This window comes from Caloenas nicobarica, chromosome 11 (assembly GCF_036013445.1).
Source record: "Caloenas nicobarica isolate bCalNic1 chromosome 11, bCalNic1.hap1, whole genome shotgun sequence".
Taxonomy (NCBI): Eukaryota; Metazoa; Chordata; class Aves; order Columbiformes; family Columbidae; genus Caloenas; species Caloenas nicobarica.
The window spans coordinates 1,116,494-1,640,306 of NC_088255.1; the positions used below are offsets into that span (position 1 = coordinate 1,116,494).

Here is a 523,813-nt window from a genome sequence, read left to right on the forward strand (position 1 = left end):
ATTATTAGGTAGCATTACTGCTAAATAGCTGCCCATTTTACCTTAACCATGGGTGAATAATCTGTCCTGTTATCCCTCCCGTCCACAGAACCACTGCCAGGTTGTTGGGGACCCCCCGCGCTGCTGCCTCGGGGCTCTGCTGCACCCGGCTTCTCCACTTGCGCTTCTCTCCACTTGCCGACAACCTATTGAATTGTTTAAAGGTCACTCTGCTGGAATCGCTCTTCGCCACAGCATACAGTGCATTGATTTCCACATTTCTAAGACTCCCCGTGCCTGCTGTGCGCTCTCAATTTCCATAGTGATGTGCTTAGCAATCGTTACCATGTGCAGGACTAATTTCACATTCTAGGTAGGCCACACTCACTTGCCAGGCTGGATTTTTTATATTGTCAGGTCTATTGAAATGACTACATTATTTTCTCCTCTATTGTCTGGTAACTTTGCTTTTTTCCCTCATTTTGTTTTGTTGGAACTTTCTGAACAGAAATCAATTTTTCCTCTCCCTGTTATTCAAGCGTGAATTTTTTTTTAAACTGCAAACAAATGGTATCCTTTTCACTCAAGCTGAGACTTCTCTTAGGCTGCCCTAACTCCTACGGCCCCCGAGGTTGGATGCCCCAGAGCCCCCGCCCCATGGACACACATGGACACACATGGATACTCAGTCTTGCTGCTCTTTGGGGTCGTTGGGATGAACCCCTGTGCACTGAGGGTGCCCGTTAGATCAGGTGGGAACTGGTGACCCTCGAGTTCTTTCCTGTTTTCCCCTCAGACATTTAGAAGGATGAACAAGCTCTCTGGCACCTCAGCCAAAAGATGGATTACTGTGGCCTAAAAAAGCTCCCTGCGGGGGCCCCCCAGGCATTTTTGACTCGTTCTGTGCACACCTTTAATGTGGGTCGGACTTTTCAGGGCATCCAGCAGTGCTCGGAGCAGGCCAAATCAGAAGTTTTGATCAATGCATAGTAAAAACATGCTCTGGATGAGTAGCGTAAAGAATAGTTCTTCATTTCCACAAGGCTTTTCAGGCTGTGCATAGCATCGATGCACTTGGTACCTCTCACCAGTATTCTTAAAACTCCAAGACAATTGGCATAATGTGACTGACCTAATTTTGAATGTATGTGCCAGTGCCACCAGTTTACCAAGCATGGTAATGCTTTAGCAAGCATGTACTTGCTGTCTTTATCTTGCATTGACTTTTCAAATACAAATATCTTTGCTGTTATGCTTATCACATACTGTTCCTGCACATGGTATGGAAAGAAATGCTCTCTTGTTCTTGCGTATCAAGTGTTTGCTTCAGTCAGAGAAATAAGTGAATATGGACTGGTAAAACACAATTAGACAGGGAGATTTTGCTCATGAGGAGCCAATATCCCATGTAATTTACTGTGAAGATGGTGGGAGTTTTATGGGTGGGTTCATAATAAATACTGTATGCGCTTTGGAGCACAAAGATAAATGGGAGTTATTAGGACCAAGCAGGGACTGTAAAGCACTGACACAGGTAGGTGCCCTCGGTCAGGCAATGTAGAAACTGCTTATTGGGAAACATCCCTTATCTGCCTTCTGCCAGGCAGAGAACCATTAATTCTCCCAACGCAAAAGCTGAGGTCAAAGGGAATCGTGAATGCTGGGGGACCCAGAACTGCGAAAGGGCAGAGACGAGTGAATGACTAAGTGCTCTAGAGGTAACTGAATAGGATTTTATCATTACATTGGTACTGATGGTTAAACAGAGCACGTGTGAACACGCAGTGCTCTAATTGTTTAAATAGCAAAATTACCTCGTGTTTAATTATGGTGGGGCTGTGTGTAAACACAGCACACCAGTCGCTAAGGGTGTTTTCTGAATCATTCTTGGCCATTGATAACTATGAAAAATTAAACTTGAATCTGAATGACTTGACTATGACGGTTCATTTTTCTTCCCATAATTGTGTAAAATGCTTCCAAAGACCTTTTTAGGGGTCTATTTAGCACTCTTGCGCTGTAATATAGTTGTAGTAGGGCCATTAAGTGACTTGTCAGCATTCCTCTGTCCATACCTGCTATAATTTGTATGGAAATTTTTATATGGTATTGGCTGGACAAGGAGTGATAGGGAAGAAATAAAGGAAAATGGGACTTACATTTGCTATTTGCTGGTGTGACAATTTATGAGCCAGTCAAAGGCTAAACTACAACTCCACCATCCTTCAAAGATCTCCAGCTGTTTATTTTCAGCAGAAGTTATGACCAGGTCTCCAGAATGTTATCATTCAACAGCAGATGCAGCTTTAAAACTAGTTAGAGTTTATTCACCTATGCAGCAATGAAGTGAATCTGGAGTCTGTAACACAGAATTTCTGAAGATTCCATACAAATTGCCTGAGTTAGGTCTTTCCATTTTTAGTAGCGGTAGTGTATGGGCCTCTATGCTGATATTTGTTATTAAGCCTGTTTCTGTTTATAAGGCAGTGTCAAATGTCTTGTAAGATTTGAAATGTATTTTAAAAGTCTTGCTACTTTTTAGTTCTAAGCTCCCTTTTCCTTAAAAAAATATAAACAGAGTATAAGCTGGGAGTGGCTGTTTTCTTTCATGAACAAAAGATAAAGAAACCCAAGGTTTTTGTATTGTGAAATCCTTTAGTTTTAAAGGTCTCTCAACTCTAAAACAGGTTAAGATTCCTCATGAGATTCCTCACCAAATGAGAGTCAGTTGAAGTGGAATAGTTCACGTGAACATAAGCAGGTGTTTTTCCAAGGGTGGACTTTCTGGTAAGTGAGAGACACAGATTTCTCATGTTTGATAGTCAAGGGCTATTCTGTTGTCACTTTGTTTTCTTGCTGTATATTTTCTGTCGTACTGTCCTTGTTCAGAATGTTACTAATGAAAAACACAAACACAGACCTTTGTCTCTATAGGTAAGAGACTCTGAGAATCACAGAATAGCTGAGGCTGGAGGGGAGGTCTGGAGATCGTCTTCCATGTCCAGTTGTGCTTTCAGTATTTCCAAGGCTGGAGAACCAAAATTATTCTATGATTCTGTGGTTCTTTGGCTCTACAACCTCCCTGGGTAACCTGTTGCAGTGTTTGACCACCCTCACAGTAAGAAAAAAAATCTTATGTTTAAACAGAATTTCTTGTTGTCTATTTGTGCCTGTGGCCTCTTGCATGCCAATAGGTACTGGAGAAGAGTCTGGTTCTGTCTTCATTAGTCCCGCCATCAAGTATTTATACACATTGATCACTTATATTTAATTATACTGAGGTATATTCTCCTTAATGAATTTTCAGAGCTTTTCTCCAAAACTAATCCAAGTTCTAGTAAAGTACCTTCAGAAACATTCCTCAGGAGAGGAGCAAGCAGTTTTTTGTCCTAACTTATTATCAAATCCTCTATATTCTAGACTCTTAAAATAATTGCAAAAATAATATAATGTTGCATTTGTATGCAGTATTTAAGTTCCTTGGACTTTACAGTTGTTTGAAACATTGTCATTCAGCTTTTCTCAGTTCCACCTTGTCGACATGATCTCAGTTCCACATTTGCTGACATTGTTGTCCCTACAGGAGATAAAATAATACTGAGGAAATTTCACCCTCTCCTTCTACATATTCAAGAGAGCTTTTTCTTGCACAATCCTTGTCAGCATAGTCTCAGCATTGTCAAATATGTTTTATTTCAGAGTCTCAGTCATATTTTTCTCTCCTCTCTTCCTGTACTTTTTAATTTCTTGTGATCTCTGTCGTGCTATAGCTCTCAGGAGTTTGGGAATGACTTGCGAAATCAATTCAATAATAGTATAACTTGTGGTCAGTCTATCATGACTTGCATCATTTTCCTTTTATGAAATAGTGGGTGCTAGAGATACTATTCTGCTTCTCCATTAGCTGAAAAAAACTAACCAACAAACCCAACAGTGGCAAAAAAGAAATGACAGCTGTAAATATTAACGTATTTCTTGAGGATTGGTGGCTGTTGGGCTGGAGGACTGTGCCCTGCACATAAGAGAGAAGTCCTGCAGTACAACTTCAAATTTAAGTTCTTGAGAGCAACTCGTTGTTAAAATTACACAGAAAAAAATTTTAGAGATTTATCAATGTAATGTGAAAACTTTGTTTTTCTTTTTTCCTAGGTTCCCTTCCCAAATTTTATCTTGCTAAAGATGCTTCCTTCACAGATCTGAACATCTTGATTCCATACTTAAAATAATTAGGCTAAAGTGTTTACTAACAGGTGCTGTAAAAAATTCCATTTCTTCCCCGCATTGGAAAGTTTTTGGTGTTCCTTGAATAGTCAAGAATCTGCTTTGTAATTATTTCTTACTTCTTTTGTCCTGAAATATTTCTGTATTTCAGGATCTGAAATGCTTCCTGGCACTTTTCTGTCTCTGCTCAATATATTGTTGTTCAGTTCAATGGCTCCTTAAATCTGATTTTGTGACTTGAATTATTGGTTCTGTCAGTTTTATTTATCCGTAGCTACAGCCAGATATATAAAAGCAGCTCCAGCTGTGGTTTCGCTCTTGGTAGGGTCTCTCCAGCGTTAATGATGTTCTCTCCAGAATTAGTTTAACCCAAGCTGTTACACAGCGTGAGTTACAAAATGGATGGACAGGATCATTTTGCTTTCCTTGCTAGAAGACTAGAAATATAACAGCAGAGTCCGAGCTGAGCCCTCCTGCATGGTACATACAGAATCACAGAATGTGAGACCTTCCCATCTTTATGCTGGAGAGAGCATGTCTTTTTATTTGTGGCATATTACGTGCAATTACAGTAAATGTTAAGCTGGTTACTGCAATCTCCATTGAAAAGGGGTGTGCTCTAATGGTGGAGCTGGTGAGAAGATGTTTTCTCTGCACTGTTCTGTAAAGGTGACCTAGAAATGGTTTCCATGGCAGTGGGATGTGCGACATCGCTGGCAGGGCTGGGAGCAGCCCCCAGGGAGCCCGTTCGGTTTAAAACGGGAGCACATTCCAGAGCGACTTTCAAACGACTCTCCAAGCCTGGTGACATTTTGGGGTGACTATCAATCCTTTGGTAGATGAGTCAGTGGCGTGTCTCAGCCCTGGGCACGACAGATGTTTGTTCAGAAGCAATTAGCAGCTGTGCCGACTTCTCCTGCCGTCTCCAGAGCTGATCTCAGCCAGCGGGAGCTGCCGCACTCGACTGGACAGCAGGCGGTTCTGCAGCGTGTGCAGGGCTGAGCCTGGGCAGGATTGCACTGCCCACATCAGTTCAAAGGCAAGAAGTACCCTCCCATGGGTATCGCGTATTCTTCATTTTTAAATAACATTTTTTAGTCTAAATGGCACGTTTAGCTAGAGTTGCCTCACCCTCCATGTGTTTTCTCCTTTTTTCTGTTTTATTGGCAACTTTCAGAGGTAGAAAATCCCTCATAAAATACTGGAGCTTGCCTTTATTAGAGAACTTTTTTCCCACTTGTAGTTGGGAAAAAATCAATGAGAAATAATCAGCAAAACCAGAACTATCAAACAACAAAACCTTCTTCAAGTACAGAAATTATCCCTAGCTATAATAGCACACTCGGCTCCTATGACCTTTTTGCTTTGCAGTGAGGATGTGGGTGAAACCACTTGAATACTGATAATTTTTCAGTGTCATCCTACACTCCTTGTTTACTCCTTGACAAAGATAAGTTGTCTCATAGTTCTTTGAGGCAGGATCATAAACCAGTCATTTATAATGTAATTCGTGTTGTGCTCGCAAAAGTACTATTCATACAAAACACCCAGGGAACAGAGGTTTTAAAGCTGCCCCCATCTCACCTCAATAAAGCTGCCTGACATGTAGAGATCCTCCTGCTGATCACCTGAAATTGGTCTGCAGTGAAGATACATCCTGACCAGGAGCAGTGCTCGTGGGCCTCATCTCATCAGTATGTAACGGTGTGTTACTACATGGTGTGTTAGGTATTTATAAGCCTGACATGCCGAGCTCACAGAGCGAGGTGTGAAAATGATGGTCACCAGCTTCAGGTTACTTGACACCAAGTGTCTTGTGTCAGGACCAGCCCCGTCCTGCTCTCAGCCTGGTTATATTAATATACCCCGGGCTGCTTCAGCTCTGCTGTGGCCTCAGAAACGTCTCTGGATTTGCAGTCCCCACACAGCAGGACTTGTATGAATATATCCCCCAACACAGACGGAGGAATCAGCAGCTCCCTATTGCAGCCGGGACGGTGCTTGGTGTGAGCTCAGCTTTGGGACAAATCTTGTCATCCTGCTGCATTTCCCAAGTGGAGCAGACGGAAAGAATGGACTGGCAGGATCGTGAATTTCCGTTTCATGGCATCCACGGCACTCAGTCAGTCCCAGAAGAGCTAACACAAGCATAGCTACCCCTCAGGATGCTGGGGGCCCTGTGGATGCCGGGGTTCATCTGTGCTGCCTTTATGTTGGCGGCCTTGTGAAAACCAAGGGTTGAGTTTGTCTAAGGAAGACGTGCTCCCCAGCTCCTGCACCAGGCTCTTGTCAGCTCCCAAACAGCTGATGTGTGGAAGCAGTTAAACTTCCATTACCAAAACTTTCTAGTGAAGCCTAAACTAAGTAGGGGCTATTTCCTTCACAAATCCAAATGGCGAAGGTACAAAGTCTGCATTCTCTGAAGCATGCATTAGTATTATGCTGAATTAATTATTTTTTATTGCCCAGGCTATTATTTTACTTAAACAGCTGTCCGTATTCTGTGCTTAAAGTTTTGGTAAATGTAGAAGTTTAAGCAGACCTTTGTCTACTGATTCTGACACTGCTATCATTTTGTTTCATTAGACAAAAATATAGTTGTATTGGCAGGAGGAATACTGGCCATGAATTGAATTTGATGTCTAGCTGACAACTGATCTAAAATGCCAGCTGGGGCTTCCAGAAAAGGCTCCGAGCCTTTTCATTCTTTTCTTTTGTTCTGCTGTTCATACACTCTGGGAATGGGTAAGGGGTTAAGTCTAGGAGGAGACAGTTCTTCAGCCAGGGACTCTGAAATGGTTACAGCTCAGAAAAATATAAGCATTTTAGGAAATATTCTCATTTAAGACATGAGTCTTGGTTCAGGATTGGTCTAATGCAGACACCTCTCCTAAGTGAACAAGTGAGCTGCATTAGACAAAGACATTTGCTATGGGGGGCTCTTCTAAGGACCTGAGCACATCAGCCTGGGTGTTTTGTCCAATACTTTCAGCCTGAAGGACAAATAATAATTTGAAAAAAGTAAAGGGGACAGACCGAAGTTGAGCTGTTTTGGCATGCTGAGGCAATGCCGGCAAAGTGCCTCGGGCTCCCCAGGATTTCCAGATCTGTCGAGCAGTGGGGTTCTGCCTATGGACACTCCACTGAGGATACAACCACGTGGAGCTGCAACGGGCAGTGGTGGCATCTGCTGCCTTGAGGTGAAGATGGGGAAATCTGCCTTCTTTTCAGGGAGGAAGCTGGGCTCAGGAAGCCCTGGTAGCATCCCCCCAGAAATGCATATTCCATCTGACTCCTCGCCTGCAAAAGCCACATTTCAGGGCCACCAAACTACTGTAACAGAGAGGACCATGGGGAATGGGTAAGGAGGTTTCTGCTGGTGTATCGCGGAAAAGCCAGAAAAGTAGAATACAAACCAAGTGGAACTCAGAAAATCCTGGTCTCTTGAAAATAAAGTGTAATTTGGAAGGAAGGATGGTTCAATTTTCAATTGACTTTCACACTAAGAAAGACATTCTATAGCTTTTGTATTATGTGGACTTATATGGAAAACTATTAAGCAAATAAGATAATGTAAATATTAAAGGATTCCATCTCTTAAACTCCATGAAATTATAAATCTAAGAGAAACCATTTGGCTAGTAATGTGATGTGTCACACACATGCTGAGAATGTTTATTGTCATTCTCTCACACCAAGAAATTCTATTTTATGCAACACTGTTTGAAAGTTTTCCCTTCTTCTTAACAGTAAGATGCAAACAAAGAATGAAATCTAAACAGCCTTTCATCATTGAAATGGACCACGTAGTAGATTAACGGACAGTGTCATGAAAAGGGATGAGATTTAATTCCAACAAATTCAGCAAATTTAAACGTACCGGTACCAAGGCTATTTTTTTTCCAAAAGTGTACAAATTCCTTCAGTAGCTCTGGCTGGAGATGACCACAATGATTTGGTGCAAAAGTTTTGTTAATCAGTGTAACATCTGTGACAAGCGGTCACTGCCAGATACTTCAGAGGAGCTTCAATGGAAATAAATTGGACAAGTATTGAATAGCTTCATGTATCAGGTAGACTTTAATTTAGTAATGGTTAACACCTCATATAAAGTAGAAACTAATAGGAGGAGAAAAATGCAACTTGTGCTTGAAAAATGTAACTTGTGCTAAAGTGTGCAAACCTTTCGGTTATCTCGGCGAGAAATATGCCAAATGATGAGTGAGGGGGGCATTGGGAGGAGAAAGGAGCTGGAGAATGAAGTTTTGTGGAATCATGGTGGAGACCAGTGGAGATCTGATGTCGAACCGCTAAGGCTGAGGAAATGCGAACACACGTGAGCAAAGTCTGTGAGCTGAACTGCCAGGTTCAGGGGACGTGAGCAGGAGCAAGGGCACGTTCCTTGGGACTCGTAGGAGTGAGGGCCAGGGGTGCTGAGAATACTCCAGGCGGCTCATTCGAGGAAAGTACGAAATCTGGGAGCCTGAGGGATTTGTTGCTCGGCAGTTAGTGATGAAGGAGGAAAGGACATATAGAAGAGGTGAAGCTAAGTAACTTTTTTGCAGGGGTGAATTACATTAGGGAGACCTCAGCAGATATAACTGGAAATGAGCTGTGCTTTTTGTAAGAATGAAATTATTCTCAAGAAAAAACCCAATAATCTACTGGAATGAAGAATGAGCATGCTGGGGAGGGGATGAAATCTCAGGCACAGTACAGGGCCGGAGTTCAATCAGAGTGCCTCAAGCCCGGCATTATTAGGTTGCTTTAGCCCTTTTATAGGTGCCCGTTGGCTTTCTAACAGAAAATCAAAGTATAATAGTACAGGTCCCTTCTACAGACAAGACCTAAGTAACCCTTACCAGTTGGAAACTGTACAGCTCTGGTCTTGCCTGGTAACACGGCACGTGTTCTCCTTCAGAAGGGGGTTCAGGTTTGGGCACAGAGGGAAATTTTTTTTACGAAGTCAGTTTAAACTTGGTATGTGTTCCCTGTAGAAAAAAGGTAGCTGAATTCTGCAGTAATCCCTTGGCTTACAGAGCTAGGTCTTTAAGAAACCTTGAGATTTGGGCTTTCTCCTCAGGATTACTGTGCAGACTCTTTTAAACATGTTCCACACAGTAAATCAAACTGTGGAAGTGTCCTTGCTTCTGAGGCAGAGCTAGAAATTTCTCAATCACGGTGATTAAAAATCACAGATTTATACAGGTTCATATGAAATATTTATCAGCCTCAGCAACTCTGCCAACAGGCTCAGTGTAAAACATCAAGGTAAAAATATTTAATAAAAAAAATCAATGTTAAGGTCACCAAAGAAGGCCACTCAAAGTACGGTGCTTTGCTTTGCCTCTGATTCCCAGCAGGAATTTGACTTAGAGCTGGTTTTTGATCCATCCTGAAGAACAGATTCTTCTAATGGAAATATTGCAAGTCTGACTTGCTCCGTATTAATTGCTTTTTGGAGTTAAAATAATCATCTTTTATTATTAAAAGGTTAATCAGCATATGCTGATGTATCAAACTCAATTCTGATATAGGCATTTCTTGAAGAAATAAAAATATTACAGTATTTGAAGCTAATTTAGCAAGCTAGAATTCTGCTGCTTCTTACATCAGTTAAATGCTGCTTATTTATTCACAAAAGCTTGCTTTTATCTCAACTCTTTGCATCTTCCTCAACACCAGTTTAGGTTTCCAGTGACATTTTCTAAATTCTAATTACGGTTCAGTTGCTGCTTGGATAAGGTGTGCAGTTCTCAGATTATATTGCTCCTCCCCAGTTTTGGCATTAGGATATCAGTTTACTTAATAGTCTAGATTTCTAGAATTATATTAGAAAGTGAAGTAGAAACTTAGTGGTGAAAAGATACTAAAAGTTTACAATTAGCATAGCAATCTTAGGCTATATACAAGTATATATAATACAAATACACATATATATGTGTACATAGAATGGATGCGGTGAGTAATATTAATTCAAATCATAAAAGAATCCTGGAGTGCAAGGGGTATCTATGATCAGATATGTACCTGCATTATAATCCTATTCCTGAAGTGTCTCTTCTACTAACTATACACACATCATTTATCTTTATGAAAAATCTACATTAAAAATATATATCTGTTCTTAAAATCTTCCTCTGTTAAACCAGAAGTTTGTTCCATTGTTTGCAAAACGCTTTTTTTTTCTCCTCTAAAATGAAATGAAAACATTTATGACAAATTCTTTTTACCAACGTGGCTCTAAATGCTACGTAATGTATCACAATTTTGGATAGAGGTGTGTGTCAGCTACACAGTGTATTATGAATAGAAAGGAGTAGAAATCTTACTCCCCAGACTGCATTGTATTACAGACCTTATTCCTGTATGAAAACCATTTTCCTGGGTAAAAATCATATATGCACAGTTCAGAACGGAATGGTCTTATTGCTGGCATTATCTCAGAAAAATAATTTCACATTCTGAAAAGATCTACAGTGCATTTTTCAATGACATAAATTCACTTGGATCATTTAAGAACTCTGCTTCTTTAGTTTCTGTGTTTGATAGTTGAGTCAAACAGCAGAAGCATCTTGGAAGCAGCCTATTTTTTTCGCTTTTGCCCCCAGAAAGTGTTTTACTGCTGATTAAAATGCTACATGGCACCATGATTAGGCCCAGTGTTTTAGATTAACTTGTCTGCAAGTGGTGTCTAGTTTTGTGTCCCCACAGTTGCAATGAGGGAAATGGAATGAGAGGACAAAGTCGTGTTCTGCATGTGTTGTTTGCTGAAACGACAACAGCAGCTGTTGCAAAGTTTTTCAGCTCTTCCTTTCCCCAAGAGCCTGGGATTGCTTTGTGCCTTTTTCAAGCAGGTAAATGTAACTTTCAATGTAAAATCTAAGACTATCGTCAGGAAAGACTAGTGTAGATTTCTAAGGCATCTCTATAATTGCAAATATAAAATTCAGCAGAGCACAAACAATTCTAGCTTCAGAGTTGAATTAGGTGAACAATTGAATCCCAGACACACACACACATTTTGTACACGAGCTTTAAAAACCTGCACTACTGGTGTGCACTGGTGTGTGTGTTTATAATACAGTTTGTCACTTGTATGTTAAGGAAGCGATTTACTTGTCAGTGATAACATCGGCTGCCTTTTGCTTTTGAATTGAGCCATCACAAAAACGAGAAACCCTGCCCAGCCAGTGTGCAACCAGAGCAGTAAATCTAAATAGGTCAGGTCAGTGTATTTGGAATAATTTTTATTTGGTTAACCCCTACATGACAAGGCCATCATACATGGGCTTTAAGCTTCCATCAGAGACCGGTGTTGCTACGTAATCCTCACACCGTGTGGGTGTTCATTCCCATATGGGAGGGTTTGACATTTGCCGAGGAGCGTCCGCTCTGCCCAGCGGCAGCACGCCTTGCAGTTCATGACTGTTCTTCTACTCATCTCCTCCACCACCCATCTGCCTTGAATTGGACAAATCTTCCTCATTCCTCATGTGTTTGAAGGACAGAGGGCTGTTGTTGGGCTGGTCCTGTGGGCTGGACTTGGCACGGCTGCTCAGCAGGAGATGAGCAGGGGGTTAGCCAAGGACTGGCGACTCTGCGTCTTCTCCAGAGCCTGGCTCTGTAAGAGTTCACAGGCTGTCAGCTCATGGTGAAGAGTATCTAGGACTTCAAACAGGCGGGCTTTTCCTTTTAAAAGAAAGTAGCAAACATTATAATTTTCATAAACAAAGGCAGAAAGTTGCAGTTTAACAATTGTAACACAAGCTTTCTTCTTCAAAGGTGCCATTTCAGGTAATTAACATGAAATGTCTAAATTTTGAGACCAAACAATGAATTCCCGTCCCTGTAAAAATGAGGGTGGAACTGGGTTCAAGGACTATTTTCTCTACTGGTTCTCTCACTTCATTCACTGCCTGTTCACTAAGTTCTTGCATACTTTTGTGAACAACGACTATTTCATATCACAATAAAGACTCACCGTCCACTTAGTCTTGTCAAACAGGAAGAAGATGTTTGATTATAAAGACTTAGGAAAGAGGCTAAAGTCATTTCAAGTGAACAGCTAGAAAGCCAAAAGCAGAGAAGATAAGCTGTTTATTGAAGTGGTGATGCAGAATGGACAGAGAGCTTCATGAGGTTACTCTTGGTATCATTTTAGGAAGCTGAGCTGTGCTGCCGTTGCAGGGCAGGTATTTGGTTTCAGCAGCATCACTCGGAGTTGGTTTTCCCTCTGTGTTGGTGTCCTGGAGCCAACAAAGGCCATTCTCTGCCTTCTTTCCTCTGCAGCCATGCTGGAACAGCCCAGCTTAGCTCTGGACATGAGTAGCAACAAGGTTTTGAAACTGCAAAACCCAGAGCGGTTTGTAACTTATTCTCCCTAAATCACTGTTAAGAATATTCTCCAAAATTAAACCCTCAGGCCACATGTAGTATTTTATAATTTTGTCTTTGACTACTGTCTGCCTATTAAAAGCACCTCCAAGTCATTTTCTTAGGCTTGGTACAGGATGCTCATTTCTGGAAGGTAAGTACAAATGCTCTGCTAATAGGAACAGAGTAATCAAACCTAATCCTCCAGGCTGGGATCCCTGTGTGCTTCCTACAAAGACAGCTCTGGCACACCAGACCATGGTCAAAGGAGAGGAGTTTGCAAGTTTAATTTCATATGAGGAACACAAAAGACTATTATCAGAGGAGTGCAGGTTTGATTCGGTTTCCTTACAGAAATATTCTGGTTTGTGTATTTGTTTGTGTTGTAGCAGAGGAATAGAACACACAGCAGGATAGCAAACCTGATAAATAGGTGCCTTGCATACTTGGTCATGTTTTCCACTTTCTCATATCAATGAAGCCCAACAGACATTAGTGGGATACTGAATTGTTCCCCTAAGGCAAAATTCTAATTAAAGTTTTGCTAAAATAACCCTGGATACGTTCCTGTTTCTGATGTGTCACGGACTAGAAAGGATTGCTTTCTATAGGTAATCTTCTTGCATAGTGCTGCTTTCTCCCTAGCCTGTCTCCCAGTATTTGAAATCTTTTTCCTGCGCATCTCTTCATTATCTCGAGTTTTTCCCAAAAGGTCACTTTTTGTAATTCTTGGTCTTTATATGTGATTTATTTTCTTACCAGGTTGGGGGTCACGGCAGGATTCCAAAGTGCTCAGCAAGATTTTCCCCAAGGCTCGCTTAGATATATTCTTTAAAAAACAAAATAATATTATGGCACAAATATGTCCTTCACCAGTTTAAATGTATGCAACAAAATCTGTGTAAGTGCATTTGCATTTGAAAGTTAAAACAAACCAAAATTGAATCCTGATAACATAAGATCTGATATTTGCTTTATTTTCGAACTTTTTATCTCAGATACTGCTCAAATAATCGCAGTTTGTGGAGGGCTCCACTTCTTTAATATGGCTGTAGAAAGACAAACAGCAGTTTTTCAGTGGGAAAAAAAAAAAAAAGAATTTTCCAGAGTGTGTGGCTAAAGCGATGTAGATGACAAGGAATGGGAGCAGGGGGTGTACAAGAAAAGCTCGTTCAGTGCTCAGCCAGGCCGGCGTGGGACGGGCAGAGCAGTTTGGTGGGATCTCAGAGACTTCATACACACGGCTGCTCTGGGAATCACTGGGAACCGCTTCAGGTATGAACAACTGAGCAGAGATCGTACGTGTCACGTGGCAGGCCCACTGCTAGATATACTTTGAGATGTGATAAACATTGGCCAAAGTGAGAGAGAATTGTAAAAACTTAGGATTTGAGGGTCTTTTTCAGTGGTAGTTTTATGTTGGGTATCTGGAGAGATGTTACATAACGTGCCTGGAAAAACAAACTCTTAATTTGCTGTCGAGACACTAATGCGTGCTTTCTGAGAGATGGTCTTGCAATCAGTTTAATTAACACTTAGGGTGCCTGTGTCTGCAGGGACAGGTTGTTCTTGTTAAACAAGAGAAACCAGATAGAAGCTGTTCTGGCAGAGAGACCGTGAACCTGCCAGCAGCCCCGGCAGTACCAGCTTTGCTTACTGGTGCTGCCCATCTACCGTCTGCCCAGTGGGGACCGGGACGCAGTGGAAAGCAGTTTGCAGTGGGCCGGGATTACACCTGAGCTCTGCAACACCGCCTGAGGTTTAGATAGTCCTAACAGCATTTGCACTTGGGTGGTCATTGCCTTGTAGTAGATTCTGCTGCAAATGAGATGCTTGGGGTATTAAAAACATGAATGTGAGTACGCTGGGAAAGTGACACCTACAACCACAGTTTCTGATGAGTAAGCTTGCTTTTATCTGAAGTATATCCCATCAAGGATTTAAGGGATTCTTGTTAAACTCCACTGGGAATGCTGTAAATTATCTTGTTTGTCGGCAGTACCGTTCCTGTGTTGGTGCTACGGGAGTTGGCAGCACGCAGTGGCATGTTTCCAACAATAATTAGCATTAAGTGCTATTATCGCTGAGATATGGCACACTGTGTGATGGATTGTCTCCTAAGCACAAATGCTGGGGAAGGGGCTGGAGCACAAGTGTGATGGGAGCGGCTGAGGGAGCTGGGGGTTCAGCCTGGAGAACAGGAGCTGGGGAGAGACCTTCTGATCTCTGACCTGCCTGAAAGGAGCTTGGAGCCAGGGGGGGTCGGGCTCTGCTCCCCAGGAACCAGCGCCAGGACCAGAGGAAACGGCCTCAAGTTGCGCCAGGGGAGGTTGAGGTTGGATCTGGGGAACAATTTCTTCCCCAAAGGGCTGTGGGGCATTGGAACAGGCTGCCCAGGGCAGTGCTGGAGTCACCATCCCTGGAGGGGTTGGACAGAGGGAGATGAGGTTCTCAGGGACATGGGTCAGTGCCAGGGGTGGGGTAATGGTTGGACTCTGTGATCTTGAGGGACTTTTCCAACCAAAATGTTTCTGTGATTCTAATACAACTGCCAAGTGATTGACACGTTGAAGTCCTGACACAAAAGGTTATTAAGCTTGTTCCCAGTCATGGTCTTTACTAGTTTAATCCTTCACTAGATTGTTATTGATGCGTGTGTCAGACTTGCAATATGAAAGCAGAACTTCCATGTCAAGTGCTAAAATAAGTTACCAAATGATGAGATATTACACTTGTTCCCCAGATCATCAGTGGAACACGAATGTACTTCAAATGAAGTGGTCATCTGAGGGAGCATTCTCATCTCACACAAATTAGGCAGAACTTTGCTGAAAACTGAGGAGAACCCTTGATCATTCCCAAAGAAATTAGCTCCTCGCAGTCCCCTGCGGCTCCCAACATACTCCGTGTTCTGCAGACTATCCAATTCACCCGTCTTTTGGCCAGCCCTTACTACTATCATTCCCAAGCAGGAGATTTAAACTTGTTTTCTAAAGGACTGAGCTGCTGTACTGGCCACATATTTCTAGGATGTTATTATGTTAGCTTTTCTAAGTCTACGTTTAGATTTTTAATAGGGTAAAAAAATTATCACAAAAAATACCTCTTGGTATATAGGAAGGAGTTTTATCCCTTTAATACTGACTCGGTGTCACTGTAGGATGCAGTTAAACAAAGGTCCTTTTTTGGAAGTAGAAATAATCTTCTAGAACCTTTCTGATTACTAGCATTTTTGGTTTCCTTGTTTCCTCTAAAATTTTGTGTAGAGGATAACGAGAACTTGGAGATCTAGATCCAAGGAGATCTCTAGGCCCCTTTTAAAGAGTCAGCCATAGAGGTCTAAAAGTTTTCTGCAATTGTCAGGCAGTTCCCATGTTTTCCTGGTTTAAAGAACTTTGCACTGAATAGAAGGTATGAAAATACTTTTTAGTGTGGAAGGGGCACTATGAAAAACAGGTTTAAGCCTTCGGACTGCTTTCTTGCCATACCAAGTCTCGAAGTTGTTGAAGAAGCTGCAAAACATCCATGAGCTTTTCCTCCACCAGTGACAGCCTGACTCTCTCAGTCTCCAGCATCTGCAGCTCCATCTTCAGCAGGTCGGTCTCCTCCAGCTTTTGCTGCAGCTCACCTGGCAATGGGACTTTCATCTGGACAATGACACAGGGAATTAAAAGCACTGGAGCTTTGCGCTCTCTCGCTGAATAATTGCAAAGCTAATTTCCCCCCCTTATCTGGTAAACGTCAGTTCATTCCAGAAGACTATTTTGAAAGGAAGTACATTTCTCTAACATAGTACATGGCGTGAAGAATCAATAGTTGCTAGGAAATGTGTGCTCTGCTCTTGTGTGTAATGGCAGTTCATTCAACACTGGATGCAAGCAGATCACTCAGAAATTTTAAGTACTAGCATTTCTATTTCAGTTTTCTAATCTTTTGCATTCCCGTCATCCTCCATAAAGCATAACAGATTTGTGTGCCCTCATCGACGAGGTCAGATTTTTGTCTTGGAACTCCTGCAGAGCAATAATCTGTACACTCCGTGAAACAAGAAGGTAATGAGTTAACTTCTTCCAGGTTGTGGTGGTTTGGGTTTTTGTTTGTTGTTTGTATGAGTGCGTGTGTTGTTTGTATTTTTTGGATTTTTTTCTTCATCTGATTGGTTTTGATTTTTTTTTTTTTTTAAGTGCCTTAAGGAAAAAAAAATCAAGGTTCTGATTCTGCAAAGCACTGTCATGTTTGCTTGGTGAAGCACTGGTTTGCAGCTAAGCACAAAAAAGTCCAGATTTAGCAGGACTTTTGAACACTAGAGAAATGCTGGGCAGGAGAGGTCTCCTCAGACCGAGACCTCCCAACGCTGAGCTGACCTGTCAGTTGTCTCAGGCCCCCCTGTTGAAAAAACGTTTAGGATTTGAAATGTTGCTTTTGTTTCGATGCAAAATGTGACATATTTTGAACTACGAAGCTGCCGCACCATTTGCAAAAGAAAAGATCTTTGCTTGTCACAGCCCCAGGCCCATTGCAGATACATGGCCAAGTTGCTAATAAGAGCCTGAAAAGCATCTCCTGCAAAATGCATCACTTAAACATCAGAGACCACTGACAGATTTCAGGTTTATTAGTAAAACTAAGCTGGTTTCTCAATGATTACTGTGCCCAGCATTCTGAAATTTGCAATTTCTAGCAGGAATTTGCAATTTCTAACAGGAATTTGCAACTTCTAACAGGAATTTGCAACAGCAAACACAATCTAAATATATTTATTAATATTACGCTGTGAAACAAAACCATGTGGGGTAAATGACAAGTTTGCTGGCTCTGTTAGTCCCTTTTTGTTGTCGTCTTTTACCTTTATTGCCGTTTTAGAAATAACTAAGCAGTTGAACTAGAAAAGCGGAAGGCCTTAATATGCACACTATTTAATAGATTTTTTTTTTCTGTGGAGATTTATATCCTAATGAGGTTTAATAGATGGGAAGGAGCTTAAGTTCCCAAAACAGAAGTGTCATCAGAGTGAACAAAGAAAGCAATCCCTGATCCACACTGAACCTTCTAGAACGTCACCTCGTTTCCGACAGCGCTGTAGTCCAAGTGTGGATCAGCTGGAAATCAGCCTGTGCCTCTCGCTCTCCGTGAGCTCTGCCCTGCGAGGGGCTCCAGCTCCCCGGGGCTGTTCAATAGCTACACAAGTTTGGGTCGATTCATCTGCTCCACCTGCCAAACGATGATTTCAGCATCCCTGTCTGAACACCCCTTTCAGATGAAGATACCGGCATTTTCCTGTATGAAGAGCCAACTGCGTTACCCACCGAAACATAACAAATACTCGAGAGGTTGCGGGACCTTAACAGTCACTTGGCCATGTAGCAGGATGCTAGTTTCCCAGTACTTTTGTTTCACTTACACGTAAGGGTACTCAGGTTTTCTGTTAAACTATGCTTGAAGAAAGTGGCTCAGCCCTGGTGAGGCCTCATCTGGAGCACTGTGTCCAGCTCTGGGCTCCCCAGTTTAGCGACAAGGAATTACTGGAGAGAGTTCAGCAGATAGACACAAAGATGATTTGGGATCTGGAGCATCTTATGAGGAGAGACTGAGAGAGCTGGGGCTGTTCAGCTGGACAAGAGAAGCTGAGAGGGATCTGATCAATGGGATCAATATCTCATTGTCAAGAGGATGGAGCAGACTCTGCTCAGTGGTGCCCAACGCCAGGGTGAGGGGCAAAGGGCACAGACCGAAACACAGGAGGGTCCATCTGAACATGAGCAGAAACTTCTTTGCTGGGAGGTGCCAGAGCCTGGACCAGGCTGCCCAGAGCGGGTGTGGAGTCTCCTTCTCTGAGACATTCAAACCCGCCTGGGCCGACCTGTGTGATCTGCTCTGGTGACCCTGCGTGAGCAGGGGTTGGGCTGGGGGATCTACAGAGGGCCCTGCAACCCCAACCAGCCTGGGGTTCTGTGTACCATTAAAACATTCTCCCAGATTGTTTCGTTGAGCTTGGGTACATCTAGCTTCTGTTCTTACCTTAACATTTGCAATAAGATAATGACTGTAGTTAATCATAACCTATTTTTAAAACTTAGATGCTGAAGAGGGATGGTCAGTACTTAAGTCACAGGGCTCAGAGGAGTGGGTTTTGTTTTTAGCTCTGCCAAAGTCCCTCAGCAGAGCCTGATTTTGGCTCTGTGCCTTGTTTGAGAAATGAAAATACTACCTCGCCAAATACCAGGTTTGAGAAGTCGTCAGATACTGATATCCAGCCCTCTTATAAAAGCGGGTGAATGCCACAGGGAAAATGTGGACTCTTGAGTAGTGTGTACAAATACATCTAGGACAATGGATAATTAATATGCAAAAATCTCTTAAAGAATATACGAGGAAATCATTCTATTGTGTTTTCTACAAAAGTTAAGTAGGCTCTCATATCAGAGCCATTTTTACAGGCAATGAACCAGAGAAATGATTTTTAAAACAGGGACAAAACAGTAACAGAATGGCAGAATGAAGTACTGAACAGTGCTGTGCAATTCATCTTTTAAATCATTTCGCCCGCAAAGGACTGGAAGGTGGCAAATGTAGCACCAGTTTTTAGGAGAGGCTGCAGAGATGATCTGAGGAACAGCAAATCACCTCAAGTATATGGTACTTCTTTCAGGCAAATTGCTGGAACTGTAATGGAGAAGAGGCTTGGTGAATACACAGATGAACACAGCAAAAAATCTATTAGATTTCTTTGAAAGGGTCTATGAATATATATTAATAATGCTGATTCAGTTGATAGAGTGTATTTTCAATCTGCAAAAAGCTTTTGATAAGATTCATCACCAAAGACTCAAAAAAAAAGTAACTGCTGCAGGGTAGTTGCGCAGATCCTGCCATGGACTCGGAGCTGGTTGAAATATGGGGTAGAGCACAGAGTGACGGACCAGGACGGGAGGTTTCACAACACAGAGAGAATCCCGAAGGTCTCACAAGGAGCTGGGTTAAGACCTGAGCTCTTCAGCATATTTATAAATGATTTTTAAAACAGGTGAATGTCAAAGTGTTTAAGTTTGCTCTCAGCACAACTTGTTGCGGGTAATCAAGACTAAAGCTGCCTGGGAAGAATTACAACAGGATTTCATGATGCTGAATAACTGGGCAAGGAAAGATCAGATGAAATTCAGTGTCAGTACTGCCCGGTAAGGCATGTGGGACAGGTACACGATGTCACACGTGTGCAGGGATGGGGACCGCCGCTCGAGAAGGAGATCTGGAGGAGCTGGGGTGTCCTGAACAGAGCTCAGCGGTCAGCAGAGACCCCAAGGACACATGCCAGGGACTGTTAGGAGAGGAACCAGAGACAAACCAGAAGCCATGGTTATGGCATGAAGGGCCTGCATTTGAATACTAAGCACATTTTCAGTTCTTCTCATCCAAAAAGAGCTTGAAAAGTACATGGAAGAATAAAATAGAATAACAAGTAATGGTTTCTATACCAAGAGGGCTGAGGCACACTAGGAATGGTGATAACTGAGATGGTATTTCTGGTGGTAAAAGTCTGTAAAATTATGAGGGAAAGTTCATTTGCTCTTTCCCAAGCACAAGAATGAGGTGACAGTGGATGATCAGACAGTAGATTTAAAGCAAACAAACTCAAATCCTCAAACCTTCTTCCTTTCTAACTAACATGTGGGAGTCTTTGTCGTGAGACAGCAAGAGCATCGCTAGCTTTAAAGAAAGGTAAATTCAGGGTAAATAGCTCCATTAGTGGCTATTAAGAACGATACTTTCCGCGACATCCAGTTCAAGGTGTGTCTGTCCCCGTGTGCTGGGAGCCAGGTGAGTCCTGCCAAGAGAAGAATCCTCTGTACTGTGTCCTTGCTTATCCGTGAGCAAATGCTGCTTGCCAGCACGTGCGGGATGGCAGGATGAACTATTCATTTGACCCTGTATGACAGGTGATAAACTAATTGTCTTTTTAATTAAGCTGACAGATTTCATGTGAGCTTTTATAGAAAATCCTTGGCATCTCTTTGCAACGCTGGGCAGCGTATCACTTTATTTTTAGAATTCACTCGTGCTTTCTCCATCTATTTTGTGCAGGTCCTGACACCTTCATCACTCTGTCTGCAGGAGAAATTATTTTTAACTGTTCGGTTGTTGGAAAGCAGAACTTTCTAGACATGACAAATTTCAGAACTGTTTCATCCTCTGGCTTTACAGTCTTAGACTGAGCAATTATTAATGGTTGTTTTAGAGTGTTGCTCTTCCTTTGCCTGCTGAGTTTGCTACTTGTTAGCTTTGTTGTTCTTTGTCTAATTTTCAGCATTGAGCAGGTCCAAACAGACGTATATAGAGCAATGTGTAAGGTCGTTTTGCCAGGTCGTCAGAGGAAGTGTTCTTGATGGTTTATGTAGTAAGCCAATACATTTATTTGCAAGTTCATTGAGAAAGCATTACCCAGTCTTCCAATTTGGTTTGCATTGTACAGGAATAGTCACCTTTTTGAAAGGAATGAGTTATTACTCGTCTGTCTGTATTGTAGCGTCAAAAAACCCAGCCCTATAACTGCACACAAGATACAAATACTGGCTAAATAAAAGTAAGAGAATTTAAAAGTAAATTTCTGACAGGCTCAAAATGATTAATCCTCAAGATTTTAAATTCCTGTTGCAATGAATTGACGCTATGTCTTATTCACCTCCCTGCTTGTTTTTAAATCGAGAGCAACAGATTCCCTTTTTGTCCTGGAATTTTGTATTCATCTATCAATAATGGTACTTTTCTGAACAAGACGCACAGAACTAATATCCAGCAGCAGAGATTAAAAAGAAGGCAATATGATACTGCAGAAGGACATGAGTACCTCTGAATGGAAAAAAAGATGACAACTGGCACTACCTAAGGGAAGGTGGTTCCTTCCTGTACTTAAAAGAATAAATGTAGATTTTATGTAGGCTGATGTTAAGCAGTATAGAAGGAAGCTTTGTGTTGCTCTAAGGAGTATTATAGGAATAAATTGTCACTGAATACTGCAAATTGTGTAAGACACAAGTTTGATTTTATTCTGTTTTTAATTTTTTTTCCTCACAAGTAAACTCCTTCATTTAATTTAGTCAAGGGGGAAAATGGTATGAAATACTGATAAAAATCAAAGGATGGCAACATGTAAAGAAGTTGAATACTCTTTAAATAATTTACTGATAAATACAATCCTTCCAGAACTACTGAAATCTTTACCCTCCTTTTAAAGAAGGGATATAAAATACTGAACAAGCACTAACTGAACCTTAGAAAAAAGCAATGCGTATGACGCACTGTTGTTGTTTCACACTAAGATTGCTGGTATTTAAATTTATGCCCATCAATGGCTGAAGTTTGCAGTATTTAAATAGTAAGATCACGTGGCTCTGCCAGGATACTGCACGAGGGCTTTTCAGGACTGGGGTTTTAACCTCTGCTCAAGGGAAGCTGAACACGCTGCTAAGCTTGAGAACTGATTTTTTTTTTTAAAATTTAGAAATCTATTTGTCTACGCCTGAGAAACAGCCGGAGTAAACTGGATTATTTTCTTGGAAGGATTCCAAATTGGTGACCCTCTGCATCTCAGTCAACTGGAGGGATTTCTTGAAAAGCTCTTGTGCTCCCAGAGGAGCTGGATGTCTCAGGAGATGTGGAGTGTTTCATCCACACCTGTGAAACCACCGAAAGCTGCCGATAGTAACCCTATGGTTAATGTGCAGCTCTTTGCTCTGCAGTGGTATCAGTCCCAGACAGAGCATCAGAGAACATCTCAAACTGTTTGAGTAAAGGAGAGCGTTTGAGGAGCTCATGTACATTTGATCCTCCAAATAAACGGAGGTTCAGGTAGGAACCAGACTTGAAGTGCAGGTGTCACAGGAAAGCATGAGATGTCTGAGCTGACAAACTGACAGCACAGCAGGAAACATCATCAGCAGAGAGCAGAATGCCCAGAATAAAATACAAATGCATATGCATGCAGCTACTTAAGGATATACAACTAACTCTTTCACACTGTACTTGGCACCTGTTACCTCTTCCATATTTGTTTCCAGTTTCTTCTCTTCGTGCCTTTTAAGCTCCAGCTGTTCCGTGAGCTGTGTGACCTGCTCTGCGAGCTCTGCAGGGGCTGTGGTGTGGCCATCAGGGTTGGTGGGCTCCAAGTATGACATTAGCTTTCTCCACATTTTTTCATCACATCTATATACACATAAAAAAAAAGATAATTAGTGAAACCTCACAATGAAGGTCCATGCTTCTAAAAGCCAGTTTTCCTGAAAAACTCTTGGCAGCACAGATCACAAATGAGTGTCATAGAACCATAGAACAGAATTGTGGAATAGTTTGTGTTGAAGGGCCCTTCCCATCTCCCCCAGTGCCCCCCCTGCCCTGAGCAGGGACATCTGCACCAGCTCAGGTTGCTCAGAGCCCCGTCCAGCCTGGCCTGGGATGTCTCCAGGGCTCGTTCATCCACCACCTCTCTGGCCAACCTGGGCCAGGCTCTCACCACCCTCAGGGGCAACAATTTCTTCTTCATGTCTGGCCTGAATCTCCCTCCTTTAGTTTAAAACCATCATCCCTTGTCCTATCACAACAGGCCCTGCTCCGAAGTCTGTCTCCATCTTTCTTATCAGGTCCTTTTAAGTCCGGAAAGGCCACGCTAAGGTCTCCCTGGAGCTTCTCTTCTCCAGCTGAACACCCCAACTCTCCCAGCCTGTCGTCCCAGCAGGGCTGTTCCAGCCTCGGATCATTTCTGGGGCTCTTCTGGCCCCTCTCCAGCAGGTCCATGTCTGATTAGGTGGGCATATCCAACATGTTGTTCCACATGAGCTGCAAAGGACGGGCAAAGGGACCTGCTGGTTTTGCTGTAAAGCGTTACTGTTTCTTATGGAAGCCATAGTGCCTTCAGGCCATGAAACAATCTTTGCAAATGCCTCAAACTGCGTTAATCTCAGAAACTTACTCGCTGCCACAGCAAGGGAGCTTGGCTGCTATTTTCTTCATTGGGTACACCTGGGCTGGCTGGTCTCCTGCCCACTTCTCCTCCTCCTCCTCCTCCTCGTCAGAGGCCGCCTGGCCCTCCACGGAGCGGAACAGCTGATCCTCTGCTGAGAAACCAACACCATCACCACCCTGATGGGCTGCAGCTGCGGCCCCTGAAACTCCTGAGGCTGGGACAGAGAGACGTGAGGTTTTAAAAACCCCAGGGAAGCACAACACGGGGTCCTTCAGTGGCCATGAAAAGGGGAGCTTCTGCAAAGATCATTATTTTAAGAGTCTTAAATACTTCAGCAGGTAACTTGTAGCTATTTCACTTTGCCTTCTTTCCTCTAAGTAGCTATAATGTAAGGATAAGTCTGGCAGATCAGTGTGTTCTTGGGGGATGCAATTGCTGTTCATGTACACAATTGAATATACACTTTTCAAGAGAAATGAGAAATCATTGTATTGCGTAAGACTTTTTTGCATAGTTGTTGCACCAGTTGAATATACTCAGAGTCCAGGAGTTGGATGTAAATGTTCTCTAATTCATTCCCTTACTGTGTTTTGTAGGGACAGCGATTTTAATATATAAATGTACTATTGGACCCATGGCTATCTGATGTTTAGTTACACTTTTCTATCTAAACCTAATGTTTCCTCATGCGCCAAATAAATTACAAGTGTACTATTTACAATATATGTAAATATTCATGTACTATTACAGTAATATTTCAATACTTCTTTAGCTATATCTTATAAAAACTATTACATTTAACTGCTTTTTATCACAAGAAGATATTTACTGGGACTTAAAGCATTGTCATGCTTGTATAATAACATACAGGGAGTCTTTTGAAAGAGTGAATGCATGAAAAGCACTGGTTACATCTTTATTTTGAGTATTTATTTTGAGTTCACATCAGGTTAAGCTAATATCAACAGGATTTTAAATTTTATGATTATTTACCTTAATTGCTGTCAGTTAATTACACGGGTTTAATGAACTTTAACAGAGTGATCAAGTCAAATACTGTCATTTCTTGAAATCCTGAACCATGTTTATCTCGGGTAGCATTACAAGTGCTGTGCATGTTTAGTTTGTTCAGCACAGGAAAGGGGGTTCAAGGGGATAAGTCACCCCACAGAGACCCCCTGCTCAATGATTTCCTCTCGTGTTTCAAGGCCACGGGCTGTTCAAGCTAAAATGCTGTCTCGGTTGTCGCCCTGAGGAGGATTTGTGTGTAGCCCCCTGGCTGTGGGTCGAGTCCCGATGGGAGGGTGGGCACCCCATGACACCCCTGCAGGACCCCTGCCCTGCCACCTCCAGCACCTTCCTCCTCCCTCGGCTCCATTTGCAGCAACATATTGATGCTCACTTTGTGTTTGTTAATGCAATTTTTGTTCCAGTAGCATTCCATGTGCCCAGTTCATAGGTTATCGTGTTCAATAATTTATTGCCTAAGCAGGACCAAAGCTTAGTTGCATGCAGTGTTGTTCTCTAATTACAGTGAATGTCTGCATTTTTATGGCCATCCTTACACTGTACAAACTAATTTATTAGCAGTGCTTTCTTTCTGTGAGGCTGTGCGCTGCCAAATCAAAGAAAAGAGACTTTCTGTTTTCAATCTGTGATACATTAGGAGCGAACTTTTCCTGTCTTCATTTCTTTCCTTGCCACAGGAGTTCAAAAGGATAACGATCCGGCTTTACAACTGTTGTGGCAGCAGTGAGAACTGGAATCACCCAAACCATGGATTCCTTGAAGAGCTTCAAACTGGTATGTTTAATCTAGTAAATTGTTGCTGCATCTGGCATCTTAGCTTAGGTTTTTACAAGTGGAGGACAAGGCACGTGAACCTCAAGCTGTATTCATGCTAAGATATCTAAGACACCTGTAATCTGCTTTTTTTCCCCACACACATGGGAATGTTCTCTACTCTGACTGAATGCGCGTGTAAAATAGATTATCTTTACATGCCCCTTGTAGGTTATGGTTAGTAGTGCTGGAAACCAGAGAGGAAAAGCAGAGCTTCTTATGTATCTCTCAACATAAAGCAAATATTTTATTAAAATTCTTCTGCTAAGCTAATATTAAAAAAAGAAATCTGCCAGTAGAATCATAGAACACTCTATTATTGTGATATTTAGGTATTTGCAGCCTAGATAATGTAGAATACCTTGCCTAATTCCTTTGATGTGAGTGTTCTTCTGATCTAAGAAATTACATTTATTAAGTTATATCTAAAAAAATTATCCATAAATCTGTTTCTATACTTATCTAGTATATCTAGGTTTATCCCGGATGTTCACACAATTTGCTATTTGTTCAACTGAGTTATTTTTATTTTCTGCCTAAATAATCCTTTTTATTGGTGGAAATGTTTTTCACCTTTTTAAAGAAACAAACCCACAACTTCTTTGTTTGAAAAACCTTTGCCAAAAAGCTGATTGCACTTGAAATATGGGTGGTTCAGGTTAGACATGGAAAGTGGTTTTGAGCTGGCAAAGTGTCCCATTTGATAAAAATATTTGTAAAATAAAGTTTGTTTCAGAAGTGTAACCACATGAGGGACATGTTACAATGTTAATTGTATTTACATATCATTGTTTTTCACATTCCTGAGCAGCTGCTTGCCAGCTCCATTCAATACATACCTAAAAATCTAATTTTCTGTCTGCAGTAAAGATGCCTTGTTAATTACAGTTAATGTCAGGTAAATACCTTTTGTCTTCTTTGATCTAGATGTGTCCAAAAAAAAAAAATCATTGAAGGTAAGTCAAATGTACCAAACTTTGCATTTCCTATTATTTGGCATGTAAAACACTACAGAGAGAGGAGAAAAAAAGTTTGCCTTCCAGGATGGCTATCAGAAATGTGTTTCATCACTGCAGCAGCTAAATGACACCCCCAATTTCTGTCTTTTTAAAGTCAGTTTTAAATCGTAACTATGTGACACATGTGGGGAGTGGGGAGCAGAAAGGCGGGATATTGTTTTTTAATTACGCCTAAGGTTTCAAGATTCATTAGGATTTGTTTGTGGCTTTGGTGGTTTAATATTGATATTAGTTTTTCTCCTGAGGATCTTGCAAATAGGTGAGGAAATAAATTAGTTGGGTACAGGGTTCGATACCGTTCTCGGCAATGCCGGCTCCGCCGGTGGGAGAGCGTCGGTGTGGCTGCACCGTGGCCGGGCCGTGTCCTGCGTCTGGCGAGGCTGCTCCCTCCTGCGCCGCTTCTGACCTGGAAAAGAAGGGCAAAGGAAAGGGGACTTGTAGGAAATTTGGAAAGCCAAGGTGAACGTGCACAGTGTAGCACGTGGACGACTTTGAATGAAGTTGTTCGGACTTGCTATAGAAGAAGAGGTGCCAAATGATAGGGTGGGGGGCAACGGGCACAGACCGAAACACAGGAGGGTCCATCTGAACATGAGGAGAAACTTCTTTGCTGGGAGGTGCCAGAGCCTGGACCAGGCTGCCCAGAGCGGGTGTGGAGTCTCCTTCTCTGAGACATTCAAACCCGCCTGGACCGACCTGTGTGATCTGCTCTGGTGACCCTGCGTGAGCAGCGCTGGGCTGGGGGATCTACAGAGGTCCCTTCAACCCAACCGGCCTGGGGTTCTGTTTCTACTTTCAGTGCCTGTAAAATTGAACCCCCTAGGGCTGCATTTAGTTGCTTCACCAAGAATCAAAGGAAGGTGGATGTCAGCTGTTTTTTAGGTAATAAGAACTAAATGCTGCTTATAGCTTTTAGATCAGGTCAAAGACATCTAGAAACTGCATGTGGAATCAGTCTGCTCTGACCATAAACTCTCTCTTCTCCACTGACAGTGACAGGGCAGCACATGCTTCCTTTTTACCACGGGCACCCTATAACCATTGCTGGGTGGAAAGTCGAGCATGTGGTCACTCAGACTGGTGCTCGGACTCAGAAATGTCAGGCAGTTTGATCTAAGTCTGCCGAGCACTGGAAATAAAGCAGCGTCACACCGAAAAGTCAGAAAGAACGATACACAAACAGAGTGGTGCAGCTGAACACCGGTGAGTTGTGGGTAAGAAGCGTCTCGGCAATGGGCTTCTGAATTGCTGACAATCTCATTTGAAATTGTGTATTTTTCTGAGTGGAACACAGAGGATATTACATCCATGTGTTTTAGCAGATGAAGCTTCCAAGGGATGGAATACAGATCAAATACTGTAACTCAATGTCCTTACACTTGCCAAAGTGAATATGTTTTGAAAAAAGTGATTTAATTCAATGAAGGACAATGATTGCGCAGACTGAGGAGCTTATAGTTGGTTAAGTGACAGCTTTGAGGGAGTACCTTCAAGAAAATTCAGGGTAGCACCTGTCAGAGGAAAAATGCGGAATATATTTACATGTCATTGAGTTGAAAACATTCTAACCCCATCAGGAAAAGACCCAGGCATTTAAGATAGTACACGTCATTCTTTGTAGCAAAATGAAAACTTCTTGTATATAAACCAAAATCTAACAAATCTAATAACATATATTTATTTTCTAGTAATCTAATAATATTACATTTTGGGAAGAATGGGAATGGAATGGGAAATGACAGTCATGATGAGTCCATTGGAGCTACTACTCTTTTTGTTGTAATGCATTTGGTTTTGTTCGCTTTGGCCTCCTGCGGTTTCAGAGGGGTGTACTGAAAGATGGCATTGCTGTTTTAGAGGAGATACACTGGAAGTATGCGATATAGTTGACAAAGAAAATCAGTTCAGACACTCCTATTTACATGCAAATTGTTAAATAGCATCCATGAAATTGAAAACCAACACATAAACAAGACTGCTAAAATAAATTCAGTATTTTTTTCCACACAATATACATAATATGTAACTTAATTCCACAAAATGCTACTGAAATGAGAGCTATGAAGAATTTAAGAAATAAGTCTTATAATGTAGCAAGAAACTCATAGTTATATTGGATAAATAGAAATTGGGCATATCAGTCCACACAGGTAAGGTTTGCATCAGATGTTCTCCAAGCTGCCTCTCAGGTATGGAACTAAAAGAACACCAAGTGCGGTCCATTATAAGCTTGCATATGTTATGTCATATAATATTATAAATTTCCATTGCTTCCTTTTTTTGCTATTTAGAAAAGTTTGCTTTTAATAGTTACATTAGGATATTTTCCTATTTAGACCGTATATAATGTGGTTATACTTTTCCCAGTATGAGCTGTCACGTAGTTCGCAAAGAATCTACATGCAAGAGAAAGCAAACTGAATTCAGGAGTTCTATAGTAAATTAAGTTCCCTTCAAATTCTTCCTAAGATGAGTTTTGGTCTGGTGAATTTTGAATATTCCTTGTACTTAACACATTAAATATCTATCAGGAAAAGTGAGAGCTGGAACACTTGGTCCTACTGAAACCAGTTGTATAACACAATCTTTTTGTATAAATCTCTTAAATACTCCTGCCTGTAAATTCAACTGCTGCTAGAAAGAGGAATTTAGATGTAGTAAGAGAGATGCTGATGCCAAGTTAGAGAAGTATCGCAGAGAGCTTTTGTTTAATCTAACACAGCTGTGTCGGTTCCTGAAGAACCACACCAATGGTAGTTCCCCTGTTGCTTGGGAAAGTATACTAAGTAAATAAGGCTGTGAATTTAACATCAACAACAACAAAAGTCAATATTTCCAATTATCTGTGGGGACAGAAGCTGAGGTAAACCGTGCTTAGGAACCAGCAATTCTTTTTACCCCCTCAAGTGCATAAAAACTAATGATGGATTTTGTTTACAATTTCTGGTATTGTTTTGCTTAGCAACAATTGGATTTCCTGTAAAGCCAAGGGAAATAGCAGCCTCCAGAATGGAGCCTGGCCAGTCATTTAGCTTCATTAATTCTGGAAAAAATAATGATGTGGTAGCGCACAAATAGCAAGTGCTATTAAACATGTGCATTCCAAATGGGGGCTCCTGGGAGCATCGCAGAGCTTCAGGGTTCTGGACATTTGTTGTGGAATATAGTAGTACTTCCTCTCACAAGAATGTTACATTTTGTTTTTCTGAAATGTGCTAATTTCCTTCATTTTAAGACAAATATATTTGAGGTCTGGTCCTCAATAAGAATACTTAACAATCTCTTCAGGACTGTAGCTGGTATTGTGCAGACTGTTGCAATATAATTTAGATCTGTTTGGATTTCAGAGACTTCTAGAGTCAGTTCACATAATACAGAGATGTTGACATTTCAGTGAATATTCATTGTAGTCTCAAAGTTGGTTAAGATTTGAATCCATAAAATATTGAGAATATTCAAGTATCATGAAAATATTTTCTAGCAAAAGTGAGTAAATGCTGTGATGTTTAACGAGAGATCTGCTGGTGGTATGAACTTCTTATAATACATCTGGCAGCCTATTTTCAATTTAACTTGCAATCCAAGGAACATTAAGAAGTTTGAAGAAAAAAACCAATCCTTCCTGTAAAATTCAGGATTTAGACTCCCTTCATAATAGCTTTCACTTCTCTCTAGTTCTTGTAAAGAAACTTATAATTAGTGGATGAAATACAAAGCATAAACTGATTATTCTGCAGCAATTTTCTTGAGAGGACTTCATCAGCTCTCTCTTAATGCTGAGAAATTCAGGGAGCCATACAGATGGCATGCTTTATTAGGTCTTTCTGCTCAATATATCTATTAAAGACAGCCATGTCTGTCTCGTCTGAAGATGTTCATCTGGGAAACCAGAAAGCAATGTAAGTTTTGAGCAAGGGTTTGCAGACCCAGGTGCTCCAGAAGTTCAGTCTTGGTTGTGGCACAGGCTCTACCAGCTGCATCAAATCACATTGTGCCTTAGTTTCTCCAACAGAAGAAATATAGCACAGTTAGTGCACTTTGCACCCTAAATAGAAAGGCAGCACAGATTAAGATATAGCTTTGTTTTCTAGAACCGTGCATGGAAATAATTTCAAGGCATTTAGGAATGGAGCGAATTTTAAATGTTTGTGAAGGAACGTGTGGCCAGACAAGCTGGGATTTCAGAGCTTATCTATGCCAGATAAAAATGATGAAAAAAAACCAAACAAGCAGTAGCATGAGTAGATGCACAAGTTAAAAAAAAAAAGGTATTTGATTAGCTAATATATAATGTCAAGGATCCATTGGCAATAACAAAACTGGAAATCAGTTGTTTTAGTACATCTTGCCAGGAGTGCAGTGCAATGGGATATCCGCTGTAGTGACCAGGGAAGGTGACAGGCAAGGACAGCCTAGTGACACAGGTACGGAGAGGGGAACAGCCTGTGCAATACGGTTCCAGAGGAGAAATGTACAAACACAGCTGGCTTTAATTCATGTCATCCATAAACGGTTTAAGGCAATAATCTGCTGAGTTTGGTGCCAAAGGTCAGGAGGCAGATTGGGGAGGGGAGCAGGGGGCTGCTAAGACTGTTCACGTACCATTCCGAATGTCCCATTCCCTTAAACTCTGGCTAGAAACCAAGCTTGAAATGCTTTGAAGGAGGTTCTAATCAGAAATATTGCACAGAAGTGGAAGGACAGCATTATGGATACCAGCGGAGCTTTGCCGTCTACTGGAAGAAAGGGGCCGTTTCCTGCTTTTAATTTTGCTATCGATAAAGGGTCCTACACTCACTTTGGAGGGTGTTTCAAATTTCTGACTGAATTTTCTGTTATTTGGACTTTAAAGTAGATGCAACCAGAAGATTTAATTTCTTAGGGTTGCTTCATGCTCCTCAGGTAGTTGTTGAAGTACACGTCGTTTTGTCATCGTTCTCAAGTGCAGCGACAGAGGCGCGAATGCAGTCACGGTGGCGCTTCTTGGTAGGAGAACAAGGAAACCCTGTGATCTCCTGATTTTCTCATCATGTGATTTAACCACTAGGTCATTTTTTTATCTGTGAGCTTTTTATTTTCTTTAATGCCAAATCTGCACTCTAATTTTCAGTTGGCAGGTGTTTCAGGATTTAAAGAAGAGCCTAAGGAAAGAGGCCAACCAGCTTTTGCTGTCATGGTAAACGCTGAAAGGAGGAATCTTCACTCATTCTTAAACATGGGTTTAATTCTTTTCTCATTAGTATTCACACAGCATCGAATGCGTCTTCATAAATGAGGAGTGAATAAACAGCACGTTTGTTTAGGGCAGAGATCAGAAGGGACAGTGGTGCAGAAGGTGCCTGGGAAGCGTTTGTGGCCGTTTTTCCATGGAGACGGGCAGAGGGGCCACGGCATCCCCGAGCCTTTGTCCCGAGGAGAATGGGCAGCACCAGAGCAGGAAAACTGAAGAGGAGAGAGTTTGCAAAGTACTGGACCTTAAAGTAATGTCCATGACTAATTGGCTTTTAATTGGCTTTCCTGGGATTGTTATGGAAACTTCTAACTGTGGCAAAAACCACCTGCTTCTGGCACTAAACAAATCTTTAATTCCTGATTAATCGTGAAATAACTCTGAGGAATTATTTAACTTCATGTTCATAGACCTTTAGCCAGTCTCTTTTGGAGACGTATTTGGAGCAGATCAAACAGCTGCATGAATGTGTACATTGCTCTAAGCACAGTTCTACAAACTAAGCTATCCTTTATTTTAAAAGTGTATGACTTGTGTTTTTTAACTGAGATGTGATTTTAATTTTTATACTCTTTTGCCCAAAGTGTCAGAATTCAGGGAGCTCAGAATGGTTTCAGTTTTGGCTTATCCCCTACAGGGAATTACAGAGTTTAGAAGGTGTGCATGGTTTTGATGTATTTATGACTTTTCATTTAACATTCAGATCAAATATGTTTTCACACTGGAGCTAAATGTCTGCATAGGTTTTCTGGAAATACCTGTCTTCGGTTGGTGCTCTAAGCTGTGAACCCATCTTGGGCAGAAATCCTATTAATGAACTTTCTGTGATCAATTCAGGTTTTAAATTGCTTAATCTCAGGGTTTAAATTGCTTGATCTGTAAAGTATTAAATATAATTTTTTTTCAATTATGGATTTTAGTGGCTATAATAAAGACGACTAAATATCGTGGATTTATACTGAAAGAAGGCGATGTTTGTAGCTAAAGAGCCTCTATAATACTGGTTACAGTTCTGGGAGTTTTTCTGTTATTGGCTGACTATTTTTATTTTCTTGCCAAAATCACCATCCTCTACAAAAAAAACCTGCTGATGACAGCATGGTTTTTTTGCAGAATCTTTCCATCTTTCTGCACATTATATGTAACCAGTCAGATCTTGCACTGGTATTGTCACACAGCACTCATCCTATGATGATTTCAAGCATTTTTAAGACAACACAAACCTTTGTGCAGACAATGAAATTACAGAATAGAAACGTGCCCCTTATTTGTTCATATGTGCCGTTCCAATGAGCAACTTCTGTAAGCTCAGACTGTTTGAGGGAAACGGCTTTTCAGCAATTAGCTACTGTTAGTACAGGTCTTCATTGTTCATTTGCGAGCCGCTTTCTTGTTACTACACTTCTTAGAATCTGAGATCAGGTTAGAAAAACGTATTTGCTGGGTGGTACATTTGTGTTCCTGACACTTTTGATGCTCAAAGATTTAGATGCTAAGATCTTTCATTGCATATTGCTTTCCCATGCCATTTGGGTCAAATTTGTCACAATCCATATGTTTCCTAGGCTGATCTTTTAGGTTGCATGTAAGCAAGGATAACAGAAGTAAATGCATTTCTGAAAGGCCTTGGATCTCCTTTGTCTGGAGCACGGACTGTAAAAGCTCTGAAGCACTAAACATGCTCTGGTCCATACAGGAAAGACCAGAGGAGCTTTTTAGGCCTGAAGGAGTAGTCCCAAATAAATTTGAAAGAAAATCTCCCTCTTTCTGATCATCTCTCTCCTTAAAATGCCTTGCTCCTGTTCTGTATCTTCTTACACCTGATCCCGCGTGCTCCAAGTTGTGCAAGTGCTTGTGCTGCTCTGAGCTGGATTTATGAAATTAGATGTCTTTAAAATATCTCTCTTATTTTTGGAGAGAAGTTTAAAATTTGGATCGGCGCATAGCCCTAAGAGTTGCGTCTTACAGGGGATGCAACAGGAGGGAGCAGGTGGAGAGATCTTTCACTGGGCTTTACTGCTGATGGAAATGTGATTGAATTACACCCTGAACAGGTACAGTGGTTAAAGTGAGAATGAGAATTACTGCAACAGCAGACTTGAACATGGAGAAAAGAGACAGGATGCAACGTGCCCTCTTTGTTAGCTCAGCTTACTTTGCGTCTGTTTTCTCATGTTTGGTGTGTTTTCTACCTTGTTATAATGGTAGTGGATAAGGTTGAACAAGAATGTAGACCCTGCACCTTCAGAAAGACACTTTTCTCAGGACTGTATGTTCAAGAGACTTTAGAGAAGAGGCACCAGAAATAAATAAAGCTTTGTACGTTGTGCCTGGTAGTGCAGAGGTTTGGGAGCTCAAACTGCTCAAGCTTATTTTTGGCTGAAGGTTAAAGTGAAAGAAGAGGTGACAGTGGAAAAGCAGACACAAACAAAAGGGCGGAGGACGCATTTTTAAAGTGTCACCATTTGTTTTGCTCCAGTTAATGCTGTTATAGTTCAGTCAAGTTCGAACCTGGAGGCTTGATGTCAGTGTTGCTGAGTACAGTCTTACAGGTCATGCTGGAGGGAATGGTGATCCCTAGTTTGAGCAATCAAGCATGTTAATCTGCAAATGACAAGAGTTGGACTTGGTGATCCTTGTGGGCCCCTTCCAACTTGTGATATTCTATGATTGGGGTAAAGTGCCAGATGATGAAATATGCAGAGAAATGTGCTTAAGTGTCAAACACACTTCCTGATAAAATTTGGGAAAACCATCTACAAATGAGTTTCTCCTCCCTCCGCCGCTGCAGGTCCACGCGGAGGATGATAATTGACTGCGCTGTCAGTGGCTCGGTTAACTCGGAGCAGAAATCTATGCAGGGAATGTAGAGAATCTGACCCTGGTGGTGGGAAACACAGATGTCGTGATGATGCTACCTGATACAAATTCTTGAGTTTTAAGCGTATTTGCTTTTAAGGTTCTCAACTTACAAGGTATCAGGAGGTCACCTTAACCCCCAGAGCGCATGCATGACAATGTAGTTATTATTTGTAAAATCACGGTCTATTTTTCCTATGTGACCTTTGCCTCATTCGAGGCAGGGGGTGAATGATTTCTGTGGATGAAGGACAACTTGAGAGAGAAGGAAACTGCTGCCAGTTGTAAGTAGCAAGGCAGACAAGACCCAAGAAGGGAACGGATAGTGTCCTTGTTAAAGCAACTAAATGCTCCTTTGAGGAGGTAGATTCTACTTTCTCTGCCAGACACACCCTGCATAATCCCAGGCAAATTACTTTAGTTAGGCTTTCTGCACATAATTACAATTTGTACATGTATTTATAAAGCAAACTCTTCACCAATACTTCTCAAAAAGAACTACAAAAATACAGCCTCCAGTATAAGACTCACAGTTACACCAGCAGTTTCTAGAACATAAAATCTGACAGGAGCTGCTGTGTGAAGTGGTAAGAAAGTGAGGTAGCGTACACATAATTACCATGTATTATATGTACACATAATGTGTACAAACAATGACTGGGTCCTGATTTTTTTTCCGGCATGGAATTTGAGACTGTGGGGTATGAGAACTACCACTGAAGCATGGGATCGTGAAGTTATGATTTGTGTGGTTTGCTCTGAAACGCTTGGTACTGTGAACACACAGATAAGTCAGAGTGGGCACCTAAAATTAGCAGAAAATTTTGATGGTAATCTTTCTAGTCTGGTATATTACACTGTGGTGAAGAGTATACTGAAAACCTAGTAATTTATTTTCAATGTAATTGTTAGGGTCACACTTACAGTTAAAATAAATCAGTGCATTAAGCAAGACCCACCTAAGTTCAAAAAAGGTGCTCTTATGCATGAAGACACACACTTGCACATACATAAATTTACTACAAATAAATGACTGAGGAAGCGGAATTACCTGCATGGGCAGGTTTCATTCTGTGACCTATGGAATACGCTCCTTTTGCTCCGAAATGCAGCTCAAGATCTGAGTCTCACTGGTGCTTTCCTTCACCTTTTTTGGCCTCGAAACTTTAGTTTACTGTTATTAACGAAGTACCAGTCATTTGGGCTGCTCCACAGAAGAGAACATTTGACAATTGGGCTAAGAAGATGAGGTAATTATCGTGCTTTTAAAAATCCTGTACCTAGCAAAGGGTTATATCGCATGGCAGTAGTTCTTGAGTACGTCCTTGATGAACTGGGCTGCTTTTTGCTTTGTATGGGGTATTTTATGGTTAATAGTCACTGCACTATCCAGGAGAAACATACATCACTTTGGAATTATGTCATTCAGATATTCCTGCCCCTTAATGACTTCTTTTGTGACAAAATAAAGGAAATGATTTCCAGATGTTGTTCCCCTGGATTAAAGAACTCCATTGCCACACCCTGCTAGCTGAAAATTCAGATATTTGCACTGGAAGCCTGGAGTTTGGGTGCATATGATGCGGACCTAAATGAAGTTAGAAAAGTTTAAGTATCCCTTGTTCTTGAGTGACCTATTAGTACCAAACCTATCTGCTAAAGCTTGCGCAGGATTTCTTGAGTTAAAAACCCGCATTCAACTTTCCTCCCAGTTGTGGAAATGGAAACTAGAGATTCATTACTCCTCCTTCTTATCTGTTACACAGCTCTGCTCTTGAGTTTCCTTTCCTTCCATATTGGAACAACTATTTTAATTTAGTATAACTGAAGTTTGTGTTGAACTGGTAGTGCCAGGATTATTCCAAAAGCCCACAAGACTGAACCCAGAGCATTTGTGGGTTTATTTCCACCCTCTCTGCTCTAGGCAGGCAGACAGTCCCATTGGCAAAACCTCTCTCTAGATGTTTTTTGACATCTCCTTTTAGCCCAGCCCATAAGGAACAGCAACACCCGCATGTGAAAGCAAACATCCCCCATAACTCCCTGTGTGTGAGTTGTGGGTGTATATTCTCCTAAGTCTATTTATTCATCCTGATCTCCAAACTTTTACTTTTGGAATTTTCTCTCTCCTGGTATGGTGACTCGTATCATACAGAAAGATGCTTCAAAGCCTGCAACCAAAAACTAGTAACAAACTAAATACCATGACATTCTAAAACACTGATAGCTATAACCAAAATACTTGATATAAGGCATATACGCCAGATGAAGAACAGCAGAGCTGTGGTCCTGGAGATAATTCCCTTCTGCCATTGCTTGTGTAACAGACAAAGCCCTCACGTATTCCTTCACGTAGATGTGTGCTCTTTAATCCCAGGGAATCCTTCTAACTCCTGCGTGCTGGAGTGTATGTTGGTAAAGATCAAATGTCCAGTGATCCTTTTACTGTCTCCCAGATAAAGTGTTCTCCTAGGCAGAGTCAGGCTGGACTTATCAGCAGGGTGGAGATCCTACTGAATTCAACTCTCAGAGCTTGAAATGTCTCACAAAACATTGTCAGTTCTCTGGTGTATGCAAAACCGCAGATATCACTGGATGTGTTATAAATGCCAAAAGTACCTGTTTACTGGCATGTAAATTCCTTCAGGGCTTATTTCAGAACTTCATAGATTTAGAGCCTGGTGGATTTGGACTGCCAGAAAAGGAAGAGTCTCACTTCACAGCAACATTGTGCCTTAAGCTGCCTACGGGTTATTTCTGACCGGCTCTTGCTAGGCATTTGGCAAAATATGACATTCATGTATGTTGACAAAAGGGACTGCAACCATTGGTTTTTTGCATCTAGGTCAGGTATTGCTTAATCTTTTGATGATGCCATTGCATTAATACCTGTCTGGTGGTTTGGTCCCTGCAAGCCCCCGAGCGCCCTGTGCACAGAGCTCCATGCAGACACCTGGGCGTCAGTGCCAGCAGCTCTCCGCTGCGAACGTGGGGAAACTGCAACCTCCGTGCTCCCCAGATCCTGTATCAGGAAACAACGATAACAATGACCTCATACGGTTGTGTTTTCTGTTTCACTGATGTTTGTAAAAAAACATCCTTAGATCTTCAGAGAGTGCTGTTTCTCTGCTAGACACTGTATAATTCTGCACACTCCTTCAGAGCTAAGCTTGTGCCCGCTATTCTGATACATTTTGCAATAGTTTTAAATTTCCTGAAAGCAGCCTGTCCTTTGCTTTCTTGAAGCCTTTATTGTTCTGGTAGGTGACTTGCAAAAAACAGCACTGCCTTTCCAGTAATCTCAAATTAATTACTTTCCTTCCCAAATGTTCATAAGTTATTTGCCAGTTCATAGAGATCAGAAAAGATTGCCTAGTATTCCTGTATTTATGAGGCTCCTAGGTATATTTTGACAGCAAATAGAGCAGCTTTTTTTGTCTTTTATTGGCTATATGGTTGAATAAGAGTAATTATTTGGAGATTGAAGAGCCAATGACAGAAATGTAACATAATCATATGTAGCTGCTCCCTGCGTGTAGGAGCTGGTATTGTCTGTTTAGCACTCTGCCTCAGCCGCTTTCTCCATGCAGGGACCTCTGCTTGTCTCAGCAGTTTCTCCAATTTCTTTATCTGATGAACCTCAGTCCAAGCAGGTTTGCATTGTATTTATCACCAAATTTACTTAAACCTTATCTAAGTTTAAACTTTAATATCTTTCCTACTGCAGCATGATACTTAAGCAGGTGCATAATTTTAACCAAATATGTAGTCTCATTGATATAAAACCAGTTTAATTATATCTTAGTCTTGTATCAGGTGCAATCTTTATATAAATAAAGTTACATACCTCCTTCAATCCTTACTAAGTAAGGATTTCAGTATTACCATTTTTTAATAACTGACTTCATCCAAGTTCAGGTTACGGTTTAGACAAGCGCATTTAACAGCTTTCCTCAAGCTTTTGCTTTACAAGCCATTTTTCAGTTCCTGTAATATGATCATACTGTATTCATTCCCATGATGTTCAGTAGCATAAAACGGTGGTTCCCATGGAGCGTAGGCAATCTTTAGCCCTCCCTGGGAAGTGCTGCCCCTCTCTCTTAGCAGCTAAAATCACCTGGAATTTGCAGGGTGGCCATATGCAGCATCACCGAACATTTGTAGAAAGTCAACATAAATGAATATACATATTAAGTGGAAGGAAAAAAGGTCTGACTAACTTGTTTCTGTCTCCTGAAAAACTAGGTGCCATGAACGTAGGTTAATGTATGGATGTATATAAAACCTGCAGGTTTTACAGATGACTTCCAGTAGACCAAATATGGTATTTCAAGGTTCTGTAAGCTAAAATAGTTAATCCACTAGACCAAGGGAATAAGCACACTTTGAAAGACATTTAAGAAGTGTAACCTGGGCACACAGCAGCTGAGCAAAGACGGACTAAAAATGTAGTCCCACTCATATCAGTGTTAGCTGAGTCCCTGGCAGTGGACAATGTTGCTTGATACTAATGGATTATTGGCCAGACCTTGATGGTTTTTCATATCTTGAGATGTTATTGCACTGTTAAGGCCAGTTGTCTGATACCCTCTTCATATGCATGTATTTTTATAACAAGTGGCTGTGTAAGAATGTAAATGATGTAACTTCCCGTAAGCGCCTGTTACGTCAGTGTAAGGCAATCGTGACCTAACCTGTTTGCCATTAGTAGGTATTGCTGGGACAAAACCAAGATCGATAATGGTCTCTATTAGGAAGACTAAAACTGAGTGGTGTTGTACTTTATCCAGCACTGATATTGTACGGCTGGGATAATGTTCTAAAACTGCATGTATGTAGACCCTCAGAGCCTCCCTGGGTGAGGTGTGTTCGCTATTAATTAGGACAATGGTACAATGGAAGCCTGACAGGAGCCCTTGAAAAGATCTATAATGTAAGCAATTGATAGTAGGACTTATTTTTTTCAGGATGAAGAGATGAGTAGGTTTTATTTGTAACTAAAAATAGCTCTCATTCCTCCTCCCACCCCACCACTATTTTTTTCAACTACATTTGAACTGAACAAGCAGAAAACTTGATTGAGCGGCTAGTTACTGCCCTGGAACTTGCGTATAGATTATTTAACAAGGGTATGAAAAATTGAAACAAAACCACCTTCCATCCTTCAACACCACCTGCGGCTCAGTTTCCCTTTGAAACACTCAGCCGTGCAGCAGAACCACGGTGCTTTGGGAGTACATTTCATCCAGACTCTGTAGAGCTGAGCAGGCTGTCAGAAACCAGGAACAGACACTAAGTTATGTTGAAATACATTAAGTACATTTTCTCCTTTTTGTTTTGGATTTTTTAGCTCCACAGTCTAGAAATTCGGGTGTTTAAAGCCAATCAGAGCTGCCTTAAAGGTCATTGAAGTGATGCAAAAAACCAATTCTGAGAGTGATTCTGTTTCAGCTGCTATATATTTAAGGTATTACAGAACTTACTAAGGTTGGGTTATTTTAAAAGGTACATTACATAGGTTAAGATCTTTGATTGTACGTGGCTCTGTGCTGCTGTGTCTTGTTCCCTGAACAACGGCTGGTCACACGTGGATGTCACAGGCTGGTGCAGCCTGATGGATCCTCTCAATAGGAGAGCTAATAAATGAGGTGAAGGACGGGGGGCAGGTGGAAGTTGTTAGTAGGAAAATTCTGCATAGGAAGGTTGGGTAACAGGGTTTCATGTTTTCCCCAATCGACATTACTCTACATTATTCTACCCAAGGCCTCCCCTGCAGCCCTGCTCTGAGGACACCGCCCTGTTCACGTCACACCACGTCACACGCAGCCCCCCAACCCTCAACAGGAGCCCTGTGGTGGGTAAGGACGAGACTTCTGGACAGTCTTACAGGTATTTAGAAACGGATCCTTCCTCTTGTTTTCATAGGGTTTCCTCAATAGATTTCCACAGGAAAAGAGGGAAATCTGTATGAAAAACAGGAAGCAGTTCTCAGAAGTTCTCTGCAATGTAGCACTAGGAGGAAGACTTAAAATAAATGCAGTTGTTTGAAATGGTAGGTGATGCCAGTAGTATTATCTTACTGTAAAAACAATGATGAAATTTAACATCATAAGGCCATAGCAGAATTTAAAACCTCAGGTATTTATTGATGAAAAGTATTTAGCTTTTCATTTTAGTTCACAGTAGGTGACAAAACTTCTGGATCCAGGTTTTTACACCATATTTTCTATTTCCACTTTGTTGCCCTTGGCAATTACTTTTGAAAACTTCTCATCTGCCTCAGCCTTGGACTAGATCCCATATTTTCTAATGCTGATCCATTCCTCATGCATCCAATATGAGACTTAATCTTTTCCCTTGACTTTTTGGCATTCTACAATAGTTTCAAATCCTGAGATTTACGTGTTAGAAGAAGGAAGACAGGTTAGGATAAAATTTGACACACAGAAATACTCGTTAATGAAAACATTCTAGAAGTGTCACATTGAAGTTCCTTTCTCATCCATCTTCAGACTCCCATAAAATTCCACATGACATGGAGAAATTGTTGTAACTCTAACTGCGAGTGCTGAAAAGTGGTGGGGAGGTTTGTAACTCTCCACCTGAACAGCAAGTACAGTCAGAGCAGGAGAACGTTCCAGACGAACGCTGGCTCCGTTTGGAAGCTCATGAGCCTGTGTGGGCTTCGGGCAGTGGAGACAGCCCCCTAGAAAATGGGAATATAGCACATGGGATGACAATTTTTGAGGAAGAAATCCCTACATTTCTGAATCCTTAAGAAGAAATTTGAGCCTAATTTTACTTTCTATATCTAATAAAGCCAAACTTCAGGAAGAAGATGGTTTTGGCCTTTGCAGTATGTTGTTTGTTTGAGAACATTAGGGATAATGTAGTCTGTGCTCATTTCTAACACAGAAATAGGTAAAAAATGAAAGCAGAATATGTTCCTGAGTTTTACTGCCAGGTTTTTAGTAATTAGCAACCTGATGTTTCAAGAGAGATATGAACTAAAAATTCAAAATCCTCACAATCCAAAAGCATCTAAACCAACCCCCCTTGTATCTGTACTACTTTTCTGACAACGCCGCTGTTGTTAAAGCTCTAGTAGCTACACAGCAGAATTTCACAGAAACTTTTCAGGCATGGCATATTATACTATTTAAAGTTTCCATCAGAGTGAGTGAAAAAGGCTTTGTAGATCTGAAATAGTCTCGTTGAAGTCAGAATAGAAACAGGACCGATATGCTGCAGTGTTTCTGGGTTTCTTTCAGCTTAGACCCGCAATAAAGCCCAATGGTTTGGTTTTGTTGCTTGAGTAAAAACTATTGAACAGACTGGAGTTTGTCTATAAATCTCACACAGCATCTAAAGATACCGTTTCATCTGAGATGATAAACTAAAAAACCAAAAGTAGCAGGTCTTTGTAGCGAATGTAGTTTTTTTTCTTGGTTTTGCTTTCTATAGATACCTTAAACAACTAAATGGTGGGGCAGGGGGATGATCAATATAGTTTTTGCAAAGTGCAACACTGTGTCGTTAAGCCAGAAATCTGTCAGTAGAGACGTGTTCTCCCTCCAAACCAGCAGTTACGGTTCTTCAAATGATCTTGGTGGTTGTTATCACTTGAAGGGCCTCACCACAACCTTTCGTTCCGTGATCATTTGCGCTCTGTAATGTGCCATATTGTTCGGTAACTGAGACTCTAATTATCCTCTAGGAGTGGGTTTCTATACCCTGTAATGATTAGCCTGGCAACAACAGCTACAGGTAGGATTTAACACACTGCGCCTGCATTTTTGATTGTAAATTCCTTTAAACAGGGCATGAGTACATTAAATAGAATATATCTTGTGCATCATTTGAAAAAAAATATGCTGGCAGTAAACTAAGCCAGCTGTACATTTACATCCTCAAAGGATTAACGACAGCATCCCATGAGCGTGCAGAAGTCTGGCTTGCATTAGCAAAGGCCCATTGAATTGCATTCATCCTGGCCAGAACGGGGATATTTAGGATAAATAATGCTTATTTTTCAGGTCCCCATCTGACTAGGAATAGAAATGACCTTAGTTTCAGGCGCAGAGGCCGCTATTAATGCTTGTTTGAGAAGTCACAGGCTCCAGGTTTGACGAAGGGTCTAAGCTGCTAAAAAAAAAAAAAAATTCTGGTGCATAAATTTCATTTTCTAGCAGAAGCATTTGTTTAAAATGCCAGATCACTTCCAGATCTTTAGTTAAAACCCAGACACATCATTAGTAACAGAAAGAAAGGATATATCCCATGCAGTTCTATTTCGGATGACTTTAAACCCATGTCATGCACAACTGCCTCAAGCAGCCCCCAGGTGTCTGTGCTGGTGATGACAGAGAATATCTTGTGGTGAGATTTCCGGCAGCGGCTTTAAGAATTATTTAAACACACTTCTCAGAATAATGAGGATGTTGGCTCCTGGGTCCATGGCAGTGTAGGGGAGAGATGATGGCACGTGTTCCAGCCCCCAGTGTCCCTTAAGACCACTGTTTAGTTCAGTTCTCTGTGCAGGATCAGTGGTTCCTTCCGAGTGTATCATTACTGTTTAGGAAAGGGCTTAGCAAAGTCTTGGCCCATGGCAGCACTTCAGTGCCTTCCTTTATTTGCAGCCTTTTAATCAGTTCCAGGCGTTTTGATCCTGTGGAAATGTTTCAATTGCTGTATTTTCCAGCCCAGACTGTGCGGGATTCTAGGAAGTATTTTTTCTGGCCATGTGCAGTGTGATAATGACAGTCTGCTTTCATTTGGTTGAATGTACAAAATAACTTTCCTGTTGCAAATGATAGGTAGAGGTAGGACTCCGATAGCTGGGCCGTTAAAACAAGAGCTGCTTGTTTAATGTGTCTGCTTTGTGCATGTCATGCTGTCCATTGGGACTAACAGTGTGTATAGATGGACACCGCTGGAATTTTGTTCCCTGTATCTTACCCTCAGTAACCAGCACACATCTGGGAGCTCTGCAGAGCCATACCCATCACATTTGAAATTCTGGGCTCTGCTACTTCTGCAACTAACCGTAGTAGTTTTCAAAAGCAGGGAAGAGAGTCCACGGTGACACTGTTGCTCGTGAAATAATGAGGTTTTTCCAGCACATCCCAGTCTGAGGGATGTGTGCTACTGGTGTGGACGGGATTTCTGTGACTCACTCGTGCTAACATCAGTGTGACTGCCTTGATAACCCACAAGGGGAACTGCTGGCTCTGTGCTTAGGAAATGGTAATTTAATTCTACTGCTGTCATATTCTTTCGGCTCAAAACCTGGCAGATCAAATGGGGTTTTATCGCTATTCTGCTAGTGCTACTACTTTAAAGAAATGTATTGTTTTCCTGTATTTTTTTTTTTTTTAAAAATAGCTTAAGTCGCAGAAGGACCGAGAATTTGCCTTTACAATTCTAAGCCCGGAGACATGACTGTAATGGGACGTAACCACTCCCTAAACTTGCACATTTAGAGTATTTGTGAACACATTTGTAGCAAACGTGTCCTTGTTTGTCTGCCCACTGTCCTATCCATTAAGCAGATACAGGCTTGTGGGAGTATTTAATTGAGAAATCAAATGTTTACAGAGAAGCCCAGAACAATGCGACGTTCACCTTGGTCTGGTTTTTTTATTGCATTCTAGGAGGATTTCTAAAGGCTTGATTTGAATTTTAGAAGTTACTTGAAGCAGAGGTTGTTTAGAAAGTTGAACAAGGATTTTGCGTTGCTCCTGTAATAAAAATGGTGTTCACATTTCCATACCTCCTTAAACAGAGGTAAGCCCACAAGTTAGATCTTCGTCATGTAGAACCCCAGTTTGATATATGAAAATGATTATCAGTGGCTTGATTTAAGCCATGCAGAGCCTGATTTGAGTATGATCCATGATGCTACATCACCCTTCCATATACGAAGAAAGGATATATCCAAACAAAATGTACGGCTTATGAGAATGTATTGATCTTTAAATGGATGCAAGAAGATAAGAACGTAGGAACAACCACACTATGCTTAGAGTTTTGTCTCGTGCACTGTCCTGTCTCTGACAGGGAGCTATAGTGGATGCTTCCAAACAGAAATCCAGGCCCAGAGGAAGTCCAGAGCAATCTTTTCCCACGTTCCAATAATCAGCATTTTGAAATTTCCACACACAGCGTGCACTTGGACTTCTGTGGTATTTAATGGACGTATAAAAGCTTATCCTTATAGACACGTAAAAGCTTATCTGAGTATTTTAAGTTTCACAGTTCCAAAGCACTGTGGTGTTAATTTTGACAGTTATTCCTCCCCACTGAGAATTATATTGCTGTGTTAAATAGTATGGAGTGCCCACTTTCTCTCGCTGTTGTCTCACCTCCACTTTTTGCTTAATAAAACCAGACTATGCTCATGTACAGTGCATTGCAAGGTCCCAAAGGTCTTGTAGAGGATTTAAAGAGATCACGTTTACTATTTCTAAGCTCAGTCTACTGCTATGGTCCCACGGAATTGGAAAGGCTGCATCCAAGTAGACCAAGTTTTGCTTGCAAAATAGGTTTGTTTTTTTTTTTTTCTTTTCCAAGGGTGGGATTAGTTGACAGGTTTTTTCAGTTTCTGTGAGGAAAAACTGGATTTTGAACTATAGTTACGGTGCTGCCCTGTTCAGTGCTGCTCTTTGTCACTGCCTTCTCATGTTACTATGTTAATACAGAAGAACATGTAAGCTGAAAAAACTGAACGCATTCATGAGACGCCAGCTTGAAAGATAATCAGTTTCTAGTCCTTAAAAACTTCCCGAAGATGCAGTGCCTGTAATTCTTTACAGTGTTTAGGGTTTGTTTGTTTCTTTTTAAATAATAAGCATAATGATCCTAGTGTTTCAAGCACTTTTGGATTGCCTCGCTCCGTATGGCTGACGTGGCAGACACAAAGAGCTGAGATTTACTCGTCCTTTCTACCACCAGAGCACTGCAAGTACCAGCAGGACCTGGGGGTGATTAACACCTCTCCAAAATATACCCCATGTTCTCTAAGGGATCCTCTAACCCTATATAAGAAATGCTGAAATCAAAGTAATGTCATATTGAGGCAACATATTTGACTTTTCCTCTGCAAGACATATAAAACCAAAATAAAACCTTATAAACTTGGAGTGCAATGCTGGTCCAGATCTCCAACGGCCACCACGCCAATCTCATCTAGTGCAGAGGTTTGTTTCCCAACCAATGACTGTGGTATCCAAATTTATTTTATTATAATTAAATGCCTTTTTGTTCCCTGTGGGTCTGTGACCAATTGAAAAGCACTCTAGAGATTGACTTTAGCATCATATATAAAACCTACCAAAAACATAGATAAGTTCCAGCAGAGCAACACATGCTGTTATGTATTTATATTTGTTTGCCAGCATAGCACCTGTAACAATGGAAAAATGTTCCCTAAGTTAAAAGCACAAAACTATCCATGAAGGAAAACTTTTTGGGGATTTGACCTGGAACTTTGCAATCTGATAAAACATGGTTTATTTTTAAATATTTCCCGAAGAGGAAAACTACAATGCAGTGTTTACAAAACCGATGAATTCTCCTTATAGAATCGAGTAGTTCAGTTGGAAGGGACCTGCAGTGATCATCTACTCCCAGTGTAACTCTTCTAAATTCTTGTTCACTTTTAATATTGTCTGTAGAATTTATAGCGTGCAGTCTTCTCCAAGACATGTTCATGTGAACAGGTTTTAAATGAGATTTTTCTTAATAATCTAAACAGATAACTTTGTCATGCTACTTTATCACATATACATTTATCTAGGACTAAATTATTCAGAATACGGCCTGTATTTTATATCTTTGGTTCTGGCAAGCACACAATAACCTCTATAACAATAGATGTTTGAAATAACAAACATCAATGTCAGAGGTCAAATTATACATAAATCCTCGGCCAGATTTGCACAGAACAAAGTAATCTATTATGCAAAGTTACTTTCTCATCATTTAAAACAGAATAGTTATTATTCTGGTGCCATAAATTATTACAATGGTTGAAATAAGTCTAATAGTACAGTTCAAGTGTTCGTAGTATATTTATAAATGAAAGCGTCCTGCCCTGGGAGCAGCAGTGCTATTTCAATGAAACCCATTGTATTCCTAAGCAACGCTGTTGGTCTGAGTTTGGAATGACTGCTTCGCTCATGAATATTAAGTGAAGAATGCAAGAGGTCTGACTGTGCGCCATATATTTAATTATTTGCCTCATAATCTACTTAAGCTTTCTGTTTCACAGGGCAGCTGTCTCAGTCTGATTCTCTTCCATTTGGATAGTCAGGCTATTCTTGTACCATTGTAGGAGGCTGAAAGGAAAAGAGGATTCCCCCTTAATATATTTTAGAACACATTCATTTTTTCAATGAGATACAATGTTATTTATCTATCTCAGGACTACCTTTCCATGGTTATAGAATACCATTTTCTCTCCCTGACAGCCTTGACAGAGTGTCAGAAGCCAAGTTAGACATGCATTTATTGGCAGATATAGATGAGACACTTGCATATGCATGGTGAATGTAAGGTATCGCACAGCGCTCTGAATTATTGAACAGAATCTTTAATATTGCATATATATGCACATACCAAGCAATGAAGTGAGAAAATACGAACAGAGAAATAGCAGCACACGTCCATGAAAGACAGCTGCAAACAACATGAAGAGCAAATAAATGTAAATGTTATTTCTAATAAACATATTTCGAAAATTCTCTGCTTACCCCTAGATCTCAGCCTGTGCTGACAGCCACTGGGCCAACGCTCTTACAAATGATCTTTTTCAATTCTATAGGAAAACATTTGCTGTGCCAGCATGTCAGAAGCTCTAAGCCTAGCTCTTCGGATTGAGTTTTGCTGTGGGCAGTGAGGGATGGAAAGGAACTTTGCAACGTTGGTACGGCTGTGACACAAACCCGTGTCTCCTTGGAATGGTGCGAGCTGGTTTCCAGCTTAGCGGGGAGTTCTGTCCTTCGAATGGGAACAAATTAAGTGATGGGAGACCGGACAATGGGCGTCCGTCCAGCCGAGTCTAGAATGTGAAAGCATGAGCTGAAGGCAGGGACTTGGGCGGGGTTTTGTCACGCTAGATTTTGGTTGGACCCTTCATCTGCCTGCTCCTGTCTCCTACTCACTGTGTCCCACAAGGAGATGCTTATGAGGAGTGTGCACAATGTACTGTCATAAGTTGTTAATGGGGGAAACTTTCATCTAAAGTCAAGAGTCAGAGATTGGCGCTCACACTGAAATAGAGGGTTCTGTGATTTTTCCAAAATTCTAGCTAATGTTTATCACTATAACTCAGAAGTTCATCCATTTTAAATCCCGGTAATATATAGATATCAATGACATTTCGTAGCAACAGCACTTCACCACCTCTCATGTAGATGTACACAGAATTAAACAGCATTTGTAAGCTGGTAGTTCATACTTTCCTATTTTAAGGGACCTTTCCTATCTTAAAGAACCATTAGCTAACGTGGGTAATGGCTGCCTACTTATGTGGTCATGATAATCTTGACTTTTTAAATGGGGAAACTGATGTGAAGGAAAAAATGTCAATGATTCTTCCAAAGCTATGGTCTGAAGTCTAAGTCTGGGCTCAGCTTAGAGCACAGCCCCTCTTAAACTGCAGGTGTGTGAGGGAGGCTTGATTCTCAGAGCAATGACCTAGGACTCTTGCAGATGAAGACAAGGCAATGCTACAGACATTCCGAAAATCAAGCGGTAGTTTGTCATTTTATGTATATCCCAAGTTCGAAGAGCATCCTGACACACACCTTTCCCTGATAGGCTCTCAGCCCCTCGCTGGCCTTTTGCTGCAGCACGTGTGCAGAGTTCCTTGGTGACCTGGGTAGAAATGTCATCTTTCTATTTAATGCTTGCTTAGGGCTTTTTTTTAAAATTATTTTTTAAACTCGGTATTTTAGTTGCTTTCTTAATCCATGTAACGTTTCATCAAGCTCAGCCTCTTGCAGGAGGGCACTCCACAGCTGGCTTTACCTGCTGGGTAAGAACCGCTTCCATGGGTCTGCTTCAAGCCTGCCACCTCAATCAAAATTTTATAGACCCATTTCACCTCTTTCCAGCTCTCCCAGTTCACACTCATCTTGCCTATGGTGAGCAGTCACACCATTCTCCTCCAGCCAGAACTTCATTGAAATGAGCCGTTTGTGTTGCCAGTGTTCAAACTGTATTTTGAACCAGTCCTCTGCCCCTTGCTGGAGTTGAAATCTGCATTCCCTTGGTTGTGTTCCAGGTTCATCCTCTGTTTGGGGTGCCCGAGGGGGCGGCTGTGCCTCCCCCCACGGCTGCTCGAGCACCAGCCTCTGGTACCGAAACGAAGAGAAACCCAGAGCTGGGTGGTGGCTCCTGGGCCCCTTTGTCCCACTCGCCACAGCCCCTGGTTTTATTTTGTACCGACTGCGCAGTCTCATCATTCATTCTGACTGTTTGATTTCAGCTTCCATTCCCCGGGTCAGAAAAAGGCTGGCGAGGGAGGGAGGATGAAAGAAGGTGACACTTTGACAGCTCCTTTTTCACAGTAATGAGCAGAACTGCTCTTTCTTCCCCCGCTCCTGTTCACCGTGGCCTTTCCTTTCCTTAGAGAGCCCCACGAAGGGAAGGGATTGCAGGTTCAGCTCTGCCTGCCAGGGGCTGACCAGATAAACTGGAGGGCTCTGGGTGTCCCTTGTGGGCTCTGCCCACGTCACTTTCTTTGGGGGTTATTTTCCATTTCTTTCCTGTGTATAATGACAGGTAAATGCAGATTAGTAGAATTAAAGTTTTGGCTTGAGTACATGAGGCAGCAAAGCATCAATTAATTGCTGGTGATTTCTGTGCTATGCATCATGCTCGTTCACAAAACGGAGCTCTGTTAATTTAGCCAGTCCATGGGAGTCTGCCACAGAAAAGTTCTCTTTGCTTGGAAGAGGAGGAAATAATTGCTACCTTTCCAGCGTTAATAATCTTCAGTTCTTAGAACAACATCATTTTGTAAAGAGGCAATCTAGATTCTAAGTAACCTGTACCCCAACTAGAAGAAAAGACTTCTCTGATGCAAGACAGTGCTGTTCACAGAAGCAGAGCCTTAGCTGATAAAGTTCAGGAACTGCGATTTAAGTATAAATAACTTTTTAATAGTTCACAACCAGTGCCAAACCCTAGGGATTCACAGTTTCTCTGATTTATAAAAAGTACAGATTTAAACAGCTCAAAACTCTCAGGATCTTTAGATCCTTAATCATGTTTATTTGATGTGAATTCAGCGCTTAGATCATTTATGTACTGCATAGTATTTACCTAAAAAGCTTTAAATTTATTTACTTTGTAAAATTTCCTATTTTAAAATGCATTTGGAGCATCACTCAGAAACTAAATCATCATGAACAAAAAAAACCCAAATCAAAGAGAGTAAAGCAGGTAGGTAACAACAGGAGAGAGCGAACAGAAGGAAGCACCACACAACCAGTGGGAAGGACGTCGTGCTACAAAGAATGTTTGATTTAACAAGGGACAAAAGTAGCAAGTGTTAGATTGACAGCCCAAGAATAGACCTACTATATAATTCTTCTGTATAGGGATTAATCATAACTTTTCTGAAAGATACCAAGCCCCTGGCTCCACCGGAAGGTCTTTCATTCAAAGTCAGTGCATTCACCCAGGAATATTCTGCCCATGCTGTTCATATTTCACAGCCAGAAAACTCCTGCAAACCAGCCCCTTCCCAGCAGGGCTTGGGCAGCGCAGGGACACGCGCTCCGACAGCAGCAGCAAACAGCATTCCTGGTTTTCTTATTCTTTTCCCTCTGCTAAAGGAATTGTCCCTGCGGACTGTGGTTAGTATTGGAAATTAAGCAGAGCTGTACACATTCATTAATGGAAACATGGATGTTTCAGACCAGAGACCAGCTTGTCATGTAACTTTTGCTTATGCTGTTCCAATATTGTCTTTTTTTTTTCAGTTGATTGAATTAGCAATCTGAGTAAAAAAAAAAAAAAAAAAAGTTTTGCATCTAAGGAAACCACCTCTTCAATATGAAATGAAATATATTTCATTTTGGTTTGATTTCTTTTTTTATGCCTTAAAATGGTATTTTGAAATTCGATTTAGCTGCACTGATTTAATGTGATTCCGATACGAAAAATCTAAACACTCCAGCAAGAAAATGTCCAAATAAAAGACCATAATTTTTCTGCTTTTTAATTTTGTCTGTGTGAAATCTTCCCTGAGGCAACCTAAATATACAACTAGTTTAAACTGTTTCCAAACTGTATTTCCAGAGGATGATCTGTTCACCCCCAGTATTTTGCCTGAACTTGGAGCAGTCGGTGTAGGTGAGAGAGTCCATCTGTTCACCTCATTCATGCCTGTGTTGTGCAGTGTAAAACCAGCTGAATTAAATGCAGAGCTGGTGTTGCGCAGTGTAAAAGCGGTTGAATTAAACGCAGAGCTGGTGTTGCGCTGTGTAAAAGCGGTTGATTTAAACGCAGAGCTGGTGTTGCGCAGTGTAATAGCGGTTGAATTAAACGCAGAGCTGGTGATGTGCAGTGTAAACCCGGTTGAATCGATCCCCAGAGCTGGCGTTTGCGCTGTGCAGCTCTGCGGAACGCGGAGATGAGGGGTGCTCGGATGTGACGCTGGTGCAGCGACGCTGCCCTCAGCACATCAATGCGTAACAAAATACAGGTGTATTCCCAGTTTGATATATACTGTTGGAAATCCCACGTTTGGGTACATGCTGAGACAGAAATGGGTAGCATAACCTACTTTTTGACAATTTTCATGAGCATTGGCTTGGCTTTGCTCGTATTTCTGTCTTGTGTAATTTCCTGCTAAGCAGGGCGCTGCTGAGGCCTACCTGGCTCCAGGAGGGAGAAAAAACTATAGTCAGAGCTCAGCTTAAACCTGACAATGTTCTGCTCTAAACTTGGCTGACCTCACCATACGCAGTTCCAGCAACTTTGATGTGATGTGAACTAATGCCAAGGACATGTGATGGGGTCAAGTACAGAGAATAAAGGCAGAGCAGATGTGCTGTGAACGTCACGTTTTTCAGTGTTATGATTAATGTGACATCATGAACCTTCCCTGAAACTTTCTGCTGTGAAAAGAGACTCTTCACAAAACAAAGCACAGGGCTCGGTTTTATTCCGTAGGTTTATTGAAAGGTTTGAGGTCTTTCCACTGTAATTTGACTCATAACGCTTGGCACCTCTTTTCTGGAAAGGGCGGCTGTGTGATGGGATGGCAATTAGCACCTGGAGCTCAGGCTGTGTGATGTGGTGGCAATGAGCACTTGGAGCTCAGGCACAAACAAGAAGGGACTGCAACACAGTCAATCACAGCCTCCACACCTTGTTTTTCAAGTGGTTTTAAGACCGATGCTGTGAAGGCTGAACTTACTTGTTGTACAGAAGCAAATTTCTGAAGATACGTCGTGCTCAAAGCTTATACTTGGCATTTATTTTCCGACTGTTTTTTTCGTAAAGTACATTTCTATGTGAAATGGCATTGGCGAATAGACTGCAGTCAGCATCCTGTGATACAGATATCTGCAATAATGATCAAGCTTCAGTCCATGCTTTACGTTTTTAGTCTTTGCAGTAGAGCTGCGACTTTGTGATTCTTTAAGGACATGTGTATCTATTAATTTTTATCAGAATTCATCAAATTGTCAGATGAGCATTATGAAAATTTATTAAAATGTACTTTTTTTTAATAGATAAAGAATTATCTCTGTAAATAATAACTAAAGCCAGCCTTTGATGTATCTTGCAACTTCCAGGTTGCTTGACTTGAGCACACAGGTTCTACATTAGAAACCATAGAAATATCTTTTCTCTGTAATGGACTGAAACAACTACTATGACCAGCTGATCCTCCTGCTCTTCTCCTCCCCTTCTACCCCCCCAAAATCTCAGTCTGTGTTTGAGTTTCCCATTTGGGATTATCTCAGCCCGTGAAGCTTTAAGATGAGATGCAGAGACCATTTAATCAAGGTTTTACTTATAGTGCAGGGCGTTCTTTTCTAGTTTGAGGGCAGCATTTTTCTTAAGTTGTGACTGCAGTTTTTCTTAGGTTGTTTCAGTGGCTGCAGTTCTGAACAGTCGAGGTTCAGATTGCCAGGCAAATCTGGCAAATAGAGGAAAATATGTGGAGTATCACGAAGAGAATACCCTAAGCCAAGCTAGGGAGGCAAGTATCAGTCTGGATTTTCATCATTCTGTTAAGCAGGTAGCCAAGATGCTGATAAAGGTGAAAAAATGTACTGGGGAGTGAAGAGAACAGTACAGCAAACATGGCCAGTGATTCAACGGGAATTCTGACAATGGTGAGAAGATGGGTCAACAGAACAAACTCCAGCAAATATTTGCTGTACTGCTAGATAACTGTCTTCTGTCATTGAAAATGTCGAAATTGCCTATATTGTATTTCCTAATATCAGTGAGATATATGAGCTCATCCCCCCATCTAGGCAGATGTAAATACAGATTGACTATCTGCCTCTACATGAGTATTCCTGGCAGCATCCCCAGGAACGTGAGGGGATTGAAAATCTCGGGCTCTTGCCCGTGTTACCCCAAGAATGGGGCTTAAGAGCTTCGTTTGGCTGTGGGTTTGCGTTACAGCAAGTTTCCAGTGAAGTCACGGAGTCAACTAATTTGACTTGCTAGATATTTCCCCAGGTCTCCAGATAGTTTAGCATTTATCTTTTTGAGAATTTAAGTAAATAACGAAATAGAGTAGTTCCTGTGCATCTATTGAAAGGCCAGACTGATTTCTTTCTCGGGACAGCTAACTCTAATAGACAACTGGTTGAAGGAAGCTGCTGAAACAGAACATATGTCTGGCAAATCAAAGGACACAGCTCTGAGTCCTGCTAGCATTTCCCCATTTCAGCATTCCATGCTTTTTTCTGGTGCATAAATTAAAAAGGCTTTTTGTCGAGTTTTGGTTTTTAAGCATAATATACAAAAATTTCTAGGGTGACTTCACTCATCATATCATTGTCGGCTTGGGGATGTATTCAAGAGGTGAGGAGTCCTCCCCTGCAGGTCATTAATCCTTCTATATTCTGAGAGCAGACTATTTTAGCATAACAAATTAGTTTAACGTTTGAAAACTTGGGTTGTCAGCATCTGTCTTACAAACTACCTCGTCTATTTTATATCCTGGAGGAAAGTAAGATGAGGAGCAAAGAGTAAATAATCACTTCTTGTGCTTTAGTAGAACTCCTCTCCTCATTTTCATGAAGTAATTTTCAAGTTCTATGAAGAAAAAATAAAATGTCTTCCCTTTTTATTCACCCAGCAGAATAAAAAGCTTAAAAGAACACAGAATTCTCTGCTTGTGCCTGAGTGTAGATGATAAGCAGTGTTTGATTTTCAATGTAACTTGTGTGAATTGACAGCAAAAATTACTCACGCTAAACCCACTTGAGATAGGGTTGGTTGATTTGTTTTGATTTTCTCTCTGGAGTGACTCAGTGGAGTTGTTGAGTACTTTATACTAAATACGTGTTGAAGTGCCTGACTGAAGCACTTGTCAATGCTCTGGTCTGCTCAGGATCTCAGCCCTGGTGTTTTTACTTCATTTTTTGGTCAATACCTTTGACATCCAGGGAGATCAACGTAGAAGCCCCAGGTTTAAGCTCCGGGTTACATGTTGAGGTTATGTATTAGTACTTTGTCTCACAAAACTGACCTGAAGGAAAAGTAAATTTTTAAAATACTTCTGGTTCTTTGAAGCATCTCTTGGGGACGTTTGGCAGGCTTCCATTCAGTAAAAGATTTCTTGCCAGTTACGGTCTCATTACTCCTATAAGCAAAGGGGCACTGGTGAGGAATTCAGCAGGTCGGATCTCAGGAGTGTACGAGCAGGGGGCAGAACAGGGGGACCTGTCGGTGAGCTGGGGAAAAACCCGAGCGCTCCGGCCAGCGTCCTATTCTACAAGCGCTCTTTTGTGTAGAAGCGGCTACAAACTGGTCAGGTTTGCTTAGGAAACACAGCGAAGCCAAGTGCGTGACTGTGTAGGCAACACATAAGGGTCCTCCTGGCCCCCAGTTTGGTAATGAGCTGTAATGTTTTGTGACAGGAGGCTACAAATGCTTGGCTTACAGATGTATTTTTCTTGGTAATAAACAATGGTTCTTTTTATGCAGCTCTCCTACAGTGCCATTAGTTGGGTTTTAGGTCAAGAGAGATGCACAGATCCCAGTCTCGTCAAGCTAACAACTCCATTCCCAGAACAGCCCCAGTGCATCCAGGTTGCTGTGCTTGTATCTGCATGCAGCGGGATCTGAAGTGTCAGGATCTGCCGGATGGATGGTATTGAGGTTAACGCAATTCTAAGGCCCATAAATTGGGCAGAACGGCAGCACACGGCGGCGATGTCCTGTCAGCGGCGAGCTGGGCCCACCAGGCAGGAGGTACCGAGGGGGCTTTTGCGGCAGAAAGTCACCTACCGCTGATCCGTGATGCAGAGAGGTCTGTGCAGGAGCTTGCCCCACTGCTCTGGAGCGTTGCAGCTGGGGGCTGCTTATGACCCAGGACATTTCTGTTTGATTTTGGTTCTTGCAATGACAGCAAGACTTTGTTCTGGGAGATGTGGTGTAGTTGATAGGGAGTCCAGTCTTATGAAACCACTTGAAAAGGTCGGGGGGGGAGTAGGATTTTTCTTTAATTTAAAGTTATCTTTGCGTATGAAATTAATCTTTGATTTTTGCTGGCTTAAGATGCATAACATGTTGCATCACCTAGGAAGTTTGGCTAGTATAAGGTGTCTAATTTCTTGGGGAAAGACTATAAAACCAGAGAGGTGTGATGCAGGCTTGTCAGGGCAGCCAGAAGGTTGGGGGGGTCCCCCAGGCCGCTGCCTGAATTTCCAGGCACCAAATGAAGGGAGAGGAGCCACAGAAACTGGCTGCACACCTTCTGGGCAAAAAATAACCTCTCTGGTGTGGGAGGGGTTAGCATGATTCAAAGGAATCTCACCATCCCCAGGAAGGTACGTGCGAGGGGGCTGCCGAGGGGCAGCTATGGGGGTTCTGCAACCGGAGCTGGGGAGGGAGCCCGGGACACGGCGACGGCGCGTCCGCCCCGGTGACCGGGCAGCGTCCCCGTGTGTGGCATCGCCATTGTGCTCGCGGTGATTTACTCCCCACACATTAAATCAGGCAAGCCAGATGAAAAGGAGGATTTAGTGAGAAACCAGGGAAAGTCTCCCAGGAATAAACGCTGTGTAACTGAGAGCCCGGCACTGAGAAAGGCCAGAGAACTGGCTGCATTTCCAGAGTCAGAATTAGCACACGAGTACAAGCTTCCTTGAGGATAAACTTGCATTAATTTGAATGGATTTGAAGTAAAGGTTTTGCCATTATTATGGGAAGCAAGTAGTATTAATATTAAAAAGAACTGAAAGACTCTTCCTGCATTTGAAATAAAACCAGCCCTTCCATAGAAAGAGATGCTACACATTTTCTTCAATGTCAAGCCAGTGTATTTCAATTGCTCTGTATTCTCTCTACCATATATAACAATACCTTCCATTATCCCTTTGTGTGAAATCAAAATATTCCTTTAAAGTGTTTCAAATGAGTAGTAATCTGACTTGCTTGCTTAGCTCATGATTCTTCTGTGACTAGAGACATGCAAGTAGTCTAAGCTTCGTAGGATGGGAACATATTCACCTGTTACTGCTAACTTCTTGAAAAACCTAAAGTTCTGGGGTTTTGTAAAGATTTATACACAACATCTTACAGTCTTACGTAGAAGAAAATATCAGGCACAAGCAGAATAACAAAATAAGATATCAGTTCATCCAGACCAATCTGCTTGGGCACTCTTGCAGATGAGGTCCTGTGAGGCACCACTTTGGTTTAACCCGTCAGTTCGGTTCCCTGCCCCTGCCGTTGCCCCTGCCGTTGCCCCTGCCGTTGCCCCTGCCGTTGCCCCTGCCGTTGCCCCTGCCGTTGCCCCTGCCGTTGCCCCTGCCGTTGCCCCTGCCGTTGCCCCATCCCTGCCAGCCGGTGCCTGTCCCAGGACGTACTAACCGTCTGTGGTTCTGTCTGCTCTGGTGTGCAGTCCTGCACCCACAGTCTCCATTCACATCTTGTGCCACCTGAAATAAATTGCCAGGATGCACTTCACCTTACAACCAGCAAGTAGTTGATACTGATGACACTCATCAAGCAGAAAGTGGTCCAGATTTTCTTTATGTAATGTCTATTTCTTTGAATAGAAGAACAGTTCTAGAATGCCTAAATATAAAATGTGCTTTAGCAGGTGGGTTGGACTAGATCTCCTTCCAACCCCAATCATTCTGTCGTTCTGTGATGCAGTTTGGAAATACACATTATACACCTGCTTTTGTGGATTAGTGTTTCTTTCCTATGGCTTTTGTTTCTTCACTGAATGGAGCTGATTGTATCAGCTGGGAACATTTCCATATTCCCCTCCTGTTTCTGCATTATCGATTTGGATCTGTTTGGTCTGTCTTGTTATATTCTACAGAATAAATGATAACCTGAGAAATTATTGAAAAGATCAAGGCCCTGCCTCCTAAAAGAAAATAACTACTTTTAATGCAGGATAAGCTATAGCATAGCTTTTTAGAAAAATTAAAACTGGTGACTTCATGAAAGAAATAAATGGATGAAATTATGCCTCCATCTTCATATTTCTAAGAGAATATGAGGGGATGAAACAAGCCTCTCTGCATTCCATGTAAAAAGGATTTCTACACATTAACACATATAAATGCTGATGGATAATTAAGTAATTTGGGAGACAGACCATGCATGTGGGAAGCATTTTTGGTATTTTATGACCCCTTCCACTGACCTATGTAATTACTGTGCTAGTGGCTAACACAGCAACGTAAAACCTCTGTGAACATCTCCATTATGAAGTCTATTTTGATTCTAAATGACCTTTCTTTTTATTTGTTACACTGGGATCAAAAAAAAAGGTTGTTAAATTCTGTTATTCTCTCCAATGCTATTAAAGAGGAAAAAAAATCTGTAAACTTTATTAAGTAATCAATTTCTAAGCCACCTACAATGTAGTATAGAAAAATAGAGCCAACTTATATTTGGCAAGAACAATTCATGTCAAATGAATCAAATTTCCTTTTCTGTCAGGGAAAATGGCTGAGTGGATAAAGAGAAGCAGTAGGTGTGACATTTTTATTGCAGTAACATTTTTGTATGTGGCAGTCTTATAAATAATACTTATAAATCATAGGACTGTATTAGAATACATGGATGGTGTCAGCTTGAGCTGAAGCAAAACTTACTGAAAAAAATGAGCACTTAGGGAATAGCTGTTAATGGTTTGCTCTCAGATAAAGACAGAATATCAAGTGGGGGTCACCAAAATCTGTCCTGGGACCCAGCCAGGATGGTCATTTAGGCTTCCGGCTTTTGAAAGAGAAATTACAAATGTGCAATTGAGCCCAAGCTGGGAAAGAATGAAGCAATGTGGAGGTTAGTCCCAATATCATCTTGAGAAACTGGAACAGTTGTCCGAAAATCCAAAGTTGAACTTCAGTAATAACAAACGAAAAGTCCCTTTCCTGGGAAAATGAGACCAAGTGCACCAGTGCGAAATGAGAATAACTGTCTGGGCAGCACTGCAGAAAAAATGGGACCTGCATGACTTCCTAAACTCTTCTATATACCGGCATTGTGAATTATGTGGTTTTTTATATGATACCAATGATAAACATACCATTTCTTGTGACATCTGTTTTCTCTGAAATGAATTTAACTCATACTTTTCAGTAAGGAATTTCTTGAAATCTACCTTTAAAAAAGTATCGGAGCTAACTCATTAAATTGAGAGGGATTAAAAAATAAAAGACAGTGCAAATATCTAACGGTGGAAAAAGGGACAAAAACCAGGGTAGGAAGAATGGGGTGTGCACTTCAGCACGAGAAGTATCGATAAACTATTTGGTCAACTAGGTTGGCTTAGGAACCTCATAACGTGATAGAGACTTTTGAAACCTTGATACAGGAACCTGTCCTCAGAAAAAGTTTAAGTCATACAAACTTCAGTCAGCAAACATTTACCAGGGATATTGATAGCAACATTTTGCATTAAATTTGCAGGAATAAGAATCCATGGGCAGAAAAGGCAATTGTAATTAGGTGTGGCAATTTAGGAAAATGTGTAATTACTTGCAGGTACTTAAACAATTTCCTGAATAGATGGAAACGATGTTGTTTCCTGAGTTAGAGGTTATAATTTAAAGTTGTGATTCCAGGTCTACATGATAGCAAGTTGGTATAAGACGAAGGTCTAGAAGTGGCAGTTAGATGCTTAAAGAGCTTTGAAAATCTGAGCCTAAAAGAATAAATAATTGACTTTATAAATATGGAAGTATAAACAGGAACAGCATGTAAAGCTCACAGAGTGGTCTAAATCTTGAATATGATCCTCTCTGGAAGAAGTCAGACTTTGGCTGGAGTGAAATAGTGGCCTACCACACCAGTGAGGGTGAATTCTCAGGAGACACATCTGCAATCTTTAATACTTTCTGCAGAATACTCAAATCCACACCCGTTTCTCCCCACCACCACCTGGCAGCATTAGTTCTTGCTGAACCGAGATCCTGCTTACACGGTCAGCAGCTCTTTGTGGTACATGGAAATGGAGAAAACTATTCGCTGGAGTATTAAATACATGCTGAGAAATGTGCTAAACTCTCATCACAGAGCTCTGTCCTGCTTAACTAAACCATTTTCTGCCAGTTTGGGCACCTCTGTGCTACACTGTGGCACACGTGGAACTATGGGATTCCATCTACCGTGGAATATGACCATAGATCATTAAGCAGCTCTGTTGTTAAGCTGTTTAAGCCCAGAGCTGTGTTACGTGGACAGTGCTTTGTGGCTCATATAGGATCAAGACCCATTACAGGCTCTTGCCCTGGTCCTGTGCTCAATGTGCCGTGTGGCTAAAAATGGGGCGTAGTTTCCAAATGGTGAGTCTAACACCATTCCTGAGCTTCACACTCGCTTTAAACTAGCATGCAATTTAAAAATATATATTACAGGCTAAGATTATTTTACAAAGAAAACATAATTTACATTTTTTTAAACTTACACTTTTTAATGCAACCCATAAAAGTTCCTGCTCTGCAAGACCCAGTTGACATGTCTTATTGTCTTTAACTAGTCCATCTCTACCCGCTTAAAGGCAACTTTTTATGCTTCATCATACTTTGGAAAAGCAATTCTGCAGGACAAGAACTCCTCTTAAGACTTAAGTCCTCATGCCAGGGAGAACTTGATAGACTGGACAAGTAGTGGGATCTCTCAGCACTGAGAGTTGGATCCTTCATCCCGATATACCCATAAATGACAGTGATCTTGGACTTTATGTGCCCTCACGCTATTTTTAAAATCCTATAGATGTTTAAATAAATGCTTTTATCTTCTGCAGCCATGCAGGTATTAACATACACAATGCTTACAGAAAGACACCGGATAAAATGAGTATTTTTAGAATTTCCTCACTTCATAAAAGAGTACAATGGCTATGATGCTACAAATAACTCCCTATGATTCTTCTTATAAGCAAACAGAGGAAGTATAAGTTTAGGAAGAGACAAGAAGTTCAGAATAGACAATATATTAAAATACTAGTTTTAGTACAGTTAGGAAAAAATATTAAATATTAGCTTTACTTTGGATCAGTAAAAATACAAGCAACAACTCATTCGCTCGGTCAGTTTGAAACTTGGGTAGAATTACCTGGCACTTAGCAACCACCAATGAGTCCAAATTTTGTCTGAGATAAAAAGCAACAAAGCAGCGAGCTACTAAATTTGTGACCAACTTTCTGAGTTTTGCAAACATTTCTTTATCCTACTACAGAAGTGGGGTTTGGGTGGATCATGTATTTTCTGCTTGAGCATCCCCCTATATTAATGTGTGAGTTTAGAGAAGTGTTTTAGCTTTTCTGGAGTATTACATATTCTGCCAGTGAAGAAGTGATATAAAGTCCCAGCAGAGTTTTAAACCGCTGGTCAGAACCTGCCTGGTGTGTTTTTCTCCAATTGGCACGACAAGTTGAACAGCTTCCATGGGACATGGAGTGTCAGCCATACATCACAGCTGGCTTTGCATGGCTGAGTTCATTAGCAGGAAATGTCTGAACTGATATTAGTTAGTTAAGGTGAAAAAATAAGTGTGCTAGAAATGGATTCTGAAGGGACTGTCAGCAATTTCTTTTGAGGCTTTCCTGAAGTATTACTGTGTTGAGTCCTATTGCTGTGTGTTTGAGGAGCAACTCCAGCTCCCTGGAGCTCAGCATCCTGATTTTGGCCAACCTTCCACTGAGCAGGCCCACTTCTGTTATGGATTGCTACCAAGAAAATCGATAAGCAGCTCCTAATTTCCCTCAGGCTGTATTTTAGAAGATTTATTTGGAGACATTTAATACCTACAACCAGTGATTTTCAAGCTACCTTGTGCTCCATTACTGTGATTTCATAGGCATTTTTTTAACGGACTCAAACTTACCTGTAGCGCCGCAGTTCCGATTCCAGCTGCTGAATGTATATTTGCAGATGTGGCACTTCATTAGCTTTCATTTCCAGCTCCTTCACCTTGCCCAGACTGTTGAGGACGGCGTGTCTTGCCTCTTCAACCTTCCTCCTCATTTCTGCCTGTTCCCTCTTCAGGTTCCGGTTACAATCTTCCAGGCTGACCAGGGCTTCCTGCGAGCTCTTCAGCTCCCTCTCCAGCTCCTGGTTGAACCTCATCGCTTCTTCAATTTGCCCGTCCCTGGAGCTCCGGATGAGTTCCACCTCCTCCAGCACACTTTGAAGGCACCTGCTCTGGGAGTTGTTCTGCGCTGATTGTCTCTTGCTCCCCATAAAACAGGTCCCCTCTTCCTTATGTATAGCGTGGCTTTTCTGCAGTCCTACCTGTAACGGAGCAGAAAGCAGGGAGAAATTAATGCATTTTAAAGTAACTGACATTTTAATCAAGACTGAACGTGGCTGGATTGTTGTTTGGTTTGGGTTTTGTGTGTGGTGTTATGACACATAGTTGATCAGCAATGAATAAGCTACTTAAATTTGTGAAATACAGACAAGGAAACAATCCCTGGAAAGTGGTTTTTAAATGTGTCTATAAATTTAATTTTAAAACTACTCATCAAAGTGGAAAATCAGGTTATTGCACAAGTTTCTGTACAGTTTTAATTAATTACTTTAGTCTGTCCTCAAAAAGCAAGTAAGTATTCTGAAAAAAATACTTCCAGTTCTATTTTTTAGGTCGTGTTCAGCAGAAGTGAACAGAGAGCAGCTGGTGGTGTTCTGGACCTCTGGTCTTTGCCCTTCTGATTCTTTCTGGGACCTTTGACTGGAACGTCACATTGGCTTCCGACTTCCTTTCACTTTTCAAATGAAAGCATCAAAAGTGGCTTTCACCTGCCACGCTGGATGTTGCAAAGATGCACAGCCAGCGGATGCCTCGTGGAAGTGTCGGGCATGGGGCAGAGTTGCGTGAGTGCTGCGTTAGTGTCAAATCCAACCCGGTCGGACCCGCCAGAACAAACGGTGAACTTGGCCCTACAGTGCTTTGCCTGCTCTGTGCTGTTTCACGCCAGGGTCATTTAACTGCTGTTAGGAATGTGTTTCGCTTGAGCCAGTACAGCAGAACAGAACCCAGCCCGAGTTAACGGGGCTCTGCGCAGGAGCCAGAGCCGGTTCACCAGCCCCGCTGCAGAACTGGCAGCAGCTCTGAGTCAAACAGTTCTGCTGTTTCAGAGGCAAAGCTCTCAGGTGTTTATGACTGAATCAAGGTATGTGCTTGTGCAGATAAGAATCCAAAAGTTCTTTCTTACTTTGGAAAAAAAAAACACAGCAGTGCATAACTGGTATATAACTGACTGCAGAAAAAGCAGCATTTTATACACTTAGGTTTGATAAATTGCTGTCTTTTACAATTTCAGCAGGGTGGTTTTCAGGGCAACCCTTATATGTAATGTTACAACCATTATGTAGAATGTTACAACCATTATGTATAATGTTACACCTTTTCTCCTATGTAAGGAAACTTTGTTAAAAAGTTACTGCCCAGGACGAAGGAGCAGCCTAGGTCTCTGCCGTACTCCTTGTGTGAATCGGTCTGGGCGGCGAGGTTATTGAGCTGGTTTTCCGAGAGCAGCCTGTTTCCTAAGCCACGCTTTAGCCAGGGATGCCTTAGGGGCCCGGGCCCGGCGCGCACCCACCTGCAGGGCCAGGCAGCGGGCGTCGCTGCTCTGCAGGGCGGCCCGCATGTCCTCCACCAGCTCCCGCAGGCTGCCGTTCTCCTCCTCCAGCTTGGCGATGCGGTCCTCGGCCCGCTCCAGCGCCACGATCTCCTCGTAGCACTCCGGCGAGCAGGGCCCCGCCGCCCGCCGCTCCGCCGCCTCCTCTGCGGGCCGGCCCGCAGCGCTGGGCCCGGCCGGGTGGCGGCGGCGGCGGGGGCTGCGCAGGCGGATCTGGGTCTCGATGTGCTCGCTCTCCCGGCCCAGCGGCAGGCGCGGCACGGCCCGGCGCGGAGCGCTGCCCGCCTTGGTGCTGAAGTAGCCGCAGAGCCGGGCGTGGAACTGGCGGAAGGTGAGCTCGGCCGAGAGCCCGTCGCACAGCCCCGCGCACTCCTCGGGGTCCGCCGCCGCCTCCGCCGCCTCCTCCAGCCCCAGCACCTGGCACAGCGTCCGGAAGTCCTCGCCGGGGATCCTGCCCGCCCCGGCGCAGTCCAGGTGGTGGAAGATCTCCTGCAGGTACTGGTCCAGCCCGGTGGCCAGGACGACGATCTCGTTCTCCACGCCGCGGTCCAGCCCGTAGTGGTAGGCCAGGGCGCTCACCAGCCACTGCGTCCGCCGGGCCGGCCGCCCGTACGGGTCCCAGCCCTCAGGCGGCTCCATCGCGCCCGCCTGTCCCGCCGCGCTCCCCGAGCATCCTCCTGCCCCCGCCGCGCCCGCCCCGCCCCGCAGCCCGGCCCGCCCGCCCTCCGCGGGGCGGTGACCCGGGGACGGCGGCGACCCGGGGACTGCGGCTCCCGCCGCGCCCGGGGGCTCCGGTGTCCGCGGTGGCGGGGTCTCTCCTCCCAGCGGCCGCTTCCCCGCGCGGAGTTTTAGGCCTCCCTCTCAACGGGGGCTGCTTTTGGCGGTGGCCAAGCGCCCTCCGCTGCCTGCGGTCCCCTGCCATGCGGGGTTCACTGGGCAGGTGCCACCCTGCTCCGTTTGTCCGTCAGGAAAAGGGTGTCAGCCAAGCCCGGCCTCGAAGTTTGCTTCTCACTTCTTAACTGATTTCTTTCTGATTCGTTTGTAGCACGAGCAAAACGATAGCATTGCAGAATCCAGTTTGATGAGTAACACTTGTGAATGAGTGGTTCCACTAAATTAATGAAACTAACGTGCTTAAAAGAGGTGATCACACTTCTGTTCGCTCAGGCTTTTTCAGCTCTGTAGATGTGTCTTTAAGGTGTTGTAATGTATTTTTTAAGCTGTTGTCTGTGACAGAGATGCATAAATGTTAAACTGGTTCAAGTGACAGCTTTCCAAAGCAGTGCTTTTCGTCACTTTTTGGCTGTGGAGCAGGACCTGTGTCGTTGAACACAGCTGCAGTCAGGGAGCAGCGCGAGCAGGGCTGCTCCACCGGCGGGGACGTGCCACGAGCCAGAGGGCATCAGTCGTGCCCAAGGTCTGAAGAGGCTGGCAAAGTTGGGGTGGTGATAACAGGCTCTGTTAACAGCCCCAGACGAGGCAAGGGCGTGAACCAGGTCTGGGGTCCGTGCAAGAAGTCTTGCTGAGAGCAGCAGCAGCATACAGGGCTGGCGGAAAGGCTACAGCGCAGGTCCAAGGTCCACCCAGTAGACTGGGCAAGGAGCAGAAGTAGGTGCACCTACAGCATCCCTCAGGGAGGACGGGGCGCTCAGCGCTGGGTGCAAATGCTGCCCTTGGGCAGAGGGCGTGAGTGCAGGACCCCCGGAGGTTGTTCAGGGCAGGTAAGGTCTGCTGGTGTGCTCAGGGCCCAGACGCTGCTTTTGCTTCCCACAGTTGCGTGGGAACATCGACTGACTTCTGCATACTATGCACGATTAAGAAAAAGCATCCTTTGGAAGGCTGCTGACCTTCCTCTTTGTTAAAAATCAAATTTCTAGTTATTTCTATGGTAGGCTGGCAACATACAAAGCTGTCTGGCTGAAGATCTCCTTTTGGTTTTTATGTTACAAGATGTGGGTTCTCCAGGGAAACCCAAGGCATTAGCCTTCCTGTTCTCAAGGGCTGAGTTTTATCTACTAGTGATCTATTTATTTATTATCAAAAATGGTAGTGTGTTTCGTAACTGTGCGGTTGTTAGGAATCTCCTGTCCAGCTTATGGATTTACTTATTCTTTTTTTTTTTTTAATGTATTCTTGTACCTTTAAAGAGTGTTTCTCCCATTTTCCTCTTGTTTGAAGTGATATATAATGTGTAACTTATATCTGTGATTTACTTGAGGAGTGACTGGATGAACTGGATGCATAGATATTCCTTATGCACTCTCATAGCCACGTATACCTATAAAACTTCAGCTTTTCTTAGTCTGATAACATTATTAATGCAAGATATTGCCTTGGAGTCAAAATGAATGTCCCCCTAAGGCAGCACCAGAAAGGGACAGGAAGGACAAAAACATAAACCTTGACTGTTTTTAGCAGATACTGTGTAGATCCATATCTGTTATCCACATGCATCAAACCAACTGACCCCAAACACCAGCTAAAGCATCAAGGCCCTGGAGTCAGACAATGCAATGATCTACACTTGTTTTGGTGTAGCTAGTTTCAGTTGTAAAAATATTTATCAAGTGGAAATAATTGATTTAAAGGCTGCCAGGATCTTTCCCAGGCAATAAACCTGTCAGTGTAAGCTGTACTTTAGCACCTGCGGTTTCCAGTTGGGTTTCTTGGTGGTGTCTCTGGCTAGAAGAGAGACAAGCATCATCAACAGCACCGTGGAGCATTTGGGCCTCTGATGAGTTCCTCGTTGCCCATCTGCTGGGCTTCTGGGTTGGAAGAGCGGAGGACGTAAATGCCGTGACAAATCTTTGCCTTTCTGTGTTATCACTATAACAGGGAAATGAGAATGTCAGAATGATGTAAATTCACCTCACCAAAGTTTCATCTCTGAAGGAAAGCAGATACTTGATACCAGCAAAATACCCTAAAACTTTGGCCATAGAGTTTTGTTTGATTTTTCAGGAAAAGCTCCGACTGCCAAGCAGTTGTGTTTTGCATCATGTTTTCCTAAAAACCAACCACCAATACTTTTAAACACTAGACAACTGTGAAAACAGTTGGACCAGAGAAATCTTAAAAGTCACTGTAGCCTCCCTCTGATTAGGGGCTTGGGCTTGGTAGTGAAATTAAGAAATAAATTTAACAGCAGAGTCAATTATACTGTTAAGTGGCATTCTTTATTTTATCAGCACTGGGGATCATCCTCCATAAGTGCTCCAAAGACTGGATGCTCCTGTGTTGCTTATATTCACATAATTATTACATACGCATTACAATTTTTAAAAATTTTGACATACAATACATCTATAATAATTGATGATGTTAGTTAAAATTGTTTAGTTTCTTACTTACAATGCATCTCTTAATTATTAGTTAAATATAAACTAAGCACTCGGCTTCTAAACAATGTATCACTTAATCTTCTGTCTCCCTCTTGTCATGCAGAAGGATCTAAAACTTGAAAAAAATCCCTTCATTTTTCAGGTGGTCAGAAAGCATTTATCGTGTCAATTGGTTAATGATGGGTACGTCTTTTGTAACTTAATCACAGTATACATTAATTTAGCAGCTTCTCTTCAGTAGAAGTAAACTTTCCTTTTGCAGCCTGCTTTTCTTTAGAACTAAACCATGAATTGCTCCACACTTAACCTTTTTTCTTTTTTCCAGTGCAGTGCTTCTGATATCAGAAGTACAGAAAAGCCTGTCGCAGTGTAATCGCAATGACTATTGTATTTACTCCCAACTATAGCAACACTGAGATTTTACTCCTGACCCAGACAAGGTTTGCCTGTTCTTCGACTTATTCTCTAAACCTGCCCAGAGATATATCAGAGTTTTATTAAGCATTCAAGGACTTTGTTTTACTAAGTTGTTTTCGGTTCTGTTAGTGCATTCCAGCATGAAAGTGTCTCAAAGTTGTCCCAGCTGTAGAAATAGCTGATGGGACAGCAGGATCTGAATGGAATAGCTCTTTCTACAGTGTTGTGGTGATAGTTGGAAATTAGAAGTGTGTTAAAATACTGCTTTTGAAATCACTGAACTGCATGGTTTTATTTTAAGAGGTTAAAAGGTGCCACAGACTTAAGCCTGTTTGCCAACATCATTGATGGAATAAGGTTTTAAATTGTATTAGGTAGCCGTGGGATCAGTTAAGACATGTAAACTAGGTTTATAGGAAAAAAAATGGCTTGAGCTTAAGTCAACCATACTTATATTTTATTCCGTGGTTCATACATGTTGCAGGATGAAGGATCAGCACAGTTTGCGTCTCTGTCTGACATTGCAGGATATCAGCAGTCTGGTCTTCTGCGTGTGGTGGGTTGTGATTCAGTACACGGAGCTGGCCAGAGCCTGTGGAGGATACTCATCTTGCCAGAAAGTTCACTTCATTACAGTAAAAAAATATATATTGCTGCTAGACTTTCTTTCTGCCAAGGAGAAAAGTGAAAATGTAGTGCTAAGTACCTAAAATTTGTTTTCCAAATCTTTTCCAACAAAGCCATACTGCGATGTTATTTCAAAACTGCTTTTTTTCTGAAACAGTTGCTTTCGGAAGGAACTTCAGAGATGAGTTAAAATAATATTAGTGGTGCAGTGTTGTTCTTGGCACATTCTTGAGGTTACTTGCAACTAAAAAAATGTTGGGTGTTTTCTTTTTGTTTGTTAGGTCCGGCATACTGGGACAACTCTGTGTGTACAGTAACACAAAGAAGGAAAAACGTAATTGAAGGTCCCTGTCTGTCATGTAGTTCTGCTCCTGCCTGCAGTATGTTTTCCTTAATACTTACACAGAGAAGATTTTAGATGTACACATCCAGGGAGTGTGTAGGTAATTCTGATACAGCGCAAAAGGCTGTAAAGCTGTTCTATATGTTTAGTGACGTGAAGAGCATGTCGGGTGGACACAGGAAAGAGTTTCAGTAACTAATATAGGGAACCTTAGTAAGGAGAATATCTTTGTTAAAAATGGACAAGAACTGGTGTCCAGAGCCTGTCTTGCTGTGGAGCTGATGGGAAACCACTGGGGTTAACACAAGACATTCCCTGACTGCAACTCTGTTTTTATCTGGAGTGATGTTACTAATTAGATTGTGATATTTCTCCCGGCGTAAAGTATTTAATGGGAAGAAATGACGTGTTATGGAGTCTGCAAGGGAAACAGCTGCTGCTCTCTGAGTAACCAGGTGTTGTATCTGACATTTCTTAGCTATTCAGCATCTGGAACAATTTTAAGACTCTTCTACAGTAATTAGAAAAGAGAAATCTACTGCTTTCAGCTTTTATTTAGTGGTGCTCATAGCATAAATGTTTCTTTTTTTTATGAACAAATTTTGAAGTAAGTAGAGGGGGAAAATGGGAAATTCACAATAGGATGAGACCAGAATTTGGTTTGTAGTGCTTCAGTCAGTGTTACTCCTGGCTTTCTCTAGCTAGTAGGTTTGCCAGTGGTTCCTGTGCAGGCTGTGGGGAGCAGATGTGGTCTGCTACAAGGCTTTGACTTCTCTTAAGAGTCTGTATCTAAATTACTTCAGAAAAGGATTTTCTTTCTGAAACTTTGATGCTGTCTTAATTTCTGCTGTAAGTTAGACTGTAGATTCTCAGGATAAACATGTATTATTTAGATTTAGCCTTTTTAGAGCACTTTTTCTCCTGGATATTCCTAAATACCAGAAATTATGAAGTCTGTGTGTACAGGTAAGGGAATGGACTGTAAGGAGCAGATGCAAAGAGAGTGATGGAAGCTTCAGCCTTGCTGTTGAGACCCATTTTGTGTCTGTCTGGCCATTCCCATGACATCTAGAACCTGAAATCCTTGGAAAATCAGCATCAGCTCTGTACGGGTAACCTGGACATCTTAGCGTCCAGTCCCCCAAAACAGCACACTGGATAGAGCGCTGCACAGACAACACAAAGAATGTGGGTGTCCCCTGCTCCTTGTTATCCTGAGGTTTTATGCACTTTGCTGAGGATTCGCAGCCACGAGGCTCTCCCTGAGAGTCATGAGCATGAGTTTCTGGCCTGACGGTTTGGACTCCGCCAGCAAGCGGGGAGCGTGTGTCCTGTTTGCTGCTTGCTGAGACTCTTCATGCACTTTCAATAAATCACAGTAGATCTTAAGACTCTCTTTTCCTGTTGGGCTCAGCAGACCTTGAACTCCTTTCCCAGTGGTATAGCTTCAGCAGAAAGAGCGGAAAATGCTCCTGAGCTCTGCCTCACGTACAGCTCTGCTGGTCGCCCAGGTCCCAATCCTGCTCAGGAGATGCAGCGAGGCCTCAAGGAAGGGAAGAACTGGGGAACTGCTGGTCCTAAGGATGGTATGACACACTGTCCACGGCCTTTTATTTCCTCACAGCTGTCTTTAAAATAAAAGTGTTGCAGTTTGGATGCAGCCCAGTGTGATAGGAACCCAGCACTTTGGTGTCAGGGCTGAAGTGGAAGGCTGGCATCTAGGATTTGTGTCTTCATCTAGCAAAAGTGTGAAAGGAGCACAAAACTAGTGAATCATTTTAACATTTGGATCCTTCTGGGCTTTCATGTGCTTTTCAGTTTCATGTGAAAAATTCAAGTGCTCTCGTTGTGTTTGAAATAGATTTACCAAACCCCATGCATGAAGTCAGCGGCAGTTACGGGAATGGCACACAGGAATTTGTGTTCATCATCCATAGAATACACCCTGAAATGTTGAAGCTTTTATCTGTCAGGAAGGTGTTTCACGACAATGTTTTATTCCATCGGCATTTTCATTTCCAGTCAGCTGTTTTTTTCACAGACAATTGAGATGTCAGCCTGAGTTCCTAATGATGGGCTGTGAGACACAATCATGTGGGAAAACAAAGAGAACCAAAATCTGTGAAATGAATTGCTCCGCCCTTTTTCACCCACCTTGTGTGAAATATTGTCAAACTAAATGGATTCAAACAGGCTTAAATACTGAGCTGTTCATACAAAAAATAGGATGTATAGTTTGTACAAGGCGACAAAATAATTATTATTGGGTGTATAAATGTTGAACTAATCCTGTAATGGTTTTGCTGCTAAGGAAGGGGGAAGTTGAAAGGTAAGGTGTGCGTATATACAATGTTAGTTACAGTTTAGGCAATCGGAGTCTCTGAAAAGGGAGTTAGAGGAGAATAACGAACGTGCCCAAATTCTCACTAGTGCTCGCTGCTCGGGGGTTTGCTGTGTAGATAAGCCCGTGTCACCGTCTCCGAAAAACGTATCTCCATCTATTTCAGCCTGGTTTATTCCTATTTCTGCTGAGCCATTTGGATGGTCGTGCTCTTCAAATTTAGTGAAAAGTGAACAAGCTTAGGCATTTTCCTGGTTTGTCAGCTGCATGCATAGTTAATTACTACTGGCTGTAGACAATCCTTGTCTCATTGCTTTGCCTGCTGTACCATGTTGAAGACAAGAAAGACAAATTTATCCAGTGGGGGGAAAAATGCAAATGTTCGAAAGGGAATATGATTGCGTTTGGGGGGGGCTTAATTCTAGGCTTCTGTGGTGGCGTTTCCTAAATTTTCTGATTCGTGTAAATTTGTTATGATACGCAGGCTATTCAGGAGTGAAGGAGGGAAACATTTCAAAATGCAAGTCAGGTGTGTGTCGGCAGGTGCGTGTCGGCAGGTGCGTGTCGACTGCGGAGCCGGCGCCCCGGTGCGGTGTTCTCACCCGAGGTCCCGGCCTAACCCAGCCCCGTGCGGGGCCGCTGCAGCTCCGCGACACCCGCTGGGCCGCGGCGCGGCTGCACGAAGCACCGCTGAGAGGGGCTGAGAGGGAACGGCCAGGGCTGAGAGGGGCTGTGAGGGGAGCGGCTGGGGCTGAGAGGGGAACGGCCGGGGCTGAGAGGGGAACGGCCGGGGCTGAGAGGGGCTGTGAGGGAGCGGCCGGGGCTGTGAGGGGAACGGCCGGGGCTGTGAGGGGAACGGCCGGGGCTGTGAGGGGCTGAGAGGGGAACGGCCGGGGCTGTGGGGGGAACGGCCGGGGCTGTGGGGGGAGCGGCCGGGGCTGAGAGGGACCGTGAGGGGAACGGCCGGGGCTGTGAGGGAGCGGGGCCGGGGCTGTGAGGGAGCGGGGCCGGGGCTGAGAGGGGCTGTGAGGGGAGCGGCCGGGGCTGTGAGGGAACGGCCGGGGCTGTGAAGGGAGGGCGCTCGGGCTGCGGAGCGCCCCTCGGGCCGCTGAGGTGAGGCGCCCCCGGCGTCGGAGCGGGGTGTTAAGGTGGCTCGGGGAGCGGCCGGCGTGCGGTACCGAGAGTGCGCGGCCGTTGTGGCCGTTATGAGCGCGGGGCCGGCGCCAGGCGCGTGCGCAGGGCCCGCCCGTGCGGCCGCGGCCTCAGCGCTGGGCTGGCGGGTTTCTCCCTTTGCTGAACATCAACTCCATCCGAACTCAGGTTTCCTCCGCCGTTAGGCAAGAAACTGGTACTTTAGAGCCTCAGCTGTCGTCCTCCCTTTTAACTTTTTTGAGCGTTTTGTCGCCCTTTGTCGAACGCGCTGATGCACTCTTGCCCCGCCTTGTCGCTTGGAGCCTTTTGTGTGGGTTGTCCCTGGGTCCAAAAATTGATGCCTTGGGCGTGTGTGTCACATGCTTTGAAAGCGTTTTTGAAATGGGAATTTTGGACCCTGCTCGTGTTGTCCTTCCCTGCTCCTGCTTTGGTTCTAGTAGGGGCTTTTATTTCAGTGCTAAAATGAAGCTGTTTGTTTTGTTCCGTAGCCTTTGAACCTGCTGCCTGACCCCACCTCAGGATGGCAAAGCAAGAATGTAAGAATTCAAAAGCAGTGGAAGAAGAGGACGTGCAGGAAGATGGTAAAGACCAGATGACAGGCCTCAACATAATTTGCTCTGAAAGCGCTTTTGAAACTGAAACCCTAGAAGCTGTAGTGGGTGGTGGGCCTCTGAGCCCAGAGGGGGAAGGCAGCAACCTCCTCCTGTCTGAAGAAGCTTGTGTGGGACCAGATGGCTCCCATACCGTGACCTGCACGTTCACAGTGTCACTCGCTGTCCCTGCCCTGCCTACAGGTAAGTACCCAACGCAGGTTTTCCTAAGAACCCTTTTCATCTTACTTCATGAGTTTGTGTAGCAGAGTCCTGAGTGGTTTAAGGAGATAAAGTTAGAAAAAGTGTTCGTGATTTGCATTTTCCTGGGTAGATTGCTCAAGAAAGTGGCAGTGGTTGTGGCAGCCTTTTATCTTTGGGTGATTGTCACCAGTCAGTGAAAGCCTTTCCTGACTGCAGACTCCTGGGTAGTCACAGTTATTTAAGTTGCTGATCTTAGCTGGTGCTTTTTAATCAGTTACTGCCTAATAGGGAAAATTTGGCGTATATACTCAGCTAGCTAATTATGATTTTGGGTACTTTAAAGGTGATTGTGTCATTTTAGGGGAAGGTAGCAGCTCCTTGACAGATGAGGGATGGTTCTCTTGTGGTGTAGGAGTGTTTGAGAATAGCAGGAGTAAGTACATTCAGACTTCCCCTGTGCAGTGCGGAGTTCTGCTTCTTGACAGTTCCTTGGGCAACAGGACACATATGCCTTGGGAATTGCGATTGCTGGACGTCTTGCTGCAGGAAGAGAGGATGAAGGGGGGAGATCCAGGAACTTTCTGGACCATTACAGTAGTTAAACCTGGTTAAGAATTGCAGGGCTGGGCACTGGGATGAGAGTTTCATGTTCACCAGTCAGCTGTGTCCAGCTAACACTGGAACGCTTCTTAGCATTTGGTTGTTGCAGAGAGCACTTATTCCCCCTGAAAGTACCATCTTTGATAACGTTTAATGCTTCCAGATAATTCTAATATTCTCTCTAGGACAAATGCGGAAGAAATCCAATCCCCCTGATATGCAAGGAGAGAGAATTCAAGCTGATGAATCGGGAGCTGTTCCAAGCACGCAGCGTTTCTATCACATTGAATACTTCCTTCTACCAGATGACCTTGTGCCCAGACAAGTGAATTTGGTGGTGTTTGGGGTGGCCGCACAGCTATTTACAGAGTCTGGGTCCAAGGTAAAATATAGAATAAAACTAAGTAATCCAAAATGTTGTATACAGAAGGTGGGAGAACATTTTCAGATAGGGAGCAACGCGGTTGCATATTGTTTTAACAGCTGTTTAGGTCTTATCTGCACACACGGTGGATATAGGACAAATATCAAGGATAGAACTTGACTTTGCTAGTCCAGATCAGCAGTAACTTCTGACATTTGTCATAGGAAGTTGGTGGATTTCAGAGTATTTTGTTTTCCTCTAGATTATCAGTTTACTTGGGATTATAGCTTTTATCTTTCAAGTACCAAGATAATGATATAATAATTTGAAGGCAATTACCAGTTTTATTAACAATGAAGAAAAAAATGAAATTTATGCCTTAGTCTTCATTGAGGAGAGAAAGATTTTTAAGGTACTTAAAGAATTTTGCAAATTTTGTTTTATTTAGACACGTCTCTGAATTCTGTGTATTCAAATTCAGAAACCTAAAAATTGGATATACTGTTTTAAATACATCTTGTTAAGAAATTACTTCTAAAACATTGATGCTAAAATAGGGTGGGCTTTTTTTGAAAGAGAGAAACTGGAGATTCTCAGGTTTTATCCTTGCATGACACTCTTTGATTGCTTTGCACTTCTTCTGAGTATCAGTTTGATGTTTTTGTTAAACAAAATGGACTTGCAAAGTTGTTGTTTGACATGTGTTATGCTGGCAGCTCTGACAAGTGCTTTGTTCTTACAGTTTACTAGCATGTATGTGTGAAGTTTAGTGCTGGTGCTTTAATTTTGTAAATACCAATTCAGCATTTTCAAGTTTGTATATTTGCTTTTACAGTATTCTGCTAAGTTTTTAGTCCACAATCTCATGCTGAGCAACAACTTAATTGCTGTTTGTTCTTACCTCAGGTCTTTGTATCAGACCTTAACTTGATAAGACCACTTTGTGTGAATCCAACAAAATATGCTGCTCTGACACAGCAAGAGGGAGGTTGTGTAAGACCCAGCACAAGCTGGAGAAATAAAAAATGTAGTTTGAGAGCAGTGGTGATGGTGGTCGGTGTGTGAATACAAGTTCTTCAGTCCTGGTCAGCTCCTGTAAAGATTTTCATTTTTTGTTTTAATAGGCTATTACACCATGGTTTGAAGATGACAAGATGTGGATATCATGGAACCATAGTGTTGATATCAGTGTCACTAGTGAATATCTAATAAAACTAAAAGATCACAAAATAATTTTAAAAATCTGCAATACCAAGGACAAAGTTTCCTCAAAAATGAAGCTTAGTAAACCAAAAGTTATTTCTTCACTAGAAGATGACACAGAGGCTCTTGGTAAGTCTAATGTGAACAGGCACATTGTATAACATATCTTGAAATTGTGACTGCATCTATTGATAAGTTATTGTTGAGATTATTTGGCATTCATATGTGAATCCCACTAAAATAGTTCCTACTTGTTGATGTTTTAATGAATGCATGAGTCATTTTCTGAAAATTTTGATGGCAGGAAAATGTAATTAGGCCTGTAATCTGAACCTTTGAAAACTAGTGAGTTATTTGAGGTTGTTGGGTAGTAATGATAGGAATGAATGTATTCATTTTTCAAAGATGGATTTTTTTTTTTTTGTTACTGTCCTGAGAAGTAGTAAATCCTGTACAGCCAAATTTTTATGCTGTGCATCTTTCCCTTTCATCTTCCCTTATTTCATCTTTCCCTTGTGTTCTCCCACAACCCTGTAACTTGAATCTATCCATAAATTTTGGCCACACTGGCATGAAAGTCAATGGTTTCAAAGACAGTTATTTTGTAATTTATACGTAATTTTTACTAGTTGAGTTAATTTAATTAGAGGGAGAGACCTTGTTAAGGCTCTTATAGGCATGTATGAAATGAAATCGCAGTCTTTAATAAATACCATAGAACTAAGCATGAGATGAAGCGTGTAGGAAATGGGGTATCCTTTGTTCTGATGGCCTGAAACTACTGTTTAAATTAATTTTACTATTAAAATATGTCTAATTTGTTAGTAAAAATATTGTAATTGTTCTCTCTTTCCCATGTGTATCAGTGGATAGAGATTTGGTGAGGTTAGAAGACTTCAAATGCTAGTTAATACAGGGCTGGGTTTCTTTTGATTGAACAAATACTAATAAATGAAATGTCTGCTCAGATATTGTGGGGTTTGTTGCAATTAGTGGGAATTTCTGACAGCATTTGGTTTTACTCTTCATCACAGGTTGAGCACCCGAGTGGGTGTTGTTGAGGAATGGAGACTTGTTGGTAGTTCAGTATTTTCTCAAGGGCTGCCTCACCTTCCAGGCAGAGGAGGGAGGCAGGAGGAAGCGTTCCAAGCCCACAAGCCTCAGCTGCCCTCTTATTTTCTTCTCAGTATTTATTGTTGTGCAGTACACAGGGAGAACACTCTATGCTAGATTCTTCTGCAGGCTTTGAGGTATTTTTCAGTGGCTTTGGGGTATATCTCAGTAGCTTTGAGGTATTATATATCCCAGATTCCTGGGAAAAAGCTTTTGAAGGTGGTGGGGTCCATCAGTGCTGGTCACTTTTTAAGTACCACCTCCTAAAAGCACAGGAGCAGGCTATTCCAAAATGTCGAAAGTCAAGTAGGTGAGGTGGAGCAGCGATCTTCTTGTAGAATGATGTCAAAAAAAGAAAGTATCTGGTCAGTGGAAGCAAGGTCAGGCGTCATGGGAGGACTGCAGAGGTGCTGCTCGCCACTGCAGGGAGGAAAGTGGTGCGGCCAAAGCTCAATTGGAGTTGAAGCTGGTCAGCACTGTGAGGGACAATAACAAGCACTGGAACAGGCTCCCCAGGGAGGTGTCATGGCCCCAACCTGACAGTGTTCAAGAAGAGACTGGACAACGTCCTCAGACACACTGTGTGACCTGTGGGGTTGTCCTGTGCAGGGACAGGAGTTGGACTCTGATCCTTGTGGGTCCCTCCCAACTCAGGACATTCTATGATTCTATGAACTCTCGTGATGTTTATCTCCAGATGAACAGACTTGAAGTCCAAGAGTGGCTTCTTACAAATAGGAGGAAAAGAGGAAGAGGTGCCATGGGAAAACCATTGCTCAGGGTATGAGTGGCCCAACCAGACTAAGCCATGAAGTCTAAACCAGGGAATTTTTTTTTATTTTCCTGACAGATGAGGTAAAACATGCAGTGCTGTTGCAAAGAAAACTCTTTGAAGAGGGTCAGCCAGCACCCAGCCATACAAAAATCAAAGCAGCAAAGCAATCCAAGGCACAGGAATATTCTTCAGCCCTTCCTGTTGAAGGTATAACAGTATGGAAACTGGAACTGGCTTACATGAGTGAAAAGAGAGGGAGAGTGCAACGACACCTTGAGTAATGGGTGAGCAGGAGGAGGACTGAGGAATCTGCTGAGGGAACAAGGGGTTGCAGGAAGACTGAGGGTAGTATAGTTAGAACAAGGTTTTAATAGCTTTGGTATAGAATTGAGACACAAAAGAAATGTAGCTGGCTCACAGCAGGTTTTTGAGTGATGCTAGAAAAAAGCATTGGGTTTTTTTGCTGCTTCATGTTTATAAGTGATTGCATCAACATCTAGAGCCATGACTAGAACAGAAGTTCCCAGATTCTTGCTGTTTCTCTGCTCTTGGCAAGTATCTGTAATCCAGTAGCAAAATGTCACGTTTCCTTTGTATTGCTAGTTCTTGGAGATATCAAAGTTTATTCCTAACACTGGTGGGATCCTAGTTGTATGCAGTTTTGCAATCTGGCCTTGCCTCGTGCTTCTTGAGAACCTGCTGCAATGATACTGCAAATAATAACAAAATCTGGCCTGGTGTACAGTTCTCCATCCAGATGCAGTGTGTTCGTAGCTGCATCTTGTTAAACCCTGCTGCTTGCTTTCCTTGTCCCATCTGGAGCCCTGTTTGAATCTATTTGCTGGAAAGCGTGGATTTCTCTGCACCCGAGCACTGTGGTGCTGAGCAGCCGTGCCGAGCGCTCCGCTGTGAGCTGGGGAGGCACAGGGCACCACGTTACAGTGCCTGACTGGAGATCACGGGGATGGAGAGCTCACTACAGCAACCAAATGAAAACTTAATTCATTAAAATAAAAATAACGCTCAGAATTCTGAAAATATAAGGTCCTTGGCTTTCTGGCTGGACCACCAAGGTTAGTGGAAACCTTTTGCCTTATCTTTTTGTACTTCAATTTTCAGTCTCCACGATGAGATAATATTTGACATGTTACAGGAAGTGTTGAAGTTGAGAAAGCAAAATGATGCTTTAGTAGTGAGTGTTATGGAACTCTCCAGGAGGACTTCAGTAATTTTTTTGCCACACCAGGATTACTGCTTGGATACTTTGTAAGATATGACCCAAGACCTGCATTGTGCAGTAGGAAAAAAGCAAACTTTTGAAATACCCTTTCCTTGAGCAACACAATGAACAAACATGTGCTGCCTGGGGCAGAGAACCATGACAAAATGTGTTTAATGATCTTCTTGAGTCTTGGATACTTATATGTATCAAAGGGCTGAATTCAGGTAACACAGAACTTTTATTTTTAACATTTCTGCTTTGGGTGGTTGGCCTTGCAGTTCAATAGTTGATTTTATGAATAAAATTGTCCAAAAAGTACCAGAAAGTACTTATTACGAACCACTATATTTTGACTTAGGTAATCTTGTGAAAATGCAAACAAAACGTTTGCTTCTTTGTTTTTTTTTTTTTCCCTTAATTTTAGATTTTTATGGTGAAAACAAAACTAAGAGCCAGGTCTTCACTCTGTGTTATGTCTATGTTTTTGTTAGATCTACAAACAAAAATGGACTTGCCAAATATTTAGATAGAATTACCCAAAAAGAAACCTTGTTACTGCAGTAAGGTACTGGGGATTCAGCAGATAACAGGATTTCCTCCTATTAGGGTCTGACGCAGGGCTGCTTACATTATGTTGGGAAGCTCTGTGTCACCAGCTTTGGTTGGTTATCTTTTTTATTATTTTTTTTTCTGTAATGATTAATGATGTGCACCACTGAAGCAGGAGTACATGAATTCCTGGTGTAATTAGGCTGGCAGAACGCATCTGGATTTTGGTGGTAGTGCCATATAGTGATGGCCCCACAGAAGACTGATGATATTGACATTTGCAAAGGTAGAAGGTGTGTTGAAGGAGATAAAGGATAGGAGCACGGCTTCCCATGAATGGGAAAGTCCCAGCGTTTGGCCTACATGCCCGGCCTGTCTGCGTAAAGGAAGAAATGAACGTCCTGAAGGTCTCTTTATGTTTCTTTTAATTGACTTTGAAAAACTACAGGTGCTATTGGCGGTACCAGTGCTTGTGCTCTGTAAAACAGGTGAATTATTGCAGTTTCTCAGTATCCTGTTATAGCCAGATAAAAACCTAACATTGCATTGGTGCATCTTTGCTTACTTCCAGATAATGACAAATTTTGTTCTTTACCGTGTGGAACATATTCAGCTATTCAAGTGCAAATGCTCCCTGCCATTCATACAATGTTGTTTTGTTCTAATCTCACTGTAATTAAGGCTGATAAATTGTGAGTTTGAGTGATGAGTCATTAACTGTGACTGTCGAGTAGTTTTTTGTAACTGACATTTGCAGACAGGTGTAGTGTACCATATTTATGGCATATAGAAAACATTGCATAAATATCTGGATATTTCTACACATTGTGTAAGAGATCTGGACGCTATTATTATTTTTTTAGTAAGTGTTCACTAGAATAGCAATGGGAACAGCTTATTAAAATAAATAAGCAAAAGTAACACAATTTTTATGCATTAAGGTATGTTATTGGGCAGCAGTACCTACTTAAGTACAGACAGGACATTCAGTATTAACGAAAATTATTTGGGCATTCTTACCTCACTTTAATTGCTTGTTAATTCCTAGTTTTATTTTTAATTGCAGCATGATAATTACCATAGAAATTAGTTTTCTCAGAAATAAAGTATGACTTAATAATACTTTAGTTTCTCTGTATGTTCTCTAGAAGTCCCTCAAAAATAATTTATTTTATCTATTTTAGGCTTATTCAAACTTATCCCTGACACAGAGACAAAAATTAAATGGATTATGATTTTGAGTTACAAATACAGGTTGCATAAGATGTTTTCACCACGTTTTCCTAGAGCTTTACAGATACATTTTGTTAGTCTTATGGGAGTTATCAAAACATAGAAATACTTAATAACAAATATAAACCCTGTTTTATTTCAGCAGAAGAAACTGAGCTGAAGGGACTAGTGACATCTAGTTGTGATTTACCACCTGCATCATGGACAGATGACTTATGTATAATGAGGTAAGAGTGTTGCACTTGCAGTGGGAAATGTTCATGTGTTAAATATATAGTTGAAGATACGTAATTGTTTTTTTCGTATCTATGTTTTTTTGAATGTTTTGTAGTTATACTGTGCTTGCAGAAGTGGTTGCCTACTGCTTTTTGCACCCATGCCTTCTGATTGCAGGAGAGGAACAAAAGCATTAAGATCTCCTTTGATACATCAAGCTTGTTATAGTATATTTGGGGTGAAGAAGCTACCTGTGAAAAATTATGTAAAATAACAAACCTTGCTCAGCTTACTTGTTTGCGTGTTTTTTCTTCTGTTCACTTGTATCCTGTGACTTCAGATTTGTGGGATAAGACCACGTAATTGAGAGTAGATGGAGGAGGAACGAGGAGTTTCTCTTACTGGGAGCTACTGAGCTGCAAGTGTTAGGAAGTGGCCAAGTGAGGAGCAGTGTTGGTCGGTTGTACCTCGTTATTTTTGAAGGGTTGGAGGTTGTGTCAACAGTAACGGCTGCTGGCAGAGCAATGGATCAACTCTGTAATTACAAATTTGCATTGGGTCAGATTACTACGAGCTCATATTCTGAAGCAATGAAGGTAATTCTGAGTTCATGCCGCTGTAGTAGCATAGTTCCTTATTTGTTCTCTCGTGGTTTTAGGAACAGTGACTCACTCTTTTGGTTTATTAACTCATTTGTTCTAATAGTTTGCAGTGGTAAATTTCTTACAATCAGCATGTAAGTCTCTAAAATGGTAGAAAAGGTTAGAGGGTTCAAGACTCGAGGAAGTATAACATTTAAAATATTCATATTTCCTTGGATGTTATTCATAATGGAAGACTTTGTACTTGAAATAGAAATAAACCATGAATAGGGTGTATCTCACATATGTCATCCAGAATGTCATATAAAAAAGTATAAACTCTTAAATTACTTTCTCAACGTTCCATTTTTGTTTCTTAAAAAAATCAGTGATAGCACAAGGTAACAAATCCACTACTGTATTTTAAGGTGTGCTTTCTCATTTCAAGCTGTTATGCAAGTTTAATAATTGCTCCTGAACAAGATTCAGTCAGATTGTTATTCTGCTCAAGAGGTAATGAAGTAAATGAAAGGACTCTTAATGCCTTCACAAAGTTGAGAAATCAGTGTTACAGATAGATGTTCCTGAGTATTTTGTACGTAATGAGAACACTACCATTTCTGATGAGTGCATCTGTAAGTGATCTTACCGTTCAAATGGTGTGGGTTTTGTGTGGCAAAAAGAAAACATGCGTTTGTAGAGATGAAGAAAATCAGCAGGAATGTTGAATTGCGCATGGAAACAACATCTTCAGTTTATTTCAGACAGCTTTCATTTAAGTGCAAAACCCTCTTTGAAAAAACCTGTTCTCCCAACATTCAGAAAATCCAGCGACCTTGCTTTAGGTTCCCAGCCTGTGCTCTTTTGAGCTGCTAGAGATTGGATGCTGCTTTAGCAGAGGTGATGTTCTGTTGTAAGATTTGAGAGAATCGTGATTTTTAATCTGTGTTTTGTTACATCACCTTGCTTAATTCTTGTTTTGCTGCCTATTCTGTTTTTAACAGGTCTCAGTTTCTGGTTTGTAGATTAAATAGACCCTTCATTTCATGTCCACCATATTATAGCCTTTGCTAATTGAGCTATTTCCTTCTGCATTGTATTTTTTAATATGAAAGTAAATACTATGTGATTGCTTTATAAAATAAAATAGGGCACTCTGAAGCTTCATAAGTGCTAGAATCAATTGGGCTAGTGTGTTTACATCTTACATATCTGTTTGTGATAACAGAAATGGAAAAAACCTCAACCTTTGGAATGGAATTTTATTTGTTAATGACTTATCGGAGGAAATACTTGGTGCAAATGTGAGTTGGTGGTATTGAAACTAAGCAGGGCTTTTACTCCAAAAACAGCACTGGTGAAATCTTGCTCTGTAACTCAGAATGTGAGTTGTTGCTACACTGTGTCCCATGAGCATGTCCTTTCTGCTCAAAGGTGGGTGTCCATGTTGTGCAAGATTGAACGCAGAACTCCAGGCCATTACTTTTCTTTGGATTTGCTCTGCATTCCATAAACAGCTTTGTTGCTGAAGCGTAAGGATGTTTGTTCAGTTCAAGTCTGAAAGTGTAGTTCCTTATGCAGTTGCTGTTCCCTTGCCTGCATTTATACTATCTGTCATGCCAGGAACAAAATCCTGGTGAAACATGAACAAATGAGATCAGTATTTTGCAAAATTAGGAGAATGTGTTTAGTCTTCATGCAAACAAAACTTTCAGCACAAATTAATTGGAATAAAAATCCTTTTTAGGTAGAAATATTGTAATAGTTTTCTAAAACCCTTCAAAATCATTACTGAAATTGTATTTAGAGGCATTACAGACTCATGACACAAGAGCCATGTAAGAATATTTCTCAGGATATTGGTGGTTCTGGAAAAATGTACCTCTTCAATATGAAGCTCAAACAGGAAAAAATGAATTAATATTATATCCATACGTACATCACTTGGGCTTTCATATATCTGAACATTCTCATTCCACCTGCATTGTGACCCTGGTGATGTGTTTTTCTAGCTTCATGTTCAAAGAACTATTATGATGGAAATGCGCATTCCTTGTGGAGGACTAGTGAGTTACCTGATAAGCAGCCTACTACTCTAACAGCAAAGCTGAGGTTCAGGAAGTTATATTTTACCAATTTTATTATTGGCAAAGTTCTGCTGTTCCTTTGTGCACATGGAAAATAATCTTCTTTTCTAAAGAATCAGCTTCTTTCTTGCGTAATTTTATGTCTAAAGTCTACAGCCAGGAAGTATGATAGTCACAATAATTGAATGCCGCATTTCTTCTCTCAAATTGGTTCCAGAAGACATCTTAATACTGCTGTAAATGCCCACATATGGTATGATATTCCCTACGTCTTTTCAGTCTGCAGTGGGGAGGTTTCCAACAAATCCACCCATCAATTCCATGTTACCTCTGTGAACTCCACAGGACGGTTTCCTTCATTTATCCGCAACACCTGGAGGTTCTTGTAAATAGTGATGGTCTCTAGGACTTCTGACTCATTTGCCTCAATTTAAAAAAAAAAAAACAGAAGAAAAATTGCTGCAAAGAAACAGCCTTGTTGTTTTCAATTTTAGCAGGTCTGGTTTTTGTTTTTCCTTAGGATGTTAGTTTGCTTATAAAACCACGTGTAAACTGGTTTTTATTTAGATTTTTTGTTCCCCAAGCAATTATTTTGACAGTCTGTCATTCACTACTTACTTAACCAGATAGTAACAATTTTGACTGTAATTTTTATAGGAATACAAAGATCTCAGCTGTATTTTTAATGTTTATCACCTTTAGTGCTGCAAAACCACGCAACCAACCTCCCCCTCCACTCCCAGCTATTACTACAATCCTTTTGAAACATCTCTGAGGATGGGTAGAGTTATTTGGGAAATGTTTGGCTTAATCCGTGTAGCAAATTATTATGTTTAGTGCTGTAAACATACATTGCTTCCAGCTTCACAGCCCCAGTCTTGATTCATTGCTCACTGCATGGATATGTGTCTGAATTAAAAAAATGTTTGTGAAACAGCTGAAGAACTAAGACCTCCTAGATTAAAATTCCAGGGAGGAGGAGGAAGGAGGATGTTTGAAAGATGTAGTGCCAAGGATAAAGGGAAGATGTCGCACATGGTAATAGATCAGAGAGAAAACGCTGTAGATGGAATATCATAGTCTGGAGATGCTATTCATCACTTCAAATCCTTACAGAAATCATAGTGAGAGGCTTGGGGGCAGTGGGCAGGGAGAGCTGGACTTTGTGTCCCCAGCACAGAATACCAGTTGCACTCAGAGGTGACTGGATGACATGGAGCTCTTGTAGTCTATGCTATTAGCAACACAATGTTTGTTAGATTAAAGGCTTAAAAAGTAATGCATGTCATAATATGTGCGTAAAACGGTAGACTGCATGCATCTGTCTACATGTAACATACTATAGTTATTTCATTATTAAACATTGTGCCTCTCAAAGCATCATCAATTGCCTTTATTTTCAAACTGCTATTATCATGCCTATAAAGCTAAAGAAAACAGTGACCAGGTTTTGTGACTACTGATGTAAAAAAATTCTTGGACGGACACTGTATTTCCTTGAACTGCATGTAAAATTCTACCACCAATTCTGTCACCCCATTGCGAGGAATCCATAGGGCTGAGTGCGATCTTCACTGCTCACACAATTTTGCTGCGGGGTGTCTGTACTGCTGCCCTCCGGGTACAATGTAGAACAGGGGTCTGAAGACAGGGACAACCAAATCATTTACTCAGGAGATTTAAAATGCAGTGAGATTTGTCTCTGCTAAGCAGCCTTTTCTATTGCTTCTGTTTAATATTCACTTTTCAGCAGCAATAATATATCAAATTTGTAAGGAATGCGTGTACTTTAGGGAGTAAAATGTATGATGTCTGGTGAAGAGCCATTTACAGCAGTGGCTGATGTGATGAAGTTTGGGAAGCTTGTTAATGCTGAAACAAAGTGCATTTCCCCCCTAACAAGGCAGTTGCTCCTATAATAGAGCAAAAATCTATTAATTCTAGATTTCTGGTCCATCTGTAATTGTTTTGTGGTATATACACCAAATGCAAACAGGAATAGAACAGATGCATTTTTCTTTCCTCAAAAAGCAAAGCAGATGTACAGAAAAATCTTCAAGTAGGGTATTGTTGTATGTGCCACAAGACGTTTTACTTTATGCATCTCTTCAGGTACTTGGTCTCTGACTCAGAAGAGAAGGACCATGTATCCTGTTAATAGCCTTTTTAAATCTCCTTTACATTTACATTCTGGCAGTTGAGCTCTTTTAGACTTGATTTTTTTAAAATACATTGTTTTGGTATAATCATTGGGATGGCAGGGATTTTTTTTTTTAATATTCCACATTTCGTAAATAACTTCAGGTATTTTTAATGTTTTCAGAAGTGAGATATTTGAAAGAAACAGATTTCTGGATGAGGCCCTCCTGCCAGAGCAGAACAAAACGACCACCACGAAAGGTAAGTTCTAGATGGAACTATGGACTGAATTTTTAAAAGTAGATATGAATTTCTGTTTATCTTCTCTCTATTTCTGTTTTAACCTTGAATTATTGAAAATGAAAAAAAAGAAAAAAAGAGTTATGGGACCTGCACTTTACTCCCGGCTCTGCTGTGAGTTTTCTGTGTTTCTTCAGCAGTTAATAGAAGTTTCTTTTCCCGTTTCCTCAGCTGGTAGTGTGAGGCAGGAATGACGATCATCCCTTCCTACCACTTGGAGTGTTCCAGGGGTGAAGCGATAGATGTTTTCAAGAGACTTGGGTGAACAGTGGTGGAATTTGTGAAACAGTTAAAGAATAATGTTAGAGCTAAGCCAACTATTCCAACTGTGACATTCGCAAGCTGTTGTTTCATAGGACTTGCCGTGCTTTTTCCACTAGAGGCCAGGTTTTGATCTGTGGTTGTTCTTTATGTTAAACAAAAAAACACAGCTCCACTGAGTAATATTTTGCTCTCTTATCTGTCGCTTTCAACTCAGGCCCTACAGTTTGGTCTTTCCCATGACTCTGGATACTGGTGACTTAATGTGATCGGTTTTACACAGTTCTCTCTCAAACTTCCACACACTATTTCTTTCAAAACTAAGGCAGTCGGAAGTTTTAATTTATGAGCTTTCAATAAACAGTTACACACTTTGTAGGGAGCTCTCTATCTCAGTTTACTTAAGTTCAGAGTGGGCTGTTTTTTCCCCAGTGTCATTTCGGTACTGCTAATATTTCTTGTCGCATTACTATTGTTATTAAAAGATAAAACTTTGTATGCCTCTCCTTCCATTTGACTGTTAAATGTGTCCTTGAAATATCTTGCCATTCCTTTTATTATAGGAATAATAATAAACTGGGACGAGCAGGAGTAACTTCTCTACAGTTCTTTTAAGTTGCTGTGTTCACTTGCTACATTTTTTTGTCAAACTTAAACTACTTGTGCTGGAATTCTCCACTCGGTTAATGAACTGATTGGACAAAAAAATCTGAAAATAGGATTTAAATACTTGAGGCTGGGACTGACTCTGCTTTTACTGGTTGGGTAGAGACTGGATCTGGGCAAAAGAAATTTTGGGAATAAGTAGCCTGTAAGAAAATGACAAATATTAATGAGTTTATCTTCATGGTATCCTTGTGAGGTAAATGAATGACAATATTCCCGTTTTGTAGATGTGAAGTTATAAAATACAGATTTCTGGAAATACATATCACAAAGACTACCATATTTGTGTTGTAACACATATATGCGAGGAAAGAATAGTAAGGTGGTAAAATATTTTGGTAATTCCATGAACTTCTGATGCTTGCTGTTGCAAATTTAACTTTCTTGTAAAGTAGAGATTCTATATATAGTATAGTAGACTGTGCAATGGAAGTTTGAACATATTGAAGTACTGGCCTCAGTTGGTGTTAAAGCATATAGTAAAAATATTTTTCTAAGGACAATACTGAATTACTGCAGTAAATTTTAAGTAATTTATTTGATTAATTGCAACAAAATGTTTCCTCCTCCCTACTCAGTCCAACTCTGCCTTCCATCAACAGGTAAAGGAGGTTCTGGTCCTAAAGGAGGTTCTGGTCCTAAAGGAGGTTCTGGTCCTAAAGGAGGTTCTGGTCCTAAAAGAGGTGATGCTACCATGGCACGTGACATTGCTTCACTGCAGTTGGATCTCCTGCCCCTCCTCGCAGGTATTATTCTGGTTGGAAGGGGCAGGGAGGGAGTAGGGAGTAGCATGCTGAGTGTTCTCATGTTTCTGAAACATTGGTACTGCTGGCTCTGCCTGGGGGAAACTGTCTTGAACATGAAATTCCCTAGGGATGAAAGCTGGCTGGTTAAGAAAGCTTGGGGATATGGTTTTGATCTGGGGGAGACTGACATGTGTTCAGAGGTCTGTGTGCTCTGAAGGGCAGGATGTCAAAAATACCTGCATTGTAGTTCTCCATCAGCATGTACGTCTAAATTCTTTGATTCAGAATGTGTTGAAAGTGGGATATCGGTCAGTGTAGACTGGGTTGTTTCTGTGGTCTTCTGACTGTAACTAGGTTAACATTCATATATATGTTACGTACACAGGGTGTTTCAAAAAGATGGACCCAATTTCAAAGCAGTATATTTCACAGTGGCAACATGTTATAGTTACACAAAAATAGGCATCTAGTGGTAATCATATGAAACTATGGCCTGACCTTTCAAGTGATGGGTGGCTCGTGGTTGCAGAAATATAGCGATTTCAAACTGGGTCCATCATTTTGAAACACCCTGTGTATGAAAGATACATACATACACACATATATATATATATATATAAAATGTGTATATATATGTATTCTTTGCTGGGTAAAAATTGGCTGGATGGCTGGGCCCAAAGAGTTGTGGCGAATCCAGTTGGTGGCCGGTCATGAGTGGTGTTCTCCAGGGCTCAGTAGCATTTATCAAACATCTGGACGAGGGGATCGAGAGCACCCTCCGTAAGTTTGCAGATGACACCAAGTTGGGTGGGAGTGTTGATCTGCTGCAGGGTAGGAAGGCCGTACAGAGGGATCTGGACCGACTGGATCAATGGGCTGAGGCCAATTGTCTGAGGGTCAACAAGGGCAAGTGCCGGGTCCTGCACTTGGGTCACAACAACCCCATGAACACTACAGGCTGGAGAAGAGAGGCTGGAAAGTGGCTGGAGGAAAAAGACCTAGGAGTGTTTGTGACAGCGGCTGAACATGAGCCAGCGTGTGCCCAGGTGGCCAAAAAGGCCACCAGCATCCTGGCTGGTACCAGCACTGGTGTGGCCAGCAGGCCCAGGGCAGTGACCGTCCTGTGCTGGGCACTGGGGAGGCCAAATGTCGAATCCTGGGGGCAGTTTTGGACCCCTCACACCAAGAAAGGCCTTGAGGTGCTGGAGCGAGTTGAGAGAAGGGAACGGAGCTGGGGAAGGGGCTGGAGCACAAGTGTGATGGGAGCGGCTGAGGGAGCTTGGGGTTCAGCTGGAGAACAGGAGCTGAGGGGAGACCTTCTGATCTCTGACCTGCCTGAAAGGAGCTTGGAGCCAGGGGGGGTCGGGCTCTGCTCCCCAGGAACAAGCGCCAGGACCAGAGGAAACGGCCTCAAGTTGCGCCAGGGGAGGCTGAGGTTGGATCTGGGGAACAATTTCTTCCCCAAAGTGCTGTGGGGCATTGGAACAGGCTGCCCAGGGCGGTGGTGGAGTCACCATCCCTGGAGGGGTTGAACAGACCAGAGATGAGGTTCTCAGGACATGGGTCAGTGCCAGTGTTGGGTTATGGTTGAACTTGATGATCTTGATGGTCTCTTCTAACCAAAATGATTCTCTGATTCTATGTGTTGTCCTGTTTTTGTGTGCAGTTGCTTCTGCACACGCGGGCAGAAATAGCACTGAGTCACGCAGCAGGGAACTCAGCTGCTGAGTCTGGATGTGTAAAAGCTGCTTGCAGAGAGGCCAGTTTGTTTAAAAGCACTTCTTTACATTTAATGATGAGCTTAACTATGATTAAAAGCTTCTGGACTGCTTTAATTTTTGTTGTTATGCGAACTGTATATTTGCAGCTTCAAAAAGAAACGTCTGTGTGCTTTCAGCAGTTAGCCTGAGTTGGGGTTTTGACACTGCTTTGGGGACTATTTTCTTCCTTAATGTAAAAGAGAAATAATATTTGAAGCAGTGAATACTTTTGTTTTATTTTAATGCGAATTCAGTGGACTTTTGTAACTAATTGCATCAAATAAGGGTGCCTTGATGGGATTGCTGCTATAACAGTATTTTATCTTGTATGTTTAAAAAGGAGAAAAATCTGTGATTGGTCGCCTGGCAGAAAACAATCCTAAAGTTTTAGATGCTTATTTGACTTTCACTGTGGAAACGCCTCTTCTGTCTGAAAGACAAAAACATGAATTGAATCCCCTGGTTATAAGGATTAAATCAGCTACCTGCCTCCCAAACACACCTGTACCAATAGAAGTGCTACAGGTAACACATACAGCTACCTCTTTCTGAAAGAATTTTCTTGTTACCCTCAAGTAACTTTGCTTAAAATATGGGCATGGTTTTAAAGTCAACTTTCCTTATTAGTTGCAAAATCAGACAATATGACTAACATATTGCCTGAAAAACATGTGGCCAGATTAGCGCCTGTGTTATCATAGGCACTAGGAGAGAAACAGCAGTCCTTGTGTTTTCTAAGGGCAATAATTTGTATATATATTCTTCCCATTTTGATTTCTGAGCGACGGATCTAGAGTAAGTTCAGTCACGGCGCTATATCGTTTGCAACAATTTGCTGACAAGTCAGTACCTGGTGACTCGCTTATTAGAAAAACTTCTATTCCCATGTTAAAAATATTCTTTAACTTTAAAAAAATAGTGAATGTTTCACATCTTAAAAAATGCTGTGCGCAAAAAAGTTCTATATTGGTGAGCATATAGTTTAAAGTTTTTGGGTTTATATTTGTAAATTTTGAGAAATTAGTTAGAAAATACGTTCTCTTGTCAAATTGTTACATTTTTAGGCTTAAAGAAATGTTATTTTTAAAAAGCTGTTTTCTGGATATTATGTACGTTTGATGTGAAAATGAAATTGAGGTCAAAGACCTTTGATTTCAAGAGCTGTTTTCTTGTTCCTCAATGGAGGTGGCACTATAAGGGAATAGCACATGAAAGATCTGGTCCAAGTGACATCAGCCTGATCCTTAACATTAGTAGGATGTTTTGTTGTTGTTTTTGTGAAAATAGTGTAATAATATGTCAGGAACTTTATCGCGGCACATGTGGTTCTGTGGTGGAGTTTTACACTGCAGGGCTTATGACAGACTAGGCGAATGGCTTAGCATTTATGAAAAGAAAAAGGGGAAAAATGTTAGTAACTGTGCAACATAAGAAATAATGGAGACAAATCACTTTGTAGTTTCTAATGCAATCTGCAGAGTGACCACAGAAGTTTTGACTTTGTTTCCCTTGCCAAGTGGGATACTGTATGAAATAATGAACTGCTTCAAACGTGGAATTGTTGGGATAGCCCGTGGCAAGACTCCGTGCAGGCTGCCGTGGTGCTGATGTACGCTTACTGCAACAAGTATGGTGGAATGAACCCCCCGTTTGCTTCCCAGATTTGTAAGCAAATGGTGAATAATAAGAATAATAAGAGATCATACAGTCCATTCCATACAGTACCTCTGGACACTTGTTGAATTTCCTAACTTCTAGCTATAGGTATTTATTTTAGGCCTTGAATACATAGGGATGAATGCATAGGGAGAAACAGAAAAAGTCTAGGAGCCGTTCCCATCCCCAGCATGCTCCTTTAATCATATAGAAATAAGGGGAGTTTTTCTGACGCATTTGGAAATTCAACATATATAAGGACAGGCAAGCCAAGGGGACAGCATATTCTCCAAACGCAGAATCCATGCATGTAGAATGGCCTCTGCTCCTTTGGAAAACCATAATTAGTGCCATGAGGTACATCCCCCAGCTAGAAGAGGTGAGTGTCCTGTGAGGTTAAAAATAAAAAGGAAAAACGTTAATGCTACAGATATCCATTTCTCCCCATTTTTTGTTCTTTAGAGACTGTGTATTCCCACCTACTGCAAATACAAATTTCACAACTTCCCACCTCATCAAACTCATGGGCAGGTCCATGGAACTCACGTCTACTTTAAGGATGTTAATGTACTTCTAACGGGGACAATGGCACCTGGGGAATTACAGCGGTATCTTAGAGGTCCACCTTTGGAGATTGAAGTCCATGACCGGGATAGAAAGATGAAAACAAACACCAAAAAGCCGTGTTTGTTTCGGGAGGATGAGGCAGATGAAGAAGTGGGCAAGGTGAGCTTCCTTGCTTGCACATCCACAATGTGTAATTCTTCCATGGAGAATGAACTGTGGCATCCACATGGGGTAGCTAAAGTCAGTCTCACAGATTTATTGTTGGGTAGAAAGTACTTAGCTATCCGTGCTTCCATCTGTAATTGTTCAGTTCCAGATACAGCTGTTTTCAGTGTGGGGGAGGAAAATGGGGCAATAACAGAGTCAGTGAGTAGTTGTTCCCCACTACCTATGGGACATTATCTAGAATCAGACTCGCTTTTGAAAGTAAGAGTGGAAATAGCTGTGCCATTGGGAATGGATGCAGAAAGCGATGATGCTCAAGTCACAAATTGCCCGTATGGTTATATAATCTACGTTTTTGACTACGGTAATTCATCGTTATTGTATGATCTGGTGAAAGAGATTACAGAAATCAATGCTGAAGCCCTCCAGCTGGACTGCTATCCTTTACACTCATTTGGAATGTCTCTTGCTGCTTTAAAACTGCAAACCCCACTTGAGGAAGTTTCTGAGCTGGATATTGTTACTGGTTTTCACTTAGTAGATGGAGCAACTCATCTCTTTGTCTTGGAGGGATTAAAAGACAAAGCAATCAAGAAACTATGGGATAAACACTTTGAAAGGTAAGAAGAGTTTCAGATTTTTTCATCAGTTATTTCCTTAGATTCAGGGATTTTAATTTGATTTATACCTTGCCCTTCCCTTTCTATTCAAATATACACGGGCAAGTATGTAGCTGGTACTTTCTATGTGGTTTTAGTGGATGTGAGTCCCAGTGGCTGTTTCACTTGAGGCATAATCTTCTCGTCTTTATCACGTTACACCACAGATCACCCGTGGAGAGTTAAAATGACAAGGATGGGGACATATGCTCTTTTTTGTTAAGCTGCTACTTGGTCTGTGGAAGTGGCACTCAAATCTGCCAATTCTAAATAACAACAAAAATTCCTAGTGGGATCTAAACCAAAAATAGTCACTATGAGGAAGCTGGACTTCAGGATCTTTCTCCTTTTGAATTTAGAGGAAAATGTGACCAATTCAAAGTGAATGTCTCCCCTCAAATTTCATGCTTAAAAAAAAAAGAATTGATATTTTTTCTAGCACTGTGGCATGTTGTTAAAGCTTTCCTGTGGTGGGGGTGTGTTGTGGATTGGGTTTTTGGGGTGTTTTTTTTTTTGGTCTCTTGTCAGTGCTCACCTGTAACCTAAGTTGAAGCTTTGTTTTGTTGCTGCGGTATGAATGTTGGTATTTGTAGCAGAAATATTTCTATAATGCATTTGTAACTACAATAAGGCTGGTAAGGGGCACAACACTGCTGAAACTGAGGTGAGCCTCCCTTTCAAATGTTTGCCGTGCAGCTTGAAAAGAAAACATGTACAACTCAGTTATGCCATGAGAGTTTTGGTGTTTTCTTGGTAATTTTGTCCAAAATAAGTTTTTTTAGAACAGTTCATGTGAAGTGAAGGCTGTAAAGTATAGGTTCCCTCTGAAGGACAAGAGCAAAGCAGTTTCATTAGAGAGAGTAATTGTGCTGCAGAACTGAGGAAACCTGAGATCTGGGCTGATTGTTTTAACCTTGTCTTTGGGGTGCTTTGTTACAGGACTCACAGACATGGACAACTGAAAATACTGTATAACTCGGGCCTATCCTTCCCTCAGCGTCTGTACACGGAGCTGGAAGCTATTTTCTACCATTGCCGCCTCTGTCAGCCCCTGTTCACCATCGCTAAACAGCCTCTGCTCTATGTCAGAGGAATCATTTCTCGGGCGTGTTTCCAAGCCTTGTCCAGGTATGAGTTGGTCAGATTCAGAGTCAAGGAATTGTGAAATGAAATGTTAGCAAAGTAGAGTGGATATTAGATACCAAAAAAATAATACTCTTGGATATCTTTTCTGTGATGAAAGCCACCTGTGGGCCGGATGGATAATTCAGGTTTTAGATCAGGTGTGGTAAGACAGAACATGGTTTTCTAACGGCTGCTGTAGTGTTAACTGGGTATTGGTTGGTATTGGTCCTGCCCAAACTAAAAGTTTGGGCAGGAATTTCGACTTTGTAAGGGAGAGGAGAGAGGTGTAGGATAGTATGTCAGAAAATATCTGAATGTAATACAAATTGAAGAGAAAATTCTGATGTCAAGCCCCAGTTGGGAAGGATTTACTTCTCTGCTCCGTTGTCATAGAGATGGAGTGAAGAAAGAGGCCAGATAGAACTTGATAGATCCAGAAAGTCACTTGAAGTAAGTGGGGAACTCTAGAAACAGTTTTCCTAAGCTAACTAGAGAAAGGAGAAGTTTTGTGAGAGTTGAGAATGTGTTTTGTGTTCCTGGCTTTGTGTTTGGGGGTTTTGTTGCATGATTTATTGCTGGATCATTGCCAGGCTGCTCACTTTGTCAGCACGCAGGTATTCACAGCTCTTTGCCTTAAAGCATCCCTGACGTTTCATCTCATGAGATGGACTAAAGAAAAAGAAAGCGAGTGAGGTCTTATGTGCATACATCTCTATTTTTATATATATCACTTACCTATTAAAAATGTCTATGTGTGTTTTGTTTGTTTATTTGTAAATTACGACCCATCTATTGAGAGGTGGGAAAAGGTACCATCCATCTTTTGATATGAGCAACTCAAATTTAGAGAGCAGAGATGACCCGTGGTTGTTTTCTTTCTTGCTAGAAACAGACTGACTTGTTTAGATTAACTTCTGAACCGGAATCATGCAAAGCTTCTTTGAAATGAATGGGGACATTTAGTCCTGAGACAAGAAAGAGTGAATGTCTCCTAAACATCAATCTGATTTAATAAAAAAATTGTGCTAATGCGCAATAATATATGTGCAATCTCGTAGCAGCCTTCCCCCTCGCCCTCCCACATGCTTGCTTGTTGGTGAAACATACTCAATAATGCGTATTACGTATGGATTACCCATCTACTACAAGTTTTATTCTGCATAGCAGACCTCTGTTCTAGCAGTCTGGTGTAGGATACTTGTCTGTTTCCCCTTGTTGGCTGACCCAGCCAAGTTCAAGAACTGTTCATTTGCTGATGACTAACGAAACTCCATTGAGCTAATGAAGAGCCAGGCCTTTACACTTACTTACACTTATCTTCATTCTAATGGTCTGCATCTGACTTGGTTACCTCTTCACACGTCTGTAATTAGTTTCACATTTGTTCTGTGAGATGGTGAGGAAAAGAATACAACATGAAAGTGACTGCTCGCTAGCACTGTGGTGTCCTTAAAAGTCCTTTTTTTCTTTTTATTTTTTTCTTCAACAATGGTTGGTAAATACTTTTCTTCCTTTAGCTATGTGCTGGCAATATTTGAGGTAGAAAATAACATAATACAGCATATTTTAGATAGTTGGTAGGCACGCATGGCTGAGTCATGTCTGCCAGCGTTGGGTCTCAGTCCTTTTTGTCGCAACCTCATTCCGCTGGGCCTGCACTTATGCAGGGAAATAGAAATATGTTCTTCACTGGAGGGTCCAGACTCTGAACTGTGTTCAAGAGCAGTCGCTAACTTGTAGAACTCCTGTTTCATTGGTTTTCAGTTTGCTGTAGTCAGGCACTGATTTAATGTGCGCACAACAGAAACCGCTGTTTCCTGATGTATTTCCTCCTGCTGGAATTAGCCAGAAAATTAATTTGAACTATAAAAAAACTAATGCACATGATCCATATGCACAATGGCCAGTTTAATTTTTAACGTACCGATATAAACTCAGTTCGTCTCATTAAAGCTGGTGCGACTTTGAAATTAATGTTATTCAGTTTTATGTGTTGTTCAGAAATAACGGTAAGAAGAGATAGTTGTTGCAGTAATTTTACAGTTGAATTCTTTTACAGTACTTTGTAAAGTTACTCTCTCCAAATAAAGAACAGTTATGTGATAAATGAGTTAAACTTCCAGTTTTAGCAAGGAATTGTAATAGTGTTTGACTATTAGGTAAGTCACTATTTTGTGGCCTCTGTTGTGGCCTGAGCCAGAGAGGCTGAGAACTGAATTTCAATGCGTGGATACAAACTGTGTGTATGGTGTTCAATTGCCGTCAAATATTTAGAACTGCTTTCGTGTGAACACCAGGCTTTGCAGGCCAGATTTAGTGGATGAAATCAGATGTGAGTTAAGCGTTGTCATGAACAGCGTATAGAACGACATCTGATCACAAGAAGAAGTAAAATAGAGGTAAGGCAAGTTGGATTTTAGGGGGTGTTCAACATAACTATGGGTCATACACTAGAACGAGGTGCATGAAGGGAGTTTGCTTTACTGCCTTTGCAGCCAGAGGCGAGAGAAACACAGCAACTAATCATTAACTCGCAGCTAAATCTGGTGCCAGAAGCATTCCCAGAATATTCCTAGTAGGTTTATTAAACTGCTAACCTTCTTTATTGCCGCTAAATTCCAGCATACGTGAACTGACCTGAACTTCTTAATGAATAGACGTTTCAAGAAGGTTGTATAGTTTTTCCACAGTAACACGAACTGTAATGATCTGATGGCAGTGAAGTTTTTGTAATCTGATAAAATGTCGATGTCTATTTGTAGGCTCAGTTACCTCCGTCAGAGTAAGAGGTTGAGGGATGTAATTCGCGGGGATCTGCTGCCCTCAGTAGAGATGATCACAGCCTTGAGTGACGAGTACGGAGTTCCCCTCACTGATGAGGATCTCTTCCCTCAGAAACCTCCTTCGCTCTCGCTTTCCTCTGATGATTATGCAGTACCAGGAAAAGTTAGAGGAGTGAAACAGGCAGTACGTTCTTCATTAGATAACTGCACTGAAATGCATGTGCAGCGAAAGGAAGAAATAGCAAAGAAAATGTCTTTTGAGAGAAGCCGTAGGGTGAGTAGATTACGATATGCAAGAGGCAAGCCTGATAGCTGCAATACTTCATGTCCTAAGTCAACACCTCCTCCTTCTCCTGAAACAATGACTCATTAGACTTAAAAACTTATGATAAGGTGTTTGTAGGTATTGTGGAAACATAAAAAAGTGCAGGGTAATTTTATTTTGCGGAAGTGAAACTGCAAGTGGAATTGCAAATGTAATTACTTCTCAAAGGGGAAAACAATTCTAGGGCTTACAGATGAGACACTCTATAAGTGGTAAGGAAACCGGTTATTCGAAGGACTTGTAAATTCTTTTTGAGTTTGGTTCCCATTTTTCTTTATCTCTTTCTTCTCCAGAGCTGCTCCATTGTGCCTTAGCATGTCATCCAGGCTTCAGATGCTCGCAGGGGACTGAGCCAATGAAGCTCATGCGAAAATTGCGCTTTCTTCTCTTGCCGTGTGAAAGACCTGCCTGCCTTTAGGCAACCAGAATGGCATTTATTCTTGGCCAAATAAAACCAGCAGTTGCAGACAGAGCTGAGCTGAGCTTTAAGGAAATGGTGAAGAATTTTAGATCCCCTTCTGGCTTGTTACCAGCATCGATCTACCCTGTCTGTTGCCTCAGGGAAAACGCATTGAAACTAAACCCTTTCCTGTTAACACAGACATCAAAGAAGGGGTATCCTGCCATGTTTCCTGGGAGTCAGGGTTGATTTTTGGAGTATATTGCTTAGTTGAGGACTCCAGCCATCCCATGGTTTGTGAAGAATAGTTCTGAATGTTTTTTCCTGTTTATATTGTAATACAAAGAGGTTTTGGCTGATACGTGCAAGTCTGTGTTCCTGTCCTGCATAAGGAGTACTGTCTTGGAAATACTGGAAGAAATTTAACTCCTGCGTGTTTCCTTTCCAGTTGGTCTGTTGATAAAGAAGTATTACATGAGGGAAAGACGACTATCTTTAGTAATTGTTCCTGATGCTTGTGTTTATAACACCATAGGAGGAGGAGAGCAGCAGAGCTCTTAGGCCTAATCATTCTGTATAGATTATTATAGAGTTATTTTGTTATTTGTATAAAGTTAGTAGTCTTCCCAGTGTACAGGTTTTAACCGGTTGTCATTTTATACATGTTTAATCAAGAGAATAATAGAGGAACTGGGGAGTCCTCTGCAGGAAAGAGCATTTGAAATTCTTTTTTAATGGCAGGTAAAGTAAGCTTTCAGGCTATTTGATTAAGAAAAAAAAAAAAAAAGAAATGTGACATCCAAAATGCAATTTTACTCTCTTACTGTAATTACCTATTATGTCAGAGTCTGAATTCAAAGCCATTGTTACCATGAACACAGCAGAATGAGGTTCTTAAGTCGGTGAAAAGGTACGAGGGTTTAATTATACTGTGTCAGTAGAGAAATTGGAAGAGTCTTAATGAACGGTGTTTCCCATATCACTGTATTTGCTGGGGTGTTAATGGAATCATAGAAATGAAAGAACTCATTTGGTTTGAAGACAATCGGCATCAGCTCTCCAGAACAGCTGTTTAGATGGGGCAGGAGGTGTCAGTCCCGGGGAGTGCTGCCTCTGCTCTGCTGCCTTCAGGCTTGCCCAATGGCATCTGTGGAGTGGTTTATTAACAATGAACTGTTATGTAATGAATCTATATATACTTTTAAAGGGATTTTTTTTTTTTGTTCAAGGTTGTGGTTGTTTTTTTTTTTTTTTAATATTTACAAAATAATTTCCTTGTTTGTATTTTTTTTCATAACACTCTGAATTCCCGATTGAGGTACAACTCAGATGTCATCTCTTTGCAGGCTGACACGGGTGCTGTATGCCAACTCAAAGGAAAGATGAAAAAGCCAAAGTTTGAAACTTTCAGGATTTCTCCCGTCGATGGGAAATCTGTCTTTAACTACAGCTGTCAGAGCCTGAATTCTGCAGAACTCGCAAAGAAGCATCTTCGCCAGGAAATGGCAAAGGTGAGTTGAGCCACAGAACTGGAAGATCCAGTAGTAGCGCTGAAAAGAGAGAGATGAATTAAATAGATTTGCACTAGTAACTCCCATGGTAGTGTGCAGGAAAACATTTAAGAGCACATTTGAAGAATTGCACTAATCTGCTTTTGACTGGATGGCTGGCTTGAATCTTAATAAAAAATACTATCTTCCTATCAGCTAGTGGAAATTACTATAGCTCTGAAATGGTTCATGATAGGAACTACAGTTCTCTTTTTGCACATTTCTTTCTGTAATTATTTTACAAAGATTCCATTATACCACTTGCCATTAAATCCATAGAATTAAATTTTAAAACATTAAAAAATATTTATCAGTATATGTTTTGTGTAATTTTATCTATGATTACTTGCAGTCGTAAGGAAGGAAATTATACTGGTTCTATACCTTATGCGCTTTTCTCCCAGCAAAATGGAATTCACATTAACAAAAAAAAAAAAAATTTTTGTAGGAACCAAAGAAGAGATTCACTTATTGTCCTGAGTATCTGTCAGCCACATTTGACCCAGTGGATGTGGTTGCTGCTTCTAAGGAATCCTCTGCAAAATCCAAGAGTATGTGGCTGTCACCAGAGGGATTTGTCATTCCTGGGTTTAAGAGCAGCAGTAGGAGTACCCTGCAGCCTCTGATGCCTGGTGGAGCACTTCGAGAGGAGTTAAGAAAGGTAACAGAAAACTGAAATGAGCAGCCCAAAGTGAACTTGGGCATTTTGGGAGACTTGAAAGAGGCAGAGTGCTTTAGCGTTTGGAAATCTATTTTGAGGGGCACAGCCTCTTTTGAGGGGGACACATCTATTTGTGATCAGAGTACATCAGCATCTAGCTCACCCAGGCGATACTTTGTTTGGATGCACAAATTCTATCCTGAACACACACAGAAAACCTATTTGCCAGTATTAGTAAGTAGGAGTGGATTAGAGCTTTATTTCACAAGTGGGGTCTAATGTCAGAAAAATCAATATTGTGTTCCATGATGAGTGGGTTGCAGGCTGTTTAGTGAGTTGCCAATCCAATCGTAGCCTTCCTTCCTGTTTCCAAATTCCCTCACTGCTTATTTTTTCCTCCATCTTTTATTTGTCGTTTTTAGCTACAGTTTTATGGGTCTTTGTCCTCCACAACGGTGTTCTCTACCAGTTTCTTCCTGCCCTGTGTCCTCTCTCTTCTGTTCTTTACTATTTAACTTCTAGTTTTCTGCTGTTTTACTGGATCATCAACTTGACTAGTTTACAATTACCTCTTTTGAACGTACTTAGGGTTGTGCACACTCAAGCACGTGTGATCTGCCATTAGGAAGAAAATTTGGATGTCATTAGAAGTGACAAGATGAGGAAATAAAGGGAATAGAACAGGAGGTTTTTGTGCAGGATCAGTAAATTCTACCAAATTAATTGAACACAGTCACAGCTCAGAGTGGTGCAAGCTGAATGATTGGAGGCTTGGTATCTTATCTTGCAAGAATGTATACATGTTCATTTAATTTTCAGGCTTTATCTTACATTTTTTTTCATACAAATTAAAGTAGTTTCTCAGAAAGGTTAGAGGATAGCTGAAGTGAAATGGTGAGTGAAAATAAAGTGCTTTTTTCTGACCCGTGATGCTGGAGAAGGTATCTTCTCATGAAGGAGCAGAGAAGATTCACTGTCTGAGAATAACAGAAGCCAACCAGTACCATGTAATAGCTGCTGCCTTTGCCATGGACATAAAAAAGAGTTGGAAACGGAGGTTGATTCCGAACTTACCATTCGTGTGACCTGAAGGGTAGAACAAAAGCAGAAAACTATTAGTGTCCCATTCTGAAGGAGTCTGGTTTTGATATGCTGCTGATTTAACCATTTCTGCTTTTCTTCTCAAACACAGAATTTGACCATCTTTTGTAACACCATCCTTTGGGAGGCGAAAAAGTTGCTGGGGTTTTTCTGGTTTCCTAAAACAGTTTCTGCGCTGACTCAGCTCTCCTTTACTCTCACTGTTTTGCCTAAAACTGTGTAGTTACAGGGCTAACAACAAAGAGTGGGAGTTAATTTGTAGCTTAGGAAGGATAGTTTTCTCTGAAAAAGTTTTAACTGGTATTTCAGCAGTGGATAGTCAGAGGGCCACAAGAAGCTGAATTCTATTTCGCGACTGGGACAATGAATATTCCTGCCCCCATTCCAGCGCACGTGCTGCTTCTCTCAGCTGCCTCCTCGGGACACCTGGGCTCTTGAGTTTAATCCTGGTGCTCGTGTTTGTAGAAGCACGAGGACAGCTGCTGCTTTCTGAAAGCAGCGTTTCAGATCACCCTCGAGATGATCTACAGCTCGCACAGTTCTGTCCAGCCTGTCCACTTGTTGCTGCTGGGATCAGATAAATAGCGAGTTAGGTTTGGGACTGGGTCTGTCCTCTCGCAGTCTTGCGGTGCGAGTTTAGCAGCTGTGTACGAAATACAGGAAAGTGCATCAGCCCCCTTATATCACTGCAGAGAAACATGGTATAAATATGAAACTGGATCCCCTGCTGGGTATTCCTCAAGTACACTGGAAGTGCCTGTATATTAGAGAATCAGCAGCTTGGTCATGAAATGGATTTTTGTATCAAATGTAACAAATTGAAAGACTTCTTACAGAGAGAAATAGTCCTGTGCAGTGAAGTTTGGACTTTGAGATCCTATTATGGTAATTGTTAGATTGCTACCCAGTAATGTGGTTAGGTTGGTTTTTGTGACTCCTCCCTGGTGATTTTGGCCTGGGTTCTCAAAGGGATTCAATTTTCATTTAGAAATGGCAGGATGCTAACGTGGAGCCAGTGCTGTCACGAGACAGATGGAGCTGGGACAAACGGCACATTGATTTTGAGCTTTATAAGAAGCCACCTGAGCTCTTCATGACAACGGCCCTGCTGACGGGTAATGGATCTGTTAACTAATCACAAAGATTTAACTGGAAACTCTGACATAGGGTCCCGAAGCTTGTTGAGTTCTGCCATCAAGGAAGGGAGTTTGAATGTGAAGAGTTTTAGCAAGGAGCAGGAAAACTGTTCGTACTCTACCAAACGATGTAGGCTGTAGGACCTTGGCCATGCTCTGGTTTTCCCCCCTCCATTTACCCACAGTCTTGGTTCCTTTGGCTATGGTAAAATGCGACAGGGAGGTGTAGATCCTTCCTGGCTGGTTCTTCTGTAAACCCGCCTCTGTTGGCTGCCTGATCTTCCTTTAAACAGGCTGGTGACAATGAGTGTTGTGACCAAGGTCAGACAAGCCACCGCACAGCCCATGAGCCACAGCAGGTGCTTGGTGCAGGGGGCTGAGCTGAGCGGTTGCACCTTTGCGCTGTCACGGCCGCCTGCAGCCCCACTGGCTGAGGGCACAGCCTGCAACCTCACGTGCTCACACAAACGGTAGAAGACAAAGTTGTATTTCATTATGAAACAGTATTTTGAAAAGTTTGCCATGCGTTTCTGAGATGCGCCTGAGATTCACTGGAATGTTTATAAGCAGAAAATAATAGATTTATTGTGGTTGCTAGAATCTTTCGTCTTCATCTTTTCTGCTGCACATTACGCTGCAACTTGCAAAGCACTTGTGTAGTGCAGTTCTGCAGTGCTCCATACACAGAACTGCCTTTGGAAGCTGTCAGGATCAGTCCTGCGTTATGTGCATTTTATGGAGCCTACAATGGCTTGTCTCTGTGGGCACTAGCAATTGCTCTAAAACTGTTTAATTTGTTCTAGTCGAATCCTTGTGTGAATGGTCAGTTGGTTGCAATAGAGGCTTTTAGCTTATTTTTTTTTTCAGTTCAAACAGCCAAAATTTATCTTTTCCATCTAACTGTTTTCTGTTGCCTGGTTTTTCTGTTGCTGGCCTTGTGAAGCCACGAAGGAGACTGTGCAGACTGGGCTGGACGGTACCGAGGTGAAAGCTCCGCGCTGCCCCGCAGCAGCTGAGTTACCCGCACGGGGGCCAAGAAACAGGTTGCAGCTGCAGAAGCTCCAAGGGCTTGCGAAAGGTGAACCTCTGAAATCCTCGGTCAGGAAGGCAGGACCAGTTCTGAAGGTAAAGTGGAACTGTCTCTGGGCACCGACCCTGGCACCTGCCTTTGCGCCCTGGGGGAGGCAGATCATGTGTGACGCTCTTAATTTAGCGCAATACTAACTATTTGTTAAAATTGATGTTGATAGCACTGGTCGACTCAATCTTACAAACCTCTTAGAAAAATGTAGCAGCCAGGGCATAATTTATTTTTTTTTTAAATTGATCTTTTAAATTTTTCATTGTAGTTCTTTGCTTTGATGCTCAGAGATAACAGGGAGAATTTCTGTTCAATTAACTAACTTGCCTGGCAGTGTGCAGTGGATGAGAAAAGAAGAACTTCTGGCCAGCTGGCTCAACAACTCTAAAAGAAATTGTCATGTCCCTTAATGAAATGTAGGGATTGAGGTGCTTCTATAGACTGGATGCCACGTCTCCCCGTGTGTTCTCTTGGTCACCATAGTGCTGTAAAGGCTTCCTGAGCGCTGCGCTTCAGCCCGTGCTGCAGAAATCCCACCCAGGCACCCCCCTTTGCAAGACTAAAGGATTTGTGCTCATTAATTTGAAAAGCTGTACGGGTGGCCTGCACCTAACCGTTCTTTTGTTGGCTGAATCCTCGTCAGTGCTTGCATATAAATGACTGACCCAAACCCTGAGCGTGCTTTTAAAGCTGGTTTTGATCAAAGGGACTGGAGCTCTCTGTGAGCTACAAATGGTCTAGAAAAACAAACACAGGATCTACGAGAATGTTGGTAACAAAAGCAGAGTTAAACCTTTGAGGCCTACCCAGCCCTTTTTTAAACTTTTTTAAAATTTTATTTTAATTTTTTAAAATATTCTGAGTGCCAGCCCTTGTATGACGTGGCCGCTCAGCTGGGAGCTGCCTGGGTGTCAGTGTCAGGCTGTGAACTGCGTGTCCCTTTGTGCTCTCGGTGCTTGGCCGCCTGCTTTGCTTTGGCTGTTCAGACCGTGACGCTTTTCCATCTTGGACTCTTTGCCTGGATTCTGTAATTCCAATAGCCATCCTTTTTTTGCTAGATGGCATATAAATACTCTTGTTGGTTTATTAGCTAATGTACAGCTTGCACTTTGTTACAGGCTGCTCGTGGCAACTGGAAATGAGTCTCTCATATCCGAAGTTTCTTGAACACATTTTTCGAGGCTTCGAACTGTAGCCTGTAGGAAGACATTTCTGTCTTGCCTCACAAAATCGGCTACTCCATTGTGAAGACATCCCTTTAAAAAGGAGAGGTTACAGGCATTAACTTCCAAGGGTCTGCTTTGGAAGAAAGATAAAAATAATATTTTTTTTCTTGTTGTTTTTAGTAATTTCCAAACTAGCCTCCTTTCCAATACAGTGTTTTTTCCTTTCACAGAAAAAGAAAGAAAACACCCTTGCCGGAGGACATGCTAGGCTGAAGGAACATAGAATTTAAACAAGATGGATATATTAAAGCTAAACATGCAGTTACGTTAACACAGCATCGTTTATTTTCTGCTTATTTGTATGTAAGAGAATGGTGAACACAGTGGCTCAGCCCCATGAGCCTGTTTAGTGCCATTGCCGCCTATTAGCTGCTCATTCTTGCGCCATTGTGTTTTCTCCTGATTTCTCTATGATCGCCACCTCCTTTTGTTTTGTTTTTTTAAAATCTTTGCCGTCGCTGCTCAGAGCTGGTTGCCAAGTGCTGCAGATTTTCCTTCAGAGTACATAAGGTGGGAAACAGGCTGTGCCCAGGTAAGGCTTTGGATCTCTATCAGGACTTTTTGCTACAAAAGCAAATATGGACTCTTTTTTTTTTTTTTTTTTTAAATTTTATTTTAATCCCTGCGGGCTTCCTGTACCTGCTTCAAATGCTAGGCTGTCGCTCAAACCAGGTGCTTTTTTTATACTTCTGTGAGTGTCACCTCACCCAGTGTGTTACTTCTCACCTTCAAATAGTGTGTCTGAGTATCCTTAGTCTCTTGGCCCTTGTCTGGTTGCAGCTCTTTGATTACTGTGCCATTTTTGGCTGAAGATTTCTGTTCAATAGGCAAGCAAACCACCCGAGGGCTGTGCGACAGCTCTGCGGACACCTCTGAGCTGGCGTGTCACCTTTGCAGACTAACTTGGCACTGGTGGTTGGTTTGGTTTTCACTTAACACAAGGAATCAGCTTGTGATTTGTATGTTCAAGGTTTTTGAAGCAAAAAGTGCGCACATAATGGCTTTTTTTTTTTTTTTAAATGTAGTCATCTCAGATAGAGGCTTTTAAGAGTATCTGAGTTTGAGTAATGCGTGCTTTAGCTGGGTACATTGCTAACCTGTAGTTTACTCCAGGGCTCATATGAGGGTGCACCAGCTTTCATTTCCTTGTCCGTGTTTTGGGGAATCATCTCTGCATTTAAAAATTGCCTCATCTCCAAGCTCAACGGCACCTACGAGTTTCATGTTATTTGAATTTTCAATATTAAACTGTATCAAATAGCAGATTTTGCATTAACAGGAAACCTGTAGTTACTGTCTCAGTTACCTATGGTGCAATGTAAAGTGGTTTAATTAGTATTTTTTTTTCTTTATTGATGGAGATGAGTTCTGGCCTTTATTTTGCTGTCATGCCATTAAATGGTCTCAGATAATGTTTTTTGCTTTATTTAATTATGAAGTAACGTAGTCATAGTCTTTAATAACAATGGTGAGCTTGTTGGTTAGTACAGTTAATTATTTTACAGGTTCAGTGGTGTTGAGTAAACATCTGTAGTTGAAAAACTGCAACTCTATTAGGAATACATAGCTAAAGAGATAAGAGTTTAATCTCAGTCCTTTCCCAGTCAGGTTACTTTGCTATAGACATTGTTTTGTTTTCAAGAAAGAACCATCAGCAGGAGCAGGAGGAGGCACCCCCGCCCCCCTCAGGCAGCAGAAGAGCCTCCCCAGAGTGATCCACTAGAGCCAAGTTACTGGGGATACTGGTAAGCGGGGAAATCTCCATGATTGGTGATGTATAAATGTTAGTAAAAATACCTGTGACCCAAAATAACCACCTTCCCCATGTGATCTGGCCAGCAAGTAACTCCCCAGGGCAAGAGTGGGGACAGTTAGTTGACTGTTGAATGTGTCACTGGATAAAAGTGACCTTGCAGGCATAGATAGAGGAAGTGAAATTACGGTTGGGGGGTTAGCAAAAGGGTAGGGGAAAAGTGTGTGCTGCTCATCAAAAAACCTATTGTCTTATGTTTGGTTTTTTTTAACAGAGTTGTCAGCTCGTATTTAAATAAAACCCCCATTTACTGTTTAAAAGGGGCCAGTGTTAGACTTAAGACCAAGGCCAAGAACAGAACATGGAGAATTTCTGATTAAACACAAGGAAAATCATTTAAATGGGAGCTCGGAGACAGTGAACCCCCCTCCTTAGAGATGCTCAGAGCTTGCCCGGACAAGGCCCGGAGTGGCTGCAGGGCGCTGGACGAGGTGCCCTCCCTCCTCTCCTGGTCCAAACCCCACTCCCTCTCTTTAGTTCCAAGGGAAACTCATCACTTGAGATTTAAATAATAAACTTCTTTATTTGTTCTCGTTATGTGAAGTTGTCTTTAGAAGTTTTATTCTACACAGAGCTAATTACATTTTGTAAACTCATTAAATAGTTTTTTTTTTTTTAAGTTGTCAAATACTTGAATCGGTGTTTGACACTGGTCAGTGTGCGCTGCCAGGAAGGGCTCAGAAGGTCCTGTCCAGCGGGTGAGAGCAGATGTAGGCTCTCTTCTCCAGCACCTGCTTGGCCGCTTTCTTAACAAAGTCATCCAGATTTTCATCTGCATCTGTGGAGAAACAGACAGAAAATTAGAAAAGCTATTTACAGCACTTCAGTTAAATATATTTCAAAAAGGGTTTTAGACTACAAAGGTAAGTATCTTGGCACTTCAGTGCCAGGAAATAACATCTTCTGAAGAAGACACTGATTACTGCAGACTGTTTCACTGAGCAAATGCCTAATTGGTCAGTCAGTACTTAACCAAACAGGTCAAATTCCTAATTGTTATCTTAGATTTTCTTTACAGGAGTATTTACTACTGCCAGATTTTATGTTCCTCCTCCCCACCATCTGGGGGGGAAAAAAAGTATCAAGGCAGTTTGTTTTTTCTATTAAATGAGGAGACTTTATATTGAATTGGTACCAGTTCTGTTCCTCATCCTAACTAAAGGCAGGTCATATAAAAAATCCCTCCTTTTGTGGGGAGTCTGTGAAAGCCGTAAGAGTATTAAAATGATTTGAGTTTACTTTATGGAACTTACATTTTTGTAATTGAGCCATGGCATAATTATTCTTGAAATACGCTTCTGTGCAGAAGATATTTGTAAGAAGCACCTGAGAAACAGTAAAACTCAGTTGAAAGGTAATGAATGAAATTCATACACAAAACAATGTAGTACAAAATCAGTCAAATTTCTGAAAGTCTAGTTTTGTCTCTTGATAACGTCACCATGCAAGCTCCTCTCATCTGTTGCAAACTTAGTTGTTATTTCTTCCCCACAGCTCCTGAGCCTCAGAGTTGGGATGACCCCACACCCACAACTGACTAGGAGATGTTTTTGGTAATAAATCCAGAAGGGGCTCACACACAAATAAACTAGAGTCTCAAGGCCAGTGAAGACAAAAAGTTAATCAGTTTGCATTTGTCTAACACTTAATTATAGCAAATTTACTTGTCCTGTAGTGTAACTGTTACCATGAAACTTTAAATGAACTACTATCCAACCACCTGTGTGCCAAACTTTTACTTCACCCTCAATAAATCGACAAAATGTTGTTGTTATATGTTACTATTTATAAATGATTATATGGAAAGAGTTTGGGAAGAACTGCATGGTATTGGCTGGTTCAAGAAAACATGCACATTTGTCATTCTTTCATAAATGTGTGTGTACGTGTTAAAGTATTTTAAACTCCGGGATAGCTCAGCACCTGAGAAGCAACTTCTGTGGTTACTGCCCTCCTGCACCCATCGGTTTGGAAACGTTCTGCTGCGCTGTACTTTTATGGGAGAGTTTCCTGGGATAGATACAAGTTCTTAACCACTGTAGAGTGTTCGTCGGGGTGTAAGCTCTTTGTCATCGAGGTTTTGCAAAGCTCTCAGGGCCGCATCACCCTCATGCACGTTCCAGAGCCGAGGGGATGGTTGGCTCATTGAGACACGAGCAGCTGCTAAGAGCCTTGTAAAACATGCAGAGGCTGTGACGTTGTGAGGAAGGGCTGAGGCTGGATTGTGCCTCTTCATTACAGAACACGGAGTGAGGCAGAATGGTCTTAACTACTGAGTGTTACACTACGTGATCCAGGCAGCACAGGCATTAAATGGGTACGGCTGATAGTAAAGCACTTACTTCATGGTCGTGGTTTCTTAGGCCGATACTGATAGAGCGGCTGGCTCTGGAAATAGCTGCTGTCATTGCGTATAAATTAATGACAATATCTGCCACCCTCTTCAGAACCAGCTGCTCATCCACTATTGTCTAGAAGAGTAAAAATGATTATTAGCTTGTAGTTTGTCAATTCAAGACTTTAAACAAACATTTAGATTGGATCTTGGGAACAATTTCTTCCCCAGTGGTGAAGTCACCGTCCCTGGAGGGGTTGGACAGATGCGGAGTTGAGGTTCTCAGGGACATGGGGCAGTGCCAGGGCTGGGTTAATGGCTGGAACTCGGTGATCTTGAGGGGCTTTTCCAACCAAAATGATTGTGATTTTTTTTTCATAGTTTTATTTAGGTTCATACTTACTTAGCATAGACAGGTAAGTTGTTATATTGAATTCTACCCCAAGTAAAAAAGTTTTGGATTAACTCTCCTTCGCCTTCTAACAGTTTTGGATTAACTGCATTTAAACTACGTTTTGGATTAATTATGTTCCACCTTGTAACAGCCTGTCTGCAGCCAACAGTAAAATTGCTGTGTCTTAAAACCACTTTGGTAAATGCCAAAAATCACAGAAATTAAAGACCAAATATATTTAGGCTGTTCAAAAGATGTATTAGCTGAGGTGGGATGTGGTGGGGGCCCAGTCTGATGGGCATTCCCAGAACAATCAGACTGTCAGAGAATTGAAAAGCTGGGGGATTCTAAGTTCAGTCTCTCCTCTTTTAACTACAGCACTTTGCAGGGCAGAATTCTAGATTTGTTTGCTGTACAGTATGGAGGAATAGCATAAATTGATTAAGGATAAACTATTCGATAATGAAGATAACACAAAAAATAAGTTACCTTGCCAAACCTACTTAGCAGGCCTCTCACTGTAGTTCCAAAATAATAAATGTTTTCTTCAAGTTTCTTGCCACTTTCCTAAGAAACAAAACAGAAAATACAACGTGAGTAGCCCATCTTCTAAGGGGAAGGATAAGCACCCCCCCCCCACCACAAAAGAATGTCCCTAAAAGGAATGGGACTATAAAATGCTGATTCTTTTCCATGGGGAAAAATAAATAAAAATAATAAAAAAATCACTGTTTAGATGCAGCCCTGGGGTCCTGAACTCCAACCAATACTGGATTTTCTCTTGGCAAGAACTCTTTTTTTTTAACATTCATCCAGTTTGCTGCTGAAAGTCAGATAGGCACTGCTCTTTCTCTATAAAATATATACGAAAATGCTCGTTATGTTACTTTTGATAACTTTTTAATATAGTCTTTATGCTTACGCAAGCAATAGCTTGAAAAAATTCCTATGCAACATTTAGTTCTGCACAGCAAACCTAATTCTTGTTCCAAGTGCTGCAGGTTATGAAAACCCTGAAAACAAAGATTGACTGGTACTACTGTGTGAATTCAGCAACAGTCTCAAATTCTGATTTTAAGTAGGAAGAACATTTCCAGTGTCACATTTGCCTCCCTGCAATGGGAGAAACATCTGCTGCAATGTGTCAGTGTCCGGGTGTCACCCTGGCTCTGTTCGCCCCTTACCTGCAGGCTGGGATGGGCGACGCCGCGATCACCAACCAGCCCATAATCCACCTTCCTGCCCATCGTGTCCCGTAACTTGGTCAAGAATTCCACCAGCGCCACTCCCACGTTTCCTCTCTTGATTTCTCTGCAACAGGGGGTGAATAACAGCTGGGAAAGGCCAGTTCCTGGTTTGCAGGGGAAGTTTCAGGAAGTTCCGAAAACTGGTTGAAATTCTAAGTGCTTTACCAAAACCCCTGCAGTTCCGCTAGGAATCATCAAGTCTTTTGATCCATTTTACTATGAAGTCTGGAGAACAATTACATGGCCTTAAAAGTATATGACATGGTTCAGGTTCAGTTCCTCTCAAAAATACAATAAATTCCAGAGACTGGTATTTGTACTCAGTATGTGCAATACAGCTGCCTTACCAATAAAACTTTGATATAAAATCTTAATAAAATTTTAATCTATAAAATAATATAAAAACTTTATAAAATTTTAATTACTGGTCTTGTAAGAAAGAATTTTACACAAGCTGGAATTATAAGATAAAATACAGTAAGGCCAAGACTCTTAAATCTATAAAACATTCAATTAAAATGAAAAAAAAAACCCATCCCTATAACATTGAACTGCCTTTTAGACAGGGAACACATTGAAAAATACTGCGGGTTTTTTCTTACAGTGTCCCTTCTTATCTATAGTTAAACAGTTATCAGTGTGTGTTGAGTTTATTGAAAACTATTAGCAATAAATAAGAACATACTTTATTTTGTCAGTTAAGATTTTGCCTGCATATTGCATACCCGTCAAAGCAATATACATTCGCAGAATTTCATTTGTTCCCTGGAAAAAAAAAACCAAAACAGAATACAAAGTGAAGTCGGTATCAAGTATAAAGTATTTCCAGTATTTAAAAAAAAAAAAATCTAGATAATGCTGTGCTAACATTGTCTATACATTTTTTTCTAAAAATGTATTTAATGTATTAAATGTATTAAAAGATTACTCTTCTTCCATCCAGAAATATTTACTGTCATTTATCTCTGTTGGAAGTTCTGATTTCACTTAGCTGTGCAGAAGTTGAGCCTCGCATTATCACACATGCGTTTGTAGCACAGTGAGAATTTCTAAATGGTCCCTCAAGAACAAGCGAGTCTGGAACTCTGACTCGGCCGTGCAGATGCAGGGTCACTGACAATCCCGCTTGGAAACACAATACATTTCACAGCCGACTTTTCTTTTTTTTTTTTTTTTTTTTTAAATAAATGCACATCAGTAAGTTAATTAAACTTCTAAATGAATCTTTTGTGAATTTCCTCTTCCCACAAGAGGAAAGGTTATTCAAGTCTAGGCACTAACAGAACAGCCCAGCCACAAAAACCACAAAATCCTATTAGAGAAATTGGTTTAAAAATGAAAATTTTGCCCACAACTTAGCAAAGCCTATCATGTGTATTAGTACAGATACATGACAATAAAAGCAGCAAAAAGGTTTCAAACTATGCTGGATACAAAGCAAGATGGCCAGCTTCATTCTCATAAAGCTCTTGCTTAGGCAGACGTAGTACTTGGATTTCATCCTGAGTCAGCATGCGCAATTACAGCTATTTATTTACTGAACATAAACCGATGAGTGACTTTTGTCAGCTGAAATAGTTGGAGGCTTTTATGCTAATTTATAATTTTTTAGTCTACTCAGAACAACGACAAACCCAATTCATGAACTGGGACTGTTTCTTCTCATGACAGTGTAGTTAAAACGAAGTTTCTAAATACTTAAGAAGAAACTATATACACCACCAGTATATAAATATAAACCACTATATGACCACGTATATATGTTACCAGTCTGTTCTTTCCAGAGGTAAAGCTGGTGCCAGTTCCTACTGTAACTCACTTTCTGGTTACAAAAGCCAGCAGACCTGGTGTTATTATAGGAAGGTACTACCTGTATCTCCAGAGTAAGCAAGTTTAGTTCTTCAGTCTATTCTATTATAGACTAGTCAACGAAAGGACTGAAGGTCTGTTCAACTGAATACTGGGGTTTCAGCTCCGGTTTATAAAATCTGAGTGTGAATGTCAGTTAACAGTAAAAAGCGTATTCACACTTGCCTCAAAAATCAGGAGGATCCTGGTGTCTCGGAGGTAGCGTTCATAGGGGTAATCTTTCATATAGCCAAGGCCGCCCAGGATCTGCAGCGCTTCACTGACACAAGCCCATGCGCCCTCAGAGCTGAACACCTGCCACAAACCAGCATTTTAATCACCGTGCTGCAAATTACACGCAGAATACACCGCCCGTTATTGTACCCGCCCCACAGTGCTGACGTATTCTGCGCTGCTGTTGCAACAGTCCTGTTTAAAGCTCGCCTGAAATCATACCCCTGTGGCTCAGGGTGTGTACGCTTCGGTCAAACCTCGCAATCCACAAACCCATCTCTATGAGGAAACGTTTCTGGAGAGCAGGAGCCCCAGCGCGGCCGTGGCGGGTGGGTGGGAGCACGTCCCGCCTGCCCGGATCCACCGCAACCCGAGCTCTTGTGCACCGGGCAGCCCGGCAGGGCCATCGCCGGGACCAGAACCGGGAGCCCTCCCGGCCCCACACTGCCGCACCCCGGAGAGGGACGGACTCGTTCTCCAGATGTATTTTGCAACCAATTCTGAGTTAAAGCCAGTGCAGAAGCACCTCAGCCAGGCCTGCAATCAACTGAGTGTCTTTTTGCCACATAGAAAGATTTTAAGAGGACCATGATATTCCGAACCTGTTGTACAGAGTTTTTATTTTGCATGGTGACAAAAAGCCTGAATCTGAGGTAATCAATAGTACACGGGATACAGAGAAAACGGTAATGTCTACTTTTTCATCTAGCTGAGGCTGTTGTATCATACGTCTAAATGGACCACCTGAGCCTGTCATCCATCTGGAGCGTGAACTGAAAACCAGAGAGGTATCTGTATTAGCGTAAAGCCGCAGGCAAGTCTCCCCGCAGCATTAATTACCTTGACCATGGCCGCCTCCACGGAGCAGTCTGGGAAGCCCGGCCTGTCCATCATGCCCGCAGTGAGGTACGCCATGCTCTCCATCACGTACGCTTTCACCGCCATCACACAGAACTTCTCCTGCCGAACAGGAAAGCCAGTCACACAGTAATTCAGGGCAATCACACATTAACTCGCGGGCACAATCCCACAGTCAAGCCTGAAACTTAGGAGCGCGAGAGCAGTTTTTGCATGTTTAACATATTATCAAATACTAACTAATAAAAAGTACTACTGCAAAACAACCATGAAAAAAAAAAAAAAACCAAACAAACATAAAAAAAATTGTTCATTACATTTATCATTCTAGACATTTAAAAGATCAGGGTACGGAACTCTCTGCTAAGTTTACACAGATTCAGCACCTCCAGCAATTTCTTTAAACTAGTACAGCCAAAAGACACCCAGCATGATCTATGTCCTTGCCCTTAGTCAATACAAAGCACGGAGATTTTGCTTTTTCATTTTTTTTATTACCTGAATTAATCCAAAATCGCTCAGTTTCTTATTGAATTGTTTTCTGGTACAAGCATACTCTGCTGTCATTTCTTTAAAAAAAAAAAAAAAAAAAAAAGTCCGTTTCAAACCAGCAGCACTGGACCCGTGCCAGACCATTCCTGCCAACAGCGTCTACCGGCCGGGTCTGACACGCGGCTGCCAACAGGTGTAAACGTGTCGATGCGTAACCGTGTAAACCCCTCGCTGCTGCACGAGCACCAGCCTGTGAAAAACCCCCTCCAAACGAGGCCGTTGGTCCCGCCTGGGAACGCCGTGCCAGCGGCTTTTAAACAGGAACCATAGGTGTGAAGCTGTGCTCTTAGACAAGGCATCTTTTAGTGCTAATTCATTACTTCAGAGGGATTGCTGTTACTATTTTTATTGGTAGAAACCAATTTTCTTACTTGTTACTGCATCTAAGCCTTGAGCAAGTTATTCAAGTTGGAAGTTTTAAGGGAGATTGCACCTTCTAAATACAACAGTATATACGTTATCCTCTCAGTAAGAATATTCTGCCTCAGAAAAAAATCCAACAGCTGCAGTAACTTCCCACTACAAGCACTGAAAAAACTTCAGTTTTACAGGCTTTTAATAAAAATTATTTTAGTGTTCTAAAGAAGTCAAAGCATGTTATGACCGACAATACAGCGATGTGTTATGATCAAGGCTCACGTTACTATTTTGCATTAAGTGCATTATATACCTTATGCAGATCAGGGGGTTTTGCACGACATCCAGCAACACAGAATACCTAACTCACCCACCTATCAATTTTTTAATCATTCCAGCAGACGCGCTGCCCATGCTAAATCTTCCACTGTTTAGGATATTCATGGCAACCTGTGAAGAAAATGAAGGTATTTTTAGGTGGTTCAAAACTGGGCTTTGAGGTGAGCATGACAGCCAATTTCATATTCGAGATAGTTTTCAGATCCTGATGATCCAGTGACCAGGAAATAATCCTTCATTCAAACTACTTTACGGTAAAATGTAGATAAAAATGTATTTATCTGCAACTAGACAAATGACATTCAAACTAGACAGCGCTGCGGAAGTTTATCAAACAGATGAAGAACAGGATATTTAAGTTTAATGTGTGTACACGAGCCCCATATAAAAGTCCTCTCTCAGCTGACCTACAATGGAAACTTTCCTCCTTCAGAGACCTTTCAGCAACACGCAAGAAAAGGGAATAAGAATGAAAGGTGTAGAAATAAAATAGAGATCAATAATGTATAAAAATAGATTTTGAAATCTAGTATTATTGTTTCTTAACAAGAGAAACATGAATGACTCAGTTCAAAGACTGTTAAGAAATTTAGCAAGAAGTCACTGTTCCTACGTTCTCATTTGTGATAATTATCTGAAGAGGAAACCACAAAAGTCATCTTTTGATGTGTTTATTACATTAAAGTAAATGGTTTCATTTAGCATTTAGGTCTGGATTTGTCTGCTACAGAAGGAGTAAGAAACCTGAGAAGGATACATTAAGAACAGTTTTGCAAATTCCACACGTCAGACTCTTGGAGGATGGCTAGAACAGCAAAGTGATCGGTGTTATCTGTACTGGTGTCAGACTTTCCTGATGCCAAGAGAAGGAACTGATGCTGGAGGCAGCTGTGCAGCCTGCTCCTCCTGCTTTTCTCCTGCTTCTCCTGCTCCTTCCCTGCTCTTCTCCTGCTCCTTCCCTGCTCTTCTCCTGCTCCTTCCCTGCTCCTCCTGCTCCTTCCCTGCCCTTCTCCTGCTCCTTCCCTGCTCTTCTCCTGCTCCTTCCCTGCCCTTCTCCTGCTCCTTCCCTGCTCTTCTCCTGCTCCTTCCCTGCCCTTCTCCTGCTCCTTCCCTGCCCTTCTCCTGCTCCTTCCCTGCTCTTCTCCTGCTCCTTCCCTGCTCTTCTCCTGCTCCTTCCCTGCTCCTCCTGCTCCTTCCCTGCCCTTCTCCTGCTCCTTCCCTGCTCTTCTCCTGCTCCTTCCCTGCTCTTCTCCTGCTCCTTCCCTGCCCTTCTCCTGCTCCTTCCCTGCCCTTCTCCTGCTCCTTCCCTGCCCTTCTCCTGCTCCTTCCCTGCCCTTCTCCTGCTCCTTCCCTGCTCTTCTCCTGCTCCTTCCCTGCTCCTCCTGCTCCTTCCCTGCTCTTCTCCTGCTCCTTCCCTGCCCTTCTCCTGCTCCTTCCCTGCTCTTCTCCTGCTCCTCCTACACCATCCACAGCTCTGGCTGTAGAAAACAGCAGAAGACATTGCCCTGATTCAATTCAGAAGTTCTGCTGAAGAAATTGCTCCCTCTTCTGGAAAGAACAGTATGTTCTATTATTTTAATGAAAAACAATAAAAAACCCCAAACAAATCGCAGAACCAGCTCTGTAACTGTACTGAGAAGAACCAGACAGAAATCCGAGATTACGGCAGGCTTGTGCACTGTGCCAGCGAAACCAGCTAACACAAAGAACATCAACGGAGAACTCTGTCCTCTGGTACTCTCCAGTTTGGCCATGTTCATACTACCAGTAAAGACACGTCAGTACAGGGGGGAGGGAGGAATAGAAGTCTTCAGGCTTTTAAAAATCATCAGTAGTTATTCTTGACTGCTTACCTTAAATCCCCCTCCTACTTCTCCAATTACATTCTCTATAGGCACTTTTGTGTTTTCAAAATGTACTTCACAGGCTGAAACACAGAATTAATAGCTGCTGAATTATGTAGAAATATTTAAAAGGCATTCAGGAACATAAACGACTCTTTTCGTAACGAGAAGTAAAGTTTTCCTAATGCACTCTTTATGACAGAATTACGCATGCTTTGCCAAAGAAGTTGGAATCTGGGAAAATACTGTAGTTGACAACAATGTAATATATTTGAAATATAATTAATGTGCATTGCATAAACAGAGACGTATAGGTTCGTCTCTATTTTAAGGAATTGATACAGCAATCAAGTCCAAAGGATAGACAGTGAGAAACTATAATTATCAGCAAGCTTAAGAAGAGCCGATGAAAACTCCCCTCTAGGTTAAAGCTACTTGTTACTGACTGTCCTGGGCAACTTCTCTCACTGCATAGTGAGGAAAGCTTGACATGCAGCAAAGACTTATGTAATATTGATTTCTTATTTCAGACTCCGCATTAGGAAGGACTCCCAGGACAAGTTAAGTAAAGAAACTTTAAACTTATACTGCTATATGGAATAGATATTGATTTGCCTCTGAATTCAGATGATCTAAACAAATCAAAACATTAAAATATTAAAACAATTTCTATTAACCGTTTTAAGTGATTCTTACTATTGGATCCTCGAATGCCTAACTTATCCTCAGGTTTCCCATGGGTGACGCCACCAAAATCCCGCTCCACGATGAAAGCAGTAATTTTGTCTTTCAGTTGTCCATCCTTATCAACAACCTCTGTCCTGGCAAATACTGTGAAAACATCAGCAATGCCACCGTTTGATATCCAAACCTGTTTTGAGAGAGGAAAGACATACAATAAATATATTTGCCCTGATTTTGTGAGCACTGTTCTCAAGTGTTTCATAACAGACCAACAAAGAACAGAGTGGTGAAAAATTGCTGCTTCCTCCCTTAAAATTCTAATGGATGTTCTGCTACTAGTTTTGCCTCTTGTGAACACACTTCCAAGGGAAGTTGACCACCGAATGCTAAGCTTAGAGCAACTATAAAAATAGGTCGTAATATAATTTGAATTCCATTAAAATCCATGGCGTGTTTTCACAGAAGCTTGTATATCCTGCTACTTACAACACATGAGGGATATAAGGGTAATACAGACTGTAGATGCACTTTGCCCACAATAATCTCAACTCTGATGAGAAATTCTCTGAATCAGGCCACATACATATGGCCTTTCCCACAGGCTGGGTCTCTTCACAGACAAATATTTCAACAACTACAGATCAAGTCTGCAACAAACCAAACATTGCTGAATCCAGTACCTCTCTACATTTCTTCAAGATTGCATTCTGCCTTTGTTTCTTGCAGCAGAAATGTTCCAAGCAGCCCTATTTCCAGTTCGCTTTCAAGTTTTCTTTCAAAAATATCTACAAAATCTGGCATGAAAAGAGGGGAAAACATGGATTTAGGTTTCTTTTTGCCTGTGCTGTCACAGCAGAGGCTAACTAACTAACTAACTAGCTAACTAACTAACGCACGCTCCCTGGAAGCTGAAGAACATGAGCTGGCAATACAGAGAAGGAACTTCTGAGTGGCTGTTCCCACCTTCCTTACCAAGAGCTTAGTGCAGGTTGTTCCCTGAACCTGTCTGTGCTTTTCTATTCTCTGTGGCCCTAAAACAACACGGGTTCTCTGTTTGACGTCATCTGTCTTCACTAGCTTGGAAACCTCAAAATCGTGATGCAGCTGGCAAGCTAGCTTCTTACTTCACAAAACCGACTGATTGCAACGCTGCAAAAGACAGAGGCGCTTTCTATAAACTTGTAACAAAACCTGCCGTGTTTCCAGCCCGTGAGTGGATACCTTGGAGCCGTTCAGTACGAAGTATTTCCCATCGTCACTGAGGGTTGCTCTTGTCTTGATGGACGCAGCATCACTTCCACTAAGAGCCAAACAAATGAAGGAAATAAACATGCTTCCCATAGTTTAAAAAGAAATGTTTACAGTTGTATTAAATAGTAGCATATAAACTTTAGTTCTTAACTGCCAAGGAAACTTAACTAGATTCAAGCAATTGCTTCTGTGCACTGGAACTAAGGTCTCTAAGAAAACTGATGTTAAGTCACTAAGACTAGCCATCTTTTTCAATAATACTGAGCTAAATAAAGACATTCGAAGGATTTCAGAACACAGCCCTTGTTTTTTTCCTGTGTGTTACTTTCAAGTCCCTTCCATGGATCGCACTGTTAACATCTGTGCTAGTTTAAGTTTTACCTGCAAGTGGGATAGTTTTCTGAGAGTCAAAATCCAGCTTAGGGCTCCTGAATAAAAACCATCACTGATGCTGGGACGCATCTACGTCACAGCAACGTGAAAATTAGCAAGGAAATCAAATGCTCCCTGCAAGTCATTCTAGCAGACAAGAATTCAGAAAAGACCGTTTCAAACTATAGCTTTGTACAGGCAAGCAAGATTCAACTTCAAACTTTCAACCGGTCTCAGTCCTTCAATCCCTTTCCTTTACAAAGGATCACGTAGTAAACCATCTGCCTCGATGTTTTTAAGAAAACTGTACCTCTTCTGCATTAACAGAATTTGCAACAGTCAATGAATAAGCGTAATAAACGTAACTTTTATCTTTGAAATGAAGTTGCTGCTAGAAAGATGACTTTTCTAAACTCTAAGGAAAGACCAACATTTCTTCCTATTATTTTTAGTAGCTCCTTCAAGACAGTCTTTTATAATTTTACAATACAACTGCAAGCATCCTCGAACAGGCATCACAGCACATTATTTCTAACGTAGCACAGAGTATCCTTTCAACTAATATTCAATAATGCCAGAAATTAAGCAGATTAATTCCTGGGATGGGAACAACAACAGTTAGTGATTTCACAGAAACTGCCGTAAGCAGCACACTGGGTGAAGGATAAAAGATCAACCTATATAGTGATGCCATAGGCACCAAATAATAAGGATTTAATATATTAACTAAACAACCACTGTAATGACGACGAAAATAATAAAAAATCATTTAGGTGTTTCGATGCTTTCTGAAGCTTTTACAATTACAAACCCAGTACCTTCCAGGTTCGGTGAGACAAAAAGCTGCAATGTGCTCCCCAGATGCCAGTCTAGGCAGGTACTTTGCTTTCTGCTCATCAGTGCCAGCAATGAGGATCCCCTAAATAATTAATACAAAACTTTTCAGCATCAACCTGTGTAAAAAGAAATAAAGCTGACGAGCTTCAACAAGTTCAGGAAGCTTAATTTGTAAATTTTATGGTGTATCAAGAGACAGTTTAATAAACAATGGCCGTTATTATTTATCAGACATTAAAATACATCAGTTCTCAGCACACAGTTGTTCAAATGACTAGTGGAAATGGCTTATTGTTAAGATTGCCTTATAGGGTAGGTTTCACTTTATTTACGCTTAAGTGAAGACATAATTGTTGCTCTGAGAGGCACTTTATAATCTGCCGTACCTTCAGTACTATAATTTTATTTTAATAACCCAAAAAGCAGCCATTTTCAAAGCTCCTAATCAGAGAACAGAACACAAAATTTACTTAGATTCCAAATTATTTCATCACACAGGCACAACATGTTGCGAGAGTGCACTTATTTTAATTATCTCTGTTTAGTTTTTTACAGCAGGGTTCTTATGAAGGACAAACTAAATACAAAAATACACGATAAAGCTAAATTAACAATGGTGATACAGCTAAGATACAGTTACTCAACAAAATCAGGATTGACCCAAACTTACACCGCGCTTCTCATCAAACCGCTTTACAAATCAGCTTTGCTCACCATCCCTGCTCCACAGATGGCGAAATTTTAAGTAAGGTGAGGAATAAATACGTATTTTTAATTAGCATTGTTTGCTCTATCTCATGAAGGTTTTTTTCTTATTATAATGAACTTACTGCTATCTCAAGCTTCAGACTACTACTATCCATCCACCACAGAATGTACTAAAAGGTAGATACGTAAGGCTACAATAAACAGAAAATGACTTTAAAATTCACACGCTTGCTAGATTGATCTTGGCTAAGTTTTTTTCACTAAGCTCCCCAATACACAGCCTCATTTAGCTAGAACGAGTTGCACTCTTCTGAATTCCCTGCATGGCTGAACCATCTCCCCATAAATTTAGCCCCCCTGATATTTTATTTATTTCGGTTTGCGCAATTTAAAAAACTTCAGATCATTTAAGGTATTTTTTTCTAAAAATTATTATTCTCAGTGTTTCCTGGACTAATACTTTCCTGGTGTACTTCATATCAGTGCTTATGCCGCAAGAAAGTCGTACACTGAGCCACTGTCAGAGGGTGCTGAGAACACAAACCACCAACCTGACGCCAGAATGTTCCACCTGATTTATGTTTCACCAGTAATTCTGATTTGTCGCGCTCACACTCCACATTTAAACAAGCTCCACCTCCCCTTTGCTTTGCAAGCTGTGTAGAAGAACTACTTGACGTAAACGAAGAGCGTTACCTTCAGCCCAATAGCTTGATGAGCTGCCAGAGTAACCGCGATAGATCCGTCTAAAGAAATGATTTCTCCCAGACGTGCATACATGGTATTTGATAGACCAAGACCACCTGGAACAAATACCACATTTTATTCTAAGTAGATACTTTACAATTTAATTTCCTCTCCCCCCCCCCCGCAAAAAATCCCTTTTAAGTACAGAAACGTCAAGAATATATGACTGTTAAATGGGGAGCGGCTTGGTATGGACTGGATATAATATGTCCTCAAATAAGCAGCACATTGCTGTGGTTGTGCTAGAAGAATGCATTCTGAAAACAGTAACTTTTTAATAAGCATGAGCTGTGCTGACTTTAATTCTACTCAGAAAGCAGACTTGTTTGTGTTCAAGCATGCATGCACAGGCAGCAGATACAGCGTAATCCATCAAATAGTGGAAAACGAGCTTGTTTAAAACACTCTGTATGTGAAAACGGTAAAAGATTCGGTATAAAAATTGCTCTGGTCTGAATTTCTGTGCTTACAGGATAAAACCAATTTTTCGGAGACATTTCCAGGCTATGTGCCAACCTCAGACAATTAACCCCCACACAGCAGCTGCAGACCAACCAGCAGAGAACGACCCAGGCAACAAAACTGCTCCCAAACAGTTCCCAAGAAGAATGCCAGGCTGGTGCTAGAGGAAGACAAAATATAACACTTCAAAAATGTCTTTAATCAAAAAATGTGAATGTATCAAGAAACAAACTTGACACCAGCACATCCTTTTGGGAGGAATTTTGTGATCTCCTGATGCAAATACAGAGACTATTTGTGAGGAAAAGAACATAAGGACAAATCAAAGCTGCATCTATATGAGTCCTCCCGCTCTACTCTGCCCTGGTGAGACCACATCTGGAATGTTGTGTCCAGTTCTGGGCCCCTCAGTTCCAGCAGGACAGGGAACTGCTGGAGAGAGTCCAGCGCAGCCACAAAGATGCTGAAGGGAGTGGAGCATCTCCTGTGTGAGGAAAGGCTGAGGAGCTGGGGCTCTGGAGCTGGAGAAGAGGAGACTGAGGGGTGACCTCATTCATGGGGATCAATATGGAAAGGGGGAGTGTCAGGAGGATGGAGCCAGGCTCTTCTGGGTGACAACCAGTGATAGGACAAGGGGCAATGGGTGCAAACTGGAACACAGGAGGTTCCGCTTAAAGATGAGAAGAAACTTCTTCATGGTGAGGGTGCCAGAGCCTGGCCCAGGCTGCCCAGGGAGGTTGTGGAGTCTCCTTCTCTGCAGACATTCCAACCCGCCTGGACACCTTCCTGTGTAACCTCACCTGGGTGTTCCTGCTCCGGCGGGGGGATTGCACTGGATGAGCTTTCGAGGTCCCTTCCAGCCCCTGATATTCTGGGATTCTGTGAGTCTAATGTTCAAGAATTTTATGTAGTCAGGACTAGAAGTGCTGCTCCCTGTAATCTAGGAGTATTTGATATATTACTGCTGAATAAACAACTTTATCTAATCAAGATAATCTTTCATCCAGGTTAATAATTTTCTACTTGGGACAGTGGTGTAAGTCAGCATAATGAACACCGTAATTCGGCAGATGTCTCAATAGTCCTACTCTTTTATGTAGACTGAATAAATGCAAGAACACGTCCCCCGATACCATTAACTGACATCACTGCCTCCTACACCCTTCTCCTTCAGAGCATGCTTAAATGAATTAAAACTCACACTCCTATTTATAGGCTCTTACTCCTTTTCCCCTTTCTAAGCAGTGCTGGGTTCGGGATTCAGCTTGGAGACTCCTGACGATGTGCGCAGTAATTCCAGTGACACCCATGTGAACAAGAGCCACTGTTCCATCATTTACATGAGCTTCATTGTTCCCATGAATGGTCTGCATTTTAATGCTTCTGGCAAATATGCCAATATTACAAACCATTATGAACAACACCGTGCAATACACAAAGCACTGAATACGTGTGACTGAAGAGTTTTAAAATATGACAGGCACCACCACCAAAAATACAGAGGTTTAAACTACAGAAAACGTGAAATAACCTCGTTAGAAGCATGTTATTTATGGTGCAGAAAAAAGCAGCTTGCTTATAGTAAGGTGATTGCTTTCCATCCTCTGGTTTTTATCCAGCATACATGTTTACAAGACAAGTATGACGAATGGATTGTGACCTTGCACCAACTGGAAGGTGAGAGAGTGTTATTTCATAAGCTTCGAAACTATAGAAGATCAAAACAACATTTTCTTGAACTAAAGTACGATTTTTAAGGCAAATATATTGCCTTTCAGACTCTTTAAAATAATTCACAGAGTAGGAAACTTGTTTCTAGTTAATCAATAATAAGTTACACTTCCAACGTCATGATGCTTCCTAACACTCTGCTCTGAGTTCCGTCCTTCTCTGCTTCCAACACCTCCTTTCAGCAGACACTAATCTCCCGCCTTCTCCCAAGATATTTCTTAATTCCTAAATACCTCCCTCTCCCCACCTGGGTTAAGGTGCTCTGTCCAGGTTTTTCTCCTCCCCAGACACTATCCTGAAGAGAAAAACTTGAAAGAGGTTGCAAACCTCTTTTCTGTCTTACTCTCATATCATCCTGCCTAGTTCTGAATACCCACGAAAAACATTTAATACCATTTCTAATGCACTAATTAACAATTAACCAACGATCACATCATGTTACAGTACATGCAAGTTGTCCAATATACTTTAATGAGCTTGTATATAAACACTTTACTTAAACAGACAAAGCACAGTTGCCTAATGAAATAAACGAAAAAGCTGTAACAAAAATGCTCTGATCTCAACTAGCACTATAATGTCCTTCAAGACAGAAACTTTTTGTTCAGTACTGCATAGGGAAGATTTTATACAGCAGCCATGCTTTTAATAACTAGACATTGTACTTTTACACTTCTACGTGGTCAAACGCATTCCTGTCTGCAAGTGACAGCTTTGATAGATCAGTTCCACGAGACACTGTCGTTCGGACCCGGTGTAATTTCAGGAACCATCAGCAAGAATGGCCAAGTCTCACAGAACATCAAGCTACTCTACTGTATTCAAAAAAGGAAAAGGACAACACTACGCCAAGAGGAATTTACACCATCTAAAATTAGTTATCTGACTTAGGCGCCCAAGGTAAGAGTACGCAGAGCCCCCTGCATGGCCAACAGACATTCCTGGGGCCCGCACCTCTTCATTAACCAGGGAGCCTCAGCTCCTAATTTAGACATCAGAGTCAAAGGACTATGCACAGGACAGTACAGACACATTTTGCAAGACCCCAAAAATGCATTGCTTAATATAGACTACTGGGTTATCCTTTTGTGATCATTTACTCACCATATTCCTCTGGAATCTGCATGCCAAAGAGACCCAGGTCCTTCAGTCCTTTTAAAGTTTCAGGTGGGATTTTTGCATCTCGATCAATCTTCTTAGAGTCCACTGCAAATACAGGAAGTTTTATAATTTAAAACTCTGTTTCTTAGTGCAGAAAAAAAATCTCTGAGACTGCAGTGTTCTTAAATCAGAGACAAGGTCACTGCATGCTACGAGTTAGCAGCAGTACGATCTCTAACTGAACTATCAGTCTGAGAGTCCAGACCTGAAATAACTTACAGAAAAAGGGGCTGCTGTACTTTTCCTCCGGTCTTGTGAAGCATCTTCAGAAAATACACAGTGTGCCTGCTGCTCCTCATTCCTAACTTCACAAGAATTCCTCTTTCTAGCCTCGGTCTGATCCTACTGACTGTCCTGTTTGCCCCACACCCCTTGGGGCTGGTGAATTCTCAAACTGGCTTCTGGAAAGTCCCAGTTCTGTTTCTGGGGAACAATGCTGCACTTAAGTAGCCCACCTTACTACACCATCTAAGTCAAAATACAGAACCAACTGGAAGGTCCCAAGAATATCGATCATGGCTGTAAAATCACAACATACGCAAAAAGAGGACTTGGAAGTGGCAAAAATCTGGTTTTTATTTCATTTTCTCAAACATTTCCATGTGTACAGGTTATACATGTGCATGTTAGCAGATTCCATGACTGTAGTAAGTGAAGTATTTCCAGAATTTTCTACGTGAACTATGTCTAGGTCATGATTAGGAAAAAGAAAAAAAGTACATAAAGGACTTAATTACAAAACTCTAGCTCTGAGTTATTCAGATTCTTGGGAGATTACAAGAGCTATTCTGTACTGTGACAGAGAAAATAAGCAAGAGTCGCATTAAGCAGCTCAGGAAGGCTGTAAGCTGCAAGCAAAGAACACAAACCACCTTTCCAAAAAGTACACAAAAAGAAGGAACACGGCAAAAGGAATAGAGCTTTCCTAAAGAAACCTCACGTTCACCCCTGTTAAATGACACTGTAACATCTGTATGAAATTTAACAGGAGGAGGCAGCTAAACATTCTGATGCTCTTCTAAGAGAAGTTACTCAGAAAGAAAACTCATTTTAAAAAACGTTTTTTGGTCCCCATGCTAATTTTTTAGCTACATAGTGTCAGATACATATTGGTGGCATGTCATCAGCTGTTCCGGGGAGAGAAAGGTGGTTTTTTACCCCTTCCTGCCTTATGCCCATACAGACCTATCCGTAGTGTCTGGACACTGTCACGCTTCATACACACTCTGCCGAGATGAATTTCCTTACCCAGTACCAATAAAACAGAAATAGTTGTGAATTCAAACAAAGACAAGCAATTTCCACCTTCAGTTTGGAAGCCTCTATAATTTGACATTTGTATTCCTCCCTTAAATATCAGGTTTTTTACTCAATAAATTACGTTCCCCAACAGAGCAAAGAATTAAAAAAACATAATCTGCATAAATTCTTAATTTACTGTCAGTGAGCAACATTACAATTTTACAGTTAAAATTACCTGGATCTCATAAACTGTGATCTGTGACAATCACAGGCTTCTTCAAACTCTTGCAGTGTTTGACAATGAAAATCTAGTATCTTTGTCAGCGGGAAATCTGAGATGATACTGTTTAACTGTCTCAGAAATTGCTGTCTGTAAAAATCAATTTTCTACAATTGTTCTAAAATTGGCCTATCGCACCAGTAATAGGAGAAACACCCTGCAGCCCTATCTGGAATGCATATGGCTAATCCCAAGTAGAATCACTAATGCTGTAAAAACATAAAACCTTTTGATTTTTCATAGTTTCTCAGTGAGTCATCACTTATTAATATGTCTGCTGAATTTTGCTAAAACCAGTTTTAGGACAGTTTAAAAAGTTTCAGAAAAAAAATCACAACATATGAAGCTGTAAATAGCATTATTCAACCGAGTTAAAAACAGTTTTACATCCTAACTCTACCACAGAATTCTATTACTTTCTGCTTTTTTCTATTATTCTTTTCTCTCTTGAAGATTTACGTCTTCTCATTAGCATCCAAATGCTCCATATAAAAAAGCCACAAATGAACATGCCTATAGAACCAGCAGCACTGTATGACTAGCAACAAATGCATAAAAACCAACTTAAATATTTAAAGTATAATGATCTTATTCAACGGCTATATTTAAATCATTCCATAATCGCTAAATAATGTGCATGAATAATAAACTCATAACTATACCTTCTTCATTGAAGAATTTTTCTATAGGTCCTACAAACTGGTTGATCTCCTCTAGTTCTTCATTGCTGATTTCTGGATAAGGGAAAACTTCTTCCTAAAATAAGAAGAGATTTTTATTTTTTTTAGAAGCATGAACTGTGCAATTGAAATAAAAATTCAAGAACATACGCCTTTCAAATACTGGACTATAAAAATCTGTGAAAACTAAGAATTGTGGAAAATGTTCAGAAAGAGCCTTATCTGATGAAATCCACAGGACTCAACTTTACTACAAACCAAAAACAAATCAGAAGGTATTACCTGAAAAACAAAACGTTAGGGAGAAATAAAGAGATTTTAACAACTATGAGCATGCAAAAATTCTTCATCAACCGTGAACTGTCACTGTAATCCCATTTGGGGATTTAAAAAAATTGGCTAATTCTAACTCGTACCAGAATCAATTTAGTGTTATAATGTTTTCGAAGCTCAGGCCATAAACATTGTCCCTTGGAAACACACAGCACATTCCACCTGTTTAATGGCACAAGTACAAAGTTTGGGAGGTTCCATACTGCTCCTTATCATCACCGTGGTGCTGTGGTCATAAACTCAAAGCAACATAACCTGCCAGGCTTGAATAAATCAAAAAATTCGAGCAACTAACACGTGCAGTGAATGATTATATGAGAAGCATGTGCCTAATTTTTATCAAAAAAAATGGAAGAGTTTACCTCTGCCCAAACAAAACTGTTCATGATAGTCTGAAGAATCACATCAGCTCCAAAAATTCAGGATGCAGTAAGTGCTATAGTTTTTTCAGGAAACTGGTGTATTGAAATTTGAGAAGTGGAAAAAAAAAAAAAGGCATAAATAAACAGGGGTTTAAGCGATGGAGTCTGACTGCGACCTCTCATAATAGTTTACTTGACAAGATCTGCTTTGGGAGACTTTATTGTTCAAGTCACTTCAGTGGATTTGAGTTATTCCTTCTTGCAATTTATTTAACCGTGTAATCTCCGATAAATGCATACTCCAAACGCTGGATTAACAAGTGCCCTTTCAACGCAGTGTCATAACTCAAATTTTTTTTGTCCAGTAGCATCTCAACACCCAACAAGAGCTTTGACCTTTCCTACAAGAAAGCCGTAAGCAGAAGCCTGCATCAAGTCTCGTTCCTTGAAGTGACCAGGGAACGAAGCGCCACGAGCTCCGCGGAGCGCGGGCGGCCACCGCGCAGCGCGCAGCGCGGGGACCGCGCCCGGCCTGCGAGCGCCGCCGGCCGCTGCTCCGGGCCGGGCGCAGCCCCCCCCCCCCGTCCCCCCCGCGCGGCCCCTGAGGCGCCGCCGGCCCCTCCTCACCTTCCGCAGCGACCCCAGGAACAGCTCCTTGGCGAAGGCGGGCCGCGGCGCGGCGGTGCGCAGGCGGCGGACGGCGGGGCGGCCGAGCGGGGCCCGCAGCGCGGCGGGGAGGCCGAAGGGGGCCGGCGGCGCGGCGGGGAGGCCGAGCGGGGCCCGCAGCGCGGCGCGCAGGGCGCGCAGCGCCGCTCCGCTCATGGCCGCCATCGCGCTGCCGCCCGCGCCGGGACACGTGACCGCGGGCCGCCGCGCGCCCGTTCCCGCCGTCCCCCGGCGCCGCGCGCCCGCGGCGGCGGCGCGCCCGGCGCACGTGTGGTTCGGCGGCGCGAACGGCGCCCTGCGGTCCCTCCGCGGGAGCACGGCAGGGCCACGCACGGGCCCCTGCAGCCGGCAGGGACCCCGCCGGTCGCAGGCGTAAGAATGGCCCCAGGAATGGCGCCGCCGTGGGGCAAAGCCGCTCACAGCGGTTTTTTTTGCACCGCTCGCAGTGCTGGGGTCCCTGCAGCCCCCAGCAAGTCCGGGCCTAGCGACCACCCAGCAGTAGCTACAGAAAATGAGCTAGAGAACTGCCTGACCAAAACAAGTATTTTTTGGAGCACATGGGACGTCCACGAATGACGTTCCTGAACCGACTCCCAGGCAGCAGAACCAGGCAGGAGAGGGAACACACCCCCTGCCAGGGACGGGGGCCACCTCACCCCCCTTCGAGATCTGGTCCATGTGCTGAACTGTACCAGATGACAGAAATCGCTGCAAAATCTCCGCAGACCCCAACTCCTAGGAGGAGCCTCCGGCAGGGGGAGGAGGATTATGTGAGAAGCTGACAGCCCTCACTTGAACAGCCCTGCGCTCGTGTAGACAATTCATGCATAACCAAGTGCCAAAGACAAAAACACTGCCGTGACCAGAGGTGAACACTGTGCTGCACCAAGGATGTTCAGATCTGTATTTCTCCTTCGCTTTCAGCTGCCACGTCCTTGACAGCAGTTCTTGTATTCAAAAACCAAGTGTCAAGCCCATCCCAGCTTCCTGAGTTGGTCACCTAAATACCGACTTCTGGTTAGGAAATACACACCGCCCCAGTTCTGTACCCCAGGTCACCCGTCAGGGTTGTTGCTTCACCACCCAGTACCTGCTGTTCCCATCTGCAGGTAAGTGCTCACTGACACATACACACTTTATGAATACTAAACCTCATTTACACAAGGGTAGAATTAATTTGTTTGAACTATTTCTTTCAAGTCCTTCAAAGGTTGTCTTTCTCGTTTCAAGAATCGCCATGTCCTGCTGCCTTTCATTCTTCAGCTGCCCTCGTTATGTTTTGGTCTTTGAAGAGACTTTCAGAATGCTGGGGATTTAACAAAATGGCTTTTAGCAAAAGAACAAGTACTAAAAGTAAACACAGGCCTAATGAACTGATTTACTTTGCTTACTTATTTGCTTACTTCTGACTTGTAAAATGTAAATCCTTTAATCCTGTAGTGCAAATAAATTGCCATTTTGGTTGCCTCTCAGGCGCTGTATTGCAACTCTGAGGGTGCAAGGAAGGGAAAAGCTAAGAAAATGTGTCTGATATCCAACTCAAGCAGCTTTGCTGTTTTGTTCTGGGGTTTTTTTTTGTGCGTGTGTGTGTATGTATTCACATTGCTGGAATCCTCAAATCCTCAGCACTGGCAAGCAGACGGTATCCGTCAGAGCGCTGCGCACACCAAGCAGGCTGACTGAAGCCAAAGCTACCAAGTGTGTCATGCTGTACGTCTGGGAGGAGGTGAGGAAGATTTCACACATTGGTTGGTGAGTCAGCCACGGTATCAAGCCCAAATGTGTGGAAGTCTGAGGAAACAAACCCGTCTCGGCCACAAAGGTTTTCCTTTTCACGGGCTCCTTGATCCCATAAATTATAACTATTAACTGGGGATAAGATGCAACTGCCAAGTGCTCATTTTGTGACAGTCTCTTGAAGGGTGAGTTTTTGATGATCTGTACCAACTACTTGTCTTTGTAGGAAACATGGGCACCTTATTTATGAGATAAAAGGCAGCCCCTTTGCTAGCCCTTTGAGAAGGGCAACAGATAGGAAAGGCTACCTGCAGGACCCTGCTTCTCCGTAAGATTACAATAATTTCACAGTTTCGTCGTTACAGGAATACAGGAGTACCAACCACCAGGACTGATCCTGAGCTTCTCATCTCCAGTGTTCATTTCTGGTTAAGTTGTCCAACTTCTTTTAGTTTTTGAAAGGTGGAAAAGCAAGAGTTGATACCTAGTCCTATCAGAAAAATTAAAAGTTTTTTAAAAAAGGGTGGGGCTCACAGAGATGGCTCCAGCACTTGACAGGCTTTGGGGTGGAGTGATACCGTGTTCCTGCCTGTATAGGGTGGTTATATCTATAGCTGGCTGATGGTATGGATGGTAAGAGTAAGAGGCCTGCTCTGCTGCTCAGCCCCATGCTACATGGGGGTGACAGAGCAGGAGGCACTGAGAGGGAACCCGTGTGGCACTGCGGTGGAATGGTGGAGTGTAGGAGAGGGCGCTGCCCCACCAGGGCCACGTCCCAGCGCTGGGAGAGCTGTGGTAGCTGGGACTTCCCCAGGGAGGGGTCAGCAGAAGAGGTGTGGGTCCCTGACATCTTCCCCACACTAAATATGCAGGGGTGCAAGTGCTAAAGCTGAGGCCACGCTCTACTGAGACAGGTCAGACTGGTTCAGGTCAGTACAAAGCGGGGGTGATCAGGCAGCTTTAAAGAAAGGATAAACAAAGAGTGCAGTAAAAGACTTCTTGAAGAAAATGATCCAAACAGTGCAAACAAGGCTGGGCGGCTGGGAAACAGCAGGAAAAAGATGCCTCATCAGGAAGTTCAAAAGCCCTGAAAGAGCAGCCAGCACACTCCACCCTGTGTGTTCATTCCCTATGCGTGAGAACGGTATTGTGAGCATATCCTAAAGAAATCCCTCATTTTTTTCCCCATTGCAGAACGAGTCATAGTGGATGACAGCATATTCACAGCATGAAAATACAAGCAGGCTATCACTTGCACATAGAGAATCCACTTTGTTTCTGCACTGATGCAAATGGTATCACACCATTTATTCTGTTCCCCCCACACAACCGCAGTTGAAAGCACACTCCTGGCAGCTGCAGTTCTCTGCAACTTAATTCTACCATCCTGACCTATAAACAACTTCAAACTTCATTGCACAAAACTGCACAATATGCTGCTAAAAAAAAAAGGAAAAAAAAATCTGCCTTCTGCGTCAGCAACATGCCCAACCTTTTTCTTTCCCCTCTTTTATTTACAACTCATCTCTGCTTTCTCTGCCACTCCACATTTGCTCACATGTTCATATAATTTCAGCTTGCTTTGGAATTGTTAGACCACTCTTCCCTACATTCCTGGACCAGCTAATTCCTCAGCTGTCAGACAGCTTTTCATAACTCACATCCTGTGATCAACCATGACTGCCACAGTCATGTCGACTGCAGTCTATTCCATATGGATTTGCTTTCTTGAGAAGGAATTAATACAAGAGATATAGATCAGTAAATTAGTATAATGAAATTATGCTACAGTTTTCCTTTCTACTCTACCATATTTTTCAGTAGCTGCTTAAAAAATAGTATTCGATAACATAAACATCTGATAATATTTAGCTCCTTGAGATACCGATATTTTACTTACTGAAAAAGTGCCACTGTAGGTCTAAATTACTTTTTAAAACTCTTCACCAGTCTTTGCAGCACTTCCAGGAAAATACATACAATTCCTTTAGTAGCCTCTCCTCCCTTTATGCAATTGCTGTTTTCTCCTTTTCAATCAGACAGTGGGTAAGAAAGTTTTGCACTTGAAATTCATAACTGTCTTCCCTGTGGGCATGTGATGATGTCCTCATTGCATCACCTCTCCAGTCTCTCAATATTAAAAATAAAAAAAGTTGGCTTACAAGCGAGATCTTCGGAAAGGTGAAAGCAGGAACTGGTATTTCCACTTTTGCTCCTGGTTACATGCTGGGGAAGTAATGTGATGTGTTTGAAACACAGATGTTAACACGTGACTGTATAAATACATTTGTCCAAGCTGGTCTGCATCCAGAATTATTGTACTGTGGCTATCTTAAGTACCTGAGGCTATCTTAAGTACCTGAAAAAGAAACGGATACATGTAGTGAGTGAAAGGGATTCATCACAACTTACGGTGACACTTATAGGCAAATTGTCAATTAGCTCTGTCATGTTAGATAAAAAGGAAGCACTAAATTATGCGTATTTTATTTTCTAAACTGTATCGTTTCAAATAATAAAGGGTTACAATTTTTTCTTTACAGTCGAATACGCTTCAGTTTCTCAAGAGAGAGAAAACAGGCCAAGCATCGTATTGAAATAAAGTATAATTCTGTGAAGGAGATAAACCTAAGCTCTCAATCTAGGAAACCAGCTGTTCCGGTGGAATTGTGTACGAGCACATTTGTGGATGGAGAGCAGGAAGCCAGCCTGGATAGCGTAGGGTTTCTATCACACAAAAATGACAGTGATAAGTGAGAGAACAAGGGCGCCTATAAAAAGATCCTGCAGTAACTGCATAAAGCACATCCTGGCACTATTAATGAATACAGAAGGGAGATGGGTCAAGAGCCTCTTTGCCAAAATAAATTTGGTAGTCTGCTGTTAGAGAGCAAGGAAGGAGCTCCAGGATCTCAAGAACATTTTATTAATAATTTTTGAGTCCAATAATTTGCTTCATCCCAGATGAGGCATCTGTTTCTCTCCTCTCATATATGGCAAGAGAAACAGATGATCCAAAATGCAAGTGCTTTTTTTCACCAGCTTTTTCTTCCAGTTATTTCAAATTCACAGTCAAGAGGAGCTGTTCAGGCTGCCTCCCTGTCATTCACTGCTCATACAGACACCTGTTTTGCATGAAGCTGTGCTGGCAGTTTTTGCAAGTATGCGAGCAGGGTCATGAAATAGTCCAGCAATCCAGAAATCTGAATGCTGCAGTAGCAGAAAAAAATTCGAAAGAGTAGAAACAAAGTTTCTTCAACCCTTATGTATAAAATATACATGCAAGCTGCTTTGAAAAGTTACAAATTGCTATAGCACATAATCAAAGACTTTTTAAAAATTGCTGAAATGCTGTGAAAATTTAGGGCTATAAACACCTAGGATGCCTAAAGCCCTACTTAGAATACTCAGTACACGTTTCTCATTGAGCTAGAAATGTTACTTCTTGTCACTGCTCTTAAAAATTCAAGTTTTCAAGCACAACAGAAGTTTTGGAGCCTGGGGCAAGGGCCAAGACAGAAGCAGAGACACAGGATTACCAGAAAGATAGAAAAGACAAGATATAGGATGAATCATTAAATAAAAATGTCCTTCTCTGTTGTTGGAGACGGATGTAAAGGAATATTAGCCAGTAAAATGAAAACAATAATCAATCAAGAGCATATGGTGAGCTCATGGAAGAGGAAAATGCTCAGCTGCTTTAATTTCCAGCTGTGACACCACTGCTGAATAACAGCCTCCTAACCCAGAACACCTGCGTAGTCCTTCGCTTTTTCCATTTCCCTACACAAAAAACTAAAGCCCATTTCTTTGTCAAACACTTGCTAATGTATTATCTTGTAGCAGAAATAGGAAGCTGTAGAGAGAAAGCATTTGTCACGATGCATGCATAACATTTCATTTGCGTTAGAAGGAACTTACCTTATTCAGCTTATTAAAGACACATTATCTTTTCCATGCCCATAATATATACCTGTTTAAATCACTATGCCTAAATAGGGAGAAATAAAAGCTGAAGTTGTGTATGTCATTTTACAACGGAGCTGACAAATCGTATGCTTGTGTGATTTGTTTGAGCTGGCTGTGTCTTGTGAACCATGATGCTAATTTCACATCTCAGTTATTGCAAAAATGCTAAATAAAGGGGATTTTAAAGATAACATTTTATCCTTAAAAATATTCATTTATACATATGGTAAAAATAGTAAATCTAACCAGCTGAAAAAAGTGGTGGTTTCAAGTCAGCATCACTCACACAACTTCCATTTAAATCTTAATGAGCTTAGGAAGTCCTTCAAGCAGAGATCTTAATTGAAGTATTTTATAGCATTCATGGTCGGCCTCATCCTGCAGTCGATTTAATTTTGCCAAGTAATACAGGATTTGGCTTTAATTTTTGAAAGAATAGGAAACAAAAAGAATACCTACTAAAAATACACCTAAAATGAAGCATTTTCCCATCATTTGTCTATTTTAGATAGTTCATTCAAGTCAGCTGTGCTATATTCCCCTCTAGGAATTTTATATCAACAAAACAGAGCAGCAGAAATCACTAAGAGGCTAGTAAATAGGCTAAAAATCCTGTTGAAAAAGGCATATATAATGCAGTTATCATACCCGTGAAGATTTATTATGGCATGTTTCTGTAAGTACCTTGTTCATCTTATGCAAATACGTTTGTCAGTACATACGCCTGCTGAAATATGATATATTCCACAATCCTAACAGCATCCTAATTCTGATACCTTGTGACCGTTTGACTGTAAAGAAGAACCTAGAAGTCCTCTTAATGTTTCAAGCTCAATCTGAAAAGCTGAGGGATAAGCCATAGTGTGTGGAAGATATTCTGGACTCTGTGTGACCAGGGCCTGTGATACTGTGCGAGAAATTAAAAAAAATACTTGGGGCTCAGGTTGTAGCTGATGAGGAAAACATCACACAACTATTAGGTATACTCCAAATAAATACATGGCCAAATGATACTACACCTGTTTTTATGAAACTCCTGAATGAAAAGCAATCATTAAGGCCAACTGGGAAAAAAAAAAGTTAAACAGAATTCATGAGATTTTTAAGTCAACAAAAACCTGAAGAGAGATACAGATAAAACATATTTCTGAAGTAAAACCTATGAGGTTCTTTAGTTCATTTCCCTGTCATTTCAATACTGCACTTCCTTATTACAACTAAAATAATACGGAAAATACCTGGAAAGTAACCCCCTCTTAAAGTACGCTGTCTGGAGGAGCTGGAAGGGTCTTGTTGTCGTATGGCAGTTCATTCCTGCGATTATTGTGTGTACCGATACACGCACACAAACAGCTAAAATGCACAAACAGGACAGAGTTTAGGAAAAGTTTTCCAACATCAGAGTTCTGACTTGCAAAATATGTGGTTTTCAGTAGCAATTTACGACAGAAAACCTTGACCTTTTTCTTAATGCTAGGGCAAGATTGCTCATCCTCAGCAAGAAGGCAATATGCAACTCCATTAAGATGAGCATCTCAAACAAATAAGGATATTAAAAAGTAAAAACCCCCATCAACAACTGTGAGCTATTAGACTATCACACAATTAAGCTACATTTAATTTTTTTTAAATTCAGTTACTTGCATTACTGCCACTGGTGCAAATCTATCACACAAACCACAATTGCTGCTGAGGTTCCTTTGGCTATTTATTTTTCTTCAGTAGTGCCAGATCATAAATGATTTCAACCTAGTTTTAGTTTAGGTAGGAAGCAGCAGCATTTAGACCTGTTATTTAGGTCCTACTTTTAAAATGGAACAGGAAAAAAGCCCGGCAAAACAAAAAAACAAAAACCAGATTTATAACGAAATTTACAGCCTCTTCAGAGTTAAAGACAGACCCTCAGCCTTCTCAAAATGAAGGTGCATCAAAGTTCTTAAAATCGTAAGTTCTAAAACAGGGATAGAAGTACCAGTAAAGAACTTCACTGCCAATTCTTCTATTTCCAGTAGCAGCACGTTTCTGTGAGGCATCGGTTACCTTCCGATGGGTTGCACGGCTCCCAGGAAGCATCTAGCGATAAATGGATACTTACCCATCAAAAAAATCATTGCTCAAGATGTACATCCTGAAATTGCAGCCAGTCAGAAATAGGTCATAGTTGCCTACTCCCACAAAACCATTCAAGAATCTCCTAAAATTCATAGAAAAAACAAGCAAACACAGGATTTAGTTTGAATTGAGCTAAGTGTTAGTTTTAGCAGGCTTTACAGACACACTGTAATCCCCTGGGAATGCACAAACCCAACACAACTGAGTATGCCACAGGTTATTATCAAAAATAACGGCAGGAGCGTAACATCAAATATTGTGAAGGCCCCATGCGACAAATGTGCCCGTGTAGCGATCCTTCTGTGGCATGAATTAAGACGCACAACAAAGCAATAGAGGTACAAGGGCCAGTCCTTGTGCGGTGGCGTCACTTACTGCGGTGTCGGTGGTTCCGCGGCACAGCAGCTCCTCTCCACGCTCCATCCAACGCCGACGAGCCACCCGAGCTCCTGCGGCGCCGGCACAGCCGGAGGATGAACAGCAGCAGCTGAATGTGCCGGATAGCTCATGTTTAAGAAGATTCAAAATCTAGTTACTGTTGGTTTTCGTGGTGGGTTTTTTTTGGTTTTTTTTTTCAGTATTAGAATGTTCTGACAAACAGTACACCAAAAAGCCTCTTCAGTGTTACCTCTCATTGTTTGCAGATCTAGGTTTTGTATTCATTGCTCTTTATCGTACCACCAATCAAAAGCTACTGAGAAGGGATCCCAGCCTCCACAGCACTGACCACCATTTCCACCAACTTATCTTTAATTTAAGACGAAGACTGAACTCTTGGCCCCTTTGGAGCAGCAGAAATCCCATTGCCTGAGCAGGGCCGGGATACCGTTGGAAGGAATTTCTTCCAAGTCTGAAGAGTTGAAGTTCTTGGATTACACAAAATGAGAAACAAAGAGTTTTAAATGATTTATTTGATTTCTCCACATGATCACAGTTATAGTTTTACATCAATAGGGTCTGTTACTACTTACAAACAGAATGCATATTAAAATGAAAGCACTCCTTTCTTCCCCATAGTTACAAAAGGGGTCTCAAGCCTCCCCAGAACAGAAGCTTCTTGTAAGCATAATGTTTTTTGAAGTCTTTAAGAGTCTGCATTCAAGACCTAATTCTAACAGTTTAATACAACTCAAAGCTGATTTAAGTTCCTAGCAGGAGATAGGCAACCTCAAAGTGACTGCAGACTTATAGTAATACTAATTTACACACTATGTACAATTTAGAGAATTATCTATTCCCCCTACTGGTCCCATTTTCACCACCCCCTTTTCTCTTTTCCAAATTTAATCTTGTTATTGGTTCCACTTTTCTTTTAAATATATACACAAGAATCCATTTTGCAGGCAAGAAGTGCGATGGTATTTTACAACGGAACAGCAAAATGCATGCTTAACTGCAGAAAACACACAGCTTCATATGGAACAGCAAGTCAACACCTAGAGATTGTTTAAATATCTGCTGACTGTCTTTCAGCTCATTTTAGCAAGAAACAAGAGGCTTCTGCTGCATGCAGTACATGATGGGAAAATCATTCTACACTGTATGTTAGACTTGGGGTGTTTTTCTTTAGCAATACAAGACGCACATTATATTAGGATGAACGGTATTTTGTTTTTACATTGTTTTACATTTCATTCTTAACTTAAAAAAATAAAAATCCCAAATATATATAACTGATTGTTGTCCCAGAAAAGATTTTTGTTGCCACACCTTCATTCTTTACGTTTCCCTTTCATTTTTTTCAGATCAGCATTACTAGTTTGCCACATCATTTATGGGAAAAGAGAAACATGGTCACCCTATGCAGTTCTGTACCAGTTTTTAATTGGCAAATGCATTTGAGAAAAAACCCTCTCCATTGTACTCCTGCCGGCAGGCTGAAAAAATTAATTTTCTTAAGCACCCGCAGTGTTAAAGTACTATCAATTTCCTATTCTAGGCATGACCCACACTGCTCAAAGCAATCGTTAATCAAGGACGGAGTCAGAGAGGTTACACTACAACCCAAAACAAGCAGCAAAGTTTTAAAGAGTTATGCTGACACAAAGACACATTTGTTTGTTTAAAGTACATACAAACACAGAGTCTAAAAAAAATAGAAAAAAAATCAAGTCCACTGTTTCTCCTCATTGACTTGAACTAACACGAGTTTACAAATACTGTGCTCTTATAGGACCAGTTTTGTTTTTTGAACTAGCCTCAAAATGACCTGTGATTTTACACATGCAACTTAACGCACCTGGAGGGCAGGCACAACGGCTTTCCCCGCGTGCACACAAAATCACGTATAAATGGGGTTTTTTGCATGCACATTTGTGACGTCTCCTGGATATGTCACTGATTGCACATGGAAAATCAGTGGTCAAGCATGAAAATGTGGCTTACTGTGTAAGTTTAGAATAGTTACGCGTAATTCTAGTTTAAATGAATGAAAGGGGTTTTTAAACATAAGGCAAACGCAGATCTGGGAGATTAACATCTTCGTTGGTAATTAATGCAGCTAGAGTCAGATTTTCCCCTCCACTGCTACCGCATATTCTGTATTCCATACACGGGCAATGTTACTTACATTATAACTCTGCATCTGAAACAAGTACAGGCTCTGTCGCTCAGGGCAGAGGAGCATTCTTACCTCCGTTTTAATTAAAAGATGCGGTTTCTGAAAGATGTTTATACCTGAATGGTTCTTTATCTTTTCTGGAACAACCTATAAATTACAGTTAGACTCTACTATTGGTACAGATGTATGAAGAAAAGTCTACATATTGAAATATGTTATCACTTTACTTCAACTAATATCAACAGTAACACTGATATATTTTGCAAATATACAATATGTAGAGTGTAGCCTCACACTAATAACATTAGATGACATGCAGACAGTTCTACTTTCCCTTATAAGAACAGTATATATTTTTTTAAACTGCAAGGAACAGAGCCTCAGGGGACCCCTAGGAGCCCTCTCAAGGTAAGCCGCAGAATTTAGAATAGTATGAGTGATACTTAAAAAATAATAACGTCATTACTAATTTTATTTTCTTTTCATGACGATAATTTAGAGGAGAAGGAGCAGAAGGGGAAAACGTATTGCACATGTGTGAAACAAACGTGGACAGCTCTAAACAAAAGGCTAAACTCTAGATTGCTGTATTTGCTCTCTGTGGAGGTTAACAAAGTGCTCAGTTCGCAGTTTTGCTGGTCTTGTGGTATCAATGGTATGAAAGGGAAAAAATGGCTCAACCTCTTCTCCCTCCCCCCCAGTATTAGAGATGCCATGAGCAAGCCAATACGAAAAGTCACCCTCTTGTCCTCAGGTCATTATTCCTGACAATGGTATTACTGCTAAATAGAAAATCGACTGCTTGTTATTATTTATTACTTTTACCCATCTCACACTGGAACTTTTTGCTCATCCTCTTCAAGGTTTGCTTTTAGGCTGGTACAGTTTTGCAGTTGTGATTCCTTTGTCTCTACTGTTTAGGTGTAAAGTCCTTGCAGTGGCTCAAAATGCTGAAACTACAAAGTAGGCGCCATGTATAACTTTGTACAGGACTTGGGGATAAAAATTGTATATAAATTTGCAAATGGTTTGATTACAACACATAAGCAACAACAGCACAGCCTGTTTTTATGTGATGTCTTGCAACTAACTGGACTATGAAAGTGAGGGTTTGAGCATAAACTCAGCCTGCTGAGTGCTGGGTACTTTCAAACTAACAAATGTGATGAGTAAAAATGGTGAAGCCACTTTGTTGCTAGCACATGGCTACATGGAATTACATTTTTTTAAAATATATATTTATATAAAAACCCTATACTAAATTCTAAAACAAACCTTCAAGTTTTAGAGCACTTCCACCTGGAAACACTCTGACTAGAATTCAGCTTCATTGGGGGTAAAAATGAGAAATTATGGTGAACAGGAAACAAAGTAGCTGAGAAAGATGGAAGTTTGCCATTTTCATGTTTGAGATGAATGTTTTTGCAGTGTATACATGCACCTGTTGGAACTCTTCATGTGTGTCCGTTAAATCGTATGCATACAAAAGAAATGTGGATCATGTAAGTTCACAGTTATCACAGCCTTTAAAGTGTCTAAGAATTCATGTGACCAACTGCTGGTAAATGGCCATCCTACATTGCTACGGTATAATTACTGCATCTTAACGAGTTTGCTTACCTGAAATAGCAGAGCAGTTATAATACTGATTACGTATGATACTATCGTGTTAATAAAATAAGGATTTATACAAAGCAGTATTTGACTACAACATTTAAATGCTATGTTACTTGGCACATTTAGTAATGATTGCTTAGAAATCTTTAGCAAGTCCAGAGGACTCTCAATGAAAATACTGAAACGTCTGAAATTTGTTTCTAACGTTTAATATTTTTGGTCTACTCTTTCATATACTATTCATCTATTATACTGTCCTATCAAGTAAGTGGAATTCCTTGTAAGGTCTATATTGCTAGTTTTGAGGACTGAAAAAATTTCTTTCCAAGCACAAATGTTAACTATACAGTATATATATATATATTTATATGTATATATTTATATTATATAAAGTTTACTTATGTACTTTCATCAACCATATCAGGTCTACTTTTTTTTTTTTTGCCCATTGACAACAAAAGAGCAAGAATGCAACACTTGGTTCTGTATCACTTTTTTTCCTTTTTTCATAGACTAAGGTTTTATGATGCATGTAAAACTGTCAAGGGATTTGGTGTAAAAGGTAGCTTTACTCATATTCAGCAAGCAGCATGTTTACAAGGCAGTTTGGAAATAAGAACTAACCAGATGGTGTCTGTCGAGTGGATAAGTAAAACCAGTATTGAGTGTGCTAACTTGAATTATTTTATTCGGTGACAGCAAGCCTGTAAGCTCACGCAACTCCATTAAATTGTCTGTCTAGGTAAAAACTGACGCTCTGATTTGTTGCTGCCTGTAAGTGCCTTTGTAACTTGGTTGAAAACTACAGCTCTGAGGAGGGCCGGGCCGCTCTAGACTATTGTGCTGATGCCGCTGTGTTTGGGCTTAGTGCTGGCGGAGGTGGCGGGGGGCGGCGGGGGCCCGTGGTGGTGCTGGGCGTGCGGGGGGTGAGCCGCGTGGCCGGGGGGCGGGTGGGGAGCGTGGCCGTGCTGCGCGTGGCCGTGCTGCCCGTACGGCGCGTGCTGGGCGTGGGGCATGTGCTGGTGGTACTGGTGCGGGTGCTGGAGGTGCTGGGGCGGGTGGTAGTGGTGGTGGTGGTGGTAGGGCGGTGGGTTCTGCAGGTGGCAGTACTGCGCGTGGTGGGCGTGCGGCGCCTGCCCCTCGGCTGGCCCTGCGTGGTGCATGGCGGGGGGGTGCTGGGGGTGCTGCGGGTGGGGGATTGCTGGAGGGTGCGGAGCCTGCTGGGATGAGCCGGATGGTGGATGGCCTTGGGAAGGTGGCTTTCCCCTTTTACTACCAAATAAGGAACCTAGGAGTGAGGAGGAGTTAGGCATAGTCTGGTGAGGGCGAGATGGACACTCTCGGGTTGATGTAGCTCTTCGGCGCATGTGAGGACTGCTAATGATGGACCCCTAAAAAGAAATTAATAGAAATAAAAATTAAAAAAATCTTAAAAGGTTTAAAAGGAAAAGTTCACACTGACCCACAACTCCTCCTTCAGTGTTCACATGGGTGGACTACGTTAAGAGTTCTAGGAAAAAATTTATTTCCACCTTCCCTAAGTTGCCAATGAGGCATTCATGCCCTTCCTGGGATATTTTAAGCATCAGGTGTTTTTTCTCTCAGTACTTTAATATCAGATGCTATGACTTTAATTAAGAAAAATGTCACGGAAGAGTAACATAAGACTTAGGAGTGTGTTTTTAAAGGAAAAAAAACATTTTAAAGTACTGTAAAAAATACCATACTTGACTTTTTACAACAAAAAATAAAACTACATTAAATTCAACCTAAATAGTTAAACACACAGCAGCAAATATTACAGTTACAATTCAGATTTCAAAACAGTACTTTAAACTTTTTTTTAATAGTAGTTTTTCCACTACTATATGCCACAGTGCTGCTTCTCGAACCTACCTCTGGATTATGTGTTAAATGGAACCACACCATTTTTGCCACTAACATTTCTATGTGACTGTGTTCTTCTGACCTGCGGTCCAACCTTATTTGGCCTGGAATGGTGTATTTAATTTCTGGAAGTTTGGGGTTTGTATTTTTTAAAAAGACTTATGGGACACGACAGTACTTAGGCAAAGTGTGCTAGATTTAAACTGCAATCTACCTAAGCAAACACAAAAGAAAAAAAAAAGGAGGGGAAAAAAAAAGAGAAAAAATCTGCAAGCTGAATTCAGAGACATGAACAGTATATATATAAATGGTTTGAAGATGAATGAAATCTCATGAAATCCACATTGAATTCACCTATCTTAGGAATTTTTTCCTCCCATGCCCCATCTGTGCAATTCCATGGTGTCATGACTGCATACATTTAGCAATTTAACTTGAAAATAAGCAATGGGAATGGTTGAGCATGAAAGTCAATAGTTGTAGCTAAATATCAAACAGCAAGAACAGTGTACTTGGTAACAAAGAGCAAGTGGGCTTTTAAGCTGGGACCAGACTGAAATGGTGGCAAAAGGACACATCATATTCATTGAACCATGCTTGCAGGAACAAAGGGAACAAGGTTAGCTCAAACCAAAAATGGCATTGGTCTAGAACAAGCTGTCAGTGCTTTTTAAGCTGGAAGAATACGGAGTGAGTAGCCTAGGCATGCATTTTATTTGAGGCAGGCAGGTTATATGTTAGAAGAAAAAAGAGCAAAAAAATATGTATATAAAAGAAAGGTTTGAAATGCACATCATCACATCCAGCTAGACATCAGGAACTTCCTACTTACTTCCATATTGCTGTCTAGCGATCCTGCACTGCTGCGTCGCCCACGCTTGCCTGCCCAGGACATGCAACACCAGAGATTAGAGACTGAGACAAGACCCGGGTGAAAAACAGCTGCTGGCCCTGCGTCGCTAGCGGGGGCTCTACACACAACTAGAGGGGCTGCGGGGGACGTGGCACCGCACCAGGACAGCAGCTACTACGGCAGAAACCGCGACTTTTAAGGCCATTCGTTAATATATATTAAGTTTCTGTACCTGACTAATGTTTAAGAGGTGTTGTTGTTGTGAATCCAAGTAGCATTAGCGGGGTGTGATTTTTTTAATTTGTACAACTCTTAAAGTACATGTCTTGTAGTATCTATATCTAGTTGTATGGTTATGGTGTTGACCAGCAACAATTTAAAATTGTCCAATTTCCTGGAATCTAATTGTCTGTGAAGTTTCTTTCTTTAAAGACTGGTAACATATCTATATATTTGTGGGGTGCTATTAATTTAAATACAAAATATTGGCGTATTCTGAACTTCAGTGTGGGGGATTGGTGAGGGGCATCAGTTTCATCATTTCATCTTCAGTTTTGAACCTCAGTGGATTTCATATTATCTTCTTTCATGAGGTTTTAAAAAACTAAACTTAATTTTTTATCAATAAATCTGGAATCTGTCTTGACATTATGGCTAGGTTTTGTTTGTTTAGCTGTGCAGTGCTTTAAGTATGATGGAATTGTTCTCCCATATTCTCAAATTGCCAGACATTTGCCTAGAACTACACACAAAACACCCGACGGTCCGCCTGAAGAGCCAGAATATGTCAGTAGCTATATATAGAACACAGGATCCCAGATTTTCTCTCTCATTTCACAGGAAGGAAAATAGCGTATGGCTGCAGTGGAAATAGATGTTTCTGCAAGGATAGCTTCTTGAAAATTGCCGTGCAATGTTTCCAAATACTTTAGCAGCAGGGTGTATAAACAAAGCTAACCTTTGAAGAGCACTCAGGTTCTCAAAGCTTCTCTAAAATCTGCGTGTTTTCAGAAACCTAAATTTTCTCCATGCTTCCTCCTTGCTTTCCTCCAAGGCCAAATATCAAAGACGATCTCCACCCTGCGCTGGTACGTTGCTGCCTTCAGAATCCAACACTGTCACAGGTGAACTGGAGAGGAATGTGAAGGTTTCAGCATCACTGAACCTTCAGAAGCCCAAAAGGCAACTGGTATCAGAGCTAAAGAGAAGCACTTTGGGACCGGTTGGTAAGTGGGACACAACAGTGATTGCTGGGAGCTTCACCCTTTCTTCTTGACATATCCTCTCATACACCAATTTAGACTATCCCTAAATCTTATGAGATCAGTGTCATCTAAAAATACCACCTATGGGATCCATAAGCAGAACTGTGACCTGGTTGGCCATGGGATGCTGCCCTGCAACCCAAGTTTCTCTTAAGAGCTACAGTTCTGGTTAGATTACTAGAACATTTCTCTCTTCATCACCGAGAGTTACTGTCCAGTACAAACCCCTCTATGTTGACATTAAATTGAGGGGAAGGCGTTTGTGGTCAAGGTGTTTTGTTCAGCTTGTTAAATTGGTTGCAATTTTGAACAATTCCCCTAGAGAGGCTCTTTATCAAAAGCTTGGCGGTTCATCTCCTGCTGCAGTTTTGGCCTCATCAAAACCATGACTGTACTATCTTACGAAGCCCCCAAGAAAAACTGGGTTTGGTAATCTCTTATTTTTACTGCTAGTCAGGCTTTGATATTTTTCTGCTTTGCTAACAGGATTAGTACTGATTAACACACAACACTTGCTTGCCAATACAAGAACACAGAGGAGGATTGCCATCTCTTAACTTAGCAGTCAATATCGCAAATAAGGCTGACAGTTGCCACAAGCCATTACACATGGCCAAAAATGAAGGAAAACAGGAAAATCTAATGCCTTTTGCATATGGCAAAGTCTCTAATAAAGTAACTATGAACACGGTATTTACACAGGATTTACGGACAGAGACAGATTTTTGCTTAGAGTAACTTCAGGGCAAAGTAGTACTAGCAAAGCCAAGACCAAACAGACAGTCCTACTTAAAATGCCTTTAATTTCCCTGAGACAGGCGCTATCACAATGAAGACCACTTTGTTTAGTTTCTTAAAAACAAATGGAACCCAATTCTGTATGGGCCTACAGCGCGATATGAAAGCTGCTGAGGAAGCCTGCCAAGGTGTGTTTATGCGAGACTGTTCTCTGCTCTCCCCTCTCAAAAATGTTTCCCTAGAGCATCCAAATGCATTTCAAGAAAACGGTGACTCTCGACCAGAACTGTATGTAAGCACGGCTCTGTACTCACCTAATAATTAACAGCTGCGATATAAAGCACGGTGGTATTTATCAAATCTGAAGATCAGTTTTGCTCAATCTACTCTGATCTGCTTGAAATTTGTAATGATGTAAGAGTGGTTTTTTATTTAATTTTATAAAATTATATTTCAGTTATCTTTTCTGATTAATTCCAACAATTCATTGATGTTAGATATGAATATTCCTTGTCAGAAATTATCTTTAACTTACATAACTGTAATACGTCCCATAGATGTACATGCATTATATAGGACTAAGAATATTCCAAATTTATAGCAGAAACAGTAAATGGCCAAAATATTTTTACAAACTTAAATATTCCAAAAGAAAATATAGAGTTTCATTCATAAAAATCCATTCTACCTTGCAGAAACCGATCTCACAGCTGTGCAGATCATTACACTAAGTGTAAATACTTCTCACTGCTGCCCTCTGTTTCTTGGAACCCTGTTCTACGCCAGTGAGTTACATGGATATCTAAACACTGTATTATGAGCTGGCTTTGTATGTCTGGGGGAAAAAGTTTGGAAAAAAGTTCTAAATAAAGGTCAGTAAAGCAAACTAATGTAGCAGCTCTTACAGGTTACATTTGCCTCCAAAGGCTGCAAAACGGATACTCCCCGCAGCAGCAGAATCTGTAACCATCTGGTTACTGAGCTTACAGCTCTTACCCAACCTGACTTGCTCAAAATTATCTAAACGATATGCTCTAATTGTTACTTTAGAGAGACCACTTTCCAGGGTAAAAAGACTCTGTGTAACCTTCCTATTTTCACGTTGGTTTTGGGGGCAAAACTGGAAAACCCTGTCTCTTCCATAAGACAGAAAAGTTGCTGATACAATGGCGTTTATTTACAGTGTGGGGCATCTTGGTACAACATACTCGTAAAACGGTTTGATATTAACATACGCCTGCCACAAAAGACTTGATTCATACAAATCTGGTTGATTTTTAAAAAGCAGGAAATTCTATCATACCCATTACTGTTGCTATTCCATTGAAGAATGGGAAATATAACAACAGTGACAAGGGAAGAGACGGGAAAAATCTCTCCCTACTTGGAAAGCTCTTGCAAAAAGGGAGAAAAAACCTGTGAGTACCCTATACAGTGCTGCAAAATCCACGGGAGAGAAAGGAGAAAATAACCGAGTAACCCTGCCTGCATCAGAGAGAGCCCAGGGACTGCCCCAGCCCATCCTAGATGGATTCGACAGATTAAGGGAGGCTGTAATTGCATGAACTCAGGGTCTTTTTAAGGGGATTACAATGCCGAGAAGTTCCACAGCCTTTTCCATTACATTTTGGCATATAGAAAATTAAAAAAAAATACATGATGAAATTGTGAAGAAAAAAAAAAAAGGCAGCTTTTTTTGGAAGGTAGAAACATTTAAAAAGTTAAAGGTTGACGACTGAGATTATATGCAATATACAAATAGCATTATTTTAATTCTGGAACTACTATATGGTTTTGTTTCAGCCTTTTTTTTCCAGTAGTCTCTACTGGTCTGTGATTGTTTAGAGATAGCCTAGAGGATTATGAGACAAGCACAACTTAAATAGTAACCATTACACCATCCTGCACTTCTGTGCAGATTCCAATATTACACAGGTGTGCCAGTTGTATATTACTGGGGAAACCCAAAAAAACACAATTTTTAAACCAGCGCAGTGTGTACATATTATTTCCACTTTACAGGCTAAAGATGAGGGAGAATAAAGTGGGAGCTCCACAGGTGCTCACCCCGTAAACTCAGTGTGAAAGCACTGGGTCCCCCAGCAACTCCAGGTCACTGGAATGCAGACTAAGCCTAAAATCCGTCAAGAAACCTGAGAGATCCAGAATCAGAAACGCAACCAGTCTGATCCTCCATGCTCTGCTTCGGCCACCAAATCATTCTTCCCACCCACTAATGGCCACGACAGACTTCACACCCTTCACACCTTTCTGTAAACCTACTTATCATGTAATTGTATATGGAGTAAGTGGTGAAATGTCCAGAATTCTATCGGACCCCGCAAAACTCAGCCTAACTACATTAAAATTTGTCTGTCTTCTAATAATTTTATGTATCTGTCAATCCACAATGAACAATGCTATCTTTAAAACCACGAGAGCCTCATGCACATCCTTTTTGCAATTATGATTTAAGCTATTGTGGTAAATGCATGGAAGAACAACCATCAGAAAGCGATTCCTGACTTTGTTTCCTGACAGAGAAATCTTCCCTTTCCTTACAGTTTACAGCTTAGGAGTCAGAATCATTCAGAGTATCAACATTCACTAGATCTAAGAAGCTTATGAGTCGTCACACTTTTCCAAGAGAGAAGTTTAAAGTCACTTTCCACAGCCACCATTTACTACTGTGATATCTGGTAGAGAGTAGTAGACTGTTTTCTTAAATAGTTTTGACATACACCTATGCAACCAAAATGCTGTTCAATCAGATTTCCCCCTCACTGAATAAATATTTTAAAATTTTCAATTTGTTTTTGCAATGTTCATTGGACAACTATCTGCCTTACTCCATAAATAGGCAACCTGGGAATTTTCTCATGTTTATTTCATTTATTTTTGTTCAAACGTAGAAAGGAACTCTTTGAGCATCCACTTTTATCATGCCTTTTCCTACAGAAAGACACACAGCCACACACAGTCCTGCTGCTCTTGTTCCTCCTCATTTTGATCCTGTGTTTCAACCGCAAACAGAAGAATTGAGGCAACCTAACTCCATACTCTTGGAGAGCTGCAGTGTCTCGCTAACGGAAAGAGATTTCTTTGTTTTCCTATGAATCATCTGTCCTATATTAAAACAAAAGCAGCCTCACATGCAAGCTATTCACTGAGAAGAGGCAGAAAAAGACATGTATAATCTGATTAAAATGACACCAAATAACAAAGTAAATAACAGGCATGTAATTTCTCAGGTCAGTTGCACTGCACAAGAGCAAACAGAAACTCTCCATAATTCTCAACTTGTTAAAGTTACAATTAAGTTTAGTTGGGTTTAACAAACTCATTGATAAACCCTGCAGTCCGTGAGTGATTTCTACTTTTTATTATGGAAAAAGGTTATTTTTAGTAATAAGCACGCCAATTGTAGGCATGCGCTGTTGAAATGTGAAATGTTTTCATGATTAGAAATACTTGTTTATTGCATAAAATTCAAAACATGAATTTAAATATATGGCAATGTTTGAAAGACAGGGATGAAAAATTCCCATGGGATGAAAAAAAGTAATGAGAAATCACATTTCTGGGGACAGATACCCACTGAACTCACATATTCAACAATATGCTAGTTCTCATTGTAATGAAATAAAACCAAAACAACAAAGGAGGATGATGGAAGTATCCTCAATTCAGAGATATGATAGTGGGGAAGACTAGTGCCTTGATCTAAAGTCCATTGAAGCCAAACAAGCACCAATATTCAACTTCAGCCTGATTTTGGATCAAGGTGCTAGGTCTTTTTAATGAAGCAAATGGACCTATGAGTATGAAAGCCTAAACAGAGAATAAAATAATTGAAAGAGCTCACTTTTACATATTTGTATGCACATACATATACCCACAAAACACAGGTTATAATTCCAGTTTGCAACAGTTTTATTATTGCAGCATAGCAAAAAGCTCTTCTTTAGTTAAAAAAGGAAAGAGACATGTAGTGTCTACTACCAAAGATATACATAGTATTGAAATTATGACTATACTGTAAATCGTCACTGCAATTAAAAGAACAAATCAGAGCATGTAACACAGACTATGAACTAAAAAAATAATTAAAAAAAATATAGTTTCTGCTATCCCCAAAAGTTCTTTCTGAATAGTGGCCATGGTGTTTAGATATGACTTCTTGCAAATGACCGGAATCCCATTTAACACTGAATGACAAGGTTACTACCCGTGGTAGCCTGTACTATATGGGTGTGCCAGTTGTGTATTACCAAGGCAAACCATAAATAAAAACGTACCAAACGTCCCCTGGCTTTTCTTTGGCTAAAAAATCACACCACCACTCCTTTCCAGTCTTTAGCAATATTATTCAGTTAATAAATCTCTAAGGCGCATCTGTGTTTTTGTGGGATATCAGTATTCTTTTCTACTAGGGCTTCCTTATAATTGGCAATAGTATTTCACAACAACCTCTTTTGCAAGAACTGGGAACTATATCTTGAGTTACAAAACAATAAAAGAGCATCAGGGACACACCGTATCTGCATGACATAGCTCTAGGCAGAATTTAGCAGGGCTTCACTCAATTTCATTCATCAATGTGGTAACACAGGTACACTTGAGCACAAAATACACAGAAAGCGGTCATTACACAGAGACCAGTTTCTTTTCTTTTCTTTCTAAGCTAATTTTATGAAGGGGAAGAAGCAAAGGGGACGAAAAAAAGAAAGGAACACTAAGTGGGTTACTCCTAGCACAAGCCAACCTTTTTTTTATAGAACACTTACGATTTCTCCTCTGACTTCACTGTCCTTTAAAAGTATATATAGCAATCTACAACGGTTTAAAAGCTTTCAAATAGTGGTTGCTTCATAGAACAAGGGTAAAAAACAAACAGAAATTAAATACGATCTACCAAAGAGGAGTATGTTTAGAACAGCTGAAGTTTCAGCATGCCTCGTTGTGCCAGCCCAGGGCGAGCGGGGCTGTGTCTGCGCTTACCTGCTTCCGAAAGGTCCCGCAGGGAGCTGCTCAGCGCGCTCCGCTTCAGCCCCTCGCCGCTGGCGTAGCTGTCGTCCAGGCACGCGCGGTTCAGCGTCCCGTTGCCAGAATCTTTTTTCAAACTGGAGCACTGAGACATGCTGGGACGCACCACTCCCTTCTGCTTCTCTAGCTCAGCTGAAATAAAGAGAAGCAATTTGCAACTCGTATCTCTTGAGATGGTAACATCACAATTTCTGTATGTGGTCCCCTGTTGTTGTGAATAATAGATAAGAGTTCGTTTTGACACTGTTAAATGCCAGAAAGGAACTTCAGCCCTGTACTAACAGCTTTATACTACAATATACAGGATGAAAGGCTATTCCTCTTTTGCAAAAACAGAAGATAAAATTCCATGTTTAGACACTCACGTAACTTCCAGCAAAATACATCAATTTGTACTATGGTGACCTAATTGAGAGAATACAGGAATATGAACACAGAAATGAAGAAGAAACTTATTTGAACAGCCATCAGCAAGAATTTCGGAGTAAATTATCCCTAAAATTCTTACTGGAATTTATACTAGGAATTACAAACCCATCTCTCCTTTGGCCATTGCTATTTGCGGTTTGTCCAGGCTAAATCGCCACTGCAGCTATACTGCAGTAAATAATAGTCAATGAACTTGGCTGGGCCTTAAGAGATCACTGTTTTTTTCCTCTTTCTAGAATCGAAGCCATGAAAAAACCTCACATTATTTTGAACTTTTAAAAAGTTCTAATAGGTTATACACATACTCAAGATTTTCTTTCTTTGATTAGCTTGAAAATGCTCTATTATATGTACCTTTGTACTTACACTCTATTCTGTGCTTTTCCATTTCTTGAACCTCTGCAATTGATTCCCTCAAGTCATCTGTAAACTTCTTCCTGTCCTGAGGATTTGGTGCATTGAAATTTATTAGTACTTTGATATCTGCTCCTGGAACAGCTGACGTGAGCCGGATACCATTGGGATAATCTAGAAGAAAGAGTCAAGAAAAACTAAGCTCCGGTTATTCCAAATACTTTTATTTTTATAAAACAAAAAACCCCACCCGCAACTGAAGACCTTTTACTAATATTACCATATTCCCCGTATAGGAAACAAACTCAGAGAAATAAGTCTGCAGGCACAGAATTAGAATGAAAATCCCTAAGATACATTGGAACTGCTTAATTGTCAAGATACCAAAGAAATATTGAAAGATAGTCTTTGTGCAGCTGTTACCCTTAAGGTACAATGTACAATATAAAAGAAAAATCCCAGAAAAAAAAAAAAAAGAGGCTTTTTTTTTCTCATGGAGCAGATCCCCCTGCCCCTTACTCAATTGTGATCAAAGTTCTGCTGAGTGAAGATTACTTGAATATACCTGAAGTACTAGAAACTGCCATTTAATTTAATGTTTGCAGGAAGACAAACACACTAGCATGTACAGCTTCTAGTACTTCCTATTAGCTTGTGTTCCCTAGACATGCTACTTTCATTTTTTCTTTGTAGAAAAAAAAGGTAAAACTATTTGTTAAATTATATACTGAGGAATTAAAATGGGTGCGTTTGTCTTTTTTTTATCTCTATGGCCCCTATCATGGGCATCTGCACAACAAAAGCAGATCTTTCAGCAGAATGTCTTGGCCTGTTTTCTAGCTGCACATCTGAGAATGGAAATTTTAACAGCTGCTCAAAAACATCTCCTGGTTGAGAAAAAAGGTTCATTTACAGAAAGATAGCTTATAATGAAGATACGTTCTGCTGTAGAAAACAGAATCAGCCTTCGCTTGAAGCACGGACCTGTAGAACTGGGGTGTCAAAAGCCCTCAAAATATGCACTCTAATTCACCATGTTTTCTTTTACTCAACTGCCTGACCTTATTGGTTTGCTAAAGCTCTCAAATATTTACTTAAGTATGCAACCTGAAGTTCCAGTGCTCCCATGTTCTAAAACTCTGTTCCCTCAAGAACGAGCAGACGATGTAACGCAGTCTTCTCCTCAAAGTCATTAGGTTTCAACACCATACAGACTTAAAACAGTGAGAAATAAATACCAATGCTATGTTTTTTTCAAAGGCTACCTTCACTTCCAAACCAGATTTGCAACTAAAAAGTGAAGCAAGTCCATTTACCTATCTCAGGTGGAAAAAGGTGCCAACTACTGCAAGATTTTGACTGAAAATGTAAAATATACTTCCCTTATGGTCTATTTATTTACTAGAGATACGTGGTGTTACTTTCCCTTTTGGAGCTCATCCATCCCTCAGTGTAATTTACTTCTGTCGTTAGAAGTCAATTCTTCTATCACCAATTCGACAGTTTTGTTCGACCTCACCAACAGTCAGACCAATATTTTTGTTGCTTCTGCTTTAGTGACACTCCATGTTATTCACTGGAAAGCAGCTGATTGTGACAGCTGCTACACACAGATGTACTGAATGGCATGATGGCTCTGCCCAAAATCCCCCAGAGCTTGCTGGGGACAGGGGAAACCAAGAATAGGAATTTTACAAACCAGAGGGGAAGAATATTTCTCTTTCCCAATTGGAAAATGCTGCGTTCCACCCAACAGGCACCAATATTAGAAATACAACCAGCTCACCCCAGTGAATTCACCTCAGGAGCCCAACTAGGTCTGCTCAAGTGTCTCTGTTAAAATGCCTCCAGTTCACTGGGAGAAATCCAACCTTTTACTCCTAGTTCCTCTATAGATAATTTTATGTTTACTTGAATAGTGTTTCTACTTAGCATGCTTATGCAATTTTTATTATTTAAACATTTATTTAACTTGACATCAGAGGAATTATATATTCTTCTATTTTTAGTAGAATCCAGAATAGAAATGTTTGGCTTTCATCTCTAAAAATGAATTTTATATACTGCGCGCAGAGAGAGAGAGAATGAATGTGTATGCATATAAATAATCTGTAGGATACACCGCACCACAAAATGCTCCCTTTTGAAATCTCCAGATGCTTTGACTCGGTAACAGCGACTGCTTGTGAGTGAGCTGAGCGTTGGAGCACATTCTCAAGGACAAGCAAACACTGAGAACTTTCCACGACAGGAAAGCACAGAAACTACTGAATGTCACACTGACCTGTAACCAATTTATCCTGAAGGTCAAGGTTTTGTTCACAAACTATTAAGTCAGGTCAAACAGACTGTCTCCCGCTGTGCCACACAAGCAGCTGTGCTCACCTACGTTATTTCTGATGCAGTCTCTGGGCTTAAAATCTACACGAGCATTAGCAAACTATTTTATTTTGCTGGGTTGTTGTCCGCTAAGACTGAGCTTGACAAGCATTAAAGGTAAAAAGAATATTGGATTGATGTAGACTACAACTGACATAAACAAAAGGTGTGAGAAAAGACGAACTTTAACCCAGACTCTCTGCTTTGTATTTATATTTGAAAGAGTATACATTACCTAGGCACAAAGTTATATATAAATCCAAAAAATAAATTAAATAGGGGTTTGAATTACACGCATCATTATAAGAGTCATTATTTATTATCATACATTCAGCTCCAGCTGAGAAATAGCTATAACACGTTTGTTTCTTTACAAGCATTCTATTCTTTGAGAGCATTCACAAACAACACATTTGGCTCAATTTGGCTTCTAACTACAACCAAAAAAAATCTAACAGCAGTCTTGCTGTTTCAACCATCTTGTTTCAAACTTTAGGGCTAAGTTATTCCTCAATTCGGAAAGAAGTCCTGTCCATCTCTTTCACTCACACAAGTTCTTATTTCATTTTATTTATAAATAAAATGGCCACCAAGACAGAGAGGAAAGACTTACACTGGTTCTCAAAAAGAAGAACTTGCATTCCATAGAGGGAGAAGGACTGTCGAAAACTGTACGTGACTGAGTTCTTCTTCTTTTGAAAAATCTTGGTCACCTGAAAGTTATCAAATAAATAAAGTTAAATATCCCTTCTACTACATGTGTTTGTGGAAAATTATTGTTCTTAAGAATTAGCATACGAGGAAACATTTCATGCCAAAGAAAGCTGCACTCTGCCAGAAAAGATGAACTTGTAATTTTTTTTTAAGCAACCGATATATTTAATCTACTACTACTGAAGAAACAAAGCTGGCTTTGAAACACTGGTATCTCTTAACCAGAAGGTTCAATATTTTATCTAGCTACAAAGCCTTTATGTTCTCCATTCTCCAGAACTCTACTTCTTGACATTCCATAAAGAAAAAAAATCTGCATCTATCTAAAATACAATTACTGTACAGATGGAGAAATCTTATTCAATGACCTTGTTATTACTCTTGTTCCTTTGTGTACATGCTACCAAAATGTAAGTATGTTTAAACTGTCCTTTTCTAACAAACTTAGCTGCTCCCACACTTTCTTTCCCCTGTTTTCCCTGCGCTCTGACTGCAGGCAGGACGTGCCCATGGAGGCCTCCCCACAATGTTCATTCTCAGCCCTCGCTCTTCTGTGCTGCGGGACCTGCCAAGCTGAGGCACCGCTCTCCATCAAAAGCTCTGCAGCTGTGCAAACCTTTCCTTTTTGCCACGATTGAAGTAACATCCTGCTGCTTCCCATCACTTTGGAGGTTCTCCTCAACTGTGAACACAACCGTTCTCTGGTTTTACTAGAACTGACAAATTTGGTCTGTATTACTCCCCAAACAGTTTGATGAAACCACTGAGATCTGAGTAAGTAATAAAAACCAACAGAACACTTGTATCCTGAAGACGACAATGTCCCGTCATTTTATACCTGAGTTCACGTTTACAACTAGGAGCTTATACTCACAATCAAAAAGATGAATTTTTTCATTTACTTCCTGGTTTTAAGGTCTGAAGATACATAAAAATTACGTACAATAAAACTGTGCATCTAAAGCGTGCCTTCTTTGTCAAAAAGCATGAAATATGTAGTTAGTTCTTAGTTCTCAAGTAATGGCCAAAAAAATTCCAAATAGCGTGCAATGAATTTTCCTATTTTTAAAAGTAAATCAACCAAGTAATTGCAACAGTTTTGTATGTCTGTTTTTCAAAAGACTGGATCAAGTCAAATGCACACCAAATTAAAGTCAACTGTAAAATGTATTTCAACATATCTTATTCCTACTTCAATTAATAAACATGTCTGGTTCATATAACATGTGGAGAATACAAAGTGGCACGTATTTTTCTTTTTCCGCAAGGAACTTGAACTCATTATTCACAGAATAAAGAACGTCTCCATTTATCCATTATGAAAATGGGTAAACTGGAGGTATTTTTTGCTCTTTACAGTAAAAGTTATTGCATCAAATTACTTTCTTACACTAGAATGTAGAAATCAATAAAGGGTTTCAGTTTAAAAGCAAATTATATATAATAAAGAAAATTAAGAAAATTCAAATCTGAATCATCCCAAGATTGTTGAAGTACAGAGTAACAGGTAATAGGTATTTATTTTTAGGAATGCTCATGCACTCGATTGCCACTGATTTAAACAGAGATAGGCAGTTCATCCACCTGAAAGTACCTACCACAAGAAGATCATTAAATAAAAATATTTCTCGCTGGTGCAATCCGAGCTTCTGAGGTTTATTTGGATCTGGAACTTCAAACAGCCTACAGTAGCAAACAAGCCTCCGGTGGGGTAGAGAGAGGACCTATAATCATACGAAAGTTCTTGGTGAATATAACAATATTTAGCCATGAAAGAGCATCTTTCATATCCAGAGTCTTTTTTTGAATACTTCAAATATTTTTACCTCTAAGCCCATTAGAATTTTTCATCAAAGGACCAACAATAGGAAAATATGTATATGTATGGCACGAACCTGCATGTCATTCAAACTTCATCAAAATTCTGCTATAAAATATTCTCTAACAGCTTGCCTTCCTGTATATGGATGCCAATGAAAGTTTTACTGGGGATAGAGTTTTACTTTGTGAAACAATAAAACCTTCAAAGAACTTAACATAAAGCAAGTGGGAGCTCAAAGCAAAAGATATTTGCTTTCCTGAGCATTTTTACATATCTTTACTAGAAGAAAGGATGCAAAGCAACTTCAGCTTTTGTGAGATGAATACACTGATGTTGTAGATTATGTTTTGTCAGCCACTGAGTTAATGCAATCTGATCATTCTCCGACACCAAGGAAATGGTGGCATTGGAAAAAGTAAACGCATTTTCGGGCTGGCTGATTTTCTCATGCCAGCAAGAAAACCAAGAATAACTTTCCATTTTCTTATTTGAAATGTCTGCTGAAGCTGCTGTTTCCAACCCAGTGAGACTTCCTTTCTTTCAAATACAAATGATGAGATCTTGTCAACAGTATTAAAAGAAAACCTTTCAACTTAAAGATTGGAAGCAGAGAATATTATTTGTTAACTAGCTATATTTCATTTATGTATTACATTTATTTATGATTCCTGATTCTGCATGAGAATTGTAAGATTCACTAGGCAGAGTAAAACAGTCAAAGACTCTCAATACTGCTTCTTCCTCTGCAGGAGACAGGGTGGGCGAAGAAAAAAAAAAGAAAAAAGAGGGGAAAAAGAGCTTTGGATTCACCATCTGCCCTTGTTTCTGGTTGGTTATCAAGTCATTTGGTGAGATTCCAGCTCTTCCCCAAAATCCAATGATGACTATACTAATAACAGATAAAACGCTAATAGCATTTATCGATGGCATTAGCTTAATTACCTTCCCTCAGCTTGCAAGTAGAAGGTATTTAAGACAAAATCTGAGATATTCTAAAGGAGCCAGTGTGTTGAAGAATGCTGGAGAAATCACTGGTTTCCATTTTCAGGCTATGTGGGTAACTGAACCGCCGCTCCCATGGGCTCTCAGTGGACAGTGGCAGGAATAAGTGGTGTGTGTTCTCATTCTCTCCTACCTCCAGTTTCCCCAGCATGGGGCAGCCTGAGATTTGCTCCAGTGAGACCACGAACCCCACAGGCAGTCACTCTGAACTCGCAGACAAGCCCAGTGAGCTCTGGTGGTGGAACTGAACTCCAGCCCTTGCTTTGGCTCAGAGCAACACGTGAGCTGCTACAATTGCCTTCCACCGTATTTCAGAAAGGTCACATCTTTCAGTTTGTTTTTGCAGTAGAGTGGCACTGCTAGACATGCAGCCAGGAAACAACGACACGTACTTCACTTTGCAACATGAAGCCAGTTTTGCATGATTTTAATTGTTTACACAGGAAAAAGCAAGAAATAGAAGACTGAGAAAACAAACGAAAGTTTCGAGTTCCTTCTCTGGTTTGTCACAAGTAAGATACTAATGCACAGTGCAGTTAGAATTAAGAAAAAAATAATTAGGGTCAAATCTGCATAAGGTAATCAGATCTCAGCGAAATATGGGCACTCCTTTGCTATGAGGTCGTTTCTTCGTTCAAAACTACTAGCAATAATATTATCATGAAATTAAAGTGGAATACTGCATTAGAAGAATAGCTTTAGGATTATTTTTGAATACACCAATAGCTTAAATCTGGAATCAGTATTTCCTATGTTCATCCACCTTTCAGAAGAGAACTGTTAAATTAACTGGCAATATCTTTCTAGATTCAATACTGAATAGACCAGAAAGAACAAACACACCAGGGCCCAGCTGGAAGGGTGAGGTGCAACTGTAATTTTACTTATTTGTTTAGTCTTCACTGGCTAATTTCTACAGCGATAGTAACATTTGAAATGCATAAAAAGTGTACTTTAAAAAGTTCTACAAAACTCTTGGCAATAAATTAAGCAGTCTTTGGGAAATATATTTTTAAGAAAATCTTTATACTTCAGAGAGTGATTACTAAAACAATAGGAAAATTTTCCTTGAAAGAAGCCAAATATTTTTCAAAATTAAAATGTAACAGAATACATTATTGCCAGTTTAAGAAAATGCTGCCAGTTAAAATGACTATAAATTTTGAAGGAGTATGAGAGAAATACCTACACAACCAAGTCCATGATGCAGAGATCCAATCTACAGTAGAAAGACATATACAAGTTCGTTAAACTTCAGAGAAACACAGTACTGTATCATAGCAAGTAAATACGGCACGGTCTTACTATGGCTAAATGCCTATAAAGTAAAAACAAATATTTCTATCAATAAAGACTGTTGGCTGTTTCCTATATTTTCTTTCACACAGTTAAAAAGCCTCTCAGCAGAAGAATCCTTGAGCCTAGGACTCCATTGAGGGCATTGTTTTCTTAATCCCATTTAATTTCCAAGGTCGGTATTAGTTTTAGGATTTGAATTGCCACATGCCTGAATAAAAAAAGAACCATGAAAAAAAAATTGGCTCGCACAGAAGCCTATATATAAACCTAAATCCTCAAACAATTACAGAAAATAAGTTTCATATGAAAGCCTAAGTGACTATCAGATACTGATTTTAGAATATTTATTTCCCTTCTCCTCAAAAATACGTAAAAGCTTTTATTAAGGAAATTTTACTTTGTGGTCCCTCATTCTCCTCCCCTCTGCTCACCACGTTGAGGCTTGTCTGAGTCGACATTAGAATTCAAAGCTCTTTAAAAGTAATAGGGAGAATCCTGACATCTAGGCTCTTTTTCTTAATAAAAGATCCCCCAACCCACCAGTCCCTGCTGCAGTAAAGTTCCCCAGAGCTGATAAAAAAGTGATGCAGAACTTCAAAACCATGCAAGTCTAGGGTTTTTTTGGCTCTGTTCTAGGCTGCCTTGGGGATTATTAACATGAAGATTTTCAGAATGTGACTCTAGGACTTGAATTCAAGAAGGCTGACGATCTACTGTCCCTCTCTACATCAGACACCACCGTTACCAGGTAAAATATTGGTCTTAATATCTGTGTGTTCACTCAGCTCTAAAATGCCATGGCCTTGCTTTTCTCTCTCCTTTTCCAACAGATGCTTTGAAGTATAATTTATACTGCAAAGTATTTCAGGATTTTTCCCATAACAAAGCAAGAGGTATCTCTGCATGCTGAAACCCAGCACTGGAAGCCCTGGGATCTGATTTCCAGGTGAGTTCTGAGCCAACGCAACACAATCCCCTCTTCCAAACACCAGTTCCCAGAGCCAGCTGCCACGCTGAGAACGATGCTGACGTGAGCAGAAATTCTCTATTACTCCTGGAAATCATGGAGCCATAACCGATACCACAAATGTTGAAATACAATTCTCTACAACATCATCTTAATAAAACACTTCAATTCTTTTGAAACAAGCACAAGAACTGCCAACAATGCAGATATTCCGGTGTAATTTCAGAATTGTAAAGCTTCACATACAGAAAAGAGTTTAAGACTCGTATCATCACCGCACTGTGAATACTCCAAAACTAAAACCAACTTTATAGCAAATTATTATCTTGACAGTTTCTGCCTTTTGCCATTTATCAACCCATTTATACTTGTGAGCAACACACTTCTATATTGTTCTACATTGCACATTGTGCTCCATCTCCTTAGTAACTGACAGGCAGTGCAAAGTGAACTTACCGGTTTCTTTCCTACTATGAGTTTTTCCACCTTCTGGACTTGGGATACATGATCCTCATTTGTCTTCAGTTCCCGTTTGCGGATTCGCTCATAAATCCCAATCAGCATTTCTCGTGGGATATCCTCGCCATCGTCCACACCTGCAGAAGCCAACAGTTTCTGTTCTCAGCCTGGCTCTCAATGATCTAACACACACTGTCATTGCTCAGCAAGGAGAGGAGGAAAACCTGGGCAATCTCTGTTTCCTCTGCTCACAGTAACGCCAACGTTGCCTACGGCTGCTCATGTACTGGCTGATGTCGTGCTGTTTCACAGCTTACTGCTCCCGAGACATTGATGGAAACTACGCAGGTTTGGCTAATCTAAAACTTAGGCATAAAAAGGCTAATTTGCTATTTAATTTTTTTTAAAGTTTCCTCTGTTTGGCATCAAAGCTCAAACGAGTTAAATAACCCTTTAAACACTAAAATCTCCAGTATGACCTCCTCCTAGCAGTATTGCCACTGAGAGCAAGCAGAACAACAATTCCATTTTGCCTCTGTCCCAATACTACTCAACACTGTTCATAAAATAATTTCCTACAAGAGAACCTTATGAACATTCAATAAAATTAATTTCACCAATATTTCCTGTATGACTTCAAAACCAATTAATTGACTCTGGAAAAACAAATCAACAAAATAGTCTAGTTACAGTATTATTGTTTAGCTCTCTGTGATCATTGTTGGCAGGTCACTATTCTAACAAATGTCACAGTGTCGTGAATGCTTGATCCTGAATTTTGAATAGCAGTGGAAGGAGTCCAATTTCAATAAGTGGCTTAAGCTGGATTTCCTGGGGACAGGGAGATGCATGTCTATTTTTTAACCAGGTTTTAAAGCAATAAGCTCTTATCTCCCATTCTGAAGCCAAAGTCGAGTATTTTGTCACACAGTGGAAAAACTTCTCACATTAAAAATACTGTGATAAAATATAGTTTCTTTGCAACTCGAACCAAGCAAGTGCCTCTATGCTGTTCCACACCAGCAAGCCTTCCACAGCGCACCCTTCATTTGAAGTTACAGGCAAGGCAGCCTGTTGGAAAAATGCCTACAGTAAGAACAACTGCTGGTATTTGGGCTGGAGCTCAGAGAGGATGTACTGTATTTAACACAACAAATATAACTCTAGTATTACGCTAAGAGAGGAATATCAGGCTTTTTGTAACCATTGCGGACTTTATGATAAAATCTCAACACTACCTTAAATTTTGCTAAGCTAAAACACCCGCTAAGCATAGATCATTCATTGAGGTCTTACATAAATCTAAAGGAATAAAATCACCGAAGAGGACTTTCATTTTCGAGATCTGAAATTCCAGGACACTGCAAGCATTTTATTTTCACTAGTCCTAAAATCAAAGCACTACATGCACACATGAATACAAACTGTCATGCACCTGAGATGCGCCAATATATTTTCACATATTAAGGAACTTGATTCTGTCTTCCTGCCATCAGCCCACTTTTAAGTATTGCTGAGCCCACGGCTGTTCCTGAGTCCACCAGCACGTGCTGGTGCCTGCAGCAGTGGGCCTGTTCTGCTACCATGCTGCTACAGCTATTGTTGGGAAAGGAGGAGAGACTGTGCACTAAGTTGTGCTTATTTTGTGCTTAAAAGCAGGGGGAGGAGGAGGAGAGGGCTGCAACACTGAGCAGGCAATTTTCATGCCCTTTGCACAAACACACAGTAATGGAACTATAGTAGAAGCTGCTTTTTCCCTATGGGCACAAACTATCTTAAAGGAGAAAAAGGGACGGGGACTTCAGCCTCATTTTCTTTCTCTACCATCTGAGTACCCTTCTGTGATGAAAGGTAAATGCTGCCTGATCCATTCTTCCCTGAGTGCCCAGGAACAACGGGAGGTATCGTCTCCTTGTGCGGTATCTTCCTTCTCAGCTCCGCAGTGACTGCTCTTGTTAGGCAGAGCTGATTCTTGATAGAAATCTGCTCTTTTTCAGCAGAAAGAACCAGCATAGAAAACTCTTGAGACACAGATTTGAAACAATAGCCATATTTTTTTGGCAGGCAGTCTAACTGCAAGCTTAGGTGTGGATAGCCTGGCAAATAGTTTCTTGATCAGAAAATACTCCAATGAAGAAATCAAAATTAAATTTCTGTGCTATTTACTGTTTACCTTTCAGAAAGGTTTTGGAGTTGGGGTTTTTTTTTTCCACACTGAGAATTTAAATCTTTAGTTTATTTCCAAAAGTTCTCACCATGACATAGTGATTTCAGTTCCTCAACATATATACATACATGTGGATAAAAAGACCTGACGATACATCCATTCAAGAAAGACAGGATAAAAACAACAAAATACTATATGCTTAATTCCATTTTAACTATTCCAGAAATAACTAAAGCCTGTAAAAATGTCAGTAGTTTTAAGCCAGGTGAAATCAGGATCAAGTCCTCTGATATTTTCTGTTTTTCCCAGAAGAAACACAGTATCACTCCAGTGACAGTTACAGGGAAAAGCTTGCATCTTTAGAGTTTGCTTACCCCTTAGATTCTTGACAAAATCTTCTAGCTTCATTTTGCGTTCTGGTTTCACATTTGGGCTGTACATATCTGTGTTTAACAGTATGATGGCGAAAGCGAGAATGAAGATGGTATCAGGATTTCTGAATTGTCTTACAACACCTGGATTGCAGATACAGTATCGTTGGCTGTAAAAAAGCAAAGAGGGGAAGCTGTCAGAGCTATGAATTACTGTTCTAATTCCATCACATAAACCAACTGCTACATTCCAGGGGCTGAGCAAGTTGTTATTTGTGTTCCATAACACATACTTAGCTTTCCGTTCACGTATTTTCATAAAACAGTCCTAGAATGTGGAAGGCTTTTGTTTTCTACTACCACATAACTTCACTTCTTAGTACAGATTCTGAGTTACGATAACTTCAGTATTTCATTTTTTTCAGTGAATAATACCCATTGACACCAGGTAAGAATACAGCATTGATTTTATTATTAATTATTAATAGCTGAGTGCCACATGATGATTTACATCTCATCCTGCCCTGGATAAAGTACACTTGTGTTAGTATTAATAAGTTAGTGCTTTTTATTCCACTATTTTTGAAATGTTTAATGAAAGACTGAGATCATATATACTCTAAAATGTAAATAGTCTTGTAATTCCACTCATATAAACTATTATATCCAAATACATTGAAAGAGACATTCAAAAATCCTTAAACAGCTTTGCAACTGATGCCACAAAGAAATTTTAATTGAGAAACCTCGCTATATTAACACGAGATACATGAACAGCACCAGCAAATAAAACCTCCTGTTTCAAACTTGGCAAAACCACCACAACCGACACGCTGCATTCGAAACTGTACGGAGCTCACGAGGACACTGCCAACAAGCAGGGGAGTAACTGGGACACACTGAACTCGCCCAGTCCTCTGGTTGGACTGTCAGACAACAGCAGGTTGCTGGTGACCAGAGCAATTCACTTCAGCATCATACCTGAAAGCTTCAATGAGCCGTTCGACTTTCTGGGCTTCTCCTTGAACACGGATATGAGCCTGAAATTTCCTGAGTGCTTCATCCAGTTCCATTGTTGAGAAGTCCATCTCATCCACAACACAGCTAGGAGAAAAACACATTGCCGTTGTGGCTTTTAATTCCTAACAACACAGTACCAAAGGCAAAACTTTGAGACCAAAAGAACGTTTCTATTTTCCATCTCTTGTAAAGATCAATGGAGGTTTTTTGGAACTTTCAGCAGCAATCGCAATAATTGTAGGTAAGGTGCAAAGGAAGGATTCCAAATAATATATCAATGAGAATGCGTACACGTAAGCAGGGCCTGTTTGATAACAGAATAGCTGCTGGAAGGACAAATGTTTGACCAATGTAAGTGACATACCATTGTCAAGAATAATTATTGGGTTTGTGCTTCCGGGCTGATCAATTATTACAATGACTACAAGAATAATAAAAAGCTTATACTGTTCAAAATATTACACCTAAAACAGCCAGCAGCAAGCACAATAATCTGTACCAAGCGGTTGTGTTTAGGAATGTTCTTACATACTGTGAAAAAAAAAATGATCTTGTTTGGATACTCTCTTATAATTACTGTAATTCTCATTTCCCCATCATTTGCCATGTCTTTCAGTTAACATTTATGGAGAAATAATTACTTTCTTCCTCTGAAAACACAGTGCTGATAAAAAATAAAAAAAGGAACTACTTGAATATAATCAACAACATGAACTATGTCATTCTAATACTTGGCTTAAAGACTACTTTAAAATCAGAAGCTTTTAAGTTTCCTTTCTTTAAATTTGCCTTTAGTTTTTAAATGACCAGACATGAATCACGGCAAGTAACAGCACTGTAATGCAGAAACCACAGAAAGCAAGCACAATCCAGTTTTAAAAACCCTTCTTAAATGTATAGCCATGCCATGATAAATCAGCTCACATTTTTCTTCTAGTAACGTTGTGGCTAACATAGATTAATACCAAAGCAATTTATTCACTTCCCCTTGAATATTTTTCCTGTTACACAGAAGCACAAGAAGCAGACAAGCTGTGCCTTTCTCACACCCTTTCCAATCCACACCTAAAAGCCTATTATCAGTTCTGCAACAATGCTCACAGTCTTCCCACCTATTGCGAGTTCTGTAACACTTTCAAAAGCTCTTTTCTCCTTCGAAGGTGTAAAGCACATGTGCAGACAGGCTGGATTCAAAATGAAGGAATTAGAGCAATTAAGAACCTCCAGAAACACACTGGCCAACAGCATCATGGGGAGGGGTCTTAATCTTTTCTATGAGCTATGGAGACAGCAGATACACCACCATGGTCAATATTCTTAACTGGAACCAGTAATTTCCTGCAATATTTCAAAATAGTGAACAAAACTTTTCTAGTGGCTACGTAATGAAAAAACTAGTCACTTTGGCTAGGTCTATACAGCAAAAGGAATCATGAAAGTAAGACCAGACATACTTGTTTAGCTTTTTTTAAAACAATGGCTAATAAAATTATAACCGTTGATAATATCATGATCATAATGATAAAGAGAACATGACTAAATGGGCTGTAGTCAGTGCAGGAGAGCTGAGTCCACACACACTGTGGGTGAGAAAGCCTGCGCACATCTTCACTGCACTGGCCCATCTCCCAGGCAGGTCAGAGCAAGAAGCTGCCAGGCTTCACCAGATTACCTGAAACTTCTTCCTGGGAATCAGCCCCTGCTCACCACCTCTCGACAAAACACAGGCAAGAAGAGTGGAATTTGCTGGGTCACCGCAGCCAAACTGCTGAGATTCTCTACGGTACCATTTGCCTGTGCTCTTGCGCATAACTGTGCAATGAACTGAAATGATGGAGTCCCGTACAGAGCAACGCAACGTCATACTCTCCCTCTCGCATTTAACGGTGTTCTTTATGATGGTTTTATTTTATTCTTTCTTTGAGTGACTGCACTTTTGTTTCCTAATGCAAAGTCAAGCCACTGTTGGTGGTCAGATCCTCAGCTACATCCCTATGACATCAAGCACTCCTTGGTCAGGCAGAGAGAGAAATCTGAGGCTCACTGCAGAACAGCAGCGTTTTGGGAAGCATGTCTGATGTCCACAACACCAGCTACGCCAGCCCCACGCCACCCAAACGGTGCCTTTACAGTTCAGCTGCCACCAGGTAGCAACTGCAGTAGGCTCAGAATGCAGCTCTTGGTCAAAGATTTAGGCTACTCTCTTGAGTGCTTTCTAAGCTCCAGTGAAAAGAAGATTTCAAGTAGTTGAAATACTGTAATTTACAGGATCTGGGAAACCTGAACACAAACCAAAGTAAGTCACTTGAAATTAAACTGTGTAACAGAAAAAGGATCATCTGCTAAAATAGCTTTTCTATGTGACAGCCTGGAGTTATTATCAGTTCAACAAAACCTACCTCCAATCTGTAAATGTGATATTTAAGGTGAAATGCTATTCTGTTGTCTCTTTTTAAGAAAAAATACGCTGTTCCTATTTGCAGACAAGGTTCAGAACACTGTCATAAGAACTGCACTGCTTACAGGGTGTTCCTCACCCCAAAGCATAGGTGAAACGGCTTATTTAAGAACAGATTAGTTTCAATACAAGGATTGTTGTGGGGTTGTAGGTAGGTGATTATGACCTCTTCTTAACAATTGACCTCATCACGGATACAGCATCTGGCTTAGCAGAGACACACTTCTTCTTACCCATATGGAATAGTTTGTTTGAGATGGTGAGGGGAAACGATTTGTTCAAGATCAAAAATTGAATCATCTAAGATAATAAATGATCTCGTCCTGGACTTGTACTGTTTTCTTTTAAAGAATTAGAAAACATGCACTCTTTGGAAAGTCTTCACCTTAGTCTGACTCATAATTGCAAAATCCAGACGACCATTACAAGCAGCTACTGACGACTCATGCTTAACAGGGGTTGCATCAAACCCAAGCCCTAATCTGTTACTGTGTACTGTAAGGCTGGCTGCTACCCATTCCCACGTGCTCTGCTATAGAGCCTCTTCTGCTGCTTTCTGCTGCATATCGGACCGCAGAAGGCACAGGAAAGAAAGAGAAGACCTCTAACAAAAGGTCTATGGCATATGTACACATGCCATTAGCTGTATTAATACCGTGCTCAGGCTTGCAATTTGAGGCACATAAGTCCTGACAGCATAACAGAAAGGCCAGGAACGTGACCAACATCTTTGCAGTATGAAGCCAGTGAGAGCAGTCTATAAGAAATATGCACAGAAAATATAACGTGTTGGCAGACACTTTCTATCAGGATACCATAACCTTAAAATTTTTGCGATGTATCAGTATTACGGTATCAACATTCAGTCCTCAACTAAGCCCGCATCTATAGACCAATGCACATTGCAGCACAGCTTTTCTTATTCTCTGGTTAAAACCTGTGGTCAGAATTTTTCCTAGTTCTCCTTAATGGGCAAGATGTGGGGTTTTTTTGCTTTCATTCTCATCAGTTTTGTTAAATATCTAACTAAATTTTTCATACAATTCCTTAAAAAAACTGAACTAAGATGTATTCATGTTTACAGGTCATTATATCAGATACAAAAAAAAGAGCACACCCCTAAGGAATAAGTTTTAAATGAACACTCTCTTAAAACAATTTATTGTTTTGGTCTACTCTGTATATAAGGTTTAGAACTTTATGGCCAAGCTGCTAAAAGTCTAATTTTCTGCTTTGAATTTGTTTTTTAAAACAGTTTTGGTTTGGTGTTTTTTTTTTTTCTTTTGGAAAAGAACGGTTTGTATAGATCTTGTCAGCATATGCCTGCACACGCTGAAATCCCTGTTTATCTAACATCTGAGCCATTTGGCTGCACTAATTATTTTCATGTTCTGTTACTGATGAAGCCTTATGTTGCATATAATATTATTTTGTTTCATTCCGTAAATTATTAGAGAGCCCGAGGAAGGAAAAAGACTTTGAAATAACATCCTTGAAATAACACCAATAAAATTAAAACATAAATTTAGCGTAAATGTACATGAGTACAGGGAATATAAATCCTTTTAAGTATCTTGCTGGATCAAAACAAAAACAGTAACTTAGCTGGAAAGCAAAGAAATAAATATTTGCTCATGTGCATGTTTTCTTTCTTAACCCTTAGTCTGGTTTCGCCCTCCTTCAGAAGAAGAGGCAGAGACAGGCACAAAACATTCAGAGACCATTACGACCTCTAGCTCGATGAAACGGCTTACCGGAACATTCAAATACGCTTACCTCCTCGCCACACACAATACTCACTCTAATACATCCCGGTTGAACTGTTTTTGCCGATTTCCCAAAAATTCTCCAATCATCTGTCTGCTGAGACCTTTCCTCTGCAGGAGAAAGTGGGCGACGCCGACTGGAGTGTCTGGCACAAAACCTCGCTCAATCAGGTACTGGACTCCTTTCTCAGGTTTTCTAAGGAGAAATGAAAATGCAAAACTATTAATTTTCTTCCATTGGACCTGAAGGCATCTGATTAAAATTCTACGACAATTTTCCCAAACGCTTTTGACTTATGTACTACTAGTATGGGCTAGTGTAGTTTCAGGAGAAATGCAACCCTCCCGTAGAACATACCATTAATAGCTTACTAGCTTTGAAACACATCTTTGCGTGTTATTACACATTTCCCTGCTCCATAACCCTTCCCAGAGAAGCTTTATATGCAAACAGCTTCAGGCATGAAAGTCAAAACACTTGTCCATGCAAAAGACAAGCCCAACATCAGCTACTAAATGCTCCTGTTGCTGGGAGAAATAGACCTTCCAGAAATTGAGCTAAAAACCTGCTGCTGACAAACAAGAAACAAAGAACAGCCCTGACCTCCCCCTCCCCTGCTGGCAAAAGTTAACCTTAAAGTTAACCTTATAGAACAAAAATATCCAAAGAGGTAGGACTTGCAAGCTGAGAATCCAAAAAATAAGGGGAAAGAAAAAAGCCTGTCATGCAGAAAGAAGCAATTAATAATAGTGGAGCTCCCATCTAATTTAGATTTTTTTTTCTTGTCCTTTAACACACCTATTGCCCCAGGTTTCCCGCTTTCATAGTTTTCTTGAGTATTTTACATCTCTTTATACATCACCACCAGATTTAGCTGTAACCATTTTCCAATCTCAAAACAAAGTAAGCTGAAGCTACGAATTTTAATGTATTAAGAAGCATATGTTGGGGAGGAGGCTTGGGGATGGAATTGATTTCTGGCAACAAAATGCACTTCTTATAAAGGCAAATGCTGCTTATGTTTTGAAGTAAAATTCCTCTCACAGCACATATTGTGCATTGTGTCTTCCAGCGGTGTGATACAACAAACACTCGTTATTTCTTTTAAAGATATTAAAGGGTTATCTTCACAGAACCAGTAATTCATCATCATCTTCATTTTGTAAGGAATGACAATACAATGTCCACCTGTCCAAGTGACTGGTGTGCAGCATGCTGGATGACCTGAAAGATACGTCGTTTAAGGGGAGCAAATCACTTTCATAGGACAAGGTGACCATACTATTTTTGTATAAGGTTCATCATACAACCATAACCCCTCCTCAGGGTTTTTAATTGCAAATAACATCACTAAATACATCACCATTCAGTTGTCCTGTTCTTTTACATTACACTTAATACCCTATTAAGAATTAGATAGATCAAAGGAATATATTATGTAATTTAATCAAAAGGGAGTTATCAAATTTCAGTTTCTTGCATCAGGCTTTGCGGCTCTTTTCATCTTAAATAAGATTACACATATGGTCATCTTCTAAATACAATCTTGTAAAATGAATCTCCTTCAACACTCAAAAAGTACCCTTTTTCTTGTAAGTAATGTAACTGCTACGTTCATAGGCTTTTGAGTTGTATTTCAGAAGCCTTAATATTTCTGAATTTAAATTCAAAGCATCCAACAAAACGGGAATAGTTTTCTCAACCTCGTTTTTTAGTGAGCTACATTTGTCTGTAAGGTTTGGAGTGATCCAAACCCAGGAGAGTTCCTGCCCAGCAATTGTTGAAACAGAAAACGAAGAACATGGTCACAAAGTACAACTTGATCCAAAGATCACCTTTACTTGACATATAGAAAATGCTGGATTGTTGCTTATTATACTAAACCACAACTTGAATTCTTATCACTCCCACAAGCCTGAACATTTAAAATCATCACAAAGGAGACACATAATTTATTTTGCATCAGTTCCGAAGCAGTTGTACAATTTTAAGTAAGCCAGGGTCTGTTTCTTCACATAAGAAGCTCTGCTTCTGGTTTGGCAATATGAAATCATGTTATTCAGATAACTTTACGAAAGGCTCCAAAAGGTACTCAAAAACCCATTTGGCAACGCACATTGGAAGCCAAAAGCTCTTTTCCCATTGATTCCTTCTTCATGCTGCAGAGAAGCAACAGGAAGTTTTGCAGTCTCTGTTTATTTGACAGTAGTCTAACTTGTAACTAAAGTTGTAACGTGGAAGCAATGTAAACTCTGAACTGTAATAACATAAAAATATTACCTGAAAACTCCGAACTGTAAGAATGAAGACTACTCTTTATTTGATAAATCAAACTGTGGTAGCAGTGGCATAACCTTCAGAGTAACAACCGTAAGAGTCATTTCCACAGGGAAGAAACTTTCTTTCTAACTCTGACCCACTGAATTTGCCAACTAGAGATCAATACAATCGTGTCATACTATTTTGAAATCTCTCCTTTATAAACCATTAACTTTGTTGTTCTGTTCTAGAAAAACACCTCAGGTGAAGAGCTCCGTGTGGGCTGAGCTCAGCCGCCAGGCAAGCCCAGCCTAAGCCGGTACAGAGATACCGCTACTAATAAAGAACTCACCAATTAGGAGGCTTCTCTAGAGAATTTCTAACGGGCGTTGAGAGGAGAACTGTAACTTTCTGTAATGTTAATTTGATCTTTCATTGAAGGTTCCAACAGTCTTCACTACAACAGGGATACAGGATTTCTTAGGCAAGCATTAGGAGGACAACTGTTCTTCCAGACAGGACCTATAGCTTCAGGTCATCTTTGGGTAGCTTGCCCTGAGCAATGCCAGTCTGTAGTGGAGTATCTGCTAAAGGGTGGTGTAAAGGATGAGCAGCCAGGGGCAGCTGGTACCGCTCTGGAGTTGTCAGGTACCACTCGCTGAGCAATGCAGCACACAATGTTTTCAGTTTTCCTATTAGCAAAGCAAATTATCTGCTCACAGGAGAACTCCAAAGGTTAAGTGTTATATGGGGCAGTGCACAAATACAGTTCTAAATAAAATTAGTTTCTGTGGCTAAACGTATTAAATATCAGAGGAAGAAAAAGTTCCTTATGCAATGGGTATCTCCCTAGTTTCCCATTCAGCTCATAAACGCTAATTTCGGTTTCTGTTCTGGAAGTCTAGCTTGCCAACAAAATCTCTTCATATTTCTATTTTTGATGACCTGAAACCTTGAATTCGTTCAACATTCTTGACCAAGAAATTGAATTGAATTTTATCAAACATCTTTTTGGAAGAACAACCTCCCTTCTGCTTTTTTAATCACCTTGCAAGCTGGGGAGGTTGCGGGGTTTATTGCTGTGGTAGGTTTCCTCCCACCCCACACCAGCTGGGACACTAACTTATTCAACAGGAAAAGTACTTAATAGAAAACTGTCACTTTGTCAGAGCATTCTGAAGTGCTGTGAAATTTAACCTAAAAAGTGAAGCTAACAATAGGTTAAGAGAAAAATGTACACAAGGGTGCCTTTCCTCTCTGTCTTTAAACGGAAGAAATATTTTCCCTATTTTCAAATTTTGAGAAATTGAAGTACTAAACGGGTTCATGACAATATAAGTCATCCCCAATAACACAAATTTCAAATATTACTAAGTATGAAGGATTTTCCTCTTAAATGCACCAAGAGGACATGCAGGTTGTGGTGCTGACTATCAGCAAACTCCCAGAAATGCATTTGCTCCTTCCCAATGAAAGGCAAAAACCACCAGGCAGCTGACAGGGCTCTGGGAGGGCAGGTTTTAAAAGGCAACAGGGATTCTACTGCTGGTAAAAGCAGCTATTTTATATTGGACAAACTTTCTTTTTCACCAAACCCTACTGTTCCTGAAGTGTACGACTGGGTGCAGAAGGGAGTGGGTCATGGACATCTGACACAAGTTATCCTCGTTATCCTCACAATGGAGCGCAGGCCGTTTTGTACTCACAACTGCGAGTCTTTTGTGATTAGGAAAATTCCCAGTGATGATTTGTTAATTACTCCTACCAATAACAGGGAAGATGAGAAGTCTATAAATAGCAATCGTTGAAGCTGCATAAGCAGAGCATTTATTTTCAGATTTGAATGCATTAACTAATAGCAAAACACACCCTCTAAAGATAGCACCTTACATAGCTGATAATATACACAGTTAGAAAACTTTTCATATTTCCAGATTGCTTCCAAACTAAAGCTTAGAAATGTCTTCTATTTCAAAAAATAAGCAAAACAAAGAAATACAAAAAAACCCCACACACCAATCAGCAAACAAATCAAATTAATCTATTGAGAGGAAGAAAAAAAAATCAAGTAACACAAAAAGGTGTGCAAAAACATATTTACATAAGATTCTCAGATGCTGCATGAAGGGTTAAGGAATTTTCCAGAAACCAATTAATAATGAGATCTCTAGGATGGTTTAAAGAGACTTTTAGGGAAAAAACAGCTATGGAGAAAGTAATGGAAACTTGAAAATAACAGATCAAACCCATTTATTTTAATCAGCACACTTCTGAGAGAGTACTGGGCTTCTCCAGCAAAAATGTTGTCTGTGTGTTTCTGAAGACAGGCTGGATCCTGCAGCAATTTCTGCAAAGTGGCATCTTTAAGAGGAAGCAAATTGCAGGAATGAACAGGGCAAAAATCAGGCATGGACAACAGTTAAAACAAACAAACACCACCAAAAAAAAAAAAAAAAAAAAAAAGAGAAAAAAAACCCCAAGCTCCCTGAAAACAAAACCCATTCCCCCAAGAGCCAAGACACCAGTAAATCCCTGCACATCACTGCTGTTTCCCCTCCTGCCTGGGCATAATACTAACTAGAAGGAGATGGCTTATTTATTTAGCAAGTTCTACATGCAGTACTGAAAGCATAAATTTAGCGGAGGTTCATATAACTTGCTGACATTTGTGTGGATTTCATTAGAGTGGTGGTTTGTTGGGAGTTTATAGCTTGTGAAGCCAAGGAGGAGTAGTGGGTTTTTTTTTCCTTTAACAGCTATGCACGTTGAATCTGAACAAGTCACAAAAGGTCAGTATGTTCAGGAGGTTTGCTAATGTAAGTGATTTACAAGGCTCTCCTAAAAATGAGTTCTCCTTTGGAGGATGGGGTAGAAAAGATGATCAAGGGTAATAATATTGAAGTGGGTACATTCCTGAGAGAAGTGCCCCTTATTCAAGTTAGAAGTATACAGATGAAAAAAAAAAAAGGAATGGTAGTTGTTTTTCCTTAAACTAAAACCTACATGTATATAAGCAGCATAGTATCTTTAGAAAAATACTGCATTCCTAATATTTTTATTGTCATGAACAAATCAGTAAGTAGAGTAGTCATCCAGATACGTGTAATTCTGAACGTAGCATTACTTGTCTCAATTAACTTTCACCTGGTCGGAGGAACCACTGACAGACAACTTTAGGATACATGTTGTTACAATCATTTATACCATGTGAGAGTATTATCAACCTGCAAAGATAATCACCAAACTAGCTGTTGCAGAAAATCCCAATTGCCAGTGATAATAAACCAGCCCTAAAGCTCCCTGAATTATTAATATGGACTGTCAATATTACATAACTCTAGTCCCTGGTTTGACATTTCCTCTGCTTGGATTGTTTTCAGAGGTGCCCAACACCTGCTGGAGTTTGACAGCAGGAAAGGGATGGACACCCAGATTGCCCATTGAGCCACTAGAGGAAACACGGTTAGAAATAGACCACCTTATGCTGTTGTTGGATGTAAAGTAGCACCAGATTGCAAAGGTTAGCGGTACTTGGGAAGTGCAGCATTGCATTACCTGGATATTCAGAATGTTACCTTTCAAACTGTAGGAAGCACTACTTTTGCAAAAATACTGCAGTGAATTTAGAAAGTGAAATTGGTAGAGGAAAAGCTTTTAGTTGGATTCTAGATGGTACAAAAGAGATCAGCACAAATTTAGCATTTACTGTTATCTACTGGTCTTACTGGTACAGCCAGTCTTAGTGCAAAACAAACCCATTAAACCTGAGCACTGCAGCCGGTGAGCGCTTCAGCGGCAGCAGCAGCACTGGCAGCGGCAGCACTGGCAGCGGCAGCACTGGCAGCACTGGCAGCAGCCGCACTGGCGGCACTGGCAGCAGTGCTGGCAGCAGCACTGGCGGCAGCCACACTGGGAGCAGCACTGGCAGCAGCACTGGCAGCACTGGCAGCAGCCGCACTGGCAGCAGCACTGGCAGCCGCACTGGCAGCCGCACTGGCAGCAGCACTGGCAGCAGCAGCACTGGCAGCAGCACTGGCAGCAGCACTGGCAGCACTGGCAGCAGCCGCACTGGCAGCAGCACTGGCAGCCGCACTGGCAGCCGCACTGGCAGCAGCACTGGCAGCAGCAGCACTGGCAGCAGCACTGGCAGCAGCCGCACTGGCAGCAGCCGCACTGGCGGCACTGGCGGCAGCTGCACTGGCGGCACTGGCGGCAGCACCGGCAGCAGCACTGGCAGCCGCACTGGCAGCCGCACTGGTGGCAGCCGCACTGGCGGCACTGGCAGCAGCCGCACTGGCGGCGCTGGCGGCAGCCGCACTGGCAGCGCTGGCGGCAGCACTGGCAGCAGCCGCACTGGCGGCAGCCGTTGCTCTCGCTGCTGTTGCTGACAAACCAAGCTCCACCCTGCCAGTCTCCCCCGCGCTGCACAGCCAGCTGCACGAACCAAGCCCCAGCGCAGAGAAAGCGCCCATGCCCACCCCGGCCAACAGGACTACCTTGAAAAGAAACATTCAACAAAACCACAGTGCAATAGTGTCTAAAGGCTTCCCTATTTTTGACTTGCTAAACATGTAAAGCTTACACGCATCCAAAATGACGTTAAATTTTTTTATTTCCTTTTAGGTGCGCAGACAATAACAGAGCTGTAAAATGGAAGCATTACTAAACAAACAAGGATGGAAAGCAGCTTGTCCAAGCCTAATTTCCAACACCGAGCAATGCCAAAAGTATCTTTTGAGGTAAACTAAAGGTTTACACACACAATGTAAATAACCACAAACACACTGTTCTTACAGCCTTCTGAGACAAGCGGGATAAAGCCAGCCTGACTGAACATGAGAAGCTTGGTGAAGCAACTAGAAAGAACATCAGTATTTCTGAAGGCACATTTGTGCTTTGTAGATTCTCGTCTGTGTTCGGGCACACACACACAAGTGCTACACCGAAAGGAACATGACCTGAGAGAATCCAGAAAACAAGCAAACCAGAACTAGAAACATTTCCTAGAGGTTGTCAACACCGCAAACAGAAACAGGTCACAAACCTGCTGCTGCCAAAGAAATCTTTTCAGGTTGGGGGTGGAGAATTTAATGCAAATATGACGCCAGCCCTCTGTTTAAAAAAAAAATCTTCCTTGCTTTTGATACTAGAGATCCCTTTTTGAAAACCTTTACAGTTGTCTCAAAACTAAGCACTGGTTTAACATTAAAATTCAGGGATGGCTTTTTTAATAGGGAGAATCTAAGACTTTTCTTAGAATCATTTAAGTTAAATATTTTTTAAATAGCCAACTGGCAATAACAAGCTAGTTGAACATTCTCCTTAGTTTGGCAAGCAGCTAAATTTTGTTTCTATGGTTGTACTTCTTCCTTCCCTTTTGCTGAATACCCTACTGCTGCCGCAACAAAGCTAAGAGAATCACTATGGCTGTTTGAAACATCCTGGGAAATAACAAAAACCCTCAATATCCTTAAAATACTACCAAAACTAGTGCCAGCTTGTCGGAGTTCACTCAACTCTGCAGCAGCACAAGAAATAGACTGAAAGGAAAAAAAAAAAACAGGAGAAACTGACTGGGAAGCCTGATCTGTGCCTTCCTCACACTACACAACTGTGTCATGAAGAGAAAGAAGAACCAGGTGTAAACTGCATCTTCTGGTAACTACAAGAAAGACTCTCTGGCTTAGGAAAATAAACCAAGGAACAACATATTTCTCACAGCTTCTCTGCATCTCATGGAAACGGGGAGATAGTTATTCACATTATTTGGGCAGGAGCTCTATGGTTTCCCCCCTAGTGGGGAAGACTTCTCCCCACTACATTATGGTACATTAATCTTCTCAGTCTTGAATTGAGTGAGCCTCCCAAGTTCATTCAGGACTAAATCAAAAAACTACCACCACCCATGTAAAGGTCACAGCTTACTTGCAATTACGCCAAATTACTCAGTGTAATCTCCATTCAGTGAAAGTTCATTTATATTCATGCCACCCACAAAAGAATTTACTAGGAAGTAATCTCGGTGCCCAGTTCTGTTCAGTGGGGGAGCAAAATAAAGAGAGGAAACCCTGTGGACAACCTTTTGCACAAAATCAGGTAAGTGACCTGAACAGTTCTATCTGATCAATCAGTTTCCTTATGCCACCATTTCCTAGTGAAGTGCTAGGAAATTATACATTAAACATTAGTGCTGCTTACTGAGTGTTTCGGTTTGTCTGAGCTGATTACAAAACTGTAAAAAGTGTATGAAAGGCAGCTAAAGTGTCCAAGCAGAAAGTCTGGGTTATTCTAATAAAGGAGGAAAAACAGAGTTTAAAGCTATTTTGGAAACAGGGTTTTTTAGGTATGAGAAGCGGCAGCCTTGAGGAACAAAGCACTTAGCACGGTGAGGAGGATCCTAAGGCACACCCCAAGCAGTTGCACTGCAGTAGCCGGGCAAGCCCTGGCCAGTGAACCCAACCCTGAGTCACGGTGCTGGAGCAGATTCTGTAGCTCCTCATTACTCCCTCTCTTGGCAGTAGACAGCCTTTGGGTTTTTTTGGTTTTTTTTGTTTTTTTCCCTGCTGCTTCCTTCCTTGCAAGAAAGGAAATATTTTAGTTAAATAAATCGACTAAAACAGTCTCTGAGGATTTCTCACCTCCTCTGACCCCTTTGCATCTCTGCATTTCTCAAGGAGTAGGGAAAAGAGTTTGGAGCTGCCAGCAGAGTAAAATATACTCCACTTTGAGACAAGATACATGAAAAACCTACTGGCTCTCTCAGAACTATTTGCCAGGGCTGGTTGTTGCTTTCATGTTTATGCAGCTGCAGCCAGGAGTGACACATGAAGATGACTATGTCCTTGAAACTGAGGAACAGCCCCTGTCTTAATATTTCCTAGTGTCCCTGCCCTAAATTCTCTTTCCACACCCTCACCCCAATCACACATAACAGAAGCACTTTGGCTTCAATTTCTGCAACTCTGCTGAGTGTAAATGGGAAACACTGACAATCACCTTTACCTGAAAAGGGATTCCTTTTAAATTTGCAATGCAAAAGTACTGTTTAAACATCTCCAGATTTTCCATTTACAGATCCACTAAAGCCCAATTCAGTAGATAGATGTGAATTGTTAAACAGGAGGAAAGAGTTGGTGCTGCCTTCTCTTTTCCTTAACTCTTCTTCCAAGGGTTCCTTACACAGCTTTCCCAGCTTCCTATTCATACTGGCCTCTGTATGCCTGCAAAGGCAGCTGGTCACATTTTTCACCCTCAAAACTTGGTCATTTGAGATTTGGGGGCAGGGATAGTTCTGGCCTCCAGAGTCATATCAGATGGCTGTCTGGGAGCTGCTCACCCAGTCAAATTCCTCTATTCACAGGGTGATTTTCTAAAAACCAACCGTATCCTGAGCACGCACCCTGGCATTGTTAGAGCAAAGCGGTTGCCGATTCCTGGCACGTAGCAGCAGGAACCGTGTGCCCAGAACGCGCGAGGGTAGGCGGAGCTGGCGGTGGGGATGAGGTAATGGCTCGATCCCGCTTCCAGGGACGCTCGCACACAGTTACTGCAGCTCGCAGAGCAGCCTTTCGACAGCTGCATTTGCTCGCAACATTTGGTACAGTTTATACTCCCTTTTAACAGCGAGAAAGGGAATCCTTATGCGCGTATTTGAAGCCAGCGCTTAAATACACGATTGGTTGAATTCTCACAGTTATACATTTCAGCTGTTTCTTATAGGCAGGACATAACGTATGCTAATTAAAGCACCCATTTTGGAAAAAAAGGAGGAAAAATGGGTCCTCGGGCGGAAAAGAGAAAACATGCACAGAACAAAGCAAAACACACAGAGCTGCTTTTTTTTTTTTTTTTTTCCCCTTTGGGTGTTCTCACTTAGGGCTAAACGTTTTTAGAAATAATAAGAGTCATACTAAGAACATTCTTCTCTTCTTACTAACTCCTCTGCATGTTAGAGGACAAGCTACATGGAGTGCTTTGATTTTAGTTTTTGTTGGAACTCTCTGTGGCTGAATAATCTGCAGTCCAGATGTTGCAACAACAGTAAAGTCCCTCTCTGCTCAGTAAAATAAAGAAATACTTAAATTAACATTCCAAGGAATCTAGACATGTTTTAAAGAGTCTGCTCCTGGAATTAGTAAACAATTCACATCAATAGTGATGTTTAAATTTTGAATAAAATCATCTCCATCATGCAATAAATGAAGCCGATAGGGCATTCAGGGCTTACAGGTCGAAAGATGATACATCACTGCATAATGCAAACAGATACTCACACCTTCTTAGCTCTGTTCGTAAATCCTTTGAGAGAACTCAGGAATAGTGGGAACCTTAACAACAGCCCCTCATAAAAGAAGCTACAGAAAACTCTTCAAAACAGTGTGCTGTAATGGACTGAGGACACACAGGGAACGGTTTTCCATCTGTCACTACCCCTTCCGGAAAGCAAATGAGGACAAATAAGGGGGGTGAGGGATGAAAGTCATCTGGGAAAACTTATTGTAAAAATATTTATAGCCTAGCCTCTGTTCTAGCAATGTGAAATGGCCTTACGTTCATTTACCTCCAAGATGTATGCACAAGATTAGGCCATAAAACCTTCAACAAAACACCACACCAAAAAAGCCTTTACCAAAGTGATGCCACAGCAGAAAAAGCAGAGCAGCGCGGTGGCAACGGCCCATGAGCTGGACTGCACGGGCCCTCTTCACCAGCAATGGCAACAACTGGCACCAGCACAAGCAAGACTGGTTCCCATGGCAAGAAATCCCAGTGCCGCAGGAACGCTGCCAGATGAGAGGACCTTTAACTGTGCCTTCCGCTACCTGATACCAAAGGAGATACTAAATATGATTCTAGTCTCTGCTAGATTAACAAATGAGTCTGAGAAATGCAAACTTTTATCTCCCGTATTTTATACTATTAGGCACAGTCACATCAACTTTTCAAACCACCCTAAAGCTGTCCAAGTTTTGTCGGAAATGCTTTATTAATACAGAAAGTGTTCGTGTCCGCTGCCCAAGAAAAAGCTGAATAATCGCCACACTGTCTTGCATTCCACATGGCCCAGCTCGGTGTGTCACCGCAGGCTGGGAGACAGGAACTGAGGACAGTGTTATCAAGGGACATACCTGGTGGCCACAAATATTTGGCGAGGAGCCAGACTTAGTGCCACGGCCATGGTGGCACACGAGAAGGGAATACGGCAATGTCCTTCTTCCTACACACAGCTCTGCACAGAATTACAGTCTGCTACTGCCGACCGCAAAGCTGACTCAAGGGCAGGACGTGTCTCCTCAGACTACTAAGGTTAAAAACCATTTGGTCCTATTTAATCTGTCAGACCCATCAGCGCACGGATAGCAGAATGGAACCTGAAAATCCTACCAGATCGGGCCGCAATAACTGGCAAACCTGGTATTTCCAGTCTGCGGTCAAAACAAACATGAGAATCAAGTCACAGCCCTTTTTACTTTTTTTTTTTTTTAAGCAGCAGTCAAAAGCCCTCTTGAAGCCTTGTTTATAAGCAAACCAGTCTCAAAGGCTGGATTTGCATTGGCAGGGTTTGGAGCCTGCAAAATAAACCTTTCTAGGTAGTGTTTTCCTTCTGCCTAGGAGGAAGGAATGGTTTCCAGTGTAATTTCTCCCAGACTACAACCCTTTCAAACTGCACTGAAGAAAATGCCTAATTCAACACAGTTGGGCTCAGCAAGCTGCCCTGGGAGCCCCTGTGCTCCGGGCCTGCACCTGCAACCCTTCCTTTTGGAAGGCGATGAATGGTAACACACCATCTGACAGCCCATTGACAGGGTGAAGTCACTGCTGCCATTCAAAACCAGGAGAACGTACAGAAGCTCTTACTTTGTTGCAATTTCTTTGGCAGAAATCATTCCGTTTGGGCGACACTTTACGTTTCAGTATAGCAGATGCCACAAACCTTCTTTAAAAAAATGTACTTCTTTAATCAACACTAAGGTTCCAGATCGAGTTATAGTTATAGTTTGAAAAAGATGCTATGATCAAGTGATATAACTACTAGAAAAATGGTTTTCAATTACCTACAGGTTTTTTTTTTTCTGTACTCTCCTGTGTTCTCCATTCTCTAAGGACATTTGTGCTACTAATGTTTTGCTTTACGATGGTGACGAAGTGAACTAGCCCACCAGTTGCGCTCAACTTTTACTTCATCCATAACTGGCTACTCTAATAAACAGTCTCTGGTAGGAAAACTGCACTTTGGCTTCTGAAAATTCTTATTGTAATAGGAAAGCCAGAATAATTATAAGCACCTGTTGAAATTTCAACTGTGAGAATAGTGACCTTCCATGCTGCTTAAAACTTCATCCTTCCAACACTCCCAGTGAACAAAGCAAAAATATTTTCTCTAATACAATTCATGCACCTCTTTAAGGTTCTAAACTCCCTGCATTTCAGCCAAGCTCCATGAATGAGAAAGGAATAACGTAATTATTTGTTAATTAAGGTTTGGGATTTTAATTTCCAAGAAAGATTTCAAAGATGCAATGAAATTAACTGGACTTCTTGTAAAAGACATCTTTAAAATTTCTTCTGGTAGATGCTAACACTTGGAAAAAACTTGACTTCTTGTCATAGGTAACTTCAAAGCCACTTGTTTGAGTTCTGCACGCAGCCCTTCCGCACGGGTGGAGCACACATCCTCTCAGGAGCTCGCTGCCAAGACTTGTGCTACTCCCTCATTTTGTGGTCATAAATGTGTCATGAAAGAACACGCGGTGAAAAAACGTCTAAGTGATTCTGCTGCATTGACTTGAACACAGGAGAGCAGAGTGAAAAAACGTATCCCATCACATCACGGGTGTACATCTGGCCACACGCTAGGAAGCCAGGACTGAATGTGCACGCAGAGCCTGCTCATACGAGATGCTGCACAGTTGCATTTTTGCCATGTCATGAGAGCGAAGCTGCAAAGACGGGACTGATTTGCAGAAAGTCCACCTGACCTGCAGACGCCCCTCCCGGCCCGTGTCTAACCAGGCCGGGCAATCCTCCTTCACGCTGTGCCGCATGGCAATAGCAGCATTCGGCAAGCGAACTGACACCTAGGGCATGGCTTTCTTTTCAAAAACATTTGGATGCACAAGATGCTATGACATACCTCATGTGCCGAGAACAATGAGCATAATGCTCAGAAGTTAATTGAAACTAATGCACCTGTACAGCACATATCTAAATGGAGAAAGAAATCATCACTGGTAAATCCTAGCAAGTGCCTGAACACAATCTCTATCCCTTCACTTACCTGACAAAATGCAACTTGCAATCCCACCTGATACACTCTTAGGAGTCTCCTTCTGAACTTCTTTAAAAAATAAAGATTTGGAAGTTTTCCAGCTCCCTTTTCAAAGGGTTTACAGATTCAAGCGCCATCACATTCTATGATGGTTCAATACCTGACATTGCATAGAAAGGAAATAAGGCTATTAATGAAAATGTCACCATCTGCGGACTTGAAGCACCATAATCAAAACCAAGATACATGGGATACTTGGGGACTATCTGAGCTATAAATAGAATCAGAGTGACTCAGCAGAAGGTAACAAGAATCTTCATGTCTCTATCAATACTGGAGATAAAACGGGGTGGGGGAAGGAAACAATCGCACGCAGCAAAAGATCAGGCACAGAGGAGCTGCCGGGAGTTCTGTGCAGTGCTGTCTCTAGAACTCACTGCTAAGAAACTGCAGGTCACCTTGCAACCAGCCAGTTGAGAAAAAAGGTTTCTCTTTGTTCAAGTCCATGCAGCAAGATCACTTAGATGTGTTTCAAACAATGGTCTCTATTCCTCTCTATTCCTGATGTTTATTTTTCACTTTCAGCTTCCTATGATATGGCACATGACTAGAAGCATCTGACAATTTCCAGTGCTCTCCCTCATCTCTGCTTGCTGCTTGAGAACTTCTTCAATTCACCTTTTTTCTTACACCCTCCTGCAATTGACTCAAAAGACTGTATTATCAAGCCTGAAGTTCACTGATCATTGACTGCTTAAGGCTTAATTACTGTGCAAAAAAAGAGCAAACACTGAGACTTTTAAATGTCAGCCAAACAGCACCAGCACCTTCCTCCTCACCCCCCACACCAAGGATGTTAATGTTTTCAAACCTTCTAAAAAAAGCAAATCGATGTATTCTTCTACCCAGTCTACTTCACGAGCAGCAAATCCTGCAGACATCCTATGACTTACATACTTCCAATTGGCTAAAAGCTTCTGTAAAAGCCTATTAATTCTTTACAAAGATGAAAAAAACCAACCAAACAAAGTTTTTACAGCCAAACTTGCCCAATCCATACTTACTATTGGAACACACGGCCTCATGTGATGGCATCAAAAAGCTTTAATTATCTGCAATGTTACAACATCTCATTATACGATGAACCACTGACCTATTAATCAAACGAAACAAATCACAGCACCGCAAGCTGAAAAGAAGGGCTGAACTCACTCAAGCCGCAGGAGCCAGCGCAGCAAGGTCTACGGCAGCACGCCCAAATAGCTATTAGCTCTTCAGAAGCCACACAATTTTCACAGAGAAACTCTGAAGTACTCTGTAGAGAATTTCAAATGCTTATACAAACACTGTGAGCTGCTAACAATATTTTAAAGAAAAATAGGAAAAAATCCTGGTGCTTTGCATCTTTCATCTAAGTGTTCTGAGGAGCTTTCTAAGCACTAGTACCAGAAAAAGTTTAAGTAAATTATACCCATTCTAGGGCAGGGAAATTGCCATATAAGGCATCAACTAAGCAGTGAAGAAAAACCAGGAATTCTAATGCCAACCACCTAGCTGTTCTTATGTTCAGAATGTGACAGTTTTAAGGAGATCTGTGTAACCCCAGTAATGTGAATAGAGTTTAGAGTCATATATTATTTGTTATCCTCTAATATTCATGGTTTTCTACAGCCACACAGGAGTGTCCAACAAAGAAACTTTAAAAGTCATTTTACAGAAATTTTAAACAACTCCATACATGGGAAAACTAAGTCATAGGCAGAAATAAAAATTTTATGATAATTTTATGATAAATAATATTCATTTAGCATAAAAATATTTAGCGCATTGTTTTTTAGTATCAAAGCATTGATGAAATCCACTGAACAAATTCCAGGTCCTGCCTGCATTAAACAGGAAACTCATCTTACGCTGCTTGTTCTAATTCCCATATGACAAGTTTTACAATACCTACATGATTAGGGCAGGAAGAGATCTGAATTTGTTATAACACCAAAAATGGATCAGGATGAAGCCACCACATTTTTCAATAAGAAAGGAATCTGATCCAACTTCTTCACTAGTTTACTACTATATATATACACACATAATTATATTTGTTCTTTTCCCCTGAAGCTGTTGAACTATGAAGACATCAACTTGTAAGTACTCTAACATGAACAGCAGCTTATTTTTTCACTGAAAAGTCAATATCAGACACCAGTCTCACTTACCTGATACAAGAGAAAATACTCCTGGTGCAGTGGCTACGTTTCTACTGAACACAGAGAAAAGGATGAAATACTGTAACTTACTTGTTAAAAAGATTCAGTCCAATCCTATAATGGCGTTTCCTGATAACATCGTTACTGAAGGCAGGGGAATCCCAGCTGTTGCGAGTTTCTTTGTGGTATGTTTGTTTGCTCAAGGTTTGCTCCCTTAGGCTGTCTCTAGAAGAAGATTCGGAGCTGCAATTTATTGTATCATTTGAGTTGGAAGTGCTGTTGATGCTGTCATTGTCTCCGTCAGAATAATCGGACTCGGATTTGCTTTGCCTGTTCGCTGTGCCATTGATAGCTAAATGACTGTCTATAGGCCTGGCCCTATGTCTCGCCTCCGGTTCCTCTCGGGATATAATCTTGGCAGGAATACTGTGCGGGATGTGTTTCGGGCTTCCTTGTTGACTAGTGATCCCTCGGTCATAGGCATTTTGTCTCTTTAACGAGCCTCTCTCGGAACGATCACTTAAGTCCACTGAACTGTCACTGGGTGGCTCTATAGTTAGCAAGGGGAGATGATCCATTCTCATCCTCTGCTCCTGGCACTCCAGTGACGGGGTACTCCTGCAGCTTGTATCAGTGTCAATCTTATCATCTTTGTGGGTCATGGACCAGTACTCTTGAGAAGAGTTTACAGACCGGAGCCTCAAATCGGATTCTGTGCTGGATGGTCTCTCTACTGACTGGGAAAGTGGAAGGGGGGGAGATAACTCTTCCTCATCAATATATAACGTAACATCACTGTACGACGCTGTCATCTCATCAAGCTTCCTGTGATCCACATTGTGAATTGCTGGTTTAGTTTGAGCACAACTATCCCTTTCCATCTCACGACTTCTGACTTGATCCGGAGTCTGGACTTCATCAGAATGTAGGCTGCGGCAATTCAGTGCGTCGTCGATGGACTCCGCAAGGGATTTCACTTGCCTGGAAAAAGCATCCTCCAGTTCTGTTATAGCATCACTAAAATCAGTAGATGCTGCTGGAGACTTCATCGTAGCTGATTCTCCAAGGTCACCACATTCAGACTGTACCAGGGATCCCAGCTTTGACCCGTCATTTGTAACAGAAACTTGTTTTCCTTCAAAGTAAGAGCTGTGGACTTTCTCAGGTCCTTCAAAGGAAAACTGCATTCTCATATTGGACAGTACAATGCGTCTTGACATACGATTTTCAGACATAGAACTTCTAAGACGCTCAAAATTTTTGTTCATCTGATACTGGCGAAAAGCTGTTTGTATAGTACGAGCAGCATGTCTAGTTATGAGACGGCCTCCATATTTCCGTTCTAGCATTTCCACCTGTGAAAGGGTGAACACAATTACTTTGTAACTTGATGCAGGTTAGAACAAGGTTAAAGTATAACAAAAAAATTTCTTCTTACAACTTTAATTTTCAGAAATTTTTCCAAGCGTATACTCTTTCAGAAAGTAAAAACTGAAAGCTCCAGACTAAAAACTGCATGAATGCTGAACCGAATAGTCATTTGCAAGTTCCACCACAAAAATACAGACAAAAATATGACTACGTGAATACTGTCACATAAAATTAAGGTGTTAGCAATTTGTCTGTGTGTGTTTACGTTTTGGTTTTCACACATTAGCAGTGGTGTGCCCATGTCAAAGCAGACAAGGTAGCGCTCCAATGCAGCATAATGCAGTCATTCTGTCTCTGTAGGGACAACTGCAGAGAAGTGAAATCCAAGTACAAGGCAAACTGCTATCTTTTGGGAGTAAATTCTAAAAGTGGCTATCGCCTTTCCAGGACTGCATCACTTTCTACATGAATAAAAACCAGGTAACATGGTTTCACCTACCCAGGCCTGATATCAAGGGAAAACTGAGCCTCCCAGGCCATGCGCTCTCAGAGAGGTTGCTCTGAGAGAATACCCACATACACAGTCTGCCTCAAAGCAAGAACAGATTTCAGACTTTCTAAACACAAATTCAAATCTATTTTCATTCTTGTAATTAAAGTCGACATTGCCAGTGTTTCCAATTAACAGAATGAATATGCAAAATAAATACATTATAAATGCTAGCAATTTAACCTAGTGAAAATGACACGAAAATACTTTCGGTATACTCATTAGATATTTTCAAACCTTTCCTTCCAAAACATGAAAAGCATCGCTTATTTAAAAAACAGTGAACAAGACTAATAACTAAGTTTTCTCCCCCGTGCCCCCAATATTTAATTTCTGATCAGTCTGCACTGTGTATCCACATTATTCACAAACACAAAGCATCTATCACAAACCAGTTTGTTTAGTACTACAATTAAACCCACCATTCTTCTGACAGCAGTTTTGTGTAAGTCCACACAGTTTTCATTATACCGCAAGGATTCAAAAGTCATTTCTCCTTGCTTGCAAATCTAGGTCCCCTTTTTCATTATACACCATGCTTAATTACTTAGGTTACATACACGTCTCCCCCTCATACTTTGGAGATCTCTCCGAGTAATTGTTAAGTTCAGATATTCGTGTGTAGTGTGGGCGTCATCCACTTTCTATGGGAGGAACTAAATAAAAAATATTTTGTAGTCCATTATGTATATTATTCAGGAGTTGTTGACATTTTTGTTTCACTGCTATTGCGAGGTCCAGCAGCTCCCATTCTCCTCCCACATTAAAGATGATCTCCTTTCTGGCTGTTTTTAATTGTGAACCTTTTTCGTTTTTAAAAATATTGCAAAAAATATTATGCACAGTTAATAAACTGAGGAGGCAAATTTCTCAGATGGGCTTAGATCCAGATTACTGCTAAGGAATTGTTCTTTTGACTGTATCTTGAAACTTCTTGTAACTACATAAGAGATTATTTTGCTGGGCTAATCTCAAAACGAATTACGAATTGTCAATTTAGTTCTCCTCTTAAAATTAAATGTCAAAGAAAACTAGCAGAGCTGATATGAAATTTTAAAACAAAACTTAATATTCTATAAAGTAAATTACCCGGACTTGATTCTTGCAAACAGGCTGTTGTCCTTCAGGTTTATACAGAAAATAACATCACCATTGATTATCGTAACTTATGGGGTTTTGGTGGGAATTTTAACTGAGTCTTTTGGAATCTGCCTAGATGATTTTAAGACTTGTGACTAATAATCCTAATAAATTTTAATGCATATTTAATGCACCTTTAAAATGCATATTTAATGCACATTGCCTGTAGGTAAAGCCTTGGACATTTTCCTAAATAGTTTTTAAGTACCTTCTGAGATTTCAACGAGAGCTTTTTGAGAGCAGTAAGCAACTTTTCAGTACCAAGCTTCCTTTATGTATCATTGTCACCTTTTATTGTGCAGGACTCCCTGAACAAAAACAAAATAACACCTGCAGTCCTCATTCTCTATCAAACTGGCAAGGAGTTAGGCTCTATGGAATATCCGCAGTGCAGGAGACGGCTTTCGTAAGCCTTGCACTCTGTATCAATCCCTTACGAGATACCTAGCAAAAATGACTGCCAAAGGTAGAAAGGGAAGTAGCATTTTAGATCTCACAAGGAGGTCCGATTTAATAGCAGAGCTGGTATGATCTAGATCAAGAATCAGAAGCTTGATAGATAAAGGGTGAGCATCACAAGGATGGAGCCAGGCTCTTCTCGGTGACAACCAGTGATAGGACAAGGGGCAATGGGTGCGAACTGGAACACAGGAGGTTCCACTTAAAGACGAGAAGAAACTTCTTCCCGGTGAGGGTGCCAGAGCCTGGCCCAGGCTGCCCAGGGAGGTTGTGGAGTCTCCTTCTCTGCAGACATTCCAACCCGCCTGGACACCTTCCTGTGTAACCTCATCTGGGTGTTCCTGCTCCGGCGGGGGGATTGCACTGGATGAGCTTTCGAGGTCCCTTCCAATCCCTGACATTCTGTGATTCTGTGATAGGTCTTCCCTCCAGTATAGAATTTGGTGAGCACAAAGGCTAATCTAAACTCGTACTTGCTATCCCAGATACTTATTTACTTGAACTTTAAGTCAGAGCTCAGGCTCTGTTCTTCCAGGTCTCTCTGGAACAACATTATATGATTCTCCAACCTGAATTTTCAGAACAATAAACAGATGGCAAATGAGACTTCGCCCCTATAAATTCCACCGACTATCAATGTGTGGTCCAAAATCAGGGGTAGTTCGCTTCCTGCCTGCGGAATTTCGCCTGCTTCCACTATCGCCATGTTAACGTAAAAGTCAGAGTGACTATGCAATATACCACAGTGATTCACATCAAACAAAATATTCTGTGGCAAGAAAGATCTCTAACAAAAAACAACCAACCAACAAAACAACACACCAAAAAAAACCCCTAAAAAACACTGATGGTTTGGCTACTGTCCATCTATCAGTGAAATCCAGAGCATCCTGCATATTTGCTTACCTTAATCTATTACAGCATCCTTTAAAAATGATAAATATGAACTCATATGGCAATAAACATCTTTCAAATAGGACTATATACAGAATAAAGCTTAAAAGGAATGGCTGAGGCTGGCTGTCTACAGAAGTGCCTTTTTAGGGACAAAGGCTTTGAACATCTACGTAGCTCCCACTCAGTTCTCTGTAAAGTACATGGGAGTTCTGCCTAGTTGCGTAAAACCAATTAAGACCTTGAATTCACCTCACAGATATGACAGAACATCAGTTGCAATATGATATTTCAGCAAAAATTTCCTTTCTTTCAGCAACAAAGATATCCAGTTTTCAAAATTACTCATTTTCTTAGAAAAATATTTTGCATTATTACATTCTAGTACTTGCCCCAAGCATGAAATCACAATTCCTAGGAGAACTATTTTTACTTTTAACACTATTAACACACCTTTTTTCGGGAAGAGGGAAAGGCATACGGGACACATGGATGACACACACACACAAGAGTCAAAACCCTCAGAAATGCTGACGTATGACTATTTTGAACTAAGGTGGTTGCACAAAAAAGGGTATTTTCAGCATCACAACTGAAGCGATGCTGGAAAAGATTTTTCCCAGTTTACAGGCATGTTGCCGTTCCCATAGACTAGGTCACAAAGCTCAAATACCTGCTTATCTTGTAGGTCTGAAGAGAGTTCATAGCTCTCAGAAAGGGATCTTGACCTTTTAATAGCTTCTTCCTCTGCTTGTTTTCGCAGTATGGATGTCGAGTGCTGAAGTTTCGGCCTCCGAGACCTTTGTTGTCCAGGGGAGACAGAATACAGCCCGTAAGCAGAATGATCGTAGTGGTCTGGACTTATAGCTGAGCTGTGTGTTATAGGTCCTTGATGGTAGCCAGATGGGCTATCCAAAGATGTGCCGGTTTCACTGCTTGGAGCTTCCCCCTCAACACTAGGCAGAAGGAAAAGACAGGAAAATCCACAGGTGAGCACCATATACAAAATTCTCAGCAACAAATAGCATAGTTTTGCTTTGTATCATTTTACATAGACATCCAACTCATCGTGTTCAAATTCAGCTGCAGTTAGGAGAGGGTAATGTGGCTTTCATGTCAACAAACACCACCGTTTTCACTGTAATCTAAGCAAGTCTTTATTTCTGTTATAGAGGTCATCTTCAGAGCATGTATCAAGTGGGAGAATGGAGGTTTCAAGCATCATTTAACTTCATAGAGTAATTACTAATAACATCCTGAGCAAGTCACTCAGCAACTTCTGTGTCAAACAAATGAAAACTTTTGATTTCTTGTAAGACTGCTCATTTCCAAGTTGGTCTAGTTCAAAATGGGAGATGCTTATTTATGTCTTTCCTTGCTTTGACAAATAAAAGCAATACTTTCTTACTGTTATACTACAGCTAGACATAAAAGGATTACTTTCACGTTACTCAAAGGAGATTTGGGATTTAATGGATCTTGTGAGCTACTGTCTTTCTAGAAACTGAAGTTGGGAAAAAGTATCTACAGGAGAAATCTCATTTATTCCTGTTAGTGAAAGGATACTTTTGGCATGCTTTGTAGTAAAGCATCCCAAGGGATGGTGTTTCTAGCTAATGAAAGCTACAGTTTCAGGTAGGGAAAACACAATATCTGGCAAATAACACACTTAATTTTCACATGAATGCTGTTATTGCTAAGGAATAAAGAGAAAAACACTTTATGTACACAATAGGAAACATTTTAAAGTGAGTCCTAGTCAAGGTTTATCCTGGAGCACTGATGACTAATGGTAATTTGTAGTTGGTTTATATTTACAGTAGGGCATTCTCACATTGCAACAGGATATGCACTTCCACTCTTCCACAGTCTGCCTTTTTCATATGATTCACATAAATATTTACTATGTGCCCCGTCCTGCGTACACAGAGCATTAATAGAAAAACAAAATTTGACTTTTTTCTAATGGCTCATAAGGCTTAGTAAACACACCACACATGCATGAAGGAAGATAAGCATTTGCAGCACTTCCCCTACCTCTTGTTTTAGGGACAGACACATCCACACTCTAAAGGAGTCAAATTCCATGCTCCCACCACACTCTGTATTTCTTATTTTGCTTTCCTTCGCATGTATATGCAGATAAAAAAGCAAAGCCTTCCTGTTGTCTCCCAGCAATGAAATGCGTGAGCCTTGCTGCACACACAGAGCATAGCAGGCCCTTCGGTGCTCCAAGCGCACAGCGGTTTCTGCAGGAGCGCCCGCCAACACTGGGACCTTCAACACTGGCTACTTTGGAAAGTGAACGAGAAAAAAGCCCTTTAGATTCCTCAGAACGTTTCTATAAATATGTAAAACTGAAAGCAAGTCCTCTTTCTTTGCCCATCTAAACATGACTCTACCCGAAAGGTATTTTCAAACATACTTTACCCAAGCTGGAAATATTTTCAGTGTGCACACAGTACTTTTTCCAAAAAGGAAGTTGACAGGAAACGAATCCATTTCCCTCCATGATACAGCTGGCTTTCAACTTAAAAATCACTAATTATCCAGAGTTTTGCTAGTGACATTGAAACTGCGTAACCACCCGTTAAAAACAAACAAATCGTTCCCTCTAAAGTATCCATTAAAGAAATGAGTATTATACTGAACTGCTTCACATTTTCTCTTTAAATACTAAAATACATTTCTCTGTTCTGCTAACTGTGAGGCAACACTATTTCGTACCTCAGGTTCCTAATGACAAGCTTATTTGTAAGTAATTTTCATACAAGTATGGTAAATTTGTTTTTAACAGAAAGTCAGGAATTGTCACTACTTCCCCCCTTTTTGCCTTCCTCATCCTTAAATTGTGAACTATTTAGTAACCCTTCCACATCGATTATAATCCCATGTTGACATTTTAGTAATAACTTCAGTGGATCACTTCACCTTTTCATCAACAAAAAGGGTACTGCCCTAATCAGAAAAAAATGGAGAAGGTTCTGCCTAAGGCTCTGATGGAAGTTAGGGGTTTCTTCTTTGTTTTTAGTTTGTCTTTCAGACTTTTTCCAGCCATAAATATGATCCTTGACTGACCGCAATGCTTGCTCTCACTTTGCTCACAGGCCCATTCCCCGCCATCTCGGCTGACCTTTGAAGCAAGGCAGTAATTATCTCTTGGGGCAGACAGCTCTCTAAAGCAAACAAGCATGCACAGGCCAAACTGCGGATTTGAAGGTTTTCTCCCATTCAGCTCTTCCCTGTCCCTTGAACTAAGAGTAGCTGAAGCTTCATCTGAGTTATTTCATAAAAACGAAATTCCACTGACAAACAAAAGCATCTTGCTTTCTATTTCTTACTACTTTACGTAAGTTTGGGAATGAAAAATCTCTCGCCATGGTCAAGGATGACAAGATGTATCATTCCGCTATGGAGGAAGCGCACACAGAACATCGTGGAACAGGAGTACGGAACTGAGAATCATCCCACCCACGTCTGTTTTGAAAGACCGTACGCTAAAAAGGGCACCTTTGCTTCAAAACAGACTCGGAACACGAGCCAGCTCCTGCAAGGTTACACGGGCGGGTTTTATCTACCCATTTAGAAAAACGCCAACACACAAAAATGTCAGGGATTCTGCTCCAGGCTTGCAAGAAGAATTCGAATGAGTCCCCTGTGAGCAGGGGAGCAGTTGGCCACCCCACTAGCACTACTTCCCGTAGCCACCGTGCACACGCTGTCCTTCTCAGAGGGGTGAGAAATACAGTACACGAAATACGCTGCAAAAATGGACAGCAGAACACTTGGCCCAGTCCCAACTGGAATTAGAAAGAACTTCTTAATAAAGGTCTCCAATCTGAGGCATCTGCCACCTACTATACATGTCCAGTGGAATTACTGATGATTTTAGTGTCTAAAAAACTCTAGTGGATGAATTTGGTTCATCCCCCCAGCAATGTGCAACAGCATACTGCTAGGGAGATGGGCAATATGGTGAGTATTGTAATTGTGTAATACTAGAATGCAAACCAGTTGAAATTAACCTTTCATTTTTAGAACTCCAATGGTTTTATCACAATCCTGTTTCAGCAGAAAATAGACATTCATTATCTGCCAAACCAGAAAAAGAGAAAGGTTATTTGCCAATATTTTACAAAGAAGCAGAGAATGGAGCAGCTGAAGAGTGAAAATGGAAATAAAATATTTTAAGATAATTAGTACTATTAATATGACTTTGCATGAACAAAACTTTAAAACAGAGCCACAGAAAAACTTAGTTTCTTTGTACCTCTAAATTACTTTTTTGAAAGAGTGGCTGGCACTGACTGTATCAGTATTTTATCAGAAATTGACACTGGGAGTTTCTGCCAGCATGAATCTCAACTTGTAAAGACTGCTAAAAAAAACGCAAAACACCACTGCACCAAGGAACAACAGAGAAGATGAAAGGCTTAGAGAAAAATGGAAACAGACTCAGTACAGTATTTTTAACAGATCTTGATGGATACGTAAAACTATTGGTGAAAATCAGATTGATTTTACTTTTTCAATGAATATAAATCAGTATTAAATACCAAGCATGGATGGATCCAGGCATTTGCTTTTCTTTCATGTGTGTATGGCTCTAGGCTTCCTGCAAGAGCTAAGCCACACACTCTGCAAACAATTTTAAATTAAAATACATCAGTTGAAGTGACGTATGTGCATGTGAGCAGGATCTGCTGGCTCCACGGGCCGGCAGCGAGCTGCGGGTCAGCCCACGGTGTGGCTCACGCCGCACTTCCCCGTGATGCGCCCTGCGCTCCAACGGCGACGGAACTGAAGCAAAGGCTAAAACCAACGTGCAGGGAGCAGCTGCCAAAAGCTGCTTTTCTAACTCCTTTGCCTAGATGTCAAAGCTGAGTAACATGGTGCATGGTTGTATCTTTGGATTAAACAACCACACGAGAGATTCAAGCTGACAAAATGGGAAGTAGATGTTGTTGCTAGCTAGCAAAAGGTCATGGTTTTTACTGTTATTTCCCAGTACTCAGGTGGTAAGTTCATTTCAAGAATTACCTAATACGAAAATGCTCTGTGTCCTCCTCCCCTCTGCCTAATCACCATATGTGTGGTTAGCTGTGACCAAAACAAAACATTTCCTCTCTGGGCATTTTAGCAGCAGAAACCTGGCAGGTCTTTTCTTCCCTGTCTCTCATTTTATACCTTCAGTTATTACTTCTGATCACAAAGGCTGTAATTAGCAACCAGTACTCTAAAACCACAGTCATGTTTTAAGACAACGTATTATTCAAGATGTTTAAATATCTACTGTTATTCTTTGATTTTTCATTTTTATATTCACACCTCCTTTTTTCCTCTAAATTTTGCCAAACTATTACCTTAGCAAAATGACAAGGAGCACAATAAAGACGAAATTTTGAAAAACGAGAAAACTTCAACATTTGAGCTTGAAATGGAAACTAGAAAGAGTCCTCAAGATCTGTATTTCAGTAAAGAGCAAACCCCAAACTTTTCCATGAGTATAGACTTACTCATTTCCACTGATGATAATGGCAAAATGATCAGTGAAGCTGCAGGTTTGGATCCACAGGCACAAGCATTTACCTCTTGGAGAGACTACACTATGAGAGATGATAATGAGGAAAGCAGAAACTCCCTTTTTACTGAGGCCCAGTACCTTATCTTTAAAACTACGTGCATATAAAGAGGAAGTAAATAACAGTAACATCAGATGCAAAGAATTATTCAGTATTCCCACTCATTCCAGAAACCTCAGAGTTTACAAGCAGTGAAGTGTCCCAGTGCATTTGTAGGACTAAAATACAAAGATAATGAGAACATATGCTTACAGAAATCATCCAAATGTTCAAACCAGTATGTTGCAGATTTAGTTTGGAACTAAAAGCAACAAAGAAATTCAGCATACTTCTAAATAATATAAATGCCAAACCAAAACTGCATGCAACATTCTAAAATAGAACCAAAAGAGCATCCCAGCAAAACAGAGTAAATACTTGAGAAATCATTTTACCAGTGAACATTCTCTGAAATCACTAGTTATTTTCATCACTCATTTAGAATGGATGTTCAATAGTGTAACATAAAGACATTAAATTGAAAACAGGCCCTAAAAACTGGATGGTACACGCATGAGAAACAACCAGCATTATATTTATTCTGTAAGAAATTTGTTTTGGACATAAAGTATGACAATATAAGAAGTTTGTGCTGCTATATCTTAAAGATTTTTCCATAGCATTTTAGATCCTTAAAAGTAAGAACATGAGTTCAAAGGTTCACAGAATATATTCCTTTTCTTCTAAAATGTGGAAACAATGCACAAGTAATATGAATACAGTAAGAAAAACATGGCCAACTTAGAATACTAGTCAGGACAAGATGATAAAGCTGCTCAGCTTGGCCATTGTTCGTTACAAAGCAGTTTGGAAAGCACGACTGTGGTACAGTATCACTTGCCAGAGATGGCAGTCAAAACTCCAGGTAGTCTGTGTAACCTGAATTCAAATCAAACTTAACGAAGAATTCAAACAGCGAAGCACTTGCATGAGTAGTTCTTCATTAAATTCCTCAATCAAATCCATCCCCTCTCTAACTTGCTTACTTTTCCCTGAATTCATGTAATTTATTCCCCTCTTCAGGAAAAATGCACATAAGCCTGGTTCCCTTTAAGTCGTATCTACCAATAGAACAATTCAGCAAGCTTATTCCTTTGTTCCAGAAACTCTTCTGTCCATAAGCATTAATATTATATCTCTGCTATGTGATTTATGAGATGGATTTAAATGCAAACCAAAGAGTGAAGCTTTTTGTATTAAAACCTCACTTCATAAACATGATTCCCACTAAAACTTCTGCCTCACTCAAAAATAAATACCCTAAACAGGCCCAAATGCTCGGGAAGGAAGAAGTGCTATGCATCTGCTTTATGCCAACTATCTCTTCATAAATTTGGAGGCTAAAAAAGTCAAACTCTGATCATAACTCCTAATTATAGATACCCACTTGAAGTGGATCCAAATTCTCTACCTAGCTCAAAGAATGCAGACCAGAAGTCGCCCATGGAACTAACTCTGAGTAACAGAGAAGCACGATGGCAGCTGCAAGAGCAGCTGGTATGGTCAGGCACTTCCAATATGAGGCCTGAAAAAAACCCCATTTAAATGGCCAAAATGTTTAGGTCAAATCTAGGCATTCCACAGAGGAACAAACCTCTACCAAAGTTCATTTCTTGCATATAACTTTCTCTTTACAAGTGCAATGAAGTCCTAATTTGAACGTGAAATTTTAAATGACAATTACAAACATAACACTGCTAACTAAAACTATGGCTCCCCATAGAAAACTTAATCTGAACATAAGCGTTCATTTGACACAAGGGTACACCCCACTGCTTCAAAGCTGCCTTACATTTCAGTACCTGTGGTGCTTTCTCCTAGAAACCAGGAGGTATATCTAATTAAACCTCTGATACATGCATTGTATTATCTCAAATTACTCTCCACAAAAAGTTCTTAATGTAACTTCTTAAAACGCAAAACTTGTCATGTGTAGTTCATGCAAGCTAGTTTTTTAGCATTTTTCTTCCCTCTCCACCACTGCAATATTCCCCAATGGATTGAGAGCATTTGAGCAGAAGTATATTATTAGTACAGTTTGCAACAGATTAGAATCTAGTTCTTATTGCCATGTCTGTTTTGTGCTGTCCAGTAAACAAAAGTCAATTATATTAAGAACTTATACAAATGCCCAAATTCAATAATGCAATAACATCAACGAACCAATCTACCTTCAAATATACCCTGCCAAAAGTTCAAAGCCATTATGATGGACAACAGTATTCACAGGCAGTGACAAAAGCTTTGATCCAGGAAAGAAATATTGACCAACTCGTTTTACTTACAATGCACTCTCAATACTGCTGTTTCGGTTAAAAACAACTGAAGCCTTTGAATGCACATCAAAGTAATGTGCCAGGTAATTCATCTGACTGAAGTTAAATATCATTACGAGAAAAATCCAGACAAAATTTACATGTGTCTCAGAAGCAAACACTAACAAAGCAACCACTTCATGCTCTAATGTTCTGTGTAATGAGACTGCCAATTGCACCGGCTGAAGTTCAAACCCCGTCTGACACCAATGACAGTACCACTATGTGCACTGCAAACCTTCGCTCGCTCTTGGGTCCAAGTCCCAGGTTCGATATTACAGAAAACCCCCAACATGTACTCACTTGGACACTACCAAGTTTTAATTCTCACTAAATGACCCTATAAAAGGCATTAACAAAAATGTTTGAGGTTTTTTTTTTAAAAACAGCATTTTGACCCACAGTCTTACATGCCATGAGCAGTGGTGGAGAGCAGGGGAAGAAAGATGAAAGATGATTTTCTCCAGGCCAAAATGGAGTGTAGGAATCAATGCACTTTCTCTTCTGAAATGCAGATGCACAACAGCAAGATGAAAAGAGAGCCAAACGAAAACCTACCCAAGGTCTCCATTTTAGGGAACAACCTTTATAAGAGGTTTAAAAACTAAGAATATCCACTTGAGAAGAGCTTACCTGAGATTATCTTCAGCCTCCAAGGAGGAGAAGGAAGGTTAAACACCTCACATATCACCTTTGTCTAACTCAAACAGTGGCAGCATATTGGCCACCAGACACAAGTATTTACTGCAGAAGGGTCAAACAAACAAACAAACCAACCAACCAACCAACCCTCACCCAGAACCCATTTAATGCCTTTTGAACCCTATCCACTAAAGGTAAAGCTGTGTTTTATTTTCGTTATTTAGCAGCTGAAAAGTAACGAAGGAAACTGACAGTATAACCAGAACCTGAGTACAACTTACAAATGTTAGCTTCTATCTCAGGTAAAGACAGACGTCATTCTCTGCTAATCTGGGTTAACCATCACCCAGCACATGTTTATTCAGCAGTGACGATATTCTGTACTTCAAACTATTTTTAAAAATGGATGAAATATTATTAAAAGATGACTATGGTAATAATTTGAAGCTTGTGGAGGAAGAGTTCTCAAATCTATCAGCCTAATTTTTAGAGGGTTCTTTTATGGTCAGCTCCTCTTCTTGATGCGTCAACATAAAACATCCTAACGTCAGAAAATGTAATTCATACTTCAGAAGGATGCTTATCTTCTTACAGGGACTAAAGCTAAAAATTTTTCAGTGTAACTGTGGTGTCTGAGCATTTAACAAAATCTCTGAAGGTCTACCTACCACTGCAGACTTTGTCCTGTTCCTCCTATGTAAACTCTTACACAATAGGATAAGCTCAGAAATCTGCGGAGTTTCTCAATGCAGCTGTGGTAGAATTTGACCTCAACTATTTATTATTTATCCAGATATATCATTCAGCAACTGGAATCCTCTTATTTAGCATATCTACACTATATGGGGCAGGTATTTAAGACAGTAAGTCATGAACAAACATTCTACCATTCATATCATTACATGACCTTTAAACAATGCTAATTTTAAAATGGAAGATTTAGTTTCTGCAGCTGAGAAAAAACTGTTTTGCATGCACAGCTGAAGCAGCATTTGATATAAGGCAAAAATCCTTGGCGTCCTACAGCAGGCATCCTTGTATTTCACCTCTGCTGTGGCTTCAGCTGTCGTGTCCAGCCCACGGGAGGAAGTGCTGACATGGAACGGCACTGCTGAGGAAGCAGCTTGCTGGCAATTAGGTTCTGGAAGAGACTAAATATTAACACTAGATCACTAGATTCCTCTCCCCATTCAGGCCTTGGTGGATAACACTCTTCTTTCCTCTCTTATATGCTTTATAAACATGAATTATTTTAAAGATCCTTAATGAAATCCTGTTTACTGAGTAAACAAAATGTTTCAGGCACTGAAATTCCATACCTAGAACAAAACTGTGTTCTCACCTTAGATCAAATACACTGGATAAAGCCTATCATTTGACTCATTTTAAGGTTTTGCCCCTTTGCTATTCAAAATGATTACAAATAAGATGCAGTATAGAGAGCTAGGAACAATTTCTGAGCAGGCCAGCCCTTCCCTTCAAGTGTGTCTGTGTGCCTGGGCAGAAGGACATTGAGAATCATCATAAAGCAAAGAGCACGCTGGGGCTCCAGGCAGCAGAAATACCCACAAAGCATCTTTCTGTATTGGACACTGTATCGGGTAAAGTCACAGACCACAACACAACTGTATTCATTTAGGTCGTATTTTAACTTAAGTTGCAAACAAACCTTATACAAAAAGACCTATTTAAAACGATTAAGGGATTGCATTTCAATTAGTTAATAATGTATTGTGCTTTAAACCAATGTCACTGATAAGCATGAGATACTCCGTTCTCTCACCTGGATTTAGGAAACAGTTGGCTAAAGTTTTCTCACTTTTAAGATCAGAAAGAAATGGATTGTTCAGCTTGTAGTGATTTTTTGACTTCTCTGTGAAGTTACAGCTAAACCTCATAAGGTTATAGAGCAATGTACTTCAAAAAGCTAATCCAAAAGGAAGATGGACTGTTAAAAGCCCGATCAGAGAAAGATGTTCTACTGATCTAAATGAATCTAGAAGTACATATAATGTAATATAATAGTATGACTCAGTTTTAAACACCACACAAACCCTGCATTTTGACTGCCAACTATGTTGTGCCAAGTCCAAAAGGACGTAAACCCAAAAGACAAAGAAACCCTACTAGTTTTCTCTGTAGGAGTACAATGTAATTTCGATATGCATAAATGCAAACGGGCATGGGAAACTCTCACCAGGTAGGAAAGAAAATAGATGAGAACACAGAACCCTTGTTCCTGCTTCCAGTGAAGTTCAGAATGTTACTACCAAGTTAGTGAGAACAGGAACTGGCCTTGCACATTGTGCACGCACCCAGAGGTCTGTGTTGTAACCTACTGGAACAGAATCACTGCTAACCAGTGAGATTTTTATCCTCTGCAACACACCCAAGCTTTATATCAAAGTGTACAGAACATCATGTTTAAGGAAACAAAACGGTAAGAGATCTTTTGTTTGAGGTATGGAGTCTGGTGGAAAAGAAAATGTTTTAGATGCTACTTAGATTCAAGGCAATACATTTAAATACAGAAAATATTTGCAGACACACTGAGAAAGATATTGTGTGTCTTACTATGTGTAAATCTTCACTCTTACGAAAACAAGACCTCAGAAGACTGCTTACGGCCTCTAAATCAGTTGAAGAGCTGACAGATGCTTTTTCTGATCCACAAACTTCCTTCCTTTTACATTTCCTCTCCATTATGCTGAGCCTGTATTTTATAGTTCTTTCTCTGTTAGTGAGGAATTAAATGTAGGCTTTCAGTAAGACTTCTGACCCACCTCACTGATCACTTTTAAAAAGTAAAGCAGGTTGCAATTCCTATCTTGGAAACCTATAAACGCTACTTCGAAGCTTACTGTAAGCCAAGAACTTTCTCCTTACAAAGCTTAACTATTATCAAATTTTAAGATCTGCTTTACGTTCTAAATAACTTTATTAGCTACTTCCAATCAGTATCTAAAAATAGAAGATTTACTGCACACGCACGGAACGAGAGTACTTGTTCCGTTGTACTGCAGCCTGTAGCAGCTCCATTTCGTGCACCATGCAGATGCCCCGTGCAGCTCTGAAACTCTTGCTCCCAGAAGCACCGACAATCTGCGCTGACTTCTGCTGACACCACTTGCTTAGCCGGGGGCTGCACGTGAGGCAGATCAACCACAAATGAACAGCAGGTCTAACATACGCAACTCTGATCGCTCTTAGAATTTACAGGCTCTTTAACACAACTTAATTCATAGATCTTTCCACAATGGACAACAGTCTTTAAGGACAAAGGCAGAAGTCCAGTTCCTGAAAATAAGAGTCACCATTTTGTGAACTTAAAATGAAATATTGTGCAAAGACAGATTTTCAAAATGTCAACCAAAGACAATCAGAAATGATCTTGTGTGACATACTGGACTGTGGCAGCACAGGAAAACCTGAAATGCTGCTTTTCTTCTAGGCTAACCCAATAAAAAATATCTTAATCACTTTTTAATAACAACAGGATGTCACCATTTGGGAGAATTTCCATTAAGGCAGGGCAATCCTTGTTCTCTCTCAATTTCACAAAGCATTAACTACTAGTATTAATATGAAACTATTAGCTGTAGTCCCACTCTCCCAAAACTTGAAGCATTAGAATCAGCTCCTTCTTGAAACCATTTTCTAACAAATGCTCCACATCACTGGTATCTTCTAAACAAGGTTCACAGAGTAAAATATAAGAAAATAATACATAAACAACAATAACGAGCTGTCTTTCCTTCAAGAATCTAAGAACAGTTGAAAATATTATCTAACATTCAACACCCTGCAAAATGTCCGTAACTTCAAAGCATGAGAATCACCCCAGCCACCTCTAGAATGGAAATTTCAAGAGCTGTTTCACAGCACGTTGCAATAAAGCAGAACCATGTCAGAAAGAAAAATAAAGATAATTTTTATTCCCAACTGAAAGCCCAGAGGGAAGTTAGATTGAGAGAAAAGCTGTTATTAAGCTAAAACATGACCAGAAAGCCAGGGGTTTAGACAGGCCTGTTCTGTTCTATGTACTCTTAGAGCCCTAGGAAGGGCAGCTGGATCAGGAACACTGCTGTCCATCTCATCTGAACGACGAGTGAAACCCTGTCTTTGGTATTCTCTTTAAAGGCTTCCAGCTTCCAGCTAAATCATCCATTCCTTCCCAAAGACTTATCCTTGGAGTTCTGTACAAGTACTGACATGGCCTACCCCAACTTGACTCACGAAAACTGAAAGGATCAAACCCATAATCATTACAGCTGTAGGCTACACTAAAAGAAACGCGCTGAACTCAAGTTAAATACAGTCCAATGTGCAGCTGGCTAAGCTACAAAGCCCATGGCCACCACCATATTTAACTCTCTGTGTGATCTGAGATGGAGTTTGGTCCATTCTACTATAAAGGTGGAGAGTGAAAAATTAAAGTCAAATTGTGAGCTTTCCTGTAGTGCAGTTTTAGGACCGGCTGTAAACTTACCCTGCAATAGAAAATCCATCAGGTTTGCATCCTTGCATAAAGATGACCTCAAAAGTCATGCATATATCAACAAACAGAAGGAAGTTAGTTTCCTTTTTCTCTGTTCTTACCAAAACATTTAAACTCATCACACATCCATCCTTGTTAATCCGTAAAATTTTAAGGGTGACTGAAATTCTTCTGACTAAACAATGCAAGTACTCCTCAAAACAAGCTTAGGGCTCTTTTTCTATTGCCCTACCCTCTACGTAGCCACTTATGCAAAAGGAAGCCAAATCATAACTGCTGCATTTTGTTTGTGCTTGCACAACATCAGGCAACAGGGAATCGGGTCCTTTGTTTTTAAGCACAAGTTTAACTCAGATGACACTGAACAAGTGAAAGAATCTGATTAACAGATATACTACATCAATTATCAGTATTAAAGGCTATCAAAGCCATCATTCTCATTTGCTGCTTCTCCCACAGGGACAAAAGGGTTTGATTTTTTTTATCATACCAAAGCTTGGCTTTTTGACTTTATTTTTATTAAAGACATCTTTACAATAATTTATGAAAATGTTTCTAGTCTTTTGTCTATTGTAAGGAAGCAAAAGAAGATTTATTTAGCTAAATTCGCAGTCCCCTTTAACGTAATACTAGGGCTTTGTGCTACAGTGGATTAAAGCAGCATCTGTTCTTCTCTGGAAACCTGGAGTCAAATCGCAGCAGTGCAATAAACTCGCCATCTCTGTCTGTACCCTAACTAGAATCGTCCTTCCTCCAAATAAAATTTGAATGAATTCCCGAAAGACACAAGAAGGGCTATAGCTATGTAACTAAAATACTTTTGGTTAATAAGTCTTGCTAAAAGCTCATGATCGGTACCTATTTTTGCATAACGAAGATGTATGAATTAGACAAAATCTGTACTTATGTGAGTTTTGACATAAAATGACAACATACAGCATACTAGAAATGAACTTCCAAATCCAAGGCCTGATTTAGCTCTTGTAACTACAGGTTCTTGTTAGGCAAAAGAAACAGAGAAGCAAAATAGAGAATACGAATTTGGATTGTGGCCCACACTCTGTATAAATATAAATGAAATCTAAACAAAACACGGTTAACAGAAACAACGCACCAACACACTTTCTCCCCAAACCCCAGATTCATCTCTTCGTAATTCCAGTTGTTCTGTTGCTCAGGCAGTGTCTGGGTTAGGGGCACATCCTCATCTATTAAATGTAACAAATAGAGCAACCAGGGCTCCATCCTGATTACAGTTTCTGAGGTCTCCTGCAGTTCTGTTATTAAATAAACATAAAAAGCAATAACTGATTGACAGCTTCTGTGATTAAAATATGCCTGGCTCTGAAATTAACAATAAAATTGCCATTGATTCTGACAGAAAAAGAACTATGTAAATGCTGAAAGAGCAAGAAAATTGCATTTTAATGTCCTTCATAAATTACGGTAAATCCTTGCAATGAAGAGGCACAACAGATGCAACAACCCAGCTTATCTACGTCCATTTATCGTGATGCACAAAGCAACAAAGTGGGGTTCTTTTCTCCTCAAATTGTGGCCCTTGACAGTTTTTTCAAAAAGTACAACGTTCAAAAATACAATAACTTAAGCCACTCCTTGGCACCTGTCAGAATCAGGCAGAAACCAGAAGCCACATGAGTTTACAACCAGGAGGGTGCATTCGTCTGGACCCTGAGATTCTATGAAGGCCCAGTGGATAATTTCCAGGTCATCCTTATGGCATTAATATTTCCAAAAGAAAGCTGCCCTGATAGCAGGCTAAATCCTGTTTGACTCATTGAGAATCCCAGAGCTGAGGCTATGAAGCTAAGGCAGTGCAGTGCTTTGGATTCCAACTGGAACACCAACCGGTGCACAAAAGGACAGTTCTACCAGGAAAGCAGCGTCTCACCTCTAGCACTCTTGTTTCCCAATGTTCTGCTAGAGATGCCCGCGGTCTGAGTATCAGAGGTGTCAAACACCAAGAAGCACAACAGAAATATGTAAGGAGATGTTAAATACCTACAGGTAGCACCTCCACAAGTGCTGGGTTTGCTTTAGGATGACACCCTGCACCCACCAGCAGAAGGCTGGCTGCTTTTAGGCCAGGTTTTATAATTCGCAGCTACTTCTTATTGGCGTTCAGGGCAAATACAGTTTGCAAGCATAATTAGAGTGATCGTGTAAGTGTGCTAATCAGCTACATAATTATGAGATCTTGCTCTTCAGCAAGTTTGGTCCCTGAATTGCCATCTTCGCACTTCAGAAAACATGATCAGTATAAAGGTAGACTGTTGTTTCAAAGTAGTTCCACCTGAAGTCCCAGCCCCTGACCTCTAGGATCCTCCAAGGCATGAAACAACCCCAGCCTCCAAGTGACGGAAGAGTATTCTCATGAAGACTAACATTCAGAGGAATACTTCCTATAGCAATATGAACAGAAACGCAGTTCTCTTCAGAGAATTTTCATTTTGCAAATATGAAATGGTCACGGGGCAAGAAAAATGATGTAAGGCCATGGGGATGCCTGTCTTAAGAAATCCCTTCCCAGTTCGCATGAGGAACACCCTGCCAGCTGCCAGCAAAGATACCTTCTCCTTGCCCAGCAGGGACTTGCTGCGTCAACTCCTAGCAACCTTCCAACACACATTTGTAACAAGAACAACAAATCAGAGTTACTGTTCAACTTGGTATTTGGACTTTTCAGCTGAAAAACTGAATCCTTTGAGTTTGCTTACCTGAAAGTTGCAAATTATTCAATGAAACTGAACTGCAAATTGTTTATTAACTGCACCAGGATTCCCAGAGGGCTTGTAAAGGAGCAGAGAAACAACTAAATGCTGTTGATACAATGAGTGCTGTAATTTTCAATAGTTAGCTCCAGCTCCTGGACTACAGTTGGTATTTTGATGACAACGAATTACTTCGGATTAGTAGAAATAGGAAAAACAATGGATGATAGCTGACTTCACACATTAAACCCCAACACCGAGCACCTATTTAACTAAGAAAAAAAACAGCCGACTATGACATAACAGTACTCTCAATATCTGGAATTTCAGGTACTAGAAGAGGACATCACAACAACAAATCTGGTACAAAAGTAGAAGTAAAATGGGAAATGAGTAATTTTATTCAGCACAGCTTAAGTTCTCCCGATGCACTAGACAGATATAATGAATTCTGTGTTTATATGAAAGGTATCTGCCACAGGAACAGACAGGGTTAAATACAACCATCCAAACTAAGCACTCAGCAATTCCTCTTTTAACATATCAGGCAGAATAATCAAGTTTAGCTGAAAGGAAGTGCATAGCAATGTGCAAATGGAGGAAAAAGGTCTGAAACAATGACTGAATGGCAGAATGTAACTGTGTGAATACAGGCAAATCTGGCACTACCGTAACATTTATGAATTATGTTTTTTATCAAGCCATGCAAAGGTAATGTCTCTTACGGAAACATTAGCAACTCCACACACGAAAGTTACAAGCTCAACTTTAGTATTTTCCTTAAGGGTAAAAATGGGCTTAAGAATCATTAAATGTGTCACTAAACTGTACTACAAAACATTTTTCTTTATCAAAAAACATTTTTCCTTTCTTTTCCAGAAAAGACACTGCTGCATTCATATGCAGTTACACTGAATCCAGTCACTTCCTCCTTTTCTATTTTTCCACACATGCACACACCCAATTTCAGATGCTGCCTATCTTTATTTAAATCGAATATTTCTTTAACAGTCAATCCGCTCAGAATTTCATCAAATTATCTGGTGGAATAAACTTTCACGATGCATCGGAGATAATTTTCTTTTGCAAGCGCACTTGCCGGGATAACTACTTCAGTCTGTCGTAATCTACACACGATGTTGCACAAGAAAAACTAGTTTCTACATCGAGTTTTCAAGTGGCCCATATAACAGAGCAGTGTGTTTTTGTAATTTTGACACGTTATGTCGGTAGTTAATAACATCATAACGATAGAGACTGTACATATTAACACGGCAAATCCCATTTTCTGCTTTTCTTGCATCGGTTATTCAGTATCCCTACCTTAAAGGCCTCTCAACTGAAGTTTTTTTCTCGTTATTTTTGGCCGAGCGCTCACAGGCTGGCTCCCCCCGGGCGGTGTCACCGGGCTCCGGGCGCCTCCGCAGGGCCCCGCGGGCTGAGCGGGCACAGAACCCGCCGCCGGTCTGACGCCCGTCGCGTGATCCCCACACCGCGCGCCACGCACAGACCTCGCTGGGAACGCACGCACCGAGATCGCATCCCAACAGCGCCCTTCTCAAAGGGCTGCTGGCGGGTTTAGGCTTTGTCTGGCACCGACCAGCAACGACAGACGCACGAGTCCACTCTGGGTACTACATTTGAGCGATTTGTTTTCCCAGCCCAAGACGGGCGGCTCTGTGACTGCCGCACGACGCGATGGCCACGGAGCCGCGGGCGCCGCGCTGCCCCCCGCCACAAAGCGGGGACCCCGCGCCACAGCCGGGCCCTCTCGCAGCCGGGAGCGGTCGCTCCGCCCGGCTTCCCCCAGCCGCAGCTCCCCGGCGCGGCCGAGCGGCGACGGAGCGGAGCCCTTTGTGCGACAGGACGGGGCGCACTCCCGCGGGCCCCCCGCGCCGCCCTTACCAGCTGTCAAGCTCCAACTCCAACAGCGACTGGGTCCTCTCGGAGCTGCAGTGCAGGCACCACATGGCTGTGCCGAAGTCGCAGGCGGGGAGCCCGGCGCTGCCACCATAGCCGCCCCTCGGGCCGCCCCGCCCCCGCGCCCGCTCCCCTCAGCGGGGGACGGACGGACGGACGGACGGACGGGAGCGCGCCCGCGCGCACGCGCGGAGGGCGGTTTCCCGGGGAACGCGGGGCGCCAACGGCCGCGGCGCGCGCCGCTCTCCTCAGCGCGGCCGCCTCACAGAAAAGCGCGGGAGCTGTGTCGCCACAGCGCCTGCGGACGGGAGGGGAACAGAGCCCCCCCAGCTCCGCCACACACACGGGAGCTCAGCGGTGGGGCCAGTGCTGCCGAGCAAGAATGCCTCACTAGAATTAAGAAAAAAAAAAAAAAAACACAACAAAAACGCCACAAGCAAACAACCACCACCAAAACAAACACACACACACACAAACACCCCCAAAGCAACCGAACAAAAACCCAACAAACAACACGCACATCACCAACTGAATTTCATCATCACAGTATTTGACACATGAATAACAATCCTTCCTAGTTTTTTGGGGTTTGGTTTTCGTTTGGGGGCGGGGGGGGGCGCTTGTTTTTATCTGATTGTTTGGTTGGGTTTGGTTTGATTTGTTTTTTGTTGTTTTGTTTTGTTTTTCCTAGCAGATTAACCATGTGGTGACTAAAGTCCTGCAAGAAATCAAGTCTAAACAGAGTTAATTGTAACTTAGTAATTCACAAAATAAAACCATCTCATCTCCTAGAATACCGTCAAAGGTGCTTTAATTTATATATACGCCTCTTAACGTGGAAACCACGCAGCTGCAAATGAGAACATTGAAATTCTGTAATTTTCTCAGACACAATAACATTTTACACACACATTTTAACAAAGGTGCTTATGCCTCCGGATGCTCTCCCAGCCTTCCCCCGCCAAGCCCAGAGAAGCGAAGGTTTTGCAGCACATTTGAAGGTTAATCCGAGCGCTGAAGAACTGGGGATCCGGCAGGTCCAGAGCTTGTCCCCAGGAACGTCTGCCCAGCGCAGACGGGTTCTGCCACAGATCGGAACCGCAAACGATTTTGAAGAGTACTTGCCAAGCCCTAGTTCCACTGGTAGACTATTCCTACAGCAATTTTAGCTTTACGGGACACAAGAACAGCTGAAACTGCACTGTAAAACCAGCAGATAAATAGTGCTGCCTATAGCTACAAAGAAATTAGTGTGTCAAAAATCAGTGAGGCCCATATGATTAATATCCTGCAATAAGGCAAGAAAGCGAGACAAGTTTTAACTTTGGGGTTTCCTGTTTCATGGAACTGTCAAAACAACTTGCTTTCCAAATGAAGTTTCCCCTCATCGCAAAAAGCATCGTGTCTATGTGAGCCGGGCAAACCGTCTAACCACAGACACTCCTTGTCTTCATTTACATGCCAGGGTGCTGGAGAAGGGGGAGCTAATGAAGGAAACGAACCAGTCTTGGAGGGGCGGGGGGTGCAGCTGGTAAGTTTGCCACTAAAGGCTTCATTCATAACCATTTGCACGATATTTAGTGCAATTTTGTGTAGGGACAGAGCAATTTGCGCTACAGTTTTTAGGAGTGGAAATGCTCCAGCACAAAAAAGCAGCACCGGCTGATCTCTGTGGTTTGGGGAAACTCAGAAGTTTAGTCAGAAACTACAAATGCTGCTCAAACAAGAGAGCAAGGTACAAGAAAGAGCAGAACGAAAGGCCCAGCTGTGCCCTTGTGCTGTATATGCAACATACCTCTTATTTACAATACACACATGGAGAGCTGATCACATTTCTGGACGATAAAAAGAATCAAAGCAAAACTTTACTTAAACCCAGCTGAACATTTGGATCAAGTGTGCATTTTGCATAGTTTCCTAAGGAAGCATTAGGCACGGATTCCAATAAGTCTGGGTTTAACCAGCTTTCAGTGAAACTCAAATACGTTAAGGAAGGACACACCTACACCGAATGTTTTGATAGTAACGTCACTGCGAGCCCATAACCAGAGACTATTTCCACTGCAATGCCTCCTCTCAACAGTTATCCAGACAGTCTCTTCCCTACAGAAATTCTGGGGTAACAACAATCCCACATTTTTCTGGTCCTGACTCAATGTGCTCCCGTGTCAAGCGTCATCTCCACAGGCAAACAGAGACAAATCCAAAGCAGACATAAGCAGCCCACAAAAGTCAACCGCTGCTTTGGAAACCAGTTTCCATTTAGAAACCAAGCGCAGACAGTTGTACCATGGGCTGTGACAGACGACATGGACTGCAAAGGGTGGCCAAGAAGCTTTGACCTCAGAAGCAGTCACAGAATTTTCTGAAGAATGTGCTTTTCTGAACGCGCTTCAAACAGAATCTTCCTTCTACAGATCCGAACACATTAGATAAGCAAACAGCCAAGCCATGCTAACACACCCCATGTCAAATACGGCGTGGATAATTGTTACAGCTTCCCCCCTTCAATGTCAAGCATCTAGAATTCTCTATTTTGTTTTGACCATTCCGCTACAAAGTTTTTCTTAAATCACTTCTTGTTTTAGTAAGTCTTTAAAACCTGAAGTAGAAATTAAATGCCAAAGTCATCTACATATTTAAGATCTCACATGTATTCCAACGGGGGCAATTAAACACAGAAAAACAAATTCTTGCTGCACTACGCAGATGGCATTGTGGTTTCCGAGTCAAGGTAGCCTGATACGGTTATTTTTGGAGGGATATTTTGTTTACGTTTCAGCATTCCAAAGCCACCTTCGTTGAACCATAATCCGTACTGCGTAATCCCGTCTCCCTCAGGTAACAGCCACTATAATCCATACTGCACAGTCCACGCTCAGGTAACCAGGGGTGATTTTTCACAGATGTCTAGACTTGACCTTTTAGGACCATTTTTTTGGTGGCACGTAGCTCCGTTTTTCTGCTGTCCTGACTGCACAGGTGCAGTGCTGATGCTCTACACACAGAGGTGATGTTTCAGGCCTTAGAAGACGGGCAGCAGCAGCTCTTCTAACAACGCAGAGCCAAGCAGGGCTTCTATACCACGTCATTTATCTGCACCTTGTATAGAAAGCTTTGGTAGAACTAACAAGAGATATGTATGTGCTTTGTTGTTCTCCCACTGCTATTTTGACAGCTAGCTGGCATTAGAGCTGCCGCCAACATACTGTAGAAATATGCAGCGCACGGTAAGGAGACAGGAAAGTGGCTTTTCATGTCTTCGTATTTGTTGGAACGCAACGAATAGTACAACACAAAGTCACCTTTGCCCCAGCAAAAAAAAAAAAAAAAAAAAAGATCAACTTGACCTATGAAAAAATTACGGAACCAGGAAATCTCTGTGCAAGAGGAACTAAAGAGAGATTTCAAACTATGGACTTAGAGTTACTGAGGTAAATAAGTGCGCAGCCATGAGGAGCAACCTGCCCATAGCCAGGTTCCCTGGCTCATTCGCTCGGGACCGCTGCAGTTTGCAGGCAGTGTGGCCACTGAGTGCTGCTGATAAACTTACAAAGGCAGCTCCAATTTTGTTACCATTACCCTGTTTAACAATATCTCAGTAGTCAATGCTACACTTGGACTATTCAATCTGCCTTGCTGAAGCCAACCGTATTTTATTTCTAATACAGAAATATAATTAAACTTAGATTAAGCACAACACTGAAATTTTGGTTTATCCAGTAATTTACATAAATCACTGTTATTTAATGTGTTAATAGCTAAGACAAAGTTTATAAACCCCCAGAGTGCAAACTCAATTTGTAATTATGAGCACACAGCAATTTGTATAACATGTCATCTAAATCTACAGTAATTATGACCCTGCTTAAGGGTAATTCCCAACTTAATCACATTTAATACACCATTATTTCCAAGATCTAAAAGGCTGAAATGGGCATTTATCTTGCATTTTGCTTGAATAAAAGCAAAGGGTTACCCAGAAAAAAATGGAAGAAACTACTAGGGAGTAGTTTTCTTCCTGCAGAGCATAAATACAACCGTGTAGCATTGTAAAATAAAACACATACACAGGTCAAAATACATGTTATTCCTCTTCACAGTGGGCTTGGGGGGGATATTAATCCAATTCGCCCCTTGAAAAAAATATGCTAACCCATATGGATCCCACGCTGCCTTCCTCCCATGATGAATTCTCTGCTTCTCAGGCTCTCCCTCCACTCATACTTACCTGTACACCTAACGAAAACTAAGTATTCTTTAAAAAATAGAGGGATACCTCAGTTTCAAGAGTGTACAGCACAATGCTCTTTCACAGTATTCTCTTTCGGTGCATGATGAGAATTTTCAATAAACAGTAATTGATTGTCTAACTGTATGAAACATAATACATCTAACTGTATGAAACATAATACATCGTGGTAGTTTTCCCACACGACCTGGAATTACATAGGGATTCTCAAATCTGCCAGGTAATTCTTTAAAAGGTAGCATTTTACTGTACTTATCCCAGTTTTGTGTCCCCTGCAAAATGGATTTCTTATCTTCTCTCATATACATTTCTTAATTTCCTATGGCTGCATACTAGTCCACTTATTATTTTAATACCAATATACAAAAATCGGCATTAGAACAACAGCTACGACTTCAGTTCACTTTGTAAACTGAACTTATAAAGCCTTTAAATAAACACATCTGGGAAAAGACTTTATGTTGTCGGTTGCTATGGAGTAAGCAAAACAATGAACCTTTGTAGGCATTTTGCTCTTCTAAGAACAGATCCAAAGCCTATTTAAGGCAAAGGAAATCTCCACTGACTTCAAGGTTTGTAGACTCAAAATTGTACTTTTCAGCTACCTATCTCAACCCCCTCACCTTACAAAACACAAAATAGCATTATCCCTAAGCAAAGGATGGATACATCAAAGTACAAAGAGTACAAACCATAGCAGAGGAAAATTAGAATAACTTTTCACAGTCACCTTGCAGATCAGTGGGAGCACTAAAAATGAAACAGATCTACGTGTTTTGCTTCTTTGTCCCCTCTCATAAAACAAATACTTTGCTCTACAGAGGCAGAAAAGGGTCTGTCATTAGCCCCTCAAACGACACCCTGAGCTCTGCAGCAAACTCTCTGCCTGGCCCTGGCTAGAAGATTTGGAGAAGGGGCCCAATTTTGGAACAAAAAAGGAAATTCTGCAATGATAACAATGTTTCAAAATGCTAAGATACTCTGATTTATCCAGCGTGGAAGCATGTGAACTAGACAACCCTGTAAATTATAGCAAGTCATAAAACCCATATCCAAGATCTCAGCAATGAGAACAGCGAGGCACAAAGAGGATTAGATCACAGTCAAATCATTAGACCAAAGCCAGGATTCCCGACTCGAAATTCTCTGCTGTCAATACTCTGACCTGGTTTTGTCCCTTAAAGTCAGTAGTTGATCCTGCCAACCCTCCCTTGTGCAGGCAGCTGTTGTAACCTATGTTATTAGATGCACTATAGCACTATTTGCATCCACAGGGACAACATCAGAAATAATGAAAGCGTTTTTATTTAGTGCAGCGTTTAGGCCTTTCTCTCAGAGAACTCTGGAACACTGGTCACGCTGCTTCTGAGTTAATGTTTTCATCCTCTCTGGCTCTGCCTCTGCTCCCCCACAGTTTCGGTTTTCTACAAAATTTGTCAGTTACTAGATAACTACATTTCATTATAATACTATCAAGATATTTAAAATTTCTCTTGTGAGACCCACAGGCACGTGGAACAATTTTTTTTTGTGCAAATACCAAGCAACCTCCCTTTCAAGACAAATTTAGCAGGGGGCTTTCCTTTCAGCAGTGCTCGATGTTGCTGTGACTCACCCCAGCAGAAACTCCACCTGAGAAGCAGAAGCTGCGATCAGAAATCCATGGACAGAAGGACAGTGCTTGGATATCCCCCAAAGAAAGCACAGAGGCTGACAGGGAGCCAGAGCCCCTCTAGAAAGAAGTTCATCTGTACACCAAGAACGCTACTCTATTATTGCCAGAAACTGTAGATCGAAACGGAATAAAAGGGAAAGGGAAACCTTTAATCTGTGTTCTCGGGGGCAATAAAGGCAGGACTCTGTACCGTGAATGCAAGGCGACTGCAATTACAAGTTTGTTGATACTGTGCCTCCTAAGATACATGCCTCCTAAGAGCAAAGCCACAAGAGCGGCTCCTTCTCTTTACTGGCTGGCGTGCGCCGTTCCCTAAAGAACACAGAGCTCCCGCAGCTCAGGACTCACCTCAGCGCTTCCAACACCACGGCACCAGTGCCAGGACTTTGCTGGCTGCGCAGTCGGTGCCGCTGCCGAGCAAGGGTGGTGGGCACCAAGTCCACCTGGCTCAGGACTGGGAAACTCGGGATCACAGAATCCCAGCATGTCAGGGATCGGAAGGGACCTCGAAAGCTCATCCAGTGCAATCCCCCCGCTGGAGCAGGAACACCCAGATGAGGTTACACAGGAAGGTGTCCAGGCGGGTTGGAATGTCTGCAGAGAAGGAGACTCCACAACCTCCCTGGGCAGCCTGGGCCAGGCTCTGGCACCCTCACCATGAAGAAGTTTCTTCTCGTATTCAAGTGGCACCTCCTGTGTTCCAGTTTGCACCCATTGCCCCTTGTCCTGTCACTGGTTGTCACCCAGAAGAGCCTGGCTCCATCCTCCTGACACTCCCCCTTTCCATATTGATCCCCATGAATGAGGTCACCCCTCAGTCTCCTCTTCTCCAGCTCCAGAGCCCCAGCTCCTCAGCCTTTCCTCACACAGGAGATGCTCCACTCCCTGCAGCATCTTCGTGGCTTGGGATGTAAGGAATATATCCTGGTGCTCTGAACCAGCAGAGCTCACAGGGAGAAAGCCGGAGCCACGAGCTACCCCCTTCCAGGCTGTTACTTAGTCACAATAAAGGACTGAACAAGTAAAGTAATTCTCAGCCACTAGAGCAATGGAGCAGATTTGTGGTGAGATTAAGCTCCTACTGGCGTGGAAAGCAGTGGCTTTACCTTCTCCCTTCCCGCCCACCCTTGCAGGAGCAGATTTAACACAAAGCGGGCTTGGGCAGGTCAGGTTTGGATGTTTCACCTTACACAGGGCAGCGACATTTACCCAAGGTGCACACTGAGTGCCAAGGAGGATCAACAAGAGCCGCTGAGTCGTACTTCAGGCACAAGAGAAAAACAGTGCAAACATTCACTTCTGTTCTTTACCGCCAGGTATTCTCTCCAAATGGCACTTGAATGGAAAGATTATCATGATTTGGGACTGTTTATTACTACAAAGTACCACTGTTAAAGCGCCATAAGAAAAATCCACTGACATAAGATGATACAAAGATGATACACCACCTATGCAGTAGCTAGCAAACTCAACACAATAAAATACCTTTAAATGAAGCTGGACAGAACATGAACATTGAGATGATCCATATAATGCAGGTAGCTAATACACAGGATATTAATGCTCTTGAAACACCCAGTGCAAACCAACTGAAATGGAACCATTCTTTTAAAATGGTTCCATATATATATACATATATACACACCAGAAGGTTCTCCACAGCCTCTTTCCCCTGCCCGCTTTCATTTTATGGCAGTAATAATGTGCTTTCTGCAAAAAGCATTTCTTTGGGATTAGTGGACAGCAGAGATTAGCAATGCTTAGTTATGCTTCACGTGATCAACATCTCAAAAGCTCTCAGACCTCAAGAAAAGCATAGTTTTGTTTGCTTGGTTTTTAATTTTTTTTTCCCCCCTGTTTGAATGATCTGCAAATGTAGTAAGATGAGTATGAGCTTCTGTGTGCACACCGGGTTCTGTGCACACAAGAAAGTCACCTAGAAAAAGACAGCACTGATTTTAAAATGGTTTTACTTACATTTTCTAATTCCGGAAAATACAGTATTATGTTTCTTTGAATAAATATGTGAAAGAATTACAAACCCCACGAATACTGACTGAAAGCTTGTGGAAGTAATTATTAGTCAGTATTAAAGTAAATATCTGAATGTTGCTAATTTATGCTCTATATAGAACTGTCTTTCTGTCCGCATTGGTGACACGTGGCTCAGTATAACGTGCCACACCGTGCAGAAGCACCTATTTTCCACAACTTCTATTTCTGCGAGCACATTCTAAACCCAGAATTTTTTCTACTTGAAGCTCAGATTGTGTTACAGTTGGTTATTTTTATAGCAACAACTAAGTTTAAACTGTTACTAAAACGACAAGCACCACTGAAATGTCCCCTATCTACATAAAAACAATTGACCGAAATCCAATTTTAAGGTAAAGAAATAATGTTTCTACTGACTGCATATTGAAACAAATGAGTAAGAAGAAAGTTATAAGGAAGGTCTTGTTATTGACATAATAAAGTTAGGTTTAAAGGTATTTTATGAAAATATTTTCATGGCTTCTGTATTAGTGCATGACTGCAATACGATGATTTTTAATTCCCGCACGATTCAGCGCAGGCGTCCTGCTCACAGCGCCGTGTATAATGCAAAGGGTGATCACTGAGGAAAAACAACAGAACCACATTCCCCAGCAGTGATCACATAGCAAAATGAGTTACCGTACTATGGCCGCCCTATATACATTTTTTTTATATATATATATATATATACACACATACCGCAGGAAACAGCTGTGGCACTGCCAATACCACTGTGTGTGGTAACAAAGTCAGAGCCTCCAATAACCGGCTTAAGTCAGTGAACCAGATTCAGTAACCATAAAAACTCAATCTTAGCGTAAACTACACAAACAAATATTGACTTTTTCCATGGTAACCTTTATAGCTAATAGAAGCTTTGAATGGTGTTTTAAGCTGGATATAAAGTAAACGAAAATAGGATAGGAACCAATAAACACACACCTCAGCAGAGAAATGCTCCATACGAACGTGAATGAAGAGCGTTAATTAAAAGGGTATTTTTGTTCGCAGTTTCCCGCAGCAGAGCCTGGAGGGCAGCGCGGCAGGTTTCACAGTCCTCTCTATGGAATACCAAACCAAGGAGCCAACATGGGAAAGAGCAGGAAAACATTACATTGCCTTTCTGGGCATTATTAAACAAGAGGGAAGAAATCATTAGAAAATACCCAATTTAAATTATAGCAATGGAATTTACATCAGAGATTTAGAGGCAGGTTATTAATTACTACAGAGTGATAAATTCAAGCATAAGGAGACTTAAATACTTGTTCCATCCTGCTCATTCACAGATTTCTCCCTCACGCTGTCCCTTCACCGCCATGCCAAGCAGGCCTATACGTGCATGTTAAGGTAAAAAAAGGACCAGGAAAATTCCTCTTTGAAACTCTCAGTGCAGAAAACTAATTACGCTTCCTACTGTGCTAAGTGAAAGAAGAAATGTGCGTCCCCACTGTTAGATCCACAGGGAACGCCCAGACAGCAGCCCCTGTGACACAGGCCTCTGTTTCAAAAGCTTAGAGCAGATTTGCAATAAACCTCTGCAAGGCTCCGTTAGCAAAATACCAGAATAAACCATTTACGTATGACTGTGCACAGTACATATCTGTTCAGAGATCAACAGGGAAGATACTGGGGTGCTAAGTTTTCCTCTTTTAAAATTATTACTTCCCACAGTTCGTTTGGAATCCAGATAAAAAGGAAAAGCAATGCTGGTCCCTCGTCCCTGTGCACGACGTAATGCAGGAGTTGCAAAGGGGAGAGCAGGATGTTTCACGGAGCAGCACGCACCGCCCAGCTCCTTTTAGCCGCCCTGAGCCCCTCTGAAGGCAAATTTCCGCATAACACCAACCACCACTTGCCCCGCAAGGCGTGAAATAAGGGACCTAAACCATAAACCAAAGCGTATTTTTAATCACTGCCTTCAAAAGGCAAAAATGGCAAAGAAATCACATTTTTGTCACCCGTAACAAAAGATTACTTTGCAAGGAACTACATTACTGAAGGTACTTTTAACTTCTGAGTGACTTTTTGCCCTGTCACGGAAAATATTTAATAAATTAAGTCTCGCCTAAGTCTTAGACAAAAAGAAAATTAAAAGCCATTATGCTAATTAATTGCACGGTACAGTTAAGGGTAGGTACCCTTTCAAATGCAAACAGCTAATTTACAATAAGAACCACCCCCAGGTGTCTTAGGAAAAGCTGCTAACCAATCTGGAGATCAGAACAGGAAGTCATTTCAAATGCAAATTCATTTTCTTTACCACCATCAAATATCCTTTTCCCCTCCACTAATCCAGGTGCCCATGCTACAAAGTGGGGTAACTCGGCAAATAAAAATGACCCTGAGGTAATAAAAGAGATGAAGAATGTGTTGTCAATGGGTGATCTTTGGCAGCCACCATGAGATTATTCAGTGAACCAGTTTATATCAATGTTACTTAACTCTATTAATATGGAGGAAACATACTCTGGATGCAAAGGGACTCCAACTTCCCCTCCTCCGCCGCCCAACACACCCAGGACTGGCAATTTGATCCATTTGTATCTTTTCACGTTAACTGGCTGGAGAGATTTCCTCCTTCTCCAGCCGAACGCAGCTCCAGGCTGTTCCGTGCAAACCTGACCGTGACCTTCCCACCTCCTGCGCTTGGCAGGTACCGAAGGGACAGATGGAAGAGGCTGTTTCACAGAACAGGAGTCATCTAGAGGCCTCGGGAGGTTTCTGGTATGAACAATGTTTTATGGACTGCAGATCTGACCTCCTATTCGAAACCAAATTTAAGTGTAAGGTGCAAAACCTGCTATGGAGACCCAAAGGAGCACCGAGGGACCAAAGGGGGTGAAACCGAAGAGGTGGCACAATCGAACGCTTTGCTGGCAAACCTGTTTGCAGATATTGCAGGTGTTTTGTTCTCGAACAAACATGAAGATAAATTTTACAAATTTTACCCTCGGTGGCAACCTGAGCCTGAGTGAAACGCCAGCCATGGCAGCCTAGGTGCAAACCAGCCTAAACCCCTCCTAACGCTCCAGCAGCGCTTGTGAGCATCACCCAGCAGCAACATCCAGGGCCTCGCCCTCTACAATCCATGCCCATCATCCCGGAGACATTGATTACACCTTATCCTATCAAACCACCCCACGGCACTCACCAGGAGCAGACTGTTGTTCCAGACCCCAGGCCCGAAACACAAACCCAAGCTGCGGAGCTGCTCACACGGCCCAAGCAGACACACGCGGGCGACAGCGCGGGCGGGCGCTCCAACCCATCGCCCCGTTATTCCTGTATGTGCGTCACGCAAAGGTTATTCCTCCCTGCAAGCCCGCTGAAAAGAAGGAAGAGTGTAGGACAAGCAGTTATATATTTAGTCAGCAACTAAAAAACCTGGTATTTAAGCCTAGGAAGAGACTTCTGACTTCCTAGAGACAGAAGAAAAATGAAAATAACTGGAACTCAAAAAGAAGTGTTAGAAACCTTTTACATTTACTTGATCGAAACACCAGCTTGGATATTATGCCATCTTTTGTTTAAATTATGAACTGCAAAGTAATTGAAATGTGAAGTATTGCTCAATCAGTTTAAAATTTCATCTAAAGAGATTCGGCTATACTTGATTTAGAGTAGTTATCTTTCTTCCTACAAAAAAATAGTCAGAGAAATAAGAATTTTTAATCTTGCTACTGTATTGTTTTCAGAATGACTTTCAGATACTCTCGACTGACAGCAAAATCCTCTAGTTTTTATAGGTAGATGATTACAAAAATCTTTACAAAAATAACTGCAAAAATAGTTTAATGTGTCCCAACTGTATCAGTCGCTTGCTTTACAATCATCTCAGTAGCTTTTCTTCTGTGTCATCCAGCAGTCTTTTCTTACCCATCACAATGAGTTTCAACAAGTAACTATTTTCAGATGCGTGGTCGATCTTGAACTTAAAACTGGCAGCAAAAACGCATCTTGATTTACATGGTTCTCTTTCTGCATATTGTAGACAAAGTATTTACCTGGGCTAACTATAAATGGGATGATTCATGTTGCTTTGACCTCGCTTATGAAGCCAGCAGAGCCTCTCCTGATATTCTTTAGCTGGTGAAGTTTCCTTACATTTATTTTATGCTAAACGTCTACTTACAAGCATACTCTAGCTACTAAGGATGAATGTTATTTTCAATATTGATAGCAGGAAGGTGTTTGTTGTGGTTTGGGATTTTATCGATCAAATTAGCTTTCACTAATGGCGAAATACTCAGAGCATCCCTTTCTGTGCTGTCCTGAAACCTCTCCCATGGGCCAGAGGGGAAGAAATAATCAAATGGTCCCAGCTGGAGTTATTTCAAATGGATTCTTTTTGAAACCCACAAGAAAAAAGTACATTTTGAAGGGTGTGAAAAGATCATCCGAGTACGACAGACAAGCTAAAACTCTTATTTTTTTCCCCTAAAATGGACATTGTGTAAGTGCCCAATGGCTCTTCTCAAGCCATTCCCAGGGCAGACTGTGTAACCCAGAAGACGCCAATTGTGCCTTTCTGCACAAAGCCCTGGTCAGTGCTGCCGAGCCACGGCGTGAAACCACACACCGACGAGACTCCCCAACCACATCTATACGAACACTGAAACAAAACAGAAATGGCTCTTGGGCATCCATTTTTCAAAGCTCCTGCATAATATTCCAATGGGACAAAACTGAGAGGCTGGGTTTTTATTTGTTTGTTAACTCTGGAGAAAGCATTCCAACGGTGGGTGACACATAGCGCTAGTATTTGCATATGTTATTTGCTGTACTTTGTCGCATTACGATTGTTGAAAGAAGCTGCAGCTTAGGATAGGTGAAAGGAAGAAGTAATGTTAACGCTGGAGGAAGGTGAAGCTTTCCACACTCAGTACTACCCTGATCCTTCTGGCTGGCTCCAAGCAGCTACAACTGGGCTACAACAAAACCCTCAGAGCTCTGCCAAAACCCAACCCGTTTCACAGACCTACATTTACCCTCCCTACAATGCCAATAAATACACATAAAGCAAAACACCCTGAAATGTTTAAAATAAAAGGTGCTGAATTCCAGTCTCACAAGCACTGGCTGCAGCACTATTTCATGCAAAACCTGGTTATTTAGTGCAATTGCTGCTTCTGTCTGGATGCCCAGAAATAAGATTTCTCTTTCAAATGGTAGCGATGCTACTACACCTTTCAGGCCCGCTCACAGGCCACAGAACATACATGCTAATAAGAAAATCATCAATCATTGTTTCTCCCAAATTTTCAAAGGTTGTTTTACTGTGCAGTGCAATATACCATCCAAGTTCACTCCTCCTTTTCCTCCACCACCCCGACACAAGTCAGACGGTCTGTCACAAATCGCTGTTGTCCTTGTAAGTCCCAGGTACACCCCTGAGCAGGCATCTGCTGCGAATTTCTGCATGTGCTCTGCACGGCTTTACAAAATGCTGTGGTGCTCCTGCAGGGAATTATAATGGCGCATACATTCTTCAGTTAATTAATTTCTAAAAATGAAGGATTAATGATTTTAAACCTGTTAATACGAAGTCCAGACACTTCTGTAACATTTTCAAATAAAAATAACTTTAGTCTGTTATGGATTTTATTACACAATCACCATATAACAATCTGAGGGATTCATTCTTTACTCAGACTAATTCCAACTGCCTGTCAGATTTTCTCTATCCAGAATACATTTTCCCTTAGAATAAATTTTCCCTTAGAACACATTTTCCCTTAGAACACTCAGCTATTTAGAGGGCTCTGTGTGCCCATGCCCTCACACACGTGAATTCCACATAAAGCGTTACGTGATATCAACACAAAGGGGTTGGCAATAAGCTTACAAAAAAAAAAAAAAATCACATCTAGTTTTAATTTTGGGAATATATTTCTGCGCTGATGCTTTTCAGCACATGCTGACTCACAGGTACTGCTGTGGTCGACAGAACTGCATCTCCTCGGTCGGTGGCAATTCCCTCTGCGTTTGAGAAGGAGGTAAAGACACCCGGACTTCACGTGAAAGCCAAAGCTGCAGAACTGGGATATAAACGCTAACGCGGCTTTGTGGGCGGCTGGTACCCAGAGCTGGTGATTCGACAGTTTGAGTTTGGCAAAGCCCCAGCCGGGGGACAAACGCCTGAAGCAAGTCAGCTTCTGCTACGGGGAGCGTCCGCAAATCCACCCAGCGTTCCAAACCTGTCTCATTCAAAAGATAATTTAATCAATTTACCAGAGCCATCAGAAGGTTCTCCGCAGGGTGAAAGGCAAAGGCACAAAAAAAGCATCTCATCTTGGCTCAGTTCTGTAAAGTGTGGTCAGACACCCTCTAATCAAGAGGCCAGACAAAAATGAGCATCATGCTGAAAACTAAGTCTTCCTCGCTCGAATGCAAGATGTGATTTTTGGTTTTATTTTATTTATACACCATTAGTTGGCGCACATAGCCATCTTCTGACAGCTTTCTCTGCACCATTCTCTCTATTTGGACCTCAGTGGGCTCATTAGAATGAAGTCGCCCATGCTGTCAATACAACAGTTCTATAAACCTGCTTAGGTTTTCTTTGTTGTGTTCAAACTCCAGAAGGCTGTTAGCTGATCTTGCTACTGCAGACAGCTTTGAACTACTATTGCACGGGCTCAACCAGCAGGAACATTTTCTTCACTTAGTCTCCTGAGTCTATTTCAATGGTACAAATAATTGGAGTTTCCAATTAATTTTCCAGTTAATTACGATTTCTGATAAAAGGCTCAATATGGATGTATATTTTTGTTCTGTAGCATGGAAAGACTGGCGTATAAATAATCCAAGCAGCCCTTTAGATTGAACCAAGGAAGAAAATATCGTAACTCCTCAAGTAGGATAATAATACCACGTAGCTGACAGTAAACAGAATAACCTTGGAGGCCTGAGACAGGTGCTGAAAAAAGCTGGAACAAAGCCTCTGCTGAAATAGCTCTGTGTTTCTACACAGCTCCTGTAAGAAAACTCTAGGAGATACAACTTCCCCACCTTTGCCAGATGGAAGCAGAAAGAAATTCAGCTTCGAGAAACAAGCCTACCCCTGCTTCTTTCTGCTCATGTACATCTGGCATTTCAGATTAAAATTCTTCAGCCAAGTAGCCTGGGTATTATTCTACCTGACACTGCTAAAGAGCATTTAGGTCAGTGTGCACAAAGAGCCGGAGCTTTCCTCATGTCAGCGTTTGGCACTCGGCTGCCTCTGAACGGTTTCTCCTGTGCTCTCTCATTAAGTTGTCATTTTCCCATTCGAGAGAATTTCACATCAGGCGACACACTATGCGTTCTGCTTAAGTTGTGCGGCTGGAGAAAAGTAAAAGGCTATCAATATTTACTTGGGCAAATGTTTTTCCTGCAGTGTCTCAGGTCCGTCCTGCTAGAACTCACTGCACAATCCCCGTCAGAACGGCCAGGGAAGGCAGCTCCTTTTGCACCGACAAATGTGCATCGCAACCATCTTTAGGTACTTTGCCTTATCCTAAGTTGCAAAGAGTATTCTGGGTCTACAAATACGCATACGGACAAACAAGACCGGGATTGTTTAGGGCACGAAACAGCGTGAACATTATTATTAGCAGTATTATTTATCTGTGTTTTTCCAGTATGGTTTGTTTCAGAGTTTAGAGATGAATAATGAAACAGGTGTGCATCTTATTGAAGCAGAAGCATATGAAATGAAGGGAGAAACAGTGGTAAATGAGACAAAAATATCGCAAATGTATTCAAACTACATCCAACACTTGCATAGAACTTCTTAGTTCGGCTGAAACTGAAATGGCTGTTATCAACAACCAGCTGAGTATCCCAACCAATGAGGTATACAAGAATCGTGTTATTTTGTTCATATTTTCTAAAGCACAGAAAGAAAAGAGTGACTTTAAGGTTAGTAAACGCATCACATTTTCATTATTTTGTTTCTTCTATGTGTAGTAAAACCTAATATTTTTTTTACTGCATGTTCTAAATCACGTTATACATTTGTTACAGTAAGGTACCCTGCAAGAAAATATAAAATCTACATTAATGCCTTAAACGCAAGTGCATTTTGTAGAAGAATTTATAAATATTAACAAGATAAAATTTACAAGTGCAAAAGACACCATTTACAGCTACAGATGTTTAATTCTGAGGGAATGGGAATAACATTTCCATATTCATGCGAGTCATAAACTATATCGAAAGAGCACTTGTGTACAAAGTGTTAAAGTAACCGGACAAACCAGTTTTGATCTGAGGTGATTCAAATGCTGGTTTTGCTACTGTTTCTAGTCTCAGCTCAATATATGACTTTTAGGTCCAAAATACCTGTTTGCTATTGGTAGGCACCTGCATTTGATCATCCTGGACCAGGAACCTGGGCTCTCCGGCTCCTGCAAGGGCAAGGGAGGCCAAGACCACAACCCTCCTCTGAGGGGGTGACCTGGAAATAACCCCAATAGTTTAATTTCCCACTTCCAGGATCACCGAAACGCTTGGGAAAAGGCCGAATGGAAACCGGGAAGACTCGCAAGCGTCGGATTTGGAAACAACTCACGGCCTCACCCGGAGCGTTCTTCCTCCATGCCATTACCGGGATTATACGCTCCAATTTGAGGAATGTATACACGTTTTTCTGTGTGGTTAACTTTATTTACATATGCAGCACCAACTCCCCAAACTACACATGTATACTACCAAACCCATACACGATAAAACAGGACCACAAACACTCAGAACGAGCCACAAGAGCTTTGCCTTCGTGCTCACCGCAGCTCGAACCACACTACCCAGAGAAGGGCTGTCCCACACAGAATAAACCAAGAAAACCAGCTCCATTATTAGTCTCATTTTCACTTCCAAGATCCAACCAAAGATATTAACTTAATGGGAGTAAAGAGCCTGTCAGTCAGGAACAGAATTTCCCTGTCCGTACATCGTACCAAACATAATTCCGCAGTATCCTGCCACAGGCCGATGCAGAGCAGCACCCGTGAAGTGATGAGGGACGGGGAGAAACGTCCCTTTGGTGACGAAGAGGTATAAAATGAGGCAGATTATCAGGGTAGCAGTCACTCAAAGTCAACATTTTAAATATAAAGGTATGCCATAAAGCACTAAAAATGGGACCTTAAGAAGACTACTTACAGCATTGCAGGGATAACTAAAGTAATTAATTTATAATCACCTTGCAAGGACTACTTATGTCTTCGTTCTAACTAGCAGGAGGTATGCTTTGTGGGGTTTTGTTTGGTTTTTTGTTTGTCTCCCCCCCAAGCCCCTTTGCATCTGTCACTTCACATGTAACTTAGGAAATAACAGCATGGAAAGAAGAACGCGGCATCAAAGCAAGAGCCACTACAGGCTGTGACACAAAGCAAGCCTCATAACAGCAAAGCATTTAAGATGAAACGGGACTAAAGAAAATTCTTCCGTGTAATCAAACTGCCATTCTGTGCCTAGGCTGACTCCCGTATCATCAGCAGTAAATACCTGCTGATTTGACAGATAATCATACTGTCATCTCGCCTTCATCAACAAATTCTCTTCAGCTATTTTCCAAACCAGTAAATAAACAACAACATAACAACCTAATGCTCAGGTATAAACACGCAGGTGAGAGGAAGATGAACGGCATATTGTGCTATTGAAGTCTTTAAGTACAATTTACAGCTAATTGCCTTTCACAGTGGAGAATAAAAAAAAAATCCCCCCTCGCCCAGCTCCATGCGAGCTCTGCCAAGCTGCAACTGCTCACTCAGACAGGATCAGGGGCTACTGAGAACATCGAGCATCACGGTCAGCAATGGCACCTCCGCAGAAATCCTCCGGTTTAGCATTTTTCTTTGCTGCAGGCCGACAGTTACGGGGACTCAAAGCCTTCTATGTCCTGATTCTCATTAAACGTTCCTGTGCCGTCGTAATTACAACATAACACCAGAGAGGCCTTGCAGTCCTTTTGCAGCTCCAAAAGGCAGCTCAGACATTTGATTTCGTCAACAGAACTGAAATAGGTGGGAGCGGTGTTTTAACAAACATATTCATTGCAGAATTTTAAGACTGTATTTAGGAGGCGATGCATTATTCACGGCCCAGAATGCGGTTGACTGTTTTGCTCTTGTCGTTTCATCCCCACACCAAATGCCATGTTGTTTACTCTGGGGTTGACAAACTGCTGGAGCTACGTGGAGTCCTCTTGGCCCTGCATTGCCCATGGCGTTATGCTTAAATCTTTAAAGAGTAAACAGCCTTTTATCAATTAAATTACTTTTAAAAACAGCATTTTAGTTCCTCGATTTTGTGTGCGTACATATAGTTTTGCAGACGTGTATAACACACCTTTATTTTTTTTTTTTTTGAGTTCTACAGGATGTACTTGCTCTCAAACCCAAGGGTGAGGCAAATGAGACAGCAGTGCAGGGCGGGATGCAACAGCATTTTTAAATTATGCTTCAATTGACTCGAGAGCAGGGTGTGAAACAGTGTCCTTAACAACAGCTGGAAGGTCTTCTTTAACGAATTCCAAAGGAAAAACATTTACTTTGGAATTTTCACTTAAGCGGGTGCCCAAAATGCTGCTGTGCACAGTGTAAACAGTTATGTGCTCTCCATGATAACAGAGAGACAGCAATAATTTGTGTTGTGTGTCTTCCCGTTTCAGGCCACACACCGCAGGGACTGTTGGGCTATTTTTAGCAATGCACTTATGCTAACATATTCTGTTTTACCCCATGTGTCTGTACACAAATCTCTTCCAGCTCTCAACTGCTCTTCACCTGTATCAGTTGTTCTCCTTCCACAGGCTGCAAGGTTGTCATTACTCCAGGTCAGCCTTATCTTCAGGTCAAGTTTCCTACGGTAATAACTACGTCCCACTTTCCAGAGCAGTTTTATATTGGTAACCTGCTTCCATTGCCTCCAAAACAAGCTGTAAAAATGCATTTAAAAGCCCTCACTTCAAATTTATTTACACAGTGTGGATATATAGACTGGAATAAAAACTGGGCCAGTTGTCATCTCAGCTGCTTTCTGGAAGAAACAATAAAACTGCCCAGTCCCCAGTGCGACACTACCTAGTTTTCTTGGGGATGTTCTGTCCAGGTTGTACTCCTGTTTTCACAGTCCAGCACAGTAAGGACCAGATGGTTTGGGATACAGGCATTGCCACATGTCAGCCTATTCAGAAAAGAGCCAGTTTGAGTAAAACTGAAATCTCTTCTATTCTTTGCCCTGACCCTCCACCACTCCTCCATGAAATAAACTCTGTGGGAGCCACTCATCATGCAGGGGAAGAAAGGTTCCATTTCTGCTTCAAAAGTCGTTCTTGGCCCTCCTCTCTTCTTTGTACCTGCTCTATTTTACCGCATCAAGAAAGGAAGAAAAGGGAGAATTTGGCCACCTGTCAAGAGCTAGGGTATCACTGGTGAAAGAGGGTGGCCCTTTTAGCAGGGTTTGTTGCGACAGGACAAGGGGTGATGGTTTTAAACTAAAAGAAGGGAGATTCAGGACAGACGTGAGGAAGGAATTGTTGGCCCTGAGGGTGGTGAGAGCCTGGTCCAGGTTGGCGAGAGAGGTGGTGGATGAACGAGCCCTGGAGACATCCCAGGCCAGGCTGGACGGGGCTCTGAGCAACCTGAGCTGGTGCAGATGTCCCTGCTCAGGGCAGGGGGGCACTGGGGGGGCTGGGGAGGGCCCTCCAACCCAAACTGTTCTGTGATTCCATGAGATGAACTGGGAGACACGGAGCATGTCCTGAGTGTCCAAAGCAAACCTGCACACATCCGAACCCACCGCGGCTCGCTCCCAGCCTAACGCATGTGTGCTTCTGAAGCCCTGGGTGTGAGCTGCCCGGAGAGGCTGCCGGGGATGCTCTCGGAGGCGGTTTGAAGGACTCGTCCAAGCCAGGCGCTCTCCCCGAGCCTGTCCTGCAACAGGCCCACAAAGAGTTCATCCGGCGCAGTCCTCAGGATCAGGCTTGTTCAGCCGGACGCTCGCTGCTCAATCCTCAGCATGTTAAAGGCATTCCTCGGATTTGCTGGCAGGAGGAATCTGCTGCCACAAGCCAACCAAATACGTGAGCTTTCAGAAGACAGCATTTCCTTAGACACTCAATGTGTCTATTCTCTACTACTCACAGTAACTACACCGGGCAACTTCGCCTTCACTTGTCACGAAACGCCAGCTCGCTCTCCGACAAACATGTAGGGTGGCATTTTAGTCCTACTGCAAACGGCAGCTCGGGGTCAGCAAGTGGGCACAGCGCCGGTGAGCTGTCTGGAGGAGAATCCCGCAGCGCTGGCCGTGAACAGGGCTCCGCCACGCATCGCAGCAGCAGCTTGCTCCGGAGCAAAGCGACAGTTCAGCTTCCAGTGAGTAAAAACGGTGTTGTCTTGACTGCCTGTCCATATATGCGCGTTTAATTCTTGCAGACCCACAAAAGAACTAATTATATTCCAATTTAAACTCGCTCTCTTATTTCTGCCCTTTAATGTGCTGAAAACCAAAAGCATCATCAGAATGGCGGGGAGAGGCTCAGAAGCTCAGAGATGCAACCAGGCCAGGACAAAATTGTTCAGACTCCTGAGGGAATTTTAATTGCGGACGTTTTGCACAAGCTAATAAGGAATCTGCGTGCTGAGACTGCAAGAAAAAATACTCTGAGAATTCTAGTCTAAATTTATAGAATTAAAAACATCATGAACATTAAATTAGGATTATATCACCACTGAACATCCAGCCAACACGTCACCTCTCTTGGCGGGGGTGATCTCAACCACAAAACTCACTGCTCCACCCTATTTTGGCAAATAAAAATAAGCAGTTGTTTGGAGCATTTGATGAGTATTGAAAATATATTTCCTCATACTCTGGTTAAATATTTCTCTCTTTTTTTTTTCCTTATAAAAATGAACGGAGAAAGACGTTTAGTTATCAGAAAAAATGCATTCCAGGCCGCCTAAGGATGTTACAGTGTTTGGGGACAGTTTCTGGAGCCTTATTGAGCGGGATCAAACCTGCTTTTGTCAAGTGTTGCTTTAGAACAACTCCATATTAAGATACACATGTATGTTATTCTAACCAAAAGCTTCTTCCTTTTAATTTAAAGGTCCAGAAACATGCAATGCTTTGGCGGCCAAACAGCATGGATATTTTTACTCAAAGAAACCCTTCTTAATTGTTACAGAAAGAGTCTTGGCAAGCATCTATAGCAAAAGCATTCATCGGGAGCTCAGATTTATATCACACTTAAGAGAAACCGCCTGGTAGCTCCTCCATGCTGACATTGCAACTATGTGATTGGGAGGGGGGAAGGTAAACTCTGGTTTAAAATCGTTTAGTGTAGGAGTCAGCTCTGCAAGTGAAGTCAGATGATCTGCCCTTGTGTAAAACATCGTCTCTCGTCTCTGTTTGACCGTCAGCGGTTCCACCTCCCCTGGCCAGGCCTGGGCAGCTCTTGCTGACCACGTCTCTCCGAGCTTGTCTGGGAGCTAGTCCGGTTTAGCACGATAGCTGCCGTGCTTCGCCAGGACATCACGGAAGGATTTCCATTTGAAAGACAAACATATTTGTACAATTAAAGCGCCTGTTCGCAGCGAGCAGCCGTTGTGGTTTCTGGCCGTCAGGGCTGGGCGCAGCTCCCTGCCCGCCCGGATCCCAGAGCCGCGTCCTCCACCGCGTCACCCGCTCCCCGGGACAGCAAACCTGCTCTCTAGTTCAGATCAGAAAGGCCCGGGCCCCGAAGTCATTATATAAAGTACCTCGGCTGGCCAGACTTGATCTCACCCAGGGTCAGGCAAGGGTTTCTCAAGCTGGGATTGTCAGAATTTGGCAGATGAGGGCCAGCTTCAGACAAGGGAGTTAGATACTGCACAGACTTAATTTAATGTCACAGAAACGCCTTCCAGAGCCGTTCTACCATTCCTCGCTAATAGGGTGGCTATTTAAAGAAAGACGGCTCTTTGCAGTGATCCAATCATTCTGAACAGGACTGCTGTGCGACCAGCTTCGGTCACAGATTTTTCTATTCTTATTTAGGGAACAGAGACCATCTAGTTATTTCTGCGCAACTGAAGAGAGCAATTAAAATATTAATTTCCATTAGTTCTGATTCTCTAGGATACTTCCAGATATAGAGTACCCGTCAAAACCAAACCAAAGGCAGCACGATGCTCAGGAACTGTTGAACAGTTTGCTGTTAAGCCTCTCAAATATTTTCACTTCACCTCATGCTCACAAACCTTTATTTCTTTTACATTACCAATAAGAGGTAGAGACTGTGCTGTCAGGACAGACACAAATTAGTTTCTCTGTCATTAGTGAAATAGTGTTTTGACAAGTGCAGTCAGGCAAGGCAAGCCCTCTCATTAAGTGGTCCAGATGCACAAAGACAGACAGATGTTTCTTCTTCTAGGAACTGGAGGAATTCAAACACGCCAGATTTGAGCTGTGAAAGATCATGTAGGTGTACTTAAGATATCTAGATACGTGTGGGAGGAGATGTTCTCAACGTTACCTCGGAACTTCACTATCGTTGTTAATACATAGACTGCTCGCAAAATATATTCAGAGGTACGAACCACAAAATATCCCACGGCAAGTCTAAATCCCCCTCCCCGCAGGCATGGTAACTTGCATTTCCTGACAGATTGTGTCCGATAGCTTTAGGACATTAGATTAACTTATTATTTGACCAACTGACTCATGTAGACTTCTGGTTTTAACATTATCCACTGCTCTAAATCAAACTAATACACAGTTTCTCCTCCTCTTTCTAACATCACACTTTTGCCAATCTGGTGCCATATTTGTGCTCCAGAACTAGAGATTCTCTGTACGCAGTAAGCCGACAGAAACCTTTTCCAGACCCCGCAGTTCCCTTGTGCACTGGCTGGTACCATCACGGTACCCAGCACTCGACTGTTTGTATGAAGTGCTGTGTCGGGGTTGCAGGCTGGCTGGCTAACAAAGACCAGAAAGGAAAATCCTGCTATATACGCTTCAAGAGTATGAACATTTCTGCACTTGGACACACTTCCTAGCTTTCTGTACTGCTTTGAGCTGTAACATTGATGCAGCAGACTCATTTTTCACGGCCCGCACCTCAAATTCAATATGGGATTGTGAGAGAAACAACCGTACCCTCCGCTGTTCTCACCTGAACAGAGGGGTCAGCAGAAACTTTTATGCGGCCCCGTGGGTGCTGCAGGTACCGCTGGCCGGACCCAGGAGCCGGTCACGCTGATGCCAACACCTGGAAGGACACACGTGCAGCTACTTCTCTGCAACTACCTTAACCCAGCGGGAGGGAGGGAGTTCGAACCAGTGATGAGCTACTTATCGCTTGTCTCAACTCTTTCCCTTGCATTGCCATCTGCGGCTGCTTGAGCCTATCCTTGACATCAAAAAAAGATGGACAACGTCTGCCAGGGAAGAACTGAGCACAGTAACAGCTCAAACGTGGGGAGGAGACAACGTCTTTCAGCCCAGAAACTGATAGACATAAACTTGAGACCATCTCACTGGGCTTTCCATGTAGGCAACTACATAGAAAACTGGTCCTACACATCAGCTATATATTAGAATATATTTTTTTCTCTCACGTCCCTCAGTAACCTCATCATTGCCCCCTAAAAAAGGGTAACAGCACGTGATGCTTTTTGCTTGCATTCGCTGGGATGATCACAATGAATTTTACTGGTGTGCAATGGTGGAGAGAGCAGAGCACATAGTTCCCTAGAAAGCGGAGAACCGAGACCAATAGGGGATCTTCAGAGACCGTGAAAATGGCACATGTGCACACGACCCCCAAATCATCATATCTACTACATTCATAAGCTCTTTAAAAATTTCTTGTGTGCCAAATATTTTTTTGCCCAAAAAACCTATGTATTTACAGTAAAAAAGCTTGCTCTTTCAATATCCTAAAGCATAGAAAAATAATAAACCCCAAACTGTGCCTATAATGCTAGATGCATATACTTTAAAAAAAAAAAAGTGTACGGAAAGAGTTAATATTTGATGTACCACATCTGGCCTGCTATTTTACATTTTACAATTTGTTGCTCCAAGTAACCCAGCTTGATTAGATACGAGCCTACATTTAATGGAAAGCGCCCAGACAATCACTAGACAGTCCATGAATTTGCGAGACAGAATTTAGTCAATTCCATTTTAATTTCTATTGTGTATAGAAGTGTTTAGAGTGTGAGCCTCGCTAAGAGATGACAGAATATCATCCTACAGTAATTTAAATGCTTTAAAAGCTGCTAAGGAACCTCCACTGAAATGATAGGCCGTGTGAAGCGCTTTTCATCCAGTTTCATCCATTCTAGACGGGTTTAGGATAAGAAAATTCATATAAGAAGATCATATATTTACAGCACGCAGGCTAACCTTTAAACTATTGCTGTAATCATATTATCCAGAGTTGGGTAAGACTTGCAGCATTGGTACCACACGGTCTTTCTGAGCTGCAAGTTTTTTAGTTTGTTATGAGAGCCAGAAAATCAGGGAGGACCCCCTTGCAAGTGGGCATCGCTCTTCCTATCCACAGCCCTTCTATCGAGCTGTCTGGAATTCCTCAGCGAGACTGAGCATTCGCTTCCTTTAAAAACACTGAGCTCAGGAAAGGCGAAACAGCTTGACTTAGCATTTATGTGCCAAGATAAATAAAAATGTCAGAGGAAGCGAACATTTTAAAAGATTGGGTAAACATATCCTAAGAGGGTGGCTCACTTCTCCTAGATTATTCAAATATCGACGATTTTTTTTTCCATAAGAAAACCAACTGAAAATAAAATCTCTTCAATGGCACCATTCTACAGCGATCACAAGCAAACAAAGGAACACAGCCTCTGTCCAAGACACAATCTGGTCAGATCACATTTGGCTCCCAGCAGACAGTGTTTCTTTTCACCAGCGTTTGGTTTTCTTCTGCCATGACCATGTTCTTACCACCTCCTGGCTGCTCTGTGTTCTCCAAAACATCTGTGTGATTTAGTCCTGGTTTTGATCAGACAGCCAATCTTCTACGGTTCAGCCATGATATTAGCCAATCTAGGCAGTAAACTTTCTAGAGTTTTATCTATTGAAGTCTAAGCAACAGATAAGGGAGACAGAGCAGCACCGTAATGCTAAATTATGCATAAAGTATGCAGCTCTTCAGCTTTCACTCTGGGAGGGCATCTCTTTTCGTCATAGTCTGTCCTACTCTAATACCAAAGTGGAGACCTGAAGGATGTAACGATATTCACTAAACGATATCCTTCAGAAACATCAATATTGTGTTAATCTTGGGTTTGAATGCTGCTTTCTCTTTTATGAAGTTTTCAAACGGAAACAACCAAACAAAAAATAAAAGTCAACTTTCTACATATCTCCACTCTCATACTTCCCCTGTACCCTCCAGTTTATACCCCAGGAGTGATGAGACAAGGTCCCTGCCCGAGCTTCTAAAATAGTTAATAACGACAGTCTTGAGAACACGGACACAAGTGCACTAGGGAGGCTGGATAAAGAGACAAATTGGTTGTTTGCAATCCAATTAAAATCAAAGGCTACATAAACAAAAAATTCTACCCCTTTGCTGGGTCGCTTCACAAACTGGATTTCTTCAAGAAGTCGTGCTTGCCTTCCAGGAACCTGTTTAGGTAGAAGCAGCTGGGAAACTTTGCTAGGGGCTGACATTTTTTGCAGTGGGCAAAGCTATTCAGATCAGATATTCTTAGCAGAAGAATACGCAAAAGGATCAGGTAAGAGGACCCAGAAGATAGTGTGGAAGATATAGCATTCAGACAAGTACTGGAGTTTGCGAGAGAAGAAAGCTTGCAGAGCAAACATAAGGACTGGCTGCACGCACAAGTGTTGGAAACTCTGGTATTGCTCCTGCCCTCAAGCACCAGTTACGCCATGCATCACATGCAAGCGAGAAAACACTCCTGGTATTGATATGCAAACGTGCACACCAGGCATCTTGCTTTATTTCAGACTTGCTAGATCCGACACTGCTGTAGCAACCAGCTTGTCCTGGGACACAGAAACCTCAGCAGCAGTGTGAATTGCTTGGGTTTTGCTCCTTTTGCACACTAATGCTTCGCATTCTCTTCCAGCTGACAGCTACTTCATCCACTTCCACTGACGGCTGAGCTCTGGACTGAAGCAGAAGTCGCACCAAAATCTCCTCTGCGCGTTTCCTTATATTTTCACAAAAAGAGCAGGTGCGAAGGCGAAATGGGAAAGTTGGAGTAGGGATTTTGTTCAGCCCTCTGCAGAAATGAGGACAAGAACAAAAGAAAGCTGCAGGTTCTGTAGAGGCTGGAGGCAGCAGGGTGTGAGCACCTGGTCTGGGCCCACGCCCCTACGGCCAGACCCACGTACCCACCTGGCTGGAGTGACCCGTCTGCTGGCGACACGGGAGAACGCGGCAGCTCCAGCCAGCGCTCGGACGGCCGAATGCAGAAGCAAGCACTTGTGGAGAAACAAAGTCCTCCACTTTCCTGTTCCTTTTCTGCCCTGCTGTCTACTTCAGAAACGTCAGGAATGGGAGTTTTGTGCTAATGAAGGTGGCTGGACTGACAGTTGAACATTTTGGGGTCAAAAGCATGAAAAGTCACCCTGGTGAGCTCCACGCTGCAGCTCCACGCTCAGCAGCAGCTGATCCCTCCTGAGAAGCTGCTCCAGGGCGGGAGGCTCAGCCCACACCTGCTCCCGGCTGCTCTCCCCGCTGCACGAAGCCTCGTCCGCCCCTGCAAGGTGGGCCCGGCCTCAGCAGGCGGCTTTTCGGGGTCCCTTTGCTGAGCCTGCGGCCAGCCAGGCTGCCGGGGGGTGCAAAGGTTGTGCCAGGAACGGGCTCCGCATCAGCAGCCGTGAGTTCAGCCAGTGGGATGTTCTGCTGAGCAAAGAGTCGGGATTTCTGAAGTGTGGCGTAGTGTGGAGAGATTAAGAGAGCCGCCAAGCAAGCGGGACTGGTGAGCTATGAAGTTCAGGGCAAGCGCTGGGGCGGGATGAAGTGACAAAACAAATGGTGTTACAGAGAAGTCCCATGACAACGGGACTCAGGGTAACACACAAACAGGAAGGGAAGGAAGGAGGAAAGGACAGCTGAGTGAAATTTAACCCTGCAATTATTGTCTTTGGCTTATTTCCTTTCCACTTAGTCTCCCCTACTTCTCCTAGCAGGCTAATGCTACTATCAGTTCAATCCCCAAGCAACGCTTTTGAAATTCATGTGTGCCACTGATTTAAGAGCATAATGGCACAGATAAGCTATTCCATGGGATACAAATGCCTTATACTCAGACACTTAAATCAGGCTGTCGCTCTCCCCTCCCCATTTCCCATCTCATCAGTTCTGTTACTGATAACGCAGTGGTGTTTTATTTTTCCATTAGTCTATTCGTCATGTTAATCAAGAGATACAAAACATCACAGTTACACTAACATGTCCTACAGATAGTATCCGACCAGTAAGGTCTTATTACCAGGAAATATTTTCCTATGGCCTTTCACTGGAAAGAAAGCCAGCTGAGGCCAGCCCGCTTTGGCAGCGCTTATCAAACAAGGGAAAAAGAGAGAAGTGTCTCAAAGGCAATCTATTTCCCCCCCTTCCCTTTTGGAACTGAATCCAAGAATATTCTCTGGCCGAAGCCCCGCGGCCGGGGCACACAGCTGAACCAACACTCTTCATTGCCCACTCCGAATACCTTAATAAAGGCTCAGCAGCACAACGGGCCATTTCTCAAGCCACGCTCTTTGATCCCGACCTTCTCCTCTGCTGATCGCTGCTTTGAAGGCTGTCTCGATTGATTCTATTCTTGGCTTAAACCTTAGGAAAACACTGTTGGAGTGCACAACATCAGTATTGAACGATCTGCCTCAAGCCTGAACAGGTCATCATCATCAACCCCTGGCCTCCCGAGACGCTGAGCTCTCTCCCCTTTGCCTTCCAGTCTAATTGCACCGTAATTGTGCTGCTTCGCTGTTCCACTGACGCCTTCTGGATCTGCAAAGTGGACTTGAGCATTGAACTGACACTGGGAAAACTGGAAAGGCTGGGAAGGGAAATTCATTTGCATGAGTTTTCTTCTTCTGTTTGTCTGTAAATATTAGTCGTTTCCGCTGTTTTGATTGCTGTGCTCATTATTGGAAGTTCGAGGCAGTCCAGCTATGCTTCCCCTGCGTTCTCACAACGCACAGAAGCAAAAAGCGCGAAGCAGCGCGTGATGCTGTAACGTGTGACGTGACTGCACTCGTTTAAATAATACTGTCAATTCAGCCTTGCCTACGAGACACTGAGTGTAATTCAGAGATCAGGTTTCACTTGAAAGAGCTAAGAATCTTTGCCAACCACTGTATTCTGCAGATGTCATGTACACGGCAGGTACACACACACAATCACACTTTTAAAAACATTTCGATCTCTATCTCATTGTTCAAGCACATGAAATAGATGGTGTCTCACGCTCCCAGGCAGCTGTGGGAGCACGGCACTGGCACAAAGATTTCTAGAATCCAGCTCTGCCTCTAATATCAACTTTCCTCTGCAGCTGAACAAACCGTTCTCTCCCTTCCTCTCCCTCAGTCTTTCCATCTGGAAAAATGAAGACATTTGCATCTGTGCTGTGCATATAAATCAGTAAATGTTTATAACAACGTTTTGAAGATGAGAAGTTCCGTATTTCTGATTTAATGCACGTATTTATATTTTTGTGGAACAAAACAAACGACAAACCCTGCAAACCTAGCTTCATTAAGGATCTGACCCAGAGCCCGTGAAACTCAATTTCCTTAAGGTTATGGCACAGGCAGCTCATGCCTGATATTAAAAACGAAGGAGTTCTCATTGCGACTCAAGATGAGCATCTAAAAAATGATAACAGAAGTCAGCAGACTGGGCTGTCCTCCCCCTTCTCCAAACCACCGCCTACTCATGTACCTCTGAATGCTACTACAGTGTGTAACGACTGAGCAGCACTCCCTACTGCAGGATGCTACTACACACCCGGTTCGAAAAACCCTCGGACAGCATCACCTTGGTCCATGCTGCTCACATTAGAAAACTAAGCTTTCTAACAAAGTGGCTAAAACATTTACTAAACTCCAGGCTGCTCAGTCGCCACATGTATAAGGCCTGTGATTTTTTTTTTCCCCCAGAGATCTAAAAGAATGAGAAGCCTGGATTAAACTGAATTTCAGCAGGATTTTTCACTTTGGCAAACATGGCCAGCTATGCTGTTTCTTGTGAGAGGCACAGACGGATAGTTTTCGGATAGTTTTGTCTTGCTGAAAAGCAAGTATTTTTTTAAAAAGTTCGCTCCTTTGTTTGTTTCATCTCCCGTCTCATGCTTCAGGAGGTGATTTAATTTTCTGACAGGCACAGCATGGCAGCCTGATGACCTTCTACACCCGGACAAATCTAAAGTTTCTGCTTCTGAAGGAGTCCCCTCTAACAAATGCATTGGTTTCCGCCTGGGAGAAGTCTCAAAACAAGATCCAACTTGCTCGCAATTGTTTTTTTTTTTCCTTAATAAAAAACGTCTCCTGGAAAATGTGAATTTCCTTCAGAAGCTTTTCAGTACTCTGAAGACTAAGCGTTGGGGAAGCAACACTGTCAAAACATTGAGAGATCAACATTCCAATTGCATAATGTACCTATTTAAACTTCCAGCTCTCTCCATGTATGCTGAAACTCCTGGTCGCCCTCGCTGAGGATGCATTTCTTATTGTGACAGTGTCACAGGTAAGAATCTTAAAAAAAAAATCCTGCCTGTCCATCCAGCAGCCCCCAGGTACCCACTGGTATATGCCGGAAAATCCCCGTTTGCAGCGCGGCCCCAGCACGAGCCGCCTTTGTTCCCAGCAGCACGGGAGCGCAGGAGAAAGAACATCAGCGACGCTCGACAGCCCCGTACGCGCTCAGTACTGCAGCAAACTAGCGATGCCCTCATGCGCATTACAGCAAAACTAATACTATTTACACCGAAAAAACCCCCAGACACCCAAACGACTAGATTTGTTGACGGAGTAATGAAAAAATGCTCCATCTTCACGCAGTTGCTGCTGCTCTGTTTGCCCTCCCCGAGCACGGTTTCAAACTGGCAAGTGTGTATATGGAAATTGAGGGGTTTATTGCTCGACGGCTGTTCAGCGTGGGGGCCATTCAGGTTTTTACTGGAGTTCCTCTGGCATGAAGAGCATGACTTGACTAGCAATGAGACACGCTTTGTCTCTCTACCCTCTATCAAAATCATGATTTCGGCAACAAGGACTTAAGCCCCCCAAGGCCCTCTCCCCTCCCCAGTTTCTGTACCGAATAAGAAACTTTTACATCCAATGCGCACAATCGTTACTATCCAGATTACAGTAAACCCAAAAACACGCACGCAAAAGGCTCCGGGTCTTCAAACATATAAGCATATACGTAACTGCAAGCACAAATACTTCAATTCTAATTAAGCTATGCATCTATAAAATCAAGTACTTTTTTCTTAAACTGCCAAACAGTATCTGTTACTCTTAGGTAAATTAGAAAAAAAAAAAAAGTTTTACGTTATTTATTTCAGAAAAAGAAAAACAATTTGGGAAAAGAAAGCCCTAGATTAATGCTTTTAAATGGTACCATGTTCAAAACTAAAGAATAATTCAGGAAAAGGAGAAGTCATTTTTAGTAATTTTTAGCAGTATTTTTCGCAGTTGAGAAAAGCACGGAACAGAGTTTGTGGTTTGGCGGCGGCCCCACGGGGGTGACACGTGGCCTTGCTCTGAGATGGGGGGCACGTCACCCCGGAGCCCCCCACGGGGCTCGGCCAACGCTCTCCAAACCCCCGCGAGCAGGGAAGGGCCCACGTTCCCCTGGGCACTGGGAGCACTGGGAGGAACTGGGGAGCTGGGGCTTACGCGAAGCCACGCTGGATTTCTCTGCCTGTGACCTTCTCAAAGTGATGAGGGCTCTCGGCCCCGACTGCTCTTCAATCCACCGCCGCGACGCGACTGACCCCTCTCAGCCTGCTTGGAGAAATTCCCTGTTTAGACGTCAGCCTCATCCAATCCCCCCAAATCTGTTGACCAGTGGACTTGCACAGCGTACAAGGCTTAGGTCCAAATTTTGTGGTTTCATATTATCCCCAGCTATTCTATAGCAGAGGAACACTGCTGACATTCATATCAATGAGCATATGAAACGTCAAGGTATTTTTCATTCTGTTCATATAGATTCCCATCTAACAGCATTGTGGCTATTGAACTTTAACTTTAACTAGGCTTTGACAAAGGTATCTTTCATTCCTTTACTTCCAACTCTATAAGATCCGAAATCAAACTAGTGCGTAAAGACCGAAAGCACTGACTTCTTGACAGGCAGCACCTACGAGAGCTTTGGTTTTCAAATCGGAATTTCGCAACTTCCTGCCCTGGGTGCTGGTGGCAGCTCCGATTTCTGCTTTGCTCATCCTACCCATTCATCAGCTTTGACAGAACACAGCCAAACCACATCCAAAGCAGTTTAAAGTAACTGGTACTTGGGAAAAACAGCAACGATTAATACCCCATTAAAATAAAAAGATATTAATCTACTAGCACTAATACCTTTTAAATCCAATGACACTGCCAGGAATTAACAAATCTGTTTAAAAAAAAATATATTAAGCGCGAGAAATGTATTACATTACTAAGTGTTATGCAAAAATAAACGAACCCCCCGAGTCTCAAGGGCTGGACCCCCCCGGCCCAGCTGCCCGTTACACAATCACAAAGCACCTACACACACAGGCCAGCGCACGAGCTCGGGAACTCGGGGAAGGATCTGTGTCCATGTCTGCCCTGTGAGCCCACACCTTCCCGGGGACGAGACATACAGCAGACCGGTTTGTTCAAAACCTGAAACGTCCCCCTGGTTTGCATTGATATCCCTCCTTTAACAACTGCATACATTGCGTGTGATTTAATAGAAGGATTTTGCTTCCTGAAACATTCTGCTCCCTCTGCTGTGGGACTGGTTATTGTTCTGGTGATCTATTTAAAAGCAGATACACAAGATAAAAGAATAAATACATCCAGCCACAAAATCAACAGAATTTCACCAGAAGGGATTCAGGGTGGGCACAGACTTGATTGACTGAATGCAAATGCGAAACCTGAACCTACAGCCCAGAATCAATGCCAGCAATCTACATAACACAGCACATCAGCCACAATGATTAACAGGCTTATTTTTTTGCTGAGAACTTGATATGCATTTATAAGGATGAAACATGACATTCCGCTAATTCCAGCAAGTTAAATGGATAGCTTTGCCTTGAAAAGACTGGTTTTCTATCATTTTAAGGAAAGCGCAACCTTTGTACATGACTACTTCAGGCATAACAGAAAGCTACATAATTAGAAAATGTCATCTGCTGCACCTAGAAAGCCTTGCTTTGCTTCACCCCCTGCCCAATACATGCACAAACAGAATTTATTAATATTTCCCTCCACCATTAGCCTGATGCATTAAATCATCATCTCTGTAGCAAAGCTACTGCTGCAGCAACTTCCTGCACTGCATCATTCACCTACCTCTGACTTCATTGTTCCGCGGGCTATGAATAAATAAAATCAAACACCCAGGTGGAGCTGTCACAGTTTCCCGTTGCGGCGGATGCGCAGCAGTAATCTCCGAAGCCGGCGCTGGTGGTGCGGGAGGCTGGAGCTGGGTCGGTGCCTCGTTGTGGAGCGGGCGAGCGCAGGGCTGGCGCTGAGTGATGCGCTGTGCTGATCAGCACGCTGACGAGCGGCGGGGCTGGGCCGGACCGCGCGGCTCCTGCTCGCCGGGCCCTGAGCTGCCACCCCGAGCTGCCACCCCGAGCTGCCACCCCGAGCTGCCACCCCGAGCTGCCACCCCGAGCTGCCACCCCGCTCTGCGCAGCGGGGGCCCGGGAGCCACCCCGCCGCAAGGGCGCTGCCCTTCTCAGCCTTGCGGCGCGTCTCAGCTCCAGCAGCAGACGCTGGGCTGGATAAAAATGATGATGCTACGTGAGCTTTCCTAGAACTAAACCACTTTTGCAATTTGATACTAATTCTCAGGTAATATGCAGCTCCTCAGCCCCAAACGGGGTGTATTACCGACTTACAGCTCAAAATTTGGAACGATACCAGCTCTGCATAAGCATCAAAATGCTGTAGCATAACTTTCATGCCTAAACAGAAACGATTTTATCTTCTAATAATAACTTTTTATTAATGATTCCATTTTTTTCCCCCAAATGATCTTCTTAAACATCACCAAACCAGACAGAACATACGCGAGCCTCTCGGAGCCCCCCGGTATTTCTTGAACCCTGCCCATTGCTCTGTCAGACTTTGCCATGTCACAAAGTGCTGAAGCGCAGCTCTTCCCGGCTCTGTCAAACACGGACAGGTGCTCAGCACCTTTCATTGAAACATTTATTGCTCGGGCTTCTCCAGCCTTCAGAGGAAAGAATTTCCCCCCATCTCTTCTCTTCTGCAGGAGTATCTCCTTTGACACTGAAATGCATGTTCTGCGTTTGCTGTTACTGCGGTGTTTTCAATACATTTTGAAATGAAACCCAAAGCATGGGCTAGATTGAGGATATTTCTTTGCGTAGGGCAGCCCAAAGTAGTTTAGGTTTTAAAATCATAAATTACATAAAAAACCAACACTATTTACACCATTTCCATATAACTCATGAAACTTGAGCTAAGCTTTTACTCACTTTTATGTGCTTTAGAATAGTCTCAGTACACACAAACACTGCCACGCCAACCCCAACTGATGCCCACTAGTTGCCACAGTTCAAACAACAGCAAATCACAGACACGCAACGAAAAAAGTAAACCAGGATCCCTTCAACCAAATGCCAGATCTTTTCCATTATTTTGCCAGACGCTTTGATATCCCTTGAAAAGGTAAATTTTTGAAGAAAAACTTCTCAGCTGCTTTTCTGGAGTTTGGCATACAGACGTAGCAGTAGGTTAGGAGCTTTATATTAGAAGCATAATAAATAGAAAGAATACATGAACGACCACGTGCAGCTTTTCCTACCTGTCAGATATCTGACTACATAACGCTACTGACTGTATTTGGCTTGAGAGATAAGAGAGTGTGGAAACGCCATGAGTTAAGCTGGACTGAACGAGGACCCCAAGGGTTTTTACAATCCTTTTCTCAAAGCCAAGAAAAAGTTACTGTGCACTGCTTCATTTCTTACATACCAGACTCCTCTGATCACAAAACTACTTTATTTCATTCAGCTCTATTAGTTTTCTGGGATGGTATTACCAATGGTTACCTTGAAAGTGTCTGTGAACAGAGGGGGACTGGAAGCTCTTTCAGGAGCCGGGAAGTACAGCAGGTCAGTGTAATTTGGGGTAGACAGGCAGGTTTTCCCCTCTTGACGAACCATTCCATACAGTAAACCACAGGTATCTGCAAACCAGACTGCCACATCAGGCTGCCACATTTCGAACCCCCTGTATCAAAGCATGCACGTCACCGGTAGGTTGTTCGCCTCCTGACCCCTTGGTACCCCCTCAGCGAAGGGAGATCTTCAGGGATTGCTGCCACGGAGACTCACTGCTCCCTTGTACCACTCCAACCTTTGCTTCGCCTCCGCACGGACACATGAAGTGGAAGCTTTTTATGAGACAGAAATAGTGCATTCAAAGGGCTGGAGTGCTGACAGGCATTTTCAGACAAATTCCTTATGCAGGCAAGTGAGCTCACTGCAGAGCGATGGCTGTGAGCAGTAAGTGTTTCCAACGTGTAAACGCACAAAGACGTTGAGAAGATAATTCAGCCAGGACAGGAGATACAGAGGGACTAAAGGGCTATAGGAGCACCGTGGGTGCTGGGCTCCCATCTCACCTTCTCCATCACTGCCTTCACCTGAGTCCAAGATCTCCAGTGCAACCAGAACCTCTCTTTACTGCCTCCCTACAAACATCTTTCTGTTAGAGGACAGTGTCCAGAGAGGCACCTCGCAGGACATTTCTGCCGAAAAGTGACCTGTGACAGTTTCCGTGCTGTACGATTCCTTCATCGTTTTTGTCACATAATTGGTCGGCTCACCACAGAAAGCTCTCGCTTCCGGAGTTCAAGGTCAAACTATCCATAAAGCAAAACCTTCTGCAGAGCTTCCCGGTGACCGGAGGGTCAGGCAGGCTGAGCAACCCCTGCAGCCAGGCCGGGCAGCGCCGCCTCTGCCATGGCTTTCCAGGAGAGAGGTCGAGATAGAAGAAGGGGAAAAACCAAAAAAAAAAAAAAAAACCTGAGCTCAAAATATGACTGTGCTGCCTCTCCAAACCCCACACCAGAAGTCCTTAAAAACTTGCTTCAGCATTACCTGTGGAAAAATTGGAGGTAATCTTCACTCCCTTCTGCAAAGCACTTCTGAAATTTTCAATGCAAAGATGCTGAGTAAGTGCAAAATATTATTGAAATAGTTATTGGTAAGAACAATCTATATTATTCCCACCATGATAAAATCCCAGAAACTGTCTGTCAAGCCTGCAGGCTTCAACAGCGGCTGGAGCTGGGAAGAAACCCTCTGGTCTGAGGTTGTCTACTGAGCTGGCTGGACGTTGCTGGGTGTTGCATTCATCCTGCTGTGAGAGCCATGAGCTGCAGCTCTGACCAGCTGCACACTCTGGGAACAGCTTCGTTTCTTTGTGCTATTTTTACTGCACTACTGAAGTTGTTTTGGGAGGTGGAGGAGGTCGTCACGTCATAAGAGTTCGTTTACTTTTCCTGATGTTTTCTACTTGAAACCTCCTAACAGTTCAGTGCCCTCGGCCTGTTGGTAAAGCCAATCAGTTGGGATGCCACCACGAGGATTCCGACTTTCAGAGACAGAAAACATCCTACTGTGGAGCTCAGACACCAGGGATTAGACACAGATGCAGGAGAAAAGCAGTCAGGGCATGAAGAAGCCAAAGAGGCTCTGTGGTCCCCGGGAAAGGAGTGTTCGCATACTGACAAAAGTTGTGTGAATGACACCGAAGTGGCCAGTTTGCTTTTACACTGAGTCATTTGCTCCTCTTACATGAGCTAAAAGTCTGGCACCTTTGCAGGTAAGTCTCCTTGAAAGTCAAAAGAGAAAAAGCTCAAGATCACACAATTTCGATCCTACTTTTATTTACCTATGTAATGTTAGAGAATACTCGTTTGCATTGATTATTTGTGTCCTAAATATTTACCTATGGAATGTTAGAGAATACTCGTTTGCATTGATTATTTGTGTCCTAAACCAGACGCTTAGACAAGACCAAGCGCCAGGAAGTTTTGCCTTGAATGGATGCAGGTTGCAGTTTGCAGCTACAAGGGCATTACTCTCAAACGCATGATGCTTCTCTTCTCTTCTCCACTTGGACTCCTACATCCGTACAGTTTACATTTGGCATGCCTGCCACCTCCAGGACTGTGCAAGGTGCCAGATGGACTGTGTTGGTTCTGTTTAGCCACTGAACAACATCCACACACAAGCCCCCTTGACACTGCCTCGGGCACGCACACGCGTATATAAACCACACGGTGCGTGTTACTTTATATTTTAACACATGCTAAGGAAACAATTCCAAGCTCTTCCCCGATGAGAACACATCTTATAAAAGCACGGCCTTGTCTGCAAGCAGTCTGGCAATCACGCGAGCCAACGTACCCGCTGTGCTGTGGGTGAGCGTTGCTGCCAGCCGCGCAACGGCAAAAAGAGACCGACCAGCTCTAACCCCCACCAAGCACACCGCTTCTGCTTGGGGAACCTTAGTCTTGAACATGGACCACAGCCAACCATCGCCTTGGTCCTCCCGTACAACTGACTGCATTCCGGAGCCAAAATACGCCAGCTCAGTCTATCTAATTTAGTACGGCAGTGTCCGGCCTAAAAGTCGCTACGAGTGGGATGGATTTAACGGATTGGAGGCAAAGTGCAAGGCTTCCTGGTTCCAGCACCTGGCAGCATGTTTCTCTAGCTCATAGATAACAACTGCAAAAGGTCTTCACAGCTTCATGAATTCCCCAGATCTTTCCTATATATTCCATAAGCATATTAATAAAAGCAGATAAACTCTGTGCTAAGATTACTGCCTGGGTGCAACAACTACAGCCTCTAATATTTCTAGAACAGAAACTAATTCACTCTCAAAGAGAGTGAATTTTGCAGCAGAATCTCATACGATTTAATTTTGAAGGTAAATTCAAACCAATTTTTTTCTGTTCTGGATTACTGACTGCCAACACAGAGTTGAAGGTAACCCATATACGCTGTCACATACAGTGTGATTTCAATTTCCTTTAGAATAATGCCCCGTCTAAGAAATTACTACATAGAAGGTCTGAAATTAGAGGACAGACAGAGCAGTTTTAGCTATATTGTTGGGAATAATTTAGCGTCAGGAATGAAGATAGAAAAGAACATCAAGGCAGATGATTTCATTGCTGCTTTCTGTGGAGACAGTAATGAATCCTGTAGGCTGACACCTTCCCAGCCAGTCTGCAAAGAGGAGAAACTGCCGGGAAACGAAACAAAACTCTGTCAGTGCTGTGCCACATGCAAACTCCTGTCTTCGGGAAATAGAGACAAATATATAGAGATATTTCTGTTCTCATACTGGCCATTTTAGATGCAGAAAGAGCAGTGAGCGAGCGCCGGGGGTGCAGCAGTCAGCTCCACGGAACCTGCAAAGGCTGCGGTGCTGCTCGAGATGCTTTTGTACCGCACCCGAGGGCCGAGCTGGAGCTTCGGGAAAACCCGCTCTGCGGACAAGGGCTCTGGTGGGCCTATTACATCTGAAAGGGTTTAAAACACGGGACACTTCAAAGAACGAGCTGCTGACATTGCAACGGCTGGCTGAAGGAGGCAAGAGCTTTCAGCGTGGTCTTTATTTCAAAGGTAGGGAAACTGTGGCAAAAAAAAAAGGGCGGAGGCAAGAATTTTGGTTAAAAATGGAGAATTGCTGCACATCCCATTCTTTCATTACAAATAAAGCACAAACAAGTAGTATGTCTTCAAATGCTAGACAGCCTTAAGAGTTTGACAGCAGAATAACTCTGGTGCCGGTTGGAGTTTGTACCCTGCTCTCCCTACACATGTTAATAACCACATTTCTAAAGACCCCTTGTTACCTGCAGTGTACAGTAAGGGGGATGTGGCACCTTCCTCATGTCTGGGAACAGTCCTTACACCCCCCAGTTTGGAACAATATTCCCTTTCCAGAGAATGAGATCCATTTGTCCATTTATGGGTAAAGTCATTGGCTTCTTCCATTCGGAGGCTGTCACAGGCACTTGTAACATTATCATCGCTGGCTTTGGAGAGACACTTCTTGTCATTTTGCTGTAGTTTATTTGAAATATGTTCAATTCTTTAGCGATGCAGTCTCAACCACATTCTCCTTATTTCCCAATTGGAAGCTTAATTGCTGGCAGGGTGTCCACTTAGGGGAGGATAGGAGACAACGGAGACAAGCCTGACTGCAGTCATTACACACTATAATCAGAGAAAGTCTAAATAAAACAAACCCACCGGAGATTAATAGAAAAAGGGTCATAACTGTAGCAAAAAGAAATCATTTGAAAGATAAAGTAGATCTAGATGTAGACACAAATATATTTTTTAAAAAGCATAAAACAGTTACAACGTTTTCAATGCGGTATAATATAAATTTGGACCTAATGATTAGGTACTTAGATCTGACTTAATACAAGCAGACCACGTTTCTAAATATCCAAGCCTTTTGCAAGGACTTAACCTCTGTTATTTGCTTGATTTCTACTTAGTTCTTTCTTCCTGAGGCTGATGATCCCCAGTAAGCCACTCTTCCTTCCTCACTTATCCGCACCCCACTATCTCGCTGGAGTAGTTCCATGAATTCTCTTCCCAGCCCTGGGAGCACCGTCTGTTTTACAGCCCCTGCCGTGCCGCTGAGCTGCTGCAGATCTGAGCTCCCCATCTTCTACCTTGTTGTGCTACAGAGCTCATTGACACTAAAACCCCGGGGGGTTTTCGCCGTCGCTTCACGCAGGTGCCTCTTCCACCCCTGCTCCCGCCGCCTTCTCACAGGCGCTTCCCTGTCAGGTCTCATTTGCTCCCAGCTCCTCGTCTCGTCCCCGCAGGGCTGGTGGAACATCCTCATCAACCTTTCCTACAGGTACCGCACCCTCCTGCTCCCCAACAAACTACGTTGACTGCTCCTAACTTTCTTTGATTTTTCCTTTCACGTGAATTAACCATCTTAGTGACTCTGCTTGGAACAGACGGATTATTGTTATCCTTTATTTCCTAAGTGAAGGAGGGGCTCTGGTTTAGCTGCACCGTGGGGTGCTTCCAACACCAGATAATGTTAAGGTAACCCCCTTGTGTCTTGCTTACAGAAATATGCCACTTCAATATGACTATTCACTCAAAAAAACGAGGCGATTTTGATCCTTTTCCCCAGTTTCCAGCCATTTTATCTTTTCTATTTTTTTTTCTTCTACACCTACGACAACAAAACAGCAAAATCTAGATTTAGTTTTCAAGACGCCTACATATATAACTACGGTTCATTAAGGTTTCCCAGCAGAGACTGTTCATTTGTGTCTTCTCAGAACTGGTCCAAAAGCCAAGTTACAGAAAATCATCTGTAGAGCCTGTATTCCATGAATATACAGTCATGACTGATATAAAATTTTAAGGGTCAGCTGTGACTAAAGGAGATAAGTATATTATAAAGAACGAGGTTGATAAAAAAATGCATTACCCAAGGTCCAATTTGCAAAAAGAAGCTCATCTCTTTCACACAGGGAACATCACTCCGACTTGAAAAAAAGTTCTAAAACCTGACTCATTCAAATTTGCTTTTTTGCTGTTGAGATTTTCAGGCGCTTTTTTTTTTAAAATTCATTTCTTTAGGAAAATGAAGGTCAGATGAAGAACAGCCCAAAGAAAAACTATGCAAGGAAAATACTGCCCTCCAATAAAAAAAGTAAACTTCAACAGAAATTCTTATATTTTCTTACAACCAGTATTACCCCTATAAACAACTGCAGCACTTGGGTATTCTGGGCTTGGCTTATTCCGACAGAAGTCCCAGCAGTCAGAAAACCACCCAAGTTCAAAAGATTGCTAGAAAATTAGTTATACCTCATTATGATTTGGAAGACAATAGTGTAGCCACCTAGGACGAATTAAACGTTGCGTGATAATGCCTTTAATCTTGGGGCTTTTTAAATTATGTGCATATTAAAAGCACGATGTTTTTATCTATTATAGGGTAGTTTTAAAGTAACCTCATTTTTACCCCTCCGAGTGATTGACGGAGGAGCGCAGCCCTTATGTCCACCCAAGGTCAAAACTTTGTAGACAGCTTTTGCTTTGCTGTACAAAGATTTGGGTTCTTTGACTTGCCCAGAATCTTGTGTAGTTCAGGGAAGCCACATTATCTAAAAGATAAATATTTTGACGAAAATCTTTTCACATGTTTTCCAGATAAGGCCTATGAGATGCAGCATGGTTAACACTTTGATGTGCCTCCTGCTGGCGCGGACCAGGCAGCTGTTCGGGTTGAAAAAACACCCCATCCTGCTTCGTCACCACCTCTTTGCGTTTTGGGGTTGTATTTTTTGGCCGGGAAGGGGTTTCCTCAGCCCCCAGCAGCAGGAGCGGCGCTGCGGGGGGGCAGAGCCCGTGGCAACGCACGTCACACCCAGCCAGCGCTTGCCAAAGAGCAATTACCAGCCAGCCGCAAAGCCAGAAATAGAGCTCGCGTCTCCTGACTTTCGGTGCTTGGTATAATCATTAATTTTTATTCACTTTAAATAACTTCAAATAACCCTTTTCCTCCTACTGCTATGTAAAGAAGAGATGGTCTTTTCCATCTTTACAAAAGGAAAAAGCTAGGGAAACACAGCAAAAGACATCCAGAAAAAGTATCAATATTTGAAAAGTATTTCGAATTCTGCTTCCCATCTCCCATAGTTGCATGCAGGCTGCTCTCTGAGCTGGACTCCCCCTCCCTTCAGGAACAGACCTTTGCATGCCTAAGAACATGTACAAATGATGAGGTAGAAGTTATTTTTAGAAACCTACAAGCTTCAGTGCATTATAATTAGGAACTATTAGAAAAATCACACACGCAATTTCCATCCATATCACGATTGCCTAAAGCGCAGCTGAACCAGGGAGTTCAGGTGCTCCTCACTCCACCAGAACTCTGTGTTTTCTGGCCAACAGGCTTTTCAGTGCAGCCTCCTCTTCCCCCTCCCTCCCAAAAGCTGAAAACGACAACTCGATTAATTTTTCAATAGTTGCATAACACACAACATATGATAATACGTGAAAGGACTTGGTCTGTGAAAGCTGAGATCACATAGCGAACGAAATCCCGTGGGTCTGGTAACAATCTCTATGTTTACAAATGCAGAGACAACAGGAACGTATAAAAATAGCCATTTCCTTCTGAAATCAGCCCAGTTGTACCTTGTGGAGAAGAGTCATCAAAAAGCACTGTACTTTGCCACAGACTATATGGTGGGGTTGTCAGACAAATTGAGCAATGACCCGGCGTCTAGACTCCAGACCATTTGTTCATTAGCCTTTGTTTTCATCTATTTGAAGCGTAAGAAAGCAAAATAGCGCGTTACACATCTACGAATGCCCAGCAGTTCCATGAATTCTTATAGAAACTACAGCAGCCACAAACTGTACCTGAATGCGTTTCCAAGTACAATGAAATTACTTCTATATACACGCAAGTAAAACATGGGCTCTACAAGTTAAAAAAGGTGCTTCACGCTCTTATTAAACTACCCCAAATGGCTTTTTATGCTATTCCCATTTTTTCCCAACGCACCCGCTGAACCAGCCTGGCCGTTCAGGCAGCCGTAGCTCCAGATAGTCGATCCATCTTGTTGGCATGCACGGCAAATTCCACAGCTGTGACTGCTTTGTCTTTCAAACACAACTGGTGCTTGACTTTGTGGTGTTATAACAGAAGTCACCAAAACCAGCCATAGAACTACTGTGCCACCTGCCTATGTTATCGAAAAGTTAAGCAGCAGCCTCTGTTTTCTACCCACAGTTTTCCCTTTCGCTTGCTAATGATAGTGTCGACATCTCCTAGAAGCGTTTCTCTCGGTTAGAAAAGCCTTGTGGGGTTGAGCACGTCAGCAGAAACTCTTCCAAGAGCAGACTGAAGCAACACGGATGTCGTTTATCTTCCGTGCTAATGCTGCGCGCCATCTCCTGAGATAAAAGGGGATGTTTTAGAGCAAAAGATCGAGTTTCTTTCCAAAGTTCTTCAAGAGTTCACATCTCAAAATTCATTTAAAGAAAGATTGCATTTCTAAATAATGTATGTAAATGTACATATATACAGTTCTTAGTTTATTACGTGTTTATTGTACTTCCCTGGAAGATGCCCCACAGCACTAAAAATCTGACAGAAACGGATAGGGCAGGATAATATTACTATGGGGATTTTAAGGTATATTACTTGGTACTTTTACTGGAAGCATCAAACTAGTAGTTGTAAAAATTATGTGCCGTGGGGAAGGGTTTGTTTCTTTTTTTCAGTATAACTGTCGATCCAAGATGCAGGGATATAAGGAAGAGCCTGCAAGTCAGGCATTAAAAAACCCTACATATATTCCCGTCAGACTGCCAAAAGGCAGCTGGCAAGAAATGGTTCTACTGGCTGGTGCCTCCCCTTCTCTGGCAAGACACTCGCACCAAGTTCATTCCCTTTGGGAACACTCGCTGCTCCTGCTGCTTCATTAAACTTAATCACCGCGCCTGTTCTTCAGCAACACGCTTCTAGAACAGTGGTGAGACCTCAGCTAGACTAACTGCACTGGTCTTCCGTATTCATAGAATCATTGTGGTTGGAGCAGACCCTCAAGATCAAGTCCAACCGTTAACCCAACCCATGTCCTGAGAACCTCATCTCCACCTGTTCAACCCCTCCAGGGATGGTGACTCCAGCACTGCCCTGGGCATTACTAAAACCAAAGTCAATCAAACTTTGCCCTGAGTGCCTCTTTAGATGACCGAAGCAATGGAAAGGTGCTCTGGCCACTGCGGACTGCAAAAGATTTGCTCACTGTGTCTGCAGAGCCCTGGAAAAGAAGAGTTGCTTTTTCAATGCATAATGGTGGGGTGAGCATAGGGGCTAGAAATGAAAAATTAATATTGGCATGAGAAGAAACGTGCACAACTTGGAACTGAATTAAGATAGAAATAAAAAGATTTCCAGCTCTGTGAGCAGCAAAACTGTGGAAAATGAGTGGATCATGAGAAAAAAGCATACAACATGCCTGCCTGAAGTAGAAGGGATTAGTGATGATAGCCCAGAAACTCCCATATCAGTCTTACCTTCCTCAAATTGCTGCTGCTTTCAATGTTTATTAATCACTGAGCAGTATCTTTCGCTATAGTTTACTTCTTACAAGTGTCAGGAGTAGGTTTGGCCTCACAAGCATCTTTCTTTCAGTCTCCTGCTGCCAGTGGATGGAAGGGTCTAGTAAAACTCGCAGGTCTCCATGAGTTCCTCACACATTCATGCACCCGGGTCCCTATTTTCTCATAAATGCTGTATCACAGCATCGTGGTCTGTGCGAAGGGACTTCACAAGGTGTATCTGTGCACCAGGAAAGACCCGGCATGAAATTGGACAGAGGACAGAGATAGAGCTGCTGCTAGAAAAGATTCAATGTATTTTGAAAAGAAAATATAGACATGGATGACGTTCAAGCTGTTGCACTCTTTCCAAAGGAGTGAATGCTCCTTGGAAATAAATATCAGTATGACAAATGGGACAGGAATAACAACATCTTTTTCCACTTCCCTCTTGATGAGCGCACTTTGTAACCCATTAATCCGGCATATCTATCTATCTATATCTATATCTACATCTATATCATCTATATCTATATCTATAGCTCTTCCCAGTTGTTAGACTGATTTAAAAGATCAATTCTTTAGATTATCTGTTAGGAAAAATGGTTTCTTGTTTTACCAGTCCCTTCTTCCTAAAATTGCTGTTAAGAAACTTGGTGCTATACATTAATTCAGTAAGCTACTAAAGAAAGTACCTAACTCTCCTTTATCTGTACTACTCATTTATGTGTATTTGGTTGTTCAAATGTGCTTAGAGCTTTGCTGAATTGAGTAAAAGAGCTGGATCATGACAAATGCTTGAGATACACAGCAAATAGGAATTCATTCTTTGTTTTGGAATCAAGTCAGCATCAAAATCCTTTCCTACTAACATGCAAATAGTCAGCTGAAGGACAGAAATACAGGAAGAATGATGCTAATTCACAGTTTCTAAAAACAGATGTGTTTTTCAAGGGCTATTTATGTTAACAAGATAAAGGTAAGACTGGCCTGGTCTCATCTCATTACATCAGCTCCCTACACTTTCCACAGAGCTATTTTCAGCATCCCAGAAGGGGTCACTTCCCACCACCCTTCAGCCTCATGGAGCCTTCAAAGCACAGGAGTCAAAGCTGCTCAAAAACTCCAGGACTCAAATGAACATTAGGGCAGCTTTTCTATTTTTGCTTCCAAATCGTGATCTTTACGCAGCCTATGGAAATAACTCAGTTCCCAATTAACTCTGCGTGACCTGTACCTTCATTTTCTTACAGAAGATATCAAGTGTGTCGGTAGAAAACAGAATAAGAGTATCCTTGCAAGACATTCAGAGAAAAGTGAAGCGGCCACACACAAAACTATTGAAAATGGTTCTGTGATGAGCTTGCAAAATCTGCAGCCTCTCCCTCCCTTTTGTGAATTAATCGCATTAATCTCCCCTTCACGCTCTTCAAAAAGCTTTTCCACCGGTGTATGAATCAGCAAAACCAGCAACCTGCCAACATTTTGACAATAAAGAACCTATTCTGTCGTATGTACTGAGAAAGGAAATGAGCTAAAGCTTCTCTGTGATGCTTGGAGCAAACGGAATTTACAACAACGGACACATCACGAGTAGGTGAGGTTTTTAGCATCTGGTGCCTTGACCAGTGTTAGGGAATAGACTGCCTTGGCTTATTGAAATATTGACTAGTCCTCCATACCGCAACACCAGCGCTTAGCGCCGTCAGCGTTAGCACCTTTGTGCTCTACCAGAATTCTCAGGGCCTCCAAGATGGATTTTTATTTTAACATACTGATGTACACAATAGAAGTTAGCAATGCCTAAGCTTGGTTTTAAATGATTTGGGTTAGGATGTTCAGAATTAATTCTAAGGTATGAGAAAGGTATTCCTGCATTTTAGCAATGGAGACCTACGGCACTGGAAGCCCAGACCACGGCAGAGAAAGCCCATTGAGGAGCTCTGCAACGCAATGGGAGGCTCTGAACCTGGGCTCTGCCCACACACCCTTCTTGCTTCATCAGGAAACGAGCTTAGTTTGTATTTCTGCAAAGCAGGTGCAAGCCCTGCTCCAATCACAGCTGTATACATAAAGACACCATAAAAACGACACTGGAGACGGTGAGTTGTCAGAAACAGATATCCACAGTGCACCAGGCAGTATGCATCCCAAGTGCCTAGTGATTTAAAAAAGCAAGTTTCAAACATTAACCAAGAAGAAACGAGGAGCTTGCACATGCTGCCTTGCATCGAGTGCTTTCTGTGCATACAGAAGGCAGCGGTCCCAGCTGGCACTTGATGCAGCGTTACATTAATTGACACACTTATCTAGAACACACAGATCCAGTCCTTGCAGGGTCTGTCCAGCACGTCATCCACCCAAAGCACAAGTGGGATGTGCAGGTCTGTGCCCAGAGTCCCATGTGAATGCAAAACCTTCCCTTGGCCAGGGGATCGTGGCCCGGCTGCCCTGCGAGCCTCTGCGCTAAGAGCTCACTTAGGATGCTTCATGCATTTGCACATCTTCGTTACAGCTAGAAATGCTTTATTTATTCTAATTAGGCAGATTTATTTTATCTTGGCAGCCAGTAAAACCTGGACTTAAGCAGTAACATGGGATACATTGATTTGTCACTAGAGGAAACTACTAGAAAAAAGAAAAATTGTCCTCAAAACCCTCAACCGGGGCTTATTGTGCAGTTGAAGATTTCAGTTCTGAGAGGACCACCGGGCCACAAAGCTATTTGTTTCAAGCAGCAATTGATGGCACGGCACTCTAAAGCCATGTGTACAGCATGTCATATCTGGAATTGCCTCTAAAAAATGTCACCGTATTTGCAGTGAGTTATTAATGAAACTGTCCAGGGGAAACAGAACAGAAAATAGGAATCTCGTCAGCAATTCGTCCTGATATCTGAAAACATACCCTAGACCTAGCAGTTTCCAAAGTTAGAAGCTACCGACATTCTTTTGGCCTTCCTAAATGCTGAAAACACTCTGAGCAAATCAGTTTGCATTGTCTCTGCCAAAGCTTCGTTTGGCTCTCATCAGTTTGCTCATTACTCAACATGACTCCCTGGACCTTCACAGAACCAATTCCTTGGGACAGAGTCCCCATTCTTCTATGTGTGGGCTTCAACCCTCATTTACAGACATTCAGCTTTACATTCGAATGTATTAAAATACGCACATCGTTTGCTTGTGCTCTACTGACCAAACTATCCTACGGCTGTCCTCTTTGGGCCTGCATTTGCGTCATCTACAGATATTACAATTATTTTCTTACCAGAATATTAAAAGGTATGTGGCGTGATATCGTTATGACTCCAGCTGCTCTGCAGCAACTCTAATTCACAGCTATGTTTTGAGAACTAGCAGAATTACACGTACCGAGAGGGTTTCTGATTCCAGTTCTTAGAGCAGTGGTGGCCAAGGTGGGGTACACACACCCCCAGGGGTTTGCATCATGATCTACTGGGGTGGGGGAAGATGATCGTAGAACTCCAGCAGTACATGTCTGTAAGTAACAAATATAGATACACACATCGGGAGCGTGGGCACCAGCATTTTTTCTGATGGCGCACTCAATCAAAAAGCCTGGAGACCACGGACTTGGACGCGCAGCTCACCCGCTGTCCAAATCCACGACCAGCAACGCGACCTTGCACACACAAGTCAAGGCTGTTTCAACTGATGGCAATAAACGCCATCTCAATTAAAGGCAAAGGGTAACGTAATCAAGTTGCATACTGGCTGCTCAACAATTCAGTCAAAAATCAGTAGCAGGCTCAGACGCATTATCAGTCCTCTACATCCTTTCTTCTCAAACATGGATATTACATTAACTTGTGCTGTTATGGCTTCTGTTTTCCCCATCCCCATAAAATAATTAAATATTACATGTTGGAGAGAATTAGTTGGCGACGTCTTCTAAAAGCATTTGGATGCAATTTATCCAGATGTGCTGTTTTGACAGGTGCTCTTTATCTTCTGGAAACACAGACTAGAAAATATTACTTCGTAAGATGTGAAATCATTTCCTAATTTGGTTTCCAAACCACAATAAATAAGTTGAGTTCACTTCTTCTGCTTTTATTGACAGATTTACTAGCTGTAATTAATACCATTAGAATTATTTTTGTCTTAATATTCAAAATGTTGCCCCTAACTGTGGTGGCATAAATTTGTTCTCCTTTGCTTTGCTTATCATTCAGAACAGGTTCTTACTTGTATAATATATTCAGAGTCACCTTCCTCTTTTCCATTTGTATGGGCTTAGATTTTCAGAGGTATTTGCATCACTCTGAGCTACTTGGATAACAAAAAGGCCCCATGAACAGCACAGACTTTTACTTAATCAGAACATAGCAACTGCTGTTCAGAAACTAATAATTACCATTCACAACCCCATTTATATTCCTAAACAAAGTAACACAGTTTATAAATCATGTGAGTATAACTTTATTACTATTCAGATGAATCAAGACTACAGGACTGCTTTTCAGACATGAGCACAACGTTCATTCATTTTTGCCAGAGGAAACGCTCCCAACCCCTGACAAATCAAGACATATTTCGATCAAATGAAGCAATACTCAGGTGTCTACTTTTAAATTTTAAGCAAACTTACAGAATAAAAATGGCCAAGTCTGTTATTGTTGCAGTCCAATTGCATGTGTTCATCATAAACGTCAGCCCTTGCTAAGAACGGAGAGAATTAGCGGGTGCGCCGGGGGGTTCTGGGTGAGCGGCTGCCAGCGCCGGACAGGCTGTGACACATCTGAGGGGTTGGGACCGAAAGTAACTTCTGTTCCCATAAACATCCCTTCTGTAAGCATAATTGATTTTACTGCCTTTATTTCCACTGGAATACAAATTCACTTGTTCACTAGCAAACCAGGAACACACGCGCTGTTCACACCATGGCAGGTATTTTACTGTTCAAATTATCTTCAGATTTTTTGCATACCTGTTCAAAAACAAAGTATATTTGTCTTGCATGTGACCTCCTGAAAGCGCGATACAGCGGCACCATTTTAATGTTTCTAGTTTTACGCATATATATCCACATTAAAACAGAATCTACTTCAAGAACTAGAAGCATTGTAGGACTAAATGTCCCAGTTCTCAGGGTCTCCCGAGTGGGAGCGAGCACGGGATGGAGGATTTTACATCAGCCAGCAGAGCCCTTACCTGGTGCTTTAGAATCACGAGCAACTCCCATGGCCAGGGACACTCAGGGCACTCTACTGTCAGCAGCAGTGCCGCCTGTCTCTTTAAATTATCTGTTTAGCCGTGGCATTTCACACTTAATATTCCTGCTAAATGAAGAATTTTCTCTTCAGATACTACAGCATCCTCCTTTAAGTTTACAGCTGATCCGCTCGTTCTGTTTTTAACTAGAAACAGGCCCGAACGGAAACTCAGCCCTTCTCAAACCCATCAGAGTTCACAGCCGGGTGTTAGCGTTGAGCTGACCTGGAAAGGCTTGCAAAGATACCGCTGCATCTCCAGAATTTCATATATGAGGGTAAACGTCAAATATCCAGCTCTGAGAGCAGGCACGATATACGGACTTCGCGTTTCCTTAGCTATGGAGGTAATTAAAGTACTGAACTGAATGAATTTGATCTCACCTTGAAAAAGTAAGACTTTCTTTCTGAGTCTTTTATATATTGTTTTATATGTAAATACATACATATCGATATAGCCATAGAAACACACGGACTGTTCTCCTTTATCTAGAGCAGTTAAGTTGTCATACTACAGTCTGTATGTAGTATTTCAACTGCAAACATCTTTCAGATCACCATAAATTTTTGGGATTTCCAGAATAAATTCCACTAGGCAGATATGTAATTGGCTAAACCCCTATAATTAATAATTTTTACCTCCGTCAAGCAGTATAATTACTTGTGGCTTCTGTTGCACAGATGCAACTATTTGCCACCTGAAAACATACTATTTAACTTCAAACCACCAAAATATCCGTATTATGTATTACTGCAACGTGGAATAGTAGAAAGATTTGCAAGGCAGTATACAGCAAGGGAGGGCATTTTGACTCAATAGCAAAAACCGAGGACTGAATATGATTCACTTTGATTCCTCAAGAGATTTGAGATCCCTCCAAACGCCTCTTTCAGCCCAGCCCAGGCTCCCCATTTCCCCTTTCCCCCTTGTTCCCAGTTTGCACTACCCTTCCCAGATGCCAGTCCTTGGGTTTGTTTCTTTTTCAGCCTTTCCGTTCAGTACTAAATCACAGTGGAGGAATAATGGCTGGAATCACATGACCAAAAAACAATCTCACCACCCAGATTTACCTTGATTTGGTTTAGTTCCACCTGAAAATATTCTATTTCTTTTAGATAATCTGTTTAGAGAGAAAGGAGAGATGTGGAATACAGAATCACAGAATCAGAATCGTTTTGGTTAGAAGAGACCCTCAGGATCATCGAGTCCAACCATAACCCAACTCCAGCACTAACCCGTGTCCCTGAGAACCTCCTCTAAATGCCTTTTAAACCCCTCCAGGGATGGTGACTCCAGCACTGCCCTGGGCAGCCTGTTCCAATGCCCCACAGCCCTTTGGGGAAGAAATTGTTCCCCAGATCCAACCTCAACCTCCCCTGGCGCAACTTGAGGCCGTTTCCTCTGGTCCTGGCGCTTGTTCCTGGGGAGCAGAGCCCGACCCCCCCTGGCTCCAAGCTCCTTTCAGGCAGGTCAGAGATCAGAAGGTCTCCCCTCAGCTCCTGTTCTCCAGCTGAACCCCCAGCTCCCTCAGCCGCTCCATCACACTTGTGCTCCAGCCCCTTCCCCAGCTCCGTTCCCTTCTCTCAACTCGCTCCAGCACCTCCAGGCCTTTCTTGGTGTGAGGGGCCCAAAACCGCCCCCAGGATTCCAGGTGGGGCCTCCCCAGTGCCGAGTCCAGTGGCACAATCGCTTCTCTGGTCCTGCTGGCCACACTATTCCTGATACAAGCCAGGATGCTGGTGGCCTTTTTGTTGTGACCCAAGAGCAGGACCCGGCACTTGCCCTTGTTGACCCTCAGACAATTGGCCTCAGCCCATCGATCCAGTCGGTCCAGATCCCTCTGTACGGCCTTCCCACCCTCCAGCAGATCTACACTCCCACCCAACTTGGTGTCATCTGCAAACTTACAGAGGGTGCTCTCGATCCCCTCGTCCAGATGATTGATAAAGAGATTAAACAGAACTGGGTCCTCCAATACTGAGCCTTGGGCAACAAAACTTGTGACCGGCTGCCAACTGGGTTTGGCTCCATTCACCACAACTCTTTGGGCCCAGAGAAGTGGTCACAATTCTCTGTGGTCCTCAACATGTGCAAGATCAACCTCACATACCCTACCCCGAGTAGGTATTCTATCCAATATCATTTTTGTTTTATCGCAGCCCAGAACTGTTAAAAACCACACAAGCCCCAAAACCCAACAGAGACCAGTAGTAGATGAGGAAGTATCAGAATCCCGGCCTTCCATGGCTGATGAAACGTCTGCAACTTCTTTACGTGAGAAAGCCTGCTCACCATAATTTAAATAGCCATAGAAATCACATAAAACATACAATTATTGCTTTATCATTAAACTATAAACATGAATTTATAAGTGCTACTGTCTCTAGATGAAGTTTGTGCAATCAGATAATTTCAACACACACTGTATTCTTATAACATCTTTCGCTGTGGGAACGAAGGAAATTATTTATGTGCCGCATGGTTACGGTATCTGACATTTAGATATTGCCTTGATAGAATTTCCAAACAAAAATCTGGACACTCAAGATGTGCTTGGGAATACTGACGGAGGAAGGAGGGAGACTTTGAAGAGGGAAGCAGATACGGAAGCTATGCAAGTTCATGACAAACGCTGGAAAAAGTAATTATCTCAACGTCTCAGTTCCAAAGTACCACAAGTGGAAACATACTCAGGCACTGCGTAGGTTAAAAAGTAACACTATCAAATAGCAGAAAAATTAATGAAAAGCAAGCAAGAAACATGTCTTGCAGCATTATCTCCTGGCACTCTGAATTTACAGTCCTTCACACGTGCGGCACTGGATGGAGGAGCCACAGCCTAAGCTTAAATCCTATGTTAACACTACAGCTTAAAGGCTAATGTTTAGCGTCTTTTGTTGCTCAGAAATGATCTTGGTTTAGAACACTTTCCATTGAACGGGTATAATTTTTAGAAAACGATTGTTCCTTTCTGAATCACAGAACACAAAATGATAGGATGCATATCTGTTTGCCTTCCTACACTCTTTGTTCTCCACACCCCTGGCGCTGTCTTATTATACAGCTAATCATATGCTGAAACTGCTTTTAATTTTGCCTGGGCAGACGGATTGCTGGCCGTGGACCGCTGAGAGGGGGTTTAGTTTCTATTAAAATGCTGAAGTGGGTTTAGCAGCTGCCCAGGCAGCCTGGCAGTCCCCTCCGGTACCACAAGCGATCAGAAAGTTAAACACATGCATGGCTTTTGTTTTTACAGCCCAGTTAAAACCACCAAAACACAAATTCCCCCCAAAGCAGGAGGCATCATCTGCAGAACAGCCAGCTGATCACATTGAGCATGACGGCCGGTGGGAAAGGCCATTAACAAAGCACAGAGATCTGTTCACCTGATCACAGGGTCGGTCACTGTAAAAGCAACTAAAAACGTAAAATAAATAGAGCTGTTTAGTTTTTAAAAAGGGAAAATAGAGACGGGGGACTGGGGAACAAGGGGGAATGGGGGGACGGGGACCAAACAAAAAACCACTAAGACTTCTCAAACTCACCCATTAAGAGCTCCCTGTAGATAAGCAGAAGCCAAAGCGCTCCCACGAGGGCTCTTATTTACATTCCATTCCTCTCTCAAGTCTTAATACACCCAGGCTTAGATTATTTATTTAAAAAAAAAAAATTCTTCCTTCAAAGCTGATTCTGGGTAAATGGAAAAGCTTGTGAGCTGGAAGCTGTATGACTACAGAAGGGCTCGGAAGCTGGGACAGAAAGCTCTTTGGAATTGCCTGTCAGCTTTCACATCACTTTTATAATTGAGCATGTCAACTATAATTAAAACAGATTATCAGCCACCTGTGCTATGGCTTTAGCAAGGTGCTTGGCTAGGGCAGTAGTTCCATGAGAAGAACCGCGGAGAGGCTGTGGGTGCGGAGGAAAGTCGAGGGGCAGCGCTGGGAACAGCAGAGCGGGGCTGACAGCGTGTGCAGGGTGCACGGACCCAGAAGGAAAAACGCCGCAGTAGTGTTTGTCACCTATAGACATCATATGTCAAAGCCAAGTTTATTGCTGAATACCTATATATAGAAAAAGAACTCCTTAAAGATCTAACGAAACATGTTTTTGTGGCCTGTCTTATATAGCATTTTGTTACCCCAACGCTGGATTTATTATGTCTTTAAACCCATTCTTTTTGTGACATGCTAACGTGTTTACTTAAGAAACACCTTTATACTCAGATGCTGGTTTGTTGAGAGCACCAGAGCAGGAGGGTTTCAGTGACCGACGTTCTTGCTGCCTTGCTTGACATGGGCTGTGCCAAGTTCCTAAATCTACTTAAAGAAACTCAGCAAGATTGCACAAAATCAGCTTTTGTCTCTTCATTAAGTTGTTTGGCTTTGAGGTTTGCTGTGGCATCCAGCACATCCCAGACCCCACTGCTTAGGCGGCTTTTTTAAGAACCTCTGCAATCCCTGTATTTCTACCCCTGAGCGATAAAGACACAATAAGAGGGTACAGAAGAAAAGATGAAAAGGTCGTCCCTTGTAAAGATCACCGAAAGGAATGCTTCTCTCCTTTAGTGTCATGTTGTCGTACACGTATCATCGAATCCCCACCTATAATATCTAAAGCTAAAAATGACCTGGTAAAATTAGCAGAAAAGCGATTCCACAAAATTGGCCAAATGAGTAGAAATTGTTAATTGTAGAGAAGAAAGATGCTCTTCTACACGTCCTGTTAACAAATCAATTCCTTCGACTTCTGACAGCGGTTTATTTCTGATGGTATTTTTCCAGTTCTGTACAGTCAGAACAGACTTGCTCACAAACTAGTTAACACAAGAAACATTTTATTGCTGTTGTAGCAAGAGTTCCAAAGTTTGCTTTTTAAAAAAAAAAAAAAAAAAAAAAAGATAAAGACAACTGCAAACTGTAACACAGCAGAACTGTTTCAAAAGCCATCAGTTTAAGGCCACTAAGATCGGAAACACTTCAGATCATTTTCCAAGTTCACTGGTTCCCTCCTGAGGGCAAAAGCGAAATCCTCGCTGAAGTTAGTGGGAGCTCCCCCGCTGAATCTCGACGGCACCGAAACAGTCCCTTATATATTGCATTTATCATTCATTGGAAGCACATTTAAACAACCGGCTTATTTAGAGAAGGACTCAGCAGAAGTGTGATCACGGTACCTGTCAGAATGAAAATCCATCCTTACTCCGACTGCCAAGTGCAGCACACGAACAGCACGGACAGACCAGCGCAGCATCTGCAGAGCTACCCGCGAAACCCACCAGCCTTGAGATCAACATTCAAGCTGAGTAAATTCAGGCAAATCTCTCTTCCAGGTGTACAGAAGCTTAAACTTTAAAAGCGTGCACGTGGGGGTGATTTTTTTTTCCTTGTCACGTACAATATAGTTTTTCTAGTGACAAATGCAAGAGTACAGTATCTTTCAAACACAAAACCACAAAAGATCTAAACCGGCATCTCTCTAAAACATTTAATTCAGTTCCTAACCTTAGATTTTAAATCCGAAGTTTTGAAGGTATTATGAATACTAAGCACAGTTTGGGAACAGCACCAGTTTGACCTTTGTACTGAATGCAATGTAAAATCGAGTACAGAAAAGCAGTGAATGCAATACTCAGCTGCTGTTCTGTTAAGACCTTCTTGCAATATTTTTGAGAGTTCAGAATCTGCTTCTGTCTTGCTTCTTGCTTATATGTGAAGTCCTGCACCGCTCTGCCTTTGGAATCTGAAACAAAAGAAACTGTAACCTCCTACAGCATAGTCTTCTAAAACCCCAAAAGGCGATAACCTCCAGGAATTAGAAATCCAAGTCCTCATCTCCATGAGAAAGCTCACTTTACAATATGTAAGGTCTATTTTAAAAATACACCATTCAATCAACGTGTCACCATGTGCATCACCCGGGCATCACCCCTCTTTTCTCCTCACCCCCGTGACCGTGTGTGTGCCTTTTATTCCTGTCCTCGGAAACTCCGACTGCAGCAATTGCTGGAAGTCAGAATGCAGAACAAAGTACATTTCAAGCAGTAGGACATATGTCCTGGGGAAACCCTCCTATGTAAATAATTCTTAGCAAAAGTCGAGAGAAAAACAACATAAATATTTGATAGGAATATAACAAATTGCCTTAATACTGGAAGGGCGAGAGAAAAGAATGAAAAATCCAGTGGAACATTTGACCCCATCTGGTAGATAAGTCATGGACAGATATCGACCATCTGGGATCTGAACTCTATACCTGACCCTCGGCTGCAGCATTTGTTGCCGTAACTGTTTAATTAGAAGGATCTCCAGCTTGAAGAGGAAGAAACACTTGAAAAATATTTGCCAAAGAACAATATGCCTTAGTTTGAGATCTTTCCAGTGTCTTCCTTCTATTCAAGAACTAATGTAGTTATATTTATTTGCATGTGGATTGATTACATTAAGCCTTTCGCAGCCTTTGCGGGGAATTACTTTGTGACACACGGGTTGCGGGGGAAAAAAGTCTTGAGCGGCAGCAAATTCCCAAGACACGCCACTGATTCATTCAACAAAAGTAATTACTTTAGCAAATGTTTGTGTATTTTAATGCCAAGAGGAGGATTCCGGTATTTTTCAAGCTGGTTAGAGCTTGTCGGTCTAGCTGACATCCAGAAAGATCTAGTCAACGTGATGGAACATTGACACGCCACTTAATCGGAAAAATACGACGTTTCTCCAATGAAAGGATTTGATCTTTAATAAGTGTTACATTTCATTCTTATTAATGTATTCAGAGCTGGCATCACATGGTCCCTAGCTTTCCCCTGGAGGTATAGATTTTAAAAGTCCAGAGGGAAATGATAATACCATACACTGATTTGTTGACATATGAGCTCTGAAATTACCATTGGAAAAAAATTCCAAGGTCTGCAAAGATAATTTCACAACCCAAAGTGCATCCTAGCCCTGTACTTCAGAGTTTTAAAAGCTTTTTGAAAGCAAAGTTATGAAGAATGAATGAATAGCACGCATTGGGGGCAGATTTTAAAGCAATTTTTTAAAGCACTGTGCAAAGTTCATCTCCCTTTTTAATGAACACCAACTACTCGGACAAAATGTTTCCCTCTCTCCCCTCTCAGCAGATTAAGACATAGTGAAATTCACCTTTTGTGCTTCAATAGATATGAAAAATCAGAGACAGAGAGGGAAAAGGCTGAGAGTACCATCACAGCTCTCTTGTTTTCTTACCAGTCTCATCTGTTATGGACACAGATGGATATCAGTACCCTAAGGACACAGATGTATTTTTTCTGTTTCTTTGACAGAAAATTAGGTACACAGTTCTCTTATTAACAGCATCATTAGCCACTGGTACGGAGGAGGCGAAGACCACGTACCTGACCTCACCACTCAGAAAATGAAAGATGGAACAGCCCCAGTGAGCTAATGGTTCTGAGCAGGCACCGCCAGAGAGCACATCACATCAGCGCCTCGCCAAAACCGTCTCTTGAAAGGCTAGACACGAGGGAGGGCAGTGTGTTAGCCTCAAAGCGTAAGAACGTCATGAAAGGTTTTCTTCTCCCGCCCTGAACTTCTTTATTTTCATTTTAGAAAATGCAGCTTTATGCTCCCCAAGAATCACTGCTTCAGAAAACCAGACAGTCCAAGATCCTACATACCTGCAGACCCTGAATTCAGATCTTTCGCAGTCATCAACAATCAGATGAAAATTTTTATAAAACAATGAGTTGCATTAAGGCTTCAAGACTCCCTGTTCTGAGAGCTTTCTTAGTCCTCATCTCTAGGGTTTCCTAACACGGCTATCTAAACTACTCAATTAACAAAACCACCACCAAACCAGCAACCTTCAGTAGATTTACAAATACGAACCGAGCGTCTTCTGCCTCCTCAAACCAGCGTTAGAGCAGCAACCGCTCCCGGAGCTTTCCCAGCGCCTTCCCATAAGACTCCTAAGTGCCGCAAGTATCCCATTTTTTCTTTAAGTCTGAGAAAATGATCAAATATTGATACAAACCACCACTAAGCCAGTAAGCTTATTTAACGGCTGAATACATATTATGAAGTACAGCGTATCAGATACAGAAATAACTTGCACAGGGTTTTTGGTACTTGTGTGGCTTTTGTTTGCCCCCTCCCTTTATTTTTTTTGGTTTAAAGAAGTGGCTGAATAGCCACACGCCTGCTACTGCTGCCGTTCAACGTTTGAGTCTGGGACTTGTATTAATTAGGGATCTGGGCATCTTTCAGGGACTGTGCAATTTTAATTTTGGATCTCTTTGCATGAACACCCATCTCCATCCTTGCTTTGCGATGGCACATCCACTTGCAGGGAGTCCACTCCCCGTTCCTTTCAAAGCCTCATTGTTTCGCTGTTTCGGAGGAAACGGCCCTGCCAGTGTGCTTGTGCTTTTGTTTGCTGAACATTTCCTCCAGAAGTGACAATGGCGTAAGACGCCCTGATTGTACTAACCCATTAATCTTTTTGGCAGCCTATTTTTACCACGGATTCTTTTCCTTATCTATCACCACGTAGCATAACGTGTTGTTATCCCGACAAAACCGACGTGTCAGGGCAATGGGACGAGGAGAAGCAGGCTAGCACAGCACGGGCACAACGCAGACCTACGAGTTATCATTGACACCCCTTCAGCAGAATTTCTCAGCCTCCAGCCCATTCTTATTCCGCAAAACACCAAGGCTGTGCCCTGCAAGACGGGCACCAAGTGGAACGGTCTCGCAAGGTGTGGGCACGAACTGCTGTGCAGAACCCAATAATCTGAGGAACAAATCTGCTCGGGTACTCGGAATATGCAGGTGGAATAACCAGTAAAATGCAGCGGTTTCTGAACCTAAAAGAGGATAAACAACTTGGGACAAGTTTTTCAAGAGGATGCCTTTAAGGTTCGGGTTCTTTCCCATGAATTTGTTTTTAAGGAATTAACACTGGCCCTTTGGAAAGAATTCAAGTATTTATCTCCATCTCGCTGGCCTGTTTCCTCCACAAGTGTTTGTTACATTAACTTGAAACTCTACAGACAGTGCAATTCTATCATCAGGTCTTTGAACGTACGATCCAGGAAAAAAATCACCCAGCTGAGCACACTGCAGGACACAAGTATTGCCAGTTGTGGAAAAGTGCTTAAATTCAGAGCTGCCTGCAGCAGTTCACACTAAGCTCTCCTAAACAGTCAGATTAAAAAGCATGCTTTTCATAATGCCCAGTTTTCACTCAGTTTGAAATAGCAAAAGATCATTTCAGACACATAACAAGCTATTGAAAAGATCAATCTGCTCTTTTCTCATTGGTTTGGTGGAATAGTTTATTCTTCCTGATTCAAACACGAAAGGGAATTAGGCCACACAAACATCTGCTGATACAAATACACCTACCTATGCAAGAATCATGTTTAGCAGTATATAAGGCCTGATGGCATTTTGTGGACATCCAAAAATTTTAAGTAAATTGCAACCAAGCTTTAAATCTAAGCTGAATGTCTAGTCTTAAAAATACACAATTTAACAAATGGTAACTGCTAATTTGGTTCTCGAATTTCTGTTAAATCAGCTTCCATTTCCTTAGGAACATAATAAAACCCAACAATAACAGCAGTGAAGCTGTTTTTGTAGCTTTTATAAAAGCCTTTCTTTTTATAACTGTATCTGCCAATAATAGCTATTATTACTTCTATCCACTTCTTCCAGAGGCGAGCAAGACTCGCTCTTAGATAAGAGGATCCAAGGCAAACGTACAAAGGTGCCTTTTATCTTCCCGGAGGCAGCAGCAGGTCCTTGCGCAGCTTCCTCGGCCGCGGCGCTGGGTGCCCATGCCGGGGTGCGATGGACCCCTCGCTGAGCAGGCACTGATCCGGCCCCACGCCTTCCCCGCCAGCTGCCCAGACAGGGCAACAGCCGGGGGCATCTCCCGCTCAGAGCTGGAACAAACCTGCACAAAACCGGAGCCAAAGAGATCCTTTTCCAAAGCTTGCAGGCAACAGACAAGATTGCAACCCCATGGTCTTTTTGACAGAAAAATGTGTTATCCATAAGACTCGTAATATATTCTGAAGGATCCCAAGCAACAGCAAGGTCGTATCTCCCTTTGCACCAGCCTGCACTGGCTTCATCTTCTGCCTTTTTAACAGAGCTATTGCAACCTGCCGGGATTTTTGGAAATACCTCTTGCTCTAGCAGAGAAAAGCGTGGAGGCTGCAGGTGAAACAGCACTATCGGATCTGCCACAGCTCCCAGAGAAACGGTTCTGCTGGAGGAGCGGCAGCGCAAGCGGCGAACGCCAACCGCACAACGCGGCACAGGCGGCGGCGCGGCTTCTCCAGCCGCCGTCTCGCTCCAGGTCTGTACGTACGACACGCGGGGGACACGGAGCAGATATCACAGAGACGACACGACACAGGAGCTCGCGCCACCTTCATCCAGCAGCGCGTCCGGATGCTTTTGTCAAGGATCTCCTCGGGAAGATCGCATCTCTTGGTACCCAAATAATGCACAATTAGACTCAGGAAAGCGAATGGCGGCTGTGAACATAACCTGCCCCTCAGGGTGGTGTGGTAAACTACGGTGTCCACCAAGACTTCCATATCAGGAAAAACAAATTACGTGAAAAGAAAGGACGTTCAGGAGAGCTGAACCAGAACGCTTCCTGTCAGGGTGGCCGTTCCTCCCGTGTCATTTGCAGCCACGGTGTTGCTCCCTGTACGAAACAGGCTCCGTCACACCGTGACCATATGAAAGAATACAGGTCATTGCTCTGGTATCACACGCTCGTCAGAATTCATTACATGCACAATGCCGCGCATGTGGCTCAGACTTCTCCAGAAGATCAGCACAGGTGTGACTAACGGGAGAGCACGTTTAACTTTTAAGGATCAGTTTGCAGCTCTGCGCAGCGGCGCAGGCCGTCGTGCATTGCCCGCTCTAGTCTTGCTTAAGTTTCATTAACCAGGCGGAGGGGCTGAAGTAAATACAGAGGTGATGAGCTTTGATTTTTTTATTTTTTCTTATTTGCCTATTACTGCAGTCGTCACGAGACTCTCGAGTCTCCTAATGAAGCAGTTCTGCCGCCCCCCTGCCCCCCGCAGTGGTGAGCGCAGGAAAAACCCCAACAATCTAATAACACTTCAGACACTTCAGTCACTTGATACCTGTCAGGCAGTTAATTATACGAACGAATTTATTGTCTCCTGCTAGAAGATGACTGAACGCAGGACATTTCGCTTACCGCATAACGTTGTGCTCATTTTATGATTATTGTCAAAGAAAATTAATAGGCAGATACTGCATGGAGAACGGCAAAGGATTATTTACATAGTATTCAAAAATACACCAAGAATTAGAAATTACACTTCTATAGCAAAATGAATTCCTATTATTAAAGCAATGAAACCTTTCCAAGGCATTTAAGCAGAAGTCTTTTTCATTAAAATCATTTCACATATCATGCTTTTCACGCTGTGATCAATTCACAGTATCCACTGACATTAATCACATGATTCATAAGCATTAAATTGATCACTACTCACCGAGTACTAAAATGTCATCTGAACCCTTCTGGAAAACGCATGATCTTATTAAAACCAGATAAGCTCAGAGCTTTATTTTCTCTCTATCTCATTTGCTTTAGAGTCCACTAGAAGATAATCCCATTCAAACTGAAGAGCAGGTAACACTTCCATATAATTTGTTTCTTGTTTGTACGTTCAGAGCAGACAGACAAGCTGAGAGGCTGTTTCAGGAGTTCTTAAAATACAAAAAGTCCAAACCAAACAGCTGAGTAACCTAAGAGCAGCAACAGCAGCGGTATCCTTTCAAAACAAATCCTTAATGCCAGTTTCTAGGTAGGTCTGAGAAGACATCGAGCAATAGGACCAGCAGTGGAAGTAGTGTAAACCTCAAACAGTAGTTGTGGTTTAAAAGTTGTCACATTTTGGTCATATGCATCACCTAGAGCAAGTTTTAAAATACAAAAAGCTATCTTAAATGTGATTGAACTCCCCCATCACTAGACAAACACTTTCACCAGCTCGGTAACCTATGGTTCTGCATCAACAAGCTCTTTTGAAAGGTCTGTGTAAATAAATAATAAAAAGGTCTGTTAACTCCTCTAGACTCCCTTGATCAGGTTTCTGAATTCTAGACTTTCGATGCACATCGTATGCGCCGCGTTGCGAAAGGACAGAGCTTCGGCACAGTTTAAACCCAGAGCTGCCCTGAGCTCGAACTAAAGGTCTGCGCTAACCATGGATGCGAGGATTTTAATGCAAAGTCCGGAAGGCTCAGAAAAGGGCTAGAAGTCGATTTCATTTTTAGCTAATTAGCTAAAAATTAGCGTACCATACTCAGCCTTAAAATAAAAGAGCAAGACTTTTAGAATGAAAGTGATGTGGGCAGTGACTAAAACCAGCCTTCAGATCTCACACCGGTCCATCACGTCCACATTTGGCAATTATTTGACCCTTCTTAAAACACACTCAGTGTTTAACTCCACGAGGTACCTTGACTTTTTGGACAGGACCCAGAGGCCAGCGGCGCTGCTGCGGTGCGGACGGTTCGCGCTGCCGGGGCCGCTCGCCCTCACCTGCGAGTTTTCTACATGAAGGGCTTAACTATGTGCAAATATTGCAACTTCCATGGTACTTTTTACACTAAAACTGAAGCAAGGATTCAACTGAAATCACCTACTGTCTCTTAACCGCCCCTGCCTAGACATTTTTAGCTTTTAGCAATAATATAACAAGTGATGCACAGAGAGAACATAGTACAGGACAAAAAGAACCCATGAATATACCAAGCAGGAGCATTTTCATGAGTGCTCAGAGCAAAACCCAAAAGCAAACGGAGCTGAAGAGGCTCTGGTCCGCTGCTCTAGCAGCTCTGTAATCTGTAACCTGTTTCAGCTCACTGTGCCCTTCCTGAGCTTAAATCCCAAACTGCTAATTTACATTAAGAATCAGATTGAAATAATCCAGCCCTGTAAACACGGATACACCCTAGCTGAACAGAAGCAACATTTAAAGACAGTTACAAAAACAGCAATGCAAAAGCAAACCAAAGTAATGTGTCATTCACCCCTCAAACAAGTCTGCTGTAGTTAGAGCAACTGAGCTCAGAGGAATTAATGCCATAACGATTTCCTCTCCAGATTCCTGCACGTAGACCGGAGAAAATAGGAGAAACACAGCACACTCTTCCCACAATACCGGATTTTAGTACGCAAAACGCATAGGGCAAATTCACAAACTCCTAACACAGAATTATAAAGATACCAACTTCATCGTAACCTCACAATGATTTGTTATACTGGCATGAAGAGCTTCTTAAAAATTCATTAAGTGCTATGTGGCTACCGGCACTGTCAGGCTGAAGAGATCTTTTAACCCAAAGGAAGATTTGTGCTAGGATAATGACAGTTGTACTATATGAAAATACAAGACTAATGGCTATAGAAAGCTATACACTAAACACCCAGAGTACTAATGATGAGTTGCACTTGGTTTTGTCTTGTAGCTTCTCAAGTGCGGCACTTTGCAGATGACAAAGAAACCCCTCCAGAAACTGAATGCAAGAATATACACATTCTGGAGGCACAGGAGTCAACATGGCAGATTTAAAAAAATAAATCTTCGAAGTTAATTTTTAGTAATTCTTGTTGGTGTTTAAGCTATAAAATATCAATAGGAAAATCACTTCGTTAATGTCTGATGTTAGCAAAAGGTGCCAACTGGATTGCTGACTACCGTAACAACACATAACATATATCCTCCTTTTCTGAGATATGTTTCACAAACATTAACCCTGTAGGCGTCAGGAGGAGTATCCGAGGTGGGTGTTCTATTTCCATTTCAGATGAAAACAGAAATGCGTCAATTAAACATCTGATTATATACCCCATTATCTTTGGCTACGTGTGATAGTTAATAGCCTTAAGATGAGAATGCTGCTGCTATTTGCCAGTGAACGACAGAGCAAACTATCTCTAGGCCTGGCTCAGTCCTGTCTGCAGCCCACGGCACCTCCCGTACGGTAAAGCCACCCTGAGCTGAGCCAGCGCTGTCCCCCCGCTCACTCTATTATTCCTTTATATTGACCTCGGGTTAATACATTATTATTTAGAGTAGTTTGAGCTTTCACGACGCAGTGTGGATGCTCAGAACGTTTGTGAATAAGCCCCTACACGAGACATCCCAAACGGCCTTGATGTGCTGCAAGCTTCTCCCGCTGCCCAACACACAATCAAAGCCCAACTGAGACCCTTTCACTTCTCGGGGTGTTATTTTTCCTTGAAGAAAACTCAGCACTGTTCTGTCAGTCTTCAGAAAAAAAAAAAAAAAACCACAACCCAAAGCAGACAACTAAAAATAAAGTATGACTGAACCAAGATGGAAAATGTTTGTAGCAGAAGGAAAATAAGTGAAGAAACTCCATGACAACTCCTACTGAGGACTAATTCTTACTTTTTTCCAGATGTGTAGAGCACTCGGAGCTATTGACTGTTTTCCTCCGTTGCTTGCAAATGGAACTTTGAGATGCAAGCTGAAAACTATGCGTTGCAGTATTATAAACCCTTTAATTTATTCTGTGGGCTGTGGATCTGCTGATTCAGATGGCTCCAGTCTGCTCCTCTAACCACTGACCCGTCCCCACGGGCTGGCTGGCACAGCACGTTACGGAGGGAACGCGTAATTCCACACGCAGCGGATCTGCTCCCGTCTTTATAGAACGCGTGTTCCTCTGATTTAATACTCATGTGACCCTACAAATACAATGCCTAATCTGAATATGTCAACAAACAATTCCCTAATTATATACTTACCTATCTCCCACCTGTGGCACGTTACTAAAATATAACTTTAACAGCAGTAAGTGACTAGTGATGCTTTAACCCCAGTTCTGCTTTCACGCTTTGTCAACTCTCTGATTTGGGGAAAGTTTTCCACCTGCAAATACCATCACAAGTGGACATTCGGCAGCAAAGCGCTGTTATTTGGTGCGATATCCAGCAGAGTGGGAAGGGCCCTGCACACACACTGGGACAGCAATGGGTTCAGTGGGAAGGGCAAGTGACTGCGGCTGTGACACCCCGCGCTCGGAGCGGCGCCGGGACAAACACCGTCATTGTCCTTTTCAGAAACAGCGGCGACAACGTGCAGAGCTCTGGGCAGGAACACTTAACACCTCCAGCGCAGGCAGTGGCTGCTGACACCGGGAATCACAAACACCAGGGTGAGCGGTGACACTGCTGACCGTGCCAAGGGAAGAGGATAATGGTCCTGCATCCCTCGGCGCAAATCGGGCAGGAGGGACAACTCTGCCCCGGGCACCTGGGAACACCAGGTCCCGGTGGGCACGGGGCTTGGGGAGCACCCCACTGCGTGTTCTGTGTTCGGGGGGCAGCCAGAGCCTGCCTCTCCTCCTGCCCCTGGGGAGATACCCTGGAAATACCGGGGGCTTCACATGGGCTCAGGGAATGGAGCTCTTTGAAGGGACAGGAGCTTCATGTCAAGTGCCATGAGCTCAGCTTGGGTACATTAGTGAAGAAATCCCTTCATCTTTATAATTTTTGCCATTTTGCTCTAGGAGGAGGTCAACGCCCCATGGAAGAAAAGAAAAAAAACCCCAAAAAACCAACAAAAAAAGACATCATTTAGACAGTGCAGTGTATTTCCACATGACAGCATCCTGCTCTCTCCTAAGCTTATTCCAGCATTACCTAAAGCTCCCCTATGCAAAAAGCAAACCACTACATTTTCTTCTGGTAATACACATGGATTTCATCTTGCTAACAGGCACGACCCTATGATTTTAAGGTCTAGTCATGTAAACTTAAACACATATATAAGATGTAGACGATCCCTCTGCCCCCAAGCCACACAGTCTAATTAAACCAGACAAAGACTCAGTCAAATATGGTTTTTTAAAGCTGTTGGAGTCCGACGGAAACAAGACCAACCCTAAAACCCAGTTAAAAATAACCTTCCTTTTGGCGTGGGACTGTTCTCTCAGCGAGGCATAAAACCCGTCATTCAGGCCTTGCGCGCACGTCGGGAGCTGCAGGACAACGCTCCAGTGTGTCCATGCCGCACACCGCGGGCGGGTGGAAACACCTCTGCTTACACACAGCGGGAGAAAACAACCTCACGCTGCTGGTATCGAACACCCTGAAGCTCACTGACATCCCCAGGAGGAGCTGCACGGGCTGCAGTGCCCGAGGAACGCGAGGAGGCGAGAGGGAGAAAGGCTGGGGGAGCCTCATGCTTGACGGATAAGAACACGGGCCACGGTGGTTACTGAAGCCTTCCAAAATCCAGGGAGAGTTTCAGGATTTCTGGAGGATATCAGAAAAGCAAATTAAGGTGGTAGGGATCTTTTTCCACAAAGGAAGAATTCTTTTTTTTTTACGCTCCCAAACTCATTGGTGTCACTGCCAAAGAAAATAGGATCTGTTAAAGCAACCAAAACCATTAATTGCAACTACTCATAGTGCTGTAACAAAGAGGAATGCTACTTTGCTTTACACTAGCTGTGGTAGCCAGCAAGCTGCTCTATAAATAAGCCCTGCTGTCGGCAATTAAGTTAATATTCAACCTACATATTCTGAACAGCAGTAAGGCCACCGACCAAAGAAAGAAAATGTGGCTGTTTACGGGTAAGCACAACTTATATGTTAAACGTCAGAAAAACAGTCACACTCAAGTGCTGCGAGGAAACTTTGAAGCTTAGTCTTAGTCGGAATAACAACTAAATGTGGGAGTTTTGCACGGGACTTTCTCAGACATCTCCAGCAGTAGGGGATAAACATCTGTGCTATACAGGCTGTTTCTCTGGATTTAAGCACTGGTCCAGTGTGGTTTAGGCTTTCCCTCTGCTTCTGGTTTTAAACCCAGATCATAAATAAAATTATGTTTATCTTAACAGAATCGTCTTTCAGGGATGATTTCCAGTTTCTATTATATTGACTCGCTGTCTGCTGGGAACTAAGGGACTTTTTAGCTTCATTTTGGTATCCTGATGATAAAAAGCTCTCCACAGTCTCGTTCTGGTTGTAATGAAAGTTCATGCAGGAATTCAGGCTCTCTGAACTATTTCCTGAGCACAGAATATGCAGTGTGAAATGGAGTAATTACTTAGATTACGTGATTTCTCAAGGGAAGCTTGCACGACAAAACACACCACTCAAATCCTATAATGCTGTAACACCGAGAAACTACAGCCCGAAAATGGCTAGCTACTTTGAAATATATAAAATCGCCGCGAGAACGCACAATCGCTGCCTGGCTTCACAGCTCCATTCCTGGAATAAACTCCCCCGGAACGCAGAGGAGCGGCGCTTGGCAGCGTGTCCCACGCCAGCCGCCCCCGGAACGCGCTTCAGCTCCAGCCCAGCGCCCGCGCCGCAGATCCGCACGCAGGTGACACTGGGGCACTTCGCCGCCCCAGAGACACTGAAACTCCGCCGTTTTATTGTGCTTCCAAAGCCACCTTCTCTTCTCCCCCGCCTCCCCTTGGTCTGAAGCAAACGAGGCTGAGAACACACACTGTTATCTCTGCATTAATAAACAGAAGATTACAGTAGGTTTCTTTCATATTCCCATTTTCACCTGCTCGTACGCAAGACAGATGTATTTCCAAGACATTGAAATCATGAAAACTCCACTTCCCTTGAAGATTTTTTGCAATAAATTTGGATTTTTCTTTTCACAGCTTTAGTATAAAGACAAGTAAGAATCTCAGCTAATCATCATCTCAGGCTACTTAGAGTTAAACGTGCAGGGTGAAAGAATACAAGTAGTAGGGCAGACGATCTTTAGTGCATGCAGTTTTCAGACTTACCACAAAACAAAGTTTAATATATTCTTACCGTACCTGATTGTCCTGACAGAAATGCAGTATTTCCACATCAGATTCCACATTGCACTGCCATCTCCCTTCATGACCTTCTCTGAAGTGTTTGCAAAGTGAGGAAGATTCCAAGTAACTCAAGGAAGGAGTAAGTTTAGCAGCACACGCCGAAGTTAGTCCAAGGTTCCCGCAGCTGCCAAGCACTGATTCACGATTTCCAAGCGATTCCTCCGACCTCCGCTCACCCGGGCTCCGACGAGCCACTTTCTCCTCTGAAGTCTCGGGTTACTGTTCCTTCATGATTTACAAGACCCGTTGTTTACATTATTTGCGAGCCAGAAGAGATTATTAGAGGCTGTTCAGAAAGCTACGTGTAATATTGCTCCAAGTTGTCAAGTAAGAAAAACCTACCTATGCGACACCTACAAAAAGTTATTCTAATGTATTTCACTTCGAAGAAACAGCCCAGTAACCCGGCCCTAGAAAATCACTAAGAAGTAGTGTAAATGCTTACCGAATACACACTAAATCAAATGCTTTAGGCTGAATAAGCTCTCAACTGTTTGCAAAATTTCTTGCGTACTGTCATAAACTTTTTCGTGCCAAAAGAAGTAATGAGTCATTTTCCAAAGCTGTATTTGAAGACATGCAAAGTTATGACTTTCAATAGTGATTATCAGCAACGACACACCCTCTAAATTACACAAAAAATAAAATGGCAAGTTCTGATTAAAAAAAAACCCCAAGCCCCAACTTTTTCATTATGCGTATGGAATTCTCTCACTGTGCTGAAACCTTGTGGACATGTAAATGCTAACGCAGTTTTGTCTTTAGGACAGTATATACCCCACAAACACCACGTGAGATGTAGAACACGATTTCCCCATGATGATGAGGATTTATGAGCAAACATAAATATTTCCACTGATTTTTTTTTTTGTTTGCCTTATATCAAGCTGAAGAATTTTGCTCATAGCTTTTCTAGCAGTAAGTTTAAACGTCTCAACACACACTGCCATGGAATCAACCTCAGAGAAAAGTATTGTTGTTGTTATAATTATTGCAAATCTTTTTAATTGAAGGACAAGCCCTTTAAATCCTGCCCTGGTTTCTCCGAGACCACCCTGAAAGTCGGCGCTGTTGCTGTGACAGATGAAACCTTTGCGAAGCTTCGCTGGGCCCACACGCTCTGCTCTCCAAAGAGGTCGGCAGCACCAGCAGCTCTTCTGGATCAAAGGCATTAGATACATGTTTACATTATGAAGCTCAATTAAGCAAGAAACTAAGGTCATGCTACTTCTTCATAGATCAGTACGCTTTTATGATTAAATGTCTAATTTCTGTTGCACAACTGCGTTTTATCTAGGATCTCGTGACCGTTGCCACTATTCGGAAATAGATTCTGGTTTGGGGTTTTCTGACAACTGGGTTTTGGTGCAAGTTATTGATGGCTCATTAAGAAAGAACAAGTTCTGCAGCATGTTGCACATTTTAAATCAGTGGGCTTAATGAAGAAAAATTACATTAGAAAACTCATACAACTGTTCTTAACATAACCATTGCAATCCATTTCAATGATGGAAAAAGCTTTGTAAGCTCAGGCAGACGAGCTGAACCCTGCCCATTACCTTAACTTGCAAATTTGAGAGATGAGGTACCTATAAGAAAGATTTTCTGATTTTTGTATAGTGTGCACTTGAAATATTTTATTTAGCATAAAGAATCTCATTATATACAGAGTATTAAACTATTATAGTAGTTGATTTTCTGTGTAGTATAAAGGTATCGAACAGCATGTTCACTTGTGTCAACTACATCTCTTTGAGCTTATACTTGAGGCTTCAACATAATTCATGTATTTAGATTATACATTCCTTGATTCACCTTCAGTTGCAATATTTTGATATTGCCAGCACCTGCAGGAATATTATTTTTATCTGTGTCTAAATATAAATCAAGGTGGATGAGATTTACAAGAGAACTGTATTTTAATCACCTTCTTCACCCATGTTTCTAAAATTTATGCACAACCGGTCACCAAATGGATTAAAATAACATGTGAGAACATCGCAGGACAGAAGTGAGATGGCGTGGGGTGGTTTGTGTGGGGGCTGTTGGGTTTTCTTTTGTGTTTTAAATCACTGCTTTGCATTTCCCATGGAAAGGAGGCTATTTGTGAAATAGTATACAGAGTATTTCAGCTCCTGCCCTGACGAGGTGAATTTGTCCACTAATTCCCAGTGAGACCTGGGCAAATCAAGTTATTCCTCCACTAAGCAAGCCTTAATTTTGCAGGGAACAGCAGGCCCTAATTTGGAACATACAACTGACAGACAACCTGCAAAGACAAAGTAATACGCATCCAGAAAATCCTAAATACGGCACAAATCACATCAGGAGTTAACGTGGCTCCAGTGTTCCAGTTCTATAACTAAATCTCAGATGTGAAGAAACGCTATTTATTCTGGTGTAAATACGAGGAGCAGATTGCGGTGAAATGCTCCTCGAGATGATATTTGAGAGGCGTGCTTAAAGCCAAGAGCATCTTGCAAAGCTTCAGGAAGGCAGGGAGAACAATGCCAGATTCGCCCGAGCGCGGGTGCAACAGCATCAGCTAATAGCCAATCGTTTCTGTACATACACAGACGTGAAGAACTGAGGATTAATCAAAACCTACGGCTAATTCTGTCTCCCACAATGGGCTGCCTTTGCTAAAAACAGCTCCTTCGCAATATGATTACCGAGGAGGTGACAGAATGGCTATCGAAGAGGAAACCAATTGATCAACTATTTCTTACTATTATCTTATTCAGGAATAGAGGCGCTTTTCCAGCAGCAATAGGACAGTAAGGCCCTTTTGTCTTAGCTGTTTACTTTCTTTCCTTTGTTCGCAGTGGCATTACTATGCCTGAAACAAGGCACAGATTAGCATATCAAATGATTTCACTTTTTTGAAGCCTTGTTTGCTCTCACTGTATGACAAGTCACGATGAGCCCCAGCACCACAAAAGGGCCTTTTGGCATGACGTCTGTCTTTGACATGGATTTTCCATTCTGTACATCAATCATGATCTATTGCAATGATTCCAGTAACAATCTTCTCCCACACTCACACGTCTGGCCAAGAAATCCCAGCCAAGGCAGAGACTGCGGGCTGGTAACGAGGGCTGGTTGGAGACAGTTATTATTCCTCTTTGGGTGTGGCAATGAAAACTTCAGTTATCTCTTCCCCTTGAAATAAAACAGCGGATTCCATTCACAGGACATCACTGCATCCACCCAGCCACACTGTGCATGGGACCTTGCTCTGGATGAGCCACAACTCCCCAAACAGATGCACTTAGTTTGTAGATTTTTTTTTCTCCCATTCTTTATTAGATTTGCCGCACTTGCAAGCATCTACAGCACAGATCACTCTCCACAGCCGTGCCAGCACCGCTGGCTCTGGACCCATAACCGTGTCCTTGCTAATGGTTCCTGTACTGTAAGAGGTCATCGTCCTGCCACCTTGCAACAGGAGGGTGCAAGGAGTTCTGCCTCCTTCCGAAATTTCTTCCCACTTCCACTGGTTTTTCCAAACCAAGCATCATTATGTTTCCCTAGGACACTGACTGGTTTATTTCCAGTGGATGTGTTAATAGGCACAACCATGAAGTGCTGCCCCCTGAATCAGGAGGTCGCACCGTACTTTGGTTTTTCCCTCAGTTTCTTTCCACATTTCTACATTGAGTGGACAGGCCAGTTCTCTTGAAGCTGCATTTCACTGTCTGTAAAACAGGGAAAGCAATTCTCAACTTTACAGAACACTTTGCGTCTTTTTTTAGGAAGAAATCTTTAATTCAAAGAGTCACTAGTTCAGACAAAGATATGATAGCGGAACCGCTGCTGCAGGTGAGGCTGAACCAAGACACCACAAACCAGCCACGACAGACGCACAGGTTTGGTTCTGCTGACAGTACACGGAAGCAATGAGCTGCAGCAGGGGAGGCAAAACAATTGGAAGAATCAATATCTCAAAAACGCTGGAGCAAAATTCACCAGGAGCTGTTTGTCGGAGCCCTGAACTTGGCCGCTTCCAAGCACATCCGACATATTTTCATAATTACAATAGGATTCTCCCAGTGGGTTCGATTGCTAAGAGAACCCAGAGCAACTACTAGCCCACTACGTGATGGGGAGTACTTAAGGATTCTTTAAAAATAAAATGTTGTGGAGAGGGTAGGGAGGTAATGGAGAGAAAATAACGGGAGGACTTCATTTTCTGTTTTTTACACTGGAAACAAAGCTGCTGCAGGCAAAGACCTTACAGTGGATATAAATCATGAAGTGTTTAAAAAATGCTAGAGCTCAGGTTCCTTTACAAGTTGTAGGTGGTGTATTACTTTTAAAGGATATTAATAGAAAGGCAGGGCTTAATTTGGAGTCTCACATTCCATGATTCTCTCCCCTCCCGAGGTTCATTCCCGCAGGACAGGCAGAGTGCTCTGCTGGCAGGGCGGGCACTGCGCGCCCACGACACCTTATCTCATCTGCCTTCTGATCCACTCGTGCTGCGGATACCCGCATCACGTTGCACCTGACATGTTTGCAGCCAAGATAATCTTCCTACTTTAACTGTGCATAGGCTCAGCCTAAATTAGGTTAGTGTAACATTCCTGTGAAGAGGGAAACGCGTCTACTGCAGCCGTCAAGAGGGAAGGCGGCAATTTGTTTTCCTGAAGTTTCTGCCAGGACAAAATGATCATGAAACAGAATTTAACAGCATTTCTATTATTATGTAGATTATATTTATAGGTCATTTGAAAAAAAGAAAATGTGAAAGTTAGAGCTAGCATGTTTCTGGTTGTCAGGACAGTTCCAGACTTGTTTTTAACTTAGGTAGCATTCCCTTCATACAACAGCTATTTCCAATTAGGGACTGAAGGAAGTCTTACAAATATTTGGAAATAGATGGTTTTAAATTTTAAGAGTGAAAAGTGTTCTGGCTTTTGAGATAATTTGGGGTATCGTTAAACCTGCAACTTGTAATAAGTCAGCTTTTTTAGTAGATAGAAGAGGTTTAAATGAAATCTTTTCACTACGTATTTTTTCCTTGGCCTTTCCTTATACTTTATCTCCTTCCCTTTTAAACCTCCTTTCCTGATTTTTCACAGATATTCTAAGAGTATGCAAACCGCGATGTTTTCTGGGAGTTTATACCCATGACATCCGCGCACCCGTCCTTCCATGAGACACAGGCAGCACGATTTTGGCATTTGGATAAAGGGCATCCCCTGCGGTCCCCAGCAAGCTGGCAGGTTTGTGTTGCTGCCCGAGGCCCTGGGAGCGGCAGCTCCTGCCAGGCTCCCCGTGTGTCCCCAGACGCCGCCGCGCTCCCAACCTCCCTTCGCTGGGACTTCACCTTGGAAGACCATCAAAGGAAACTCAGAGAGCTTCCAACCCCGCTCCGCAGGGCACAGAGCCAAGCGCACAATTAAAATGTGGTCGCTCCAGGGTCTGCACATCGGTTGCATCTAAATACAAGCAGAGAGCAGCTCTGGGAGGCAAAGCCTGGCGAACGCCGCGCTCTCCGGCCTTGGGAGCTCTGCTTGGGGAAGGTGAAACCCGCACGGGTGTGAAGGGAGAACCTGAGGACTCACAGGTGGTTCCTGGGTGAGACGGAAGGGGGTGAAGGAAAGGAAGGTTTGAGACTTAAGACTGCAAAGGCACAAAAAGACACAGAAACCAAGAACTGTCCCCAGCCCGAAAGCCACTTGATCGGTTCCAGCAGCGGGAAGGGCAGCGGCACCACACAGCCCCGTCCGTTCTATCTGGGCAGGATTTCTGCTCAGCAATGCCCAAGTCCCACAGCACGCATCGAGGGAACGGGGGGATGGACAGCCAAGGGATCCTGCAAGATGTCTGTCTGTCCGTCCGCCAGGTCAGGAGGGAGAGCAGCCCGGACAGTTCAGACAAACCACAAGTACGAATTCAAGGCATATGAACAATGCATTTTGACCACTTGCAGGAAGACTCTCAGATACAAAATAGCATTAATTACACTACAATGAAGGCTTCCGCCAGATTAATGGGTATTTTAATTCAAATTTCTCAGCTTGAAATCACTTTAGTTCCCTGAGTGTAGACAAGTGCTCTGTTTTTAAGGCATTTTGCTATTCTGTATCTTTATTTGAGAGTTTCCTCTTAATCATTTTTATGCTGAGTGTGGGAATACTGCAACCCGCGCTGTTTGCAGGCTGTATTTCAAGAGGATGCTGGATTTGGGGGGATAAGGAGGAGAGAATTTTATGCTCTCAGCTGCTCTACGATTGCAGAAACGTTGCCAACACAAACCTCTGGAGAATGAGCTGAGCTCTAGGCATATGACTCAGCCCCGCTCTGGATGAAGTCACTGTCAACTGAAAGCAAACTATTTGTCTCTAACAACATATATGGTGAACTCTAAGCGCAAGTTCAAGACAAAGCTTCAGTAATTCTTCCCACCCACTTTGCTGTTGTTTTGTTCCAGATATTGCAAAGGAGCTCATAATTCAAATGGCAGCAAGAAGGAAGAAGAACCAGCTGAAATCACTGTTGATCAGGGAGCAGAAGTTCCCTGCCCTCATGAACCAGAATCGAAGGATTTTTCCCCTGCTCACTGGTACTGAGATTTGTAACTAGTATACAGCTATTGCTTCCAGGGGTATAGGAGTATAGTATTGTATATAAACCACTACCTATAACTTTTTCCCCTCTATTAAATCTGCTTTTAAATAATGAATTTAACAATGGCATTCCCTTTAACTATGTAGTAACACATGACAATTGAGTTGTTTGTATCTTGGTTTACGCTGCATTTTGCTTAAGGGAACCAGCAGCTCTGCTCTGTGCCTCTTAGCAAGCACGTCCTCTGCACGTCTGAACCCACCGCCCATCATCCTGGACACAGAGTCCACGCTGTTAAGACTAGAATTAAGGAACAAAGGCTATCAAAGCGCATTCTTTTTAACAAAGAGTTAACCCAGAGAACTATCCTGACATAGATCTTTTAAAGCACATGTGCTGTCTTTGAAACCGCATCTAAATTAAGCCTGGCAATTCCTTTAATGGCTTCAAATGCTGCAAACGTGTCTTGGATAACAGAGTGGGAAAGAGGATGAGCACAGGGCTGCAGGTGCCCCGCAGAGTGTAATATCAGAGTGGCTTCAAGTAGCTTCTGACACTCAGCCACGCTGTGATATCCTTTGTGATAAGCTGCTCCTACCAAGCAAATTCATGAAAGCATTTTCATTTATAATCATCACTGAAACACCCTAATGGGACTGAATCATATACCAAAGTATAGACCTATTCTTGCCCGGGGATGGGCTTAAGAGCATGATTCAATCTATCGTGAATCACAGTGTTGGAACTGCTAGTCCCAACTGAAGACTGGCAGAAACAATTTCAACTAATCCCTGCTTAAAAAAACCCAGTCATTGCTCACTTATCTTATTCCATCGGGGTAGCTGGAATCAGGCGCTTGTTAGCAATGGTCCTAATTGTTCTGTAGGAGACTCATGCCTCCTTGAGAGAGAGCAAACTGATGAAAGAAAAATGAAAAGTGACACAAAATCATCTTAAACCCATTTTGTTTGCCAAGCAACTGGATTCCAGTAAATTATCCTGTACAAACTGGGCACATTATGTTTTAAAACCACTCTTATCTAACCAAGAGGAAAAATCCACTCCCCCCCTCCCAGATTGTAGTTGCCTTCACTGCCAGTCACAATTTTTCTCACTTTATCCTTTATCTTCAATGCAATGCTAATGGTAACAATTTCTCGCTTGGGCTATTCCACACCAGCTGGCAGAAACGCAGCATGATGCACCCAGTGGCTGAAGAAAATCTTCACATGCTAAACCTGAAGTCACAGGATTTTAGAATAATCCATTGGGTAAAGCATCAGACATTCATCCTCAAAATCCCACAGAAATCCTGCAGTGATTTGCTCATCTTACACTTTAATCTGTTATCGAAATATATCGCTACACTTTTAGTATTTGTAGTTAAAGGATACTGAAAACCAGCACTTAAGTGAGGGGCTGTAACACCGACCAAAATACACTCAGTGTTAATGGCAAAAGAGTTGAAATCTGATTTTCATAAATTAGTGAATTATCAAACGTTCTTTGAGCAGGTTTCTACCCCAGTCCCCCCAGTTTGGTGTATACAATCTGCTGCAACTCAGATAAAAGCAGCCTGTTAGTTTATATACACGTGATTGGAAGGAGCAGCATCCTGGCCACAACCCCGTGCAACCTGCTCTAAGTGAACCTGCGCTAGCAGGTGGGTTGGACTGGATGATCTCCAGAGGTCCCTTCCAGCCCCAACCACTCTGGGATTACCTCGCAGTAACTTTGTTTCGTAAACGTACATGCGATGGGCAAAGTCCTGGCTGCTGAAGCTGCTGCCAAATTTAAGAAATGGACTAAAGCCACAGTTGGTTTATTTTGTGCTATGTCCCCTTTCCCTTGCTGTGCTGAGGAAATACACCTCAGCGAAGAGAGGTGCGAAGTTCCATTTGAGTGGGTCTCAGTGCAAGACAAAATTATACCATAAATCATAATCGTTCAGGTCAGGCAGACATGATCCCACAAAACTTCCCTGAGTAACAAGAGCTGAAAAACACAGCGTGATTTCTGAATGGAAAGAAGCAAGCCACTGAGCTTCCAAAGCAGCAAGAAACATCTACCACGGTTCTGAGCACAGACTGAAAATAAACTGAAAATAAAAGCCATGCTCTGCTCAGCCCACAAAAGGAAAGGGAACACTCACACTTGTCACGTAGAGCTCGCTGGGGAGGGCGGGCGCACGAGGAGCGATGAGCAGAGCTCTCGTGGCCAGGCCGTGTCTCTGAGTCACCCCGCGGGAGCAGGACACGCGGGCCGGCGGGAGCGGGGCAGCTCCCCACGGCACCCCCGGCTCTGCTCCGAACCCCCTGTACGCGGGGGGAGGCTCAGGGGCTGGCACCGCTGCCCCCACACTTGGCACCGCACCCCGGCACCTGCGGGCATGGCTGCTCACCAGGGAACGTCCCGCGGAGACGGCTGCGGTTTGCTCCCGCCACATCGGCTGCCACATCCGCCCCCGCGGCGTAACAGAGGGCAGGCAACAACCCTGCTGCTCACACTGAACATCCATGGAGCGAGACTCATGGAACGGAAACCTTGCTCAAGCCTTGTTTTGGTTATCTCATTTTATACATAAAATAAGACATACGTACACCCAGGCGCACACAAAACTCTTCCCCCACACGGCCTTGGCTCTTTTCCAAGAGCATTTTAAAACGATCTATGGTTACTTAGAAAACACGATTGAAAGACTGAAAATAAGTCTCAAGAAAGCGTACGGGGTTTTTGTTTGGTTTGTTTTTTTGTAATATGAACCTCCTTGCATTTAAGGTTTGTTATTCTGGACCACTTGCTTTTCACGCTTGTTTGTTGCTGTGCATCATCAAGAAATTATTTTGGTTTAAACATGAGAAAGTTGCAACTTTCCTTCAACTTTCCTTTTCCCAAAACGATGAGAGCAAAGTGCTGCTATCTGATATTTAAGTGCTTAAGTCCTCTTTTCTGCTCATGCAAACACGCTCCAGGAGGAGGGCTCAAGTACATCCAGGTTTTGATGACAAATGAATCAACTATCTGGAAGGAAATAAATGGACAGTCCTTAGCTATTGTAGAGGTTTCCACTAGGAGATGTAGAATAACTACAGTAATTCGCTCGCAACAAATCTGGGATTTCACCAGGAACCCAAGACATAAAGCTTTAGTTTAGTTGTATTTATTTGTGTCAAAACAGTCTGGCTATACGTCTATTATTTGATACGGTTTCTCAGCAAGGAAGACATTACAATGGGCTGGGAATAAGTTGGAATTTTTTTGCTTAGAGATGAAATCTGTGAAAAGGTGCAAGAAGAGGAGAATAAAGCTATCCTTTGAAACTTCACAAGCCAATGGTCACAGATGAGGGTCCTATATCAGTCAATGCCAGAAAGTGTGGGGCACCCCTTAAACCTTGAAAAAGATTGGAACAGTTCCGTTCTCCAGCCTTCAGTCACTGCCTGACAAATTCAGCTGCAATTAGCATTTCGTACAAAGCACTTTCTGTAGGCTGACAATAGGTAGTCAGACCAGAGAGTGTACATAACAGGGACAGAATCCTGTTTTAAAGAATTGCATGGTTTTTGTTCATGATGAAGCGAACCCCACTTTTTCTCCAGAAAATTCAAATACTCATAATTCCCTGTGCTTAGGAGCGTAAATCAAGCTTAGATTAAAAAGCATCAGGGTAAGTTCAGGGACACATTAAATGGAATTGCTTATTTTGTTGTTCCATTAAATAGGCAAGCTCAATGCATGTGACACCCAGTCCTATTCTTTCTGATCACTGTTCATCATCAATCACTTAAGCCGGGCGTCAGACCTGCCTAAGTGAAGTGCCCACTGCTCTGAATGACTGTGATGTGCACTTTGCACTGGGAGGGAGATGAAAGATGAACTATTATATTACTAAATATCTCTGGGAAAAAAAGGATCTTCTCTGCATTACATAAATTTCCATGACATTTCAATTAATCTCCTAGTGCTATTTACAATCTGTAGACTACACAACCCAAGCTACCGTGCCTAAGGATAAAATAGCAGAGAAGAAGAAGTACTAATTGAGTCTTAGCTGAGATGATGTGACTTAAAGTAAATGTTAAAACCAAACAGCATCTTCACCTTTCACATCTGTACGCACAGAGACGAAAGTGGCTGATAATTAATGCAATAAAAAAGCAGCTTTACAATCTTTGTCACAAGTTCTCATTAATTCTCTACCACTCCCTCTTCCCCTGCATATTTGCCTTTCTGCAAGAGAGTAGAATAGTCAGTAAAAGCACTGGTGGCACCATGTGCAGCCGCCCAGCTCTGAAAAGCATTTCGCAGTGAATGTTTTCTTACCTTTTATAGAAACCGTGAAGAGGCTGGAGACATAAAAACTGCCAGTAATCCAAGCAGAAGGCCTTTAACTTCAGCATTTTCAGATAATTCTGCTGCAGCAACTGTAGTCTGCAGCCAGGTTTGAACAACACAAGACTTCTTTTTGTTATGATCTGAATGACTCAAATCCAGTCCAACACACTCCTCTCCTTATTGCAGCATTAGTGTTTCTGATTGCGCCCGTCGTGCACATGGCACAGCACCTGCACGCTCACACTGTCCCGCTGCCGTACAAAGAGCCAGTCGCACAAAGGATACAAATTCATGTGCGCTCTTTGATCCGGTTTGCAGTTTATCTTTCCAAAAGTCCCCAGTGCTACCGGGATAACCGTGATTACATAGAAATCCCACTTCTCCTTTTGGCTATTTTAGGCCATTCTAAAAGCCCTCTGGTCAAACAAAGTGCATATATTCCAGTTAAGGTTTTTGAAGGACCTTTGAAAAGCATCCTTAAAGCTCGCAGAACTTCGGAAAACGGACGTGATTATCTCAATCAGATCTGACAACAACTGCCCTATAATCACAGCAGTGCTGTGATCCCATCACATGGGAACTGCAGGCTTTTTTTTTTTTTTTTTTTTTTTTTAAATAGAGCAGCGCACAACTCTGCTAATCAGCTCCTCCTGTGTAAATCACATCAGCTCCATTGTCTGCCAGCACCTATGAAAACTGTGGGCTCCTTATGACAGGGGAGGGGAGAAAAAAAAAAAAAAAAAGGACAGGCAGAAGCGCAGACCCTCCCCACTCGCAGAGCACATTGTGCTTATCGTATTCCCAGCACGGGGCTGTGTGAAGCGGGGTTAACGAGCGGAGCCGCATGGTACGGGGCGGCGTTGCCGGGCAGCGGGGCCGTGGCTCCACCGGGGGCGGCGGGGCTGGGACCGGGAATGGGACCGGGAATGGGATCGGGAATGGGATCGGGAATGGGATCGGGAATGGCTGCACACCAGCGGCTTCCCCGGCGGCCGGGGCTGCAGCGCCAGCCCAGCCCCATTGTCCTCCCGCAGCGAGTGCAGAGCCGGGAGCTGAACTACAGTGAACCACGGAATCCCAGAATGTCAGGGATCGGAAGGGACCTCGAAAGCTCATCCAGCGCAATCCCCCCGCCGGAGCAGGAACACCCAGATGAGGTTACACAGGAAGGTGTCCAGGCGGGTTGGAATGTCTGCAGAGAAGGAGACTCCACAACCTCCCTGGGCAGCCTGGGCCAGGCTCTGCCACCCTCACCATGAAGAAGTTTCTTCTCATCTTTAAGCGGAACCTCCTGTGTTCCAGTTTGCACCCATTGCCCCTTGTCCTATCACTGGTTGTCACCCAGAAGAGCCTGGCTCCATCCTCCTGACACTCCCCCTTTCCATATTGATCCCCATGAATGAGGTCAGCCCTCAGTCTCCTCTTCTCCAGCTCCAGAGCCCCAGCTCCTCAGCCTTTCCTCACACGGGAGATGCTCCACTCCCTTCAGCATCTTCGTGGCTGCGCTGGACTCTCTCCAGCAGTTCCCTGTCCTTCTCGAACTGAGGAGCAGAATCTGCTATTGCAAACCTCTGGCTAGACACGAGAAAAGCACATGGCTTTATTCTGAAAAGACTCGAGTCCAAATTTTGCTGCTGTCTCTTATGAAAGACAATGGCCCAGTTCTACCACTTCCCCTCCCCTTTCCTCCCTCCACCAACGTGCCGTTTACTTGTAAGGAGTTTCCCCACTCTTGGAGGATGCTCTGAGCAAGAGTGAAAAATGCAGAACTGCTAATTTGCACGAAACGTCACCAGCACCAGGGAAGACTTCAACAGCAATTTTTATATATATAAAATGTTTTTGGAAGTTTTTGTCATTGTTTTTAAATAACAAGTGCCCTAGCGTAGACTGGCCAATTCTCATGTCCAGTTTGCTGTTAGGTTTGCTTTCTCAGAAACTGCAATTTGGGTATTTCTCATTCTGTTGAGTTTTTAAAAATCACTAACAGTGAACAGTTAGGATACAGTTTCCAATAGTATCAAAGAGGTAACAGGAACTTAAGAATTCAACAAAACCAAAATCAGAATCTCAGGAAACACTTAAAAGCAAAGATACTGGCACATGGACAAGTGGTCTTTAAAAAACGAAACCAAACCAAACAAACATACCAGAGCATTTTTAACACTTTGAAAAATATGACAAGAAAACCAAAGCCCTAAAGCTTCACTTGCAGCTCTTTTCCATGCAGACTTATCTTGTTCCGCAAGTGCCTGGGTAATCAGCTATATTTAGGGATCCTTTTGGTTTCTGGTTTTACTCATTGTCACTGTTCGGTTACGTAAGTGCCTTGCGACTTCTTCGAAAACTGTTTGTGTAAGGAGACTTGAAATAAAATTATAAATATATTTGAGTAAGAATTGGCACTTTCTTTAGTAAAGAAATATGTAAATTTTGCCTAGAAAACATTCAAAACTGTTTATGTCACAACTTTGGTGTTTCCCTCCAAGTACAATATGGGGTGAGCGGTGGAACAAACAGATCACGAGAAAAGCAACTTGCGTGAGAAAGGACAAATGTGATGTGCATTTGATTTGGGCCTTTTAAAAAGAATGTCTTTTAAATATTCCTTGTAAAATCAGTTGCCTGTGAAAAAAAGAAGAAAAAAGAAAGAAAAAAGGAAGTAGAAAGGAAAAAATAAAAAGAAAGAAGAAAGAAAGAAAGAAAAGAGAAAATAAAGAAAAAAGTAGCAGCAAGGAATGTCTCACGCCATAACCAAGAAGAGGAATTCTCCGGGCCAAGGAAGGAGAAGGGAGAGCCCCACTGAGACAACTCAGCTCAAGTGACACCATCCAAAGATTTGATCCTGAAATGGGACTTTCCTGAAAACTTATCCTTTGACTGTTCACATTGCAAAGCAATTTCTTTCTTTCCATCAAACCCTTTCCAAAAAGAAAAAAAAAAATGCTGTTGCCTTAACTACTTACTTCTAAACAGCGGACTTGCAGCGAGCAGAAGCTACATGCCCATGGATTTTCTGACAGCAACCAGTGCTGATTATACCGCACTGCATGCAGAGAAAATGCTAATTAGGACTTTTGCAAATGAAAAGCACCATCCTCCGAACATGTTCTTCATTTTTACTTGTCTTCCAGAGGAAAACAACAAAGACAATTAAGCTTCATCTCACGCTCACCCTGGATATAAAACTAGTTCTTTCAGAAAGTCATTTACCGAAACCTTTGACTTAGAATTCCCAGACCTAATAGGAGTAGGGATTTCCGGACGCGCTGCAGCTTCAGCCCTGGTACTGTAAGTGAGCGGTTTGCTGAAAACCTCTATAGTCCTTTAGAGTTTTGCTACGCAGAGGCAGCTCAGCTGGCGAGGTCCTGGAGCCTCTGACAAGTTTTTCAGAAACAGCCACTAAAAAAAAGAGCAAAGTGAAAATCATACAGCGCAACAGCTCCTTTTTTAGGGACGGTTGTCTCGTCAATCCATGGAGCTCTGAGGCTGAAGCAAATCAATCCACTGATGAGGGAGAGCGTTGTACAAAACAACCCCAGCGTGAAGTCAGTGCCTGCCAGTGTTACCAATATGCTGATTTCGAATACTGGGGTTGAGGGTGGGGAAATCAGGAAAATCGACTTGTCTACGTACATCTTTAACCCTTCATAAAATACATACATTAAACTACTATTATTTCTTTACTTACACCCTTATGCCAGGAACATTCCTGAAAAATATTTCACTTGCCTGGAAAAACAGTGTATCCGCCTGCTTGCCTGGAGTACAGAAATTGTAAGCCGGCAGGAAGAAAACTGTTTTCTGTGAGTCTTCCATGATTCCAGGGTAAAATACTTCAACAGGCACACACAAACACTTAACGCCGGCAATGTGTATATTGTGGAGCTTGGGAATACCACGAGAGCAAGACAGTGTGGTTCCCATACCAATTCCATGTGCGCACCACATCGAAAAGTGGGGATCATACAAGGAATATATGTAAGGTGTTCAAGATTTTGTGCAGTCAAATAGATGCTGAACTACTTCCTGGGAGGCTTAACAGCACACAAGGCTCCTGCACGTCGGAACCTACACACCATTGAAATTTAACAAAATCAGAAGTCTGGATTACAATGTTCCAGAGCAGATGAGAACCAGGAGAGTGGTTCTTTGAGATCAAACTTACCTTGACAGGGACAGGAACTTCGTGAGCAAAATGCAAGATAAGGTGCCTGACTAGAAAATACTAATTGCTTGACAGGACACTGGACGGGATTATATTAATGGGTACATTCCATTTCATGGGTCATTCAAAGGCAAATTTGTGCAACAGGTTCATGAGAACACATTCAGTAACTAGGAGTCTTCTAATATCTTTCATTTTACTTAAAAATAACAGCCTTAATTCTGCTCAGTTACAGCTCCGGAACAGGCTTATTTGACCTACCGAAGTCAACTAGATTTTACATGCTGTTTCTTCAATAATTATTTAACCCTAGGAAAAATTCACTGGTTTAGCTGATATAACCCGGAAATTTCTTTCATGTCTCCTCTATGATTGTTTTCCTCTAGAGTTTTTAAACGTAATAAAAGCATTTCATTTGTAGTTAGAGTAGCATTTTTACATCCTCATGTGGTGACTCCCAGATATTATTTCACCCCAGTTCTCAAAATTCAAAAGGACTTACCGCACGCAAGTGGGTGTACTTCCAAATACCTTTTTATAAAGGCAGGTCTCTAACAAAAATGACAAGTATTCTCAAGATCATGTGTCTGAAGTAGTTTAGCAAACGTCTGAGCGCAGGCTTTACGAAAGTGAATGGGATAAAGAACATCTCAAAATGTCTGATAACTTGCAGCTTTTAAAAAAATGTTGTAAAAGGTAGAATATAAGCTATTAGAAAGCTATTGTTTGAAATATAAAGCGGTGTAATCAGGGATTCCATACCAGCCCGCAGCTCTCTGTTGCAGGCTTAAGAAAGCGTTACCCACCCATTGCATACTAATGAGAGCCGGTGCCACGGAACTTAACACATCTCCCCTGTGCGCTGGGCTTCGGGGGTCGTGAGGTTGCTTGGTGGATATTAAATCACACGGCCTCATTTTGTTCAAAATAGTTTTAAACAAGGAATTATTCACATGTTTTTATGATGCCATAGCAACTTAAAATGATTCAACCACTGCCGTTGGTAGAAAACACATCCATTCAGCGCAACTCAACCTATTCAAAGAATGTTCTCTATTCCTTTTCCCACCAAATGTTAAAATTCAGCCACTTCTAACGTTTATCCAATTCTTCCTCGTATTTCTCAACGAAAAAAATTCCACCAGCAGGAAAAATGTTGTAATAAAATCTGCTGTTTTCACAAAGATTTCTCTAGCCGGGAATGAAGATGGCAGCAATACCCAGTTCTGGGCACCTTACCCCAGAGAACGGGAAATCGCAAACCGGTTACGTGACGTTCTTGCTAAAATAAGTTTGCAGCAAAGCAGGGCAGGGAGAAGGTGACATTGTTTCTGCATTGTCCTGCCACACAAAGGAACAGTGTTCCAGTCAAGCCGGGACACGGGAAGAAAACCACTGTCGTGGCTGGACAGTGTTCAGCGCTGCTCTGCTGAGCTGAACACAAAGATAATACCACAACGCAGGGGGAGAGTGTGTCTGTGCTTTTAGGAAATGATAATAAAGCATACGCTTGACTTTCAGAGGACCATACACTGGGAAATAATGGAAGATTAATAACAGAGAGGGCCTTTAATTTGAATAAGGTTAAACAGAACAGATCCTACTACTTTTTGTTCAAGCAAGGTTAAAACTACACAATGTGGGAAAAAGTCACATCCTCAACCCATCACATCTCCAAAGGAACATTCCACTTGTATCAAAACAACTGTCAGTTTGTGAGGGACTCTGCCCCAACTTAATCAAAGGAAGTCTGCGACTTTGATGCACTCTTTAATGTGCAACTATGAGAATAAAAGATGCAAGGTGCCCATTTGATATGCAGTGTTCAGAGCGCTAAGCATTTTTTTCTAAATTGAGTGATCAAAGTAAAATCTTGCTTACTGCAATGACTCATATGACGGTGCTCTCTGAAGTTTATACATGTGCTTTTATCAAAACGCTGAGCAATGGAGAACAGGAATGACATTTTGACACAGTCAGTGCTGTTCACTCAAAGCAGCACAAAACTGCCAGGCAAGGGCGAACGTTTTCAGCACGATCTAGGGTTACAAAAATCTGAGAGATGGTTGGCCCATGTACGTGCACAAACACAGCTCTCCTCCCTCCCCTTTGTGCTCCTCGGAGAACAAATTCAGTGTTTGAAACTGGAACTGAGTTTCAAATGGGAAACCCTGGAAAACAGTGAAATAGCACCTCTCAAACAGAAAAATCCAGCTGTTTTGTCAATGCCTTTACTGGCTATGCATTGCAACAGAATGTTATGTGTACAGCTGACACAGAATAGAGGTAATTTTTATTGTTTCCAACCGAAAATTAACATCTGTATTACTACGGTACCTGAGTGGATCAGTTGAGATGCTGCTTCCTGTTTCCAATGAGGTCCTGAGATGACAGCAAAAGAATAAAATGATAAAGTATTAAAACTATTCAAAAAGACAATGTCCTTAAACATCAAATGCTTAATGACTTTACGCTTTCCTTTTTATTATTTGATAATACTTAGCATGCCATTAAACATGAACGTAAAAAAAAAAAAACAAACCCGAAACAAAAAAACCCCAACAGCCATTTCCTACACAGCAGAGAAAGGGGAATTACAACATTGTTCTGAACTCGTTGAACGTCATCGATTGTCAATATTCTAAAAGCACTCTCCCCCTCCAGATTTGCTGTACGTGAACAATACTTTGTTTTATGAACGACCAACACAAGTTCTACTGCGTGCACCACTATATTAAGCATTTCAGAACCCGTCTTGTACTTTCAGTCTTGCGCTGCGTGCGCTCGGCTCTAAAATCTCTGTGGCTTTGTGTTCCCTACCCAAAAAGGCAACCAGAGAGTCTTCCTGAATAATTATTGCAGCAGAAAGTTTAGTTAAGATACTGAAAGGACAGAGGTGATTACAACTACTGGTCAAACAGCAATATTTTACCATGTAGTGTGGTATTACTCAGCAGACTTGCTCTCACTGTGAATGACTGCAAGTTTAACATAAACATATATATGACATAGAGTTAAATTCTAAGGGTGAAAACAGTTTTTCCACAGGTTGTAATACAACATCAGCCAAAGCCTCACAATGAACACTCCATCATCATGTTCGAAATTTTTAAATGGTTATCTGTACTTACCCATTTATATCCCTTACACAAACTGCCATAGTTCAACCTTTGCTCATATATAGTCATAAACGTGTACGGTCTATTGAGGCTCACAAAATTAGCATTAGAATGATATTCATTATATTTACAGTGGCTATTTGTAAAACAATTGCAAATACTTGCTTTGAAACCCAAGATTGCCAGCATATTTACAAAACTAAACAGGGTTGTGTGAAGGGAGGAGGCCATAAACACAGCATATGCAAGAATTAGCTGTACAGGAATGGAAACAAACAGCATTGTCCAAATAGCTTTGAACTAAAGCTTTAAAATAGCTTTTAGGAGCTTATTCCATCCTGTAATTTGTTTGCATTCGGAGCTCAGGACTTGTGAATAGTGACGAATATTGAGGGGGTGGCTTACATATGTTGGCTTCGTGACTCCTTGTTAGTTTAACAATTGAAAAGGGTCAACGTAATTTACTTCTAATTAAGTTTCCTGCTTAACACGGTGTGTCATGGAGCGCCAACCTGCTCACTGAGCGTGACTTTCTGCCTTGCTTTTAACACAGCATTTTAAAATCTTCTCTTCACAGGTTGGGCCCTTCTTACTATAAATAAATATTGAACAGCCTCTGCCTTTGTGCAGTGACAATCCGCTGTGCATAAAGACGAGATGGTAATGAGACGCTGATTAGCACCACCCCGGCGCAACCTTGATTGTGGCGCCGAATGCCACGGAGCTCCTTGCGACCTCAGGGACTCCTTATACAATCACCAGCAGCGGGATTACAGCTTCATTAAAAACACCTCATTTTCTTTCTAAAGACAGACACCTAAGGCAGGCTCCCCAGCAACCAGAATCTCCAGTTAGCAGATGCATACATTTTCAAATATATAGGAAAAAGGACGGTTTCCACAGCAAAAATCCCCGTTTTGCGGGCTCTCCTGAAAGGTTTTTACTGAGATAATCTGCTAGAAATGTCCCCGCTGCTGCTAGAGACAGTTCAGCATGCTGTTGGTAACAGTGGGTTTGTACTTGGTAACGGCAGCGAAAAAGCCCAAGCCACAAAAAGCCCCAGATCTAATCAATTTGGCAGCTGGCGGCACAGAGCCGCAATAGCTGCCAATGTGCTCAGTGTGTCCCACGGGCACCGCGGTGCTGTGAGGGCTCCAAACGCCGACTGCTAAAGAGGGGGTGTGTGGTGGGCACCCGTGTTACCCAGGGACACCCTGCGCTGGCTTTGCCCCCCGCGTCGTGTCACCGGGGAGCACCAGGGCACAGAGCTGACCGCGGAGCCTCCTGTGGTCCAGTCTGCATCTTAGAAACCTCCCGTCCTTGTACAAGTCATTTCTTCAATCATGGCAAAATGAGGAAAAGCTCCATGAGCTGAAGGGAACTGCTGGAGAGAGTCCAGCGCAGCCACGAAGATGCTGCAGGGAGTGGAGCATCTCCCGTGTGAGGAAAGGCTGAGGAGCTGGGGCTCTGGAGCTGGAGAAGAGGAGACTGAGGGCTGAGCTCATTCATGGGGATCAATATGGAAAGGGGGAGTGTCAGGAGGATGGAGCCAGGCTCTTCTGGGTGACAACCAGTGACAGGACAAGGGGCAATGGGTGCAAACTGGAACACAGGAGGTGCCACTTAAAGATGAGAAGAAACTTGTTCCCGGTGAGGGTGCCAGAGCCTGGCCCAGGCTGCCCAGGGAGGTTGTGGAGTCTCCTTCTCTGCAGACATTCCAACCCGCCTGGACACCTTCCTGTGTAACCTCATCTGGGTGTTCCTGCTCCGGCGGGGGGGTTGCACTGGATGAGCTTTCGAGGTCCCTTCCAACCCCCGACATTCTGGGATCCTGTGAAACCTCCCAGGCAGAGATCCACAAACATTGCCGGGGAGCAAGATGGAAAGCAAGACGTACATCACGGAGGGTTCCGTGCCCAGAAGCAGCTGTAGGCCAGCCTTTGAACCTGGGCACACCCCCACCAATGATGAAAATCCCAGGAGCAGACTGACAACATGAGAACCAAAGCTTAATGGCCAAGAAAAAAAAGCCAGTGGAGACAGAAGAAATCAAGTTTGAAATCTTTAGAAGGATCCGGATTTGGGGTACAGAAACTTAGTTAATCCTTATTAAATTTACAGAATAAGTTTAGTATAATCACATAATCACTGCCCTTCTTTCTTTACATCTACAATATCATTTAAATCTTTTGCTTTCTTTCCAAACACTGCTCAAAAATGGAAAGCTAATTTAAAGCATAACAATAACCCAAATCCTGAACAAAGTATCATTAAGCTACAACAAACAAAAGATCTCATTCTACACAAAGTAATTTCAGGAATGCCTGTTTCAGGAACAATAAAAATATATCTATTTTAGGTTACTTCAAGGTTATTTTGTTTTGGTTTTTTTAAACAAATTAACTGGGCAGGAAAAAAAATATTTCATTGCTCTAAAGGAATCAAGCAGGAAGGTCTAACAATCCTATTTGTTTATTCCTAATGGGCACTGTCTCAGTGCATTTGTACTCCAGAAATAAATCTGTGCACTGTCTGATGATAAAGCCATTAAAAATACACTATTAAAAATATAATGGATTTGTCTATATATGTACAATTTCCACTTTGTACGTACACAAGAAATGAAAAAAAGCCCCAACAAACTACTATTAACCGTAGAACTATGCCCAAGGAACTGGCTGAAAATTGAGCTAAAAGATTTATGAAGAAAACAAACTGCAGAACTATCCCGCATTCTCAGGGGAAAATGCTCTAAACAACCCTGCAGGCTGTTCTGTATCTGAGTTGGTTTCCATGGAGTTTGCAAGGGCCTTTTAGGTAGGGAGTTGTGGAGCTGTGCACCAGTTTCACCGATGAGTCAGTTGAATGACATCTCTTCGTCATGAAAATTCTTGACATTTTCAAGAAAAGGCAGAGGAATTGTTGCATGAACTGTAACTAAACCCAGCACACAGGGCTATGCCCGGTGGGATTATCCGGCACTAACGTGGTCAGCATGAAATTTGAAGAATGGGTGTAATTGTTGGTAATAACAACCTCTTTTCAGTGCTAAAAGAATTACAGAAAATATGGATACACACCACTCCTGAATTACCAACTTCCTTAGAGCTTGCATCTGTTTTCATCAGCCAGCACAGAAATCATCAATAGCCCACTTCTGCAGGGTATTACACAGGACAAAATGAAAATATTACCAAGAAATCAAGGTCTAAAATTCGGACAGCTGCTGTCTGATTCAGTAGGCTTCGGGTATCCATAGACAAAGAGAGCAAATACAATTCCAGTCGAGAGTTCTGTCCTGAAGCAAAAAGCAAGCCCGTGGGTGTAACACCTCTTACTCACACTGTGTAAACGGGGGGCTCATGAAAGTTGGGGAGCGAGCAAACCCGAGGGTACAGCATTCCCAGCAATTGGCTATTTAAAAGATCATATTCCAAAATGTTTTAGCAGATTTCAGTGAGACACACAATTAGCTTTTTGGTACCTTGAGCAATCACACAAGTTCTGTCTTATTTTGCTATGTTTGTGATGAAACAATCTTTTTTTCATAAATATAGAATCACTCTTACTGAAGATTACTCCTGAAACTGCATAAGATGGAGCTCCTTACAACTTATGGACATAGAGAAGGTAGAGAATGAAGAACTGACAATCTTTTATCTTGCTTTCCTCAGCTGTGATAATAGACAGGGAGCGTTATTGATCTGCATTACAGACAGAGACCTTAATTTAAGCTATTTGATGTCTCAGCATGGAACAGCGACAACGTGAATCATTAAGACATTTCTAAGAAAGATGTCAATGTGACGGCAGTCAGCACCAGTGTGCAGAGCCGCACGGGAACTGCGCTCTTGCGGACTGGATTAACAGAATACGGGAATTCTAGTCGCCCAGCACTTCGTGCTATAATATAAACCTTTCACAGAGTATTTGTTAACTCCCTTGATGGAGTGCAAGTTACACGGAGGTTCTTACTATGCGGAGCAGATAATGTTGTGAGAGTCCGCACACTGCGAGAGGCTCCGTCCTGGGGACACCGCTGGGCTGGGCTGGGCCGGTCTGGTCCCATCAGCGCAGATGGCTGCGACTGCTTCATTAGCCGTGAACCGCAGGACACACGAGAGCACAGCGCTACCTCGCTTATTGCTGACGGAAGCTACACATAACTACGTATCATAAGGAGACATTCTGCAAATGGCATGAAAAAATACCAGTCTGAGAAAAGCCAAGATGCTCTTCTGGCACAAAAATGCACAATGGTGGCAGATGAAATAATTGTAGTTGAAGCAAATCCACAGCTTGATCCCAAATAAAGACTGTTTAAATATATCATCTTTTGGCTAAGAAGTGAAATTCCCTCGGAGCATCACAGTACAAAGATGCATCATCCACAAATGACAACTCAGAGTGAATGTGTGTGAGGGGAAAAGACAGTTCTGAGCTCTGTCAAACCTCTGGTGCGACCAGCAGCATGGTATTGCACCTTTTTAACGCTGAGGAAAGGAAGGCAGAATAATATATTAAATATTTAAGACACTCTGCTAGATATTGCTCGGTGAATTGCTGCTAGTCACAGCTTCTTTGTACAAGCTAGCAGCACACAGAAGAAAGAATCCTGTTTCATCACAGGCTGATTCTGTGACACTCCACACGCTCAGTTACAAAGGACCAAATGATTTCTTAATATTCCAAAGTGCAGCTTCATTACATGGAAACATTGACCCTTGCTTGAGGACGGTCCGAAACCTCGCACTGCTGAACACTTTGGATCCCAGGCTTACTACTCCATTTGCTCGGTAAGGCCAAAGCATGTAACCATTGCAGGCAAAAAGAAGGATCACAGCCAGAGTAACACCCTCCCACAGAAACAAAACTGGAAATGATATTCCAGCCATTACAACAGCCATCAAACAAAATCACCCCCTTTATGTTCTGCGTGAACTTGCTGTAAGTCACTTCGATGAGCAGTGATGGGATTCCAGGCAGCCTGACTTGACACCCAGCACACGTCAGCTCCCAGCGAAATCCACCATCGCCGAGCATCACACACTGCACGGTACCACGGCAGCTTCATAACGCCGCGCTTCAACACGGAGAGCTGCAACATCTTCAGCCTGCCCCCCTTTAATTAGCTGCTCAGTGACCAACCACCAAAGCACCCACAAGATGGTGAAGTTACTTAACACGGAGTTAACAGAAGTAACAAGGTAACATTGGCATTAATTTTAGCCTGCCCCGTCTGAATTCTGCTCAGTTATGTCAGCTGCAGCTCCCCCCGTTAGCACAGCCAGGCTGTGCCCAGAGATGTGCCCCGCTGGCACGGAGGGCACCTTCCGAAAAAGCCTCAGAAGAGCCCTGAGCCAAAGAGCCCCGGCGGCTGGCAGTTCAGCATTGGCTTTTGTTACGCAGCCCTTCGCCTCATGTCCCAAACAAATGGCCCTTAAGGAACAAGCTGTGGGAAATTCTAATTTGAATATCACAGACCAGAAACTAATGAAGAGATTGAGCTCCTCCCAGAACTTAGGAGGCATCTGACGGATACATGGCTAGAAGCTCTGCTGCGATGTCTTTTCTGGCTGGAGAATCATTTGTCAGCCATGCAGCTGTGCCCTGCATTAATTAGTGCAATGCAAGTGAATCAAGATATCTTCAAGAACTAAAGGCAGACGTGTATAACAGCATGCTGCCTTACTCCTCCTGTCCATCGACCTTGGCACTGCCATGGACCACTGTCCGAGACAAGATACTGGCCCGAACGGATGATTCTCTCACGTGGGACGGCTCTTCTGAGCCACAGTTGCCACCAACTCATGCCTGGGGTGTCCATGAGGTCTCTGGGGTCCCTCTGCAATCTCACAACAGGGATGCTGCAAAGGCAGCGCTCCTGGAAACCCGCGCTGCTCCCGGCAGCGACGTTCACACCGGGATTCAATTCGGAAAAGCCGTCTCACGACAGCCTGTCTGAACCGCGCAGCCGAAAGCAGAACGGCCCAGCTGCAGGGGTTGTCGCAGAACTGCGTGGGTAAGTAGGCCAGAACGAAACATCACTCAATTGATATTGGGCGACGGAACAAAACCTGAAAATATAGTTCAAATTAAGCCTGCCTTTCGGATATGCAATTTAATAGCTTTCCTGACATAACTGGCAGTGCTCACCTACGAAAAGGCAGCGTTCAGAAGGAAGGACTAGGAACTTTAAAGAATACCACTGAAATTCCTGCTTCTAATTTTCTCTTTTCATACATTGTGTTCCAAATATTTTAACGAACCTTTTAGACAACAAAGTACTTAATTACACGTTCAGTGCTGCTCGTTGAAATAAAAAGCTTTCCTGACTCGGGGTCTGAATGACTGGGATGCCTGAGCAAGTGTTGTGCTGGCTCTGGAGGTTTTGCGCATGGAAAGCCCGTCCTGCCTGTTCAAGGAGTTCAGCTCATTGTCCCACGTCTCTAACAGCTAAAGCTGGATTACAAACCTAAGCAGGCAACTGATTGTTCAGAAAACCAACTGACTGATGGGAGATTTTTGCTGGATCTCTTCCAGACACCGCACAGCCAAGTGACCAAAAGGTTTGCTTCAAAGACAGAAACAGATCAGAAGAAAACAAGAGCTTTAGGAAACCTCTGAACGCATTTTTCTACTTGGCATACTGGAAATGTAACTGAATCTGATTTGAGCCCTGTGCAACCTATAGACATGTGCTTGCTTTCATGTTTCCTCCCCGAGGAGGCTCCCCTTTGCATCGGGGGGTTCTGCCCTGATTCCAGGAGTGTTTGGCACAGAAGCATGCCCAAACACTTCATTTTATAACGTTGATTTTATAACGTTGGATTTTTCCAAATCAAAATATAATCACAGTATTTCAAAGAGATTTTAAATCTGTAAGAAAAGCAGTATCTAGGAAATATCTAGAGAAAATAGTCATGTTAGGAAGCTCACTTGGCTTTACTAATTTGAGAGTGCGGTACAAAAGTAAAACTGAATTTCTGTACAAAGACAACAGAATTCTATTAAACTCAGTTCATGCTTACAAAATCGGGGCCTGAATTCCTAGAGCAACCTGCAAGAGTAACAACGGGGTGACTTGGAGAAGTTTAAATTTCAATAAGTGCTCTCATTTCAGTTTTGTAGTAACACACTGTACAGTGAAAGATGTTATTTGAAAAATTCATTTTAAAAAACTCCCTCCAGCTACATTAACTCCAGCAATAACATGTAAAGGTCAACGGCCCTGCCGTTTCAGACTCTTCACCGCTCTGCCACACGAAGCAGTTTCAGAGCTCACGTCGATCCGGTGTGCCTTGGTTTTAGGCACCCCAGCCTTCTACCGGGTTTTCCAAAGGAGCTTCAAGTCTCCCTGCCCTGAACCCTGTAGAAAAAAAGAAAAAAGGAAGAAAAAACCCCCCCAAAAACCAAAACAAAATCAACCACAAACCAAAGCAGAACAAAACAAAACCAAAGAAACAGACAAACCCCAACCAACCAACCTTTATCAAGGAACCACCCGCATGACAACAAACGGTTTAGAATTTCGTATCTGCTGCACATCTGGCCAGCGTTGTTTTTCAAGGTGATATCCTGCCAGAGGAACTGATTTCATATTAAAACATCGCAGTGATGCAGTTTGGGGTTTGGTAGAAGTAAAGCCTATTATTTAAATGACACTTATTCCCAGAGTTACACGAGATCAGATGTTTATTAACAAGCTTCACTACCATTTGCAGCTCAAGTTTAGAGCCATGAAAACAAAACCAAGCCTTACATACAACATGGGAACTGAGGTTTTCCAAAGAAGGAAGAGAAACTGCATTGCTGATAGCAGCAGCCAACTGCATATAATTCAGTTTGAAGACATTAAAGTTTCCAGATCTATGTTTAATCCTCCGTGAGGCAAAGGTCCGGCATGTTAATGTAATCTGAGAACTGAAGTGTTTGAAAACATCTTGTTCAACAATATGGCTGGACAAACTTACTCTCCATTCAAACTTCTCATCTTTGTCTACTGTGGCCAGAAGCAGCTGCCTTTCCTTTTTTGTTTGCGTATCATCTGCGAGGACAGGGCTGTTTATGAGAGTCACAAATCCGAAACCACTTCAACATTATGTGTTAGGTTTCTTGGTTACTGCGAATTAAGCACTTAGAGTAACGAGGTCAGGCTAGCTGCTGTCCTGTGTGTGACTGCCTACCCAGGGTAAGAAAATCCTACCACAGGGAAAAAGCCCAGAAGCTTCAGTAGACACCAGGACACTCTCTGCACAAGTCCCTGTACCAGTATCCACCCAGGTACCACAAAGATCTAAATTCTACAAGTATCCTTGCGTGGCATTTGAGATCACTTGACTGAAAGATAACAGAAAACAAAGGCTGTTGAGTAAACCTAAAATGGAATGGTTAATTTAAAACGTGTTTAGATATCATGTGTCCTTTTGCAAGCTATAGTGTGACTACTGCCCTCCTCAAGCAGCTAGCAGCAGCTCTGTGCAAGCGCGATACAGCGAAGCAAAAAAAAAAAATCATTGAATATGGAAAGCAACGCACCAAATTGGCCCCATTACATTATGTCCTAAGAGCAGAGACTTACAAATTCATCCTTTAACATGGAGACCATTCCTGTTGGGTATATCTCCTTTACATGTACTTAAGAACGTTACAATTGCGGACAGTTCAAAGCCTAAAAGAGCTGTTGGTGTGGAGCAGTACGTGGCTGCAGCACAGGAGTGGTTCAGTGACAGACTTTACTCCACTTTTCATATTAGTTTCCAGACAAACAATTTGCTTCTCACCCTCACATCAGCAGATTTTAAATCCGCAGTTCAGAACGAGCGCTCTGAGAGTTTGCGGCTTAAGTACTTCTCGTGTACGACCATATGCTGCAGGCACCTCCCTGCAGTTCTCAGGCTGCCGACGTTCCATAGGCACAGGGAAACAAACGGCTCCGAGAGGAGCCTCCTTCCCCGCACAGACCCGCAGGCAGCACGAGCCACAGGCTGCGCTGCCAGAAGCTCATTTCTCATGTACCACGACAAAGCTCGTCGTTCCCGGAGCTGTCCAGAAACATCAGGATTACAATTTAAGAATTCATCTGCCTTTCAAGCTACCTCAATACATGCACTTCCAGTGAATGATTATTTCTCTGCATGTCAGTGATATTTTTCTTTGATTACCTAGCATTTAAGAAGCAGCAGCAGATTACAAGAAAGATACTATAGATCAATGTGCATGCCCCTTTTGTTTCCCAGGAAATGTAACTGAATGACACAAGCTGTTAAATGGATTCAAAGTCCTGTGATCAATGCGCTGTTTCCCTATTACTCAGTAAAGCTGAATCTATTCTATTGATTTCATAATTTCTGAAAGAAAATTGATGGAGGTATCTACATAGGCAGATTCAATGATTTAAATTGTAGTGCATCAGTCTGTCAGAGGTTATGATGCTTCTTCTAAACATGGAAAACAACCTTTTTATCACCACACGTGCACAGTAAATGTTTTAGTAATTCTGCTCCTTCTGTAGGCTGTGAACCTACTGAATTGAAAATGGGCTCAGATTTTTTAAAAAGCGTCATTGTTTTCTGGAAGAAAAGGCTTATAAATTTAAGTTAAATATAATAATGTGCAACTAGCAAACTATTATACTACAGAATTGGAAGCCAAGCACAACTGGAGCTCCGTCAGCATGTCTGTGGCAAAACAATGAAGAGAGGGGTTAGCGGCGCACGTACTGGAAGCGGGACGGGAAGCTACCGAGCAGCCTCGTCCATAGGAAGGACACAGGATTTCCCAGTTAACTGGCAGTTTACATTGCCCACATGTGCTGAGTGAATTGAGAGGCACACTGACGTGTAAAAATACCTGAGATGCTGAGACGGGCACTGACAGTGCCAAAGGGATCCCGCGTGGGCGCTGGGTTCCAGCAGGGGCAGGTACAGGGCACGGCGCAGCGTTCTGCACCGGCCCCATTCGTAGTGGCTCTTGTCCATCAGTGAGAAACCCCAGATTTAGGGGGTATGCGAACACATAAGTACCATAAGTACCAGATTTTTAAAATATATATTTTGTATATTTGTGTGCGTATATACATATGCACACATACATTTATACAGTACAGTATAAATAAAAATCAAATTTACCGTAATACGAATTTTCACTACCCTGACTTTCCATAATAAGAGAAGCCAGTTGAAATCACAATAAGATGACTACATGCTTTACATAACTTCAGAGTTCAAAAGTGATTGTCATATTCATTCTAAGTGCCAAACGGCACTTCCAGCAGGACAGTTCAGGGTACTTTTGTACCCATGGGAGCTAGTACAGCTCCAGTGCAAAGCAAGAAATCTAACTGTGCAGCGCCAGATGCATCTGAGAGGGCCGAAGGTTCTGAGTGCCATCTGGATACAGCTGCATCTGGAGAACAGTCATACTTGGGACACTGCTGTATGTCTGTATACATCTGCATATACACACACGATACTGTGAAATTGTTTTAGAAAAGCCCTCAAAACACAAAACATGGAAAGAAAATGTCAAAGTACCCAAAGCGGGTAAGCTTTAAATGAATCTTCCCCTTTCTTCAATTTCACACTTATTACCCAAATACTATTACAGCATTTAACTTTTCAGTACCAGAGAATTCGGTGAAACAAACAACTGGCAGACACTTGCACATCTGGCTAGAGCTGGCAGCACTTCATCTGCACTGCAGCCTCCACAGCTGCATATTGTACCACTCCAGCTTTGGACAGATAAAGCATCTTACATGAAGACTAATAGAAACTGCCTCCCAAATTTCTCCGTTCTCATGGCTACGCCAACTAGGGACTTTCTCAAGCTAGCCTAAGTTTTGTGGCTGAGACAAGTGCCTAATGAAACATGAAAGCAAAGCTCAGGATTCATTTTGCCTCCTCTATAATGAAGCGACAGGGTTCCTGCTGCTCCACTTACACACCTACGACTTTGCCTCCCTTGTTGGCTCTTTGATCGTCCCTAAGTCTTTGATGCAAAACGTTAAATGAGTTGACGATGCCTATTACTCACTTGTTTTCGGTTTTATTTTAAAAAGCAGTGGCTATTTTCTTGTCTTGAAGCACTGAAGTAAACTAACTAAGCAATTTGCAGGGAGAACTACTACTGTTCATGTGGTGGCAGCACTAAAATAAACATATTTTCATTGAGCTTCCCAAAATCAAGAAGAAAAAAAAACTTTTAAAAAGAGCCTTCAATAATAAAGCAGAAGACATGTCTCTGTGGGCTTCGGAAGAGCTGAATGCCGGTGGAGAGCACCTCGATTTCATGCTGAACCCCAAAGCCCCAAGAGCAATCTGGAGGCTTCCGCGGGCAGCCGATGGCAGCGGCACAGCTGAGAGCTCGCCCGCTAACAAAGAACACCGCCGAGCAAAATGCCTTTAATCACACGCCTCGTGACCAAGCAGCAAACAAACTTGTTTGTCAGAAACATCTGCCGCATCGCAGAGCCGGAGCTGTGGGCCGCCTGCCCGTTCTCTCCAGTGCCCCATGTCACCTGATTAATAACGCTGCTCGTAGGATGACCAAAGAAAATTATCGAAGCAACATTTCCCGACTGAGATTAATTATTTGCACTACACCAGCCTCTAGCAAAATCTTGTCATAAAATATCAATTACGACTAAGCGAATTCTCCATAAGGATGAATTTAATTGAGGGAAAGAGCAAGATAGATTGCAATACTATCTGATTTTCAGGTGTGCAATGCTCCAGTGATTGGCTAGAAAAAAAAAAACACAGAGGGGGATGCAATGTGGCATAATTTACTCAGAAAAAAAAAGCTTACATAAATAGATCATAAATTGGGTTGATTTTATGCATTTTCCTATGAATGCATCAGCCAAAAATCACTAAAGGTCAAAGAGCGTACAAATAACAACTGAAAAACAAAACCAAAGAACTCTAATGGGTGTGGAAACAAAAGCACTTGCCTGAAACACTAGAAATTAGTAAGGGACGTATTTTTCATTAAAAATATCTTGTGTACAATATTTCCCTTGAATATGGAAATAAACGTAACTGTAGGAAGAAATGGTCTTTGGTTATTTGAAATTTCAGCTTCTCAGCTGCTTTAGTAAATACAGGTAGTTATTTTCAAATTTTCTAATAACTTATCCCCAACTCTAAAGGGAAAACAGCAACACCGATATTTTATAGCAATGACCAAGGTAAAACATGTATCGCAGATCCAGCTGTCAGCTGAGCACAAAGCAGCAGCCATCCTGAGCAGGATCTTGGAGACCTGCCACCCTGATTAGCACCTTTATTTAATGAAGTATTCTTTAATGAGTACCCAGATGATTGCTATACACTTACTACACAAACTAAAACATATTAGCCGTACAGATACTCTTTCCTTCTGCCCCTGCAAGCATTCTGGTGTGAAAAACAGAGATAACTCGCTCTGAGTCCCTCTCACCCCCAAGAAAGGCTCCAAAGCCTCTGTTCAGGGGCAGTAAATGAACATCTGTGTGCTCCAGGGGGGAAACCCAACGGCAGCAGGACGGAGTCACAAAAGATCAGCAAGCAGCAGAGAACGCAAGGCTGAACTTGATCCAGACACAGGCAGGCAAACTTCCTCTCAACTCACTAGGTGTTGTTTCTCCTTGTGGATTGACTCGATTAAGTTCTGTCTCGCCTTTATCCTTTTTGTGAGCACATCAGCCCCAGGGATCCCCCGGCCATAGGTTGGAACCAGCCCCTACGAGCTCTGAGCTCCCCGCTGCGCCTTCAGGTGAATCCTGCGGAGGGGAAGGAAGAGCGAGTGTCCCTCAGCGGCAGGACGGGAGGGAGGGGATCGATCCCAAACCTTCTGCTCATCGAGTCCCATGGAGCTCTGACCCTGCCCAGCTCACGCTTTCCCGGCCAGTCCTGAGCTACCGCTGGGCACATTTGGGAACTTAAAAGAGAATAAGAAACATACCTGCACATGAGCAAAAAAGCTCATCAAGCCAAATACCATGTAAATACACGTGTGGTCATTAATTCAGTAGAGGTAGAACAGTAAAACTAGGATTTCTGCTGCTTTAACAGCAGAAACATCTATTTATTTGAAATTGTTTGTGCTCTTCTCTTCTCTCCTCTCCCTTTCTTATCAATTCCTTTATTTGAAAACCTACTAGACATCACCTATGGATTCATTTCTTGTACAAAGCTACTGGAGCCTGGGAGAAGTATCACTGTGTGCTCATCTTGTTCTTATACTCCTTTCTACATAACCCTCAGACATCTGACAGTGGGATGTATGATACCGCATATGGCTATTCATATGTTGTTAAACACATGCACCTTCCCTGGAACATATTCTGCATTATGACTCGAGAAAGGTAGAGGCAGACCAAACCACACAGGCAAACAATGTAATTATGATGATAATTCTAAAATACGTAAACAACATTGGCTGTAGGACATGCTGGCATATATATCCATTATGTCATTCCATAGGATCAAACCGTTCCGTATCTCCAGTGGTAGTGGCATGCAAAAGTAAATATAGATGTTCTCGTCTTTGTTTTCATCTTCACGTAACAGAACAGGCCATATTTCTAATGACTGAATTACTGCGAAAGCTTTGCCACAGCCTGCCGGGGAGCTCCCTCTGGCTACCGCTTCAGGAACTAGTCCATTACTGTAAAAGCAAAACATTCTACCACCGCTTGCAACCCTGGCAACAACCTAAGTTCTTTCACAGATGCTTGTGTAGATGTTTTGGGCTTACATTTTCTGAGAGCTTCCTGCTCCGCTTCAGTATCCGAGGTGGAAGAGGACTCAGTGCCGCACTTTCAGATGGGCTGTTTGACAAACCAGCGCTCTGTAACAGGAATGTCACCCTTGCAAATGCGCGAGGCAGGAGGTTTTCGAGGGGACTGAGCCTTTCCAGGCAGTGGCTGCGGAACGTGCGGGCTGAGCAGCCGAGTCCCCACCTCTCAACAGTGACTCTGTGCCTCACCTTAAATGCTGCTTTAATGCCGCTACGTTCTGACCAGCACAGCACATTCTGCCATCCCCAGGCACCTGCTCAAGTAAGGAGCTTCCTTGGCCATACGCTATATCCACAATTCAAATTCATGATGAATCTGGAGTTGCTGGAAACTGTGGCAACTCACATTCAATTATTATACACAGCTGGTGGAATGGCTAAGGGACAATTAAAAAAAAAATTAAAAGCTCGATCTCAGTCATGCTTAAGATCTGAGATTATTTCTTCTCCTCACATTATACAACCTTTTTCTTCAGCTAGCTCAAGTTATTTTAAAGTCTGCTTTGGGAGAGGAGTCTCTAATTTATCACAGTTGAACTGGTTTTTGCTCCATCTAGTGGCACATAAAAATCCATACCAGCCAAGCAAAAGTATCCATGCACACGCTGCTCTGAGCCGTTTAATGACTGCCCACCATCAGTTACAGAGAGCAAATAACACGTGCAGAAAATAACGGCAAGTCAGTCGTTGCTCCGCAAAACTGAAGCCTCACTCACCTTTTTAGGTAAAACCACTCAAAGGAATATAACAGCTGAATACGTTTGCAAAGGAGAACTCTACAATGCAGAAGAAAAACCAAAATAGTCTGAATCTAACATGTGCAAGTGCCTAAAGGCGTCAAAGGAGAAATTCTCCACCTCAATTCCCTCAAAGCAGCAGCTTTTCTTCAGTCCCTTGAGTTCCCGAGCAGAGAAATTTGGCCCATAAAAATAAGACAAATGCCATTTCTACTCCACCTTCCATACTAGAATGCACAATGAGACGGTCTTCGCTCTTCACAAAACCAATGCAAATTCATCTAGGAATGAGGAGAAAAAGGAAATTTTTCTGTTTTATAACAATGTGCAGCATTTAGGTCGTCTACTTTTAAACTCTGTTTAACTGAAAGAGAACCCCTACCAGGATATAGTGATAAATCCCGAGATTCACAGCATGTTTTATTTAGCTGGCCATGATTTATTTAAATAGGAAAATGTTTACTTCTGCATTTCTGACTTGCACTGCACCACAGAAGGGCGGCTTCTCTATTTGCTCCACGCAGAGTAAATGCCACGATTTGATGATCCTATGGATACCAACTCCAATTGTTTCAAATGCCACCAACTTATAATGACACCGTTTTCCCTTAATTGGAAAACTACCGGATAGAAACGAACCAATGTGAGCGTCCTGTTACAGTTAATAACACTGATCAGTCTTTGCCTTCATTTTCTCCCGAGACACATCATTAACTATAACCACACTCAGGATAATCAAATGCCGTCTCTCCAAGGCACGAGGGCTGGCACCTGGAGGCGCTGGCTTGAATTCTGGTGTTTAACCAGCAGCCTTTCTTCTTTCTTTTCCTTTACACAAATATATAAAGATACTCATTGAAAGACTGGACAAATCCTACCCTATGGAAGCGAATAATTACAGTGCTTCAGTTTAGTATACTGAGCAGAGAGAGTTAATTACTGTTTGTATTTGGGAGGGAAATAAGCAAGTCAAAACAGCAGAAATTCCTACTGTTCTATCTTTGGGAAGCAACTCTGAGAAACTCTTAATTATAGCAGCAAAAGGCCAAAACTGCGAGCAACATTCAAACATTGCAATGATTTACCCTGCCCAGTAAGCATCAGAGCACTTCCAGGGACGTACTAAACTGCAATAAGCTAATACCCAATTTTTGTATACATAATTTTCAATTTTTACAGTACTTCATATATATCGTCATGCCCAGTGATTAAGAAACACATGAAACGAAGGAACATTGAATAACAAACAACAGAAGCAGCCATGTATTGTTTACAGTCTGCAGTCAGAATAAAGGATGGAGACAAACTGTTACAAAATCATGAAGACAGATTAACCTTCTGCAAGCAAATTCTTCCTTAGGCCCTGCACACATCACGATCATACCTAAGGCAAGCACAAGAAAACATTTAACAGGAAAGAGAATATTGGTAAAATGCTAAGAAACAGTAGATCAAATCGAACTGAAAAGCAAATAACCTGTATTCTGGGTTTGTTTAATACGGATTCCTTCAGGGTCGTTAAAAAAAGCACATTATACAGGATGAGAATGAGCCTTATGCTACCTTTACAGTTCTCCCCCTCTAGATCATGATGATTCTCCTTCTATCCCGTCCTCAAAGCCACATATAACCACATGTAAATGTCAACTTTTCACCCTACACCCAACCACCTCTACCTTTACATGAGCTCCAAGCAGTTTGGAGTAATATTTTAATTTATGATAGCAACAACAGACTTAATAGCTCTTCCCCTCTCCCCCACCCCCTCCTGCTTTTTTTTCTTTCTTTTTTCTCCCAGCCAGTTTTTCTTTCTTGTTACATTCAGACTAGTAAATGCCAATTCACAGAAATTCTGTTTCCTGGTATATCTGCCTGGGCTGTTTAAATTGGGCAGACCCAACCAGTATAAATCCTCCAGTTATTTCAGAGCCACAAGATGTGTCTGGAAAGATGTGATCGACGTGCCTTTTGGGCAATGGTAACTTGGACTCTGTCTCAGACACCCATGGCCAGGTTCACATTTACCTGGTTGCAGTTACAGAGCCATTCAATAACAAGTTCATTACTTTAATGACAATCTTGTGCACAGTTTAGACAAAAATATTTTCATCAGTTAAGTCAGGGAAATACATGATCTTGTACTTCTGCTAGTGCTTGATACAGGACTTTCACAAACACAGGCAAACGAAATTAGAAGGCAGACCTCAAAGAAGCTTAGAAATGTAATCACTCACAGCTAGAGAATCTGCTGTAACAACAGAAACGTGCTCGTTCCTCAGAATAACCAAAAAACAAAGAAAGAATGGTTAATCTCTACATAGTGTCATTCATAGAATGTCATACTGGTGCTTACACAACTGCGAAAAAAATTTCTAGGACGGTTAGCAGTAAAAACAGCCTAACGCAGATTATAAGAAATAGCTCCATTCCCACCCCATATCCTCAGCATTTGGGGCAGAAGAAATAATTTTAGTTTGTACCCTTCATACCACATGACCATGTCCGTACAGTAACAAAACTCACAGTACACTTCAAGACTTATGGTTCTGTTTATTTTACTTGTAAATAAACTGTGCATTTTACGTATTTGTTTACAGTTTGCGTGTGGTTTCAATACCGGACACAAGGAGGAGAGCTGTAGAAAAGCACAGAGAGGAGATTACCAAGCATCAGCGGCAAAAATTGACGGCTGTGCCATTCTGAACAACTCAAACGTGACATGAATCAGAATCCTATGGCATCCATGCAAGCGTCAGTCCCATACACACCAGTAAGAGAGGAGAGATGGACTATACAGATGTAGCACTGACTGCACACCGAGTGCCCCCGAGCTTCGCTGTTATCTTGAAGATGGACTACTAGACCCCGAAGGCGGACAGCAGAACTGGTGCAGAACATTATCTTCCCTGCCAAGGAAGAGGGGGGGCAAGAAAGAAAAAAGACAGAGGAACAGAATCACAGGGAACATCATTAGGAAAATCAAGCTTGAGACTTTTTTGGTTTTGTTCTTAAATCCACAAATACTGTGACTTGTTTGTAAGTGCCATCCAATTAACCCATTTCAATTTCAGAACTTTCAACACAATGGAGAACAACCAAATGAGCCTAGGCCAACACTTAAAGTCTGAGGCAAAAGGCCTTTTGAAAGGGCAATTGCTGTTTTCCCACAAGAAAAATTACATTAAGCAGCCAGATACATACCCAGCCTACCGTGGCCACAGCTCCTTTATTTTTAACATGTTTAAAAGGAACTTCCCACAGGTATTTTCACTGCCATATTCCACTGAAAATGCAGAACAGATGCATTCCCCTTCTGCTGGTGATTTACACACAGAAATATTGATGATTAACAGATCTGCACTTTAGTCCTCTCCCCACCTCCTTTTAAAGTAGAAGGAAGAACTCTGTTTCCGTGCAGAGTTGCCAGCATCATGAATGGTGCTACGAACCAGAAGACCCAGAGGCGATTAAAGAAGCACTGTGGAATACCTACATCTGTAATGCTAGAATGTGCTTTATGGCGGGTGGAGGAAAGGATGCCGGTTTAGCAGGAAGCTTGGACGAGGTCACTTCTTTATCAGTAACACAACCATGAGTGGCCATTTCCTTTAGACTAAGTAACAAGCTAAAGGAGGAGGATGGAAAGGAATACAATGAAGGAAGAAAAAACCAAGTAAATCCAAAACCAAATAGTAAATTTCATGATATCCTGCCAGCTCCTGGTTGTTTTCAAACAGCTTGCTGTGTATGAACACAATTCACCATTTTTTGCATCGCTAGATCACGTAGGCATCAAGTGGAAAACTACAAGTATTACTATAATTATGCCAGCTTTCCTTTGCCATAGGGTTTGAACACAGATGCCTTATGTAATCATGTGAAGCTCATACTGGCTTAGCACAGAGTAGATGATTTAGTCAGAGCTGGGATCTGGTTTGCTTTGTTCATCTGCATATCGCATCTTTGTCGCAATACGCTGGCTGGTCTGAGCCATGTTGCTTTCACTCTTTTGCTCAATATGAAAAACCATTATCAAGCTTTTAAATCCCTGCATACCATGAAGAGAGGCTACAGTGCTCAAATGTGCTCAGTTATATAGCTCTGCAATTGGCATTCAGTTAGAAATCAGATTCCTATTCAACATTTTTTTTTGGTAGAAAATGTCAATCAATAGTCATATGTCAGCAGTGCAAAGGGTTGTGAAGTACAGCTGCAGCTTCACCTGGGACTGATCATTCACGGGGAAACTACCACAGGACCGCGGAGTCCGCTGGGTGCTGTGGGATGTCTTTACAGATGCTTGCATGAAGGATATGCGAAATATTCGCTACGTGTCTAAGCCTGAGAAACAGTGCAGTGCTCATCAGTGGAAAAAGCAAACCAAGAGTTGAAAGGACCAGATTTATCTGTAAATAGATATTTTTCACTTTCAGGAATCTTAGCAACGAGCTCCAAATTTTCCCTGACTGTATCTAGCGTGCAAGAATTCCCACCGTGCTCCTGAAAAATCTTATGAAAAACCAAACCGCTCTCATACAGTATAGAAGCATCTGTCAGCTAGACATCATTGTACGTTAAGCTTCTGTGTTAACTAGTTCTGGGAACAAAACAGCCACAATGCCTAGCAGGGGCTCAGACAAAAAGAAATAGCACAATCAATCCTTCTATCATCTTCCATACAGCGGTTTGTTGCACGTAAGCCAACATTACCTGGTGAAACAAAGATTCCATATTACAATTTCACATAAGTACAATACTTTTAGAGTAATATTTTTACCTCCCAGAGGTGCTGATTAAACATTAAGCAGGCAGAGACTGCAAGAAAATGATGGGATTTCTTTGGTACTATAACATCCTTTGCATTATCTTTTTGTTTTCACAGGTACCACTGGGGAAAAAAAAAAAAAAAAAGAAAATAAAAATCTCTAGCTTCAAGATTTTGAAAATGGTCTTCGGACATGATATGGGCATCTAATTTAGTATTAGAAGGATGGAAGGTAAAGTGGATGGTGAAGGGAATGAGTGACAGCCAACATTTCATGCAAATCAGAACGAGGAAATCATAATTATGAATAAACACATTGGATGAAAAGATGCTTTAATAATAGTGGTAAGCAAATCGGTCCACAGTTGTAGTTGCATCTATCAGCCTATCACATAGCCGTACACAGAATACAGATATGAAGAAGACTTTCTATTCCCAAGCGTGGGCTCTGTTCTAGGTTCAATCTCCCTGTGCAGAGCCGTTCCCAGAGCCACTCGTGCTGTCCCGCAGCACACGGCAGCCTGAAGAGCTGACAGCTACGGCAGCATCAGGGCTACGGGGCATTAAAAACAAACCCAAACCCTCTCTAGTTTCAGCAGAGTAGGAAACCTTCTCCAGGGTGGGCTGCTGAACTGTCCTCAGGCTGGAACCAAACAAGCTGACAACTCTCAGATGCACAAAAGCGCACGTGGATGTTATCAGTATAAGGTATCTAGTACCTACACAGGTAGGCTGAAGTCCTAACGGAAGTTTGTTTACACAGATATGTTTAGAAAATGCTGGGAAGAGACCATTCTTCAAACAAGAAACACGACTGAACTTCCTTTCCCTCAATCCCACTTGAGCTCAGGCTTTGCTTTGCACATACTCCAGCGGCACAGCCACTGAGCTCACACAGCCCAGCTCAGGAGGAGCCTCGGCAGCTCAGAGAAAAGCCTCGGTGGCTGCAAGCCCTTCTGGAGCTCTCCAGGGCTACCCCCGGCTCCTTCACTTTGCCCTTCACACCAGATAGAAAACCTGTATTCAAATCATCACTAACAAATACAGAGCACCTCATGGAACTGCAGCTTCAGACTCAGGTATGTTGTTTTTAAGGCTCTGCTTTTGGGAGGCAGGAAGAGAAAGGGAGTCAAAGAAGCCAAGCTACAGACATTACTGATTTTTTTTTTTTAATTTCCAAGCAAAAATAAATCGAAAAAGCAATCTCAGGAGGCACGTGGGCTAACTGGAACACAGACAAATAACTAGCGGGAAGTACGTTATGTTTAGGCTTCCTAAGACTTTTCTTATGCAAGATACCTTCTATTATTTCTGTCTATTTTGAACATTGTAAAATGAGCAAGTAAGGGATTACTGCAATAGCTGCAGTTATTAAAAATGCATTATTTCCCTATTAACAATTCAAAACAGATGCCAAAGATCATCTTGACTAGAAATAAAACTGCTGGAGTGAATAAAACATCCAGCAATTAGCTAGCAGCAAATCAGAGATGCTCCAGATTTCACTGTAGTGCATTCATTAATTGCTTCTTTCAGAGCAAATTTAATTTTTAATTCTGGGCTACAAAATTAATCCCACTGCATATTTTCTAAATAAAGCCTCAAAACTGAAGTTAGAATGAAGCATCCGTTTCTGTTAGTTTTTAATGATTGCTATTTATAAATTGATAAATGAGAAGACTAAACCCTAAATTTAATACTATTAAATCTATGTGGAAATTTAAAGCCCAACCTTGTTAGCGTTCTAGTAGCTCATCGTCATTCAGAGCAATAGGATTCCCCTATACAGGTAATTTACAAAAACAGGTGCATCATTTGTATAATACTTGACTAAGAGATTACAGATAGTAATTGTAACCATTAGTTGGGATACAACAGCTTCAGCAATGTAATTCATGGGTAAAGCGATCGAATTCCTGACAGGAGGAAGACTGTAAGAGTCTGGCTCTACCACACCGCCACATGTGTAACACTACCTGGGACGGCACGAACATCACTGTATAATTTGAAGGTAAATTCTACAGAACAAACTCTCAGATCTTTTTTCCTTCCCAAGAACAGAGTGCTCCAGGATCACAGGATAAACTGTGTTAGAGGGGACTTCTGGAGATACCTATAGTCCGATCCCAACTCAAAGCAGGGTGATCACCATCAGGTTGCTCAGGGCTGTGTCCAGCTGCAGACAGAGATCCCACCTCCTCTCCTGGCCTCCGCTCCAGTGTTCAACTACGTTCACAGTGAAATTCCCCTCTCTCCCCTACGGTTTATCCCATCGGAATTTTCCTTACTACAACCTGCTTTTGTTGCCTCTTGTCCTATCCTCTCCTAGAAGGGGCTCGTTGCACCTTTTCCATACTCTCCTTTTAAGGAGTTGAAGACAGCACCAGCCTTGAGACTTCTCCCGGCCGCTCCTCACTCGTCAGTGCTCACGCTGGCCCGTTGCTGGGCTTGCTCCAGTATCCTGATGCCTTTCAAACAGCCAGGCGCCCCAAAGGAGGTTCCACGGGTGGTGACCAGGGGACATTCCTCCCTCAGCCCGCTGGCCGCTCTTGCTTGGCCACCTCTGCCAGAGACCACTCCGCTGGCTCTTTAACACCTTCTGCAAAAGCTCATCTCGCACCCAAGTAACTTGTGCGTTAGGCTGGGAGGAGGAACGAGGAGAACAAGGACACGTCTAATGCCTGACCTCCCTTACCTAATCACTCATCATAAACCGGGGGGTTGGCACGGACCACACGCTGCTGAACCACGAGAGGTAAAGCACATCGCGTGTCCCGGCAGCCGGCCCCGACCCGCTGGTTGCTCCATCCTTCAGGTGAATACGGGCAGCACCGCTCTCTGATGAATCGCTGGCAGTGCCCGTATCTCCACTGAGCTATGACGATATACGTACGTGCCGCTGGAGAGTTTGAGACTTAAACTTCCTAGAGGGCAAGTGAGGCCAATAATGGGTTCCTTCACAATCCTTAAACAAAAGGCTGAAGGTCTTAGGGCATATGTTTGGCCATTATCCAAGTCTGTATGTTGGCTTAACACATTAGCGCTCTAAAAATTGTACGTGCTTCACAGATCCCAGCCATGCTTAGGGCATTTATCTTTTTACTGTACAAAGACAGAAAGACAAAAAAAGCTAGGGAAATTGAGGATTTTTTTAAGCACAAAGTTATGCTGCTCTAAGTTTTAATTCCAGAAGAAATACTACCAAAAAAAAAAAAAAATCCACCAAAACACTTAAGTGGAGCAAGATATTGAAACATTTAAGGAACAACTGGTTTTCCCAGCAACATCCCTATAGGAAGATCTCAAATAAGTCCTTAAAGTTTAAGCATTGTAAACTAAGGACAAAGGAAAACTAAAAGCCTCATTAAAAAGCCAGTGGGGAATGTAATAGTGTTCAGGCCTGGCTCCCCACTGAACGAACACCAAGTTGTCCTACAACTCGACCACGGATTCACTACCACCAAATAAAACTGAGCTCTGATGGAGAAAAAAACCCAAACATACAGACAGATGCTGCAACGTAAACCAACAGGACGAAACCAAACATGCATGATTAGAGAAAACTAAGAGATGAAAGATTCAAATCAGAAATATGTTTATGCATTTACAGATTTAGGATTCATTGTTTGTTTTTGTCTTTCTTTATTACCAGTGCAAAGTGATTTGATTTTTCAGCACCAGACTTGAATATTTTGTTATTAATACTATTCATGAGCTGGCAATTGTCACTAAGTTAATCACTAATAGTAAAAGTAAAAGTTCAAGGCAATTTTTTCATTACATGCACAATTTCTTAACAGTTTTGACATTCCTAATTATTTAGATTAGCTGTCCTTTAATGCTTCCACAAGATTACTTAAAATAAACACTGACAATGAATTGTACTAAGATGCGTAATTACTGCTCTCCAGTATTTGATCGAAGATACTTGGAAAACGCATAGTAAAGACATCTATGTTAAATAAAGCATTATTTGCTAGAAGACATATATATATATATATCTTTTAATATATATTCAAGGCACACGGTTCGGCATCAAGGGCCTGCATCTGTTTCAAAATCCCTGCGTTCCATTGAAATGACAAGGCAGTGCTGAGCCTTGTGCAGGTCCGTGCTTTTACACGTGGCCGTGCTGCCACACCTGGCTTACCTCACGTCTGTCCTCAGTTAGTCAGGGTTAAAAACAATTGTTGCGCAGGACAACATCAATATCCTACGTAAATTACGTCAACATTTCAATATGTTTGTCAGGTGAGAACTAAACCTACAACCAGCTTCTTCCTGCCTGTCAGAGTCTGAGGGATGTGCCTCTTAAAGCACATTAAACTCATTTCGCTGTATAATTCAAGAGTACCTGGGAGAAGTGAACAGAACTACCTATGAGATGTTAAAATGTTTGATATGATTTTCTAATTTTTTTTTTTTTCCTTTTAAAACTTGAAACTACTATCCCTTTCCTCACATCACATGGTACCAGGAGATGTCTGTTCAGCAATAAGAAGTGGGTGGACCATATCTACTCTTACCTGTACTCTGAGTGTGTGGCAGGGACAGCTAGCTGGGTATGGTACAATGGAGCTGGACAGCAAAACTGGTGCAGAGTATTTAAAGACCTACGACACAAGGAAAAACACAAAGTCAAAACACCAAGTGTTTAGAAAGGGGCTTTTGAGGGAAAAGCAGGTGCTAATAGGAATATTCGAAACTCAGGATAACTTTGAATGAAATTTGATGGACGGCTGTCAATTCCGAATCTCAGGAAACAGGGAGGGAAATAGTCCCATGGCTTAATATACACATCAAGGATGACAGTGATGAACTGTTGCAATGAAGAATCAAAGTTTCGTTGGCATTTTATCTTAATCTTGCAATTTCGGACTTTGTTTTTGCCTTGCCATGCAGAACAGAAGTAAAAGCTAAACACTGAGGGTTAAAATTTCTATGGAAATGAAGCTTCAGACTCTGCACCAGTCAAGCTGTTTCTTTGTCAATGGCATTACAAATACAGTGCTTAGACATGAGGAGGAATAATGTGATGAATATGGACATAAGCTTTCTTCAGGCCCAGCAATTACAAACATACTGCAATATGCCACTTATACATTTGAAAGACTCGAGTTTCACACAAGTTTTAAACAATATTCTGTGCAATAATAATTTAATTGCTATCATTTGTTCAAAGCATGGAAAAATTAAAAAAAAACTATTTACAACACGAAAAGATATTCTGCATCACAAATCGTTACGTTTGAGTTGCAAAACAAGACAAGGTACTGCATCTGAAGTAAAGCTTAGAAAACCTTTAAGCAACACACAGTCCACTTCTCAGCTTTTTTGATGTTTGTGCCAGGAAACATTAAACAAGGTGTAGCACATTAAGTCCTCTGTGATAAAACCACCTAATCACATTTCTTAAGACACAGCGTTCTTTTAGGAAATCATAAACAAATAAATAAAATCAATATTTCCTAGCTCTCACAGCGTGCAAACATCGAAGTAGCCATTCCATTGGAAATCCTCATTGAACTTTTCAGCAAGTAAAGAATTAAACAGAATGTCTGTATGTGTACATACATGCACCTTTCTCCCCCTGCCCCTTTTGCTTGGCACCTTGACAAATGTTCCAGAAGATTGATTTTGATTCTTCCACATCCCTGAGGCTTAAAGTGAATCCTGCGAGGTCACTTGCTTATAAGATCAAACAGAGTGGTTAGGCAAAAAAAAGAGTCTTTGTTCAGAAAGGAGTCAGTTACTAAGCCTTTTTAAAAAGAACAAGGTCAGCCTGTTCTGGTTTCTGTTGCCAACAGTGTGTCAGCAACCGCGTGGCCAAGATGAGCTGGATTTTCTGTTTAAAGACAGCGACTGACGGTAAGTCCTGTAAAGTACTTGAGCTTCTGGAAGCAGAAGTGCAACGCAATTCGGTCACAAGGCAGATTGCCACCACGGGCCATGCCCTGCTAACGCTGCGCCATTGTTAACGGGGGACACCTTCAAACCACTCGGGGAGATGACCAGAACACTTCCAAAGAAAGACAGATAATGTTACTGAAAACATTGATGGAACATGGTAGAACACACCAAAGCTGTATTTTCTGGCAAGAAAAACATGGGATATTCACACAAGTTGCTCCCCACGCTTCCCAGAGCCAGGGCGGCACATGGTAAGTGTGCATTGCACCACAGGCTTGCAGTGGATAGGAAAGCTGATTGCAATGACCAAAATGCTGCTTCCTGCTTTGTGAATACCTATTTTTTTCCAATAGAAGCAAAAGGAGGAAATTAGTATGATAGTGTCCCAGATTCTCTTCCCACCACCCTTTTTTTCCATACAAATCTCTCCATTCTCATCAATAGCGCCTCTTTCTTCAGAGAATAAACCAGTAAATGTACGAAATAATCTGTCTGGATTCCGTTCTGCTCAACCAAGCATTTTGAACAGAGCTTGCTCCTGGCTATTCCAGAAAGAACCTTCCCACAAGGCTGCAGAAATCTGTCCTACTGACTTTCCTGGGTTCCAAAAAAACCTAAACAATAAAGAGAAAGTTCTCCCTATAATCTCAGCTTGCTCATCTGCAGGTAAGGTCAATACTCACCTATGGCACAAGTCTGGTTAGGAGCTCAACCGCTTTGAGTTGCTTTTTGTAGCTGCAGTAGAAATGCAAAAGTCCAGTCGCCTTGATCGCAAATGGGAAGTGCCAAAGGTTTGGCAAGCAGTAACTACACCGGCACTCTGTGTATCATCGGTGCAGGTACAGAGTAGATAAAACAGACGACAACGTTAAACTGGAGACTTGTAATTAAGTTACCGCATGTCATTGCTGTTGTCCAAAAGAACATCTCAGATGCCGAAGACGTACGTTCAATATGTAAGGTTAGATGTCAGCCATTTCTTAGGGTATCCAGAGATAGGCTCTTTGTCCAAACAGTTACAGAAACAAACAGGAGGTCTGGACTCTGCTCCAAATTTTGCAATGCGGGGATATCTTGACCTAGTGTTTTGGTCCCTCTGGATCACACTGACTGATGCTCCATCAGCCTGACAAAAGATGAGGCTCAGGCTTTAAAGCCTCTGTCACAGTACACTAGTTTTGCCCAAAGCAAATCCACCTTCTGCTGGTGCAGTCTAAGATTCATATGTAGCATTTTGTGCCTTCAATCACCTGCTAAAGCAGTACTTCCATTCAGTTACTCCTCTGGAACGTATCAGAAAAAGTTCAATATCCAAACACCTTTTTTTATTGACCCCTTCCCCCAACACTATATAGCTAGATTTTTCCATCTGCCTTCAATACAAGTTTGCATTCAAAACAGAGTTGATTTGCTCAGTTGTAACACCTGAAGACATCAAGAGAAATATATTTAAATAAGTTGGAGGAGAAGTAATCGCTTCCCCAATTCACAGTATCATAGACACTTGGTCCTATTAAGTTTAGTTTCTACGTCTCTAATCTGTGGTCTTCAAAAGACACAACACAAATTATTAAATTGATTGTCCTGTGTTTTGGCTGGGATAGAGTTCATTTTCTTCCCAGTAGCTGGTACAGTGCTGTGTTTTGGATTTAGAACAAGAATAATGTTGATAACATGCTGATATTTTAGCTGTTGCTAAGCAATGTTTACTCCAAGTCAAGGACTTTTCATCTTCTCATCCTGCCCTGCAGTGGGAAGGTTTGGGGGGCACAAGAAGCTGAGAGGGGACGCAGCCAGGCCAGCTGACCCCCCCTGACCGAAGGGATGTTCCATACCATACCATGTCATGTTCCATACACAAACTTGGGAGAAGCTGGCCAGAGGCACAACTGCTGCTCAGGGACGGGTTGGTGAGCGATTGCCCTGTGCACCACTTGTATATTCTATTATTATTACTATTTTATCTTCTTTTTCTGTCCTATTAAACTGTCTTTATCTCAACGTTATTTTACGTTTTTCCTGTGTGGCGTTCAGCTGCCTGCTGGGTTCAACCACAACACTGACGAATGTTCTTCTGGTAGGTTCAGTTTCTGAACCATCACTGCAACACCCCAGCGGCCATGGAAGCTTTACCATTCCCTGCTTCCAGGCCAAGTTTCTTCCCAAGTACTCATAGACAGGGAACTGCTTCTCAATTTTTTAAAAAAGTTCTTTTGAGAGTGATCAAACAGTACAAACAGAATCAAATCTAAAACAAAACCTTGAAATCACATCCTCCCCTCCAGATACCAACGTAACAAGAAAAATCCAGCTACAAAGAAAGTACGCAGACCCACAGTAGGTTTAACTGCTCTGCTCACTTCTGTATAAATTCCGTTATGTTTGCCATTAGAAACCACTCAATTTAACAACACTTTTGTATCCATCAGCAAACAGAAATGACCATTCTTTCACTTCTAGACTCTTGCTTAGAGGTACAAATAAAAAAAAAAAAACAACCCCCAAACCAAAACCAAACAACAACAACTAAAACCCAACAGATTACTGATCACCACATAAAGCTACAAACTGTATTTTCTTTTCATTTTCTCTTACATTCACCAACAAGCCTCCCAAACTCAGTAGACCATTTTCTCAATATTGGTTTTAAAACAACCTGGGAGAACAGAATAGCAAGCTATTAACTTGGAATGCCTTTTGCTTTCAGCTCTTGCTGTTTCCCAAAGCCCTGTTCTTGGGCTGGTCAGCACTGTCCTGTCCCCTGTCCCCTGTCCCCTGTCCCCCCGCTCATCAGCCAGCGCAACACTGAGAGCCTGGGGGAAGCTTGTCCTCCTAACTCTGAACAGCACACAGTATTTAGTACACAATATGATAGCCAACCCTTTTTTATTTCGCTACTGTTTAAGCATATGTAAACCTGTGAGTAGGTAGACAACATTATTAAATCATCGCTGTCTTCGAATTTCTTTCTAACGAGATCTTCAGCTTTCAAACAGAAGAGACTGGTGTCTCACATGGATACCCAGTAAAAGTGTCTCGGTACAGATCCACAGCTGGAAGAAATGTCTTTTTATAAACTTCATGATGTGGCTGATGACAGGAGTCTACCAGGTACGACTGTTCGTTTTAAATGCTGCATTTTTGTACAGCCATATTACTTCATACACTATTCCTTTCTGTGTATGAAACAACAATCTGTTCCCCTCCATCTGCCAGTATTCTTCCCTTTCCTCTGGTACATTTTTCCAAGAGGTGCTGTGTTCCAACCAGTATGTGCAAGCACTAGGAAGAATTTACACCAGCACAGGCTCCTGACTGCCTCAGGCACTCTGGTGCTAGTTAACACATCTCCTTTTTAAAATTAGCTGCTAAATAGCAGAAGTGGTAGACAAGCTCATCTCCTATATGAGCCCATGCACTTCAATGTCATCTGAAGTAGCTAAGAAATATTCGCTTGTTTGGATTCATGCCTGCGAGGAAATAAAACAAATACTTCAATTTCTCAACATTTTATCCTGATGAAGAATAACATTTTTTCACAAGTTGAAAAATTTTCTTTCTTGCATCAATCCAGAGTTATGGCTACAGCTGGGATTAGAAATGACTATAGTTAAAAACTAGTAAATTCTGTCCTGTTCTTGTTTAATAAATATAACCATTCCCGTAATGAGAAACAAATTTTAAATATAACCAAACTGATCTCCAAATATGTGACTAACAATAGAAGTCATTACACAGACTCACATCAACTCCAGTTGAAAGTCTGTATATTAACATATTTATTAACATGCTAGAAAGGCTTTCAGGACCAACACGCTGACTGTGCCCACAAGACAAGTTGCTTTTTGGAAACCTCCCCAGCAAACAGCCGATAGCTTTACATGGCAACTCATAAAACCTCCACATAGCCCAGCCTGGATTGCAGTTGCCCGTGGACATATCCACTAAGAGGCGATCTAGAGGATGAGCCATTCACACTCAAAAGGACAAATTCCTACTGTTTTGACAACAAAGATGTTCTTCCCACTGCTCAGATCTTCACCCAAATTACACAGGACAGTATGATTTTAGCTTTTGAAGTAGCACTGAAATTTTTTTCTTTTTAAAAAACTGTATTCATCCTACTATGCCCAGCGGTGCGTAGCCAGGTATGTCAAGGAGAGACTGTGGTGGCATAGAGCAAATATCATGTGTTTTTCACTGTGTTCTTATTAATTACAGCAGGTACTTTTTTTTGAACGGCAACTACACGAAATTAAATGCTTTTACTGCTTTTCCGGTTGCATGCGTAAAAAACCTTACAGTTCACAGGTACTTGGCAGAGATCATCACACACTCTAGAAAGCTAAAACTAATACCTTTATTCCCATCCTTTCCTTTCAACTAGATGGATTTGTGTACACCAAATCACAGGAAGGTAACAAGAAAGCTCGTGGCAAGTAAACATCAATATAATTACCTTGCACCATAGTCTGAGAGTCAGGAAAACTGCCCAGATCTCATAAAGTAGCACAACCATTTGCTCTAGACCTGCTGCACTGGCTTCTGTCCCCCCTCCCATGCAGCAACCATATAACCTACTTTAAAAGCATTACAGGGTAGCAGGTTTTCTTCATAAACATTAGAGATAGTTTCACTAGATTATCAAGGATGATCAATAAAATCTGCAGTCCTAAGAGACCAGCACGTGTGCTAGAGTACAGACCACTGAATTTTGCTCAAGACGACATAAAAATGATTAAATATCAGCATTTGTATATGTTGCAGTAGAAATGCAAACTGCTAGGTTCTTGTTTCGACTAATGCTACCCTCTATGTATTTCCAACTCAAGCATCCACAGCTGGATTTTTCAAAAGAATGACTAGGTACGCTTTCACTGACCTCCCTCCATCAAAAGGGCATCAAAATCATTACCGTCTCTCGGGAGAAATAACGGCTGTACCATCCCAGCATACTAAACGAGAAACAGCAGTTGTTTTTGTCCAGTCCTAGAGCATAACGCCTACTAACATTATAGATAATTATTCTAAAATCATGATTATCGACTTTTTGGGTTTCATGAAAATGAAGTACTAGCCTCCAGAAATAGGCAAGAGGTGATTCTTTTGCATCCCGGCCAACGCGCAGTTTGTAGGTAGCCTCCAATACCAGGTTAGCTGTAACTAGGGTGAATTTAATTAAGATTGTTACTATGTAGACACTTATAATTAGGTACATTTAATTCCCTCTTGATTAAGTCTTACTACAAACCCATCTATTCTGAAGGGTGATGTACAATAATTTACAGTGCGCATAAAATGCACTTCTATCTGCTGTGCTTACAAGTCACTTTCCAAATCTGTAGGAAAATCCCCCACAGTCCAACACATAAAGAAGAGCAGAGACATGAAGCTGCGTATGACAGAAGAAAAAAATATTTTAGATTAAATCAGAAAATTGACAGATTCACTGCATCTTTTCTGTATTTCCTACATCATTAAATTAGGTCCCAGAATTTCCCAAGAAACTACAACTCACGTTACAAAATACAGCCACATTGGTAATTTCACCAAGCAACAATCGTAGTAAAAGCAAGTCTAAATAGCGACATCTATACATATTGGATTTGAAGCTCAAGCAAGAGGAAAAATAGTGATGTACAAAGAATGAAATTACACAGACACAGCGTAAGAGATTTACAGCAAGGCAAATCCTGTTATTTAAAACAATGGTACAACTACGTTCTATTCAGTGCAGCATCTGAAAAAATGCTTTTGCTAATCCTAGTAGTTTGACATGGTTTAGCTTTTTAGAACAGCAACAATCTAGCTTCTTACATTTTATTTAAGGTGTAAAAAAGATCTACTTCATTTTTTAAAAGGCAAAAGTCCTTAGCATATAAATTATTAGAATGTTGACAGATTTACAGTATTTAACTCTTAATCTCGAAACTTAGTCATGCATTAAAGAGCTGGTGTATTTAACTGTTTAACATACATTTTCAGTATTCAGAACAGACCAGTTTCAAACAACATGAAGATTTTGTATATATATGTTCTAGAGAGCTAGTTCTAAAAAAGCCCCCGGGCTTACATTTTCCTTCTTCTCAACTGTCAGCATCAACTTTCTTAAATAGGAGTTAAAAACCAGAATTCCAGGAGAAGTCACAGTTCATATCTTGTTTTCTGCAGCAATGTGCTGAGGTAGGTAAAAGATATCAAACATGTGAGCAGTAACACAGGAAGATACGGTACAAGACGGTTCTATAAATAAGACTGCAACATCAGTCTAACCTACAGCAATTAAATATTCTTTAACACCACACGATAAGCACTGTGAGAAATTCTGTCTGAAAATCCCCAAATCCCAGAACACAGATTAAAATGGAGACTATCACAAACATTACTACCTGTCCCCTGCATAAACACACGGCATTATAAAGCTGATCCACATATACCTGGAAGGCTACAACCTCTTTTCCAAGTTCACTTTTCTTATTTCAACTTCCAATGTCCAGTTCCACATTTGTTTTGATTTTAAAACACTTCGACTTAACTGTTCACACCATCACCATAAAGCAAAAGGCTAATTCAATACTCTTTCAATACTCATTGTGAGTAGTTTATTCTTGAATGGTTGAACTTACTATGCCTGCATGTGGACCGGACTACTGAATATAAAGCAGATTTACTCAAATAAGGACCCTCATAGGCGCTATTAAAATAACTAGACAAGGCTACAGGTGACAATTGCGTCTCTCTAATGTATAATCCTCTGGCAAATGTAAAAACCAGAGTTCAGCAAGGCAAACAGCAGGAACAGCCATTTCAAAGCCCTGGATTGAAGTGAAGCAGCGATGGCAGCGCGGGTGGGTGGCAGAGCCCAGCCGAACTGCACCCCCTGACCATTCTGTTCTGATTTTCCTCTGAAGTGGAACAACATTGCAGTGCGGTTCAAGAGAAAGCTCATGGAAAGGGTCATGTGCAACCACTAGAATTCAGCTGAATAAAACCAGCCAGTGTGGTTTCCATCCACACGGCGATGCTGACACCACAAACAGTACGCAAAGTTTAGCATTGTCCTCCCTCTGGCTACAAGTGGATGAGCACTCAGCCCTTGTGCCAAATGTGACAGCTCATGCGGAGGGCTGCTGCACTGCATTAAATGAATGAAAAATTCAACAACTCCTCTGCTGACTCTCATGTTTGAGGAACTGTTTGTGTAAATAATAAGCAATTAATGCATCTTTAGGTTTTGATAAAACATATATACAATGACAAACCCCACAGCAACATTTCGCCTTATTGATGTTATATCGCTGAAGATTGCAGACCATATTCCTTGTATTAGTATTTATGTATTTAAAAGGCAGATTACACTTTAATATGACAAAGCATTCAAACAAAATGGAAGAGAGATTCTTGACTCATCACAGACACATTTCCTAGCATCCTGCATTACTTCTTGTATGCAAACTGTTCTGGTTTTGTTTTTGTTTCCCCCTCCCCCCCAACTGCTAAACATAGGCTTATTCACTTCATTAGGTTACATTTTTAAATACCCATATATAAAAATACAATCACGATCTGGTGCATTTCTAATATACAGATCATTCATCTGCCGAAAAGGTAACACCCTAAAAATGGTTCATGGAAAGAAACCTACCAAACAATAAACTGATCTCTACTCCCACTTCTGGAATCCTCAACACAGATATCAGAGACGTGATGACAGATGAAGAAGGAAAAGGTACTCACAAATAACACCTTCTGCAAGCCATCCTTCAATGTGTTGTGGATTTGGTATTTATATTTTCTTTCACGCAATCTGAGGTAGAAAAGCTCTTTCTTAAGGAAAAAAAAAAAAAATCACATTCACAGCTTTTGCATGCTCATTCAAGATCAGCCACGGTGGAACATCACAGATAAGTAAGCTCGTGATGTAACCAGCATCAAACACCGCATCAGATAAACCCAAAGGCTCTACGGGGTTATATTGTGCAAAGCCAAAAGGTTTTTCCCAGAGAGGAGGTTTAGCAAGAATAAACCAGCCACACTGTTTTCACATTCCTGGTGGGTCTGCTTTCTGCTTCCAGAAAAAGATCCCAAATCTGTATTTATTATTAAACTTCAGCACCAAGAAAAAACCAATAAGCTTTCTCATTTGATATTTAGACTGAAATATAAAAGCACCAAATGTTGCATTTTCGAATGCACCATCTCTGTACGAGCACTGTAGTACAGTCCAAACCAAGAAAAGGCCATTGGTCCTTTTATCTCCATGGTAACAGCAGCATCTGTGAAGACAAGCCGTATTCCCTCTTCACTGCACAGTCAATTTATAGTCACATACTATGACATAAACTGATAAGACAGCAAAGCTAATCAGCAGCAAGGAGAAACAGGAACCAAAGTACGAGATTAAGCTCTTGCTCAAGAGAATGTTCCTCTGTATATTGTATTTCTCCTGTGAAAATTACAAAATGTATAACCAGATCAAGCTGTTCCTTCGAGCTGATCCAGGTTGGGAATTTGCAAACTTCCCGGTTTAGCTAACAAGGAGAGTTGCTGAGTATTTTAGAGAATTAGTCTCTTGTTTAAATCTCCAGTTCTACCCTATTAAATGGGGAGACAATTAAAGTTTTCTTTGCAAAAAAATTACTGAAGAACTATCACTTAAATATTTCTCTTTTCCCTTCAAAAGACTTGCCATCATTAACAGCAGCAGCCGAGTGAGAAGTTTCACAACTCTACAAACTCCTGCCCTCCCACCTCTCCTCATTTACCACCATCAGTGGTGCAAATATTTCAGCAGCATCATGATTGTGCACGAACAGTCCCTGTCTCCAGGGAAATGACCACAGGTACAGGCCTGATGAGTCACCTAAACCTGCATTTATTTTATTCCAGTCCACAGCAGTCCTTTGAAAAACAAAACAAACAACAACCACACCACAAAAATTGCCTTTTTTCCTGCCCTTCCCCGCTTCTTGCCCCACTCCAATGCTCAGCACTCAGGCCTCAGGTTATCGAGACAGTCAAGCTTCCCCCCTTGCTTCATGAATTAACGTAATGACCATCTGCTTACATTATTAAGTTAAACATATACCAGAACGCACTGATGAGGGCAGCTCATTGCCATGCTCAAGTGACCAGTTCATAGCTGTTTCATGGCCAGTTGCAATATTTCCAGAATAAGAGAGAGCAGGTGGTCGGCCAAATGCTACCTATCACGGCATTGCCTGGGAAGCTCCCCAGGCTAAGGAGAAGCACGAACTGCCAAAAATGCTGCTAAATAACACAAAGTCACAAAAACAAACAAACAAAAATGGTAAGGTAGGAGTTATTCTGATGATGCTTGGTCCAAACTGATTTGCAAACAACTATCTTTTGTGTCAAAACACCCTAAGGTGCTCCCTTTTGGTCGCTCATCTGCCTCAAGCTGAACAGTTACCCCCACTTACCTGCCACGCAAGTTCCTGCTACGCTGGAAACCAATATAAGAATTTTATCTAGCAGACGTGCACTGAGGTTTACCTGCTCAGCTTCACCTTCCATCCTGACAAAAGTAAAAGAGATGATAACTTGTAGAATTGTCAGGGTAGCCACAGCCCTGGAATCGCATCACTATGTGTTAGTGCTACAGCAGCGCAATAGGAAACCACAGCTAGTGGGGAAAGAAAAGCCCCAAAATTCTCCATTCCCCCACATCATCGGCCTGTAATGCTTGCATACTGCATCAACAGGTACTTAACCAGTATGCATTTAATGAAAGCTACATTTATCTAAACATACACTTGCTGTGGTGCTGCCCCACGCAGCCCAGAAAGAGTGAACTACACAGAATCTGGCCTAGCGTGGCAATTCCTACATAGCTTTGTTTATACAGCTCACCAAACCTTCACCGTGAGCTTGATCCTGTAACTCAAACTCACGTGGGCTCACAGCACGATCAGGCCCCTTAGCAAAGCGACACCATTCCATAACAAAGGCCTGGTTTGAAGCATCCATACCTTGAAACACACATAAACAACACTGCAAGACATTAATACGATTACTTGGTATCTGCTAACTTGGCAAGTTAAATATCTTTCCCACAAATTAAGGTAATTCACAAAAATATGGATCTAAGACAAGTGGGTTTTCTATTGTGCTGGACAGCCTGAAGGTATCTTCCCTTGCTCCAGAGCAGCTTTATAATGATTCAAACACTGCCTCATTTTTAGCAGATACCAAATACAAAGCACTGAAGAAATAGTACAATTTTAAAAGGTGCTTACGTATAGTGAAATTGTACACCACAGCCAAAACCCTCTAATAGCAATCAATACATCACACAGATACCTGCCTGCTAAGAAAATAAAACCGTTCCATAAAGAGTCCCATAAAAGAGCTTTCCAACCTACTGTAAAGTCAAGCAGCTCAATCACCACTGGTGTATGAGGCAAAGAATATATAAACTGTCTTGTCAGCTTGGTTCGATTCTTCTGGTTTTAAACCCAGTTTCTACAGATAACCTGGCAACGAAGCACACGAGTTGAATGAAAAGTGACAAACAAGTTACACAGGTATTCAGAAAGGTGCTCTCTGCATAATTGCTCCAGAGCAAGGAGGAAACACTCCGGTCAGGTAGCTTCATTTATTAGACCTATGCAACAGTTAATCATTTAAGCTATTTTTTGAAAAGCCCAGTTTTGAAGAATATGACAAAAAGACTAAAAAGTGAAATCCATAAGCAAAAGCAAATTGCACAGGAAAGATGCATTATCTGGATCCCAGCCACGTTAATGCTCCAGAAAGGCTCTCAGGTGGTGCGTGCAGGTGGAACTCTGTGACCACACAGGTTCAGAGCTGACACCCACGGCTTCTTCTCTCGCGTTCCCTACAACAGTTCTAGTATCAAACATACCCAAAAGCAGTAACAGCCTGCAGTCATTTCTTCATATAGGAAAGATGCGTCAGAAATTTAACAGCTATTCCCCTCTAGGCTGTAATGAAAGCCATTGAAACTTTAAATTTTGACAGAATAATAGTAATGAAGCTTTTGTAGTGCATAGCATTTTTTTCGTGTGTTTGGTACAAGTTTGCAGTTTGATTCTAATTTCTGTATGATGTGTCCAGATACAGCAATAACTGGAAAAAAACACTATCTGGCTCTAAATTCATCTGAGCCCTTAGTGTTTTATTCAAGATTATAGACCACTTTCACAGTTTGTGTTACACATGTGCTCAAACTGCCTTTTGAGCCAACATATCTTTAGTTCACTGTCTTCCTCAGTTCTCCCCTAAAACAATATGAAGTTGGCCTGATGAGTAAGCACAGGATAAAGTCTGCCCACACTTGTATCTTAGCAGAATGAATTAACATGTTTTACAATTGATTGAACACTACAAAGTGAAAAGTTAGTAACTACACAGGCTATTTAGTCATGGCTTTTACCTTGGAAGAAAGCCTTTCCTTCATAAGAAAAATACAGTAAGTAGGACAGAACTGGGAACACGAGGGCTGCAGTTTTCCCGAGCGTTACAAAGGCTGCTCAGCGAGAGACCAGCACAGTCTGGTTCTCGATGCTGCTGTGTGAAAAGACATAGTTGTACAATGCCCAAATCATTAGCCCAACGAGTTTGCAGTCTAGAAGTATTAAATACAAGACTCAGACCCAACTGAAATGATTGGGAAGAACTCTCACGGGCTTCAGCAGGGGCAGCTTATCACAAAAAGCTTTTGGTTCTACTCTGTCCTACCAACACCAATAACCTGCAAACACCAATAAGCTGCACAGCCAGTGAACCGTTTCCAAAAACCATTTTTCTCTGCGGAGATCTGTTCCTTCAATTACTGCAAGGAACAAGCAGGTCACCGGAGCAGTATCAAACAATATCACATGGGACAGCTTCCCCGGGATCACCGCAACATCCGCACCACAGCTGACACACACTTACAGATCAAAATCACTCTCTGCTACTTGCTGGCTCATTTGTTTTAAATGAAGGCCTGAATTTACTTTGAATGTTTTGGGGTATACTTTAATATGTCTGTCTTTAAAAACGTAAGTACCAAGTGGCTCGGTGACAGTTACCCCATGTACGGGGGTGGGGGGCAAAGCTGACAGCCGTGCTGTTTGTAGGAGCAACTGGTAATCTGAGAGAACACAAAGGTTATTTTTATGGGAAAAATACCCATTACTGGCTAAAAACTCCCACAATATTCACTCTACCACCAGAGACTGAGCTATTTCTGAAAACCTGAGGCACAGCCTAAGTCCACCAGCCTCCGTTCAGCCCAGAGAGTGTGGCTGAGCCGCAGCCCCACACCCCGGGCCACGGCTGAGCCCCCGCGAGGGAATCACCTCAGCGGCCACCCAACACCGACCATGGGGTCCAGGGCTCACACCAGCCACGGGAATCACCTCAGCGGCCACCCAACACCGGCCATGGGGTCCAGGGCTCACACCAGCCACGGGAATCACCTCAGTGACCACCCAACACTGGCCATGGGGTCCAGGGCTCACACCAGCCACGGGAATCACCTCAGTGACCACCCAACACCGGCCATGGGGTCCAGGGTTCACACCAGCCATGGCAATCACGCCAGTGACCACCCAACACCGGCCATGGGGTCCAGAGCTCACATCAGCCACGGGAATCACCTCAGTGACCACCCAACACCGGCCATGGGGTCCAGAGCTCACATCAGCCACGGGAATCACCTCAGCGGCCACCCAACACCGGCCATGGGGTCCAGGGCTCACACCAGCCACGGAAATCACCTCAGTGACCACCCAACACCGGCCATGGGGTCCAGGGCTCACACCAGCCATGGCAATCACCTCAGTGACCACCCAACATGAGCCATAGGGTCCAGGGCTCACACCAGCCATGGCAATCACCTCAGTGACCACCCAACACCGGCCATGGGGTCCAGGGCTCACACCAGCCATGGCAATCACCTCAGTGACCACCCAACACCGGCCATGGGGTCCAGAGCTCACATCAGCCACGGGAATCACCTCAGCGGCCACCCAGCACCAGCCACGGGAATCTCCTCAGCGGCCACCCAGCACCAGCCATGGGAATCACCTCAGCGGCCACCCAACACCAGCCATGGGAATCTCCTCAGCGGCCACCCAACACCAGCCATGGGAATCACCTCAGTGACCACCCAACACCAGCCATGGGGTCCAGGGCTCACACCAGCCACGGGAATCACCTCAGTGACCACCCAACACCAGCCATGGGAATCACCTCAGTGACCACCCAACACCAGCCATGGGGTCCAGGGCTCACACCAGCCACGGGAATCACCTCAGTGGCCACCCAACACCAGCCATGGGAATCTCCTCAGCGGCCACCCAACACCAGCCATGGGAATCACCTCAGTGGCCACCCAACACCAGCCATGGGGTCCAGGGCTCACACCAGCCATGGGAATCACCTCAGTGGCCACCCAACACCAGCCATGGGGTCCAGGGCTCACACCAGCCACGGGAATCACCTCAGTGACCACCCAACACCGGCCATGGGAATCACCTCAGTGACCACTAAACACCAGCCATGGGGTCCAGGGCTCACACCAGCCATGGGAATCACCTCAGTGACCACCCAACACCGGCCATGGGGTCCAGAGCTCTTTTATTATACAGAATGTGTTCTCAAAGAAGCGGTGGAAAAACTTGGTTGCTACTCTTTAGTTGATATACATTTGGTTGTGTTGAATTTCCTTTGCAATACTACTCTTATGCTTTTATACTCTGAACTTAATATACAGATGCTGATGCATTTATCTATTTTATCTTGTATACTCTCCATTTACCATCAATCTAGTTACAAGCAGTTATTTAATCCAATATTTTTCCCTGCTCGCGTTTGCCGCTCTGCTTCAGAGGCAAGTGGAGGATACTTCACCTAAGTGAAGCCTCAGCTGAACATCAGTTCAGTAGCTGCTGAATTCATTTACTGGCTCTCACGACAATAAAACAGCAAGTGTTAACCGTTACTAGCAGCAGAACCAGCTTCTGGGAAAACCTGTATGTTATCGCTCACAATAAATTCTTTTTCTACTTGTAGACTATTAAAAATGTCCTTTGTTTTCTGCTGAGCAACTTAAGCCTTAAGTCAAGAAACCGCTTCCTTTTAAGTTACACTTAAGAACTCTGCTAAAACAAGGCTCTAAATAACTATTTATATCTCCTCCCACTCAGCAAAACAACTCCTTTCAAAAGGGAATCTAAAAAACCAAAAAATCTATCCTACCCAAATTAAAATAATTTTGCAAGCCTTCAGTCAGTCCTAACAGATACTTCCACTTAAACCACATTGTATTAAATTGAGCAACATAAAACCCTTTATTAAGACAACCTTATTTGACTACAGACACATATATACGGTGAGTAGCTCTCAGAACCCTTATTTTCTGTCCCCTTTTTGGAATCCCTGTTTTGCGCCAGTTTTGCCCCACTCCTTGCACTGCATGTGACTCTGGAAACAGAATCATCTTCTCTTTAAAGCAACCCAAACTCTCAGTTAACAAACTGGCGTATTTTAAATTTAAGTGTTGAAACGGCAAGTTCTCTAGGCACTTCGTATGCCCACAAAAGATGGTAAACACATTCTATATGTTACTTGCTGCACTTTGTTTTCTTCTCGCCTTTGCAAGGATTTTGTTTGTTTGCTTTAAAGAAAAGCAGATGTGTGCGAATATGCTCAATACCTGATTTTTCCTGTGTATATACACACCTTTGATACATTTTCATTTCAACTATACGATTGTATTTCTTTCACTGTAGCAAATACGATTAAGGGTGAGAGAACTCGTGTACCACAGGAAAAGCCAGGTGAACCACTAATATCCTCCCCTCACACGCAACGTTAGCAGAATAGAACTTTTCTTTGCACAAAACGCAGCAGAAACTGTTTGTGGTGGTTGTTTTTGTGATGTGCGTGTGGTTTGTGGTTTGGTTTGGGTTTTGGTTGGTTGGTTTTAGTTGACCTTCCCAATTTTGTGCCTGCATCAGTCCCCACGTAAAGCACTTACTTTACAGTAGGCTCAGACAACCCTATGGGTCGAGTTCCTTTCTTAATCAAGATGCACATATGGTTTGTTACGGGAACTATTTTCCCTGAAATATCTAGGACAAGGCACAATCCTTAACAAGGTAAGAAAGCTTAATTTTATTCACTCCACGAGCTATAGTCCAGTACAGGTACTTCCAGCTTAAGGTTGTTCGTGACATCAAATGATTTCTGCTAAAGAGCAGGAGGATCTGAAAATGAAATACTAATTAGCCAGAAACATTTCAGAAGACCTGCAGCTCACAGCATCTGTGCTGCTTCTGTCCACTTGTAACAAACACAATGATGCTTGAACTACAAAGCAAAAGACGCATTAAAAGCTACAAAAGCTTAAAAAAATCTCAGTGACTACCTGCCCCACTAAAACAACTCTTTGTCTGCATATTTTTCATTGGAACATTTCATTTTTGAAGTGAAATCTATAGAAATATTAGTATGGTGCTGTTAACAACAGATCCAATCAGTTTGAAAACTGCATCCCAAGTTTTCAGGTAATCCAACTGCATTGGCAAAAAATTGTGATGAAGAAATGCGTATATAGATATGCTGTACTCAACTCTGTTACCAGCTATTGCTTTTATAACCAAATAAGAGACGTGTGCACTCTGAGCACAGGGTACAAAATGCCTTAGTATTCGTATGAGATGCTCAAGTCAGTTTATTCAGGTAACATTGCTACTTTAAATAATTATCCGTTATCCTCATCTAGCAGCTGAAGACAATTGTTTTGAAATATCCACACGTACCACGAAATGCAGATTCACAACTAGTACTTATCATTCCAGCACAATGCTCTAAGTGATAAACATTTAAGCCAATAAGTAGCACTGTTGGTTTTGCGGTGTGTTTTTTTTTGTTTGGTTGGTTTTGGTATTTTAACACGTCTTTTAACATCATTATACATTCAATTATCAGAAACTCCATGGTCTCTGGCAGAAAAACGACAACTGAGTAATTATTTTTAATAGCTGAAGACTACCCCATAGTAAATATTTATGTGATAAATTAGTGAAAAAAAATCATTCTGCGAAATTAAACCACTAAAATTCCATTAAGCGGCCTTTTGTACCACCCTACAGGCTTGATTACTCCCAGAACATAGAATATGAGATTAATGTTAGGTTTAGATGCAAAATTATCTGAACGGCCTCAAACTACTCCACAGCCTTTGGACCACATGACCAGAACAGCACTTAAATAACATAATGGATGGCTATTACTTTCAGAGCTGAAAATACAGTTTGAACTGTGAAGAATTAGAATGGTTTGGCGGCATTTTAAAAAAAAAAAAACCTGATTGTATCATTCTGCAACTTCAGCCACATGTTGCTAGTTCTCATCTGCTTCCCCATCTATCTTTTTACGTTCTACATATTCTTGAAGCACATTGCAAGAAGTGCTACATCAACTGAGGGCTTGTCTGATCTTTCAGCAAGAACAGATTCTCTTCCAAATATCAGACTTAAACTCTGCTTGATTGCCCATAATTAGACAGAATTATTACCCTAAGTGAGAATTCTCAGGACGAGAAGACAAACCAGCCATCCCCAGTCTTTTCACAGCTGTGCATCCCAGCTAAAATTATCGCTTTAAAAAGGAAACAAAGCATTCGCAAGCGATTTTTGCAAGAACTGCAAACTTCAAGATTTTACTTGAGATTAAGTTCCTGATTTTGTCTCCTCTCTTCGTTACAAAGAAGAAAACTTCAGAGCCTGCAAACTGCTTGAAACAGTCCTCTATAACTGTGGAAATATTTACCCCAAGCTCTTCCCTGGACAATAAATACACTACCTGCTCTAAACTTAAAAGGCCTCAAATATGCTGTGAACAGAGAACAAAGATACAAGAAAGTCTATAAAGTTACAGGCTTGAGCGTGATTGAACAACACACAAAACACGCAGGAAGAATCCAAGATGGAACTGTTTCGGAAGCACAAAACCTCGGGAGCGGCAGGAACAGCTGAACCCAGCCCAGGAGCAGTTGCGGCCGAGGGCTAATTGCAGCTTTTTGGCCCCAGTCCCTCTCCTGGGCTTCCGGAGACCAGCCACAGCCGCTGTCCTCTTTCAGAAAATAATACACCGTTAATGAAGCACACTATAATAGGTATTTGGAAAGCAATTATGTTTCTTCAAAATTGGAATACGCTTTTAATTGCTAGTTTTAATTTGACATATTTATTGCCTTATTAATTACATAATATAAGTACAACTTATTTGCTCAGATTCATTCGTTTATCCTTTGGACGACGGAGCTCAAAATGCAAAAGCCAGGAAAAATTCTGCTGCATGCACCTTTGAGAATGTGGGGATGATACATATACAACAGCAAGTCAGTATCAGCAGCAGAATGAATACTAATGAGCGGGATGTAATTAATGCCTGCAGATCTTCCGCTCTCTAAGTAAACCTGTATCTGTCATCAGAAGATGTTTTACAAACATTAGCAAAGTAATGGGCAATGTAGTACATCATGTGAGAAGAGATAAAAGAAAGAAGTGCCTGTCTATAGCTCAGGATATCACAATTCACTGGATACTGCACATGTTTTTATTCTTCAATACATATTTCTGACCTACCCCAGAATTATGAAGCCATTTACCCAGCAATTAACTAACCCAGGGCATCTTGTCAGAAAAGTATTCAACTGGGCTATGAATAGATGTTTGAAGTTCAGAGGTATTTCCTACATCCTTCATTCATATTAATCATGCATTTTATTCCTAGATTTAACCTCTGTTGACTTCAGCTGCTATTCAATGGATCCTATATAACACAACGACATTATCATTATTTGTTTAATCATTTCTACATAAAAATAAACTGGCATTTCATTATTATTTCTTAGCATTCATTTACTGTGAAGGCATTTTGAATATTTTGTCCTTAATTGTTTTAATAAAAATCCAGTTTAATAAGCATTTTAGATGGAGGAAAAATTGCAAATTAATGGTCATTTAATTATTTTGGCAACGAGAGCCGTGGCAAATTTCACAATAAGGGCCTTAGACTCAATTTTAGTGACAAGACTAGTTAGAATATTTACCCCAGAATTATTAGTTAGATGCTCAGTGGATCAATTCTATTAATTAAACAGACAAGACTGAAGACAACTGACGTCAATACGCTAATAAAAACTCCAATGCCACCTCTCTCCCCAGGGTCAATACAACCAGAAATCCAGCTGGATATTTCCTGGATGCATTGCCCACCGAAGCGGGAAGTTATTGCAGTTACAACATGCATTTGATTTACATTCACTACAAGCTTATAGAAGAACCTGAGGAGCTACGAAAGAAATCCCAGTGGAGGTGGGGAGTCCTGGGTGCTTGTGGCTGCCGTGACCGCGCTCCCCGGGAACGCCAATTATTGCAATCGAGCCGCTTTTGGGAAACGACCAGGGGGGGAATTTGCAAAGCAAGAACAGAGCTGCACCATCAGGTTTGTTTGGGCTTTTCTTTACCCTCCTCTTTCTAATCAACTTTAATACTACTACATGACTGCTACATAGCTCATCCCAACGTCACCAAGCAGGACTTGGTTTCCTATGCCAGAAGTGACACATTATCCTCGACATCTCTAAGTCACGCATTTTATTTATTCGTCTTTAAAATTTATTTTCAGCTTAGAGGACTGTGAAAGGGATTTTTTTAAAACAGTCAGTAGTTTTGAGAATGTGGATGTGCACAGCAGTTTGATGTTGTTTGGTGATGGAGTGTCCATCAACTGAATGATACCAAATAAGAACATTTCATTGAAGTGATTGATGCTGAAGAAATGGAGAAAGAGAACAGTTCATTGCAAGCCTACACTTGAAGTTATAACTTACAGAAGGAGAGCGATGCGTCATCCAAAGGGGATTTCTTGAAAGGAAAAGGCCCATCAATATACAGCATGCATATAGAACCAACACAACAGGCAATACAACTTCTAGAGAAACCGCTTATAAAAAAGCATCCATAATACTCCCATCTGCTATCTGCAGGGAAAGCAAGGGGCTGAGATATTTCAAACGCGTACAGCTTCATAGCTGCATCTGCAGAATCATGGCAAATTTAGGATAGGAACTTTGTGACAGTTTTAAGACAATGCAAGCTTAAAAAATCCGCTTCGGGGCTTCATGTATTGCCCTAAATACTCAAAAGCAGCCATATTCAGAGTACTTATTGTTCCTTACATTCTCATTTGAGATGAATCAAGATTAACACAAGAATCCAAATAACATGCTTCAAAGCATGCTCTGTTCAGAGGCCTGAAGAACAAACCCCCAGTACTCTGACGTGAAAGATCAATCAAAACACCTTTTGCCCAAGGGGGAATCCCACATCCCAGCAACACCCACCAAGCCAGGCTTCCTCCTTTTCCTTCAGCATTGCCTTTTCTGCTTAATATATGCCCAAACTTTGCACAGCAGAGAACTAATTTAGTACTTCTAAAGGGAGTGAAGAGACAACTAAAGCTAATAACTTAATATAGGATCTCAAAACAAAAGGCCAGCAGGTCTCTAAAATTCCTTTTCACAAGCATTTCACTCCTACACACGAATATAAATATACATATATATATATTAGTTTTACTAATACCTTTTTAGCTACAAGTCAGGTCAGATTATAGAGAACTGTGGACATTGGTAACTGTTTCAGTATTCTGGTTTTTCCTCACTGTAACAACACTCTGGTATAGGATTCCTTTTGCTACCCTTTTTGGTCTTCCACAACTTTTGTTCATAACGCAAAACATGATTTGGACAAAGTAACTAGTAAACTACAACCCCCAGCAACACCTTGAAACATGATTCATTTTTCCACCACAACTCTTCGGTTTAAGTTAAGCTTAGTTCTAAAAAAGCTTGCAGGTCTCAGGAGTACAGAGTAGTGCCCAAAACACTTTCAGAGAAAAAAAAAACCCCAAATGGGCATTTTGCTTGGCTGGTTGCTTTTTGGAATGTGTACGCTGGTTCTCTGGTGCTACCAATATACCTACAGGCAGGGACTAGATACTGTTTTCTTTGATGAATTAAGAGTAAACAAAAAACCACACAGAATCCCAGAATGTCAGGGATCAGAAGAGACCTCGAAAGCTCATCCAGCCCAATCCCCCCGCCGGAGCAGGAACACCCAGATGAGGTTACACAGGAAGGTGTCCAGGCGGGTTGGAATGTCTGCAGAGAAGGAGACTCCACAACCTCCCTGGGCAGCCTGGGCCAGGCTCTGGCACCCTCACCATGAAGAAGTTTCTTCTCATATTCAAGTGGAACCTCCTGTGTTCCAGTTTGCACCCATTGCCCCTTGTCCTATCACTGGTTGTCACCCAGAAGAGCCTGGCTCCATCCTCCTGACACTCCCCCTTTCCATGTTGATCCCCATGAATGAGGTCACCCCTCAGTCTCCTCTTCTCCAGCTCCAGAGCCCCAGCTCCTCAGCCTTTCCTCACACGGGAGATGCTCCACTCCCTTCAGCATCTTCGTGGCTGCGCTGGACTCTCTCCAGCAGTTCCCTGTCCTGCTGGAACCGAGGGGCCCAGAACTGGACACCATATTGCAGATGTGGTCTCACCAGGGCAGAGTAGAGGGGCAGGAGAACCTCTCTGACCTACTGACCACCCCCTTCTAATCCCCCCCAGGTCCCATTGCCCTTCCTGGCCACAAGGGCCCAGTGCTGGCTCATGGTCACCCTGCTGTCCCCAGGACCCCCAGGTCTCTTTCCCCTACACTGCTCTCCAACAGGTCATTCCCCAACTTATACTGGAACCTGGGGTTGTTCCTGCCCAGATGCAAGACTCTACACTTGCCCTTGTTACATTTCATTAAATTTTTCCCCTCCTAGCTCTCCAGCCTGTGCAGGTCTCTGGATAGCAGCACAGCCTTCCAGTGTCAGCCACTCCTCCCAGTTCTGTATCATCAGCAACTCTCAACTATCCATCCTCTCAAGGTTCTTCTGCAAAAACCTTCACAAATAGAACACTCGCACGTGTGGAGTTCAGAGTATAAAAGAGAGCTGCATTCCAGTTTGCACACAGCACATTCATTTCCTCACAAGAGGAACAGAACACATCCTTGTAGCCGCTCGAGTACCATTTGGCAGCTGCTCCCGCTGGCCGGGGCTCGCGCGGCAGAGGCAGCGGATGGAGCAGCTGCTCGCCCGCAGCCGCGGGACCCACGCCAGCTTCTGCTCCAGAGCTGGAAACCGGCCACCGGCCGCACGCGCCCGCTCGGGAGCAGCTCCCGCCGCTCCCCGTGACCTTGGGAACGCGGCGCCGGAGCTGAGCTCCGCTGGGAGAATCCTAAAAACCCCTACGCAACTGGCTTTTTTGAAGACGTAATTTATTGCATCTCATTTTTATTCACACTTGAAGCTGCGTAGCTCTCTTCAGTTATAAATATTAAAAGATTTTTAAGTGATTTAAATGTCCGTTCAGACCAACGCAAACAAATAAGGCGGCTCCTAGCAAGAGTCTGCTGTTAAATGCACAGAAATGGGTCATTTTCACAGGACAGCTTCAGCAGGCTTTTGCATTTTAAGTTGAAATTTTGTATATTGAGCAGTTCAATGTAGGGCAACATCTTTGAAAGTTTGAAGGAACAGGGTCAAGCCACAGACATTTTCTTCTGCTTCTCCTTCTTATTTTACATGCAGAAATGGTTTGAAAAATACTTCAGAAATTCTGACGCTAAAATTCAGAATGATTGATACAGAAGAAATCTTGTATGATTATCCCATTTCAATTCTCTTCCACATATAGCAGCTACCAACTGATTTGAATAGTGCAAATAATATAAGAACAGGGAATGAGATGCTGCCCTCCTTGGAGTTACTGAATAGCTAGACCAGATAGAAAATATTCAAAGAATTACTTCTTGCTCCCCGTCTTTATTTTCTTTTTCAGTATAGCTAAAATATCAGCCACACTAAGCTGCAGCAATGAAGCCATATTTTTCCCCTCTGTATTTCAGTATATTTCAAAACAGGTGTCTTTACAGCAATCGGTTAATATTTCAACAGCAAAGTTGAAACAACAAACCCCACACTAAAAAATAAACCAGCAAAACCCAACGACCACCCACCTCAACTTGTCTTCAGTTTTTAAAGATATGGGGAGCTATGACGACACATGCTTACAGATCATATATGCTTGAAAGCAGAAAGGAAAGAGAATCGGATACTCTGAAGCAGGATCTGCCTTTAATCCTGGAGCCGAGATCAGCCCCATATATCGCATTTAGTATACACACCATAACCGTATATTTTATGTTTCTTCACATGTTTTAGGGCATAATTAATGACACATTAGAATATATTACTATGGGGATGTTTATTCAGCTCCTCCTGAAATTCAAAATAAGAACACTTTCAAAACCATTTTTTATATATAATATGCAACTCTTGAGTATAAAACACAAAAATATTACAATTAATTCTGTCCATAAGCCTCTTGAACATAAATTTGTCTATAATGATTAGTCTCTTTCTTATGCAAATGGCTGAAAATAGAACAGCACATTACCAAGTCAATTTGTTGTATATTCACGCAACCATTGCGGATTGCTAGTAACCAGCCTTCACGGCAGCCGCACCGCTGAGGCACGTTTGAGTTTGGTGGTTTGAAAATCTAAGCACAAAATATCCTAATGTCATTTAACTTTACCAGCTAGTATTGTTTAAAAAAACCCAATAAAATAGCGATTAAAATGCAACATTCTTGAACTTTGTCTCTAAGATAGGCTAGAAGAACGAAGGTCTTGGCCAAGCAGTGTTTCCTGAGGACTCCCCAGCGCGCTTTACCAGCAGACCCCACCCAGCACAGCCCCACAGCCGGGTAGAGAAGGGCACAAAGGGCAAAAAAACCCCACTGAAACCAAAACCGACACCAAGCCACACCACAAACAAACAAACAAAACCCCAAACTAACAAACAAACCCCCTCATGCCAAAACCGGTCTGACCGCGGTGTCCGTCCTGCTCGGAGCAGCAGGTTGGAGCAGGTGACCTCCAAGCTCACTTAAACTCCAACAAGTCTGGGATTCCATCACACTCTGATACTCCCCCAGTTTCCAAGAACTCCCAGTTCAGTGACTCCCCAGCCGCAGGAGCATCTTAGAGGTTAATAAGTCCAGGTAAATTTTTCTCCCATGACGGTGTCTGTTGAATCTGTCTGAATTCAACACCAACTTCTGTGCCACAGTATTATAAAGGTTTATCACGCTTTACAGAAAAAAAAAAAAAAAAACAAAAAAAAACACACGAAAAAACAAAACCCAAACCAAAACCAAAACACCTTCTATTTTCTTAATCAGCCTTCATTTTCTGCTCAGTAGCTATGGTCACGGGGAGGTTGAATGATTACTCTTAACTCTCTAGAAAACTTAAGTCCCTATAAAACTCTCTTAGCTGTCTCTAAAACCTTTCGGCAGCCCCTCCGCAGGCTGAAGGGCCGTGTGGTTCCCTGTTCTTTGTGCAGAACCGACTCCTTGGCTCACTTCTGATCCCCTTCTTGTGTTTTACCACTCCACCCCAGTACAACGTCAAGATCAAGATTGCTTTTTTTGGTAAGAAATGAAGAAAATTTGCAGCAAATAGCAAGAGCAGCTGTCTTGCCGCACATAGTCACCCTTCTGGCAAAAAAAAAGAAAGAAAAAACATTGTTTTTCATGGAAGGCTCAACTTTTTACTTCCCTACAGGAGCAGGATCATTGAAGGCTTGTTAATAAAAATGATGGAAGGAGTTTTACCAAGCAGATTATCAGGTTGCAACTTGCAGCCATAATCATCCTTGGAGGGTCCCGGTGCTGAGGCCCAGGGTGAGGAGCCACCTTCGCCAGGTAAGAGGGAGACAGATGGTACCAGAGGCAGCGATCGAAGTTACAGTAGCTAAAGCTGTTCCCTTTCCAGAATTGTGGAGTCTGGTACATTTGCTAGATGAATTTCAAAAAAGCACGCCTATTAATTCAGGTTTTGCAAGCCTCGGGAGTATATATTTTTGTTCTTTTCAAAAAATGTATTCAAAGATGTTTCCAGTATAAATAAATCAGAATATTTTTCTTGCTGGAAACAAAGCTAATTGGCTTCCACTTTACTTAAATGGTAAATCGGGCATTTCTTGTAACATTTGCTCCAAAAAATACTATTTTAGCCTATCTTAAAATGGAACAAAAAATTTAAATCTAGAACTAACTGCAAATATATGAGAAGAACACTAGTTTTCTGACAATGCTAATATTATTATGAAGAACTCTGCAGCAAGTTGCTAGACATCTGACCACTCAGCCTTACTAAAGAGCTATATCCAAGCACCATTTTTTCTTTATGCTACATCTGATGCCCCCTAAAAATTAGTTGGGAAAAAAAAAAATAATTCCTCATATTTAGGATTATATTTCAGACAATAATGCGGAGCTGTGGCATACAATATTGCATGCTTTGTCAGAGCAGCATATTCTTCTGCCTTTGCATGGACACAAACTGAGAACTGATACAGTTCAGTATGTTAATGCTCTACTAAAAGAACTTTAACGCCTGCAAGACAGTCACAATCTTCCAGTCTTGAAGAAGATGACAAAGATATATGTGGATTGCTTATCTAGGACAAAATCAACGCTTGCTAAGACCGCTGCAAGAAATCCGTGGAAAGAACAAACCCAGCAGGCTCCCGAGGCAGCTCAGCAAGCCAGAGAAATCCTACAAAAAGCCTCATTTAGTGTGTTAGCGCAGAGGGTGAGCGGAATGAAGGTCACGGCTGGAGAGGGGAAGGCAAAGGATGAGAGCTGGGGTTTTTTCTTTTAAATCAGCACCGCATGCTCTTCCTCTGCCGTGTCTGCATGAACTGTAAGGCAAACTCAGAATAAAAAGTAAACAGAGAAAGTTTCATCACACAAGGCTAATGGGGTCAGTTTAGGCATGATACATGCCTTTAAAGCTTGAAAACTTCTCAAGTCAGTGTGAAGTTTAATAGAGATGGGTAACAGGGGTATTTTTAAGCAAACAGCTGAATATCTATGCCTATATAATTAAAGCTCTTCTGCTGTAGGTCAGGAAAGCCTTCTGGAATGTTGGGTGCATAGCCCAACGCCTCACTTCTCAAACCCAGGTTCAGTATAGAGCAAGCTTGAGCAGAAAGGCAAAGGGACAAATAAAGGTGGCAGGTACCAAAACTTGACACAGCTGGGGAGTGTTCTACCTACTTTAGTTCAGACAGGAATGCTTTTGGCAAACGAAGAAACTTAAATACCAAGAGTGAGTCATCCGTAGTAAGACATACAAGATACCTAGCCTTGCCAGCAGCTCTGAGCCCATCTCTACTTTCTCAACGGTGAACGCTTTGTTTTAATCTGTAGCTTCTCGAGAAGGTATAATTAGCTAGAGACATAAGAGAGGCTTTTAAAAATAAAAAGAGAAGGATGACAAGTTATTAACGTAGGTGGTTCAGACTTCAGTCTTTACTTTAAACTGAAGGTTAGTGTAAGTAAAAAAATAAATCTTAGCACTCCCTGAAGTGTTATTCCATGCCATAAAGTGAAAAAACCAGAGGGCTGCTTTTCTCACCCAGGGCAACAGGTGTGCCCATCACTGGCATGTCACAATACAATATAGATGAAGGTGCATTCCAGATACGTTGAGCGAACAGGGCTGCACAAATTGCAAAATGATTCCAAGTGAACTAGCTCAAGCTTTGTACACAATCAACATCTGAAATACCTTGTTGCTATAACAACGCGAATTGCCGAGGTGAAAAACCACAACTGCCGGCGGCTCCTTCGTGTAAATTGGCCCTTGTCATGTTGTCTGTGGCATTATAGGCACTGCAGTAGCCAAACAAAGCACAAGTTTCACCTCCTAGGAAGACGGTTTTCCGCATTCACTTTTCCCTAGCAGGTGAAGGAAGAGGCGTGGGACGGCCAGATGGCTCCGAAACACTGGCTACGCACCGCAGAAGAAAAGAATTCACTTAGATGGGATCTCTACTATGTACAAAGCCAAGTAACCTTTGCTTCTCTGATCAGTGCAATGCATCTCACTCAATTTGTCTTCCAAAACACATTTATAAGGAGATTTTAGACTGTAGAGCGTAACACCAGGTCTCTCTAACACGAGATGAGTCACTAAAATGACTCAGTTCTCACTTGCTCTTGTTATTCAGACACTGATACAATATGGCACTAGTCTGCCTTCTTTAAAGCATATTTATAGAAGCCTGAGTCACTAATGAAAAACACCCTTTGAGATGAAACATTAGTTAGGAAGCCAGTGCACAAAATTCCAGCTCAGCCGTACACCAGAGACACTATGAAGATCTCACTAGTTGCATCGGAGTCTGCACTTACGATACAAAACTCATTCAGCAATTCTTATGTATGCAGTTTTTCCTCCTCAAGGCCACATCTCTTGATGTGTATTTAGAAGACTTTAGATGTGTGGCTTCAGATAAAAATTAAGAGCTTCTATTATTTGTCATTACTCTTCAACCACACAGACACCCAGCTACTGCACAGAAGCTTTATTATGGGAATATAAACTATTAAACTGATTTATAAACCTGACAGTAACACAGTGTTTCCCTTCGTGGTGCTACAAAGCATTTTGCTAAACAAACAAACAAACAAACAGTGGAACCTGCAATACTTGCTTAGGATCACTTTCCAGATTAAAATAACACCTGTACATTCCAAAACAGCAAATGCAGGTTTCAAAGTTTTCGGTGGCAATAACTTAACTCATAAAACGGAGGGGGCATTCATTCATAATGCGAGGCTCATTAGAAGTTAATGAAAACTTATGATTCCATTTGTAAAAAGAGTTGCTATAAAGAAAAGAATACTGTGAAACAATGTAGAATAAGAAGTGAACGAGTTGTCTAGATACAGAGAAATTGAGTATGACAAATACTGCAACGGGATGACTGGTTCCAGAAGCTCAGCCCCTAAGAAGTGCAGTGCCTGCAGATGGATGTTGCAAGGAGAGAGATTTGCAACAAATACACAGAAAAGCTTTCCTTTTGTGTTACCGAATGCTGTCTGGATGCAAAGTTTACGCATGCTTTTTCCTGCTAATCTGAGGAAAAAACTGCATGTAACAAGTGTCAGTAGTCGCAGCACCAGAATGTTTTCCTATCCAGATACTGACCCACTCAATGGAGAAAACTGAGGCAGAAGAAGGTGTTGGAGTTCAGTTTTGGTTGAGTTTTCTTTTGTTGTTTGTTTGTTTGAAACTTGCTTAGAGATGCCCAGTACAGAGACTGTCTCACAACATTTGCAGTGCTGTCTGCTTCCAGTGGAAAAGAAGAAATGTGGTTATTTTTCTTGGTCACAAAATTAGAAATAAGGTCACAAAGGGGTTTTGTTTGTTTGTTTCTTCCACTGGACTCCCACCCTTTCTCCTTCTGCTTTGAACAGATTCAGATATGGAAGCATTTTGTTCTAACAGAACCAATTCACGTACCAAAGTGCCTTTGGAGGTTTTTACAAGTACTTTTCACCACTTCGTGGGAAGTATGAAATTGCCAGATATTTTCAAATCAAAATGAAGCTAACCAGCGAAATCACATTACATCAGAAGAAACTTCTATAACTGCTACAGGAGATATTGACTAAAATAGATGTAGCTTCACAGGAGAGACAGGGAATTGCTGACGTGTTTGGGGTTTTGGAGGTTTTGTTGGGGTTTTTTTTGTTTGGTCTTGGCTGGTTGGTTGGTTGCTTTCAGTATTAAAAGCATACTGTTAAATCAGTTATTTCTTTCAGCTGATTATTGGAGGCTATTCAATCAAGCCCATCTTCTTCAGAAGTTAAACAACCTGGCAGGTTTAAATAATAGAGGTTTCAGAGAAATATCTCCATCATCCTTTAAGCACTATTAAGTAAAGCAACTCTTTTTTTTTTTTCCCTACTTAACACAGTCTGTGTCAAATACTTTAGCCCACTAGTGAAAGGTCATTCTAAAAAAGAAAGGCAGCTATTCAGCAAAACATCCAAATATCAAGATTTAAGACCCGGTCTGATTAACTGAGGGTTATTTATAGCGTACATATGTTTTAAGATGCAAAGTATCTTATTAAACTTTATATAAGTTGACTATTCTCTCACATGAAGCATCTGCTGAAAGGAGGCAGAGGAACAGATTGTTTTATGGTAAAAACAATGTTACTTGAAGCACCGTGACATTATAAATAACCCTTTTGATGAGTCAGCAGATGAGTCTCTTCTCTGTAGAAGTTTTGACGAGACAAAACTTTGAATGAAACGATTCTGTCATCCAAAATGTTACGCTATTACTAGACAAGGCCCATTAAGTTCTTGTATTTCATCAAGTCTTAAAAGTGAGGTAATGGGATTAGATTTAGCCAGGCTGACAGTCACCATGCCGGGGGAATGCATGTTGAATTCCGGGGGGGCTGGGGGCTTCTCCCAACGTCTGATTCCCACAGGATCCAGGAGAGGGCAATGTCTGGCTTTGGAAAACATTCCACACCCTCTGCTCAGAGACACAGGAAAAGAAACTGTGTGCAAGCATGAATGAACAGTCGTGCCGCAAGGAAAATCACAAGCAAATATTCTGATAGGAAGCTAGAAAAGCATGATTCAGTGTCATTTTGCTCATTTCCAGACATGATTAGAGCTATGCAGAATAATGACATTTTCACTTCCCACTAAAAGATAAACCGACAAAATTCACCTGGCAGGGAAGCGCTTCATTGCTGCTTCTGATCAGCTGGCCAGAAGACCATCTACCAAGAGTTTCCAAATCCAAATATTACTTAGCTTGATGCAAAACCTCCTAGAAATGCTGTTATCTCAGGTCAGGACTGGCACTATCCCAGCACTTCATTGTGCCCTTCTGGTAGTTCAAGGCTCCCACTAATGCACAAGGACATTGTTCTGCCTTTTCACAAGAGACCAGCAGGGAACGATCGATGGCAGCCGCTTTACAACTCCAATCTTTTGAAGGCAGAGCAAGAAGCTCCTACGGGCTCCCGAAGGTGGTTGGAACGGGCCCAGGAAGCCAGCGCAGAAGCACCAGTTGAATGAAGCACGTTCACTCACCTCTCACCGGTTTTGGGGACCCGTTTGGTCCTTTTGTCAGACACCCAGAGCATTTGGAGCATGGCAGAGGTGGGGAAGTGAAAACGCTTGTTTAGAAACAGTAAGATGCGACTGATGCTTTTTTAGTAATTTTGGTTGGGAAACTCTAAAGTCAATTTGGAAACTTCCACTTGAAAATACGATGAGAGAAACACTAAGGAAAACTACACAAGAACTTTACGAAGCCATTTAGAAATTGTCTTTTTTTGAGGTTTCAAGATGAAAATACTTTCAAAATTCATACAACTATAGAATTCCATCAGTAAATCTAAACTGCAGACTGAAGAAAACCAAGAAACAATGAAAAAACTCCTGCTTTAAACCGGAACCAGCAGCGTGAGATCCAAAGGAAAAGGAAACCGTCTAAATTTTCAGTATAAGACATTAGTGCAGCAGTCCCAGTTCTGACCTGAAGCAACTGATGGCTGACAATAGCCGTGGTATTGGTCCAGTTCATGATTAAGCTTCTGAAAAATCAATCTTTCCGCTGTCTTTTCCTTCCGGGCAGAACAGTCTAGACATGGAGAGTATCAGATCTTGTCAGCCAGGATGGTTTGCTTGGGCTTTCTGGTTGGTTGGTTTGAGGAGAGATTTTTGTTTGGTTTTTTGTTTTCTGGGGCCTTTTTTGGTGGTCTGGGTTTTGTTTGATTGTCTTTTTTTGTTTAAAAAACATCAGAAACCAAAATTCTCAAATGTGTGACTGCAGTAGAGTGCTGAAAGCTGCCGTGAGACATGACAATTGCTATAACTGCATCATAAAAATCGATCACTTTTCGCGGCACAATAACGCGCCACAGTGGTGCCTTTGGTGCATTTCAAAGGCTGAAAAAGTGTTAAAAAGAGTGATGAACTTCAAATCCTCGAGGTAATAACCTGTTGAATAAAGCTACAACATCCCCAAATGCAGCAAAACCTCACGTTTCAAATGCTTAAACTACACACATATGAAGTAACCATCCTCATCATCACTCATTTATTTACAATAGTATAAAATATTTCACTGTTATTCTTAAAAATTTGTTTCCCAGGACAGAAAAGAAGATATTGTAGTTGAAAGGCATCATCAGCATTAGAAGAAATAGGTATGAACTGGCAAAGATAAGTAAAGACTGAAAGGAAATGGGAAAGTTTTAAGTTCTAACATAGTCCTGACCTAGGCAAGATGCCTAGTGAGCTCACTAGCCAGGCTTAGAAAAGAGTTGACGCAACAACTTCTAAGCAGAGCAGGGAAATGAACTGAAGAGTTAATGCTTAGGCTGAGTTAATCAATACGAAACAATCCGAGTGGGCCCTACCTTGTTTCCTTTCTTTGGAAAAGGGCCATTAACCCATTACCAATCTCAAAATCGCACAAATCCATCCTGCAGTGCTGGGGAGCAGCAGTCTCCGACGTGCCGGCAGAAAATATTTATTCACTCCAATTTACAATGAGCATTCACTGAAGTTTAAGTAGTAGGACCTCCCAGGTTTCTGCTGCATTAATATGAGTATCATAATTCAGGTTTTAGTTGCACGCTGTTATTGTATTGGGTTCTTACCATTTTATTGTGCCTGTACTGATCAGCATTTCTACTCACGTAAAGGAAAACCAAGTGCTGTTTTTCCTACAATTAAAAGTCCCTATTAACCTGCGTGCTGCCTCCTAATGCTGTTAGGGAACCACAGCTCTTCCTCCATAAATATCTGCTGGTAATTGCTGTGCTGACTGCAGCGACCAAGTCTCAGGAAGTCTGATCCTATCGCAAATGTTGGCTTCAGCAAAGCCCGTACAACTGTTCTGTTACAGATTCAAAGTACGGAACTCAGAGATAAAGGTGCTACAGAGCGGCAGACTGACAGACGGCAGCTTGCACTCGTGTTCTCCAGCCCGGGACACGACAGGCCGTGGTTTCACACGGGCGAAGTGCTAACGTGCAGATCAGCGCTGGATCAGAACTCCAGCAGCAGCATGTTGGGGCTGGCTTTCCTTTTCTCTAAGTTCTCATAACTTAAAGCTTCGCAAAGCCAGTATTTTCTTAACTCCCTACAACTTTCTAAAACCAAAAATAGAACAGAAACATCGCAGCTGGACTTGGCATTTTATAGAGATAAGCGCACACACGCCTGTGTAGGTGTTTTCAGAGGCAAGGGAAGGTGCCAGCTCTGGGTACAGTGCAGACCCCGCAGGGGCCCGGCAGAAGCTGGGGCAGTGACCCAAAGCTGTGACTGGGCTGGCAGCTCCACCGCATGGCACCGAGGGAGCCCCGGGGCAGGACGGGCCGGAGAACACCCGGGCTGCTCTGTGCAGGCAGGGGGGACAACAGCACTGAAGGTGCCACTTTTCCTACCGCCTCAAATAAGTGAGGCTATTGAGCTCATACATCTCTATTTGGGGTGGGCTCTTTTTTGGTTTTTGGGGTTTTTTTCAGTTGACTTATGCAGATCTATGCACCTTATTGACTCGACATACTGAGCTTCACCAGCATTATTGCATATATGTAGTGTTATTTGACATTACCGATACTAGCACATACTAGGATGGTGGGTCTACAATTCAACAGGTCAAGTAAGCCTCTTCATGGTCACGCAGAGAAATTAATCGCAAGTCAAGGAAACCTTTGCAGCAACTCCTCGTCCCCCCAACGCTACAAGATCAGGCGGACACCTCTGGACTGAGCCATGGGATTCCCAAGGCGAGGCACGGGACAGGAGGCTGCCCAGCAGTGTCCCTCTGTGGGGTCCCATGGGAGACGGGACCACCCACCAGAAACGCCATGGGATGAAGGGCCACAGCCCCCACAAGCAGGAAAACAGCCAGCAGGACTGCTCACTTCAGCTAATATCTGCACATCTGAAGAGATTAACTGACAACATGAACTCCAGCACAAAGGGCAACCAAACTATATATTGCTCAAAGCCCACAAGCCACTATGAGATGCATGGGTTGGAGGACACTGATGGATCACTGAGTATCCCGGAAAGGCATAAAAACCTGCAATACCTTTGTCCTGCTCACAGAATCATAGAATAGTCTAGGTTGGAAGGGACCTTCAAAAGCCATTTAGTCCAAACCCCTGCAATCAGCAGGGACATCTTCAACATGACGCTTGAGCATGACGCTCATGCTCAAGACCTACATTGTCATCTAAAATTATAAATAATCTTCCTTTTACCATATGCCCAGCAACTCAGGGCAAATCAGCCCAAGCTGCCAGGTCATCTAAAAGATACCAGTTCCTCGTTAAATTGAATGTTTTGTATAGGACACCATTTCTTCAGAAACAACAAATCGCTTCAGTTAATGCCATCATCTTAAACTCCGGTTCTACAAAATTTCAGTAAAACTTCCATATACCTGAATGTAACTTAAAACCTATAGGTAACTTTGAGTATTTAAATCAAATGACAGTAATGAAGCTAAAGTGTTTACTTAAATGAAAAGTTATGAGTTAGCATATTCCTCAGCAAGGTTTCTGTGCATGCAGACAAAGGACTGAGAGCGAACTGAACAAGAACTGGCCCATGGTGCACATGTGAGTGCAAATCTATCTGTTGGGTTTTGGACATGCCTTGGATATGTAGAGCTTCCTGGAAAACCACTTGCAAGAGCAATAAGGAAAGGTAAAGAACAAGGAATTTTATTAAATAGATAACTTCACTGCTCCGTTGGAGCCAGTTGTTAGAAGTTTGGGCTTTTGACCTTGCTCAACATCCATCAGAATTAGCCATCAAAAGACAAGGAACATAAAAACTCAAAAAGAAACATACTCGATATCATGTTTTAACAAAAGCACCACTGCTGTGTTACAGCGCCTCAAAGCCACATACAACCCTATCGGTAGTTCCCTGCGTGCAGTTTTTACTCATCTCTACTAAGTCAGAATTTCATCTTACAGGCTGACACACAAGGGAAGAAAGAAATACCGGAGTGTAAGCAAGATACAATCACTGTTTCTACAGACCCTTTGAAAAGGAGCGTGAAGCTTCCGATAAGTAAGATGTGTCTCTGCCTATAAATAGATACACTTTGTACAGGTGGTGACAAACTGCTTGGGAAAGATTTCCGAGGTCCGGGAGCGCCGGCTTTCCCGTGTTTGTGTCATGCACTAGAAAGCAGGGTGAAAAGCATGGCCGATACTGCAATGTTTTTCCCCAGTTTTAAGTTTTTACCAAACCATGCTGGATATGGCCCACTGAGCGGGGGTGGAATCTATATGTAGGCAAAGGCTCTTTTATCCTGCTTCTTTCCCCCCAAGTCCTTTAGAGTATGGCCACCTCCCATAATAAGAAACAAAAGAGCAGCTCAGCGTATTCTCGGCTCTCCAAACGTGCTACTGGGACTGGGGATGGACTGGAAATTACTAACACTGCCTCTTGCATAAAGCTCCCCGGTAAGAAAAGTATGTACCTGAGCTTTTCATTACCTCTTCTGCTTTGAATTTGTTACACTAATTGTACAACAACGAACTCTGCATTAACAATGTATAAATGCGGCCATATTCAATAGAAGGGTTGTACAGATATTTGGCAAGCAACCACACAGCAGTAGAAATCTGAATTCCTCTTAGAGGCTGTGACGAGCTCACCCTAACTAGACACAAAATAAAAAAAGCATCAGGGACATTTAATTTTATGTTAGAATTATTTACATTCTTTTCATGCACGCTAATTTTTTTCCAGCTTCACGAGTGTTTGCATTGGGTTCTACATTTGTTACAGCAATCAAACTTTAAGATCCAGACATTTTCAATTTAACTTTTATCTTTAGGAAGTCTAGACAATAGCTTTTTTTTATATATGCAATTGGCATAAAAATTACAGATGTGGAAAATGTGCAACCAACTGTCGCATTTGCCATAGCACAATGTTTAAGTAGCATAAAGGAAAGCATCGGGAAATAAGGAAAATCCATTTGGCTTTAAAATAAAAATTAAAAGTAGATGACAAAGAAAACTGGAATAAACCCACCAAGAGCAAAATGGGGGTGACAGGGAAAAATAGGTGCAGAGCAGAAAATGGAAATATATACATACAGAAGGAAGAGAAAACATTAGGTTTTCTTCTCCTTAAAGATACTGTGAAAACAATAATATTTGTAAGTTTGAGCTAATGTCTGTGGAAAATTGGCCCAAGTGAGATAGTGCCAGAGCAGTATTTTTGGCCTTCAGAAGACAGCTCTTCTCATTTATTCCCTGTCTAATGGTTAAAGACACCGAGGACAGTGCCATGGGAGTCTGTGAGGTTTTACACCCAACTAAGACTGAGATCACAGCAGTGGTTTTGAGAAGATCACTTACAAGGTGCGTGTCCCATCCTGGTCCCCAGCTCTGTATATACATCTACGCTAAGCGTAAAAAAACCCCAACCTGGTGCACAGAGCACTGAGAAAAATAGGCAGCCATGGTATTACTCTACCAATGTCGGCATTTTTATCCATCCTGAAAACCAACCACCTCTAAAAAACAGATGTGGAAACAGCAATGAAGTGACTTTTCTCCCCAGGCAACCATCTTTATACTCAGGGGAAAAAACCTGATGAGACTGACACTTTACATTTAGAAATAACCAAACCCACCAGACCTAGGGAAGGAAAAAAAAAAAAGGAGGGTAAATGGAATTGCTTTTATTGCTTTTGAATTATTGAATTCCTTCCCTACCTCCTCTTATTTTTCACAGGGAACCATTCCTCAGTTCTAGCAAGGCAGGAACTGAATTCTTATGAACAGAATTCATCTTAGTCGGGCAAATATATCCAATGAAGCCACCAGAATTATTTTTATGAAGATAAATACAAGTGTTTTATAATTCTGACTTTTTGACTCCCTATTACATCCTCGAATAAGGAAAATGATAACTAGAAAATTGTTACTGGAAAATTGTTACTGGAAGATCAAAGCACCAAGTCCTGGATGTGCCCATTTCAAAAAAGGTGCCCGGATGCAGAGAACGAAGGGCAAAGCCTCACAGCACAGCCCCGGAGCTGCATTTGTTTCTAATATGTGAAAGTTCCACATTCCCAAACACCAAACACTTTGAAGTTTTTACCTCTCCATTTCACAAATTTTAAAACCAAATAGCTCACCTCCAATAAGTATTTGTACAAAAGATCCAGAGACATACTTGCGGAAATATACACATATTCTATGAGCAAATACGATAAACACCCATAGTTGATCTGTACTTAGAAATACATCTATTTTTAAAGTTCGAAGAAACTTTTACATAATTATGGTTGGACACATTATCTTGTGCACAATTAACCTGCTATCTTCTAAGCTCCAGTATGTACAAGCAATTTCAATAGCGTATTGCAAGGCAGGCAGAGGAGAGGAGGTGGCAGAACAGCGCTGTGCTACTCCAGAACAGAACAAAAGGAAGCAAAAACGTTTTGAGCAGCATTAGGCTGCTCAGCTGCATGCATTTGCAAAGCCAGCGAGCCTCCACTGCATGTTTTACAAGCACATTTGGGGAGATTTATTACCATAAACCAAGGAAAAGATTTTCAGGCTAACATGAGACTCCATCTCACAGCAAATGGTATCTCAACACATTCAGCTCCCGTTTTCTGCAGAGGTGCAATAGTCATCAGGACACCGCGACTATCCCTGGAGCATGTAAAGGGCTCAAGTAAATTAGCTTTTAGGGTTCCCTGCTGCTCAGACCAGAGTGTGCAGTCCTCCATGAAAAACTACACCATAATTGTCACAAATAACTGTAAACATCTATTTATGTTCACAGATAAACGCACGTACACACACAACAGTATGCTCCCTGTGGAAGCCTAGAAAAAGCCCAACAAAAACTTGAATTTTTTTTTTTTTAATGCGGAATGATTGATCATACTATGAGTTTCCAGCATTAACGAGGACTTACATCAGCCGTACAAAATTTTCAGTCATGGATAAATAGAAGCCACTCCTAAATCCCAGCAGCTGGACTGCCCAGGCTCATATTAACAGACAGGGTTTAACAGGCTTAATTCACTTGGTGTTGAGAACAGTCACCTCTTGATCCTCTTCCTGACAGATACAGAGCTTTGTTACCTTTAAAAAGTCAAATAAATGCTGAGAAATCTTACTAAAATAGTACAATATGCAGGACACGTATAATCAGAACAGAAAAATGCCAACGCTCAGGTGGTACAAAGGCAGCATCCTTTGATATGGTACAGAACTGACCCTTCAAAGCCCAGCAAGGCACCCAAAAGCCATTTCAAACAGCATGGCGTTGGTACGACAGCATTTAAACACCTTCGTGACTTGACTCAAGTTTCATTTCTGCATGAAAATCTAAGTTATGGTATCTAACTGGTATCTCAAGAAATCAGGAAATCTACAGATAAAAACAATTCAATTTGAAGGAGTGCTATAACTGCAAAATACGATATTCAGAAACACGTCTACCTCTAATGAGAATCCAAATCCCCCCCCCATAGCAATGCTTCTGCTTTGCTTCCATTGCCCAGTTTCTGGAAGTTGTTTTCTGTAGGGATTTGGGGACTTTGTTTTTAAAACGAGATTTCTCCTGTCGGACGCTGGTCCCAGCAGCGCTGGTTGAGGTTCCCAGTGGGGGTTCCAGTGTCGCTGGGACAGGACCAGCCTCTTGCAGGGACTCCCAGGCCCTGGGTGTCTTTATTTTATCTACCCACAGTTCAGCAAGATGTTTGGAGAGTGGGGGGGAGACTCTTCCGTCACCTATAGATTTTCAATATTGGCTTACCGAAAGGTTCAGTTTTGATGCATTAATGCAACTTGAAAACACATGCACTGAGACAATCACTAATAATTTTGCTACTGGTTTTCTACATCCCCTACTGCAAGCTTCATGTGTTACATCATCAAGCTTTGGTGCTCTTCTATGTTGGGGTACAAAAAAGTGGTAATTAGAAGGCCAATTCCACCAAATAAATGGCCCACACCTTGTTATTATTTCCCAACCCCATGCTTGATGATGGAAGCTGCCATTCTATATTTGGATGATTATCTTCCCCTCCAGGCACCATCTAATACACCCACCGACCACCGCCTTTCAGGTTTGTCATTCATCAGGTACTTCCTCCGAGTGCAGCAGAAATTGTATTCTTGGCAGCAATTACCCCTCAATCTTCATTAATACTGGAGTTGTTCTTTAATCTTTGCTGACTTGCCTTCATATTTTGCTTCCAACCCTACACCTCCTGGTTACTAAATCACCTTCTCTGCTCGTTTTGCTCCCTACTCCTGCTCCTGCTCCACAGGTTTGCGTTTCTCCTCCCTCCATACAGCCAGTTCCCTGAACACCCACATTTGCTCGTCTTTCTGCGGCGAAGGAGAAGCCGCTGTTTTGTCTGGAACAGCTTCTCTTCCGACTTCACAGCACCACGCGAGGACACAGCGATTCCCGTGGGAGCGCGCCCCACCAGAAAAGCACCACTGTTTTCTTCAATTAGCTGATGTTACCCATTCATTTGATTAAAATGTTGATCTTTGCCACAAAACTACATCATTTGGCAGCTGAGAGCAAAGCATTCTGCAAAATTTTAAGCCCTACAGCTATTGTAAAACTGAAAGGAAGCTCTAAAAGCAAAGCATGCATTCTGTGTGTTTCTTCAACACTTCCTCAGGTAAATGAATTTAAACAAAAATGGTATCAACCCTGAAAAGGGAGGTGTTTGGAAAGGAAACTTTTGCTGTAATTGTTTTTTATGCTAAAGTTACTACACAGTCACAAACACTGACAACTCTTATATCTGTTTCATACTGAGACTTCCACTGTCCCCTGTCACGATAACATCTCCACATTCCAAAGCATGAAACCCAAAGGCATTATTAGCCACATTACAACAAAATTATAGTCCTGGTGATTTCCTCCCACCTACCCCATGTTTAAGAAAGCACTGAAATTTTAATTTCAGACTCATGAAAGAGCCATGAGTTTACTGATGTGTTCCTTTATTATCTATATATTTATTCCTGGGACAAACCTTCATTACCTGCAGATCGCTAACGCCGCCACTTTATGGTCTCTGACTCACTACACGTATGTACCCAATCCAAATAGTCTGTCTTTGAACACTTACTCTACACAAGCCTGGGTCACCATTTTCCTGACAGCTTGAAAGTGTTAAGCTACTTAATGCTTCTTTTCTTAAGCTAAGCGTTCCTGTAGTGTTGGGATTTTCAATGACTGTAATTATCCCTGTAGTGTTACAAACGACACTTTTCTATAGGAATATTGCTCATAAATAGGATTCTTTTTCTACCTTCTCTCTGGAATTGGATGTTAATGAGCTAGTTGGATAACAACTCTCATAATACTTCGACAGCAGGTGGGCCTCCTGCTTTGCTTTTAGCCCAGTTTCCATAACCCAGGTATACTGGGAATCTAGCCATCTTTTGGAAGCATGAAGAACATTGACTCCCTGTCTCATCACACCATTGAGAAGGGTATACTTCTGCTTCAAAGTTACAACTCATTTTTCAAAATCAACATGAGATAACCATCTTTCCAGGTTCATTCTTTGATCAACATTGACATGATCAGGGTCTGGAACCATAATTTGTTGACCCGTACTCCACCTGAAGTCAACAAGACAAGGTATGAACAAAATGTTGGCACGATCACCTTCGCATCGCAACCTTTTTATTTGCTCCTGCCTCCAAACAAAACCAACACCCTTGAACACCCTGTGCAGCCGCGGGTGCAGTTCACTGTCATACGTCAGTGGAACAGGAGCGTGTGCCTGAGGGTTTGGGCTGCTAAACCAGAAGCCCTTCCCTGTTAATGCTATTAATAACTCGACTGCTTCAAGTGAAATGTTATCTAGTTCACTGAGACAAAAATCTGCTCTGAGCAAATTATCTGAAGGCAGATTCGTTACAGAGCAGCGTTTGACTGTAGCACCCCATCTCATTAGCAGTTGCTGATCCCACTAAGTAATTAGCATGTTTCTTTAGCTCTTAATCCTCCCCTGATGTATAGCAGAGGGAAGCGGCCATGGGAAGACGCGGCTCCGTGGAACACGAAACAACATTGACCACCCAACAGCCCAGCAACCTTAGCAGGGCTGAGCTTGGCAGAAACGCTCGGGCCCTTACGCTGTCAGTATTTGAGACCATTGCCTAGAACCGGACCTGAAAAGGACATTCCTTTTCACCAAGTGGTGCGCAAACCTAATATTTCACAAATGCTCCTGCCCTAATGACTGAGGTCCTGGAAGGGGCTGGTTTGTCAGCGTTAGCTCCAGCACTGTGACAGCAGCAACAAGTTGCACACAACTTCCTTGCTTTGTCACTGCTCCAAAATTTCGAGATTTTCAAAGCCTCATGAAACTTTATCAGCTTTGCGTTTGCCTAGAGCCCACCAATATGGCTCTCATTTTACAGTCTGGTTGTGAATATCCTGCAAGCATACACATCAAAACTGAAAATAAGATTGCTAGGCAAAAATCCTGGGTGTCGCGCAAAAGATAGCATGCTATTTTAAAAGAAAAAGCACATTCTAAAAACCCGAAAAAGCCCCAGCAGTTGCAGGATTGGAAGGCGGTTTTGTTTGTTCCTCAAGAGCAAGTGGTCAGGCTGGCAGAAGGAAAGAAAACTCAGAAATGACAACAAGGTCGAGAGCATGAGGCTGGACAGGGTGTTTGGAACCCAGTACGATGAGTTCCGTGGGGGTGGGACTGGAGCAATTCCTTGGTGACTACCTTGAAATGTTGAAATTTCCGAGAGTTTTCCACCCCGTGACAATGCAGACATGTTAAAGCTGATGCTACTGAGTTATTTTTGTTCAGAAAGAACTTTTGGCTAAATACCTTTGAAATTAATAACAGATAAAGGCAATTGTAGCCTATAGATTAAAATTCCTGTCATAAACACTAAAATAACCGAAAACCAAGCAAACTTCTAAGATTTTTCACTTCCAAACATACTTTGGAATCAAAACAAAAAAACTCCACTCATCGTTTGCGACTTTTTGGATATCGATCGTCTTGATCGTCCCCATTCTTCTCATGTATTCATTCTAAATGGTCCCGCTCCAATAATTTATAATCAAAACTTATTCCTATGCTCAGCTACAACATTCAGTTACTGAACGCCAAGAACAAGCCTTTCCATCAGTTAACGTGTGCATTTCAGCCCCAGGAGTACGGAGGCAGCGCTCCCACCACCCAGAGCAGAAGGCGGCTGAACTGCTGCCAACTAGGGAGCCTCGACCCTAAACTACGTTCTTGGATTTGCACAGAGAAACAGATTTCTTTTTCTTTCTCAAAGAGTGCTAGTGAGGTGGTTTTCTTCAATGTTGGAAAAGTCAACCCGTGGTACTTTAAACCAGTTTCATTCAGACTAAAAGATTCACTGTAAATATTAATGCTGTTGATTTATACTCTATGTAAAACAAAGATGTTATTTGCACTTTTAAAAAGCAGTTGATTCAATCAACTCTGTTGTAATTGAAGAATTTAACTTTAATAAACTGTCCCTGAAGTGTACAAAGTACCTCTTCTGAACATAAATCTCTCTGCCCCATCACCTCTGTGAAGAAACCATCACTCTTTGCTACCTCCCTAACAATACCCAAGCTTTTCATCAACGTCACCACGTCTGCATTAAGGGGATCTATAGCTTCCTCCAAGCGATTTTGTTTTTCTTCCACAAACTGATCTTCCAAACAGCCTTAGAAATTCTTGGAAACAGCAGAGTAATTCCTTTCCTTTCCACATGCACAGGTGAAACAACGATGTTAATGTTTATCTTGGAATTGCACTGAAAATTAACAGAAGAGCACGTAGCAGGAAGACTTGAAATAGGAGATAATCAAAGGAAAGGCCCTAGAAGGTCAATTATTTGTTGTTAGCTATGTCTTCTGATACTGATACATGAAGCCAGGTGAACAAGCCCAAGGTGGTGTATTTTTGAAAATATATGTCCCGCTTCTAAAGAGTCTTAGAACAGTAAAAGATAAAAACATCCAAGCATCCCGAGTCTTCCAGTAGCGATCCATTTCCAGTTTACAACAATTTTTAATGTCAAGCGCTTTTCAGAACATGGTACGGGAAATCTTACAATCATCAACAAGTTTTAGATGCTTCTGACTGCAACCTTATTTATCAAATAGATGCACAATTTGCATAAACTTTTTATTACCATGAGTTTTATTCCTCATGTGAAGTATTAACCACATGTCGCGAAAAGCTGTATTCTTGAGGAAAGCAGAAAAAAAAATATGGATAACAATGGTCTGACATTGCTTATTCGTCAATCTGCACTCAAACATCGTAAGGCCACACATCTCCATGTGCAAGGAAAGACAGGAAAAAGGAGGGAAAGAGTAAAGTTACGAGCAATTCTTTATGCTTATACCATTTCAGAATATTCAAGAATGTAGCCCGAAGGTAAAAGAGAAAGGAAAGCCCCGCACAGGAAAAGCCATGGTGAGAACAACCCCCAAGACAAAAATACTGTATGCGTGTCTGTATGTATATTGGAGAGAAGAAAAACAGAACCATGTATTTCTAAGGAGGGGAAAAACTCACAGGTGCTTGTTCCTGTATTAGACAACAAATTAAAAGCACAACGTCTCAGTCAAAGAGATAACAAGGAAGAAAAGAGAAATCAGGAGTCTGAGTCACTGGAAGGCTTCAGAGACTTCAGAGGTACCTTCGGAAATCTGGAAATATTCAAGGGATTTTTAAAGCAATGGTACACATCAAATTGGACTGAGTTTTCTGCATCTTTTCATAAAGTTAAAAATCATTCTTTTTTCCAAAATCTTATTTTTACATATACAAAATCTATTTTAGAGTATTCCAGGAAAATGAAGTTTGCTGTTGCGTTCAAGCATATTTGTTTCAAGCACCTGAGAGGCAAAAAAACCCCAGACCAGTTCTTATAAATTAAGTTTTCCTCCTTCACCATCCACATCTTAAACGCAGCACCAAACCAAGCCCTTCACTGTTCCGGCAGTGCCCTTGATCTTAGGAGGACAAAGGGGTCAAGACTTGTGTCTCCTCCAAAAACCAGCACAACTCAACGTTTGCTCTGATGAAGCGTGAGAGAAGGCAGAGATGTGCTTGGATGCTGACACACGAGATGGGTCCCAGCTGCCACCGCTGTTTTGGCACACTGAGTTACGTTCACAAGATGCAACTGATACATTCACTGGTGCCAGAAAGGGATTATCCAGTTGATCTGGAACCTTCGGTTCACCCATTTTACCAAGTCCAGGGCAGGCACATAGGTTGGAGAGGAAAGTCAGGTCACTGCTACACTGCTGACTCAGTCTTATCTATTGAGATATCACTGTTGAGATAAATGGGGTGTCCGTACTGCCCCCCAGCTTGATATGACCTACCAGTAATGCAGACTGGGATCAGTACTTTGTGTTGCTCCTCTATAAACAGCCCATTGACTTCGGCATCTGTACATCACTGCCACGTGAATGGGGATAAAAAAACCCCAACACATTGCATATTTAAAACATGAAATTGATAACACTAAAGCAAAATACATAGTTTACCAGATCCTTTTAGTTTCTAAAACTTGTATTTGTCACATTGTACACTATAGTGGAGGCTTCTAGCCTTTTTATATTCTAATATGATGCATCACACTATGTTACTGAGGAAATCTCAGAAGTAATCTAAGCTTTAGAACAAAATCACTGACTACAGCAGCCTTATGAAGAAGAAAAAAGATCAATAAAAATATTCTCTGGAAAATAAGCTTCTATGAATGAGGAGGAAGTAATTTCGTGTCCAAATGAAATGTTCAGTGATGTGTTCTGTGTCATTGTGGCAGGTTAGTTTAAACTGCGCCTTTCTAGGAACACATCAGTAGCAGAACACGCGAACTTCAGTAGCGCCATGAAGGAGTGGAACAGTCCTCGGCAGTGGTTGCCCCCTCTTGGGGACGCCAATCGGCTCCAGCAGCGAGTGCTGCCCCAGGAACACCAGCCTGAGAAAACCCAGAGCTGCTCCGACAGGCAGGGACTGTACCTGGGTGACAGTATTTTGCCTGCGTATCAGTGATGTGTTGGCACTGACACGTCCATCACCGAGCTCCCACAGATCCAGCTCACTGAGAAGGGGGCAACTGACCACCGTGTCACCTCCTAGAGACGGCAGCGGGGCCGGCACAGCGTCCCAGGGGCACCGTGCAGACGGACATTGCTCCTGCACAACTACAAACCCTCTGGACACTCATCGAGAATTACACCAGGAGGAACCCTCAGCCACAAGAAGCCCAGCTTGCGTGTGCTCTTCAGAGCAGAATTCCTCCCCAGGGGCAGCGCGGCCACTGGGGGGCCTGTTCCCACGGTGTGATCTGTCCCAACGCCTCTCCTGCCGCCTCCTCCAGCCACGCTCGGTGTGATCTGTCCCAACGCCTCTCCTGCCGCCTCCTCCAGCCACGCTCGGTGTGATCTGTCCCAACGCCTCTCCTGCCGCCTCCTCCAGCCACGCTTGGTGCGCAGACGTTGTAGCTCCCGCAGCCACGCAGCTCACGTGCAAGCTGTGCACCCACTGCAGACTACTGTTGCTTTTTGCCTTGCTGGTAGGTGGAAAGAGCCTTTTTTTCACCCTTCACAGCTACAAATGATCACAGTCTCATCTATGGTCTAACCTTCAGGTTATCTCCAAATCCCTGTGACAGCTCTTTGGGTTTTGTCTCTTAGCAGCAACATGCCTTTTCCTCTTTGCAACATCTGACCTTTTAAACCCATTTTCACCAACACTACCACTACGAGAATAATCAGACCACACTAAGACGTTTCTTTGCCAGATACTGAAAAACTGAAGATAAAAAAAGTTTGTTTTGATCCTTTGTTTTTGCAGGGCAAAATGGGCTGTGCCTCTGGGAAGCATCGCTGATGCTGCGCAGCAGAGCTGGCACGAGCCCCGGAGCAGCCGGTCTGAGAACAGCTGGCACGAGAGACAAAAAAGACAACCTTTTTAAGGTGAAGCACCCAATTCTCAAACTGAGATATTAGGAAGGCGAAGCAGGGAAGATTCACCACAAAACAGCAGAATTCAATCCAATGGTACCCTCTTAAAGCATGAGTGAGAGCAACCCAGCAAAACCTCACAGCAGAAAGGGCCAAGCCTCAAGTCTAAAAGTCAAGAGAAGCGGTTCAGAGCCAGAACAGGTTAGAACTGTATTTGCTAGATTTCTGTTGTTCAAGACTGCGGGGCCACAGACCCAGTAACATTGTTCTGCTTGAGCAGCTTTTCCATGTGGTTTAGATTGCTTCAGATGCAGTATGTGCAACAGCCTATTTTCTCACTTTGAAGCCTGACTGTGCATCTGCCTTTAGAGGCTGCAGCAGCAATCAGGAGCTACCAGAGGGACTGCCAGCCTGGGTGGGCAACCAAAAAGGACACAAAGCTCTCACTGAAATTTGCTCTAAAGCATTTCACGTTATAGTCTCCAACACAGCTCTGTTCACTGCATTGTGATTCTTGGCAGCACAAATGGGAATGTTCGGTTATTACAGTTCTGAGATTTGTGCAGGCTGCAATCGCTCCTCCCATCAGGAGAAAACTCTGAAAGCGCCGGATCATCAAGCTATAAAGCCTGGGATAAAAATAAATTCTCAGATATTAATACACATATTTTAGCAAGTGTGTGGCAAAATTAAACAGGGGCATACATTTTTCTGATGGCACTACCGCTTACTGTGTACACTGTGGCCATGTCAATACAGGGTAATGTTCTTCATATATAGCACAGATCTTATAGCGCCATATACACACGCAGATCAGTTTGATGCTTCTGGTTGAGTGTGGCTTTTATATCAGAATTATGAGACACGACACATTCACACCTTCTACTCCTCAGGTCCGTCTTGCTACTGGAAAGCAACAGTGAGTAGGTTCCCAAGCCAGATTTGTCTGGGACAGAACGGGCCTGAACCTCAGTGCTCCAATCCAAACCGCAGCAGCACATCACTCTGAGTGGGATAAAGCACAGGCTAACCAGAAACTGGAAATCAGTTTAACGGCAGGAAAAGAGTTTTCATTAGAGAAATGTTGCTAGGAAAGAAGATAGGCTGAAAAGGTCCGGATTTGCAAGCCTAAATTCAGGTTTCTGGAGATGGCTTATTTTTTCAGGGAAGCTCTACCACATAACAGTTGGTTTTGGTTTTCATTTTATTTTATTTTTTCACATGCTATTTTCTTATTTCCTTTCTTACTGTTATGAAAATGGTTTTGCAAATGAACGTGACAGGTCACTTTCTGCACTTGGCAATCAATGTATGACTGGGCTTTGAAGACGTTTCAGAGTCTAACGAGGTGTGTGTCCAGTCAGCAGCAGCAGCACTTCTCTCCCAGTAACTTCGCCAGCGCTCTGACGCCAAAGCTCAGTATTGAACTGCATCCATGTTAATTAATTCTAATTTTAGTTCCACCTCTTTTTGACCACCAATAAATCCATGCTGCTTTGTAATCCAGAACTGAGATACATTCCAACATTACGGAATTTGGCATTTTAGCCATTTCTGTACCTACTCCATTTGTCAGTAACCTCAATATGTTTGGCATATGAAAAAATACACGTCTGCTTCAGGGTCAAGTAAAGCCTATGGAATGGTAATTCTAACAGCAATATCATTCTTGGAACTGCAGACAATATAGCACAGTGATGCCATTTGATATGGAAATGGCTTTCTGTGCAGAAAGAACATGATCTGTCTGTCATTAAAACACACTGAAGTTCTTCCAAGGGATAAGCTACTAGAACTGGCAATTCTGCATCAAAACCACAGCCTCTGAAAATCCTTTACCTTCCCCCATATAGCTTTTATACCAACCCCAAATTTTAATTGTAAAATAAAAACAAAACCAGCCTTTCTTTGCATCTTTAGAGAGCCTTTTAAACATAAATAGCTACACAGAAAAATGGTTTTACTAGTCTCAAGGCTGCTATCCCAACTATTCCTCAGATATTTTATAAATTAAATGTACTCGAAGAAAATGCCAAAAATATGAATTTTACATAATTCAAATAGCAGATCTACATATTTAAAACTATGTCTTCCCCTGAACCCTTCTGTGATGCTGGCTGGTACCTGCTGCTCTCCTGGCAGGCAGTGCTTGTGCAGGGCTTTATGGCCGAGGCAATGAAGTGTCCCAGCTGGTGTCACACCAACACCACACAGTTGCAGCACTCCTCTCCGTTTCAATATCCTGAGACAGCTCCAAATCACAGTCAAGAAGAGAAGACTTCCACTAACTTGAAAAATTTAATGAAATATAACAAGGCCAAGAGTAGAGTCTTGCATCTGGGCAGGAACAACCCCAGGTTCCAGTATAAGTTGGGGAACGAGCTGTTGGAGAGCAGTGTAGGGGAAAGGGACCTGGGGGTCCTGGGGGACAGCAGGGTGACCATGAGCCAGCACTGGGCCCTTGTGGCCAGAAAGGCCAATGGGACCTGGGTGGGATTAGAAGGGGGGTGGTCAGTAGGTCAGAGAGGTTCTCCTGCCCCTCTACTCTGCCCTGGTGAGACCACATCTGCAATATGGTGTCCAGGTCTGGGCCCATCAGTTCCAGAAGGACAGGGAACTGCTGGAGAGAGTCCAATGCAGGGCAACAAAGATGCTGAAGGGAGTGGAGCATCTCCCGTGTGAGGAAAGGCTGAGGGAGCTGGGGCTCTTGATCTTGGAGAAGAGGAGACTGAGGGGTGACCTCATTCATGGGGATCAATATGGAAAGGGGGAGTGTCAGGAGGATGGAGCCAGGCTCTTCTGGGTGACAACCAGTGATAGGACAAGGGGCAATGGGTCCAAACTGGAACGCAGGAGGTTCCACTTAAAGATGAGAAGAAACTTCTTCATGGTGAGGGTGCCAGAGCCTGGCCCAGGCTGCCCAGGGAGGTTGTGGAGTCTCCTTCTCTGCAGACATTCCAACCCGCCTGGACACCTTCCTGTGTAACCTCATCTGGGTGTTCCTGCTCCGGCGGGGGGATTGCACTGGATGAGCTTTCGAGGTCCCTTCCGATCCCTGACATTCTGGGAATCTCTGTGAATTCTGCTGTCAAACAGAACCAAAACGCAGAGCTGCAGATATTCCCTGCCCCTCCCTCCATCCCTCACATCCCAACCCATGTCCCTCACGTTGTCAGCATCCAACCAGCCATCTCGTTCTGTGTACAGGACGGGTGTTCATTTAGAGCCACAGAAACACAGACTAGGGAGTTACTTCCCAGTAGAAATGAAACCAGTAAAAACCGGCGACTGCCCAACCAAGGCAGAAATATCCACACACGCCAAGGGACCAGGCATGAAAACCCGACTTCATCCACTGCTTATGGATCGATTCAGCAAAAAAACAGCCACGTAAGAGAACAGAAACCAAAAGAAAAAAAAAAAAAACCACACCACACCACACACCTTGTAGACTTTTTTGCAGTTCCAGATATTTGGGTAAAATATAGACTGCTTCTAAGTATGTTTTCATTCATCATTAAAACTAGATGATTCTGTTATATTGAAACCAACAATATTTTTCTACTTCTGCCTTGTGTATTTGGATATTAATGACTTACTTTTAACCAGTTTGTTCCCACTTACCTTTTTATACCTAGCTCTATTATTAATCTAGATTTCTAGGAAATCTTCTCTTGGGGGGTGAGGTTTATTTCGGTTTTGCTTTTATAACTACTACTACAAAAAGCATTTACTGGCCTCACAAAAGATAGGGTATGGATACCATTTCAAGGAATATATTCACAACTCTTCCATACAAACAGGACTTAGGGTGGATGTTCCTGAAGTGTCACATTTTTCACTCTGCCCAGAAAAGATTCTTTTAGATCTGAGTAATCTCAGAACTACATTATTACTAACAGAATACCGAATTTCTGAGGAAATAATGGATTCCCTTGCAAACCCTAGTCTTTTGACCATTGTTTGTGTTCCCATTTGTTTGTGTTTCCAACAGAAATAGCTTAAGAAAGGTGTTTAACTTCCAGCATTGATACTCAAACACTAGGACTGTCACAGAAACGTTCCCAAAAGGCTTTTCCGCCTTTTATAGCCTACAAAAAGGGGGTTTCTTGTTTGTTGTGTTGTGTTTGTGTATTTTTGTCATTTTCTAGTTTCTTTTTGTTTATTTGTTTGGGGTTTTTTTAAAGAGCTAAAATAGACTTTTTTTTAGTCAGTCACTTCCACTTTAAAGCTCAGATTTGTGGCATTTTCTTCTACTTGCAACACAAACTTGCTTAGTACATACTCTGCTTCTCAGCCACCATAGTTTTCTTTGCTTCAGCTATTTATGCTTTGAAGTATGATTTGTAAGACTCAAACACAAACTTGCTGAATTCTACCTAGAAAAATGTGATTATCTTTCTTCTTTATACAGGCAGGTACATGGACAAATTCACACCTGCTGTATTAATGTATCGGTATAAGGAAAATATCGCCTTGAGTATTTTAAAGAAAATTCTGCCTTTTTTTTGTTCAAAACTATAATCAAAATTGAAACAACTGTACAGTAATAAATACTTTAATTTATATGCCTTTAAATCAGCGTAGGCAGAGATATTATAAGCTTTCCACTTCAGGGAGGTTACCCGGAAAAGCCTCATTGAAGCAGAAATTGAACCTTGATCTCCAAACTGCCGCCACTGACACATCCACGCTCTGATTTAGCTATTTATCCGATAAAACCCTTCCTCTCGGAACAGCAGGCAAGGCGTTTGCTTTGAGCTCATCTGCAGCTTCTTCTTGTAAACTGAAGATAATTCAACCCCCTCATAAGTCTTTGCTGAGAACTAACAGCATTTCTTGCCATGAGAGAGATGGAGGTGACCGGGGTTAACAAAGACACGGATGATGTAATAAAATAAATCAGGGGCATGTTTTTGTCTCTATCAAAAGAGACCTGATCCTTCAGAATTGGGATAACAGCTTTATTTGAAGTACTCTGTTTCAGACAAAATTTATCCAGCAATGGTCAAATTGTCCTTCTTTCCAATCTTACTTTGGCAAGTCAAAAGGGAGAGAAAAAGATGCTGGGCCACAATTTCAAGAGTCTAAATAGAGGTAAACATTTCAATTTTAGAGAAAACTGCAATATATAGTATAAATATAGTATAAACTACGATATGTAGTATAACCTGCACTCCTATTTATCATCTGGGGGAGGATACTTTCTGTCAATCTGGCATAGTTCTCGAGGGAAAACAAAACAAAGACCACCACAACCACCTGCTGTGGGTTTGAGATTAAATACAGTTTTACAAAAAAATGGAAGAAGGGACTTTACAGAAGAAGAGGCCAAGCACATTTTTCCTATACTAGAGCTCAGGCAGCCTGGCCAGACACCAACCTCTGCTTTGCTCTACGCGATGCAAACTTCACCAAGGCAGTCAGTCCCCCAGAGCTTTCCCCTCCCCATTAAGGTGGGAATGGTTTGTAATGCCACCTACAATGCATACGAAGAGGTCCCACAGTGCTATTATCAAAGAATTTGACAGCAGAGTGATCATGACAGGCACACCTGTATTACCTTAAAGAAACTGTTTTTACAAATATTCCCTGCTTGCTGGATGGAAATTCTCAGACAACTTCAGTCCAGTGGATCTGGGTCTTACTTGGCCTTCTCTTAGGCTTGGTTTCTGCAGCAGAGCATGTGGACAAGGAACGCCTAATCCTACTGTACTGAATCCATCCTCAGCCTGAAGCCAGCAGCAGCGTTTTGGGTCGGGGAGCTCCGGGTGCAGCACATCAGCCCTGCAGCGGGACCGCAGCACATCGGCCCCGCAGCTGGAAGGAGCTGGACCGAGCATCTGGCTCTCCGAGCTATTGGAACACGCACAGAAATCGTGTGTTTGCAAGCAATCTTGCTGCACCTAATTTTGAAGAAAACATGAGTAATTTTGCCCGTATTGCTGAAAGTAAACACTGCGATCATATTGTAAGTAATACCAGAGGCTTTAGATACTTATTACAACCGTGAGCTGACCCATTTTCACACCTTTAAAGCTAAAACTGCATGGCAAAGTGGCAAAAGTGTGTGCAGATGCATCCTGCAATGAAACAGAGCCGTCCTATTAAAAAATAACCGAAAGAGAGGAGAGAGCATGGGCTGAAAGACACCACTGATGGCAGGTGACAAGTGACCATTGGTGCAAGGGCAGAGTTAAAGCAGATATCGGGAGACCTCCTCGTTCTCTACAACTGCCTGAAAGGAGGTTGGAGCATGGAGGGTGTTGGTCTCTTCTCCCAAGGAAGAAGTGACAAGACAAGAGGAAACAGCCTCAAGTTGCACCAGGGGAGGTTTAGACTGGATATTAGGAACAATTTCTTCCCCAAAGGGCTGTCGGGCATTGGAACAGGCTGCCCAGGGCAGTGGTGGAGTCACCATCCCTGGAGGGGTTGAACAGATGCAGAGATGAGGTTCTCTGGGACACGGATAGTGCCAAGGGTGGGTTATGGTTGGACTTGATAATCTTGAGGGTCTCTTCCAACCTAAATGATTCTATGATTCTAAGATGGGCTTCTAAGGGATCACGGAGCCCGGTGGTCCCATCACAGGCCACTGCAGACCCAGAGGAGCCCACAACTTGATCAACCTCACGGCACGAGGCTTCAGGGACTCAGTGTAACAGCGCAAGGGCTCCAGGAGTAGCCATGGTCATCACGACCAAACCAGGCGCTGAGAGCAGTGAGCCATTTGTGAGATAAAAGCTCCTAAGCGATCTTAAGTTCACTCCCCACCTTGTTGTTTATCTATTTGTTTGGGGTTTGTTTTTAAACAAAGTGCCCACTGCTGCACAGTCTCATAAACCAAGATAATCCCGTGGCACGATATGGCACTGATACACTCGCCATGCTGAGTAATGCTAGAAAGTGCAAACCCAGGAGTTCAAAAAGAATCATTTTTGCTAGATCACACTGAGGTCATTTGACTTGCAAAAATATGAGGTTCCTTGGCCACGAGGCTTAAGGCACAATCTGAAATACACACTAGGGACAGCTCTGCAAAGGAATCCAATTCAGCTGCTCTGAAATCAAGAGGAAATTTCCATTGGTTTCTATCAACTGTAGCTCTGACCCTGTAAATAGCTCTCACCGCAAACATAAAATACCAACACCCCCATACCTTTCCACACTCTCCAATCTTTCTGGAGTCTTTTCTGTCTGACACAGATCACCTACCTCACCTCAAAATTCTTTAGCTACACTCAGTACCGCACAAGTAGGAATTTATTTTTAGGGGTACAGACAAAATGTAATACCTGGCTTCTATGAGACCTATCAAAAGCAGAATGATAAATCGGAATCATCCCAGAGTCATTAGAAAGTCATCTGCTTATAAGCAACCCTCCCAAAAACTGCAAAGAACGTGAAAAAACAATAGTGAGTTCAATATGCTGCTAATAATGAACACTATAAGCCTGACAGGGCTGAAATGAAACAAATCTTCCAACATTAACTGCACTTTAGCCCCTAGATTTGTTGAACTCAGATTTTTTTAAAAAATAATTAAAGAAACCATTACTGTGTCGTGCCTGACTAGCAGCAGGTACTGACATGGGCACCACCAACAAAACAGGCAGAAATGGGCTTGGGCTGTTTCTTAGCTACCAGCATCTAGATGGAATTTTACCATATTAGCAAAGGAACACATTATATAAATATGATAATTCTTCACTGGACATCAATCGTGAAGAATTTGACCAAGCTTCACTAAAATATCCACTGTAGCTTGACATCAAGATGCATCCCTGGAGACATCCCAGGCCAGGCTGGACGGGGCTCTGAGCAACCTGAGCTGGTGCAGATGTCCCTGCTCATGGCAGGGGGGCACTGGGGGAGCTGGGAACGTCCCTTCAACCCAAACTATTCAGTGATTCTATGATTATACTGGGACTGAGCGCAATCACCACTAGTAACAGGTTGCTAGTGCCTCAGACAGCTGAGCAGCCCCGGCCCCCTGTGCGGCCGAGCCCTGGGACAGGCCGGGAGCCGAGCTGAGCAGAAGATGGAGCCCCACAGCATGAGTTCTCATCTCCTTTTAGCGTTGTTTGCTGAGCTCTTCTTTCTGTGCACGCTCAATCCATCAAGCATCCCATGAATACATGCTTGGAGTCTAATGACTTTTCTTGATCTTCTCTCTTTCGTTACTAAAGCTGGAAATTAACGAACAGAAGATGCTGCCACTGTTACAGTGGTGTGCGTCCCAGGCACGCAAACCCCCAGCAGCTTATTCAGAAATTGGAGAAAGAGGAGACGTGTGTAACACACTTGGGTGCCTCACTGCTGCGCTGTGCTTCCCTGGCAGGTAGGAGGAAAGCAGCGAACAGCAGCGTAACAGGAACGCTGCTCCACGGATGCGCAAAACCAGCCAGCAGCACTCTGAGGATCGGGAACAATTGCCCAAGGACCAAAACCCACTCATTAACACTTGAGAAAAGGCTAATTTCTGACTTCAGATCTGGTGAAGAATTTTACCTAGCTTTCCCTCTTTGTATTTTAGCATTTAGGTCTTGGCACTGTACAAGTTTATAAAATAGATTTTATTTCAATTTAAATGTTTTTATAAAAGGTACGTTAAAGCAAAGAATTTGGGAGGCATTCTGGGTTTTTTTGGAGCATCTTATAATGCAGGCTGTATGGAAGGATAAATATTCTGTGAGGTTTTGTTTGACAGTCTGTCAGATACGAGATGCTGTTAATCATTCCTACCTACATAAAGCACATATTTGTGAGTATTTTAGTTTGACGAATAACATCTTGTACTTTTCAAAGCACCGTAAAACATCAGTGAATTAATTTTGGGTGTGAGGTAAATACGTATTCCAGCAGCTGGTACCATCCTGTTTTACAGATTGGGAAACAGATGCAGGGGTTTGTGAATCAGGATCTGACGTGGGCACTCTCACCAGAGGTAGGAAAGTTGGGGTTTGTTTGTAAGAGGAAACACTGATAAAAAGTAGCAAAGGCACACTATAAATTAAAAATTTTACAAAAATCCCAGACCTAGATTTTAGTCCAATCTGAAACGATAACTTTAAGATGTTCATGAATTCAGGAAAGCTATAAAATTGTACATGGCATTCTCTTCATAAAACATCTACTACAGGGGTTCGATCATGCTACATGCCAGAGTTTGCATCTGTTATTTTTCTTTTGTGACAGAAAATTATCATTTCAGTGAGAATCTGAAGTATGTGCCAACAGACAAAACACATCAAATAACTAACATTATGAAAAACTGTGTAACTTTTACTAAAGTGCGAGATGAGTACCTGAAACGCCTCCTTCCTCTTCCACATTAAAGAGTCCTCCTTTCTCCAGCATGTCCAAGGATTCAACAAAGTAACTGAAACTTGCCCCATACTCACATGAGCAAATGGCTATTTTGCAACCCCACAGAAGGTCTAAGAGTAAATGCTATTTGCTGCAAAGTTCTTCTGTAATGTTGTTTGAGAGCAGACCAGCAGCATTTTCTGGCTAGAGATTCTACTTCCTGCAAAAGCAGCTTGTGTAAAAGTTGTAGTTGATGAGATTTAATGTAAATAATCTGAACAACACTTAAAAATATATTTAAAAAAAAAATTACTTGTCCAGAAGCACCCTGCCCAGCAATGCACCGATGTTACACGGCAGGATTTTCCTGTACGGCTCTGCTGCTGGGACATCCACATTCCACCATCACCCTCTGCAGGACCAGGCTGCGTTCGTGGGCGCTGCTTTCCCAACTTCTCTACTTAGGAATTCAACATGCTATTTTATCATCAGTCATTTAAGAAGCCACTCCAAAAGATGACAACACATCTCAGGGAACATGAAATGCACAACCAGGAAAGACTGACAGTGCAGGGTCCTTCTACTACAAATGTCATGGAATAAGACTCCCCTGGAACACCTGCCCATCATCTTAGGAAGTCCTGTGGAAGCTTCAAGACCAGGTAATTTAACTGACCTTTGCATAAAGCACAGCAGAAATGTTTCCACAACCAAGAATTGCACAGAGTTGGTACTACCTTTTTTTTTTTCCCAGGTGTCTTTCCCTCACCACTACCCTTAAACCAAACAGGGAAAAAACAAAAAACAATCAATACAGAGCAGTCACACTGTTGCAACTGGCTCACTCACTTTTAAGGAGCAGCGGTAGAAATAGTCATAAAGCAGAAAGCTGGATCAAACCCCTATCGACTCCATTAACAGCAGAAAGAGAGCGAGGGTCTCCCTTTCCCATTCGGCAAGGACAAGCTGATTATGAAGCTTGAGCCTCCATCTCATCTCCAGTCTTTAAAAGCGTGTGCTTGTTTACAGAACTAAAAGTAACGGGGACTCGAAGGCACGTGGCTCCAGTGAAGGAAACACGAGGCTGACCAGGGGCTGTGTGTCCGCAGGAGAAACCACGCGGGTCCGCTCGCTGCCTGGGGAGCTGCAGCTGCATCCTCAGCCTGTGGGGCTTCGAACGCTCACGAGTAAGACAACAGTTTAAATTACTTGGGTGTTTTTGAAGGCTGAACCCAAGTTTTGCAGCTCATATGCATCCTTTGTTTGTAAACTAGGGCTTTAGAACTTCATATAGCAGGAATCTCTGCGCTAGTACTAATTCAGCCTGTAAGTACTGGAAGCTATTCAAGTATTCCAGGCACCAAATCAGACTAACTTTTCTCTTATTCATAAGACACCACGAATTTCTCCTTTAAAAGCAGCAAAACTAGGTTGAGGTGACTGTTGTGTCGCTTCTCCCAAAAGCTTTTTCAAGCTGGTAACAAGCTCACCTGCTTCTCTTGGCGCTTCCCAGCATGAGTAGCTGCTAACACACGCAATCCTGACCCACTCATCCCACTGTTCCACACAGCGAGCAGAGCTGGGGACACGATTCCCAATGTGGTTTGCAAACCGTGGTCAGTAAGGCAGCGACACAAACCCAGTCCCAAAGCGGCACGGAGCAGGTGGCCTGTCCCCAGGACACGGAACTGCTGGAGAGAGTCCAGCGCAGCCACGAAGATGCTGCAGGGAGTGGAGCATCTCCCGTGTGAGGAAAGGCTGAGGAGCTGGGGCTCTGGAGCTGGAGAAGAGGAGACTGAGGGGTGACTCATTCATGGGGATCAATATGGAAAGGGGGAGTGTCAGGAGGATGGAGCCAGGCTCTTCTCGGTGACAACCAGTGATAGGACAAGGGGCAATGGGTGCAAACTGGAACACAGGAGGTTCCACTTAAAGATGAGAAGAAACTTCTTCATGGTGAGGGTGCCAGAGCCTGGCCCAGGCTGCCCAGGGAGGCTGTGGAGTCTCCTTCTCTGCAGACATTCCAACCCGCCTGGACACCTTCCTGTGTAACCTCATCTGGGTGTTCCTGCTCCGGCGGGGGGATTGGGCTGGATGAGCTTTCGAGGTCCCTTCCGATCCCTGACATTCTGGGATCCTGTGAAGCCCTGGGCTCCGGCTGACAGCAACAGCCCCGGCTCAGCCCTACGGAACATCCAGGCGGTTTAACACATCCCGCTGCCCGGTCCTGCTGTACATCAGTGCCAGGAGCTGGCCACATTTTTAACTCTTGAAATTTGTCACACCGTGAAAAAAAAAAAAAAGTCATAATGTAAACTTTTTCAAGATTTTAGAGCCATAAAGAAAAAGCGTGGTAAAATTTGAAACCAAGTCATAATCCAGTTTCAAAAGCTCAACTTTGGGATAAAAACAGCTAAAATAATTTAAAAAATTCTTAGAGCTTGGTTATTTAAGATTAACCAATCTTACAACTGCTTGAGACATCTACAAATGTCTACCTAAATTTAGTATTTGCTCTCTCTAGCCCCAAAGTAACTCTTGAGGTATAACTACAGGCATATTTTTGGTTCACGTTAAGCTTCTAACCAAGTCTTGGCTGAATAATAGAACGGGTACATGATACAGACCTCTCTTTTGACCAAAGAAAAAGTAGAACACAAGAAATGTCTTCGAGAAAAAGGGGGGAAAAAAAATCTGTTATGTATCATATGACTTTGTTAGAAAAAACTGTATCTAGCAACAGTGTAATAATAGAGATACTCCATATTGTATCTTCCAAACCAAGAAGTGTTTAGCAACATATTAAACTGAAATCAAACATTCCTGCAATTCACATCTTTGTTTCTGCCTGTGCTGGAAAGAGAGAAGAAAAACTTCCTCCAAGGATTTCAATGAATATTTCTTACCTATTCAAGTGGTTCCTAACATTTTTGTAAAACCCTTTGAACACAGCTTTACAGAAAATACTGATTTTTAACCCCCTCAAAATAATGTTTTGCCTTAAATATGAAAAAATCTAATTCTGAAACTGTTTAGTGAAGACTTAAATTTACTCACCATTTGAAGATATTACCAGAAAAGGCTGTGCAATGAGAAGAACCTCCTTAATACTTGACTAAAGTGTAATAATACTGGGATGAGATCCAGCTATATACATGGATATTTTTTTTATTTTTATTTTTTTTTTTTTTTTTTTTTTTGGTACTTATGGATCTATTTTTTTTAAACACCGAACCAGCTGTAAACACAGAATTTCAAACATTCTAATCTGGAGAATTTGGCAAGTGTTGCCAAGAGGATTCCCCAAATTCCCAGTTCAATTGGTTGCGAGCGGGTCTCGGGACACCCCACCAAAGCCTGCCCAAAGCTGCGGGCAGACAAGCCTGGCCACAGGCCCAGCTGGACCAGGCTTTGCAGCCTCAGGATACTACACATTCCTCCCAGGGTTTAACAAGACACACACACACCCCTCGCGCCACCAGAACACTGGGAACACAAAGCCAAGCTGCACAGAGGACAATTGAGTTCAAGGCTTGCAGCTTTTATTAGAAAGCAGCAGCACTCAAGAGGTGTGTCAGAAGAAGGCTTTTAACAGGACGAGGAAGAGCTTTAAAGATGTGCAGATAGTTCCCTGCCAATAAAGGCAATTAAAACTTCAATGCATTCCCAGTAGCTGACCGTATTCGCAAGCAGAAAGTGCTAATGAGACACTTGCCAAGAAAAAAAAAAGTCTGTGAAAGGGGCAGCATTTTCTGTTTTTAATCCAGTCAAAACATGGAAGAGGTGCATCTTGTCATAGAAAAATGGAGAGGGGAATGTATAAAGTCTCTTTGAGCTGAGAAGGCAGCAGTTTTGGAGCTTCCACCGGCCACTGACAGCAACTCTCACCCCAGGGCCATGTGGAGCCTCTTCTGATCTTGACACAGAAGAAAACGGCTGCAAACCCCCGAGAGCCCCGTGCAGGCATCAGTCTGCCAGTGCCGGGGTATTTCTACCCCACCCCGGTGATGTTCAGCTCAGAGCGCTCCCGATCACATTCCCTTTCCACCCTCTCCAACACCACATCTCCCACCCCCATTTGCAGCAGCGCTCCCCTGGCAGGGAGCACAACGCCGGGCGTTCTCGTCTGCGCATCCCCTCGGCTCGGTAGACGCAGGCAAGCAGAGAGAAAGCATTAATTTGAAATAAGATCGCTCTTAGTCACTCTGTTTCCCAGGAGTGCTTCATTAATATACCAGAGCTGCGGATTTTCTGTACCAGAAACTTCATTAAGGTTTTTCACAGCAGCCTTTCACCAACAGTTTAGACATAAGCAGGCCTCACTTGTCCTTGAACATGAGCCCTTATCATCATTTACAAAATCATTTTAAGTTGACACAAGGAGTCAAAGCTCACCACTGCTTTCACAACATCACATGTATTTTCCTTGCAGAGTGTACTAGCGAAAGCACAATTTACTCAGAATCACAGCTTCTGCTTCACACACAGGCAAGCTGAGAGAAGTCCTGGGGCTCTACCTGGACCATGACTAATGTCAGCGATTAATATTAATACGACTCGGACAGGGCCAAAACACATCCAGCTGAATCCTCTGGCTTCCAACAGTATCAAAACACCTGAACAAATCTCACTCAGTTGGCAACAATCTCAAAATCAGATTTGGGCAAATGAGTATAAAACTGCTGCAATAAAACCACGCGGCTGCTTTAGCGTGGTTGGGCATATTCTGCTCCCCATGAAAGCAGCAGAACTACTAATTTCAGCAATGCCATTCAAGCCAACACATACTTATTTAGATACATGTGCCGATGTGCACACAAGTTCGCAGAACCCACCCCTGCCTAACAGAGTGTCAACATTACAAATCCACATCATCTAATTCAACATAGTCACTCTGGGGTATGGTGACTGAATGGAGCAATCTCCTTTCACAAAGAAAAAAATCCTGGCTTGTTACGGGCCCGTTTCTTCATTGGAAGGCTTCAAACTTCACAGCACTATAGAGGGCGGAATGTTTTGTAGTGCAGTGATAGACTATCTACAAAAACAGGTGCATAGTGATAAGGTGGCTGTGAGAAAAAATAGGAAGATATGACAGAGACACAACAAACACAATTTTCCTCAACACCACCTAGAACATTTCCCACGAGCAAAGCTTGAACTTTCCCTTTTCTTATATTTCAAGTGTGTGTGAATATGTAACAAAAAAAACCAAACCAAAACAAAACAAAACAGGATTTGGAAACTTTCACCGATTTTTAAAATACTTTATATATATTTTTAAAATTCATATGTCACAACAGCAAGAAACTTTAAAGGATGAGGGGTTTTTTGGTTTTGCTTTTGGTGGGGATGGGGAGGAGGGGGAGTCCTGCCCAGTAGCATCTCAGTGCACTGCAGGCTAATCCCTGTTGTAAGCAGTAAGGAGATAAACCCACGTGTCGCTGGAGAAGAACTGGACATGCCTACAGTCACCCTGCAGAGAAACTCGTCTAGAAATGAAGCATCTCCAACGTCCGGCCAACAACTAAATCAAAAATGCTTCTCCTATCCTGCAGCAGTTTGATATCTAAAAGTTTTTCTTCGTCCTAAAATCATCCTACCCAATATTAAGAGTTTTTTTGTATAGTGTGATCTAAGAAGTCAGTTTAGATTGCTAGGTTTTTTGTCTGCCTTGTTCTTCAGCCTCAAAACTAATATTTCAGCTAGGGCAATAATGCAGAGAGGACTAAAGAAAACCAGTAATACAAAAGGACTACATAGCTCCAAATCCCTGTAATCTTGAAACTATGCGCTCCCAGTGCCAGAGCTACTCAAAATACTTCAAAATCACTGAGCTCAACTCTTTGTGGTGTCAAGCGCTGCAGCTCCTGTTCTGGTAAAATGGAAGATTTATGACAGTGGCATTTATAATGCCTAGCTCCTCAATATCGAGGCCATTTATTCACCATAAGAAGAGATCTAGGAGACACTTAATTCCTGACAGTAGCAGCACAGAACAATTCAAGAGAATTAAAGACAATTTCTATCTTTAACTGAAGAACTATCTAGGCAGTTGAGAAGGCACAACTGCAAAAGATCAACAGTGAATTTTGCATCTCATCTTGTGTGTAGAACAACATGGCATTTTCAAAGACCAGAAATAGTTATATTTAACGTAGGAAACAAAATTATGGGTTTTTCATAGTTTTGACATTCGGTCTGAAGTGTTAGCTATTTTCTGTAGTTGTAAGAATATTAATTTTACGTATTAACATTCGGCTACCCAGAAATAAGTCTCCATCTACACAGGAGAACAAATGTCATGTCTTACTGAACATTAAATGTGGCTTTGCCCTGTCCACATACAAATACCATCTGAATAAAACCTCAACTCAGTTTTAATCTAGTGCATAGTTGCTTTTGGAAACAACTTATTTCAGTACCATCTTTTATATTCTTAGCTGTACAAGGGTTGTTCTTTATCTTCCAACAACCTGAAATGCAACACAAGGCTCCTCAGCTTGCTCTGCTGTACTTTCCATGGGCCTGGATGGGATGCAGGAAAATAATTTGGTTGCAAAGTTTCTCTCTTCCCGGAGCTCTGAAGCATATTAAAGCTGCACCTCAGCAAGTGACACGATTTGCTAGAGAACGCATTTTCTGAATAATTTCTTAGAACAGTTTCAATATTAAACTATTCAAATTTATATCACAAAAGAGGTTAAGCCTCATTATGACGCCATAAGAACGTGGTGAGGTCCACATTCTGTTCCATACCCAGCAAATCACATAATACACCTCGGCAGCACTTAGCCCTGTGGTAAGAAAAGCCTGAAGCCCTAAAAGTATGTTTGAAACAGCTTTTCAAGTGTCTACCCCACAAATTGTACATGAAAAGATCTCAGTATACAGTGGCTCATTTAAGAAAAAAATTGCACCAGTGCCATCATTCAATGTCACCATGTTAATTTTCAGTGAATTTTTCTTCCTGCTTTAAATATACAGACCTGTTTTTTTCCTAACATGCCTGAATATAAGAACTAGAGCTGCAGCAGCTTAAATGTTAACACATAAATACAGACTGTTTTCCTTAAATATGTACTTACGTTGTTTTCTAGACGATTGAATATTTCAGATGAAAGTATCAGCTGAAGAGGGCAAATATTTGAATGGTATTCAGTAGGAAAAATGATGACTAACAGAACAAAACGGTGTAATTTCAAGAGCTGTACTTTATAATCATCATTTGAACAGAGTCGGGAACTGTGCTACAAGCAGCGGGGGTACAAACCCAACGGTTGCTGCAATCAACTTCTGTTTCTTTATAGAGATTCTGTAGCTTCACAGAGCTGACAAATTTTTAAACCATCCTGCCTGTTTGAAAAAAAAAATACATATTTTATTACTACTTTTACTGCTGGATCTGTAGCCTTATATGCAACACTGCTCTTCGGCTCCTGGTACCCGCGTGTTTCCTGCTGGGTTTAGTAACAGTCCACATTTGAGATGATCCGTGTTAATGGTTACACTTTTACTCCTAGATCTCAGTACGCTGTCAGAAAACTCTTTTCCTGCCCCCTGCTTCTTCTCAGAGACACAACCTGCTACAAGCAAACACCACCAGCATCCCAGAGCTGCAGACCTGCAGCCACCACCCCCAGGGCTTCTGTCTAGGGAAGATTTTCCTTTGGTGGTACCACAACAGCCAGCGGCCATCCACAACGGATGCAGCCCATGGGAGATCGGGCATCAGAAATAGATGAGACAACCCAGAGGAAAAGGGAGAAGGATCCAGTAGTGCTCCCAGTGCCTGCCTCGGGGGCAAACCCTACTGGACTACCAGGTTTTTGTAATACAACACCAAGTACCTCCCAAAAGCTCATTTTCCTTACTCACAGCCAGTATTACAGCAGGAGTATTGCTGCCTTTACCACTGCCAGTCACTAAGCCACATGAACAGAGAGCTGTAGAGCTGCAGTACAATTTCCTCGTCTACAGAGGCCTTGATTAGAATCTGTCGGAAACATTTTTGCCACAGCCATGGTAATTGACTGCCCAACCCTCAGTCTTGTGTAAATCTCTGATCGGTGCTGCACCTTACACATATCAAACTTTAATGTACTGCAGAAAGCGTGCAGAGTCAAACAAAAGCAAGAGCAATTTGTGCCTAGCTACAAACTGCAATATAGTCTTAAAAACATTCCTTCTATCTTCACTAGGTGAAAAATCACTCATACCACGGCAGTCAGCAGACTGCTTATGCATAATTTAAGAGCCTCATCTAGTTTCCACCAAGTCAATGAAAAATCTCCTCCAAACCTTAATGTCAACTGAATTGTGCCACAGGGACTGAACTGCACGATTCCCACACTTGTATAAGATGAACCTGGCAAGGTAAGCTGAGCTACTTGTTTTTCCTCCTTTTTTGCTCTTCCCTCAAATAAAATTATATATGAATTTAAAGCAAAAGTAGGAAAACAAAATCCAAGCTATCCATAGAGTGAACAAAAATCCCTTCAAAGGGCTATAGCTTCATGTTCCAGGTCACCAGGATGCTTTCTGCGGCACAGCACGGGTGCTGGAGGGGAGCAGGAGGTTTAGGGGGGCTGGGTGGAGATGCTGCTCGGCACAGGACTGGCGGCTTCTCCAGGGAACCTGGCAAGAAGGCCAAGATGTTTATGCCACCCGGATCACACCAAACATGGACTTAGCCATCAGGTTTTCAGAAAAGCAGCGAAAGGAAAACCAAAGGAGGTTTTTTGCCACAGTTACAGTATGACTTTCTAGGAGGAGGAAGAGGAAGGGAGCAAAGTCATTTGTGGCGCATATTCAAAGCACCCGCTTTACAATGCAGTCAAGGCCCTCTCATGAGATGCTAAGAGCCGGAATAGTTAAAATCTAAGCAAGTAAAAACATCAGAAAATCAGGAGCAAGGTACAAACTGTCTTTATGAAGCTGAAAAAGGTGCATTGTCTTGCAGAGAGTTTTTTGTCCCAGCCAGGGGCTCGCTCCAGTTTGACACTTGCAAGGATGACGTTCCCGGTTACCAGCAGCCAAGCGTGGTGTTTCACACCACAGATACATTCTGATCTTGTCTAAATCAGTGTGAAGCTTCTATATATGCGAAGGTTTGCAGTTTTGTGCCTATCAGCTAACACCACCGTGTGTGGGATATAGGATAAATAAGGAATTTTCCAACACCCAGCAACATAGAGCGTGAAGCTTTCTAACTGAGGGAGAGCTGGTTTTCTGCTTTCTGTTCCATACCTCTTAATCATAAATTATTTCATGTTTTTACCTCAGTGCTCTCTTCTGCCATTACGATCATATGTTAACAAATTAAATAACACTTTTTAAACATTTTAGTCAGCAGTTAAGTTTACATTTGAACTCCCTTTTGTTTCAAACTAGTGCAGGAAAACTTTAAGGTGGGTATTTTCTGCTCCCCCAGGCACTGCCCAGGTACTCGGTGCTGCCGCTTGAGTTTCAGACCCGCAGCTTGAACTCTGACATTTGCAGGATTCAGCCCATTTTCAGCCCAGGCTGCCTGCAGACCTGACAGCTTTGTTAGCGTATTTTTAGAGGACTGAAAAGGAGGAAAACTTAGGCCACTTTTCCTTATTCTTGACACGGTACACCAGCCCTGATTCACTTGCAGAGACGCGTCAGATACTTGCTTTTAAGAACTGCCATGGTGAGACTTCTATAAAAAGGGCCATCTCAGATCTGTCTGTGGAGGAATCTCGGCGTGAATGCACACTTGTTTGAGCAAATCCACCCCAAGATCCCTCAAATATTTCAATACGTTCTTGGATTTGGATTTCTCAGAAGTCTAAGGAAATCAAATCCTACACTAACACCTCAGCTCTGCCCCCCTTCAGCATACGGCTTGTGAAGCGGGAGGAGATGCTTGGCCTAATTCCACTTTTTATATCATTCTATCCCACATCTCATTCATGCAAATTCTCAGCAGTGCTTCAAAAATCCCATCAAAAAAGATGAGGTATTTCACATATTAATTTGTGTATTAAAGTGGAAGACTAAACCTTTTTGCCACATGGCATCTACAGGCCCTGATGGAAAGCATACAAAGTCTTACTCTGTGCTATCAATTACCTATATGCTTGTTTCCAAAATGAGCAGCGAGTCTTTCCCACCATCTCTCAGCATTAGCATAAACTATTTTAGACTCACAAATCCAACTACAGGCATAGATATCACACCTAGCTCACTTATATGGTGACAGAGTGTTATAAAGATAAATGCATTTCAAGTACATCGGTGTTCACACCACATTAAAAAAATGGAACCAGACCTCAGCCTCGTCTCTCTGCACCCTCAGACTCCTCACATGTGCAGATTACAGAGCCCTTATTGCAGGAGATTGCTTATCACTGCCAGGCCTGGTAGACGCCTTGTATTTCAAACACTTGAAGTCAGCTCTTTCACATCCTATGAGCTCCTCCATATTGAAAAGAAACCCACACAAATGGTCTCCTACCAACTCTCTGCAAGGACTTCGGGCAATAATCTGCAGCCCAATTTGTGTGTAGCATCTTCACATGAGAAGGAAATGTGAAGTACTTAATACCTTGCTGTAAATTCGTAACAAGTTCACTGCACAGCAGTTCTGTAAGAGGCGGGAGGTACTGTAGAGTTGTGCCTGTGCCAGGAATTCATTCTCTTTGAAAAGGTCTATGCTTTGGTGAAGAGGATCAGATATATCAGCCTTTTTATTGATATGCATGTTTGTGTATCACATCCCTTTCTCCTGCATTATTTAACACCAGGAATAACTATCTTTAAGACCTGCCCTCAGCGAGGATTAACCCAGTTCTTCATGCCCTGCCCTGCTGCTCTCCTGTCTGACGGCAGCAGCACGTCCCACCCGTTTGTCACCCCTGCTCAGTTCCCGACCAACGCTCCTTTCGCTCCCCACCGCCTGCTCGGGGCTCCAGCACGGCAGCTTCTGGTTCCTCCTCCTCCCTCGTCACTCTTCTTATCAGGAAAATTAGCTCAGAAGTGGACAGTGAGGCAACTGGGGATGGACCTGAACAGAACTCCTGGCCACCCAGCCAGCACCTGTGATAAATTCCAAGTCACTGTGCTGCAGTTACTGGCTGCTACGGACAGACATTGTCGGCGCAGGGTAGGAGACCGCAGCTCAGGTTCAGAGGTGGGATGTCAAGGTTTTGCATCAGTAGGATCCCATCCTCATTTTACACCACCACATGCACCTCTTCTTGGACGATGACGTAAAGTCAAATCAGTTTGTAAAGACCCTACTAATTGTTGCTTGGCTAATTTAAGCTACACCTAGTAAATCCAGAGGTATAAGCATTTATCCTACACACTCCACCTCCCCAACATCAGAATCACAGCTCACAGAGACCCAGAACCAAACATACACTTTGTGGCTTGTCTCAGAGAAACCAAACCTTCCCACAGCAAGCCAGGAAAAGATCAAACTCCACAGCTGCCTCAACAGGGCATCTGAGCAGCCCTTTGTGTGGTGGTATTGGTTGTGGGGTTTTTTGGTTGCTTGCTTTTTGCTGTTGTTGCTTTGTTGTTGTTGTTGTTGCTTTTTTTGTTTTTAACTTATCAGATTTATGAAGGATCGACTCTAGCAATGGAAACCAACACAAAACCAAAAGCAGTAATTCAGGCCCATCCTTCAGTAAGAAGGAACTTGAAATCCCAGGTATGATCTGACCAAAACAACAAAAACCTGAACTAAACAACAAAAACCTGAACTAATAAAGAACTTCAACAAACCATTTCTCACTATTTGTTGGTTTGGAGCTTTAAGGGACAAAGGCCATCTTAATTTTGCATGTACGCAGTCACTTTCCCAGCTGAGTCTAAACACACCAAATGTTAACATCACCACTAAATGCCACCTTCCCTTTCCTCCTTTGTTTCTTACTCCTTCCACCACTTCTCCTGCCTCACCTCCATTGCATTTGCGTTTTTCTCAATCCTCATACACTCCCTGGAGAGTTCAGCTACCCAGGGTCCCCAAGCCTGCCTTTTCACAGTTGACATTTTGGCCTCCAGAAGCATTGACTGTTCCCTGCAAACACAACCCATCCCCCAAAAGCGGGGGAGCTGCCACCCAAGGACCACCTGAGCTCACTGGGATACTGGTACGCACTGGGGAAGGGTTCATACAAGCCACCTCACGCGTGTTTGCACCGGAGATCAGTTTGAAAATATGACTTAAGCAAAAGCTACATGGAAAATTGCAAGGTCATCGAAGACATTTGCCTGTTGCATGATTTCTGGCATACTTGCATTTTCTTAACCTAATTTATTAAAACTACAGTAAATGCATTTTAGAGAGCAGCTTTTCCTATGGAATTATAGTTGTTCCTTCCCTTCAAAAATGGCATCTGCAGATGTAATTTAAAACACCATTAATAGTATTGATTTATTAATAATGAAATGGATAACACTAACATGTTAAATTTTCATCTATTTACTAGCTGTTCTGCATTACTATTAGCTTTCTATTGTGTTTTCTACGTAAAGCACAGTAACTTATGTGTGTTTCATGCAAGTTACTCAGCTTCAGTATCATGAACATGACTTCTTGGGAAGAAAAACGCAATAAATATCGCTTCAAGAAAATCACCGATATTCCCATCAGCTGAATCTTAAAGAAAACAGAACCTGGGACAGATTAGGTAACATGAGTTGAAATAAAAACCTCATATTATACGTCCTATCTCTATAAGTAACTCAGTACAATCAGCAGCTACTTAAAGTACTGAAACAATTTGACCCTGTGCAGGACAGAACACCAAGATCATTTTTAAGCATCAGGTACCTGACCTCTCGTTAGGGTGGGCATCGGGTTCTGCCACCTCTCACGAGCGCAGGAGCAATTGATTCCACTTTTCAGAAAATAGAACAAAGTAATGGGTAACAGCCAGTACAGCACTGATACAAAATGACACTAAAAATCTGTTTCACGTATTCCAACTGCGGTATTGGTGCCTTCCACCACTGAAAATACATCCATTTATTCACCGCTTCAAAGCGGGAAACATTCTGGTTTGACGTTTTTAGAAGATATTTTTCAAAGCAGCAGAACACTGCTTTCAGAAGCGGTAGCTTGCACACATGCTACACGTAACTAGGTATTTTATCGAGACAGATATCAATGTTTCCCCCTCCCAAAGCCGGTTACCTATCAGGACACCAACCAGCAGCATCAGTCCTGCCAACTTAATACAGACACCTTTGGGATTTTGAGATGAAGAGAAATTACTCACAAATCCTTCTTAACTAAAACCATTTCTGCTTACTTAGGGAACTGTGATTTAATAAGGAGCATGAGCAATACAAGTGGGAATTTACTCTGGGATACCTCAGCTCCCCGTGTCCCAGTAATTCCAGCCCAAGCAGCCCTGGCAGCACACCGACTTCTGTGGGTTTTCCAAAACGGATCCCGCAGAGCTCTGTAAAAGCCCTTCCACACGATTTCTCAGTCAGGGAAACAAAACAGACGAGCCCTCTTCGGTAAAAATGATCTACAAACATCTTAAATGCAGCTTTGTGCTTCAGGAAATAGTTCATCAGCAAGCAATGTGTATTTTAAGATGTCTAAACATTAAGTGGTTAATATTTGTTTTAAATCTCCAATATTCCATGACTGCCAGCTTCAGAATTTGTTATTATTAATTAGCAACTATTACATAAAATAAAGTATGCAGAAACAGGCACAGATTCAAATGTTTGGATAAGCCCTTTCCTTCCATAAGATGGAGAACAAGCATTATTTCATTATTCATCAGAAGGTGTTGACAGAACACGGTGCATGTTATTTGATCAGGTCCACAAGCAGTAGGTTTTCTAAAAATATTTTCAGTTCTATTTATTGGGAACTTGTTTCTATTTTTTCCTTTGCATAAACCATTTGCGTGGCAAGCTGCAACACAAGCAATCAGCCAGTGTCATAAATATGCCAACAAATAATAAAAAGCTTAAAGCAATCATATTTCATTCATCTTAGTTGCAGAAATCCCACAACCATAAATAGCAAAAAACCTCTTTATTCAAACAACATACCCCCTAGAAAAATAATAAAGTGACATTCCCTGCCCATCACAAAACTTGATAAAATTCTCCCTTGCTGTAGTTTATCATGCCCTGGAAGGTCCATCTGCAGCAACAGGAGACAACCACAAGACAACAGTTCAAAAATCAAAATAAACTCTTAAAGCCATGATTACCTCTCAATAGTTTCACACAGCCACTTTATAACCTAGGATGAACCTCTTTTTTCAAGTAGCATTTTGAAAATGTGAATTGGTGCCCTGGACCAGACCGCATTAATTTTTGCGGGTGTTTTAATCTAATTAGGAGAGTCAATACGAGTCGCCGTTACATGTATTAAGACAGTGCTCTGAAATGCCAATTAGCGGTCAGGCGCCAAAGACATGCAAGATAAATTGCTCCCTTAACAAAGGCAACGCTGAAGTCACAGGAAAGGGGTGGAAAAGTAGCATCTCCAGAGCTAAGAACTGAAGTAAATCAGGCAGGGGACAGGAAAGATCTTTTATCTGCCAGCAGCACTCAACACACAGAGCTCTGAGACAGGTTTCTAAAGCCCTCCAAGCAATATTAACACATTCACTGAAGCCACATCACAGAAGAATGTGGGCTTACGTTGTACTCCAGCGTATTTCTTGAAATAAAAAGAAATGCTTAGAATACTCCTGATAAATCACCCTGCTACACCTCAAAAGCATCACTATGTGTCATAACAATCCAAGGTAACTATGACCACGTGTGTTCGATGAGAATTTACAGTAAGCAGCCAAAAGTATTATTCAATTTAAGAGTCTTTAAGAGCACAACATAACAAAAGCCGATTAACAAAGCTCTCTCCCAAGAACAAGCTGGCATCTTGACACAACTCGGGGTGGTGGGGCGATTTTTAATAACAAACCACCAGAAAAATCAGAGACCATTTCAGATGCAGAGAGAACCAGTCAGGAAAGATTTTCAGGCTGTCCACCCAGACGGGATCTTGCAACTAATGGCCAGCACAGCCACCTGCTCAAAGTGAAATAGGGCAACGAGCTCCTCACTAACAGCTTGGATGAAAAGCGTTATAATAAGTTATTACAATTCTGTAAAACAACATATACGGGTTAAGGATATTTAACCATTTTCCCAGGTAAAATTGTAGACTTCTAGGTCTTTATATGACGGTCCTACAGTTTATTTTTTTAGGGTCCCTAAGAAAAATCACCGCCATGTGCCTTTTGGTGGTAACGCAAATGCAGACGCCAGCGCTGCCTGGTCGTGTACGGCAACGACTGCCCAAGCCAGTGACAGCAGACATGCTTAAGATGCTTAATCTTTACTTACGTTTACATCTAACAAGCAATCAGGAAAAGGAATAGAATAGAAATGGAAAGAAATAAGGTACTTCAAAGAAATAAATTCTGGTTTGCTTTTTTAACCTCTAAATGGGTCGGATGATTTGTGAAGTTGTTTACGTGCCAGCTTGAACTAAAAGAAGTTGCAATGAATGAATTTTTGCTGCACAGTGCCTTTTTAGACTGAAGAACATCCATTATGAAACTATAAAAAGCAGCAATAGCAAACTGTGCTGTGTTTATCTTGTCACTTGACATATCAAAATACCCACTTAGTGTCAGCATAACAGACAAAAGTGTCTACAAAAGCAGAATCTTGCTCTGTGTTTGGAATACTTGCCCTTATTTCAATGACAAGTCTTCCTAATAGAAAAGATTCTTAATTACGTGGTATTTTTCAGTATTTATGACACTGCAGACCAACGACCACGGAATGAGAAGAAAGGCTAGATATGCGAATGTGACTTAAGATGCAGTTTAGTAAATATCTGGAGACAGACTGGGTTTATTAGGTAGTGAGATTTCTAGATGCATCAGACATCAGAAATTCACAGCACACTTTATCTGAGACTAGTTGGTCAAGACTGTAGAGGGACACACTTCCAAAAGGAATTCCCAAAGAGAAACCATTTTCATCCTTCACATCGTATCTGCTTTCATTAACCTTACAAAGGAGATGATTTATTCATTATAAAGATATTAAAATGCACTCAGCCTTCTCTTATCTCCAGGTATTTGTCATTATTTTGTACACAAAATGGCACTTAGGAAGTTATTTGAAGTCACTGCCACTTCTTAATTACTGTTCACAATTGATTGGCTCCTAGTCAAGGTCTGTGGGAGAAAAATCAAAGAGAATGCAGCTGAGCTGCTGCTTTGTCAGATCCCAGGTCTCCCACAGAAGATGGATCAGTTAGTTAAAACCAGCTTACCAAACTTGATTCTGTGGTATTTCAGTGGGATCAGGTTAATGTGGAAGTTCCTTGATGCCACCTGGTTGGCCAAGATCTCTCAATGCCAAGTTCATAATTTTCTGTAAGTTTGCTTTTTTCTAAACACTTTTCTAACTTCTCACCATGGAAACCTTATACTATTTCATACTCTAGCTATTCCTTATTTTAAGTATAGGTATCTTTCATTATTAAAAAGGTAATAGAATGTTAATATCCTGTGTTACCTTCTTTCTAAATATTAGTGGAGTAAAATACCTAATCTGGACACAGTTTTAAATTTTTATTCACTTAGTGCGCGCGCGCACAAAAAAAAAAACCAAACAGTGTTCACCTCCTTTTTTGTAATTTGCCTAATCAGCTTTTCTGCTTACTGTGGCCTTAATTTGATCACTTAATTGAACCAAGTGATCAATCAAACCTCAGCTGAATCACAGACATTTTGCTGCACAGGACTCTAGAACAGGATCCTTCTAGTACTCCATGGCAGAGCAAATCTTCAAGTAATTTATTAACAGCTTCCTCTTTGGATTCACCTACGAGTTCAGGGACAAAGAAGAAATCAATCGGAAAGAATGCCCTGCTCCTGTTCTACTTAAGGTGTGGAACAGCTTGTATCGCCGTCCTGCTTTGTCACCTCTTTTTTATCCTCTATCTGCAACACCACACTGCCTTACCTACCAAACCCCAGAGGACAGGGAAAAATGTTTTCGGATTATATACAATCTTATTCCTTTGAAGCAATTACACTCAGGGGAAAAGGAGCTACAGTCACCTATTGTTTCAAAATCACTGCAACCTTCACACACAGTCAGTTCATCCCTCATTGCCAAAGCAAGTCAAGCATCCTCAAGACACTTTCGTTTCAATAGCGAGGGATCATCCCAACTACATTGTTAGAGCTTTTTTTAAAGTGGAAATTTAAAACCAAAACCAACCACCACAACACATCCAAAAAACCCAGCCAGCCAACACATGGAACACCTGTGCTCTGCTATGGAGCCAATGCAAACATGTCCGGGGAAAGAGCGAGTCCTCCGATGCAGGGCTCTTGCCTCCCGGAGCTGCAAGACCAAGGGAAACCTAAGAACTGCTCTCTCTGCTTTTGACATCTGTTAAGCACTCAAGAGGGTAATCTTTCTGCTTTTTTACCTTTGTCTGGAGACCTGCAGTACATGCCTGATTCTATATTCTGAGCTTTAGAAGCACACACTCCCCCGATAAGCAACATAATACTGCTCCCCATTTTTTTCTCGTCTGACCCCAAGGTGGTGCGAGCCATTTTTTAATCGAAGACATGAGTCATCCCTACAACCCCTGTTATACCAAGCAGACAATTCCAGCTCCATTACTGGTATTCCAAGTTCCTTCCTAAGCTTTTGCAACAATACAAAGGATGTTTTTTATTGTTTTTCCTTTCCATTTCTACAACTTTTACCATAAACATTCTCTCTCAAGGAAAACAGCTGCTAAAAACATCCCGAGTATTCAGATATATCTGCGTATCAGTTGTTTCCCTGTAATAGAGTGTTTTTGAATGTTTGGCTTACAGTGACTGCCAGTTCTTTTTCCTCTGACTCACAATACGCACATTTACAAGGGTTTGCATGCAGGACAAAACAAAGTGAACGAATTTCCAGACAAAAGCCTCTGTTTATAATAAAGTAATGAATAAAGTGGTACAACAGCACTTTATAGTCTAGACCTGGAAACCTACATCTATTTTTCCTCTATAAAAAAGCTTAACAGTTTGAACACTACTGCTTTCATTTCTTGGTATTCCAAAAAGCAAATCCACACTACACCATCTTTCAATATATTAATTTTAATCTGGATTTTTACCAAGAGTTCATTTAAGAATCAGTTAGGTGCACAAAAAGTTTTAATGTAGAAAGGCATTGTGTGTCAGCTCCATCTGCTGCAAAGCAATCGAAAGGTAACAGCTACAAATAAAATTTTAATTTTGAAAACTAACATCTTAAGTTCCCCCCAAAATGAGCATAAATGACAAGCTTATGTTTTCTAACAAGAATTATTTACAGCTGCTTGGAATTCATGCTGCTTTGGCAGATGTTTATCTGTGTCCTCCATCACATAGGCAGGATAGTTCATTTGCTACTTCAACGATACAGTGAAACAGTAAGATGCTCAAGCCAGAGATCTAACGTCACTTGGAGAACTTACGGGAGGAAAAATGAGTTTACTTAGAAACGGCCAATGGAGATCAGTGCAGACTGTCCATTTGCTTAGCTCTTAAATTTAAGAGGAAACTCCCTGCTCATCGTGTTTCTTTTCACTACTGGATGACAAAAGCTATAGCCTAAGTTTTAATTGTGGAAGTCAGAACAGAAATCAAAACTCCTCTTGCAGGTTTGGTTAAGGGCACTTACTCTTTGTACTTGCATCATTTTATTAGCTAACAATTTTCACTTGCAACTGGAACTGACGAAAGATGAGCTTTCAGAATCACGTCATCCTTTCTGAGTAAAGAACCAGTGATTAATTTGTTTGCATAGAAGTCTGACTGTACCGTTCCATCCTTCTTCTGTTGTAAATTATCTATTGCCTAATAACTTCCTACATCCTTTCAGGGAGTAGATAGCAACTTTGCCATCAGCTAAGCACACGCACACAAAAATATACATACAAAATTTAATGTACGAATCCTAAACGTTTAGTATTGCCCTATTTTGGCTAAGAAACAGCAGCAGGATCCTCAAAGTGATAATTAAGATGTTCATTACTGAACCACACTGAGAGACCTCCATAAAAGCCTCCTGCTGGTAATGACTTTGGTTAGGCATGAATGGTGAAAGACGTACAGCGCCAGGAGAGGAATGGGGAGGCCAGCTGCTATTCATATCTGTAGAGTAGGCATGGAAGCATTTCCCTATTTATTTTTATAAATCATGAAACTCATACCACTCAACATTACACAATGGGGTGGTTTGGTTTCTTTTTTTTTTTTGGTTAATGCTATAGTTTCAATGGTCTAATGTAATTTAGAAGTGGGGTCACTCTTAGCAAGGCTTAAGATAAAGAACTACTCACTGAGCACGGTCCAAGAACAGTGTTCCAGACTCATTAGCACTTAAATGTAAAATAGAATGGAAAAATGCATATAGAGAGTATATTTCTTCGAGAACTGACACCCAACAGCGTGAAGGTTAGGAGGGACGGCACTGCACCTCTCTCATGAAGACTGTCAGTCTGTTCAGTTACCTACCAGGTCTCCCTGAAATGCAAACCCAGCAGGTTGAAGTGAGGAGTTATCCTTGAAGTTTACCTCTGGTTTATTCAGCTTTCCTTGCTTAGCATGTGTCCACGCTGCTTTTACTACAAAATCAATTCCAATAAAAAGGAAAGGAAAATGTGTTAAGCCCCCACTCTTTTTTCCTACCCAATTCCACCACCATAAACACATATGTTAGCATCTACTATGGAGCTGAAACAGGAAATTAAAAGATTATTCTTTTCAGATGATTAAGATATGTAGAGTATTTAAATGCCTTAAGCACTCTCAAAGACTTCTTGGAGTCCTTCAAATGCTGAAGTCATTACATATATTTAATATTGTTATAGAATAGGACTGCTTCTCACAGGCTATTTTGAATTTGTATACATAGACAAATTCAATTATTTTTTTCCAATTCAGTTTAAATTCTGAATATTTAATACTCAGACTGACCATATATTCTATAGAGGAAAACTTAATCTTATTGTGATTTACTTCAGGAATTTTAAAGAAAATTTGCAGTCATTATCAAGTGTATCCTAGCAGAGGACAAGGACATAAGCCAAGACTATGCAGACCCCTTAAAACAATGAAACAGCACTACGGAGTGGAGATCCTGAGAACATGTAGCCTTTCTGGTTTATGCCATCAAAACAGCACCACTTTCTTCTTCTGAAAACCCAGACTTCCAAAACTTTGTCCACCATTTCTTCTCAACAAGACTGCTGTTAGAGAAACAGATTTAAATGGCACATGTATTACACTAATAATGCTTAGGCATTGCAAGGATTATATCGCCAGAAAGCACATACATTTGCTACCCCAGAGCACTGAGAAATGACTCATCTGCTGAAGCAAAGACTTGAAAGAACCCGCATTCTCAGCCTTTATAGAAAGGATTACCATAAAATAAAGGTCTTATACAGCAAGGGCAAGAAGGACAGAAGTGATTCTGGTCACATTAGGGCTGGAGCTACATCCAAGACAGAATCAGCTGTTTAAATCAGGAACTCAGCAAAGAGCAGCTCCCTCCCTCACCCCACAGCACACAGAGAACCCTTCAGAGAATCCGTCCTGACCCGATACAATAAAAATCTTCCAGTCACGATCTGGACATAGTCGCAGAGACCAAAGGTTTTAGTAGAAATGCAATAGCTGATCAGGAGGCAAGTTATTACCTTTGGTCTCCCTTTAAATGATCTCTCTACCTTTTTTCTTTTACAATATAATTCAACAGTTCTGTTCTCTGAAATTATGGCATCAGCATAAGCCCTTCAAGACCTTCTCCCTTTTAATCAGTTCATGGGCACATCCACGAAAAATACCTCCAGCTCCATGGAACAAGGATTATAAAGCAATTTAGCCAAGTGGTGAAGCCAGAAGTCACTGAAATGTTCGGTGACTTAGCCTTGACATTTGAGAGCCCTCTTTGGATCCACGCAAAATACTTCAGCTGACCACTCCTTGTTTTTCCAAACAGAACACAAGAATAATGTAAAAACCTGGCAGCCAGATCTTGGACTCCTCGGTCAGATTTACAAATTCCATCAATTAACTATGACCACCCTTGGTGCGTTTGTCCAGCTTCCTCAGATTTCTTATTTCTTGAAAAGAAAAAGGTAGCTCCCAGCTGTTTATCATTTAGTAGCGCTGTTCTTGGTCTGAGTAAATTCTTCCTTACGTGCTGCCTGCCACACGGAGCCTTAGAGGAGAGCAATAGTACTTCTTTCCAAGAGGGTCCAGAAAAACTACCAGAAGTCAACTACTTCTTAAGAATCTAGAATTGGGAAAGTAACTTTTGCTTTCAGTTTCAAAGAAAGATGAATGTCAAAAAGCAGGAATGGATTGGTTTAGAGTGCGAAGGTAGGCCTGGGGATGCTACCGTTTTGAAGTGAGCAAGTACTGTTTAGCTTCTCTTCAGCATCCTGAAGCAACACACACATGCACGTGTGCGTGTTACTCAACGACGACACTTTTGTCCACATATTCTTATGCACTTCTCCGAGGTCTGTAACCAAGGCTGTTAACTGATTCAGATACCTAAATTCTGAAGCATGTCATGGAAAGCACTCTCTAAGGAACCCAATTACATCTGCTGTAGGCAGAGCTACAATGCCAATTAATCCACAATTACTTTAGGAAGCACAGCACATTTTAGTGCCACAGGATTAAAAATAGCACAGTAGTTCATAGTCACAGTAGACCTGGTTCTTGAAAGTCAAATGCTCATTTACAATAGATAAAGTGCACAATCAAAGTAAGGCTCAAATATCTCCCTAATGTTATCTTGGTAGCATTTAGTCCTCTGTAGTTCTGTTTCCAAAACATCTATTGTCATTTTTGCAAATACACCCATTGGCCAGGAGGTCACTTACAGCAGTGCTTTTCAAAGCAGTTCATCTCAAAACCAACAGCAGCAGAAAAAATTATGAAAGAGAGCTGTGGCATCGCAGGCAAGCCCAGCTTATCTTAGTACATTCTTGCACATCTTCAATGACAACGTGTGAGCTGAAAGCCTCAACTTCATCGCAGAGGGGAAACTCTCCTCAATCTATGCAGAGCTGAGGGGTTTATATTAGAAAGCCAGTGATTTAAATGACTTCTTGCTGGATTTTTGATATTTGTTGGAGCACAAAGGGACTTTTTTTTCCTAAAAATGAATAACGGAAAGTCATCTTAATTCATGCGTATGATTGGTTTACAGTGTCTAGAAAGGAAGGATTTGATTGATTTGACTTCGAGGTTCATTTTACCATGAGCAATATGCTCCAGTCCTTGCCACTTCTCAAGGTTTGAAGATCACATTACATTTGACTGTATAATAAACAAAAGCACCTGAAGACACTGAAAGACTGAAGATATCCAGAGAACATTCTCTAACCGTACTCGTAACATTTCAAAACAGTTCTTGAGCGTATGACTCATCACTTCTGCACCATACACAACACGGCTTAGAATAAAACTTGACTAAAATATTAACTAAGTTGCTCCCGGTTTACCTTCAAAAGTCTTTTTCGATTTGCCATATAGTAAGTGTATGTAGTATTTAGTGCAGCTATATCAATTTTGGCTTCAATCTGGTTTTGTATAGAGATACTGTTTCTTGCATTAAAATTCAGAGGAGGAATCTTATTCCCCTGCTAAAGTCAACTATTATAAATGAATTACAGGGGTATCTCAAGTAATGTGCTTGAATTAATTCACGAGAAGTTAATGAGGCCAAATTGATGGCAGAAATTAGGCAAGACTAGCTGGCAGGTATTTTACAGATATGTTCAGCAGATAAGCCTGTGGAATCAATATGGTATTTCAGCCAGTGAGGGCATCTATTATGGAGCCAAGTCCAAGTGCTTTCCTCCTCTTAACCTCAACAGACAACAGCTAATGATAGGGCAAAGCAGAGAGGCACAAAAGGTTAAAACTTTCAGTTAGTTAATTTTTACTAAAGGGGTCACAGAAGCCTTTACAGCCTTCGCTATGCTTTAATAAGATAAAGTATGTGTAGAAGACTTTTATACTGCGTTTTGTTCATCTTTGACATGAAGGCTAAATCACAGCTTCATTTACAAAAGAAGTCAGAACAACACAAGTATAATTTCAAATCATGAGATACAACATTTGCTTAGACAATAAACATTTGTCCTTCCTGCTTTTTCATTATAAGATGACTACAGAAGTTTACTTTTTCCTGTAAGTTTGTTTACAGCTCATTTAAATCAAAAACCATTCAAATCTCCCATCACAAACACTTGGCTATGTTAAAGCTTCCATTTTGTGTGATCTTGATTTCAAACCATAGAATAACATACTCTCGACACACAGACAGACGGAAAATTGAGCTGAAACATTAAAGACACAGTAATTAAGTGAACTGGTTTCCAAGATACCTTATACCCCGCTGTGCTGGCATAACACATTGATATCATCAGTTATCTATGTGAATGATGTTTTTTCCTGCTCTCTTCCAGTTAAAAGTCTAATGCTCCCCTGCCTGAGCATGTTAGTATAAGACGTTTCTTCTTCACAGCTACTGGACTGGGAAACCTGTGGCCAGAGGCGCAATTTGTTTATTTGCCCTATAGCTACAGGGATTCTTTCCCAATACTGGAAAACACACGTCTAGTAGCATCTCAAATTTCTAATGCCAACTTAAAATTTCCATATTCCACTGTAGAAACCTCTCCCCTCTACTCCACTAAGAGGAGAATGTTCATGCAACAATAGTGTGAGGAAATGTGAAGATTTATCAAAGTATGAAAAAAGGAAAATGAAAGTCACAAGAAAAAAGCCCAAACAAATGCAAAAAAGGATGCTCTTGTCTTTTTGCTGACTGATTCCAAAAGGGAGAGATGCAATGGCTGGTCGTTCATTACAGTCTTGTGCACGTAGTCATATTTTTGTGTTTGTAGATAAAAAACCCAAAACCTTCAGTAAATATAAAGCAGTCCTGATCTTGCTTAAAGTTTTCTTTCACTTTTAAAGCCAAATAATACTGAAAAATTCTAAGTAGATCTTGGAAAAAATTTTTTTTTCCACTTATTTGTTAACTAACAGCAAGTTTTTCCTCCAGAGGACACGCAGGACATACCCACTCTCTGTAACCTGGTTCCCACAACAACACGTAGCTGCCCAAATTCACACCCCGCTTCTGTCAGGGCTGGGCTGGCACACAGGGAACTAGACACCAAACCCTTCTCTTTATTGTCCATCTCAGCCAATGCAGAAAATCTCTTTGGATTCGACTTGTGCGTCCCACATATCAACTCTGAAAGTACTTTCGAAAGGCAGCCAACAGGCTGGCGTGGTAGCTTTTAATATAGCCATTACATAGGTTAGTACTGTTGGCACTACAAGAGGGAAAATAGATTTTGTAATGGTAAAGCTGGTTACTTTTCAGGAAAATAAAAGTTCAGTCCCTGGTGATGTTAGTGACTAGTCATTCAAGCAGTCCGAATTGTAACTCATCCAAAGACACCACGTACGTCGAGAGCTCAAGGCTCCGTCCAGGAGTTCTGAGCAGTCTAGAGGAAACTGTAAGGAAAGGTTTTCGTGCTTTCCAAGACGGGCAGCAGTCCTTCTGCGGGGTCTGAGGGCACAGCAGCACCTCCCCATTTCCTCTGTGCTCCTTCCACCCCTCTATCTATGCAATGCAAATACTTCAGACAAGTTTGTGTCCTATTTAAGTTGCATGAGCAGTATTAGCACAACAATATCCGCATTAGACTTTTGCCAGGAAACCCCGTTAGGGATCTATTTTCCACGCCTCTGAATGGGAGTGCACTGCCAGCACAAGGCAGGAGCCCCTGAGCACTCTCTGAGTAAGGAGAAAGCTATTGAGAGCCCCCTAACAGCATGACCAAAATTGACTTTCCTCTTTCTCCAGAAAGCTGAGCAAGAACTGCAGGGGAAAAAACCAACAATCACCACCTCAGCCATAAACACACATTGTCAACCATTCCAACTGACTTATAATAGTTCCTAGGAAGCAGTTACGTCACAAATGAAGATTCAATCTTGATTTCGATTACTTAGAACGCGTATTTTAGGATAGTTGCTTTTCTTTTTTTGCTGTGATAACCTAAAATGTTCTCTTTATTAACATATTATTGTGTTCTCAGTTTCTCCGATACATATTTCTCTTATTTCATCTTCCAGTTACTTACAATTGCACTTACTGGAATACTTCCAGAAGCATCATTAAAACAACTCAGATGAGGAGCCAGATATCTAAATCATGGTTAACTCCTAATCCAAGCATCATTCCTCAATTACACTGAGGCATCAAATTACCCAGAATACAGATTAAAACAAACAAACAAAACAAAACAAAAAGGTATGCTATTTTTTGCTGCATATTTTCCTGTTAGATAGAATTAGTCTAATCATAACTACTGGCATAAAGCAATGAGATCAGAAAGCAAAACTATGAAAGGTCTCTCTCTCATTTGGTTTCAAGTTTTCATTGTGCAGATTACTACATAAAAATTGATGCATTGCGCCTGAACCAAAGGTATCACATTGCATCTGAGCCAAAGGTACCTTTGCCTTATAATCCTATCTATAGTGTCTAATATCTGAATTCTTTTGAAAGAAAAAGGTTACGTGCAAGGAAGCAGATCTTTTTTTTCCACCAGCACATAGAGGCAAATCATTAACAGAGCTCCTTGTCTCCTACTCATGATCTGATCGGTTTGCACAGACACATGGATTTCCAATAGTTAGTGTAGACTATTTTCAGTATTCTGGACAGAAAAGTAAGCCAGTTAGTTCTGTCCCTAAAGTCAGATTTTATTCATATCCTCACAGGGATAATCACAGCTCCATTAAAAGAAAAAAAAAAAAAATAAAGAGACTTGCTAGTTTAAATTCCCACAGTAAGCCAACTTCAGATCATAGCCCGTCCTCCTCTGGAACTCCTGCGGCAGCTGGAGCAGCAGAGAGGTTCTGCTGGCCTCACTGTGCCACAGTTCTGGTTTTTAAAATGAAATCCCTTGGCCAGTTGTAGGTGCAAATGCAGCTGCACAGCAGGATTGCTTCATCTTGCTAAAACCCCAGTTCAGTTAGAGGTGTTTCTCACCGTCCCACCGAACAGCTAATAGATGGGCTAAAATCTGCTCCAAACACAGGGCCCTCCTGCTTGTCCTGGCTCGAGCAGAAACAAGAATTCAACTGGGTCATTATGAGCTCTTCAGCAGATGCTACAGAGGCAACTTGAATGAAAGCCCTTGGAGAACATTATGAAGCACACAGGAGGTATAAAATACTATGTTTTTCTCCTTCTTTATACTTATATTCTATCCCCTAGATTTAGCCAGCTGGTCATGTGAATTCTAATAGAAAAGAACAAAAGCAACTCAGAATTTACCATGGAATGGCAAAATAATGAAGGAAATCTAAACTACTTTATCTCCACAAAAGAGAAATCCTGTGGCACTACAAGCACTCAACTTCCCAAATTAAGTTGTGCACACGTGTTGCTCGTTAAGCCTTATCTTGCATAGGAACCAATGGGACTACTTGTGAATAAGAACAACTCCTTCAAGAATTGAGTATAAGAATTAGCTGCATTGAATTAATGCAAAACCACTTACCAAGCTTTGTCTTTGAGACTGCAAATTCACCAACTGCCAGCCTGTCAAGAGAATTCTATTGAGCACAATCAGCACTTCAACTTAGAGAAAAATTAGAGCTGTGTGTCTCCAGTGGAAATAATTTTAGACAAAATGCTTGCATATGCTAGTTTATCCACCTGGATGGTATCCGATATTTAACAAAACTTTATTCTACTTTTCAGTAGAAAAAAAAAAATGGAATCTCAGTAATTCAGAAGCCAAAATATTAGTATAATACATGACCTGAAGCAAAAATTTCATTAAATTGCAAACACACACCTACCTTTGTTTACACAACTACCAAAAAAATTCAGCCCTTCTAATTCACCTATGAGTACAAATGCTATTGTATTTCCTTGCAAATTGAGCCTAAGGAAACAGTATTAGAGGGTGGGGGAAAAAAGGAGCGAAAAATAAAACAACACACACCAACAAAACCGCTTAATCCATTCAGAACGTTTTGTCTACAAAACATAGACGGTGTCGTGGCTGCAATGCTTAAAATCATTTACAGTACCTGAAGCCTTTGAGTCACGAAATATTTTGGTATGTCTAGAGATTCTTTAATATGTTGAAAAGCAATTACAGAAAACCAAAAAGCTTATTGTGCAAAGTACAAAATCATGGAATTGGAAGACAGGTTAAAGAGGTTTCCTCAACCACCTTCCTCCTACCAGCTGGCACTATCACGCAGTTACACATTAGACTTTGAGGCAATAATATGATTTTGGCTTTATTGCCTGAGAACTAGAACTCAGTTAATTGGCTTCTTGACTAAACTTCCTCCAAAAAAGCACAGCATTACTCTCATTTTACTTCTTCCAACAGTGCATGTGTAAAAACAGCAGAAGGTTTATGAAATAAGTTGTGTGCTTCTCACATAAGCAATGATTACTTCCTGAAATCTGACAAGGTAAAACATCTACTGTTCTAGCCACTCAGTGCTAAAAGGTCACTCTGATGAGCTATCAATACTGGAGTGGCAAGGTTATTCTGAAATTTCGTAGTAATTCTGCTTGGCAACTCAGATATGTAATTCAAAACATTTAGACCAATTTTTGAGGTATATGCTCAACCTTTTTTGAAAATCAGAAAGATTTAAAACAGCTCAAATTGGGTACTTAAAAAAAAAAATTAAGGCACTCAGTATCACCAGGAAATCTTGCAGGTCTAGTTGCAGTTTACAATCAATTTCCATAACTCCTTTCCCCACAATGAAGTGCCTAAAATGCCATTACTGACACTGCCAAGTTATTTTGTTATACTGAATGCAATTACATTTGAGGAAAAGGCTTTGCTACTGTGAGTTCGATCCACTTAAAAGGAAAAAGAACATGAAGTGAAAAAACTTGGGAGAACTGTATTACAGATCTCAAATACTGACTCCTTAGAGGATATATATGGCCATGTTCTGCTCTCTGAAACCATTAGAGTCTCTGATGAAATCAGCTCACAGTGTACCAAGAGTCCCAACCTCCTTTTGTCCCCTGCCCTTGACAAAGAAACCGGTGACATTCCTCGGAAGGCCGATGAGGAAATCTGCCATCAACCACCATCCCCAGCCGCTGACGTTCAAGTGGCCATCCAGAGAAAAGAGCAACAGCTACAAAAATTATTCTGCTTGACACAAAAGTTGTTGCCTTCTCGCCATGTCTTACTGAGACAAGCCTTAACTGAAGTAATGGGAAAGAGAGCAAAAATTCCTGGTTAATCATGAACCCTTTTTCACCAATTTACACTCGCTTTGTATTGTACAGGGATTCGCAGCCCTTACAAGTCACGTACCACTCCACCATACATATGTAATTTTACTATTAAGTCATTTCAACAGAACTTTCACCAGTGGTGAAATGGTGAACGGTGGTTATGGTGCATAATTCAGAGAGTTTACCTATTTTTACTGTCATCCAAACATCTACCACTGTCCTGGACAGTGGACCACGTTGGTTTTACCAGCTTTTTTGGAGGAAAAAGAAATCCAGTCTGGTATTAATTCTTATGGATAAGTGGTATTAATTCTTGTAGATAAGTACGGATGTCTCTAGCAGTCAAAGGGGTGGAAGAGACGTTCTAGTTACATATGAACAGGAATGCTGGCACAAGATTTCAGAAACAGATAATAGAAGGCTAATTTGTTTTCATCAGCTCCAAGAATATCTGGAAAAAACAATTACAGTTGTTTATTAATAGCAGTTTAATCTAATTCTAAGATGTTAAGAGATGTGCGTTACTAAAGAGATCTGCTGAGACAATTTTACTCACCTTTTAAGAATGCTCGTTAACAAGTGCTTGCATCTCTAGCCTTCACTATTTGTATAATCTTATCTCAAGCTAGAATTTAACATTTCCTTGTATTTCAATATAATGAAGTTCCCAAAGCATGGTTAAAGCGCACAATTAAAAGCAGGGATGCAGCTTAAGGCTCATGGGCAAGACATTGGGACTAAAATCAGAAAAATCTGCTCGCTGCTGTGTCCCTGACCCTGGGCACAGCTCCTCGCCGTCGCCCTCCTGCACCAGGTACCATTTTGGCAGGAAGCTCTTCTGCACGTACGGCATTCCTGGGACATGGGCCCTACACACCAAAATGAGCCGGGAACGCTGTGTTACTCTATTTGCGCAACCCTCTTGCCTTCGAGAAGGTTGCTGTGGCAGATGTCCGTCCTTAGTCACCTCGGATTACATGGATGAGTATCTGCTGTACTTACTCTAGTAACTCGCAGTCCAGAACTGAAGCACGAAGGGATGGATGAAGGTAGTTATCCCAGTCAAGTCCCAAATATTGCTTGTCTATACACACGGTGTGTGTTATTCTGTAAAAGTAGATGCTTCATACTATGTACTTCATACAAGTGTAGAGTCAACTCAAAGTTGACACAGATGCATTTTTTACAACTTGATGAATGCATTGCTGTCCTTTCATTCTGAAATTCAGACTAAAGTTACATACTTTTAAAGCCATTGGCAACTCCCCAGCTATCTCAGCTACTAGAAGCTGTTTCCATATATTTTATTCTGTTAGCAGCAATAGAACTCATTTAAATAACGTCAAGAATCTCATCATATTCCACTCTACTATAGAGGGTCAGCTGGACATTTATGTAGACATCTACTGGGGGATTTTTTTTTTTTAATTAGTATCAAATGGTGATTTTACACATTTTAAGGACAGGTTAAGAACTGCAGAAAAGTCTTTGTGGCATTACAAAAACCAGCTGGAAAAGACCCTCTTTACATGTAGCCACTGAGTCATTCAGATTGCAAAGCAATACAGCTGAACTTGAAAATGAGCTGTACAAGTCTGATTGCCTCTAATTCCCCCAAACCTGTGCTTTGCAGGTTAGCAGAGGAGGCTGAGTCGCACAGTTAATGTAGATTTTACAGGGGTAAAACAAAACACCACCAGAAAACTGCTTCCTGCTAGACTTTCTCTGGCTCCATTACTGAATTTGTCAGGGTCTGTTTAACAGCCATTGCTCCCACTCTCCACACAGCACAGAGCGAGGCTGATATTCTACAATCCTTTCCTGCTCTAAAGTAAATTAAACAATTACTTTTCCACTTAATCGAATGTACATCTTTAGCAGAAATTACCCTTTTTGCATGATCAGCAGACAAAACTTTCCATGTCCTCCATCTATTTACATACTGATAAGAATTAGTCTCAGACTTCTCTTTTGGTTCAGCTAAATCATTTAGCTGCTATTTTCTCCATAGCTAATACTTCAACTGCCTTTTTTTTCCTAAACTATCCTTTATGCTCTTCCCTATGTCTTTGCAGATTTCTTAAATTAAGTGGGTATTCACAGAACACCGCGCCCTTTTTGGCAACAGCTTTGCACCTCTCAGTTCAGGAGCCATGAGCACCATCTGCTTTTATGCAGCATTGTTACTTATAGCTTATCCCACATTGTACTTCATCTCTCCTTTAAAAAGCACACAACTGGGAAGGAACAAAAAGCTAAAGAGGACAGATCATTTCCAGGGGTCTGGCTGAAGCCGAGAGCTGCTGTGCTACTGACAGCTACTGATCGGCTGCAGCGCAACTATTACACCAGGAGTATCGTCGAATCAGAGTAATTTAAGTTGGAAAAGACCTTTAAGATCATCAAGTCCAACCATTAAACTCACACTGCAACCATTAACCTAACACTGGAGCAGTTGCGACGAGTAACTCGACCCAAATGTATTTCATCTCACCTATTTCACCGGCAGAAAAGCAACAATGGAACACCTAGGGAAACAGTTAATTAAATCTTACATCTTTAAGCCATTCATATTACTACTACCCTCTTACAAGAATAAAAACACGAAAAGAAGAAAAGCCAGAATAGAGCTATTGTTTCTGGGCAGGTTTTAGAGGTTTGCCAGTCAGAGATGCTACTGATGGAGTGTCTCTACACCGTATAACACTGCTTGAATCCCCTGTTCTGTTCCCTTGTTCATGAAACACAAGGTCCATAGCAGAGGTAAGAGGAACATCTACTTACTAAACCTTAAGACATACTATTCTTGCAAACTTTGATGGGATCGATTATACTACATATAGACATTCTTACCTGCAACTGTCAGGTCATGCTACTAATACTAAAATTGCTTGTAAAACAAATTGCATTTTCTACTGAAAATGTGAACAAAGACAGGTAATTAAAAAGGACCATCACACAGACAATTTCATAGCGCACACTGTGTACGTGTTCATTACATCTGCAAATGAAAAATGGTCAAAGCAATTTATCAGCTTTAAGAGATTTAACAAATATCTAGGCTTGAAAATTACATGGTATTCACCAAAAGGAAACCAATGCAAGTTTATTATAGTACAACAACATTATAAGCAGAACTATAAGGACTCGCACAAACAATGGGATAATGACAATGACAATGCCAAGAAAAAAAAAAATCAAGATAATTTTTAATGGTTTCAGTATATTGCCTAGAACCACATTGCTTTTCTGCATCAGCCTTGTATCTGCAAAGTCAGATTTGATGTTTGCTACATTTCAGAGCACTTAAACATCTTTTGGATAAATTTTCATCATCATGACAAGCTACAAAGCTACTGCAAACAAATCCACCAAGGCAGTAACTTTTGCAACTGAGCAACAGCACAAAACGCTTAGGGCATCACATTCCCTCTGTGCGCCTGCTGGAAACGCCAAGATACAAGTTGTAATAGTTCCAGTGCTGGTTCACCTCGCAGCCACCCAGCAGGGAACACCAGAGAAAAGGTCTTGCTTCCACTAAACTGCCCTAGGGTACGGATTCCCAGTGACTGGGAAATACGTGCCCAACTATCATCTTCTGGCAAAAGGAGGTAAAAAAAAAAAAAAAATTGTTGCATCTCAGAATTTATTTAGAATTTTAGAATTTATTTATTGTAGAATTTATTATTCTTTTATTTTAGAATTTATCCTTTTATCTTAAGTGCTAATGCCAGTGCGAGTCAAACACTACAATCCCAACCAACACTTTTGCTTATTAACTGCATATGTAAGCCCTTCACTAAATTCGGTCAATGTTGTACCTGCCCACTTAATGCTGAGACATTACATTTCATTCCTGGCTTCTCACCTGCTTGCAGCTTCTTGCTGCACTTTATTTCATGAATTCAGCGGAACAATTTGGCAGAAGACACTGGTGTAGTATGGTCAGCATATTGATTTGCTGGTATTTTGATGGTATTTTTGTAAGCAGGAATGATCATTCCTTCTCTTCAGAGTTTAAGTGCTATCCCCTTGACTGACCTTACAATTTCATTTGAGATCATTACATTTCATCTTCATTTGCCAGAAATGAAGGAAAACAGTATGAAGCGAATTAACCGCAATGTAAAGAAGCTCCTGAGACGAGCAAACTTTTGTCCAAGACAAGACCAGGATTTTACACAGGCAGAAACACAAAAGCACATTCTCAGTGATATTTCACCTGTGAAAAAACACAGTTTAAGAAGGATGGAGAGAGCTGGACGGAAGGAGCATTTGCAGAGTGCAGCTCTGCCCTCTGCTTGAGTTGCCGCTGCTGCATCCATCTGTTCGCCTGACTTTAGGCTATCCTAAAAGCCAGGAACTGACTTGGAGTAACTCAAGTTCATGCTGAATAACAGAATTAATTCACTGAACAGCCTCGAAACAGGAGATTGTATCAGTGCTCCGAGACTCCTGCTGATTGCCCGCAGGTTTCCACAGGGTTTGATTTTCACCATGGGAGCCCTGGAGCCCATAGGCAGGACAAACAAGCCCGGTACAGAACTGCCAGGTTGTACAGAGGCACCGAGCCTGAGCAGATCCCTCCTTTAAGGTGTGGAATTTAGCTGACCAGACATACTAACATTATTCCATCAGTCTTGCAGCCCATCAGGCAAATAACACATACCCCCGTTATTTTTAAATCAACAAAATACAATGTATTTAGATAAAGGCCAAACAATCCCTGTAACAAGCTGCAGCATATTATGGGGAACCCACAGCCAACATTTTAGACCTTATTATCAGTGACCAACTCTCCTTGAGATTCAAGGCATCTGCTTAATTGCAGTAGTCTAATGAATGTGGAACACTTTCAGATGCAAGCACAGAATTTTAAAGTTTCAGTCCTGTTTCGAGCACCTTTACAAGCTCTGCAAGTTTGACTCACACAGCTGCATCCTCAAAGAAGGAGGTTCAAAAAAATACCCTTGAAGTAAATGACTAAAAAAATACTAAATGAATAAGTTAAAAGTATCTGACAATTACTTAAATTCTCTAGATTTTTTGAATCTTCCAAGTGCATAAGTATTGTAATAATGAGTCAATGAAGGCTTCTGCTGTCAAGTAGAGATGAAGAGATACCTAAAGCCTGAACAACTTCTCACCAATACAGATGTTGACCCCCAAAATCAGCAGACAGCTGGCTCACAGCTTTGCTAACGCAAATAACCATTTAGTACTCATTTTGATCAAAAACACTGGAAACTAACCATAAATCTTATGCAATTATCAAAACTCAGAATAGATTCTTAAACCATATTGGAGATAGAGGCATTCAGGAAATGTCATGTTATCTGTTACTGAAATTATCCAAAGTAAAAGATGCTTTATTCAAAGCGCAAATGGCATGTGAAGTAGAACCAACAAAACCCATGTCTGAAAACCAAAACAACCACTGTTTCTATTTAACACTTTTAAATAAAGTTATGCTTTTTAAATAAAGTATTTTCTTAGAACAAAGACGTCAAGACAGAAAGAATACAATGTACACATACCTGATGCTTCTTGAACTTTCGCCTTCAGACCTGTAAAGCAATACACAAATACTTAGGACATAATTTTTTCCAGTATTTCTAAGCCAGACAGCCTACAAATGATAGCCCTTCTCACGCATTCTTTCCCTTTGTATTTCACCTAGTTTTTCTAAGGCTTGTTGTACTTTCCCTTCTAATGAGACATTTAAATAGGAAACCAGTCTACTTAGGTTTAGAGTGAATATACTAGAAGTTAAAAAACAGTTAACAGTTGAAGGTGATTGTTGCCATATTAAAATGTGCTGACACTCCTGAACTCTCAATAAAGACCTTCTGTAAACACGCAATAACCAAGATTTATGTTTCATATTTGCAAGTGAACAGCACCAGCCTCTGACACTATTCTAGAGGCAGATTAGTTTGTATTATACTTTTTTCTTTTTTAGTCTTTCTTCACTTTTTAGTTGAAAAGGCCACAGGCAAAAATGTTTAGGAACCTAATCTCTGGGTTTATTAGGCACTACTCAAAAAGGGTTAAGGTCTGCAAATAAAAGTACTTCAAAATATTTTAACCCCCACCCTTGTCTGAATTTTATAATAGTGCGAAAATAAGGGGTAAGATATACTAAGTTACAGAAGCTCTTAAAGGGCGTATTTTTCTCAAGGCGAGATAATTTTAGCAATCAAAACTGGAATAAAGCCTCTTACCCCCTCCCCCAACATTTTTTAAGTAAGAAAATTTAATTTAGTGTCATTCATATTGATAAAGCTTCCTCCCCCGAAGAGAAACAGAAACATAATACTTCCAGAATTTCATGAACAAACTCAAAATCCAGAGGAAAACATACAACCATTAGCCCAATTCTTTTCCTCCTTCACTCCAAAACAACACAGAAAACTTAAATACATCAGTAGGCTCTGCAAAACCAGGAACCAAACATACGAAGCAAAGCAGGAGATTCCAGAGCAAAACAAAGGCTCAAAACACCCTTTTTTCACATCATAGACTTAGCAGGGACCCAAATAAAAAGGTGATCAATATGAGTTTGCAAACTCTAGCACTTAAGCCACTATTAGCTAGTACCAAAATTGCTGCCTCAAAATCAAACACAAGGGCATTTCTTCAGGAAATAAAGAATCTTCCCTAGTTTGAAAAAGGAAAAAAAAGTCCTATTTCTTATTAGGCTGACTTGCATCTCCCAAAGGCAACTTGCGTATTATGCTAGAAGCGGTAGAAAAAGTTATGGCTTGTAAAAGTTTCATAAGTCTAATGCCACAAAGCCAACAGTATTAAAATCTAATTTTCAGAATCTATTGCAGAAATAGGTACCAAAAACTGACATTTTTTTCTCCCCCCTTCATTACATACTATCCTCACCTTTTTTTCCAAGCTCAAAGAAGTCTGGACAATTCCAAAAGCACAAACCGAGAGGAGGAAAAGAAGGAAAAAATGAACTTAGTCACTTGTCCCAGGAGACACTCGTATAGCGGGAAGGTGCTGGAATTCAGCAGATCGAGTGCGAGTTACAGAAAGGTGGCCAGGTATGCCTGTAAGTAAGAATACCAGCTGATGTTCCTGACAGCTAATATCATGGAATACTTTGAAACGTAAGAGAAATTAGCACAGTGGAAAATTCTGTTGTCCAGAGCAAAGGGAAGTAACTTCTGCCTGGAAAGGCCAATGCTGAAGTAGCTGCACTGGGACACCCCTCAGTGCACAAAATGGCGGCTCCGGGGGCACCAAGACCCCCTCAGCGCACAAAATGGCGGCTCCGGGGGCACCAAGACCCCCTCAGCGCACAAAATGGCAGCTTCCGGGGCACCAAGACCACCTTAGCACACAAAATGGCAGCTTCCGGGGCACCAAGACCACCTTAGCACACAAAATGGCAGCTCTGGGGGCACCAAGACCACCTCAGCACACAAAATGGCGGCTCCGGGGGCACCAAGACCCCCTCAGCGCACAAAATGGCGGCTCCAGAATCACCTCCATCACCTCAGCACACAAAATGGCAGCTTCGGGGGCACCAAGACCCCCTCAGCACACAAAATGGCGGCTTCGGGGGCACCAAGACCACCTCAGCACACAAAATGGCAGCTCCGGGGGCACCAAGACCGCCTCAGCGCACAAAATGGCGGCTCCGGGGGCACCAAGACCCCCTCAGCGCACAAAATGGCGGCTCCGGGGGCACCAAGACCATCTCAGCACACAAAATGGCAGCTCCAGAGGCACCAAGACCCCCTCAGCGCACAAAATGGCGGCTCTGGGGGCACCAAGACCCCCTCAGCGCACAAAATGGCGGCTCCAGGGGCACCAAGACCCCCTCAGCGCACAAAATGGCAGCTTCCGGGGCACCAAGACCACCTCAGCACACAAAATGGCAGCTTCGGGGGCACCAAGACCACCTCAGCACACAAAATGGCGGCTCCAGGGGCACCAAGACCCCCTCAGCACACAAAATGGCAGCTTCCGGGGCACCAAGACCCCCTCAGCACACAAAATGGCAGCTTCCGGGGCACCAAGACCCCCTCAGCACACAAAATGGCAGCTTCGGGGGCACCAAGACCCCCTCAGCGCACAAAATGGCGGCTCCAGGGGCACCAAGACCCCCTCAGCGCACAAAATGGCGGCTCCGGGGGCACCAAGACCCCCTCAGCACACAAAATGGCAGCTTCCGGGGCACCAAGACCACCTTAGCACACAAAATGGCAGCTCCGGGGGCACCAAGACCACCTCAGCACACAAAATGGCGGCTCCGGGGGCACCAAGACCCCCTCAGCGCACAAAATGGCGGCTCCAGAATCACCTCCATCACCTCAGCACACAAAATGGCAGCTTCGGGGGCACCAAGACCCCCTCAGCACACAAAATGGCGGCTTCGGGGGCACCAAGACCACCTCAGCACACAAAATGGCAGCTCCGGGGGCACCAAGACCGCCTCAGCGCACAAAATGGCGGCTCCGGGGGCACCAAGACCCCCTCAGCGCACAAAATGGCGGCTCCGGGGGCACCAAGACCATCTCAGCACACAAAATGGCAGCTCCAGAGGCACCAAGACCCCCTCAGCGCACAAAATGGCGGCTCTGGGGGCACCAAGACCCCCTCAGCGCACAAAATGGCGGCTCCAGGGGCACCAAGACCCCCTCAGCGCACAAAATGGCAGCTTCCGGGGCACCAAGACCACCTCAGCACACAAAATGGCAGCTTCGGGGGCACCAAGACCACCTCAGCACACAAAATGGCGGCTCCAGGGGCACCAAGACCCCCTCAGCACACAAAATGGCAGCTTCCGGGGCACCAAGACCCCCTCAGCACACAAAATGGCAGCTTCGGGGGCACCAAGACCCCCTCAGCGCACAAAATGGCGGCTCCAGGGGCACCAAGACCCCCTCAGCGCACAAAATGGCAGCTTCCGGGGCACCAAGACCACCTTAGCACACAAAATGGCAGCTCCAGAGGCACCAAGACCCCCTCAGCGCACAAAATGGCAGCTCCAGTGGCACCAGAATCACCTCAGGGCTCCAAATGGCAGCCGGAGGGGTGGTGGGATCACCTCATGACAAGACAGACGTTTTGGTGCTGGAGTGAGTTCAGAGAAGGGCAACGAAGCTGGTGAAGAGTCTAGAGGAGGAGGTTTAGATTGGAAATAAAGAAAAATTTCTTCCCAGCAAGGGTTGTCGAGCATTGGAACAGGCTGCCCAGGGCAGTGGTGGCGTCACCATCCCTGGAGGGGTTGGACAGACGCGGAGATGAGGTTCTCAAGACATGGGTTAGTGCCAGGGGTGGGTTAATGTTTGGACTTGATGATCTTGAGGGTCTTTTCCAACCAAAGTCATTCTGTGACCTCAGAACTCCCCAGGCTCGCAGTAGAGCTTAACAGTATTTCAAAAACCACTTTTCTAAAATTATTACAATTGTCTTTTTACTTGAGGTGATGAAGAGTTATCACTGCCCTTCATTTAAGACAGTTAAATGAAAATCATCATTCTCTCTCATCACTATAAAAAAAACTTACAGTAGCATTTTGTGTACCCAACACAGTATCTGCCCACACAAAGAATACTCTCAACCTTTGTAAGGGCTTTGAGAACTTGGGTGTTACTGGTATAATTATCTGTCACCAAGAGATTTATTTTCCTGCATATCAAAAATATTTTATAAACCAATATGGAATGGAAAAAACAATCCCACAAATCCACACCCAGAAGAGCTCTTAAGTAAAATATTTACGAGACAACAATTCGTCAGTTCTTGTTAATGAAGACAGGATCTGATATCAAATGGCTTTACTTCAGCTGTGTTACATTGTGTTTATATGTTAAAAGGTTTTGAATAAAACACATAAGACTTCAGGAGTGGTCTGCATCGCCATCCTGGTGCCTTGCCCTAGGAACACACGCGGTCCAATGTCCACCTTTGGACACACCTTGAGCATGCACCTTCACCACCCACCATTCCAGCATCAGCCTGCAGCTTCTTGAACTCAGAACCGACGCAGTCGTAATTCCTGAGTCTCTTGCGCTTCCCCTCTCCCATTTTAAAGCCTGTCCAGTCACTTTAAGTTGTTAGGTTTTTACATACACACACTTATTCCAAAAGAGAAATGGTAACTTCAAAGCAGCTTTTTCTACACGATTGCCTTATCCCTGAAATTACGTGAACACAAAGAAGAGAAATGAACTCACCTATGCATGCCCATGAGTAATGAAAAAATTAAGGAATAAAGTGTTTAACTGACACCTTCCCACACTCAGTTTTCAGCAAATTACATCTTGCAGAAAATACATTTTACAATTGAAAAGATGTTATGTGTAATTGCTTGTACTACTAAGTTTTCAAATATAGCTGAGACAACTGGATTTTTAATGCCTTAATTTTCCGCCTTTCCTCTTGACTAGAATAACAAAACCATCTAAACAGGGAAAATGTCTTTGAGTGCTCCAAGCATTCTGGGGTCACTAGAAGCAGCAGCCAGCCATCTAGATTCACTGTTCTTCCCACTAAAACTCAAGAAGTATTTTAAACAAGGTGTTTTAGGCAAGGAGAAGGGCAAGAGAAAGGCTGGGCCTCTGCCGGGTGCTCTGTGCTGGAACCAAGGGCCCTCCCAAGCCGCCGCCTTCCAACTCGGCACAGCCGACAGCGGGCCAAGAGGGACCAACAGCCCTTCTTTATTTTTAGGATGGCCAAAAGCAAAAAAGAAGAGCTGCTAAACTTTGTGCCTGCTAAATTTGCATTTTCAAGGCTAAGATTTACTCCAGTAAATTCCACAGACTTATTCAGAGATGGTCAATTCTACCCGGGAAATGAGAAACTGGTTTGCAGGGCCGAGCAAACACATTGCTGAAAACAAAACAAACTTCTACTACTAGCACTAGATTTTCTTTAAGCATTCTTTAAAAGCCAGGATTTTGGATCAATATTTAATGTTCCCGCTTACACAGTAAGCGAGTGCTGGGCTCTAGATGATTTTTTTCCTTTTGACCCAGACAAAAGATACCATCACTACCGAAACAAGGAGAAAGGTGAAAAACATTCTGGCAACATATTGTACTATTTCTTTTAACGTAGAACTTATACGATATATACTGTAGCCTTTTCTTCATTTGTTCTATGCTACGGTACATTACTTGAAACAGAATACATTCCATTTCTATATCTAAGTTAAATCAGTGACGTGATAAATGTCATACAACTTTCTCCAAGATTTCTCCTCTCATCTCTGGCTGGTTTCCAATATTTCCAGTAGAACTAAATATTAATCTGCACGCCCCATTGAAGTACAAGTTTGTCTTTTTCCTGACCCCAGAAACTTCATTCTCAGTAGGAAATATGGCAAAACACATCCTCTGTAAGATTGCTATAGTCAATAGAAGCAGAAATGACTTTGCTAATAGCAGTATTTACTGTAATTCCATTGCAAGCAGGGGTCAGGAAGAACAGGTACCATCACAACAAACCTTGAACGAAAAATCAAAGGCAAAGTATGACAAAAAGCACAGGACTTACACGAGATAGCAAACCAAAGCGACTTAAAAATCGTTCAGGATTTTAAGTTTAAAAGAAGTACTGCCATCACCCTCTATCAGTCCACACCTGTGGAAACTGGAAATCTCAGAAAACATCTCTATTCATGTTACCAAAATGACAGTTACAACTATCCCCTATAAATACAGCAAGCAGGAAAATGCCAAACAAAGTATCTTGGCTTCCAGTTGCTGAGTTGGTTGACAATTTTTCAGAAAAACATTCTCAGTGGGAGGTTGCCAGCTCATAAAAATTGGATACCATTTACAGGAATATCACAAATTTGAAGAAGTCTTTGAGAAAAGCACGAGATAGAAAATCCACTCAAGCTGGGAACATGAGAGGTCCTCATTCCCAACCAGCACGTCTCTCGTTCACCGAGGTGAGCGGAAGGTCTTACACCCCAGAAGCAGCCCAGCTTCAGAGGCAGAGGTCACTCCACCGTTTTTCCTCACTCTAAAAGATTTTAGCAAGTCTTTGACTCAACCCCAGCAAGAAATGTTAAATTCTCCCCATTATTGCCCCCTCTTAAAGTAATATTAAACAAGCTGAAAGTCTTATGTCATCTGATTTGTTGTGTACTCTTAGAAATATACTTAGACATGAAACAGCACGATGTAAAGCTGCTTCAGGACCAGCTTTCAGTCTGACTCATGAAAGTAATCATTTTCAAAATAAAATATTGTTCAGAACCATTAAGGCATATTATGTAGACTGATGTACACAACTACCCCTGCAACAATTTCAAGCTTAGCAGATACTTTATTTGGGCAATGAGTTCTGGCAATGTTCTATAAAAACAGATTACGTAGAAAGTAATAACAGTTTTAAAACCATTTAAGATTCACATCCAGGATGCAAAATTTTGCTTGATGTGCCAGGGTAGAGAAACAGCCAAAAGCAGAACTGGAATCTTACCGTAAAACCCCACAAGTGGACAAGACTAATATCTTTATATTGCCCCACACGCACCCACGTGGTAGTAAGCCAAGTCACATCTCTTCACCTATTTAGAGTTGTAACTCCCACCAGCATAAAAGGAATTGGCTAAAAGGCCAGGTTTCTAACAGCATGTCAAACTTCCATGCTAAACAACCATACTCCATCTGAAATACATCTTCTCGCAAGCCACAAGAACTAACTTTATTTTAGGAGACCTACTACAGGTATGAGCATACAGTAACCACATACTAAGGAGCATTCTGATTTCATTTTTTATGAAAGGAAGAGGCTGAACCAAACCTTTACAGAGCAATACTAGAATCACTGCATGTGATTAAGCCTTGCTTTGAGCACAGAACTAGCCTCAAGAAAGCAAGCTACACCTCTCATAGGTCATGGTCCTAGGTTTTGTAGTATATGAAGTCTTTCAGCATTTGCAATGCAGATGAACAGATCACCTTCAAGGAAGAAAGCTTCAGGGATAAGTCATTAATGGCTATATAAACGATACTACTTCTATTGTGAGTAGGCAGTAGTGTGCTCCAGCAGAAAGTTTCTATGGGTGTATGTTCTGAGCAGGAATCCAAAACAAAGCAGATGTTCCCAGGAAACCGCCAGCCCCGTCTAAAGGGCATTGGAGCTTTCTAGGATTCTTATTTTAGTCTGTTGTGTCTGAATGCTGTTACGTGCCCCTGTGGATCACACCACATGTGCAAGACTCTGCTAAGAAAAGAAACCCTCTTATTCCAGGAGCCTGGAAGCGGCCCCGTTTGCTGTGCAGGTAGCGGTATGAGATAGGCAGAGCGCAGCGAGGCGCGGGCGGCGTGTGCCGGCTGTCCGGGCCAGGGCAGCAGCTGCATCGCCGGCAACGGACAAAACAATATGTCCAGTAACACAGACATATGGGGTGGAGATTTTCCTTTCCAAAAAATGAGCTAGTTTGCAAGGCTTTGTATATTAGACAGGGTCAGAAAAATTCTACTGGGCTGCAGACTCTTAAAAGAGCTGATAAAATATTAAGTAAAGTAAGACCTGTCCAAGTCAGTAGCATTATAACAAGGAAAGTTTCGGGATGAGAAAAATTATCCATTTGACCACTAATTATATCCTTTCCAGCAGGATTTTATTATTATGCATAACAGAATGAAGGAACAAGTACCTACTGCAAAAACACGTTCCTGGGCCTGCACACCACAATAGTAAAAGAAAATAAATCAGAGAAGTCTGATTGCTGCATTGCATTTCCACTTAACGCAGAGATAAAAAACTACCTTGCACAGTAGGAAAACCACTATTTTCATGGGTTATTTGAGAACAGTAATACCCTAATAGTCTTTATGTTCTTTTCCAAATAATAGGAGAAAGTCTAATGGCCACCTTGAATATAGCACTTTGATTCAGCACTGTAGTGGACAGGATCTCTAACAGCTTTCTACAGAACAAAGTTTCTTCCAGAAGGTTGCACCTGACAAGCCCCACGCGATGCACATGAGGGTTAGGAGCAGACCAGATGCTGCCAGGAACAAGCAATCTTTGGAAAGAGATGTGAACTCAGAATACAGGTAAACTCAAGATGTCAAGAGAAGGAACAGTGTAAACTGGGCTTCCCCATTGCAATGCCAGTCAAGGTTTTTTCACGGCTTCACTCTACAGAGGTGTGCTTATTAAATCAAGTCATCTGCACACTGAAAACAGGAAAGAGCATACAGAAGTACTTCATTGAAAAGAAGAATGATAACACTCATGTGTCACTCATGTGACTTTTTTTTTTTTTAAACTTAAACTGCTAGAAGTGTTCCAATGTCAGAAACCAGAACAAGTATTTACTTCATAGAATAGAAACTTTGGTGAACATAAAGCATTTGACCTAGCGATAATTCAGCAAGCTGATGGACTGGTATATAACAAACAGCCTTCAAACCTGGCACCGCATCTTCCTCTGCTCTCATTACTTCACCTCCCAAATAACAATTACATATGTTGCCGGGGGGAACTCTTAATACAACACGACAGCAGTTGTTACAGCATCTCCGTGTCCATCTCTTGTGCCCTAAAGCCTATAGGAAATGAACAGGAGATGGATCACAGTAATTAGCACCATCCAAAAACCGGCACGAAAAGCAGAACTGCAATACCGTCACGGGTAGCAATGCTCCGAGACCCCTGATCGCACCAGCAGGACTCCAGTGGCTTCTGGTGAAGTCTTCCCTCCCCAGCACGTTACCAGCAGCTGGCTAAAGGCTTCACCCCGGAGCAGGAGCAGGGCGGCCGGGGCAGGAACCGCTCACGGTCCTGGTGCCCTCTCCCTGTACAGGCGTCACCCCGCTTCTGCTTTGATCCAGCACTTTAATCAGAAGGAAACTACGGAACGATCAGCTCACAAACCTCTCCTGTCTGCTGCTGAAACACACATGTAACACCAACCCATGGACATACGCGAGAAAAGACAGCAAAATCTGATATTGTAAAGGCGCAGCAGCTAACTAATATCAAAGCTGCTTCAACATCAGAGAAATGATGGGTCCATAACCCTTGTGATGTTTTTATCACATACATTGCACAGAATCAATCACAGAATCCCAGAATGTCAGGGGTCGGAAGGGACCTCGAAAGCTCATCCAGCCCAATCCCCCCGCCGGAGCAGGAACACCCAGATGAGGTTACACAGGAAGGTGTCCAGGCGGGTTGGAATGTCTGCAGAGAAGGAGACTCCACAACCTCCCTGGGCAGCCTGGGCCAGGCTCTGGCACCCTCACCATGAAGAAGTTTCTTCTCATCTTTAAGTGGCACCTCCTGTGTTCCAGTTTGCACCCATTGCCCCTTGTCCTATCACTGGTTGTCACCCAGAAGAGCCTGGCTCCATCCTCCTGACACTCCCCCTTCCCATATTGATCCCCATGAATGAGGTCACCCCTCAGTCTCCTCTTTTCCAAGCTAACTTGTATGTTAAAAAATGCTTCACTATTACATATCTCTGGAATATTTGCACTTGTCCTTTAGGTAAGAGCAACCCCTGGCTTAGGGACAAAGGCTTTTCCCAAGCCTTTCACTGAACGTAGGTGTGAGCTGTGCCTTTTTGGGGGAGTCCCATGATGGCGTTTTTCACTGACTGCAGTGGAAGGACACACAGATATGCAGGTTTTAACTTCCCGGTGGGAGAACTGGAGCTGCAGCGACTCCAGTCCCAGCCCAGCGTTTGGGGTGAGGTGTCTCCGGCCGTGCGGGATCCGCTGGCAGACGTGGAGGGAGCCAGACTTCAAACCTGCCGCTGCGTGAATGACTCGCGGTCTACTGTAGTGCAGTTTTGTTCCATCACCCACTTCATTTTCACTTAAAAGGATTTATCAGATGTGCTTGTTAATGGGGTAGCAGAATTAGCCCGAAGGATTTCAGGCAGCAGTTGTAAAGACTGTCAAAAATGCTTGAGGGGAAGCGTTACAGCTCTCAGTCCTCCTGTAATTGAAAAAGGTGAAATATCTCGTACGAGCTGACCCTGCGCTGTCTTTCAAGCTGACTTGGCGGGCTGGGCTGTGGGAATCTCCTGCTGGCAGAGCCCATCCGAACCCGTTGAGGCAATGGTGTCCGTGGCAGTCGGGTGTGATGGGGCTGGTTAGCGCGCAGCCTCCCGAGACCTTCTGGAGCACAGGAGGTGACCGGGCCGGCCTGGCCGGGGCTGATGGCCTCTGGGAACAGGGCGTGCGTCCACAACAGTGTCTCCTTTCCCACAGGCTACAGGGCAGAGATGAATAAATGTTGATTCCTGAGTCAGCTTTGAACGGTGACTTTGCCTCCTCCTTTGGCGTGACCAGTTTGGGTTTGTGCGCTCCAAGAAGTTGGAGTGTGCAAGAATTACTGGGTTATCTCTCTGTATTTCCCTCTCTGAAGTCCCCAGAGGACATGGTGTAAGAGGTACAGCTCTCCCTTTCCCCACCTGTGAGCTCCCTATGTGCTTCAAGGGGTCACTGCAATAGTCAGAGACTTATGAAATGGGGGATGCTGCAGACAAGGAATCTCCTGCTGTTGAGGTACAGTGTTTATAAATATGGGAAGGGGGAGTGTCAGGAGGATGGAGCCAGGCTCTTCTGGGTGACAACCAGTGATAGGACAAGGGGCAATGGGTGCAAACTGGAACACAGGAGGTTCCACTTAAAGACGAGAAGAAACTTCTTCATGGTGAGGGTGCCAGAGCCTGGCCCAGGCTGCCCAGGGAGGCTGTGGAGTCTCCTTCTCTGCAGACATTCCAACCCGCCTGGACACCTTCCTGTGTAACCTCATCTGGGTGTTCCTGCTCCGGCGGGGGGATTGCACTGGATGAGCTTTCGAGGTCCCTTCCGACCCCTGACACTCTGGGATTCCGTGTGTGATACTGTGATTACCAAAAATAAAAGTGAGTGTACTCCTCAACATATTGTGCAGCAACACTATACATTAAAATCAGATTAGTTGTTTCACTTTTCTATTCTTGCTCTTAACCAAAACTCAGTACAAACGGTAGAACCATTTTCCAAAATTCCCTCTCTAATTTCTAGTACCAGAAATCTATATTTCACACCATATCATCTGTATTATAATAAACAAACAGTTTCTAGTAAGGATGAATTCTCCTCTTACTCCATGTTAGATATGAATCTTGAATTCCCCTGTGCTTGCAGCAGTATGCAAATAATGCTGAACTGTACCTCTAACTACTAAACAAACACCAGTTGTTCTGGCTTATATTATAGTTATACCAGCAGGACAGGTTATTCTGTTACAGAAGAGAAACAAACAGAGGTATCAGTAAAAGCTGACATACTCACATTATTTGATGGAACTGTAGCTTACAAGCTTATAGATGTATTTACATTGGCACTTTCAGTGGTGTCAGTTTGTGTTTTACTCATGATATTCTTACCAGATGTACAGCTTTGTTTGTGGTGTCCCTAGTAAGTGAGCAGATCTTTTCAATACAATGCAGTTTCTTATGTTATTATGGGGCTTCTGCTGTCAAAGAGAGGAGTCACCTTTTCATCCACATCATTAAACCAAACCCATCACAGGATGCGTAGCCTTTCAAGAAATTCCAGATCAGTTATAATGGTACCAACCTCATGCTAAGGCCTCAGGGCTCCTGGTCACTTCAAGACATAGGAAAAAAAAAAATCTTTGGTAGTATTCCATGTTTTAAAATACTGGTTTCGTGTAATGATAAATGCATAGAAAGCATTCTGTTTCAGTATTCTTAATGCTCCATATACTTCAGTTCACTGGGCACCATTCCACTGCTCATACGTGCTATGTATTTGTACCCTTAAAAAAATCCATCAATACAATTTGGCTGCAGAAAAGCAGGAAGGGTTTAGATCTGATTTTCCATCATCAAAAGTGAAAAAGGGAGTTTCAGTTAAGTCCCAAACGGTATAAAGCTTAAAACCCGTAACAGACTACATACAAACGCAATTTGGGCTGGTACTTAGACTAATGGATCTCGCTGCAGATCATGCACGAAAGTACAGCATCGCCCACGTGGAATGGCATGAAGAGAAGTTAATACAAGGATAAACACATGAATCACTACCTGCAACACCTGACGTAAGGTGTATAAGAGGCATTTTCAGTCACCATTTTGAAATAAAGTGGGAAAAAAAAAAAAATGACAGCAGGTGCCCAATTCCCATCATATACCATAGCAACAAAGTAGGTAATTGCCAGTTGTGCTGCTGGAACTGCTCCTCTGTGCCCAGCCCAGAGTATTTACTCATGAACAGAGAATTGCCGGGTTATGGCACTTCTCCCCAGGCACACGGATACGGACCAGCACAATGCATTCTGCTGTGCTAGGGAGGATGGAGGGACAACAGAGAGTTTGTACTAAAGCACAACTTACAACTGACTGCTTAGAAAGGGCCTACTTGATAAGTTTAGCAAATTGACTGGAAATTAGCCCTCCAACCACCAACTATAATCACAGTGTTCCGTGAAACAGCACACTATTTCGCAAAGAGCATCGCTAATCACATTCTTTTTGTCCTACATTTTCTGTAACTCACATTAGCCAAAAACTAAGTTATTTTCTTTATCTTAAGAATATAGTATCACAGATTTTTTTTTTTTTTTTAAAATACAGATTTACTATGTGCAGTCCTCAAGTGTCTGCCACGTGCACTCATACCTGTGGAGAAGATCTCCATCCTACGAAGCATCCTTACACTCCAGCTCCTGGAACGCACTGCTCACGTGGCAGCCACTACCAAAACCTTACAAAGGTGTTACACACACACAGACACTCCTAGTAACCATATTAAAAAAAAAATCAATTCTTAGTGCAAGCTGGGACAGGAACATTGAAAACAGCCACTTCCTTAAGTAGCAGACACCGGTTTTGTCCTTTAAAGCCAAACTGTAAAACCCAAGCAGACATGCCTCTCGATGCCTGAGAAGCAGCCAGCTTTTATCTCTATGATAAATACCACGCAAGTGCATCTACTGGCACATGGTCTCCATGAAGAGCTTGTTATATCTAGTCCTGGACTGTCTACAGCCGCTTCTGTCCAAGAAACGTCTATTCCAAACTCTCAGCAATCTCTGATGAGAGATTCGTAGGGATCAACTTAATTTCTTTGCCCAGCCATCACTCTTGCATATGCTCCTGAGCTTCGGGCTGATGAGCAGTTGGGCTGAACGCATCGTCTTGCGCTCACCTTGTCCATCTAGGATGGATTTTTTTAGTAACCAAGGTTTTTCCCCTTAATGTCTGAAAACAGTTCCAAGCGGTGGACAGGATACAAAGCCCCCCGCGTTTGCACAAAAAGCAGCCTCCTCCGCAGGCTGTGCCGTGTGCTTTACCTCAAGGTTACAGATACCATCTGGCCGCTCGGTGAGAGGCAGAGGAACGAGCTTCTTCCAGCATGCAAATGAAGACCCACATGGGCAGATGCTACATCATCCCACCACCTGGATAGCCTGGAACAGCCTTCCGTACCTGAATATTGAACAAAACCAGCCAAATACACACAAAACTTGGCATACAGATGCGACTGCCCTGCGCACACAATTGTCCACGTTACCCGGGGGAAAAGAGGGAGGTGCAATTTCTTCCTGCCAGGGAACACGTTATACAGCTGCGTGCAGGCTGACATAGTGCTGGTGTAAACACAAAACGACTGAGAAATACTTTTACGTCGCTGTCCAAAGTGTTTGCAGTTCACCCCCGGAAAGGGAAGCAATGAAGCTGGAAGATAAACGAAAGCGTGACCTCTCTCACGCAGCCCCGGGAAGTGCCGTGTTGAGCCAGCTCCGCTCCTCTCCGTCCAGAACGCGATCCCTTCACGGAAAACCACCCACGGAACAGAAAATACAGCCAAGCAGAACATAGTATTTAAAAAACCTTCCCATTAGCTTTCCCTGTAGTAGGTGGCCATACGGGTTTTTGAAACTAATGCCCCCCAGAACAACACATGACGATACCAAAAAGTTTCCACTTCACGTGAAGTCCAGCACCAATACCTGTCTCGTGAGATTAAGCAATTAGAGTCTTCAGCAAAGCCAATTTATGACTAATTAAGAATATTGCCAAAGAGCCATATGGAAGGAAAGTAAATATTTTGCTTTGATAAGCAGGGGGTGCTCTTAAGGTCAGCATCAGAATAAAGACCTGAATCTGAAGGTAATTCATTAAAGCATCTTGGGTTTCTGAGCTCTCAAAGCCATTTTACCTTTTTTTCATTTCTTCCCCCCTTTACTGTTCAATTGTTTGTAACTGCTTATAAGAAAACAATTAATATTACAAAAAATTAAATGGTGCATCTGCTTCAATTCTGTTTGAAAAACATCTCATTTTTGTTACATTAATCATCTTACAAATGAGCCAATTTCCTTTCTGTTTTCCCCTGCGGCTGAAATGTTTCGAGCCATTGACTTGCAGTTTCACCTCTGACTTGCAGACTCGTCTACCCCTACCACAGCTCAGAAACCAGGACCTTCCCAATCGAAACCCATTTAGATGTTTCTTTACAGCTCAGTTAATTGAGTGAGATTTCGAAAAAAAAAAAAAAATTAATAGCTGAGGAAGTGAGAATGTAACTTACCCCCAGAAATCATGAAGAAATGCAAAATAATTTTTCAATATATAACTGCACGTGAGAAATCTCCAAGCAAGTTCAACAATATTGTGATCAGGAGCAAGTGGAAGACAAACTTTTCTGCAGAACTACAAATGAGTATTAGCATATTAGCATATGTTCCTCTGTATTGAATATGTTTACAGAAGGCATTATTCCAGCTTAAATTAACAGTGATCGTAAGTGGAAAGCCACTAGACAGGATTATTTCTGATTGCCTTCCCATTTACAGGCAAGGCCGTGCGATGATAGAAAAATCTCTTTAAAACTGGAGTTTAACTAAGGAGCGCATCCTTTTATCTTACATTTCAAATAACAGTTAAGAGGCAAGTGCGGCTTTTCAGTAGTCATGGCCCCAATTAAAACCCTCCCTCCTAGAGGTCCTTGCCTCTAATGGCAGCTAAATGCTCTTCAGAACATGAAGATATCTACAGCAGAACACTTGATCATCGATTTAGCCTCTCAACATGCAATCATCAGCCATAAGCATTTAGAAAATGATCAAATCAAGCTTCGTCCTTCATTTGCATCAAGTATTTTTATTTTCCTTAATAAAATTATCTGTCTGCAGAGGGTTGTTAAAATGTATTTTAGATATAAATGTGGATTAGTTGGAGTTAGAGCGAGCAGCCAAGAAACCTTCAACAAGAATGACCAGTTTTCTACATGCAGAATTTATGTCTTTAATCCTCAAGCTTTGGAGGCTATTACATCTCTATACTTATCTTTCATATAAGACAAGATCTCGCTATATTTATTCTTTTAGAAGAAAGAACAAAAAATAAAACTGACAGGGACACAGTTGGTGTCAACCCCACATCCCAGGAACTCATTCAGTCATTGATCCAACAATAATTACAAATCAAAATCCAGCATCTGAAACCTCCCTACAAAATTTAAACCGAAGTATTTATGGATAAAATTTTCAGTGTAAACTGCACTTAAGTCTTATTTCAAAACAGGCACCTGCACATCAAATTCCACACACAGATCATTACAAGTCTGAGTGATTTGTCATTAAAATGGCAAAGTTACCTCTTCGGAAAATAAAATGGTGCTTTAGAGCACAAACCAGATTTCACGCTAAGATGCGGGAAAACTATTGAAGCCTTAACGCACTTAAGCTCTGGATTAACCTCTCAGCCAACGCCGGCAGCACTTGGGATGAAGCCAAATATGAACCACAGACATAAAACTTGCTCCCGGTGGACTCGATGTGGCTTTCACTGGGAAGAGACCCGTCACCACTCCAGCCAGGAGCTGTTTGACCTTCCACATCTTTGTTGGTAGATGTTTAAGTCCCAATCATCCTTTGCTAACTAACCAGGTTAATCTGCCCCTGAAGTCAACCTGATTTCGGTGGCCGCATGGGTATATATCAATTGCAACCTCGGTTTTGTTGCCATTGATGTAATCATTTTTTCCAATGAAGACTAAATTTAAAAACCTGAAAAGATGAAGGCAAAACCAGGTGTATAATCTAGTACTGTAAATCAGAGAGAAGGCAGAAGGAATGGAATTTAAGTCCTGTTTGATCTCATCTATGCAGTTAAATCTTTAGAAGCACTGTAATTTGTAACTATTACGTCTTTGCATGCAGAAATTTAAAAATGTGCTACTAAAAGAGAAAAATCCCACAGACAGAATTCTTGGCTTCTAAAGAGGGTGCCTGGAGGCCTCAGCTTCAATTATAACGGCCGTACTTACAGCTAATGGTTTTCTTGCTATTAGTCAGACTCCATCTGTCCCACAACCTGCAGTGGTTATTGACTGCGCCAGCCCCTCGATTCAATGCCCTTCCTTAGATACTCTCGAGGTTACAACTTCCATTTCTTGAAATTCTTTTGGTACTGGATGAAGCAACATAGCCTGGTTCTTATCTTCTGAAACATACCTTTTTCGTTTGTCTGATTTGGGGGTTTGGTTTGATTTTTTCTTTTTCCTTTGCGGGCGGGCAGTGTTTGGCATGGTTTGTGGGGTTTGTTTATTTTCTTTCTTAAAAAAAAAATCAGTCCCTCAAATGCAAACTTCAGTGCAATTCCAACTTTTAGGGAGAGTTTTAACAACTAGTCCATTCATCTTTTAGAAGCATTACTTCAAATACCTTCTTTATCCTCCATGTTACTCAAACACTCCCCAAGAGATCTCTATCAACTTTACCTAGTTTTCCATCTTTTTTTTTTTGTTTTTTTTCTTGTTTTGTTGTTCTTGTTGTTGTTTTTAAACCCTCACAGCATTACAAAAATAGACCACATTTTGTGTTACTGTTCACGGTAATATACTTCAGCCCTGATTTTTGGTGGCACACCACCTGAAGTGCAAGCAGACCGTGCATTTGCCTGGAATAAGAGCATGTTCAGGTTCTGTACCTTTCAGGTTAGTTCTTCCTGCCAAAACACACAGGGTAACATTTCACCACCACCCGCACCTCAAAAAACCAGTTGGCTGCTATTATACTATAATACCTTGTGCAACAACTTTGCATCTTTGCTATAAATTCCTTATATAGAGAGACACAGAAGGCCAGTTTATATAGCAAGCAAGGCTACTCCCACAGTGGCGTTCTCAGTATTATTTTTCCTGCCAATGCATTTTGTCTCAGCATTTTCCGTTGTTAAAAGCAGCATTCGTTCCAGAGCTCTGCAGCTCCGGGATGTTTAAACCCTCAGTGTCGCACAACCGCAGATATCACAACAGACGTCATTTGGCCTCCTCGCTCCCTTTCTTCCCCTCCTTTTGCCCTTGCTGCACCGAGATAATGGGAAGATCCTCACAGCTGGAAAGTCCAGGTGACCTCGGGACCAAAACTTTTCAAAGTTTCCTGCACCAAACCCCGCCCAGCCTCTGTTCTTTTCATTTACGGACGCACATTCGGGGCCTCTAACCTGTATTTCCAGCCCCAAGTACTGTCTTGAACAGTTCCTTTGCTTCCACTTTTTAGTTTCTTTTTGCTCTGTAACGTGCACCAGTAATGCAAACCAGGACCTGCCGTTTACTCGGCAAACTAACGCTGTATTTCAGCAAGATCACGCTGCTATGAAAAAGTTTTCAAAGGAAACAAAATGGGGGTGGAAAGGGAAAAAGAGCAGGTGTATAACCCATCTCAGCCATATAAAAGCAAGTTTTAGCCAAGTTAAAAGATGGCGCTTATTTGGCTTTGTGCCTTCTGTTCAAAATATGAGAACGTGGTTTTATCTGGCTGTTGTCAAAGAAGTCTATAAACAAATTAATTCATTTTCAGCAGTGCTTGAGCTGCCAGCAAAATTTAAATTGCACCCAATGAGTGGTACTGGCACAAGCAAATAAAATGATGATAATATTTGCCTGGCACTCAATACATCAATTGCTTTACCAGACTTCGCCTTCTAGGAGGTCAACACTCAAAACATGTAAGAAATTTAATATCTTCAACTTGGTAAACCAACACAAGTTTATATGCAATAGGTGTACAACTGGGGGAAGAGCATCCTTTCAGATGCTCATCCATCAACAGCCCATTTTTATAGCACTCCGACATTACAAAAGCAATAACATTCCACCCATGCAAATAGCTAAGCTCAAAGATCAAACACTGATGATACTCCAGAGACTTCTTTACATACATATTGAAATTTAACATTCCTTTTCTCTTATGATAAATCAACTGCCCCCAATTTAATAGTCAGTTGAGTTGATGAAATTATTTTGATGGATCGCTGTTACCTGGCACAATGAGTCCCCAACTAATCTCATCTCACAGAAGGCAGCTCTTCCGGATAACGATTGCAGAGTCCCGGTCTAGTCCCCACGTGCGATCACTGCGGACCTGGTGTTCAGTCACTGCTGAACAGAGGCCGAGGGCAGCACACATACAAGAGCTCCAATATATTTTGCTTGAAAGCACGTCTGCAAGCTGCACTGAGTTTCTGCCCCACAAATGGGTTTTAGAGACCTTTACAATTCCAGATCAGCTGAAGTGTCATAAAACTAACATATTTTCAATACAATTCCTCCTTTAGATAATCACCAGCTTTTCAGGCTTTAACAAAGATTAAGCATCCGTGCATTTGTATGGCAGCAAATTTGCCCACAGAAGCAGAGAAGTGGCAGGACACAGGATATTTATGTGCGTTGCAAGTCTGCCCTGCTCATTATATAGCTAAATAAGTTGGGTTGCTATCAAGGATGTAATTCCTGCACAACTACAGCAATATTAACTTAAAGTAGCATAAGAGATTACAGCAGCAGGAACACGGGGATTCCCATGGCAACATCAGCACAAAATGTACCAGTTCTGCTAAAAGCGCTTGGTCTTTCCTTGGGCGACTGGAACCTTTTCTGCTGCATCTTCACTGTTACAATTATTTGAGCTATACTGAGAAGAAAGTTAAGAGGTATGTCCATTAGTGGCAGATATTTTTTTTAACCTGAAACAGAGAAGTATATAAGTTTCTTCAAAAGAATTACAAATTTCCAAATATTAAACTTAATGTCATAATAAACCCCATATGATAGGATTTAGAGGACATCTGGTCCTTGTTACTTCTGTATCGAAAGGTGCACGCTGTGCAGATTTACGCATTATTAGGACTGTCTTTCATCTTTTAAAAACGGTGTCCTTCTGGTGAGAAGGCTGAAGACAGGGAAGTCGCATTCCCAACCCCGGCTCGAAAGCAGCAGCTTGTTGAGCGCGATACCGAGTTGGCTGCGGATGCTGCATCACGTCTGCAAGCCAAGATTTTCCGTGACCGCACCTTGAGCCGCTGAGATAGTTTTCCCTCCCTGCAAACACCCCTCCAGCGTTTGTCACAACACGCACCCTGGGAAGGCAAAAGGGACAGAGAGATGTTGAGCGCGACGTTTGTTCTGCCGCGCAGCGATCCCTCCCGAGGAGCTGGGCTGCAGCCAGGCACCTGCAGCCAAGTCATCCTGCCCGAGAAAAAGAATCTGCAGCCCACGTGATTTCTCACCGGCTTATTTTTGTTCCAGCTATTTGCACCAAACTCCACAGGGCTGAACGTCCTATCCATTGTGCTCATTTGGCTATTAAGTTACATTGATTATTTTTCCCCCCGTTAGCCATATGGTACTTTTATCCTGCCTATAATGGTGGTTTCAGTATCCTTAGGGTGAACTGCAGTTAATGTAACGATGAGCTTGCAAATTCAGCATTAAGCTTGTCCACAGACACTATTAATGCAACATAACTACAACTCATCCTATTCCACACCGTTGCCACTAAAACTTCTTATTCTTTGCATTCTCCAGGAAACCCCCCCGCAATGAGCAGTTATTACTGAAGGAACAGAATCCTCTGAATTCTATTGCTCTGAACATCAGCAAAGCATTAAGGTTTAGGAGTCCTGCTCTTCAGTAAACCTCATTATGAAAGCTTGGCTACTACAGGAGCTTCCTTATTAGATTACGTGAACTAAACCAATTGTTGTTTTATAAGACGAGTTTAGCTCAGCCACTTACACTAGAACAAGAAATACTAATTTCTCTACTTGCTTACAATACTACACAAATTTTCAGAAAGCCAAATCAGTACAGCCCAGACCTGAAAAACAGCATCTTCGGTCAAGCACATTGTTCACAGACGCTCCTGGAAGAAGTCTAATCGACCCTAAAATTTTAAGTGAGAAAGTTAAATCTTCAATAGTTGTAGCAAAGTTAAGACTAAAAAGCCTTATTTTAGCACCTCAAAATGCATGCTACCTAGCAGTCCCAACTCATTCGTTTTCCATCTCTCAAACCACAACACAACATGTATTTCAGAATTATTTCTTCTTGATGTTGAGAGGCCACAGTAAATTTAAGTCTATTTTCCAGCAAGACAAGAGTTTTCCTACTTATATTTGTGCTCGAGTTTACTTCAGCTTTAGACAGCAAATAATGCTCCTATCATTACTTAATATTTCAGTGTGCATAGAAAAACGCAGGAAAGAGCTCAGGAGGGCTTATAATATAAACTTCAAGCGCACAGACTTTGAAAGTGATGATTTTTATTTACAAAATGTAATTAAGGTTTGACAAAATTTAATTAGATGATAGATATTAATTTTGATCCAAGTTGGTTTTTTCCACTGTCGGGCATAGCTTATATTTATCTGTCTTCAATAGCTCAGGTAGTTTTTTCTGCTCCCTGTGGTCTCTGTCCTTTCGCAGCCAGCTCTGCAGATTTAAATCCTACCCAGGCTAGAGCGCGATTTTCGTGCACACACTCGTTTTCACTCATTTCAATAGGACAGATGTATTAGAAGCGCAAACCCAAGAATGTTACCGTTAAAAACCTAACAATTAACTGGTTCAGTTAAAACAAGTTAATACGACAATTTTTTAAAGTGGTACCACATGATTGTATAACCTACCAATAATTATTTCCTTTCTGGGACATTATACATGGAAATTGCCATGTGGAAGTGTTGAGCCTGTTCACCTTATCTCTTAGTAATTAGTGGAAGGTTAAAAGGCAATTACTGAACATAATTAGTCTCAGTTCCACCTTCTAAGAGAACACTCAATTTACAGAGAATCTTTCAACTGCAGTAGCTCAGACGTCATTTCAGATAAACACCATTTCTCAAATCATATGCAGTTTTAGATAATACGGACCAAGACACGAAGAGGAGACTTCAGTAAGAATTTCACGCCTGAAGAAGTAATATGGTATAATAATGTCAACAGTCCATAAACAGAGCAGGAAGATTTGTCTCCACTTGTTCACAATCCCCGACAGCTTAAAAACATGCAATATTCTCAGGTAAGGCACCGTTAACCTGAAGAGAACTCCAGCACAGGAGTTGTCTGCACCAGCAGGTCTGCAACTGCTTTTCCATGTAGGCAAATTGAAAAAGCAATGCAGGCAATTTATCTCAATCTGCCCTGAATATATTGTGAAAAATTACGTGAACACATGGGACAGTATGGCAAGTGCAGCATTCAAGCCAGACAACATAGGTAAAGAAAAGTACGTATAGGAAAAGGTGAAGAGTCAAGTGCATGTTCCTACAGGGCAAATCTTTGCTTCTTAACATACGAGTTGTATCTTGCAGAAGGAGACACTTAAACACCTCCAGAACGCTTGTGCACATAGTGACCTGCAGGTCACCACAGACTTTTGGAAAGTGTGAGATCCTCTGTGAGAGTGAAAGAGCCTCTGAGCAACAGGATTATGATGTGTGCTCACAACCACACATTCTAAACTAAGGCATTTTACTGAATGCAACTGGAAACTGGAAAAATTACACATCGCTACTATTAAATGCTTGAGAAAGTTACACAAACACTGAAGCACTATAATATTTTGATCCTGTTTCTCAAACGATGACAGCAGCTAGAAAAGCCAAGAACAGTAAACCAAGCAAACAAGTCACTGGCCTCTTGTCCTGTGCCACCTCCAGAAGCCGCAGCTACGGCACTGAAAACGAGGAGCACCGACAACCACCGCTGAGAGCAGATATGAATAGTGGGGGGTGGTTTTAAATGGCCATTTGCACATCTGAGATGAACCGTCTGAGGGAGCCTTGTTCTTTTCTTATCGCCGCTTCCCTTGAGCAAGTACAAGACGTCATTACAGAAAAAAAATCAGGGTCTGGACCGTTCTCCATGGCACGTTTACCAGCCCCACATCCCCAGCTACTCAGTCATGGGGAGCAGGGCAGAAGAAACCAGCAAACATTTACTAGAACTGGGGTTTAAAATGGACTAGTAGAGCCGCAAGTGCTTACTGAGTCTGGGTTAAGTTCGCTGAAGCTACTTCGGATTTGTAACAAGAGATGAAAAAAACTTAAATAAATGCTTAAGAAAAGACACTAATTTTCAAGTACGTCTCAATGACCTCAATCTATATATATTCCATTCTTTAATCCTCCCCCTTTACAAAGTTTTACCAGATAGCACTTAGACAGCAATTCCAAGTCATTCCAACTCAAATTCAGTTCCAAGCAGCTGTGGCGGGATTTTTTCACCTGCTCCCGCAGTTGTTATGAGCATTTACAGCAAATGGAAAGGAAAGGATGTGGGAGATTCCTGGAGGCAGATGAAAAACATGGTGTATACTTTTTGTCACTTCCACAGAATGTGGCTATAATAGTTTGAGTGCTTATTTTCTGTACTCTTTATGAAAGATGGTCTTGTGATACACACCTACAGTATTATTAAGTTGGATGACTTCATTCCTGGCATTTAAACTTCCCACTTATAAAAGCCCAGAAGCGCTTTTGTTTGTTTCTAGTAAGTTAATTCCCAGAGTTGCAGGCAACGGCTAAGAATATATGAAAAGATGACTGTATGGTGCTGCTTTTGCATCCTATGAATAAGATTATTCATAGGTAAATAACTCCATGAAATGAGCACATACCAGCAGTGACAAGGCATAATTTCATTAGTCAACCATGTCAAGGTTAGTACAGGTCATTACATTGATGCTTGCTGATCATTTCTGCTTTCAATTACATGTGCATAATGCATCTCAACTCCTGTTAAATTCTAACATTAATAATAGTGTTTAATTGCTTTTACCTTAAAGAGAAAGCAGTAAGAGGATGCATTCATCATTATTTGTGACGTAGTTATAATACTATAGAACTAATTTTTTAAAAAAGAGATATTGTATTATTTTAAGTGTTGATCTTGAATTCACAGTATTTAAAGATTCATTTTTGCATTCATGCAAGCGGGACTACAAACAAATGAATATCTAGCTAGCGGATTACATCCCTCTTACGCGCCTTCCTGTGCTTCCAGTTGCTGTTCAGCTGCCATATAAAACAAAACTACAGACTGCTCAGCGGGAAGGAAAACCACAAAAAGAATGTCCTAGAGACAGAACCCTGCAGGTTTTGCTGTGACTACAAGTCCACAACTGGGCAGGGACTGCAAGGTGTGCGTGTGGAAGGGGTCAACTCATAATTCTGCCTTTCTCATCCCCAACTTCTAAATAAAAAGTCACAAATTCTATTTTTATTCTAAAAACACCTGACTGAGCTTGAATGTATTTTCTCTGTGAAAAATCAGTGTAAGGTGAATGTTGTCAGGACAAGCTGGCTGGATGCGGATCCCAGCTCAGGATCCCCCCGTTTGCACAGACGACACAAAGATTCAATGATACTTGTTCAGCTAAGCCTTTTCCAAGAGATCCCCAAAACAAGATTGCTGTTCGAGATTCTTCCAGAGGTAACTCGGTCAATAGTGCTTATATACAAATAGATCTGCAAAAGGGAAAAGCTTGAAGAAGATACATTGATACTCGAGGGATAGCTCAAATTATGGCATTAGTAAAGACGCGTTAAAAAAAATCCATCACTTCGTAAGGGAAATACTTTCCATACCTAACTCCTAACTTCCCACTTCTGAATTTTTCGCCCAATTGCTCCTGCAGCATATTCTAACAGAAAGATGCAATCAGTTTCCATAAGCACGGCATACGGGTGATGCTAGGCATGAGAACAAACCACATCCCTTGGCTCGGTGAGAACGGCTCTCAGACGTGTGGCCGTCCCGGCCGCTGCTGTGGCCCACAAGTCCTGTCAGATCCCACACGCAGCCTTTATGAAGCAAACTTCCAGCTCCAGGCACACCTCCCGATCCTTAATCCGTGTTCTTGAGGCCTAAATGAAAGACCTGAAGCGTTTCAGAGCTACAGCGTTGTGTCTTTGGAGCTCACCGCATTCCATATTTCATACAGGAGGGAGACGAACTTCATCAAGACTGTTCTTACGGTGCATAAGGAGTTATTTTTTGGAGGGGAAGTTGAAATCCCAAAGCTTTTCCCTCTCTCATACACCTTTTGGTTTGGCCAGCAAGTCTTTATTCCAAGCATCACCCGTGGCTCAACGAGTTCCAGGAAAAGGTATTTTCTATCTACTGTCAGTACTCTCAAAGCATTTACTTTGCCCTGCTTTGCAATACCATTATCACAAGTGCAAATGCATAACCTCAGGAGGACCCATGCAAATCTCAGTCCTAAAAAAGCTTCTCTGTCCAGAGATACCCCAGCTCTAAATCAGGCCACCAGTGCTGGAAAAAAAAAAAAAAATTGAAAGTGAATACGGTCACCATGGAAAATAATAATTTATAGCTCTGCAAAAAATACCCAAGCCTGAAGTCTGGATGCTTTTTCACCCAAACAAGTTCTCAGTAGCTTGAGATAAAATTTTGTCAATCCTATGCCTCCAAAATATGTACAAGAGCCAAAAAAATGCCTAATTTTACTTCTGTGGTGGATTGATTTATATTTTATCATTCGTCATATGTTACCCTGCGGATGAATTTGTAATATTACATAAATGCCAATTAATAGTAGTTACAGACTGATTAAAAGTACTCTGAGTGTTTAAGGCCATAATTCCGGAAGCACTCGAGACAAGCACAAACCCCAGCAGGTGTCTGCTCAGAAAGGTGTTTTCATGCTCTCAGTGACACTGCATGAACAGCACGGCCTTGGAAACGGGGAACAGAAGTTTAAACGCCCTGTTCTCTTTTTCAAAAGGGAACTAGGAGGGAACTGCCACATTCCTCAGTTCTTCAGGTTCACACTTCATTTGGCTACTCCTTAGTCATGATTTCCCCAGGGCATGTATCTTATAATTGGCAGGATAGAAATCTGAACAAACCCAGGAGCTGTTTGGGATAAAAACCCATGGGAAAAAAAATCGGTTTTGCGAATGGTTCCATGAAGATGATGCTCCGTTAGGTGTTTCTGTGTCACTGCATCTCTGTGACTTCTCTATGGACAGGTAGAGGCAACTAAAAATCAAAGTATTAGCCTTTTCAACTTTAAAATGTTATTAATAATGACCAGAAAGTATGTGAAATACAAGAACTTTTTTAACCTACACATATGCACAGTGAAGCCACAGCAGGTTACTTTCTAAAGCTGTGCTTATTTTTAATACTTCAATTTTTGCCACGTAGAAATGTTACTATAAGTGTTTTTCCCTATGTGAACTACTTCATTCAATCGTGCAAACTGCCCACCCACCCGGGAGCCAGCCAGTCACTTTCGTGTTGTTTGGCTCCACTATATTTACTGCGCTTTTTCATTTTTGTATGCAGGCTATTTATTTGCAGACATTAGAATAAATCTGCCTTTGAACTATAGCTATAGCAGTGATTTATAGGAGTTACCTAAGTTACACTGAAGCACTTTTTCATTCACCAATGCAAAACACTTACTCTCATGCAGCACATTTTAACTTAAAGCAGCTGAACCATGTGTGTAAGAGCAACGTCAGTCAAAGGACAGCAAATATATGTCCATTCTCATTATCCTATATGTTATAGAAATCACGTCCTTAAACTATAGCAAATACTGTCTTGCAAACTCATTTTTTCTCCTTTCTCACTGGGTTTAACTCTTCCGCTCGCAGGAATTGCAGGTACACGATTTACTGTGCAATTTTGAAATGCATTTGGAAGCCAGCCAGTTCAATCCCGTTCTTCAAAAGCTCGTTTGAGACTCAGCTTTGCGCTGTTGACAAACCACCAGGACCATTTCATCATATGTATTTTTGCTCCCGCACCTGTTCGAATGGCACCAGACCAGGGCAGCAAACCAGAGAAATATTCCACAAACTGTTCGCTAGAAATCTGACACAAAAGCCTTGAGAAATACTGCAAAACATCTCCTGCTCAACATATGCCCAGAGTCAATTGCCTAAAGGATAAAGTGGCAAGTGTCGTATACACTTATGCAAGTTTTCCGCTTATTCTGGGAATAACTATACTCCGAAAACAGTTAGCAGAGAAAATTACATCTTGCACCACCCAGATATTGCACGCTGTCCTGGTACACATACGTGGCAGATGTGCTCTTACCTCAGCCAAAAATGCACATTTAAATCAGTAAAATAATTTTAGGTTTTAATCAAGTATTATTCTACAGAGCAAAACACGGCCAGCTGGAATGAAACTAAAGTTAAGGAATGTCTGCGTAACGGGACTATCGCTTCTGGCTGTACAGGGTTAATGAAAGTCTTTTCCTTCATGAAGAAAGGAAACCGGTGCTTCTGGGCATTTGTAGCTAAAATAGCCACTTGAAAAATAACTCAGCCTATATTTGAATAAATTACCATTAGCTTCCTCAAGGAAGCTTATTTTAGAGAGGACTTCTCAGATCATAACCTTATTTTCGATAGTTTCAGACAAGTTTCCTAATATTCCAAGATTCTTTATCACGACTACATTGAAAGGAATTGGTAGTTGCATTTGACTGTCATTCTTGTATATGAGCCAAAAGCACAGCAAAACCAAGTATTCAAACTCAAGTTTTCAAGTTCAGGAAAGGTCAGAGCCTGGGTTTGTTCCAAGTCCACCTCTAGCGTGAATTCTACTTGAAAGGATTTAGAATAACCCTTGTAAAAACACCAGCTCTTATTATTTAAACACACTTATTTTAAAATAGTTCATTTGAAACTGAAGGGAGTCGGAACTAAAGGACAAAAGTGATCTTGATAACGGAAGTGGATATACAGAAACACCATTGAAGACCCACCGCACGACACTGATGACAAGAACAATAGTCGTGTCTCATTTCCCAGAAGTTTGTGACATTTCTACTTAGCACCTAAGCCCACAGAATCCACAGGCTACCTGGGCAAAGTTGGCCAAATGCAACTTAATACAGTTTAATAAAGCTGAGTACCCACCACAGTGGTGATACTAGCAGGCAGCAAGAATAGCTTTCATTTGCCTAAATATACGTTTATTAAGGTTACATTTACACCTGTGCAACACACAGTATTAAGGACAGCCAACAGGAAGGTTGCTAATAAAATTATCGTTACTGAAACGGTGAATTACTAACAGAGGGTACCAGCGTGAGATTGTTTTTCCAAACAACCACATACGTCTGCCACTGTAAGACTTTTGTATTTACGAAGCATGAACAAGAACAATTATTTTTACTGATACTGGGGTTCTGTCAAGATACTAAATGCAAAGTAGAAGCACTCCTAGTTTCATGCAAGGTTAAAAAATGGAAGCATTGGTTCCGTCTCCAAATAGGAAGCAAGCGTAGCGTTCCACATATGCTACAAAACCACATTTTACTCCTTCGTGATCTTTTTCATTAGAATTGACATTAATGTTCCAAAGATCTGATGAGCTCCTAGCATCCATCTGACCCAGTAACAGGTCTCACATGCACAAGCAGTGCACAGTTCAGCAGAGCTGTTTGCTGTATTACACTTGATTTGGCACAGACTGAAGCTTCCTAGGCCATTTGGGTCTTGATCTCAAGCCAACGGCATCAAATAACAAGCCAGAGATACTGTCATGGAATTATTGGTGGTGGTGGTTGGTTTGGTTTTTTATTTCCCTGCCTCCGGTTGTGGTGATGCAGCTGATGACAGAGCAGAGGCAGTTCTAGAAAGGGAACACAGAGGGATGCACATATACCACCTTCTGAACAAAAGATAACTTCCCATCTTCTCAAGGTTGGGCTATATCTGTCAACTGAAAAATGGCTCAGATTGGTACAAATGCTAAGTTGCCCCTTTCAAATAAAGTTAATGATAAGAACAGGTTAACTTCTCATCTCACCCACAAACAGCAAGAAGTTCTTAGAACACTCGTGTTAAGAATCAGACTTAGCTTACACTACAGAAATTATATTCCAAGTGGAAACTCCTGGATTCACTTGCTGGTGTCACCTGATGCAGCCTTCAAGTATGTTTGATTCATTGAGAGAATACCAGATGCATTAGACAACAGTGAAGTTTATCCTGAGTTCATTTAAGTTCTATACTAGCGTGTCTTGCTAACTTCTCCCCATTACTATTTCACATTCTATTTCTCTCTATTCTACATTTCAAAAGTGCATTTCACAGAGCAAGTCTGTTACCAAATCTTTAAAAGGGCCATTGTTCCGTTCACCTGTCTTATCAGCTCCCTTAAAACGCACAATCTGACAATGCCTGTGTGCTAAGATTCCACACAGATGATCAATTATATGATATGTACGGTGTGTCTATGCATATACACCCAGAGAGCCATTTCTTATAACTACACACAAACTCATACCAAAAAGTCAAACAGCAAACTTCTACCTGAAGTTGCAAGCAAAACGTTTCCACATCTGACTGTTCGAACCTCTAATTTAATCACCCACCTATATGAACTGCAAAAAACGCCTTAGAATAAAGCCACTATGTAGCACAGTAAGTAAACTAAATCCATTTGTTGGGGAGAACACACACACAAAAAAAGTCTTTCACTGGCCATTTTGTCTTTCAATCCTCTATCATTTGATGTGATTAAGAAATAAAATACAGCACCTGCAGGCCGATTCATTTCTTCCTGACACAGACTGTGCACAGAGTCGTCATTTCCAAGGCATCAGCATCTTCGCATGTGATTTTTCACCTGTAATCTGGGTGTCCTGTCTACATAAGTCATTCAACGCTTCCAGTGCTCTAGATCTAGAATGGTTCAAAGTTGACGGCTATTTCAGGTACTTCGAAGACTTCTGCCACAACTCTGCGTAATGTTCTCTCAACCTCTACAGCAGACCAATTTTCTGTTTCATTTTATCTCAATATCGTACCTAAACCCAGCAATAAAAGCAGACAATTTATCACAGCACAGAACACTTCAAATAAAACGTCAGCTTAGATTTATGCTCAAAGTTTAAACAATTTTCATTTGAAATGTCAAAAGGGATTTTTTTTTGAGATAGAGATAATTCAGTTTTATGATTTTTTCATGTTTCTCCAGCAGTAGAGAACTATAAAAGAAGTTTTTCTCTCTGCAATCTGTGTACACAAACACCACTCCTTAGTATTGAAATGGACATTTTAAAATGAGCACGTAAACCTTATGTTTCTAAAAATACCTATATAGTTCTACATACAAACTGAACGCATAAAATTCAAGTCTGATTTATCCAACAGCATTAGCATAATCAGCACATCTACGCAATTAAAAATTCAGCTCATACATACATTAGTGTCAATAATATGAATGTCCTCTATAACTTACACAGTTCATTAATTACTATCACAAAAAATGATCACTACATATCAGGCACAGGCTTATGGTGACCATTGACCCCATCTTGCTTTTCAAACACTTCAGATTACAAAAGCAGCATTTGTCTTATGATCAAGTATTAATCACTCTGATCCATTAAAAAAGAGATTAGCTTTCTATCAAGCAGATTTAACACGATATGGGCAGTAAACGGACCTCCTCTTGCTTATCTACATAATTAGTACTTACTACTATCAAGGTATTTTCCAATTTGCACCTCAGTTTGTCCGATTAGGTCATCACTAAACATTGTTTCTACAGAATGTTTTCCATGAAACACTAGAAATTATAGCTCATATCTTTGCGCAGCAACAGTAAAGACATCCGAGCTCTCAGACTCTTGCTACCCATCTTTCTAATATCATATATTCCTAGAGCAAAAAGGAAAGACTCAATAAGCCTTTGTCCAGGAGAGGCCCCAGCTGCGGCACCCCTTCCAGCTCACGGAAGGAAGATATTTATTTAAGAATATTTATTCCTCAGTATGTTACGACCTCCCCATTCAGCATCGAGGCTGCTTTGCAGGTAAACGCAGGTCTGGACTGGACACAAGAGCGAAGCCCAGCCAGGCCCAGAGGGCCGAGGGCCCTGGCTCTGTGGGACCAGCACCGATCAAACGCCCATCAGCATCACAAATTCATTTCATGCAAGGAAGCAACTGGGAGTCCAAATTTCTTCCTCCTTAGCCAGGCCACTGCCTGGTATACTGTCAATGAGACGCAAAAACCAGCACCCACAAGAGCTTAGCTCAGTCATTTGCTAAAGAGATTCTGTCCGTAAGTCTCACAAGAGTCCATATGGTTTATTACACTGTATTGGGTTACAAAAAAAGAAACCCATTACTCTGATCCAGTATGCCTCAGAAACAGAATAAACAATCCCAAAAGTGTAAGCAAAAATACAGTAGTTTTCTTCGGAAAATTGTCAAATTGAATCAACTTTTTTTTCCCCCCCCCAAACAGTTTTTTCCATGCTTGAAGCTCAGTATTTCTGGTGAGTATCACGGACGCACTAGTTTGCTAAGCTGACACGTAGCAGCGCTAGAAAGAAAACGAGAGCAGGTGCCAATGCAGCTGGATCTCCAGAGCTGGCAAGGGCTCTCCAGAAGCCGGGAATGAGACGGCAAAGTTAATGAGGAGCAACATCCATCACAACACAAGCAGAAAACCTGGCGTCGCTACCCCGTGCGCTGTGAAAACACCGGACTAAACAGCACGGCCATAAACAGTGAGCGACTTGCCGCACCCCGGTCACCCAGCGCTGACCGATCGGTGGGAACGCAACAGCAACGGGTGCGACGCAGACAGGAGCTGAGCTGAAGCTTTTCGAAATACGCAGAACGGGGCCCGATCCAGCTGTTTCAAAGCCTCAGAACACTAAATAACGCTGACTGCTTGGCACGTCATCCAGGGGACAAATCTGTATTTCGCAGGTGAAACAAAGGCACAGCGACATTTTAGGGTTTCAGCTTAATGTGCGTTTTGCTTTCCAAGATAATTTTTTAAATGTATTTGCTTGTTTATCTTTTGAATTCCCAGATTTTTCAAAAATATTTTTTAATTACTGCAAGTCTCCATTGTCCATTTTAAAATGGGACCAACTGAAAAAATCCAAATATTCCTGTGCAGTTCAAAGCAGAGGTTCAAAGAGTTCTTCTGTTCTTTCATCAGGAACCTGTTTTGCTAGAAAACCGTACAAAGCTGCCTTTCTGCTTGAGAAAGGTGGAAAAAACCGTTCCCTTATTATTTCCCCATGAATACAGTGAATTAACCTGATAAAGAGATATTCTTTTAAATGAGCAGTAAATTAATTTTTCTAGCAGATGATGAATACTATGATATTTAATTTCAAAATCCATGATCCACGCTTTCATCTACTTTTTAAAACCCGGGGGAAAAGCACAGCTGTGAGAAAACAGATCAGGGCACAAGAGCTAAATTGGTATTTCTAGAGAACGTATTCTCTGATCTTGCGGGGAAGAACGATCGCCATATCCCCCAGCCCTTCGCCGAGGACACAGCCCTAGGAATGACAGTCACTTGCAGAAGTAATGAGGTAACTCAGCACCAAGAGCAAGAATTAAAACTGTTCCCCATCACATTAGAAGCGTCACTGAATGGCCTTTTTGTGACTTAGTTGGCCATCCAGTATGCGTGCTCATAAATAGATCCATCAAAGACAGACACGCAACAAACCATCATGTATGACATATAAAAAAGAATATGGAATTAACATCTGTCTATTCCAAATGTGCCACCTCCTCCCAGCAAAATCTCCAGAGAAAAAAATGTATTTCAGGAACGATGGAACAGAAATCTGTTTGTTATGAAATTATTTTCGGAGAATATGGCACATGGACCAAAAGCATCTATTGCTAAAAAGTTTTAGAATAGATTAAGAAAAGTTTTCCACCCAATATTGAACACCACAGATTTCAGCCATGAGGCCAGGATACTTATTTCTCTCCCAGATAATACCATGTTCATGTTTCCAAGTGACACTAATTATTAATAGGTTGACCAAGCTTAATTCAAGCTATCGAAGACTGTCAGCACGGAGATTTGTCAGACCCTACATATCCAGCATACAAGACAGCGCACTGAAAGACACAGAGATTGATATTTACCCAGCAGTGACAGACCAGTGCCACAGGCACTGAATATCTGAAAAAAAGTTTATCAGAAAAAAAACCCAACTTGCCAGTGTTCTCATCTCTTACACTGCTAAGACCAATTTCGTTCCCCTGTTTTTCATCTTTATTGCAATAGTTACATTATAGAAATTCTCATACTTTCATGTATGAATATAACACCCAATGCATGTTTTTAAGTAGAATTTTTAACCAAAAAATCCTGACCACAACCAGCACAATTGCTGTCAACGCTCAGGTGCTATGGGAGAACTCCTAGCAGATCATAGTTAAATAGAGATTTAGCCAGCCCATCACAGAGCTCAAATGGTGTACTTTAAGTATTAAAATGCTCTAAAATCCCCAAACCACATCCTTTACTTCTAGCAAACAGCATTAGGTAAGTTCCTTTAAGGACCAGAAGCTACAAAAAGCCCTAAACAGTCCAGGTTTCATGTTACAAAAACCTAGAGTTCAGGTCTCTAAAGCATCTTCTAGGTGAGGTTTGGCAGAATTTTATGAGTGGCTAATGCCACTAAATGCTCAACTACTTGCTTTCAAAACTGGGGACGTACTTTGATTATAAACTACAAAGAGAGGGATTTTGCTACATCCTGCTTCATCACTGCAATCAAACTTCCAGCCGCTGCCTGAGGCTCTGGGGAGTCGTTAGGAACGCTCTTGGAGATTCACTGATGGAAGAAGACTTTTTAATGAAATATTTTCACTTACTGGCAATCTAGAAGGCTATTTTGCTTGCTGGAGCACTCTTCTGTAGGACTTCATTGCCTTGGGGTAGGGGGATTCCTACAGAAACAAGCCCACGTTTAAACGGGATAATGCCACTCGTGTACGCATGGGAATTGGACTTCATCTGCTAGTTCTGACACTCAAAACAGTCCAATGCTCAAATGTAGTTCTGCTAATCAATATCATAATGCATAGCTTTTAAAGACAATTCCCCAGTCCATTTGTTTGACCCTGCCCCTCTCAATTTGTTCAGTAACATCATGGCCTTCCCTACTGGCAAGAACTCTTACATCAGCCTGTTTCATTGAAGTATCTTAAAAAGGTACAAAGAAGATATTTTGGATTCATTCATTTACTTAATTTTTACTGTGCCAATTGAATGCTATCTGTAATTCTTAGTTAAGTCGTACTTTTAAAATCCTTCTTAAAATACCTTGGGAAAGCTGTTGTTTCATTATGTCACAATTTGTCTAATAATAACTTGAATTTCCATTAAATTTTTTTTGTATTCTTAACTCTATCTATGAATTCGAACTGCTATTATATCAAAGACCGTTTCATTCCGCTTTTTCAGAACAGTTTAATAGCAATTCTTGGTGTCACTGTTCAATTCGCTTTTCAATCATTCTTCAGTCAGACTATTATTTGAGCAGTTAAATGGTACATACAGTATTAAGAGTTTGATTCTGCCATCACAAGCATCTAAAACTTTTGCTGAGTTCGAGACATTTTATAGACACTTGCTAAATTATTCCACAGATCCTGTTATTGCTTAGAACATGCATGCATTAATTCAGTATCCCTCCAAAGTGGTGTTTGATTTGGTTTTCATTTGATGCATCTTTATTCATCACTACTAAAACAAGAACAAATAATTCATTCCAGAGAGTTCAAATACAAACACCTCAAACTGTTGACATTTAGGTATATAAACAAGTGAGGTGAAGGGAACAAGACTTTCCAAAAAAAGCTGGAAGTCCCAAGCATGTCTAGGGTGCGTATGCATAGACTTCAGACATCTCCTATCGAATCCTATAGCATAATTCCGTGGAATTATATTTTGAGTGTTTATTATCAGTGTGTTATTAAGCATCTAATTTTTACCCTCTGATTTTCATATTAAGATTTATATTAATTACATAAATTGTTACTAATTATACAAACTATTATATAAATTATATAATATCATTTACTACTATAGTATAAATTAGTACCAATTATATAAAGTAGTATTTACCTCCGTATGTCATTGACATCAGGTTGCTGCCCCCAGATGAATGATTCAGGAAATAATTGTTTAAGACTTGCTACTTCAGTTTTAGCAATGGCTAAATTAAAGTATTACAAGTCTGCGATTATGGAGAAAACACAGGCCTGTTTTCCTCCCACCTCTGGCAGTTTCTACATGCTCTTCAGTAGTCCCATTAATAGCTCTGCACTCAAGTTCCCTTCCTATCCCCCCTCCTCCAAAGTTACTGTTGTTTTATCAATAAAATCAATGAACGAAAGCTGCTTTCTTGTTCATTGTGAACACACACGAGTAAAGAACACGCACCCCGGCAGAAGCAAAGCTCCTCCAGAGGAGGGGACTCTGGAACACCTGCCAGCAGCTCCGCCAGCACTGCGGAACCCCAGAACGCTGGCTCTTCCAGCCAAACCGCCACGGCAAGTCTCCAATTACACACCCTGTGCTTCCTCGGGATGTGACGTCCAGCCTCCTCGTGAAGTCAGAGCAGCCCCCAACGTGGTGCCCAACCCGGCCCTGGCTGCAGCGGCTTTAGTTCGGCTGCCTGCCCAACCACGCGGATCCCCCGGGACACCTGTGGGAGCTCCCTTTGCTCAGCAGGAAAACGGGAGGTTAAGAACCAGCAACTATCCCTCAGTTGAGAATCCAAAGGCTGAAGATGTGTGTAGGATCCAGATAATCAGAGAGTGTCCTGAGCTGGAAGGGACCCACAGGAGCAGAGTCCAGCTCCCGTCCCTGCAATGACACCCCACCGGTCACCCCGTGTGTCTGAGGACGTTGTCCGGTCTCTTCTTGAACGCTGTCAGGTTGGGGCCGTGACACCTCCCTGGGGAGCCTGTTCCAGTGTCCAGCACCTCTGGGTGAAGAACCTTTTCCTCACGTCCAACTGCCCCTCCCCTGGCACATGTTCCTGCCATTCCCTGGGGTCTGTCCCTGTCACAGAGAGAAGAGCTCAGCCCTGCCCCTCCTGCTCCCCTGCTGAAGCTGCAGCCCCATGAGCTCTGCCCTCAGTCTGCTCTGCTCCAGCTGAACAAACCCAGGGGCTTCAGCCGCTCCTCACACGGCTTCCCCTCCAAACCTTCACCAGCTTCGCGGCCTCCTCTGGGCACTCCCCAGCAGCTTTCTCTCCTTCTCCCCTGTGTCCCCAGCCCTGCACACAGTGGATGCTCCAGGTGAGGCCGCCCCAGCGCGGAGCAGAGCGGGACAATCCCCTCCCTGCCCGGCTGAACTTGTTTAATTTCCTCTAGACTGAGACATTCAAACTGGCCAAAACTGATATTTGCAATAGCTGGAAGCTCAGGCTCAAGCGAACAAATTTTTTGTCTTCTCTGTTTAAGATAGAGTGCGATTGCAATAAAGGTGTAATAGAATAAGCCATTTCAAAGACTACAAGTTCCCCTTGTAACTTGTATACGCAATATACACCCAGAAGTTAAAAAAAACAGGACAGAAGCCAACAGTTAGTTCAATATTAACAATGAATTGACATTATCTTGCTCTTCACCTGACAGCAGCACTGAGCTTCAGCTCCCAACGTCACTTCTGGTGACACATTCCTTAAAGATGGGCAAGGTGAGCTAAAGGGTTGGGACACAGAGTCAGTGGATAAGCGGGATGACAATAACTACAAGGGAGCAGGTTTCCCCTACAGAAACCAACTGCTCTTACACTGACAAGCAGCAGTATTTGCTAAAAAATAGCTTTTTGGAAATTCAAGTGTGGAATTGAAAGAGTGAACAATGACAGCTGCTCTTCAGCAAAAGACACAGCTTCATCTGAGAACCAACTTCTTTATGGCTTTAAAAAAAAATGGGCTTTTAAGTTAAGTTCTAAAAAGAAGCTGAATTTTTGAAAGTCATAGGAGAAAAATCTATTTCTAAATAGTCAACGCTCAAGCTTTGAAATTTATAGGAGGAAGACTACAAAACAAAGCAAGTTGATCGGCATCCTGCAAAGGGAGACCCAGCAATAAGTGGTCCTTATAAAGCTTCTCAGTGGAAGGTTTGAAAGCCACACAGGCGTGAATGTTGTATATTTAGTTTTACCATTGCTCGCATCTTTCGAGGTCCCTTCCAACCCCTAACATTCTGTGACTGTGTGATCAAGGGCCCATCTCTCCACATGCTATACAGACATTTCCCTGCCTGCCTTTATTCACACGACCACCTACAGTGCTTCACCACTTAAATACCCTCTTTAAAACAACGGGAAGAACAGTCTAAGTCTTTTCACGGTAACACAGTGAACTTCAATCACCAAGTGAGGCTGAAAAATCTAAGTCTCCTTTAACCTTGCTTTGGTTTAAGTCACGAATCTTTCCAACTTAAGACAGGTAGAAGGTGTAATAGCAACCACTTCTGTTTGCAATGTCTCTCAGGTAAGAAAAACAGAACCTCAAGGAAGCAGAGAACCATGCATAAGGAACACAAATACAAGCCCTTAGATAAAACCACCAGAAAAACTCCATGACTGTAACAGAAGGTTTTACTGGATTAAATTCAATGTGAAAATAAGATTGCTGGCTTAACATCTCTATCCATTTATGTTAAGATAAAGAGAATTCCTCTCCCATTCCCATCACTTTTGACAGCACAGAGGAGAGATTTAATTCACTTAGTGCTGACAACCAAACTTGGTGCTAAAGATGAGACATGCAAGTATGTGAAGTGCTTTAAGCTAAAATTCAGGCAATACCACACACAGTAGTTCCAACCAACGCTTAAAGAAGTTTTGCAGTGACAATCCTTAAAAGCGGATTTTTATTATGAGAATTTTTGCTTCCTTGTATATATAAAGAGTCAAAAATAAGCATGGCAAACCACTGCCCACATGTAAAAGATGTTTCGGAACAGACACCTTCTGTAATAGAAGCCTTTCCTTTTTTTCCATAGTCACTCCATCCACCAAATACATAATTGAAAGAGCAGCTCAAGTTTGCAGGGCCGTACAGCAACTGCTTCTTCCAGCAGACATCAGGGTATTTTAATGGCCCTTGTCTCAATCACTAGCTACTCCAAGCCCCATTAACTGAAAATGTATGTTTTGGAGTAGTTCCTAGATTAACTACACTTCCTGTAAATACCGAGTGTGCTTCGCATGCTCCTTAACACCTCTGCTGGTTGTCATGTTACTAAAAGCAGTCTTAGATAGCAATTCTGCTGCTTCTAGTCTGACATGGAGAACTCAGAGCCAGCACGGCAGCAGCATTCAGCCTGCAGCTGCTCATTGGGATTATCGATAGCACAGTTAACTCCCTATTTGTTTCTCTAGTTTATTTCTCTGCAGCTTCTGTAAGTAAAAGCCAGGACTCTAAATTGTTAGTTAATCACACTCACAGGTTATTGTGTAACTTAAATAATACTTGGATAAGAAAAAGCGCCTCCTTATACACCGATACTACTCTGCTGGCAGAAGCACGAACAGTAACACTGCTTAAGAGGAGCTCAAGTTTGCATTTCCACGGGCAATCATCAACATGAGAAGTACCGCTGAAAATTGTCATAGTGTCAAAAAAAGTCCAAGTTAGTCTTGGTCACTTTGGAATAAAAGGAGAAAGAGTGAAGCAGCTGCATGTGAGGAAGTTAATAGCCCTTCCTACTACATGCCAGTGAGACCGGAGCTGGAATAGCCCACTCGGCTCCAGGAGCTATTGAACCTGAGCTAATCGATACCAGAGATCACTAATGACCTGCTACACAAAAGGCTTTATTACAAATGCTGAAGTGTAACAGAAGGATTGCAGAAAAAAAGAGACTAATTCCATCTGCTCATAATGATCCAAATGATGACATATTAGAACATAAGTGTCTCTCACATGCAACCTTAGAAACCGAGGGGAAAAAAAGTATCTAGAAGCAGAAAAATTTCTTGTAGTATTTCATTTTAATGTAAGCAGAATTAAAACATCATTTGCCATGTATTATGCTGTAATATGGCTGCAGAAATTCCACCTATTCAACGTGTACAGCAGCACTGCTCTCTGTTGTTTAGCCAGTTCTCTGCAAGACTGCACAGGGAAGGCAGTACAGATTAATTTTCATGTGCCCTCCCTTCAGAATACATGATTCACTGGAGGAAAAAGCATTTTCGCTTTTGATGGCTTGCAAGCTATTTTTAGAGGTTTGGAGCTAATCCAGCTCTGAGCAGCTCTTGCAGTGATCCATCCCTCAGCCTCCACCAGGCATTCCGGCCAGGCTGCCGCAGCAAAAACTCTGTCTAGCTATTCAGAAAAATCAAGCTAACATTTTTAAAAAGTGAGACGGCTTAATTGCCTGCATTCCTACCCAGGTATTAACGTGGACAAGTGCCTGTTCACAGCGAGCGTACTACTCTTCCAGGGAAAAGTCTTCCGTTCAAGGCAGTCATTCTAAGTAATTCTAAGTCATTCTAAGGTCATTCTAAGCCTTGCAATTTTTATTTAGATTCCGCGCTCAAAGAGCATTGGCTTAGAGCCACGTATCCTTCAGTTTGACACCCGTATTTATGCAACAAAAGTATCTGGACAAGTAGTATAATGGGTCAGCTAAAGGCACAAAGACAGTGGATACTGTTAAAGATCCAGGCGAGCCCGTCAAAAAAGAATATGGATTGTTTCATGCCTCACCTACAGAGAACTGCCAAGTGACCTGGCACAGCAGTGAGCCGGCACCAGCTGGCAAGTGAAGATTCCTCAAAGAACGAATGAAGCAAGTTATATATCCCTCTGGTTTTGAGGAGAATGAAGATACAAAGCATATGCTCAACAGATAGCCTCAAGTGCCACATAGAAAGGCAGGATTTTTGGAAGCGGATTATTAAGTAAAAGCCTTTTCTGAGACAGCCAGTTCCCTGGCATTTTCGGTTCTGTTCATCCCGTGAGCACGAGACGAAGGCACGTGGGAGAGGGAGGTGAACCCGAGTCAATGTCTAAAGTTAAGTTAAAACAGGATGCTAACGTGCTCTTTTTTTTTTTTTTGGTACCCAACAAGTATACACATGTGATTCTCCATGAGTTTCATAATCATAATCCTACATACATTTGACTTCCTACCTCAGAAGGAAACACAGAACTTTTGGAAGTACTGCTGAAGGAGAACGCATCTAACTTTGCACATCATTTAAAACACATACACCATCACTAGATACAGTTGTTCTTACCTACCCAGGACATCAAAACAAAACCTCAGGTGTGCAAAACTCATCTGTGATCAGAGCCCTTGCTTATAAACCAAACAGATTAACCAAAATTGACATGAAGCTTCTACTCTTACAAGTATTGTGCAAGCACTACGTTCATTTTGCGGACTGGGGTTTCCTCAGCCACCAAGTAGCAGCAAATGAGGGAGGGGGGCACATCTGCTTGTATTGATAGTGGACAAAATACATCACCTCACCCAAAACGCAGAGGCCAGTTTGCATAGGCACGTTCATTCCTCTCACACGAGCTCAGGAATTTTGCAATGTACCTTCTGTTCTCCTCCAGGAAAATGAAGCGAGAGCCGGGGAAGGACCCTCACGTCGTGACAGGCACATCGAACCCCAGCCTGTTCTGCAGGAAACGTGCCCACACGCGCAAGCTGCATCGCAGCAATTGAGCTGTCGCCTAAATATCTGCGCCCATCAACACAGATTGTTCTCAAAACAGCTGAACTAACACACAAAATTCATTTGAGAAGAACAACTGAGCTACAGAACCAGTGGCTTTTAGAAATTAACACTTAACTCTCATCTTCAGCTGCCTTGCAGATTATTTTTTCCGTGCCTCCTGCCACTCAGGCATTTATTCACATACCATGAAACAGAGTCAAGGTATTTCTCCCACATGCAAAGGCAGAAAAGAAATTGCTGTAAAAAAAGGTCTCTTCCTTTCAGAAAAATATTCCAAAGGCACTCTGTTCCTATGGTGATGGGGTCCTACCTAGATGAGAAAAGCACTGCCTAAAAGAATAACACACAAAATCAACACTGAAAGGGATGTAAGCACAGTACGGACCCAGAGCTCTTCCATTTGGTCATAGATGACCGCTCAGTGAGGGTATTTTTTCCTACTACAAAGATCCAAAGGTGTTACAGCACCTACTGTTATCTCAAGTGCCATTTTGTGTCTCCGCTAGCCATTTAAACTACACCTGTTATCAATAAAATTGGATTAAGAAAAGTTAAGTTGTTTCCAAACGCATCCAATTTTAACTTTAAAAATCAAATCCTAGTTTATGCAATAAGTCTGGCTACAATTACACAAGGAATACAGGAAAAAAAAATAGCCATTTGAAGCACAAAAATAATGTATTCTTGCTTGGTTTAATAAGAAGCTTGCATCTGTTGGAAATACCAGTATTTACTATGAAACAGTTGAATAAACTACATACAGAGCCAGCACTGGTAATCTGGTATTAGCAAGGATTGCTTACAAATAAAAACAATTTTTTGCATGGGTTTAAAGATTAATCAGAACTTTACATTGAGAGACTGTTTTAGGTTACGGGTTTTTTTATTTCAGTAAGTGGGGAAAGAAGAGAATAGATACAACACACAAGCAAATCACGGCTCTACTCCAGAGGCAAGGCCAAGTTATCCCACAGCACTGCAAGAGCCCCGGCACCACGGTTCACGGGACCTGCAACTCAGAAGCCTCCTCCTGATATTTCCCAGCCCTCGGACGGGTTAAGATTGCAACACATCCCAAGCCCCTGTTTTCATGAGGACACCTGAAAAGCTGACACAGCTCATCTGCAAGCTTTGAAATGAGAATCAAGTTTAATGGAGGAAAGCAATGGCTTCTGAAAGTTTGCCAAGGGTGCTTTTAGTTTTCCTTCTCTTCAGTTTCTCTATTCTCCCACCAAAAAAAACCCAACGAAAAACAAGAGCCATTTAAGTTCTTGGAAAAAGGGAGTAAATAGGGCAGCCAGTAGGTGAGATACTGGGAGGGCTCCTGAGTGTCCTCAGCTGTCAGGGCTCCATAGGGTTCAGCTATCAAAGTGTGTTACCGGCGGAACCTCCATCACACAGAACAGGCTGCCCAGGGAGGTTGTGGAGTCTCCTTCTCTGCAGACATTCCAACCCGCCTGGACACCTTCCTGTGTAACCTCATCTGGGTGTTCCTGCTCCGGCGGGGGGGTTGCACTGGATGAGCTTTCGAGGTCCCTTCCGACCCCTGACATTCTGGGATTCTGTGAACGTACAAGTGCAGGGAGCTGTTGGGTGAAGCAAAGGCAGCAGTGTTCAGACACGCAGCCTGACCTCGAACCAATGAGAGCAGTCACCCTTGATTCAGACATAAGTCTGAGAAAAATTAATGTGTATATGTACACACACACTTCAAAGCGTAACGACAATATTAACGCCCGAAGAGTCACATTATGTTAACTATTAACAATCGTATCAATTTAAATTGCCCTAGTTTTACTTGAATCAAAGTTATATCAATTTAATTATTCTCACTTGATGAGAAGCATTTACTCAGAGTTTTACACAAGTTTAAGTAAAATAATTTTAAATAACTTTACACTCAGTGCCCCGAGTCGTGCTGGCAAGCTAAATGGAGAACATCAGAACTGGGTCACGCTGGTGACATAACAGAAGCAGCTCAGCTCTACTCTGTGTCTGGGAGCGCTGAGAAACACCGACTGATGGGACCTGGATAACGCCTGGTTTATAAACTGTGTGGAGATCCTCACGGCGGGTCTGCTCCAACGCCTACTACGTTTTAATGTGTGCTTTGGATCCTCAGGAGGAAAGGTGTGTTGAGGAAAGAGACGGGAGGAAAAAAGGCGACAAACTAAACATCTGCATCAGCTAAAGAACAGTAGCTGAATATTTAATACAATTCCATCACAGCAAATAAAAACGAAAATTCGATGCTGTAACACGATTTATATTTCACTTGTAAATGCTGTTGTTGCTTGTGCTTGCCAACAGACATTTGCAGATTTTTAAAACCTGCACTAACCACAAGGCTTCTACAGAACGTATCTGTTTATGCCTCAATTTTGAAAGCACTGTCTGTTTAAACCTGAAGTTTGCAGTGAGGAAATCAGCAGCTTCTCTACAAATCGGTTATACTGAGCCCCTTTCCTCATATTCCTGCCCTTAAAGTGTCAGGATTTTGGCAAAGCCTTCAGCAAAATATTCTCTGCCTATCACTTCTGGCACCTTACTGCAAGCCAAACATTTCCCCCGTGTTATCATTAAAAGTTGGTATGTGCCACAGCAAATTATATCAGAGAGACAGTTTAAAAACACCATCTCTTTAAACAAAACCTGGAATTCCAAAACATGACCGTAGCAGGTAGGAGTTCAAATACTAAATATTGTGAGATGTAACAAAAGTTCCCCCTCTACATAACAGCACTTCTTTACCCTCTTTTTACACCATACTCAGACTGAATTTGCCAGCTTCCTACATGACTATGGTGCAGATTTTTTTTTTTCCCCCACTCCCTCTTTTCTTTAAATCAAAGATGTCCTGAAATGACAAGCATGGCCGGGGGAGCCTGCGAGAGCTTTTACTGCGTGCTCCCCACGCAAGTATTTTAAAGCCCGTCACGCAGCTGCCAGCTCGTCCTCTCGCCAGCTGCCTTTGCCTTCCCTCCTGGCCACAGACCCGCTTCTCTCCCAGAGCCTGGAAAGAGCTCCATTTGGAACAGGATATTTGAAGCTCTTGACAATTGTTTTACTTTCCCCCCCCCGCCTCCAGTCCACTTTGGGGTGACATCCAGCATGCTTCATGTATGCTAAGTACTCTACATAGGAAGGAAAATACGAATAATGGTGCGGCAGAGTCTTCATCTGAACCTTCAGGCACACAGCTGACCAGTGAGAGCACCAGCATTTCTTGCTTGTCCCCAGAAAACACACATCCTACCTCGGCAGGATCCGTTAAGTGCATTGGTACCCGGCGTCCCGCTGACGGCATTAGCTACTCGCGTGTTAGAAGTTAACGCATTCGGGAAGGATTAGCAAAGCTTAGTCCTGCTTGATTTGATACGGGAGAAACTGAACACTGTTAGGAATCAAACTGCTAAGGGAACTGCACAGAAGCATTTATTCCTAACAACCCCCACTTGGATTTACAGCCTGTAATTTGTAAGACTCGGCTCCTTCAAGGCCAAAGGCTGTTTTACTCAGTTTTGAAATAAAAACAGAAGAGTTGTAAGGTCATCCCCACCTTTTGAGCATCTTACTCCACGTGAAACCATCTCCAGCAGAGTAGGGCAACCCTCAATTATCCACTTCAGTGTGTATTCAATTATTCAAACACCATCCCAGTTTCACAGACAAAGTGGGTTCCTAAATATATTTCATATGCAAGTGTTAATATGGATTATTCCTAAGCATCTATTGTGAGATTCTAGCACAGCTACATGTATTTCTACATCAAAGATAAATGCCTGCTGTGTTATTAACAAACAGCTCCCCATCTGCAGTTCTTGCTATAAGTGACAAAAAAGTAAATCATGACTCTACTCCTAAAATTCCCGTCTAAGTGAAAATATGCATTGCTGGTTTGTAGAAAACACACATTACTGAGTTCCAAGATGTCCTTATCATGCTTCCGAACCTTCAAATAATTACTTCTATGCTGCTAACATTCAGCCTGTTGATCTATCCAGAGAATTTAAATCATGCACTACCCTACAGTACGCGCTAATTACTTCATACATCAATTACAAGTCTAATAAAACTATTTGCAAGGGGTGATGGTTAGAAGCTTGCCTTGCCTTTGTGTCATTTAGCATTATTAAATTTGAAATCTATTATCGTTCTATGTTGTGCAAGCCAGCCTACAGTTAAGCTGATTTACCAAGACAGGTTACACGGCTTGGCCCTGAAACACGTGATCTCGAAACAGGCAGCTTAACTATAAAAAGGCACATAAGAGCACGAGTTCATCATCTACTGGAACACACAGAACATGACAAAAGAGTCACCAGTTCAATATCAAAACTGTATTTCAAGTTTACTGGGGAAAACGAACTATAATCTCTTCCAAATAAAACTAAGTCAACATCTACACTAACACAAGCTACTACATTTATTTTACAATTACTGATAGAGGTGTTATAGATGTATCATTTTTATTAGTAATTGTGTAAATCCAGCAAAAATATGCTAATACATGCACCAAAATGACTCCAAAATACCAGACTAAGTCACCCATATAATGGATAATTAAAAGGATGAGTAAAAACCATCAAGAAGGAAACTACAGCTATTCCACTATGGCAAATTTCTACAAAGTTAATCTACTATACCTCATTTTTTTATTATGGTACATCCTTAAGGACACAACGAAACCTGACAGACTGCATCAACGCACGAGGATTTTTAAAAGATCAAGGAAAGATTTTACAAGGAATGTGATAGTAACCTTTGATAACTGAGTCATTAGTTCACATCTAACATTGTCAGAAGAAATTAAAGAACTGAACCAAACTGTCCTCACTTTATTTGGTTTGACAAACATGTTATTTGGCAAATAATTATAGTAGAGTAGCTGAGAGTCTATAAAACAAGCCCCAAATTTCAGTAAAAGGTGATCACTTCCTAAGAGCTTGAAATAACACCTGCCTGCATGCCCTAAGCTTTGGAGTGAGAGCATATCGAAGACAACAAAAGTGGAAGAACATTGGTTAATTACTGACATTTAAAGCCATCAGTGAGCTGAAGACAGAGTTGCCCAATATCTCTACAGCTTCATCCCTTGTTATATTAAAAGCACTTAGAGAAGTAGCTTATTTTATCTGCTCTTAATGCAAAATGAAACCAAGTACAAGAGCAGTAAGGGCAGGAGATGGAAACTGCTGCTTGCGCTATCCACTTAAACAAAGATGTTTAAAATCCATGCTTGCCAGTTTGGCACTGTTAATAGCCATTTAATTCTTCTGTATGTGTGTATATGTACCTATTTTTCTTTTTGCCCAAAACCATACTTGGCTAAGATCTGTTGATTTGATTGCAACCAGAAGTAACAAATTAGGAGAGATACTGTTTAAAGACAGGTAAACTGGAAGCGTCGGGAGAAGGATTACCCTCGGTAGAAGAAAAATCCTGATAAATGTGCAATCCAAACACCAATGTGCTTGAGAGGCAGACACACATGACCTATCCTCTGAAAACAGAGCTCTGGAAGTTGCAAAGCATGGATTAATAGACCAGACAACTGCTCTAGTAGTCATACTACTTGTTTTGCAGTATGTTCAGTTTGCCAGCCCTTGTTTGAGCAGGAAGGAGAAAAACACCACAAACCAAACCACACAACAAACCAACCACACGCACAAAAAAAAAAAAAAGAGAAAAAAATATACTTGCAGATTCTGAAAACCTTCAGATAACTACCACCGAGCTCCAAACTCAGCATGAAAATATCAAAATATTGTAACTGCATTTGGAAAGCCATTAAAGCTGACTAAATTACCTTTCAGCTAGAATTTCACATTATACTTCCACCCAGAAAAGGTCACGCTACATGAGGAGGCGGATTCGGCCTACTGGTAAAGAATCTTTTAGTTGGTTATCGCACTTAGAGAGATGAGTTCCAGGTGTGGTACCCAGCAAACAGCACCCGACACTGAAATAACAACCGGGGCAAAGAAGCTGGTGAGAGACCAGAACTACCTGTGCTTCGAAGCTGTGAGACGACATTGATGGTTACTCTGCTGAACCCATTTTCCGTCACTGAAGGCTTCTGCGATAGAGATACAAATATGTCCTCATGCAGGCTGGTCCTTGCTCTTCAACGCTTACTGTCTCCTGTTACTTTATCACGATCTCTGGCCTGAGCTTCCTCCCCAATACTTAAGCATGGGATCTTTCAATTCATTTGGAAAACAAAAAAGTTTTAAATTCTCTAACTTACCAAGCCTACTCTTTCAATTTATAAGCATTAAACTGGTTTTTAATTGTAAGTATTCACCTCAAGACTCCAGTTACACATTATACTGACATGAGATTACCACGAAAGGTAAGCTTGCAATATACCAGCCAGCAAAGAAAAGCATTTCTAGACAAGCTGACACCATCCCTCACGAAATTCAGCACGTTTTTCAACTCCCTCAGCTTTTCCTGAGGTGGGTACAGAACAGGAAAGATCTGCGGCCCTCGGAGCCTGCCCGGGTCGGGGCCTGCTCCGTAAATAACCGCAGACAGACCCTCGGCCTGAAACACGCTTCTCAGTATTAGTAACAGGAATGCAGCAGTAATTTCCAACTTCGGATTTAGAATATCAGTGAATGTTTTCTAAGCAGGACGAGACATTTAGCCACAGAAACCTTTTAGCTGCATTTCATGTCGTACTTGCGGCTGGGTTCTCCAAACGCCTCTTCTGACAGGAGAGAGGACGGGAAAGAGGAGGAGGCCTTATGTTTTCTAGGCTGACTGTTCTGGAAGGATTTTCTCTCCTTTCTTACATAAAGAACAAGTTTTTCATTAATGCCACAGATCCAACACCAGATGGTTTCAGTAGAAAGCACTAGCACTATAACTAGACTTCTACACCCACTTTCATAAAACTCGAATTCTGCCGACACTCGTGACATGTGAATGGCAAATGACATCTGCAAGTGTGTCCAAAACCCTACTAGCTCTATTTACACACATTCATGATTTAATCCCTTATCGCCTGATGCCTGGATCTCCAACACACACACACCCCCCTAAAAACGGTGCTAGAGAGCGCAGAGCATCAGAACCAGCAAATCAAGTAAACCTGTTGTCAGACACCATTCCTGGCTGCTCAGTAATCCACTTCTATGGGCAGCTCAAGCAATAGACAACATAGACTCAACAATTTTAATAACTGTACTGTTGCTTTGTCAGCAACACAAGCTACTGAGACTCCTAGGGTAAGACTGCCACACTTATTAGTACTTCTGGTTGACCTATTTACTTAATTATAAACAGAAGATCAGACAAATTCATTTTGCTTTGGAAGCAGGGCTTTGTTGGAGGTGGGGTTTTTTCCTTGTTGGTTTGGTTTTTGGTGTGGGGGGCGTGATATTGGGTTTTTTAAAGATTACGTCCAAGTAACATCAAACTTCTTACTATGCCCTTTTCTATTGCAATGCCATGATTTCTTCTGCCCTTTCCTACCGCAGTGCAAGGATTTCTTCTTTAGCATAAGTGTGCTTAAAACTGCTGCATAGTACCAAAACACTTCTGAACTAGGACATTGTTTCATGGGTACCCACAACTCCAAGGAGCTTCAACTCAAAAAAAATCTGCCCACCTGGTATTTCTTAGCAGATTAAAAATTAAAAAAGCAGCCAAGAAAACCCAATTCTAAGAACACATACTAGAATGCCAGTGTACCCAAAATCATTATAAATGCCAGTTGTAGAAAAGTGTTCTCCAAGAAAGTAGCAAAAAAAAAAAAAAGCCGCCTTCAACTTTAGAGTATTTGAAGTCCAAAACCAGAAAAAAATCCAATTTACAAAGAGTATCTGGCTACTATACAAGAGGACTATTTAACGGCTTTCCAAAACTGTATTTGGATGTTTCATATGTTGATAACATAACCGCTGAAAAAGACCCAACGTACTATGGATTGCTTAGTCAAATATTGCATCAAATTTTTTTTTAACAAAAATACATCTCTAAGCGTAAAAATCTCCCTGTGTCTCATTTTCACTGCCTCGAGTTATAAGTCGTGCCACATCACTCTTATTTGTAAAGATCTAAAAATATATTTTGAAGGAGGGAAAATGACTGCCATTTCAAAGAGCAGACAGGAAAGTCAGTCTCTCGCCACCCCCTATGGATTCTATACTTAGCAAGAGCTCCGCGCTCACCACTTATCAAGGCAGGCTACATTTCATTAGCACACGAAGGCAGGATAGAAACGACATCGTTTTCTTCTGCATACTGAGAAACGTCAAGAATTAGAATAATGATGCATTCTAGGCTCATTCTAAGATGCAGTAAAAAACCTGAGACTCATTTCTCAACATCTCAGCCACCCAACAGCTGCCTGGAACGAGCTCCTGCCTCAGTATCAGACAGGTTGTATTAGCAATAAGTGCACAGAGTGATGAGATTGAAAAAAGTAAAGCTCTCTGGAAATCGGGAGGAGGGAGAGGTGTTTAACACAGAGATACACCTTATCTTTGCCTTCAGAACTATCTCTGCTATATTTAGTACTTCAGCCGTGCAACAAACTGAATATTCCGTTGGATGAGGAAGGACAAAAGGATATTAGTAGCTGGTTTTGCCATGGTTGCCTGACTAAGGCAAAATAAAGCACACGTGAAATTCCACTGGAATCAGGAAGAGATTTTTTTGGTTGCTGTTTTCTTGTTTGGTTTTTTTTTGGGGGGTGGGAGGGTTGTGTGTTGGGTTTCTTTAAAGAAAAACTCGCAGGTAAATGGAAATGAAGTTTTCTAAAGTATAAGATGTTGTTCACGTTACTTTTACAGCGGGAAATGTGATTTTTTTTTTTTTTCTTGCTATCAAAGCAAGTTCATGAGCCGGGCTAGGTTTTACAATAGCCTTCTTACTGTGATGTATTAATTCAGCTCAAACCCTCCGTTATGAACAATCACATTGTCAAAAGTGCAGAAGCCACCTCAGGAACAGCCCTTTTCCCAGAGCTACTAAAGGAGAAAATCCAAAAGCAACTAATGTACACAGAAATAGCATAATTAATAGTTAATACGTTTGTGCTATGTAGCTACCTTTTGATGTTTATAATCCTGTTTTACCAACAGGAAGCCTTCGACACTGACTTTGATGCTCAACAGTGGATTACTGGTCACATCCAAATAAAAATATCTGCAGCTCCGTGGGTAGAACAACATCAAAGAATTAGATACCGGTGTTAAGTTTGAAAATAAATCCAAACAACTCACATTCACGTGAAGGAAGTGAGAAGAAACAAGCCCCTGTAAAATTGTCATGTGAGGCCAAGATAACAGATGGACCCCAAATATAAACTCCTGCAAGTTTGGGAAAGCTAAGCAAATGCAGAAAGTTAAACTTGAGAGGGGATATCTGCAGTGCTTTTAGAAGAACCAGGCAGAATAAGTGCAGAAGCAAGCTTGCCAAAAGCACCACTACCAACTGCAAAAGAAAATGAAAACGAGCTCTCCTCTGGAATGAGGAAACCTGCCTCAGAAAAGCACCCAGATTTACAGAAGGAGCCTTTGCCTTTCAACGAGAGAAAGAGATTGGCCACTAGATATAAAAATGCAAAACAAGAATAAAATCACTTGCTGTCTAAATATAGCAGCCACAGGAGAGATCAGAAATTAAGTTGATAAATAATTTAGTCTTCTACCTGCACTGTTTGGGGACATGGTATTTTGAGCCAGGTGGTTTTTTTTGGTTTTTTGTTTGGTTTGGGTTGGTTTTTTTTTTTTTTTTTACACACTGTGGAATATCAGAACAACATACTTTTGCTACATATACGTATGCCATGGATGTTCAGTTGCTATATAAGCAAGTACCCTCTTGTCAAACAGATACACACGTGGCAGGGGATCAGCACCACAAAAGCCAGCTTGCTTGCCCACCCCATCACATTCCCACAAGAATATTATAAATAAAATTGTAGGACCCGATTAGCAGTCAAATGTTTACTAGAATTCCAGCAAGCCCGTCTTCCTCACAGCAGCCTCAGGAGGAGACCTAGGGAAGATTAAACAAACTCCCGACCGGAGCACCTGCTGCCCTGGAAAGGGGGACACATTCCTTCCTTCTGACAGTCACCAGGCCAACAAACCAGCACCCACTAAGTCCTCAAGTATGAGACATGTCACCTGCTGCGCACGGGTATTCACATGCTTCCTATGGACCGAATCCATACCTGGGGTGTCAGGTAAAGACACTGCCACGCAATGTGATAAACCGCAACTATCTCCAGTAGAAGTCCCAGTCTCTGTTTAGCTTCCCTTTGCTGGTGTGCAAGTAGCATAAAACCAAAACACACACGCATTTGCAGTGACCTTGGATTTACTGTCCCTTAAGCTGCACGCTTGAGTCAGTCAACAAGAGCTATTTATTTTAGTAGAGTCACTGAAACTCTTCAATGCTCTATCCACTAATCTCGTACTGGGATCAGAATTTCCACCCGAGGTACCTCAGCGCGATTCTTCTAGTTTTAATCCTCTTGCATTTCACCTCCTTCTCTTCCATGGTTTCCAAACCCGCTCTGCGTGGGCTCCCTGCCCACGTGCTGGACCCTGACCAGGATCCCAGCCCGCGCCGACAAGAGCTCATCCTGCTCCCGTGTCTCCCAGATGAGGAAAGGCTGCTGGTTTGCACACACACTTAGTCTGGACCAGGAGACAGGACCTCTGACATTAAACTTGTCCTTGCAAAGACGCTTAAGCTCAATTCATTCATCTGTGTCCAGAAAATAACAGTTGAATTTATCAACTTTAAAGTAAGATTTTCAATTTGAGGAACCATTATCATATAGGAGGTCTCAAACTGCAAAGCTGCAGCTAATGTATTCAACTACTCGTCATTCACTACATTTTCTCAAGTGTATCAGGGAGCGCAATAGCACCTCTGAACATTATATTAAATGCAAAATTAGCCCAGGGAGAAGAGAACAACTTATCTGCTTTGACAGCATCACAAGCTTCACAGCCCTCAATGCATTGCGGTTTATTTTGGCTATTATCACCCCATCTCAGGCATTACTACGTATTACAAGTCAGCTTTCCATTTCAACTAAGCCAGACTTCTAATTAGAGATTTAAGTTCTTCCATCTCCCAGGAATCTATCTAACATATGGAGATCAAGTTACCCCATGTTGTCGTTACTCTCTGGAAACAGAAGCAACCTGCTCAAGTAAAATGAAATTTCAAATGTCTTTGTTGCTGACAAAGAATTCACACTGAACTGAAGTCACCATCTGACAAGCTGGCAGAAAGGCACAGGCAGCATACTTGAGTCTTTTCTCTTACTTTCCCTTCATTAAAATAAAGCGAGGATTTTAATTGAGGAAGATAACATAATATATTGGACATCAATTATTAAGACCGATTTCTTGAAAGAATCCCATTATTTGGAAAAGGAGCAGATCTATAACAGTTAAGAGGTTACTACTGGCAGTCATTGCTGCCCAAATGAGAATTTTGCCCAGTTAACTCTCTGCCAATAGACACATCTATTCAGCTGAGCACAAGGAGCAAGTGAAAATCCTGTGCTTAGTTGAGCAGGTGACAGCGATTTGAGACATTTTGTTGGCATTTCAGCTGCCAAGGAGCATGATGTCTTAGAAACTGGCTCTTTGTCTCTAAAATGGTCTTTTTAGTTCCTTTCATTAACCAGTTTTACAAGGAAAGCCACTTCCACATTTTGCACTCAGCACAGCAATCAGATCTATCAAAACAGGGGGGAACTTTGCAAAAAGTTTTCTAGATTCTAAATTAAATTAGAAAGCCAACAGTCCAGAAGGACATTTCTAGGGCTTGGTTCAAAAAAAAATACGTAGTATTAAGCTGGTTACAGTTCATAACTGTTCCTCAGGGGAATCAGCCTAGAGATCCTGCCCTTCAGTCTCCGGTGGGTCCCAGATTCAGCCCCCAAACTACACAGTGGATCAGACCAGTTGTAGTCAATATTTATTATCACAATAGCAAGCCGCTAAACAGTCACTGCTACACAACGCATTCGTTTAGCCAGAATACAAGAGCATACATGAACATAACGCATGAAGACTGACAAAAGTACAAACCCGGACAAGTCAGAATATTAACCAAAGCTCCGGGGACCTTTGCCAAAGTCGGTTACCTTTGTAAAGTTAGTTAAAGGGGTTGGTAGTACCAAGGTTCATTGCACAGTTTATCATAAGCAAAGTGTATTCTCAATTAAATATAACAACATTACCTAAAAGGGACTCCTGCTCTAGTTTAATAATTTCCTTCACTCAGAGCAAGATGACTTATGAAACAGCTTGAGAGGGTCACGCCTTGCCTCATTTATAAAAAAATCACTTCCGATCCTTCCTTAAAAATCTGGGAAGCACCTACTTTTTAAAGATGTTCCCATAGAAGAAAGTCACTTTAAACAATGAGAGACTCTCATTGTTTAAAGACAGAAGACTCAGACTATGTCCTAAGACAGAAGACTCAGACTGTGTCCTATCAGTAGACAAACCAGATTTATGAGCAGTTTTCCTTACTCTAGAGTAAAATGCTCAAGCAGGTTTCTAATACTGCACATAACCCTTAGAGGTAAGTAACGTCAAGGAAATAACATGTTTTGCATGAGCAACTAGAGATGAAGATCATGGCTTATGTCAGTAAGGTCTGGGGATACATCACGCTACACAGTAAGTAAAGCTCAGTGCTGGAAAGCACTTTCCAGAAATGTTACGTAACTCGCCAGTGTGTTTAAAAAAATTATACTTTCTTGCTTCCAGAGGGAGCAGGCAGGACAGACAACTCTCACTGTGCTGCGACTCTTGTCAGATACATTTGGATAAAGGTAAGATTTCCTGAAAAAATGCAGGCGGGGAAAGTCACCAGCCAGCACATAAAACCTGAAGGTCTGACATCCACTTCTGAGCACCAGTATCAGCACTGGCTTCTCCCTGGTACATTCTGAGCCAGGCACATTTATACCATCTGAAAGTCGTCACTACGCTGAGAAAGAGAGCAGAGAGGGTGGAAAAGGGAGACACTTTTTTCCTGCTTTTCTAGGAATTCTTAGTTTCCTTTAAAGTGTGAGGTCCAACTGAAGAAAGACACTTACCTGCCATTTAGCCTCTTTGACAGTCTACTGCATAGATCAGAATTCAACACAACAAACCCCACAAAGAAAATTACGTGTTCACAGACATTTGCACTGCTATCTTGACTTCATATATACAACCTAGGTCTCACCTCTCAGAGGACAATATTTCTGCCCTGGGTGTGTGCACACGCCAAAAGGGAGAAGGCTGTGGGACTGCACTGTAGAGTACAGCATATAATGATGAATTATTTCAGGTTAGCATGAGATTCCATCTGTTACCCAAGTTAATACTAGACAGAAGACTGTACAGCTTGAACGCTTGTGCACAACCAAAGCCCCCTTTAATCATATTGCTATGGAGAGATTCCAGCATGGAAATCACTTTTTTAGGATTAAAAGCAGCCTATGCTGCTTAACAGAGGATTCAGATTCAAGTCCAGCTATGCCTTTTTTTAAGCAGCAAGACCAGGAAACCTAAAGGGTACAACATCAGCAACTGGGCAAAGCAGGAGCAGCAGTTATTTCCCTGCCTCCTCCTTTTCAGGTAGCAGAGTTCCCAGCTGCCCGCACGTAACCCTGCAAGCCAGGAGTAGCTATTGACTCACCCCCACGGTCTCAGAAGAGTCTCAGATCACCGCCTTCAAAGTTTTCTTCCCAAGCCATTCAGGAAAAGTTCACAGATAACAAGTTCTTGCGCTCGGATTATCATCCTGTGCTACCAACTCTCCCTCCTTCCCCCATTGGTATTTATACCTCCAAACACATGAGGAGCACAGCCGCACATCCCACAAACACACAAGGCAGTGTGAGCATCCCGTGTGAGTGTTAATGTCGCGCTAGCACTAGTGTTACAGCCTTAAACTAGAAAAAAGTTCTCCTTTTCTGCAAGACGAAGCCATTCTCTCAACACATGACAACCTCAGGCACTCAAGAGGTGGTGGACTCAATTAAAAGCTTAAAATAGAATCAAGCCTGAAAGCCGAATATAGATTTTACCTTATTCAAATCTAGCTAGTTCGTTCGCATTAGATCACAGCCCTACCCCCTGCATGTAAATACCTCCCACTTCAGGTTTCTCAATAGGGGAGATCAATAGAAGATAAGACTATGCTACATGAAGAGGAAAATCCTCCCAACTATTTACTTCATAAAGGTAAATATGCCAGCAATAGGAAGGGTCGGACATAACCCTTTTACTTTTCTGTAACTAGAGCCTGAAACTTCTGTGGCACTACACAGTTATCTAAGCTATGTGCATGAATTAAGACAAAATGATATAGGCCATTTTTGTCTTTTCAAACATCAAGACAAACATCAGGAATGTTTAGTTCTACCTCTAAATTTTACTGATGTTGTTACAGTTTGAGAATCACCATCCACACACTTGCCTAGCTGAAGCAGAAAGCTAAGCAGGAAAAACAACAGATTAGAGCAGATGTTCTTTGAAGTGTAGACACTTTCCCCAACTTGAAAACAAGATTTAACAAATGTTTGTTATGGGCCTATATACAAAGATGGAACACAAGAAAAAAAGTCAAAATACACCTATTCTCCACAAAGAGAAACCATTAATCAGAACAAGAAGTGAGTAAAAACCCAAAGGGATGTTCCTACTGCTGTGAATTCTTGCTTTACTGTTCAGCATGAGGACCCTTAACATCAATAGCCCCATCTGCTCCTGAACAAAGGACACCACCGCATAATCCAAAGAAAGAAAGAGTCTAAAATGCAGTGCGTACGTATGGCACACCACACACACACACCTCGGGCTCCACGGCACCAGTGGATCCTGACACTCAGGACAAACATTTAAAATGATGATATATCGAGGTGGTTTGGATTTGAATAACATGGCTTAAATTTCATTTCTGGAGGAATACATGTCTGCCTCGCTACGGAAACTGCTCAGGGAACAAAAGACTACCAAGCAGAATGTAGTCTGAACCAAACTCTTCTTTGAAATCACTGGTGAAAGGAAGATGAAGTGAATGTAGCAAGGTAAGCAGTGAGAATAAAGAAGAATGATAGCTGGGCTCCCTGCAATCCCTCCACTGCAGCCAGCATGACCAGAATCGCTAAGAGGTCCCTCTGAATTTAGCAGAATTACAACATCCCAGCTGCAGACGCAGACCTTTCACTGCAAGGGATGTGCACAGAGCAAAAGTGGCACCTACACGGTTCAGCTCTTAGCGCAATATAAAAGAGCTCATCTGCAGAATAAACATAAGTTACCGCTCGACAGGCTTGAGTGCACAAGAAATTCCTAGAAGCCTTTAAGGCTCAATGCTATATGCATCTACCTTACCAAGAAACCATGTTAAAAGAGCACTGTTATATATTACAATACACTAGAAGGTTTTTACTTGCTTTTCATTTCTCAAAAATTCTTCGTTCTTGTGAAAGGTGAGTTTCTAAATTCAGAAAAGCCATGCTAAGAGATCAAAATTGCAGAATGATGTGACATGCTTGAACCTAAACTGGAAAACAACGGCTTGCCTAGAATCTCTCACACGCACCCTTGACATTTCGCTGCATTTCCAGGAGTGCACAGAAGACAACCAAACAGAAAATTTTATACTCCCCAAGCATGAGCCAAGAACAATTACATCCATAGAAAGACAATCAAAACCAAAGCGTTGCTCAGTGAACCTCTGAAATAGAGACAACTTAGACTAGTCAAGTGAGCAGAGGTCATGTTCACCTTGTATTATTAGCGTGTCCCATTCCTTATTTGTAACCAGCCCCCACTAGATACTGAGGTCTGCTGATCCACTGCTAAAAACTGTTGTGCCCCGGTGCTGCTCCCAAGCAGCAGGTCACATCTGGGACAAGGATCGCCCTTGGGCTCCTCGCTGGGGCAGCAGCACTGCAGACGTTCAGGCTGACACTCTCCCTTTGCACCTTCATACAGGAGGTACCGTGCCAGTATGCCGTATTATTTCAATAACGATCAATCACTGCTCTCCTAATTTAAATGCAGTCAGAACTTCAAAGAGATTCTTCTTCGGTTACAATGGTGTCTCCTGGGCACGACAAATATCCACCTCTGAGTAACTCCAACCTGGAGACACTCCATTTTCACCGGAGCAGAAGCCAAGCTACAGAACAACCCTTGTTTTATGGGGATCCTTACAGTGTTTGCTTAAGGCTGATGAAATTTGCTTGCTGTGAGTTTTAAAGACTATTTCAACAGTAATTTGACTGAGGCAATAACCTTAAGGACTAAAATAAATAAATCAATCTTCTATATTGTGTAGGACACCCAAGCTGGATTCCTCCTCCTGCTTTCCTGACTTTTCGGGAGCACAGAAGAGCGACCGAAGCCTGTGAGGAAAGGCGGCACGTGGGGCCCCCCCAAGTCACCGGCTGATCGCGCTAAAGCGCCGCTGTTCAATTCTCTAATTCAACCTCGAACCCGTCGAGCAACTGCCAGACTAAGTGTCATCTGTAATTAACCTCAGGAAACAGCTCTCGCACACCCTGGGCCCTACGATGAGCCCCGTGGCACCCCAGCACACCCAGCTGTGCACAGAGAACTTCAGCTTGTGTCCCCAAGGCCCCGCGGTCCCTTCGGAGCCAGTACCAGCACCACACTCCCTGGCTCTCCAGAGCTGTCTGTCCACTGCCCCACGACGGAAAAACGCAGGAGAAAAGTCCTCCCAGCAGCTGGAATCTGATCACAAGGTAGCAGAGGGCTGAACGCAGCAAAATGAAATATTTATTTCGGGGAACTTAAACTGCTTGGGGTGGGAGAAATTAACAGAGGGCGGCACAAATAGTAGGTTTAGCCTCAGAAAATATATTAAAATACATTAAAACCAACTCATTTTGCCAGTAATTCAAGCTTCTTCAAGTATACAGCTTGGTGCATACTGGTTCACCACTGGCAGCCTGGAAATTGGGTAGGGATTTGTTTACCATGGCAGCGTTAATTCAGGAGAACCGGTGGATGATTGTTAGAAGTGCTACAAAACTCCATCCACCCCACAAAAAATAAAACAGCAGATTCCAAACAGAGGCTGCCAACATCCAAATACGATACCCTAGAGACTCCAGATACGACCCTGAAAAGATTGTTTTAAGTGTTAGTGCAAATGCACAGTAGTAAAAAATTCAGAAAGTGGGTCATTATCTCACCTTGATCAATAGTCATTTTGACACACGCAGACCTTATGCTGCTCACGTTTACACCTAAATATTAGATATAGCCAATAAAAAGAATACAAAAAGAGGCACAGTTGTAGAAACTGAGTAGCAGAACTAATAAGCCATCTTCACAGTAGAGGAAAGCGCTGCCCAAGTGGACAGAGAACTGACAGAGGCGGCCAAGAAAAACAAAAACCGCATTAGATGGTCAAGTTCTTCTCTTCCTTGAAAACATGCTGGTAAAACTCAGTTCCAGAAGGACAGGGAACTGCTGGAGAGAGTCCAGCGCAGGGCCACAAAGATGATGAAGGGAGTGGAGCATCTCCCTTATGAGGAAAGGCTGAGGGAGCTGGGGCTCTTTAGCCTGGAGAAGAGGAGACTGAGGGGTGACCTCATCAATGTTTATAAATATATAAAGGGTGGGTGTCAGGAGGATGGAGCCAGGCTCTTCTCGGTGACAACCAACAGTAAGACAAGGGGTAATGGGTTCAAGCTGGAACACAGGAGGTTCCACTTAAATTTGAGAAGAAACTTCTTCTCAGTGAGGGTGACAGAACACTGGAACAGGCTGCCCAGGGGGGTTGTGGATTCTCCTTCTCTGGAGACATTCAAAACCCGCCTGGACGCCTTCCTGTGTAACCTCACCTAGGTGTTCCTGCTCTGGCGGAGGGATTGGACTAGATGATCTTTCGAGGTCCCTTCCAATCCCTAACATTCTGTGATTCTGTGAAAACTATGTCCACACAACGGTGGTTCATGTCCTGGAGGGAAGAGGCTCCACTAAGCTGAAATTTTTAACAGGTTCCAGGCCAAGACCCTCCACAACTCAGAGCTTGTCCCTTCCAGTGCGGTTATGGAGCACCAGCTGACAGTCCCGAGATGGGACAACCCGGCCCCACCACCTGGGAAAAGGGCTCGGGGGGCCTGGCTGTGTTCTAACAACAAAACTTCCCTCTGTTCACCCTACACCTACACATTCCAACGCCCAAAGAGAGTAATTAAAAGCTCTTAAGTAGGTGCGATCCACAGCACCTGCCTGTTATTTTCAGCCAGTAGAAACCCAGCAAAGATGGAGAAACTCTGACAGACATGAGTTCCCACCTGCATCCTAAATTTTTAAAGAGGAAAGCAGGGTCGTTTCCCCACCTTCCTTCCTCTGCTTTATTTGTCCAGTTATTCGCAACAAATACACTTAGTAAATCCGAATTACCATGGTGCAGTAAAGGATGTATTACACGTATGTCTTTGTTTGCTCATGTTTGTTGGGGGCGTCTGACTAGAAATCTTCTGAAAAGGCAAATAATGTATATTATGTTTCAATCAATTGCTATAGAGAGCGCAACTCAGTAGCAGTATGTTTCTCATCTAACACAGCACTAAGACTCATTCCATCTACACGGATGCCTTACAGCAGAGTAGTTTCTATGTATATTTTTAAATAGTCCTATTTGAAAGGAACATTTACCTCTGCCCTTTAAGACGCTAGACGAAAGAACTCATGAGAAATCTTCAGCCACATTCACAGCAGTCATTCCAGCGCTTTGGAGAGATGTAAAAGTAGCACAGGCGCTGCCATTCAAAAGCAGATTCTACACTGCATGTCTATAGAGAAAAGTATAGAGACGCATCCCCAGAGGAGCAGCTCCAAACCGAGCCGGCAGAGGGAGCAGGAGCCCCCCAGCCTGGACCGCGGCTCTTCTGGCATGGGGAGGGCTGACACCCAGCCAGAATTCAGCGCGGCGGGATCAACAAAAAGGCTTCTTTCAATACCTGGCTGTCTGAAGAACAGGGGACTCAGGTATTCAGGTTCCGTTTTGCAGCGTTTCAATATTTTGGCCACTCTGCTGCGACATTATTAGTGTTTCCCTACACTAACCATAGAAATAATATCATTAAAAACACACCGGTTGGTATATGGCAATGAAGGAACGCAGGGTTTTAAAAGAGCTTGCTTGAGTTCGATATTTAATGCAATAATTTTTCACCTAAACCTCTGAATAACCTGCTAAGAGACGACCGTTAACTTTAACATTGACTCGCCCATCTGTAAAACAGCAATCATTATCGGTGCTTAGTTTTGCCAAGGACAAACACCAGGTCACCAGATGGGACTGGAGAAACACCTCCTACTTCTGTCCTTCCTCACAATACCATGGTAATGGCTGCAAAAGAGTAACAAATTCTCACGCAGATTTCTAGCCAGCACAAACCAGCCTGTCTTCCACCACTGGAACACAGTGAACTGCAGCAGCTCTGAATTCCAGCGTCCCACAGAAATACCGGGAAGAATCTGCACAGGAGCCCCCTAAGCAAAGAGAGGGAGAAAAAGCAGCCACCAGAGACCTAAAACCCAACCGAAAGGACCAGCAGATCCCCCCTCTTCAAATCAATCCAAGCCTGCTCGGATTGTCCAAATTTCCAATTCAGCAACTCCGCTGAGAAAAATCGTACAATTAGGCAAGGATGAAGGCAGGACGCAATTATGACAACTCATTCACAGGCTCGCTGAGCTAAGATGAAGGACAGGAGTGCTGGCAAGAACAGCCTAAAAGTATCTGCAGGCTGCAAAACGCACGCACAAAAAGGTGGAATTAACATAATAGTGAGGGTATGAGGAGGAATGGTGGGATCAAATTAGAATAATGCAAGTGTGGGCTGTGTATCAGGAAGCACCTCTGGCCTGCAAAATCCACTCACCTAAGCAGCTTCCCAGCCGCCCCCTCACCCGCCACCCACATGCACCGGACAGGAGCCCTCGGAAAAAGGCTCGAAACAACAAACCTGTGACTCCTCCGGGTACAGGCCACCTACCTGACAGGCAACTCTTCCCATATTAGGGCTTGTAATCCCAAACGAGCCATAAACTCAAGGGAAATTCAGTGTACTGCGATGCTCCCACAGGTCTGCGCAGCTGTACCACACAGGGGGCCACGAATTAAAAAGGGTCAAAAGTGGAAGTGCAGAGGAGGCACCTGGGGCTGTTCCTAAGCAGGTTCATACCCTTGAGAAAGTCCCGGAGGAAGCCGTGTACTTCTGCAGCTGCTCCTCACAGAAACTCAGCGTCTAAAGGCCACGGTCTGGCAGGCAGCACAGCAGCTCTGGTTTAGCATCACTGACCAGCACATGAATAAATAAAAGCCACCTAGCTTTACTGGGTGTAGAAAATGAAATTAAGCTTTTTGAGATGCTACTTGCAAGAAGCATTTAATAATTTACTATTTTAATAATTTACTTCCCCATCAGGATGCTGTAAGAAAATACCTTGAAATACCTTGTTCTTTTTTCCTCATAGTTCCTGTGATCTGCCATTGAATAAGCTCTTCCTACAGATACTTTCTGAGCGCGATATATTTTGCCTCAAGTTTTCAAAATGCTGCAACTTTTTGCCAGAAGACACTTTCCCTAAGGACTGATGGCGATTTGTCTTCCTATGCAAATAACCAGGCTAACAAGACTGCAAATCAGATTCAGAAACACGTATGTCAGTGCTTCGCATTCTCCCAAAAGTTTGCTGCGTTAGGTGGAAAAGGCCAAAGTTTAGCATCTCTCACTCAACAGGAAGCTCGGTTTATCCAACTGCACTGTCAAAGCACATCAAAGCACTAACTAGTACCAAACCATACTTTGTGCTTAAAGTTCAGAAGACAACAACTCCGAAGGTAGGAAGCTCCTAAGTTGTGTTCTGCGTCAGCAGAATAAAAGGCTTCGTTAGAGAAGGATTTCACATCCACTGAGTACTTATAATTCTTTAGGCCTAGTTTGCTTGAAATGGGATAGGTTCGCTTGATTTTGAGTTTTGAAATCATCTTTAATCACATTGTGTTATAGGACAGGTTACCTTCTGCTGCACTGGTTTTCCTCTCCCAAAATAGCACGTGGTTTTGTTGTTTTCTTTACAGACCATATCTTTTCCTCACTCCTCTAACTTCCAGAAACTTTCTTGATACCAGCATAGTATTTTGTTATTGCTGTGGTTTTTGCACAACCCCTCCTTTTTTGATACTGTTTTATTACTTATACATCCATTTTCAAATGTCTTTACATGTTATCACTTTGCAGATGTTAAGTACAAGAAATCGCCAATATTCCAGAGATCCAAAATAACGTAGTTGAGTTTAGTTAGCAAGTTCAGGTCTCATTATACATGTCCCCGCTATTGACCTCCTGCAGTCTGCCAGAACAACAAATGCCTGTTCTAAGAGATGCTCACTCATCTGCCGATGTCCAAACCACATGGAGGATGCCGAGATGAGCGCTGCAAAAGCAAAAGCACTCCCTTCAGCGTCAAATCCTTATTCTCGTACCTCAGTAGCCACCCTGTTCCAGTTATGTATTGAAAATAAAATGAGCAGAATTGTTTTAAGCTAATTTGAAGATGCCAGTTTACATTCTGCCCAACCTCAGAATGCCATCATCCCTATCTGCTATTGGACTGACAGAATATGTAGCACACTGTGGTAGCACACTGTTCATTTTAGACATAAATATGTTCTTCACGAGCAAAATAAACTAAATAGGTAGAGGTGCATCTTTTAGAAATAACTGCATTTCTACTGCTGATTCTTCCAGCAAGACTCCCAGTCACAAATCGCACTTTCCCACACAGCTGATTGGGAACGAGGACCTAAGAAAAGCACTTTCATCTACATCCTTGTTGACAGGAAGGCAGAAAAAGCGAAATCTTGCCCAAACATGAGCATCCTTTAACAGATGCTGGCTACCTCTGCTTTGCCAAAGCAAACAAAAACAAGCTGCTCTTCAAGAGCAACAGAGGCAATGAAATAAGATTTACGTCATATTAACTGTCTGTCTCAGTAAAGAACATCTCTGGAGGGGGGAAAAAAAAAAAATAACAGTCAGGCTGGTCTCTACACTAATGCAATCTTTGGCTTCCCGCTGAGCCTGTGTGCAAGGGCAGCGCTCGGTGCCAGCAGCCACACGCAAAGCCACAGGCTGGGTTTATGTAGGCCAGAGCGCAGCCTCCGCATGTGACCATCACCGGAGCAACAACTTCCACTCACCAGCTTGCACCGAGCACACCTCGGCTCAGAGCATCTTCCAAACACAGCCAGGATTTTTTAGAGCTCTGAATTGTGACTTTTTTTTTTTTTTTCCCCCTGCAGAACAAAGCCAGCCCTAGATTCATTTAAAAATAAATCAGGCAGGCCAGGTGCAGAATTCAGACTGAGTTGCAAATAACAGCCCTCTAAGATCGTTCCATCTTAGCAGACAATTATCCTCCACCTCCCGCTCCAACCCTTACCAGGCACTTCCTCAGTGTCCTCAGTGGAAAGCAGCAGTTTTTAACTTGATTAGGTTAAGTACCACTATCACTCCCCAAGCTGCTAACATGCCATTGTTGACTTGTCAGAGCTGGAAAAATTGTACTTACATAGATTTGAGAACACCCAGTTCATTGATTTCTACGTATTCACACAAAAAGGTGCATTACCAAAGTGAATGCATTGAACACATCTTCCTTACACTGAGGACGTGAGTTTTAGAAGTTCTTGCTGTTTTCTCAGATGTTAAATGAAATGGATTAAACAAAAATTAGTCTTATGCAACCTAATGAGTTAAATACTTATTGTTATCTGTAACATGCTGATTCATTACATCTAACAAAGCCTTGTAATCAACTAATTATCCTCAATTCCACTTGTAGACTTTAAGACTAATTTGCACTCAGCAAATTACTACAAAATTAAGTGGAACAGCACCAAGCCTTTTCTGGTATATCCTCCTTGCAAGATAAGGAGCACATCTGCACCCTCCGCTCTTCTCCCCTCAGAGGGCAGCCTACACAAAACAAACTGCCTTTCTACTCTGCTCCTTTTTTGGAAGGACACAAACCAGAATATTTTTACCTTCCTGGACTGTTGGGTTTGGGTTTTGTTTTGGTTTTTTTCTTTTTTTTTTTTTTTCTTCTTCTTTCAGAAATCTATTACAGGGCTCACTAACACTTCCCCACCCCACAAGAAATCTAGCTAAAGAATTTCTACAAAACATGCCGGCTTTTCCAAGTTACTTAATCAGTCTTCAGCTCTATATTCTTACCTTTGTATGAACTCAAATGTTTCAGGACTTGTGGGGCTTTTTGTGTGGTGGTGTTTGGGTTGGTTGTTTTGTTTTGTTTTGTTTTTACTTTTTATTAAGTATCTTTTATTAACTATAAGAACTAACCATAAGCATCTTGTATAACGTTTCCATGCCTCCCTTTGTATCATACAAGTTAACCACCAGCTGGTAATAGGAAACAGCTGTCCTGACACTCCAGCATCAGTGATCCACGTCCACTTGACACAGGGTGAACTGCTGCAGAGACTGGAGTCTGAGCAGTTCAGAAAAAACTATTCAAGTCTCAAGGTACAAGCACTACAGATGAGTTTCTAGAAGTACTGATTTCTTTGAGCATTTGGCTAAGAGAAGCCCAGTTCCCTTTAAGAAGGATTCCAACCCTGTCAGCTTTGAAGTACTGAGGGTAAGGAAGAGATGCCCAGAGCAAGCACCACCAACCTTTGATACTGAACTTCAGCTACGAGGGATCCTCATTCCCCACCCAAACATATGCAAGATGCATGTGACATTTAATTCTGGGGGCACCAAGACTGAGCTTCCGAATGGGAAGCTACAGACACCCAGAACGTGCACGTTCGGTTTGCAGAAAGCCAAGATAACTGTGGGACTGGGAGAAGACTTTAAAGCAAGGGTATTTTCTGTTTTCCAAGACTTCCTCTATCTCTTGTATCCAGCTAGAGAGCAAACTGATCCTGTGGCTGGCTTCTCGACCCTGATCCCAGCCAGCTGAAGCCTCATCAGCTGCCGCCACAGCCCCCACCTGGTGCAGGGGGGAGCCCCAGGTGAGACCCTCCAAGCCCCAGAGGCAGCGTCTCTGGGGAAAGGGCCAGCCTTGCTCCTCGCAAAGGCAGGGGGATGACACGGACAGACACAGGATGATTGGGGGGTGGGCTACATTCCCCAGATCGAAGTGGCCCTGAAAATCTGTCTCCCCACAGACACACACCTAGGCAAAGGGCCCAGCCCAGGACCAGGCTTGTCTCCCCGCTTCCCCACCGAGCCCTGCAGGCTATGCCTCAAAGCAATACAAGTCTGCCATAAATATCCCAGATTAATTCTGATCCCAGCATGAAATCCAGTTAAGAGACTTAAAAGCCTCCGAGTCCCCAGAGCTGCCTGCACAAAGAGGGCTCTGCAAATGAGTCTTGGGCTGGAGAAATATTATCAAACAAGGCAAGCCATTTGTACAATTTTTAGTAATGTCGTTTGCAAGAGATAAATGGGACAAGATAGCTGAGTTGATGTCTTGCACTAGAAGTACAGCCACAAAAAATCCTCGGGTACTGGACATGGATGCATGGGGTAGGATTCATGTAAATATTCCAGACTTTCTGGAAATAGCTCTTACTCCTTGTAGCAAGAGAACTGATTGTTAAGTGACAGCATATGCTATCTGTTTAAGGTCTGTTTACAGTCTGTTTAAGGAGCTATTTGCTTAGTTTTCATAGAGACATCTCTGTTTATAAAAAAGCCTAAAATTATTACTCCAGCATCAGAGGGAAAAAAAAAAGTATTAACACTTTAAGAGCAGGAAGGGACCTGGTGGGGAAGAGTTGCTTCCCTTTCCACTCTGCTACACCAGCCAGGTGCAAGGCGCTGGGGAACAGGAGCAGGCAAAGGGGCACTGAGCAAGCAACGACCCCTTTCCACATCTCCAACCTCCACACCAGTACGCTAAGAAACCGATTTCAGCGCAAGCAGCGGCGCTTCCGACCCCCATAACCGTCCCGCTGGGGGCACGGCCGCGGTCAGCGCGGGCTCCGAGGAGCCGCGGCAGTTCCCCGCTTCGCTCGGAGCCCGCCGTCCCGCAGGTCCTCCCCCCGGGGGGCCTTGGGAAGGAAGACGCGGCCGAGAGCGCACGGAGCAGCGGGGCCGGGAGGGAGCCCCGCGCGGTCCCCTTCGCCCCCAGGCCGGGCGCACGGCCGGAGCTGCGGCGGAACGGGCGGCCCCGCTCCGCGGAGCGCTGGCCCAGCAGCCCCGAGCACCCGCAGCCCCCGGCACAGGCTGGCGAGCGGCTCCCGCTCCCCGCTCGCCCGCAGCGGCCAGCGGCGTTTCTCGGCGGGCGGTCCCTCCTTGCAAGCGGCGGCTCGGGGCAGAAGGGAACTGCCGTCTGCTGATTTAGAAACCCAGGGAATTCGAGTGCACCGGCTTACAAATAGCCCATTGTCTTGTACCAGAGCAGCGAAGTGGGCTCTTAATATGATGCATGTTTTTCCCACTCCACTCAAGTAAAACTAAGCCTTAAATACTTTTCCATAAGTAGAAACACGTCGGGTAAGCGGCACGACTTTAGTTATTGCTATTCTTGAATTCCTGTTACTTAAGAATCGCGCGCAATTAAGCAGCTTTCCGTACGCTGTAATGAAGAACGCGATTAATTACAGATTATAAAGGCTGGAAATAGACGCAAAGGCCGGGAGCGAACGCGTCTCCGAAACGGGCGAGTTCCCAGGGGCACGGCTCAGCCTGCACGGTGGCGAGCGGCCAATGTTTACTGACCCCTCCCCGGGTCACTTTCGATAGCGGCGGGAGCGCGGCCGCTCCAGGCACGGCCGCGGGAGCACCCGCGGGGCATCTCCCGCGGGGCCTCATCCCCGCGCCCCCCGAGGGGCGAGCGGCTCGCCGGGGTGGCCACAGCACTGAAACCGGCCGGGAACAGGCCACGGGGAGAAGGGCAGAGCTCGCCCCACTCCTCCCAACGCCCGTCAGTGCTGCGGTGCCGGGGGGGGGCGGCGTGCCCGGGGTATCCCCGAGCGCACAGAGCTGCCGGGGTCCCGGCCGGGGAGGGCAGGGGCGGCCGCAGGGAAAGGTATCAGCACAGGGGAGGGCAGAGGAGCCTGCCCGGGGGAGACCCCGGCCGCGCTGCCGCTGCTCGGACCCCCCAGGGCCCGTTCTTTACGGGGTCCCGACTACAGAACCGGCGAGGCACCGGCATCCCGATGGGCCGGGGTGTAGAGGCTCAGGCCGCCCCCTCCGCGGCGAGCTGCCCACCGAGCACACCGGAGCTCGCTCCCGGGCACACGCTGCAGGGAGTCCCGCTGCTTCCCAGGGTTCGTACGCGGGGCAGCTTTAGGAAACCGAAGGCAGGACACGAAGGGGAAGGAAAGCCCCGCCACAGAAAACACCCTCCTCGAGAAAGGGCAAACAAACCCGGGCAGCGCTTACTTTTCGTGCTTTGCGTTTTCCTGGATGGCGCTCAGCGCCCCCGGGTACGCGGGGGGGACGCCCTGCTGGAGCCTGCATGTGGCCAGGTGCCGGTGATGCTCGTCCTGGAGACACGCATTTTCGTGGTACAACTTGGCCACTTGCTGCTCCAGCTCGTCTATCCTCCGCTTCTGCTTCTCCAGCAGCTCCTGCTGCGTCTCAATAATCTTGTTTAGCTCCTTCAGGTACTCCGCCGCCTTGCTGGGGTTCTCCGCCGGGCTCTCCATGGCCTCCCCACACCTTTCACCCTCCGAGAGGCAGGTGGGGGGCGCAGGTGCCGGCCAGCCCGCTCCGCTGGGAACTTAAGCGAGAGGGAAGAAATAAATAACCCGCCGGAAACCAGCCCCCCTGCGAGCTCCGCTCTTCCCCTCCTAAAGCAGCGGCTGCCCAGGCGAGCGTGGGAGCGGCGCGCAGCGGCTCCTCGGCCGAGCCGCCATTGCTGGTGCTCGGCTCCCCGCGCCGAGCGAGGGCAGGGCCGGTGGGGGCTGCGGAGCTGCCGGCCGGAGCCGCCGCCGCCGCCCGGAGCCCCGCCGCCGCTGGCGCACGGGCGCTGTCCCGCCCTGCCAGAGCCGCAGCCGCCTCAGCCCGCCGCCTGGCAGCGCCCCCGCGGAGCTCGCAGCCGGGCATGGGAGGCTGCGGCTGCCCGGCTGCCCCGGAGCCGGCCGCGCTGCCGCCTCGGCCGCGGTGGGCGCTGCCGCTGGGGATGCGCTTTAAGTAGCCGCGGCTGAGCGGGCTCGGAGCGGCGCATCCCGCGCTGGGGCGAGCCCGGAGGGGTGCGCGGTGCGGGGTGCGGAGCGCTCCTGGCCGGCGGTGCGGGGTGCGGAGGGGCCGGGGAGACGCGCGTTGTGCGCGGAGGCAGGTGCTGTAGGGCAGCCATGCGGGGAACCCGGTCTGCGGGAGCCGAGAGGAGAGCAGAGCTTTTCCCTGGCACCTCTGGGGAACGCTTATTTATCGTTAAACGGCACCGGGGTGTCGGCTCCCTCGGAGGTGGGGGCTGGCCGGCGGTGTGCCCCCCGTCAGAGCCGCGCGAACGGCCGCAGCAGAGCCCTCTGCCTTGCCCGCCAGCAGCCTTGGCATGTAAAACCCCTGTTGGTGAAACACTGCTTCGCGTTAAGGTTGCAGCAAGCCAAGCAAGGCTGCTGAGATTTGGGTCCTGTATCATCACGAGTGAATGCACGCTGGGAATGCTTGTGAAAAACAGGGAGTAGGAAAGGGAAACGGAGGGAGATAGTGCAGGAAGAAGACAGGAAGGTGAAGACAGGCTTTTCTCCTCCCTTCCTTTCAATATCTCCTGACTTTTTTTTTTCCTCATTTTTCTACCTCTTCTCTACACCTTTAAACTTTGCAAGTTCTCAATTAGTAAAATTTTCTTACAGCAGTTGTTTCTGCCGTCACTAAAGCACAAACCCTTTCTTGTGGAGTCAGCTCTTATTAGCGTTTGCAGGCTGCGCCGCTTTTGGAGCGCGGCTGATTCAGCGGAGGGAGAAGAGGGGACAACCAGCAGCCGTGGCCATGGCGAGGCTGGGGCCTCTCCCGCCTGGCCTTGGCCTGAGGGACCGAAGCTTTGGCAATGGGGCTCTGAGGCAGAGGGTGTATGTCCCAACCTGTCCCCCTCCGCCTCGGCAAAACTGTTACGATGCTCTGGATATATGCGACAAAGAGCTGTTGCCACTGTCGAAGTGACTGATGCATGAAAGACTAATCTCCAGTCCTACTGGGGATCATGAATTCACAGCAAAGTCTTTAGCTGCTCTTTGAAGAGGCCAAGCTGCTTTTCCAATAACTTGATCAGTATTTTTCATTAGAATTGTTAAAAATTATTCTCTTCAAAATACTATTTGTTCAGAATATATTTGCTGAAGACCAGTTTGCTCTTCGTGGAAAGAATTGCTTATCGCACTATCTCACTGAGGTAACCTGCATAGTAGTATTTGGGGCAGCCAGAATATTTGTCAGGGGTTAAATCAATACATTAAGAAACTGAACTTGCTTCTTATATGCAAAATAAAATGCAAAGTAAGACACTCAAAACTCATTAATGTATCTGCAGACAATAAAAGCTTATTAGGCATTTCTCAGAAGGGACAGCTGAAGTGGAGCAGCAGCAGTTAGCACAACTAGTAGCTGTTTGAAAGACATCTTAAATAGAAATTACCGAGTTCATGGGACCTATGCAACACCGCTAAAGAAGCAGAGCCCTTTAAGGTGGGATTACTTTCCTCCTTCCTTCTGCAGATTACAAGAACATGCCTCAGTTCCCAAATGGTAGAGTTGTGTTTTACACTCTTGTTAGAGAAGCTGAGGAATAACAGCTTCCCTTTCGTCTGGCTGATTTTGGAGGGGAGTTTGAGAGGATGCAGTAACAAGATAATGAACCTGACTTGCCAGTCAGAAATCCGCCTGTTTGTCCTTTCCCGTAGATAACATGGAGAAAATCAAACCTACTGGAAACGCTTTTTCCAGGAAACCATAAATTGGACCGAAAACTACAGTAAACCCTGGGAAATGCCCTGGGGTTGGCACTGGGCTCCCTGGGCCGTGTGGCAGGTGCGTTTTATTAATCTATGTTGCTGGCACTCAGCATTTAGAACCAGGATGGAGTATTCCATCCGAGGGGACTGGTCTGTGAGCCTCAAAGGCCTGAATGCTTCATCACCCTCCGTAAATTAACGAGAAGAGGTAAACTTAGAAGCTAAGCATATTCATGAAATCAATAATCTATTCAATCTCTCTGTCTCAGACAGATTGTAAAAGCAGATCCAGCTTGATCAGATTTGCTCAGTCAGAAAATTAAGTGACATCAAGCCTATCCTTTTAAAATATGGAAATTACCAAACCAGCATTCTTATTACTTGCTGACATCTTACCTCAGACTGTCCATTTGTGTAAGCTAAGCAGCACATGGTTAATTCTTGTCTGGGAAAGTGCCAAGGAAGATTTAAATATGAAAGGAAATGTTAGTAAGTAGGATCCTCTTACTAATTAGTTACTAGCAAGGCATAAATATCCCATCACACTTTGGAAAAAAACCTTAGGATGGCCTCAAGTTTAGGCTGTCTCAAGTCTTGGTATTTTTTGGTGAATCGATACCCTGCCGAGTACCATTTGTGAGTGTAGGGGTATTTGTTCCTTTGCCTGGTCCAAATTCTGATGGGGGTTCAGAGAGGCATCTCTGCTGCTGCAGGACTCCGTATGCCGTTGGATGCCCGATACAGATCAGGCATGTTGGCCTGTCTGGTTATGAAACCTGGTCCTTGTACTTGCAACATGCTTGTCTAACTTGGATGTTTTGTCTTTTTTTGAGTTTATGGTACTGCATAAAATGTCGCTATTTCAAAAGTGGTTTGGTGTGGCTAACAATGCCATGGGTGAGAAATCAGCTGAAGTAATTTTTCAAAGTAAGACCAGGGAAAAGCCTCTGATGCGTATTTTGCGGTAAAATTAATTAGGTCGGTGTAATATAAAAACTCAAGACCCAGAAGTCACGCAGTGATTTGTGCTCAATCTTAACTCTGCCCTCCGTCTCCCTCTTGCAAAATTCTCTTGGAAGTCACTTCTTTCTTGTTTGTACTTCTCTCTCTTACTTTCACCTCCCTGTAGTTATCTCCCTCCCCTTGGTTTTGCTGCACCATGTTTAGACATTAAGTAATTTTATCCTGCTATTAGAATTTATCCCGTTATTAGAGTTTATAAGTAGGTACCAACCTCTTTCACACCATGTGCCTAACATCTCTGTGCCCTCTTTCACGTGTCCCAATTTGTGGGAGCCGCGTTCCTTATCTCGTAACCGTGTACTCACCACACGCCCAGAAGTGCTGGTTCATCTCCAGTGGGTTGATGATGGGGAATCAGCTGCGTAATACCAGAGAAATCAACGCTCTTTGTAGCTCGTGTGCTGCACACTTTCGAGATTCCCTGGAGAAAGAAGGCGATAGAAATCACTCTGCTGGCCTGGACCATTGCCCCAGGAGGCTCTATGGTGCCCATGAGACTGATACCTGGCTCTAAGGTATTAAGAAAAAACAAACAAACAAAAATAAAAGCACAAACAAGCAAAAATAAAAGCACAAACAAAGAAAACCCCCAGCAACAACAACAAAAAAGGCAGCACAACCTTAAAATACCTGAAGTCTTTTAGAAACGGTAGTGTTTCTGACTTGTTCTTTCCCCTCTCCTGGTTACACACAGCCCAGCTAAAACTTAGCATCTTATTTCTCTCACCCGTATATCCAATTTCTACTTACAAGCACAAAACTTCCTTATGCCCTTTCCTACCAAAAATCTTTTCCACAATAATCTCTTGTAAAATATGTTCAAAATTCCATTTAACTTTCTCTTAGATGAATGGAATATATTGAGACTTGCTCTTCTAAAAAAGGAGAATACTTGCCCAGCTATGTCAACTCTGGAGTTCTCTGCACTCTATTCTAGAGTGCTGTTTGCATCATCACATGGTACCTGTATATCTTTTATGGCACTTGAACGACTAGGCTGTGTTTTTATCCTGACCAGCTTATAATTTGAAATATCACAAGCTAAGCATGACAAAATTACAGACCATATTTTAAGGCATATACACGAGGCAGTAGAAAGTTCAATTTTTTTTTTTAACGAGTTCTGATTCTGAGTGTACCAATTGCTACCATTCGTTTGAATTGCCTTTTGGTTTACGAAAGAAATGACAAATTGGCTCTTCCAGGTTAGGTAGCTTAATCTGGAGGTTTGCCTGCCGAGTTTGGTCCAGAGCTAGTCCATCTAAGTACCTAACTTCAACCAAGTCTTTAACTCTAATGAGCCTTTCATGAAAGTATTTCCTTTGTATTTTTCTTAGTTTCAGTGAATTCTATGTATCTTGTTTTGGTAAGCAGTACCAGAGAAGGTTAGGCAAAAAAAAGAGTGTCCTTTTGTGCCAAACAAAGGACTGTGACTGTCTTTGTGTCCTGTAAAATAAAAAGCATTGTTACTGTAAGGTATCAAGCAACTAATACAAAAGTGTGGGACTAATTAGCAAGGAATATTTTGCTTCTCTGGGGAAAGAGGAAACATCACTAATGGGCTTCTAGAGGAAAGAAAGAGTGTGCTGTTTAAAGAGACGGTTCACGGTTTTTCTTGGGGCTGGTGATGCGGCAACGTGGCCGTGGCACAGACTGCAAGGCTGACTGTGTGCTGGGGGTGTCTGTGCTGGTGCTCGGGGTTGTGGGACCGGTGCTGCATTTTAGCACAGCCAGAGGAAGGGGAATAAAAATCCCGTGGGGCCCTTGCAAGTGCAGCCCCTGGTGCGATCTGCAGAGGAGCTGCAAACCACCTCGGAAGCCCTTGGATACCGGCAGCGCAAGGGCCTTGGCAAGACTGGAGAGGCTGGAAGAGTGGGCGAACAAGAACTTTCCGAAGTTCAACAAGGTCAAGTGTGAGGTTTTGCACCTGGGAAAAAAATCCAGGAGCGCAGCACAGCCTGGGATCTACCCAGCTAGCTGGATCAGCTCTGCGGGGAGGGGACTGGGGGGGACAACAGGCTCTACATGAGCGACCAGTGGCTGCTGCTGCGGCAAAGAAAACCAGCAGGACGCTGGGCTGCGTCACCAAGGGCATCGCCAGCAGAGACAAAGAAGTCACTGCCTTGCTCTGCTCGGCGCTTGTCGGGCCGCGCTGGGATGCTGTGCAGTTTTGATCCCTGCTATACAAAGAAGGTGCGGCCAGGCTGGAGAGGGTCCAGAGAAGGGCCACAAAGACGATCCAAGGACTGGGAACCTGCCGGATGAGGAAAGGCTGAAAGAACGGGGCTCGTTCAGCCTTGAGAAAAGGTAGCGCAGCAGAGAGCTCATCACCACGTTCCAGTATTTAAAGGGTGGCTACAAAGCAGATGGAGATCCCTTTTACACGCAGTCCCGTGGAAAATACGAGGAGCGATGGGTACCAGTTATTCCTGGGAAGATTCCCGTTGGATACAAGAGGGAAATTTTTCATGATGAGAACAGTCGGCCATTGGAATGATCTCCCCAGGGAAGTGGTGGATTCCCCAACACTGGACACTTTTCAGATTTGGCTGGGCCAGGTTGTCTAGACCGGGCTTGTGCCAAGAAAGGTTGGACCAGATGATCCTTGTGGTCCCTTCCAACCTCATATTCTCGGATTCTGTAATACTGTAGCGGAGGATCAGCACAAGAAAAAAAGCATGTGTGCTTCTGCTGATCATCGGTGACGGCGTGTGTCGTTATCTTCCAGTGCGCTGTGCACCGTGGCGATAGAGGGTTTATCCGTTCAGCTGGGGAGAGAGGAACTTGCACATCTGGATTTGTTCCTGATCTGTGGTCAGACAAATGTAGTTTTAATTGTGTTAAATTTCCTGAGGGTATAAGGGCTATAAATTTACCTTGAGCTACTTCAGCTTCCTGGTTACGGTCATCACAGGGATTTTCATGGCCAGTTATAAGAACAAACAAGCTCAAAAGAAGATTGTTTAAAATTCAGCTTATGATAGTTCATATTGAGAGTGGGGTTTAAGAACAGCTCTGGAATAGCTGCATGACTCTTTTTTCTACTCAAATTAATCTTTCAGAGTGAAACCAAACAAGACCATTTCAATCCAGAAAGAATCTTGCTGTGAAAGTGGTTAAGTAATTTTACAAAGGGGACCGAATTGAATTTCTAGCTCTAATTTAGCAATAAATATAATGAAATGTTGAGTGCAGCTGTAATTGTTCCTCTGTTAATCAAACAAGTTATTTTATAAATGGCGCAGAAAATAATTTATTGGTACTTAAGCTGAGATTCAAGCCAAATCAGTGTTGGAATGAAGGACACCTTTCATTAAAACATAATATTTTAATTTGTAGGATAAACTGTGACTGAAGGAGAAAATATATGCTACAACATCAAATACCTAGTGTCAAGAGCAGATAAATGCCAGAAGAAAATACTTCACATTAATAAAGATGAACAGCACAGGCTTATTGGCAGTGACAAAACCCCTTACATATCGGATTAGGAAGCTGAATACAAATAGAGGAAAGTAAACTAATAAAACCCTCCCCAAATTACAGCTTCTCGAATCCACCGAAAGCGAGGAGCAACAGCAAATGCTAAAATATCCACTTCAAAGCTGCATCATCATTTCTTTTGATTACATAATTTCATTGCACTATGCTTCTTTTTCAAGCTTATAGAGCAATAAACCATGATATAGAATAGCAAATACCAGCATGTAAATGCAAAAAAACCCCAACCAACCAACCAACCAACCACAACAAAAAGCCACACAGACAAAACAGTGTTTTCTTGAGGTCTGTTATGGATAAAAACTTATCCATGTTTATTAAACAAACTTGGTCCTATAAAAGTGTTGGAGGTTTGTGTGTGTGTGGTTTTTTTAAAAAAACCCCAGTACTTAAAGGAATAATCACCTGTGCTGCCAGAGTTAAATTTGCCCCCATTTTCCATTTGAAGATGTTGTACTCCATTTGATTCCATACATTTCCATTCAAATATTTTTCTATACTTTACTTCGTTCAAGTCAGTTTTCCTGTGCTTATCATAGTCTTCAGACTGAATTAACTTGGCAAATTTCAGCAAACGCCGCTTTTCAGAATAAGAGCGTGAGAAAACATGAAAATCAGATAATATTATTTTCTTTTTTAAACACCCACAGAAACAGAAATCGGGGAAAAGTCAGAAGAAACACCTGCGATAAAAGACGAAGTCCTCAGAAATATGTATTTCTTTGGCCCCAGGTGTTTTAAATTGGACACCTACATTGCTGAAATCTAAGGAATTTTAACATTAATTTCTCGTTTTCATTTCACATCTGTAATTGGCATGTTGCTTACTAGGATGCTATGAACAGAAACTCACTTGGATGGCGTAGTAGTATTTTTTACATTAGGAACATAATTCTGCCTTCAAAGAGAAGGCGAAATAGTAAAACGGCAAAAAAATGGGCAAACATCCTGAAAAATCAGCATCAAGTGGTATTTCCAATATGTGTTCTGTCCATTCAGTCTGAATCCAATGGATAAAATCACAAATCATTTGAAAGCAGCGCATACCATAATGCATATGTATATGATCAAAGAGAATAATTTGTTGCATGAGTAATCCTAGTTACGGCATTTAATAACTCGCAAATGCTTTAAAATCCAGCCTTGCCTGTCCTTTTGGGCAGTATACATCTCCATAGGTCCTGGCTGTTGTATGTTGTATCTTGTATCCCCATATAGACACGTTTAAACCAGCCAGCATTCAAAGGAACATGTACAGGTCGGTCAGGAAGCACTTGGGTGGCTGAAAATGAGGATTATGAGAGAGGCTAAATCTGTTCGTACCATCTCAAACGTTTGTTTGTGTGTTTGGATGGTTTAGCGAGTCTTTGTCATCAAAAAACTTGGAGGAAAAACACCTATTTACTCATTTTATATGAATTGCAACAACATATAAACCACGAAGGCTCAGGTTCCTGATCCATTTAGACAGTCCAGACCGCCTTTTAATTAAATATACCGTTGTGCACATCTGGTGGGATTTACTAGTGATGTGGACCATTTCACCTGCATTTTCTCATGGTGCATCCCTAGGACAGCTCTGCTATCTGTCGCCACGATTCACGCACAGAAACATAACATTTTACACTTTAATGCATGTTAGCAGCTAGAAATGGGCAACGTTAATTGAGCAGAGCAAACGCGGGATAGCTTTTCATCCTTAGATATGAATGGGGGCAAGAGAAGTGGCAATTTTACCTGAAAGGTGGAGGTTTATTATTTACCTTGACTGCAGTATGGTTATTTACAGTGTACATTACTCTTTGTCCCCATCCTGAACGAAAAGGTGACTTGGAGATTGGTGAAGAAACATGTAAAAAGCTGCAAATGAGAAACTCTATATCTGCCTGTGAGTTGTTTTTATGCTACGAGAAACTCAGTCAAGTTGTGATCCTGTGACCATTAAGATATATTTGTACTAAAGCAATTAGAAGAACCCATGTTTGCTCTGACTCATTGTATTTTTACTCTTATTGGCCTGCAGTTGTTCAGATTTTTGTACCATCTACTTTTTTCCAGACAGAAACTAGTAATATATTGCTGTTCAAGACAGTATATATATACACACGTATATATATATACACGTATATATATGTATATGTGAAGAGAAGGAGAAATAACCTTTCATTTGTAAAGAAGGAGTAAAAATCATACCCCAGCTTTATCACTGACAACAGCTGAGGGAAATTGAAGTTCTTTCATTTAATTTGCCGCAACACTTAAAAATAGATTTGCAAATTCAGACTGGAAACTCTTCTTTTCTAAAAAAGAAAATACATCACAATACGGACAAATCAGCTGGAATTGCTTCTTGTCCAAATAAACGGGTGCTAAACCTCAAGATGTCTTCGGTAAAGCTTCAAAATCAGGAAATGAAAAACCGAACGAGAAAATGCTAAGGTCAGACAGGATCAACCTGTGCTTATCCCTTCGCTTTCATACCGTTGAGAAGTACATCGAAGGGAATGAAATGTGTTGATGCTGGACTGTACCATTAGTAACAGCCTGTTATTTACAATTTCAGCCTAGAAGCCTCGGAAAGTACTTTATCACTTGATCTGCAGACTTGTATTTGTAACTCATCAGCCCCTCTCCGTTTTGTCAGCATTTGTACTGCAGTGGCATTGAGAAGCCCTGCAGCAATGTAGTTAAGCTCTATTGAACTCTGTGGAGGTTTAAAGATAAGGGAGTTATTTCTGTCAAAGCTAACATGAAAAAATACATTTGCTGCTTCATAATTGCCAAACAGTGGCAAAAAGGCATTTTAAAAAATTATTTCCTTTCTTCTACTCTTGCAATCTGAACCTGGTCTTGCATAAGCGAGGGCTACGAGCCACTGTGAATACCTGGGGCGCTCTGGTCTCAAGGGTACGTTGTCCTTACGGAGCACGTGGCTGTTGCTGCACGTTTCCTGGTACTATTAAAAAGTCACCATTCAAATGCTTCCCTTGAACATGGTGCATCCCCAGTGTCTCAGCAGCTGGTCATGCAAACAGGGCTCTAAATTACACGCTGGTGAGCAGGAACGATCAGAGTAAAGGCTTCACTTGGATCAGGGCTCCTAAAAAGCATTGATCCCGCTCTCTTTTTAGAGATCTGAGAAAAATGCAGTAATTTCTGGAAGTTTTTCCAGCCAGGTTCTTTCCAGTTGAATTTTTTCTAAAAAAAGGGAATTTTTTTTTTTTTCCTTTTTTTTAATAACTGAACCATCTCTCAAGAGGAGGCTCCATCACAGACTGAAAATCTGTCATATGGAATGAAAAAATATTGTGGCAGCAAAATGTTCAGTGAACAGTTATGTGGGGATTACAGACTGGCAGAGGGAACAGTTTTCTAAGGCAAAGGAACTTCCAGAACTGACCCTGTCAATGACTATCTGAAGGCAAAAGTAACTTGATTCACTCTAAAGATGAACTGGAATTCTACTTGAAAATTAAAAAAAAGGAATGTGCCGCTTCTACAAAGACAAGATGGAGATGTAAATTCTGGAAATGCTACACGAAAAGAACTCGCTCTGTTTTTTTTCATAAGTCTGCTCTGTGCATATTACTTTGTCAAAATTAAACTGGGTCATTTATCCAGAGGAGAATAATGATCTGAATCGTCTTTGAGATCTCCAACAAAGTGTTAATCAGATGTTTAGAGATTTCCCCTTGGCTAGGCTCTTAGAACACAAGGAGAAACACCGTATCAAAATAACTTCTTAGTTATTTTAGAGAAATTTAGTTTAGTCCCAGTCCCTCAAGAGGAATTGAGATCTTAGACTCTGAAAAATACGGAATGGACTAATTGGGAGCTTGTGGCAAACTGCTGGGGCTTCCTCTGAACTCAAGAACTCTCTGGGGTAACTTACTTCATGAGATTACCTGAAGAACAGCCATCCCACAAGGATCAGTTGCTGCTCCCGGGTTCTGTGAGGTTGGCGTGGACGCCGCACCTGCAGAAATGCCGTGCGAGGGAGTCTCCTGGAAATCGGCCTGCAGTCGAGCCGGGGAAAAGCTGTGAACAAATGGAAATTTTGTTCACAAGATCCAAGACGGCCAACATGGTCGCAAAGGTTTAGAAGGACCCGAATAACAGGAAAGGGGAAAAAAAAAGAAAAAAGAGAAAAAGGTATCTAATCTATGTTTGCAGCCAGGGCTAAACCCCAGCAACATGTGGTAGATCCTTCCCTGCATCTGTGGGGTCCCCAGTGTCCGTGTACACTTCAGGGTTCCATTGCAAAGCAAAAACCTGGGCTGCAGAAGTGTGTGAGCTTCTTAAACCTCTCCCCCCACTCTTCTGCAACGGGCATAGGCATGAATTCCATTTTCTTCATAAGTGTTTTGATCCTCGGCCTCTTCAGGAGACTTTATTTTCTCTGTATTGACAACTAAGTGAACTTCTACCTTTGGAAATGCTGCTACCTTCGTAGTACCGAAGGTGCTGTTTAAATTACGTGATAAATCTGATCCGTTTCCCACATGGAAAAGCTAATCCTGATCTCCGTATAAAGCTTTTTATTGTCCTGAGCTTTATATTTCGTAGTCCCATGTAATCAAGAGCTATCCTCTGTATCTTGAATTAATTCGTGTGAGCAGCTCTTTACTGAAGCGCAGAAGTGGCACTAATCGAATTGAGGTGAGTGATACTGAAACTTGCCTTTGAGGAATCCTATGGCAGGGCCGCTAACTGGGAGCTTTGTTTTGCCTGCCAGTGATCCAGACATCTAAAAGTCTCTTCCTGCATTTAGTTGCGGAATTACTACAGGAGAAAGATGCATTATTAATGTTTGGGTCTAACTTTCACTTGCAAAAGCCATTTTCCAAAAAGCAGTGTAAAGAAAATACCTCATAGTTGTATTACTCAGATCTGTTGAGGGACGTAGTTCTTCCATGACTTTAATGTATGGCCTGGGAAGACTTTGCCTTTCTCTTTCACATTGCAAAAAAATCACTTTCCAGCTCGGGTTTTTCAAAAACTGGTCGTCAAAAAGTCGTTGTTGTGTCAATTCTTTGTTTGATGCTAGCTATAAATTGACCTTTAAAGTAGACCTCCAGGAATTTCTGATGTACAATGAAAGAAATTCAGTCCTTGGGAACAAAAAAGGCTTTCAAAAAGGTAGAGCTACAACCGCGAGCAGGTTTCAACCCTTTGCTTTTTGGCTCCTGTTGTTGTCTGATAGGGTTTTTTTCCCCCTTTAAACTGCCAGATCTCTGCCGCTACATCTGCCACATGCACTCGAAGGGCGAGCGTGAAGCATTTACCCAGCGCGAACATTCTCCTGGGAGCCAGGTCCCACCCAGAGCAAACGCCCAGCTCCGAAGTCTCCGCATCTTGCCTTTGTTAGTCATTAGCACTTCAGAGAATGGCTGACAAAAAGGCATTTATCTCTGTAATATTCAAACTCGGAAAGTGAAGCTGACAAAGCCCTCGCAGCCAAGGGACCTTTTTCTTCCATTCCCTTATTACTTTTTTTTCTTTCCTTTTTTTTTTCTTTTTCCCTCATTTTTTTGCCTTCTCCCCCTTTCTTTCCCCCTTCTCCTTCCCCTTCTTCTTTTTCCATTTCTTGTTTTCCTTTTTATTTTCCCTCAGCAAGGTGCTGCTGACATTATTGATCAGCCTGGTTCCACTCCAGAGCAGTTACAGCATCACGTTGTGAACTCGAGGTCAGCAAAACTGTAACTCAGCCACTCTTCATCTTACACTGTTTCAGTGCAAAATAATGAAGAATTCTTGACACGGTCTGAACATACATATAATTCCTTCTAAAAAGAAGAAAATAAATATGCTTCTTGCTGAAACACTGCATATCAGTTTCTACAGAATCCAACTGGCAAAGCAAGCAGTCCCTTGTTATGCAAAATCCTTGTTTGTAAACAGTGTTCTGCCTTTAAATTGATTTTAGTGCTTTGCCTTGGAGAGCTCATACACTTATTTTCCCAATATAAACCCACTGCAAGTGCCATCTGGTGGCAGAAGTAAATTAAATCCGCACAAAGTGTTTTATGGCATTATTACGGGGTAAATTTCCAGCAGAATGCAAAGGGATTTAACCACACGGTTCTCAGGAGGAGATACGTGCCACTGAGTCTGTGTTACAGCACATGATCGCTCTAGGTTGGAAAAACTTCCACAGAGACAGGACAACTTGGAGTGAAAATGTAACTTGGTCCATGACTGATTGTCATACCAAGATAAAGGTCATCTTGGCACAGATATTAGAGTGTAATAATTCCCAATTTCATCTCAATGATAGAAGCAAAATAACTTGTTTCACTTCCTACCCATGTACCTAAGCTGCCTGCTTTCAGGAATTTTTGCTAAGGGATGACTCAATACCTTCTTTTAGGGAGAAACATTTCTTCCATACTAAAGGGAAAATACACGGTACTGCATTGGAACCGTTCCGTTCTGTATACAGTCTATTTTGGTATACATGGCTTATTACAGATACCCCAAACCTTTAGGTTTTGTAGCCAAGGCTTCAACGGATTTCATGCTTGAACTATTATTAGTATGACATTTATGAAAAGATGAAAAATCGCCTGGGAGAACTATTCGAGATTCATGCTCGCAAGGTAAATGTAGGACTTCTTTACGTGGGAAGTTTTGCTTGGGATATGTCGGCCTCTCTCACAAGTAAGTTGCATATCTGGAAATACAGTTTTCTACAGCAACGTATATTTTGGCTAGTATCACCCATATGGATCTTAAACACAAGTTCCGCGTTCCTTTCTTAGCATGCAAGGAAACGTTCAGACTTGAGAAGACATATGCTGTGTGGCAGTGTTACATCTTTTCCGAAATCCTTGTGAGAAGAGAGAACGGAGTAATGAGGCGGGTTCGCCTTCTGGCCTCGTCTCTGGATGCCAGGTCTCGAAGCAGAGCTGCTGACCCAGAACCCCTGTTTGGCGCTGGGTTACAGCTCTCAAAAGGAGCTGCTTGAACGCCTGTGAAAAACTCAGGCGATACACAAACACCCAAACTAATAATCCCCGCCAAGTATGTCACTTCAGGTCACTAATTAATGCCCCACTAAGGAGATAACCCGATTTTGGATTGACAAAGTCCTATGCTAGCTGGGAATATTTCAGTCTTAAGAATCACCGTTAAGCATATTTCGTCAAGCAGATTTTTTCATTAAAAGTGGCTGCTGATGGTCACGCCTAACTGTGTGTATCCACCGCGTTTCCATCCCTGCGCCGAACATGGGTGAAAGCCAAGTGGTTGGTCCTCTTCAGCCGTATGTGCTTGCACGTGCAACTTTTTCTGCTATTGTGCCACGGCAGAGAGAATCCTCCCAGCACATCGCTTCGTCGAGGCCGTTCACCTGCCCCCGGATGCTGACTGCTTAGGAGCTGAGCCCGTCCCGGGGTGATGTCTGACTTCCCACAGCGTGACACAAAGCTGTCTGCAGAAACAGCCCGGCACACTGATGTCTGGCCTAAGGACATCAAAGGAAATAAGAGAAAAGTGACCTCCAGCATTTGGTGCAAAACTGAGGGTGCGACCTGTTTCTTACTCTCATGTTTTTAAGCTTTCTAAACAACCAAAAAAGGATCGATCATGGACAAGTATGAATTAAAGGATAGAACAAAAATCTATGTGGAGGGTCAGAAGCCCATCCTAGATAAAGCTTCTTTCTGTTGCTGAAACAACAGCGAGGGATGAAGTCATCGCTAGATTCCAGCAACAATTGCCTGTTATGCCGCTCCATGAATCACCCTTTTGAACACCGCTCACTGTAACCTGTAATTTTCGCATGCAGAATGTCCAATTTCAATGCAGTGATAAGTGAGAGGGAGGAGAGCACACTGAGCTGAATCATTCACATACGGAAGTGTCAACAGGTACTGTCAAGCAAAAAGAACATGAGTCAACCACACAGCAGGGCGGGTTTTGAGGAGAGCCCTCTTGTAGAATACCCAATGCAGAAAAAACATCCATAGGCTTCCCAGCTCAACTCACCATCACTTGGCACCACTGACTCAAACAGGGCAGTCAGACTGGCAAACAATCTGCCCAAAGGCCACCACCGAGCTGCTAAAAACACAGGCTGGGTCAGGGAGGGAGCGGAGAGGTGACACACGGGGCTGGAATCCATCGCCTCTCACTGCTGCGCCCGCGAAGCTTCGCCGACCCGCATCCTCACGCCGTCACTTCTACAGCCACGTAACGTTCCTCACGTGGGGCTGAGCCTGAGGACAATGGCGTGGAGGCAGGTTTGGGCTTGGTAAAACCGGCCGCTTGCGACCATCGTTCTGAAACTGGGATCCAGGAGCCTCCAGCGGCACACGGAGCCTTTTCGGCTTGGCCACTGAACACGGTGGGTCAAGAGAGAGTGGCAAGGACTTGAAAGAGAAGCAGTAAAAAGGTGGAAAAGCGATGTTGTGCTAATTACTGTGCCCAGACGAGGCAACATCCACAAAGACTCCCATCACTATCTGTATTTCTGTGATATGGGCCTGAATAGCAAAGTCTGTTGTGCCATGAGAGGAAAACAATATCATGGAACAGGAAGCTGACAACGAGCTTTTAATGGCAGCGCTGCAAAAAAGCCTCCCTGGCAAAGTAACAAACATGTTTTCCACGCAGGATACCAAGAAAATAAAACTACAGTCAGTAGCATTTAGCAAAGTACTTTATAAAATGAACCCAAGTTTAGATTCAAAAATTAAGTGAAGAATAAAAGAAAAAAAAGAAAAAAACAGAAAAATAAGGAAAAAGGAAAATAAGAAAGAGAAAAATAAAAAGAAGGAAAATAAGAAAGGGAAAAATAAAAAGAAGAAAAAAGAAGAAGAAGAAGGAGAAAGGAAAAAGGAGAAAGGAAAAAGGAGAAAGGAAAAAGGAGAAAGGAAAAAGGAGAAAGGAGAAAGGAGAAAGGAGAAAGGAGAAAGGAGAAAGGAGAAAGGAGAAAGGAGAAAGGAGAAAGGAGAAAGGAGAAAGGAGAAAGGAAAAGACAATCTGGAGGCAACAATTAATTCATCTAGTTCTCCCACTTCTCCAACATTTTGGTTTTCTAGTTCAGTAATAATAAAGTAAAGCAACAGTTCATTTGCAATATTGTATTGATTTTCTAAGTGTTACAGCTAAGAAAGTCGAAAAGCTGCAGTGCAAACAGGATATCCAGTGTTTGCACTGTACTAACGAGAACACCTACAAACAATAAGCAGCAGCAATAATATTGAGGGACAGAGTGCAGCAAGGGGCAAAATCCTCATGCCAGAGACAAGAATAAGATATGAATATGAGGCCAACACAAGGAAATTCCAGCATCATCCGTTGAGGTTTTTTCCAGAAACGTGAATGTTTTGAAAGGTTTCCCCAGACAAGAACTGGGAGCCGTGGCCACAAGCTACTGGAGCCTGAGAGCGGGAAGGAGGAGCTGCCTCTCCCAGCACCGCAGCGAGTGCCAGAGTGTCAGGGGTCGGAAGGGACCTCGGAAGCTCATCCAGCCCAATCCCCCCGCCGGAGCAGGAACACCCAGATGAGGTTACACAGGAAGGTGTCCGGGCGGGTTGGAATGTCTGCAGAGAAGGAGACTCCACAACCTCCCTGGGCAGCCTGGGCCAGGCTCTGGCACCCTCACCATGAAGAAGTTTCTTCTCGTATTCAAGTGGAACCTCTTGTGTTCCAGCTTGAACCCATTACCCCTTGTCCTATCACTGGCTGTCACCCAGAAGAGCCTGGCTCCATCCTCCTGACACTCCCCCTTTCCATATTGATCCCCATGAATGAGGTCACCCCTCAGTCTCCTCTTCTCCAGCTCCAGAGCCCCAGCTCCTCAGCCTTTCCTCACACGGGAGATGCTCCACTCCCTGCAGCATCTTGGTGGCTGCGCTGGACTCTCTCCAGCAGTTCCCTGTTCTTCTGGAACTGAGGGGCCCAGCACTGGACACAATATTCCAGATGCGGCCTCCCCAGGGCAGAGCAGAGGGGCAGGAGAACCTCTCTGACCTACTGGCCACCCCCTCCTAATCCCCCCCAGGTCCCATTGGCCTTCCTGGCCACAAGGGCCCAGTGCTGGCTCATGGTCACCCTGCTGTCCCCAGGACCCCCAGGTCTCACGCTCGCTGTCGCTCTCTCCTCTGCTGTGAGGACGGACGCCGCATCCATTCACTCCCAAGTAGTTCCCTGGGAGTGTTTTACCTGCTGAGCAGAACTGTTGATACAGAGCGCTGAACAACCACAGCTGCTCTGGGACCTCCCGAGCACAGCTCAGACTCATTAACGTCTAAGCATCTAAGTGACTCTCCCTTATGCTGCCTCTGTTTATCTTCAGGATCTGACAATCTTCAAACCCTCACAAAACAACACTGGTCTTTACTGTAATGAAACAGAGCTTGGTTTTGGTACGACGCCGTGGTCTCGTAACTTCAGACCCTGCAGCTGTTGATCCCAAAAAGAGTCATTGATCTTGTCATGCAGTAGTTGCTTTGAAACATATATACACTTGTATCAGTATTAAAATAATACACTATCAGGCTCTTCACTTGACTTCAGGCTGCAATTGTTGTTCTGGAAGCAGCAACTGCCTTTATAAACTGCCTTTCAACTATTATAATAGGCCAAAGTATGATTTCTCAGTTCTGCTATAAATTAAAAGCTGATCTTACCCCCCACCCTCAGTATGCGCTGTATGGATGAACTGCTGTGTCCATAGCAATTGCAAATGTATTTTAAATTAGCTCCTAATTATTATTTTAAAATCATCCATATAAGAGCTCTTACACCTTTTTAGAAGCACGAAACCTTGGCTTTCTGCAGAATAGTTCCTCTACCTGCGGTAAGCAGGAAATGTTTTTGGGTGGGAACATGTACTGTTTGTGTCTTAGTGGGGAAAAAATGCCACATTCTAAAGTCATTCAGTTTCGTATCTCTGCTACGTATGAGTAATCGGATCTATCTCACCACCAGCATATACAATCACAGCAAAAGAATTTGTTGCATTGTGCAGTTTGATACAGTAATGTAAAAAATACTTTCACCTAAGCAGCCTTTCTTAGAATTTCAACAACGCAGTAAATCTTCAACAATCTGTTTTTCAGTTGGTGTTTTCAAGGGCTCCACCGTGACAGGAAATGCTAATTTCACGAATCGATACACACTAACATTACTCATGTAAAACGCGTTTTAAAATTTAATTTAACATAATGGAAATTCCCTATAAAGGCAGATATTAATTAAAAATAAATTCTTATCATCCATTTAACTTAAATGCACACAAGTTCATTCATCAATGCAGAATGCAAACTTCTATTTACAAGACAAATGCCATAATTTATACATCGCAAAGATGCTCAGCTAATGTAACACCTCCGTTCCAGCAGTAACACTGTCATAGTTAAGGAAATGCCAACAGATTAAAATGTGCTCATGGTTCATAAAATAGTTTAGAGGCTGGTTTGACAGCATTATTACAAATGTTGTGAAGCCCGGTGGATTTGAAGCTTATGCTCTGCATTTAAATAGGAAAAAAAAAAGGCTGCAAACCACAGAAAAACATGGCAATGCCACATTCATTTGTGGATGTCTGTAGTTATAGTGATTATATAGTAGTTACATAGTGGTTTCCTATATGGCGACATTTCGGTGTAATCATTGAAGTTTCTACTACGCTGATACCATCTACAGGGAAAGAGTACGAGCAAGAATGGACCTACAGGCAAGTAGGACAAAGAGAAGATACTTAAGAGAAAGACATAGTTAAGATATAAAGATACTTAAGCAAAACTTACTCTCTCTTAGTTCAGAACTGAAAACAGTGCCAAGGTTATTAAGGGTTTATAGAAGTGCACAGTGTGGCACCTGGCCTGACTGTAAATAATATATATGTGCCATCTATGGCCATGGCTGGTAGGAAAAAATCTACACAACCGTGGGCTGTTCAAATCAGCGCTTGAGGTTTGAGTCAGCAAATCAATTAATTATACTTTGATTTTACCGTGCACGTTTGCTCCAATAGTGCACAACTGTGAATTTGGCCCCCAAGTTCTAAAGCGTCTGTTGAATATTTCCATCCAGCTTCGGAATACAAGATCATTCATTTCTTTTTGGCTTGAAGCACAAGCAGAGAAGTTAACGGTTGTTTGCAAAAGGCCACACAAGGATGCTGCACCCTGCAAAGTCGGTTGGGTCGCAGAGTGGCCTCGGGAGAGGAGATGCTTTGCCTGGCTGCAATTAGACAAGAGTCATAATAGCCGCACGTATTAATTTTGTAGAACAAAATAAAGAGGACGGAAGTATGGCTTCTCTCCTAAAGGAATACCGTGTTTTGCTGACTAAAGTGGAAAATTAGCGGAGGTAAGTTTTCCTTCCTATTTCTGATTTTTACAGGAAAATCTGAATGTATACTTACCCATACATAAAGTCATACACAGAGAGAGGAGTTTTTATATGAATATCAGCCTGTAAGAAGCAGCGTCCCCCTTCTGCACTGAATATGTCATGTCTCATTGGTTTTAACAGTTATTGAGGAAGCGCAGCTCCTTGCTCGGCATAGAATAATTTTTGTAAAGATCTGTATAAAGCATGTGATTTGAATGTGAGTGCAGAGTTACTGAAATGAGTACCTTAGAAGTTGCTGAAGCTAAGGGAAGAGGAAAAAAATATTAAATTGATGGGAACATATTTGGGGAAGTTATGATCGAATAGGAATAAAATAGAGAATGTAAAACTGATGTGATGTTTTAAAATGAGATTTTCTAGTCCTGATTCAAATATCTATTACGTGGAGCTTTAATAAAGTTTATGCCCTCACAGTGCTAGAGCAGAAGACAGATTTAATCCCATTAACTATTTGTCAGGGATTTAATGTAGTAGATAATACAACAAGCACTATTGGACCTGGCATTACAATTATCCATTTTTACCAAACACCCATGGTGTTCCATGGCTTCAAAAAGAATTTTGCTTGAGATAAGTAAGACTCAGCAACTGGACTTTATATTTCTTTTAATTCATCACAGCCAGATGTTAGAGCTGCTGCTGTTTTCTCAGCTCTTTTTATCTATTAACTGTAAAGTAGCTGTGTTTCCTTATTACAGAGGCATCCAGTGGAAATGCCGCAACAGGAATATTTCTATAACCTTCCTTTTAGCAGAACGTGGCAATTCGACCTACTGATTCTGTAATTTTTTCTGACTGAGGAGCAGAAGATCATCATCAGCCTCCCCGTGGTTCAACGGCTGCCGCCCAAACCCGCTCCCCTTGCCAAGGCAGCGACACGCGGGTTCTGCAGAGGCCTTTGTGTCCAAATGTCACAAGTGTCAGCACAGAGAGCCCCGGGCTTCCAGGCTGCTTGTACACTTCATTTTCTGGTGTCATCCCAACTTTTATCCTTGGCCGAAAAGAAGTTAAATAAATGTTAAAAAAGTTTTGAGCTCCGCAAACGTGGGAAACGTTTTCCCTTACACCCAAGAACTCGGGATGAATGAGGCATTACTTGATTTATTTTAATTAGAAAGCCATTTATAGATATTCATTTATACTCTTCTTTTGCTTGTTTGTTTTCTGAGACCTTTTTTCTGCAGTTCTGTAGCAACTACCACCATGCAGCAAATGGAAAGTGCTTTTTAAGAATACCCTGCTGCTCTGTCCTCAGACGTTTAAAGCTTCTGGGTCACCATAATCATCCCCGTGGCAATTAAAATGCCGAGAATTCAGAGACTTGGTTGTTCGGGATTTTTAAAATATAGTGGTGTTCTCTTAATTAAAACTAAATGAATTAATTCTTCAACTTCTATTATTGTCTTGTTTAAAACTCTTCAGCTACCAAAGCGAGAAACTGAAAGAACACTTGGTGATTTCTGATCCTAAACACAACTAATAAATGTACACTTGGTGGCTGACGAGAACAATGCACAGTTTGTGGTTTCGCTGCAATTTATTTAATGACCATCTGTAAAGTCAGTATTTCCAACATGTGGCAACTCATAAAAGTTTTTCACTTGTGCACAGTAAAAGTTATTTTTGAGAACTTTTAATGCTGTGTTTTGTAGCCACTCATTAGGTGATGTTTTCTATAGAACAATGGAAGGAAGTATAATTAAAAATGTGTTATCATAAACTGAAAGTGTTTTGGAAATTCATGCCAGGTTTCATACGAAGATAAATCATACCCAGACTGTCAAAGCATATATTTTTCCACTGACGGGCTATCAGCATCCTATGGAACAGTGAAACTACTCCTGTCTGTTAACAGTAAAACCATGTGTTTATCAGTTCGTTCTCCATAGATTTAGCTCAGCCTTTCCAGTTGTAATATCAAGAGGCAAAGTAAAACCAGCACAGAAAAGCTAATTTACTCTCCAACAAGACAAGAAACACACGGTATGACATAGGGAAGCCCACTTTTCCTGTTTTTTTTAAAAGAAGAAGATGGAATTTTGCTTTCTTGCCTGTCTTGGGCACCACCTTTGAACTCCGGTATCTGGAGGGGAAGGATGTTCTGAGCCTCAGGGTTCCTGGGTTCAAGTCCCCACCGCTTCCTGAATGAGGAGTAAACGAATAAAACTCTTATTTCCTCTCTGGAGTGGGGCACCTGGAGCCATGGAAGTTATAGCTAAATAGAGGTCATCAGGTAGGGTCAAATCTTCCTGATGTTTCTCCACAGTTGCCTAAATGCCGGACCGTGTCCTGCTCCCTGATGCACAAGAATGACGCTCCCGGACAGCTGTCTCCGGGGCGGCCACACAAAAGTTGTTCATAAAAACTATTTGGACAAAGACAGGATTAGAAATTCGGAAAACATGCCAGATCTCTGCTGCTGTACTTGCTGCCCTGTTCGCTGATTGCTCGTCTTGGCTTTCCCCAAAGCTCACTTAAACTTTTTACTTAAGCGATTTCTGTCTGAACTTCACATTGAGCATATGGCAAATGTCCCCTCTACCCTGGCTCCAAATCCATTACTTTTCCTGTGATTCTAAATATTTTCCTTCTTCTCAGCAGGATGCAGCTGAGAATTTACTATTTTTCGTGGTGAATGGGGTGGGAGGCAAAGGGGGCATTCCCAGGGAATATTATGGAATTTGGGTCATTCTTTTTAAACAAAAAAGAGTCAACTTTCATTTCCACTGAGTTGCATCAGGATCTTGCGCATGGCCCTAAGTTCAGCATATTTATAACTAATGCAGCCCCTCTGCTCCTGTGAAAATTGTGGATATTCCACCACACAACGAACATTTATCTAAATTCTCATAGCAAAAGATAAATGCTCACTTGACAACCGCATGTACGATGTCCGAGTGAGCACATTGTGTCTAAGTCTCTGGTGGGAATTCGCAGATACAGGTTGGGTCTTTTCTATCACAAATCATCGCAGATGGAAGTCACCATATTCTGATTCTTAACGACATCTCACTTTTCTTGTCACATTGGCCAGGGATTTAGCTGATGAGTTCTCATAAGGTAGGAATTTTTCCTAAACACTTGCCTCTCCCTAGAAGTATAAATGAAGGTGCCGGTGCTCAACCCTTTGGAATTCAGGACAGAACATTTTCAAAGCCTGTGAGAACCAATATCTCCAACAGCATCTCCCAACATTTTTCAGCCATAGCTCAAAGAGAAAGCAGGAGGTGAGAGACAACAGAACTGAGGAAGGATGGGGAACACAAAGGATGAAACAAGGAATCATTACAGTAAGGCTATTTTAGAGTCTGACTTCTCTTTAGCTGTGAATATAAGTACACACTGCATAACGTTGCCCTTGTCAGATGAATGTTAGTGCTACAAGTAGTATTCTCTCCTACTACCAGGAGTTTCTGAGATATCGCATTTAAAGCTCTAAGTGGTTCTTCCCAATCCAGCAGATTTCAGTTGACATATTTAGTTTTAGAACAAACAAACCCAAACCTTCCTGCTAGTGACATTTTTACTCCCTTGCTACCATTTATTTTCAATAAAAAAATAGATTGCCTACTTTATCATGCAGAACACCCAAAACCCAGCAGGATCTCTGAAATCATGCTACTAGTGTGAAAAAATAATGAGAAAATATCGTACCAGGTATAACACACTGTTCTTAGAGCAACATCGGTACCTGCCATGAGATTTACGACTCGGTCCTTTAGCTCCATGCAAAAGCACAGAAAAGATGACAAGCAGGCAAACTGCCCTGAAAAATGTATTTCTTTCATACAGCAGTATGAAAAGTTGTGTTCAGCCATAAAAGCTCTTTAAATAGAAGTACTTTTGTTCATTTTCATGGATCTAAAACTAGCAGAATATTGAGGGTAGGGAGTATTATATACTCAGACATTCCCACCATATGAATGTTATTTGTTGCCAGATGCATAGAATGACATTTGCCAGGAATGGGATAGGAAACTTGAATATTCACAAGACCAACACTTGCAGCAAAAGCAGCAGCCAATATCTACCTACATTGCTTAAGTCAAGGTGCCTTATGCAGACGGAATGCACGCAATAAATAAATCTGTGTGACGCCAACCCCCAACCTCACTGTCCAACAGTTAGATATATAATTCTACAATTGCTTAATTCAGAATCAGAAACTTTAACAAGATCTTGGATTCTTCCCATTCCCTATTATTTTTAGTGATCCATATTTTGATATTTCCTTTTTTCGGATTTTTGTTTTTACTTCATTTCTGGGTGATATTTGAGAAGATCCCCGTTCTACTGAAGACTGAGGCGGATAATTGTTTGTATTCGGTGATCGAGCTCTTTGGTCTCTGGGAAGTGTAATCCTAATGCCTGAATCTTTGCTCTTACAGCATCATCTCTAGGTAGTAGCCTTAGAGGGGTCACTGCTGGCCCCTGAGCCCATCTGCTACCGAGAGCTCTGAAAAGGACTATTTGCATCTGACCAAACAGTCTTATTTACCACCACAAGCCTTCGCAGAAACGAGAGCCCAGAAAGCAAGAGAATTTCCCTTTTGAGGCCAAAACGTTTGTGCATTCTTTCAGTTGGAGAACATGAGATTTACTAGAAGAAACAATTTCTACTCGGAACAAATACAGTCAGTTTGTAGAACAGCGTTGAACACAAGCCACAGTCTGCAAGAAGAAAACGTTACTAGTCCGATGGTAGAAGGTGAACTTGGAAAGTGTTTGCTCAGCTGTAACACACTTTTCTAACAGTAATACATAACTAATAATCACGACAGAGAGCATGCTGGCTGCCATGGAAATGGAGATGTATCACGTTGACTACCGAGCCTCACTCGTGTAGAGAAACAGGCTGGAATAAGGGGAATTTTTAAGGGATACGAGCTTTGTGTAGAGTAATCACCTCCAAAAAAGGCAGTGAGAGTGCGGTACCAAAGGGCAGCCAGTCCCTGTGGGAGAACAGCCAAAGGAGAAGCGTCACCTCTAATTCCCAGCAGACATGCTGACAGCATTTCAGGACTCAAATGTCCAGGTGTGGCTTTTTCAATCGAAAATTAATGGTTTTAATTACTTCAAGAAAATTTCAATTCCTACACAGAATCTTTTCCATCTCTCAATAAACTGTATGGCATAAACAAGACATACTTTTTGAAATATCTGTTTCCCAATTATGAAATGCTTAAGAACTGAAAAAGACAATTAAAAACATAATTAGCACTTATAGGGGCTGTAAAAGGCATTGAAGTAATATGAATTTCAATCTCCCATTTCAGCAAACGCTCTCAAAAACCTTGGTTAACTACAAAGGCAAAACTCTTGGACAAAAGGTGACCAGTTCATGACAAGTATCATCATTAAACCCAAACGTGTCACAAATCAGCAAGACAAGAAAAATCCATTAAAAAATCAAGTGAAAGGGAAGTAGCTTTTTGTAGCTAGTTCAAGAATGGTTTAATGGCAAGCTATCATAACAGCTCCTTTATTAATTAAAAAAAATCTGAAAAATGTGATGATTCCAAGCAGACCTGGAATAGCTGATACGCCAAGCGCTGCTCACTGCTGACATTATGTCTAAGGAGTCAGGAAGAACCAAAGGAAAGGTAAAACCACATATATACGATCATAAAAAGTCCTGAGCACAACTTATACCAGAAGCATATAAATTAACAATATTCATTGGATAAATCTTTAATAACAGAGATAACACCATTAGTGTAATTACTGACTGCCTGGTCAGGTACCAGGAAAGAATGAAATACATTACACTTCTGGATAAAGCCAAAGCCAGTATTAATTTCAAGTTTTTTCCAACTTAAAGAACTGTCTAGTGACTCACTCTAAATGGGTCTAATGCAGCAACTACATTCTGATGTCAATGCTATGTTTTCAACAATAATCAGACAATTCTTCTACTGCCTGCGAGGCAGAGTCAAGGAATTCACAGGGGTCCCCCTGTAGATGTGGGACTTTAGGTTTAAGTTTCTTCCTAGGACTTGAAATAACTTTACTGACCACGCACCAAAAAGAGGTGCTGCTGCAGCTTTTCATCCGTGTACACACATTATTTTCCTTCCTCTGCATCGGAGGCTCCTCTTCCACAACAAGCAATTCAAGGCGCCCCTTTACTGAAATTTTATTAAAATGCAGTATAATCACATTCAGTAGCAACATGTGTGCAAAGATGTGTACACTGAAACAACAACTAAAAGTTTCAAGCTGTTGGATAGATGGCGATGGGTGCAGGCAAATGAGGCTCCTGCCAGCTGTGGGGACAATCAGCAGGACAAACAGAATAGGGACGGATGTTCCCGACGCGGCCTTCTGAAATCCTTCCTTTGTGACACCTTTACTCCTACTCCCTCTAAGCTCGGGTCCTCTCATGTTTGATGAAATATCCCTTACGGTCATGAGGCCATTGCCCTGTACTCTCTGTTCCAGTCATAACTGTTACGGCACTGCCATAACTAAAAGAGAATTTGCACCTGAGACCAACAAACGGCATTCGGTACGTGTTCTCTGTGAAGCACAACGCATACTCAACATATTTGTGCATTTACATTTTTACTGTTAATGCTATGGGGCAAGATTTCGGACGTTCTACCTTAATTCTGGCGCAGGTTTCCTAGCAGTCTTGCAGAAGCTGTGTGCCTCTTTCATGAGCATGTGTTTTGTGAAACAAAGGTTTTTGTCTAAATAGCATTTAGCCATTTATGACAGCAATTCCCATCCCCGGAGTTAAGTATGCCCTAAGGAACGGAATTCTTCATGAAAAATCTCTTTTGCTCTACTCTTTTCATAAGCTCCCTTCTCACAAACATTTTATCTGGTATCCATTATTCTTCATTATATTCATGGAAAGCATAGCTCTGATGACATAAAATGATGTATTGACAAGCACAGTGAAATATTTATACAAAATACAAAAGCACTAACCCTGTGTTGATTGCACCTGGGCCATTCTGGTTCCTTCTCTCTTGCACCCTGCGTTAGAATAAGGTCGGGAATAAATCATTTTTTATTGTTGCTGGTTTTAATACATGACTTTCAAACTTTATGAACGATGCGGACTTTTAGATGTCTATCAAGTTTTGAGTTCACATGCCACAGTAGTTGGGTTTAATTCTCTTCACAACTTGTGGCTGAGAAACCGCTCGTGTTAGTAATAACTTACAGTCTCTGCCATGCTTGGCAGATTTTCTGTTGATAACAAACAATACGTAGAGCAAAGGAAACCGCAAATTTTTCCAGGTGACAAAGCTTGTAGAACAAATCTGTCTTTTCCGTTGCGCAGCACGGGTGCTTCTCTCTCCTGACTTGTTCAGACTGGACGCAGTAACACATCGCGTGAAAGCCAGAGCGGTGTGAGGAAGGCAAAGCGATACAGAGCTGCGGTGAGAAGTGATTGATGCCGCCGGACCTTTCTTACCCATGGTCAGTGCTGCCCCACTTTGTACTTGCAACAAGCATCTGTGGCACCTGTCACCCCAGTATCTCTTCTCCCGATGCTGAATGCCTGGAAATAACCTCTCAAAGATCTGTTCGCAATTATGAGCAGTGCTTCATAGACACCTATCTAGTTGTACGTGCTACGGACTTCATGTCTTTGGGGACTAATGCTTGCTGCCTTGTATCGCCTGTTTGCCCAGCACGAGTCCTTGGGTATTATCCCAGGATACTGGCAAAGACACCAGCAGCTGGCCGGTGGCAGCTGCCTTTATTCAACGCATACAGCTCTACTGCCAGTTATTTTTCCTTATTCGTATATATATATATATTCGTTATTTTTCCTATTCGCCTCGGAATCCTCCTTGCAGGCCAGATGCCACTATGCAATGTGCTCCACAAACAGTGCAAAAGGAAGATTTTTTGTCCTGGAGAACTGCAATAAGCTCAAATACAACTAAAGGGACAGAGTGATGCCCTCTAGAAAGAAATCTGCCAGAGAACATTATTGCAACATCAAAACCCCACAGTTAAAAGAGTATGCAAACCTTGGAGGGGAGGGGGGGCAGGACAGTCATCTCAAATCCTTTCTTTTGGGTCAAGTAGCTGCAGACGCTGGGGATGCTTTGCTCCAGTAAGAAAAGTAATCCTCGTTCTATTTCTCTCGCTGTCGTCTTGCGGAAACACTTAACACACTGCGTTTTGTACCTGTCTCAATATGCTTCATACGTAAGATCATGAAAAACTCACAACTGGTTTTTGAATGCAGAAAAACACCGAGAACGTGTACATTCGTCACTGCATCAGAAACTAATTTGGAAAGGCTTTCAAAAGTAGAAACAGACAACCATTTATTTGGAGCTATCTGCCAAAACATGTGGCTCTAGCACGGGAACACTTACTGGCGTTCAGATTCTCTCTCAGGCAGATGAAAGGATCAGCAACGGGCACTCCAGAAACCCAAGGATTCTTTAAAGAACTGGAATACCTTGAAGAAGTCGTAAAGCAGGATCCATTTCATTCCTTGTTTATAAAGGATTACTAAAACACACCTGAATAATCAAGTGTAACAGTTAAAAGATCATTTTAACACACTTATTTATAATAATCTGCAGTCCTCCTCTCATCTGTTGCGTGCTAATGAATGCTTTGAACTTGTCATTCAATTATCAATAATTCCAACATGCTTCATTTCCCTCATTCGATTTCTTCTGGAAAATTGTAAATTCTCTGACAGAAAGTACTCTACAAAAGCTAACTATTACTTCATAAAAGTACCCTTAATTTCCACCAGTTTCTGAATAGAATTTGGAAACTTTTCGTTCTTAAAACATACAGCAGGTGCCTTCAGATCTTTACATGTATTTATTACATTATTTAATGAATTGTAGGAGAAAAGCAAGAAGCAGCTGGCTCAGAATACATTTTTACCACCAGTTATCCAGTCTTCATTCATGTAAGAATGCCAGTAAAGAAATTCGCATAGTCAAGGATGTTCTCCTCTTACCACAGAGCGTAATTGCCCTGCTTTTGCAGTCAAGTAGAACCTCCTCAAAAACATGTTGATTAAAAAAACCCCAAAAAACCACAAACAAAACACAACAACTTGGAATTATCCAGTGTGCTGAGTCTGCACTCACCAACTGTATTATGGTTTTTCATTCGTTATTCCTGACCACTTGCATTATGAGTCCACAATAGTTTGCTTGAGATATTTTGGATTTTAATTCCTCTCTAAAAGAACACAGTGAACCAATAACTTAGGACTTGAAAATAAGCAATAGTGGAAGAAGTAGATCATACTGTTAATGTACTGCAATGGGATGGGGAGAGTGTGGTGTAAAACCTGCTAATGTTACACACTGCTCGTCATCAAACGGGATGCAGAGAAAAAAAAATCATCCCACTTAAGCTGGGATGAGGAAGGGCAGAGCACGTCTTCATGTTTGAGACGTGCAGTGGCGAAATGGCTCAGCGCAGCTCTCTTTCTAAAGATTTTTATAATGGATTATGACATTAGCACATGTGATTCCCTGCTCCAGGTAACAGTAACACATCAGCCAATTTCCTTTGGGAAAAATGCCGGGTGCTGCTGTCTGCAGCTTTTAGGACTGAAATTTTGATTCTCCTTTCCTTGTGTGCCAGACAACCACAGAGCATTTATCGGAAGCTTTCCGTATACAACAGTGTAATATTTTTATCACAACGGGTAATAAAGAACAAAGAAAGTAACCTTGGCAGACCACAGTAAAAGTGATGATGCCCCACCGAGAACAGGAAACAGGCTGGGAGTGGGTTTGCGTTAATCAGGATGTGAAGAGCTTCGTTTCTCCTGCCATTAACCTTTGCACTTTTATGGCCTCTGGTGGCAAAAGTCTGTTAAATTAATTTCTCGTTTAAATTTCAATTTTATATACCTGAAGTTATTAAACGCAATTCAGTTTAACAGAAAGCACCTGACTAGAAAGTCTGTGCAAAACCAAATCTGTATTTACACTGTTCTCCTTCCACCTCATAAAACAAAAACTCCAAAGAGAGGAGGGAACTTGCCTTTTCCTGTGTTTAACAACATCCTGCATTTTAAAATAGTTAAGCTATCCTCCGTTTCCTATATAATCACTGACACTAACTGAATTTCTGCTTATACATCCTGAACACAAACTGACTCCTATACACTTATTAAAATAGAGATTTTGAAGGTATATTGCCATGGAATTGCAACAACTATGGCTTGTTGTTGTGTGTAAGTTGATTAATTGCTGATAGGAGCTTACAAGGGTCCTCTCTTTCATAGCTGCATTTTTAAGAACTGTGAAGCAGTTGCCAGAGAAAAGGACAGCAGGCTTTGCATATCGGTGTGAAGTATTAAAGCCAGGAAGGAATGGAAATTCGCTAATTAGAATTGAACCTTAACAAGTAGCTATAAGGCCAGATGACCAGGTAGCTGGTTTTCCATTTGTCGTACATTGTGTCGGCCAACACGAGCAGAGCTGCTATCCCATCAAAGCTACGCGTGGAAAAAGAGAAGAGATATTGGTGCTCCAAGGTGGAAACTGCTGGAAACCCAACACGAGTGCCAGGCCAGGCTCTCTGCTCTCTCCGTTCCATCCTGCCGTCTTTCTTTTCCGTAATGAGGCGAAACACAAGATCTGCTCTGGTGACCCCGCGTTAGCAGGTGGTTGGGCTGGGGGATCTACAGAAGCCCCTTCAACCCCAACCAGGCTGGGATTCTGTGATACCTGTGGGGAGGTTATTGAAAAGGTGGAGCCAGACCCTTCACAGCAGACAAGAGGCAACGGGCATAAGCTAAAGCAAGAGGGGCTCCGGCTGGACATACGGAAAAGCTTTCTCACCATGAGGACAGTCAAGGCTTGGTGAGGTTGTCCAGGAGGGTTCTGTTGTCTCTGCCTCGGTCTGGATGGCCTGAGGAGGCCCCTTTCAGCCTCAGTTTTCCTATTTTCTACCTGTCTACTGCCGCTTTCTTGTTGAGAGGGAAAAGCCTGTGAAACCTGGATGAACACAGAAAATTCTGACACCAAACCCTAGTGACTTGCGGGATTTGCCATCGTTGCCATGTCTTGCTGTTTGGCGGAGACATCTCCCACTCACCACAGATACTATTTACTGTGAGGCACGGCTGTCTCCATACCAGAAACAGAACTGTGAACATTTTGGGTTGAGGAGCCAGCTAGGAATTTGACAGTGCAACCCTGAGTATCACAATGCCTGGACCCAGTGGTAGCTTCAGTTGTTCTTTACATCGTTAAAAAAACCCCAACAAAACAATTGTCCCTTGACACCACTCAAAACTAGCAATCACACCAGCGCAACGCACACTGGTTATAGGCATTGTAACCTCTGCAAAAACGAGATTTGAAAGACGAAGCAACGTTATTTGAAATCCCTGTTTCATACCTTCTACTTCTTGACAGAGTACTATAGCAAAAGCATGAACACTTCTAAAAAATTCTTCAGGCAGTAGTGGTTGGAGCAGCAACTCTCAATAGAGCTCTGAAAAACTGTTCCTGCAATTTGACCCCCAAAATATTAAGTCTACGTCAACCTTGCCACAACTTCCACAAAGGGAAGAATATATAGAACGTATATAGAATGTATATAGAACGTGTATTTATCTCTGTGGCACTTTAATAATTACCTCAAATCTGAACTAGTATCAGCACGTACAACTCTTTGAAAGCAGACCAGTGTTATTTTCAGAGAAGCAGCATAAAAAAACAGGGGCAAACCCTCTGAAACAGAGAGTTTTCCACTCGGCCCACAATAACAGGAAGCTACTGAACCATTCTGTGGCTGAAAACCTCACTTTAAAGCAAGCCGAGGCGCATAAAGACGGCATATTATAAGTAAAATTTCATTTTCTCATAGGGTACAAGCGCATCCTACATGAACGTATGTTTCTTCTCATTCAGCACAAACAGAAAGAGCCCAACTTAATCTCCTTTCTCTGGCACATCCACAGCCTCCTAGATGAAGACTTGGCCTAGCGTGCAGCACAGAGCAAGGCTCATGGAACGGGGGAGAGCACGTTCCGAGCTGAATGCTCCGTGCTGAAAGACTGAGGATGTAGGGCCGGCTTCCCGGTTTGTAAAAAGCTTCGGGTCTTTTCTACCTAAAACATAACCATACTGAAACCTGGTGCTCCGAAGCAGGTGTTTAGAATAATTTCCCCAACTCCAGCATATTTTAAGTACAATACCAAAGATAGCTTAAAATGAGCTTAGCACAGCACTTGCAGGGAAAAACAACCCACAAACCAAACCAAAGCGGGAGCTGGCATAATTTTAGCTTTCTGTCTTGGCTCCTCGCAGTCGGCGGGCAGCGTGGCCACCTGCCAGCTCTCAGCAGAGAGCAACACAGGAAAAACTCCGCGCTCTTCCTCATTACGGGCAGAACTCTGTTATCACGGCAAAGTTCCCAAACTGCGAATCGGGCGTCACAGTCACAAAAAACCAGAGACAATGGCTGTTAAAATGTAGGTCCCCGTTTTGTCCTCGTTTTTGCAATTTGTCCCTACCCTACTCAAGATGCTTTTTGGCAAGCGACTGCTGTTTGCTGCTGCCTCCCAGCTGGCAAATGAGCAGCCCAAGACGGGAACTATAGTTTTAGAATGCTCAGTGAAGCAGGTAGAAATTTTTTATAGCTTATACCATTATCTTCAAGTATCCTTGGGCCTTCTGATGTTAGCAGGACTGCAGAGCAGGTCAGAAAGGCTATATGCTCTATTTGCCTGGAATACAACCCTTTCTGTAAATTCTCCTTTGTAACGGGAATCTTTTCTTCAATTTCCTCTTGAAGACTCAACGCCTAAGGAAGAACTCGAGTATCTCACACTAAACTTATTTTATTAAAACTTCTACCAAAACTGCCATTTGAAGGCACATCAATTTACCACCTTTCTTAGTTATTCTATTCCTGCTTACGGTAGCTCGAAAGAATCCTGCTTGCCGCCCGGATTTCACTGTCGTGACCCCCCGCTCACTGCTTGCTCTTTGGGATGGGATATTTCTGATACGAGGAAGTCATCTGAAAAAACTGACTGTTGGCTCAAGGTCCTGTGCGGTGCTTTTGGAAAAGGTATCTTCTATCCTTCTGCACCTCAGGGCTATAGTAAAAGCCTCACTGAATACAGGAAGGTTGCAAAACAAATATTATGGATATTTCCTAGTACAGCGTTAATTAGCATGAACATTAAGCTCAGGTCAGTCTGCTGCGAAAGGAGAGATTACCAGCTAGCAAGAGAAACGGCTTCCTTGAAGGAGTTTGGCTGAACTACAGGTTTGCAACAACTGTGAATTTCGGCCCTTGCTTTTGAAGTTCTACTTGACCATCTTCTTACCTTTTCTTCAGTGTACGACTGACTCTCATTTGAAATCCAATACTCAAAATGGCACTGGGGAGGGGGGGCTGCCCTATCTCTTCTGCTTCTAAAGAAAACTAGGAATTATGGCATCTAACTAAAAAGTAGTGGGTAAAAGTCTCTATGGAATGTTTGTGTTGAATCTTAAGCCCAAACCAAATTAAGTAGACAAAGAACACAGAAGTTCCCTTCTGGCATGCAGCATTGATTTTCTACATGTTTATAAAAAGAGTGGAAATGAAAAATACTGTGTAGTTGGGTGCCATCCCCAGCACTGGAGTGGGGATGGCCGGACAACACCTCCAGTTTGGGGCTTGCAGCCCCAGGCTCCCCAGTTTAGATGTAGCCACCTTCATGTAAAAACAAGCCCATCCAGAAAAGACTTTCAGCTGGTGTTGCTGCAGCACTTTAAGAAACTATTGGGCCCCGCTTACCCGCCCGGCGCTTTCGCCAGTGCCGATTTCTGCCAGGAGATCCAGAGGCGGACTCGTCTATGTTCGGAATATTCATTCCAAGCACTGGCAGCGGTGGATCTGCCCGAAGCGGTCGAGTCTCCGAAGCCCAGGCAGCTCCTGCGTTTTGCCAGCTCTGCCTGCTCCAGTGCCAGCTGGAGGGCCATTAACAGCTGGGGAGATTGAACGTCTTTAATCTTCGCAGCTGTCTGCTCCCTGCATGTGAATCAGCGACTTTCATTAAGGAGGATTCTACCAGTCAGAACGGATTTCCCTTCCCCTCAATACTTTCTGCCTCGACTGCTGCATTGAAGAATTTTATTTAAATTCCTTTTCGCTATTTATTTCACAGTAAGTTGTTCGAAGCGCAAAAGAACGGTGTTGTATTTTTTTATATTCTTGACATTCTCTGATACGCTGCTATCGAGGGAAGCCATACATTTCAAAAGATACAGCACCGTTTTGATCTCCTTCCAATGTTTATCATTAGGAAGGCGAGATTAGAAGGAAACTTCCACAATTCTGACACACACACGCAAATTAATCAAAAGCAAAGAATACGACATTTACACCCCAAATCAAAACACAGGAAATACAAGACCCCACAAAACTAAGTTAAGGAAATGTCTGGGTAAACATCTGCAAGTGAGGATGGGCAGGATTATGCTTTCATTTAAAATAACTAAACCTGAATCAATGAAAACACTTCCATTTATTTCAGTGAGAATTGAACAACTTCGAGCAACTTTGGATAGGTCTACAGCTAATTCAGGCCAACTGGTTAACGTTGTGTGCTGAAGCACATAGAATCACATATTGCAAAAATATTAGATGTATATTAAACATATGTTATTATTTATAATGATATAATCAATATCAGAGTGCATATCAGAACATGAAACCCACTTCCCGCTCAGGAAAACTGGTTTTTTCTACTTCTAGAGGGCACAGTGAGCAACTAAGTGTGGCTCTTTCATTTGCTAAAGCTGAACTGTAAAAGCAAATTCCAAAGCTCATAAACACTATGCTCTGAACACAGAAAGGTACGAGCCATGACAGTTTAATAATTTATAAGAAATGTCTCAGTGCATGACCAGTGTTTATGCTTATTGTACCTGAAAGAAGGAGGCATCCAGGATTTCCACACTCACTGGTTTTTTAATGCGATAAGTCAAGATGTTGCTGGTAAGGAAATGTCAATGATGTGCTGTTATTAACTACAATAAAATTATAATGTGAAGGGAGTTTTCTGAAGGATGGACGTTAGAGCGGCGAATGCTAAAAACCATGGGGATGTACAGTGAGAAGTAAAAAAAAAAGAAATCCAACGCAATGGAAATTCTGAGAAGGCAACAACATTAATAGCTGGAATTTAAAAGAAGAGATTTAGAACTCAGCTCTCCTTGGCTTTCGTACTGTTAAGAAGACTCTTTCTACAAGAAGAGAAAAAAAGATAGAGGGGGAGAGCAAAAGGATGGCAACTGGAAACTCTAATTCCTATTCTAAATACTGGCAAAAATCTAATCCATTTTGCAGCCGTCCACATATTCTGAAGTTCATGGAGAAAAGGAGCAGAACTGGGATTTGACTCTTAACTCCATATTTAGTATGTAAACATATCTTCTAGATCCCCCTATAAATTTCATTTTCCTCCTCCAATACTTTAAAGATTATATCTTATAAAGCATGTTGTTTAAGCCTGAGGAAACAGAAGTCATCCTTTTGTTTGCTTTTTGTTGTTTAAGCCTATGGAAACAAATCATCAGACTGCTGATGACTTTAAACACCCAAGCAATGTCACTTCTTAACAGCTACTGCTATTTTTTATATCAAAAGTATAATGAGAGGCAGTATGTGTAGCCATGTATTATCTTGTAGAGTTTTTCTATCCCCAAAAGATTCCTTAGCATTAACAGTTTTGTTTCTAGACTTGCTATGATTTCATGACTTCGGTTATCAGAGAAACTTAAAGGAAGAAAAATATGTATAAATATGCAGTAAGATGCAGTAATGATAGCTGTGACTTTTGATTGTCTTGATATAAAAAAATACTCAAATCCTAAGAAGTAGTATTTTATAGTTAATTAGGTTACTGGAATAATATGTATTTGTTACGACAACTGGCAATTCCTTTCTTACAGTCCTTACACTTGCTTTGTGTTCCCTTCTGAAAAGGAATTATGTGAAATATGGTTGGCGCAGCGACCCCAGGGGTACATCTAGTCCTAGACACAAATGATGTGACGAACATATATAAGATTATGTATATAAACAGATATATATTTATATACACACTTAAGTGCTACAAATAGCTTGTCCATTAATACTGCAAAACAGACCTGGAAAAGCGGTGTCTCAGTTTTGGGCCAGGTTTGCCTGGTCTTCCTTTGCCCCCATCTCCCTGCTGCTTTTCTTAAGAGGCCTTTAGCTCCTCCTGCGGCTTATTCAGGTTTTATTTGCTTTGTTGGTTGGCTTTTGTTTAATTTCATTTCGACTATGTTTCCAAATACAAAGCAGAAAAGAATTCCTGGCTTTGAGAATTGCATGTCAGAGCTGTAACCCCAGTTCCAGTGCTACAAAGGAAGCAAATGACTCCATGCTTCCAGGGCACGCCGGAGGCATCGGCTGCTGAAACAACAGCAGAGGCTTATAAAGCATCTCCAGCTCTACTCATTGGCTTCGTTTCCAACCTGTGGCTGCTTTAAATGATTAGAACAGAGGCGAAACTACAGCGACAGATAAGTTAGTTAGTAAGACTGGCTCTCAGCTAAATACATTTCTTTTCTTCACTGCTTTCGCTGGGATGGCAGGGGACACATTCTGCAAGAATTAGGACGTGGAAAGGTTTATCATCATCGTAGCACTTTGAACTGCGGTCTGCGAGGAACGAAGGAATTAGCCGAAACAAAACCACAGTTCTGTGCTCTAATCAAAGCAGGTACTAGTTCCAAGTTAATAAATGTACTGCCATTTAATGAACTAATTAAGAGCAAAGAACGAGGGTGCTACAGAGAAAGAAAATCCAGCTCTTTCCAGGCTCTGCCTGAGCTGTGTGGGCACAGGGGGAGGACAGGAGCACAGGAACAAAGCCCATGGACTGGCAGCTCAAATCTGCAATTCTGCCTGAGAAACCCCTTCATTCCTAGCCAGCTCCCCTCCTCACTTGCCTTTCTAGCCCTTCACTGAGATACTAACAAGATAACGATGTTTTATTTCATCTATTATAGACGTTTTAGTATTAATAAGAGAAAACTCTCCACGGAAGAATTAAAAATCTTGCAAATGGGAAATACCAAATTATGAGTAAGCGTTCACAGAATACTGTGGGACAAAATATATCTGGAGTTTCTGGCAGCTTGGAGTAAAGCGGCTGACGGGAGGCTGGGTGAAGAGAAGATCTGCACGCAAGAAATAGAAAGTAATTATTTCTTGTTTACTTAATGGAGATAAGACACCATTTGGAGTGCCGAACCTGGTTTTTGGCTGCACGCTTTGAAAGCAAAGATTAGAGAAGGAGTGATAAATGTGGCAGAAAACCTGCACTGCTTAGAATCTTAAAGAAAGGAAATAGGTTTGTTTGTGCTGGAAGAGAGAAGGACAAGAAAGTCAGTCTTCCAAGCATTGTAGTAAAGACAATATTGATTGTTCTGCTAGACAGCTGAGGGGAACGCACGTCGGCTTTAAATTGTAGAAAAGAAAATACAAGTTAAATATTAGGCAAGAAAACGCCCTCCAAAAGCAGGAGGCCACACCACTCTTACCCACTTGTCTCACCATGACATGAGCAGAGTGACCGACAGTTTAAGATTCAAGGAGAGTGAGTTTAAATAAAATGTCTGTCAAGGACAATCTAGGTTTACCTTATCCTCATTTGCAGGATTAAATGATCATTCACAGTCCCTATAGTCCTGGGTTTTAGATATAGTCTAACATAGGTTATCTAAGCTTATAATTCTGGAACCCCTAGCAGAAATTCATGGTTCATGAAAAGGAAGACGAAATGCAAAACAACAAGGAAAAATAATGAAGGTTCTGTTACATTAATCCTGAATAAGTAGAGGAAATGCATTTCAAAATGAGAACTTGACGTAGCAGCGCTGTGGTGATCAAGGGCTGCTGACACGTACTTTGGCTTTAACATTTGGAAGAGGACACAAATCCTGCCTCGAATGTAATGAAAAGATATTGTATAAATAGAGCCCTCATGCAATAAACACCACCTGGTTCTTTCATAGTGTTCTTCACCAGGTTTTAAAGCATTTAGTCAAGTACATCAGGGCTCACTGAGGATGCTGGCACTATGTGGGCTAGGAATTTGCAATCCAGATGCGTCTGCAGAGTCTGAACTTTCTCTAACCTTAAAAAAAGGCACAATATACTGATTATCAGAATAATTCTAAAGTTTAAAGAACAACAAATACCAATCCATCCTTAATAGCCTTCTAAATACTTTGTAATGAGGATGATTTGCTCCTTGCGTGTCCACACAGCTGATCTGAACCCGAACCAGGAGGCGGCAGAGGACGCTTTCTGCGTGTCGCGCGAGGCTGATTGACGCGAGCACCGCGTTTCACTGGCGTGGGCCACCCCAGAGCACCAAGGAATGCTTCCTTACACCCGCGACCGTCATTGTGCGTTCGGACGGCACGCAGGGAAATGTCCTCATTACAAATAACTTCCCAAAAAGCCCAAGCAAGTTATCCCCAGAGGCCTTGTACATTCGCCAGCAGAGCAAAAAAACACAGTCAAATTGCAGTTCCGTAACTCCGCGGGTAATATTATTTACGAACTAGTAATTTGCTTGCTGTCTTGCCAACCTAGCTGAATGGTGGGGGGGTGCAATATCTTCTTGTAGACTGCCAAAATGTCGTGCCCCCTGAGGGAATGTTCTCTCTGGCCACTATTTGAATGATGCCTGTAAATAAAGCTTTCCAGCTACCCTATTGCCACATGGGGGAACAGGGCAGACTCATCAGATACCTCTGTGCTCCTGCCTGAGACTGTGTTGCAACGCCTACATCGACATGTACATGGATTATATATTTAGTTGCGTTGATGTAGTCTTACACCTCACAAATAATATATACAATAATGCCTTGCCTCCTAGAGTAAAGGATATGGCCTATATTCCTAAAGTCTAATATTTCCTCCTAAAACACATCTGGAAACGGGGTATTTAACTATTTCATATCTCAAAGTCACAGCATTTATTTGGCAACGCTTATCATCAGCTGCTCGAGACAGGCTGGTTTGTTTGTTGTTTTGTTTTGTTTGTTTGAATGTTGTCTTCATTTTATAATTTCTATACAATCCTCTAAAGCTTATATTGTGAGATTCCAACCTGAAAATTTTATCACCGATTGAAAAAGGGCCGGGCTTTCACCCTTCATTTAAAGTTACTTCATCTGTGCACATGTATTTACAACATCCACGTGGGAAGCAAACCGTTCCCGTCAGGGTCTTTGTCAGCAGCTCTCCCCACTGCTGGGATTATTTTCGAGGTGAACACATAACAATTCAACAACATGACGGTAAGAGCCCAGCTTAGAACCGTTCACGGCGTCCGCAGGGGAAGTTTTGCTCACGCGTTTCCGCGCTTTCTGCCGCAGGTTTCTACGAGAGGATCTGACGAAGTCTAACGGGTCGCGATGTGCCACCCTCGATGCACGTGTCCTGCACAATCGGCCACCCGGATTTCTGTCAGGGATTCGTTAGCGAGAGTCACACGATTTGCAAGGATATAATTGCTCTTTGCAAGAGGGACATCTCGCCAAGCAGCTCCCGCTTGTCTCAGGTGCAATGTCAATAACCAGTCTTGAGCAGCGCTACGTGTGTTTGCCCTATTCTGGGAGGAATTTTGCGTTTCCATGCAGATTAGCCGCCAGCAGAATTTCACAGGAGGACAGCCAACACGGGGTTGTTCTCCGATCCGAAACGCTGTGTTTCTCAGCATTAAATTCAGAGCCAACCTGCTGCAGGCCTTTCTCCTCCCTCCATCCCCCGGCGCCTCCCTGCTGAGGCGCAAAACGGGCACTTCCAGCATCGGCCTGCGCGCTTAGCACACGGAACAGGCCGCACGGACGGGCACCTGGAGACCTGCATCCTAAACAGCTCTAAATAGTTCACCCATACCTCCTTTTCTTAATAAACTAAATTGAGGGAAACGCTCCAATTACCTCCTCACTAGATTTATTAATAGCATTAAACCTAGCCCACCAGACTCTTTGGATTCATTTTCTTTTTCTCCCGCGCAGGCCGACACTTTACAGACAATGCTGCTGAAATCTTTATGTTGTTACCATTCCTAGAATTTTTTTATTATTATTTTTTAAATTTTTTTTTTTTTTTTACTGCTCTAGTATTGTCCTTTCATCTAAATGGGAAAAAAAAAAAATCCACAGACAAAACGCACAACTCCACACCATTTCTAGGTGACTGCAATGGCCTAGCGTGGGGTCAGAGAGCCCAGTACTAGCTACATACTAAGCTTTGAGCAGCTCCATTCCGCTCATTACTTAACTAGATCGAATTATTCTTGTCAAGTTATAATTGCCTACATTTTTAAAAATAATAATAGTAGAATTTTGTCATGCTTTTCCCCTGTTGTCCAGCAGATAGCAATTTTCTGCTGGATTAAACATCTCAAAATCCTTCAGGAATATGTACGTACCAATTAATTATTTGAAAAAAATGCTTTGTTGTTTGGGCTTTGAACATAGCAGGAGGTTTTGAATTACAGACTGAAATTTCATGCAGTTAAATAAATTCCATATGGATCTCTTCCTCTTCTTAAAGCCCTCATCTAGTACGTAACAGCAGTATGCTAAAAAGTTATGCATTCAAGTAGAACAACTTTAAATGGAACTAATTAACTAGGCATAATTTTAGATACATGTTTAAGTTCTTTGATGAATCAGGCACAACATTTTTGGTTTCTTTTTTTTTTTCTCCACTGGAAAAATTGAAATAAATGCAGAAGAAAACAGGAAGTAAATATATATTCCAGGAGTTTAACCCAGATAAGTTTTGATACTTAAATAGCTCAGCATTTAAATACCATCGGGCAAGACTGTCATGCATCAGATTAAGAAACACATTTTCATTTGAAATACATCATGCTGCTGATGCAATGTACACAGTGGGATGAGATTCCCACTTCCATGGGTAATGAACTATATTGTAATAACAGTAAAGCACTTCTAACTGAGACGCAAATGGGAACATCTCTTCTGTATAAAGCACCAGCTTTCCCATTCAACTCCAAGAAATCAGCTGCGGAAACACCCCCTGGACCGGCGGCGCTGCCCACGGCGCGCGGGGCTGGCTGAGCTGCAGTCAATAGCCATAGCTCTCCATGTGCAAGGTTCTCTGCAGTGATGCTCTCACATGCTTGTCAGCACAGATTGCCAAAACCCAGCACGTTTCTGCTCTTCCCGAGCCCTACATCGCTCTTCTCGTGCACAGCTCATCAGGAAAGGGCAATTTTGACTGATTCTTGAAAGCATACTCAAATGTTCAGGTGTGCTAGAAAGCAGAATTAGTATTATTTTTAAGTTTAAAACAGGTGCTGGTTTATTGACCATTGGCTTGCAACAGGTTTCCCCAATAGCTTTAGTCTTTTAATGTTGTAGGTGAATGACTCTCCATGGCAAGGCAGCGGGGTGTCGGTGGGAGCCGACAAGAGCTGTGGCTCACGGGCCACAGCCTGTGGGACTGTGACCTCTGTTTTAGCATTTTCCATTAACACCTTCTCTTTAGTGCGACAGTGTCAGAGCCTGAGCAATGGAGTCGGCTCAAACGCAGGGTTTGTTTGCAGCTCTGCCCCTGGTCTGAGAGGGTCCTTGGGCAAAGCATTTCTCTATGTGCCTCGACCTTCCCAACGACGAGATAAGGTGAACAGTTCTGCTCTGCATCACACGTGGATTCTCGACAGGGTTCTAAATGCTTCACAGTTCTATACCAAGCACTAAAACAGCGCTATGGGCTCCAGAAACAAGCGTTATTTCCCTCCGTTCTCTTCTGCTTTCTTCTCCACACAAAAAATCCAAACAAATAGTCCCCGGCTGAAAAGTTTTATAGGTTTAAATGTTCTATGCAATGCAATTTACAGAATATAAAAATGTTAAAATTTACATTCTGGGGAGCGCAATTAATAGTGTAAAAGAGTAGTAAAATAATGGTCTGTAGAGGGTAACACAGTAATAAGGGAGGGAGAAACAACCAGTTCCAGGATAGATCATGAGTTAAATCTGGTTCTTCTCCTTCTTGGGGACACCTTTGTGCAAACTTAAAGACAACACCGCACCATACACTGTCTGACAAGCTTGGTAAACGAAGCATGCTTTAACGCCTACAACACAGGTCTTAGCTCACTTTAGATGAGTTTTCATGGTTTCATGTTCTAATCACTTTCCAAAAAAATGGAAAATTAGAAGCTATTTCTGAACTTTGAATAAAGGCTTCTGCATTTTTACAAGTGACCACGATCCAAGGCACACGCAAATCGAGCAGCTGCAGGCAATCAAGGCACCACTGTGCCAGGAATGAACTTGTCTTTTTGCACATGTAAGTCCATACAATGGAACTTAGTCACCTAATGCATCCGCAGATTTGCATCGTCATACTAATTGAGACATGCTGATAAAAAAGATTAACACTTCTATTCACAACCACCTGTATATGAGCAGTCGTAGAGTCACAAAACCACAGGACCCTGTAACATTTGAACTCCAAGATGCAAAAGAAACCACCACCCAAACCCACTAGAAAATTGCTGCTAAAAGCTTCGAATAGGGAGTGGTGACTGAGCAATCCGTGCCAAGAGCTTATCTGACGGCACAGACGTCAGCTAAGGCAACGGAAAGGTAAGCGGAATTAGGAGCCTGAGCTACAGGCTAATCAAGACGGTGAATTAATATAAATAGGTGATGACCTGGTCACTCCTACAAGGTACAAGTAGAGCTTCACAACATATACAGAAGCTGAAGTATTCAAAGAACAGTGACTTAGAAATCACCTGTTCCCAGAGAACAACAAAATTCCTAAAGCTCACTGGCACTGAAAATATTTTAAGTTAGCAGTTCTTATTGCTTGAATTCAGTTGCATATACCTGCAGGTGCTGGAAAAAAGATTCACTTGGAATATTTTATACATCTCGAATTGAGCAACCTAAAAAATTTATAGCGGACTTAGTACAGTCCCATCTATTCATGCGGAGGGAATGAGAGAAATTTATAATGATAATTTAAGAGAACTCCTGAAGCACAACTGAACAGCGCAATACACGAGGCTTGATGTCAAAGAAACTTCATGGCTAAATTCCAGCAGCAAGAGAAGTGTTCTTGGCTCACACAAAGATCCACCATAGCAACCTGAAAGGAAGATGACCCAGAATTTCATTCCGATTTTCACATTAAACCTCTTAGAGCAAACCTTCCTCTCCCTTCTTGCCGTCTCCTCCCAGAGTTCTATTCCACACATCCAGGTTGTCATAAAAATGCCAGATAAAGACTTGTAACCTTATTTCCTTTGCTAGTGTCACTATGTTCTGCAAACCTACTTACAAAATAAAAACTGTCTCCTGCTTCTCTAGATTTCATTATAACCCACTGCCCGACACCTTCTCTACTGCCTTCATAAGGCTACTTCTGAGAAACTATGAATTTATTTTACTTTCAAAGGGTTTTGCTTTCTTATATACTCCTTTTACCTAACCAACAATTCAAAGATGAATTCCAACTATTTCTAGATTTTGGCTTGTTAGTCTTTAACTGGAATTATTCCAATTCTCCAGAAGCCTAAAAGGCTGTGTATGGTAAGCCTAAGAGGCAAAAAGCCTTGCTTCCTCTTGCTGAATTTCATTTTAAAAAATGTGAACGGTACACCTAGACATTAATGTTTTATAGCATGGTTTACCAGATCCTAAGAAGAAACTGGTTTTTGCGAGTGGTCCACCAATACCAGAACCTGAAAGTCGAGGGTGCTGGTTTTGAAAATGCCGAGGCTGGAACTTCCGCGAGAACATGGCAGGTGGGACATTTGTAACACATCAAGTCAAGCTACTCACCTGGGGTTTCCAAGGAGCCTGAAACAGTGATTAATGCCAATTGCCACTGGGATCACCACAAAGCTCAGCATGCTAAGGCACAACTACATAATTTCGAGCTCACAGAATACAACAACATTTTATTTACATGAGTAACATTAATAGGTTGCTTTCTGCTGCTTTCATTTGTAGAACCACGACTGCCTGAAGACCTGGCTTTTACTGCTGGGGTTGCTTCATTAGAAGAAAGGCTTCACCTTGAAGATTATTTGGCAAGAAGAGTGGGAAATAAATATTTAAGGTCCTATTCAACAGTGGGTTCTATATATAAACTGGTTTATTTTATTGCAGAAACCAAAGGGATTCTATTCGCGATAGCAATCGCTAATCATAACAGCAGGACGCTTGTCAAAGATAAGCCTGCACGCAAAAGCCAGAGTGAATTCTGACACATTTACAATAGCGTTCTCAGAAAAGCGCACTGCTCTGTAATTCTGCCTGCTTTCTTGCAGAGCACATTTAATGACTTTAAAATGACATTTGGCAGATTTCATGAGAAAATGTGTACATCACAGTTCACAGTCCAACTACATCAAAATAACTACACTTGCACATACCGGGTGAATCAGAGAGACAATCAGAAAGACAACAGCTGAATCACCCAGAAATCTTCCTGTGGCCAAATGTTAAGCTCGTTTATTGGTGTCTAAATAACAACACGTAGCTGTTGAACAAAGTTGCAGAGATAGCTGAATAAATCTGAAGAAGACAAAGCCATCATCCTTGGTCTGTAAGAGTATTATTACCCACATAAAAGGTTATTTGCCAGGAAGTTCTGAACTTCCATGGCTGGGAATCAGGTTCTCATGTCCCATTAGATCAGCTCACATGCCAAGCCAGAGGCACGAGTGCTGCCGACAGACACATTAAGAGCAGTGACACAAAAGGGTGCATATTTGCATGTATGACGTTGTCTTCAAGTAGGAGGGCAGAAATAGATATAACAGATACAAAAAACCTGCACCGTTCAGTTTTGAAGGAAAAGAGTTCATTTGAAAGGTTTCCCAAAATAGCACAATGTTTATCCAGGTTATGTATCTGAGGTTCGCAGATTCCAGAGATCTGATATTCCAAAGTTACGTTCAAAACTATAGCTCAGCATATTTTCCAAATACCCGAACACACCGCCTCTCCCTGCCCCTCCACCCTCACCCCACCATTTAGGAGGAAAACCCCTCTGCCCAGGGCTTTCTACACACACCTACTGTGGCCCTGACTGCTGCAACTGGGATTCTTCTAATGCCTCGTGGGAAATACCAGCTGGAAAACACCTCATGTATTTTCACCCTACTTTTAATGAGTCTTGAGGAACAATAGTTTCTCTTACGTCAACCCTATTACTGGGTAAGTTGTTGCGTTGCAGGTACGTTTACAGTTTCTCCCAGCTCAGGCAAAAGGATCGCTGTAAGCACCGCTCTGCTGTCACCAGCACATATTATACATAACTGTATATGCTGGGTAATTCAGTGATTCAAGGACACAAATAATAAGTAAGACCTGTTCCTAAATAACAACTTAAAATAGGCTAAAAATGGAGAATATCACGAACCACAGGGAGGGATTTACGCCATCACTACCCAGACTACAAAACCATGATTTGCTAAGTCAGATCATGAAGGGAGAAAAAAAAAAAAAAGAAAAAAAAAAAAAAAGAAGGAAGAATGACACAACACTTGCACCATGATCCACAGTGACAGTGACCATCACCCAGAGCAGACACGGTCTGGGACGTGGTGACGGCAGCACCGGCTGAGGGAGGGTGCAGACCTGGGAGACAGGACCCACCAGCTTTGTGCCAGGACACACCTGCTGAGCGGTACAGACGAGCATTCTGAGCATCAGCTGCAGAGGAACGGAGCATCTCCCGTGTGAGGAAAGGCTGAGGAGATGGGGCTCTGGAGCTGGAGAACAGGAGACTGAGGGGTGACCTCATTCATGGGGATCAATATGGAAAGGGGGAGTGTCAGGAGGATGGAGCCAGGCTCTTCTCGGTGACAACCAGTGACAGGACAAGGGGCAATGGGTGCAAACTGGAACACAGGAGGTTCCACTTGAATACGAGAAGAAACTTCTTCCTGGTGAGGGTGCCAGAGCCTGGCCCAGGCTGCCCAGGGAGGTTGTGGAGTCTCCTTCTCTGCAGACATTCCAACCCGCCTGGACACCTTCCTGTGTAACCTCATCTGGGTGTTCCTGCTCTGGCAGGGGGATTGGGCTGGATGAGCTTTCGAGGTCCCTTCCGATCCCTGACATTCTGGGATTCTGTGATTTTAATCCTGTGTAGCTGGCAGGTGTAAGTAGGTTGAAATAATATTTTAGATAAGAGCAATATAACAGACAAGATGTATTTAACTATGCTAAAGAGAATATATACACTTTAACTGATTTCAAAACCAAGATGTAAACTTATTTTAATATTGGGAAGCAGCTTGTTTAGTCTCATCTGACATTATTAGGGGAGAATAAACTCCTTCTTGGCACATGGTCTTTCACTTGAACCCAAGACAGAAGAATTATCACAGACTTACTGTGTAGTAATAATCACCTCAAATTATGACAGGCTCAGATAATGTAATGACAAAGTAAAATAAGTTTATGGCAGCATTATGGTAGGGTCTTCTCTTGCCTGATGCATGAAATAAGATTAGATGACACAGAACAAGCAATTCATCTTATTGTCTAGGATTGTTACTTTAAAAATGTTGTAAATCGAATTTAAGAAATTAAGGTAAATGTTGTACTTCAAATTACATGCTATAACCTTATCTCATCTATTAGGTACCTAATTATGGCTCATGTGAGCTATAACTACATATGAGCCATAAGCCTCAGCACTGATTATAAGTATGTATACTAACAACTGTTCCTAGAAACATTCAGCATTGTATGACTTAAAAAAAAAAAAGAAAAAATATTAAAAAATGAGGAGAAGAAGAGAAGAGAAGAGAATGAAAAAATAAAGATACTTTCTGTTTTACAATGCACAACTTTCACACTAAAATTGAAGGACCGATTTGCCGGAAAGGATCAAACCTATATTACTAATAACATGTAATATGATTTATTTTGATACTAAAAAATAAAAACCCAGCAGCAAAGCTCATTCGCCATCAGTGGTAGCATGAGAGGGAAGAGTTCTTTCCAAGAGCCTAACTGTGGAATGGCAAATTGTTGAGAAACACTTCTATTCCCAAGCAAGAGCCAGAAGAAAAAAAATCTTATTTCTCTAATGTTATGTTTCAAAAGAGATTGACTGACACAGAATACTGTGTTTTCACATCCATTTTTCACTGTCGTTTCCTTCACTGTTTTAATCACAATGATCCAACTATGAAAGTCCCTTCCTATGTTTCCATCCCGCACCTCGGCTGTGTAACCATTAACCAACACACCTGCCTTGGTGCTCTGTCTGCAGCCCTCGCACTGCCCTCCCCATCTCTAAATGGTTCGTACTCCCAACCGCATTTACTTGTGCTTAATTACCTCAGCAGGCACTAGAAATTAAATGCCTGGCTGTTTATTAGGACTTATTCCTTGGTGCAAAATTGATCGTGTTAAGGAGGACTGAAAGCGCCGTGTGCTTTCAACAGGAATATTACTTGCAAACATATGTTCGACTAAAAAAATTAAAGTGCTGAAAAGAATTCCAGACAGTCAATACTGGCAGCAGAAATCTTAGGATGGAGATAATTTTTCTAACATTACAAAGATATCTGAATTGGAAAAAATGAAAACCACAAAATTCCAAGCAGATAAGATATATTTAGTAACCATTAAAAAAATATAAGTCAATCATTTTCATACTGAACTGGCATTTCTGTTCATTTTAATATAGAGGCTATTGTAATTAAATGCTTATTATTATTAACACCACCACCACTAACTTGTGGAGCCTGCATAGATGCAGTAAAGAGTGTAGTATTAGATTCCACTTCTGCATCATCAACAGAATTGTTAACTATGTTTGAATTACACAATATTTTAACATTATTTGTAAGCATCAAGTAACCACAGTTCCTTTAAAAATTGATGGGCTATGAAATAAGCACATTAAAAATATGGTTACTCATCAAAGCTGGGAAAAAGAACTCACCAGCTGAAAAGAGCACGGTTTGACTTTTAGATTCCAGGTCAAGTCTATGAAATATATATTTTCTTACATAAGCTTAACACATTTGCTATAGTGTTGATGGCATATGAGGATTTAAGATTATTAGTAATGCTACTTTCTAAAAAAGCAAATTCAAACTTTTAAAGTGGGAACCTTAGTAATCTTTCAGCTGTATTTCCATTATGTTGTTTTGTTTTCTGTGTGTATTTTGTTTGGTTTTGGTTTGGTTTTTGTGTTTTGTTTTGTTTTACTCTGTTTTAAATGGACACAGAACTTACTAGACACATGGAACAGAAAACATAATGAGGATTAGAAGCCTCATTTACACGTATTTTGGTACAATTGGGATGTCAAGCTTAAGCAAAACGGAAAGGTTGAATTACCCTTTTCTGATGTTCTATCATTCTCCAGTCTTTTTCTGTAAACAATATATACACGTTGTGTAAGGAGCCCAACTGGGGAACAGTTGGAGGAAGCTGGTTTTGTTTCCTTCTTTTGTATTTTTTGTATTTGTATTTATAGTTCCATCTACACGTTACCAAAAAGTCCCAAGATCCAGCAAGTTGCACAGGCCAGTTTCCCTACTTCTGTGATCTAAGCTGGATCGCTAAGTGTTATCCTGTGAAAAGTATTCAGAGCCCACCAGGCAGAACAACAACTTCTGCTGCGAAATCATGGAATTTGACCAGGGCAACACCAACACTGTGCTACACACTAATGTGACTCCAACCAAATGCAATAATTTCTATTGCAGAATATGCGGCTCAGGTGTAATGAACGACACTTTGAAGCGAGAATCAAAAGTTGTCTGTACGCTGTCAGTAAGCTGACGACATTCAGTCCATTCTGTACCAATTGCTCAGTGCACACCATGAAGGCAGCGTGCCCAGAACAGTCACACACCAAAACACCCAACACAAAACTCCACAAAACACGCTAGTTGACTTTAAACATCTCCAGCAGACCAATATTTCTACAATGCTATCAAAATAATCCTTCAATTCAGCTGCTTATTTGGACTCAGATCTTGGCGTTCTAAGGAGGATGTTTAGCCTTGAATGTTTGGGTACTTGCTGAAAATATTTCTTTGTTTGGTCATTTTATTCATTTTCATCTCATGCAAAAAACGGTTGGCAGTGAGAATGAACCGGCTGGGGTCAGATGCTCAGGACAAGAGATTTCTTTTTTCTCCCTAAGAGATACTTCCTGTGCTAGAATTGAAGGCTATTTATTTCTATCGGCCAAACTCAAACCAGCATAAAATATCAACCTAGCAAATGAACGAAAACCCAAATTACCACCGGGAGCTGGCCATGACTAGTGAGTCCCAATGAAAGGGAGAGCTGAGAAGAGAAAATTATGTGGAGAGAATGATATACATTCAGTCCCTCACAGGCCCTTTTTGGCGGCTGAAAGGTTTGTGTACATGCCTGTGTACAATTACAATGGCCAGTGTTTGTTAGGGAACTTATCTAGTCAGTCACAGCTTTAACTGCTGACTTGTACCTCCCTGTGGTGAGATTCCGCCCCTCGCGCCTCTGTTTACGGGGACTGATAGCAGCTTCCAAGTTTCCCGCTGCCCTCCAGAATACAAAGGACAGAAAAATCCCACCCTGCCTCTCATCATTCCCCTCGTTCAGCCCAAACAGCGAGATCTAAAGCTCTCTAGAACGCCTCTTTAGTCATGCAGCTGGTAGATGAGTATTTTACACGTTAAGGTGAACAACAAATGAGAACTCGTAGAACTGTACCATTTCCCTGATGTCTTCGCCACATCATTTTTCTACATACATGCAATACAAAGAGCCACGGAATAAAGAACCAAATGAAATCCGACTGAATTACTGCAAAACGTTCTTCAGAAAGAACACAACCCCAACATTTACAATCAAATGGAAGCTGGGTGGGCCTGTGTGTGAATTTTGAAGGACGTTGAGAATCTCAGAAGCAACCAAGGAAATGATCAGGCTACTGGTCTCACGAGAGCACGGGCAGACCTTGCGAGAGCCCAGCCCACCCTCCTCTTCCTCCCACCCTCCTCGGGAGCGTGCAGACGCAGAAACAGGAGACGCATCAGCCAAGTGCTGGTCTAAATAAAGAACGGCGAGTAATTAGCGGTGGCACACGCTTCAGCCTGGAAATCTGTAATAAAGGACTCCAGCCTCTCGGTTCCTTAGCAAGTTCATCGATTACAGCCAGGCTGCTTCTGCCACGTCAGATCCTGAGGAAGGTCAAGTTCGCAAATGACGGTCTCCAAGCGCAGCGTGAAGGCGGCGCACTGGGTTACCGGTTTAGTCCTAGAAACCCAAGGAATTTTCATTTAATAAATGAGTGTGTGTGAGAGAGTATAGGGAAGTCTACGGAGCTAAAAGCTCACAAGGTCAGAAATGCAGAATAAGTGCTCTCTTGCATTATTCATTGCTGAGCATAAAGACCAATTCAAATTATTTTTCTTCTGCGTAACATGTTTGCTTCCACAAATAATTGCTCTTTTTTCTTCTAGCTCAAACTTGCTTTCAAGTTACTTCATTCCTTTTTGTTCAAATTCATTCTTCTCCACTTGATGTCAGTTTTGTGCCTGCCATTGCTGCGGATTTTATTGTTAGTAAGGAGTAAACACTCCAAGTAACAATGAAATCCATTCAGCGATGCAGAACCTTGATAAGAGGTAAATTATTGACTTTATTCTTTACTGGCCTAACTTGTACCGTTCATGAAGCTTTGTCTCATTACATCTCCAGTTTTCCAAAACTGATTCTATTTATGTGTTGCATGGTCACTATTGCACTGGATAGTGCTACTTTATTCCGCCGTCTTTTTCTGTTCACAAACTACATTATAATCAAATCTTCTCTATTTGGGTCTGCACTAAACATTTTAATACAAATTGGGCAATTGTAAAGGCCTGTGTCTGTGTGGGTTATCTAGAAGCCAACACAGGGTGAGCTTACCAACCACTAAAAATAGAACGAGAAAGTTTTCTTTACACAGGGATTGAGTTTTGCAAAACTCATGTCAACTTAATTATCCTTCAGATACTCATTCTGTTATTTTAATTGGTTGGGATCAGGCTGAAAATTAAAACAGTAAGTGGAAGCAAACACAGGGACAGGGCGGCTGAAAACACCTCCTTCCTTTAGAGAACCAGGCTGGAAATATCACTACGAGCATTCTGAAGTTCCCCCCGATTCAATTTATCCCCACATCAGGGTAAAGATCAAATATGGGTAGGAACAATCGCGAAATAATGCAACTGAATGATCATTAATAGCTCTGTTTGTGCTCAGGGTGACTTGAATCAAAGCCTACATGGCAGAACAGTTCAAGTGTGGATCTCCGTTGGTAGAAGCTGGATTGTAATGCTGAAACTCGAGGCTGCTTAGGATTTTTCTAATTATAGGTTTGATCCAGCTTCCACTGAAGTCAGGCTAATTGGCTTTTACAGAAAAAATAATGGTAAAAAATGGATTTTTAAAACAGTAAAAGACCATAAAAATAGCACTTTTCATGAGTCAGTTTGTTAAATATTTCAAATAAGCTTTGCCTCACTGTCCAATGGATTGTTACCCTATTAGCAACATTTTGTGAGAGGCAGTTCCTTTGTTACCTTAATAAATTTTGAAAAATAACTCTTTTGGTGCCTCTTCTATTTATGACTCACTCAAAAGAACACAAGTGACTCATGCTGTCAAATTACAAGTTATTACTTCAGAAAACGAGTTTTTTCCCTTCCTTTTGGGTAAAATATGACAATTTTCACTATTTTGTTACTAAGGACCATTTCTTACTATTTATCAGGTTCTCAGAACTCTGTTTTCTAAGTAAAGCATATGCCACAACAGACAAAAGCATCTCCCACCTCTTGTCTCTTTCAAAGATGAATACATTTGATACAGAACAACTACTTAAAACTAGTTCCAGAACTTCAGAGGTTGTTTATCAGTAAATTGTATTTCAGTCATGAGATTTTACCTAGACAATTCTGCTTTTTTTTTTTTTTTTTAAGGTGATCACTGTAAGCTATTAACATGTGTTGGTCTAAAACTAATTACTGGGATACCATTGTTACGGGCCAAGAGTCAAGTCCTCTGTGTTGGTGATTTCTGGCCTGGCTCTCCAGGAAGGTTACGTGGTGCTTTCACACACAACATGGGAAGGGATGTCCCTGCGTGGGCATCAGCTTGCACAGCTGGGAGTGGAATATTTCCTGGCTCAGAGAACATGGTGAAGCTTTTTGCTTCTTGATATCCTAGGCAGTCCCTCTCGTTTTCTCCCCACCTCCCATTTTTTTCGCCCATGATGAAAGCAGAACATTCCACACACGAAAGGATCTAAATAATTTCCGTACTCTGCATATTATAGTGTCTCATGGCTTTGTCACTGCACATATGCCTGGTGATTCTAGAAATCCTGAAAGCACAGGTCCCGAAAGCCCAGCGGACTTGCTGTCACGTGAGGAAGCTGTTGCATCCTGATGATTTCCTCTGATTACTATCCCACACGAGGCCCAGCACTGCCTAGTGCCCATTTCACTTCAGTGCTGAGATCATCGCTGGAGCATCCTCTTATTAAATGGCATTCCCCCCTGCTCAAAAATCCTATTCTATTTCCTTTTTGCCTCCTCCCTTCCCTCTTAGTGGATCGCTCTGGAGGACATCTCCACTAATTATCTGCTGTGAAGAGTGGTTAAAATTGGAAAAAAACCAAAACCAACCAACCAATAAATAAATCTGTACATCTCTGGAAGCACTTATGTATCCTCGTCCTTATCTACAAGAACATCCATGATGACAAGATCCAGAAAGTGCCTATGCATGGGCTCCCTAATACTAGAGAAGAGTGTTTGCAACTCAGGTTAATATTTCCAGTTCCTAGAAGAATCTGTCTCTGGACCTCTCTCTCACGAATGAACAGCCATCATTCCCTAGTGGGAGGAATCTCTTCAGAGGAAAAGCTGCAAGTCAGCATCATCGTTATCCTCTGATCTTCAGAAATGCAAATGGAGTGATCCTGATCTTCCCTGGGTAACAGGCAAAGACAGATCCCAGTAGCACTCCCTGTTGTGCGCTTTCTAGGCACTGTCACTTGGCCCTACGTTGCCATCCATCGATCGGAGGCTTTGGAAAGGAAAACGACCGCTCCTTGGCTCAAACATCTTCCACACCGGGATATTCCTTTTGAAACTGCTGCAGTTCAGACCTCATCACTGAACTCTGTCTGAGCCACATGCTGTCTGTTCTCACATGGATTCTCTGCCAAAAGCAACATTCAGAGAACTATTATTCTTCCTGCTATGCCCATCATAATCCTTGCTTTAAAGCCTTTTCTCCTTTAAATCCATCAAGCTTATTGCCTCTGATCTGTTCTTATGTTCATAGAGAAGAGAGTCAAGTCCTCCATTTGATTCTTCATTGTATTTCCTTTCAATACGGCTTAATGTTTCTTAGCTGCCCCCTCTTCCCCTTCATAGGTCAAAATTCAGCCTTGCTGGAAATAGAAATAACTTAGAATTCAAGCAGCTATGCTAATTTTTCTTTCTTGTCTATATTCTGTTTCTGCCACTTTCAACACATTTGGTATTTCCTTTATTCCTTCCGCTGCTTTCCCTAGAAAACCCAAAGAACCGTACAGTATCAGTGACATTAAAAGTCACAGTGCCGTCCATAATCCTGTCCCACATTTGGATATTGCGGGTCGGGGTTCAGAACAGACTCACTCTGATGACCCTGTAGCAGGAGCGCGGCCACCAGCTGAACAACAAGGGCGAGGTCAGCTCCGTAGCACACGTGAAAAACACTTTACCCCGACTCCGTGGAGGTCTCTCTCTTTCCCTTTGTGAAGGACGGTGCAGAATAAATGCCTCTTAAAATCCCAGGCTTTTCTTTAGGATGATATCAAGATACCTGGTGTATGCGAAGCAGCCACTTACTAGGAGGGTTGCGAGGAAAAGACAACCAGCAACAGTAGATCAGCCTCTCATTCGATATCAAAATTTGCCATTAAAGTGTTCTGAACACAGACATACGTACAGGTACCGTGCAACTACCACACTGGAACATCTGCATTGGTGCAATCTATATTTAGAAATAAAGCAATGTAACGGTAAGACGCTTAAGATTTTTTTTTCCCATGGTCTGCCCTAGAAGATGGTTGTCAGCAATGAGAATAACTTCCAAAAGTAACAGAATTCTAACAGAAAAGCTGAATGTTTGGGATTGCAGCTTCACATCACCTCATTTTTGCTCAGTAAGAAGCCACTCCCTGATGAAAAATGGAATTAAAGAAAATGAATAAAAGGTCACAACAGTGACACTGACATGTCCATAAGCACACCAGTTTGAAAATAAACTTGTTTATGTGAAGCGCAAAAGTACAAGGCATAGTCCTTTGGACTAAGCAGAATGGCAACAGTGCTTTAAAACATAACATGGCAACTAAGATGAGAGAACTCAGTAAAAATGAATGATTGGGTGAATTATAAACACGGATGCAACGTCTGCTAGATGGAAAATACCAACTGCGGCTTGCAATCTATTTAGTAATTACGGCAAAACAGACCCCAAAGCATTGAAACAGAGACAGCACGCTAAACAGAGAAACAAGATGCTGCGCTGAATTGTGAAGACATTGTAAATTGTAGGAAATAGTTTATTAATACAAAAAGTGCTGGAGCAGGCCAGCTACAGTGGTAAACACAATACCTGAAATAAAAATAGCTCTGAAGATAGAAAGGACAAGTAGCATGAGGGAAAATCTGGAAAATAGTACTAGGTTTACTGCTGGTAAATTCACAGCTCAAATCCAATTATGATACACATGAATCAAGGAGAAAAATCAGTTTCCCATTCTTGTTTTAGTTTTGCAAGCTTGAAGAAGAACCACCCAAGGAAAGTATGTTACCAGATCTTGTGCCTAAGTTACACAGACAAGCGGTCGCATTGAAGTTAAAAGTGAACCCAGATTCATTCAAACTAAAAGTAAAGCATAAGTTTCTGAATTTTGCCAATAAAACAAATAACAAATGCAAGTTTTAATGTCACCTGAAGACCTTAAGTCAGATAACCATTACTTACTAAATGCCTTTTTTCCAGCTTAAAAGTTGGTGCATTTCTTATGAGAGGAAAGTAGAGGGCCTGTGTCATGGAGAAGATCAGACTGGATTTTAAGGCCAGCTGTGACCTTAAACTTGTAACTGAGACAACAAAGAAAGAGCTGAAAAGGAATGGTTTTAATCATATCACCAACACTAGACAGTCAAACATAGGCACTTAAAGCTAACTATGTGAACAAACTTCCATTTGCCTTACCAGGAAAACCATTTAAAAGAAGAGGAATTAATTCGGGAGCACATACCTTGCCTGTCAACCAAACGCCGTGTGCCCAGGACTTCTCCAAGCCAAGCTCCTGCATCAGGGCGTTCCGCTGCGGTCGCAGGGAGGCGACGAGACACACGTAGCGCAGGTGCGGCAGGGAACAGCCGGGAAAGGTGCTGCCGAAAAACATCGCGGGGGCTCTCCTGACCGGGGGGCTGTACACGGAGATACACTGCCAGCAGGGGGGCTCCGGAGACGGCCTGCGAGGAAAAACCCAGGCGTTTAGGGAAAAGCAGCAGTACAGGTGCTGTGCTCCACAGGAAGGTGCTGTGGGTGCCCTGTGGGTGCCCCATGGGTGCGTGTGCGCCAGGGGCAGGCAGATCCAGCCAGCAGCACAGACCAGGGCCAGGTGGCTCTGAGAATCAGCAATCACTTGGTCACTCCAAGACAGAATCATCCATGCACCATACCAATGTTGATTGGTGCAACCTGTGTACTTAAAGCCAACAGTTAAGCTTCTAGGGGTTGTTAAGTGCCTGCGCATAGCTACAAACAGCTGGTTGTTGCGCTGAGATAGTAGAAGGCACCCTGTGCTCCTGTGCTGTTACTGCTTCCTCAAAACAACACAAACAATAAGGCTTTACCTTCAAGATTTACTTTAAAATGATTTTTCCCCTAAAGGCTTTCCCCCTGGCTCTCATTCACGAGCTTCATTTGTGTTCAGCTTGTTACAAACACAACGGGAGGCCGGACTTTTCTGATAAATGTGGATATATATTAACAAAACTGGGTAAGGAAATCGCCAAACCTTCTCTGTACACCCTGATTCTGCCTCCAGCACTAAAGATGATTTCAGAAATCCTCAGAGGATGTTTATGAATGACTGACATGCAGGTGCTGTATGAATGCATGTATCAGCAACCAAATAGCAAACCTGCAAGTAAACACAGTGATTAGAGAAGATGCTAGAATAACACCTGTAAAACTTAAATTCTTCATACAGAGAACAAAAGTCAGCAAACATGCTGCTAAGAATATCTTCTTCTTAAGAACTACACAATAATCCTGGCTCCTAATCAGACACACTCTTAAATAAAAAGCTTGGCTCAATGTTTTATTCATTATCTGCCCTGCTTTTTAAGGGGGGAGAAGGGGAGGTAATGATTATACTGCATTTGGGATGTTCTATTAGAGAGCAGATTGCCCTGAGGACCAGTATCAACCTAGACTGGCTAATGGAATTAAGTCCTTGCAACTGTTGACAGGCAGGAATTTTCTGGATGCAGCAAGACAACCTAGAACAGCAAACAGGCTCTTTATCACCGAGCCACGCTGGGGAGAACCAGCCCCGCTGCCACCCGCGAGCGTCCTCCCGCCGGCGGGACCAGGAGAGCAAACCGAGCCGCTTCACCAAAACCCACGAGACTGACACAATTGTTGTTCTGTACTTCTGCTCAGAGACACGCACAAGACCCCAGGCTAGCTTTATTTAGTACGGAACGCTATTTCAGACACGGTAACAGCACTCTAATGAGTACTCTTTATTTTTTCTGTTACATTTCAGTATGATATTATTCAGTATGATTCAGTATGCTAATAATAATAGATGTTTCCCTAATGGTTCCTCCTCCCAAGTCCCCGCACTCCCACCCGCTGTTTATTAACCCAGCATCTCCTCCCACTTCGGGGACAAATTCCCTCCACGCAGATGCCACACCTTGAACTGGGATTTCAGGATAGTTTCTTTCAAAGATAAAATTTCCTCCTCTTTCCTAATCTTGGCGGATAGTAATTGCTGAACACAACTGTACGTTTTGGATGACTTTTCACATTCAAGTCTGCAACACTCCAGGTTCGCAAGGGTTTAAACCGCCCCGCCCAAAATACATGGTAAGACTTCCCTCCCCCGTCCCCTAGAACATTTTTAAAAGAAAAAAAAGTTAAAATGAGGTGGAGGAAGGTTTTGTACCACAAATACTCTTGCAGAGCACTGGCAGTGGGGATTATTGACAAGAGAAAGCAAAGCAACGCAGCCCTGGCTGCGACGGGAGCAGCCGTGCCCAGTGACCACCTCAGATTCAGTGTTGGCTTCTATTGTCTGAGGGGAAAAAAGTCTCGAAATTGCATTTTCAACACAAGTATTTGCAATTGTGCAAGGGAAGGCTGTTCCCCGAGCACATCCCCTGGTTTGTGTCTAACACAGGTGCTCCCAGCAACACACAGTTTGGGTCACAGAGCCCTCCTGGTCGCGTGTTGAGAGGTGGAAACCCAAGGCTGCAAGGACAGCCCGAGCCATTTTTTCAGTGATCTCACTGCTCACAGATCAGGTTTGCTTTTTTCATAGGTTTTGAAGCTCCAGTCAGCCCATCAAAAACAAAAACCTTTTGCCCAAGAACCAACCTGATGTGATAAACCTGCCACTAAATCCTGATTCTACAAACAATCACGAGGTTCCTGCTGTATCTGAAGGGACCAAGGTTTGGGTCTGAGTGCACCACTGATTGTTTGGCTACTTAATAAACTTAAAAAGACAATTCAACTCACATGAGACCTGTATAATTATACACATTCCCAGCAGCCCATCTCCCACCACTCAGGAACAAGCAGTAAGTGAACTGAGGAAAAACTCAGCATTTAATGCAAAAAACTCAAACCTGATTTTAGTCAATTTCAAATAAACAAATAAAATTTGATCTCCGCATTGGCAGCGACACGCTCAGAGAAATTTCTGTCCCCCAATGCTGCCCAGCCGTTCACCCAACAGACCATCAAGCTCCTGAAGGCAAGAGCCTCTCTACCGAACCACACCAGCTCCTGATTTCATAATTTTTTTTCTTTTTCTTAAACTCCCCTCTAGCTCTAGCTTGGGGCAGCTCACAGTTCATGAAGATGCACGCCAGGACGCTGCAACTCCTTGCTTAAGGAGGTGAAATCAACAGGGGGCATTTGCCAAAGTACTCTCACCGCCTGGAGCGCTTCATTTAGCAGGA

General features: G+C 42.2%; 4 protein-coding genes across 9 annotated transcripts; 1 reads left to right on the forward strand and 3 right to left on the reverse strand.

Moving 5' to 3' along the window:
* Positions 1 to 11,470: 11,470 nt before the first annotated feature.
* Positions 11,471 to 63,456, reverse strand: EFCC1 (EF-hand and coiled-coil domain containing 1). 2 transcript variants are annotated; one of them, XM_065642686.1, is made up of 8 exons: positions 62,760 to 63,456; positions 61,043 to 61,449; positions 26,688 to 26,797; positions 23,537 to 23,678; positions 22,608 to 22,773; positions 16,065 to 16,223; positions 13,336 to 13,405; positions 11,471 to 11,892 (listed from the first exon to the last, which is right to left on the reverse strand). In XM_065642686.1, the coding sequence occupies exons 1-8, from the start codon at positions 63,435 to 63,437 to the stop codon at positions 11,759 to 11,761; spliced, it is 1,866 nt and encodes a 621-aa protein (XP_065498758.1). In that variant the 5' UTR covers positions 63,438 to 63,456; the 3' UTR covers positions 11,471 to 11,758. The 2 variants fall into 2 exon arrangements, with proteins under 2 accessions (XP_065498758.1, XP_065498757.1); XM_065642685.1 differs by having other exon boundaries at positions 23,537 to 23,681.
* An 8,273-nt stretch (positions 63,457 to 71,729) lies between these two features.
* Positions 71,730 to 102,301, forward strand: CFAP92 (cilia and flagella associated protein 92 (putative)). Its single transcript, XM_065642850.1, has 15 exons — positions 71,730 to 71,813; positions 72,599 to 72,795; positions 73,902 to 74,109; positions 79,015 to 79,099; positions 84,080 to 84,156; positions 85,725 to 85,868; positions 87,969 to 88,153; positions 89,747 to 90,636; positions 91,615 to 91,803; positions 94,563 to 94,857; positions 96,655 to 96,819; positions 97,307 to 97,519; positions 99,609 to 99,735; positions 100,700 to 100,881; positions 102,234 to 102,301. Exons 2-15 carry the CDS (start codon positions 72,604 to 72,606, stop codon positions 102,291 to 102,293), a joined length of 3,012 nt encoding a protein of 1,003 aa, XP_065498922.1. The 5' UTR covers positions 71,730 to 71,813; positions 72,599 to 72,603; the 3' UTR covers positions 102,294 to 102,301.
* A 2,076-nt stretch (positions 102,302 to 104,377) lies between these two features.
* ACAD9 (acyl-CoA dehydrogenase family member 9) lies at positions 104,378 to 125,565 on the reverse strand. 2 transcript variants are annotated; one of them, XM_065642711.1, is made up of 18 exons: positions 125,362 to 125,565; positions 124,022 to 124,115; positions 121,781 to 121,882; positions 118,433 to 118,539; positions 117,010 to 117,110; positions 115,790 to 115,868; positions 114,581 to 114,755; positions 113,894 to 113,967; positions 112,076 to 112,151; positions 111,291 to 111,361; positions 110,775 to 110,894; positions 109,887 to 110,015; positions 108,538 to 108,617; positions 107,790 to 107,916; positions 107,095 to 107,172; positions 106,219 to 106,347; positions 105,130 to 105,202; positions 104,378 to 104,654 (listed from the first exon to the last, which is right to left on the reverse strand). In XM_065642711.1, exons 1-18 carry the CDS (start codon positions 125,563 to 125,565, stop codon positions 104,554 to 104,556), a joined length of 1,920 nt encoding a protein of 639 aa, XP_065498783.1. In that variant the 3' UTR covers positions 104,378 to 104,553. The 2 variants fall into 2 exon arrangements, with proteins under 2 accessions (XP_065498783.1, XP_065498784.1); XM_065642712.1 differs by lacking the exons at positions 124,022 to 124,115; positions 125,362 to 125,565 and having other exon boundaries at positions 107,790 to 107,956; positions 108,578 to 108,617; positions 121,781 to 121,879.
* An 8,576-nt stretch (positions 125,566 to 134,141) lies between these two features.
* Positions 134,142 to 466,143, reverse strand: IQSEC1 (IQ motif and Sec7 domain ArfGEF 1). 4 transcript variants are annotated; one of them, XM_065642481.1, is made up of 16 exons: positions 466,118 to 466,143; positions 399,386 to 399,415; positions 286,168 to 286,212; positions 185,212 to 185,494; positions 180,215 to 181,479; positions 164,426 to 164,587; positions 160,129 to 160,251; positions 159,151 to 159,317; positions 156,607 to 156,746; positions 155,074 to 155,103; positions 152,659 to 152,784; positions 150,960 to 151,059; positions 147,980 to 148,141; positions 147,140 to 147,316; positions 140,115 to 140,164; positions 134,142 to 138,786 (listed from the first exon to the last, which is right to left on the reverse strand). In XM_065642481.1, exons 5-16 carry the CDS (start codon positions 181,471 to 181,473, stop codon positions 138,226 to 138,228), a joined length of 3,057 nt encoding a protein of 1,018 aa, XP_065498553.1. In that variant the 5' UTR covers positions 181,474 to 181,479; positions 185,212 to 185,494; positions 286,168 to 286,212; positions 399,386 to 399,415; positions 466,118 to 466,143; the 3' UTR covers positions 134,142 to 138,225. The 4 variants fall into 4 exon arrangements, with proteins under 4 accessions (XP_065498553.1, XP_065498551.1, XP_065498552.1 ...); XM_065642479.1 differs by lacking the exons at positions 286,168 to 286,212; positions 399,386 to 399,415; positions 466,118 to 466,143 and adding an exon at positions 268,707 to 268,788; XM_065642480.1 differs by lacking the exons at positions 286,168 to 286,212; positions 399,386 to 399,415; positions 466,118 to 466,143 and adding an exon at positions 202,252 to 202,414.
* Between the last annotated feature and the right edge of the window lie 57,670 nt (positions 466,144 to 523,813).

Excerpts from the sequence above, each read along its gene's own strand:
- IQSEC1 (XM_065642479.1), bottom strand. The coding sequence starts at position 268,774 with ATGAAGGGAGATGGCAGTGCAATGTGGAATCTGATGTGGAAATACTGC. Across the intron at positions 159,318-160,128 it reads CGGCTCATTGAAGCTTTCAG|CCAACGATACTGTATCTGCA; the intron begins GTATGATGCTGA and ends GCTTTTTTACAG. Across the intron at positions 151,060-152,658 it reads TATTTAATGATCTTCTTGTG|GTGACCAAGATTTTTCAAAA; the intron begins GTAGGTACTTTC and ends GATAACTTTCAG.
- ACAD9 (XM_065642711.1), bottom strand. The coding sequence starts at position 125,565 with ATGGCGGCCATGAGCGGAGCGGCGCTGCGCGCCCTGCGCGCCGCGCTG. Across the intron at positions 117,111-118,432 it reads ATCAAGCTATTGGGCTGAAG|GGGATCCTCATTGCTGGCAC; the intron begins GTAACGCTCTTC and ends TTAATTATTTAG. Across the intron at positions 107,173-107,789 it reads TCGCCCATCCCAGCCTGCAG|GAAAGTGGCAAGAAACTTGA; the intron begins GTAAGGGGCGAA and ends TTTGTTTCTTAG.
- EFCC1 (XM_065642685.1), bottom strand. The coding sequence starts at position 63,437 with ATGGAGCCGCCTGAGGGCTGGGACCCGTACGGGCGGCCGGCCCGGCGG. Across the intron at positions 26,798-61,042 it reads TCGGAACTGCGGCGCTACAG|GTCAGAAGCGGCGCAGGAGG; the intron begins GTAAGTTTGAGT and ends CTTCTTTTCCAG. Across the intron at positions 13,406-16,064 it reads TTCAACAACTTCGAGACTTG|AATATATCTAAGCGAGCCTT; the intron begins GTATGGCAAGAA and ends TGTTTTTTAAAG.
- CFAP92 (XM_065642850.1), top strand. The coding sequence starts at position 72,604 with ATGCGGAAGAAATCCAATCCCCCTGATATGCAAGGAGAGAGAATTCAA. Across the intron at positions 79,100-84,079 it reads GATGACTTATGTATAATGAG|AAGTGAGATATTTGAAAGAA; the intron begins GTAAGAGTGTTG and ends TAATGTTTTCAG. Across the intron at positions 84,157-85,724 it reads CAAAACGACCACCACGAAAG|GTAAAGGAGGTTCTGGTCCT; the intron begins GTAAGTTCTAGA and ends TTCCATCAACAG.